The sequence below is a fragment of the Giraffa tippelskirchi genome, chromosome 2, assembly GCF_054371585.1.
Source record: "Giraffa tippelskirchi isolate mGirTip1 chromosome 2, T2T-mGirTip1v1.2.pri, whole genome shotgun sequence".
Classification (NCBI taxonomy): domain Eukaryota; kingdom Metazoa; phylum Chordata; class Mammalia; order Artiodactyla; family Giraffidae; genus Giraffa; species Giraffa tippelskirchi.
This window is the reverse complement of record NC_137276.1, coordinates 39,386,039-39,962,754: the sequence shown is the minus strand read 5'-3', so window position 1 is coordinate 39,962,754 and position 576,716 is coordinate 39,386,039. Positions and strand designations below refer to the sequence as shown.

General features: G+C 38.8%; 4 protein-coding genes and 2 long non-coding RNA genes across 42 annotated transcripts in view; 4 read left to right on the top strand and 2 right to left on the bottom strand.

The window, feature by feature from the left end:
- The first annotated feature begins 43,728 nt into the window (after positions 1 to 43,728).
- Positions 43,729 to 75,419, top strand: LOC145532178 (uncharacterized). The gene is made up of 7 exons (XR_014073054.1): positions 43,729 to 43,816; positions 54,377 to 54,426; positions 54,971 to 55,158; positions 57,396 to 57,524; positions 71,266 to 71,426; positions 73,612 to 73,728; positions 75,320 to 75,419. It is a non-coding gene; the product is annotated as an uncharacterized LOC145532178 (long non-coding RNA).
- LOC145532179 (uncharacterized) lies at positions 45,307 to 51,627 on the bottom strand. The gene is made up of 2 exons (XR_014073055.1): positions 49,825 to 51,627; positions 45,307 to 49,514 (listed from the first exon to the last, which is right to left on the bottom strand). It is a non-coding gene; the product is annotated as an uncharacterized LOC145532179 (long non-coding RNA).
- Positions 75,420 to 168,167: 92,748 nt separating the features above from the next.
- Positions 168,168 to 437,575, bottom strand: RNLS (renalase, FAD dependent amine oxidase). Of its 5 annotated transcripts, none has more exons than XR_014072988.1 (8): positions 437,356 to 437,575; positions 436,348 to 436,453; positions 435,594 to 435,736; positions 425,755 to 425,913; positions 229,841 to 230,014; positions 191,922 to 192,097; positions 177,288 to 177,399; positions 168,168 to 168,716 (listed from the first exon to the last, which is right to left on the bottom strand). XR_014072988.1 is itself a non-coding variant. In XM_081556428.1 (7 exons), the coding sequence occupies exons 2-7, from the start codon at positions 436,443 to 436,445 to the stop codon at positions 168,564 to 168,566; spliced, it is 903 nt and encodes a 300-aa protein (XP_081412554.1). In that variant the 5' UTR covers positions 436,446 to 436,478; positions 437,356 to 437,575; the 3' UTR covers positions 168,168 to 168,563. The 5 variants fall into 5 exon arrangements, 3 of the variants coding, with proteins under 3 accessions (XP_081412554.1, XP_081412542.1, XP_081412563.1); XR_014072984.1 differs by lacking the exon at positions 168,168 to 168,716 and adding an exon at positions 173,898 to 175,175; XM_081556428.1 differs by lacking the exon at positions 177,288 to 177,399 and having other exon boundaries at positions 436,348 to 436,478.
- Positions 437,576 to 442,801: 5,226 nt separating this feature from the next.
- On the top strand, positions 442,802 to 501,492 carry LIPJ (lipase family member J). 30 transcript variants are annotated; one of them, XR_014073013.1, is made up of 13 exons: positions 442,802 to 442,877; positions 443,229 to 443,277; positions 450,057 to 450,142; positions 452,997 to 453,108; positions 453,851 to 453,971; positions 458,160 to 458,358; positions 458,852 to 458,961; positions 460,494 to 460,630; positions 461,011 to 461,157; positions 463,962 to 464,033; positions 474,287 to 474,358; positions 483,233 to 483,366; positions 484,956 to 485,323. XR_014073013.1 is itself a non-coding variant. In XM_081556473.1 (13 exons), the coding sequence occupies exons 4-13, from the start codon at positions 450,138 to 450,140 to the stop codon at positions 475,704 to 475,706; spliced, it is 1,209 nt and encodes a 402-aa protein (XP_081412599.1). In that variant the 5' UTR covers positions 442,802 to 442,869; positions 443,229 to 443,277; positions 444,219 to 444,241; positions 450,036 to 450,137; the 3' UTR covers positions 475,707 to 475,773. The 30 variants fall into 30 exon arrangements, 21 of the variants coding, with proteins under 21 accessions (XP_081412599.1, XP_081412654.1, XP_081412665.1 ...); XR_014073034.1 differs by lacking the exon at positions 443,229 to 443,277 and adding an exon at positions 444,193 to 444,241 and having other exon boundaries at positions 442,802 to 442,882; positions 450,036 to 450,142; XR_014073039.1 differs by lacking the exon at positions 443,229 to 443,277 and adding an exon at positions 444,219 to 444,241 and having other exon boundaries at positions 442,802 to 442,959; positions 450,036 to 450,142.
- A 5,584-nt stretch (positions 501,493 to 507,076) lies between these two features.
- Positions 507,077 to 528,745, top strand: LOC145532161 (gastric triacylglycerol lipase). Of its 2 annotated transcripts, none has more exons than XM_081556676.1 (10): positions 507,077 to 507,198; positions 518,117 to 518,225; positions 518,449 to 518,566; positions 519,326 to 519,524; positions 520,614 to 520,723; positions 522,988 to 523,124; positions 524,949 to 525,095; positions 526,285 to 526,356; positions 526,773 to 526,844; positions 528,413 to 528,745. In XM_081556676.1, the coding sequence occupies exons 1-10, from the start codon at positions 507,191 to 507,193 to the stop codon at positions 528,647 to 528,649; spliced, it is 1,209 nt and encodes a 402-aa protein (XP_081412802.1). In that variant the 5' UTR covers positions 507,077 to 507,190; the 3' UTR covers positions 528,650 to 528,745. The 2 variants fall into 2 exon arrangements, with proteins under 2 accessions (XP_081412802.1, XP_081412797.1); XM_081556671.1 differs by lacking the exon at positions 507,077 to 507,198 and adding an exon at positions 514,408 to 516,735.
- A 47,438-nt stretch (positions 528,746 to 576,183) lies between these two features.
- The window catches only part of LIPK (lipase family member K), a 15,812-nt gene continuing 15,279 nt past the window's right edge, over positions 576,184 to 576,716 (top strand). For 2 of the 3 annotated variants that reach the window (XM_081573611.1, XM_081573610.1), the window contains exon 1: positions 576,184 to 576,288. In XM_081573611.1, coding sequence (XP_081429737.1) covers positions 576,184 to 576,288 — 105 coding nt within the window. The remainder of the gene's footprint in view (positions 576,289 to 576,716) is intronic. The other variant, XM_081573612.1, reaches the window with a different exon arrangement.

Sequence of the window (576,716 nt, the reverse complement as noted above, 5' to 3'; positions counted from 1 at the left end):
ATTAAGGGGACTCTTCTGTGCTACTTAGATTATACTGCGGAAGTATAGTTGGGATAGTATGTGTTATCATATATGGTCAAGTAGAAACAGAGGAAGAAAAAACATTTATATTTCATTCGAGTTTCTGTAAGGTGACAGAGAGGGTCCAATGATTGAAAGACTTGGAGAACTGGGGGCGTTAGGTTGTGGTAGAATACTACTTTTTTTGAAACAAACAAAATGTCAATAGGATATTCAAAGGTTAGGAAGTTGGAAGTAAAGTTGCAGATGGTACAGGTAAAAGACCTGTGTCTCCTACTCTGTTGAAAATAAATTTTGGTTGATTCTTAGCTCAGCAAGAGAAACCTCAATTATCTTGCTGACAGGATTCAGGAGATTTCATGTCATGTCAATGTCTATCATTTTTTAGAGATTGTATTCAGCATTTGACTTTGTCTTGGTATACCTTATAAATATTATTTTCAGGGACAAAGAAGCCCCTCTTAGTATATGAGATGGTTACATAAGTAGACACTTTGTGCTTGCATGATTGAATCAATATTATGAAAACTCTCCTCTAATGTTCTTCATTGCCATTACGATTCTTTTCTTCATACAATTAGATTTTATTCAAGTCTCAGGGCTGTTTTGGAAAGGAAATGCCTGGAGCATTCAACAAGTTTTGTTTTGGGAAGGTGAGGGTGGCAGATTGCAATAGGGAGGTGAGGGGAAGGGGTCACTTTGTCCCAGCTAGAGCCTTCTCTCTAAAGAGGATAATTGGGCCTTTGGAGCAGACCCAGTACATCTTCTTCTGTCCTTGTTTTCTACCTTCTGTTTCCATGAAACCAGCTCACTAGTCCTAACCACAAACTCTGGTGTGTAATTTGTAAGAATCCCATCTTGAAAATGTTCTTCTAGGCTGCAAGGGCTCAGTTCAGTGAAGAGCACAACTTCAAAATAGCTTTCCTGGGTCCTTATGACAGCCCCCAATTGCTTGTACAGTGTGGGAGGAGTGTGTTTGTACACTGAGCCTTCTCAGGCTTGGGTGGCAGGTCACATTCTTCCTTGGCCAAGGTAGTAGTTTCTTCCCATTATTAGTATAGCTAAATCGTAACTCTAAGAGGCTTAGATATTTGTGGTTCGTGTACCTATGGTTTGTCTTTCTGGTGAGCGGTCAGGGAATCCCTGGGATTTATCAAAAATTCTTTCTATGCAGAAATTAGTTGCTGATTTAGGGGAATGAAGATTACATACTGTGATGGTTAATTTTATGTTGAGCTAAGGAATGCTCAGATGGTTGATAAAATACTGAGTGTGTCTCTGAGGATGATTGGGAAGGAGATACATGTTTGAATCAGTAGACTGAGTAAAGAAGATCTCTCCCACCAATGTCAGTGGGCCGCATGCAATTCTTTGAAGGCCTTAATAGAACCAAATGGTGGAGGAAAGAATTTTCTCTCTGAACTAGTATATCTATCTTCTCCTGCCTTCAGATATCAGCACTCTTGGTTCTCAAACCTCCCAACTCAGAGGGGGATTTACGCCTTTGGCTCCTCCTCTGGTTCTCAGGCCTTTGGGTTTGGACTTGAATTACGCCACCAGCTTTTCTGGGTCTCCAGCTTGCAGACGGCAGATGGTGGGACTTCTCAGCCTCTATAATCATGTGAGCCAATCCCTCAGAATAAATCTCTTTCTATACATCTATATATATCCTATTGGTTCTGCTTCTCTGGAGAATCCTGGTTAATTCACATACTAAAGCCTCTTTAGACTATTAATACAGAGAACAATCAAATCCTTTGATTAATGCACACACATTTATTTTCTCAGCACGTGAAATGTATCAGACATTGGGGATACCTCCAAATCCAAGACATGGCCCTTAATTTCAAGGTACTCTCTCTGATGGGTCAGATTAAGAAGCAACCCCTATAGGATAATAGCGTAATGGGAGGAGAGAAGGGCTATCTTTACTCAAAAAGATCAGGGAGACCCTCCTCCTCCCCACCCTGAGGAAGTCAGAGTTGAACAGCCTCAAGAAGAACCTGAAGGTGTCCATAGGGAGAAAAATCCAAAAAAGATCCCCAGTTGAGAGCAGCACAGCTGTAGAAAGAACAAAACCTTCTAGGAGTCACAGATAGTATGGGACACCTAACGAACAGTGCATGTGTGTATTTTGGGGTAAAGTAGAACGCGTAAGTGGTGAGGAGTGAAGTTGGAGAGGGAAGCAGAGACCAAGTCACAAAGGCCCTGCCTTGTGTACCATTTCAAAGAATTTGATCTTTATCTTTTACTGATAACATGGCATCCAAAGATTGTAAGCACGAGAATGATATTCATTCAGTAATTCAGTGGGTATTACTGAGTACCCACCATGTGCCAAGTGGTTTTAGGTCCTGATGTTACAGCAGTAGAGACTGCTGGGCTCATGTCAGACATGAACTGATGTGCATTTTAGAAGAAGCTGTGTGGCAGCATTGTGGCGGGTTGATCGGGCTCAGAGCCAAGTGAGAAGCGACAATCCTAGACTCATTGTTTTACCTGCATTGAGACTGTCTGGGATGTGTTGATCGTTATTTTCAGCAGTCTCCAGAGCAGGACAGTAGCTTATTTGCAGTATTTAAAAAAAATTTTTTTTGAAATACTGTGACCTGAGTAAATACTCATGAGAAGTCTAATGAATTAACAAGGCAGGGCATTTACAGAAATAAAAGTCACAGTGTTTATATATTAATTACTGGAATATAGAAACACACGCAAGATGGGAGAAGTTGTGCAAAGAGTTTGGGAAGTGACCCTAAGAGGTACTGTGGGAGAGCAAGAAAGTGAAGGCAGAGAAGAGGTGTGTTATGTAACCAGCTGCCACTCTGGCCATGGAGGCTGAGCCCACTGGGGAATTTAGAACACACTTCTGTCAGCTAAAGGACTAGGAGGCTAGAGTGTTTATCTCACCAACTCTTTGCCTGTCAGTAGTTAAGGGCTGCCCTGTTTACTGACTACGGGGGAGCCTGGTGGCCTACTGTCTATGGGGTTGCACAGAGTCTGAAGCTACTGAAGCGACTTAGCAGCAGCAGCATACTCCCAAGGCCAGGGAGTCCAGGTGATCATGAGAAGCAGGCATCAGTGTGTGGAGGTGGATGCTAAGGAGATTCAGGAGGGGCAGTGATGGCATCTGTTATGGGAATTAGTAATTCTGGGGTGCTTTTCATTCATTCATTCATTCATAGTTATCATACGCTATGGGCTTCCCTGCGGGCTCAGTGGGGTCAAGAATCCACCTGCCAGTGCAGGAGACTCAGGTTTGATCCCTGGGTCGGGAAGATCCCCTGGAGATGGAAATGGCAACCCACTCCAGTAGTCTTGCCTGGGAAATCTCATGGAGAGAGGAGCCTGGCGGGCTACAGTCCACGGTTTGCAAAAGAGTCAGACACAACTTAGAGACTAAACGACAACAACAGCAATCATACTCTATATTTGCAATAATATGTATAAAACAACAATCGTAAGGATGAGATGAGGTGAGTGATTCTTACCTGGGCAATTTAGCCCTCCAGGGAACATTAGCCAAAGTCTAGAATCGTTTTCTGCTGTCACAGTCAGAAGGGGGAGAGTGACTAGTAACTAATAGGTAGGTCAGGGATGCTGTTAAACATTCTATAATGCACAGGACAGACCCCCATCCCCCATCCCCTGCCCCAACTAACAAAAATGTATCCAGTCTAAAATGTCAAGAGTGCTGAGTTTGAGAAACTCTGGGTTAGATTAATGATATTTCAGAAAAAAGAACTCCAAGATTCAGAGAAATCAAATAATTTTGGGGGCTTGTAAACCTAGTGCATGTCCCAGCCAGCATTTGAATCAAGGTTTATCTGCTTCCAAAGCCTGTGCTTTTTGATTTACATTGGTCTGCCTTCCAGACACAGAGACAGACAAAGAGAGAAAGAGAACTCGAATACCAGAGGCTCGTGGAAAAAAACCTCAGCATCAGTACTGGCCATGTCTTCTGGCCCACGACTTCAAAGGAGCCTGGAGCTGGCTGGAACTGGAGGGAGTTGGGGAGAGAACACCTTTCGCATCATTCCCTGGCCTCTCTCTCTCCTGGGCAAGTTGGGGCAGGCTTGGTGGGCACAGGTCCCAGAACTGCATACCAGGGCTGGCGAGGTGCCCTTAGCTGGAAGCCCTGACTCCTTCCCAATGCACAAGGACGCCTTTCTCTGCCAAAGCTGGCTGGTGGTTCTTTATGGAATGGCAATTCTACCCATCCCCCTAGACTTGGGACGATCTTCTGGCAAGCATATGTAGTGAAGAGTTACAGGTGGTGCAGACATGGTTTGGAAGAAATCCCAGCTGGGCCTCCTCCCAGGAGCCTTCTGATCACTCACCAGATAACTCGAGCTTGCTTGCAGAATCCCAGGAATCTTCGCTGCTCCAGGAAACCAGCTTCAAGGGCAGCAAGAGCTTCTGAGAAGCTAGAAAAATCCTGGAAGCTGAAACCACTTTGTCCTTTTGCTTCCTTAGTTTAGAGCTATTTTTGCAATACTGTTGAATTCTCCATTTTTTCTTGTGGTGGGAATGAATACAAAATTTAAGAGGAAAAATAAATTAAGGAATGGGGAATATCAAGGAAGGAAGGAAGACTCAGAATCTAGTGACTTGATCTAGATACTTCTGTGTCTCTGAACTTGACCTGTTTCTTCTTTGGAAGATGAAGTATACATTGTTTTTCTTTAAGCATAGGACATAGGTTCTTTCAAGAACTTTCAGCTCTGTAGATTCAAGTCTTCTGGTTTCCAGACCTACATCTCACCCTAGAGGGAATTCACATCTATCACACATGTTTTTCCTGATCTGTTTAATCAAACTTTCATTTGATGTTGGTTTGAATATCACATGTGGATCAAGTACAGAAAAATTAAATGATTCCAGCAGCTTAAGTCTAAAGAGGATCATTAACCTTTGGCATCAAATAAAATTTTAAAACCTAGTATATCTCAGTAATATGCTTCAGGAGGCATTGGGTAGTAGCTAGTTTACTTGCTTATTTCATTTCTTTCACTTATTCGACAAGCAGTCATTGGGTACTTAGCATATTGAAGGCTCCTTTGTAGAGGCTTCAGGGATGTTAAAATACTTATGCCCAAGTTCTCTCTTCTCCTTGAGATCTTCAAATCTAATTGAAAAGGAGAGATAAAAAGCTATCTCACATTGCAGGATATAAATAGTATAAGAAAAGTATGAAAAAGCACAGTGATTCCTTTCTGTTCTTTTTTATGAAACAGCTCTGGCCTGGTGATGAGGCAGCAAATATGGGCTACCTTTTTAAGAAAATAGGTCCTGGAAAGTAAGAGAAAAGAATCTTTTGTCTGAGGGGTAAAGTTTGGGGAAAATACACTGAGTGGGTTTGGTTCCCAAGTAATTTAAATTGCCTTAAAAACTCATTTTATTCTTGCATCATTGTCTCCATTAAAGCAACTAACTTACTGTATACATGTTAATGCTACTCAAAATGTGGCCTGTGGACCACTGCTGTGCACAAACTTACATTCCATAAGGAGCTAAGTATAGAAATTGATGGTAATTGTTTAGAAACAGTTACAGCATTTTGCTAGTATCAATACTAAGAGTATTGATTAAGGGTATTGACTCAAATACAAAAAATTGAGGCTTGTATTTTATATATCTTTAAAAAACCTTTTCTAGTAGTTTATTTTTATTGTACTTTTCTAAAGTAGCAACCAATAACACATTCAAAATAAAATAATAAAAAAGCTATTCTTTGCCATCAGTGACTTGAGAAGTGCTGTGTGATCGCTTACATCTCTTTTCCTACTAGACTATAGGCTTTCTTCAGGCAGAAGGTGTGTTTTTCTTCTCTGTCTTATTTTTTCATCTCTGATATTTAGTATATCCTTCCTTCTGCTAACTTTAGGTTTTGATTGTTCTTTTCCTAGTTCTTTAAGGAACTAGGTTAGGTTATTTGAGATGTCCCTCGTTTTTTTTTAGGAAGGCCTGTATCACTATGAACTCCCCTCTAAAAACTGATTTTGCTGCATCCCATAGATTTTGTACAGTTGGGTTCTAGAAGCTGAATTTGTCATGTTTGTCTTTCAGTCTCATGCCTCTGAGTAGGTGCTTCTTAATTATCAGTCAAATGAAATGGAAATATAAAAGGGATTAGAGTCAATCATCAGTGAATTATTTTCAGCCTTTAGAAAACCTATTTGAATTTTCAGCTTGAATTAACTCATGGATTCATACATTCATTCTCTGTGAAAACAATGCTAAATTTTATTGTACTAGTGAGATTTTTAAGTTTGCCTCTGAGTTGTAGTGTTCTGTTACTCTGTGCTTGCTCACCGTATCCTCCATGTCCTCCATGGGTGTAAAGACCAAGTCCTTACCAATCCTAATCTCCCTCCCTCACCCTCCAAACTTAGTATATTGGTTGGACCTTTTCTAGTTTTATATTTTTCTTAAAATGCAGAAACAAGGACCTTATACATATCGCCATTTTTATAATGAGCATTGTTTGACTTTCATTCATTCCATTGATCCATTTCTTTTACCCACTTATCCTCCAAGCATTTATTAAACACCTATTATGTGCTTGACACTGTGCTAAACATTTAGGGTGCAAAGAATAATAAACACTCTTCCCATTCTTATGGATTTATAATCTAGGAAGGGAGAGAGGCATGTAAAGATTAATACAACAGCACACTAGGGAATGACAGATACTAAGATGGACAACTATACAAAACACAGAAGTATCAGGAGTGGTCTGTTCTGAGTTGGAATCCAGGAAAAGGGTCACAGAAGAGGTGTTTCTTGAGTTGAGGTGTGAATGAGAGGTATTAGTCAAGGTGTTAGTCAAATGTTGCTGGTAGAGGGCACTCGAAGAAGATGGATGGTGTGAGACCACAGATTCGTAGCCTGGTTCAGATCTTGACTATGCAACAAGCTGTGTGACCTGACCTAGTCCCCCTGGTTCCTCCCCTTTTTTTTTTTTTTTAAGCTGCACCACACGGCTTGTGAGGATCTTTGTTCCCTGACCAAGGATTGAATCTGGGACCTTGGTAGTGAAAGCAGAGTGCAGAGTCCTGACACTAGATCGCCAGGGAATTCCCAGTTTCTCCTTCTGTTTTGTTTTTTTTTTCTTTTCTTTTGTCCTGGTTCCTTATAAGTAAGAAGGGGCTAGTAAGAGTTTATAAAAATAATAAGCTTCAAAGAGTTCTTATGAGGAAATTCCCTGGTGGTTCAGTGGTTAGGACTCTGTGCTCTCACACTTAATCCCTGGTCTGGGAACTAAGATCCTGCAAGCTGCCTGGCCAAAAAAAAAAAGGAAAAAGGAAAAAAAAAGTTTTTTGAGTTTTAAAGGAAGACTTACATATATGCTTTTTAACAACATGTGTTTAGGGAATTCTATGTATTTGAAAAGAAGGGTTTTGAGGGGAAAACAAACAAACAAATCAGGAGAGTTTCACCAGAGTTTGTATCATATGGAGCTTCCTATACATACTAAAGAGTTTCCACTTTATCCTGCAGATTATATGGGATTACTGAAGACTCTTAGCAGGAAGTAACATGATTTGTGTTTTAGAGGGTTATTCTGGCTCAGAATATGGAATGGACTGTATAATACCAGAGTTAGCAAAATCACTTGGGAGACTACAGCAAACTTCCTGACAAGACATGATAGAGGCATGGCAAGGGAGAGGAGATGGATTTGGTCCATATCACTGAGATCAAACCAAAAGGACTGAGTGGTGAACTGCGTGATGGGAGAGGATAAAGCATAGTCTAAAACATCTCTCCTATCACCTGGCATGGCGGGGAGTTGATAGGTGGTAGGTGATAGCTTTTACAGAGATATGGCTACCAAAATGCCAGCTTAGATGCAAAGGTGGAGAATTATAGTTTGTATCAGTTATGCCTTATTCACAAATTTATATCAAATATTAAAGTTTACTAGTGATAGAAATGAGAATTGTGTCCTTCAGTGCTTCATAATTATCAAGAATTATGCCAAGCATTTACTATGCATTATCTTTTTTAATTTTCTCAACCCATATCCCCATTTTTCAGATGAAATTACTAAGGCTCAGATTGGTAAAGTAACTTTCTATAGGTCCTACAGCTAATGAGTAGAGGACCAGGGATTTGGTCACTCCTCTGAGTGCCTACAGAACCTGCATTTTTATGTCACTACTTAGAAATTGGAGTAAAAAGTAGGAGAGAAGGAATTTAGGAAAAATGTCAGCTTCCCAAATGGCTCTCTCTTCCTGAAGTACTTATTGTATTTGGTCCTAGCTTTCAAACACCTGTAGAGACAAGGCAGAGAAAACACCCAGAAACATTTCCTGTGCCCCAGAGTCTCTGAGCTACTTGGGGTGGTGCTGGCTCTCATCTCTGTGGTTTTATAACGCATTTTCCTCTCCCAGGCCACATTCAGACACTGCCTCAAACAAATGGCAGTTCTGTTATCCTTCTGCTAATGGGTAAAATTGTCGACTTACTCTATCTTGACAGTTGCTGTTTTGCAAGAAACTTCTAAAAATTTAATCATTGGGAATGCTTAGTCACCAAATGGAATTTCAAAGGGAATTTAAAAACAGACAAAAAAAGCCTGCCTTACCTGCTCAGTAAGGTGTAGTGGGGGCCCAAAGAGATCACAAGTTAATTTTTGAAAATAATGTGAGTTTATTCAAATAAAGAGAGGATATGTTCTTAGATCTTGACTCATACCTTAAAAACAAGGGCATCTTGATGCAGTCATTTGGAAGGAAGGTAAAAAAATAAAGCCTGGGCAGAGATGCTGCATAGGAGGGATGTGTAGTGGATGTATTGTTGATCAGACATAGCGGTATTCTAGTTCTGTGACCTTGGTTAATTTTGTAATATCTCGAAGCCTCAGTTTCTTTATTTGAAAGACAGGGATACTCATCGAAGCTCTTTCTAGGGTTACTAGGACTATTAAATTAGCTAATACAGTGCTCAGTAAAGGAACTGCCACTGAGTCACAGTAGCAAAAATAATAGCGATTCTATTATTAATCACCATCTTGATCTACCTGGTGGTCTCACCAGACCAGCTGGGTGAGCCCTTAGTTGCTGACAGCTCTTTGGCACAACTGTTCTGATAGAAGACTAGGAGGAGTCTGATTATTGACCAGGGATTTTATTTTGCCCATTAAAATGCTATCATAGTCTTTATGCAAACCGGCCACACTGGCAGAAAGGAGGCCCTCTCCCATGAGGTTGTCATGAGCCTGTCTTCCTGCAGCAGTGGATCAAGAGATAGAATGGTTTCACCTTAAAATTGTGAAGTGTTAGTCGCTCAGTCATGTCTGACTCTTTGTGACCCTGTGGACTGTAGCCCACCAGGCTCCTCTGTCCATGGAATTCTCCAGGCAAGAATACTGGAGTGGGTTGCCATTCCTTTGTCCCAGGGATCTTCCCAACCCAGGGATCGAACCCAGGTCTCCCGTGTTGTGGGCAGATTTTTACCATCTGAGCCACCAGGGAAGCCTGGTTTCACTTTACTTAGGGAGAAAAGATTCTGCTGATTTTTCTAAGTTGGGAATTCCTCACATTGGTCAGAGTGCTGTCCCTTCCATCACCATGTTCCCAGGTCCTTTTGAGAAAAAAGAAAAATAGGCGCTAAAAAGAAAGAGGGAATTTCTCTCTTGTCCCAGATCACTTCTTTAATTGGTTAATTTGAGTGTGGCTCCAGAGAACCCAGAGACCGTGTTAGGGTTTAATGACTTGATCAGCTGTTTGCACGAGCACTTGTCCTAGTTATTTGATACTTTTTGCTGTAGGTCAAAGTGACTAGACATTCTGGTTTTGCAGGAACTGTCCCTAGTGACGTGATTCCCAGTGTTTTCTTTTAGCCACTGTATGATGTCATGCAGCCCCTTCATATTCCCCAACCCTACACAGACTGAAGATGTGAAGTGATTGCTCTTGCAAAATGTTAATTGGAAGGATTAAATATCATCCTTCTTTTTTTTTCTTCTCTATTTTTCTTTAAACAGAGGCTGGAATTGAAATGGAGAAGGTCCAGGGTAGCTGGTAATTGCAATCTGAAAAAGCTGGAGATTCTGAAAAACTGAACTGCAATGTAATCTCTATAGAAGGAGGAGGCACAGATTTGGTTCAACTAGTTTGGAGAGGCAGGCTCAGAGAAGCTCATTAGAGCAAATTGAAAATTAAGAATCAAACCCCCTCAGGAAAGTGAGTCCAAGTCAGTGTTGGAAGGAAATTAATCAGAGGAAAGCCCTCCAATCAAGGCAAAGTAAGGGGCTCGTGGAATAGAGAGTTCCAGCGTTGACACTCACTATGAAGTTTTTATTTTTTTTAATGTGGACCATTCTTTTTTTTAACGTGGTCCATTTTTAAAGTCTTTATTGAATTTGTTACAATATTGCTTTTGTTTTATGCCTTGGTTTTTTGACTGCAAGGCACATGGGATCTTATCTCCCCAACCAGGGATCGAACCCATATCCGCTGCATTGGATGGTGAAGTCTTTAACTACTGGATTGCTGGGGTAGGCTCTACCAAGTTTTGAGTAAACACTCTAATTGATCTTTGATGATTATTTTCAGTTTCACTTCCTACATTTTAAATGTGTTATTGGCCAATGAAATTCTGACATTCTAGGATTAGAAGGGATGTTGGCGTTCACCTAGTCTGATACCCCAATGAGTATATTTTGAAGGCAGGTGTATAGGCCACTTTGTATCTCCATCCATGGTCATTATAAATGAGACCTCAAGCATTTTTATATTAGAATATGACACACTGTGGTAGGGAAAGGTGCTTGCATCTTTATCCTTGGTTTGCATGTCTGCCTTTGAAATGATGCAGTTCCAATGGTTCCGTCGTGGACAAAGTGAGCACCTGCAATTTTAGAAAATGGATGGTAGGTGTCAGAGGCCTCTGACTTAGCCTGGATATTCACGGTCATCAGAAGCTCACAGAATGTTGAATTAATTGGTAATCACTGTGTAATTTCTGATACACATTTTTTGGGTTGCATTTTTGATTCTGATATCATAGGAGAAAAGAATCCCAGCCTAATAATAACAATAATGCAAATTATTATTAAGACAGCTAATTTTACTGAGTGCTTATGAAGTGCCAAATACTGTTCTAAGCACGTGTGTGTATGTATGTGTAAATATATATATATATATGTATATACACACTTTGTATATATGTATGTAATTATTCATTTAATACTCATGGGTATCGCTTTTCACATATTGTTCAAGAAATCATTCTCTACTCCAAGGTCACAAAGATCTCTTTTATTTTCTTCTGAAAGCTTATAGTTTTGTCTTTCACATTTAGCTCTATAACCCTCTGGGAGTTGATTTTTACATATGGCGTGAGTTAGGGGTCCATTGGCAATTTTCTCCACAAATACTCAATTGTTCCATTACAACTTGTTAAAAGACCATCTTTTTCCCACTAGTCTGCAGTACCACCTTTCATACATCAGATGTATATATGCATATGTCTGTTTCTGAATTCTTCTGTTTTGTAGTTTTATTTATGTATCCTCGGACCAATACTACACTCTCTTAGTTACTACAGTTCTTATAGTTACTACACTGTCTTTAAAATAAGGCTTGGGAACTGGTAGAATTAATTCTCTCTGTTTTTCTTCCCTAAGAGTGTTTTTCCTCTTATTTTTCCTTTGCATTTCCATATAAACTTCAGAACAAGCTAGTCAAAAAGGACAAGAATAGCTTGTTGAACTTTTGATTGGAATCACAATGACTTTCAAAACAATGTGGGAACTGACATTTTTGCAATAAGTTTTCCCGTTTAAGAACATGGACCATATCTCTTTTCTTTAATGACTCTCAGTAAAGATTTCTAGTTTTTCCCATAGTAGTCACACGCTTTTTCTAGATTTATTCTTAGGAAATTGATGCTTAATTGTGCTTAGTTTTTGATGCTGTCATACAGAGTATCTTTAAATAACTTTATTTTCTAGTTTTTATTGGTGGACAATAAACTTCAATTTTTTTGTGTGTTGATTTCATATCCTACTTTTAATTCTTATGATTTAAATGCAGTTTCTTTTAAGTTTTATATGTTTGTAATAATATCATAAATTGTTTCTAAATTGTGGCTATTGAGAATAATGCTGCAGTGAACATGGGATTGCAAGTATCTCATTGAGATAGTGATTTCACTTATTTTGGATGTATGTCTAGAAGAGAAATTACTGGATTAAATGGTAGTTCTATTTTTATTTTTTGCACACCACCCCCCATACTATTTTCCATAATGGCTACATGAATATACATCCCCACGGACTGTACAAGGAAGGCTCTGCACTTTGACTTTTAGCTATCTCACCCACAAATCCACAACTCCATTATGGATTTATAGCTTATACCTTAAATTTGGCAAATGCCCTTAGGATTAAGCAACTTTGAATATTGAGCTTATCTTTTTGGGTTCTGCCTTATCCTAGATGTTGTCCCAAGAATTCTGTACTATTTTTGTTTGTTCTTTAATACTTTTAATGGAATGTTTTATTTTAGTATTCTATCCAGTTTTAAAAATTATTCTCAAGAAGAAGATTGTTCTGTTGTAATGATGTTCATCTAGTATTTTTGAACTTTATTTCTTTTCAGCAGTGGAAACATTTATTCAAATCAAGTCTTCAGTCAGTTCAGTTGCTCAGTCATGTCAACTCTTTGCAAGCCCATGGACTCCAACACGCCAGGTTTCCCCATCCATCACCAACTCCTGGAGCTTACTCAAACTCATGTCCATTAAGTTACTGTTACTCAAACTCATGTCCATCGAGCTGATGATGCCATTCAACCATCTCATCCTCTGTCATCCCCCTTCTCCTGCCTTCAATCTTTCCCCGCATCAGGGTCTTTTCTAATGAGTCAGTTCTTCACATTAGGTAGCCCAAGTATTGGAGTTTCAGCCTCAGCATCAGTCCTTGAAATGAATATTCAGGACTGATTTCCTTTAGGATGGACTGGTTGGATCTCCTTGCTGTTCAAGGGAGTCTCAAGAGTCTTCTCCAACACCACTGTTTAAAAGCATCAATTCTTCGGTGCTCAGCTTTCTTTGTAGTCCAACTCTCACATCCATACATGATTACTGGAAAAACCATAGCTTTGAATAGACAGACTTTTGTTGGCAAAATAAGGTCTCTGCTTTTTAATATGCTTTCTAGACTGGTCATAACTTTTCTTCCAAGGAGCAGCGTCTTTTACTTTCATGGCTGCAGTCACCATCTGCAGTGATTTTGGAGTCCCCAAAATAAAGTCTGTCACTGTTTTCCATTGTTTCCCCATACATTTGCCATGAAGTGATGGGACCAGATGCCATGATCTTAGTTCTCTGAATGTTGAGTTTTAAGCCAACTTTTTCACTCTCCTCTTTCATTTTCATCAAGAGGCTCTTTAGTCCTTCTTCAATTTCTCCCATAAGGGTGGTGTCATCTGCATATCTGAGGTTATTGATATTTCTCCCGGTAATCTTGATTCCAGCTGTGCTTCATCCAGCCTGGCTTTTCGCATGATGTACTCTGCATATAAGTTAAATAAGCAGAGTGACAGTATACAGCCTTGAGGTACTCCTTTCCCAATTTGGAACCAGTCTGTTTTTCCATGTCCAGTTCTAACTGTTGCTTCTTGATTTGCATACAGATTTCTCAGAAGCCAGGTCAGGTGGTCTGGCATTCCCAACTCTTTCAGAATTTTCCATAGTTTGTTGTGATCCACAGTCAAAGGTTTTGGCAGTCAATGAAGCAGAAGTAGATGTTTTTCTGGAACTCTCTAGCTTTTTTGATGATCCAATGGAGGTTAGCAATTTGCTCTCTGGTTCCTCTGCCTTTTCTAAATCCAGGTTGAACATCTGGACGTTCATGGTTCACGTATTGTTGAACCCTGGCTTGGAGAATTTTGAGCATTACTTTGCTAGCGTATGAGATGAGTGCAATTGTGCAGTAGTTTGAGCATTCTTTCACATTGTCTTTCTTTGGGATTGGAATGAAAATTGACCTTTTCCAGTCTTGTGGGCATTGCCCAGTTTTCCAAATTTGCTGACATATTGAGTGCAGCACTGTCACAGCGTTATCTTTTAGGATTTGAAATAACTCAACTGGAATTTCATCACCTCCACTAGTTTGTTCATGGTGATGCTTCCTAAGGCCCACTTGACTTCACATTCAGGATGTCTGGCTCCAGGTGAGCGATCACACTATCTTGATTATCTGGGTCATGAAGATCTTTTTTATATAGTTCTTCTGTGTATTCTTGCCACCTCTTCCTAATATCTTCTGCTTCTGTTAGGTCCATACAATTTCTGTCCTTAATTGTGCCCATCTTTGTATGAAATGTTCCCTTGGTATCTAGTTTTCTTGAAGAGATCTCTAGTCTTTCCCATTCTATTGTTTTCCTCTCTTTCTTTGCATTGATCACTGAGGAAGGCTTTCTTATCTCTACTTGCTATTCTCTGGAATTCTGCATTCAAATGGGTATATCTTTCCTTTTATCTTTTCTTTTCTCCTTTGCCTTTAGCTTCTCTTCTTTTCTCAGCTATTTGTAAGGCCTCCTCAGACAACCATTTTGCCTTTTCGCATTTCTTTTCCTTGGGGATGGTCTTGATCCCTGCCTCCTGTACGATGTCATGAACCTCCATACATAGTTCTTCAGGTACTCTGTCTATCAGATCTAATCCCTTGAATCTATTTGTCATACCCACTGTATAATCGTAAGGGATTTGATTTAGGTCATACCTGAATGGTCTAGTGGTTTTCCCTTTTTTTTTCAATTTAAATCTGATTTCGGCAATAAAGAGTTCATAATCTGAGCCACTGTAGCTTCCAGTCTTGTTTTTCTCAATCTTTGGCTGCAAAGAATGTAATCAATCTGATTTTGGTATTGATCTTCTGGTGATGTCCATGTGTAGAGTCTTCTCTTGCACTGTTGGAAGAGGGTGTTTGCTATGACCAGTGCATTCTCTTGGCAAAACTCTGTTAGCCTTTGACCTGCTTCATCTTGTACTCCAAGGCCAAATTTGCCTGTTACTCCAGGTATCTCTTGGCTTCCTACTTTTGCATTACAGTCCCCTATAGTGAAAAGTATATCTTTTTTTGCGTGTTAGTTCTAGAAGGTCTTGTAGGTCTTCACAGAACCATTCAACTTCAGCTTCTTCAGCATTACTGGTTGGGGCATAGACTTGGATTACTGTGATATTGAATGGTTTGCCTTGAAAATGAACAGAGATCATTCTGTCTTTTTTGAGATTGCATCCAAGTACTGCATTTTGGACTCTTTTGTTGACTGTGAGGGCTACTCCATTTCTTCTAAGGGATTCTTGCCCACAGTAGTAGATATAATGGTCATCTGAGTTAAATTCACCCATTCCATTCCATTTTAGTTCGCTGATTCCTAAAATGTTGATGTTCATTCTTGCCACCTCCTGTTTGACCACTTCCAGTTTGCCTTGATTCAGGGACTTGAGCTTCCAGGTTCCTATACAATATTGTTCTTTATAGTATCGGACTTTACTTCCATCACCAGTCATATCCACAATTGGGTATTGTTTTTGCTTTGGCTCCATCTCTTCATTCTTTCTGGAATTACTTCTCCACTGATCTCCAGTAGCATATTTGGCACCTACTGACCTGGGGAGTTCATCTTTCAGTGTCCCATCTTTTTGCCTTTTCATACCGTTCATGCGGTTCTCAAGGCAAGAGTACTGTAGTGGTTTGCCATTTCCTTCTCCAGTAGACCGTGTTTTGTCAGAACTCTGCACCATGACCTGTTCATCTTGGGTAGAGAGTTAATTTAAGAGAGTTAAATTAAGTCTTCGGTAATCATAAAACACATAAAACAGCCATGGTTGGGACATCCTTGGTGGTTCAGTGGTTGGGAATCCACCTGCCAATTTTGGGGATGTGGGTTTGATCCCTGATCTGGGAGGATCCCGTGTGCTGTGAGGTGGCTGGGACATGCACCACAATTACTGAGCTCAAATTCTAGAGCCCATGCTCTGCAACAAGAGCCTGCAATGAGAAGCCTGCACACCACAACTAGAGAGGAGCCCCCACTTGCTGAGCACAGCAACAAAGACCCAACACAGTCATAAATAAAAATAAGTAAATAAAATTTTAAAAAGTACCATGCTTAAAATTACGTAGGTATCAGTGGGCCATCCATCTCTTCCAACAGTCATTTTCCTTCTGGGATTTGGAATTGCTTCCTGCTTCCTATTTGGATCTCGAGTGGTCTATACCTCCTTGTTACAATTATATCCCTGCCCTTCCCACATTAATGGCCCTAAACATCACCCCTTGTTAATATTAAAATATTAATAAGAAACTGCTAAAGGGAATAAAAAATATTGTGACTTATTGAAATTGCTTATTGAATAAATCAATACTGGTGAAAATGTGAAATGTTTTCTCCTCCTCAATACAAGGCCCGAGTCTAATGCTCTTCAGTTACTTTGCTATATCTTAACTTTTGGTCACTTCATATCTTTTTGCTGCTCTGAATCCGATTCATTACCCTTTGCCATCAGAAAGGTGGATTTACACCCCTTGCCAACATGTGGTCCTTGTTGTTCTCCCTCCCTCTCTTCCTCCCTTTGCCTCTTCCTCTTTTCCTTCTTTCTTTCCCCTCCTTCCTTCCTTTTAGCACAGTATTGATTTTTGCCAGTAGTCTAACAAACTAGTTGTAAACTATGAAAGTATCTTAAGTCCCTTGAGGCTCTACTCTTAACAGAGCTGGTGAATAAGCATCTTTAGAGAACGATGAGTTAGCCAAGTGAAACTCTTCCTAGTGATGGAGGTAGAAAGTGGCAGGGAGACAAACAATGCACACTGACCCAGTGTCATTGGTGGTCAAGACCTATTTTCAATTACATGAAATCAGAAGTCGATTTACCAGATGTTGCTTCTTTATGAAGTGGGTATACCCCATGCTTTTTGCTTTGAAAGTTGGGTGGAATTCAGGTGGATGTGTAGGAATCTTCGATAATCCATTAGAACATAATTTACCCATATTTTCTCCCTCTCAGGCCATTTAGGGAGAAGAGAACTTTGGTTTATTTCTCCTTTAAGTGTGGAAGATAAAATTAAACCAACAAAGCCAAACAAGCATCTACAATTGAGTCACTAAGATGACAACTTAGAGTTTTACAAATGGAACAACTTTTTGCAATGGATTTGAGAATCTGGCTATGGAATTAAGACTGAAGTGTAACTTCACTGTTCACTTGAAACTATCATAACATTGTTAATTGGCTATACTCCAATACAAAATGGTTTTTAGTGTTAAAAAATAAAAGTAAAATTTTAAATATTAAAAAAAATTTTTTTTTTAATTTACACACATTTAAGAAAGAACTAATAAGCATTATGCCTGATATTAATGAGTTCATTTATTTATAGGGCACAAGGCACACATTATGTCGACTGAAAACACAGTAAACAAAAAGCACTCCTTACAAAAAAATATAGACTGAAGGGTAAGCTGAGGAGTTCCTCTATATATATGGAGCAGCATTTCTCAGGCTAACTTTTTCATGCTCATACCCCACTAGCAAAGAAGTTATTGGCAAGCTTTATTTTCAAAGTTTATGAAAGCAATATATTTCATTTTCTAAATAGAACATTGTATTAAATATTGAATGTGCTTTTTCAAAATACTATTCCTTGCCTCCACTCCCATACTGTCCCCTCTACCCCTTGCTCTCTGCCTGAGGGTCACTGAACAGCACAGTTCAACTGCCCTGCCCACAGTGCTGTGAATCTACTGTCAATTCTGGCAAAATGTCTCAGGGTATTCTTCTTAAGAAGTTTAACAGCAAACTTTGCAATTTTAAATAAAGTAGGAGAAGGTTTGGTAATTCTTTAAAAATAATGCAAATCCAGTGGTTTAAGTTTAAGTTTCTGGATGAGATACTTTTTAAAAATTGTTACTTTGACACAAATTATGTTGTTTGAGATCCATGAGATTCAAATGGGCCATTGATACTGTTGTGATTTTTGACTAAACAAAATCTTTCATTTAGCTTTCCCAAGCCATAGAAAGAAGCTTCTAATTTTCTGTATTATGTCTGGTGGCTAGAAAAACAGATCATAGGAAAATAAGGGAACAGGATACAGAGGAAAATTTTTCCTAAGTCAAGAAATATGCCAAAACAGAAATTCTTCTCAATTCCTGACTGCCTTATATAGAGCTGGGTGTGTAGGTGATAATTAGTAAATATGTTTAGACCAGCAATTGACATTTCCTGTATAGCCATACATATTTAAAACTAGGCTTGTTATTTTATGGAGAAGATGTCAGATGAAGTAGTAGAGACACAGAGAAAACTGGGGTAAGCAGATCTTGGCATTAAATGTCATCTTCTGCCTCTTATTATGTGACTTTGAAAAAATTGCCTACCTCTTGAGCCTCAGTTCTAGCATCTGTAAAACAGAAATTATAATACCTTGCAACATTACTATTTATAAGGATTAGAAAGTGTGTATGTATATACAACAAGGATTTGCTCTATGGCACGGGGAACTATGTTCAACATCTTGTAATAACTCATAATGCAAAAGAATATAAAAGGATATCTATATCTATGTAAATCTCTTTGCTGTACACCTGAAACTACCACAATATTATAGATCAGCTATACTTCAACAAAAAATAATAAATAAAATTTAAAAACAAATAGTATATATAAAGTGCTCACACATACTTGTTCCTTACTTAGTGGCAGGCACTATTATTATTGGTAAAAAAAAAAAAAAGAAAAACAATATTAACTTCAAAATTCTTTTATTAGGGAAAATCTTTCCTGAGCTAACTCCCTTCTAAATCCCTGTAGCTGAGCCTGGCTTCACCCCAAGTTTTAGAAACATGTAGCCTTGGTGTGAACTCTGCACCCAGTCCCTTTTCTGTAATCCCCGTAGACCCCAAGTTCATCTGACCCCAAAGTGCCTTAGTCAAAGGGGAATTAATGGGACATTTTGCCAAAAACTCTGAATGGAGATCTTCCAAGGACAGAACATTCTGGAACCCACAGTGCTTTATATCCTCTTCTCACAGTGGCTGGGTTCAAAGCAAAGCTGGAGGGAAAGCTGTCTAAGGAGATCTGGACCCAAAAAATGCCAAGAGTTTTTTTTTGAATCTGTGTGTTGTAAACAGTATGTACCGGCATCATATTTAGATTCCTTTTGGCAAATTAGCTGGTCTCATTAGCAATAAAGTTAAGTTAAAAAAAAAAGAAACAACTGTTAGCAGCTGAAAAGTAATTTGAAAAAAAACTCACTGTAATGATTTTAAGATTACTTTTTAATGTTATTATATTAATTTTATATGCTGTGGCTCAAGTGAGAGCAGTTGTACCATTGAAAATTTGATCATCTTATTCACAAATACAATTTTTAAAAACATTGAGAGTCATATAATTGCTAAAAGTATTTTCTTGTAAATTCCCTGGGTATGTAGGGGGGATGTTTTCTTAAATTGTGTTAGAAGCCAAGTGCTTTCTTTTATTCATCTTTGGATCAGCAGAACTTATTTAGCATAGTGACTGATACATAAAAGGTAATAAATAAAAGCTTGTTGATTAAGTGGAGAAATAGATGAATAAAGTTTGTTTCTAGAATGAAGTGGTGGAAAGAGCACTTCACAGAAACCCAGAAAACCTCCATTTGGTCTTGGCTTTCTCACTGATTCACTGTGTAACTTAGACAAGTGACTTAATTTCTCTGAGGCAGACTCTTCTGATGATGCGGTCAAAGCAGTATAATACTGCTGATCTCATAGGGGTGTTCAGCTGGCCTCATAACACTGGCAAGCCTTATATGCAGATGAAATAATGAATATGCTTTATAAACAGGAATGCGTGATAAAAATGACGATTAAATGTATATATATATATATATATATATATATATCTGCCACTTCTTAAGTTCTTAATCAAGTTACCACTAGTTTCTGAGAAGCCAATCAAGCTGGGAATAGCTGATGTTCTCACTTAGGCTGTGCTGTATAATGACACAAGTAATAGTAATAATAATGACAATGACTGTCATTAATTGAACAGTTATTATAAGCTAGGTCTTGTGCTAGACATGGCACATTATATGTAATCTTCATAACAGCTCTGTAAGACAGAAGTTACTATTACCTTTATCTTACAGACAAGAAAATGGGAACTCAAGTCATCCATTACTCGATCTGTTTGATACCAATGTTCATACCCTTTCCACTAGACCATTATGCCCTTTACAAAAAGTTTTACAAGGTTTTCAGCTCTGCTGTGATAACAGGTTCCTTAACATAGCAGATTTCATTGAATCCTCACCACAACCAACGAGGTGTGGTATTATTATGTTGTACCCATTCTATAGATGACAAAACTGAGTCCTAGAAAGGCTAGGGAATCAGATCTGTCTGATTCCAAATCATGGCTCTAGAATTTGTAATAGTTCATGTGTGTGATTATGTAGAAACAGTGGGATACACCTAATTTTCTATTGTCTGAAAGGCAAGAATGCAGTCATAATGTGTAATAGTCCTTCCGTACCAGGTGACCTTTGCCTTTGTAAAAAAAAGTTGAAGATTGCCTGGATTCAGGGGTAACCTTTCTGTACAAGGCAGAAAAGGACCTGAAAGCAATCTTAGTGGAGTTCGTGGAAATTTTTGCCTGCCAAATTTTGTGCAGTCATTCCGATTGGGGGAAATGCTCCTGCTAGGAGTCTTATTACCCCAGGAGCCTCAGAGTTCACACCCAGACTCCAGTGCTGCTAGGAGGCAGGGTGAGACCCATATCCTGTAGATCCCAAGCTCCCAGTAGAGTTATTCATTCGGAGAACAGGGATCACGGGAACAAATGGGCTTGTGTGAGTGTGGACCTTTCCTTTTGGCTCTGGTGTCTGGCATTCCGTGGATGCAGCAGCAGAAGTGACACCTCCCTAGGGGTCTTCAATTCCCGATGCACGAGAGGCTTTGGTGCTGGTGGAAGGGCCGTGCAATGGGGACTGAGCGGGGACTTCCTGCCTTTGAGAGCTTGGGTTTTCCCATGCTGGTCTTGGGCATTGCTATTGAACTTCTTCTTTTTTTTTTTTTTTTATAAATTTATTTATTTTAGTTGGGGGCTAATTACTTTACAATATTGTAATAGTTTTTGCCATACATTGACATGAATCAGCCATGGGTTTACATGTGTTCCCCTTCCTGGACCCCCCACCCACCTCCCTCCCCATCCCATCCCTCTGGGTCATCCCATTGCCCCGGCCCTGAGCCCTTGTCTCATGCATCGAACAAGGAATGGTGTTCTGTTTCACATATGCTAACATACATGTTTCAATGCTATTCTCCCAGAACGTCCCACCCTCACCTTCTCCCTCAGAGTCCATAAAATTGTTCTATGCATCTGTGTCTCTTATTCTGTCTCGCATATAGGGTTATCGTTACCATCTTTCAAATTCCATATATATGCATTAGTATACTGTATTGTTGTTTTTCTTTCTGGCTTACTTCACTCTGTATAATGGGCTCCAGTTTCATCCATTTCAGTAGAACCGATTCAAATGTATTTTTTTTAATGGCTGAGTAATATTCCATTGTGTATATGTACCACAGCTTCCTTATCCATTCGTCTGCTGATGGACATCTAGGTTGCTTCCATGTCCTGGCTATTGTAAACAGTGCTGCGATGAACATTGGGGTACATGCGTCTCTTTCAATTCTGGTTTCCTCGGTGTGTATGCCCAGCAGTGGGATTGCTGGGTCATATGGTAGTTCTATTCCCAGTTTTTTGAGGAATCTCCACACTGTTCTCCATAGTGGCTGTACTAGTTTGCATTCCCACCAACAGTGTAAGAGGGTTCCCTTTTCTCCACACCCTCTCCAGCATTTATTGCTTGTAGACTTTTGGATAGCAGCCATTCTGACTGGTGTGAAATGATACCTCATTGTGGTTTTGATTTGCATTTCTCTAATAATGAGTGATGTTGAGCATCTTTTCATGTGTTTGTTAGCCATCTGTATTTCTTCTTTGGAGAAATGTCTGTTTAGTTCTTTGGCCCATTTTTTGATCGGGTCGTTTATTTTTCTGGAATTCAGCTGCAGAAGTTGCTTGTATATTTTTGAGATTAATTGTTTGTCTGTTGCTTCGTTTGCTATTATTTTCTCCCATTCTGAAGGCTGTCTTTTCACCTTGCTTATAGTTTCCTTTGTTGTGCAAAAGCTTTTAATTTTAATTAGGTCCCATTTGTTTATTTTTGCTTTTATTTCCAATATTCTGGGAGGTGGGTCATGGAGGATCCTGCTGTGATTTATGTCGGAGAGTGTTTTGCCTATGTTTTCCTCTAGGAGTTTTATAGTTTCTGGTCTTACATTTAAATCTTTAATCCATTTTGAATTTATTTTTGTGTATGGTGTTAGGAAGTGTTCTAGTTTCATTCTTTTACAAGTGGTTGACCAGTTTTCCCAGCACCACTTGTTAAAGAGATTGTCTTTTCTCCATTGTATATTCTTGCCTCCTTTGTCGAAGATAAGGTGTCCATATGTGCGTGGGTTTATCTCTGGGCTTTCTATTTTGTTCCATTGATCTATATTTCTATCTTTGTGCCAGTACCATACTGTCTTGATGACTGTGGCTTTGTAGTAGAGCCTGAAGTCAGGCAGGTTGATTCCTCCAGTTCCATTCTTCTTCCTCAAGATTGCTTTGGCTATTCGAGGTTTCTTATATTTCCATACAAATTGTGAGATGATTTGTTCTAGTTCTGTGAAGAATACCATTGGTAGCTTGATAGGGATTGCATTGAATCAATAGATTGCTTTGGGTAGTATACTCATTTTCACTATATTAATTCTTCCAATCCATGAACACGGTATATTTCTCCATCTGTTTGTGTCCTCTTTGATTTCTTTCATCAGTGTTTTATAGTTTTCTATATGTAAGTCTTTTGTTTCTTTAGGTAGATATATTCCTAAGTATTTTATTCTTTTTGTTGCAATGGTGAATGGTATTGTTTCCTTAATTTCTCTTTCTGTTTTCTCATTATTGGAGTATAGGAATGCAAGGGATTTCTGTGTGTTAATTTTATATCCTGCAACTTTACTATATTCATTGATTAACTCTAGTAATTTTCTAGTAGAGTCTTTAGGGTTTTCTATGTAGAGGATCATGTCATCTGCAAACAGTGAGAGTTTTACTTCTTCTTTTCCTATCTGTATTCCTTTTATTTCTTTTTCAGCTCTGATTGCTGTGGCCAAAACTTCCAAAACTATGTTGAATAGTAGTGGTGAAAGTGGGCATCCTTGCCTTGTTCCTGACTTTAGGGGAAATGCTTTCAATTTTTCACCATTGAGGATAATGTTTGCTGTGGGTTTGTCATATATAGCTTTTATTATGTTGAGGTATGTTCCTTCTATTCCTGCTTTCTGGAGGGTTTTTATCATAAATGGATGCTGAATTTTGTCAAAGGCTTTTTCTGCATCTATTGAGATAACCATATGGTTTTTTTCTTTCAATGTGTTAATGTGGTGTATTACATTGATTGATTTGCGGATGTTAAAAAAACCTTGCATTCCTGGGATAAAGCCCACTTGGTCATGATGTATGATCTTTTTAATATGATGTTGGATTCTGTTTGCTAGAATTTTATTAAGGATTTTTGCATCTATGTTCATCAGTGATATTGGCCTGTAGTTTTCCTTTTTTGTGACATCTTTGTCTGGTTTTGGAATTAGGGTGATGGTGGCCTCATAGAATGAGTTTGGAAGTTTACCATCTTCTGCAATTTTCTGGAAGAGTTTGAGTAGGATAGGTGTTAGCTCTTCTCTAAATTTTTGGTAGAATTCCGCTGTGAAGCCGTCTGGTCCTGGGCTTTTGTTTGCTGGAAGATTTCTGATTACAGTTTTGATTTCTGTGCTTGTGATGGGTCTGTTAAGATCTTCTATTTCTTCCTGGTTCAGTTGTGGAAAGTTATACTTTTCTAAGAATTTGTCCATTTCTTCCAAGTTGTCCATTTTATTGGCATATAGCTGTTGGTAGTAGTCTCTTATGATCCTTTGTATTTCTGTGGAGTCTGTTGTGATCTCTCCATTTTCATTTCTAATTTTGTTGATCTGATTCTTCTCCCTTTGTTTCTTGATGAGTCTGGCTAATGGCTTATCAATTTTGTTTATCTTCTCGAAAAACCAGCTTTTAGTTTTGTTGATTTTTGCTATGGTCTCTTTTGTTTCTTTTGCATTTATTTCTGCCCTAATTTTTAAGATTTCTTTCCTTCTACTGACCCTGGGGTTTTTCATTTCTTCCTTCTCTAGTTGCTTTAGGTGTAGAGTTAGTTGATTTATTTGATTTTTTTCTTGTTTCTTGAGGTACGCCTGTATTGCTATGAACCTTCCCCTTAGTATTGCTTTTACAGTGTCCCATAGGTTTTGGGTTGTTGTGTTTTCATTTTCATTCGTTTCTATGCATAATTTTATTTCTTTTTTGATTTCTTCTGTGATTTGTTGGTTATTCAGAAGCGTATTGTTTAGCCTCCATATGTTGGAATTTTTAATAGTTTTTTTCCTGTAATTGAGGTCTAATCTTACTGCATTGTGGTCAGAGAAGATGGCTGGGATGATTTCAATTTTTTTGAATTTACCAAGGCTAGATTTATGGCCCAGGATGTGATCTATCCTGGAGAAAGTTCCATGTGCACTTGAGAAAAAGGTAAAATTGATTGTTTTGGGGTGGAAAGTCCTGTAAATATCAATTAAATCTAATTTGTCTATTGTATCATTTAAAGTTTGTGTTTCCTTGTTGATTTTCTGTTTAGTTGATCTATCCATATGCGTGAGTGGAGTATTAAAGTCTCCCACTATTATTGTGTTATTGTTAATCTCCCCTTTCATACTTGTTAGTATTTGCCTTATATATTGTGGTGCTCCTATGTTGGGTGCATATATATTTATGATTGTTACGTCTTCTTCTTGGATTGATCCTTTGATCTTTATGTAGTGTCCTTCTTTGTCCCTTTTCACATCCTTTATTTTAAAGTCTATTTTATCTGAAATGAGTATTGCGACTCCTGCTTTCTTTTGGTATCCGTTTGCATGAAATATGTTTTTCCATCCCTTCACTTTCAGCCTGTGTGTGTCCCTAGTTTTGAGGTGGGTCTCTTGTAGACAGCATATATAGGGGTCTTGTTTTTGTATCCTGAACTTCTAAACTTGATCTGCTTTTCATAAAATAAAATTCAAAATATCCTCCTCCTAGTTAAATGAGCCGGGGTGGATTCTGTTTCTGGCAAATAAAACTCGTGCCAGATTCAGTAGTCACGAAGTTTAATGAGTAGGAGGGCTTGGCCATCTCAGAAGACTTTGCTTGCTGCTGTGCTCTGAGTGGGAGGTCAGCTCTGTCCTCTCCAGGGTCCAGTGGCACTGAGTAAGGGGGACTCAAGCCCTATATTTCTCAATGCTTCCAACGCTGTGGTGTGCTGGAGCCTGCTTGTACTGGCTTCTGAAAGTTGAGTGTTACATTTTCAGGAATTTTATGAGTCTGTTGACAACTCTGATAGCTTGAAATCAACTATGTTGGGAGTATTTATATTACAGAAACTTGCAAATGCTACAAATCAGGCCTCCCCCACTTCCCAGTCGGTTAAACATTTGCCAGCCTATCACTGCCCTGATATCGGATAATTCTGTACTCTTTGCTGCAAGATAGTTTATGAAATGTTCTGCTAAGCCTCATTCAATGTTGACAAGTTTCTAAGACTTTTACTGGGAACCCATCTCAAATCAGAATACAAGACTTGTAAGAACTTTGCCAGCGTTGTTTCCTAAACCTAGAGAACTCTTCCATTGCTCTTCTGCCCAGCAAACTTCAAGATCTAGAACCAATTAATCACCTTCCTTAGGTCTTAACTGACTCCCCAGACAGAATCAATTATTCCTTCTTCTGAGTGCCTCTCCCACCTTTAGCATTTGGCTCATGAATGCACTCACATCATTATTGTTCTTCTTAAAACATTACACAGTGCTCACACATGTCACACTCTTTTCTAAGCCATTCTAGTGCCTAAGATATATTTACTTACTATGTTCATATTTACTGCCCAACAAGGGAGGTACAATTATTGCACCTATTTTATAGGTGAAAAAACAGAGGCACAGAGAGTTGAGTAACTTGTCCATGGCCACATGTCTTAGCATTTACATAGCCTGGCCTTGGTTCTGTGTTCTAAACATTCTTGTTTTTATGTAGCTGCCTCCATAGAGATTGTAAAAATTCGTTGTTTGCCTTTTTGTTTTTGTGTGTTTCGAGGGCAAGATCTGGGTCTTACCCATTTGGGGAACCATAGCTCCCAGCATAGCATGTGTTACCACCGTGTAGTGTGTACTAAACCTAAATGCATTAGTAGTTTCTCAGCCCCTTCCTCGTTTTGGCGATTCTTTTTTTCTTTTCACTTTTTAAAACTTAAATTTATTTTTAATTGAAGGATAATTGCCTTACAATATTGTGTTGGTTTCAGCCATACATCAACATGAATCAGCCATAGGTATACATATGTTCCTTCTCTCTTGAACCTCTCTATTGGCGATTCTTACATGGAAGCACAATTCAAAAGAGGGATAGGAATAGAGCTGCTCATGTTAAAGTCCACATGGCCTTTACCGTGCTTCTTGAGGCAACCCCTCTGGCATCACTGTGGACCTTTAGGCTCTGGCCACATCAGTTTGTGTATTGCTGAATTGGACCACTGATCCTAAGTTTCCATTTAGAAAGTAAAATCTCAGTTTCTCTGATGATAGTGCTGAAGTTTTAGTGCTGTTAGTGCTAGTATTAGGGCTGTGATCTAGGGAGGGGTGGGAAGAGCAAAGAACAGAGAGGGAAATCCATTTAATAACAAAGAGATGCTCACTTCAAGGATAACTAGTTACTTTAGATGGTGGAAGATACCTTCAGGAACATTAGGGTGGGAGAAGGGGAGACTGAGCTAAGATTTGGAAGGATGGAGCTCCGCTCACTAGGAATATTGTATTTGCTGGGCTGTAGGAGGAGAAGGGGACGACAGAGGATGAGATGGTTGGATGGCACCACCGACTCGATGGACATGGGTTTGGGTAGACTCCGGGAGTTGGTGATGCACAGAGAGGCCTGGCGTGCTGCAATTCATGGGGTCGCAAAGAGTCGGACACGACTGAGCGACTGAACTGAACTGAACTGAACTGAGGAGGGCACCTCCCTCCCCTGCTACCCCAGCAATGGGCTGTCTCCAGTTAGGCCTTTCCAGTTGCAGTTTCCTCCACCTGAACTACTCCTCTGTCCAGGACACTCTGCTCCTCATTCCTGATCCCATGCAAATGTCATCGCCTCGGGGAAGTCTTCTCTTTCTCCCTAAGCCACATCTACTGTGTAGATTATCGGGAGCTTTGTGGAATTCATCAAAGCATCTGTGACTAAGGCTGATACAGCCAGCATTCAGTAATTTCTTGCTGAATACGAGACTTAAGAATAGCATTGGGGAGGCTCTTCCTGTGATGGCCTCAAAGAAACCATTCCGTTCTTTACTTGAGTAATTGCCTCAGTTCTTCACCTGGTTATGGCCTTCAGTATAAGGCCACATGTGTTGCTTTCAGAACTTGCGTCTGCCTCCCATCACTTTTTTTTTCCCTTCTGGCAGAAGATCATTAGGATTGTAGAAGACGAAGTTCAGCTTGACTCCAGTGGTGGGTGTGTGAAGTGTGGTCCTGTGTTGGGGGGGGGGTGGTATTAACTGTCTTCCCTCTGGTGCCCCACCTTTCCAGGCACAACTCTGTATATGCCATGGTGGTTTCTTTGTTTCTGGTACAGGGTGGTGGTTGTCATCCAGGAAGCTGTGGAGAAGAGCCTATACCCTAGAATGCACTAAACCCAAGTGAAGCATGCCAAGGGACAACCAGTGATAGCCCCAGGAGCTAAGTTCGGGTCAATTTGGTCTGTAATTAGGCCAAGTTATTTCCTAATTCCACCTCTAGGGTGTTTCTAGGGAACAGGATCTGCCTCCCGTGGCTGGGACGGGCAGTCTCTCCTTCCTGGACAGCCCTGGAGTGAAGACTCTGAAGGGGATGAGGATGGACGCAGCCTATACAAGTGCTCGGCTCACTGTTTAGACTCAGTAATAGCAACCACATGGTGCTGCCAAGGCCCTGCCATGCCTGGAGGGCTTGGTTCCTGTTCTTATCCAGCTAGATCTCTGACTGTAGCCAGGCTGAAAGTGACATGGCCTGCTTAGTAACCCTCAATATCCTCTTACGGGATTCTCTGACTCAGAACTCACAGACAGGATGTGAGCTCAGCTTCTTGCATACCTTCAAACACATGGGCATGTTCCTGAGTTTCCTCCAGTGTTAACTGGGGTGGGAAGAAATGCTAAACATGTGTGTGTGGGAGATGGAAAGGAATTTCTTGGGGAGACTCTTTGAAGAGACACTTGGTGAGCTACAGAGGAGGATGGCTTTTCCTTCCTGAATTTTTGCCCTATTGTCCAGCTCTCAGTATTAAACCCAGGAGTAACTACCCAGTAGGCACAAGGCTGATCTCCTTTACTTCACTCTCTCAACTTCTTGTCCGGACAGAGATGCCAGTCACTGTACTTAAGCAACACCCCATCATATCCAGCTGTTTCTATCAAACCAAGTCTTCCCTGTCCATTCTGGTCAACAAAGTGGTCCATCAACTTAACCCAGTATTCCCATCTTCCCTACCTCTTATCATTCTTTCCTTTAGCTTCTACGCTGCCAGCTGGTCAGTTTCCTTCTAGTTTATCCCATATTTCCTGTCAGTTCTTCCAACTTAGTGTTGACGTTTATCTTTAGTAGAAAGGCAAGCTGCTTCAAAACAACCTCAAAATACAACCTTCATCACCATCAACATGACCCTTGTCATCTATTAGCCCATCCTTTACACCGGGCTCTGTGCTAGGGCTTTCCAGGAATTAATCCATTTAATTCTCATGATAATCCTATGAGGTGAGTACTATTATTAGCCGCACTTTACAAAGGAGAAAACTGAGGATCAAAGAGATTGAGTGACTTGTGAAGGGACTCAAGGGTATTAAGCTTATACCATATCAAGGATTTGAACCTAGATCTGTCTGATATCAAAGCCAGAACTTTAAAATTTTTTAAAAATTATTTTATTTGTCTGTGCTGGGTCTTCGTTGCTGTGCTGGCGCTACTCCCTAGTTGTGGCGCATGGGCTTCTCATCGTGATGGTTTCTCTTTGGTGGAGCACAGGCTCTAGGGCATGGGCTCAGTAGCTGTGGCACCTGGGCTTAGCTCCACCAAGGCATATGGAATCTTCCTGGGCCAGGGATCGAACCTGTGTCCCCTGAATTAGCAGGTGGATTCTTAAGCACTGGACCACCAGGGATGTTCAAAGTCAGAGCTCTTAACCATGATAACATATAGCCTCCTGTTGACCCTAGGCTTTCTTACCTTGAATCCAATCAGAGTTCATGTATGCAGTTTAGGGTCCATCCTTGGGCATTTGGGTATTGAATACAAGTAGGAATTCTTATTAGATCAGATGATTCAACACCTTTTTACTAGTTGAGAAAACTGAATACAAGAGGGGCAGAAAAGCTTGCCGAAGACTCTGAAGTAGGTTAATGGAGGAACCAGAACCTGGTCCCAGGTCTCCCGACTGAGGCACACCCAGTGCTTTTTCCAGCACAGCACATAGCATCCATTTGTGTTCTTGAAAATTTGTTCTCCATAAACTTCAAAATTATTAATCTTGCCTACTCAGTTCAAGTACTAACTAATTAAGGATCGAAGTCATATTTCCCACTTTAAAAATATATTCCCAGTCTTACATAAGATGTGAAAGCAAAGTGTTTTACATGGTGGTCACTGAATGGAAAATGCAGATGCTGGCAGTGCCTGGCACGTAGTCCACTCAGTAAGGGCTTTTCAAGTGAATGAGTGGATGAATGAAATGGTGTCAGGAGGACTAGAGTTGAATTTGAGCTGGGGGGTGTTTCCAGGAATATGGATGAAGTTTTGCAACAAAGGAAAAACACCCAGCTTTGAATGCTGCTGACAAGCTGGTCTTTAAAGAAAATTACAACACATATGTATGAAGAGATGAGTCACTGGAAAAGAGTTATTGAACCTGACAGGCATGGTGAAGAGAACAGAAGTGGTCTCTGACTGCTCAAGAAATATGCTGAACATCTGCTTGGCATCAACCAGACCATGTCTGCCTTCTGACTGATGGGATGTGCCCCTGTGTCAAGTGGTGGCCTCTCACGTTTGGCATTGTCATTCAGAGCTCTGAAAAATGTGGTTACTGTAGAGGGTAAAATGTCAGGTGTTTCAGGCATGCTTTGGTACAGTATTTCCTAGCTCAGTGCTCTTCAAACTTTAATGAGCATATGAATCACTTGAGCATCTTTTCAAAGGGCTGATTCTAATTTAATAGGTCTTGGGTGGGGTTTAAGATTCTGCATTTCTTACAAGCTACTAGGTGACACTGATGCTGCTGATCTGAACAATACTTTGAGTAACAGAGTTCTAGGTGCTGCTCCATGGAAAAATACTAGAGAAGGAAACAGTTGAAAGTAGTTCTCCAGACTTGTGAACACAGCTGGGGAAGGAGAGGGTGGGACAAATTGAGAAAGTAGCATGGAAACATATACATTACCGTATGTACACTAGATAGTCAGTGAGAATTTGCTGTATGATGCAGACTCAAACCCAGGGCCCTGTGACTACCTAGAGGGGTGGGATGGGTGGGAGGTGGGAGGGAGGGTCAAGAGGCAGGGGACATATGTATACTTTTGGCTGATTCATGTGGATGTATGGCAGAAATCAACACAATATTCTAAAGCAATTATCCTTCAATTAAAAATAAATACATAAATAATGTAAACTGTAAAGCAAGCAAACAGAAATACTATACTGTATATGTGAAATGTGTTAAGGAAGTGTTAAAAGTTCTCATCTCCAAAAGAAAGAAAGAAATAAAGTAGTTCTTGTTCACTTCCTCAGCATTCTCCTCAGATCTAGGACACCCACTCAGGACCAGCTTTCCAGCAGTGGGCTGGCCTCCCAGGTGGTAGTTATGATGCTTTCCTGGGGCTGAATGGATTTGAGAGTCAAGGAGATGTTATGAGATTGCAAATCAAAAAGATCAAAACTCATACTTCCTACAGATTTACACCTAAAGTCCACACGAAGAAAATCTGAGTCACTTAGAGATTTATCTTCATTTCTAGGGCCTAGCACATAGTAAGCCATTCTATTAATAATGCCAAATGAATGAAGAAGGGAAAAGAGGAGAGACTGTAATAATAAAAAAAAATCTAGAGTCATACTACATGTCTCTAAAATAAACTTTACTTACAGGATTAAGAACTGTGCCCCAAAGTCAAGTAAACAAAAATAGATGTCTGAAGGACCATACCTTAACACTCAGACATATTACTTATGGAAAAATTCTAAGTCCTCACTTGGAGCCTATTTGTACTTTTTTTAACGTTTAAACAAAAGAGTGAAATGGTTTATTATCAATATAAACAGAATGATGTGATATCTAGCCTTTTGTAAGATTTTACAGTCTGCAATTCACTTTAAAAATAGCTTTATTGAGATATAATTCACATATCATAAAATTTACCCTTTAAAGATGTTATTTGTGCTTACTTTACAACCTATTTTATAGAGCTTGGCTGTCTTAGTAGATGAGAAAAGGCAAGTTAAAGCGGTTTGGAGAGGACAAGAGACAGATAAAGGCAGGCAAAGGAAAAGATGGGGCTAAGAGACAAGGCAAAAATAATATTAAAAGAAGCACAGAGAAGTACCAAGAAAGTACAGTAATCTGGAATTATTTAACTTGGTGGAAACCCATTTCTACTACACTTCAAAATATCCCAAGAAGATGACTATATACCACCTAGGATAATAATGGATGTTCAGGTAAAGAGTCTGCCTGCAATGCGGAGGCCCAGGTTTGATCCTAGGGTCAGCAAGAACCCCTGGAGAAGGAAATGGGGACCCACTCCAGTATTCTTGCCTGGAAAATCCCATGGATGGAGGAGCCTGGCAGGCTACAGTCCATGCGGTTGCTAAGAGTTGGACATGACTGAAGAGACTTCATTTTCATGGTGATATCTTTGAGTTATCAAGGAGACGTTGAGTTGTAGTCAATGTACTCTGCTTAGGAAGCCAAGATAACTGTGATCTATTAACACATTTTCTTTACAAAGGTAATAAGAAATATATTTTTAAAGAAGTTTTGGGTGCTTTAAGGAGTACTCAGCTCTCTCCACAATGAGTCAGTCCACAGGGATTCCAGAAAGCCCCAATGTTTTACAGTATGAACTGAGATGGGACCAAACTCAGCCACATGCACTTGGCCCTGCTGGCTCATGGCCAGAAGTCCTCATCACCACGTGTGTGATCAAGGGTGTCCAGGCTGCGATTGTGGCACATCTTCCTCCTGTGGGTACCATCCTCCCCTTTCCTTTTGGCACCTGACTATCTCCTGAGATCCTCCTGATTCTATAACTTAAAATTTCCTCAGTGGGAATCAGAATGGTCCGAATCTGAGAGGCAAAGAAAATACTGGAAGATTTTCTGTCAAATTTTCCATTGGTTTAAAAATCTGAAACTCATTTTCTCCTCTGACCTGTCCCCAGCTGCCTTGGGAAGGAAAACACATGGATACACAATGCCAGCAGCCACTGTCTGAGCACTCTTACTTTTATACAATTTTTTAAAAATTTTATTTTATTTATTTTTGCCTGTGCTGAGTCTTTGTTGCTGTGCGGACTTTTCTCTGGTTGAGGAGTATACGGACTACTCTCTAGTTGGGATGTGTGGGCTTCTCATTGTGGTGGCTTCTCTCATTGTGGTGGCTTCTCTCATTGTGGAGCATGGTCTCTAGGGCATTCAGGCTTCAGTGGTTGTGGCTCCTGGGCTCTAGAGCACGGGGTCAGTAATTGTGGTGCATGGGCTTAGTTGCTGCAAGGCATGTGGAATCTTCCTGGATCAGGGATCGAACCTGTGTCTCCTGCATTGGCAGGCGGATTCTTTACCACTGAGCCACCAGGGAAGCCCTGAGCACTCTTTTTCTTGATTGTGCAACATGTTTCCTAGTCTCTTGCTTTGAGGGACTACATGTTTATAGGGTTCAGTCAGTTCAGTTGCTCAGTTGTGTCCAACTGTTTGCAACCCCATGAATTGCAGCATGCCAGGCCTCTCTGTCCATCACCAACTCCCGGAGTTTACCCAAACCCGTGTCCATCGAGTCAATGATGCCATCCAGCCATCTCATCCTCTGTCGTCCCCTTCTCCTCCTGCCCCCAATCCTACCCAGCATTAGGGTCTTTTCCAATGAATCAACTCTTCGCATGAGGTGGCCAAAGTGTTGGAGTTTCAGCTTCAACATCAGTCCTTCTGATGAACACCCATAGCTGATCTCCTTTAGGATGGACTGGTTGGATCTTCTTGTAGTGCAAGGGACCCTCAAGAGTCTTCTCCAACACCACAGTTCAAAAGCATCAATTCTTCGGCGCTCAGCTTTCTTCACCGTCCAACTCTCACATCCATACATGACCACTGGAAAAACAATAGCCTTGACTAGACGGACCTTTGTTGGCAAAGTAATGTCTCTGTTTTTCAATATGCTATCTAGGTTGGCCATAACCTTCCTTCCAAGGAGTAAGCGTCTTTTAATTTCATGGCTGCAATCACCATCTGCAGTGTTTTGGAGCCCAAAAAAATAAAGTCTGACACTGTTTCCACTGTTTCCCCATCTATTTGCCATGAAGTGATGGGACGAGATGCCATGATCTTAGTTTTTTGAATGTTGAGCTTTAAGCCAACTTTTTCACTCTCCTCTTTCACTTTCATCAAGAGACTCTTTAGTTCTTCTTCACTTTCTGCCATAAGGGTGGTGTCATCTGCATATCTGAGGTTATTGATATTTCTCCCAGCAATCTTGATTCCAGCTTGTGTTTCTTCCAGCCCAGCGTTTCTCATGATGTACTCTGCATATAAGTTAAATAAGCAGGGTGACAATATACAGCCTTGACGTACTCCTTTTCCTATTTGGAGCCAGTCTGTTGTTCCATGTCCAGTTCTAACTGTTGCTTTCTGACCTGCATACAGGTTTCTCAAGAGACAGGTCAGATGGTCTGGTATTCCCATCTCTTTCAGAATTTTCCACAGTTTCTTGTGATCCACACAGTCAAAGGCTTTGGTATAGTCAATAAAGCAGAAATAGATGTTTTTCTGGAACTCTCTTGTTTTTTTGATGATCCAGCGGATGTTGGCAATTTGATCTCTGGTTCCTCTGCCTTTTCTAAAACCAGCTTGAACATCTGGAAGTCCACGGTTCACGTATTGCTGAAGCCTGGCTTGGAGAATTTTGAGCATTACTTTACTAGCGTGTGAGATGAGTGCAACTGTGCGGTAGTTCAAGCAGGTAAGTAATTTTCTGCACCTATGTTTCCTCATCTGTAACATGAGGATGATAATACCTGCCCTGCCACCTCACAGTGTTAGAGTGAGGTTTAATAATAGCTTTAAAAAGTAGGTCAAATATATTGAGTACTTACTATTTTTTTTCAGGTATCATCTGCATATTATCTCATTTAATCCTTATATTAATGTTGGAAGTCAATAGCTTTATTATTCCCCGTTTTGCAGATAAGAACACTAATTAATAGAGGTGACTGGACCAAGATCACCATGGCTAAAGAACTGATGGGGCCTGATCTTGAAGACAGGCCTTCTGAGTTCAGAAATTATATGGGATAATGCCTACAAAAGCATTTTTTTGGAAGCTGAAGAGGTCTCAGAAATACATGAGGTTAATACTCTGTCTAGGATTAATTTGTAGGACCACATTGGAGTCTACCTCTTACCTTTGTCTCCCTAACGTGGCTTTCCTGGCTGGGCCCTTTCCAGGCCCAGTGGACTTAAGAAACTTCACAGCTTTTCCTGTGAAGCTTTTCCAACAAAAGCTTTTTATGTTGTTTTTCCTGATGGTTCTGGATCACTGGCATCTTTGGCTATAGCATCTTGGAGATCATTAATGAAATTTGAGTCTTCGACATCACGATAATTGACACATCTCTTGTAATGGCCTGACTCCTTACTGGGGAGAAATGCTTCCCCTGATCTTTGGAAAGGAAGCAGCCAAACTATTTTCTTCGGTATTATTGGAAAAATCAGCCACTGTACTTCTAGGATCAAAATGACCAGAATGACACCTTGCACAGATCCCCAATGACGGCTATTTTTCTTTTGCCTTCCCTGTGCACCCTCTCAGATGGAAAACTGCTGCCTGGTCTGCTAAGGAAAGAAGTACCATGCTGATAAGGGCTTCTCAGGGTTGTTGGAATAGTTTCAGGATTTGTGAATATTTCATTTCATCTCTGGACTTCCCCTTTATTGCAAAATATCTGTTTCCTTGGGTGTGTTTGCTCTACACAAGGAAAAATTCCTCAGTCTCAGATTTCTTCCAGGCTACTTCCTGTTTCTTTCCTATGGTCAATTCTAGTCATCTTTGTCCTGGTGTGTGACTCAGTCTAGGAGCATCTCAGATTTATCCAACTTTATGCAGTTCATAAACATATATTCCTTTTTTTTTTTCTACAGTATCTTACACCAACTATCCCAAACTCTTGGCATGATTTTGTATTTAGGCTCAGAGCTACAGTCAAGTTCACAGTCAAGGGCTGTTCTTTTGATTACTCTTCTAGCCCTTTTTGACTTCCATGTTTCAAAACCTCTGATGCTATCAATACTTTACCAGCCATCATCCATGGAAGCCCCTGATTCTAGCGGATCTTTCTGACCGACACAGCCAATTCCTCTTATATCACCACCTTGATAGGATGCCATCAGCTCTAAACCTTCACCATTTCCCTTCCAAACCCACCATTCCACACTCTGCTCCCTCCTTCCTTTAACTTAATATGTTTACTTTTCAGAAAAAGGTTAGGAAGAACTGATGGTAAGCACACAACTGGAACCAAGGAAGATAGCCGGGCACCCAGATGATAGCATTCCTTTTTCTCTAATCAATAATTCATTTGGAACTAGGATGTTTGAGGAAAAGGAGACTCAACTTGACATAGCCCTTCACAAACAAAAGAGAATGAGCAGAAGTTGAAAGCAAAATGCAGTTTGGGACATGGACCAAACAAAATGAAAACATCTTGTAGCATGATAAAGACTGTGTAAACTTCTTTATGTTTCAATGGGATTGCTTTTGCAAAATGCAAGGGCATTGCTTATATTTTCTTTTGAAATGTATCTGTGTTGTATAAATACAGCAGTTGTGGCTTTTGACTTGTCCTTCTACCCCAAAGTCTTACATAATTTTAATGCTGCAGTTTGATGGAGGCACAGACTTATATCATATCACATATCATATCATCAGATCACAGCAAATAAAACGCCCAGCAAAGGAGATTATCACCCTTACAGATGAGGACAGGTCCTGTCTTCCTCTGGAGAAGTCCACAGGATGAGAAACTTCAGGAATGATTTGTTGTTGTTTAGTCCCTCAGTTGTGTCCGACTCTTTGTGACCCCATGGACTGCAGCCAGGCTTCGATGTCCTTCACCATCTCCTGGAGCTTGCTCAAACTCACTTTCATTGAGTCGTGGATGCCATCCAACCATCTCGTCCTCTGTCGTCCCCTTCTCTCCTCCTGCCTGCAATCTTTCCCAGCATCAGGGTCTTTTCTAATGAGTCAGAAATGATTAACTGACTTCAAATGTCCAGGATGCCCATACATGAGAACACTTGGGTCCCTTCTCTGTAAATGCTGTTTGTTCCCATCAGGCTTATTCTCTGCTTTTCCTGCTCTCTTTCCCATGCCCTAATTTTAGTCTCATCATGCTTGTGGGGCTTGTGTTTAGTTGCTAAACCTTGGCCCTTTCCACATTCCTCTCAAGACAGGTGAACATATCAAGTGTCTGTATGAATCACTCCCAGGTGAGGCCACCAGTTTCCCCATAGAACAGTCCATGGCTGGGTCCCGTTTCCCCAGCTTTGCTCCTGGACCGTGAGGCATCATGGCCAAAGCCTGGTCTGCTCTCTGCAGTCTCAGAGCCCCAGTTTGACTTGGGGGAAGTTCCTCCTCCTCAACCCATCCAGCTAGATCTCCAACACTCCTCTGCCCATCTTTGCTGTGGAGGTTCATTTCCTTCCTGTACCCCTGATTTTTTTTTTTTTTTTTTAGAGAAAGTAAAACTGCCTTTATTCACAGGGAACATAGTATGTTGCCCTTGAGGAAATTGTTTTTAAAACATTTTACAAAATTTAACTGCAGTTGATTAACACTATTCTGTTAGTTTCTGGTATACAGAAGGGTTCCCTTTTCTCCACACCCTCTCCAGTGTTTATTGTTTGCAGATTTTTTGATAATGGCTATTCTGACTCGTGTGAGAGGGTACCTCATTGTTGTTTTGATTTGCATTTCTGTAATAATTACCCATGTGGAATACAGTCCTCGGGGTTGCAAAGAGTCAAAACTGAGCACTCTCACAATCTTTTTTTCATGTGCCTGTTGGCCATATGCATGTCTTCATTACCCTTGTTTTTTTTTAAATTTAGAAGGTTTTGCCTGTGGGCAGGTTTTCTCACACTGCTTCCTCTCTCTTTGTCCTTCTGTTTTCCTTTGTGTGTCTGACTCTCAGTTCTGCATGTGTATCTTATCTTATATGAAATACCTGCTGTGAAGTAGTATTGTCACTTCCTAGTAAAGTAAAAAAAAAAAATCTTTTTTTTTTTCTGTGAACGCGGGAAAGGACCAGAGCTTGAAATTCAGGAAACACCTAGAACCCAAGAATGTAGCCTGAATGGGGAAACGGATGTAGAAGACTGGGGAAGCTTAGCTGGACTGAGCCCTCCCCCTCCTCCCAGAGACCTGGTCCCACCTTTGCTTTGTTTCCTCTTCCCAGCTCTCCTCCCTTACAGCTCCTTTCGCAGCCTATAATTTCTATAGAGCCACCGCTTCCACTCCTCCATGCAGTGCAGACTCCGCCCCTGCCCCAGGCAAAATCAAAGCTCTCTCTAAAATGCAAATGCAGATTAATTTTCACAGCAGGGGAGACAAAATTAAGAAATTAATTAATTATGTTCTATTGATGTTTCTATTTTCAAGGATAAATATTTCTTTGATGTTGTCTTCTTGGGAAAGCACTTGCTAAGACAGGCTCCGGTTTATGAAACAGAGGGCTTGTAGACCACGAGGACCAGTTTTCTCTTCCTGATGACCATGAGAATGGCACGATGTGTTACTGAAGGAACACAAGACAAAAAATTTTAAAAACAAGTGTGAAGGTAGAAGCATATGTTAAAATGGTTTGCTACTTGTTCTCCCGACTGTGAACAGATGTGCCAGAGTTTAATCTAAATTGTACACAAACAATCAATAGTTACACCTCTTTGTGGCTACTGAAGTCACTGGCCTTGGTTTCTCTCTGTAGCACTACTACTTGACCGTTTAGTCTAGTGGTGGGCATTGTGGTATTTTCTTGCAGGAAGAAAAGGATCTCATATCAAAGGCTGCATGTTCTAAGTTTCCAGCTGCCTTCACTAGAAGTGACACGCATCTGATGGTTTGGAGGGCTTAAGAACTTCAGCAAGACTGCTCTACGTACGTTTTTAGTCACATTCATTGTGAATATTCCCATACCTAGAGGTAGGTTTGAAACAAAGAAAAGTATTTCATCATTCACGGGTTCAGTGACACTCATTCTTTACTCTCTCGACCAAGTTTGTGTATATGTATTATTTCTTTGGCTTCCTCAGTGGTTCAGTGGTAAAGAATCTGCCTGTGATGCAGGAGATGTGGCAGGAGCCTCGGGTTCCATCCCTGGGTAGGGAAGATCCCCTGGAGCAGAAAATGACAACCCACTCCAAGATTCTTACCTAGGAAATCCCATAGACAGAGGAGCCTGGAGGGCTATAGTCCATGGGTCACAAAGAGTTGGACATGACTAAGTGACTAAACAACAGCAACAATTATTTCTTTGGCTTTGACTTTTATTGGCATCTAGATTTAGTTACTGTCTCTGCAGATCCTGATAATAATTTAGATTAAATTTTAGTTTATTTCTTTATTACACATTTGGGAACTACTAAGAAAAGAGCCTATTCATAGCAAGATCCACATACAAGATTGTATATTTATATACAATCTTTAGTTTGCCACCGGAGTGCATGCATGCTAAGTTGCTTTAGTTGTGTTGCACTTTTTGCAAGTCCATGGCCTATAACCTGCCAGGCTCCTCTGTCCATGAAATTCTTCAGGCAAGAATACTGGAGTGGGTTGCCATGCCCTGCTCCATCAGATCTTCCCAACCTAAGGATCAAACCTGTGTTTTCTGAGCCTCCTGCATTGCAGGTGGATTCTTTACCACTGAGCCACTGGGGAAGCCCTGTCACTTACTTCTTTTCCAAGTGATATCTAAAGGCACCTGCTTTATCCCAGTGACATATGCCTTTTGAAACTCCAATTTGACAAAGGAACTTTTTTTTATTTTAATATAAAAGCAGCCCCAAAATCAATAGTTTGTACTTTCTTGCAGTGCTGTCATTTAGAAGTGATTGACCAGATACTGTTCAAATTGAGGTGGTTTGGTTTGTTTCCAGTCTAGGCTCCTCTATCAGGCATTACTGATTTTCTTCCTGGCTTTATTTGGCACCATGCCATAGTCCATCTATGGGGTTGCACAGAGTCGGACACGACTGAAGCCACTTAGCAGCATAGTCCATCAAAAGAGAAGCTTGTGATCAAAATAAGGCTGGAGTTTTAAGGAAGATATTTCATTATATCTTATAGTGCAGAAAAAGAATTTTTGAATCACAGATGATGAAGCAAGAAAATTAGCAACATGAAAATAAACAGACATGTGGTTCTCAAATAGCAGATTGCTGTTCAGGAACATTCCTCAGTAGAATTTCTATCTTAAGGAAGACTCAGGGTACAGGACGGAGGGCAACAGCCATGGACAACTTAGGCTTCACCTCTGCTGCAAATAAATTAAGGGTTTTGCCTAAGGGCATGACCCTCTATCCTAGCATTATCCAAATTATATCTATCCAACATTAGTCCTACAAGGTATGGAAAGTTTCATTGGTTAAAGCTATTTGAGATACAAATTCACAAACATATTAGCAATCAGAAACCATTTAAAATGGTGTTTAACCCCATCTTTCTCAGCTTGTCCTCACTCCCCTTCTCCCACATCAGATTTGTTTCTGTCCCATGGAGGTAGAGCCCGCTGACCACACTTTGGGAACAGGCTATCACTCGTTATTCCTCAGCTCTCTTGTGTGGGTCCTGCAAACTGCACTGACCACCTGGTTGCTTTTATGAAAAGGAGTGTTCTTAAGACCAGACAACTTTCTTACAATTTGATTCTTACCATGCCAATTCTTCTCTTGGCCACCTGACATTTATCATTTCTCACTGAAAAAAGGGGAAAGAAAAGTGGAAGATGCCTTGATGCTACTGAAGAATGGTGGAAGACTCATCAAATCACTTTGCATTCCATTTGCTCTTTCTTCACCAGTGAATTTAGATGGCTGAACACCAGGTTCTCTCCCTTCCCCAAGGATTCTCCCAGCTCGGAGCTTCTGTGATTCCACTGTTTCAGGTTCTGGGGAGGTTCTTCTGCCCCTCCCCACCAAGAACCTCACATCCTCATACCCAAGAAGCATCTCTCTAGGGGTTTACAGTCTTTTTTTTCTTGGAATCTTCAATAACTGGTTAGAGGAGGTCAGTGGGCCCTCTTCATGGCTTTGGAGAGCACCAGTGAACATATGTTTTGCTGGACATCTAGTCTTTAGCCTGCAATTTTCTGAATGATCTTTCTTCCCTGCACCTGAGGCTTAAAGTTCATTTCCATGATATGAGTGGGCCCCAACGCAGATGCAATGTCATCAGTTGTCAAGGTTCATATTTCTTCTAGACAGTAGCTGAGTTAATTATTCAAGGTTATGTTTCAAATAAAATCAAGAAAAGAGAAAGAAAATCTCATGGTTATCTCAGCTACTGTCTGGAAGTGAGATTTTCTTTCCTTTTCTTTCCTTTATTTTATTTGAACTGTAACCTTGAATAATTCCTTTTGTTTTCCAATTTTATTCTATTTTTCTTTTCCATTTTTTCAAACAAGTTGCATATGTATAGAAAATGTATATGCACACACATTTTCATACACACACACACACACACACACACATATATACACAGAATGCATTCACGGAGGAAACTAAAAATCACCCATAATTTCATGACCTGGGAATCAGAACAGTTGACCTAGAATTTTTACATTTCCTATAGCTCTATATTTCTGTTGTCAGGGGGAAATTTATTTCCTATTATCGGCATTGCCCCACCCTGCCCCTACCTCTGGCTATAACACTCCTAGGCTCTCATTCCTGTCCCTGGCTTGACTCCTGGGGAGAGGATATGTCTTTGGACTGGCAAGTTTGGGAGAGGAATTAGGTATGAAGCGCCCAGCTCCTCCTTCTGTTGGAGTGTGCCCCTGCCAGGAATGTGTGGTCCCACTTGCTCTCAGTCATGCTGCAAGCTCAGGGAGCTCCCTGGGGAGGCTGGATGGTTAAATCATGCTGGTTAGGAGTCCAGGATTAGGAAATTTGTTTACCAGAAGATGTAAACCACAATATACGAGAATTAGCTTTTGCTCAGCCTTGCATCAAGAAAAGTGAGAGTCGAGTCTTCACTCACCTTTGTCTTCTAGGTTGAGCAGGAAAAGAGGACTGTTGTTGTTATGAGCCCTTGGAATTCTGCTGTCCCTAACTCTCCATTCCACCTTGAGTTTTGTTGGACTGGCTGAGCTGAGGACCAGATGCAGTAAGTACTAAAAATGTGCCCCCATCTCTCCCTTTCCTTGGAATCTATTTGCACATTATAATGCAAGGGGAGTTTTGTTTTATCATGGTAGAGATGGGAGGAGTTTGGACCAATGAGGAGAGCAGAAAGGCTGGGATGAGCAATATAGTGTTTTATCTCTGCCTAAGTCTTTTACTGGATTTGAACATTTATGGTTAGAAGAATGAGGGCTCCAAATCAGAAAATCATCGAAGTCAAGAGAGACAGTCAATCTCTGGGCCAAACAGAGCTCCTCTGGGCCCTAGCGACAAAGTTAGGTCCAGAATTGGAGAGGAGGACATTTTTTCAACCTCTGACTTAAACCTGGCAGTAGTTTGGCTGTTGGAAGTCAATCCTGGGCATAGGTGATGAGGTTTTGACTGAAAGCAATGGTGACAGCTGATGTTTCATGGTCAGAGGACATTGACAAGGGGACCAGCATGCTGAATGCTGGGAGATGCTGGTGGTGGGATACATAAGACAATCCTTTGGAAACTTTCTAAAATTATGGGGGAATATTTTGAAAGGGCCTAATTTCTAGGAATTATCCTGATAAGAATCTGTGTTGTGACAGCCATCAATTACCTGATAAATATTTACCAAGTGCATACTATAAGCTAGATATTCTTCCAAGTGCTAAGGTATCAAGGTGAACAAGACAGATAAAGATTTCTTTCCCCAAGGAAATTAGACTCTAAAAGGGGAGTTAGAGAGATAAATTTGAAGATGATGACAGTGATGATGATTATTTTATTTGTCTGGTAAGGTCTGAGATATCTGTATGCATTTCTGTGTGTCCTGTATTAATATATGTGTGTGTATGTGTATATACATATAGCGTATACATGTATGCATTAAATGTTTTATAAACATAATATATCAGAATAGTTTTCTGTAATTACATACTGTACTTGAGTACCATTTTTAATGCCTACATAACATTTCCGTAGATAACCATGTTCTCCTTTCTATAACCCACATTTTATGTTGGACATTTGCTATGCTGTATCATGAATGATGATGTTTAATCCCAATTTTGTGATTCCAGCTGCACCCCTCAAATTCTCCAGGATATTCCCTGCATCCCTGGAAGCTGATTGGCTGTGCTCAGTCTCTTCTGTTGTCCAGTTGCCTTGGAACTTAGGGTGGCCCCTCTACATGGCCTGGGCACTACTTCAGCCTCTCCCGCTGCTCCAGGCAGAGTATTTCTTGGCCAGTGACTGCCACGGCCCTTGTGGTGGCAAAGCTGTGCAGGCTCTTGTGATTGAATAGGAAGGACAACTCTTTCATCTGCGTGACTTGTCTTCTTCCCAAAGGTTTCCAAGGTGGTGACCCTGGGCCCCAGAGTATTGCAGAGTTTAGTGAAATTACTCTCTCAGTTTTGCCTTCTAGCCTAGCCTCTTCCTGGGTCTCAAATATGCCTCTATAACTGGGTGGGGGTAGATGAAAGGTAATAATTTTCATTCTGCCTAGCATCTCTATATCCCTTGAAGTTGCAAGCCTTTATTCCTCAGCTAACCTTGACCTGCCTGTTTTCTTCCTTCTGGCTGATCTGCTTCCCAGAATGTTTTTCAGCCTCTCACTCACCTCTCTCACTTCCCTCAATCTGGACTTCTGTACCACTTGACCAGTACCCCAGACAAGCTTCGCTTCCTTTTATTAATTTTTATTGGCATATGGTTGCTTTACAACGTTGTGTTAGTTTCTGCTGTGCAGCAAAGTGAATCAGTTATACATATAGATATACACATATGTATTTGTGCTCAGCTGCTAGGTCGTGTCTGACTCTTTGTGACTTCATGGGCTATAGCCCTCCAGGCTCCTCTGTTTATGGGGTTTTCCAGGCAAGAATACTGGAGTGGGTTGCCATTTTCTCCTCCAGGGGATTTTCCCAACCCAGGGACTGAACCTATATCTCCTGCGTTGGCAGGTGAGTTCTTTGTCACTGAGACACCAGAGAAGCCCACAATACATATCCATATCCATATGCATATACATGTACATAATCTTTGTGTTTTTTAATTTCCTTCCCATTTAGGTCACCACAGAGTGCTGAATAGACTCTCCTTTTCTATAGACTTTCCTTCTCTATACAATATGTTCTCATTAGTTATCTGTTTTGTACATAGTATCAATAGTGTAAATGTGTCAATCCCAATCTCCCAGTTACTGGTTATTTCTGATCCCCAACAGGAAACACAGCTCAGGTTCTCTTGCAGCCAGCCCTATTGGTGCTCCAAACATACTCAGACCTTCCTGAACCCTCAGCAGCAAATGTAGCATGGCAAGAGGATTTTCCTGCTCTGATGTTCTTAATAGTATTCATATTAATTTACGTGTCCCTGATTGTTTTCTTAAGCTAAAATTCTTTGAAGCATTTTTAAGGGATTTTGATATCCGTTGTCACACTTGGCTTGACATCAGGCTAGCTTTAGCATCAAGAGCCTAGAGCATAGAGGGCTTGTTCTATTTTGAGTACAGACATTACACAAAAATGTTAGCATCGGTCCTCTCTTTGGTAGAGTAACTCATTTACCAGATGCTCAGGGTCATTGGGGGGAAAAGTCACAAACATATCTTTTATTATTTTTTATTTTTTCACTTCCTACTCAATCTGCCCAGTGGTCGTACATTGTCCCAGGGCTTTAGTCTAGCCAGGTGGGGGGTGGAAGTTCTCTGACAGCCCAGAAAAAATGGGTTGAGAGTTATTTGTGATGGACACACTCTGAGGAGCCAAGTCACTGCTCTGTGAATAGTCTGGCACTGGTGCTTTCAGAGGACAGGGCTGCTGAAGGATTCCTGAATATCTCATCAAAAGCCCAGGCCCTTTGGATTTCTGCATCCTCTGGAAGCATGTGCTAGAGGTGTCCTTGGGAAGAAGCACGCTTGGTCTGAGAATGGCATCTGCTGACTGGGGTGTGTGTGTGGCTATTGTGAGCCCCACTTGGGCTGGAGGTCCTGCCTGCGGTGACAACCAACTGTCCTGGGTTGTTCAGGACAGTCCTGCTTTTAGCACTGAGAGTCCAGGCAAACTGGGACAGCTGGGTGCCCAGTTCCCAAATAAATGTCCCCCTTTGGGAGACTCCTGAGTTAGACAATTGGAAGGTAGAGATAGTGACTCTGGGAGGGGCGTCTGTTTCAAATGTGGTGAAAATAGTTGGGAGCAGGAAAACAGAAGCCCTGGGCTGAGTTCGTCTCTTTCTCTTGTGAGTTCTGATATCCTGGGGTGTTAACACTCTTCCCTGTGTTTTATGTTTCTCACCTGGAACACCTGAGTAGTAAGTTTGCCCTGCCTGCCTCATAGAATGCCCACGAGGATCAAGCATGAGGTTGCCTAAAAAGCACTCTGTCAACTGTTCAAATTTGGTCAGTAAAATGTGGTTTTATTGTTGTAAGGAATTTATGGTAAATGATAGTCCCAGTAGTGACTGATTCCGTTTATTCTGAATTTCATCTCTCAGCTCACATTTAGTTCAGGGTAAATGAATACACATGTCAAAAGTCATAGACTGACTGGGGTGGCATCTGAGATGGTGGTAAGGGGCTGGTTTTCTAGCAGAGCTGGAGTGAGCCTTGTGGGGCTGCTTCGAGGCCATCTTGAGGAAAGGCAGAGTTGTTACTTCCGGTGCCTCCAGGCACCTCCACCATCTGTGGTTTTCTTCCCCCTGCTGTCTCAAAGCAGGAAGGATGAGATTGGGGTGAAGGTGGATTGAAGATTGATTCAATTCTGTCAGTTATGGAACCAGCTTATCCAAAGATCCATCAGTGAAAGACTCAAGAATGTAAAAAATGAGAACGGATGCCTTTTTCCCTTCTTTATTTTTTCCATTTTGTAAGAGCCCAGTTTTGTGAAATGGGCCTTTAGTGAGTTGTGTTTTAAAGGAGACGCTCTGTGGAACACAAAACACGATGGGCCATGTGAATTGCTTTTTGTGTTCTGGGTTTTGGGTGCCCACAGTTGCCTGACTGCAGCTCACTGCTCAAGAGAGAGAGGCATAGAATGGAAAAATGCTGTAGGCACGACAGAGGACCCATTATCTCAAAATAATTCTTCCCTTTTAGAAAGTCACCGCAGCCAGGCTGGGGGCAGAGAACAGATGTGGCTCCTAGTCAAGAATACTTAGAACCCAAAGGAGAAATACAACCACATAAAAAGCTGACACCCAGGATGAAAGGCCATACGGGGCACGGTCCTTACTGAGCTGTGGTGTCTAGCCCCTCAAAATGCAAATGCTGTTGTCTGCAGCACAAAAGCACTGATTTTCCCTTCAACAGAGCTGGTACTATTAAAATAGCATGTCTTGTGTGTAGTTGCTGCACATTCTTTCCATTTTTTTTTTTCTGTGTGAGTCAGAATGCAGATTCTCGACAAGGCCGAAAAGAAAGCCAGCCATCTCATTTACATGGGCATGGAGTATCCACATCTGGATAGAATTAGAGGGAGCAGGAATTATTTGCAGCATTTAAATATAGGCGTGCAGAACTCTTTCTCTTGACCATATGAGGTATTCACATATAATTCCATGAAAGCAAAATGTGAAAAGTCTACTTCTTATTAAAATAGGATGTTACCAGTGTGATTCAGCCATTACAGGAACTGACCCAAACTTACAGGAACTGACCCAAACCTGGAGGTTGACAATGAGTGGCGTGAGGCCGCCAGATTCTCACCACTTCTCGGATGCCCAGTGTTATACATCACTGTTGGAGGCTGCTGGAACCCACCATGTCTGTGCCCAGAAGCTGGCAGGATCTGAGTTCTGTCCTACTTGGAATTCCCAAGCCTGGTAGTGAGCTACAGATGCTGGGAAAGCTGGATGGAAAGCATTGATGGTATCAGGCCCCACACTGGATGAATCTTGTGCATATTAATGCCAGCACAGACAGACATGTTTTCAGTTCAAATAAAAGGGGGGGAAGAGAATATGAATAACAGATACCCAGGCACCAGGAAAGAGACTATAAATAGCTGGCATGTGTGTAAGTTAGTTGCTCACTTGTGTCTGACTCTTTGCGATCGTATGGACTATAGCCCGCTATGTTCCTTTGGCTATGAAATTCTCCAGGCAAGAATACTGGAGTGGGTTGCCTTTCCTTTCTCCAGGGGAACTTCCCGACCCAGGGATCGAACCCGGATCTCCTGCATCGCAGGCAGATTCTTTACCTTCTGAGCCACCAGGGAAGTCAGGCACTAGAAAGACCAGGGGAAGGATAAATGGCCGTCTTCTGGAGCTGGGGCACATCAATACCTCATTACTGGCCTCTAAGGAAGAACTGTATGGCTTTTAATGCTGAGCAGATACCCTCGTCAATGTGCGGATGGTGGTGATACTGCTAAAAACCTCAGTGAGGAAACTGGCCAACAAATATAGAACATGATATTGTTAGAGGGCTAACAAGGCAGAAAATAAATATCATTTTGTGGACTTGTTCTCAAAACGATGCACAATGTTTTAAGAGAATGCTCTGTTCTATGGATTTGCTGAATCCCACTTTTTCCATGATAGATTTGTGTCAGGTGACATCTGGTAGAATTTTAAGCATCTGGCCTTGACTTTGATATCCCTTCCCTGGGTTTCCAACAGGCTTTTTGAAGCAGTATGGTAGTGTTATTGTCTTTACAGGTGACTCCATCAGAATTCTTTTGGGGAAAGTTGTCTATTTAGGAAAAATCCTTGATGCTGTTAGTGATAAAAGGGAGGCTCGGAGGGCATAGGTTCAAAGGGCTGAAGGGAAGGGAAGGGAGAACAGACTTGCCTTACACTGGACATGGACTGACATATGAGAGAGTGGTGTCAGAAGAGAGAGCACAGAGGGTGAGGAGAGAGAAGATGATCAGATCAGCAAAGGCACCAGCCTACAGTTGTTGGTTGGGTAGCAGGAAGACAAGAAGAGGGATGTCTACTATCTAGCTTGAAGTTTCTGTCATTGTTGTGATGGAAATCTTGCCTCCCCAAAGCCATGGCTTCATAAAGTCAACCTTGCAAATACAAACTGCCTGAGGGAGGGAATTTGGGGGATCAAGGTACTGATTGGGGTTGATTAATAATGAGTTGGGAGGTAAACTGTGGAAACAGGAATTTGGAAGCAGAGGTATGGGAAAGGCAGTTAGTTCATTCCTAATATCCATTCTTTCTCTTTCCTATCATTAAAAAACCTACTGAGTTTTAGCTGGGAGCATTGTTGTCCAGATAGAGACTACTTTCTAAGACTTTTTTTTTTTGAAGTTATGACTGAACATGTGATTAATGGATGGCTAATGGCTGGGGTAGAAATAATATGTAGTATCCTAAGTTGTGTCTTTAAAAGGAATGAACATGTACTTCCCTAAGTCCTTCCTCATTTTTGTTGGCCAGTAAGTGATGGAAGAGTTGGAGCAACCACCTTGAAACTAAATAGGGGAGTCTCACATTAAGGATGATAGAATTTCTCTATTCATCTTGGATTGTCAATGTTTGGATGTTCTGTGAGAGAGAGAGATCCAATCTGAGATGCCATCAGTTGCAAGAACCCTATTATTTCATATAGCCTTAAGAGGAAAAACACACGTAGCCAATCAAGCTATGACACAACGTGAAGATGCAATTAATGATAAGGCACATTCCCATTTCAGAATTGCTTAAAAGTAAAAAAATATTTTAAAATTGTTAAAATATGATAACTGTGTCCTGTTTAATCACTGCACTTTGGGTTTTATTGTGATAGCAGCTTGTGTTATAGCCTACCTGACACAGAATTTGTAATCAGAAGTGGGGTGCTACCATAACAAAGCCAAAAATAAGTGGCTTCGTGATCTGGTAGTGGGAGGCAAGGAAAAACATTGCAAACTAGAAATCTGGGGATTCTGGCTATGCAATGGCAAACAATTCAGGAAAATTGTCTACAGTGAAGTCTTGGGAAGATAAACTGGATGGTACGAAATCCAGAAATTTTAGTGAAACTGTGAAAACTCAGAATGTTGATGTGATCAACAAACATTTTACTACTTCTAGACTGATGACCTCAGGCAAATTACAAAAGGTGACTCATGTTCTAAGGGTCGGCCTTAGCAGGTGATAATATTATAGCCCTCAGACCTCCCAACTGTGTCCCAGTAAGACTTCTTGTCCAGATATGGGAGCTGATTCAGAAGCCAAAATCTGATGAAGGGTTTTGCTATCCCACTGAAACCTATTGTTGCAGATCATTTCAAGGGAGCTAAAATTAGAAAGAGAGAGTGGGGAGGGGATCACAAAGATGAGTAAATATAAGATCAGTTTAAAAAAACACAACTCTGGATGAGCTCTTTGGCCATAGTTACATATACATGGAATGAGCTAGAACCAAGTAGCCAGAAGCCTGTAATTCTTTCCTTCCCCAGAACAACCCTAATCCCCTAGATATGTTCCAAGTAGGAAGTGAGTTACTAAAGCTGTACAGCTCCCTAGGAAGGTCTGCTCTTTGCCACTCATTTCAGTATAACAGAGAAGGAAGAACTTCTCAGTGGGCAGAAGCAGGATCACACCAAGGATATTTATTCAGTCAGGGGAGAGGAACTTGGGTCATTGCTGTGGACAAGTGGCTGTTGTGTTTTCCCAGCTCCCCTTTTCCTCATGGGAGTTTTAAATTGCCATTTGTTAGTTTCTACTCTGCCACTGTACATAGGGTACGTGTGTGTGTGTATGTGTGTGTGTGAACCCTAATCCCCTAGATATGTTCCAAGTAGGAAGTGAGTTACTAAAGCTGTACAGCTCCCTAGGAAGGTCTGCTCTTTGCCACTCATTTCAGTATAACAGAGAAGGAAGAACTTCTCAGTGGGCAGAAGCAGGATCACACCAAGGATATTTATTCAGTCAGGGGAGAGGAACTTGGGTCATTGCTGTGGACAAGTGGCTGTTGTGTTTTCCCAGCTCCCCTTTTCCTCATGGGAGTTTTAAATTGCCATTTGTTAGTTTCTACTCTGCCACTGTACATAGGGTACGTGTGTGTGTGTATGTGTGTGTGTGAAAGAGGCAGACAGGACATTAGTGAGCCCCGAGAAGCTGCATCTAGACCACAGGAAAGATCTCTCCTCATTGCCCAGAGCCCAAACTTGAAGCTAGAAACAGCAACCAGATGGGACATTAGACTGAATCCCTCAGGGGTGGGGCAAGTATGTCCCGCGCTATTTGTGGGATGAGGGGTGTGAGTGAATGTTGGAGTGGTTGGAGATGAGGACCGTGGCAGAGACTACTGGTTGTCTTCCATCACCCATTCTCTCCTCACTTGACTCATAGAATGTCCTTTCTGGGGTGAGACCTATGACAGCCTAGGTAACAAATGCAATTCCAAGCCTCTTTTGCAGCCAGTTGTGCAATGCAGTAAGTTCTACGTAATCAGATATGAAGTGCACCACTTCTGCATCGTGCCTTTGTAGGGCGTGAGTGTGAACTCTGCATGTTGTTTTCCTCTTCCTGCTACCTGGGATGCAGATGTGGTAGCAAGAGCTGGGCCAGTCCCCTTGAGCTCAAGCACATGCATTGAAAATGGCAGAGTGTCTTTACCTTCCTCACCCTGGCAACCCCTGGATCACTGCTTGAGAGAGAATAAACTTCTACTTTGTTTAAGCCACTGCTGTTCTGAATGTTTTTATTATAGCAGCTGAGACTGAACCCTAAGAAATAAAAGTAACCATAGGCATGCCCAACCCAAGAATTCACAGAAATCTTCTGAAGAGCTTCTGCACTAGAGATTCAAGCCAAATCTTATCTCTATCTCAAGGGGCAGATGAGGAGAGAAGATAAACTCTAGATCTCCTGTGGGTCTTCCATTTCCCAGAACAGACCAGAAAACCCAGACGGGAAGTGGAAACGCTAATATTGCCGCAGCAGCTGAAAGCTGGAGGCAACATGACCTTCTCTCTCTGCCCAAAGAATTTTTATGTGCTAAGCATCATTAGGTCCCTTTCTGCCACTATTGCTTATAAACTAATACTTTGCTTCTGTCAGGGAGAGGAAGAGGGGCCAATTTTCTTTCCTCATAGAAAATTTTATCCAATTGTTTTTAAACGAAGAGAAATGCAAAGGATATTTTATTTCTAAATTTGTCAGTCACTGAATCAAACTGAGAAAGTTCTGTTATGGTTTTCCTGAGAGATCTTACACAAAACAGTAATTAACATCTCTGGGGATTCTTGGAGCATTCTCTCTTCATACGTCACCTGGATGCTGTAGCCACGAGTAAAATGGAAAATGTAACTGGCTTTGCTGACTCCAGTCAGGCTTTGATAAGACCGACTGAAGTAGTCTAAGCATATGGCCATTAAATAAATGCTGATTCAATCACCTCTACTCACAGAAACACGGCTGTCTTACATCCAAATGCTGCTGCTGCTGCTAAGTCGCTTCAGTCATGTCCGACTCTGTGCGATCCCATAGACGGCAGCCCACCAGGCTCCCCTGTCACCAGGGTTCTGCAGGCAAGAACACTGGAGTGGGTTGCCATTTCCTTCTCCAGTGCATGAAAGGGAAAAGGGAAAGTGAAGTCGCTCAGTCGTGTCCGACTCTTTGCAACCCTATGGACTGTACCCTACCAGGCTCCTCCGTCCATGAGATTTTCCAGGCAAGAGTACTGGAGTGGGTTGCCATTGCCTTCTCCGCATCCAAATGAGCCTTAACCAATCACCCGGTTCTCGTTTTAGATTCGAGGGAAACTGGAGTGACTTGATGGTGTGGGGCAGCAGCGGGACTGGAGTGTGGTCTCCTGACATCCGCTCATGGTTCTGCTTCACTTGGTCCCTTTAGAACTTCCACCAGGGCCTTTATGACAGGACAGACCCCCGAAGTGTAGGACGCCCCCTGGGATTTTCCATAGATTGCTTGGGAACTCTGAGTTGAAGTTTGCCGTATCCACCCCTCCTTTTTATCTTTTTCTTCTTCTTTTTCAAATTATGAAAGTATGATAACACACTTACAGGAGAATTGGAAAACAGAACAAAGTTACATATAATTACACTGTATATTACAACCACTTTTAAAGTAGATACATTAAGATTTTTAGTGGTAGTTTCAGTATCAAACTCTCAACATTGAATGGAATGAATATACAGAGAAGTGGAAGGATCTAGTAGACCTGAAGAGCACCATGAACCAATTCAACATAATTAAGATTTATACAATTTTCATACAACAGTAGGATTACAAGTTCTATTCAAGTTCCCATAGGCTATAAACTAGGAGACACTGGGACATATCCAAAGATATCAAACAGGGGTGCAAACATTTCATGGTCTAAAGGTTTTGAAATCATACAGAGTCTGTTCTCTTATCACCCTCCTTTTTAGAAGAAGTTTCCTCTCTTTAAGGTAGGTGGTCTTCTAGGCACTAAACAAATATTTATAGAGCATCAACTATGAGTCAGGTACTATGTAGATGCTGAAGACACAGCAGTGAGAAACAGACAGAAATCTCTGCCCTCTTGGAACTTAACAGAAGAGTAAACACAATAAATTATTGATATGCAGAATGTTGACCCTGCAGTAGAAGAAAAGAAAACAGAGGGAGGGAGAGTGCCAGACTCGGGGTGGGGGCCTGATTTTAAATTAGGTGATCAGCGTGGGCTTCGCTGAGAAGTTATTTTTCCCCCCCGCCAAGTCCTGGAGGAAGTAAGAGAATGGACCGTGCAGCTATTTCAAAGAGGAGGCAGCTGGTCAAGGGGAAGAGCCGAGTCAAAGGCCCAGAGGCAGAAGGGTGCTTGGCTCATTAATAGAACTTTAACTTCTTGCACACTTTATAAATGGTCATGAGTCTATTAAGCAAGCTTTCCTTTCCTTTTCTCTCTTTTGTTTCCTTTCCTTTTTTTCTCTTCTCTCCTCTCTTTCTCCTTCCTCCCCTCCTCCCCTCCCTTATTCCCTCTGTCTTCCTTCCTTCCTTTCTTCTTTCCCCTCCCTCCTTCCCTTCCTCCCTCTCTCTTTCTTTCACTGATAATATCCTAAACCCTGCTTAGTAAGGCTGTCTCCTTTACATGGTTCTCTAAGTGCTATTACTAGCACACACCAAATGTATGTGTTCTAAATGCTTTGTATGTTTCATTCTCTGAAACCTCACAACAGTCCTAAGAAGCAGGTAATACTATTATATTCATTTTGCAAATTGGGACACATTGAGGTTAAATATGGCCCATTGTTAAACCTGGCCCATGGTAAAGCAGATGGTAAAGATGAGACAACATTGGAACCCAGGGATTGTGGTACCCTAGATTTCAGTAGGAAAGCACATACTTTTTCACCATGATGTTATAAGACGCCCCACCCGTCTGCTACTGATGGGACATAGTCTGAGTTGGGGTCAAAGGGTTTGCTAGGTCTTCTAAGAATCAAACCTGCATTTGCTGATTGATTCTAAGTATGATCCCCAGGGTGGAAGCGGATCTTCCATAAACAGGAATAGCTGCTGAAGGGAAAGAAACCCTCTGTTTTCTTTAGAACAAAAACATCCAAGTTACATGGGAATGTACCACATGATTTTTGTGAATTGAAGTCAATTTGGCACCAACAGAAATAACCTTAGGAACAAAGTTTGTATACAGTGTGTTCTTACAGAAACCACAGTTAGAACGTAGAGTAAACTGTTAGAGATAGACCCTTCTTTCTGGAGTTGCATTAGCTGTCTTTGGGTGGGGATAGCAAATTGTTTCGTTTATAAGCTTTGTACATCAAAAGCTAGATCTGCTTACACTTTAAAACCAAAAGGAGGAGAAAGACTTATTTTTAGCTATCTGAAATTTAAACCAAACCCAACATTGACATATGGAAGTCTCAGGCTGCACCACGTCAAAAAATTTCTCAGAGAAATTTCTCAGAGAAATGACACTGAGTAACAATTTATTATTGCTTATTGTAGAAACTCCATGAAGTTCCTCTCTTGTCACTTGGTTTAATGGCTACTGGACCTCTGCGCTAAAGCTATTGGATTTCTCAGAATTAGGGCAGGCTGCGTGGGATTGGTGTTGTCATGCAGGAACTGAGTTGAGTCCCAAGAGAATGAGAATATCTTTTGATCTGGAAGAAACAGTTTCTTGTGTTTTGAGTAGGTCAACCAGCTGGCCAAAAAGCTCTCTGATTCAGCTTGTAGGAGAAAGGTTTAATTTTTTTTAGGTTATGTATGTGTGTGGTATAGTATATACTTAGTTATTTCAGGTACATTAAAATCTATGTATTAATCTAAAAAAACTCACCAGTAATCTTCAACCTCAAATAACCACGCAAAATTTTTGGGTGGACTTTTGTGCCTAGGCAATTATATAAATATTGAATAGCTATAGAGATAGGTACAGATGTACAGACATATCAAACTATAGATTAATTGCATTCTATAAAAATGAATGAAACCATCTGTACTATGGGGTAGCCTTTTTTTTTTGCTTAAGTATTTTTATTTCATTTACCATCTTTCCATGACATTAGATATTTTTCAACACCATTGCTTTTATTTATATTCCATTTAAGTTTATGCATGTCCCATGCTTTTCTCAGGGCTTCCCTGGTGGCTCAGCAATAAAGAATCTGACTGCAATGTAAGAGAGGTGAGTTCAGTCCCTGGGTTGGGAAGATCCCCTGCAGGAGGGCATGGCAACCCACTCCAGAATTCTTGCCTGGAGAATTTCATGGACAGAGGAACCTGGTGGGTTACAGTCCATAGGGCTGCAAAGAGTCGGACATGACTGAAGCAACTTAGCATGCATGCATGCATGGAGCAAAGGTGGGCTTCCCTCTTGGCTCAGACAGTAAACAATCTGCCTACCAATACAGAAGACCTGGGTTCGACCCCAGGGTAGGGAAGATCCCCTGGAGAAGGAAATGGTAACCCGCTCCAGTATTCCTACCTGGAGAATCCCATAGACAGAGGAGCCTGGAGGGCTACAGTCTACGGGGTCACAAAGAATCAGACATGACTGAGCAACTAACATGCACATGGGCGTGCACATGCACACACACACACAGAGCAAAGGGCAAAAGGAAGCCACTGCTCTTTTAAGCTGTTGGTTCCAGCTATTGGTTTCCAGCTCATACAGTATAACTCTTTCCTCCTCTTAGCTGACCTCAGCAACCTTTCTGCTTTCTGTGCAGATTGAAATACCTTCTGCCTTAGTGGAATAATGGCCAACTCAAGAGCTTCTGGGGAAGATTTCTATGGTAAAGCTGCTCCCTAAAATTTGGAACATTAGTCAAAAGGCATCAGACCAAACTTTGGAATCAAAATGGAATGTGCTTTGCTCTTCAAATACCACTTATGCTGGCATTAGAGAAAGCTGGGGGTAAGTCAAATATCCATTACTGGGCAAACAGCTTGAAGTATGTTTATTTTCTGGGGTTCTCCCTGTATGTATTAGTCAGAGTTGGTCAGAGGCTAACTGCCTCTTTTATGAGCCTCAAGGGTAGCTGCCCTCAAATACGTTCAACCACATCAGAACTCAGAAATGTCATTTGGGAGGTGGTTCATCTGGATGAAGAATTTAGAAAACAAAAATCCTACCCCCTGCCAGGTCACTGGATGCACCTCAGTCATGGTCCCAGGTCTAAGCCAGTGCTCATCCTTCATGTTTGGATTGGCTTAAAGTTTAAAACAACATTTAGTTTCAGATAACATATTTAAAACTTTGGCTGTGTATTCTTTTCTGGAGCCACAACTGATCACACTTGTTTTTTTGGATACAGAATGCATAGGGATAAAGCTTTAGGACAACTCAGCTATATCCGTATCTGAAATAATGAACAGTAAATAATAAAGTGGCTACATTAAAACTTTTCATTTTATAAAAAGACCCATTTCAGTATTCTTTTAAATAGTACTGAAAGTCTCTGGGGAATCTAACATCACACTTAATTTACAAAACTCAGAACTATAAATAAGCAGTGTATAGCAAAGAGTCAGACACGACTAAGCGACAAATTTTTTTTCACTTTCATAGAGGGGGTACATCTCTCTCTTTTTCTCTCTCTCTCTGTCACTCACTGTCCATTTGTGTGTGTGTGTGTGTGTGTGTGTGTGTGTGTGACTTTAAGTTCTCATGATGTAGAACAGCTATTACTTTTGGCACACCATAAACTCATTTCTGACAAGTGACTTTATCAATAGCCGATCTTTTTTTAAAATTGGAATTCTGGTCAGTGAGTGCCTTTGAAAATGATATCATTAGCAAGTTCAGCTGTGGAAAGGCAGCCCAGTAGAGCGGTCAGAACACAGGCTAGCTTTGAATTTTGCATCCCTGAAGACTTCTCTGATACTAGTTAAGGGTAAATTGTAAAGTTCTTATTATTTATAAATGTCATGTCAAGCTAACCTAGTGATATATGGATTCAAATAGCAATCAATAATGTATCTAAGTTTATCTGTAAAGCTCAGCATTCTGGAAGGCTCTTTTGCAACCACACATCTGCCTGAGAAGTCTCCCTTTATGGTCCTGAGGTTCTGTAGGTCTCCACCAGTCTACCAATGCTCAGAGGCTGTGGAGAAAAGACAGAGTGTTTTCAGTGACTCCATGTTCTTTGTACACTGGTGCCCTGTCTTTGTTCAGCCATGAGGCAATGGAGATAAGGGAAGAACTAGGTTTTTAAAATCTCCTGTGGCTCTGTCTTTCCTTCAGCATCAGCTGATCAGCAGTACAGTCACGGAGGCCAAAGTTATATGATAAATGAAAAAGGCAGAGATTGTCAAAGATCCCATAAATTCAGACTGAATGTGCCATCAAAAAGTATTGGAGAGAGAGGGGACCTCGAAGTACTGGCTTTTCCATTAATACCACTCACATTCATTAATTAATCATTTGTCTCTATCATTTTCACCATTTAAGTCCCTATCATCTCCACTTGGTTGGTCACTAAGATATGATCATTTTACCTTTGAAATATTTTAGTCTATCCCTTTCTCTTCATTCTCAGGGTCACTGGATTAGCTTTGATCTCATTTAAAATATGGCTCCTTAATGGTCTTCTTTCCTCCTTTATATTATTCTTTCAATCCATTCTTAATACTGGCAAAGTTATTTTGCAGATGAGACAATATACTCTGTCTTCCTCAAGGCTTCTAAAGGATCTCCTTCTACATAACACATTCCAAACTCCTCACCCTGGTCCTCAATATTTCCCATGATGTGGTTCCAACTCACTTCTCACATCTTGTTTGCTCAATTTTGTTACATAAGGATGCAGTGTAAATTGAGTGTTGTTTTCTTTACTCATTGGTCACATTCTTTGACTAATCCCTATGACTCAATCAAATATTTTGATGTTAGTGCTAGCCTAGATATTTTGAGACCTGTTATGTGATGGAAATGTCAGGCTTAAGCTAACAAAGAGAGGTCATTTAAAAAATACAGTACTAAATCTGTATCTTTGGGCTACAAAAACCAGTAAAATTTTATCAATATGCTTGGAAATAAAACATTACCCAGTGCATTGAAAAACAGAGCCAAAAATATCTCCTGGTCTTGGTTTTACTAATCAGTTTTAGTGGAAAAGTCTTCCTCTACCAAGGATCTGTTAATATTTCCAGGAAACAAGTCCCGAAGCTCTTCTTTCCTGGGATGTATTGCTCAACTGTGAATTTCTAATGTAATGAGTCCAGAGATTATAAGTGAAGACCAGAGGAGATAAGGAAAATCACAGCTTGAGGAATCCCCAAGTAAGTAAGTAATATTAGATCAGCTGTTAAAATGAAATAGGAGCATTCTGAAGCTTGGTTGGCAAACACAAAGGCAGAAGGTTTAAGCGGACTTGAAAAAAACCCCATTACTTTTTAATAAATGAGCATATGCTAGGAAGTTAAATACAGAGTTCTGGGGGCTGCAGGCAATGGGAGCCATTATGTTAGAAGATCATGTATTTTAGCAAAAGAGTCAGAGTAAAATCTGCTAATCCCATTTTTTAAAACCATCAGGATGGAGTTAACATCTCCCATAAATGATATACAGCATATAAATGCAAAGCCAAGTACTCACGCCTCACTATTAAATTCACGTAACACCCTCCCTTTCCTCAAAGAACATGTATTTTACACATGTCATCTCCGTTCATCTCTCGCCTCATTATGAAAGCCCAGAGGAAAAATGATGAGTGACTCAGTCAAGGTCACAGCGTGATGAAAGTGCTTGAGAGCTGGAAGAGAACCCAAGACACTCCATCCAGTGCCATGCGCATGAATTTACACTGCTGGGTACGGCAATCACATGCGTGTTTAAGTGATATCAGCGCTAAATGGTAACAAATGTAACGCTTCCCACTTAGGATGTGTTCTTGGCTAACTCTGTTGGAAAATATATGGAGATTTTGCCATAGTAAAAAAAAAAATTTTTGAGCGGTTTAAACAAAAATGAACAAGATCCGAAGCCAAGAATATTCCCACGCCCACTTTTTCAAGGGCGGCAGTGGCTCCAGCAACCTTGCTTTATGGTTGCTGTGAAGTGTGAAAGCAGAATGGCACAGCTCAGGTATTCTTTCTAGAGAGAAGCATCAAATTCCTGTAAGCAAAACCGTGTCCTGCAACAGAATGTAATGCCACATCACAAACCATTCGGTAAAGATCAAAACTCGTTTACACCATGGTGCACTCAAATCTCATAGCTGCCTAACCAGGGTGTCCCTGGGGTTGGGAAATGTGTAGGCACCGCCGGAATTGACAGTTGACCAGCACATTGGAGCCTGGTTCCTTTACAGGTGGAGAAACACTGAACTCTGCTAGGAAAGCTCTTCAGAAAGAAAGAAGACATGAGCATTCCGTGAAGTTAGAGACTCCCGAGGAGTCTGTTCTCTATGTCTGTGAGTCTGGTTAAATCACTGAGATTTAGGCAAGTGTTTGTTATCACAGCACGTTCAGTCTAATAGACACAGGCCTGAGATAACTTTCTTGTCATAAGGGAACTTGAATATTTATGACAAATACGTTCACTTTTTTTTTTCTGATCCACTTCTCAACTTCTCACTCTTAGAACACAGGGATAAGATTGTAAAATCTTAGTCAATTCTTTCACATGGACTATAAGACCATATGTTTGGTATTCCAGTTGCGTAAAAATAAACATGCACCTTTTCCATAGAGGCCCTGTAATATTTGTGTGTCTCTATTGGTCATGCGCCTTGTTCTTTACTTGAAAAAAAACCCCAGCTGTTTCTCTACCTTAGAGTCTTTCAAAATGTGCTTTGAGGGCTTCCCTGGTGGCTCAGTGGTAAAGAATTCCCCTGCAAACGCAGGAGACATGGGTTTGATCCCTGGTCCAGATAGATGCCCCCATGCTGAAGAGCAGCTAAGCCTGTGTGCCACAACTCCTGAAGCCCACTTGCCTAGAGCCCATGCTCCACACAAGAGAAGCCCCTGCAATGAGAAGCCCACGCACTATAACAAGGAGTAGCCCCTACTCTCCGCAACTAGAGAAAAGCCTGAACAGCACAGCCAACAAAATAAATACATAGAATTTTAAAAATGCACTGAGATTTATTTGACATCCCATGGATTTCATCCTTCCATTTTGATAAACTAATCATCCACAACATCTGTGAAAACATCCCTTCTCACCATGGCAGCATCAGGGATTTTTTTTTTTAACTGAACTGTTAATATGACATTTCTGATGTCAGATGTGTTCTATTACAATATCTATTGTATTTTAAAATCAGGCTTTCAAGCATAGTACTATACCAAAGGTAACTGTCAGGCAGAGATTGTGGTTACATGACTTTCCCTTCTGAATGAAACCATAAAAGGCAGTAGAGCAACAAGGACACACTGTGTAAAAGGTCCAGACAATACAAGTGGCTGAAGTCTCACATAATTAAAAAGTCCCAACACTAATTTGTATTGCTTTGAGGATTTATTTAAAAATGAATTATTTAGCTTTTTAGAAAGCCAACTTCATTTCTAAGAAATGCACAAAAGAGACAATTATTACTACAGTCGCCAGTGGAACAATATAAGTAAGTATAAGGAATGTAAAAATAGCTTCAAATTCATTGTTCATTTGACCTTTATTTTGCTAGTTAAAATGATCACACTTTGGGATTCTCTTCTTAATTGCTCTGTGAGAGCCAAACTGTGCCTTTTCTATGTGCAGGAGCCTTAATTTTAGATTTGAGTAACCCCCTAAAATGATGTTGATGGAAGCATTTCATTGCTAGTAGCCAAAAGACACAAGTCATAGTTCTCAAACTGAGTGTTTGATGGTAATTGAAATTCACTTTCAGCATCGCCCACATTTTCTTAGTTCTAACATTCTCGGCTTTCATGGTAGTGATGTACATTCCAAGGACACGAAAAGAACCATTTTTATGTATGTTCCTATCTATCTAAATGAATGTGCATGGAGAGACAGAGAGAGAAGAAAGAGTACACATATTTTGAACATTTCGGATATGACTTTAAAAGCTCTTAAGGGAGGTTAACATTTGAATACCATTTCCTTCAGTTTATAATTATTTACATTTTTTTCACTTGTGATTTTTGAAGTGTCGATAACTTATCCTTTCATTCTATGTACTTCAGGTTGAGCACCAAACGAAAGTGACAGTTTGGATCTCTAAGGGGATGTAGTAATAATTTTGCTATAGAGAAAATCTGTGATGAGATTTAACCTATGACTATGAACATTACTCTTCCAAGATAATGAAAATACACAGAAGGAAGGAAGGGAAAAAGGAAAAGTTTCCATTAGGCTGTATGGGAAGCTTCCTAATGCCAGGGATTGATTCCTGGTCTTATTCCCCCACATTCACTTGTGCTGTGCTTGGTGCATTGTGGATGTCAATAAATATTTGTTGACCAAATGACAATTTCTTAGTGACTGACTGGAACAAAAGTTTTGTCATTGAAACAATGACTGATTTTTAAAGAAAGGTTTATTATTATTATTATTATTATTCTGCTTTTGGCCACACCATGTGGCATGTGAGATCTTAGTTCCCAGGCCAGGGAGAAAACCCACACCTTCTGCAGTGGAAGCACCGTGTCTTAACCAATGGAGCACCAAGGATGTCTTGAATGACTGATTGCTCATATCTTTGACCGGGCATACAGTGCAGTGAAGAACTGGGGGATAGAAGTTTATGACATCTTTGTTGTTCTTAGGGTATAAGAAATGTTTTTCTGTGCATTCTTTGCACCTTTACAGGTGTCCCAACTGAGTGTGGTGGGCATATTTAAAATACTGACTGCCTACACTTTTAATACCACACTACTCCCTGCTCACCAACTTTCAAAATACTATAACCATTCCCGTGTCTGTCTCCTTCTGTGGGTCAGGGATGAACAAATGATAGCAGGAAGCATGATCTCACACAAGGACAGAGGGAGAAGGGCCTCCACCCTGGGACAAACCCTAAGTCTAAGGTTCCCATTCTTTGGGACTCTTTCTTCAACTTCTCTGACCTTTTGAGCTCTGGACTTTTCCTGCCTTCGTCTTAGCTACCTAGCTCCCTGAGATGGATTTGTCTTCCTGCATTTTCCACCCATCCTCTGCTCTGACTTAGAGGAAGTGCCTCATTCTCTCTCTCTCTCTCTCGACCTGGGCTTTTCACTCACCATCTGTTCTGATCTTGGCCACCTGACTGAGACTTGAGCCCCATCTCCTGCTGCCTACACCCCAGCTGACCCAAGCCGATAAGACAAACATCAGCAGAGCCAGTAGAGACCCAGGCACAGAAAAGGGAGGTCTGTGTGGATTATAGAGATTAGGGAAGATTTTTCAAGGGAAGTGGAATTTCAAGGGTGGATTAACTCTGCTTTTCCTTTTGCTGTTGGTACAAATGTTGCATGAGCCCACATGTAGTAAAATGGGACTTCTGTAAGCTAAAATATTGAGGCTCTTCATTAATTCACATCAGCCTTTCTAGTTTCCATATATTATAAGGTTTTTTGGTTTCCCTTGTAGACTATAAACATTCTGTGATTTGAATTGGCTGGGCATAGGATTCTAGGTATGCTCCACCTCCCTCCTCCTTCCCTCCTCATGCACGCCTATGCTTACTTATTTTCTACCTTCTCGGATCAGAGTTGGGAAGTTCAGCTCCATGTTGGGGTTCCTCTTGGGGAGCCATTGAATGGGCTGTGTCTGCCATATTGTTTGTGGCCACCCACACTACTTACTGAACCAAACTTTCTGAGCACCTGGGTCAGGGGGAGCCTGGACCAGGGTTGAAAAAAAGTTCCCAGGGCCAAGTGGCAGGCCTGCTTTGGCTCTGCCTGGCCTGATTCATGGCTTGGAAGTGGAGCCACAGAACTGGGCCAGGAACTTTCTCCTGCTCTTAGGCCTGGTAGGCATGGCTTAGTGACAGCGATGTGTGTGGAGGGAGGATGTGTACTCTGTTAGCAGAGACTTTTGGTAGCCCCTGCAGTTGTGGAGTGGCTCCCTAGTCTTCCCATCCATACCGTCCTTCAAAGGGGGCTCATCTCTGACCTCCCATAACCTCTCCACTCCCTTTTCCGGTGCACCTTGTAGAGTTCAGTCTACCTGCCATGGCAAGTAGGAATATCATGAAGTTGCAAAACTGCAGTCTACTGTGGTCTGCGATCTCAATCCTAGGGGATTTTGTAAGGTCAACTGCACTTTGTGTTTAAGAAAAGTATACCAGACCTTTGGACTTTTTGTTTTCTCACTTGGAAACCAAATGCAGAGGTTGGGGGGCAAGGAAATAACTCAGCGGGGCCATGATCTTGGGTGCAGGCATCCCGTGATGACTCCATGTTCACTGATTTTTGGTCACTTCTGCCAGCAGAGTGGCTCAGTCTAAGCTACTCTCCATCGTTAACATTAGCAGTGGTGAAGGTACAGGTAGGAGAAAGTCCTAGAGCAGGAAGCAGGTACCCAGTGGGAACTGTGAGTCCTCGGGCAAGGCACATACTCTGTCAGATCCAGTTTTCTCACTTGTGTGTAACACAAGAGGCATGGCTGATGCTTCTGAAAGTCCCCTCCATAGGACCAGTCCTGGATTTATAATCTTGACTCTGGCTTCAACATTCCTCTGAGTCCATGTTGTCCCTTGATTTTTCCATGCTGCTGGCACTGTCCACTGTGGCACTTTCAGTCTGGGTTGGATAATGTGTCTTCTTCCTTACCTCTGCCTGTGGCTCATTATTTATTTGTTTATTTTTGGCTGCGCTGGGTCTTCCTTGCTTTGTGTGGGCTTTCTCTAGTTGCGGCAAGCGGGGGTTGCTCTTTGTTGTGGTGCACGTGTTTCTCATTATGGTGGCCTCTCTTGTTGCTGAGCACTGGCTCTAGGCATGTGGGCTTCAGTACTTGCAGCTCAAGAGCTCAGTAGCTGTAGCGCACAGGCTCTAGAGCTCAGGCTCAGTAGTTGTGGTACACGGGCTTTGTTGCTCCTTGGCATGTGGGATCTTCCTAGACCAGGGCTGGAACCCGTGCCCCTTGCATTGGCATGTGGATTCTTAACCACTGGGCCACCAGGGAAGTTCCTGCCTATGGCCCATTATGATGGAGAACATTTGTTACACCAGAACATAGATACCAAAGGCATATCAAGAAGTAGTACAAACAGATGAGGGAGCTTCTCAACAATAAACCAAATGCTTCCACGTTCTATCCCAGGACAGCCTCTCTTGGGGCTGAAACACTATGTTCCATGTGCTGGTTGGAAACCTTGCACTGAGGAATCTTGTTGCCTGGATGGCACAGGAAAATTGCCCTCCCTGCTCCCCTGCTGTGCATCTCATTGGGCAAAATAAATCCATCCTATCTTCCTCTTAGGTATGTTTCAACGGTGACATGGACTAATATTTTGTAAAGTGTTTAGAACAGTGCCTGGTACATAGTAAGTGCTTGTTTAATACCTCAATACTTTGAAATGTTAGTAGGTGTCCTATTACAAAAGAAATAAAGAGATCTCCAAGTAAAATAAGTTTGTTTGGAAAATCTGGGTTGATCAAATTAAAACACATTTTTTTTCCCCTTTAGTGTAATACTTAAAACATGTAGTGTGCTACTCTGCAGGAGAATTTTGAAACTTCCTTGGAGATTGTGGAGAGTATAAGGTATTATTTGGAATTTCCCAAGCTCACTTGACTATAGACTTGTTTTCATTAGACACTGTGTTCTCAAGGAACTCAAGTGTGTCTTTTAGTTGTTTTTGTTGTTTAGTTGCTTAGTCGTGTTGGACTCTTTGCGACCCTGTGGGACGTAGCCTGCCAGTCTTCTCTGTCCGTGGGATTTCCCAGGCAAGAGTACTGGAGTGGGTTGCCATTTCCTCCACAAGAGGATCTTCTTCACCCAGGGATTGAACCCTCGTCTCCTGTATTGGCAGGAGGATTCTTTTCCACTGAGCCCAAGTGCACCTCATGGAACACAATTAGAAATGAGGTTTCAGGCACATGGAGGCAGTTCCCCAACTGTTCAAGATTCATCAGAGGTTTTCTTCTACTGATTTGGTCCTCATACTCTCATTCTGCAGGGGGATATCTGCCACTTGCTATGCTGTCCTCTATTTCTTTTCATATTTGTATAAAATCTGCCTTTTGTATTTATTAGAGACCCCTGGTAGCTCAATGGTAAAGAAACTGCCTGCCAATGCAGGAGGCTTTGTATTTATATTTTTGCTTGAGCAATTAGTTGCTAATTTTAAAGATTGAAATAGCTTAGTTGGAGGCACCCTGTTGAAGGAAGCAACCAACCCTCAGTCTCTACTGACTCTGAGTTAGCACAGACTGCCTCAGCCTACTGCAGGGCCCAGCGAACTTATCTCTAACTGTCCCCAACCCAAAAGCAAAACGCTGAATTTATTAAGAAGAAGAGGTGGCCTGTGAGCTCCTGGGATTAATGAGAGCCAGAAATCTGGCTCCATGATGCTTAGGATGGTAGTGTTTTTGTGTAAGTTAGAAATTCTTCTCCCCAAACTCCTGCTAAGACCTTCTAACTACCAAATGTTCTTACCTGTTACCCAGCTCCAATATTCAATAGGGCTTCCAGAAAGCCAAGTCGGCAGCTATAAAACAGATGAAGGTGTAGGGCTAGATCTCGCCAAAGTCACATGCTTATTGACTTTGTGCAAGATCTGTTTAGAGCGAAAAGAATTAGATTAGGGATTAGAACCTCCTAGAACCTAGGATTTGAGTGGCCCCTTATTGCTCTCAGAGAAAAGCCCCATACATTAGCCAAGCAGTCAAAACTTTTCCTTGGGACTTTCCTGGTGGTATAGCGGCTGAGAGTCCATCTACCAGTGCAGGGGACATGGGTTCAATCCCTGGTCGGAGGAGATTCCACATGCCGTGGAACAACTAAGCCTGTGAGCCACAACTACTGAATCTTTGAGCTACAAATACTGAAGCCCAAGCACCTAGAGCCTCTGCAGGCAACAAGAGAAGCCACTGCAATGAGAAGTCTGTGCATCACAACTAGAGAGCAGCCCCCACTCTCTGCAACTAGAAAAGCCCACACGCAGCAAAGAAGACCCACTGCAACCAAAAATAAATAAATATATAGATAAAAACAACCAATATGAAAACATAGAAGAGCTGTAAGCTTTGTTGAAAAAAAAAAGAAAAAAAGCTTTCCCAAAGCGGGCCAACCTCTCTTCTCTCCCTCACATGTCAATATAAACCTTCATCGCCACTCTTCTGGAATCACCATCCTCACCAATGACACCCAGGACTTTGTTGTCTCTAAATCGTTGCTTGAATAACCTTTCCATGTGTTTGGTTAATCTCATACTTATTTTTAAGACCAAACTAAAAATGGTCACACTTGCTTTCCCAACTATGCCCACCTACTCCCTGCCCATAGGAAGATACGGGATTCCCTTTTTCTATTTTATTTCTCTCTGCGTAATAGCTCTTGGTGTAGACGTGATCTCCATCCATAGAAAATAATTTATTTGAGGGCAGGGACTGCATTGTTTTACTCATGTCTCTGGCCACATCTGAACAAGTTTGCACTAAGAAATATCTGCCAAAATCAATCAGTTAGAGTCACTGCTCCTCTATGATGTGGTTTCTTTAGTGTCAAAATTCAACATACGTACATCTGTGGGGAGCTATTTATTTTGCTTTGACTTATCATGACTTAGTCCCCTCTGGGCTAATTGTTCTGCAGACTCAGATGATTTTCTTATTTTTCTAAGCTTGCTGAATATGGAACAGTGTCTATATGCTTAAGAATGGCATTCAGGGCCCTCCACCATCTGGGCTCACCATACCTTTGAGCACATGGAGAAAGGCTGTAATCTCTCCACATTCCCTTTGGTGAACAGCTGGATCTAAAGCAGAATTTCTCCATCTCAGCGTAGTAGTTACTGTTTTGTGCAGAGTCACTTTGTTGTTGATGGCTGTCCTGCGCACTGCAGGGTATTTAGCAGCATCTCTGCTTCTACCCACCAAATGCAGTGGCATCCTCCCTAACTGGCTCTTCCTCCTGAGACTGGGATAAGCAGGAACAGTATATCTCTAGACAGTGCCACTACTATTTAAGGACCGCTGATCTAGAGGTCTCCAATGTTTTGCTCTGAATCTTGGGATAAAATGGCTGATGCCAGTCTCTCTAACGCTCAGGTGATATCTTGCTTGTCTGGAACCAACTGGGAAGGACTGTCACCAGAGTTAGGCAAATGCTCTCTGAAAAGAGGGAATAGGCAATGTACTGTCACTCACTCGTACGGTCAGAAATAGGCCATGATCCAAGTGACATAAACCAAAGAAAAGCAGAGAGGTAGTTAGATCAGTGGTTTTCAGAGTCCTGTTCATCATGAACCATATCTTTTGAAGAAAGGATTAAAATAGAAACTCCTGGGCTATTCACTGGATGTATTTATTGAAATTTGGATGTTTTCACGATGCCCAAGGGGATCATTATGTATCCAACACTGTGTTGGACAACAGTGCTTACTTATTTATTTTAAAAATATTTATTTTTAAATAACTAGGTACAGTTACAGGGCTTCCCTGGTGGCTCAGATGGTAAAGACTCTGCCTGCAATATGGGAGACCTGGGTTCGATCCCTGGGTTGGGAAGATCCCCTGGAGGAGGCATGGCAACCCACTCTAGTATTCTTGCCTGGAGAGTCCCATGGACAGAGGAGCCCGGTGGGCTATAGTCCATGGGGTTGCAAAGAGTCGGACATAACTGAGCGATTAACACATACACACAGGGACAGTGTATTAATGGCGCACACAGAACGTGGCTTCAATATAAGAAAAAGTACTCTACCTTAACTTTGTTTTCTTTTTTGTTTGTTTGCTTTCTCTCTGTATTTTAACTTAACTGCCTCCTAATATAATCCATATGTCCTAGAAAAAAAACAAATCCCCACTAGCATGTGAGGTTCGTTGGGCATACTTGGGTGAGTCTATCCACCCTGGTACCTGGTGGGTGTTGGATCCAAGTTTCTTTCTGCATGATGTGGGCACCCAGTGCTGTTGCCATTCCCTTTGCCAATCTGCATGGTCTGCACTTCTTTTTTCTGACCCAGGAAGAGATATTTTTGAGACTTAGAAGGAAAAGTAAAAAGAAAAGAAAGCTCAGATAAGGTACTCTTTGGCAAAAGAAGAGGATAAAAATGCATTCTAATTGCTTGTTAAATGAGTTATCTTATCGGATTTGGGTCTGTCTTTCTATATGCGAAGCCCCAAATTCTTAACCCCCAGTTCCCCAGAGAGAGTGCAACACAGCAGCTCAGAACTTAATAGATGGACAGATTGTAATTTCCTTCTGTTCTGAGAATATGTATTTCTGCATCATTTGCCATCTTCTCTTGTCTGGCATCACTGCCAGGCCCACTGTTGTTGTTCAGTCGCTAAGTCATGTCCAACTCTTTGAGACCCCATGGACTGTAGCACGCCAGGCTTCACAGTCCTTCACTATCTCCCAGAATTTTCTCAAATCCGTGTCCATTGAGTTGGTGATGCCATCTAACCATCTCATCCTCTGTCCACTGTAGGAAATCTGTAACTCCTTAATGATTGGAATTCAGTACTGTACAACCCATTGGCCCACTAGTTTGGGGCAAAAAGATATCTGGATGTTGACCTGTGCACTAAACTATGTGGAGAATTTTCCTACAGTCCGTAAGAGATGGGGAATGGAGGAGGGGTACCCAGACACTGCATGAACCCCTAGAAAGCATCTCCTAGCACCCCTGCTTCCTGGGAACTGAAATAACTGGCACTGTGGAGCTTGGATGAAAAAGACAGAACACAGAAAATGATGCCAGAGGAGAGCTCTACTGAAAAGATAAGCAATCCAGATTCTGTTGGAACTGTATCTCCCCAGTTTAAAAACAACCCCATCATTAGAACTGCAGAGCCAACACTAGGAAATGTAAATAAAGCTATATCCAGTAATGCGATACCTCCAGAGGCCTATCCTGACCTCTGCAATAAAATCTGGCCCCAGTCCTTTCAGATTTGTGTTTCTAGGGTCTTTTGTTTTTGTTTTATTAGCACGCTTGTTCCTATTTGTCAAGCAGTTAGGCTGGTGTCTGGGTGTTTACAGATTTTAGGGGTGTAGGTAAAACACCAAATGGGGATCTGAGACCCCAGTGCAGGAGAATACATTTTTCACAGCTGTTTGGTTGAAACTTGAGACTGGAGGGAATCTCTCTTTTTAGCCAGCCTTGCCTAATATTCTGGCATCCTACAATTTTGTATACTTTTTAAGGAAAAGGAAAAGGAAAGTGGGAGGGTGGGAGGATTTGTCTTTCATTATCTCTGCTGGAGAAGAGAGGAAATGTGGTGTTTTATTCATAGGCAAATTTTTCTGGCAAATCTTTTGAAAGTTAGTGGGATTTTATAGATCCTCTCTGCCCACACCACCCCCTCTATGTTAGCTGCTCTCCATCAGAAAATCTTTGGTAGATAGAATTATTGGCCTTGATTCTTTGTCCGCACCCTTTATGGCATGTCTTCTGTGGCCCCTCCCATGAAAGGCAGAGTGCATTTTTCTACCACTGGTGACTTGCTTTGGTCAATAGGGTATGGGTGGCAGGGACCGGGTGGCAGGGACCATGTGCCAGCTCTGCAGTTGGGCTTTAAGAGGCATCACTGCTCCCATTTCTATGCAAAAAGCTTTCCCCAGGGAGCTGCCACCCCCTTTCTCAGGCCTGGATAAATGCACTGGGAACCTGCAGCCTGGAGCCAAGTGCAGCTGGATCTAGAGCCACTTAGCTGAGCACAACAAAGATGGGCCAATACCCAGCTGACCTGCAGACCTCTGAGCAACAATAAATGATTATTGCTTTAATCCACTGAATTTCAGAGTGAATTACTTGTTAGGCAATGCTCTTAATCCACTTAATCTCCCCAATTCACATTTTAATTCTCAGCTCAGTATGTTTAAGGATGAATGAATCATTTTTTCTGGACACTTCAAAATGCTACAAGGGCTGGTTCTATACGTTGGCTTCACTGACAACATGTTGTTAGCCACCAGCTTCTGTTTTAATGAAGAATGACTCAGGGGAAAAGTCTACAGCTTCTGATCTCTACATCCATCACACTGAGCTTTTGTATCAGACAGTCCAGTCCTAGAGTGAAGTCAAGCTTCTGCCACTTAATCACTGTGTAACCTCGGGGAGCTCATGAGCCTCTCTGAATCTCCATTTCATCATCTGTTGAGTTTGCTGGGAGAAAGTAGAGATAATGTGCATAAAGTGCTCTGCCCATCATAATTGTTATATAAATGGCAGCTGTTATGTTTGTGAAATAAATCAATGAATGCTAGTTTTTGTCAGTAGCAAACATCTGGTACTTTTTATAAGGTTTTAATACCTACCTCTTTCTTTCTTCAAATATGGCACCTTCCTTGAGCTCCAGCTGGTGCCTGTCTGAGTCTGATATTGCATGTCATCACTATGTCTTCCTTCCCTAGTCCCTATCCAGTAAACTCCTTCACAGTGGTTATCAAGCAGTAGACCTAGCTGTCTTGGTCAGCGGGTGCTGGTCAGCAGCAGTCACAATGATAATAACAGACATTGAGTGCTTACTAGACTTTGCCAGACAAGGCACTCCCCACTGCAGAGACAAGCAGGAACCAAAGCAAGGTCGTGGGTCCCAGACCCTCACATTTCCCTTTAGATTGAATCCATTTTTGCTGAAAAGAAGTGGGAAAGGAAGACATTCTTGAAGACCTAAACAAGATTGTACCATCCAAAAAGAGTTCAAACTGGAAGAGATTGAGACAGCATTCACTGACATGCTTAAAATTTTCTCTTCCCAACTACCCAGTGCAGTGATCAGAGATGAAAAAATTAAGAAACTACATCTCCTTTGCACATCTGAAGAGCAATGTGAGTGTGTGCAAATCTGTGATGTGGTAATAATAACAGTACAAACACATATAAATTACATGCTGAATACTCTGCAGGCATCATCTTATTTAACCCTCAGCAAGCAGCCCAATGAGGTATACCTTTCTACTGTGGTCTTTTCCTTACTTCTGTAGACACCGACTTGCAGCTAAGCTCAATTATTGCTCCAAGGTGTTTTGACTGGGAGGTGATGAGGTTCCCAGACAAGGTGATTCCAGAGCCCAGATGCCCCCAGACTCCAACATACTGCCTTGTTATTGCTCTGACATTTTGTGTCTATGTCCCAAATTCATCCATTCATTCCCTGTACCATATTCATAGGTCAAATGGTGCCATTCCATTTCTTTTCCCTAGCAATGCTTAAAGAGAGCATTTCTAGCATCTAATTCCTATTGAGGGCTGATTTTTTTTCTCTTGGGAGCTCCAATACTCTCAAGACTAAGAAGGGACTAAAGGGAGCATTTGTTATCATAGATTATTCATAGTAAAGAATTTGCTGCACCCAGAACAACAAAGATCTGTTTGTGTGTAGACTGCAAGGGTAGCAATTGTGTCCCACTGAACACCATAAGCAGAACACTGAGAAATGAGCTTCTCCTTGGGCCCCATGGAGTGGTCCTCAGTAACAACGTCTCATAGATAGAGTTTCTGGATCCTTCTTAGCCCTTCCTCTGCTGCTTTTTCTGAACAGCCAAGGACTCAGCATTATCAAAGATAAAAGTCAGTTATGCTAAAAGGAATCCTTAAAACACTTTTTAAAAGACAGATATCAGTATCTATTTTAGTACAACTTTTTGGTCTGGAAACAGTGTCTTCATGAACCTGAACTTCCACACACTTGGCTTCTTGACTGGGTATGAAGAGGCCAAAGAACAATCAATGGATATCCAAAACAGCCCTCTTGTTTTAAGAAACCTGAATCTTAGCAGTTTTGTGAAAGAACAAACTTTTCTTTTTTGGGGGAGTCATTGCCATGGGGTAGATTTAATCATGTTGGGAATCGATTTCTGTTTAATGCTGACTGTGGAAGATTGAAGATAGCTTGGCATTTTCTGATTCTTCTCCCATGGAGCAGAGGGTTCTAGCTCTCCATTTAAATCTGAGTTGGCTTGTGATGTTTTGACCAACAGAGTGTGTGGAGGTGATGCTGGGCTGGCTCTGGGCCTCATGTTTAAGAGGATCAGCAGCTTCTGACTTGGTCTTTTGGAAGATCAAGGCCTCATGTGGGAAGTCGGCCCTTGCTGCGGTTGCCAGGCTGTGGGAAGCAGGAGGCACATGAGGATCCTGGCAGGTGAGTTGCCACAAAAGGAGTGAGAGAGAGATGAGAGAGATGGAGGGAAGGAAGGAAAGAGACAGAAAGAGAGAGTGAGAACATGCACTGTGGCATCTATTAGGTGAGTGAGAAGCAATTCCAGAATCTCAGAAATAGATCCTCCAGCCCCAGCTGGGATCAGAAATAAACCACCAGAGTGAACTCTTCCTAAATTCCCAATGAAACTGGGAACAAAATAAAACAGTTGCTTTAAGCCACAACATTTTGGAGTTGTTTGTGACATGGTAATAGATAACATTTTCAACTCCTAAAGATCATTGTAGCAAATCCTAAGACAGTTCTCTGGCTCTCAACTTGGATAAAGCAATAATTCTTCAGATGTTAGGACTGGAGGGTCAAAGACATCATCAGTTCTGATACGTTTATTTCACAGAAGAAATTGAAATCCATAGATGTGAAAACAGCAGGTAGGGCGAGGGGGTTAACTGCTGTTCTAACAACCTTGGGACAACTTTCCCAGATAAGAGCATTTCTTGGTCTTCAAGTTTCTTGTGAGGATATTTACTGCTGCCACTAAATTCAGAATCTCTCATTTTCCTCACTCTGTTCCACGGCAGACAGGGCTCCCTCCAAGGGACCATGTCTAGTCCAGGTTCTGGGAAACCTTCCTTCCTTCTTCCACCTCATCCAGGAGCAGAGTTCATTCAACTTCAAATGCAGATACAAAGGACATTGTGATTCATGCTATCAAGTTTCCCTCCCTCACAATAGGCGCCTGGGCTGTCCCCGGGAAGCCAAGAAAAGGCGAACCCCAGGACAGGATGGGGTCAGGCTCCCACATTATCTGCCTGGGTCCCGGGTCCCTTGGGTTCATCCCACTGCTGCTCACATGTAGTAAGTCAAAGCTCTGGATTTCGCCTCCACCAGCCCCGCCACTGCCCCCACCTCACGGGCTCACACAGTTGTGTTTCTGTGGCCGTGTGCTCTGAGCATAAGTTAACCACCTCACTTTTAAGTTCACAACGGAGGGGTAGCTTGCAGGAGACCCAGTTTAGCTGACTTCCCTTAGATTAAACCGCTCTTGGTGGAAAAACCTCTGAAGAAATAACCTCTCTGTTATTCTCTGTCTTGGTCTAACTGAGATCCAGAGTAAAGTAGTCTCTATTACACTTGCCCCAGCCTTACTCAACACAAAGGGACTTTAGCTTTTAGAGACTAAATAGTTTTCAAAAATGAGGGGGAAAATCCCCAGTCGTGCCAATGATGGGACTCAGGCTTAGTGGGAAAATTGGGGAAAATATTTAAAAGTTACTCCCCTGTCCATGAATATGATAAAAAAAAATATAAACCTTAGACTAGCATTTTGCAGAGTGGTTCAAGGACCATTTGCACTGGAATGACATGGGACACTTGTTAAAAATAAAGGTTCTAGAGCTCCATTCTGGACCTCCTAAACCAGGTTCTCTGGAGGTGGAAATATAAATTTTCATTGTTTCTCCCAGTGGTTCTTCTGCTCATTGAAGTGTGAATATGGCTGCCTTAGATTTATTTTACACACACACTTCATGAAATATTTTCTGAGAAGTCTGTGCAAATTTCAGTTATGATTTATTGCTCCCTTCCTAATTCTTTCATGTGCACATGTGTATAAACATACCCGCATGCACATGCGCACACTCAAACACACATAGAGACACACACTTGTTTTATAAACCTCTAATGGGAATGGGGAAAGGGGGTGGAGGCAGACTAATTTAAATCTTTCTGTGTGGTTTTTGGACCTCAGCACTCACCCATCCCTCCACTTTGCCTTATCTGCTCCCTTGAACATTTCTTTTTTTGCATGAAACATTCCCCGTTTAGGGTTTCCTGCCACAAGGGAAATTCCCAGGTGCAAGAACTTTCAGTCAGCCTCAGGAAAGACTCTGATGTGGATCTTTGAAGATGGAAGAACTTAAATATTAGAGGATCCACCAGGTGCCAATAGAGTTGAATGGGAATCCCAAAGAGGAATTTGTTTTCAACGTAAATACTAATAATATAGTAATTGTGAAGTGAATATTTATAGTGTGTGGAGTGCTCTGATCAGCGCTGCCCTGGCTGTCTTGTGGGTGGGTGAGGCAAAGTAGGAAAAAATGGGAAAGCAGGGACCTGGGGAATTTGTGTTGAACAGGCATTGCTTTCTGTCCTTCACCCCTGACAGTTCTTGGTTCCAGGCCTCATACTCATTAACCCTTCACTAACGGAAACGTCTGCAAGTGGTCCTTCACATTACAGTAGAGAAAACCTAGAACTGATTAAAAACTTGGAAACGCATCAGGTAAGAACACCTTTCATTCCTTACATGTAATGAAACAGCCAAGTATTGCTTAAATATATCCATTTTTCAAGATTGAGCTGAATGACAGATTCTCCATGAAGCACTTACCACATTACAAATACTATTATTATACTGTGAGTTTTTTTATAGTTTATGTAGTTATACCATTATACATACAGTATGTATGTATATATAGAGAGAGAAAGCTTAGTTGCTCAGTCATGTCCAACTCTGTGATGCTATGAACTGTAGCCCACCAGGCTCCTCTGTTTATGGGGTTTTCCAGGCAAGAATACTGGAGGAATAGCCATTCCTTTCTCCAGGGGATCTTCCTGACCCAAGAATGGAACCCAAGTCTCCTGCACTGGCAGGCAGATTCTTTACCATCTGAGCCCCCATATACAGCTTGAAGTAATATTATGCTGATTAACATTATAATAATATTAGCTACTGTTTTATAGAGATGAGGCTTCCCAGTTGGCACTAGTGGTAAAGAATCTGCCTGCCAATGTAGGTTAGACGTAGGAGACATGAGTTCGATCCCTTGGTTGGGAACATCCCCTGGAGGAGGGCACGACAACCCACTTCAGTATCCTTGCCTGGAGAATCCCTTGGACAGAGGAGCCTGGTGGGCTACAGTCCATGGGGTCACAAACAGTCAGACACTACTGAAGTGATTTAGCACACATGCACTCCTGCTATTTTTAATATGCTAGTAGTGTTATGTGTATTAATACCTATAACAATATTACTACTATCCAATTAAAATAATACTAGCCAGGTAATAAAACCAGCCTCAACAATAATAACGGCTACCGTTTATTGAGCACTGACCAGACGTTATGTCCAGTCGCAAGCATGATCTCATCTAATGTTCCCACTATTCCATAAAGTGGTTGGTTACTCCAAGCGCTCTCACTTTGCATATGAGGAGATAAAGTTTTTCCCAGCCAGAAAACAGTGAGGCAGTGATTTGAACCCAGAACCCATTTTCCCCCAATTAGCAGGTCACCCCTCCTCACCCTTTGGGTCCAGACTGTGGTCTGCACTTTGACCGGAACACTTGATCACCATCTGCCTTTTCTTAGAGTGATTTATGAGTTACCAGCTCCTGAAGGGCAGAGTGCAATTTATATCTGAAAGCTTCAGAACCCTCAGCCCTGTACCTTGAACTTACAGATAAGCGCTGTTCAAATGTTCAGAACACCGCATAAGTGCTGTTCAGATAAGCACTGTATGAATTGGTTAAAATTCCACATTGCCCACAGGGTCAGGCTTGTTGGTAACAGTGGCGGCCCATCTTCTCTGGTGTGCAGTTCCAGGAGAGCATTGATTATTTACAACTTGTTTCTAGTGATCACAGGATTCCCATGCCTGTTTTCAGCAAGGTCCAAGGCAACCGTTATCCCATCATTTGCAAAGCGTCAATCAGATTTAAGATGAGTTCCAGTAAACTATATAATAATAATGAGAACAGCAGTCACTGAGTGCTTCCCACATGTTGAAAACTATGCTAAACTCTCTGCAAAATTAATCTCGTAACCCTTATCACAACTCTTTGAGGTAGATATTGTTATCTTTTTTTCTATAGATGGAAGTTGAATAACCTGCCCCAAAATCAGCCAGCTGGTGAGTTGCAGTGTTTGGATTTGAAATCCAATTTGACTCCAAAGTAAATGCTTTTAATCATTTAATCACTCTTCTAAACAACTCATTCTTCCCTTCCTTCTTTCTTTCCTTCCTTCCAAAAATATTTAATGAATGCTTCTTCTTCACTGGGCCTCTGTAAGATGAATGATGCAAAGATGAGCTGATAAGACACTTTCCTTTCCCTAAAAAGTATTGGGGAAAATCAGAGGTGAAATAAGCAGTTATAAAATATGAGAGTGACAGCTCCGATAGAATAGACAGTGTTTTGAGAGCAGATGCATAACAGCCATGATGCCCGAGTACCTGGCTCTTGAAGATCCCTGAGTCTTCACACCAACCATCTGGGCTGAATGTCAGTAGTCCGCTTTGTATGTGACGATGCTGAGTTTCAGAGAAGTCAGAACAATTGCTCAAGGCCACACAGACATCAAGTGGCAAGCTTGCCATAAATCCCAAAGTTTGTGCTTTCCTTACCAGGCCAAGTTACCCGGGACTAATACAAAGTAAACTAACATAAAACAGCCACCTTTCTCCATAGTGGGCAATATGTTTTCTACTAAATAAAATAGTTAAATTTCCTCCTACCCAAACTATAATTTCTCCACACACTTCAGAAAAACAAAGTCCAAAACTCTTGCTTTTCTACCATCCTTTCTGTAAGGATATGGAGGAAACCCTTAAGATAACAGATCTTATAATTTCTTCAAGTTCTGTTGTAATGGAGTTTGCTAGGAAAGTTGTTCCTCAGTTCATATTTATTTAAACCTTCCATATCTTGGATTAAAACCAAGAATCAGTAGCTTCATTCTGGGCTGTGATGGACTGATTGAGGACAAGTACTAAATGCTGAAAAAAAAAAAATACAAAGAAATATGGAGGTACTTGAAAGACAAGGTACTTGGTGGCTGGGGCAAAATTGAGGATGTGAGGTTCCACAGGGTGTTTGAGTCTGAATTGTTAACACACTGGAAGTTCCAAGACAGTTAACCTCTTGCTGGTCCTCTGAATTTTCTTTCTTTCTTTTTTTAAATAAGCACAGTAGCATGGAATGGCTTCAGAGGGAGCATAAACTGGCCTACCACTCTGAGAATACCGCATATGCCCTGGAAGAGGAGATGAAAAGGGTTCAGAGGCAATATTCTCCTGTAAGGGCAATGGAAAACTTTCACTTCTCTGAAAGTGCTTTTTACAGGAGTTCAGGACTGCTTTTGAACCATTATCGAAATGATCAACAGAGTAGCAGAGTCACCAATGTAAGTTTTGTGAATTTTATGGTCTTTGGTCCAAATCAGCCTCTCAGCTTTACCAGAAGAGAAATTTTGTGCACTTACAGAGCACTGGGGCTCAATACTTGTCTTTGCTCCATTTGATTTCCTGACGTTTAATGTTGTCATGGTTTCAGAGGGTCCAGCAAGGCTTTTTCCTGATAGAAAGCTCTGCTAGCTTCCTGCTCTCCCTCGCCTGTGGTCTGCCCATCCATGCAGTGACATTCTTAAGCTCCAACCTCACAGGACACATCACACATTCTGAACTGCACCCTGCATTTTCGTGGTGTCTGAGCACATTTAAAAAAACTGTCCTCGTGAACAGTATTTGGACATGAGACAACTAATTTCCTGCATCATGTGTGGATCTCAGAACAATGCCAGAGGGGCTAAGAACACACTTTCTCTGTTGACTACACAAAAACGTTTTCAGCATCTGCCCAGGGCCAGAAGTTTATCTTCTCCAGTATATTAAAAACACTAAGCTGGAGAGCCCATGTTAAAGAAAGAACATTTATTTAGCCAAGTGCTTTTGAAATCTTTTCTTGGGGTGGGGGGTGGGGTTCTGAGATAGCACTGAAGAATAAAGTGCCTCAACTAGCGCTGACCCTGATCACCTGAAAGCAAAATTTAAACAGAAAAGTCTGGTTTCCCTCTGCCCCTTCCCTTTTAACCCCTCTCACCAGTTTTCTTATTAGTTAAAGGTCAGTAATAGTTGGCTGATGTGGTAGATTGTTAATACATTGTGTTAGTGAAGGTCATTTTCATCTGACCAGAAGTCGAAGCAAATTTAAATTCAGAAGAAGTAAGTCATCATTTACTCTTTTTCTCATTATTCAATAAAAAAATTCAGACTTCTAACACTTTTTTTTTAAACTTCTCTCCATGCGGTTTTTTATTTATTTATTTTTGACCACACCACAGAGCATGATGTGGGATCTTAGTTTTCCAACCAGGGATGGAACCTGCAACCCCTGCATTGCTAGTGTGGAGTCTTAACCACTGGACTGCCAGGGAAGTCCCACATTCAATACTTTTTAAAAAGAAAGCATTGATCTTCTGTGTAACGAAAAGATGAGCCTGAGTGAGACTTATTACAGTTACTTGTGAGAGATGATGTGTTGTGAAAAATTTCAGCAAGAGACTCATTAGCATCGCATGATATAAAATTTGGGATTTTAGGATTTAAAAATATATTTATATTTAGATAAAAAATTGGGATCTGAGGGATCATGTTATAAATAACAGATTATAAACAGGTGATCCACACATTACATGGAGTCCATAGATGTGTTTGTTTGGCCTAAAGAGAACTTTCATAGAATTTAAAATTATTCCCAGCATTCTAAAATGGGAGAAAGAAAATATAGGAGAACATCTTTATGACCTTGGGTTAGGCAAAAATTTCCTAGCTAAAACACCAAAATCATGATCACATGAAAAAAAAAATAAGTTGGGCTCTAGAAAAATTAAAAACTTGTGTTTTTGGAAGATACTGTTAGGAGAATGAAAGACAAGTCATGGATTGGGAGAAAATAGTTGAAAATCACATATCTGAAAAAGGACATGTATAGAGTTTATAGAAAGAACTCTGGAAACCCAATAATATGAAAATAAATAACCCAATAAAATTGGGCAGAAGATTTAAATGGACACTTAAGCAAATGAGATATATGGACAGCAAACAAACACATAAAAAGATATTCAACCGAAGTAAGGAATATATTTAAGGGAATGTAAATTAGTGCAAATTAAAACCACAATGAGATATCACTAGTGAAGTGATAGTGAAGTCACTCAATCGTGTCCTACTCTTTGCGACCCCATGGACTGTAGCCTACCAGGCTCCTCTGTCTATTGGATTTTCCAGGCAAGAGCACCGGAGTGGGCTGCCATTACCTTCTCCAGGGGATCTTCCCAATCCAAGGATCGAAACTGGGTCTTCTGCATTGCAGACAGATGCCATCTGAGCCACCAGGAAGATATCACTACACAACTATTAAAATGGCTAAAATTAAAAACACTGGCCATATTGAGTGTTAGCAAGCATGCAGAGAAATGGAGCTCTTGTACACTGCTGGTAGGAATGTAAAGTGGTTACTGCTATTCTAGAACCAGTTTGGTAGTTTCCTAAAAAGTTAAATATTTAGCATATATATATATATATATATATGTATATATATATATATATGTGTGTGTGTGTGTGTGTGTGCTTATAAATTGCACATTTTATTTTTATTTAATTTAGGTTTTTAGGAAGTATAGTTGATTTATAATATTATGTCAGGTATTCAACATAGTGATTCAATATTGGGAAAGGAGTATGTTAAAGTTATATATTGTCACCCTGCTTATTTAACTTATATTCAGAGTACATCATGTGAAATGCCAGGCTGGATGAATCACAAGCTGGAATCAAAATTGTTGGGAGAAATATCAACAACCTCAGATATGCAGATGATACCACCCTAATGGTAGAAAGCCTTCCATCCTAATGGTAGGGTGATACCACCATAATGGTAGAGCGCCTCTTGATGAGGATGAAAGAGGAGAGTAAAAAACCTGGCTTAAATCTCAACATTCAAAAAACTAAGATCATGGCATCCGGTCCCATCACTTCATGGCAAATAGATGGGGAAAAATGGAAACAGTGGCAGATTTTATTTTCTTGGGCTCCAAAATCACTGCAGACGGTGATTGCAGCAATGAAATTAAAAGATGCTTATTCTTTGGAAGAAAAGCTATGACAAATCTAGACAGCATATTAAAAAGCAGAGATATCACTTTGCCAACAAAGGTCCATCTGGTTAAAGCTATGGTTTTTCTAGTAATCATGTAAGGATGTGAGAGTTGGACCATAAAGAAGGCTGAGCGCCAAATAATTGATGATTTCAAACTGTGGTGCTGAAGACTCTTGAGAGTCCCTTGGACTGCAAGGAGATCAAAACAGTAAATTCTAAAGGAAATCAACCCTAAATATTCATTGGAAGGACTGATGCTGAAGCTCTAATACTTTGGCCACCTGATGTGAGGAGCCAACTCATTGGAAAAAACCCTGATGCTGGGAGAGACTGAGGGCAGGAAAAGGAGGGGCAACAGAGAATGAGATGGTTGAATGGCATCACCAACTCAATGGACATGAGTCTGAGCGAACTCTGAGAGATGGTAAAGGATAGGGAAACCAGGTGTGCTGCAGTCCACTGAGTTGCAAACAGTCAGACACCACTTAGCGACTTAATAATACTCCATTTAAAGTTGTTACAAAATAATGGCTATATTTCCCTGTGCTGTACAATAATATACCTTGTTGCTAATCTATTTTATACAGAGTATTTTGTATCTCTTAATCTCTAGCTTCTCTCCTCCCCCACCGCCCCACCACCACAACAACTAGTCTGTACTCTATAGTTATGTGAGTCTATTTCTATTTTATTATAGATATTCATTTGTCTTATTTTTTAGATACCACATATAAGAGAAAATCTAGTGTATTTGTCTTTCTCTGTCTGACTTAGTTCATTTAGCATAATACTCCCCAGGTCCATCCACATTGTTGCAAATGGCAGTATTTCATTCTTTTTTTCTATGGCTGGAGTAATGTTCCATTGCATGTACATGCCTCGTTTTCTTTATCCATTCATCTGACATTTCTTGTCAAGTTGTACTTTTTAAATATGTGCAATTTATTATTTGGCAATTATATTGCAATATCCTTGTTAAAAACTGGTGTACTACATCTAAATCTTTTATATGTTGGGTTTCTCTTACAAATGAAGTAAGACACCAACAGGCTGGAGCAGGGAAACCACTGATTACTTTCAACAGGATATCTCCCATGTGTTCATTGTGAACTGAATTAGTTTTGCTTCTGTTTGTGTCAAAGGGTGTATAAAGGCTGCCTCTCTAGAGAAGTATATGATATTTCTACAAATGCAGAGGGTGTAATGCAGAGCTTGGAGGATGGAAGTGGAAAGAGAGTAACTCAGCCTGGATATATTTCTGTCCAGGTCAAATTTAGAAGACTCCTCTTTTATTATTATTTTATTCTTTTTGAGTGAATAGCTCTAGTCCTTTCGAAATGAATGTCAGTTGGTAAGCATAGACAAGCATGAGTACACTCTCCATTCCACATTCAATAAGGGACAAAAGAATGGTCTAACTAAAGTTTATATTGTGAGATGTATACTCAGAGTCAGACATCATGGCCTTAAATTAATCACAATGGTGGCCATGCCGTGTTTTTCAATAAAGTTGCCAGCTTCCACTGTCTGAAACATCTCTGGAACTTTTTCTTTGATAACTTTTGTAAAACCTTGCATTGGATTATTTTGAAAGTCCTCAAGAATGTTAAACTAATTTTTTTTAAGAGTTTGATTCTGACAGAATGTGGTCCACTGGAGAAGGGCATGGCAAACCACTTCTGTATTCTTGCCTTGAGAACCCCATGAACAGTATGAAAAGGCAAAAGATAGGACACTGAAAGAGGAACTCCCCAGGTCGGTAGGTGCCCAATATGCTACTGGAGATCAGTGGAGAAATAACTCCAGAAAGAATGATGGGATGGAGCCAAAGCAAAAACAATATCCAGCTGTGGATGTGACTGGTGACAGAAGCAAAGTCCAATGCTGTAAACAGCAATATTGCATAGGAACCTGGAATGTTAGGTCCATGAATCAAGGCAAATTGGAAGTGGTCAAACAGGAGATGGCAACAGTGAACGTCGACATTCTAGGAATCAGAGAAATAAGATGGACTGGAATGGGTGAATTTAACTCAGATGACCATTATATCTACTACTGTGGGCAGAAATCCCTTAGAAGAAATGGAGTAGCCATCATGGTCAACAAAAGAGTCTGAAATGCAGTACTTGGATGCAATCTCAAAAACTACAGAATGATCTCTGTTTGTTTCCAAGGCAAACCATTCAATATCACGGTAATCCAAGTCTATGCCCCGACCAGTAATGCTGAAGAAGCTGAACTTGAACAGTTCTATAAAGGCCTACAAGACCTTTCAGAACTAACACCCAAAAAAGATGTCCTTTTCATTATAGGGGACTGGAATGCAAAAGTAGGAAGTCAAGAAACATCTGGCATAACAGGCAAATTTGGCCTTGGAGTACAGAATGAAGCAGGGCAAGGGCTAGTAGGGTTTTGCCAAGAGAACGCACTGGTCACAGCAAACACTCTATTGCAACAACACAAGAGAAGACCCTACACATGAACATCACCAGATGGTCAACACCGAAATCAGATGGATTATATTCTTTGCAGCCAAAGATGGAGAAGCTCTATACAGTCAGCAAAAACAAGACCAGGAGCTGACTGTGGCTCAAATAATGAACTCCTTATTGCCAAACTCAGACTGAAATTGAACTAAGTGGGAAAACCACTAGACCATTCACGTATGACCTAAATCAAATCCCTTATGAGTATACAGTGGAAGTGCAAAATAGATTTAAGGAACTGGATCTGATAGACTGAGTGCCTGATGAACTATGGACAGAGGTTCATGACATTGTACAGGAGACAGGGATCAAGACCATCCCCATGGAAAAGAAATGCAAAAAAGCAAAATGGCTGTCTGAGGAGGCCTTACAAATACCTGTGAAAAGAAGAGACACAAAAAGCAAAGGAGAAAAGGAAAAATATTCCCATCTGAATGCAGAGTTCCAAAGAATAGCAAGGAGAGACAAGAAAGCCTTCCTCAGCGATCAAAGCAAAGAAATAGAGGAAAACAACAGAATGGGAAAGACTAGAGATCTCTTCAGGAAAATTAGAGATACCAAGGGAACATTTCATGCAAAGATGGGCTCGATAAAGGACAGAAATGGGATGGGCCTAAAGAAGATATTAAGAAGAGGTGGCAAGAATACACAGAAGAACTGCACAAAAAAGATCTTCATGACCCAGATAATCACGATGGTATGATCACTCACACTCACCTAGAGCCAGACATCCTGGAATTTGAAGTCAAGTAGGCCTTAGCAAGCATCACTACAAACAAAGCTAGTGGAGGTGATGCAATTTCAGTTGAGCTATTTCAAATACTGAAAGATGATGCTGTGAAAGGGCTGCACTCAATATGCCAGCAAATTTGGAAAACTCAGCAGTGGCCACAGGACTGGAAAAGGTCAGTTTTCATTCCAATCCCAAAGAAAGGCAATGCCAAAGAATGCTTGAACTACCGCACAATTACACTCATCTCACACGCTAGTAAAGTAATGTTCAAAATTCTCCAAGCCAGGCTTCAGCAATACATGATCCATGAGCTTCCAGATGTTCAAGCTGAATTTAGAAAAGGCAGAAGAACCAGAGATCAAATTGCCAACGTCTGCTGGACTATCGAAAAAGCAAGAGAGTTCTAGAAAAATATCTATTTCTGCTTTATTGACTATGCCAAAGCCTTTGACTGTGTGGATCACAAGAAACTGTGGAAAATTCTTCAAGAGATGGGAATACCAGACCATCTGACCTGTCTCTTGAGAAACCTGTATGCAGGTCGGGAAGCAACAGTTAGAACTGGACATGGAACAACAGACTGGTTCCAAATAGGAAAAGGAGTACGTCAAGGCTGTATATTGTCACCCTGCTTATTTAACTTATATGCAGAGTACATCATGAGAAACGCTGGGCTGGAAGAAACACAAGCTGGAATCAAGATTGCCGGGAGAAATATCAATAACCTCAGATATGCAGATGACACCACCCTTATGGCAAAAAATGAAGAAGAACTAAAGAGCCTCATGATGAAAGTGAAAGAGGAGAGTGAAAAAGTTGGCTTAAAACTCAATGTTCAGAAAACTAAGATCATGGCATCTGGTCCCATCACTTCATGGGAAATGGATGGGGAAACAGCGGCAACAGTGTCAGACTTTATTTTTTTGGGCTCCAAAATCACTGCTGATGGTGATTGCAGCCATGAAATTAAAAGATGCTTACTCCTTGGAAGGAAGGTTATGACCAACCTAGATAGCATATTAAAAAGCAGAGACATTACTTTGCCAACAAAGGTCCGTCTGGTCAAGGCTATGGTTTTTCCAGTGGTCATGTATGGATGTGAGAGTTGGACGGTGAAGAAAGCTGAGCACCGAAGAATTGATGCTTTTGAACTGTGGTGTTGGAGAAGACTCTTGAGAGTCCCTTGGACTGCAAGGAGATCCAACCAGTCCATCCTAAAGGAGATCAGTCCTGGGTGTTCATTGGAAGGACTGACGTTGAAGCTGAAACTCCAGTACTTTGGCCACCTCATGCCAAGAGTTGACTCATTGGAAAAGACCCTAATGCTGAGAAGGATTGGGGGCAGGAGAAGAAGGGGACGACAGAGGATGAGATGGCTGGATGGCATCACTGACTCAATGGACATGGATTTGGGTAGACTCCGGGAGTTGGTGATGGACAGGCAGGCCTGGCATGCTGCGTTTCATAGGGTCGCAAAGAGTTGGACACGACTGAGTGACTGAACTGAACTTTGGGCACGGAATGTGTTTCCCTGGTGGCTCAGATCGTAAAGAATCTGTCTCAGTGCAGGAGATCTGGGTTTGATCCCTGGGTTGGGAAGATTCCCTGGAGAAGGGAATGGCTACCTACTACAGAATTCTTGCCTGAAGAATTCCATGGATAGAGGAGCCTGGCAGACTACAGTCAATGAGGTTGCCGGCGGGCATGACTGAGTGACTAACACTTTCAGTTTCACTGTGGGTTGAATAGTAAACTCATTAAAATTCACATATACGTGGAATCTCAGAATGTGATCTTTCCTGGAAATAGGGTATTTGCAATTATAATTGAAGAGGTCATAGTGAATTAGGGTGGGCCCTAAGTTCTATCTGTCTGCCCTGGTGGCTCAAAGGGTAAAGAATCTGTCTGGAAATGGCAACCCACTCCAGTACTCTTGCCTGGAGAATTCCATAGACAGAAGAGCCTGGTTGGCTATAGTCCATGGAACTGCGAAGAGTTGGACACAACTGAACGACTAACTTTAGTCCTATCTAACTTAAGTTTGTATAAGGAAAGGAGAAGAGGTACACAGACAAAGATGGGGAAGATGTCAAGTCACGATGAACACAGAGATTGGAGAGCTACACCTACAAGCCAAAGGGCATCAGGATGTAATAGGGACCATCAGAGAGAGGAAGAGGCAAGGAAGGATCCTCTCCAAGAGCCTTTAGAGAGAGAGAGTATAGCCCTGCTTAAACCTTGAGTTTGGACTTAGCCTCCAGAACCGTGAGAGGATTTCTGTTGTTTAAGCCACCCAGTGTATGGTACTTGGTGACATCAGCCCTAGGAAACTAATATGGGAACTAAGTTGGATGTCTGTAAAAGTAATCAAGCTGAGTAATCATGCTGCTAGTCAAAAAATTCCATGATTACCTAACAAGATTGGTTTTATCTCAAACTGAAATTAGATGACATGGGAATGGCTGCCTTTGATGGCCAGCAGGCTAAGACTGGTGCTTTTAGCATCATTTCATTGATCCTCCTAAGACTGTAGTATAGTAGCTCATCTCCATTTCACAGGAGAAAAAAAAAAATCTGAGGAGTTGATAGTTTAGGAAACTTGACTACACTCATGCAGCTGGTAATGGTCAGAATTCAAAATTTACGCTACTTTCATTACACCACACCTAGTTGCAATGTCTGAAGATGCCTTCCAAAAATGTTCAAGCAATAGACATACCTCTGAACTAATTGTACTATATCCCAAAGTGAGGGATTTGCAGAACAGCTCTCTTGAACAGTAAGTTCTGATATTTTTGTTGAAAAGATTCTGTCATTACTTTACAGCCACACCTTATCTATATTATGTTAGATTCTTTGCCTGCTTAACTTATCACTCCTGGAGGAGGCACTGGGACTTCTTTTCCATCTTGTACCTAACTGAAAAAGCTGTCAACGGTTAGTAAATAATCAGTATTTAAGTGATCCCTACAAATTATGACCCTCAGGCTAGAAGACTAAAAAAAATATTGTTATGCAATTTTCCACTCTTTTAGTAATCTTAACAGTGTGGGTCATGTTAGTCCTAGTTTAGTTTTATAATCCAAACAACATTTGACTCTGAACACAGAATGAGGTTCAGGAATCACCCTGGCTGTGTATTCTAAGACCACTCATGAGAGCTGGTCGGGCTGTTTTGACCTTTCCAGTATTTGCAAACTGGCTGGTCTTTTTGTCCCTCCTCTGCCTACATGGCACTTACCACACACAGAATAATAGAACAATGGTAACATTTTAATTTTCTTCTTTTTTTCCTTCTTTTTTAATCTTTGAAGAAAGACCAGCTTGGCCCTACTGGTTGGGTAAGTTGAGGACCAGCTTGCATATTTGCTGGTGCTCCAACCTGAGAGGAGTCAGGCTTGAGTGTGTCTATGTCCTCTGCTCAGCTATGCATCTTTGTCATTCTCTGTCCCCAGTCAGAGAAACTGGCTTACCCCCATGGAAGGGGTTATTTACAAACTGTCTTCAAGACTTCACCTTTCCTTTTTTCTATGTGTGTGCCTGGGTGAGGCATGCACTGGCGTTTATAATATGGCATGGAGGGTGAATGGTCTTTGGTTCTGAGGACCAACTTTGGATTGAGCTCAATCTTAAAAGTCTCCAAATATTAGTTACTCCTCTAAGAAGCATTTCAACTATACACTTGATTTCATGCTGCCTTCTCTTAAACCCTTTCTGTAAAATGAAATCATTGACTTCTTTTCCTTTAGTCTCAAAGCTTCCCTTCCTGTATAATCAATTGTACCTAGATTTTTCTTGTGAATATCAATTTCGTTAGCTTTTGCTTTGTCACACTTTGTACTCAAAATTATTTGATAATGAGTTGCTTTCAAGGTAAAATTCAGAAGCTTACTGTTAAAGGTCCACCACATCCTCAATCCCCTTCTAACTTGCTTGTAAAAGCATTCATTCATCCATCCATCCCTCCGTCTGTTCACTCAGCAAAACTTTATGGAATACCTGCAGTATGTTGTGCTTAGTCGCTCAGTCATGTCTGACTCTTTGCGCCCCCATGGACTGTAGCCTGCTGGGCTCCTCTGTCCATGGGGATTCCCCAGGCCATAGTACTGGAGTGGGTTGCCATGCCTTCCTCCAGGGGATCTTCCCAACCCAGGGATCAAACCCAGGTCTCCCCCAATACAGGCAGATTCTTTACCGTCTGAGCCACCAGGGAAGCCCAAGAATACTGGAGTAGGTAGCCTATCCCTTCTCCAGGGGATCTTCCTGACCCAGGAATAGAACTAGGGTCTCCTACATTGCAGGCAGATTCTTTACCACCTCAGCTACCAGGGAAGCCCATTGAATACCTAACAAGTGTCAAACACTATCATTTGCATTGATAACATTGCAACATGGACAGGCCTTGTCCCTCTTCTCATGGAGCGTATAATTTGGTGGCAAAATGGAACAATAAATGTGATCATGCAGTGTGACAAGCTCTATGAGAGAAAGCTCAGGGGGCTGTTGGAAAAGAGAAGAGACAGTTTGGGGCCAAGGGACTCCTTCCTGAGGAAGTGCTATCTAGGCTGAAATCCTGTGAATAGGAGTCAGCCAGATGAAAGCCAGGGGAAAGGTTTCTTGGTGAGTGAAAGATCCTGCCTAAAGCCCAGAGCTGAGACAACATAGCACACTTGGGAATTGAAAGAGGTTCAGTGTAGCTGGAGGGCAGATTGGGGACTTTGTTTGAAGGTCAGTGAGGAACTACTGTAGGGTTTAAATAGATGAGAAAACAGATAAGATTTATCTTTTTAAAAGGATGATTCTTGCTCTCTGAGGACAGTGGATCAGAAGAGTGCAAAGTAATGAGACTGGAACCAGAACCAGAGGCCAAAATTTAGATAAGAGATAATTGTAGGAACCAGGAGCAGAGAGACCAAGAGATATAGACAGAGATATTTAGATGTCACGCGGGTTCCAAATATGTCACACGATTGTATTCACATTGTACCTTCACTGCCAGGCAAGCCTTGCTCCTTCTCTGCACAGATTCAAGTTCTACCCACACTGATGCTCTATGTGAAGCCTTCTCTGACTTTCAACCCCAGTACCTGTATGAATGTTTGTAAGATATTTTCTCTCTGCACCCCTTATTTCACAAAAAGAATTAATTTGCAATGTCAATTGTTTCCTTAGCATATTTTTTTTCTCAAGTGGATGACAAGCAGTAGGAGCAGAAATCATGTTAATATACCTTTTTATCTCATTCCCCTTCAGTATTTCCCTCTTCATCCTGTGCTAGGTGGATGAGCCATAAATATGTGTCCTATTGACCAGTTGTGATGCTGCTGCACTTCCAAAAATTCTCCAGGTGGTTCTCTTTCACATTTCATTTTAAATGGCACAACCAACCAATCAGTCTAGTAGTTCAGTTATTCATTTATTCATTAGCTTGTGCCTTTATTCATTCACTTAGTCTGTGCTTTATTCATTCACTCATATTTTTTTAAGTCCTTGCTATGTCTTAGACACTATTCTAGAGTTGATTTATTGCCTTTTTCTCAACTATCTGTTTAATTTTGTGTACTGTGCTTTTTATCACAGAGCCAGGTCACTTCTCCTATTTGCCATATAAAACAAGGATTGAATGTACTGAAAATGTTTTTCTGCTATAAGCATAGCTTAGCACATGGTACCCAGATGAGCTGTCTTACAGTATGAGAAGGGGCTAAGGTGTGATTGATTCCTTTGGCTTCTTAGATGGAGGGCTAGATTTCTGTAGTTGGCAAATGTCTTGCCCAAGGGACTTAGACCTTGATATTTGAATGTGTACTGGACTGAGTTAATTCTGTCTTGCTTTTTAAATAGTTTCTAATGTTTACTCAGTAGAAGCAGAGTTAAATGGTCCCAAATATTCCAAAACTCATTAATCAGAAGAATGTTAGAGCCTTAACGTAAAATTCTTAATGTAAAGAAAAATTTGATCTTTTGCCCCTACTGCCTGACCTGCCCTGAGTCGGCCATTCCTGCCAGAAACAGGCACTGGACTAACTGTGGCTTGGGAGGGAAGTTTCTGAGTTCCAAAATTCATCTGAGCTGTACTTGCCATGATTTTTATGATAGCATTGCATCAAAGCTCTTCTTTGGTAAAGAAGTTGCCATATATGATTAAAAATAATTTGGGGGGCAGGATTTCTACCAGGAATTGAACAAACAATGTACTGTCTTATCCTGGTTCTAAATTCCTAATGCATCTGCTTTGTACAGTCCCCATTTCATAAAACTACAATTCCTCATTTGTCTGAGTTCTTTCTGCTTGTGTGCTAGCAGAGTCACACCCCTTTATTTTTGGCCCTCAAGGCACCTTCCCAAGTTTGGGAAGGCCTCTTATTTGAAGTCACAGAAGCCCTAAATAATGCAGTTGTTGCAAGCATCGTTGCTCAACATTTAGCAAGCTACCCCATTGCTTTTCCCCAGCAGAGCAGATATTGTAAAATGGCTGACTCCTCAACTGGTTTCCTGAAGAGAACTCCCAGTCTCTGCTCCACTATCCTGCCAGAGCCACCATCTTAGATTCTGATACTTTTCCAGTTTCTCTCTCTTGAAACTCCCCAGTCAAACATATGTGGCCACACAGAAGAAATCAGATGTTTTATTTGTTTGCTTAATTATTTTTACCTGAAGGTGCACTGTGAGTCTGTGAGTCAACTTGTAGAAATTTCTAGGTTCCACCAGCTTTTGTGCTGGGCCACAGTCTCTCAGCTGTGATCCTAAAACTTTTCCTCATATGCCGGTGCCTCCTTTAGACTTGGATATTTTTTAATTTTGTTTGTTTGTTTTTGATACCAGCTCTCTATATCATTGCGTGTGTGTGCTCCGCTGCTCAGTTGTATCTGACTCTTTGCAACCCTATGGACTCTAGCCCACTAGACTCCTTTGTCCATGGAATTTTCCAGGCAAGAATACTGGAGTGGGTTGCCATTTCCTTCTCCAGGCTCTATATCATTAGGTCACCTTAATTGGCATGTAACAAAATCCTAGCCTAAACTGGTTTAAACAAAAAGGCAATTCATCGGCTTAGCTAACCTTGGAAGTTCAGGGAGCAAGGTAAGGTACAGCTGAATTCAGAGCTCACAGGGGATTCTTAGGACTCAGTTTCTCTCCACTCCTTGGCTCTGCCTTCTGCTGTGGTCGGCTTTTGTCCCATGTTTCATGCACAGGAGCGGTAGCACTTGGCAATAATAGATACATCCTCTAATTTCCAGGTCCTGTGGAAAAAAGTGACCCAAGACGTTCAACAAAATTCTTAACCTATCATTAACCAGGGTTTTTTTCATGTACTCATCCCTGAAGCAGTCACTGTGGCTAGGCTTATATGGAGTAGCAAAGAACATCCCTGATTTGGGAGTCCTGGTAAAGAGCCTGAAACACAACAAATCAGAGGAGCTATCCCCCTCAGCTCCCAACTTGAGTGGGGAATCCCCTTTTCTCTTTCCTTCCCTCACAAAGGATCCAAGTTGCTGTTGTTTCAATAAGGAAAAGTATTTATTTGTACCTTACACAATTTTTGAAAGCTGTTATTGCTATTCAATTTTTGGTATTTACTACGGTGCCGGGAGCAAAGTTAACAAAAGAAAAGCGTATTGAATAAATGAATTACAGGTTAAATGAAGTGATAGTAATTTCTTGACAGCTCCAGTTCCATTACAGTGACCCTTTCAGGCAGCCCCGCAGGGGTTCAGACTACAGAAGAGTTCAATGCCTGCCACAAACATGTTTGATCTGCTGCAAAATACATCCGTTTTCAAGAATGCAAGGCTATGTGCGGTAAAACTTGGAGGTTACCGCCCCCAAATTAGCACTGCCAGCCTGTGCGTGTGTGCTCAGTAGCTCAGTCATGTCTGACTCTTTGTGACCCCATGGACTGTTGGCCACCAGGTTCCTCTGTCCATGGAGTTTTCCAGGCAAAAATACTGGAGTGAGTTGCCATTTCGTACTCCAAGGCCAGGTTGGCTTTAAAGGATACGTGACCCTGTAAAAACCATTTAAAACCCAGTTATCAGGGTCTGAATGAACCATCATTATAAACATGTGTATATTCTTTTTACATTCATTAACATTACTTTTTCTGTTTCATAATTGTGGTTGTATTTGTTTTTGAGTTTTTATTTTCAGTTTTATCTTTTGTTTTATTCCCATTATGTTACATTTTCAAAGTGGAGTAATACAGAAAAATTTTCTTTTTAAAAAGTTCATATATCATTTTAGGAGCTTACCTGGTGGCTCAGCAGTAAAAAAAATCCACCTGCAATGCAGGAGCTTCAGGAAATGCAGTTTCGATCCCTGGGTCGAGAAGATCCCCTGGAGAAGGGAATGGCAGACCACTCTAGTATTCTTGCCTGGAGAATCCCATGGACAGAAGAGCCTGGGGTCTACAGTCCATAGGGTTGCAAAGAGTCAGACACAACTGAGTGACTTAGCACTCACACGTCATTTTAAATGCCATTTGTAGAAGCCCAACAAATGAGTGGAATGTATTAGCTTTTATCTTTTAATAAAAGTTATAAAATTCAACTGTTAAAGATATCTGCTAGCATTATTTTAAATGCGATGTTTTGTCTGAATTGAGAACAGGCAAAGGTTAGCTTGCCAAAATTCCATAAAAGTGTTTGAGAAATTTGGCTTAGTCAAGGTATCTTGAATTGTCCTGTTCCCCTTATCCTTATATGACAGATTAAGAGGACATCAAAACCTATTACTGGTAATTATTCTTAATGTTGTTTTATAGGCCTAAAATCCCAATCATAGCACACACATGAAATTTAAATAGAAATTTAAGAGTGAGAAAACTCCTATCTCCTTTATTATTACTATTACTAATAATTATACTGAGGATGGCTATCAGTTATTGATTGTTGACTATGTTCCAGTGATCAGAGAAGGTTCTTGAATTCACAATTTAATTGAATTTCCTCAACGACTTATGAGATAGGTAGTATTTATTCCCATTTCTGAGTGAGGAAACAAAATTAAGAAACTTCTCTGAGATTTCACACAACCAGTAAATCACAAACCTTGAGAATTAAATACAGGTCTGCCTAATTTCAAAGCTCACAATTTCCATTTAGGTCCTGTTAGCTGAAAGATTTAGTCTTTAGGTCTACAAAACAGAAATAGCATTGCCTCATGAAGTCCTTCTACCTGGCCCTGACTGGCCCATTCTGGAGGCACTTCACTTGGGTGGTAGATAATGTGTCCACAGTCTTTGGGGACTGGGCATCAATTTTGTGTATCAGACAGGTCCCATGTGACTGCTCCTCACATTTGGACCTTTCATTATTAGTCCTCACACTGGTAAATCATCTGTAAAATTTGTTACTTGATCATTAATTTGTCATGTTTGGGAAAGAAGAGATTAAAGATCTTGATTAAGATGAATTGGAAGTGGTTATAGTGTTCATAAAAGCTACATATTTCTATTTTGTGTCTTAATTAGTGGATAAACAAGGATGTATCAATCCATTCCCAGACTTTAGCACATTGTTATGACCAGGAAGCCTTCCATTAACAGTAGGCTCAAAGTACCAAGGCATCAGGTGGGAAAGACTCTTCAAGGAGAGTAGCTTTGCTCAAACTGCTTTAAGCAAGAAAAGGAGATCTTGTGGCTAATGTTGTTGGCAAGTTCAGGCAGCGTCAGCTTCAGGCACAGCTTGGTCTAGGGTCTCAAACAAATGCCATTAGACATCTGTGTCTATGTACCTTTCATCTCTGCTTTCCTCTCTGGATTTAGTACTCCCAGTAACAGGAGGGCCCTCAGAAGCCTCATGCTTACAACCTTTCGGTTTTCACATCCAGAACAAAGGCAGTTATTTCTCTCCTAAGAGTACTAGCCAAAATCCTGAGAATGACACTTTGGCTTAGCTTGGCTTGGCTCACACACCCACTTCTTAAATCAATTACTGAAATGAAGGAAGAGAACTAGCCAGGCCTGGGTTGTATACTGTCTTCTGAAACTTAAAAGTGGGATTAGCCCCTTCAGAACCATAAGTTCTGGAAATGTATAGAAAAATGTTTTTCCAAAAGAAAGTCGGAAAGAAGGAGGATCAAAGGAATCAACCAATTAACCACCATCACCAACAAAAACATAGGTGTCCACCATATTTTTTCTATAACTCAGTTTCTCTATCTGGAATCAAATCTGACTCCAGAACACTGTGCTCCTGTGTACCCACTGGTGTGGGGGAAGCAGGCAGAGAAAGATGTGGTATATAGGCTAGCATTAGGGTAACAAAGATGAGCTCTGGGCATTCTAGTGACCCAGCGAGCCTGCAGGCTACAGTAACTATTGCTAAGATAAGAATGTGTCCCAGCTGGGACTGTTTCCCAGTTGGGGAATGGGTGAAGGAGAGCAAGATCCATCTCGAGGAAAAACAGATTTATTTTGAAACATCCATGTGGGATGATTGTTAAACAAGCCTTTTAGAACACTTCCAAGCCCCTGCTGGGCTGCTCTCTTAAGAAGTGACATTTGGGAGAAAACACCCACTGTTACTAGTGACTAGAAAATAAGGATGAAGTAGGAAACTACGTCAAATGATATAGGACCATCAGGAACAGGAGTGATGTGGGTGGCACTGAGTTAAACAGAGGTCTTTTGGAAGGGTATAGATTCATATAGTTTGTGGAAATCACTTTCTTATCAGTTGGGTAAAAATATTAAAAGGATTTGGGCTTATGTTTCAACATTTTCAGTAAGAAAGAACGATAACAGCCCCCCCACCCCCAAAATCTTGTCTTCTCATTGGTAGAAAGTGATGCTCACTCTGTGAGTCATATTTAATATAGAAAGCCAAGGAACCTTTGATTCAGAGCAGAGGATCCTGGGAACACATTACTAGATAATAGAATAAATTACAGGCCATCCAGCAAAATAAAATCAAGGGCCTCAGCTGTAAACAGAAACCCAAGTTCAGAAGATGCTCTTGGAGTAGAGCACTTATAGCTCAAATAAAAATTCTTATGAATTTTCTAATCTCAGAAGTTTAATTCAGTTGAGAGTTAGAGGAAAATTCTTTATGCTTCCAAATTTTCAAAAGGGGAAGAAAAAAAAGATACCCCCTTTTCTGTTTTCCTGTCCTGTGAAAAGTGCCAGAGAGCTGGGCTCCACGGCTAATGGATGCCACCTGGATGGTGTCCCAGCCAGTTGAGGAACCAAAGTCAGTACCTCCTCCATCCTCAAGTGGATATTGGCTAAAGCAACTCGCCCTGTGCCTGTCAAAATATAAGCTTAGGATGGCATATGGGATTAGAGAGGGAGCATAAGCCCTCAGGAGCTTCCCTAGTAGCTCAGGTGGTAAAGAATCCGCTTGCAAAGTGGGACACCTGGGTTCAATCCCTGGGTTGGGAAGAGTCCCTGGAGAAGGGAACAGCTAATTCCAGTTAAGCTATTTCAAAAGGATGCTGTTAAAGTGCTGCATTAAATATGCCAGCAAATTTGGAAAACTCAGCAGTGGCCACAAGACTGGAAAAAGTCAGTTTTCATTCTAATCCCAAAGAAAGGCAATGCCAAAGAATGTTCAAACTACTGCACAATTGCACTCATTTCACCTGCTAACAAAGTAATGCTCATAATTCTCCAAGTCAGGCTTCAACAGAACATGAACCGTGAACTTTCAGATGTTCAAGCTGGATTTAGAAAAGGCAGAGGAACCAGAGATCAAATTGTTAACATCATTTGGATCATTGAAAAAGCAAGAGAGTTCCAGAAAAACATCTACTTCTGCTTTATTGACTATGCCAAAGCCTTTGACTATGTGAATCACAACAAACTATTCTTTAAGAGAACAGTTCTTCAAGAGATGGGAATACCAGACCACCTGACATGCCTCCTGAGAAATCGGTATGCAGGTCAAGAAGCAACAGTTAGAACTAGACATGTAACAACAGACTGGTTCCAAATAGGAAAAGGAGTATGTCAAGGCTGTATATTGTCACCCTACTTATTTAACTTATATGCAGAGTACATCATGAGAAATGCTGGACTTGATGAAGCACAAGCTGGAATCGAGATTGCTGGGAGAAATATCAATAACCTCAGATATGCAGATGACAGCACCCTTATGGCAAAAAATGAAGAAGAACTAAAGAGCCTCATGATGAAAGTGAAAGAGGAGAGTGAAAAAGTTGGCTTAAAACTCAACGTTCAGAAAACTAAGATCATGGTATCTGGTCCCATCACTTCATGGCAAGTAGATGGGGAAACAGTGGAAACAGTGACATAATTTATTTTGGGGGGCTCCAAACACACTGCAGATGGTGACTATAGCCATGAAATTAAAAGACGCTTGCCTCTTGGAAGAAAAGTTATGACCAGCCTAGACAGCCTATTAAAAAGCAGAGACATTACTTTGCCAACAAACATCCATCTAGTCAAAACTACTGGTTTTTCCAGTAGTCATGTATGGATGTGAGAGTTGGACTATAAAGAAAGCTGAGTGCCGAAGAATTGAGGCTTTTGAACTGTGGTGTTGGAGAAGATCCTTAACAGTCCCTTGGACGTCAAGGAGATCCAACCAGTCCATCCTAAAGGAGATCAGTCCCGGTTGTTCATTGGAAGGACTGATGCTGAAGCTGAAACTCAATACTTTGGCCACCTGATGCGAAGAACTGACTCATTGGAAAAGACCCTGATGCTGGGAAAGATTGAAGGCGGGAAGAGAAGGGGTCAACAGAGGATGAGATGGTTGGATGGCATCACTGACTCGATGGACATGAGTTTGAGTAAACTCTGGAAGTTGGTGATGGACAGGGAGGCCTGGTGTGCTGCAGTCTATGGGGTCGAAAAGAGTCAGACATGACTGAGCGACTGAACTGAATGGAATGCACTCCAGTATTCTTGCCTAGAGAGTCCCCATGGACAGAGGAGACTGGTGGGCTACAGGGCATGGGGTTGCAAAGAGTTGGACATGACTGAACAACTAAGCACAGCACAGCACAGCACATAGGACCTCAGACATTCCCAAGAAAAATGAATTGTATAAGGCCTGGCCTTAGATGGTCTGCAGCTCATTAATCCCCCCTTTCCACAGTGGTGGGCTGGTTGCTGGAGATGTGGGCTGCAGATGGGAAGCACACTTTCCTGGGGTTTTGTTCTACTATCCAGGCCCCTCTTAGGCACCAAAAGTATTCGTTTCCTGGCATGCCTGTGGATTCGGAGCATAGAAGTCCAATTTGCTCTTTGGATAGCTTGGACAGCTGGCTGGGCCCTGGAATATATGAAAGGGCCAGTGGGAACCCACTATTATGCTAGGTCGTGTCTGACCCAGCCATCTCGTCTTTCTGCCTTTGCAACACCAGCATGACCCTCAGTTGACCTCTCTTTCCTCGATTCTCCTACTTCTGACAATTCCAGACATTGCTTCCAGGTAACCCTTCCCAAATCACCATTTAAAGTGGTGAATCCTTGTCTCAAAGGTCAGCAGGGACTCTTCTTTGTTTCCAGAAGGGTTTTGAATACCTCCATCTCAGATAGGCCAGTGTCGCATCCCCATAGGACTGCAAACGCCTGGCCCATGCCTCCCTCCCAATCTTTGCCTATCTCTTCCCTTGGGCTAGAATTTCTCTTGCACCCCTCATCACCCAGCATCTACCTACCCTCTCCAGACCACTCCAGCGCTCAGGGTTTTCTTCAACAGATTGCTTATATTGTACATCATCTAAATTGCTCCTTGGACAATTAATTGTGCCATTTTTTTCTTTAGCACATTTTTATGTACTTATGTTGATGAGGCTATAAATTTCTTCCTCTCTTGTATCTCCCAGAGAGATGATCACATATGAGATATTTAATAATTATTGAGTAGATGAATACATAACTCAGGGGCATCAATAGCACTGAAAGCATTCTTGTGATTCGAGTAAAACAGGTTAGAAAAATGACAACCTACTCCCAACCTTGTGATTTCAAAATATGAATTTGATCTACAGGTAGGTCAGTGTGCCCTTTGCACCACTTGTTTTAATTTTCAGCAAGAAAAGATACTAGAAACATCTTTCATCAGAGGAATATTTCTACTGTCCATCCTCTGCTTAGAAACCTCTAGTGATTTTCTACCGGTACAACATCAACAACAGGCCAGCCCCTGGAATTTTCTCCTTTCCTGCCTCTTTGCTTTGATTGGTTCCCACAGACTCCACTTCCAGGTTCCAACCTCATTTTCAGGGAGCTCGAGCAGCCTGCCTTTGCCCCTTCCCTCTCCCAGTCAGATGGGCTGCTTTCCTTGCCTCCTGGGCAAAAAGCTAGAGCCTTCTGAAGTTTTATCTTTAAAGCTGTGTAAAAGAGCCTCTAAAGCTGGAGGGCCAAAGTGGGGGAGGTGCAGAGATCTGATTTACCATTTAGTGTCTGTGACTTGTTGAGATTAAAAAAATAAACAAAAGCAGGCATATTTGAAACATTAAAGACGCATCAATTACTTCCAGCTTGTGCTGTTTCCTTTTGAACCCCTCATCTTGTGAATGTTATTGTCTCTCTGCTCCTGAGAGTCTTTGTCCCCTTCTGGGGTCTGAGGCCCACCCTTCAAGGGAGTCTCTGCCAGGGAAAAGGAAGCCAAGGGAAGTGCAGTTGTCCCCGAGCTGAGCTGGCGCCCTGATGGCTTAGCAAGTGTTGCCTACCATTCACCTCCTGCTTACCAAGCTGGCTCTCCACTTCAATGTGGGCAATGAGGGACATGGGTGGATGGAGTGTCCTAACTTTTATGGCGGCCGAGCAGCCTAAGCCCTCCACTTACAGGTCCCTGATTCACAGGCAAAGGGACTAAAAGCCCAGAAGGAGAACATATTATTTGCTGGTGACAGCAAATAATATGAACAAACAGAGGCTGGACTACCTCCCCGGGTCTCATTTTCACACTCGGATATCCCTTGTTTGGAAATCTGCTTTCATTTGCTTGGAGTCAACTCCAGGAAGAAGAGGAGCCTTACAGGATCCCTGGGTGGTCAGGGTCAAATCTTCAGGGGTAACTTAGCCCAGGGACTGCTGAGGTCAAGTGGTATTTTGTGATCTTCCCTGGGACTTCCATCTCATGGTCAGGACTGTACACAACTCATAGTGGACTTGAGCATCTGTGAGAAATACAAAAGTTGAAAGAACATTATTGTTAAATGGGATCTGAGCAATCAGTATTCTTTCCATAGATGAGAAAACTGGGGCCCAACAAGTATGTAAAATTCTTCTTGGATTTTTGTCTTCATTCATTTATTTATTCTGCTGATATTTACTTAGTGCTAGGGCTTCCCAGGTGGCTCAGTGCTAAAGCATCCATCTGCCAATGCAGGAGACCCGGGTTCCAACCCTGGGTCAGGAAGATGCTCTAAAAAAGGAAATGGCAACCCATTCTAGTATTCCTGCCAGTGAAATTACAAGTACAGGGGAGCCTGGCAGGCTACAGTCCATGGGGGTCACAAAGAGTTGCACACGATTTAGCAACTAAACAACAACCACAAATGTGCAAGGCAGAGTGTTCAAGGTCCCGGTGCAGGCTTGTAGTAGAACTGGGACCAGATCTCAGGGTAACTCATTCCTGTTCCAGTATTGCCACATGTGTTGTTTTCCCTACAAAATATCATAAGTCAGCATGTTGATTAGTTACTTGACCGTTCGTCAAGCCCCTACTAGATTCCAGGCACTGGTGTGTGACACAATGATTTCAATCAATTTTATATCATCTTGAAAGATGTATGCTGAGGAAATGGAGGCTCTGAGAGGTCGCACACTGTGTTTGCCAGTAAGGAGTAAAATCGGGATTGAGTTGGGGGTCCATCTGACTGGAAAGTCCATGCTCCATTTTCATCATGGTGCATTAGCAGCTCAATTTCTCCCCAAACTTCATGCTCTAATGAGGTTGATCTCATTCCCCACCAAGGGACACCCCTCCTTTTTACCAGAAAACCTTTGGAAATGGAGTTCCCCTGCTTGCCTACCCGTCTTTCCTTCTCTCTGCCTTAGTCCTACATCTCCCTTGGGGTTCACACCTTAATTAGCTCATACTTCAGGAATGTTTAGAAATGATGAAATACAGCCACCAGGTTTTAACTTCACTGAGCTTACTGTTTGGAGAGCCATCATTCCTTCAAATCTGTTTTATTTTGTCAGATTTTACTGACAAGCCTGGGTCAGATGAGCAAACAGTATCGCTACATAAACCTTTGTCACTGGCCCTTTAGAGAACGGAGGAAGACCTTGACCTGACTTTTTTCTTTTTGTCGGGAACAAATTGCTCCTTGCCTGGGGGAGGGTTATTTGCTATTGTTCAGCGGAGTCAGGGAATGCTCTGGATAATCAGATATTCTGATGAACAGAGTTACATTACATGGATCATCAGCTTTTAAGGAATTAGAATGAAATACATTTAACACAAATACTGTACTAAGCACAATGTAATTTGCTTGCTGGGTTCTGGTGCTGATCCTGTGAGCACCAATTGTCACTTGACAAGACATCTTATGAAAAGTGCAAGAAACCAGGTAACTAACCTGCTAAGTGGTTCTGAGTCGTTCCACTTTTCCTTCCTGAGTCCTGTTTCCTCCTCTGTAACACAAACATGTTGGATTCAATTCATTTTGGTATACACATTGCATGCGTGCCTTAATACTCTGCTTCTGGGCCCATATCAGACATCACAAATCAATTGAGGCAGTTTTTCCTTTAATGCCTGACAGCCTCAGTATTTTTTTACATCTGATGTACCAGCACCAACCCTCAGTGGATTGGAGTTGGCACATGAATGAAGTCTTATTTGCTATCGTTGAACTAGATGATCTCTGTCGTCTTGGCTTTTATGAGTTGCCTGGAGTAAGTGCATGTCAGGTGCAAAGCTGGATGGTGGATAGTTGGTGGTATGATCAAGCATTGAGTATGTGACCACTCAACTGTGATTGTTTTTCTCCTTCAATCCACTAAGACCTAGGCTAATGTGCCTACTGAAAACTATGGTGGAATTTCATCTAAAATCCCGAGTGGATGGTGACAAGAGGGATTGATCAGCTGGGCTCAAGACCTAAGGTTCAAGTCCCCCTCATAGAAACAGGCATAAGTCAGTAAGCCCACATCTGAGTTCCCTCTGCCCACAGCACTAGACTGCGATGTGTCATTTATGTTATGGTTAGTGGGATGTGAAATACAAACCTCTTAGTGAATTAGAAGCCCCTTGGAGTCAGGGAGGAGGTTCTAGTTATCTTTTGGATGCACAGCCTGATTTCATAACAGACTGTTTAACCTTTGAAAAATCACTTAACCTCTCTCTGCCTCAGTTCTTAATTTACTAAACAAGGAAGTAATAATAGTATATACTTCTGGGGTCCGTGGTGCCCGTCAGATGAGGTTATTGATGGAAGTGCTTAGAAGACCACCTGGTATATTCTTGCTATTGTTTTATTATAAAATCACAGCCTAGCCCAATGCGCGATGAACACTCGGGCTGATGTGTGTTGACTGACTGAATTTTTAAATGACCATCAGAGGTGAACGTGCGCCTTTGGAGAGACTCATCCAAGAATTAGGAAGCCACATAAGACAGGATGTTGCCACAAGCTAGTGGGGAACTGAACAGGGAGGAGTTAGTACAAAGGGTCTGGAGCCATCTGCTTTTAAGGCCCTGAGAACTGCTGAAGGGAGACACAGGACGAGGGGAAAAGCTCTGCTCAGTTTTGTGGGTTCAGGCAATTTTTATTCTTTAAATTAGAAGCTTCCATTTTTTGAAGCATATTCAAATCATGAAAGTACTTTCATGAGAATATATCATTTTTATCTCATTGTGTCCTCACAAACTTATAAACTCAAGCTCAAGGCAGTATCGCCTCTATATGACTGATGAGGGGAAGCTGAGGCCCAGAAAGGTTAATTTGCCTAAGGACACACGCTTGTGTGGGAGAGGCAGAGCCTGCACTCAGACTCCTGTCACCACAGTCTCCTCTATTCTCTCTACTTCCTGTTCTCCACAAGCATAGTTAAGTTTTAGGTTTCCCAGCAGGTTTTTCCAAATAGCATCAAGAAAAAGCAATTTTATTAATTTATTAATATAAATAATGAGTTGATGAGTGACTTTTATCTTCCTCAAATTCTACAACCAAAATATTCCTACAAAAGGAGTCTGTAAAACATGCTTGGGCATGCCTGGAAAGAGACGACAGGAACAGCCTATAATGCTTAATGAAACGTATAAGGGACAGAACTGGGCTTTTATTCGAAACATGATCTTCATTTTGCTGCCAAATAAAATAAAACAAGTATGAAACAGGAACAAACCACTGTTGGACGTGTTTCCCTAAAGACTTGGACACATTGTGAAACCAGGACTTTATATGTTGCCCTTTAAAAAAAAAAATTAAAGGAACATGTAACTTTTGAGTAGATATGACTTTTAGTTTTCTTTTGCATGGTAGGAATACTTTTGCAAGAGATCAAAATGAATTCATCCCCTCTTCTTCCTTCAGACCAGGACATGCAGTAAATCCATTTTCCAAAATGCTACTCCACCATGACCCGAAATGAGTGGGGCTGGGTCCCTATGTTTGCACACTTGAGAGTCCCCATTCTCAGAGTCCTGTGGCTTCAGCTGATTAAAATAATCTGACCCCAAGGGGAGCCATATTCTGGGTAAGCCAGAGAGATCCTTTTCTTTAGGTGTTTTCAACCACAGAGAGGAGGATTCTAGTTGGTGTAAATACTTGAGTGGGGAGAACATGGAGATCAGGCCTAAGATAGCTACATTGGGCCACGTCCAAAATGAGCACACAGAGAAAAAACACAGGGAGGGAAACAGGGAAAAGTGGAGTAGATACAAAAAAAGAAGTGAGGGCATGAGAAGATATGAGAAAGACTGTGTAGGTCTTGAAAAAATAGAAGGACAAGCCCAGATTCCAACTCAGTCCAGGAGGTCTGGCTGGACTTCTTGACCTAAGATTACATGAAATTCCATAAGATGTCCTCATGACTTGACAGAGTGTGACACTCTATTGTCGAGTAAATTGTTCATTAAATAACCCTCCTTCCTTGTACTACTTTGAGTAGATTTTTATTCCTTGCAACCAAAAAGTCTTTGATTGATATGGTATAGCTTTCTCCAGCTGACATACAAGTTGGTGGGGCTCATTCCAATGATCAGGTGATTTCTTTCTTTCTTTAATGTAATGATTTATTATGCATTTTACACGTTCCAGAATCTGTGTGAAATATTTCACTGCATGATCTCATTTAAGTCACACAACAATTTAGGTTTGTACATATGATTTAGTACACACAATAGTCAGCAATAAATATTACTGTATAGTACTTAAACTAAGTAAAGTCTTACTTGCTTTATTAGTAAAGTGATTGGTATCTTTACTACCAATCTTATAGAGTAGAAGAACAAGGATAAGGAACAACTGATCTGATCTAAGTTCATACAGGCACTACATGGCAGAACTACTATTAAAATCTACAACTGGGCAGGTCATTTAACATTTCTTTGTTTCGGTTTCCTTATTGTAAAATGGACACAATAGTATCTTAAAGGAAGGAATGTTTTGAGATCTAAAGACAAGACATGAAGACATAAAAGTGTCTAGCACGGTGCCTCACAATCAGTTCGATGAATGCTTGTTTGAAATAACAGTAAGTCAAAGATTCTTCACTGAGGCCCATTGATGGGCTTCAGGTCTGTTTACTCCTATAAGTTACATGCAATATTTTATGTTTATGTCAATGTCCACTCTTCTTTTCTTTTTTTTTTGCTGGGGCGAATGTGTACTTTCAACAGTTTTCACCCAAATCTGTGCTCTCCCAACCCTATTTCCAAAATGAAAAATATGTACTTTAAAAGGAAACTTAAGATCCTCTTTGCCTCTACTCATTGCTCACTCAACTCCAAGAAGGAAGAGTTTTGCAGAGTCATGGTGAGCTAGGTGGGGTTCTTGTGTGACAAGGAAAAAAGACAATTGCTTGACCTCCAAGTGGGAGTCCTGGCCCTTTAGTCATATTCTGCATTTCTCTCACTTGTGAAATGTGGCTAAAACTATTAACAGTGGGTTTTCTCTTATTAGGGAGATACTTGAGGAGAGCTGGGCCTATTAGACTTCCCCAACCAGGCAAAATAAATCCTCACAAGTACATAGGTCTGAGCCCATAAGTCATGGGGCTGGGGCTAAAACCTCAGGGGGTAATTAAGTCTTCCTTTGTTAGCTCTCCTTATCATTTGTGGTGGCTTTTCAAAAGGAGAGAATTTGAGCTCAAGATCCCATCTGATATTTCTCTGCCTCTCAATAAGAGTTTGGTGAATTTTTAAAATAATACTTTGTGATTACACACACATACACACACAGTAGCAGGGTCTTAAGAGGATGATTTCCAAACATTTTATTGGCTTTAGTTGATAAAGATTGAGGGAACTTTACTTGTATTTTAGCTTCAAAATTTGTGAAAGTGATTCCATGAATGAAATCAGCCATTTTGTCTCTTTTTAACATATAATCCAAGTAATAGCACACTTATTGAGTACTTATTTTGTGCCAGTAACTAGTGTGTTGGGTGATACTCTGCTGGCTCAGATGGTGATGAATCTGCCTGCAATGCGGGAGACCTGGGTTCTATCCCTAGGTCAGGAAGATCCCTTGGAGAAAGGAATGGTTACCCACTCCAGTATTCTTGTCTGGAGAATTCCATGGACAGAGGAGCCTGGCAGGTTGTAGTCCATGGGGTCACAAAGAGTCGGACACCACTGAGCGACTAACACTTCAAACTAGTGTGTTAGTTGCATTATCTCTAATTTCCAACCACCTTATGAGATTAGATATATCATTGTTTCCACTTGTAGGTTAAGAAGCCAAGCCTTGGCAAAGAAAAAGAACATATCCAAAGTCACCTGGTGCGTATCTGACTGGAAACTTCAGTTACTAAAATATCATTGATTCGCTTCACGGTACAGTAGAAAGTGTGTGGTGTGTGAGTGGAATCCCATCTGTGAGGACATTTGGGTTTAATTTTCATGTCTCTCACAGCTGGAAAAATCAATTCTCAATTTCTTCACCCAACAAATCAGGTACCCTTATTCCTGCCTCCTCTTCCATCAACGAAGAGACTTCTGTCTGAGTGTGCACACATGCTACCCAAAGGCAGAAGGTTATCCGGCTTAGTTTTAACAATCTAGATTCTCAGAGTTCAGCCAACAATGACATATTTGTAGGGAAGAAAATTCGAATTTGTTATTCTTTGTGAAGCCAGCAAGTGTTAGAAATTAAAATTTTACTATCACCCTTCTATCTTCTTAGTTTTCTACTCATTAAATTGTAGAATTGTTATATCCATTGCCATTGACTGGAGCCACCATAACAAAATATTGTAGACTAGGTGGCTTAGACAACAGGCATTTCTCACAATTTCAGAGGCTGGAAAGTTCAAGGTCAAGGTACCAGCCAAATCGGTGCCTGGAGAGGGCCTTCTTTCAGGTTTGTAGATGGCTAGCTTCTTGCTATATCTTCGCATGGCATAAAGAGAGAAATCTCTCTTTCTTCCTCTTTTTCTAAACCCATCATTGATCCCATCATGAATGTCCTACACTCATGACCTCGTTTAACCCTAGGTATCTCCCAAAGAAATCCCAAATAATATCTCAAAATTGGGAGTTAGGCATGAAATTTTTGCACCTGGTTTTATGTCCCTGAATATGCTCCAATGACTTAGTTTATTGTCTATAGGAACTTGAAGAGAATTTGTATCTACTGTTGTGTGAAAATTATATAAATCTCAATTAAGTTGAGTTGGTTCATAGTGCTTTTCAGGACTTCCCTGGTGGCTCAGATGGTAAAGCATCTGGCTACAATGTGGGAGACCTGGGTTTGATCTCTGGGTGGGGAAGATCCTCTGGAGAAGGAAATGGCAACCCACTCCAGTACTCTTGCATGGAAAATCCCATGGATGGAGGAGCCTGGTAGGCTGTAGTCCATGGGGTCACAAAGAGTCTGACTGAGTGACTTCACTTTCACTTTCTATATCCTTCTACTTCTCTGTACATTCATTCTACTAATTTTTGAAAGTTTGATATTGAAACTCCAATGAAAAATCTTAATTTATACTGAAAAAATAATTATAATATAGAGTGGAACTATATGTAACTTTGTTCTGTATTTTCCAAGTTTCCTGTAAATGTATTATCATATTTTCATAATTAAAAAAATTTTTTAAAGTAAGCAAAAATAAAATAAAAAATAAATAAATTAGGTCTCAACATATGAATTTTGGAGGGCCATAACTCTGAACATAGCAACTGTAGCTTAAAACAACTGGGGACCAACAGAGGGTTGATAACACTATTTTGTGAAGTAACTAATTATTTAAAATTAGTTAAATTTTACTATTTAACATATAAATAGACTAAAGGAAGGTCCTTAACATGTACTTAGCTATATAAAATACTTACACCATTGTCCTAAATTTTTCTATGCGCTGACAAAACTTTGTCATAAAATGAATTTTGTAAACTATTTCTATTGAAATGTTTAGTATGAATTTACAGTGGAAGAGATAGAAACTTTGCTTTATTTAAAAAAAAAATGTTTTGAAGCTCAACTAATTTGTGCACAAGGTTTTCCTAATTTTTGAATTTTTGCAATTCTGCTCTGAGACACTGCTTGGAGGCAAAGAAGTTGAGAACACTCAGTCACTGATAGACATTTTAATTTAAGACATGTTTATCCAGCCCTATGTCAAGGACATCAAAGTGGACAATTTTAGCTCTTTATCTATGCATTGTTCATACAACCCTTGGTTATCCAGTGTAAAAATGTTAATTTTAATCTTCAACAAATAATACTAGGTAAGTAAGATATCAATCTTTGATAAGTAAAACTAGACTCAAAGGTATTAACCACTGAAATTAACATGTACTCCAATCATCCGTATGTCTCTGGATGGAGTTGGAGAAGAATTTCAGCTATCTAAGACTCATAAGTTCCCAGCTCTAAGTGGGACTTCAAATCATGTTTCCAGAACACAAAGAACACTTGATAAAGTTAGAGAGAAATATTTTTCAAAAATATGTCACCAGGCAGCTTGGGAGTGATTTAGCAGAACCATCCTACAGGGTATGAATTTAACCTTTGATCCCTACAAAGAAGGTCAGCAAATTTGTTTTTACTCTACATCTCATAATCAACTCAATGTCTGGATAAATCAGTTTCTAAAGAGGAGTCTGTGTTTGCAGATAAGTGATACTTTCACTCTCCAATTTTTAACCACTTAACCCTCTCTTCTCTGAATTAAATTCTACTGCTGTTCACAACTTTTTGGGGGAGGGGAATCTAAAAACTTAAGATGCCATACAGTAATTTTTTGAAGTGAACCAATTTAAAGTATTTATTGAATTTGGTACAATATTGTTTCTGTTTTATGCTTTGGTTTTTTGGCCACAAGGCATGTGGGATCTTAGCTCCCCAACCAGTAACTGAACCCACACTCCCTGCTTTGGAAGATGAAGTCTTAACCACTGGACCACCAGGGAAGTTCCAGGATGCCAAATATTAGAAAGACATGCCACACTGCTGCCTGCAAAAGAAATAAAATGTCCAACAGAATGTTTTGGTGATTTTTTGTTCCTTCTCGGAGACGAACACATGAAAAGATATTGTTTTTTATCTATCAGTTCACCTGAAGTCTTCCTGCTAATCCAGGGTTGGCAAAGTATAGCCCATGGGATAAATCCAACTCACTGCTTGTTTTTGTAAAGTTTTATCGGAACACAAACATGCTCATTCATTTAGGTATTACCTCTGGCTGCTTTTGTGTTACAATGACAGAACTGATTCCTTGCAACAGAGATCATATGTCTCATAAAGCCTAAAATATTTACTCTCTGGGTCTTTACACAACATGTTTGCCAACCACTGCTTTAAACCAAAGAAAGAGGCTTGGGGTGGTGACATCATGAAAATACATCCTTAGCCCAGATACACCAGTGGCTTGAGGGTAACTGAGGATGGACATTGGTTTTCATCCAAACAGTCACTTTGTAGAAACAGAGTCTGAGAATGACATTAAGCTGATGAAAAGAACAATAGTTGAGGATGCATCATAATGAGGTATAGACACAGTAACTAAATTTATTCCTCTGGTTCTCCAGCAGCCTATCTAATAAAAATATGCTACAGTAGAGATGAAACCAGAATCTTCAGCTAATGTCAGCCATTTGGGAATAAGAGTTTCTTCTCTGCAGCAGATGTGTGGCTCAAAGTTCATCTCGAGTGCACTCACAGAGGGAGCACAGCATGTGTTGTTCTGAGAGGGGACCAGCACTGGCCTGTCAATGGAATAAGTAATTTTGTTAAAGGACTTGGGGAAACAGTGGGGGTTGGGAGCTAGGCTAGAACTTGAGAAAAACATTTTTAACCCTTCCCGGGCAGGACTAATTTACTTTTTAAATAATGATGATTCTATCCAAGCAACACCTGTGGCATTTAGACCAAAAGAATGCAATAGGTTCTGCTAGCTGTCCTCGCCAGTCACCCCACGTGGACAGCTGCCAGGAGGCCACTGCCAGGAGGTGATCGTTGCGTGCACAGTTATTTAAGGTGTAGATACTCCTCATCCCTTGAAACTGCTCCACTTTCAAGATTCTAAATTCCAACTTCCTCTTGCCCCCGCTCAAAGGTCAAGTGCATGGGCCAATGAGGATGTACTCCCTCAGTTTTCTTCTCCGGTGCCAACTGCCAGGTAATCTTCCTGAGTCTGGATTTTCATTCCTTTCTTGGAAGAAGAAGAGCAGAGACCCACCTCTGGGCTTGAGCACTGCCATGTTTTCTGCTTTCTTTTGGACACTGTTTCATCATCTGTAGGTTCTTCATTTCTATTGACTCTTTCTGTTTCCCTAACTAATGTGCTTGGGTCTCATTTTCCCCCAAAATATGAAAAATCAAAACCCAAAACATCTTTTCTTGAACTTAGTTGTTCTCTTTTGCTATTTTTCTGGCTTTTTTTAATCCTTTCACTATCTGCAACAAGTATAGGACTAGGTTATGATGTAACAACAGGGTTTCCCAGGTGGCACTAGTGGTAAAGAACCCCCTTGCCAATGCAGGAGATGTAAGAGATGTGGGTTCGATCCCTGGGTTGCGGAAGGAGGGCATGGCAACCCACTCCAATCTTCTTACCTGGAGGATCTTTTGGACAGAAGAGCCTGACAGGCTACAGTCCATGGGGCTGCAAAGAGTTGGACATGACTGAAGTGACTTAGCAGGCACACAAGCTCGTGATGTAATAACGCACAGCCCCTACATTTCAGTGGCTTACCACAATGACTCCACTTCTGTAGGGATGTCCCTACACTGCTGTCACCTACTTCCTCAGTGTTTGCTCACTGTTCCCCTCACCTGTATCTTCTAAAACTTGGCTTCTGTCACCATTATGCCACTAAAATCACATTTTGTTGTTTTGAAATTTTTTTTCTTAAAATAGCTTCATGGTTATATACCTATATTTTCTCTGCTATTTCCTCTTTGTTTTCTTTGTAAAATTTGACCCAAACTTTAATTTCCTTCCTCTTGAATTCTGTTCTTGGTTTGCATGATTAGCATTTGCAGGATTTTCCAGCTTTCTAATTTCCTTTCTACACACTTTTTCTGTCTCCTTCACTAATTTCTCTTGCTCTTCCTCCTGTTCAATGGAGATTGTCCAGGCAGCTCAGACACTTCTAGTACTCTCTCTGTGCTTTCCCTGGACATCAGCCTTCAGCTCCAAACATGGAACTTCCGGCCCATCTATCCATCCATTCATCCATCCATCTGTTTCTCCAGATCTTCAATTACAACTCAAACTTTCACTTGGATTATACTTTCAAATTAATGTAAACTCATAGATTCTCTGAAAAACCAATACTTCTCCTTCTTGTTCATGGAACTGTAGCAGTTAAAATGCTGTGGCTACAAGTGACATGATACCCCAACTCAGGTGGCCTAAAAAATAAGAAAACTTATTATCTTCAGTAATAATAAGCCTAGGTTCTTCTTTTGGCTCTGGCCTCTTCTGTGGGTCAGTTCTGGCTTCCGCTGGTTCCTGTCATGGTAGGTAGACTATTATAACATCCTCAGTGATTATATTCAGATACATCTGTCTCTAGAAAAAGGAGGCTGAGGTTTTTTTTTTTTTTTTTGTGGTATTTTTTTTTTTTTAAGCAATAAAATCTGTTTCAGAAGTCTCCCTAGCAGTCTTTCTTTTGGTTCTTAAAAAAAAAAATTAATAACAGCTTTATTGAGATACACTTTGCATACCACATAATTCACACAATTCAGTTTTTTAATAGATTCACAGGATCCACAGAACTGCACAGCCATCACCCCAATCAATGTTAGAACATTTTCATTGCTCCCAAAGAAAGCCTGCATCCGTTTACAATCATTTTTCTTTTCCCTCTCTCTCAAGCCTCTGACAAGCACTAACCTATTTTCTGCCTTTATGTATTTGTGATTCTAAACATTTTGTTCAAAAGGAATCACACAACACATGGCTTTTTGTGTCTAACTCCTTTCACTTAGCATAATGTTTTGAGGCACATCCATGTTGTACCATGAAGCAGTATCTCATTCTTCTTTATTGTGGAATAGTATTCCACTGCATGGACATACCACATCTATTTATCCATTTCTTAATTGACGAACGTTTGGGCTGTTTCCACTCCTTTGATACTTTTTGCCAAGAATTTTGCCATATGCTTGTGCTGAATCCAATCACTGGGAAGAAAATGGGGCCACCTGGATGTGTTGGACAAGTCAATATCCACCCGCTGGTGCTGAGGACAAGTGCATCTTCTGTTAAGCAGTGGCCATTTAAAGGAGGGTAAATATTTGAACAAAACTGGAGGTGGGGAGGAGAGATGGGGAATGTGGACTGGACAAAAAACAGGATCTGCTAAAGGCAGCAATCAATACTTTTTAAGTCTGAAAACTTTGGTTCTTTCTTCGTGCTGATCAGTGATAGTCAATTGGTAACCAAACTTGTATATTCAATCTCCACAGTTCCCTCTCTTTCTCTCTCTGCTCCTCTTCCCCTCCCTTCCCTTCCCTCCCTCCCCTCCTCTCTCCCTCTACCCTGCTGGGTGCTCCCTTCCCTCCCCCTTCACGCTCATACCACTTCTCAATTGTTTTTTTTCTAACAGCCTCCTGCTTACACCAGTCTTTCTGTTGTATCCTTTTCCCCCTCCAGTCCATCTACATATCTTGGTGAGAGTACATTTTTCTCAGCATCTCTCTACTAGGAATAATGTCTCAGCCCCTGCTCAGAAGTCTTCCCCAGCTCCATTGCCTGTAAAACCAAGTCCAAATTCATCAAGCACACAGTTATTAAGGTCAACTTCTTGATAACTTTAATTGTTTATTCTTCTAAGCTACAAATTGCTCTTTCTATTTATGAAAGCCCTACCCACCCTTTAAGACATCTCAAATGAGAGCTAACATTTGTTAAGCTGTGGTTACAGGTCAGCACCGTTCTAATATGATTCCACTGAGTGCTCATAAGACTGCTCTCTCCCTGCCTTCTTCTTCCTCCCTCTTCTCCTTCCACCTCTCTTCACCTCGCTCTTATGTCCACTGCTTCAAGTAGACATCTGACTCCCAATACATTTTTGTGGTGACCTAACTCACATCCTAATTCCTAATGGTGTGGTCTTTCACCTAGAGCCAGACATCCTGGAGTGTGAAGTCAAGTGGGCCTTATGAAGCATTTCTACAAACAAAGTTAGTGGAGGTGATGTCCTTCCAGCTGAGCTATTTCAAATCCTAAAAGATGATGCTGTTAAAGTGCTGTACTCAATATGCCAGCAAATTTGGAAAATCAGCAGTGGCCACAGGACTGGGAAATGTCAATTTTCACTCCAGTCTCAAAAAGGGCAATGCCAAAGAATGTTCAAATTACTGTACAACTGTGCTCATTTCATATGCTAGCAAGTTAATGCCCAAAGTCCTTCAAGCTAGGCTTTAGCAGTACATGAACTGAGAACTTCCAGATGTAAAAGCTGCGTTTAAAAAAGGGGGAAGAAACAAGGATCAAATTGTCAACATTCACTGGATCATAGAGAAAATAATGGAATTCCAGAAAAACATCTATTTCTACTTCATTGACTACACTAAAGCCTTAGAGTGTGTGGATTACAGCAAACTGTGGAAAATTCCTAAAGAGATGGGAATACCAGACCATCTTACCTATCTCCTGAGAAACATGTATACAGGTCAAGAAGAAACAGTTAGAACTGGACGTGGAACAATTGGGAAAGGAATACATCAAGGCTGTGTATTGTTACCCTGCTTATTTAACTTATATGCAGAGTACATCATGTGAAATGCTGGGCTGGGAAATCAAAAGCTGGAATCAAGATTCTTGGGAGAAATATCAATGACTTCTGATATGGAAATGATACCACTGTAATGTGAGAAGGTGAAAGGAACAAAAGAGCCTCTTGATGAGGGTGAAAGAGGAGAGTGAAAAAGCTGGCTTAAAACTCAACATTCAAAAAACTAAGATCATGGCATCCAGTCCCATTGCTTCATAGCAAATAGAAGGGGAAAAAGTGGAAGCAATGACAGACTTTATTTTTTGGGGCTCCAAAATTACTGCAGATGGTGACTGCAGCCATGAAATTAAAAGATACTTGCTCCTTGGAAGGAAAACTGTGACGAACCTAGACAGCATATTCAAAAGCAAGGACATCACTTTGCCTGTATAGTCAAAGATATGGTTTTTCCAGTAGTCATGTTTGGATGTGAGAGTAGGACCATAAGGAAGGCTGAGTACTGGAGAATTGATGCTTTCAAATTGTGTTGCTGGAGAAGACTTTTGAGAGTCCCTTGGACTGCAAAACGATCCTAACGGAAATCAACTCTGAATATTCATTGGAAGGACTGATGCTGAAGCTGAAGCTCCAATACTTTGGTCACCTGATGCGAAGAGGTGAGTCACTGGAAAAGACCTTGATGCTGGGAAATTTGAGGGCAGGAGGAGGAGGGGACGACAGAGGATGGGATGGGTGAATGGCATCACTGACATAATGGATGTGAGTTTAAGCAAACTCTGGGAGATAGTGAAGAATAGGGAAGCCTGGCATGATGTAGTCCATGGGATCACAAAGAATCTGACACGACTTGGTGACTGAACAACAACAACAACAGTTCATGTCCATTGGTGTTCTAATCATTGACTTCAGAGGGATTCAGTCTACCAGACTGAATGGGGCAGGGACTGGAGAGCAATGGAGCGAGGCTTCAAGTGAGTTACCCTTTCTGTGTGTATAGGGCTTTATGGCCTTCTAGAATCTGCGTTCCGACATTTCCAAATCTCAGGCTTGAGTAGGCTTGATTTCTGTCATGTGTGACATACCAAAGAGATACAATAATAACAACAGCTCCTTAATATTAAAGGAGCACCTACTATGTGTCAGGCACTGTGACAAGCACTGGAGATGCTGCAGTCTCATGTCACCGTCCCCTCAACCTTGTGAATTCCTTCATTTTATGGATGCGGCGACCAGGGCGCAGAGAGGTTAAGCAACTAGCGCCATGTGTCACAGGCAGGAAGTGGCAGAGCCGGAATCCCAAACCCAGTCCTCCTGACGCCAGACTCCTTCCTTGGTACCTCTTAGCCCCTCCATACTGCCTCCACAGTTGGCAAGTCTGGTTGGATTGCAGTCTGCAAGCAATTAGCAAAAGCGGCTCTCCAGCACATCTCAGAAACAATCCAATCTGTAAAAGGGGAGGGGAAAGCCATCTTAAAAGAGAGAGCTTTTTCCTCCCCAGCTGCTTGAGGGGGAGCAGTCTGCCACAGGCTGCTGAGGGCAAGGAAGGGGCGGAATGTTCATTCTCCTAATTGTTTTTCTATGACATGGAGCTCACACTCCAGGGAAAATGCAGGGGCCTGAATTGAAATGTCGTCCAAAGCCATTCAGCCAGGGCTTTAAAAGAAGCTTTTGTTGGGGAAAATCTCTTTATGGTCTTGACTCTCCCTGGGCTTAGGGTTGCGTGATAAAATACTGGATAATCAGTTCAGTTTGAATTACAGATAAACAACAAATATTGTTTTAGTACAAGTATGTCCCATGCAATATTGGGGACATACTTATACTAAAACATTACTCATCATTTATCTGAAATTCAAATTGAACTGGGTATCCTGTATTTATCTTTGCAAATCTGCCAACCTTGCCTGAGCTTCAGGGAGAAGGCTGTTCCCTTCAGCCCTGATGGCCCACCAAAATCTGACAGATTATGTCAGAATCTAAGGATGCATTCTGAGGCTGCATGCTTATTCTATGCTGTTCCTTTAAGGAAACTTCGAAACAATGATGTAGGCCTGTAAATAATAATAATAAATAATCCTTTCAGGATCTGGGAAATGCCTTGAGGGTTTGGGGGGAATCAACTTTCCACTCAAGTTCCTGGAAGCTGCTCAGTGCAATTTGTATTTAATAAAGAGCAGCAGCATCGCTGCCACAGCATCTTGGGAGAGCATCCCAGAGAGGAAGTGGGAGATGGCCCTGACCTCCCTGGAGCGGAGGCTTCTTCCTCATAATTAGGGTTAAACTCTAAGCTCCTCAAGACCAAGTGACAATGGAGGATGGAGTACAGGAGAGGGAAATGGGAAGACGGAGAAAGAAAAGGGGGCAGAAGAGAGAAGAGGCTTCGGTGGAAATTCAACATTGTTTTCTGCATTGCGGTGCTCCCAGCTTCCCTCTTAGTGATCAATCTGAGAGTGCATTCTTGGCACTGAGGCTCTCCTACTTGGATCCTTTTCTTTTCTTATTTTCTGGCACCGTGAATTTGGCCAGTTGCTGCATTGATGGACCATTCCAGGGAGTGCCCCTTCTAACCAGCAGCAGGCCAGCTGTCAGAGCAGCCTCTTCAAAAGGGAAGACACCCTGGGAGGAAGAGTGTTTGCCAAGCAACTAAGTAGCCCCATGTTTCCAGGTGTTTAGTGTATGCTTGTGGGTGTGCACAGTGGCGAATACAAGAAGCCATTGTGTTCTGCACTCTGAAGCTGGCCCAAGGCCTGGTAGCCAGGGTGGGTTGTGATTCACTGCAATTCAACACATTTTTATTGAACTTCTAAGTCCAATGCCCTGTGCTTAGCTTATGTGTGTGCTAAGTTACTTCAGTTTTGTCTGACTCTTTGCGACCCTATGGACCATAGCCCATTAGGCTCCTCTGACCATGGAATGCTCCAGGCAAGAATACTGGAATGGGTTGCATGCCCTTCTCCAGGGGATCTTCCTGACCTAGGGATCAAACCTTGCATCTCTTATGTCTCCTGCATTGGCAGGCAGGTTCTTTACCACTAGTGCCACCTGGGAAGCCCTGCTTAGCCTGTAGGAAATGTAAAGATTAGATGGATCCTGGCTTTCAAGAGACTTGAAATCTAACTGGGGATCAGGCAAAGAGACAGTGACATGATGGGCTGAGCAGGGTAAGTATCCTTGAATGAGTAACAGCCAAAGTTTTTAAGATGTTCAAGAGAGAATGAAAACATTTGGAGAGATCAGGAAAGATGTAATGGAGGAGGTGGCATTCAAAACGAGCTTTGATGGATGGGTGAGATTTAATTAAGTCAGGCATGGAGAAGAAGACATGTTTGGCAACTGGTGTTTTATTGTGTTTCATATAGAACTGAATTCATTCTTAACAGATATAAAATGAATTCCACTAATGGAAAGCATGGTCATAACAGGAGTAGTATTCAAAGCTGACAAGCATGACCAATTTCATTATAATGCTTCCTCCTCTTGGAGTAGCCTTGGTGGTATCAATAAGTGACATGGTTGGCTAGAACAAAACACCAAGCCCACGTACCAGACGTGGTGCTGTGTGGTTTACATACCATATCTCACTCAATACAAATGAATAGCAGCTTCCTGAATAATATTATCATCTCAATTGCAAGACGAAGAACATGGTTGAGATGGGCCTAGGGATTATCATGCTCAGTAAAGTAAAACAGAAAGAAAAAGACAAATATTATATGATATCACTTATACATGGAATCTGAAATAAGATATAAATGAATTTATTTACAAAACAGACTCACAGACTTAGAAAACAAACATGATTTCCAAACAGGAAAGGGGGTGGGGGAGGGATAAATTAGGAGTTTGATATTAGCAGATACACACTACTGTGTATAAAATAGATAAACCCCAAGCGCCTACTGTATAGCACAAGGAACTATGTTCAATATTCTGTAATAAAAATGGAAAAGAATATATATATGAATCACTTTGCTGTACACCAGAAACTAATATGACATTTTAAATCAACTATACATCAATAAAGAAAAAAGAAATATGATTGAGTCAATTTATACAAAATGCCTATCCACCCATCAACTAAGATCCAGGTAGTCTTCCACTGATATTACAATGCAATTTCTCTATTATTTTTTCCTCCAAGTTTTTTCATTGATATACAATCTCTGGCAATGTTTAATTCAGTAAAAATGGCCAATATGAATTATGCGAGTGTTCAGTCATATCGGACTCTGTGACCCCCATGGACTGTAACCTGCCAGGCTCCAGTCCATGGGATTTCCCAGGCAAGAATACTAGAGTGGGTTGCCATTTCCTCCACCAGGGAATCTTCCCTACCCAGGGATTGAACCTGTGTCTCCTGCATTGCAGATGGATTGTTTACCACTGAGCTATCGGGGAAGCAACATGGACTGATAGGTAAACTAATTACTCCTTTTGTTTTCTTTATTTGTGTTGTAAAAGTATAACACAGGTGGAATAGTATTGAAAATTTTTTGCTAAAACACAGGTTTTGGTTTGGGGAGGCATGTGCCATTTTGAGCTCTTGTTATCTCTGTGCAGTGTTGTATGTGCAAATATAACACATGTACTTAATTAAGAAATTATATAGTAAGTTTTTGGTAGTTCCTGATCAATATTCATCCACTTCTTTAGAAATTTTTGTTCTTTCAGTAGTTTTGTTCTTTCAGTTCTTTATGTGAAGATAGCTATTGAAAACTTGTATTATACTTTAATACTTTAATAAGATATGGGGAGTTTTCTAAAATATTTTAAGGAAACTGAGGTATAACAGTGTTTGAAAGTGACTGGGTTTTGCTTGTGTCATAAAGTTCTGAAAAGAAAAGTCCTGGCTCTTTTAAGAAAGAGGCAGAAAACTTTGGCAGCCTGTAAACACTGTTGGCACACTCCTTGGAGTACAAGCCACTTTCCATATGAAGGAAGTCTTGATAAAGGAAGAAGAGGTGAAGCTCTGAGCTGTTTTTATGGGGGCCTAAGTAACCATTTTCTGATTTTGGAAAAAAAAAGTTCACAGGAAAAAGACTATTATATAGCCTTGATGGTTTAGCTTTTTTTTTTTTTAATAGCTAATCATTTTCAAGGGATCAAAAATGTTTGTTGTTTCTTTTTTAACTTATCAGCAAAAGGAAAGAATACCCTAGAAAGCAGCACTTCAGATATAATGATGAGGGCATACCAAGGTAGATGGTTGCCTTCTCACAGGAGGCTCAGCAGAGATGCTACTCAGAGAACCAGCGGAAAAAATCAGGGCTCAGTGGAGATCTCAAGCAAGTGACTTATTCTCTTCACATTTGCATTTCCCCAGCCAGTAAACAAGCCTCCTACTGTTATTTCAGGGGGCTGCTATGAAAATGCACTTTCTCAACAAATAGGTATTGAGCGTGTCTCGTGTATCAGCCCTCCTCAAATAAAAAAGACAGCTTCTACCTCCAGGGAGTGATTAAATGAGAGGATGCGATGCCTACAGAGTCCACTGAAAGGAGTCAACACCTGCTGTGAGGGAGGCTATTGTTGGGATGACAAGAAGCGCAAGTGTCAGTAAAGGCCCATTTTCTGGGCCTTTTTTGGAAGAACACCCCCAGCTGAAGCACTGATACACAGAGTGCTTCTTAGCGGTTCAGTGTTTAGGTAAACTCCCATGATGGGCTTTCCTTAGGCCTGGAAGTAAGATGGCACTGGGCAAAGTGGTCACTGATAACAATGTTTTGTGGGAGAAAGATCCTCAAATTGTATTTCTGGGGTTAGAATTTCTTATTTCACTCAACTTCTTAAATTGACATATTTGTTATGTATGCAAGTCATTAGTTCATAAGTGGTTAGATCATGTATGTGGATATTTTTAACAGTTTCTTTCTCCCTCCCTTCCTTTCTTCCTTTCTTTTTCTTTTTCCTCACTTGCTCTCTCTCTCCCCCTCCTTTTCTTCCTTGCTTCTTTCTTAGTACAAGAAGCATCAAGACTAGGTCTTGTATTCTAAAAGCCGAATTAGTTCATCTACAAAGTATCTCTCATACCAAAGGCTTTTCAGAAATGGCTGTTATGAGCCTATTAGAAATTAATCAACATCTCTGTCAATCAACAAAAATGTCACTGCAGTGTTGCAATATCTGTACACTTGTTATCTTATTTTACTGCATAAAACACATTATTCCCTCTTAAATATTGGTATCTAAACCTAACTTGAGATCACAGAAAAGCTCTTCTAAGATAACATTTCTTCTAAATACAGGCTGTAAAAAAATAGCAGAGAATGACACTTTTTGTGTACCGCAACCTCAGCTGTCACAAGGTACAGACCAGCCTATATTTTTAACACCTATCAAAGAATGAATCGATCTGGCAACAAATAGTTATTGAGTGATTTGTGCAAAAGTTCATGTTGGATCCTGAGGGGGTCACCCCTAAAATTTAAGTAAACAAAAAATAAGACAGAACTTTTCCTTTGCAGGACCATGAAGTTGGGGAGATAACAAAAAGTTAATTAACAACTCAAAGCCAAGTGACAATTGTCCCCCTCCAAAAATGACAAAGCACAGAGTGTCAGGAAAGCTTTGTGAGGAAAGTTGTCCTTCAAACACAGGTAGGGTTTAGGTAATTCATTTTCTAAAACTTGTATAATGACATACTGGGGACAAATGTCTTCCTAGCAACCTCAGCTGCCATGTGGTACACAACAGACTGTATTTCTCATATTTATCAGCTAAGAAATTTATCAGTCAATAAGCACTCCTTGAGTATCTATCTGCTTTGTACAAGAACCAATGCTGGATCTTTTAAATTTGTTTTTTGATTTTGGAACTTAATGAATTTCAGAACATATGTGTTGACTATTTGGAGGACAGATTTTTCAACCTCTGTCATGTTCTGGGAGAAATTGATTTCAGCTTTCAAGAGCCAACCGACTCCCCGGTGCCTCTGAGGCGATGCATTTGGCCCCTCCCAGAGCACAGATCACTTGAAAGCCCAAGTGTAAGAATGATGACATTCTACTGATACCGTCTCCACTCACAGAAACTCTGCATCTGAGTGAAAGGAAAGTTGAGGCTAAGAGACCGAAGAATCTGGAGGGGCCACTTCCTTAAACTTTACAGCAAGCAAAGTTCCCTGCATCAGACAGTGGAATTACTTTAGAAGAAACTCATGCGCAATAACCTGGTAACTCCCAATGTGAAAACACAGACTTGCTGTTTGTTCATTCCCAAGTCCGTGGACCGAAGCCATGAATGAAGAGTTTTGGCTCATTAAGAAGGACAGATTATTGGGTATGCTGTGGAGCCACCCGGGTTTTAGAAGCCTGGGAGTGGGTTACACAAAGCAACACAGGGCGAGAAAGGAAGATGTTTGGAAATATTTTTCTGCTTCAAGTGCTGTGATTGCAAGCATTTTCTTAGCCCTGTGGAATTCCTTTAACAGCCTGGGGATTTCTAGGTTTCTAAGAAGTTTGAGGTGGTTGTTAACCTAATACACAGTCAGAGGGAGCCAAGACGGCCTCCCCATGCCAGCTGTGTGGTAGGATGTCTTCTTAAAAGGCTCTTTAAAATCAAGCGTGTAAGGGAATCCTTCATTCCTGAACTAGGGCCTCTGAAACTGGGTCGATAGTTCTTATCCTCATCTTCCTGCTTGCTTTGCTGAAGCACAGTGTAAGCAAATAAATATCAACGAATTGCTTAATGATTTTCATAAGGCTCCATCTTTTCAAGGCAAGGGGCTCTCCTGAAATGTTTGATCTACTCCATATGAATCTGTTTTCCAAATGGCCAGCACATGTCGAGGCCTGCTGTCCTCTGGGTTACAGGAAGACGTCTTTGATGGGTTAACCGCAGAGTAACTGAACTCTTTTTTCAAGTCCCTTTCAAAAGTTCCTTTGTCCTGCGGTGGATCCTGCCACTTGGATGATTATGGCAGGAGATTGCTCCTGGCAAAGGGTTCTAGTATATTCTCTCTGATCTGGGTTTTGTCCCTGGGTAATGCCATCTGTAATCTGGTGTCCCAAAGGTTTAAGCACCAGGCAGTTGTGAAATAATTACCAAACTCTAGACGGGCCACTTATACTTTTCCAGCACTCTCCACCCAATTCATGCCTGAATGAATTTCCTTAAAGCCCAGTGAAGTCATCATCTTTCTCAACTGTCTTAGGGAAGACTGGTCTTCCTTTTAACGAAACTTGTTGGCAGCTGCCCGATGCTGCCTTCTCTAGGATGACTGCTTCCAAGTGGCCTTCCATGCTCTATAGTCTTGTCCACTGGGAAAAGAATGGGTGGTGGGATGTTTAGCCAGCCAATGACTTTCTGGACACTTTCCACATACATAGGAAAGTGGTGATTTCATTCGGTTTATTTCTACAGATTTTGATATGTATTCAAGTCACAACATAATAAGTGGGATATATGTTGATATTACCAAGTTGGGAGAGCAGATTAAAGAAATGAAGGGGGAAGAAAAAGGCAATTCTGGTAGCTGCCAGCCTATGGACACAGTGCCTTGGGCACATGGGAATCACTGAGGACCAAAGTATTACATTTTGTGATTTCCTATACAGATTAAATCCGTTGTGAACAAAGCTTAATTTTTAATGCAAAGATGTAATAACTATTTAGAAAAACAACAAAATATGTGATAGAGCAAGATTTAAGAAAATAGAAATATCTTTCCCTCTTTGCTCTGTTTTCAATGTTAAAAATATTTGTATCAGCAATATTACCATTATTAAGTACTTCTTAAACCTAGATTAACTATATACTTCCAAGGTAGACTTTATTTTTTTCTTGCTTACTGTGATGCTGGGTACACAAAAGCCTCAGCTCCTTACTCATTCATGCACTCTGTACACTGCTGATATCTTTGGCCTAGTTCAGTAAACATTTATTAAGTGGCAACTTTGTCAGGCCCAGCTCTACTGGGGGCTTCAAAATCTGGTAATTCTCTCTCTGTCTATCCTGTTATTGATTGAAATCCAGTGATGGCAAAAGCTCTTTTTCAGGCTGATGACACTCATTTCTCATAGTGATTTCCCCCTCATGCAAGACTTCCCCTTTGCTAATATCAGAAAAACCTTCAAATCACATGAGAAGGTCGCGCACAGCAACGAAGAGTAGCCCCCGCTCATCACAACTAGAGAAAGCCCATGCGCAGCAACAAAGACCCAGCACAGCCAAAAATTGAAAATAAATAAATATATATACCATTAAAAAATATATATATATACCATTAAAAAAACCATTCAATGTCACGGTAATTCAAGTCTATGCCTCGACCAGCAATGCCGAAGAAGCTGAAGTTGAACGATTCTATGAAGACCTACAAGACCTTCTAGAACTAACAGCCAAAAAAGATGTCCTTTTCATTATAGGGGACTGGAATGCAAAAGTAGGAAGTCAAGAAACACCTGGCGTAACAGGCAGGTTTGGCCTTGGAGTACAGAATGAAGCAGGGCAAAGGCTAATAGAGTTTTGCCACGAGAACGCACTGGTAATAGCAAACACCCTCTTCCAACAACACAAGAGAAGACTCTACACGTGGACATCACCAGATGGTCAACACTGAAATCAGATTGATTATATTCTTTGCAGCCAAAGATGGAGAAGCTCTATACAGTCAGCAAAAACAAGACCGGGAGCAGACTGTGGCTCAGATCATGAACTGCTTATTGCCAAATTCACACTTAAATTGAAGAAAGTAGGGAAAACCACTAGACCATTCAGGTATGACCTAGATCAAATCCCTTATGAGTAGACAGTGGAAGTGACAAATAGATTTAAGGGACTAGACCTGATAGACAGAATGCCTGATGAACTATGGACAGAGGTTCGTGACATTGTACAGGAGACAGGGATCAAGAAAATCCCCATGGAAAAGAAATGCAAAAAAAGCAAAATGGCTGCCTGAGGAGGCCTTACAGATAGCTGGGAAGAGAAGAGAAGCGAAAAGCAAAGGAGAAAAGGAAAGATATTCTCATCTGAATGCAGAGTTCCAAAGAATAGCAAGGAGAGATAAGAAAGCCTTCCTCAGCGATCAGTGCAAAGAAATAGAGGAAAACAACAGATTGGGAAAGACTAGAGATCTCTTCAAGAAAATTAGAGATACCAAAGGAACATTTCATGCAAAGATAGGCTCGATAAAGGACAGAAATGGTATGGACCTAACAGAAGCAGAAGATATTAAGAAGAGGTGGCAAGAATACACAGAAGAACTGTACAAAAAAGATCTTCACGACACAGATAATCATGATGGTGTGATCACTCACCTAGAGCCAGACATCCTGGAATGTGAAGTTAAGTGGGCCTAAGGAAGCATCACTACGAACAAAGCTAGTGGAGGTGATGGAATTCCAGTTGAGCTATTTCAAATCCTCAAAGGTGATGCTGTGAAAGTGCTGCACTCGACATGCCAGCAAATTTGGAAAACTCAGCAGTGGCCACAGGACTGGAAGAGGTCAGTCTTCGTTTCAATCCCAAAGAAAGGCAATGCCAAAGAATGCTCAAACTACCGCACAATTGCACTCATCTCACATGCTAGTAAAGTAATGCTCAAAATTCTCCAAGCCAGGCTTCAGCAATACGTGAACCGTGAACTTTCAGATGTTCAAGCTGGTTTTAGAAAAGGCAGAGGAACCAGAGATCAAATTGGCAATATCCGCTGGATCATCGAAAAAGCAAGAGAGTTCCAGAAAAACATCTATTTCTGCTTTATTGACTATGCCAAAGCCTTTGACTGTGTGGATCACAAGAAACTGTGGAAAATTCTTCAAGAGATGGGAATACCAGACCATCTGACCTGTCTCTTGAGAAACCTGTATGTAGGTCAGGAAGCAACAGTTAGAACTGGACATGGAACAACAGACTGGTTCCAAATAGGAAAAGGAGTACGTCAAGGCTGTATATTGTCACCCTGCTTATTTAACTTATATGCAGAGTACATCATGAGAAACGCTGGGCTGGAAGAAACACAAGCTGGAATCAAGATTGCCGGGAGAAATACCATTAACCTCAGATATGCAGATGACACCACCCTTATGGCAGAATGTGAAGAAGAACTAAAGAGCCTCTTGATGAAGGTGAAAGAGGAGAGTGAAAAAGTTGGCTTAAAGCTCAACGTTCAGAAAACTAAGATCATGGCATCTGGTCCCATCACTCCATGGGAAATAGATGGGGAAACAGTGGAAACAGTGTCAGACTTTACTTTTTTGGGCTCCAGAATCACTGCTGATGGTGACTGCAGCCATGAAATTAAAAGACGCTTACTCCTTGGAAGGAAGGTTATGGCCAACCTAGATAGCATGTTTAAAAGCAGAGACATTACTTTGCCAACAAAAGTCCATCTAGTCGAGACTATGGTTTTTCCAGTGGTCATGTATGGATGTGAGAGTTGGACGGTGAAGAAAGCTGAGCGCCGCAGAATTGATGCTTTTGAACTGTGGTGTTGGAGAAGACTCTTGAGAGTTTCTTGGACTGCAAGGAGATCCAATCAATCCATCCTAAAAGAGATCAATCCTGGGTGTTCATTGGAAGGTCTGATGTTGAAGCTGAAGCTCCAGTACTTTGGCCACCTCATGCGAAGGGTTGACTCATTGGAAAAGACCCTAATGCTGGGTAGGATTGGGGGCGGGAGGAGAAGGGGACGACAGAGGATGAGATGGTTGGATGGCATCACCGACTCGATGAACATGGATTTGGGTAGACTCCGGGAGTTGGTGATGGACAGAGAGGCCTGGCGTGCTGCAATTCATGGGGTCGCAGAGAGTCGGACACGACTGAGCGACTGAACTGAACTGAACTGAATAAAAAAAGAAAACCTTCAAACTGCATTTTCAATTTTGAGTAATTGAATTATCATCAACAGAGCCACTTAATTCAGAAAGCTGGGAGTCATAAGGGACTCCTGTTTCCTCATTATGATCCTTCTCCCATATCTAGTCAATTAACAGCTTCTATCAGTCTTTCTCTTAACTGAAATTTGCCCTCCCTCTGTCTCTACCAGTAGTCATATGTGGATGTGCGAGTTGGATCATAAAGAAGGCTGAGCACCAAAGAATTGATGCTTTTGAACTGTCATGTTGGAGAAGACTCTTGAGAGTCCCTTGGACAGCAAGGAGATCCAACCAGTCCATCCTAAAGGAAATCAGTCCTGAATATTCACTGGAAGGCCTGATGCTGAAGCTGAAGCTCCAATACTTTGGCCACCTGATGCCATCAGCTAATTCATTTGAAAAGACCCTGATGCTGGGAAAGATTGAAGGCAGGAGGAGAAGGGGACGACAGAGGATGAGATGGTTGGATGGTATCACTGACTTGATGGGCATGAGATTGAGTAGGCTTCGGGAGAAGAGGACGGGGAGACCTGGTGCGCTGTGGTCCATGAGGTTGCAAAAAGTCAGACATGACTGAGACACTGAGCAACAACTGTCTCTACCATCAAGACTTTCCTCCAGCCTCCAAAGGGTGTGTCTCACGCCTGGATTTGCCATGATGACCTCCTAATCATTCTATCTGCCTCCATCCTCTTTCTTCTTCTCATCTACTAGCTTCCTTTTTTGCACAAATCTTAGAATGTCTTTACTTGTGCTAAAATATAATAACTGATAAGCCATGGAGCTGGGATTCAAATCAGTTGGCAAAGTTTTTTTTTTAAAAAATATGAATAGGAACAGAATTTTCCTGAATGTTTCCCATTATCAATTGTAATATGTCAATGTGATAAATTATATGATTGATTTTCTTATGTTAATTCTTGCATGCCACATGAAACATATTTTATATGATATTTATAGAATATATACCAACTTATTTTGGATTTCTTGCTAATATTTATTTAATATTTTTGCATCTTTGTCCATATGTGAGATTGAGTCTTATTTTGTCCTTGTCTGGCTTTGACATCAGGATTGTAATGACGTTATAAAGCACATTGGCAAATTTTCTCTCATTTTCTATTTCCTAGAATGGCTATTTGTTGGAGGTTATTATTTCTTCCTTGAAATTTTGGGGAAAAAAATGTCCACAAAATCTTTTGGAGCTAGTAGTCTTTGTGGTATATTTTTGATTGTGGAGTTAATTTTTTCCCCTTACTGGTCATAGGTTTATTCAGTGTCAGTTTCTTCTCAAGTTTATTTCCATAATTTATGCTTTCTAAAAATTGTATGGTGTACCAAGATTTCAAATAGATTGGTCGGCAATTGTTCATGTCATTCCCTTATGATTTTTAAATATTTACTTTTTCTGCTTCAATGTCCCTTTTCATATCTAGCACTGTTTATTTCTGCCTCTTAAAAAAAAAAAAATCAATCATGCAGGAGTTTGTCTATTTAATTACTTTTTTGGAACAACCGGCTTTTCATTTTGTTGATCAGATGACCAACCATTCATTCTTGACAGCACCACAAGAGTAATTTTTTGGAAACTCAAATCCACTTTCGAAAACCCATCAGTGGCTCACCACACCACATCCAAGGCCTGGCCTCCCAGCTACTTCGCCAGTTCATCTCTCTACACTTAGCCCGTCTGCTCTCCCCTCCAGCAATATCAGATTCCTTCTGGGCCCCAAAATGTCAGCTCATTTCATGCTCTGTGCCTTTGTACAGACTTTGCTTTTTTCTTCCATTATCCACTTAGTCAAAATCTTTCAATTCCAGCTCAAGGTTTCCTCCTTTGTGAAGCTTTTCCTGACCCCTTCATCCTCTCTTTAGGTAATTACGTACCTCTCATTTTTGTGCCTGGTACATGTTCATATTTTTCATCCACCATACTGTTTTGTTTATGTGTCTGCCTCTACTTCTGGACCACAAGATACCCTGCAGGCAGATGCAGTCCATTTTTCATCTTTATTAGTACTAGCACTGCTATTTTAATACCCCCATGTCTTTTCCTTCATCAAAATAAAAGATAAAAAAATTGAGAAAATAGGATACTATGTCTTTTCCCTCTATTTTAAGAAAGGTCAGCAGCCACACCCTTCAAACAAGAAGCTAACTGAATTATCTTCACTCTTCCTGCTTTGTCAACATGCACTCAGCACTAACACCCTGTGTGCTAATATCTTTAACTTTCCAACTTTTCAAACCACTATTTTCCTCTTAGAAGCGCCAAACTATTTTATGTCTGGCCATCTCCATGCACGTCAAATATCAAGGGTACATATTGTCTTCCTCACAGAGTTTATTTATAAACCTGCGCACTATTAATTAAAAAGAATGCTAGCATTTCATGACCAACCCTACCACCTTCACATTTAGGCAAACTTTTGCAAGTAGGTAATTCAAAGAAACCTCTGTGTTATCTCCCCTGGTAGCTCAGATGGTAAAGAATCTGCCTGCAATGCAGGGAACCCGGGTTTGATCCCTGGGTCAGGAAGATTCTCTGGAGAAGAGCATGGCAACCCACTCCAGTATTCTTGCCTGAAGAATCTCATGGGCAGAGAAGCCTGGCGGGATACAGTCCATGGGGGTCACATAGAGTCGGACACGACTGAGCAACAACGCTTAACTCTGTTTTAGTGCATTGTTTTTCTCATCTGGAAATTTACACTTTACAACAATCAACCCAGATATGAGTACACAAAATAAGACACGTGGTTGTGAAACATGGAAGTCAGAAACCTAAAATTGAATCCTAGTTCACCACTTACACATCAAGCCAAAAACTTTAATCAGCGTTAGCCCCATCAGCAATATAGTGGCCATCATACTTACCAGGTACTTGTGAGGGTTAAGTCACACAGCATAGGGAAAATGCCTTGCTCAGTGCCAGCACCACAGCACATCAACACTCACCATTTTTTAACTGGCATGATAAAACAGAATCACCAGTATACCTACTGTTCACATGACAATTCATATCTACAGCATTATTACCAAGGCATTCAACCTAATTAAAGAAAATCCTACTTTGCTTGAGGCTCTGTTTGCTTTCTGAACTTTTTGGTCTGGAGCAATCGTTTTTGCTAATCCATTTTACTTTCATTGTTTTAGTCAAAGGACAATTAATCAGACACTGGGATTTGGGAGTCTTGAGTCCCGTTTTGAGCATGCACAGTCTGGTGACCTTGAACAATCAGTGGAATGATGCTCTTCTGTGAACATTTTTTCTGCCTTGCCCCGAAGGCAAAACATTCGTCCTATCCCTCCTTTCTGCCTGCTCAGCACTAGCTTGGCAATGCTCGTTACCGCAAATCAGGACATTGATGTTTTAATTCACAAGAAAAATTCAATTCATGGAATATCTCTATCCCTCTATGAACTGTGGGGGAAAGGCAAGTGACCAAGCCTGAACATTCAGCGGAAAGCCTTGGCCAGTATCCCTTTAAAGTAACAGCCTTTCCGCAAGGCCAGCCGCCCTTTCACTGACACTTTATTTTACTGCTGGAAAGAAAACCTTTTCTGCACTCTATACCTCCACCTGAACTGCTCGGTAATTGCCAGTCATTTTGTTTCTCCAATCACCCTCGATGGCTACATGCACATCACCCGTCCCGTTCGCTGTTTAAATCAGAGGGCCCAGGAAAAGTCCCTGTGGGAAGCATGCAGAACCAGCAGCTGTGTTGGGCCTGGCCAGCTGAACTTCAGCCTGCTCCTTGGCTCAGCCCCAGGACTGATAAAGCCTTTGCTAAGCTTTAGATTTCCCAGGCTTTTGCGAGCTAAAGGAACGACCGCTTTCGCTGTCTTGATGGCCTCTCTGCGTTCTTTGGGCCTCTTAACTCCCTTCTTGGGCAGGAAGAGAGTGAGGGGGACCCCGTACAGGGTCCACATGCTTCCAGCCTCCTCCAAGTTGTCCAGCGAAGGCCGACCTACATTCCAGCGACACATGGCAGATCAGAGTAGGACAGAACTGCCCGGGGAGCCGCCCACCCCTCCTCCTCCTCCTTTCTCAGCCCTGAGGGCGGCCAGATCTGCACACGAAGTCCTCTCTTGTCAATCTGATGGCATGGCAGGGCTCCGGGGTTGGGGGGTGGGGTTTATTTAGGAGGAGAGCCCCCCAAAGCCTGAGCCTCAGGGTCATCCCACACTGTCTCTTCTCCGGGGAGCGTAGCAGTAACCAGGAGGGTGCAGAAAAGTCCACCTCTTGAGTTTGTTCAAAATGACTGCCTTCCAGCCATTGTTTTTGGACTGAACTGCTACGTTTCTTTAGAGTGGGCAGATGGCAGGATCCTGGAGGTGTAAAACAGCTACAAAAAACAAGATGATTCAAACAGAAGGAATATGTATAAACCCTGCTGGATCATCCTGATATTAATCAGAGGAATTGGCTTTTTTTCTTTTCTTTCTTTTGGTCTTCTTTCCAGGATGTTTAAAGTTTTTAGGCTTTCCACGCTGCACCCCCGCCCTTTTTAAAAAAGAACACTATGTATAAATCGGCCACTTTTAGGGCTCTGGCTGGGAACGCTGGTGTCGTTTTTTGTCTTCAGCTTATTTTGAGGACGAGCCCAGTTGAAAGATCTTAGAATAAGACCACTCGCTTTGAGTGGACGGAGGAAAGTGAAAATGGAACCCCTAGAGAGGCAAGCTGAGCAAAGCTGGGCAGCCAGGGCTGATGCCATCCAAAATACAGGAACCGTGCCTGAAAGAGATAATTTCAAGTTGAGCTGTGGTTTACCACAGTGTCCTCGTGATCAGTCGAGTGGTCAGATGTCAGGGGTGACTGAAAATAAGTTCATTTTCCCACAGTGAAAGAAAAAAAAAGAACAGCTTTGCGCCAATGAAACCCACACACGCACATTTCAGAGTTTGGTTGGAGCAGAAAATGTACCATCATCCTTGTGACTTTTGCGAGGAAAGCTGAAGAAGAAACAACAGCTATTTGCTTTTGATTAGCCTAAGAGTTTATCCACCCTACTCCCCCTTTATTTTCCCCTAATGATCACAAGTCACCTTTCATGGTGTAATTGCTTGGCTTCAACGTTGGTTTGATTCAAAAGATCTTCTGGGAGCAAGGGTTATGTGTTTATGTCATGACATTGCTGGAGGGGAGAAGAGGAGTCACAGACTGATCTCAGGTTGAAGGGTTTGAGATTCATGGGTGGCCAGAACTTCCTCCTTCTACCTCTGGTGCAGTCTGGTTTTAGGGTGGCAGCTGCATGCCTAAAAGGCATCTTTTCCTACTGGGTGTGAGCAGGAGGACTCTGGGAATCAAAGCGTTAAAGTGTCATCTGCAATGGGAAAATGGCTTAACCGCAAATGCATCCTGTACTGGCCTGGTTATGTATTACTGTGTGTGTGTACTTTTTTTTTTTCCATTTCAAAACTCTTGTCTTTCATGAACTCATATCCTAAAATGTCTCCTTTCTAATTTAGTGCAAGGGATTCCATCCACGACTCATCACTCAGAACAGGGTGCTTTGTCTCATCACGTCTGCCAGAGAAGCACTGAATATCTCAAAGGTGAAAACCCAGAGCATCAAATCACTGATTGGAAGACCAAAGGCTTGATTTGGAAATCACAGACCAGACAACCGGAAATCCCACTGTCCCGGTGCCTTTTCTTTCTTTTTGTCTTTTTGTTCCTAATGTCTCATGACCTGATCTCCCCAATCTCATTGAACCCTGCAGCACCTTGAGCAATTCAGTGACTGTAAAATCCCCTGCCGACTTTGTTTTGGCTGCAATTGCAACCCACATAGGGGAGAATTAAGCTAAGACATCACAGGGCTAATAGTGCGCCTCTGTGCAGTGGTAGCAGATCAGTAGAAAAAGGTGACATCATGGTTATTCCAGAACTTCAGGTCTGCAGTGCAAAGCGGCTTCCCCGCTGTACATCAGAGTCAGAACCTGGATTGGAGACAAAAACAACTCTCTCTTTTCATAAATATCTGCTCTGGAGCTCAAAAAATATTCTGAGTGCAATGGCTCAGAAATGGTCTCTTTCCTTGGAGACCCATCTGATTTTCCAAATCCAATCACAAACTTTTTAATAGCATGTCATGAACCTCTCAGCTCATTATTTCTCTTCAAAGCCCTCTGGTTTGCCAGCTTAGAGGCTGTGAAGTGTTGTTTGATGATGTGCTGTACCATAAATAAACGCATAGTACATGCTAAAATCCATCCTTCACTACTTTGGCTTTCCCACCAGGAATACTGCCATATAATCAAGGATGTGTGATTTGTAGCAATTGCTCTAGATTGAGGTTTCTTTTTTTTTTTTTAAACACATTCAGTCTGTAATGTAAGTAATAGAACAGATTTATCACATTTATCTAAATCCCATTTTTTTCTCTTCCTGTTCCTGCCCCTCTCCTCCTCTTACGTTTAGGACATTGGAAGAGGGAGGAATATAAACAGCCCCCTTCCCCTCGAACTAGCAATCATAGTTTTAACCATTCCCTTATTGCAGGAAATCATCACATTGGATAATTCACCATGTCTCTAATGCCCAGTGTTCCCTCTGATGTTTTGAAGTTGTGAGCAGACAACCATTTTACATGTGTAACCAGCCATGAAGGTTGCAGCATACAGAGTGGAGGTTACTCTTATAATCAAATAAAGCTCACACAAGCTAGTCTGACATGTGTTTTGACTAATTTTTTTTATTGTATGTTAATTAAGCAAAAATGGTAAGCAGTTGACCCAAATAACTGTCTGTTGTATTGTTTTGTTGCAAATAATGGTGAGATTAAGATGGTTTGAGGTAGGGCAGGGGCAGGGACATAGAAACACATGAATCCTATTCTTAATCAGACTCCTTTCCCTGCAGTCACGGAGGGCAATATACAAGGAGAGAACAAGGATGTACAAAAGATCTTTTTATTCATACCCAGGGCTTGGACCCAAACTGATTGCATGACCCAATGAAGCATCACTAGAAAAAATGCCTTGGCTTGGGCTCCATGCTGTCCCAGGACTAGGACCCAAACAGTCCAGGTCTTGCTACCAAATTTAGGCCTGTTGACTGGCAGCAATGGCATCATCTGGGATCTTGTTAGAAATGTAGACTCGTGTAACTATCCCTCCACAGCCAGAACATGGATTATAATCAGATCTTCACTGATTTTTACGCAAATTCAAGTTGAAGAAGCACAGGCCCAGTCAATTTATTCTGTCCTCTAGATCAGTAGTTCTCAAAGTGTGGTCCCTGGGTCAGCAACACCATTGGCACCTGGAAGCTTGTTAGGCATACACATTTCCTAGGCCCTAACACAGACCTACTGAACCAGAAACAGAGGGCCCTGCCTAGCATTCCATAGTTTAAAAGGCCCTTTGGGTAACTCTGAGGTCACTGAAACTTGAGAACCGCTACTCTAGGTCAAGAGTTCTCAAGCTTTCACATGCACTCAATCATTTAGGGACTTTGAAACCTCCTGATGCTCAGGCTGAATCAGAATTCAGAATCTCCAGCACTGAGTGCCTGGCATTAGCAGTTTTAAAAACTCCTCCAGTCATTCTAAGGGGCTTCCCAGGTGGCTCAGTGGGGAAAGAATCCATCTGCAATGCAAGAGACACAGGACATGCAGGTTCGATCTCTGGGTCAGGAAGATCTCTTGGAAGAGGGCATGGCAACCAACTCCAGTATTCTTGCCTGGAGAATCCCATGGACAGAGGACCCTGGAGGACTACAGTCCATAGGGTCGTAAAGAGTCAGACATGACTGAAGCGACTGAGCACTCACGCGTCATTCCAAAGTACAGCCAAGTTTGAGTGCCAGTGCTTCTGAAACTTCGGTGACGTGGTAAAAATACAGAGCTCCAGGCTCTCTCCTATTTCAGTGGCCCAGGGCTTCAGGTGATGATGTATACAACCCAAGTTTGAGAACCCTTCACCACTGCCTCTCAAAATGTGGTCCAGAGGACTTGTCTAGTGGTCCAGTGTTTAATACTTCACCTTCCAGTGCAGAGGTTGTGGGTTTGATCCCTGGTCTGGGAGGTAAGATCCCACATGCCTCACAGCCAAAAAACCAAAACATAAAATAGAAGCAATATTGTCACAATTTCAATAAAAACTTAAAAAAAATGATTCACTTTAAAAAAAAATTATTCATGTTGAGGTTTGACAGAAAACAACAAAATTCTGTAAAGCAATTATCCTTCAATAAAAAATAAATTAATTAAAAAAAAATTTAAAAATGTATTCCCCAAACTAGCCAAGTCAACACCCACCCTCCTGGTGGGAAATGCAATTTTCCAGACACCACTCCAAAGTACTGATTGGGAATCTCCTGGATGATACCCAGTTGAAGCCTGAGTGATTCTGATGCACTCCAAGATTCAAAGTCACCAGGCTAGAGGACCCTCCCTAATGTATTCGTTTGTTTTTCAGGCTGAGCTTCTCAGTGCTGGCCTTGTGGAAGAAAGACTTGAGAAACAAGAGGAGCTACCCAAGTACAGGTATGTTTATCCTCTTCCTATATGGCTCTTTCTTTAAGAAATGTGGTTCATCCAGAGCCTTTGATTTTCACCAATGGTGCTCATAAAGAGTGGGGTGAGTGAGAGGAATTGTGAACTTCTGACCATTAGAGGCAAAACCACTTTCCAGTTTTCCAGGATCTCTAAATGGAAGCCATTTGAGTGTTTTCCATGTCCTCACATACACACCCAGGACAGGCTCACACACTTGCTTGACTAATGCTACTAAACATGCTCTGAAGCAGTGGAATTTGGTATCATGGCGGAGGTGGTAATAAGCACATGTGTGCATGCTAAGTCCAACTCTGTGACCCTATGGACCATAGCCCACCAGGCTCCTCTGTCCAAGGATTTCTCCAGGCAAGAACACTGGTGTGGGTTGCCTTGTCCTCCTCCAGGGGATCTTCCTGATCCAGGGATTGAACCCATGTCTCTTTATGTTTCCTGCATTGGAAGCTAGGTACAGAAGCAGCCAAATAATCGTGTAATTGCAACCATGATGAGCACCACAGAGGAGAAATACAGGAGACCATTAGAGGATATAATATGGGCTGGGGCCTAACTTACTTTTGAGTGACCTGTGTAAGCTGGGGCCTGAAGGGTGAGGAATTACCCAAGCCAAGAAGTGGGAAAGTCATGCTAGAGGAAAGATGTGTGCAAAGGCCCTGAAGTTAGGAAGAACTTGAGGAGTTAAGGAGTTGAAAGAAGGTGAATAAGGCCAGACTGAGGAGAGCAAGAGAGATGATGGAAGGAGAGATAAGGCTGGAGACATACTGGTTGATTCAGGGCCCTGAGAAAGACAAGGGACTTTATTCTAAGAAAAGACTGAAGTGCACACAACTGATCAAGCATAAATATGGTACACCCGATAAAACTATTAATACTTGGCCTCATCTGTGGTAATAGAAAAGGCTTCCCTGAGCAACATATGAGTTGAATTTGATGAATGAGTAGAAGGTAGCCTGGTGAAGAGGGGAAAGGTGAGTGCCAAGCATAGGGAACACTATGGATGAACACCTTAAGTTAGGAAGAACACAGTGAGTTTGTAGAACTAAGTAGCAGAGCTGGACAGGCCTGGCATAGAGTCTCTAGCCTGCCATTTACTGTGTGACGCTGGGCTAACTATCCTTGCTGAGTCTTAATTTTCTCATCTGTAAAATGGGGCAATAAGAGCACTAACATCATCGAGATGTAGTGAGGATTAAGTGAAGTATATTAAAACATGGTACTTGATATTAATCCCCACTCCAGTACTCTTGCCTGGAAAATCCCATGGACGGAGGAGCCTGGTAGGCTATAGTCCATGGGGCCGCTAAGAGTTGGACAAGACTGAGCAACTTCACTTTAACTTTTCCCTTTCATGCACTGGAGAAGGAAATGGCAACCCACTCCAGTATTCTTGCCTGAAGAATCCTAGGGACGGCGGAGCCTGGTGGGCTGCCGCCTATAGGGTCGCACAGAGTCGGACACGACGGAAGCGACTTAGCAGCAGCAGCGGTAGTCAGGGTTCTCCAGAGAAATGGAATTAATAAGACAGATAGCTGAAAGATAATAAATAGATAATAGGTAGATTGATAGATCGGTAGATTTATTATAGGAATTGGCTCAGGTGGTTATGGTGGCCAAGAAGTGTCATGATCTGCCATCTGCAAGCTGGAGAAGCAGGAATGCTGGTGGAATAATTCAGTCCTAGCTTCTAAAGTTACATATCATCACTCTCCTCCTACTCTGTTCATTGAAACAGTCACAAGTTCACCAGATTCAGATGGGATTGGAGGGCAGGGGCAAGGACACAGCCTTCAATGGGAGAAACATCAAAGACTTTGGGGGTCATATTTTAAGACCATCATTCTTGAATTAGCAATTTACAATAGGAAACTGCTCCATTTACCTTATTTAGAATGTTTTCTGTTTTCCTAGTTGGACCCTGAACATTTAGTTCAGTTATTTCCTCTATTACTATTTCTTAAATTCTTCCGATTAGAATCGGTCGCTTCCACCTTTGTACTACCGTGTCTCACCATAATATTTGGATAAACTGTTCTAATCACTTGCATGTTTCTCTCCCTCACTAGACCATGGGTTCCTGGAGGGACTGAGTCTTACATATCTCTGAATCCTTCACTCCTAGCACGTGCCTGGAACATAGTAGACAATAATATATGTTGAGTGAATTAAAGCATATTTTACTCTAACCCCACTGATCACCAAAATCATTTTACACTCAGTGCCTGGGGAAACTTGGTTGGAGGCCTCCACCGAGCTTCTTAAAGATTTTGACCCCTGATATTGAGCAGAGGTCATGAACTCAAGGGCTGGAAGGGCCTGGCATGTGTATGAAAATCAGGCAGTTATAGGGGAGAGGAGGGGTGAGGGGGGCTTTGGACAGCATTTTTCTGTCTAAAAAGGCTATCCTGTAGACTAGTCAATTCTTGCTGGCAGCGAGTGAGACTGTGACTTGGTGTTTCAAGAACTTCTGATTTAGCAGAAGTTAGAATCTTCACTTGTATATAATAATCTCCTGATTTTTAAATGTTGTGAAGTAATTCAAAAATTTAAAAACTGCTGTGTGGGCCAACACTCTGCCAGCCAAACCAAATATAACCTTTGGCTGGGACCACTCAACTATGTCCTCTGATTTAGAGTTCTCTGGGAATGATCCATAGATAACTTTATTAACCCAGACTTTAATGGCTTGAGATCATCATCCTAAAAATACAATCTGTGAAAGAGGCGTATAAGTTTGTTAACTAGTTAGACTCTGTAACATAAAAAAGCAGACAATAATCTAACAGAGGATAAAAGAGCAAACTGCACATCAATTTGCTCCATTCTGCCAACCTTGCTGGTTTTAAAAGCTGTAAACCTAAAATTCACAGTAGTTTTGTCTTTTGAGGTTGAAATATTTCCTCCACATTTTGTCTTTCATCCAAACACTTGCATAGTCAGAAAGAAGGTACAGATTGCTATCTAGCGATGAGATCACTCTTCCACGATTACCCATCAAAAAGATTGTGGGCTGATGTCTTTAACTTTTATAGAGTACCAAAAATGTAGATTGCAGGATATAAAGGGAGAGCACTGGACTGGAAGTCCAGATGACTGCCTTCTAGTACTTGGACTGGCCGGAGCCTCATGGACAACAGCTAGCATGAAGTAGACAGTAATATTTTCATGAATTTATACATGAAAGAATGAACAGCTGTGGAACTTTGAACAATTCCTCTCCACTGCTTGTGTCCATTAGTTTTTATATATGTAAATGAGAAATGTGAAAGTTATTTTATTCATCATTGATAAGCATACTAAGCACATACTAAACCTCCTAATAAATAGGTTCTCATTTCTATTAACATAAGCTCTAAAAATCTATAAACAAGGGTTTTCCAAGGAGTCCCAAAGAATGGATTGGGAAGTTCTGTAACTACCTAATAGACAGCTCTCCCTTTTACTCTTTTTTACAAGTTTTTTCTTTTTTTGACCACACTGTGTGGCATGCAGGATCTTAGTTCCCTGACCAGGGATCAAACTTGTGGCTTCTGCAGTGGAAGTGCGTAAACTTAACCACTGGGCACCAGGGAAGTTTTTACTCTTGAATCAGGTGAGAGTGAACAGAGATCTTAAGTTCACCGAAAGTCAGACTTCAAACAACCCCTAGCACATGCTCACACAAACACACATGCAAACATTTGCACAAGCACACATACAAACATACACATGAGCATGCACGTGCAAAAACACACTTAAGGCTGAAATGACACCTTTTGGTGTTTGGTATCTTCTTGTGACTCAATTCTGTGTTAGTGCAGATACTCATGCAACGTAAATCTCTGAACCCCCTTTGAAGTTTCTTTCCCTCCATATTTCAGGCAGGCTTTGTCAAATGTTAAGCACAGGCGAGGGAGAAATCTAAGTGGGTCTTCGAAGATTTTTTCTCACTTATAAAGCAAAGGTCTGTCTAGTCGAAGCTATGGTTCTTCCAGTAGTCATGTATGGATGTGAGAGTTGGACTATAAAGAAAGCTGAGCGCCGAAGAATTGATGCTTTTGAACTGTGGTGTTGGAGAAGACTCCTGAGAGTCCCTTGTACAGCAAAGAGATCCAACCTGTCCATCCTAAAGGAAATCAATCCTGAATATTCATTGGAAGGACTGATGCTGAAGCTGAAACGCCAATACTTTGGCCACCTGATGCAAAGAACTGACTCATTTGAAAAGACCCTGATGCTGGGAAAGATTGAGGGTGGGAGAAGAAGGGGATGACAGAGGATGAGATGGTTGGATAGCATCACCAACTCAATGGACCTGAGTTTGAGTAAACTCTGGGAGTTGGTGATGGACAGGGAGTCCTGACGTACTGCAGTCCATGGGGTCACAAAGAGTCAGACACAACTGAGTGACTGAACTGAACTGAATTGATAAAGCCTCTTCCAATGGTGTGCCATCACAGAACATTTATCCCCCTTTCAAAGCATATCCGAGACAATTGGCAAGAAGAGCTTTATTATGTGGAGTTGAATCCCTCCTTCCAAGTGCATCCCTCCCTGATCATCTGGGGAGAGATGGCCTTGCTAGTCACCAGTCATCAGATAAAAATCAGCCCGTGAGCTTCTACTCGTAAGCAGCTTCTGGGTGACCTAGTCTGCCCAGTATTTTTCCCCTTCCTTCTCTCCTCACCCCTCACACTTTCCTATCTCCCTTCTCTTCTCTCTGGTCTTGCAGGAGTTATTTATCCCACACCCCCTCTTCCCTGGCTCAGAGTAGGTACTCTACATATTCGATGTAGATTCAGATTGTCCTGACCAATTTGTGATGGCAGAAAGTTCAGACAGTTCTCTAAGCTGCCAATCAGAAAGTTTGATTTTGTAATAATTCCTGGAAGAAGGAAAACCTTTGTTTTCCTTTCTGAGTGCCCAGCTCCTCACAACATCTAGCTCTCTTTACAGACATAGAGACTTTTCCTACTGACAAGCTTGGCTCACCACCAGGCTTCATGACATGTGATGGATCAGAGGACTTGGCTGGAGGGTTTAGGGCTGCCTTTTTGTTTCTCATCTTCCTTTGCCCACATCCTTAATTTCCTTTAGGACTCCTCAGATCCAGTCTTTGCTCTTGGGACCCTTCTTTGACCCTCCAAGATCCTGTGAAGTTTCTGTCAATGCACTAAGTCCTCTGTCCTTAATTCCATGAGCATTTATCATCCTGTACTGTCATTGCTTATGTAGGTATCTTTTTCCGCTACTGGACCTTGGGGCAGGGCTGAGGCTTATTCATCATTTTATATTCCTAGTTCACTCCTGGGCACAGAATAGGTGCTTAATTAATTGAATACCTTACTGAATGAATGACTATTTTACAAATACGTTACACAGATAACTTCGTAGGCCTATATTCCATAGGACACAGAGGTCTTCAGCTACAGAGTAACACTGCTGATATTGCACAAGCTGGTGATACTAAGCCTTTCAGTTAAGACTATAGTTGTGGACTTATGGTTACCAGGGGATAAGAGGGGAAGGGATAAATTAAGAGATTGGAATTGACATATATACACTACTATATATAGAATGGGCTTCCCAGGTGGTGCTAGTGGTAAAGAACCCACCTGTCAATGCAGGAGACATAAGAGACACAGGTTTGATCCCTGGGTCAGGAAGACCCTGGAAGAGGGCATGGCAACCCGCTCCAGCATTCTTGCCTAGAGAATCCCATGGACACAGGCGACTGCTGGGCTTCAGTCCATAGGGTCATAAAGACTGAATTGACTTAGCACTCATGCACGCATACATAGAATAGATAACTAGTAAAGACCGACTGTGAACTGGTAGCTCTACTCAATACTCTGTAATGGCCTATATGGGAAAGGCACCTTTTGCACCTAAAAAAAGAGTGGGTATATGTATAACTGTTTCACTTTGCTGTACACTTGAAACTAACACACTGTAAATCAACTATGAACATGAAAGTCACTCAGTTGTGTCTGACTCTGCAATCTCATGGACTATACAGTCCATGGAATTCTCCAGGCCAGAATACTGGAGTGGGTAGTCTTTCCCTTCTCCAGGGGATCTTCCCAACCCTGGGATCAAGCCCAGCTCTTCTGCATTGCAGGCGGATTCTATACTCCAAAAAAAAAAAAAGACAGTAGTTGTGGAGATGGAAAGGAAGCATCTTTGCTGGAGCATTGTATGCTTGGGCCTTGATCACTTACTCCTTAGGGGGAAGTGAATTTTTCTGGAGCTTTGGCCTTATATAATTTTGCTGAAAATAAAAGCAGAGTTTAAGAAAACATTTGGGCAATGTCGCAGGGCAGCCAACTTGAGCAATTTCAAAAACAATGTTTCTCCTCTGCATCTTAGGCTATGGATGTGACTTGCCTCCTGCATTTTGGAGCCTGGGTCACTGTCCAGGCTGGAGTCTCAGGGGTCTGTCTCTGGGGTAGGAGTGAAGTTCTCATAATGCTCTCAGAGATGCTTCAAAAGTCTTTGGCTTTAACATGACAGTGACCATCTGTCCTGCCCAATCCCTAAGTAGACCCTAGGGGCAGAAACACACAGACATTCGGGCTCAGGAAGCCAGGTGCCTGTGCCAACACGGAGAGACTTCTTCTGGGTTATCTTCACTGGGTCCAGGGGTGGGACCCAGGGACGGAATGCTGGATGGACTGGGACACTGCTGGGGTGAGTTGAGTGTGGGAGTACTTGCTTCCATAGACATGTTTCTATGGGACGTCTGTAGGGTCTTTAGAAGTCAGCACCAGCCTTGCCCTGAAAACCAGGTGGTGCCTTTAACAATGTTTCCAATGCCTTTTTATTTACCAGAGGGGTTTTATGGTAGCTGCCCTGTCTTTGGCCTGAAATTCATTGACGTTCTGTGAAAATATGATGGTGGACTTCAGAATTCTTAAACCAGGCATCTGCCTTTTCAGGCAGAGGTTCTCAGTGTCTATACGTGATGAGGAACAAGAAGCTAGGCTCCAGTGCCCTTGGTGTGTCCCCACTCCCTCCTGCCTCCTCCCCAGGCCTGGATCTGTCCCCTGGGGCCTGGCTCTCAGCCAGTTGTCAACTAATCCTCGCTAAGGTGTTAGGTGGCAAAGGCTCAAGGGTTATTAATCCTTGTAGGAGCTTTCCACATTAAAAAAATTTTGTTATTAAATCAAGGGGCATTAAAATTTCATCACCATAACAGAAAAACAATTTCTTTGTGTTCCCTATAAATCTTTACATTTATAAGTGAATATAGTTATGATTACAACTTATATGCAATATTTGTTTTTTTTTCACACAGAAGGATATTTCCTACATTTCTTCACATTTCTAAAAAAGCTCTGTTTTCATCATCATAGTAATTTGAAGGTGCCTTTTGCAGCATCTGTACATTTCATGATAATTACCGCCCCCCCCACCCCCCACATACAACCAACTGCCCTCCCATTCTGCCAGCCTCCCCACCAGTAAAGTGGGCCCCAGGTGGAGGGAAGACCCCCTGGAAGAGGAAATGGCAACCCACTCCAGTATTCTTGCCTGGGAAATTCCATGGACAGAGGAGCCTGGTGGGCTACAGTCCACGGGGTCGCAAAGAGTTGGACATGACTTAGCACACATGCAAGAGGAAGGGGCCATTGTGTAGCTGTGACCTATCCCTGACCTATGCCTGACCTCGGCCGCAACTGAGTGAGCAGGATTAGCACCAGATTCAAGGTGACTCCTTCAGAGTCTTTCCCCCAAAAATGTGAAATGAAGGCCAGGAAAAAGACTGGTGTTGGTCTCTTTTGGGAGATCTGAATCTGTAATATGTCAGTTTAGGAGCTGAGGGGTGAGTTTTCTCCACCAACGACCTGGACCTGAGAAGAGAAGAAGCCAAGAGATGAGAACGGAACAAATGAGCCAACCAGGACAGAGGTATCCTAAGGTCCAGGTACATTCCTGTCCTTGGTTTCTGTGAGGCACATCTGTATTTTTTTATTTTTTTCTATTAAGTCAGCTTCATTCTTAATCATTTGCAAAGGGGAGTCCAAACTACCTATTATAATACTGCTGCTGCTGCTAAGTCACTTCAGTCGTGTCTGACTCTGTGCAGTCCCATAGATGGCAGCCCACCAGGCTCTGCCGTCCCTGGGATTCTCCAGGCAAGAACACTGGAGTGGGTTACCATTTCCTTCTCCAATGCATGAAAGTGAAAAGTCAAAGTGAAGTTGCTCAGTCATGTCTGACTCCTAGCAACCCCATGGACTGCAGCCCACCAGCCTCCTCTGTCCATGGGATTTTCCAGGCAAGAGTACTGGAGTGAGTTGCCATTGCCTTCTCTGTTTAATGATGATATTACTGACTAAATCAAACAACTGCTATGTGGCAGCTACTTTGCTCACACTGGCTCATTTAATCCCTTCAATTACTTAATGAGTTAGTTCAGAGATGTTTAGACATTTTCCCGGGATAATACACCTTGGTGAATTATGGACCAGGATTTGAACCCTGATCTGTCTGGTGCTATAGTCTTTGGTCTTAACTACTATTTTATGTGACCGCCCAAAGTACGTGGGTCATCTCAGAGGTAGGATGAATAGAAGAAAGAACCAACATGCCTTTCAGGAATACATGTCGAATGCTCTAATTAGAGAAGAAGACATATTGAGGCAGAAGCCCCTCCCTGCTCATCCCCTTGAACAACTCCATTCAGATGACACTGCTCCTCCTATGTACTAGCTCCTGGCTGTCCTCTCCTGGACTTTGGTACCTCTAAGGGGACGACCCTCTCTCCCACAGCAAGGGAACCTGTGTTGAGTCAGTACCCTTCACACAAGGCACTATCCATGTGTGGATTATCCAGGGGACCTTTGCAAATGTTCTCCTCTTGCCATCAACCTCGCACCTTGACCACCTTTCCTTGCCTCTAGCTGGCATATTTTTAGGCTGTTCAAACTAGTTGTTGTTCAGTCTCAGTCATGTCCAACTCTCTGTGACCCCATGGGCTACAAACACACCAGGCTTCCCTGTCCTCCACTATCTCCCAGAGTTTGCTCAAACTCATGTCCATTGAGTCGGTGATGCCATCCAACCATCTCATCCTCTGTCGCCCCATTCTCCTCCCACTCTCAATCTTTCCCAGCATCGGGGTCTTTTCTAATGAATCATCTCTTCGCATCAGGTGGCCAAAGTATTGGAGCTTCAGTTTCAGCATCAGTCCCTCCAGTGAATATTCAGGGTTGATTTCCTTTAGGATGGACCGGTTTGATCTCCTTGCTGTCCAAGGGACTCCCAAGAGTCTTCTCCAACACCACAATTTGAAAGCACCAAACTAGTGCCAGTCTGTTATGCATTTATTCACTGTCTACAAAATGTTAGTTGGCCAGGGTCTATGGGCCTGTCCTAATCTTAGAAATACAGACAGGACAAATTGAACACTATCTCTGCCTCCTTAGAGATCACAGTGGCATCTGAAGACACTCCCTAACAACATCACACATTAATACCAGATGAACGGCACCCACAGGCTATCTTGGGAACTCAGTGAAGGGGGAACTAACTGCATCTGAGGAACTAGGGAAGGCTTAATGGAGAAATGGGCTTTGGAGGCTGAGGTTTTGCCCTAACCTAAGCAAAGCAAATTCACAAGTTCTAGTCTACTATGATCAATCGTCTGTTGGGAACCCATACTGAGTTGCAAGGCTATGTCTCCTCTTGCCTCCCTCCAAGGACATCATGATCTCAGGAACTGACATTGTTTTTAGCCAATCATCCAGGAGTATTGCCTCAGCAAAGAGACAGTCTTTAAGTGAAGTCCTGGCTTCACAGTTCTCATGAACAGTATAGGGAGGACAGTTTTCCCATGCTTGACTTCTTCAAACACGGCAACGAGGGATCATTACTACATGCAGAACTTTTCTTTCTCCAGGATGGGTACCATGGAGCAAATTATAGCCGCACCAGAAAGGGCAGAAAATAGAGTGTCAGGAAATCCAGGCAAAACGGGCCTGTTAAGACCTTTTTTTTATTTAATTTTTTTAATTCAAGGCGAATGATTGGATTGGAATACAGTCAGTGTTCCAGTGTAAAGACACTCCCCTCTGGCTATTGATCTTGCAGCATTTCTGAAAGCTGTGTGCAGGGAAATGGTCACTCTTTCCCTTTACATAATGTTCATAGATGTGCAGGCAAATTAAATGTGTCATAGATGAAATGACCAACCAGAAGTACCACCCGGCTGTCTCATGCGAGCTTGGTTTATGGATCCAGCCTTCTCCAGCGAGCATCACAAATCCACATAATGTTCCTGAGTGCTAAATCTGGAGCTCTGATTTAGCTGACAGATGTTTAAAATCACATTTAGTTGGACAACTCCCCGAGGAGGACACAGCTGCAGATGTGAAAGAGCGCGAGCTCTTCCAGTTAAGGTCGGCGGGAACTCAGCCTGAAAGCCTTCCGTGTCCATCCGCCTTTTTTCAGACAGGATGGGACGGGTGAAGGAACGTTTTCAGCCCGATTCCACCCACTTTTAGCGAAACCTCGTCCCCTTGTTGAACTGTTGCCAAGAGAGACAGTGGAAGTTGCATTCGGGCCATGTCTGGGTGCTCCAGGCAGCCTTAACTGAGTACGTGGGGGGCTACCAGCTCTTTAAAAACAGCCACAACGCCACGCCTTGGAGGCTGCTTTGCCCCTCTGGTGGCATATTAGGGCCGCAAATAAGTATGATTTGGGGATTTCGTGCTTCAGGATCAGTTATTCTGATGTCGACCTCTCTAGATGAGTTGAAGTCCATGTGCTAGAGGAGGGTGGAGAGGAAGAGGGTGCCATTCTTTTCTGCTCCGTCCCCCCCGACCCCCGCCTGCCCCACCACCCCAAACAGTTCCTCCTTCATTTTTTAAAAAACAGCAAATTTAAAATTATCCTCCACTCTTCTTTGCAAAATCACATATTTTAGACTTGTCTCAAGACTCAGACTGAAATGGATTTGTTTAAAAAAATTGTCTGTGTATTTGATGTGGGAGACTAGTGACCTTTGGTATTTAGTGTTAAAAAAAAAAAATGTTTGATGTCTAAAATTTCCCTACTGAGCTTGTATTGTTTCTGGTCTCCTTCCGTGATTTTTCCATCCTCCATCATTCCCCACGTTCAGAATCAGTTCTTTATTTACTCAGCAGAGGTTTTGACATAGTTATGAGCTCATCCTGATGGCAGCCTCAAATCAATATAAATCACATTATGATGTCAAAATTGATGTGATGTGAGTGTAAGTTAAACGACTGCAAAACAATTTTAGGACAGAGCCCAAGAGACACCCTTATGCTGTCAGGAGAGTGGCAGGAAGGAATTAGTGGAAGATCTGCTGCATTTAGATCAGGGAGCTCTGTACGTACCAAGACTTCACTCCCAGTTTAAAGTTCTTATAAAGTCATACTTGGGGTTTCCCAGGTGGCACTAGTGGTAAAGAATCCACCTGCCAATGCAAAAGACATGGGCTCGATCCCTGGAGAAGATTCCCCTGGAGTAGGAAATGGGCACCCCACTCCAGTACTCTTGCCTGGAAAATCCCATGGACAGAGGAGCCTTACTTGGTACAGTTGATAGGGCTGCAAAGAGTTGGATGCAACTGAGCAACTGAGCACACACACACACAAAGTCATCCTTAGACACCACAAAATACCCTCAGCAGAAACTGAGGGGCAGCTGGCTAGGGAAACAGAGTGGGTTTAGTTCCTAATTTTTATGCACAAGGATGAACACATATTATGTCAAGTGGGTGAGAAACTGGAACATGCTAAACTCAACCAGTGCCAATCAATTCTGGGAGCCTGGTTTGTAACTGGTCAGGCTGGGAGGCCCAGAGTTTCAGGAGAAGGGATGCAGGCATGAGTAGGGGAGCCAGCAGTTGACTCTAGGGTCAGTGAGAGAGGATTCTTGTGCTAAAACTTATCAGAATTATACTTTCTGACTTCCTGGAGGAAGTGCATTTTACCACATGACCCAGGCTATGATATTATCTTAGAAGCCATAGATTTTCATCATCCAGAGTGAAAGTGAAAGCTTATACACCAATCCATTGCCATGGATACCTTTGGCGGGGGTGGGGGTGGGGCGTGGGATTGGAAGAAGAAGGAGAAAGGTGATTTATCTGAAAACCATATCTGTACTGTTTGGTTTGTTACAACAAACATTGATTCTACCTTAAAAAAAAATCCAATAAAATAATTAAATCATATAGGCATGAACAGACATTTCTCCTCCTGAAAGAAATTTCACTGGAAGAAGAGTGAGGAGACTTAATAACTCCCTAGGCAAATTCTTCAACCTTATGTCTTAGGAACCATAGTATTTCTGGGAGAATAAAATGCATCAATAGATAGGGAGAGTTCTTTGAGAAGTTGAAAGGCAGTCTTGTATGTAAAATGTTATTGTCATTATTCTTGGCAGGACATAAAGGGTAGTTTATGAATATCATTGACTGACTGTGACATTAATGGTAATTCCTGTAAGAGAGTCTTTTAGGCATACATTTTCAAAGGACTTTGGACACCAAATATAAATGTTTAAAACTATGCATTCTGGATCCTATTAAATAAAACCTAATTTGACTTGTGGAAAGAACCATCTTTAAAGTCAGGTCTGCACCCTGACTTCATAACTCATTTATTTTGATACCTTTGGGCAAGTTAGTTAATTTCTCTGAGCCTCAGTTTCCATGGCTGTAAACAGAGGAGATAATAACGCCTTTCTCCTAGGGATGTTGTGAGAAATACATGAGATAATTAATAGTAACTGTGTAACCCTGATATGTATGCTAATCATGACTGCTCATTTCCATGCGAAGCACAATTATTATTTGATGATGGCAAATATTCATTCTTTTCTTTTACAAGTGAACAAACTGAAATAATGGGAAAAGTGATAAATTCAAAGCTACAAGGTGAATTAAGGTGATGATGGTTAGCAATAAATCTCTGGCCTAAGATTTGGCCTTTAGGTCACAATAAAAACCATTTGATCAGATTCTATAGAGGCGCTCTTACTTTGGAGTGTTAGGAACCTGTGATGTCTGGATATTGGAAAAGATAGGCTCATGCCTTTGCCAGAGACCTGGGGATCTTTGGCACAAGGATCATGAGAAAGTGGGGGAAATAAAGTGCAGTCTCTGATGCTCTGTTACTGATAAGCTCAAATCTCTCAAGCTAAAGCACGTTGTGGATGTCCCCAGTTTCCCACACATGGGAAGGCGGTACAGCAGAACTTGCTTAGATATTTTCTGAAGGAATAGCTGCTCTACCAATTCCTGACAATGACTGGCAGCTGAAAAGGAAGCAGCAGTTGGGATGCTCAAGCATGGAAAAAGACTGATTTCTTTCCTCCTTCTCTATTCCACAGTGGTCTGGAAGACAAGGTCTAACATGACATCTTAACAGAGTTTGAATCCTCACTCTAATACTTACCACCTGGGTGACCTTAACTCTTTTATAAAAAGGGGATAACATGAGACCCTCTTGGTATTAGTTAGGAAAGGCTAAGTCATGCTGCAGTAACAAATACATTTAAAACCACAGAGATATATTTCTCACCCATACTATTTGTCCAATGACTGAGGCTTTCCCACCTTATGATGTTGCCTAACGAACACGAGAATTTAGGGTCCACCATTTCAGGAGAAGAGTGTGCCTGCTCTTAGATAATTATATATCTTAGATAATTAGATAATTATATGTGGAGGTGACATATATCATTTCTACTTAAATTTCATCAGCCAAAGCAGGTCACATGTCCATGCTTAACTTCAAGAAGGGAACTAGAAGCCTTGGTGAGCCCTGGTAATATCTACCCCTACCTGACCTTCCCTTTAGGATTATTATGGGCATTGAAGGTCACTGATTATTGTTATAATTTTTCAGTACCCACTAGAGCCTAGGCATTAAGTGACTAAAAGGATGACCAACATTGACTCTCTCACTTTAAGCCGTTCAGAGTTTAATGGAGGGAATAAAATTAAACCAAGAGCCAAAAACAGTGTGGCAAGTGCTAAAAGCCCTGAGAACTGTGCACTGAGAGAACAGAAGAAGGAGCAAACCAATCCTTTCTGGATGGATGGGTGGAGTATGGGCCGTCTTCATGGGAAGTTTCACGGCGAAGTCACACTTGTGAGTTCTAAAAAATGAAGGAGTTCATTTGGTGGAGAATCGTGAGAAAGGCAGCCCAGATGGAGAAAGCAGTCTACACAAGGCTCAGAGCAGTGAGAGTTGTTATGAATCAAATGTTTGTGTCCCCCTCCAAAAATTCATATGTTGAAATCTAGTTCCCAAGGGGAGGATATTTGAATGGAGGGCTGTTGACCACCCATGGTCATGAAGGTGGAGCCCTCATGAATGGAATTAGTGCCCCCACTTCCCACCCTCTGAAGATATAGCAAGAAGTTGGCTCTCTGCAGCCTGGAAGAGGGGTCTCATCAGAACCCAACTGTGGTGACCCCTTGATCTCAGACTTTCAGCCTCTGGAAATGTGAAAAATACATTTCCTTTATTTATAAGCCACCAATTTACGGTATTTTGTTACAGCAGCCAGAGCTAAGACAAGAGTGCATAGTGAGTACTTTCTGGAAAATATAGAGTGAGAGGACTTGCTCTGGCGGTCCAGTGGTTGAGACTTTGTGCTTCTAATGCAGGGGGTGTGGGTTTGATATCTGGTTGGGGAACTAAGATCCCACGTGCCACACAGCCACAAAAACAAAACAAACAAGTGTTCATACTGAGGGATTTTAGGAGATGATGGTGATAGCTAGGCAGAGCTCAGATCAATGAAAACCTTGTACATGTATGTCAAAGATAGAATTATTTTTTTAACTGAAGTATTATAGATCTAGTGCCCAATGGCATGTCTTAACCATGGGGAAATATGGGGCAGTGGGAAGTCCTCTGTCCTAGCTCCATAATCAATTCAACTAGTTTTTTGAATGAACTATGCTCATGATCTCAGTGACCTCTGGCATCTAGAGTCTCATTGCCTTTATCTGTAAATGAAAGGGGGTTGAGCTAGATAAATTTTGAGTTTTCTTCAAACACTGAGGTTCATGGAACATGACTCAGATATGCACTCTTCTTGGCACTTCCATCTCAGGAAGTTGGCCAAGCCAGTTTGACCAGGTAATCTGACACAACCCTCCTAGTTTCCTCTGGCACCATTCCTGGTTGGCAACCAGTTTTCTTGGGAAGCACAACTTTCTGGTATGAGTAATTCGATAATAACTACAAAGTATAAAACTTATGATAAATATATAAATTCAGGCACTGCCAAGCTTATTCTTCAAGAGTTGCAACCCAGGAAAAAAAATGTATTTCTTATCAATAAATCACATATTTCAAGGTCTTGTATGTCTCATGGAAGAAGAGTTTGAAAAGGCAAAAAGATAGGACACTGAAAGATGAACTCCCCAGGTCAGTAAGTGCCCAATATGCTACTGGAGATCAGTGGAGAAATAACTCCAGAAAGAATGATGGGATGGAGCCAAAGCAAAAATGATACCCAGCTGTGGATGTGACTGGTGATAGAAGCAAAATCTGATGCTGTAAAGAGCAATATTACATAGGAACCTGAAATGTTAGGTCCATGAATCAAGGCAAATTGGAAGCAGTCAAACAAGAGATGGCAAGAGTGAACGTTGACATTGTAGGAATCAGCGAACTAAGATGGACTGGAATGGGTGAATTTAACTCAAATGACCATTATATCTACTACTGTGGGCAAGAATCCCTTAGAAGAAATGGAGTAGCCATCATGGTCAACAAAAGAGTCCGAAAGGCAGTGCTTGGATGCACTCTCAAAAACGATAGAATGATCTCTCTTCATTTGCAAGGCAAACCATTCAATATCACAGTAATCCAAGTCTATGCCCCGACCAGTAACGTTGAATAAGCTGAAGTTGAACGGTTCTATGAAGTCCTACAAGACCTTCTAGAACTAACACCCAAAAAAGATGTCCTTTTCATTATAGGGGACTGGAATGCAAAAGTAGGAAGTCAAGAAACACCTGGCGTAACAGGCAGGTTTGGCCTTGGAGTACAGAATGAAGCAGAGCAAAGGCTAATAGAGTTTTGCCACGAGAACGCACTGGTCATAGCAAACACCCTCTTCCAACAACACAAGAGAAGACTCTACACGTGGACATCACCAGATGGTTGACACTGAAATCAGATGGATTATATTCTTTGCAGCCAAAGATGGAGAAGCTCTATACAGTCAGCAAAAACAAGACCAGGAGCAGACAGTGGCTCAGATCATGAACTGCTTATTGCCAAATTCAGATTTAAATTGAAGACAGCAGGGAAAACCAGTCCATTCAGGTATGACCTAGATCAAATCCCTTATGAGTATACAGTAGAAGTGACAAATAGATTTAAGGGACTAGATCTGATAGACAGAGTGCCTGAAGAACTATGGACAGAGGTTCGTGACATTGTACAGGAGACAGGGATCAAGACAAACCCCATGGAAAAGAAATGCAAAAAAGCAAAACGGCTGTCTGAGGAGGCATTACAGATAGCTGGAAGAGAAGAGAAGCAAAAAGCAAAGGAGAAAAGGAAAGATATTCCCATCTGAATGCAGAGTTCCAAAGAATAGCAAGGAGAGATAAGAAAGCCTTCCTCAGTGATCAGTGCAAAGAAATAGAGGAAAACAACAGATTGGGAAAGACTAGAGATCTCTTCAAGAAAATTAGAGATACCAGAGGAACATTTCATGCAAAGATCGGCTCAATAAAGGACAGAAATTGTATGGACCTAACAGAAGCAGAAGATATTAAGAAGAGGTGGCAAGAATACACAGAAGAGCTCTACAGAAAGATCTTCACGACCCAGATAATCACGATGGTGTGATCACTCACCTAGAGCCAGACATCCTGGAATGTGAAGTCAAGTGGGCCTTAGAAAGCATCACTATGAACAAAGCTAGTGGAGGTGATGGAATTCCAGTTGAGCTATTTCAAATCCTGAAAGATGACGCTGTGAAAGTGCTGCACTCAATATGCCAGCAAATTTGGAAAACTCAGCAGTGTTTGCAGGACTGGAAAAGGTCAGTTTTCATGCCAATCCCAAAGAAAGGCAATGCCAAAGAATGCTCAAACTACTGCACAATTGCACACATCTCACATGCTGGTAAAGTAATGCTCAAAATTCTCCAAGCCAGGCTTCAGCAATACGTGAACCGTGAACTTCCAGATGTTCAAGCTGGTTTTAGAAAAGGCAGAGGAACCAGAGATCAAATTGCCAATATCCGCTGGATCATCAAAAAAGCAAAAGAGTTCCAGAAAAACATCTATTTCTGCTTTATTGACTATGCCAAAGCCTTTGACTGTGTGGATCACAAGAAACTGTGGAAAATTCTGAAAGAGATGGGAATACCAGACCATCTGACCTGTCTTTTGAGAAACCTGTATGCAGGTCAGGAAGCAACAGTTAGAACTGAACATGGAACAACAGACTGGCTCCAAATAGGAAAAGGAGTACGTCAAGGCTGTATATTGTCACCCTGCTTATTTAACTTATATGCAGAGTACATCATGAGAAACGCTGGGCTGGAAGAAACACAAGCTGGAATCAAGATTGCTGGGAGAAATATCAATAACCTTAGATACGCAGATGACACCACCCTTATGGCAGAAAGTGAAGAAGAACTAAACAGCCTCTTGATGAAAGTGAAAGAGGAGAGTGAAAAAGTTGGCTTAAAGCTCAATGTTCAGAAAACTAAGATCATGGCATCTGGTCCCATCACTTCATGGGAACTATATGGGGAAACAGTGGAAACAGTGTCAGACTTAATTTTTTGGGCTCCAAAATCACTGCTGACGGTGATTGCAGCCATGAGATTAAAAGACGCTTACTCCTTGGAAGGAGGGTTATGGCCAACCTAGATAGCATATTTAAAAGCAGAGACATTACTTTGCCAACAAAGCCCGTCTAGTCAAGGCTATGGTTTTTCCAGTGGTCATGTATGGATGTGAGAGTTGGACAGTGAAGAAAGCTGAACGCCGCAGAATTGATGCTTTTGAACTGTAGTGTTGGAGAAGACTCTTGAGAGTCCCTTGGACAGCAAGGAGTTCCCATCAATCCATCCTAAAAGAGATCAATCCTGGGTGTTCATTGGAAGGACTGATGTTGAAGCTGAAACTCCAATATTTTGGCCACCTCATGCGAAGCGTTGACTCGTTGGAAAAGACCCTAATTCTGGGTAGGATTGGGGGCAAGAGGAGAAGGGGACGACAGAGGATGAGATGGTTGGATGGCATCACTGACTCGATGGACATGGGTTTGGATAGACTCCGGGAGTTGGTGATGGACACGGAGGCCTGGTGTGCTGCAATTCACGGGGTCACAAAGAGTCAGACACGACTGAGCGACTGAACTGAACTGAACTGTATGTCTCAGAATACTTGACTTGAAATATATTTTTCTTGCACTATTTACAGGTGCCTAAAGAGACTTCAGATCAGGGCATTACGTCTGTGATTTACAGAACATCTAGCCTTATGTCTGTTACTTTATCAAGACACTGTGATTACTGTACTTTATTCTGGCCTCTGTGGAGTTCTTGTGTTGATGTTTGATTGACCTGGGGTACTTGAAGCATTCTGGTGTAGTAGATTTCTCTCAGCACTTCAGTTTCCTCATCTGAAAAGTTTCTAACAAGCATTGCTTAAAGCAGTGCCTTGCACCTCTAGTAATATTAATCATAATTATAATTATTATTAAGAAGTTGAAAGTGAGGCAGATCAATAGAGGTACAAGGATAATATGGAGAAACTTTGAGCAGGTGGGGTGTAACTCAGATGCAGAGAAATTATACAGTGGTTGGGAAGGGAGCAGGCAGGATCTCTGAGCACCCAGAACAACTTTGTTTTCCAAAGTAAATCCTAAAATCCTAAGCCAACCAGATTTTCATATATTTGCATTTGAAGAATAATTATCACTCTTCATATTAACACTGTTGCCAATAATGGCATCATTACAGTCAAAGCAGACTTACTGGGAAGTTAATAGAGCTTAAGCTTCAGCCTCTCTCACTTGCATGAACCCCTTTTAAGGCCCTGTATTGAATTTTGTTTTCGTATATTTTTTCCTCTTGCTTAAAAAGAGCTGCCTCCCACCAAATGTGCTTTGTCAGTGGTGGTAAAGAGTCGATCTGCCAATGAAGGAGATGTGGGTTCGATCCGATCCCTGGGTTGGAAAGTTTCCTTGGAGGAGGAAATGGCAACCCACTCCAATATTCTTGCCTGGAAAATTCCATGAACAAAGGAGCCTGGTGGGCTACAGTCCATGGGGTCACAAAAAGTTGGACATGACTTAGTGACTAAATAACAACAATAACCTATCAAATGTATAAGCTCAGGCTCTCCCAAAGTTGCAGTGATTTGGGAAATAGGGAAGTGTAGTTAAGGGTCCAGGTTCTGGATTCAGGATGGCCTGGGTTCAAGTCTCAGCTCAGCCATTTGCTCCCTGGGTTAGTTTAGGCAAAGTATTTATGCACACTGAGACTAGGTATCCTCATTTCTTCAAAGAGGATTATACAAATACTTCCTTCTTGATAGGGTCTGTCTAAATATAAAATGAGATCATGCAGAAGTACATAATTGATATTGGTTACTATAATGATTTATCATTCTCTTTTGAATAAGAGGAAGGTCTGAGCTTAACTGAGTAGAGTACTGGTCCGTCATCCCTTTAGGGCTTGTATCATGCAGTACTTTTCTCTGAATCCCTCTTCCATCATCTCTCAGGCATTTAGTGGTCAGGTTAGAGAAATTCACATAGAAAACATTATAAAAATTGTAGATATGATTGTCATTTGTTGGGCTTTTTGATATGGGGCATTTTACTGACAGAAGGTAGGCTGGTAAAATTTGGTGTGTATAGCATTCTGAAGGCTTTCCTGGTGGCTCAGCAGTGAAAGAATCTGCCTGCAATGTAGGAGATGTGGGTTCGATCCCTGGGTTGGGAAGCTCCCCTGGAGAAGGAAATGTCAGCCCACTCCAGTATTCTTGCTGGGAAACTCCCATGGACAGAGGAGCCTGGTGGGCTATGGTCCATGGGGTCTCAAGGAATTGGACATGACTGAAGCAACTGAGCACAGCATGTAGCATTCCAAATACTTTTTTTTTTTTATGAAGCTATTTAAGACACAGGTGACTACGAGCCATGAGGTCTTTTGAATGGGCAGACAAGTCACTTCCCAGGAAAGCTCACCCTCCCTAATGACAATGATCTGCTTCTCTGCAGGCTCTCTTGAGATGGTGCATGCTGGATTTGTGCAGAAAGCCCTGTGGAGAAAGAAACATGGGCCAATGGAAAAGATTCTCAAGGCTTATGTTCTTTGGAACTTTGGAACTCAAATGGAAACGTCTGGGTCACTGATGAGGCTGCTCCCAAAATAACTCCCCTGATTCCTGGCCAAAAGAGAGGGCTTTTCCCCTTTGTGATTAACACAGCGTGTTGGATGCCCAGTAGTCCCAGAATACTTCACACTCTTGGCATTTCTATTTCTGTTCCTTTTTAAAGTGGTGAAATTATCCTCTTTCAACCAGGCCAACAACCTAGAGTTTGGGGGTGAGATATGGCCCTCCAGACAGAAGGATTCTATTCTGGTTTTCACGGTTTTATCATATCACATTTTGGACCCCTACTCTTAAGGCAATCCTTCTATAGTGGCGTGGCTACAGGAGCTCTGGTGACAGATCTTCACAAATCCAAGTCCACTGGGAAACTCTTGCAAGGTTCTGAGCCTCAACCTGATAGAATGAGTTTATTTCATGTTTATTTTGACCCAGAACCAGTTGCTGTGGCCAACATGGTGAGGTGCTGATTAACATAGACATAGGAGGGATGCTCCATCCCAGATCACATGGACTGAGGATGGGAAAAGGGAAGGTATCCAAAAGAAGTCTTTGGAAAGAAAGGCAGTAGATATTAGGGAGACAATTGACATATGTTCCCTGAAGTCAGCAAATTGTTGGAGTCTATAATAAAAGATCAGTGAAATGTTGGGAGGGGCATCTTCTTTGGGGGAAGAAGCAAGATCATGCAAAATCCAGGGGAATCACATCTATCAGACTTCTTTGGCAACTTTAAAAAGTATTTTATCACCATGAGATTGAATAAAATGTTTTTGTGAACAAGACTCTGGTTTAGCATTCACAAGGAGTGGGTGTGAATTGGCAGTTCTCTGAACAAAAGAGTATTGACAACAAGATCCCTGAGAGCTGGTTCTTTATGTGTGGATAGGATTAGTATACTAAACTAAGGTCCCAAGCACAAGAGAAGTTTATTGGTTGTCTTTTTTTTCTCCCTTATCTTCCTATTTTTTCATCGCTTATTTGATGCAGTGGCAGAAAACCAAAGTGACAGTGACATTAACTAGCTCTGAGTGGTTATTCTCACTCATCATCAAACCAAAGCCTGGGCTAGCTCACTCCTAGAGAGTAGACATGGTGAAATAGGACACTTGGGTTTCACAAGGTTTAGACAAGCCATTTGGATGACTGCCGCATGATAAGTCAAGGACAGAAGTCATGAATTCTGAGGGGACACAGGCTCATGAAGTTCCAGAATCAGGCAGCAAGTATCTGAGAAGTTCTTCTTATTCTTGGTTTAAACTGTACTTTGAGGACCCCTCTGAGGAACTCAGGGGCTTCTCAGTGTGGCACTAGTGGTAAAGAACCCACCTGCCAATGCAGGAGACTCAAGAGAATGTGGGCTTGATCCCTGGTCGGGAAGACTCCCTGGAGGAGGAAATGGCAACCCACACCAGTATTCTTGCCTGGAGAATTCCACAGACAGAGGAGCCTGGAGGGCTACAGTCCACGGGGTCACAAAGAGTCAGACATGACTGAGGGATGGAGCCCACAGAGGAACCCAGTGGGAGTCCTTCTTCCACCTGAAGGGCTGCTTTCCTTGTATGTGATTCATTGATTTACAAGACAACAGGCGATTTGGTCTGAATAAAAACTTCCATGACTGAAGCATACTTGGAAATCCACTTATCTCACCCAAATCCTTTATATTCTGAGAAGAGGACCCATAAGCCTTCTAAACTTTGGGGCTATTTTAGGTTTGGGGGGAGAGATGACCTCTTTGACAAGAAGAGAAAGGGGTAAAAAAACAAAAAACCCAATGACATCCATGTCTACAGATATAATCTCTATCAATTGACCTCTGTGCTGCTTGGTGATTCTTAGAGCCAACAGATGCCAATTTGTTTGATCATTTGAATCCCTCCTCCCATCAAGGTTGCCTTCCTACCAGACTGAGGGTCAGGTTTATCTTCCAGCTTCTCTCCATACTTTTTATTCTGAAGATTTAGCTGGCTTTGCCTCAGTCATCAAGCCAGACAGTCCAAGAGCAGTTCGGGGCCACACCCTGACTGTTAAATACTGGCTTCCTTCAGTCTCAGTTGCTATCTTGTGCCTCTGGGGTTTCTAAACCGGAAGTGGTAGCCAGGAGTTTCTTTCCTGTGCTGTGACACTGTCTCAAGAGGGGTCACCATAGTGCTTCCTCACAGGAGCAACTTGAGTCTGGTTCTGCTCAGGATCTCTGGAGAACTTTGCACAATCCTTGTCAGCTAGCAAACACTCCATAATGTTTGATGATCTGCATCCGTCACTGAAAATCAGCAGAGGGAAGAAGGCCCTTGTGAGATCCCGAGGTTCACTTTATTTGCTAGTTAGTGAGAGAATACATTTTTCGAATACTAATATCTCACACTGGACAGGAGCTAGACACCAACCCAACTCCCAGGCAAATACCTTTCCAGGGCAACCCTGGCAGAGGCCCAGGAATGAGCTCATTTCTCAGAAGAGGGTTCTTCACCTAAACAACAAACCCTTGCTTCAGGGAATAGAACAAGAAATTCCTTTGAGATTTCTCTTCTCAAACTTCTAGAGAGCCCGTCTTCTGCAGGCAGAGATGGCTTCCAGGCTGTTCATACACAAACTGCTGTTGACGGGCTTGGTGGCCTGTTTCATATTCTGAGGTCTAGCAAAGATTTAGCTCCAGGGGGTCATCAAGAGGTCATGGCCTCAATGATTTCCTCTCTTATTTATCTTTGGCTTGCGGTACTAGAGTCTGCCTTTGATAGAGGACATTTCTACCACAACTGCACAGAATCAAGCATTTCAGTGCTTTGGTTTGAGGTGGGGAAGGGTTGGCTTCTAATGCTGTGAATATGTCACTAAATACATCTGAAAGTATCTCACTTTGCCCTTTTCTGATGAGCCACATTCATTTTGGGGGGGGTTACCAATGGCAATTCCCATACTCGGGTCAGGAAAGGAATAGTCCTGGTGAAGTTAGCAGTTTTTAGTTTGAGTAATTCCATTTTCAGTTCCTTAAGAGAGACTTCTCTTGCCATGAGATGGAGATGAAAGTGGCCTTTCTCAGGCCTCTGAACTGCTGATGACTCACCTATGGCTGCCCTCCCTGGAGCCAGGGGACTATTTCTGCTGAACTGGCCTGTGGATTTCTCTTCCTAGTGACAACAAAACTTGCGTGGCCAGCTCACAAGTCAACCACAGGAACGTCCCTGGTCTGGTCAGCTCAGCAGGCTCTTGGGCTCCCCGAGAGGAGTCCTCAGCGCATTTCATGTGGGTTTGTTAACCCCATCCTGTTTCATTTTGATTTAAGACAACGGTTCTGTCTCATCTGGGCCAGAAAGTATGGGCTACATAGGATTTCAACCAGACATGATGAGCCTGAATGAAACACCCAGCACTGTGGCCTGGAAAAGGGGCTGTGCTGTGTCCTATGTTCTTGTTTTCTCAAAAAAGCATCCAGGGAGGTGGAAGTATTCAGTCTCAGAAATTCCTTTCTTGTAGTGGCTCTATCTCTGCCAACAAGTGCCAGGATAGACAGCGTGCCGTGCTCTGTTGGGTCCTTCAAAAGAGGTGAGGTGGCATGTTGGAGACATTGCCATCTGTGGGACAGTGCGGCTCTGGGCCCTATGCGGAAGGAAAAGGAAGTGCCATCACACCAGGGATATGGCCAGTGAGTCAAATTCCCAGAACGGCCGGTTGCTTCTCAAGGCTGTGAATGTGCCCCAGGCTCTCAATAGCCCTCGATCTGGACTAAAGGAGAACTGTTGGGTACAGGGGCTAGAGAGGAAAAAAGAAGTGATATATTTTACATATCATATTTTCTAGCAGTGGTTTTCTACATGAAACCCAGTTTACTTAGTGATTCAAGGGCATGGAAGCCAAAGTTTTATAAAATAATAGTGACTCTTACCATGTGTCAGCATTCTTATTTTCTTTTTATGGTTTCTCTTTTTCTGTTATTTTAATGTAAAAAAATTCTTTGCTCACTAAATTGCTATTAGAAACCACTATGGGTCAAAGTTTATATTTTGAAAAACAGCTCTGCATTAATTCATATAAGCAACATTGCAGGAAATTTTATACATTATGGATCCCTGGTCCCTGCTTCAGAGATTCTAATGCACTCAGTCTTGAGTCCCCCGAATTTGCATTTTATGTTAACCAAACTCTACTGTGACCAGTGTGCAGGCAGGAAAGTGCTGGATCTCTGATACATCCCAAGTGTTTTGAATGGAGAGCCTGGTACAGAATAAGCCTTTGATCCATGTCGGTTGAATAAATGAATGAATGCAAAAGCCTGCTTGGTGATTTAGATTCAAGTGGACTAGGGATTACCATTATGTTTGTTTTGTCTTTAAATTGTCTTTTTTGATGGGGTAGCATTTTATTTTAATAAAATTTCAAGCTTACAGAAAAGATTAAAAAATAGGACAAAGATGTCCATTTATCTTTTACTTAAATTTCTAGTTTAGCTACATTAGCATTTTCTCATCTCCTTACCTAATTTTTTTTTCTTCTGAACTATTTGAGAGTTAGTTGTAGACAAAAAAATGCCCCTTTACTACTAAATTACTACTGAACTTCCCTTGTGGCTCAGCTGGGAAAGAATCTGCCTGCAATGTGGGAGACCTTGGTTCGATCCCCGGGTTGGGAATATTCCCTGGACAAGGGAACGGCTACCCACTGCAGTATTCTGGCCTGGAGAATTCCATGAACTGTATAGTTCATGGGGTCGCAAAGAGTTGGACTCAACTGAGCGATTTTCACACTACCAAATACTTTAGCATGCATTTTTCTAAGAACAAGAAAATTCTCTCACTCGGGTTACAATGTGAGGGGCCCGTAGACCAGAGGTTAAATGCCTAAATTATTAAACATTGGGCAGTGCTGAACATCAGGTGACTCCATTCTCCCTTCCAGCCCCATCTAGCATATTTCACTTTTTATCTACACTACTCTCCTTGGTTTTATTTTATTTTTATTTGGGGGATAATTCCTTTACAATGTTGTGTTGGTTTCTGCTGTACAACAATGTGAATCACCTGTAAATATAAATATCTTCTTCCTCTTGAGCCTCCCTCCATCCCCCTCCCCCTCCCCTTTAAGTCATCACAGAACACTGAGCTCCCTGTGCTATACAGCAACTTCCCACTAGTTATCTATTTTACACATGGTAGTGTATATATGTCAATGCTACTCTTTCAGTTTGTCCCTCTTTCTTCTCCCACTGTGTCCACAAGTCCATTCTCTACATCTGCATTTCCTTGGTTTTATACAGTAAATAGTCAGACAATCTCCAGACTTTTGAGTCTCAGGCTTGCTTTGAGTCTCCACATGGGAAGCAACCTTAAATCTTCTAATCTGTGGCTTCTCCAATGCATAAATTATCTGACTGCCTCTGAATCCTCTGGAGAAATTGAAAGAAAATGCAAATTTCCAGACCTCAATCCTGGATGTTCAGCTCAGACAGATGAGTATGCATGACCCCAGGAATCTGCATTCTATCACCTCAATCACCACCTCCCTTGCCTTCACCCAGGTGCTATGGCTCAGCCGAGGTTGGGCAGCATGGTTCCTGTGATCTCTCTAGTTGGTGACCACATGTCCCAGGAAAGCAGAGAGAAGCCCCCAGAGTTCTGCTGCACATTGGAAAGTTCTGCTTCTTAGAAATTTCTTTCTCATATTAGTTCCAGTTCTGCCCTCTGGAGCACCTTAAAACAAGGTCAATTGGCAGCCTGTCTGTTCCTTGTAAAATACTGAAAAAGTATGAAAATCACTCAAAATCCCACTACCTCGAGAACTTTAAGATTTTAGTATATTTTTCTTTATACACACACACAAATGCATATGCACCTTTTATTTTAATAGAAAGAAGACCATAATACATTCTGAATTTATTGTTACACATTTGGGGTGATCTCTCTTAATGCTGTATCATAGAACAAATCTAGATGGGCAAGCATGCTTGAAGAGCACATTTTCAAATGGCTGCATTAAATTCCACTGTTTTGATCTATTGGAATTTATTCAGGCATTTCCTATTAGTGTTTATTTAGGTTGTTTCCAGTTTTTCACTATCATAATAACTAATACTTAAATAAACATACAATATAAATTATTATCTGAATCCTGGATTGTTTCTTTAAGATAGATTCCTAGAAGTGTAATTATCAAATCAAAAAAACATGTTTTAAAATGTGATACATATTGCAAAAATTTTTAACTTCTAACAGTTTTGATCTCTTTTAGAAGTTGTGCTAAGTTGCTTCAGTCATGTCCGAGTCTCTGCGACCCTATGGGCGGTAGCCTGCCAGGCTCCTCTGTTCATGGGATTCTCCAGGCAAGAATACTGGAGTGGGTTGCCATTTCCTTCTCCTTTTAGAAGTTAGTAATTTTTAAATCATCAATTTGATAGATGAAAAATTGCATTTTGTTATGGTTTCTAACCTATATTCCTTCGTTTATTCATAAGGCAAACGTGAACAGACACATATACATGCATGCGTGTGTGCGTGTGTGGTCAGTCGCCTCAGTCGTGTCCAACTCTCTGCGACTCTATGGACTACAGCCCTCCAGGCTTCTTCATCCATGGGATTCTCCCAGCAAGAATACTGGAATGGGTTGCCACTTCCTCCTCCAGGGGATCTTCCTGACCTAGGGATAGAATATGTGTCTCTTATGTCTCCTGCATTGGCTGGCAGTTTTTTTTATCATTAACGCTACCTGGGAAACCCTACACACATACCTATATGTGTATACATATATACATGTATGTGCATGCTAAGTTGCTTCAGTCATGTCTGACTCTTTGTGACCCTGTGGATTGTAGCCCACCAGGCTCCTCTGTCCATGGGATTCTCCAGGCAAGAATACTGGAGCGGGTTGCCATGTCCTTCTCCAGGGGATCTTCCTGACCCAGAGATCAAACCCAGGTCTCCTGCATTGCAGGCAGTCTCTTTATCATCTGAACCACCAGAGAAGCCCATATATATGTATATACATATACATAGGTTTGTATTTTGATTACTTACCAGGTGAAAAATGTTCATATGTGTGTGTATTTTCTCCCATTTTTGGCCTTTTCTGTTAAATAGGATGTTAAGGGGGAAAAACTGACTTGATCTATTTTTCTGCCGGAGAGAAGGGGCCTCATGTTTCTCTTATAGTTTTGTAAATGCTCTTCTACTTCTTTTTTTAAATGTAAGAAATATCAACTTCTTCTTTAAAAATTGTGGTAAAACATACACAACATAAAATTTACCATTTTCAAGTGTACAGATCTGTGGCATTAAGCGTGTTCACATTATCCTGCAACCATCGTCACCATCCATCTTCAGAAGTTCTCCAGCTGTACCATTAAACACTAGCTCTCCATTCCCCACTTTCTCTACCCTCTGGTAACTGCTATACTACTTTCTGTCTCTGTGGATCTGACTTCTCTAGGAACCATACATAAGTGGAGTCATACAATGCTTGTCCTTTTGTGACTGGCTGATTTCAGTTAGCGTGACATCCTCAAGGTTCATCCACGCTGTAGTATGTGTCTTCCTTTCTCAGTAGCTTTGTAACGTTTCCTTTACTACGTCAGGTGCATTTATAGCCATTATTTCCATTTATTTACGTCAATCCTAGGATCATTAGTGAATTGCTTTATTTACCTAATTTTATAATATATCTCAATAGCTGATAAGTTCAATACTTATGGCCTGCTTGCTCATAAACTTATTAGTTACTTTCACCTATTAACTTTCTCGAGATGAACTTTAGAATTATTGTTTCATATTAACAAAATCCCATTGTGATTATGTTTAATCTATAGAATAATTAGAGGAAAATGGAAAAATTCATTATATTCAGTGTTCTCCTACAGGGACATGGTGTATATATTTCCACTTATTCAATTTTTAAAAAATATATGAAGATTTAAAAAATATTTCCTTATATAAATTCTAGATATATTTTCCTGGAGATATGTTTTTGTATTCTATGTTGTTTGTTAATAAAAATATATACAATATATTTGCATTAATTATTAACGTATAGAAAAATTATTGGTCTTTGAGTATTTATAACAATCAAAGTAGTGACTAGTAGTAGTCTCTAGCAGTGACTAGAAGTGTCTTACTAATTCAAAAAGTTAGTTCACCTGAATTTTCTAAGAAGTATAATCATATTGACAGAAATTAGTAATCATTTCATCTTTCTTTTCTAGTGTTCACATCTCTTAAATATGTTCCATGCCTTAACGCATTCCCTAGAAATTTCAAAACACTGATGCAAGGATCTTTGATGTCTTCCCAATTTAATGTAGATAATTTTAGCAATTGGTTCGTAATGTGACATCTGTTATAGTTTTAAAATAGTCTTTATCCTTCCAACATAACTTCCCCCTCTTATGAGTTTACCATTGGTTTTATCAGTTATATATGTTAATTTTATGACAATATTTAGCATTTATTGAAATTATAAGGTTTTTATTATTGCTATCATTAATATGGTTTATTAAATGAACAGATTTCCTGATTATAGACACACTTTCAGCTCTTTCCTCTAATACAGAGCTTATTTGTCACAGTACTGTTCACCTTGCATAATACACTTCTCTCAATGAAGTGACACTTGCCAGTTTTTGTTTTCTCCACAATGACCTCTGTATTAACACTTTTTTTTGACAATCTTTTGGTTTGCAGCAAATAGTTTGTTTTCCAAAAAGTAAATAAACATGGTTTATTTTAATGGCTAAAACATACTATGTGAGTTTGAGGTTGGTGACTTGTAGAAGTGGATCCTACACTAGATCTAAAGCTTGTCATCTTTAAATCAATTCTAATAAAGAGAATACTGATAAAATATAAATGTGATCCAATAAACCCTGATTACATATTGTTGGTAGATGATAAACCACAATACAGAACACACTGCCACAGAAGCTACGCTGATCGTTTGCACAGGAAAAGCATCCTTGCCCTCCCTTCCCCACTCTAGCACATGTGTGTATACACAGACACACCAGCTACACAGAGATGGCTCATTTTAAATAATATATTTCTATGATTTTTTTCTCTTGGGTTTTTTAGAATCTAACACTCATTTTCACATATGCTTTCCTTTTTTCAATCAATAAAAAATTATTCAGGGTCTACTATGTGACCTACTCTGTGCTAGGTTTGGGGGATATATTTTAGATAAGGCAGACATGATTCTTGTCTTTGGAACTTACATAAGTAAGACTCGAAAGCTTTTTCATTTTCATTTTTGGTATCTTTTTGGACTTGAAAGACTTGTAGTTTTTCATTTCTTTTGCTACATCTTCTAATTATATAACGTAGCTTCCTAAAATCTGATGGTCTAAATTTCTTGAATTAGTCACTCAATCTGTGACAAGCACTGTTCTGGGTACTGGGGAATTCCAAAGTGAAGAAAAAAAAGACACATACACACAAAAAAATCTTCTCCCAATAGAGTTTACTACATTCTAAAGAAATCTTGATTCCAAGGCTTTGCAAGGTTCATCCAACTTTAATATGCCATGTGCACCAAGGCACTGAAAAGAAAAAAGAAGTGAACCAAGTATTCTGGAAAGTTAAAAATGCAGAAATTGATGTAAAAACGAATTTCTAGTTAATAATTATCTAAATTGAAATTCCGTTAACTCCCCTCTTCAGATAATTCAATTGTCTAATTTTAATAATTTTCAATATATATGACTTCAGTTTCTCACTAGAAATGTAAAACAGACTCATCAGGCTTCTTTAGTCTGGTGCGTTTCTTTGCTCAAATGTTTGGCTTCATAGGCAGAAACCTTTATATATTAGGCAAAATGAAAAGTGAAATACAAGTGTTTATTAGGCAGTTTCAAACGTAGAGCAGCTCTCCTATATTCCCCTACCTCCAAATAAGCACTTCCCAAAGTGAGAGGGAGCATAAAGCAGGGACTTTCTAAACTCACCTATTGATGGATAGAGACCAAATAGGGAGAATGTAGGTACTTTTGTAATTATCTCCGCTAATGAAGATAAGGCTTCCCAGGTGATACTAGTGGTAAAGAATCTGCCTGCCAATACAGGAGATGTTAGAGACGTGAGTTTGATCGGGAAGATCCCGAGGAGGAAATGGCACCCCACTCCAGTATTCTTGCTGGGGGAATCCCGTGGCCAGAGGAGCCGGGTGGGCTACAGTGCATGGGATCGCAAAGAATCAGACACGACTGAGCGTCTGAGAACCAGCACGCTGAACATAAGGTTGGTACATTTTTCTTCTATGGGATGATTCTGTATCAGCAATGTTTTTCTTTAGTACTTGTTGAAATCAGACTAAGAAATGTTCATCAGCTGAATGTATTTATTCACTGCATCAACATTTGTTTACTGAGTACATCCTATGTGCCAGGCCCTGATGGTGTTGATCTTGCCAGTTTTGGTGGCAAGTAGATACTGAACCAGTTAGTACACATGTCATTGGTATCACAAGAGTGGGGAGACTAGACTGGCTGGGGAAAAACAGTGTGCTGTGCAAGGTATATTAAGGAGCACAGCAATAAACCATAAAGTATTTATTCACACATTCACTCAAGAGTCAATAAGAATTTCTGACAAAAATTTAGTTTAAATGAGGCCAAACTTATGGTGGCATTTGAATACAGTCCCCAGTGAGTTTTACAGGTTAATAAAGTGGCTTCCTAGCTAGGTTTAAAGCTACCTATAGATGGTATGATGGTTATGAGACAGAATTATTTTCCTAAATCACATTTCACTAATAGTAAGATTCACAGTAACAGCTAACATTTATTATTTTCTATGTGCAGAGCACAATGCTAAACACTTTACATACATTCTAAAACACTCAAATAACCCCTAACCTTAAGGCAGGAAAAATTAGTGTCCCCATTTTATAGATGAAGCTCCTGAGGCTCAAAGATATAAGAAACTTGTCCAAGATTACACATCTAGAAACTGGTAAGTTTAGGATGTCACAGAATTTACCAGGAGTTGAGCTTTTTAAAATGAAGGCCAGGGACAGGAAATGAATCTGCATACTTAGCCAAACATGTCAAGAATGTGAAATAACTCACTCCCAGTTTTCACAGCATTTCAGAGATTAAGTAAATAATCTTCAGCAGAATCCAGTCCAAGCGTGCAATTCTTTGCATTCAGCACACATACTTGCTAAGAGAAGACACCATTCACTGCAGAGAACACTTCTATTTTACATTATCCCTACTTCTGGTCATGACCTATTCTGGTTTTTTTCCAAGGACCACGTTAGAGCAAACCCTTTTCCCCAAGCATATACTTATTAGCTATGACAGGAAAGGAGAAAGTGGCCCACACCTGGTCTCAGATAGACCCTACTGCTTTGTTTCATGAAGATTTTGAGATTCTAGAGCTGTTAACCTTCCGAATTTTATCAGAATTTAGTCAATGAACAAACTCTTACCATCAACTCTCCCAAGTGTCCTACATAAATGCAGAGGAAACTGCCCTTTGCAGGGGTCTCTGAGGCACAGGAGGATCTGCTTACATTTTCTTCCTTACTCTTACTCCCTTCATCATCATCATCACCATCATTGCTATTATTTATTGAGCGCTTACTATGTGTCCAGCACTTTGTTAAGGTTTTATGTATATTTAAGCCTTGTAACAATCTTACGAGGCAGCTACCATTAACTCAGTTTTCAGCGATGAAGGGGGCTGTGTAGCTGTTTAACTTCAAGGTCACAGAATGAGGAGCAAAAGTCTGCATTAAAACAGATCTATTTAACTCCAGGGGATATGTGCAAAACATACTGCTTGCTTTAAAGGATTTACGATGGGGCATGGGATCAAGGAGGAGAGGACCAAATGTGTACATCTAAGATAAGCCTACATTTACATAAATTGATAGGATGGAGATTTAGAGGTTATTAATCTGAGGTCCATAAGCTCCCCCTTCAGTGTTTAAAAATAGATTTTGGAGGGTTTGTAACCTCCTAAAACAGGAGTCAGCACATTTTTTTCTTAAAAGACCAGATAGTAACGATTTTAGGCTTTGTAGGCTATACGGTCTCTATGGCAAATATCCCTCTCTACTGTTGTAACGCAAAAACAGCCACAGATTATACACAAACAAGTGGGCAAGGCTGTATTCCAATAAAACTTTATTTACAAAAACAGGCAGCTAGCCGGTAGGCTCTAAAATGGTATGCAAATTCTATTTACACATGTGGATCTTTATTTTTGTTGTTATTGGGAGAAAATCTCATAGCTTTCCCAAGCTTCTTGAGTAGGTTCAAAATCCAAGATGGCTAAGAACTGGTCTAAACAGTCTCCAAGGCCCTCTAAACTTATACATTCCAGGATGATTCTATGTGCCTTTCAGTTACACTCTCTTTGGAAATTCTTTCTCCTTAGCAGGCACATTTGATAGATTCTGCTGTGAGCTCTTAAGTAGACTATAATTTCTGTCTGTTGAGAAGAAAACAAAGGACATAGTACCATTTCAATCATTCCTGGCTTACCTGGCCAGATGATATTGGCTGAAACACAAGGACATTCGCGAGTGGATACAGCAACTAAGTCCTGCACCAGCTAGTCTGAGATTGGCTGAGGCTCCTTCCTTTTCCCAGAGACCACGTTCTGTGTTTTACTGAGCCTTCTCCACAGAAAGCACTCACTTTTCCAACCACTCTGATACAGAGTTTGGATTCCTAAAGGCAGCCAGGGCTGCCCAGTTATGGTGTGGAGTGGAGGGATTTTGCCAGAATTGTTTTCCTGATGGATCCTTGCTTCTGTTTGGAGACCCTCTCTCTCTCTCTCTCTCTCTCTCTCGGAAACATGGTTCTTCCTCTTAGGATTCCCAGTATCTTATCTACTGTCTGCAATTACTGCCTCCCACTCTATGGGACTTGTCTTCCCCTAACTAGCATCTTAGGTGGAGATGGCTAATTATATTCCATTATGTCCACCACAGAGCCTGGTACCATATTTTAGGTTATTAGCACTGAGATCCTTGAAAGCTACAGATAATTTTAACTTCTGGCATTACTTTGGAAAAATCAAGATAATGACTATCCCGTCAACTTGAATAAAAAGCATGATTGACTGCTTGGAATTGTAGAAAAAAGAGATTATATTAAAGCAAAAAATAACAAATGCTATGAATCATAATGTGGTTGTATTTATAGTCCAGATTTCTGAGAATGGAGAATTGGACACAGGGTAAGAAGTGAGAGGGAAAAAAAATAGGAGGGGAGAAAGTGATGGTAGAAACTGATAGAGGACAGAATGAAACAAAGGGAATGGAGAGACAAAGAGGAGTACAGAAGGAAAGGCTGAATGCAGAGGGAGCCTGTTTGCTAACCAGCTACTGCTGGGTTGAAATTCAGTGTCATTAGGATGCGACCGTTTCTCACAGCAAGTGCCCCCCAAAGAAGGAAATAAACCAGCAAATGAAAATAACAGAATATAAATCATTTAGTCAGTACCTACAGAGACTATATTCCATATTAGACTCCTATACACGTCACATCAGGATTAGTGTTAGCTCTCTGAAATGAAACATCAATAAGAGGACCACATGGTGCTGACTGCACCTCCAACCAATATTTCAGTTCAGCTTTAATTACCATGTTCATCTGGCAGCAGCATGGTGCCACGTAAACAGAAATGGGTCACGGGAGGCCTGGGTTCTTGTCCTGCATTTTATGATGTGACCTTGTTTGGCCAAGCTCTGTGCCTCAGTTTCCTCATTTGTCAAATGTGAATAATAATTCCCTGCTCTGTTTATTTTGCAAGATATTAGGAGGATGGAAAAAATTATATATATATATACAGATATACTTGAAATGTACATATATATGTTATATATATATATACATATATAATCTTTTTTCTAAAATATAAAGCAGTCAATGCTGCTTTTTATTCAAGTTGATGGGAGAATCAATATCTGAGTTTTCAAAAGTAATGCCAGAATTTATATATATTGTGCGTCCCAGGTGGTACACTGGTAAAGAATCCATCTGCCAATGCAGGAGATGCAAAAAGATGCAGGCTCTATCCCTGGGTCGGGAAGATTCCCTTAGAGTAGGAAATGGCAACCCACTCCAGTATTCTTTTTTTTTTTTTTTTCAGTATTCTTGCTTGGGAAATCCCATGGACCGAGAAGCCTGGTGGGCTACAGTCCATGAGGTCACAAAAGAGTTGGACACAACTGAGCGACTGAGCATAGCACAAAGCATATATATATATACACACATATGCATATATACTTGGATGAGAATAAAATACCAGATAAATGTAAAATTGACCTTGTTCTTTTTACTTAACAAGGTACCAAGTAGGCGGAGGGGTGGGGCTGATGGCATTTTGCACAGAAGACTTGGTGACTCAATAATATGTCTTTTTTTCTCCTCAGTAATGTCTGGTCTGGGATTATTACTGCTTTCTCGATGTTTTTAGACATACTTCTCTCCTTCAGAAATGCCAAAGGTGAAAAATACTACTCGACTGCTGTAATTTGTCACCCTTGCTGCCTGAGCAAGATGTGCATAGACAGTTTAGTAATTAAGCTTTTCAACCCTGCATCGTATAGTTTTATTCCAGCAAAGGCTATATTTATCAGCTAACAAGTATTAAATCACCCCACTGCTCAAGCCGTTTCTCACTTGAATATGCTCCTTTCAAAACAGAGCACATTTCCTTGATTGTGTTTGATTAATAAAAGTTCTCGTTTGGAAGTACTGTGGTGCTGTGTGGTCCTGTGGGAGCCGACATACATACACCCTGTTCCAAAAGGTACTGACCCGTATTTCTCAGGGGACTCGGCTACCTTTGCCCTGGGTCTTTTAGGGCATCCTGGCCATCTGAATCTCATGGCCTCTGGAATGGCTTCTAGCACAAGACAGTCCCATATCTATTTCAATTTCTAAAGAGGAAGAGGTAAATGAAGACAGAGAACACAAGCTTTTGATACATTTTCTTTCCTTATTTGAGCATCAGGGAATTGGTCTGTTTCTATCAGAGATGGATCAAAATGTAAAATGAGTTTTCAAATGATTAAATCAGCAAAGTAACAATGACCTACATACTAAGCAGGGTTGAGTCTTTTCTCATATTGCTACAGTCTTTTCTAAGCAGATGCACAATTATTAGGGAAACACACTTCGAATGAACAGATATTAAAACTCATCAGTGGGATTCTCTGGTGGTCCAGTGGTTAAGACTTTGCCTTCCAATGCAAGGGGTGCGGGTTCGATCCCTGATCAGGGAGCTAAGATCCCACATGCCTCACGGTCAGAACACCAAAACATAAAGCAGAAAGAATATCGTGACAAATTCAATACGGAGTTTCAAAAATGGTTCACGTTAAAAAATATTCTAAATAAAAAATAACTCATTCATAATAGCTTAGCATACTTTCTCTAAGCAACACATCCCACCTTTATAAATAATTTTTTCTTCTTTGGAATATATACACTCATGAAACAAATATAACATTGCTTTAAAGCTTCAGGATGCTTTCAGTCAGATGGCTCCAGAATTATATTAGTTAAAAACAAAATAATTAATATTTTGAATATATTTGCTACCATCTTTTAAGGGTATAACCAAAATAAAGACAAATGTTCACCAAATATAGGCCAAAATGATGAAAGAAATCTCAATATTTTTCCTTGTATCATAAAAGAGATCACATTAATTTCCCTTTTCCTTTGTATATTTTCAAAAATAAGTGACATTAACCACATGTAGGCATTTCAGTTTTCCATCAGTTGATTGCAAGTAGGAGATGTGTAAGAATATTTCATAGAAAAAACCCACTTTGTAGTTATATAAACAAGTTCTGCCCATGCCTGTGTATGTGTATGCCTGATAGTGGGCATGTCAGTGTGAGATTTTAAATACTACCAAGCTAACGGGTCTTTTGTGGAACTTTGCTTAGTTTGAGAGGCTGCAATGATCTGAGAGGCTGTGACGATTTCTTTCCTTTCAAAATGACAAAATGGAACTCACCAATTTGCTTTCCAAATTAGCAACAAGTAGCTTGCTCAGAAGGCTGGGGATCAATTTCTCTCGAGCCAGCAAGTCATGGGTTGTCACTGATGCATGTGGGTGATATGCTGAACCGCTAAGTTGGCAAATATTGAACTATTTTAAGTGCATCTATTTTCTGGTTCAGTAAATTTTTTTTGTATTAAATTCATTAAACTTGAAACAGTCTAAATGCCACAGCACACACTGGAGAGGGCATAAAAGTAACAGCACTAGCCACAGGAGATAGCACAAGGTAAAGATCAATATAATTTCTCTCAGCTTCTATTTAATTTTTATCTTTCCCATTAAGGCTGGATTTTTTTAAGGTTAAAAAGTACTGTGTGACTTGGAAAGTCAAGTTGAATCTGGTTATTTTCTGAAACTTTGAAGAGACATTTCTTTGTCAGTCAAGTTGCCCTCCAAACTGCGTTCTTAGAGATGATGACATATGTGACCTACAATTCAGGAGCATTTAATAACTTGGAAGAGAAATGAGAAACAAAAATTACACTTTGTTTCCACAGTTTGGAGAAAGCTTGTAGTTAAGCAATTTGCAAAAATATCAAATCAAGGATATACTTGAAGATTTATCGCGATGTCTTGATAATGATTATTCTTTATTTGGGACTGAAATTTTCAAAAGGACAACAAAGGTCTGTGAACATGAACAGTTACTTGGATTTGACATAATCTGGGGGGAGAGCTATTTGTATTTTCTTAAGCACTACTTTGCCTCCAACAAGGAGTGGGTAGACATGGCAATTCAGAAAAGTGGAGAAAAGCATACAGTACAAGGAATTTTCATTCTTGTAGGAGTTGTAACTACTGAAATTATAAAATTGACTTTATACTCCACGTGAAAAATAACAATCAGTAAAGAACAATTTTCCCAGTAATTTCTCTCAACAAAATAGAAAACAAAATAATCAATGACAGAACATTGTGAAAACAAAAAACCCCAAAGTACATGTGAAAAATAAGAATACAGGCAGTACTAAATATGATTCTTTAGAGCTTCCAGAACACATAAAGCAGAAGTGACGCAGCCATCAAAGTTGGACTGAGTAAATCCATCCCCTCCACACACAAGAAAAGGCTGGAGATGAAGAGTCATTTGACCAAGAGAGTTGGCAGCAGCATTTGTAACCTGAAAATATTAAAAAAGAAAAAAAAAAGAATTGCAATTGACATTCAGTGCTCTGTTGGGCTATCATGTCAATGCCCACCTGGGGAAGCTTCTCTACTTGAAGAAATCAACATGTTTTATAATGAGCAAGGAAAACTAGGTTAAGACCCCTAAACTTTTCCTCTTGCCCAAGTGTTTACACTGAAATTCTTAAATGTTTACATTTTCAGTCATTTGATAAGATAATCAGAAGTGTATTGAACTTCAAACTTAACAGGTCAGTTCAGTTCAGTTCAGTTCAGTCGCTCAGTCGTGTCCGACTCTTTGCGACCCCATGAATCGCAGCACACCAGGCTTCTCTGTCCATCACCAACTCCCGGAGTCTACCCAAACCCATGTCCATCGAGTCAGTGATGCCATCCAACCATCTCATCCTCTGTCGTCCCCTTCTCCTCCTGCCCCCAATCCCATCCAGCATTAGGGTCTTTTCCAATGAGTCACGATCTGCTAAATGTTGGAAGTACAGTGAAGCTTTTCATTAGGGGGAAATGAAATTCATGAAATCATTCACCACGTATTGAGAACCTGCTATATGCCAGACAAGGTGAATACAAAAGAGATTTAAAGGGTCATGTCCTTAAGGAGTTTCCAGTTCAGCACAACTGCTGGCATGCAAGTGTCTAAGGACTAAGACAGAAGGGCAAGGTGCTATAAAAACGCATGGGAGGAGATCAGCATACTGGACAGAAAGCGTCAAAGGGGTGTGACTGGTCATTTCACTTGAGTTTTAATGGAAACATCAAAATGTGCCAGGGAAGGAAGCAGGTATAAGGCTTTCCAAAGAGAAGGAGTAAGATGTGTAAATGCCCACAGCCAATGTGCACTATTTGGGAATCTGTGGTGCAGGTCACAGTGTGTGTGTGTGTGTGTGTGTGTGTGTTGGGGGAGGAGATTGACTAGAAGAAGGAACATAACTGAGAGGTAAGATAAGAGAAATACTTTGTTTCAAATAAAGTCTACTTGGGCTTCTCAGGTGGCTCAGTGGTAAAGAATCTGCTTGTAACACAGGACACCCAGGTTCAATGTTTGGGTCAGGAATATCTCCTCAAGAAGGAAACAGCAGCCCACTTCAGTGTTTTTTCTTGGGAAATCCCATGGACAGAGTAACCTGGTGGGCTATAGTCCTTGGGGTCACAAAAAATCTACTCCATGGGGTTGCAAAGAAGAGAACACAATTTAGCAACTAAACAATAACAACAAAGAATGTAGTACTGTTTATGCGCCAAAAGGGAGAATCAGTTGAGGTCTAGGATTTATTTTGTAGAACCAAGTTTATAATATTTGAAATGATGAAAAAGGCATATAATTATTGGAAAAATTATTCTCTAAATTAGAATGTATGTTGCTAACAAACATTCACAGTGAGGGGGACGAGAGGGCGATTAATGTATTTATCTTGGATACTGATGGTTTGGCTACTGAAGCACCAAAAACTCCCTAAAAACCCAAATTACTCAAAGTTATTATAAAGACAGTCTCATTTGGGACCACTTTCCTGCACAACTTCAGGGGGTGCATTTCACATAAACTACAACATGGCAGTTCTGGTCTCTCTCATAGTGTTTTCATCAAGAGAAGCAGAATAAGACTCATGAGAATTTACTTGTTTAAAAATCACACCAAAAATTCAAGCAATGTAATAAATGCTATTTGGATTCTGGAGCTGATTTTGCTTCTTGATAGGTTGAGTTAGCATAATGCTTTTATAGTTTTTTAAAACCATAAAAACTTTACATAGATATTTTTATTTATATGCCATATTTTGTCTTTAAAAGGAGGTGGTACAATTATTTCCTTCTTGAATCACTAAGGATATGGACCTTTAAAGACCAGTATCACTCAGATACAAATGTAAAATGATATAAGTATCCTCTCACACTTTTCTTGAGGTCACTTGATAGCAATATCATCTATCATAGACATAGCAGATAATCTTTTAAAAATTAAGTCACAGTTTTAATTTATTATATTAAATTATAGTTTCTTTCATGCCCTCTCAGGTTTTATTAAAGTATAATTGGTAAATAAAGATTATATATATTTAAGATGTACAACTTGAGGTTATGACATATGTATACATTGCAAAATAATCACCATAATCAAGCTAATTAATAAGATCTGCTCTCCCAGCAAATTTCAAGGATACAATAGAGTATCGAAATGGTAACCCACTCCAGTATTCTTGCCTGAAGAATTACATAGACAGAGGAGTCTGACAGGCTACAGTCCATGGGTCACAAGAGTCAGACAGGACTGAGTGACTAAACAACAAATCATTAACGACAGTCATGCAGCTGCATGTTAGATCCCTAGAACTGATCCATCATATATAACTGAAACTTTGTACCCTTCAACCAACATCTCCTTATTTCCCCCTCCCACCAGCCTCTGGCAATCACCATTCTACTCTCTGCTTCTATGCATTTGATTATTTTAGATTCCACACATGAGATCATGCATTATTTGTCTTCCATAGCTGATAAATCTCGAAATGGGCAGAAAAGGTCTTTGAGTGGCTAAAATAGTATATAGTGCAGACACTGAAGCACAGACTTGGGTGTTCCATCAGAGCTTTTAATATCCTGCTTTAGATGGAATTTTAGCAAGTTGGATGATTTGATTTGTCAGTGAATCACGAAGGGAGGAAGAAAGCTGCTGGGCTCCTATACATACTACTGATTTTAGAATGTGAAAATCCACAGTCTGAAAACAAGGGATGCTATAGAAACACTAAAAAACCAGACAGGGCTGCTCAAACAGAGCAGAATTTCCCCTCCAACCCCCTCAGAAACATTTCCATAAAGACTTAAGTAAAACAAAACAAAAATGCATGATCGTTACGTGGAAAACTCACATAAATGGGATAATTCATTCACACATATTCACATATATATTAATACATAAACAAGTGTCTATGTATAATTTATATGCACACACAGACACACACACACACACACACATATATGTATAAAATTCTCCATTCTTAGTAAAGTTTCCATACATTCCAGCCGGCATCCTGGTATAGATAAACTATGGTACTATTAAACATTACACAAGTGTTAAGCAGGAGGTAGCTTAAGGGAACAAGTTATGCCCAAGAGAGAGTGGGTAATTTATCTGTGCTGTGTAATTTCATTTGATGAGTGGTGAGTGCCACATGCCAGATCACATGGCTGGAAAACTAGGCCACTGATTAGCCAGTCTGCAGTTGGGATGAAATCAATCTTGCTGCATTTAGGTGGATTTGCCCATTTTGCAATTACCCAATGAGGAAAATATGAAAACACGAAGGGTGTGCTTGCAAGCTCCTTCACCCAAGTGAAGCGGAGAGCCCTGCAGTAGAGGAACACGTAACTGTCAAAGCCACAATCTCTCACAATAATGCAGTATTTGGGTATGCTTCCAGCCACAGTGAGGAACCACAGCTCAATGACTATGTTTAAGAGAGATGTCAGGGCTGAAACAACCCCTTGGAAATCCAGGATGCTTGGGCTCACATGTGTGCCGGGGGGGTCAGAAAGAACTCACACTGCAGAAGCTGGTGCTCTGGGGTCGCTAATGTAAGGTTTCTTTACAATTAGGTGATGACTGGACTGGACATATGAATTTGAAGCAGAAAAAGCAGTTTTACATCCAAGTGATTTAAACCCATATGTGTTTTGTGATTCCTCTCTACCTGCCGAATAGAATGCAAACTTCTCAGCCCCCATCCCCCATGAAAGGCCCTTCATAACCTAATCTTCCCTCCATCCAAGCCTCCCCTCTTGTTGCTTCTCTCACTTTTGTCTTGCGTCCCATCTATATTCAGACGAAGGTTCTTCAAGCACATCCTTCTTTGTTGTGCTTCTGTGACTTTGAACAAGTCATTCTGCTTGGTGATGTTGTATTGTTCCCTCTCTTTTCTGCCAAGTAAATTGCTCATCCTTCAAGAACTAGCACAAATGTCACCTGCTCAGAGGTCTTCTTGCTCTGCCAGGCACGGTAAGTGCCTTTTCAGCATATTATTTGTATCTATTATTTTACTTGCTATTTTGCACTATAATTATGTCCATGCCTGTCTCCCTTCTTAGATTGCATGCTCTGCAAAGTGGGGACTGTGATGCACTCATCTTTGTATCCAAGGCTGAAAATGGTGCCTAGCCCATAATAAGTGTGCAATAAATGTTCATTGAGTTTTTAAAAAAAGACAGAATATTGTACACATAGTTGATCAAATGAAGGTCTTCATATGGAACTGGCTACATAAAACCCCACAGAGCTGGCAGAAGCTCAAATGGAAGAGCTATTGTACTTAGAAGGCTCTCAGTAATGATAAACATCTCTGAACTGCTGTCCATGAATGTCTCCTATGTCATATGTTAAACTACATAAACTTGCTGATTCTGTAGGTCAGAAATGGTAGAATACTGTCAATTTTTTATATGATTTAACATAATAGTTTTTTTTCATATTGATTGTTAATTGTGAACAGTCACACAAAAAAAGTCCCTTGGGTATGAGAATGAAATTCAAGATGACAAGAAAGAGGGAGGCAGACAAGTAGGCTTATGGGTATTTCCACAAAATTATAGTTGACAAATAGCAAAAAAATTCAGTGACACATGTGATAATGTACCTTCTCTCTTCCAAACCTATCTTCTTCTTTGATCCTCAGTCGTGTCTTACTCTGTGCGACCCCATAGATGGCAGCCCAGCAGGCTCCGCTGTCCCTGGGATTCTCCAGGCAAGAATACTGGAGTGGGTTGCCATTTCCTTCTCCAAACCTATGCTGACTGCTAAAGCTTGTCCTTGAACTGTCAGACATCTACCAATAAAATGATCTCATTGGTCTGGGCTACAGAAAGGCTGTATTTTAGGGTGACCTGTTTCAGTTGGCAGTTCAGTTCATTTGGTAACTTAAAACCAATCTTCATGAGATACTACAATAGGTGATGTTCAAGTGAACAAGACAAGAATTAAGATCTCAGAAACTCTAATCCTAGATGTGCAACTAACTTGAGAGAACTTAGACAACCTATGAACAATCAAGTTCTCTGCTGGGGCTTATTATGGATGTAAATATACTGCTTTTCATTGAATCTCAGGTACCATCAATTGGAAGAGGCACCAATATTTTAGGTATATGAATGAGAAATCAAAAAATGGTGTTAGCATGACATAAAATTTTATTTTATACTTACTATAGAAGTTCTTTTAGAATTATCTACATGTAGATCTTTTGCAAACATAAAAAGAGAATAAGAGAGGAATAGATTGGTTAGCTTTTCCAAAAACTTCTTCATATTCAGAGTTGACTTTTGCGAAAAAACTCTTTCACTCAGGGTGTCAATGTCCATGCTCTTCCCCCCACAATCTGTCCCCTGTGCTGTCTTGAGTGCTGGTCATGCAGCATTTCTCACAAGAGTAAATAGTCCACTAAATTGTCCTTGCTGGGGTTTTCCTCCAAGATTCTGACACCTGTTCTTCAAGTTCTGACTGTGTACTTTCTCAGTGGGAAAGAAAAGTTTTTAAGTAATCAGCAAGACTCATATTCTTTTCTCAAATGGTGCTTCCCTAGTGGTTCAGACGGTGAAGAATCTGCCTGTAATGCGGGCAGACCAGGGTTCAATCCCTGGGTCCGGAAGATCCCCTGGAGGAGGAAATGGCAACATGCTCCAGTATCCTTACCTGGAGAATCTCCATGGATAGTGGAGCCTGTCGGGTCATAGTCCGTGGGGTCACAAAGAATTGGGTAAGATTGAGCAATTAACACATTTTATGCTGATGTCAATGGAAATGTTTGTTTACATGTTTATAGTGGTGGTCCCCCTGCTGGACCACTAAAAATAACTAAGTTCACATGTGTGAAAACTTCATCCTACCTGTCCCCTTGATGGCATCTTACAACTGAGGAAATACAGCAAATAGTAAATAGGGTAAGGGGAGCAGTATGGTGAAAACCTACTAGTTAGTAAAAGCACAACAAGTACAAAGATATTGAGTAGCAGGATCCTTTAAGTAGAGCCTTTTTAGGTAAGCAGCATCTCAGTGTCAGAGCATCCAAGGTCTTCAGCATTGGTAGTTTAAACTCTCCAATTTCCCAATTCACCCAAATGAGCAGCCTCAGGTGAAACTGACAGAAACAGACTGGTTATCACAGAATCGATTTGTTCATTTACAAAGGTAAATGTACCGATTCCAAGACTGAATCTGGTTGTCTTCCCAGACCATTGATCTTAGTAGGCAAATTTCCTCAACTGTATCATAGATTATGGGGGTGACACATGTGCAGCACCGCCTGACAGACATCACTAATCAACTGTGGCATTTCTTCTCCACTGAACCCAAAAGTGGCTTCAGCATCCTTCTCACTTCATTGCTTCAGGCAGCCACTACCAGTCAATTGAAGTTGGCACTCGAGAGGAATCCTATATATCAATCCTGGATTAGAAGATTACAGAGGAAACATGTAATTAGAAATAAGAGAATTAAATATTCTTTACTGTTTTTTTCTCCCTCTTTTCCCATTAAGCCAGGAGAGTCTGATGCACTGTCTTTGTCCAAAGCAGAGATACTTCAATGCCAAGAATGAGAGTCACATCAGGAGCCACTTCCTCTAATGATGCTGGAAGTTCAATTCCAATTCCTTCTAATAACCTTCCAGTAACCTCCTAGACCACTGCCCTTTCGTGGGTCACATCAGGGCTTTGACTGCCATGTGAAAATAAAATACAGATATTTTGACTACAAGAGAGTTGTAGAAAACTAAACAACCATACTTCTATAAAACTGTGCATTACCAGTATCAGGGCTTGTAGGAAAATAGGTTGGCGTAGCCAGCTCAGAACCTAACTACTGAAAGCACTAACAAAAACAATAAAGTGAAGTGGCTAGCAATATTAACATTCTCCCAGACTCTGAATCTTGGAACATTTATGCATCCTAAACTCTGGGGCTTATGTTTTCTCCTTTGAGATGTAGGTCCTGAAGGGAAGTTGCTTCTAAAAGAGACCAGTTTGACCAAATTAAAAATCTCCAGGATATAGCCTTCTTCATTAGTCCATCATTTTAGCAAAGGGGAAATGTCTTTGTGATTTTTCCATCGGTACTCTCATTTTTGCTGAAAAGTATAACATAGTGCAAAATCCAGTGGTTCTTATGGTCACTGTAGCTCCCACTATGGAACTAAAGGAAGATACTTCTGGAGATTTTCAGTTTTTTTCTTAAGGTTTTCCATATTTTCTGAGACTTTCTGTTTGCTTGTGAGAAAACGTACCCCAATCACTTGAAAACATCAACATGTGTGAAACTAATATGATTTCCCTGTGATGCTACTGATCTCCTATTTCTCAATTGCATTTGAAAGATTAAAAAACCCTCTGGAGTTATAAAGGACTGTAGGTAATTTTATTGCTTTCTTACGTTACTCTACATTCCTAAGGGCCGCTTTATTTAATTTGGGTATGCCTGAATTTTGACAGCAGATGGAGACTAAACCATCACCTGTGTTTTTCATACACACACTGTATCTTTTAATGGATTTTTAATCAATTTCGATGTGTGAGGGTGATTCCTTAAACTGTCCCTGGATTTCAAGAAAATCTTACTGTGTTCTAGTTGTATGCTAACTTGATTGGGGCAGACTCCGAGTAATGATATCCTTGTGTTGGCATTTCCCCTGCCCATTGTGTGTGTGAGGTACTGACCACACTGGTAACAGGAATAGCTAGGAGGCCTGAGATGGTATGGAGTTGATTCATACATTTCCTCACTTCCTCTACTCTGCTGCCAGTGTCAACCTGAACCCCTGCCATGGTACATAAACAGCAGAAATTGAATATTTGGTTAACTTATTCTTTTATGGCCCCTATGCAGTGCTCAAAGGTAGTGGTTCCCAAAAGTCAATCTATGGCAATAAGAGAAAAATAAGGAGAATTATGAACTTTTTCATAGAGCAAAATGTATTCTATTTATAAATTGTTATGAGGTTCTATCTTTACTACATATTTTGGGGGGAGGGTTATTATTTTCATTAATTCTTATAGCTATGTTTTGCTTTTTAAATTCTTAACCGCAGAATAAAAAGATAGCTATATTATACTGGTTCCCAAAATATTCAGAAGAATTTTACTGGTCCATGAAATAAACACACTTGGAGCCAATACTCTGGGGCGGGGTGCTTGATGTGGCTCGGAGCAGAGTCTCTGTCAGCCTGAGGAATGTTTCCCATAAAAGGGGTGTTGGGGGGCAGCAAAGGTCAGCTTCAAAAAACCATCAATAATCTCAAGTAACACTGGACAACCTTAGTTTGGACTTGGTGCGTGGATGAGTAATTTTAACAGATGGACTAAAACCTTGTGTAAAACTTATTTCCTAGAAACTTGCCCAACCTCCCTATGATACAAATATTAATCGGGACAGACCTAGAATCTGGGTAAAACATGGTTGGTTTGTTTATCTGAAGTGAAGTATTCAGGGAGTAACCATAAAAGGTGTGGAGCAAAGTAGGAACTGGGGGAGGAAGATTTAAACAAATGTGGAATAAATACCTACCTTCAAATTGCAAGCACCTAGAAGGTAAATGTGGTTTGTATTGATTCTCTGTTTACATCTCTCCATTCTTACCATATTCCCAAGGCATTGATTATAAGGATTTATCATATGCCTGTTTACAAAAACAGAGAGAAGTGTAAATAAATGAAGGTGAGACCATAACTTACACTGATGTCAGTGGAAATGCTTGTTTACATATTTATAGATGGGAGCTAGTCCAGGTACTCTGAAAAAGATGAGACTTCAGTGTTATGTCAATAGTGAAAAATACTATTGACCCCTAAGTAAATTTCTGTGATACAGGAAAGGGACATCTGAGAAATGAAAATAGAATACAGACTTCATTTTAACAGTACAGAATGTTTTCTATTGGCCAAATTAAAAATGTAATATGTTTATCCTTTTCTCTCTCTTTTTCAAAGTTCCTCTGGGGTTTGATATAAAGGCAGTAAAATGTTGATTCCTCTTGATTCCTCTACACTTAACTCACCAAATTACAATTTGGTAAGAGATATTTGATGTTTAAAAAGTCTTCTGAGTCCTCAGAAATAGAAAGCTATGGGGACTGTGTTTTATTTATTTTTGTATTTCCAGTATCTCCATTTACATCTTCTTTGTACATGGTTGGTGTTGAATTCATAATTGCTCAAAGGCTGTATGCACACGGACCAACAAAACACTAATTCAAAATTTGAAAGATTTAAATCCTCAGTGTTCAGGTGGTCTTTTAAATATGGTGGAGATTTTTCCTTTATGAAAATAATTTCCCTTGGTTTCTCAGTCTCTGAGTTTTTCTTTTACATTCTGTGTCATCGCACCTCCCCATTCTAACTCTGTCCTTGAGCAACTTCATTGTCCAGGAAACAAGTATTCTGATGTCTGTAATCCTTGTGCTAACACTTACGTTGAAACTCCCAGAAAGCTGAATTCTCTACCACTAGGTCACTTTTTGCAGAGTCCAGGCAAAGGCACTAGGAACACGTGAATCAGTCTGAATTTCAAATAGGTAGCAAAGGTGGTTTCCTACCCAGATAATTCACCCTCATCTCATAAAATGCCATTGCATAAAGAATACTTTGAAAGGGATGTAAAATGAAACTAGCTGAGTGTGTATGTGTGAATGTCTATGTGTGTGTATAGTGGAATATACAGATGTTTGCCTTTATTTCAAAAGATGGAGACCACAGTGACCAATCCACGCTATTATCATAGTTTATAGCTAAACTGCAGTGAGCCTGCACAGACATAAAGTCTAAATAACCCTTTAAATAATTTTTTCCCTCATGAGATAGTAAATACATTCTTAAAAGCTATAGATGTCACAGAGGAAAAAAAAAGCTACGTTTTTTTCTGGATGACCTAGCCAATTTACATCTAAATTTTTTTTTTTTAATCTTTTAAAAATTCTTTCTTAGGAGAATCAGCTCTCCATGTGAAGATTTTTTGTGGCGCAGCCAGATATCACAGACATATGGGATATATCTGTTATATTCTTAAGAAAAGTGTTGATAAGAATTATTTCTAACCATATACTGCATAGTATGGCAGATAAGTGATACTCAGAACTAGGAAAATGATGATAAATTCAGGGTGCTAACATACCATTTAATCTATTTTTATATGCATTTCCTTAAAAAATATTGCACCTCTTTTGGCCACTGGTGTTTGAGGCTCTCAGATCTATATTATATTATGCTATAGTACTTAATATTCATAAAGAGCTTTATCAACACAGTGATTTCCTGCAGAGATGGTACATTTTTAATTGGTTCTTATGTGTTACGTGCATCATTTCATCTTGCCTGTGTTCTACTCATCTCTCCAGTGTTCTATTATATTTAATGGTGATTTCATAAACCTGTCTCTTTGTTGTGGTTTAGGGAAAGTCTTGCTTGTATTTTGGGATTCTAGCTACAGAGCTCTGTATCGGGTATCCAGAGAGCTGCTATAAAATTACTATTGGTCGGAATACTCTAGGTGTGAAGAAAGTGATGTGGTTTGGTCAATTCTCAGTGGAGCTTTTCTCTTTATTGGTATTTGTCTCTTCTATTTTAATAAACCATTGGGTAGATGCAGGCAGAATGTGCCACAAATCAATTATATGATCCATGCAGCAGCTTTAGTACACTCAAACTGCAAAGGACATACTTTGCTGAAATTGTATATTCAATTGCTGAAGTCTACATTGAATCCTTTTAGATCTATTCTGACTTTTAAAGTCAGACTGGAGCAGTCTATTTTGATGAGGATTTGTTCAGAACAAGCACACAATAAAGAATGAGATACTGTTTTCTCTAGTACTGTGGCAGTAATAATAGACAAAACAACAGTTGTGGTACATTTCCCTTTGGAGTTTTTAATTTAATAGAAAATTATTCTGTCCTTCAGCAAGTTTTAGTACATTCATTCATTAGCTCTTCAAATATCTGCTGTGTCCTAGTAGTTGCTGAGCACTGTGTAAGGTGTGAGGATAGACAAACCAGTTCCTATGTTACAAGGTGATTTAATGGACTTGAATCCTTTTGTTTTCATCTAAATATAAATGCTGCATCACTCTTTCTCAAATGATCCCATTGCTTGGGTTCCTAGGATGCAGAGGGCCCAGAATGCTTTTGATTTTGAGTTGAGAAATTTAAAATCATCTTTCCTACTCAACTGAACCTAATCACCACTTCTCCTCCATTTAAATTAAAACTGCTTAATTTCCAACTAATTCAATCCTCCATCTCTTCTCCCATCCTCTTCTCCTTCTTCTTTTTCTTGACACCCAGAAGTATGACCATTATTTCTCTCTGGTTCTCATTCATGCTGAATAAATCCAATAGCCTTTTGTTTGGGTTGAGCAATTATGGGGAAAAGACTGCAGCCATTTTGACTTTTGCATCTAGAAAACAACCTTCTTTCTCACTTTTAATACGGTGAAAATAAAAGGTTAGACGCTTGTGCTCCTAAGATAAAGAAACAAGTGGATTTTAAAGTCAACTGAATTGAGGTATAATCTACAATATAGTAAAATTCACCCTTTTTATGTGTACTGTTTTATAAGTTGTGACAATATACCGAGTTGTGTAACTACTTCTATAAAACACTACAGAGAATGTTCTCATCAGTCTCCATATAATTCCCCTGTGCCTCTTTGTAGTTAACACCATTCAGCCAATCACAGCCGCTGGCAACAGGGTTCGGTTCCTATAGCTTTGTCTATTCCAGAAAGTCATACAAATATTTAGAATGATACAGTATGTGGCCTTTGATTCTGACTTTTTTCACTTAGATAATACTTCTGAGACTCACTCATGCTGTTGCAGTTATTAGTAGTTTGTTGCATGTTATTACAGAGTAGTTTTGCATTTATGGATGTGCAACAGTTTGCCCATTAACCAGGTGATGGATATTTGGGGTGTTTCCAGTTTGGGACTATTATTAATCAAGTTGCTATAAATATTTGTCTATATATGTTTTGATGTAGATTTATGACTTCATTTCTCTTGGGTAAATTCCTAAAAGTGGAGTTTCTGGGTCATATGGTAAGTGTATATTTTTTGTGAGGGACGGTAAAACTGTTTTCCTAAGGGGCTACGCCATGCTGCACTCCCATGGTGATATGTGAGAATCACCACATCTGTGCCAGTGCTTGGTATCTTCAGAGTGTTTGATATGAGGCATTCTAGCAGGTGTGTCAGGGTATCTCACTGTCATTTTAATTTGCATATCCCCAAGGACCAGTGATGTTCAGCATATTTTTGTGTGCTCGCTTGTCATCCATATCTCTTCCTTGTTTTGTGGGTTTAAAATATATAACAAGAAATTTAGCATTAGTAATAGCCACTGGTAAACGTTAACCTCTTTTCTGTCTCTATGAATTTGCCTCTTCTGGATATTTCACATATATGGAATCATTCAAGATGAGACATTCACGTCTGGTTTCTATCCCTCAGTCTAATATTTTCACAGTTCATCCATGCTGAAGCACGTACCAACTTCACTGCTCTTCACAGCTGAATGATATTCCATCTTATGGGTATACCACACTTTGTTTTTTCATTCATCAGTTGATGGACATTTGGGTTATTTCTACCTTTGGCTATTCTGAATAATGCTGCTGTGAACATTGTGTACATGGTTTTATTTGAACACATGTACTCAGTTCTTTGGGGTATATATCTGGGATTGGAATAGCTTGATCAAATTATAATTTTACATTTATTTTATTGAGGAACTGCTAAACTGTTTTACACAGTGGCTAAACCATTTTATATTCCCATCAGCAGGGTACAAGTACTCCACTTTCTCTACATCTTCACCAAAACTTAGTTTTCTTTCTTTTTTAAAAAAATATAGCAATCATAGTGGTTGTGAAATGGTATCTCACTTGGTTTTAATTTGCATTTCCGTAGCTCAGCAGTAAAGAATATGACTGCCAATGCAGGACACGCAGGTTTGATCCCTGGGTCAGGAAGATCCCCTGGAGAAGGAAATGGCAACCCACTTCAGTACTCTTGCCTGGAAAATCCCATGGATAGAGAAGCCTGGTAGATTCCAGTCCATGGGGTTGCAAGAGTCGAACATGATTTAGTGACTAAACAACAAGAAAAACAACAATTACTAAGGATATGGGATGTCTTTTGACGTGCTCACTGGCCATTTATATTTTTGGGGGGGAGAAATGTCTATTCAAGTCCTTTGCCCATTTTCAATTGGACTGTTTGACTTTTTGTTGTTAAGTTTTTGAGTTCTTTATATATTCCGGATAGTAGATACTTCTCTGATAAGTGATTCACAAATATTTTCTCCTATTCTACAGATTGTCTTTTCACTTCCTTGCTAATCCTTCTATGCACACACAGTTTGAATTTTGATGAAGTCCAAATTTTATACTTGTTTTTCTTATTACTTATTATTTTGGTGTTATATCTAAGAAATCACTGCCAAATACAAAGTCATAAAGGTTTACCCCTATGTTTTCTTCTAAGACTTTTTATGATTTTAGCTTGTATAATTATGTTTTCAATCCATATGAGGTGGATTTTGCATGTGGTGTGAGGTAAGGATCTAACTTCATCCTTTCATATATGGATATCCTGTTGTTCCAGCACAATATGTTGAAGAGACTATTCGTTTCCCATCAAATGTTTTTGGGAACATTGTCAGAAATCAGCTCATCACAGGTATAGCATTTTTGGGCTCTCAATTCTATTCCATTGATTTATATGTCTATTCTTATATCATTACAATACTTTAATTATGGTAGCTTTGTATAATAGCAAGTTTGGAAATCAGAAAGTGTGAGTCTTCCAACTTTATTCTTTTTCAAGACTGTCTTGGCTATTTGGGATCCCTTGCAACTCTGTATGAATTTTTGGATTAGCTTTTCCATTTCTGCAAAGGCCATTGGGATTTTGACAGTGGCTTAGTCTCTAAGTTGTATCCAACTCTTACAACCCCATGGGCTGTAGCCTGTTAGGCTCCTCTGTCCATGGGATTTTCCAGGCAAGAATACTGGGGTGGGTTGTCATTTACTTCTCCAGGGATTTTGATAGAGACTGTAATAAATTTGTAGATCACTTTGGGTAATATTGCCATTTAAAAATACTGAGTTTTATGATATATGAACTTGGGATGGTTTTTATTTACTTAAGTCTTCTTTAATTTCTTTCAACAATGCTTTGTAGTTTTCACTGCAGAACTGTTATGCCTCCATGGTTAAATTCACACCTCTTCTTCAATGAAGTATCCTTTCAAATATTTTGCCCAGCTTTAAATAACAGAGCCATTTGTTTTCTTATTTCTGACTTGTGAGAATTCTTTATATATTCTGGATACCAATCTCTTATCAGATATATGTTTTTGCAAACATTTTCTCCAAGTCTGTAGCTTGTTTTGTCATTTCCTTAACAGTATATTTCAAAGCATTTTAAATTTTGATCAAGCATAATTTATCAATTTATTCTTTATGGTTTGTGCTTTGTGTATCCTAAGAAATGTTTGCCAAACCAAAGATCATAAAGATTTTCTGCTATGTTTTTATCTAGAAGTTTCATAGTTTGATGTTTTATATAGGTCTATGATCTATTTTTAGTTATTTTTTTGTGTGAACCTTGAACTTTTTTACCTAAAGTGACATGTTCAATTTATATTTTTCTGTTCACTCATTGCATTATGTAAGGCAAAATTATCAATTTGAACTTCAGTTTCCTCATTTAAACAAAGATAGACATATTTATTTCCTGATCTGTCAGAATTGTTGTGAGGATCAAATGAAAACAAGCATAAAATTACTTTCTAAACTCAGAGTATAAATGTTAACTATTATTATTTCTAACATCAGCCAATAGAATGACGGCATAAGAATGTGTCATATTTGGAAAAGCCAGATCTAAATTACCAGTAGTAGAGTGAGTGTTTAAAAACACTAACTTTTAGGCTATCTTCAGTTTTTTTCATTCTCTTTCTATATTCTGTTCTGCAGTAGTGATTTCCACCATTCTGTCTTCCAGGTCATTTATCCATTCTTCTGCCTCAGTTATCCTGCTATTGATTCCTTCTAGTGCACTACTCATCTCTGTTTGTTTGTTCTTTAGTTTTTCTAGGTCTTTGGTTTCTTGCATCTTTTCCATTCTTCTTCCAAGATCCTGAATCATCTTCACTATAATTATTCTGAATTCTTTTTCGGGAAGATTGCCTATCTTCACTCCACTTAGTTGTTTTTCTGGGGTTTTATCTTGTCCCTTCATCTGGGACATGACTCTCTGCTTTTTCATTCTGATTAACATTCCATGATGTGGTTTTCATTCTAGCTGCTGTGAGACTGTGGTTCTTCTTGCTTCTTCTGGGTGCCCTAACTTTTAAATAGACCTGTGTTTGAATTTCATTTTTGCCACTTACTAGTGGAAGAGCCTCACAAAGGGCTCTGCGCTCTCAACTTCTTAACTTTCTGACCTTTGCAACTGGGAAGGAGTAAAAACCTCCATGGGGTGGAGATGAAGTGAGTTACACACAGAGTAGGGGATTGATAAATGGCATTTGAGAAAGAGAGGAAGAGAATGATTATGCATATACACTAATAAAATGATGATGCAGACTGTCATAGTTTATATGAATGCTGTAACAGTTGATGGCAGATCAGTTCAGTTCAGTTCAGTCACTGAGTCATGTACAGTTCTTTGTGACGCCATGGACTGCAGCACGCCAGGCCTCTCTGTCCATCACCAACTTCTGCAGTTTACTCAAAATCATGTCCATTGAGTCGGTGATGCCATCCAACCATCTCATCCTCTGTCACCCCCTTCTCCTCCTGCCTTCAATCTTTCCCAGGATCAGGGTCTTTTCAAATGAGTCAGTTCTTCACATCAGGCAGCCAAAGTATTGGAGTTTCAGTTTCAGCATCAGTCCTTCCAATAAATATTCAAGACTGATTTCCTTTAGGATGGACTGGTTGGATCTCCTTGCTGTCCAAGGGACTCTCAAGAGTCTTCTCCAACACCACAGTTCAAAAGTATCAATTCTTTGGTGCTCAGCTTTCTTTATAGTCCAGCTCTCACATCCATACATGACTACTGGAAAAACCATAGCTTTGATTAGATGGACCTTTGTTGGCAAAGTAATGTCTCTGATTTTTAATATGTTGCCTGGGTTGGTCATAACTTTTCTTCCAAGGAGCAAGCGTCTTTTAATTTCATGCCTGCAGTCACCATCTGCAGTGATTTTGGAGCCCCCAAAAATAAAGTTTGTCACTGTTTCCCCATCTATTTTCCATAAATTGATGGGACCAGATGCCATGATCTTAGTTTTCTGAATGTTGAGTTTTAAGACAACTTTTCACTCTCCTCTTTCACTTTCATCAAGAGGCTCTTTAGTTCTTCTTCACTTTCTGCCATAAGGGTGGTGTCATCTGCATATCTGAAGTTATTGATATTTCTCCCGGCAATCTTGATTCCAGCTTGTGCTTCATCCTGCCCAGCATTGCTCATGATGTACTCTACATATAAGTTAAATAAGCAGGGTGACAATACACAGCCTTAACGTACTTCTTTCCCTATTTGGAACCAGTCTGTTGTTCCGTGTCCAGTTCTAACTATTGCTTCCTGACCCGCATACAGATTTCTCAAGAGGCATGTCCGGTGGTCTGGTATTCCTATCTCTTTAAGGCAAGATCAAGGTTAAAAGCAAGAATGTATCCTGTACTCTCTTGGAACTGGGAAAGTGTACACATTGTTAGAACATCATTCCAACATCATTTCCTTTGCCTCTCTGGCTTCATCTTGTAGGATTTAGCGCAGGTGACATTTTCTTCTAAGAAGGTATTTATTACCATTTTCTCCTCAAATCTGCTCTGTGTTCACACAATACATTGTTTATCCTTTTCTTAAAAGAAAATGCACCATATAATGATTATCTGCTTATTGGTCAGCCTTGCTGATTATACGGGAAAGTCCTTGAATGAATGGAGCTGTCTTTGAGTCTATAGAATCCAGTATAATGTCTGGCATACAGTAGAAACCAATTGCTGACCTTGCTGAAAGTCACTCAATCATGTCCGACTCTTTGTGACCCCAGGAACTATATAGTCCATGGAATTCTCCAGGTCAGAATACTGGAGTGGGTAGCCTTTCCCTTCTCCAGGGGATCTTCCCAACCCAGGGATCGAACCTAGGTTTCCTGCATTGCAGGCAGATTCTTTACCAGCTGAGCCACAAGGGAAGCCCAAGAAACTCAACAAATGTCAGCTAAATGAAAAGCTGAATGCTGCTGCTGCTGCTAAGTCGCTTCAGTTGCGTCCGACTCTGTGCGACCCCATAGACGGCAGCCCACCAGGCTCCGCCGTCCCTGGGATTCTCCAGGCAAGAGTACTGGAGTGGGGTGCCATTGCCTTCTCCAAAAAGCTGAATATATATTACTAATTTCTAATGTGGGTATAAATAGCTTTCATCAACTGAACTTTTTAGTTCAGCTTGTTAGTTCAGAGCATAATACTGAGGTCTACTATACACAGACCAAGTGGACTTACCTTTATGGAACAGCTGCTGCTGCTGCTAAGTTGCTTCAGTCGTGTCTGACTGTGTGACCCCATAGATGGCACCCCACCAGGCTCCCCCGTCCCTGGGATTCTCCAGGCAAGAACACTGGAGTGGATTGCCATTTCCTTCTCCAACGCATGAAAGTCAAAAGTGAAAGTGAAGTTGCTCAGTCATGACTGACTTTCAGAGACCCCATGGACTGCAGCCCACCAGGCTCCTCCGTCGATGGGATTTTCCAGGCAAGAGTACCGGAGTGGGTTGCCATTGCCTTCTCTATTATGGAACAGAGCCATATATAATAACATCCATCACTCAGTTTTCAGTAGTAATACTGGGTGCAGATGAATATATATTGCATTTGTCCAAAAAAAATGATACAGATTCATTTTTAAAGTTTCCTATAAAGTAATGCTCTTCAAAATTAATAGTTTTTCTGAAAAAGCGTGATGGTGACTACATAGCAGGGTAAGTTCCTGCCATGAGTATTTGAAAAAAGTGATTTAATTAAACTTACATGTGTTAAAACATTTAATAGCTCATATAATGTGAAAGTTTATGAAAAGGGGAAATATCTGCCCATATAAACGTCAATTAAACTGTGACTGAACATCCCTAATTCAATGATCAGAATTTCTCAGCTGATGATCTCATATATACGTAGCTACCTCATAATGAAGTGAAGCATCGGGTTAGTTCTGTACCAGTGAAAAAGAAGTGAGAGATTACTCAGTGGAATACTTAGGACTGAGACCTGTTAGATTTCCTGCTCTTGGCAGATTGGGTCATGCCATAGCCTACCAATCCCAAGGGCCTGTTTTAGCTCTCCATGGCTTACCATAAATTTATGGCACAGAAGCAAGAGTACTCTTGAGGCCATAATTTCATGCCAGGAAATTTTAACTCATGGTGTAAATTATGTTAAATTACCAGACACTGGACAATGTGTAAGTTAGTTTAGGAATGAATGGCACAAAACTGAAAAACTTATAAGCTGAAAAAAACTGACAAGAGTTCCTTGTGTCCACAGGGATCCATCACTTTTATATCACCTTGTTCTGATGGTAATAGTCCCTATGGTATGACTTAGCATCATAGCCCCTGGAGTTGAGTCAGTCCTGAAATATGTGTGTGTGTAAAAAGAGAGAAGAGAAAAGACAGAGACTCTGAAAAGACAAGAGAGTGAGTAAGAAAAAACAAGAAGTGCGGCAGTATGCATGAAGAAAGGTGCCGGAAAAGAGCAAGGGGCGCACAGAGCTCATCTGCTAAGAAAACCATAGAATCACCCTCACCCACCTCCTCTCTTCCTCTTCCTTTTGCTATTCTTATTTAGCAATAATGGAGAACTCGCCTTGTGCTAGTGTTACAGTAAATGTTGTCTACTGTGTTCTCTCCTTTCATTCTGACCACTATGAGGGGTCATTCTCTTCCTATGAGGGAGGTTCAGTTGTACCATTTACAGATGGGCTTAGAGTTATAGTCTAGCTTAGTCAAAGGCACAGGGAGAGCTGAGGTTTGAACTGAAGTCTATCTGACTCCAAGGCCCAAAGTCATAATCACCCCACATTAAATAAATTATCCAACAACACACCTAATGTACTTTAACTGATAAACACAATTGACTTTTGTCTTTCAAAGCACTTATCCTAGAAGGCCATATGATTAAATCTTTAGTGATGCACTGGCCAACATCTTTTAGGGTAGGAGCTTTTAGAATCAGCTTACTGGACACATTAACACAGATAAACACAAGCAGTTATATCTCTTTGGTTACATAAAAACATTTAAGATAATTGTCAAGATTGTCCATCTACTTTACTAAAAAGATATATGTCCAAATGACTTGAGTTGTTTCTAAAACATTAAATTCAAGCTCATCTTTCAAAGACCTGATTGAACTGAGTACATGCTGAAGAATAAGTGTTAGGATTTTAAGGAGATGCCCAATCTGGCTGCAATAAGGGTGTGGCTTATTAGGGTGACTGAATATGTTGAAAGGGACACCCGTTTGAATTTGTAGTCTTGGTATATTCATACAACCAATCAGTCACTGTTTTCAGTTTCACCCTACCAAAGAGAAGACAGTGAGGGGGATATGACAGAAAATGTGTAAGAAAGAAAAAAAAAAATGGAACTATCAATTACTACCTTACCTTCCAACACTGAAGTAAGACACAGCTACTGGTCAGAAATTAATCTCATAAGGGAATAATGTAAATATGTGGGTGATTTCAGGCTCTGCTGTGTATACACACACCGCCACCCTGTCCCACCAAACACAAACCTCTAAGAAAAATTCTGGCCTTAAGTTTTCCTATTCCTATTTCCTACTCCTATTTCACCTATTTCCTCTTTTATTCCTTCCAACTCCTGGGCAGTAGTACTATGCCAACCAAGGTAATCAACTAGGGAAGACCTGAGGAAGCCAAAATGGGGAATTTGCATTGAAAAGTTCTTAGATTTTCCTGTCTAGGAGGGGAGAAAACATCGAATCAAAAATGAGGAATGTGAATGGAAGGCTGAAGAAAGGAAAGAAAAAAGAAAAGCCCACATGGCTGACAACTGGAAAACTCTGTGGAAAACTAGAGCTAAGGTGCAAAAAGTTTTGAGGGAGCTTGTAGAAGTGGGATATATAAGGAACGAGAAGAGAAACTTCAAAAAGTACTGCTAAGGATAATAAATTTTGGATATCTTTAAAGATCTATACTTCACATTTCTTTAGGTTGCTGAATTTTGTTTCTTTGACTACAACACAAGACTGGGCTATGAGGGATTCTTGATTTATTTGGGTTATAGGAGAATAACACAGCAGGTGTTCTTAATACTGGATTCATGGGAGGCATTTTAGGTTGCTTGTAAATCTTCATAATTAGATGCAATTTTGTGTTTATGTGTACATGTATATTTTGAAAGGCTGTGCATCTTCGTATTCATGGCTTTGATGAGGTTCTTAAAGAGTTCATGATCCTTCTTAAAGAATATAAAAGGGCTCACATTGAGCAGAGAAAGTACAGCCTCAGGGCAAAAGACCAAGTGAAGACATGGAACTACAGAGGGAACAATTCTAATTTTACAGCAAGAGTTTAATAGGCTAGTCCAAATCCATCTATTTTGCCAAAGATACCAAAGCATTCATTTACAACCAGACTCTCCTTTTTCCCTACCCCTAAATTCCTCTCCTGATGTCCGTGGTGTCTGAAATGCATTCAGTGATTATTTTATTTTTTTTACAAAAGAGTAATCCATGAATGTGCTACGTGACAAAAAAGGCACCGAAATATTCAGAAACTACAGAAATATGGGGGAAAGTTAGAGTTAAACTCACAAGCAAATCATACTTTTATAGTAAGTGTGTAAAACTATAGTAGTTTGGGAAAGACATCATGATAGACTCTGAAACAAAGGGAAGCACAGCGAATAATAGGGGTGAGAGGATTAGGGTTATCAAACTGATTAAGTGTCCCTTGTCAATGTACATGGAAGCTGTTTTCAGTTATTACTCTTCTGCTGAGAGGATTAATATATCATACTTGTTACAGAAATCTTAATTCAATGTATCACAGCTTAGGCATCAAGGTATACTAACTGGATAAACATTTAAATGATGGAAGGCAAATAGCTGCAAAGGGGAGGAACTGAGAATCATGAAAAATCTGCCGTTGCTTTGCTGTGTTTGTCTGAGCCACCACTCATGTGTTTTATTCAAACCCCAAATGAGAGGCACAGAGCAGCCCCGCAAGTTTTTCAAACACAGCTTCTTTCTTCATCTGCCTCCTTCTTTAATAGCAGCACCTGCCAGAAAGCAGTGCTATCCTACTCAAGGCAAAAAATTTGATTTAGTGTCTTAGGAGAAGGCTTTCAGCAAAGATTAGGATCCCATGGACAGAGTATTAAATGTGACCTAGGCATTTGTTATATGCTCATGGAATAAATGAGTAAACAAATGAATAAATGAACAACCATCTTTCACTGCCCCGCACCCTCCCCCCGCAAACCGGCACCTGCCACTGTGGATATAGACATTAGAGGCAGCAGAAGGCTTGGAGAGCCACATCAAGGAAACATAAAATGGACTCGACACAAAATACTCCCTTACCTCTATCAGAAAGCAGTCACTTCCAGAAAGTGGCTTGGCCTTAAAGGGCTGGTGCTCTCCTCAGAGGTTTTATTAGAGGGGCGGGCAATACTGCCTCATAAAGGAATCTACCGAAGAATTCTGGGGGAAGGAAGGGTATGACAGGCAGAAGTAAGGCTCCCTTCTTGTGGCTCAGCTGGTAAAGAATCCACCTGCAATGCAGGAGACCTGGGTTTGATTCCTCGGTTGGGAAGATCCCCTGGAGAAGGGAAAGGCTACCCACTCCAGTGTTCTGATCTGGAGAATTCCATGGACTGTATAGTCCATGGTGTTGCAAAGAGTCAGACAGGACTGAGCAACTTTCACTTCACTTGACTTGCTATGTAAAATATCTAGCTTCAAATTATATCAACGAGGTTATTTCCATGTTTTCTTTTTCAGACAAACCTAAGATTAAGTTACATATCATTTAAAGACATTGGCTATTGAGATTTGAAAAAGTTGTTTTAAAAGGAAGAAGTCTTCTAAAGTGACCATGATGTGTTTAAATAAATATTTTCCTGAAAGGTTCACTGTATAATTTAACTTGAGAAGATACCGGTAAACACATAGAACTGCTGCAATATTTTAGGAAGTAATTTACCATTTCCTCTGATTTTGGAAAGTCCTTTGAAATATACAAAATCTGTTGTGATTTCTCCCAACCGCTTTTTCTAAAGGGTTCACAGCTCTAGTAACGAATACTGCTGATAAATCAGGTAATCAATGTGCTAGGAAATCTTAGGAAAAAATAGACAAGTCACTGCTTCCTTTTCCCTCTGCTCCACTGTCCCCAAACGACTTCACAACTGAGTTTACAGATTAATACTTTTTCTATGAATACTCAGAAACTTCTGTTGGAATATACAGAGGATTTTCAGAAAAGTCAGCATTTACTTAGTGTAAAGAGTTTTTTAAGTTTGAACTAGTAGACCGATCGGCAGGTTTATCTAATCCTGAAAAAACAGCTCAACTAGCTGATCTATTCATTTTTCATTCATCATTCATACCTGATCTATTCAGGCATTCATTTTTCTCTCCCAAACAGCTCTACTGGCAGTAGTCAAAACCAAAGTGGGAACTTAATAAAAATGAAAATTGTGGTAGCAAAATATACTTACAAGGTTAATTTGACATATTGCAAAAAATTTGGGAGGTTATAGTGGTTTCTATATAACCACAGTACTGATTTAGAAAAACCTCAGAGAAACAGCTGCATTTTGATATATAACCTGCCTTGCCTGCATAAGAAACCCCAGATTTTCAGGTTATATAAGTCTAGATGCTAGAATTTGAACATAACATTGGGGAAAATTATATGTGTCTCTTACTGAGAAATAACAGGATAATAAAAACTTGCATGTAAACTTCTCTATTAGGCAAATACATATTTGCTCCCAAGATCACATGTTAATTTCTTTTACTAGAGAGTGGCAAAAGATGAGAAAAAGTAAAATCAGATCTGATTAAGAAAACTGTGCTCATACCACTGGGTTCTCTGATTACCTGTGAATGTCTCCATTTCTGGCATTTGGTAGCAACTGGCTGAGGCAAACCAGGCAAAATGTTTTCCAGCTGCTGGAAGATTAACTCCTGCACATCCTCAATGCTGTGTTCCAAGTGTGTAACTCCAAATGGGACAGTGGTGTGAATCACAAGGGAAGGTCCGATTTCTGATGACTCTAGTAGAAGAGGAACATAAAGATGTATCTTGAAGTGAGTAACATGGAAGTGTCTCTCAGCCTTTCAATCCAGATTTAAGAATTGATCACAATAATCAGACAATAAATGCAGGGAAAACAGATTCTAAACTTTGAAGCATAAAATTAGGCTAGTTCTGAAACTCAAAATCAGGTTTCACTGAAGAGGACAGATTCAAGACGTATTTTATTTTTTTTAATTGGAGGATAATTGTTTCACAATGTGTTGATTTCAAGATGTATTTTAGAGAATAAATTTTCAGGTCTTGTTAAAGAACCTGAGGGAAAGCAAAAGGACATAACATATACTTCCTTGGGTATAATTAAATTTATTTGTATCTTTCTTATCCACTAAAACATAAGCTCATCAGGGCAAGAATCATTTCTTTTTTTCTTTTTAAATTTTACTTATTTATTTATTGGCTGTGCTGGGTCTTTGCTGCTGCACAGGCTTTCCTCTAGTGCTGAGTTGGGACTTCCCTCTAGTTGTGGTGTGCGGGCTTCTCATTGCGGTAGCTTCTCTTGTTGCAGAGCACTGACTGAGCTCTAGGGTACATGGGCTCCAGTAGCTGCAGCTCCTCTGCTTTAGAGCACAGGCAAGGATTTAGTTGCTCTGCTGCATGTGGGATCGACCTAGATCAGGAATGGAATCTGTGTTTTCTGCATTGGCAGGTGGATTATTTACCACTGAGCCACCAGGGAAGCCCAGAACCATTTCTTATATATAGTCTGAAAAAGTGTTAGTTGCTCAGTTGTGTCTGACTCTTTGCAATCCCATGGACAGTAGCCTACCAGGCTCCTCTGTCCTTGGGATTTCCCAGGCAAGAATACTGGAGTGGGTTGCCATTCCCTTCTCCAGGGGATATTCCTGACCTGAGCCACCAGGGAAGCCCATACATAACCTTTACTCACTTTAAATTCTGAGAACAAAGTAGATGTTCATCTTCTTAATTTTATGTTAAATGGATTGCAAAATGCCTTGTTGAAATTATATAAATATCAGAGTAAAATGTCTTTAAAAAACCCAAGCTTCTTTCTAAAAACAAGGTTGACTTTATAATGTCCTTCATCTTTTAGGCAGCATTAAAAATAATGTGTGCTTTATTCATAACATGGAGCTACTTCTCGTTTTTGTCTACCATTGAATTTTTTTTGCTATATTTTCACAATGACAATAAGTGCTTCATATCTTTCACTCTTTAGTAGAATACAGGAAATCGAATAGTTTGACACTGAAAACAAAGTGACTGAGGCATCAGAGAATACAACCTTGGAAGGAATGTTAACCAGGATTTCCTGCTATTATTAGTTGTTTAAATCATGCAGAAGAGAAAAGCTGAGAGAAAACAAAATAGATAAGAAACACATGAAATAACAATATGAAAGTTGGTGCTCTCTCCTGATGAAAGAAGAACATACTAAAATGTATAAATTATTGATGGGGATTGGGAAGACTGATTCTGAAAATTCTTTCAATTGGGAGTATAAAGCTCTTTTTAGAGTTGTTATAAAAGATAACAATATCTTTGAGATAGGTTTGTAAAATACTTCACAGAAAAAGTAATTTTACACAGAGCAAGACAATTTCTTGCTTTGTATGCACTCAACCTCTTTACTTTGTGTGTTTCTATGTAGAATGAGAATAAGTTAGTATCTACTATGTTGTTCTGTGGTCTGGATTAAATGACATAATGTGTGTGAAGTGTTTAGCACTGTTTCTTTTTTTTTTTTTTTTTTTATAAATTTATTTATTTTAGTTGGGGGCTAATTACTTTACAATATTGTAATAGTTTTTGCCATACATTGACAAGAATCAGCCATGGGTTTACATGTGTTCCCCTTCCCGAACCCCCCACCCACCTCCCTCCCCCTCTCATCCTTCTGGATCATCCCATTGCCCCGGCCCTGAGCCCTTGTCACATGCATCGAACATGGAATGGTGCTCTGTTTCACATATGACAATACACATGTCTCAATGCCATTCTCCCAGAACGTCCCACCCTCACCTTCTCCCTCAGAGTCCATAAAATTGTTCCATGCATCTGTGTCTCTTATTCTGTCTCGCATATAGGGTTATCATTACCATCTTTCAGATTCCATATATATGCATTAGTATACTGTATTGTTGTTTTTCTTTCTGGCTTACTTCACTCTGTATAATGGGCTCCAGTTTCATCCATCTCAGTAGAACCGGTTCAAATGTATTTTTTTTAATGGCTGAGTAATATTCCATTGTGTATATGTACCACAGCTTCCTTATCCATTCATCTGCTGATGGACATCTAGGTTGCTTCCATGTCCTGGCTATTGTAAACAGTGCTGCGGTGAACATTGGGGTACACGCGTCTCTTTCAATTCTGGTTTCCTCGGTGTATATGCCCAGCAGTGGGATTGCTGGGTCATATGGCAGTTCTATTCCCAGTTTTTTAAGGAATCTCCACACTCTTCTCCATAGTGGCTGTACTAGTTTGCATTCCCACCAACAGTGTAAGAGGGTTCCCTTTTCTCCACACCCTCTCCAGCATTTATTGCTTGTAGACTTTTGGATAGCAGCCATTCTGACTGGTGTGAAATGATACCTCATTGTGGTTTTGATTTGCATTTCTCTAATAATGAGTGATGTTGAGCATCTTTTCATGTGTTTGTTAGCCATCTGTATGTCTTCTTTGGAGAAATGTCTGTTTAGTTCTTTGGCCCATTTTTTCATTGGGTCGTTTATTTTTCGGGAATTCAGCTGCAGAAGTTGCTTGTATATTTTTGAGATTAATTGTTTGTCTGTTGCTTCATTTGCTATTATTTTCTCCCATTCTGAAGGCTGTCTTTTCACCTTGTTTATAGTTTCCTTTGTTGTAGCACTGTTTCTTAATGTAAGTCATGGGAGGTGCTTAATAAATGTAAGTTATGGGAATAAAAGCAATTAGTTAGATATATCCAAGGGGAAAGTTTGCCTGATGTTGCTCAAATGAAGATGTGAGCTATTATTTTGTTGTTGTTGTTAAAGTACTTCATTTTCCCATTACACCCTGGCTTATGAATTTTACAGCAAAACGGAAGAGAAGAGAGGCCCAAAATGCTGTGAGCGCTATAAAGTTGTATGCTTCCAAACATTTCAAGATATATGAGACTGGGAGAGCTGACTTCAGAATCTGTGCTGTAAATGCAATGGTAAGAAGATTGTCCAGTTTCACTTCACAGCGGCTGGAACAACTTGAAAGAGGATAGAGGGGGACCCTCTCTTTGAACATGCAATGCTTAACCTATTGGGGTCAACTTTACTCATACCACACAGGAGTGCAAAATCTCAAAATTATTTCACTGGATACAACCAACAGTGAGAAACCTATTGCATGTTGTCTCAGGGAGTGTTACCTGTGTTTCAGTTTAATATATTCAGGAAGGCTTATACACAGAAAGGGGTTGGCAATGACACCCGTCTTTCATGAAGTACCAAATATTCTTAAAGACAGAGAAAGCTACTGGGTCAGCATTTGGAAGCAAGAGAGTTGAGGTTCTCAGTTGAGTTATCTATAGCAGGCTTCAAAGGGTGAGGAACTTGAGCTGTGCGCATGAGGTTGCACTGACCCAGACATTTGTTCTAGCGGGGAGCTCATAAAATTGTTAAGGGTAGTGATGGTGCATTGCCAGGTTTCTCCCATTTACATTAGCCATCCACTCCAATGAGAGCAATAAAAAAGGAAATTTAAGACTAAAAATGAAACAGTTCTTGCATAACAATGAGAGAACAACCTGACTACTTGTTTTTATTGGACTTAGACAAAAATTTTTGAGAATTTCAATTAAAATTTGAATACCTGCAACCTCAGACAATGACTTTTAAGGAAGAGGCCCTCGTTCCCTAAATTCAAGGGTATTTTCAGAAGCTAACGTGCAAAAATACAAACAGCCAATCAGAGTTTAAACGTGACCAAGGCCTGGAACTTGAGTATCATAAAAAACCACAAATATGTTAATAGGATTCAGAGCGTAAATTCAGTGTAATCATTATTCCTTGGTCACTGAGAAGGTAATGATGTTATCTTTCTTTTTCTTTTCTTTATTCAGTTTAACAAGCATGCCACTTTGCTTTTGGCATTTTAAATGTAAAGTTCATAGTAAGTTGACAACTACTTCTGTATGCTGGGAGATCACTGACTTCAGTCAGAAGATAACTATTTGAACCTTTGCATCCTTAATAGCCTGGTGGTCTTGGACAACTTAATCTCTTAGGCTCCACTTTCTTCCATCAATTAGAAGGGAGTAATACTACTTACCTTATAAGGCTGTCATGAGGATTAAATGGGTTTGGATACATAAAAGTCTTCTTCAAACACAAAGTGCTATACAAACATAAGTCACTCCTAGAAAATATTTTTGTTTTGACCTCTGAGCTGTGGTAAGAATAGCTTTAGAAAGGATAACAGAGTTGACTTCTCTCAAAGTATTGACTAATTCTTATATTAAAACCCCAGGAACAGTGGCGGACTATTCCTGGGTATAGGCACAGCAGTTTTTTAGCTTTGTTTTATTGTGGTAAAATGTATATAATAAAAAAATTTACCTTTTAAGCCTATCTTAAGTGTATAGTTCTCTGGCATTAAGTACATTTACATTGTTCTGTAAACATCACTACCACTGATCACTGGAACTTTTTTATCTTCCCAAAATGAAACTCCATAGGCATTAAACACTAATTCCTGACTCCCCACTCCCCACTTGCCCCAGCCCCTGCCAAGTGAAAGTCGCTTAGTCGTGTCCGACTCTTTGCGACCCCATGGACTACACAGTTATGGAATTCTCCAAGTCTGAATACAGGAGTGGGTAGCCTTTTCCTTCTCAGGGGATCTTCCCAACCCAGGGATTGAACCCAGGTCTCCCACACTTCAGGTGGATTCTTTACCAGCTGAGCCACAAGGGAAGCCCAAGAATACTGGAGTGGGTAGCCTATCCCTTCTCCAGCGGATCTTCCCGACCCAGAAATCAAACCAGGGTCTCCTGCATTGCAGGCAGATTCTTTGCCAACTGAGCTACCAGGGAAGCCCAACCACCGTTCTATTTCTCTTCCTATGAATCTGACCACGCTAGGTACTTCACATAAGTGGGAATATACAATATGTGTCCTTTAGTAAAAGGCTTATTTCACTTAACATGATGTCTTCAAGCTTCATCCATGTTGCAACAGGTGTCAGAATTTCCTTCTTTTTTAAACCCACATAATATTCCATTGTGTGTACATACCATATTTGTTGATTCCTTCACCTTTTGGATATTGAAGTGCTGCTAGGAACGTGGGTGTACAATTTACCTGTTTAAGTCTCTGCTCTCACTTCTTCTTGGGGATACACCCAGAAGTGAAACTGCTGATTCATATGATAATTGTATGTTTAAATTATTGCTCAATCACCATATCATTTTCCATGGCGGCTGCACCATTTTTTCATTCCTACCAGCAATGCACAAAGGTTCTAATTTCTCCACATCCGTGCCAAACACTTGGTATTTTTTTTTTTTTTAAATAGTTATCCTAATGAGTGTGAAGTGGACACTACATTTCTTTTAGTCTACATTTTTGGGTGGGGAGTCAAGACACTGAAACCTGATAATAGTAAAAACAGCAGCATTATCACATACTATTAATGTAGCACTTAGATTGACAAGCCTCTCAGATGGTATAGATTCCGCCTGCAATGTGGATTCAATTCCTGGGTAGGGGAGATCCCCTGGAGAAAGGATAGGCTACCCACTCCAGTATTCTTGGGCTTCCCTGGTAGCTTAGATGGTAAAGAATCCACATGCAATGTTGAAGACCTGGGTTCAATCCCTGGATTAGAAAGAACCCCTGGAGGAGGACATAGTAACCCACTCCAGTATTCTTGCCCGGAGAATCCCCATGGAGAGAGGAGCCTGGCAGTCTACAGTCCATGGAGTTGCAAAGAGTCAGACAAGACTGAGCAACTAAGCACAGCACATGAAATACCTGCAATTAAAAGCTACAGAAGTCCCCTATTCCCCAAACAGACACTGAAATTTGTTCTGAAATAAGTATTTTTGCCACCTCAGATCCATGGTCATATCAGTCATAATAACAGATAATAGCAGGCTAAATACTGTTTAGTTAAAGACAAAGGTTGTCATATAGCATCCAGAAAATAACATCTAACTATATGTAGCTTAGGGCTTCCCAGGTGGCACTAGTGGTAAAGAACCTGCCTGCCAATGCAAGAGACATAAGAGATGTGGGTTCAGTCTCTGGGTTGGGAAGATCCCCTGGAGGAGGGCACAGCAGCTCACTCCAGTATTCTTGCCTAGAGAATCCCATGGACAGAGGAGCCTGGCAGGCTTCCACAGGGTTGCAAAGAGTTGGACACAACTGAAGCGACTCAGCAGCAGCATATGTAGATTAAAATCAAATGCATTAGGGTTGGGGTTAGAAATTCTTTAAGGCCCAAGTTTAAAGATTATTCCTTTAGAGATTTACTTTCATTTCTGCCAGGTACCTTGGAGGCAGTACTGCATATGGCTACTTTAACTGGGTTTTTAGAACATACTAGCAGAATGAATTCTGGCACCAAATCTGCCTGAGGGTGGATATGTGGCTTGGCATTTCAGAGGAGACATTTTATTTCTTTTTTTGTTTTTTCCACTCCACTCAAAAATAGGCAAGCATCCCCAATGTCTTCCTCTACCAGATAGGAAACAGCAAATAAATTCTTTGAAGCCATAAAAGTATACCCATCCATTTGAAAAAACTTTCAAATCTAAAAGAAACAGGATAATTTTTCCTGGAAAAAAGTTACTGAAATTAACTTGTTATAAAATAAATCAGTATAAACTAAAATATATAAAAGAAATTGAAAATACTATCAGTAAATATTCAAAACAAACAAAAAAAAACTTCAGGACCTAATTGTTTTACTTGTAAGTAGTTTAAAATTGTCAAGCTAGTATAATGTTGATTACAGATACATACATCACATCGACACGTATAAACACACACCAAACTACAGATCATTCTTCTATGAGTGTTAACAGGCATGTTCTTTCATATAAACAGGGACAATGAAAAGAAACATGATAATCTTAATATGTATTTAAAAGGCATCCAGTAACATTTTAATATCAAACCATGGAAAAGATATACAACATGAAACTGACTTTTTCAAAATGAGATATAATAGCTTTCTTAAGCTGTTGGTCTCTATCATACTTTACTATGAAATAATACAGACTTTCATGGTAAAATTAGCATAAATCAAGGATGCTTAGTAATACCAATGCTATTTAACATTGCTAGTGTAATGCACTAAGATAAAAAATAAAAATAAGATTTATAAATATTAGTGAAGAAGGAAAATCAAGTTTTAAAATAGTAAGTCAACATAAAATTCATCAATTAAAAAATTTTTGATATTAAATTGAGTTCCCTATATACCAACAGTAATTAGTAAAGAAACAAAATTGTAAATTAATTTTACATGTTTTTTTGAATTTGAAATAATACTAAAGAAAAAATAAGGGAATGAGAATATTAAAACATGTTTTTGGAAAAAAAATCATTGAATGGAGACTTACTTTACCATATATTTAAATGTATTATAAAGACACAGCAATCAAATCAGCCTGGTACTGGTTGACTATAATAGCCAGTGAATCAGAACAGATCTCTCTGGAAAAAAAATCCTAAAATATAGTAAATATTTAGTATAGGACAAATTTAACAGAGCAATGGAGGAAGAATGCATTTTTATATTGTCCTAGAAAATTGGATGTATAGATAGTTTTAACTTAGAATATTCCCCTCCCAATTCTGACCCAAATTTGTCACCATTTCTGACTACTTTCTTCCAAAATTACATGAGTATACTACACTCTTCACTCATACAGCAAGCTTAGACTTACTGAGACATCCTTATTTACAGGCAAATATTTCAGAGACCTTTTTCATCTGGTAAACTTTGCTGTTAGCCATATCTATCAAGCAAGGGGCAGGAGTTGGGTTCCCCTAAGGCCAGTTGCAGATTATGTCTCTGACAGGGAAGTCCAGACTAAAGAAACTTAAGGAGTAGCAGACACTATAGCTGCAGACCAAGAGGATAAAAAAAAAAAAAATCAATGAATATGTTTCTTTAATTACTGATTCAATCAAATGAGCATGTGGGTGCTTAGCGCAGTTTAGTACCGCCGTGGCCTCTCAGAAGCTTACATCTTAGTGGGGAGATGGCACCTAGGCAAAACAATTAGAGAGCCATTATCTCTAACTGGTATGGTCTTGACTGTGTGAAATTTAACTTTAGGAAACAGATTCCTTGGAAGAGAGAAAAGGGAACCTAGGTGTTGAGAGCCACACGGTTTGAGGGGTGGATGGTCAGTTCTACTTCTTTCTTCCACCTGGCAGTGGCATTGGTGGTTAATTTCCCTCTCCCTTCCAAAGTGGAATTGGCTTAACTATCCTTGCCCTCTAGCCATGAGAGCTCTTATTACAATTTAGCTCTTTCATATGGCTCTGGAGCCCAGCAGCAAATGTAACAGGGAGTAAGCCAATCACATTAATAAGTCCAACAGCAAAAAAGTAACTCACTCTTGATGATGAAAGCATAGGGGAAAAGGAAGGAAGAAGAGTGCGGAGAGGAAAGGGAGACAGAGAGGGAGATACAGATGCGCCTGCTGTCTCTCTCTCCTTCCTCATCTTCCTAGCAAAGCCAACACAAACTGCATCTAACCCTCTGGCACTTGGCATTCCACTTCCTCAGCAGTGTGTCTGTTGTTATGTGTATTTGCTGCTGGCTCAGAATCAGGAACTAGACCTCACTATTCAGAGGGACCACCTGCAGGCTTTATTTGCTTTTTAATAAGCATCTCAAACAATTCTTACATATAAGTTGTGCTGTGTTCAGTCACTCAGTCGTGTCCAACTCTTTGCGACCCCATGGACTGTAGTTTGCCACGCTCCTCTGTCCATGGGGATTCTCCAGACAGGAATACTGGAGTCGGTTGCCATTTCCTCCTCCAGGGGATCTTCCTGACCTAGGGATAGAACTTGTGTCTCTTGAGTCTCCTGCATTGGCAGGCGGGTTCTTTACCACCAGTATCTATATGGGCTTCCCAGGTGCTCCAGTGGTAAAGAACCTGCCTGCCAGTGCAGGAGACGCAAGAGATGCAGGTTTGATCCCTGGGTTGGGAAGATCCCCTGCAGGAGAAAATGGCAACCCGCTCCAGTATTCTTGCCTGGAGAATCCCCATGGACAGAGGAACCTGGCAGACTTCAGACATGACTGAAGCGACTTAGCATGCATACATACAAACAGTTACAGTTGTGTCTGACTCTTTGCAACCCCATGGACTGCAGCATACCAGGTTTCCCTGCCCTTCACCACCTCCTGGAGCTTGCTCAAACTCAGGTCCATTGAGTCAGCGATGCCATCCAACCACCTCATTCTCTGTCAACCTCTTCTCCTGCTGTCAATCTTTCCCAACATCAGGGTCTTTTCCAATGACTCGGTTCTTCTCATCAGGTAGCCAAAGTATTGGAGCTTCAACTTCAGCATCAGTCCTTTCAGTGAATATTCAGGGTTGATTTCCTTTAGGATTGACTGGTTTGATCTCCTGGCTATCCAAGGGACTCCCAAGAGCCTTCTCGAACAACACAGTTCAAAAGCATCAATTCTGCGCAGCTTAGCCTTCTTTATGGTCTCTCACATCCACATGACTACTGGAAAAACCATAGCATGACTATACGGACCTCTGTCGGCAAAGTAATATCTCTGCTTCTTAATACGCTGTCTAGGTTTGTCATAGCTTTCCTTCCAAGGAGCAAGCACATTTTAATTTCATGGCTGCAGTCCCTGTCTGCAGTGATTTTGGAGCGCAAGAAAATAAAGTCTGTCACTGTTTTCCGTTGTTTCCCCATCTATTTGCCATGAAGTGATGGGACTGGATGTATATGTATATGTATATGTATATATATATGTATATGTGTGTGTTTGTGTGTGTGTATGTTACAGAAGCCAAAATTCACTTACAAGAGCCCTACTCATGTCCTGGGCAATTTCATTGCCTCCAGCTATATCTGTAGGAGGGACTTCTCCATTATTGAATTGGAAGTACTAGCTTAAAAGAAAAACAAAAAGACTTATTAGTTTCTTCTCTTTTTTTGGTCCTTGACTTGCCTTTTATAAGGCCTGTGACTACTAATATATCTAGAAATGTATGCATTTGCCACTTTAAATAGAAACTAGGAAGGAAAGTTTTAAAATGAATACACATGTATGTTTGCAATCCTTGTTATCCCAGGCTACATATGTTTGGATTTCTTATGTTTAAAAATACACAGGGACATCCTCTAAACAATTTTGTATAAGATACCATTCTGATAGGCATTTAGTTAAATATAAGCAAGTGTGTAAAGTCCCACACGATGAATTGAAAATAACATGAGCATTCCCCAAAAGTTCATACTTCCAATTTCAGAAGATTCTTCCCCATAGCTCCAGTATAAATAAATGTATACAAATTCAGGAAATAATCTACCAGTAAACAATGGAAAATTGTTCACAGAAAGTGTGTTTGCCATCTGCAGCCAGTTGAGCAGTAAATGATAACATTCACCAGTAATCCAAACTACTTGAATAATAAACATGTTGCCTATTTCCTCAATACCTATGAGGACTGAATGCCAGAGGCTTTGGGATGGGGTCAGGAGGGTGGGAACAGGGACAGGGTTGAACTACTGGGGATAATTTTCTGCTGATTAGAGGCACATCCTCGAGTCCTGAGAACAGAGTAGTATAAGCATTAAGGTGTTGCACCAAATCCTCAAAGTGGATAAGGTTTCAGAATAAACAAGGTGAGAGGTGGAAAGGATGAGGGATGACAGGCTGGGCTGAGCCTGGGGGATGGACAGGGAGTACTCCTAGTTATAGGAAGAAAAAAAATACATTGCCTATAGATATTCATTTTAATATTTCTTTTCCTACTGAATTGGCTTTGAGTTTCATGAAGGGGCTCAAACCAATTCACAAGTGGTGAAGATCTTCTGCCTAGTGATCTACTTAATAGATTCAAACAACCCAGTACCCCTCAGAGAAAAGGCATACTATAGTATATTGACCTCCAAGCTAGTTATAAAGGTCATATGAGTGAATATCTGTGTAGCAGACATTACCTGTTCAGTGTCCACTGGCAACAGTAGCTAAATTTTGTTTTAGAGGATCAACCCTCCCCACTACTTTCATCCCTGATAAAGGTAACCCGAGTAACTGATCAATTAATCCTTTCCTAACTAAGTGATTTGTTTAGCAATGCATTAATTCAAGGCAGGCCAATCAGGTCAATGAGATTCAATTCCTAGACTAGTGTTGAGCTTATGGGCAAATAGGTTCTTTCTTCGTAAAACCTGGCACTGAAATGATTGGTACTATGAATGAATCCAATCCAGCAAAAGGCAGAGTCAAGAAATGGACAGACACTAAGTCTTCATGATGTTCATGGATCAATCTGGACACACCTGAAGTTTTATTCCTGGAATTTTCAGGAACGATACCAATAAATTCTTCCCCCTCTTTTTTCTAGAGGGGAGGGGTGTTGAGACATCCAAATCAGATTTTATGTTATTTGTAACCTGTTGCTGTTTAGTCACTAAGTTGTGTCCAACTCTTTTGCAACCCCATGGACTGCAGCCCGCCAGGCTCCTCTGTCCATGGGATTATCCCGGCAAGAGTACTGGAGTGGGTTGCCATTTCCTTCTCCAGGGGATCTTTCTGACCCAGGGATCAAACCGTGTCTCCTGCTTGGCAGGCAGATTCTTTACCAGTGAGCCACCTGGGAAGCCCTATTTGTAACCAAAACTAACCTAAACATATGAAGTATCTAGTATGAAGCCTGGCATAGGTATGCTTGTTCTGACAAATGCATTTCATTTCTTTCTTCTCTTCTCCTCTTGTCTGCCCTTAATCTTACTTGATATCTCCAATATATTAAAAAAGGTTAGATCTTACCAGTTTCTTTAGAAAACTTAATAATTATGAAAAACAAAAATAAAATCTTCCTTCTGTGCCTCAGTTTCTTTATATGTGAAGTAAAGGGGTTAGAAAAGTTTAGTATCTTCAGATTCCTTTCAACTTTAATTTTCCATGACTATAAAATGGAGGCCCAGGTATTGGTGACAATTTGAAAAGTAAAGTTCATTCTTTCCCTAATCACTCCATGCTGTCACTAAGGCAAAAATCCCCGGCCCCAAAAAGGAGACTAAAACTAAGAATGCATAGGACCAATGTGATGAAAATACTTTCCTTTATCTGAGCTTTGAGTTTGCCCTAGATTTTAGGGTTTTAATTTCCACTCCACTTTTGATTTTAAATGCAGCGAACTATATTATAGTATAGTAAGAAAACATACTATGTTGTTTAAGAATTCCTTGGTCTGGATTCAGCTCTGCTACCAACTAGAACAGTTCTTGACATACCACAGATACTCAATTCACACACGGAAACAGATAAATAATTCACAAATGTCACAGCTCTGTGGAAAATCATGTGCAACTAACAAGAGTTAAATTGTTACCTCTAACCAGGATTGAGAATACTTTGCTTTCTAAAGATATATTAAGTTGGATTCAAGTTCATTCTGAAAATAACATTACTGTTGAGTATGTGTATTTCGATATATATGATCTGAGTGTGAGAATGCTAAGTCTCTTGAGATTCACAATAACTTGAGCTATCTTCATGATGTATGTTGTGAGTATGAATATCATTTGTCATGTGAGTGATGGTAAGAGAACTAGATTTCCAAGGTTCTTTCACCCCCAGGGTTCTCAGTGATGGGCTGGTGGTGGCAGTGGTGGAAACGTGAGATAGATCTCACTAGAGAAGTACCATCGGAGAAGGCAATGGCACCCCACTCCAGTACTCTTGCCTGGAAAATCCCATGGACGGAGGAGCCTGGTAGGCTGCAGTCTATGGGGTCACTAAGAGTCGGACACGACTGAGCGACTTCACTTTCCCTTTTGCCTTTCATGCACTGGAGAAAGAAATGGCAACCCACTCCAGTATTCTAGCCTGGAGAATCCCAGGGACGGCAGAGCCTGGTGGGCTGCCATCTATGGGGTCGCACAGAGTCGGACATGACTGAAGCGACTTAACAAGCAAGCAAGCAAGCAAGAGAAGTATCATTAGGCAAACCATACAGACTCAGATCAGCGTTATTGTGGGTTTGGTTACAGGCTACCACAATAAAGCAAATATCAAAATAAAGCAAGTCACATGAATTTTTCGTTCTCCCAGTGCATATAAAAATTATATTTATCATACTGTGGTCTATTAAGTATGCAATAGCATTATGTCTAAAAAAATGTACATATCTTAATTTAAAAAAAATACCACATTACTAAAAATTGCTAACCATCATCTAAGTCTTCAGCCAGTGTAAACTTTTTGCTGGTGGAGGGTCTTGCCTTGATGTTGATGTTGATCAGGGTGGTGGTTATTGAAGGTTGAGGTGGCTGTGGCAATTTCTTAAAATGAGACAACAATAAAGTTTGCCACATCAATTGACTCTTCCTTTTATGAATAATTTCTCTGTAGCATGCAAGGCTGTTTGATAGCATTTTACCTACAGTAGGACTTTCAGAATTAGAGTCATTCCTCCCAAACCTTGCTGCTGCTTTATCAACTAAGCTTATACCACTACATACTAAGTCACTTTAGTTATGTCCGACTCTTTGCAACCCCATGGACTATGGACTGCCTGGCTCCTCTGCCCATAGGATTCTCCAGGCAAGAATACTGTTTGCCAGGCCCTTCTCCAGGGATCTTCCCGACCCAGGGATCGAACTTGTGTCTCCTGTGGATCTTGCATCACAAGAAGATTCTTTACCGCTGAGCCACCGGGGAAGCCCCATGTAATATTCTAAATCCTTTGTTGTAATTTCAACAATCTTCACAGCACCGTCACCAAGAGTAGATTCTGTCTCAGGGAACTACTTTCTTTGCTCATCGCTAAGAAGCGACTCCTCATCTTTTAAAGTTTTATCGTGAGATTGCAGCAATTCAGTTTTAATTCTACCACCTCCACTTTTAATTCTAGTTCTTTTGCTATTTCTACCACATCTGCAGTTATTTCCTCCACTGAAATATTGAAACCCACAAAATCATCCACTAAATTTGGAATCAACTTCTTTCAAATTCCTATTGATGTTTATATTTTGACCTCTTTCCATGAATTATGTTCTTAATGGCATCTGGAATCACAGATCCTTTCCAGAAGGTTTTCAACTTACTTTGTATGGATCCATTGGAGGAATACTATCTATGGCAGCTGTAGCCTTACAAAATTATTTCTTTAATAATAAAACTTGAAAGTCAAAATTACTTCTTGATCTATGGGCTGCAGAATGAATGTTGTGTTAGCAGGCATGAAAACAACATTGATCTCATTGTACATCTCCATTAGCACTCTTGGGTGACTAGATACAATGTCAATGAGCAAAGGAATCTTTTTTTCTGAGCATTAGGTATCAGTGTGAAAGAAAGTGAAAGTTGCTCAGTCGTGTCTGACTCTTTGCAACTCCATGGACTATACAGTCCATGGAATTCTTCAGGCCAGAATACTGGAGTGGGTAGCCTTTCGCTTCTCCAGGGGATCTTCCCAACCCAGGGATCAAACCCAGGTCTCCTGCATTGCAGGTGGATTCTTTACCAGATGAGCCATAAAGGTGCATTTAAAATATTCAGTAAACCATATTGCCAACAGATGTGCTGTCATCCAACCTTTGTTGTTCCATTTATAGAGCACAGGCAGAATAGATTTAGCATAATTCCTAAAGACCCTAGGATTTTCAGAATGGTAAATGAGCACTGGCTTCATCTTCAGGTCACCAGCTGGATTAGCCCCTAACAAGAAAGTCAGACTATCCTTTGAAGCTTTAAAGTCAGGCATTGACTTCTCTATAGTTATTAAAGTCCTAGATGGCATCTTCCTCCAAAAGAAGGCTGTTTCATCTACACTGAAGATCTGTTGTTTAGTGTAGACACTTTCATTCATTATCACAGCTAGATCTTCTGGATGACTTGCTGTAGCTTCTGTATCAGCACTTGCTGCTTTACCTTGTGCGTCTGGCTTATGGAGATGGCTTCTTTCCTTAAACCTCATGAATCACCAACCTCTGCTAGCTTCAACCTTTTCTTCAGAAGCTTCCTCACCACTCAACCTCCACAAAACTGAAGAGTAAGGGCCATGATCTGAGTTACACTTTGGCCTATGGGAACATTGTGGCTGGCTTGTACTTCTATCCAGACCACTAAAACTTTCTCCATTATCAGTAGCAAAGTTGTTTCATTTTCTTATCATTTTTATTTGCTGAGGTAGCCCTTTAAATCTCCTTCAAGAACTTTTCCTTTGCATTCACAACTTGGCTGACTTTGGCACAAGAGGCCTAGGCGTTGGCTTCTCCTGGCTTTTGGCATTCCTTCCTCCTTAAGCTTAATCAGTTCTAGCTTTTGATTTAAAGTGACAGATATGTGACTCTTCTTTCACTTATACACTTAGAGGCCACTGTAGGGTTATTAACTGGCCTGATTTCAATATTGTTGTGTCTCAGAGAATAGGGAGGCCTGGAGAGAGGGAGAGACACGGAGGAATGGCTGTTGGGTGGAGCAATCAGAACACAGAGAACATTTACGGATTAAGTTTGCTGTCATATGGGCACCGTTTATGATGCCCCTAAACAATTTCAGTAGTAACATCAGAGTCACTGATCATAGATCATCATAACAAATATAATAATAATTTAAAAGTTTGAAATGTTATGAGAGTTACCAAAATGGGACACAGAGAAACAAAGTGAACAAATGATATTGAAAAACAGCACCGAGAGACTGGCTTGACATGAGGTTGTCACAAACCTTCATTTTGTAAAGAATAAAATATCTGCTAAGCACAGTAAAGTGAAATGCAGTAAGCAAAGTATGCCTGTATAAATAAGGAGGAGAGATCCCAGGAGACTGATTTCAAAATAGAGAACCGCTTCTATCTTCTTTGGTGGAGCAGATATGGCTTCAGAGCTTATTACTGTACCTTTAAAACAAGGTACATTTTTATATTCCTATAAGTGTAACTCAAGAATTACTAAAGACCTGACTAGGAATACTGACTAGATGAAAAGACAGTGTCCTACAGATATATTGATACTTCATTTTCACAAATATTTGCAGAAATAAAATAACAAGGACACAAGAGAGTATCAGATTAAATACTGAAATTTTGCTGGTAAGGAATTCTTTTTATCATTATGCTGTAATGTGTTTAAATATTCTCTGTCAAATATAAGCAGTAGAAGAGCTGTCTTATTCACCTGAACACTTAGAACGATGTCTGGCCCATCACTGAAATGCAATAAATATTCATTGAATGCATGACTGATGAATAACTTATGGAGACTCATAATTTGGAAAGCAAAGAACATAAGATATTTCTTTTCTTATGAAGTTCATTTCCTTACAGTCAACTTTTATTATAATATTTCACTTTTAAGAAGAAATGAATATAGAATTCTTTTAAAATAAATTCTGCACAAATTTATAGTTTATATAGAAAAATCATGGTCATAAGATGAAATTATTACAAAATGAGGATTTTTCTCTCCTAAACATTAAAAAGTCTTTGTAGAAAAGTGTCTGAAGAAGACATCCAAGTAAGATCCTAATGGTTATTACCAAGTGAGATATTAACATAAAAGAGATTAATTCTAATTTAATAAAAGCTTTTTCAAATTGATAAAATATATCATCTATGATATACCAATATGTGTGGTTTATAGTACCTTTGTATAGCCAATTTTGTTTAATATTAGGAAATACATTTGCACTATTTTTTTTATACTGTCTGGCAGAGATAGTTAATATTCACCAAATGATTCATGTGTTACCTGATAATTACCAGTCCTCATGGCAGTTAAGCTGGACCATGTAACTAGCTTTGATCAGAGGACATGATGGGAAGTGAAGTGCATCCCAACTAGTCCAAGGCTATTAAAAGCTATGGCATGTCTTCCATTTCTTTCTCACTTCTATGTTGACCTTAGGGGCTCATGCTTGAGATAGTACATCTACATGATGGAGTAGAGAAGCCCAACCTGCATGCAGCTTTGTGTAAAAGTCACAATGTGTCAACAACAAATGCCTTTGTAGCACTGACATTCTGAGGTATACCTATGAATTACATACCCCTCATTTCAAGTGTAGAACTTTTAAAGTGACATACCTTGGAAACCAATGGACTTAAAGCATCTCTTATTTCAGTTCTGAGCCCAAACTGGTATCTTCTGTTTTCCCCTCTCAGGTTTTGATTAGATTTCATTAATTCATTATTCATTTAACACGTATTTGAGAAATTATGTTAAGCACTGTGCCACATGCGGGAGATACAGAGGAGCAAAATAAATTCAGCCTCATCATTCATAGACCTTACAATGTGAAGGTGAGAGAGACACCAAACAAATGATTACAGAAATCAATGTTTAGTTACTGCAAAATAAAATATAAAGTGTTACACTACCACATATAAAATAGATAATCAACAAGGACCTACTGTATAGCACAGGGAACTCTACTCAATATTTTGTAATAACCTATATGAGAAAAGAATCTGAAAAAGAATGGAAATATGTATATGTATAACTGAATCACTTTGCTGTACACCGAAACTAACATAACATTGTAAATCAACTATTCTCCAATATAAAATAAAAATCAAATGAAAAAAATATAAAGTGTTATGTGTGTGTGCTCAGTTGCTAAGTTGTGACCGACTCTTTGGGACCCCATGGATTGTAGCCCACCAACCCAGGGATCAAACCTTCATCTCCTTCACTGGCAGGCACAATCTTTACCACTGAGATACCTGGGAAGCCCCATAAAGTGTTACAAAAAGAGTATAATACGAGTTCCATGATTTTGATTGATAGACCTTTTTCAAATATATTTTATCTTCTGATTCTCCTAATATTCTTATGAGGAAGGAATTCATAACTCTATTTTACAGATGAGGAAGCTGTTTTGAGAATAAATGAACTGACTGGGGAAAAGCCAGTGGTAGAGCACTGATTCTAGATTGAATACTTCTTGGTGACAACTACTCTGTTTTTTGTATGTCATTCTACGTGAACTGTGAACTTCCAGATGTTCAAGCTGGTTTTAGAAAAGGCAGAGGAACCAGAGATCAAATTGCCAATATCTGCTGGATCACTGAAAAAGCAAGAGAGTTCCAGAAAAACATCTATTTCTGCTTTATTGAATATGCCAAAGCCTTTGACTGTGTGGATCACAATAAACTGTGGAAAATTCTGAAAGAGGTGGGAATACCAGACCATCTGACCTGTCTGTTGAGAAATCTGTATGCAGGTCAGGAAGCAACAGTTAGAACTGGACATGGAACAACAGACTGGTTCCAAATAGGAAAAGGAGTACGTCAAGGCTGTATATTGTCACCCTGCTTATTTAACTTATATGCAGAGTACATCATGAGAAATGCTGGGCTGGAAGAAACACAAGCTGGAATCAAGATTGCCGGGAGAAATATCAATAACCTCAGATATGCAGATGATACCACCCTTATGGCAGAAAGTGAAGAAGAACTAAAGAGCCTCTTGATGAAGGTGAAAGAGGAGAGTGAAAAAGTTGGCTTAAAGCTCAATGTTCAGAAAACTAAGATCATGGCATCTGGTGCCATCCCTCCATGGGAAATAGATGGGGAAACAGTGGAAACAGTGTCAGACTTTATTTTTTTTGGGCTCCAAAATCACTGCTGATGGTGATTGCAGCCATGAAATTAAAAGACGCTTACTCCTTGGAAGGAAGGTTATGGCCAACCTAGATAGCATATTTAAAAGCAGAGACATTACTTTGCCCATAAAAGTACGTCTAGTCAAGGCTATGGTTTTTCCAGTGGTCATGTATGGATGTGAGAGTTGGACGGTGAAGAAAGCTGAGTGCCGAAGAATTGATGCTTTTGAACTGTGGTGTTGGAGAAGACTCTTTAGAGTCCCTTGGACTGCAAGGAGATCCAGTCAATCCATCCTAAAAGAGATCAATCCTGGGTGTTCATTGGAAGGTCTGATGTTGAAGCTGAAACTCCAATACTTTGGCCACCTCATGCGAAGGGTTGACTCACTGGAAAAGACTCTAATGCTGGGTAGGATTGGGGGCGGAAGGAGAAGGGGATGACAGAGGATGAGATGGTTGGATGGCATCACCGACTCGATGGACATGGGTTTGGGTGGACTCCGGGAGTTGGTGATGAACAGAGAGGCCTGGCGTGCTGCGATTCATGGGGTCACAAAGAGTCGGACACGACTGAGCGACTGAACTACAAATATTTAAAGATCCAGGAAGTTATAGAAGACTTAAATACACTCTCCTATAAAATTATGAGGCTTCCCAGGTGGATCCGTGGTAAAAAAAAAAAAAAAAAAAAATCCCCCTGCCAAGCAGGAGATGCAGGTTTGAACCCTGGGTTGGGAAGATCCCCTGGGGAAGGAAATGGCAACCCACTCCAGCGAGGTCACAAAGAGTCGGACATGAGTGAGCAACTAAGCACAGCACAGCACATAATCAGAAAAACCTAATCAAATTAGGAATTCAGGAATGACCTTTGTGGAAGTGATATTTAAACTAAGACATTCTAGGCAGAGAGAACGAAATGGACTGTGGTTTTCAGTGGGAAAAACCATGGCAGGAACAAACAAAATGTGTGACCGGAGAGCTAAGTAAGGTACGGAGGGAGGAGCCAGTGAAATCAGCATGTGCTAGATCAGGGGTTGGCAAACTAATCTGGCTTCCACGTGTGTTAGTAAATAAAGTTTTACTGGAACATAGTCATCTTCATTTCTTCATATAATGTCTATGTCTTGTGTGAATGTTAGTCGATCAGTCACGTCCAACTCTTTGTGACCCCATGGACTATACCCTGCCAGGCTTCTCTGTCCATGGGATTTCCCAGGCAAGAATACTGGAGTGGGTTGCTATTTCCTTCTCCAGGGGATTTTTCCGACCCAGGGATTGAATCTGGGTCTCCTGCACTGCAGGCAAATTCTTTACCATCTGAGCTATCATGGAAACCTGTGTGACACAGTAGAGCTAGGTAGCTGCAACAAGAGACCGTATGGCTCAGAGAGTCTAGAGTATGCACTATCTGCCCTTTATAGAAGGTTTGTGACCCCTGAACGAGATCATTCAGGACCTTGGAGGTCATGTTAAGGATCTGAGGTTTAATCCTATGTGCAGAGGGAAAGCAGTAAAGCATTCTGCATAGGAAAGTGAAGGGCAAAATCAGATGTGTCTGAAGAAAGATCATTCTGGCTATGTGACGAATGAACGGGAAAGGAGCACTATGGAGAGACCAGTTAAAACAAGATGGAAGAAAAACAACACAACAAAACAAGATGGTGCGTGATTTGTGACTGCAGTGGTGAACAGAAGTGACTTCAATGAAAGAGAATTAAAAAGCAAGGGTAATTCCTGATTTGAGGCTAAAGGGGCTAAGACATTGATTGGTGGCTCCATTTGCGGAAACAGAGAAGATTAAAGGATGAACAAGTTCTGAATTTCGAAGGTAGGCAATCAAGAGCCAGTGCTTCACATGCTAAGTTTGATTATAACATACATAGATTTTTTTTAAAAAAGGAGTAAGTAACTCTTGTCAATAATATTCTGAATTCTACTTGCTTTCTAGGGCTAGAATAATCTTTCCTCTGTGATCCTTGCATCAGTTCCTTTAAAAATTCCATAGATTCTGCCCATTTAGCAAATGGGGCCACATTGAGTGGACTGCATACATTTCAGAATCTGTTTGGGAGAAGTTTTTTTTTTTTGGTTAAGACCTCCCAAGTTTTATGAAAACATCTATTTATCCTTAGTCACAAGGAGATTTTCAGCCTGTTGGAACTTTTATTGGCACTGCCAAAAGGAAAAAAAATGGAAGTGTTTCAATAGTCCTTTAATTGGACCTACCGAGGTCCCTAGAGCAGGCGATTTGTCCTGGAACACTTGGTGTTCCAGACCTTGCTGGAGTTCTTCTGCATCATGTAAGAAAGCCCTGATTTTCTATGATGACAGTCAATGAAAATGTCCCACTTTCCCAATACTCCCCAGCAATAAGCAGTCATCCCTTATTATACAGTGTTATTCTGGCCTACTCAGCATCATGCCCTATATGAAATTTTGTGTGTTAAGTGGTATTATGATTAGACTCTTTTCCTGGAGTTGGGCAAGGTTTTTCCTTTGCGCCAGCATGCTGGTTTGCTCTAAGGATACCACTTTATCACCATAGTTAGCTGCATAATTCAGTTCAGCTTTAGATTTGTAACTGTTCAAAAGGATATCATGAACGGATGAAATAAGTATCTGGGCTGGAGGGTTTGACCTAATATTTGCTCTAGTTCATTTGGCACATTAAAGAGAAGGTTTTGCCTTGACATTATAAAATGTCGAATTTGAACAACTGAGACTAATCAGATGAAGTTTTTATTTGTGATTATGTCAAAATATTTCTGGTCCTTTCCATAGAAGAAATTTACTGGTTTTCTGTGGACATTCTTATCTCCTTTACTAATAAGACCAGCGAAATTATTCTTCTTGTTATATCTTGACAAAAAAAATATTGAATCTGAATATTTTACCCAAAATTCTTAAATCAAATAGACTATAGTCTTTATGATATTGTTAGCTACTCCTGAGAAACCAATATTAGGAATATAGATAGTGGAAAAGGGAAAAAACAGGCATGCTATTTGTAATAAAAAAGAGTGGATTAGGTTCATTTGAGCTCAAGGTTCTAAAATGCCTTTCCTGAATCTATTAAATAATGTAAGAATATAGAATATCAACAAGAAGAATTCACTAGGTATGTATATAATAGAAATCTATTTCAGTGAGGAAAACTCTATTTTTAAATTCAAGGATGCTTCATTCTTACAAACATGAATTTGTAATATTTTATACTGAAGAATTCCCTTAGTCCCACAGATCAGTTATAAATATTAATGGAATTTCAATAGATTCTTTTCAGATTCTGATGTTTAATATTCATTCATATTATGCAGGGAATTCAAAGTCCTGTACAGTACATGTAGATTCTTCTCATTATCTAAATGAGCACATATATGAAGTCTGTAGGGGTGATGATTATTAAAAATAGCAGGGCCCACATATGATCTTAAAGGGCATATCAAAGCCTTCTCGGCTCACTTAATAACAGGAAAGTCACTGTTAATAAACTAAAGGATTCTTTAGGCTAAATCAACTCAGTAATGTCACATCTGGGCAAAATGATGGATTGGTGATTCTGGACAGAGTTGAAAATGCTAACTGTTTTAAAGTATTTATGAAACACAATGAAGCGATATCCTGTGGTGAGATTCTGCAGTCAGACTTGGAAAACTGCTCTTGAATTAGTCTTAGGCCTTTGATTTGCTGACGATTTACTTTACAGTATCTAACTCTTCTCTGATATGCTGGAGTATAAATTTGGGGGGAATTATTCAAAAAGTGATTGGAGATTCCATAAAAAGAAAGAATCATATTTAACTTAATGTTCTCTGAGTTTAACACCTTATTTGAGAAATGAGATATTGTTTAACTACCCTAATGTGTAACTATTATGATTTTTAACAGAAGATAAAATAACTAAACTTGCACTATTGGCATTTTTCTTCCCTTTTTTCTTTCTTAAAAAAAAAAAAGAAGTTTGTATAGCCGATAGACTGAAATCATAAAATAATTATGTGAGAACAACTATAAAAACAGCATTTACTGTGTGTCTCCAGTAAGCAAGGCCTGGGACTAGGAGTTTTGGATATACTTGTTGCTGTTCAGCTGCTAAGTCATGTCTCACTCTTTGTGACCCCATGGACTGCAGCAGGCCAGGCTTTCCTGTTCTTCACTTTCTCCAAGACATTGCCCAAATTCAGGTCCATTGAATCAGCAATGTTATCTAACCATCTCATCCTCTGCCGCCCACTTCTCCTGCCCTCAATCTTTCCCAGCATCAGGGTCTTTTCCAGTGAGTCGGCTCTTTGCATCAGATGGCCTAGATATTGGAGCTTCAGCTTCAGCATCAGTCCTTCCAATGAACATTCAGGGTTTATTTCCTTTAGGATTCACTGGTTTCAACCCTTATTACATTACTAGGAGACACTATTAATTTTATAATACAAATAAGTGAAGCTCAGAGAGACTGAGAAACTTACTCATGGTCACAGAGCGGTTAGGCTGAATCACATGAAAATGCTTGCTGTTATTTGACCATTTTAAATTACAAAGGCAGTAATATAATGTAGTTCTAATCCTAAGTATAGAGTTATAATTTGAAACTAGGTCTGTGTGATTGCAAAGTCCATGTAACCATGTAACCAAACCATGCTGGATAATAATATTGGCTATTTTTGACCATCCATGATAATAAAAACCAAATCATGAATTATACAACAAGGAATTCACCACTTACCAAGTTCAGGTTAATATAAACTTATTTGTGGCAAAATTCCTATGAGTGATATCATTTTAATGCCATTGTGATATAAAAAAGAGATAATTGCTAAACCATGGATGAAAAATGGCACATTTGCAGATCTTATCACATATTTTCTGAGTTAAATATCTCAGCTGGAGCACAGTTGTTCTTTAACCACTTTTTTTTTTTTTAAATCTTTCACAAAAAGAAAAGTGGATCCTTTGAAGTGTAATCTTGGAAATCAAGGTCTGTGTTACAGGGCATCACTCAAAGGAGATGCATATTCCCCAGAGACCATGGTAAAACTGTTACCAAGAATACTTGAACCTCTTTGGGAAGAGAACTTGACAAAATTTCCATGTCTTACTGGCAATATCTCTGATACTATGTAGTCAAATATTCCCGAGGTTATAGGCATGGACAGAGTCTCCATAAGAGGTTTCTGATCATTCTAATTACCAAGAGTTCACATAGGTTTTTCTAAGGCTTCCAGATTCGGCAACTAGAGAGCTCATTCATTTTATATGAATTAAAGGGCAGTGGTCACAGACACCTAGATTGTCTTAGGGATGAACAATTTGCTGACTAGTCACTGCTTTGCCTTGCCTGCTAAGTGGGTGACCAGTGCTGAAGCATTCATTCTCAGTGTTTGTTTTGGGACAAGGGAAGGGCATCTTGGAGCTTCATTAAGGACGACTGGCTCAGCAAATATTTCCTGAGCACCAAATACACACTCCTGCTGGGCTGCGATGTTAGCGTCTATCTCTTATTTTCAATCTTGATGAAGATAAGAGGGATCAGTTGATGGATACTGTGTGGGATAGACAGTGGTATGTATTCCCACTAAAGGATAGAGCTTCTAATCTAGAGAAAGCAGCAGGCTCTGCAAACAGGGCATATCAACTCTTTAGCCCATGAGACATTTAGATTGATCTGAGAAAGAATTCTTGACAGTGAGAAAAATGGTGAAATCTTTTCTGAGAGAGCTCTAGGCAAAGGAAAGTTTCCATCTCTTTGGGACACTGCTGCAGTCCCAGCTAAAAATGGACCAGAAGGAAGACTTGTCAAGCTCTCAACAAGTCTTTATTGTCTCCCAGGACCTGAGGCTCACAAGCTGTCTGAGAGTTACACAGTTTTACAAGACTGTTCTCAACTCGCAAAGGTTTTGAGATGCCTCCAGAATGATGAAAACCAGGCTCTTGTCTGGGAAGCAAAGCAGAGCACATCATTTTGAGCTCTGGCTTACAACCCAGGGTGTTGACAGGCTTCACTTCAGGCTGCAGTCAAGACTTAACTTCAAGAGACTTCGAAACTGTTCAGTCCCACAGAGAAAGCCTTTTCCCAATTTTCAGCTCTCTCAACAGACTGACTTGGTTGCAGGTATCATGGAAACAGTAAGCTGATCTTGCTTTATTTGAGGTCCAGGGGATGAGGAATTCTGTCTGGATTCAAAATAAGGTTCTCAAATAGATGTGAGGTTTTCCATACATACAGCAGACTCCAATTTTCTGCACAGGAACTAACCTGAAGAAATCATCAAGTTCCTAACTCTTTTCATGCTAAATCTTCCAAAAAGTGCCTGGACTATGTTGATTTATAAAACAACTCTCCGGTAAAAAGCAGACATCAATTAAAAGAACTGTTCAATCCAGAACTATGTTGGGGTGGTAGAAACTCATGGAGGGGTCCACAAAATAAGTTAGATAGCAAATGAGTTACAGACATACATTGCAACCCCTCAGGTTAAACCAGAGCCTCATACTGTCTAGTTTTCTCTTCCTTTTTTCTCTTCTTTGCTCTTTGCCCTTCTTCTAGTCAAAGAATATCAGAAAATTTCCTCTCAATTAGGCAAAACAATTTAGCTCTCCTTGTTTTCACTCCCAAACTGGAATTTAATCTCTCCCTAGGTAGTTGGCAGACAGAAGAGCCATCACTTAAAAAGATCATAACTACAGATAGCAAAAATTAGATGGCATTGCATTGAATGTAGCAGGGCCTTCCTTAGATGATAGCTACCTACCAAGTCACCTGACCATAGTGAAGGGGTCAGGTGGACTGTGGTGATTCCCACCTGTGCACCTCCGCTGATTTTTTCCCTCATTGATGTACACTGGCCTTCCTCACCTTCTTACAAAGCCAAAAGAGGGTTTTCCTTTGCTGTTTCTTCTCTTAATTGGCCACAGTGATAGCAGCCTCTCAGTTTTTCTGTTGCTCTCATCTGTAACGTGTAAATTTCAGATCCATACATTTATTCATCATATACAGTCATCTGATTCTCATTCCCGTCTTCTCTCCCTAATAGCAGATCCAAACTACACTCAGTCACCAAAACACCTGAGTCTTGTGTTCTGGACCAACTGTTGGCCAACCTGAAGGTCTTTGGTCGATCTCAGCCTGAGAGTCACAAGTTTAGGCCAATACCACAAGTGAAAACACCACTCTCAGAGAGCAGGCAGAACACAAAGTTGGAATGCTGCCACAGAAAGGGACCTACACATATAAAGTTGAAGGTTCTCTTCTTAGTGTGGATGCTATATACATCTGCAATTTGTTCACAGAAGTGCCAGGCAACTGTAGACTCCAGATTTTCTTTACACTTTTGTTCACTGCTTCTTGGACATTTCATGACTTACTATTTGCATTAATTGAATTTTTTAGCAGCTCCAGGAGAAGTTAAATAATAGGCCATGCTAAAGCTTCTAATTTTTTCATGAATTGAAATGTTCCACAGTCTCCATCTTTCATTTCCTCATCTAAAGATAGAAGATTGTTAGGCTTGTGTTGACAAAAGATCCTAGGTCTTAAGCATCCTTAAAAATGATCATAATATTGTCATGAGGCAACATGACTCTCCAGTTTTGATCATACACGTGAGTTGATGCTCTCTATACCATATACATCAGTGCATCCGTTTATATTTATGAGGACTCTTAGTTGACTTCCTAGCAAGATCTGGCAAAGAATGACAAGAAAATTGTCAAATTAATATATCAGTGCATCTGTTTATATTTATGAGGACTCTTAGTTGACTACCTAGCAAGATCTGGCAAAGAATGACAAGAAAATTGTCAAATTAATCAGTCCCCTGGTATAGTGTGGTCTTATAAACGTGGACAGGCTTTAGAGTTAAGTGAATCTGAGTTCAGTGTTGAGATTCATTAGCTCTAAATGTTGAACAAATTATTTAAACTCTCTAATTCTGTTTCTCCATCTGTATGATGAGAATAATAGTATCTACCTCATGGGATCATTGTGAGAATTACATTAACTTATATAAAGATTGTAGTTGAGCTTAATAAATGTCAACTCCCTTCTTCTCTACTTCACCTCTCGCTAAAGACTCACACAAATGAGTATATCAGATGTGCAGATCATTCTTTATTCCAGTTTTAAGAGCAAGCCTTATCTCACAGGTTCTCAAACTTTAAGTTGCAGTGGAATTACCTGGAGCACTTTAGAATGTAGACTCCCAGGTCTGAAACTCCAACCTGCTGAAGTGCTGGGAATCTCCATTTTAATATGTGCTCCAGATAATTCTGATGAAGATAATTAGCCAGTCACACTTTGAGAACCACTGCCTTATCTATCGGAGAAGGCAATGGCACCCCACTCCAGTACTCTTGCCTGGGAAACCCCATGGACGGAGGAGCCTGGTAGGCTGCAGCCCATGGGGTCGCTAAGAGTCAGACATGACTGAACGACTTCACTTTCACTTTTCACTTTCATGCACTGGAGAAGGAAATGGCAACCCACTCCAATATTCTTGCCTGGAGAATCCCAGAGATGAAGGAGCCTGGTGGGCTGCCGTCTATGGGGTCGCACAGAGTCGGACACGACTGAAGTGACTTAGCAGCAGCAGCAGTTGACTTCAAGTCACTAGTCCAACAGAGCCTTATGTATCGATTTCCTTCAAAATTTCTCATTTGAGTAAACTTCGTAAAATGTTCTGTTTCATGAGGGCAGAGTCTATAGCATCCTCATTTCCTAGCACAGTGCCCAGCAAATAGAGGCATCCAATACACATTTGTAAATCCTTCTTCGACTGAATAGACTGAGAATGGAGAACATATAAATAAAATATTTGTGAATTCAATTTTTCTGAAAGAAATGCCCATAAATTTTTTTTCCCCAGTAATATACTCCTTAGGATATTTTTAAGGTTTAATTTTGTTGTTATATATTTATATATAACATTTTCCACTTTCACTTTCACACACAAAAATTTTTTTTCCCAGTAATATACTCTTAGGATATTTTTAGGGTTTAATTATGTTGTTATATATTTATATATAACGTTTTCCACTTTCTGTCTCTGGCACTGATTTTCATACTGAGTTCACTTGCTTGGCAAGTGGGACGACAAGTGTTATCATGAATGTAAATCTTTCCCATCGAGGATAGCCTGATAGGGAAATCAGAGGTTGAAAGGGATCTTTTTGTTTTTACTTTGTGTGCAAATGTTCTCCTTACAAAATGAACTGAGTTATTTCATTTTCTAAAGAAAACCCATTTTTGATTTTCACAGTGGCAAATGTTATATGAAATAAGATTCATCTATTTTATAATTTGTACCAGTTACCTTAAATGACAGCATAGGAGTACTCATTTTTATGTGTATATATATATATATATATATATATATATATATGTACATTACTTTAAATAAGTACAGTCATACATTATACACATTCACACACATATATGTATACATACATATATATGTATACACATACATATGTATTTTTTTCTTCCTGAGAGAATATCTCAAGATTTGATATTACAATCATGTGATACTCTGTGGCACTGTAATAGTGAGATGGATATTTGTAATTAGTATTTGACTGCTGTTTACTAAACTGCCTTAACAGATTTATATGGACAGCGTCAGTTACACAATTGAATTACAAATGACTGTGTCTATGATACAAAAGACACAATATTATGAATTTTGTAACTGGTTACTGCTTGCTATTTTAAGAGGATTATTACTATTTCATCTGCAAGCTCAGTTTCTGGAATTGATATTTTAAAACAAAAGTCTGAACTGGAAACCTGATAGTTTTCCATCATCACAGTCCTTTTCTTTTCCTCCTCGCCATGTTTCTTTCCCTTTTCCTTTTCTGTTCTACTTATAAAGTGTTACCTATCTGGACTGCATTTTCTGCAAGTTTAAGGACAAATAACTCCACAGTGTTTCAAATGCAAAAGCAGACATTTCACGTTGTCAACTGCATGGCTATTGCTTAGTTAGAATAATCATGACCTCTCCTCTTCAGTGAACACAGTAAAGTAGCGAAAGTGTTAGTCACTCAGTTGTGTTCGACTTTTTGCGACCCTATGGACTACAGCCTTCCAGGTTCCTCTGTCAGGAATTCTTCAGGCAAGAATGCTGGAGTGGGTAGCCATTCTCTTCTCCAGGGGAACTTCCTGACCCAGGGATCAAACCCAGGTCTCCTGAATTACAGGCAGACTCTTTACTGTCTGAGCCACCAGGGAAGCCCAGGTGAACATAAGGTGACTGGATTTATGACCCCAAGCCCACCTCAATTATTTACAGAACATTATATTATGTTCTTATCTTTTATAGAGTTGATATAACAAACAGCTATATGGAATAACCTTTCTGTATCTTTTGTAAAAGAGCCTTTAAATGCATTATATTACTGTTTGCTACTCAAGGATCCTAACAATACAACCCTTGCATGTACAAATTCCATGCGATGAAAAAGTTTGTTCACTTGTTTTCTTTTTGGATGAGTTGGATTGTTTCCTTTAATGGGATACTGAATGCCATGTAACTATGGTCATTGGACATCACATTTCTAGAGTTGCAAACTATTAATTTCTTCTCGGTCATAAACATTCTTCTAGATAGTGAACAGGGAAGGATGCTAAAATTCTGACCAATTATTTGAGAGTGAGTCATATATTTTATTTATTTAACCCACCGCAACTCCTATCTGTCCTAGTAACAAAGGGTTGCATTCACTTAAGTTAGGCTTTTATATTTATGCCCTTTGCTTTGGAGAATATAATATCTAAATTAAAGACTGGAATTATTAATTATAATATTAGGTACATAGGAATGGACATTATTTGCTAAATGCTATATGAAGCTCTTCATATGTTTCAGCCGTCTTCAACCTTTTAGAGTTGGTATTATTTTCCTCATTCGATTGATAAGTGAGCAGACAGTTTAAGTAATTTACCCAAGGTCATACAGCTAGTAAGTGGTAGAACTGAGTTCAATATACGAAGTTTGACTCCTGGCCAATTTGACTCCAAATATAAGATGCTGGGAAGGACTCGGAGATCTTCTTAGGGATATAAAACTATATATATAGTTTCGAGTTATATATAGCTTAGGAGCTCTGCTCCAAAGCTCCTAAATCCCTTGGAATTTCCTGGCTGACAGAAGTGTCTTTGTTCTAATGAAGCAACTCTTGGTGGGCTCCTGGTTGGCTTCAGGATGGGGGCTGGTCACCAGAAAGACCAAGCCATGATTACAAGCCTAGAACTTTCAGCCCCACTCCTTATCCTCCAGGAAGGGAGAGGGGCTATATTTGAGTCATGATCAATCATGCCTACATGTTGAAACCTTCATAAAACTCTCAACAGTATGTGGTTCAGAGGGCTTCTGGTGAACACATCCTTCCTGGAGGTGTACATCCCAACTCCTCAGGGAGAGACGGTCCTGTACCTAGGACCCTTCTGGACCTCCCTTGTGTACCTCTTTATCTGATGTGTGCTATATTATATCCTTTGTGTTTGTGTGTATGTGTGTGTATGTGCTCAGTCACTTCAGTCATGTCCAAATCTTCGTGGTTGTATGGACTGTAGCCTGCCAGGCTCATCTGTTCATGGGATTCTCCAGGAAAGAATATTGGAGTAGGTTGCCATACCCTCCTCTAGGGGAATCTTCCTGATCCAGGGATTGAACCCATGTCTCTTATGTCTCCTGCATTGGCAGTTGGATTCTTTACCACTAGCACCACCTGGGAAGCCCATCGTATCCTTTATTATACCATAAACTGGTCAGTATAAGTAAGTATTTCCCCAAGGTCTGTGACCCATATTAGCAACTTATCAAATGCAAGGAGGGGTCATGGGAACACTGGTCTACAACTTGAAATGTGTGATCTGAAGTGGTATCTGAAGTGGAGGCAGCCTTGTGGGATTGAACCCTTTGCCTGTGGGCTCTGCTGCTAACTCCTTAAAGACAGTGTCAGAACTGAATTGACTTCTAGGGCACCAAGCAGGTGTCACGGAATTGCTTGAGGTGTGGAAAACCCACACATCTGGTGTCAGAAGTATTGTGAGTGTGATAGCAGAGTGAGAGTAAAGGAGAAACACACAGGAGTGTGTTTTCTATACAGGACGTAAATGTATGTCACTTATCCCACTGCTCCCTATACCCTCTGCATGACACACCTGGCCAGTTGTTGGTAAAGTCATTTTCTACTTTGTCCAGAGCCAACCTTGGAATTGCTCTTAGTTTCTGCCCCAGGTAATGACTGTCTGTTGAATGACTGGCACTTGTGTTGAAATCTATTTATCATCTATGTAGGTCTAATGAACCTCTTTCACAGAAGGATTTATGTTAAGTGCTGTAGCAGAAACTTGCTAGATGTTCATCAACCTGCTTTTTTACTCTTCCTACATACATGGGTAGACTACAATTCCAGCTTCCCTTTCAAACAGGTGTATCCGTGTAACTGTTCTAACCAATAGAATGTAAGCCCTCCTGATATGCGCTGAAAGCATCCTTTGTGCTCTCCTCTGTTTTTCTTAAAAACTGATTTGATTTCTATGAGCACAGTGACTCTGTAAGCCAACCGATGAAGTTGGCAGAGTCAAAACATGGAAGGAGTCTGGGTCTCTGAATAACCTCTCTGATGAAAGCTACCCATTAATCATAAACATCTGTTTGGGTCTTACAGGAATAAGCATCAAACTTCTGTTATGTTCAGACCACTCAATTTTTTTGTGTGTTTGTTACAAAAATTAATGCTACAAAACAAAGGTCCTACAAGATAACATCATTATCATGTTTCAGAGCCAGAATTTGAATCTGAGTCTTTCAAATTCTTCCCACAATGATAATCTTATTGATAATTTAAAAAATTATCCATGTTAATGATAATTGTTTGTTGTTAAGTCATGTCCAACTCTTTTGTGACCTCATGGACTGTAGCCTGCCAGGCTCCTCTGACCATGGGATTCTTCAGGAAAGAATACTGCAGTGGGTTGCCATTTCTGTCTGCAGAGAATCTTCCCAACTGATTGAACCTGAGTTGCCTGCATTGGTAGGCAGGTTTTTTACCACTGGGCCACCAGGGAAGCCACTAATGATAATTAATATTACCTTATTTCAGACTGTATTTCAACCTAAATTGTCTCCAGTTACAACCCCACCAAGTTTTGAGTTTACCTGCAACAAGTCTTCTTGCACCTCCTAAAAGACTCAGTATCTTCCCACTGATGACTTTAGGACTAGACTTACACATCCTCTCATCTGGCCTACAATTCCTGCCCAGGTATGAAGTAAAAATGGTGACATCAAGTCAGATGACTTCAAGATACCTGACCATGGAATATTTTATTTAGGCACCAAACCTGCTAACATCCCACAGAAATTGTTCCCCAGCACACACTTGGTGAAGTCTGACTTGATGTCACCATTTGTGCTTTGTAAGGTGAGAAGGTATCTTTTCTATAGGAATGCTTTTTAATAGGATAATAGGTACTGACATTCTCTAAAATAGGGGTAAAGTCAGTAGCATTTTGCACACTTGATGACAGGGACCCTTCCTAAGGAGCATATCAAGGAACTGATGTTCCATTGAACATATTTTGGAAAGTACAATCCTAAGTATATTGAGTCATACTCATAATCAATGGTATGGGTCTAATACTTGGAATTTAGCTCCTCTTTTCCCAAGGAGACTTTCGTTTCTGGCTCATGTACTGTCTATTCCTGACACTTGACAAATGATTATTCTTTGACCTTTGTATGGTTTGGGCTACTAACCGTTTGGGCTACTAACCCTTTACCCTCTGGTTCTCTTCAAAACTTGACAGCAGGCTTTATTTTGTGAACTCATCTCTGCCACCCTTTGCCTATTTTGTTGTTTCCCTACCTGACAGAATACAAATGTTCCCCTTCTTTTGTTAAGTATGTGTATTTATAGTATGAATTTTTGGTTTAATCAAACACCCCCAAATAAAGGCTGGAGTTGGGTAGTGACAGTAACATAAAAAGACAATTCTTACTGGTCTATTTAAATACCAACATAAACAAAACTTAGGGGAGTTACATTATATGGACATTTATATTATGTGAATTCAAATAGATATACTTAGCACCCTGGCCCCAGAGAGTGAGAAAAAACTGTTTAAATTTATTTATTTATTTTTGGCTATGCTGGGTCTTCACTGCTACAGGGGCATTTCTCTAGCTGCGATGAGCGGGGCTTGCTCTCTAGCTGTAGTGCATGGGCTTCTCATTTTGGTGGCCTCTCTTGTTGCAAAGCACAGGCTCTAGGCATGTGAGCTTCAGGACTTGCAGCTTGCAGGCTCTAAAGCACAGGCTCAGTAGTTGTGGCCATGGACTTAGTTGCATGTGGGATCCACCTGGACCAAGGATCAAACCCTTGTCTCCTGCTAACAGGGGGCCTCCTATAATTTAAAATTTGCATAATCCAAAATTAATTTTTCATAAAACTGACAAAGGAAGGAAGGTATTTTTTTGCTTTCTGAAGTGACATCACCATGGTGCACCATGTAGCAAAAACATGGTTCCCAAATACCTGACCCTCAAGCTTTAAAACTGTGTGATTGCTTATATATTAAAAAAAGTGTTTTTTTTTCTTTTTGGTATTTCTATGGTTTCAAAGGGCTTCCCAGATAGCACTAGTGGTAAAGAATCCACCTCCCAATGCAGGAGATGCCAGAAACTTGGGTTTGATTCCTGGGTCAGGAAGATCCCCTGGAGGAGGAAATGGCAACCCTCTCCAGTATTCTTGCCTGGAAAATTCCATGGACAGAGAAGCCTGGAGGTCTACAGTCCATGGCATCGCAAAGAGTTGAATATGACTGAGAATGCATGTGTGTACACATACATAATTTCAAAAGCTGCCCATCTTGTGAGAATTTATTAATATTCTTATGTTGTACTCTTTCAAGTTTGAACAACTGATTTTATAAACTGGCTACTCTATTGTAGTGGTGGGTACTTTCACTTACCATCCAACTCCATTTGCACAGCGATTTACTCTGTTAGGCGGTATGACTGCTATTTCTTTCTTTCCTGTGCACCTTTCATAGTAGAAAATATCACTCTGGCCTACAAATGCAAACTCACAATTTCATCTGGCCTCACCCAAATAAACTGAAATCTATTGAATGTTAGTAAAATGGCTATATTGAATTTACTGAACATTAAGTCACTCTTCAAAATCTCAAATAGTTTTGAGGTATTGTCAAAGATAATTTTGAATATACATGATTCTTATCTTTATGTGTCAACTTTACAACCTTATCTCCCACATGTGACATTAATCTACTCGAAGAGAATGGAAATTATTTGTTGCCAACCCAGCATCACTATTCTCTTCTTTCTTCCCCACAAACTCATATTTTATGCAGGTATCTACTCTTACGTGGGGGGTTTCCCAGGTGGCTCAACAGTAAAGAATCTGCCTGTCAATTCAGGAGACTCAGGAGACGTGGGTTCAATCCCTGGGTGGAGAAGATCCCCTGGAGGATGAAAAGTAAAGGGCAACCCACTACCGTGTTCTTGCCTGGAAAATCCATGGACAGAGGAGCCTGGTGGGCTAGAGTCCATGGGGTTGCAAAGAGTTGGACATGACTGAGCAACTAAGCACACGTGCATGCACTCGTATGACTAAAGGGAAGATGATCCTAATACCAGTTCCAGGAGTAGATCTTGATTTGTCTGCAGGATTGTAATGGTAGTCTCACCCCTGCTTGGCAGTGATTGGTTTCAGACTTGTGAGTAACCCACGATGGCCTATAACACAGTTATGACCTACAATACAAGATAGTCAGTTGAGGGGTTTCTGGAAAGATTTCCTTGATCTCAGAAAAGGACAGAGACAGTAACAGTCCTTATTCCTCCTAAGCATGTTGCTGGGTCTGGATGTGACTCCAGCAATTATTGCCATCTTGCTATTACTCGTCTGAGGATGTCAACATTAAGAATGGAAGAGAGCATTTCTCTGATAATGAGTGATATTGAGCAACTTTTCATGTGTTTGTTAGCCATCTGTATGTCTTCTTTGGAGAAGTGTCTGTTTAGTTCTTTGGCCCATTTTTTTGATTGGGTCATTTATTTTTCTGGAATTGAGCTGCAGGAGTTGCTTGTATATTTTTGAGATTAATTCTTTGTCAGTTGCTTTGTTTGCTATTATTTTCTCTCATTCTGAAGGCTGTCTTTTCACTTTGCTTATAGTTTCCTTCGTTGTGAAAAAGCTTTTAAGTTTAATTAGGTCCCATTTGTTTATTTTTGCTTTTATTTCTATTACTCTGGGAGGTGGGTCATAGAGGATCCTGCTGTGACTTATGTTGGACAGTGTTTTGCCTATGTTTTCCTCTAGGAGTTTTATAGTTTCTGGTCTTACGTTTAGATCTTTAATCCATTTTGAGTTTATTCTTGTGTATGGTGTTAGAAAGTGTTCTAGTTTCATTCTTTTACAAGTGGTTGACCAGTTTTCACAGCACCACTTGTTAAAGAGATTGTCTTTTCTCCATTGTGTATTCTTGCCTCCTTTGTCAAAGATAAGGTGTCCATAAGTGCATGGATTTATCTCTGGGCTTTCTATTTTGTTCCATTGATCTATATTTCAGTCTTTGTGCCAGTACCATACTGTCTTGATGACTGTAGCATTGTAGTATAGCCTGAAATCAGGCAGGTTGATTCCTCCAGTTCCATTCTTCTTTCTCAATATAGGTTTGGCTATTTGAGGTTTGAGGTTCCATCTCATGCCAATCAGAATGGCTGCTATCCAAAAATCTACAAACAATAAATGCTGGAGAGGATGTAGAGAAAAGGGAACCCTCTTACACTGTTGGTGGGAATGCAAACTAGTACAGCCACTATGCAGAACAATGTGGAGATACCTTAAAAAACTGGAAATAGAACTGCCATATGACCCAGCAATCCCACTGCTGGGCATACACACCGAGGAAACCAGAATTGGAAGAGACACGTGTACCCCAATGTTCACTGCAGCACTATTTATAATAGCCAGGACATGGAAGCAACCTAGATGTCCATCAGCAGACAAATGGATAAGGAAGCTGTGGTACCTATACACAATGGAATATTACTCAGCCATTAAAAAGAATACATTTGAATCAGTTCTAATGAGGTGGGTGAAACTGGAGCCTATTATACAGAGTGAAGTAAGCCAGAAAGAAAAACACCAATACAGTATACTAACGTATACATATGGAATTTAGAAAGATGGTAACGATAACTCTATATGCGAGATAGCAAAAGAGACACAGATATATAGAACAGTCTTTTGGACTCGGTGGGAGAAGGAGAGGGTGGGATGATCTGAGAGAATAGCATTGAAACATGTATATTATCATATGTGAAACAGATTGCCAGCCCAGGTTCAATGCACGAGACAGGGTGCTCAGGGCTGATGCACTGGGATGACCCAGAGGGATGGGATGAGGAGGGAGGTGGGAGGGGGGTTCAGGATGGGGAACACATGCAAACCCATGGCTGATTCATGTCAATGTATGGCAAAAACCACTACAATACTGTGTAGTAATTCGACTCCAATTAAAATAAATAAATAATAAAAAAAAGACTCTTAAAAAAAATGAATGGAAGAGAGCAGAGATGGATAAATCCTAGGTCCTTGAAGATACTGCTCTTTTATTGAATCAATCAGTCGTGAAGTCTCCCTAGCTTCTTCCTTCTAATGTATCAGTTGGATTGGGCTGCCATAGACTGGATAGCTTAAACAACAGACATTCACTTCTTTCAGTTCCGGCAAAGGGAAGTCCAAGCTCAAAGTGCTGGTTGATTTGGTTTCTGGTGAGGACTCTCTTTCCAGCTCATAGACAGAAGGTTTGACATATAACATGAGAAGATCAAGGGCTATTTTTCTTTTCTCAGAACAAAGCAGCTGTCGAGTTAAAAACGGTTAGTCCATTGCTATTACAGGGCATTTCATGAACTGCTGATTGTACATATATGTGATATCATGTTAACATAAACAGGCCAGCACTTAGGGAGCTTTAAGTTATAAAAGAAACATTTTTCTAAGATCATGTGCTCTGATATAAAAACCATACTCCAGCCCAGTTCTGTCATTATAAAGTTCTGGCAAGCCAAGAGACGTTAGTTAGTGATTTTATCAGACAAAACTTTTAACTAATGCTTGATGAAACCATCACTGCACCATAAAACACCGTAACAAATTGCAGTGACGATTCTTTTTAAGAATTTCGTCATTTTAGATCATTACGGTTTCTTCCACAAAAAGTAGTATCTTAGTGATCACTACAATCCTACAAATAAGAACATGCTTTCACCTTTATGACCAAAAGGAATCAGTTATGTTTATTCTTGCAATTCAAATCTAATTTTACTATCTTCAACAAAAAGGGGGGAGTGTAGATTTTATCTTATCCTAGTAAAGCTCATATGAAACATTTTACCTATTATTTTAGTTACATTGTATAGAAAGCAATTTTATGTAGCCTTCTAGATGAACATTAAATAAATAAAATTATATCGAAGTGAAGGATTTTCATACAGTGCAATTCACTTTTTGTATCTAGCCTGGGAAGTGGAAAGAGCAGCACTCATCAAATTTTAAAAACAAAACCAAATAAACCAAAAACAAACTCCATCAAGAAACAAATGATGAGAGATCCATTTGCATATAGATGGATCCATATTAAAGCAATAGAAACTTGGGCCATTTTGAAATCTTAAACCTTCTGACACTATTTTCATAAACTCAACTAATACAAACCATGTGGTGAATGATTTTCTGAAAAACTTTGCTGGTTTCACTGTGTATTTTATTATTGGCCAAATGTGACATTAAATTTTATCCCCTGTGGCTTGGAGTTAAATGCTTGCTCTGTTCAGAATGGCACCACTCAATTAAACAGCATTTTTCATGATCTACACCCACCATTGTTACTGTATTTAAGGGAAATAATGGGGGTACTGACCTATATTGCGTTTCTTATTATCAATGGAGATGAAGCGAATGCAGGGATTACTGGTGATGTACCGCCCAGCCCAAGGGACATCAATCTTCGTGCCAGCTTCATAAAAGAGGCCCAGAGCGTAGCGAGAGGAGTAGCTCACAGACTCCAGTTGCTGCCTTTGGCATTCACTAATTACTGTGGAAGAAAAAGTACAGGGCATCAAACTTGAAAATATCATCTTTCCTTTCAGTACATCAAATACCACACTCCTTTAAACCAGTTCCAACTGTTTTTACTGACTCCATCTCACTTACGATGAATTTTGAAAGGTAATGTAAAATAACATCAGCTCTAATTTCTTTGCAAGATGATTACTGTCCTTGGCACACTCGTTTTCATCACACTGAAGGTCCAAACTCTTTCGACTGGCATTTAAAATGTCTCTGAGTCTGACACTAAGTTGTTTTTCTAGCTTTGTATCCTAGTAATTATCCTGGGACTGGCTGGCAACATTGCAACATGATAGATCCCATACACTGAGCACTTACTGTGGGTCAGGGTCTTTGCCAAACATGTAACACGAGCATTTCACTCTATCCAGAAACCACCATACAAGGTAGGTATTATTCCCATGTTATAGGAGGAGACTAATGATTTATCTCATGGACCTCTTAAGTTCTTCCATGTCATACAGTCATTGTTTGCTTGTCATCTTTCTGCCAGTCGATCAGCATAGTTTCTGGAGCACAGGGACTATACCTTAGTCTTTTTTGTTACAGTCCTCTACCCTACTCATTACAAAAATACAAAGGATGAACATATAGAGGGACAGAAAGGCAAACAAGACATGCAAAATTAGTTAAAATGTAGGAGGTAAATAATCAAAAAATGGAAAAATACTGGGAAATGAATTAGGCAGGTTTGGGTTCAAAACCCAACTCTACCACTTAGTAGGTAGGTGACCCTGGTCAAGCTATTAATACTTATTCTAACTATAGTTCTCATCTATAAGTGGCAAAAATAGGGTGCATTAGTCTGTTGTGAGGATTACATGAATAATGCATATCACAATGCAAGGCATATGATAAGTGTTCATTATTTTTTTCTATTATAGATAGAAAAATATTTAGGAAAATGGGACAATGTTCCATCCTGGGATGAAAAAGGAAAGACCCCCACCCCCCCTTACGTTTTAATCTCCATCTCCAACCTTCCTATCTTTAAGGGTCTCAGGGAACTTCTTGTTCATGTACTTGCATTAATAATTTGGGTTTCAGAGAAGGCTATAGTTCTATTCTGAAGGCATAAGGCAAGCCAGTTCAGAAATGGAACATATGAAAAATTCTCATTTAATTGGTGAAAAATATCCTAATCTAGTAGGCAAACCTCAAGGATGGTGATGCTCTTGCTGCTAAGTCACTTCAGTCATGTCTGACTCTTTGTGACCATATGGAGAGTAGCCCGCCAGGCTTCTCTGTCCATGGGATTCTCCAGGCAAAAATACTGGAGTGGATTGCCATACCCTCCTCCAAGGAATCTTCCCCCAGGGATCGAACCTGTGTCTCTGATGTTCTCCTGCACTCACAGGCAGGTTCTTTACCACTAGAGCTACCTGGGAAGCCACCTGGGAAGGATAGGGATAACTTTTGCTAAACCTTAGAGAAGTGGCTTTTGGAGGAAGACAGAAGGTAAGAAGGGTACTCAAATTATTTAAGCACAGTAATAATCCTAAACATTATCACAGCATATTCTTGGCTACAAAACACTCTTAGAACCAAGACTTCATTTAATCTTCACAAAATCCCTGCAAGATAGATGACTTTGCCACCCTAATTTTATAACTCTATGAAGCTGAGATTCAGAGAGGTTAAGTAACTTGCCCTAGGTTACACAGCTTCCAAGTTTGTGTGGCCAAGATGAAGCAAGAATTCCCGCACTGGAGTCATGCACATCTTCATCACTTCCACACTTCCCTTCCAGATCTGTAAGTCTGAGCCTCAAGATGAACTTTAGCATTGCTTTCTCCTCTGACATTAATGGTTATTTTGCACTCAGAAGTAAAAGCCATCATTCCCTTTAACCATCATTTTCTGTCTTATTAAAAGATTTAATTACTTGATAAATGAATGATCTTCTGACACTGGCCTTCTTACACTCGTATCCTGGGCTTCATTTTATTATTTAACCTACTTTTGGAGCTATGGGCCTGGTAGTATGCTTACTGCTTTTCTTTATGAAAATCATAAAGATTTTCAGATCTTCAGAAATCATAACATATTCTCACTAGGAAAAGAGAGGAGGAGATGAAGGAGACTCATATTAGCAGGTGAGCACAAATTATGCACTTGAGGGCTTATCATGGTTTCCCATTTTTTTCAATTAAAATAATAAACCAACAAAACTGTGAAATCAGCTATTTAGCAACTGAAAGGACTTAAAACTCTTTTTAAAAAAAAAATTTTTTTTTTCTTTGTACAAAAACTGAAGGGTCAACTAGGTTGACAACCAAACTGGACCTTTTCCTCCCCTGCCACACACATTAGTACATTTAGCTAGTTTTTAGACAAGCTGCCAAGTGCCAAATCCCACTGGGTAGCCTTTTGAAAAGGTAATTGATATCTATATAGAAACAGAGATTAACCTTAGACACCCTTGTCTGCTCCAGGGGCTCTACAATTCATTCTGAGAACAGGGAGGCGAGACTTTTGACTGAAACAATCTCAATTTCTGTACAGATTCACTTACAAAAAATTTTATCTTCTGGGCCTGGAAAGTTTTTGATTGTTGCAGGACCTAACAGAATGGTTTTATTTTGTTTGAAAATTTTTGTAATGCAAAATGCTGGAGGGAGCTGCCCTACATCCTAAATATATACATTTTGGCAAGGAAAATAAATGAATTATTTACTATCATGTATTTAAAAGGGCCACAACATAAGGCTCATGTAAAAATGCTTGATTCCAATATAATAAAACTTTACCTGCTTGTCACTCTCAATTAATTCTGAACCACTAGAATTATATAATCTTTGTAATTATACACACACAAACACACATGCATATATAGTATATACATATATAAAATTATTATAATTTATGGCTATCTGATGTAAATAAAGTGACTATAAGTTGTATTGAAGGGGGTAGTTTATAGTTTACATTCATACTCCTGTCAATTAGGAGAACTGTCCTTATTCCATTCTCCTTGCGCCAATGCCAGTGTGTACATGAGTACATGGGGGCGTGGGGGAGGGGAAGAATGGAAGAAGAGGGAAGGAGAGAGCAACAGAAGACCTGAAAGGTACATCTGAATAAATTAAGTACGTATTTAATTTCTTTTTTTTTGTTGTTTCCTAAAGTAATTTAATTCTTTTAGTTGTCTAACATATAGAAGAGGGTTGGACATACATATTTTGCCTTAATTCCTGTGTGGTTTGGTGATGATCTCATTCATTCATTCATTCATTGCCTACCATATGATGGCAGGCATTGTTCTTGATGTTAAGGATATAATAAAGTCCCTGGTTTCAAGTAGCTTACATACTAGCGGTGGAGAGACCAGTTATCAATAAATAACCAAGTCAACGGTACGTCAGTTGGTGATAGGAATTATAAAGAAAAATAAAGCAGGGTAAAGGGATAAAAGTAACAGGTCTGGGCAGTAAGGCTATTTTAAATAGGCTTTCAGGGATGTGTCTCCTTTGAGGATTTTATTCTGATTGATATGGGAACCATTGCTACTGGTTATGAGCCAAGGACAGATGTAACCTGGCTTCTGTTTTAAAAATTATCCTGGCTACAAGTGAGGACTCCAGGGATGCATGAGAAGAACTGGGGAAAACAGGTATTGAAGTAGTCTCAGGTTGGCGGTAACAGCAGAGAAGATCAGAAGTAGTTACGTTTTGGATGTAATACATGTCTATGTGTATACATGCATGTATAAATACATACATTTGCATTATATATTTTTTATAAATAAGTATGCGCATGTATATATATATCTCACATATATATATATAATTTTAATTGAGGCTTAACTATACCTACAGAAAAGAATGCCTTGAATTTTCATCAAGTGAATGTACCACAATAATCATTTTGCCAACAAAGGTCTGTATAAGTCAAAGGTATGCTTTTTCCAGTAGTTACGTACGGATGCCAGAGTTGGACCACAGGGAAGACTGAGCGCTGAAGAACTGATGCTGTCAAACTGTGGGGTTGGAGAAGACTTTTGAGAGTCCCTTGGACAGCAAGGAGATCAAACCAGTCAGTCCTAAAGGAACTCAACCCTGAATATACACTGGAAGGATTGATACTGAGGTTAAAGCTCCAATATTTTGGCCACTTGATGTGAAGAACTGACTCACTGGAAAAGATCCCGATGCAGGGCAAGACTGAGGCAAAAGGAGAAGGGGGTGGCACGGGATGAGATCGTTAGATAGCATTACCAACTCAATGGACATGAACTTGAGCAAACTCTGGGAGATAGTGGAGGACAGAGGAGTCCATGGGGTCGCAAACAGTCAGACACAATTTAGCGACTGAGCAACAACACACTTTATCTATTCTACTATTGATGGACATTTGGATTGTTTGCCGTTTTGAAAATTATAAATATAACATAAAGAACATATGTATGTGCTTCTCTTGTATATCTACTAGGGATTCCTGGATCAAGGAACAAAGTGTGATATATTCTACTCTTTTGGAATGATAGAGATCATCTCTTCAAAACAAATCCTTGGGCCCAGGAGTCTTCCTAATGAAAGTATTTTATGATTTCTGAAGGCGTGTTTTTTTTTTTTTCATAAAAAAACAAAGTAATGTGTTCACCTGAATCTCTCCTTACTGAAGGCTGATGTTTTTTGTCACAACAATGAATATTTCAATAGTAATAGTAAAACAAATGGCTTTAAGCATTAGTTTGATATTCATTATTAATACTATAGTTAATGGTAAATGTTATATTGATGGGCAATCTGTGCTCACAGCAGTAACCTCCTTCTAGAAGTTAGAAGTTTTTTTGTTTATAGCCAATTATAGAGGAGGGCTAATTTCCCTGTTTGTTACCATATATGAAGAATTTCAGCTCAGGGACAGTTGAAGTTAGGAAGTCAGTTTGTAGTATAATTATTTAAGCTCTCCATCAGTGGATATTGGCTGCTCTTGATTTACTTATTATTGTTTTATCTTTTATATTGAATTCCAAGAATGTCAAGAAGTTTTATGCACAAATTCATTCTCAATCTTAGACCATCTAGTTCTGTGGGTACATGAAACCAATAGTATTTTAGCCAGAATAGCTGGTTGTTCTTTACTCAAAGTGGTTGCAGAAATAGCGTTGAAAGATCCATTTTCCATATATAGTTCTCCTAGCAGGACAGTAGAGTCTAAACTTCTACCAATTATGAGTCATTCCTTTCGTGTAAAAGCATCACAGAATCAGTCTCATTTCATTTCACCTGGAATAAATTGGACGGTCACGTGGACTCTATAGGTATTGAAGTCATCACGCCTGGAAGCACATTTTCAAAAATAGTTTTGGCAAGCAATAAATCTAAAGTTTACTGGGGACAGACTTTAGCAGTTGTAGCTATGTGAGATTTCCCCAGGGAAATATTTCTTCCATCCTGAGAGGTATCTCCGGAGTTAGAAAAATTTGGGTTTGAATTCTGGCTCTGACCCAGAATCTGTGTGACCTTGGTCAAATTGCTCAATCCCCCTAAGCATCTGTTTTCCTATAAAATGTGAATGAGAACAGTGCTACCCTTAAAGGATTTTTAAGAAAATCAAATGAGATAATACCAAGTGCTTAGCATAATGCCTAACCTATAAGTGTACTGCAAAAACCCAGCCCTGCAGTTCTTGAATTTAAATACCTTTCGAGGTGTCTATATATAAAGTATAACATACTTTAGAAAAAGTTTTTTGAAGACTTTAGAGGCAATATCTTAAGTTTCAAGCACATCAAGGTAATACTAAATCAAAAATATCTCTTTGGTAGGTAAAGTATACATACTGGGTACACTTCACTTTTCAGAGCAGAGGTTAAAAAAAACCATTTCTTTGAAAAGTAAGACATATTAAAGATTCTAAATCCATTTCAGATAATAGTTTTTGAAAAATTAAAATAAACCATGGACTTCTTTAGCTATCTAATCTAGAATGCCAAGTGTTTGAAGGTTTATCTTTTAAAAGTAATGAAAACCCATATTTTGTATCATCATTATCCTAGTACAGTGGCATTACATTTTCTTAATCCTAATCCTAGCCCAGGATTATATAAAAATGAAAGGTGCCGAACAAACAGGCTTCTCTGTATTATCAAAAACAAAAATATCTTTATTAAAAATTTAAGTGGTTTCATACTCGTGTTTAGGGAGAATGATAATCATTATCTGAATACAGACTTTAACAGGTACATTCCACCTAGTTGCTACACATAGCTGTTTTTTTTGGCAGGGGGTGGAGTCATTCAGTTCAGTTCAGTTGCTCAGTCATGTCCGACTCTTTGCAACCCCAATGACTGTAGCATGCTAGGCCTCCCTGCCCATCACCAACTCCTGGAGTTTACTCAAATTCATGTCCATTGAGTCAGTGGTGCCATCCAACCATCTTATCCTCTGTCATCTCCTTCTCCTCCCACCTTCAATCATTTCCAGCATCAGGGTCTTTTCAAATGAATCAGCTCTTCACATCAGGTGGCCAAAGTATTGGAGTTTCAGCTTCAGCATCAGTCCTTCCAAAGAATATTCAGGACTGATTTCCTTTAGGATGGACTGGTTGGATCTCCTTGCAGTCCAAGGGACTGTTAAGGGTCTTCTCCAACATCACAGTTCAAAAGCATCAATTCTTCTGCACTCAGCTTTCTTTATAGTTCAACTCTCACATCCATACATGACTACTGGAAAAACTATAGCTTTGACTAGATGGAGCTTTGTTTGCAAAATATGTCTCTGCTTTTTAACATACTGTCTAGGTTGGTCATAACTTTTCTTCCAAGGAGCAAGCATCTTTTAATTTCATGGCTGCAGTCATCATCTGCAGTGATTTTGGAGCCCCCCCAAATAAAGCCTGTCACTGTTTCCAATGTTTCCTCATCTATTTGCCATGAAGTGATGGGAATAGATGCCATGATCTTAGTTTCATGAATGTTGAGTTTTAAGCCAACTTTTTCACTCTCCTCTTTCACTTTCATCAAGAGGCTCCTTAGTTCTTTGCTTTAGAACACATTAAAAATCAGAGGCATCTTAGGATAATTAAGTTCATATCTAGTAAGGGAAGTTTACCATGTTTCTCAAATTTTGTGGGACCCAAATATCAATGCATTCAGTTCAGTCACTCAGTCGCGTCTCACTCTTTGTAACCCCACGGACTGCAGCACGCCAGGCTTCCCTGATCATCACCAACTCCAGAAGCCTGCTCAAACTCATGTCCATATAGTCGGTGATGCCATCCAACCATCTCATCCTCTGTCGTCCCCTTCTCCTGCCTTCAATCTTTCCCAGCATCAAGGTCTTTTCTAAGGAGTCAGTTCTTCGCATCAGGTGGCCAAAGTATTGATGCTTCAATTTCAGCATCAATCCTTCCAATGAATATTCAGGATTGATTTCCTTTAGGATTGACTGGTTTGATCTCCTTGCTGTCCAAGGGGCTCCCAAGAGTCTTCTCCAACACCACAGTTCAAAAGCATCAATTCTTCGGTGCTCAACTTTCTTCATGGTTCAACTCTCACATCCATAGATGACTACTGGAAAAACCACAGCTTTGACTAGACGGACCTTTGCCGGCAAAGTGATGTCTCTGCTTTTTAATACGCTGTCTAGGTTGGTCATAGCTTTTCTTCCAAGGAGCAAGCATTTTTTAATTTCAAAATCAACGCATTAAGTGGCATTAAAAAGGGAAGAAAAAATACTTCTGACTCCCAGCTCACCAGATAAATGAGAAAGTGAAGGAAGTGTAGGAATTTAGGTGCTGACATTTGTTTGTCACAACGGGCATTCCAGAGTTGTGAGGTATTTGAGGGGATAGATACTCAATGACCCTCTGGGTCAATATTGTCTTAATGAAAACATTGGCACTTCTCACAGTTGTAAAGTTTCCTTCTCCTCATTTTGGTGGCCATTTATACCACTGTAAATGTATTAACTTTTTTTAAAGCTCATAGAGTATTAACATGTTAGAATATTATGCAAATTTAAAGAAGTCATAAACAACATTTATTGCTTTGGTTAAAAAGATTCCATAGGACCCTGAGACATAAAGACACTGCAGTTTCTAAGCTATAATAATACTTACTTGATCATGACTTAATCTTATTTTGTTCGTGGTAAAAATAATAAACAGGGAATTATTTTAGGAGGAAGTTCTTAGGCTTCCTGGCACTCCAGCTATACTGGGGTCAGAATTCATGCTGAAATGTCTTTGCAGTACTGTGAAGGCCCAAACTGTTAGTACTGTTTCTAGCCCTGGTGATGAATCAGGTTTCCTCCCCTGCCCTCAGTGATTCAAGAGGGATTTCTAATCCCTGCTGTCCCTCCATTTCTCTAACCATAAGGAACAATCTGTCAAGGACAAAAAACAATGTTTCCTCTCTGGTTTTCTCTCTCTCTGTTTCTGCTTTCTTGCCACTGTAACCCAGTGCCCCGTGAAAAGGAGTATTCAGCTATACAGCTGTGGCTGTAGCTGGCTCTTCATAAAGTCTTGGACCTTCTCCCAATCACATACAGTCTCTGCTGTTTTATATATTCACTATGCACTCTTCTCTTTATCTGGATGGAAGTTCTGCGAAACTAAAATGATAGTTGCTTATTTCTATGGCGATTCGTTCTATCCACGGGATTAGAAAAATAAGTTTTTTTAAATATAGATGCTTTTTCTGAAAGAATGTGGGATGATTTAACTCAAGCATTGTTTGCGGCAAGTCCACTATGTGTCCAGCACTATGCCAGTCACCATAAAACACCTCTAAACAAAACACTGAACAGACTCTAGGATAGATTTTGGACTGAGACATTAATTTGACCCTGGGTATTATCAATATTATCCTTAGGAAACTTCTTTTTGGATATCAGAATAGCAAACATATACAATAAGTCTGGAAACCACAATAATGAGGTTGGGAAATTCTTGCCTCATTTCCATGCATTCTAAATTTTTAGACTATTATGCCATCATTCTTACTGTAGGAAAAGTGCTGAGCTTCAAATGAGAAAGAATATAATAATAAAGCATTGTGTGTACTCATATAAAATGTCACAGAATATCATACATATTTTACAGCCACTCTTCCCAGCCTATCCATTTAATTACTTTATGGCTATGCCATTCGTGAGCAATATAGTCATTCTAAAATTCATAATAGTAAAAACTTTATTACATGTCACCTCATATTTTTATACAGGTACATATTTTTATATTTAGAACTAGAGTTAATTTAGACTGAGGCAATGACTCAAAGAATTAATATTCTAATTCAAAACTTCCATAGTTTTAGAAATCAGAAAGCAATGTTTACGAGGACCTGGAATCTGCAGTATTAAGGCAAAATGTCAGAGTCTGGTGGTGTAAGCTTTAGGACACTCAGAAATATGTTCATCTTGTACTTTGCAAACCCGCTAGCTTCTTTTCTGTTTACATAATAACAGCTCCCCACAATGCTTAGCTGAAGCCAAAGCAAATAAACTGGACTTGGGGAAAAAACTGTAAGTGGCACCAGACTTAATTTAATGGAAGCCTGTAGCATTTTACTTATTTTAAGTCACCATATTCCCACAACTAACAAAAACTTAATTTGATGAAAAGCACAATTATTTAAAAGTTTGTTGTTTTTTTTAAGTTTTTTTAAAGTTAATTTACTGGTAAAACATTGTTCCTTTTTCTTTGTTATCTTTGGTTTGTTCCCATTTTAAATTCAAGTTTTGGCTGCCAAGTTTCAATCATTTCCCCCTATTTCTCATCTGACTTTTACATCACTGAATGTTTGACCTGAAACATCTGACAAAGGTTATCCTTAACTGAACACCTGCATTTCTGAGCCTCACAAAGAACTTTCTGTGTATAAATAAGTGCATATCAATATAATGTGATGCACATATTTCTCCTTACTGAGCATCAGTTTCCTCATCTGTTAAGTAGTGGGATAACCTTAGCTTTAAAGGGGTGATATGAAGATTAGAAATTTTATGTTCTAAATATAAACAAAGTTTTGGAAGTTTTACATTCTGAATATTATAAAATTATACATATATATATATAAATGAGCTTCCTTAGTGACTCAATGGTAAAGAATCTGCCTATAGTGTAGGAGATGTGCAGGAGATGTGGGTTCTATCCCTGGGTTGGGAAGATTCCTTGGAGAAGGAAACCCACCCCAGTATTCTTGCCTGGAAAAATCTCATGAACAGAGGAGTCTGGCAGGCTACAGTCCATGGGGTCGCAAAAGTGCCAGACACAACTTAGTGTCTGAACTATAACTATATATCTATTATAGTTATATATATACACACACACACCAGGCACAAAATAGAGGCAAATCAAAAGTAATAATAAGTATTGCTCTTGTTCTTGTCGCAGGGAAAGGAATTAATAAGATAGCCTTAACTGGTATAGGAAGGTACAATTATTAAAAGGAGATTTAGAAGAGGGAGCAAGGAAGGAAACAAAGAATTTTTCCTAGCTCATCTTTGGAAAGATAACTTTTATAGCCAATTTTATAGCTTCAAGGTGTTCACTTCTGACCTATAACTTAACTTCATTTAAATACTATTTTCTCAACAAGTTTATTCCATTACATTGTTTTTTAACCAGGTATGGGTTTTTATCAGGCATCTGTTATTAATCAGAGTTAGTATATAATTTAAATCTAATATAGTCAACCAAAGCACTTCTTTAGCCTGGAACATAATAGGGAGTTTTCTTTCTTCTTATAACATATTCCAGATCCATTGTTCTACCATCTGTAGTCAGAAACATAAATTCCTCCTTTGCTTTCCTGTCCTAAACACTTACCTCACAAGCCTGTTTACTCTTTGGGTGTGTGTGTTAGTCGCTCAGTTGTGCCTGACTCTTTGAGGCCCTGTGGACTGTAGCCCGCCAGGCTCCTCTGTCCATGAGATTTTACAGCAAATATACTGGACTGGGTAGCCATTCCCTTCTCCAGAGGATCTTCCCAACCAAGGGATCAAACCTGGGTCTCCTGCATTGAAGGCAGATTCTTTACTGTCTGAGCCACCAGGGAAGCCTCTTTGCTTGCAGATAAATGTATACAACTGCTAGAGCATCATCTCCATGATGGGATGACAAATAGGATCTTATCATTGTATTATTTAAAGAGAAAATTCCAAAGATCAAATCTTTCTCCACACCTGTGTCTGCTTGGGGACATTAAAATGGAGCTAGTCTCATTGATTACAAGGAAATTTAGAGTAAAAATATGGGATTACGTGATGAAGTCATTTCATAGACATATCTGGTCTCACCCTTCGTTATGGTTATCTCATGTATGTGAGAATTCAGTTGCAGATGCTTTTCCCAAGCTTCCACCCTACCACCGCACCCTCACCTCCAGCTTAGGTAGCAAACAGTCTGTCCTGGTTAGATGGACACCTGATGGCTGACTTTAGCCACCTCCTTTCCTCTACTACAAACCCAAGTCGCCTCCTCCCCTATCCCCCTCCCCCTCATCCAACTTGTCCTGCTGTCACAGGAAGATCTCTTCTTAGTCACCAACTGCCTTCTCTTCTCTTTCTCTTATTCTGTTTACAAACAAAACAAGGGCCACTACCACAGTAACAGGACAGAATAATTCCTTGACCCCCAAATAAATTGAAAATGGCTTTAATAGTTGGCAATGCAAGGATAAGGAAAACCACATATTTTGTAGTGAAATAAGAAGTAATAAAGTACCTAACTTGTAAGGGTTCCCTGGAGATCCCTTCAGAATCTCCCAAATGGACTCCATCAACCTCCTCATCTGGCTTTCCCTCAATAACTAGTGTTCATTATAAATAGAACACTCGTATTGTTCTCTATTTTATTTGAGCAAATGAATAGTATTTCTCTTTTATTAAGGCTAAATAAGTTTTTGTGGGCAAAATGGAGATAAGCAGATTAGAACATTGTTTCTATAAGAATGTGCTGTGCTCAGTCACTCAGTTGTGTTCAAGTCTTTGTGACCCCATGGACTATAGCCCATCAGGCTCCTCTGTCTATGGAATTCTCCAGGCAGGACTACTGGAGTGGACTACCATTTCCTTATCCAGGGCATCTTCCCGACCTAGGGATCGAACCAGAGTCTCTGGTGTCTCGTGCATTGGCAGGCAGATTCTTTACCACTAGGGCCACTCTCTACCACTGAGAAGCCCCTTCTATAAGAATACACATTCCTAATTCAAAACAACCAGATTCCAGACAGAGAATTTATAGACTGAGAACTGCTTGGAGTGGGAAATCATTTATGCTCTGGTCTCTCGCTCAGTACCAATTTCACTGATGCTAGCTGGTCTTCTTGCATAAAGATGCAGTGACATGGTGCAAAAAGAGAAAATCAGAACAGGCGGCCCACAAAAAAAGTTAATTCACTTCTGTTTTGAGTAATGCATATTGAGAAATTGAATTGAATGATGCAGTGAATAAAATATTTATTTCATACATGCAATATAGATGAATCAATGTCACTCTGAGAAATTTAACTTTTTAATTTGCTAACTTGGTGTTTGTATTTTAACAGCAATTGCAAAATAATAATCTATTATTCTCTTGCAAGTGTCAAAAAAGATGATATTGTGGGGAAAGCAGCTCCAACTATTACCTCAGGATGGCTAGAACAAGCACGCACTCTTCATTTTTCTTTGCTAGTCCCTGACTCCCCTGCCTTTATTTCTATGAAGGCAAGAAACAAAATCAGGGTGGGGTTATGACTTTGTGTAACAGTATATACAGCAATCTAGCTGCATGAAATTTATGCAAATCCTCTGCTAAGTACCCTATAGTTAACAATCAAGTAACATTACGTAAATATCACAGGTATAGTAAATAAACAAAATCAGACATTCACATTAATAATATTAAAAGAACACAGATAGCTTTAATAAAGAATATAAACTATTTTCTTTTTGGAAAAAAATCTTTGTTCTAAGAGTTTTGGTAAAAATACTACTCTATGTACTAATGCACTTAAATAAAAAAACAACATAATACTTTAAATTTCACCAGAAATAGTAACCCATTAGTTACAAATCATTTCTTAAACTTAAGAAACTCTTTTATATAGGAAAGTTCTCTTGAAGCAAAGTATTTGTGTAGCTTATTAAAATCACTCGAGCTTCTTGCTCTCTTGAATATGATTCAAAAAATTCTTTAAAAAGTTCAAATACAAAGTAAGGTGTATTCTTCATGTTTCTTTCTCTCCCTCCCTCCCTCTCTCCTCCCACAACTCTCTTCTCTTTCTCTCTCTCACACACACAGAAAGCATTTTTGCTATTCACTTGTAAACTCAAATTACTTAACTCTTGGTAGAAAACAACTACAAAATACATCAAGAAAAAGCAATTTTATGTTCAGCAGTGGGTATGCTCTAATGTTGAAGAGTGAGTCAAATTAAGGACAGAGAATTTCCTTGCTTTTGTTCATGTAAATGTGAAAATGTATAGCTATTGAGTGGAGTGTGCAAAATTAATAATTTTTCATATTCTAATAAAACGACCAGTCTTTTAAAAATTTTATTTTTAATTGGGGGATAATTGCTTTACAATATTGTGTTGGTTTCTGCCATACAACAACATGAATCAGTCATTAGTATACATATGTCCTCTCCCTCTTGAACCACCCCACCAATCCTCACCCCAACCCACCTCTCTAGGCTGTCACAATTCCGCATGTCGAGCTCCCTGTGTTATACAGCAATTTCCCATAGCTATCTATTTTACGTACAGCAATGTATATGTTTCAATGCTATTATCTCAATTTGTCTCACCCTCTCCTTCCCCCAAGCTACCCTTGTGGCTCAGCTGGTAAAGAATCCGCCTGCAGTGAAGGAGACCTGGGTTTGATCCCTGGGTTGGGAAGATCCTCTGGAGAAGGAAAAGGCTACCTACTCCAGTATTCTGGCCTGGAGAATTCCACTGACTGTATAGTCCATGGGGTCACAAAGAGTCAGACATGACTAAGCGCCTTTCACTTTCACTTTCTCCTTCACCCCACTGTGCACAAAATCTGTTCTCTGTGTCTGAGTCTGTAGTCAGGCCCTGCAAATAGGTTCATCAGTGCCTTCTTTCTAGATTCCATATATACACATTAATATGCAGTATTTGTTTTTCTCTTTCTGATCTACTTCACTCTGTATAACAGGCTCTAGGTTCATCCACCTCACTAGAACTGACTCAAAACTGTCATTTTTTAATAACATTTTGAGTAAAGAAGAAATTTGTCCAAGACCGAGTTGTTTTTTGTTTTTTTTTTAATCAGCCCAAAACACAATGGCAAAATTTAGCTTAATGTTTTTTTCTTACTTCCCTTTTTATCCCCCCTCCCATTCTTTCTCCCAAAGAATGAATGAAACTGGGAAGAATTATCAGTCTGATGTGTGGTAAATGGTCTCCAGTTATCTGATTTGCATTTTCCTGATAACCAGTGTGGCAGATAGATTTGCCCCAAATTGTGCAATGATATCCCTCATCATACATTCTTTTGTTACATCCTTTCTATAAAGAGGTAGGGTCTATGTGCCCTGTCTTTGAATTTGAGACAGCTTATGACTAATGCAGAACTGACACTATAAAATACAATTTATGCCTGGTTCTCTTGGGATGCTCTATCTTGGAACCCAGTCTCCATGTTATGCAGAATTCACTTCAGAGGTGCACAGGTGTCTGGCGGACAGCTCCAGCCTACACCAGTGTCAACTCAGACACTGGAATAAAGGTGCCTCCAGGAGGTATCATTCCCCAGCTGTGGAGTCACCCACCAGCTTCTGAGTCCTTCTAGAAGAGATCTCAGACACTATAGAGCTAAGGCAAGCTGTTCCCGTTGTAATCAGTCCAGATTTCTTCTGCAGAGTTGCTGAGGTAGTACAATGGTTGTTTTATAACTAAACTTTGGTGTGATCTGTCACACTGCAATAAACAACCAGGGAGGTACATCATCTTTTCATATGTTTATTGACAATTTGCATTACTTCTGTGAACTTTGCCCTTTGACTATTGTGTTGTTTTTGTCTTGTTCATATATTCCACATGTAATCCTACAGTTGTTATAGATATTGTAAATGTATTCAATCAGTTGTTTCTAGGTGACAGAAAACTTTGTGTTTTATGTAGTCAAATTTTCCAACTTTTTTTAGTCTTTTTCTTTCTTTTTTCTTTTGTATCTTCAAGGAAAGGCTTTTCCAAATGAAGATTATAAAAATAATCCTATAGTCTCTTCCAGTAATTTTATACCTTTATGTATGATTAACTCTTTTTTAAAACTGAAGTACAGTTGATTCACAATATTGTATTAGTTTCAGGTATACAGCAAAATGATTCAGTTATGTATGCTGCTGCTGCTGCTAAGTCGCTTCAGTCGTGTCCGACTCTGCGACCCCATAGATGGCAGCCCACCAGGCTCTGCCGTCACTGGGCTTCTCCAGGCAAGAACACTGGAGTGGGTTGCCATTTCCTTCTCCAGAGCATGAAAGGGAAAAGTGAAAGTGAAGTCACTCAGTCATGTCCGACTCTCAGCGACCCCATGGACTGTAGCCTACCAGGCTCCTCCGTCCATGGGATTTTCCAGGCAAGAGTACTGGAGTGGGGTGCCATTATGTATGGATATATATATATTATTTTCCATTATAGGTCATTACAGGATATTGAATTATGACCAACTCTTTAATCCATCTTTAAATTATTATTTTATATGGTATAAAGTAGGGGAAACTGAATTCCTTTGAAGTGGATAGTCAGTTGTCTTTATATTACTTATTTAAATAATCTTTCTCCACTGATATAATATGCCTCTTTTATCATCTAAATTCTTAAATATATGTCAATTTCTGGACTCCATTCTGACCCACTGATCAATTTTACCATTTCTATAAAAATGTCATTTTATTTTAATTTCTATAGCTTTCTGATATGTTTTAATATCTGACAGAGCAAGTAACCTGGCCTCATTTATTCCCTACACTCCAAATTTCTTAGTTAACTTTAAACATTTCATCTTTCAGATGAATTTCAGAAACAACTTGTCAATTGTTTTATTAAGAAAACTGTTCTGATTAATGTGGGGCTAAGTGACATATTTATTGTTTTGAGTCCTCTTGAACATAAGTATATTTCCTTATTCATCCAGGTCATCTTTTTAGGACCTTCAGTAAATTTTAGTGTTTTAGTGTTTTCTTCATCCACTTATATACAATTCTTATTTGATTTATTTCTAGTTAGTTTACTGTTTTTGTTATTCTTGAAGATAGAGGTTTTTTTAAAATAGTGTATTTTCTAATCAGTCATTTCTATAATAAAAATACTAAATTGTGTATGTGTGTATTTATACCTATATATATATCAAAATATATTTTATATTTCTTACATTTAGCTTTCTTTTCTGTTATTTACTACTTTATTAGTTGTAACAGATTTTCAGTTGATTCTCCTTGGATTATAAATGACCATCATGTCATCTACAAACAATGACAGGATTACCTCTTCCTTTCCAAAATGTATATCTTTAATTACTTTCTTTCCATGATTGCATTGGCTAGTGTCTCCATTACTAGTGCTTCTTAAACTTTTATGTGCATGCAAATCACTCAAGGATCCTGTTAAAGTGCTGATTCTGATTTTAATAAGCTGCCAAGTGATGTAGAACACATTTTGAGTGATCAAGTTTTCCTCTACTCTGTTAAGCAGTAGTGATGATACCGGTCTCTGTGTCTTATTTATGACCTCACTAAGAATTCTAATTATCAGCCCCATTTATGTAGATAAACAGATTTAAATATATTAAGGACCTTGCCCATGTGGCAAATGTCAAAGCAAGGGTCAGTCCAATATGAGCAAGTTCAAAGCCTTTGTTCTTAATATTTATTCTACACTCAGTTCAGTTCAGTTGCTCACTCGTGTCTGACTCTTTGCAACCCCATGAACCGCAGCACGCCAGGCCTCCCTGTCCATCTCCCTGAGTCCACCCAAACCCATGTCCATCAAGTCGGTGATGCCATCCAGCCATCTCATCCTCTGTTGTCCCCTTCTCCTCCTGCCCTCAATCTTTCCCAGCATCAGGGTCTTTTCCAATGAGTCAGCTCTTCGCATCAGGTGGCCAAAGTATTGGAGTTTAGCTTCAACATCAGTCCTTCCAATGAACACTCAGGACTGATCTCCTTTAGGATGGACTGGCTGGCTCTCCTTGCAGTCCAAGGGACTCTCAAGCGTCTTCTCCAACACCACAGTTCAAAAGCATCAATTCTTCGGTGCTCAGCTTTCTTTATAGTCCAACTATCACATCCATCGGAGAAGGCAGTGGCACCCCACTCCAGTACTCTTGCCTGGAAAATCCAATGGACGGAGGAGCCTGGTAGGCTGTAGTCCATCGTCACCAAGAGTTGGATATGACCGAGCGACTTCACTTTCACTTTTCCCTTTCATGAACTGGAGAAGGAAATGGCAACCGACCCCAGTATTCTTGCCTGGAGAATCCCAGGGACGGCGGAGCCTGGTGGTGCTCTGTTGCACAGAGTCGGACACGACTGAAGCGACTTAGCAGCAGCATCACATCCATACATGACCACTGGAAAAACCATAGCCTTGACTATATGGACCTTTGTTGGCAAAGCAATGTCTCTGCTTTTTAATATGCTGTCTAGGTTGGCCATAACCTTCCTTCCAAGGAGTAAGCGTCTTTTAATTTCATTGCTGCAATCACCATCTGCAGTGATCTTGGAGCCCAGAAAAATAGTCAGCCACTGTTTCCACATCTATCTGCCATGAAGTGATGGGACTGGATGCCATGATCTTAGTTTTCTGAATGTTGAGCTTTAAGCCAACTTTTTCATTCTCCTCTTTCACTTTCATCAAGAGGCTCTTTAGTTCTTCTTCACTTTCTGCCATAAGTGTGGTGTCATCTGCATATCTGAGGTTATTGATATTTCTCCTGGCAATCTTGATTCCAGCTTGTGCTTCTTCCAGCCCAGCATTCCTCATGATGTACTCTGCATATAAGTTAAATAAGCAGGGTGACAATATACAGCCTTGGTGTACTCCTTTTCCTATTTGGAACCAGTCTGTTGTTCCATGTCCAGTTCTAACTGTTGCTTCCTGACCTGCATACAGATTTCTCAAGAGGAAGGTCGGGTGGTCTGGTATTCCCATCTCTTTCAGAATTTTCCACAGGTTATTGTGATCCACACGGTCAAAGGCTTTGGGATAGTCAATAAAGCAGAAATAGATGTTTTGCTGGTACTCTCTTGCTTTTTTGATGATCCATTGGATGTTGGCAACCTTATCTCTGGTTCCTCTGCCTTTTCTAAATCCAGCTTGAACACCTGGAAGTTCAGAGTTCACGTATTGCTGAAGCCTGGCTTGGAAAATTTTAAGCATTACTTTACTAGCGTGTGAGATGAGTGCAATTGAGCGCTAGTTTGAGCATTCTTTGGCATTGCCTTTCTCTGGGATTGGAATGAAACTGACCTTTTCCAGTCCTGTGGCCACTGCTGAATTTTCCAAATTTGCTGGCATATTGAGTGCAGCACTTTCACAGCGTCATCTTTCAGGATTTGAAATAGTTCAACTGGAATTCCATCACCTCCACTAGCTTTGTTCGTAGTGATGCTTTCTAAGGCCCACTTGACTTCACAGTCCAGGATGTCTGGCTTTAGGTGAGGGATCACACCATCATGATTATCTGGGTCATGAAGATCTTTTTTGTACAATTCTTCTGTGTATTCTTGCCACCTCTTCTTAATATCTTCCGCTTCTGTTAGGTCCCCACCATTTCTGTCCTTTATCGAGCCCATCTTTGCATGAAATGTTCCCTTGGTATCTCTAATTTTCTTGAAGAGATCTCTAGTCTTTCCCATTCTGTTGTTTTCCTGTATTTCTTTGCATTGATCGCTGAGGAAGGCTTTCTTATCTCTCCTTGCTATTCTTTGGAACTCTGCATTCAAATGGCTATATCTTTCCTTTTCTCCTTTGATTTTTGCTTCCCGTCTTTTCACAGCTATTTGTAAGGTCTCCTCAGACAGCCATTTCGCTTGTTTGCATTTCTTTTTCTTGGGGATGGTCTTGATTCCTGTCTCTTGTACAATGTCACGAACCTCTGTCCATAGTTCATCAGGCACTCTGTCTATCAGATCTAGTCCTTTAAATCTATTTCTCACTTCTACTGTGTAGTCATAAGGGATTTGATTTAGGTCATACCTGAATGGTCTAGTGGTTTTCTCCACTTTCTTCAATTTCAGTCTGAATTTGGCAATAAGGAGTTCATGATCTGAGCCACTGTCAGCTCCTGGTCTTGTTTTTGCTGACTGTATAGAGCTTCTCCATCTTTGGCTGCAAAGAATATAATCAATCTGATTTCAGTGTCAACCATCTGGTGATGTCCATGTGTAGAGTCTTCTCTTGTGTTGTTGGAAGAGGGTGTTTGCTATACTAACTTTCTTTAATAAAAATTAGTATATGTCTAACAGAGCCTGTTTTAAAATGCAGATCATGTATCATCTACTGTTGAACATTTTGCATCAGATTTTTTAACCTCCTTTAACATTTAGTTACTTAGAACAGGGGCTGGTAAAAGATATCCCATGGCCCATATCTGACCCCTACCTGTTTTTGTATGGCCCTCCGTCTGAGAATGGTTTTTAGATTTTTAAATGATTGAAAAAATCAAAAGAAAAATAATGGTTTGTGACACATGAAAATATATGTATTAAATGTCAGTATCCATAAATAAAGGTTTACTGGAACAAGGCATGCTTGTTTGTTTACATGTTGCTCATTGCTGCTTTCCTGCTAAAGCAGCAGAGTTAAGTGGAGTGGCTGTGACAGCTCATATAGGTTGCTCTCATCACTGTGGTGCTACTTAAGGTGCACTATAAACCACAGTGATGCAGTTATGATGTGATTGTATTTCAAGTACCATGCTGTACTGTGACATCGTTTGTTATTATTTTTAAATTACCACTGTATACTTGTCGTGTCCAAACAAGAAGAGAAAAGTAGACTTCAAATGGCAAGTACAGTAGCGTGTGGATGATTTTGTTATCAAATTAACGGCAAATCATTGTGCTTATTGTGGAATGATACTACAGCTAAAAAAAAAAAAGAAATATAATACACTTGGCCAATACTAAACTTAAATACTTATCACAAGTCATGGGAAAGCAATAGTCATAAATCATAAAAATTTAAATGGAATATCTCATCATAGCAGAATTTTTACAAAAATAAAAAGTGAAAATGAGGCTTCAACCAAAGCAAGTTTCTGAGTGTCTCCTTTGTTTCCCAAGCAAGGAAAGCTTTTTTGCTGATGGTGAGTAAATTAAACTATGTTGGACTGCAGCAGTTGAAGAAATTGTCTTAACAAAATAAACTTAAGACTATTGGCTTTTGGGGAGAACAGTTGCTTGAAGAGTTCAGAATATTGGGAGCGACATCAATAGTCAATTAAAAAACAAGGCAAATGATTTTGGGTGGTTTTCTCTGGCTCTTGATGAATTGACAGATGTTACTGATACTGCTCACTTGTTATTTATTTAAGGAGTGAATCCTGCCTTTAAAGAGACTGAAGGATTATCTTCTACAAACAGTCTGTATTGTAAAAACTACAGGCAAGTATATTTTTGAAGAAATTGAGAGAACACTAACTCAGTACAACCTGAAGGAGAATCTTCTAAGATGCGTTCCAAATGATGATGGTAAAATTAAGCAGAAAAAAGGCTTAGTTACACAAATTTACAAAGCTTATGAACTTGTAAGGCATTTTAAGCCTATATTCACAAGCAGGTGGTCTGCGGAAAATACTTAAACAAATCATGTATAATTGAAACAGTGTTAATGTGGAGCTTCATTTATTTTTGTAGACTTAACCATTATAAGTTCTCTAAGTAATTGTCAGAATATTATATACAAAATAATTACTAAGTAATAATAATAATTTTTGTGATTTTTTTTTCTTGAGGGTAAAGGTTGAAATTTTTATAAACAGTATGTGCTACCATCAACTACTATCATTGGATATTGAATGGATTTGGAAAAAAGCTTTTGTTGCAGATTTGATAATGCTTCTTAACAAATACAACCTAAAATTATAAAGCAAAACAATACTTAAAAGTAAAACTCATACTGTAGTCATTTCAATGACAATTAATGCTGCTTGAATCACATGCAATGTCAAGCTGTTTTATACATTTCTTGTGCTGTAAAAAGTTAAAAGAAGCAAGGCCTCCATTTCCACACAATTATGCACCAGATACATTTTCTGAGTTCAAACTACAGTTCCAGCAGCATTTTTTTTGGACCTTGATGCCAAGTGCAAATGAAATTTCCATATTTCAAAATCTATTTAACTGTGCAATTGAGGAGCTCCCACCTACCCTTCAATTGGAAGTAATTAATTTAATGACATGCTAAAAGACAAATATCAGGAGATGAATTGGGCAGAATTCTTTAAATGCCTTCCAAGCAATGAACGTGCTCAATTAAAATCATATGCTCATGGACAGATATTAGTATTTGGCAGTACCTATCTGTATGAAAGGACATTTTTCAAAAATGAAATATGTAAAATCTCATTATGAATCAGCATTAACAGATGGACATGTGCAACTGATTTTGATGACAGGAAACACTAACTTTGAACTCCAATTAAGAGAAATGTTATCCTTCCTCCACAATAAAAGAATTCCCTTCTTCTCATTAGGAGACCTATATTATGGAAAATTGTACTCAATTATTATTATTATTATTATTAAATTTGTAGTTCTTTCCAAAAAGATTTGTGGAACTTTGTTCTCTCTCCTGTTATGTAACTGCCTAAATAATATCCTTGATTCTGCCTCTTGGCCTACAAAGACCAATATATTTACTCTCTAGCCCTTACAGAAAAATGTTGCCAATCCCTGACCTAGAATATTCTCTCATGTCTCTTGTCACAGGTGCCAAGTAAAGATAATTCTCAGAATCATTTTATAAGCGCATGTGTGTTGAGTGCTTACTATGTACATAGCTTTTTCCTTGTGAGAGAGGCATTAACATTTCCAATTTATGCAATGGAGCCTTTCCTAAGGTTGTACACTAATAAATAAATTAGCCATGATTTAAATTTTGTGTTTCTGGCTACAAAGCCTAGCCTGTGTGACCTTGGGGGAAATTACCTAATGTATCCAAACCTCAGTTCCTAAATCTGTAAAATGAAGATTATACTATAGTATCACCTATATCATAGGGCTTCCCCAGTGGCTCAGCAGTAAAGAATCTGCCTGCAGTACAGGAGACGTGGGAGACTCGAGTTTGATCCCTGGGTCAGGAAGACCCCCTGGAGGAGAAAATGGCAACCTACTCCAGTATTCTTGCCTGGAAAATCCCATGGACAGAGGAGCCCGGTAGGTTACAGTCCAGGGTGTCACAAGAGCTGGACAGGACTTAGCAACTAAATAATAGAAACAATGCAGACATACTAAAGTAGTTGAGAAAGTCAGCTGGGGTCATACTCAACTGGCTTATTATAAGCTTTGCTACTTGTTAGCTGTGTGACCTTGGTCAAGTCTCTCAACCTCTTTGATCATCAGTATCCTCTTTTATAAAATGTTAATTATAAGTAGTTTATTATTCAGGAATGATATGAGGATTAAAAAACCAACCAAAGTGAACAACTCCAAACAAACAAATCCCATCTTATTGATTGGGTATTAGAGGTTAGGGAGACTATTAGGAAGGAAAAAAATTAAGGACCTTATTAGAGCTGCCAGATAAAATACAGGACAATCAGATAAATGTGAATTTCAGCTAAACACTATTTTTTTTTAAGCATAGGTATATCCCAAGTATTGCATGAATCATACTTATGCTAAATAAATTATTCATCGTTTCTCTAAAATTCAAATGTAACTAGGTGCCAGGTATTATTTACTAAATCTGGCAGGCTGGACATGACTGAATTAGGTAAGAAACCTCTTAACCTGCACAGCCAACCACCTTCAGAATTTAAAAGAGCCTACTGTGTTTCCTGAATATTCATTGGAAGCACTAAAGCTGAAGCTGCAACTCTAATACTTCGGTCATCTGATGTGAGGAGCTGATTTCAGAGGAAAAGACCCTGATGCTGAGAAAGACTGAAGGCAAAAGAAGAGGGCGGCAGAGGACAAGATGGTTACATGGAATCATCAACTCAACGGATATGAATCTGAGCAAACTCCAGGAGATAGTGAAAGACAGGGAAGCCTGGTGTGCTGCAGTCCATGGGGTCACAAAGAGTTGGACATGACTGAGCAACTGAACAACAATTGTACTTCCAACTCTAACTGCAAAAGTTTCAAGGAAAAGGTTGATCCCACCCTCTCTGTCTTTGCCAAGCAAAGGGCCCAGATGGGAACCCCCCATGTGAGCGACTCTACCTCCTGTGTACCCTCTGTGGGAGCCTGGTGCAGAGGCTGCTGGGAAAACCAGGGCAGCCAGCCCCTTGTCCCCTTGGGTCCCTCTGCCCCAGGCTTCCCTCTGGGTGGGGCCCTGTGGTTACAGTGTGGTGACTCTTTGTCTCTGCACCCCTGCCACACCCTGCTTAGTCCACCTGGAGGTGGGGGTGGGGTGTCGGAGAGAGAAAACAGGTTGGAGGAGGAAAAGAAAAGGCTTATCAGTTTAACATTTTTTTCTGAACTGGGTTGTGCTTGGCTGTCCTGGTCTGCAAAACTGTAATTATTACTTTGATGCAGGGTGGCTGCAGATTGTCATTGCCAGGCCTGATTTAATAGCCTGCTTGCACAAAGTCCGACAGAGATTGCTTTTGTTGCACTTTCGAACAGCTCGTGACGGTGGCTCTTTTACGTTGAGGAGGAAACTCTGTGGTTAAACTGTAGCCTAGGTATTTTTAGAGCCGTTACCATGTTAACCGAATTTCGTACATTTCACCTGCAGGATATGTGGTAGCGCTTAGGGCCTTCCCTAAACTCTAACCAAAAATACGTTTTACCAGTTGTTAATACTGTGCTCAGGACCAACTACTTGCTATCAGAAGAGCTACTCACCAAATATGTGGGCTGCCTAAGAATTCCTTTTTGGATGGGTGGTTCTATGCATTAGGGAATGTTTTTGCCTTGATACGGAATGATTTGAAGAAACCTAACCAAAAGGCTAAAACTGGTTAGTTCTAAAGGTCAGAGCTTGAAGGCAGTGACCCATTTGTTAATCATTAAGCTTTTCTAAGCTGTCTCTGACAGAATTCTGGCTTTCTGCCACTTCTCTGGTCATTTTAAGCTGCAAATTCTTGTACTGTTTCAGTTTTTAAGTAGGTAGCAAAGGTTATGAGAAAGACATCACTTGTTAGTTATTTTTCCTTATCAAACGTCTTTATGGTTTTAGAAAGCAGAGCTGTTCTGTGTTAAAGGAATTTTCTTAACATCCCAGCTATATGGCATTTAAAGATGGACCAGCGGGTCCTCTAAAATGGCAGGGTTTCTAGCTATTATTCCCATGTTAATTAGCTTCCACAGATAAACAGGAAGTGAGTGAGAGAACACCCACTTAGCCATTAGGTATTAGTTCCCAAATTACTGCTGTCCACAGTGGTTTTCTTCAGCAACCCCAGCACTGACAGTTGAAGAAACAGGAGCATGATAAGCACAATGTGTTCATCATCTTCTGTCATCAGTTAAAAACTGGAAGAGCTTTAAAATATTCTGAATGCATTTTGTGAAGCCCAACGGGGTTCAAGAGGTATGATGTTTCATTCCCAAATTTAATGCCAGTTTATGCTCTAATCTATCTGAATTAAAATTGATTTGTGTACCCAAAACCCCATAAACAAAACTAAATTGTATGCAGCCAAGGGACATTAAGATGCTAAAATACTTGCTATAATATTGAACATGGAATGGTTGTTCTCTATTTCTCAAGGGAAAAAATACAGTCAAATCTTGCTTATCCATAACCCAAACTTCCGGGAGGCTAAAGTATTTGGAATTGCTCCAAACCCTGAATAGGGAGTGGGGAGAGGGATGCAGAGGAAGGACAGGAGCGGGGAGGGGGAGGAAGGGTGAAGGAGAGGGAGAGGAAGAAAGAGAGAGAGAGAGAGAGAATGAGAATCAGTAGAAAGCAAGCAAGTCAGCTTTTAGAAGTAGACCTGAAGCCTTAGCAACACTGAAAAGAGACCTAGAGGTTACATCTGATTGGCTTACCAGCTAGAAGGAATGGTGAGCTATGATTGGCTGGTGATGATGTCTCCAAATAACCAGCCTTTTTCAGGAAAGCAAATTTATGTGGCAGAAGGGACAAGAGACAGAAGAAGCAAGCAAGGAGAAAGGGAAGAGAACAGGGCAAAATGAACGGCAGATTATTTGTAGCAGAGGTGATGACTAAGACCAAAATGAGAAAAAGAATAACAACACTTATTTATGATAGTGCTTACAAATTTACAAAGTACTTTTACATGTAATCATTGATATTGTCTTTTCAAAGACCTGCAGGGCTCCCAGAAGTTAAATAGCATCCCCCAGGTCATTCAGCTACTCAGAAAAATAGTGAAGGTTTTCTGGTCACAAATCCAACACTTTTGATGCCACACAGGTATTGTGGAGATGATTCGAAGTTGTCTTGCATGGTAGAGTGTAGTAAATGCTCTAAATGTAAAAAGGAATCAGAAGCCACATCAGCATGCATATTAGTAGAAAGGTGAAAGGGAGTAGGGGGAGTCGCTGCCCTTCATGACCTTAGACCTTGAAAACACAGACATAGGGATCATCTTTTGGGTATTTGGAAGAGAAGATCATAGTGGTACAAGTGAGAGTTGTGTCTTGAGAGCTGAGGGCAGCTCTGAATCTATTTCAGTGGGGTGTATCATTGCCTTCTTGCACTTATCATGTAGAAGTTGGGTACCTAACTATTACCTCCCACCTCTTGCTTTAAAGGGCTTCCCACATGGCACAGTGGTAAAGAATCTGTCTACCAATCTAGGAGATATAAGAGATGCAGGTTCGATCCCTGGGTTGGGAAGATTCCCCTGGAGTAGAAAATGGCAACCCACTCCAATATTCTTGCCTGGAAAATTCCACGGACAGAATGCAGAGTTGGATGTGACTGAGCAACTGAGCACACACACACCCTTGCTTTGAAAGCTATTCCTTCAAGCCTAGTAAATATTAATAGCATTCACATTCACCAGTTGCTCAAGCTAAAAACCTGAAAGTCATCTTTGTCTTTGCTTTCTCCCTATGCTTAATTTATCTGCAATATAGATTCAATTTCCAAAGTGTATCTTGAATCAGGTTACTTCTGTCCATCTCTACAGTCACCACCATTTTCTCCTCCTGGACCACTGCAATAGCTTCTTACTGGATTTCTCTAATTTCTTATATCTCCTCTTCTCCAATTTGTGTCCCCTTCCCTTTAAATCCATTCTCTAGGTCATGCCTGCTTCTCGCTTACAATTTGCCCTGAGAATATAACTCAAAATCCTTAGTGTGATTTGGCCCCAGTTTACTTCGGAACACTCTGCAAACTCACCCCTCAAGCTACTAGGCTCTAGCTATTGAAGAGCCTTCAATATTGCCTCTCCCTATCGCAGTATCAGCAACGGCTGGTTCTTTCTCTGATTTCATGTAACCTACACAGATAGAGCTTCTCTCACAAGCCTGTCTAAGTAAGAGTTTTCTTTCATTCTCAGTCATAGTACCAAAAGGTATTAACTTCTGGTCATTTTTAATCTGAAATTATGTATGTTTTTATTTGATTCCTTGCTTATCATCTTCTTTTCATATGTTTTCCCCCTACTAGTCACCAAGCTCCATTAGGGCAAAGATCAAGTTGATTTTCCTCACCACTGTATTCCTAGAGCCCACAACAGTGATATATGGGAGGTAGTGTTTGCTGAATGAATGAATGAATGAATGAATATTAGGGCATTAACATACCTGTGTGCCATATCACTTATGTACTCTGGAAGCCATGGGCACAGTACACATGTTTCCTGTTTGTACCCTGTTGTTTGTTAACTCCCATTGGAGGTATGAACACTAATATAGATGCCATCTTTCGGGAAGTTTTGTGGAATCTCAACACTGTGATCTTTGAAAAAGTGAGTTGAATCCCATTTGGTTTGGGACTTGAAGGATATTATAAATTTACTCTAGTAGTAAACAATTGAAATCCATCCTGAAATTGAAGCTTTACCAGACAGCTATTTTGTAGCATGTAGGAAAATGTGAAATTGCTCTAAGATGCATGTGCTGAAAGGCATTCATTCTTTTTTAGAGCTAGAAAAGTAGAGGTTCCCACTCCTCAACAGTTAAGAAAACTGCCATTTTCTCAACAATTTGTGGAGCTCATACATTGGTCATGATAAAGCCTGTGTCTATTTTTGATTTTCCAAAGTGGTGCCTATGAAAAATGAACACAATCTTAGCAAAATGAATCATTCTATAGAGGGTTTAAAATCACAGTGGAATCAATGTTTTGGTGAAGGTACTGCTGCTTTAATTACATTTGTTTCAACATTTTGGTTTTGGAGATTTTCTTATCTGACCTATTATGGGTCCCTGTGAAAATGAAGTTTACCATGGTGCCCTCTGGTGGAATCCCATCTGTACATTTTTAAAACTACAGGCTTATCTAGTGAGAATGCATCCCTCTGCATTAAAGAAAAGGAGTAACTCTAAATAATACTGTCCACATACTGTAAGAAGGGTTCTGTTGCCATTGAGGGACTGTAAGAAATACATGCCTCAGAATATTTGCCTGCAAATTCAGGGATACAGCCTGAAGGAGCTGCAAAGGAAAGGCCATGATATAAATGTATGTAATTTCAATCCTGTTAGAATGAAGGCTAGGAGCCACAGCATTTCACATCACGTGGCAACGTGGAAGTTAACTAATTAGGTATTATATTCAGAAGGGCAAAAGAAGGTTATAGATGTTTCAGCACTTGCAACAATATTTATAAATAGTCATGAACACAAAAGGAAAGTAGAACTTGGTTGTGGTTTATTAAGAACCAGTGCAGATTCATTTCCTCATCAGAGTTGATAAAACCATCATGTGTCCATCAAAATGGCAAGCGTCACAGCACTGGTTCCTTGAAACTGTTGTGACTGTGAAATTTAGTGACTCTTCAAAAAGTATCTCTCACTTATCTCTATAAGGGGATAAAGTGATGATCTCTAGGAGATATTCTGGGTTACATATCACAGGGATGCTACTCAAAGAATTTGAGTACCAGACAATCATAAAAAGACATCAATGGAATTACAAAGTACTTAGCTGAGGACTTAGGGTCTTCAGATGGAGGAAAACAGTGTTATTCCATATAAATCAGTTGTATGTTTGTTCATGTACTAAATGTTTGAATGTACTAAATAAAACAGTTATTTAAAATAAAAGCTAAAAAGGAAAAAGAAAACAAAATGAGCATCTAATCCATCAGAGTGTCTGCAAACGATTTAGTGTTTATTTCAGTATTCAGCATTCCTGAAAGGTAGAATGTAGGGCAGAGTAAACAGTGAGTTGTGAATACAACACACTTGCGTTTGATCAGCTTGATGCTTTTCTTACTGGGGACCTTTCTTTGAAACTTGATGTATATTAGATTAAAACAAAAGCAAAAATAACTACTAAATCCTCTAAAGCACTGGTTTTCAAAGTAGTGGTACTGCCCCCTAGGGGGTGTTTGGGGACAATCTTGTCAGGAAGGTGTCTCAAAGTATCTCAGTGATTATGTGGCTGTTACTGACATTCAGTTGGTAGTGGCAGGGACCAAAGATGGGGGGAGCAGTTCCGCATCATGCTAGATGTTCCCACCAACCATTTATGTAGACTTAAAAAAAAACCCCAAAACTTGTATGTAATTATCTAAGCCTAGAACCAAATTCAGTTTTACATAAAAACACTGATATGCACGGTTTTAATATACACTGAATTTTTCAGAATGTTAGTCCAATGTAAACTGAGGAGAGACTGTGTTTTTTTTTTTAATTTTACAAAGAACTATTCAGCGTTTTTGAAAATTATCATATCAGTGGTTACACATGGTATCCAAGCACTCCTAGAGCACTACCATAATCATTTCTGTTTCAGTACAGTTCAGTTCAGTCGCTCAGTCGTGTCCGACTCTTTGCGACCCCATGGACTGCAGCACACCAGGCCTCCCCGTTCATCATCAACTCTTGGAGTTTACTCAAACTCATGCCCATTGAGTCAGTGATGCCATCCAACCTCCCAATGTTTCTATTACAAAGAGGTGTATTCGATTCTTTCACTGTATTTCCTAGTGCAGTTGTAGCCAAGCATTTTCAATTGTTATTAATATGTTCTAACTAGGTTGTTATTAATAAATTAAAATGTTAACTGTAAGCCCAGAGAAACTGCTAAGAAAATAACTTAAAAAATAGTAAATGAAACAACAAGGGAATTAAAAAGCTAGAGTAGAAAATATCTACTTAATACAAAAGAAGATAGTAATGGAGGAATCAAGAATCAAAAGTGACAATTAGAAAACAAGTAGCAAAATGGCAGATGTGATTCCTACCACCTCAGTAATACAGAACATTCCACCTAAGAAAAGTAGAATAACACATGCTTCCCAAGTACACATGGGACATTCTCCAGGACAGACATATGTTAGGCCACAAAACAAATTTCAGTAAATTTGAAAGGAGGAAATCATAGACAGTATACTCTCTGATTACAGTGGAGTGAAATTAGAATTCAGTAACAGGCAGACATTCAGAAATATGTGGAAATTAAACAACACACACCTGAATAACCAAAGACTCAAAGAAGAGGAAGGGGAAGCTAGAGAATACTTTTGCAATTTATAGGATGTAGATAAGCAATGCTCAGGGGTAAATCTGTGACTGTAAAAGACCCTTGCTCCTTGGAAGAAAAGCTATGACAAACCCAGACAGTGTACTAAAAAGCAGAGACATCACTTTACCAACAAAGGTCCATATAGTCAAAGTTGTGGTTTTTCCAGTAGTCATGCATGGATGTGAGAGCTGGACCATAAAGAAGGCTGAACACCAAAGAATTGATGCTTTTGAACTGTGGTGTTGGAGAAGACTCTTGAGAGTCCCTTGGACAGCAAGGAGATCAAACCAGTCAATCCTAAAGGAAATCAGTCCTGAATATTCATTGGAAGGACTGATGCTGAAGCTGAAGCTCCAATATTTTGGCTACTTGATGCCAAGAGCTGACTCACTGGAAAAGATCTTGATGCTGGAAGAGATTGAGAGCAGGGGGAGAAGGGGGCAATAGAGGACGAGATGGTTGGATAGCATCACTGATTCAGTGGACATGAGTTTGAGCAAGTTCTGAGATATGGTGAAGGACAGGGAAGCCTGGAGAGCTGCAGTCCAAGAGGTCACAAACAGTTGGACACATCTAACTGACTGAACAACAAGAGGTGCGAACAACCAGTGACTATTAATGGGCATAGAGTTTCTTTTCAGAGTGATAAAAATGTTCTAGAATTAGATAGAGGTGATGGCTGCAAATCAAAACACAACCTTATAAATACACTAAAACCAGTGAATTGTAAACTTTAAAAGGTGAGTTTTATGATAATGTGAATTATATCTCAATTAAAAAAAGACAATGGATTAGTATTAGTTTCCTGTAGCTGCTATAACCAATTACCCCAAGCTTGGTGGCTTAAAATAAGAGAACTTTATTTTCTTACAGTTCTGGAGGCTGAGTTTGAAATCAGTTTTACTGGGCCAAAATCAGGTTGTTGGTAAGGCTGTGCTCTCTTCAGAGCACAGAAGAGAAGCTGCCCCTTGTCTCTTTCAGCTTCTGCCAACATAAGGTTCCTTGACTCATAGTTGCATCACTATAATTTCTGCCTCTGTGGTCACAGTGCCTCCTCTTCTCTGTTTTGTGTCAAATCTCCCCCACTGCCTCTCTCTTACAAAGGCACTTGTGATTTGATTTAGGGTCTATCAGATAATCCAGGCTTCCCAGGAGGTACTGAAAATGAAAGTGTTAGTTGCTCAGTTGTGTCTGACTCTTTGTGACCCCATGGACTGCAGCCTGCCAGGCATCTCTGTTCATGGGATTTCCCAAGCAAAAATACTGAGGTGGGTTTCTATTCCCTTCTCCATGGGATCTTCCTGACCCAGGGATTGAACCCAGGTTTTCTGTATAGCCGGCAGATTCTTTACTGCCTGATTCGCCAGGAAAGAAAAATCTGCCTTGTATGCCATGTATGGATGTGAGAGTTGGATTATAAAGAAAGCTCAGCACTGAAGAATTGATGCTTTTGAACTGCGGTGTTGGAGAAGACTCTTGAGAGTCCCTTGGACTGCAAGGAGATCCAACCAGTCCATCCTAAAGGAAATCAGTCCTGAATATTCATTGGAAGGACTGATGCTGAAGCTGAAGCTCCAATACTTTGGCCACCTGATGTGAAGAACTTACTCATTGGAAAAGACCCTGATGCTGGGAAAGATAGAGGGCAGGAGGAGAAGGGGACAACAGAGGACGAGATGGTTGGATGGTATCATTGACTCAATGAACATGACTTTAAGCAAGCTCTGGGAGATAGTGAAGGACAGGAAAGCCTGGGGTGCTGCAGTCCATGGGGTCACAAAGACTTGGATATGACTGAGCGACTGAACAACAATAATGCTGATATGTAGGTGTTCATTATTCAGTATATTAAAGGGTTTGATTGAATTGGGAACCACCAATCTATAAGATCAGAGTTCCTTAGTATGATATCCCAGTTTTCCTCCAACTTCCCTTTACAGCTTCATCTTCTGTGACTTTCTGTTCTAGCCATTTTTATGCCATGCTTCATGCCATGCTGTGCCATACTTTCATGCTCTGTGTCTGTTGCTCCCCTATGAACATACTCTCCTCTCTTTGTCACACATCCAATCTTTCAGGTCTTTATTAACCACCTCTCTGTGAATCCTTTCACAGTTTCTCTAAGAAAAAGTGACATCTCTAGTCTCTTTACTGCCACATCGTTTTGACACATCAGTTCAGTCGCTCAGTCACGTCTGACCCCATGGACTGCAGCACACCAGGCTTCTCTCTCCATCACCAAACTCATGTCCGTTGAGTTGGTGATGCCATCCAACCATCTCATCTTTTGTCATACCCTTCTCCTCCTGCCTTCAATCTTTGCCAGCATCAGGGTCTTTTCCAATGAGTCAGTTCTTTGCATCAGGTGGCCAAAGTACTGGAGCTTCAGCTTCAGCATCAGTCCTTCCAATGAATATTCAGCACTGATTTCCTTTTGGATTGACTGGTTTTATCTCCTTGCAGTCCAAGGGACTCTCAAGAGTCTTCTCCAACACCACAGTTCAAAAGCATCAATTCTTCAGTGCTGAGCTTTTTTATAATCCAACTCTCACATCCATCCATACATGACTACTGGAAAAACCATAGCTTTGACTATACGGACCTTTGTTGGTAAAGTGATATCTCTGCTTTTTAATATGCTGTCTAGGTTGGTCATAGCTTTTCTTCCAAGGAGCAAGCATCTTTTAATTTGCACTTGGTATTTTATTAATTTGTTTACATATCTGGTTATCCTACTAGATCATATTTCTTAAAGTAGGGACAATATGATGTTAATCTACATATGTGTTAAGCACGATTGACATATAAAAGGCATAAAAGTACATGTATTTTGAGTGAACGAAGTAACAGTTGATTATCAGTGATCACTGTAAGTACCCAAGCAATCATTGCTCATTAAGAGCAAGCTTGAATTAAATTTTACTCACTCAGGACTTATGCTGCTTGTGGAAAGATCCTGCTTTCTGAGTTTTTGAGAGTTCTCCCAATAGTTCCATGTGACCTAGATTTGTTTGGAAGGACATCTTAATTTTTTTTTTTTTTTTTTACAAATATGAATATATAGCTCAAATTTCTCAGTGTGCTATTTAACATATTAATAATTTCTTGAATTTTACTTCTTGAATATTATCATGTTTAAAATAACATTCAGTTCTGTGTTTTAATAAAACATTTTAATTTTCTTTCAGGAAACAAGAATTCACATTATTCTACATGCTAAATTCCAGGACTTCCTCCAACTTTTTGTCCTTTCCCTATCTCCCAATGACTACCACTGATTTATAAGGTAAATTTTATCTATAGGAGAGACATCAATTAGCAGAAGTGCACTTCTGATTACTCTGAGAAAATAAACTGAAAAGTCAATGTGATAAAAAAAAAATCAACATGCTTTCCATAAACCGGAAGGATATAAATTCCTCCTAAATATAGTAATACCAAATAATGTATGCATTATCAGTAAATAAACCATAATAAATATTGAGAAAGGTTTTATAATCATATATTTGAAATTTGGCCCATAAAATATTGGAATAGATGGACAAAATTCAAATACCCTTAGCATTCACAGCCTCACAGCTTCAGACAAATTGTGTTTACAATTTTAAGGAAATTCACACTGAAATATGGATAAAACAAGATGCCTGAGATTTCCATAAAATAATTGGGGGGGACATGGGGACTTAGATGAAACAAGTCTGGCCATGGAATGATAATTGCTGAATCTGGATTCACTATTCTATGTTCTCTACATTTATATACATTTGCATATTTATATCATAAAAATTTAAAAGTAAAAGTTCAGTGGGGAGAACGTATTTTGATTAATTGAAGAGTGCTTATAGATTTTTTTGGTCTGTTTTATGGTTAACTGAAATACATCAAGTCTTCCAGTATAACATAGGATGGAAATCTAGTTTATAATGTCTATATTATTCATTGGTATCATTGTGTAATTTACAATAAAAGCAATTTTCTGTTAAATTCTTTCAAATTTACAATTTCCATACCTTTCTCATTTGGCAATCTTACTTGGCAACTTTGTTAGTGTAACATAAGGCATGGTTTACAGGCTTCAGTGAGCCGTAGAAAGGGCATGCAACTGAGAACCATGTGACCTTGGTTTCTATCCTGCCTTTGCTGTTGGGAATCTCTGTGACCTGGGACAAATTGTTTAATCATTCTGTGTCTTGGTTTCATCATTTGTATAATGAAGGAGTTATAATTAATCTTTTCTACAATTCAGACCTCTACCATTTTTTTTTTTTTGGACATTTTATTCTGAAAAAGTAGAATAGGATTTTCCTAAAAACAGACAGGAAGGAGCTTAAAACGATTTTCTAAACCCTTAAGTCATGGGCCAAATAATATTCAAAATGGAAGAGCAGTTTACCCAGAGAAAGGACCTTAATTTTGAATTAGAGAAAGGGGAAAATACAACTCAAGTTTAAAGAGAAATATCTGATGATTTTATCAGGAAGAAGCAAAATGGTGCTAAAATGGAAAACTCAAGCTTGATAACACAAGTTGTCTAAGTAACTGTAGCCAAAAGAAACCGTGAGGTAACCTGGGTATTTAACTTGGCATTGCCCAAATTCCATCTAGTTTATTGTTGGGTAATTTTAGTAAAATACAGTATACTTGGGAATATCCAAATGGTAAACATACAAGTGTTGAAAGGGTTACAAAATAGGCAAAGCTGAGGGAACTAGGACCAGCTGATCAGGGAAAAGAATGCTGGACCAAGGGGAGCTGTAATAACAACCTTCAAATAGGCAAAGAAATATTATCCAGATGAAGATAAGGAGCTGTTTTAGTCAGCTGGGTAGAGTCGGAGTTTATATTACAGAAGAAAGAATTATAGTTAGGCTTAGGAAAAACTTCCTGGCACCTGGGAAATTGGAAATGCTTCTTCTCTGGAGATCTTTAAGCAAAGGGAAGACATCTACCTTGAGATGATTTTAGTGTAGCCTTCTTGCAGTTGTGAGGATGACTAAATGATGTGTATCTAGTGATTTATGTCCAAATCTTATAGATGTGGGTGAAAATAATTGCTTTGGTGTGGACTGCAGATACAAATCTGGCAGACACAGATCAGGCCTCATTTCCTTCTCTGATTCTTTCAATTTCCTGCTCCCTTGAACTATCATAATCATCAACATCAAAAAAGTTCTTATTAAGCTTTAGGTGCAGGTGGCATATGCCAGCTCACTGCCAATAGAACATCATCTCCATCGTCTGGAGTGTCTAGTCCCTTCCCCCCAAGAAAAAATGCACCAGAGTCACAGGGATGTAACTTACAGCACAGGGCATATAGACACTAATATTATAAATAACTTTGTATGGTGTATAATACATGAAAAGATCGAATCATTATGTTGTACCTGTGGGGGGAAGAAAGCTATTGTGATAAAAGTGCAACATGGAAAGGCTGGCTTATGGTTTTCATTGCTGGTTTAGTTTGGTTTGTGACTCCTTTTCTATAGGAACCTTCTTAGGTTCCTTTATGGCTGAGAGGGTTAAAAAAAAGAGAGAGATGATTGTGCTACATTATGACTGATGTGTTAGCAGAGAATTAATGCTGCTAGAACAGAGAACAGGGGCATGAGAATTAAGGTAATAGGTGACATCATCATAAGATGAAAATGGAAGGAAAATAGCAGGAGTTAGTGTAAACAAATGAAGAAAAGCCAACTTTTAACTTCTTTAGTAGGTCAGCAAATATTTATTAAGTGTTAAGAGCAAAATGCAAATGCATAGTTTTTGTCTTCATGGTGCCTACCACTGCTCTGCTATGGCTGCAGGCCTAAACAAGGGTATCATAATTATTGGGGTTAAAGAGGAAAGCCATACCTATGTATACATATGGCTGATTTATGCTATTGTACAGCAGAAACTAATATAATATTGTAAAGCAATTATACTCAAATTAAAAATAAAATACAGGAAAAAAAAAAAGACAGCCATGTCCCTTCTTTGAAAGTCATTATTAGAGCACTCTGATTTCAGTTTTAGTACTGACTCTGTAATACAGGGAAATCTGTTTTTTTGTGGGCAAAACATAAATGACATTGGTGACCTGACTTGCAGACTTGGTTAACATACAATATGAAACGCTTCCATCTAAGGAAATCACTATTAGTATGAACTTTGACTCTTCTGTTCTCTCTACTGTTTTGCTGAATTTTTTATGTACTTGCCTTTACCTCCAACCCCCACTTCCAGTGCTAGCAGTGTACTGATAAAAGATGAAAGAAAAAGCAAGCTGTTAAAGAGATAGTACACATATCACATAAATGCAATTGTTAAATGTGTTTAAACTATACCTTCAACACCTCATTTAAGGATGTCTGGAAAGTGGCCAAAATACATCTTAAAAAGGTAACCGTGGTGACTCTATAGGGAAAAGAATTGTTCAATTAGATGTAAAAGTTTTTCTTTTCCATTTCTTTCTCTTTAATCTGTAAGCATTATGCAGTGAGATGAAACTTCTCCCTTTAATAATACTGAATTTTCAATTTGGTGTTTTAAATAATGTAAATTTTTTATTTAGAAAATTATTTTTAGCTTATTGTTCAATAATTATTTTTATAACTTTCTTTGTTCCAAAAAGGATATGAGTTGGCTCATTAGTCAATTACATTTCTTTATGAGAGGTGAGATTTGTTTTAATTGTGTGTGTGAGTGTGTATGTGTGCACATGTATATATGTGTGTTTTAATAATGTGTTGAGGAGAAAAAAACTTCAGTGGAGACCCATTCTGAATATACAATTTAAATAAGTAAAATATAATTCAATTTACAAAAATACAAAAACGTTACTTTATACTAAATTGTTCAACTGTTCAAGAAACTGTCTACAAGTAAAATATTTACACATATGATATGGATAAGAACAAACAAGAGTCTATACACAATGTCATTTAGTTATTTGTTGAATGTACACTGAGGTCACCCTTTCCAATCAGTGGGATCAGGAATGACTTCCAAGTTTCAGGTGTTGTTTGTGAACATTTTCACAGTAATGCGATTAAGGAAGTAACTTAATGAGCCTTATTTTCCATTTGGGATCCAAAATCAGGAAAAAGATGTGCTCGAATACACATCTCAAAGCATTAGAAATGCATTTTTCCACCCTGTGCCATAGGAACAAAGTTCATGTACTAGTATTAGATGAATCACAATTCTGTTCTTACTTCTGTAAGCCCCATCACATATATGAATCATTAATTTCAGTTTCAAATGATTTAAATAGAGCCCAGAAAGATTCTATGAGTCATTAGGGCCTCTGACTTAGATAGTGATTTTGTATCTCATTCTCCTCTTTCTTATAAGAAATCAGATCTAGATTGCAAGCCATCTCCCCTACACCTGAACATGAATGTCACTTATGATTTTCAAAGGACTAGTTAAAGCAACAGAGACAAATAAAGCACTGACTATGCATATAAAATAAAGGCTTCCCAAGTGGCGCTACTGGTAAAGAACCCACCTGCCAATGCAGGTAGACAGAAGAGACCCAGGTTTGACCTCTGGGTTGGGAAGATCCCCTGGAGAAAAAAATGGCAACCCACTCCAGTATTCTTGCCTGGAGAATCACACGGACAGAGGAGTCTGGCAGGCTGCAGTCCATAGGGTCCTAAAGAGCCAGAGACGACTGAAGCAACTTAGCATGCATGCATATGAAATGCCCTTTCACATTAAGCTTCCAAACTAACGGAACTCTGTCAGTTAGTTGTTCGAAAAATCACCAGTGGAGCTGAAATTCATTTTAGATAACTGACAGCTTTTTGTTTTAAAAAATTTTCTGTATTTCATTTTTTTTTAAGAGAAATTACCCTTAAGTCTGTCAGCTCAGCAGCTCTGGGTTCTACACTCTATAGAGCAGACTTCACTTATTTGTCTTAATATCTACTGCCATATCAAAGATCTGCAAGCTTTTTCTGTAAAGGGACAGATAGTAAATATTTTAGGCCTCGTGTGACATACAAACTCTGTTGCAAGGACTCAACTTTGACATTATACCAGGAAGGCAGTTGCTGACACTACATAAATGAATGAGTGTGCCAGTGTTCCAATATGACTTTATTTATAAAAGAAGAATGAGCCTGGATGTGGACCATGGGCTGTAGTTTGCCAAATTTTGGTCTATAAAACGGCTATATTCATAAAACAGTGGATACAGGAAAGGTTCTATGCCAAATTTAAGGGCATAGGAGTAAAAATTCAAAGACCTTTGTCTTTTAAAATTTATTTTCCCAGTTTTATTGAGAAACAATTGGTATAAAACATTCTATTAGTTTTAGGTGTATCATATAGTGATTTGGTATCTGTGAAAATTATGAGATGATAACCACAATAAATTTAGTTAACATTGATTACCTCACATAGTTATGGAGTTTTTCTTATGATGAGAACTTCTAAAATCTACTCTTTTACCTTCTTGCAAACATATAATTCAGTATTGTTAACTACAGTTGCCATGCTGTACATTCTATCCCCAGGACTTATTTATAACTAGAAATCTGTACCTTTTGATCACCTTCACCCATTTCACCCAGCACCCACTTCCCACCCTGGCAACCACCAATCTGTTCTCTGTATCTGTGAGTTCAGGTTTTTTTAGATTTTACATATGAACATTTAATCATTGCTCCATGTTCTAGAACTTACGTATACTGCTATACATTCCTTTGCTTTTGAAAAAGTGGAATTTGTTTCCTCACTGGACCATGGGGAAAATGCATGTTGTATACATGTTTGTTGTTAGATGAACTCTAATTTTGTTTCACACCACGTTTATCACCGATTTTGCAAATCTGCCCACTTATTCCTGGTTGATTCATGTTTACATACATACTCCATACTGGCTCAAAGTCCATGTTCTGTTTTCTTTCTTTTTTTTTTTTTTACCACTTCTGTCCCTGACAAAACAGTAAATGTCAGTGTTTATATACTTAGGTCAATAAACACATATTGATTACACTAGGTACCACACCTTATGAAAAGAATGGGACTCAGATACAGCCCCTCATGGAGTGCATGTGCTGTGCTGTGCTTAGTCGCTCAGTCATGCAGTCGTGACCGACTCTTTACAACCCTTTGGACTGTAGCCCGCCAGGCTCCTTTGTCCATGGGGTTCTCCAGGCAAGAATACTGGAATTGGGTAACCACACTCTCCTCCAGGGTATCTTCCCAACCCAGGGACTGAACCCGAGTCTCCCAGGTCTCTTGCATTACAGGCATTACAGATTCTTTACATGCTGAGCCATCGGGGAAGCCCCATGGAGTATATACCCAGTTAGGAAAACAAATAAGCAAAATTAATAGATAAAACACAATGTATGCATTAGATAGTACTGAAGCATGTCAGAGGGAGATCTATCTGCTTTGGGAAATTTTTTAAAAGATGTAATGATGAGCTGAATTTGAAGAATACACAAAAGTTATTCAGGCAGAAAAGGGGGGAAAACTCTTTCCAAGTAGAGCAAAAGTCACGTGCAAAGGCCTAGAGGTGTGTGAGCCCACGAGTGCTCTGGGAACTGTAGGCAGCACAAGTGAAGCCTGTTATGGTTAATGATGCTGGAGAGATGAGCTTGGTTACATCATGCTGAGGAGTTTGGACTTGGTTCCACTGACGAATTTGAAGAAGGAATGTGGTATGATCAGATTTACCCTTCAAAGTCTGCAAGTGAGAAATAGAATGGAGTCAATGAAAGGTGTAAGATGCAGGACTGGTGAGAAGGCCTTTGAAATAATTTAGGGAAGAGATGAAGAGGCTCTGAAGTAAGATAGTAGTAGTATTTATTAGGGCTTTCCCGGTGGCTCAGAGGGTAAAGAATCTGCCTACAATGCAGGAGACCTGGGTTCAATCCCTGGGTTGGGAAGATTCCCTGGAGAAGGGAATGGCTACCCACTCCAGTAGTTCTGCCTGGAGAATTTCATGGATAGAGAAGCCTTGTGGGCTGCAGTCCATAGGGCTGCAAGGAGTCGGACATGACTGAGTGACTCATACACAGCGCAGATGGAGGCAGGGAAACCTAAATAGAACTCTTGTGTTGATCTGAGCATTCTAGTATGTACCAGGTATGATGCTTTACCTTGACGAAATCCTTACAACAGCAACATAGGAGAGGGTTGAATGAAACGGCAAGCACCTCATTTTACACATGAAGAAACTAATTTGGTTTAAATAATTTGCTCAGGTTTGCAAGATGACAAAGATGAGATCTGCACTCATATCTCTGTGACTCCAAGCTTACTTTGTAAATTTTTAGGACATATTCCTCACTGATAAGAGGACCAGGGAAGGTGGGAATTTTATCAAGAAGAATGATCAATAATATCAAATGCCTCAACAGAAATTAAAAGATGAAAGAGCCAAACTACATTGAAAGGATTGGACAGTCATGGATGACCTTTAGAGGAAGGTAGTTTCCTTGGAGCATGGAGGCCTGAGATCAGGTGGCTCAGGGAAGAGAGATGAATGAGGGGTACGGCGATATGGGAACCATCCTCTCAAGATATTTCACACTAATTAAAACAATTTTAAATATTCTGTAGCTTTCCCACTGCTCTCTGTGGATTATTCCTCAAACAACTGAACTACCTGACATAAAAATAGCTTTACTCATGCTTAGAATGGTATCTGCTAAACAGTGGGTGCTCTATAAATCTGTCGACTGAATAAACTTTCTTCTTTAGCACTGATTCTCAAGAAAAACTTAATGTCTATGTTTTGGACACAGATCTGTTGATAATGTCCAGTCCCAAAGGAGAAGTATTCATTCTCTATGGTGTTTGAGGAATCTTTTGGTCCCTTTCAAGGGGGGAGAAAATGTCAACTCCAGTTAATAAGAAGAAAGTATAAAGCCGGGTCCTCTGCCTGAGGTCACATAATGTACCATGGTGGAGGTTGCAGACAAGATCGCCTGTGGTTCCCACTGAAATGCTTCCAGACACTGTGCCCTCAAATCCTTCTGCTCTGGCAGTAAATGTCTTTTTCTTTCCTTGATTTTCTTCTGCTCCACTCCCCTTCATTAATCTAGATCTTATGTTACAGTTCTGGTAATAGTGCTTGCTGACCTATTTACTTCTGTTTTTCTCACATATAAACTAGGTCTCTATTTCCAACATTGCCTGATAGTCATTCATTAATTCTACAAATATTAAGCATCTGTGCACCAACATCACTTTTTGGCACTGTGAAAACAGCAGTGAATGGCAGTGTGTTCCCTTCCCTTGCTTAAAAGTCAGTTCACTTTGAAGGGTTTCCACCTGCTTGGTGTTACACTGACTTGAATTTACATCGACTTGATCTTACACCATCTCTGCTTTGTATTTATGGTCTTCTTCCAAAGTAGCTGACCAAATGTTCACTGCTCTATTTGTAGCACGGCCCAAACTCCTAAGCCTCACTGAGGTGAAACCGTGGGGACCATATTTTCCATTTAACATTAAGGGCCTCTTCCTTCCTCTTTCAGATAGCTCCTTTTGGTGCTTCAGTGGTTTTCTTTTTTTTTTTTTTTGGTTGGCAAATCAGACTCAACTCTTTTGCTTTGTCTCCAGTTCTCATGTACTGATATATTTCAGACAATTTATCTGAGCAGATCTGACCCACTGTATTTTCTATTCCTTTTGCAGACAGTGATAAGGTTTTCCCATGTCAATATCTTTTACTCATAATTTGAGTTTACTAGGTAAGCCACTGAGAATCCTGACCTTATTTTGATCCTCTCATTTTATATCTCATACCAAAGGAAAACTAGCTTCACAGTCACATCTACACCAAAATTAAAGATATAGAAAATACTTTCTATCTGCAGAAATTAATACAAATAATGTCATTTTCTTATTCAGGCTGATTCTATTATTCATGCCTTCCACTTTAAAGAAATTGTAAGGAATCTATTTGTTCTGTTTATTTTTTGATATCTGGTTACCATGAAGCAAATATTCTGAATCCATTTGGAGAAATATACAGAAGGCTTACAGGTGGGTCTTTTGTTAAGTTTGTCTTGGGAGACTGTATCATTACTGCTGTAGGAGTGTAATAACAAGTGTTTCCGGAGCATAAGTAAAAAAGGTGGTCAAAAACTCTTAGAGCTGAAGGGACATCAGAGATAAGGAAATTCAATTGCATACTTTTTAGAGATGAGGAAACCAAAGCTGGAAAAGATGATGATGTTACTTAAAGGGTAGTTCAGGGCATAGTTTCCACTTGTTTTCTTTGCTCTACAACTGCTTACATCATAGGATCTTAATGCTATATCCACGTATGTGAGTGTGTACATACTGCTAATCAGATTCTTGGAGAAGATTAAAGTTACTGTTTGAGATGATTTTAGAGGTTCAACTCTGAATATGATGTCTTCTTATGTGAAATCCTAAAATATATATGTGCATTTTGCTTACTGTATGAACAGGAAAATCACAAAAGCATAGGGCTCTCTTGAAATTTACAGTCAAATGCAGTCACTAGCAACATTTTGGACCTTGTTAACTCTTATTTTAATGACTGATAGGGTAGGGGTTAGAAGTTGTGTATTGAAAAGACTCCCTTGCTCAGAAATGACCCCTCCAATCAACCTGCCCATTAGAGATTCATTTAGTTAACCAAACTCATCTATTAAATGGATTGTAATTAGCTTACCAGATTGCTTCTGTACCTCTTAGATCTGCTGCAATGAATAAACTGAAGTTTGATTTTGGGCAGGGAGGAATGCTTTTGAGAAGGGCAGGCAGAAAATCAGGTTGTGGGTAGCTAGAACTTTGGGAGAGGTGGATAGAAAGAAGACTGCAAAGGTACCAAAAATCTCTAATTTTCAATGCTGCCTTTAGCCAAAGTCCTCAGATGGAAAGCACACACATATTATAAAGTACGTGTGAGCAATTAGGCAGATTATGCTCTGGACATGGTAAAAAGCTCCAACTTTGAACAAAACTATTCCATGGTATTGGAAAGGCAACTGAAGATCAGGGAAAGTTTAAGAGCATATGGGCAAGTGAATCCATATGAGATGGTAAAATACTTATTTCTCTTTGCCTGTTAATGATATCAGTTATTACCTATCTCCAAATAAACCATCCCTGCTGGAAATAACTAGAGCTCATTATGAAGCTTAAAAAGGGTATATGGTGTTTGCAAGCACTGGAATTCAAGAGTGCAAAAGGTTATACATACATTCAAAGGATAGATTTTGGCTGGATTGGCTGGACTGATGATTTCATACCCAAAATACCTGCCATGCCATTTATTAGACTGAATTGATCTGTACTTTTCTGAATGGTCTTTTCCCCCACCTCCATCAGTGAGGTGAATACAATGATACTGGTTTCTGTGCCTATAGACATACTCAAAGAATAAAAGTTGACTTCATACATATTTATTAGTTATATGATTGACTAGTTATTTGATCTTTCTAAGCCTCAGTTTAACGATCTGTAAAATGGGGATAATGGTAGTCTTTGTCTCATTGAGTTGCTGTAATTTCATTAGGGTTAAATGAGACGTACTCATACAAAACCTTAGAAGAGAATCTGGCACATAGTAAGCACTCAATTAGTGTTAGCCCAGTGTTCTCCATAAAGGGCATCAGTTCTAGCTCTCAGACAAGAATGCACATGAATTGGTTAGTCTGAATGTCAAGAAGAGGTGGAAGAAGAAGATATATTAATGAGGTTGCAATGGCAGCAGTTCTGGCCCTCCAAGCTTTACCCTCCTCTCTCTGACCTGATTTCTGTACTCTTCTGTAAACCTAACCAGTGGGGTTCCTCCTGCCTCCTCTCCTTAGACCTTCAGTGTTCTGACCATGGTTAGCATGGCAAAGCCTATTTCTGACCATCCATAACCCTGATCTTGCATTTTGTTTCTGTGTTTGCATCACAACAGCTCTATCTCATGAACTGAGGCACATTAAAAACTCCCACTCTCTTTCTCTTAGAGAAAACATGAATTCTAAGTAGGTGAAGGTTTCAAAATTATTCAGTCGCCACCTGATAACCTGACCTCATTTTCTCTCTTTGCTCCTAGAAGAGAAACATGAAAATTATTTTAAATTGGTAAGGTCTATTAAAATTTTTTGAGAACTTCATTTTTTTACTTTATATCTATCTGTATGTTCAAATGTTTAACAAGTCTACACCATTTTTGTAATGTAAAGAAACCTACATATGCAAAATATAATAATATTCCTCTTCTGCCTAAATTGTGATCTGTCCTATGTGTCCTAGCTTCCACCTTATTGAAAACTGTATTAAAAAATACAATGGGCTCATTTTACAAATATCCTTATGTCTCCATTTGGCAATATAGTTGCTGAATGACCGACTGAATACTTAGGAACCCAGGAAACAGTGTATTGGAGCCCCAAGATTATTTTATCCCAGTTAACATCTGGGGCTTAATTGAGGGCAAAGATCACAACTTAAAGAATTTTGTGTTTATTGTTTATAAACCGTATTCTCACCCTATATAGCTCTATGAGAATTTCCGCAAGGGAGGTTTCTGAATTCTTTCACGATTTCCCTATGGGAATTCTCAGAGAATTATATAGGATGAGAATCTGGCATTCCTAGGCTTTATGATATGTTTAGAGAGGGGAGTAGGAGCTCAGCTAGGTTATTTTTATTTTCTGCTGAATTCTTCTGGGGGAAGTTGTACTTTTTGAATAAAGATTGTATGTGTTTTAAAATTTCCAAAGACTTTAACACAGCAGGGTCTAAAGAATGCAGTAATATTTAATAGTCTAAAACTTGGATTTGAACATGTGATTTGAGAAGATATTTCTCAAACCTTTTAAATAAGTGTTTCTTCTTCTATGGTTTCTATAAGCATAAAATCTTGGTATAAAATACCATATTTAAGTTGGAATTTAGATTTAAAAGCCTTTAATTAATGAGGTAATAAGCAGTTCATGATCCGAGCCACAGTCTGCTCCCGGTCTTGTTTTTGCTGACTGTATAGAGCTTCTCCATCTTTGGCTGCAAAGAATATAATCAATCTGATTTCGGTGTTGACCATCTGGTGATGTCCACGTGTAGAGTCTTCTCTTGTGTTGTTGGAATAGGGTGTTTGCTATTACCAGTGCGTTCTTGTGGCAAAACTCTATTAGCCTTTGCCCTGCTTCATTCTGTACTCCAAGGCCAAACTTGCCTGTTACGCCAGGTGTTTCTTGACTTCCTACTTTTGCATTCCAGTCCCCTATAATGAAAAGGACATCTTTTTTGGCTGTTAGTTCTAGAAGGTCTTGTAGGACTTCATAGAGTCGTTCAACTTCAGCTTCTTCGGCGTTACTGGTTGGGGCATAGACTTGGATTACCGTGATATTGAATGGTTTGCCTTGGAAACGAACAGAGATCATTCTATCGTTTTTGAGATTGCATCCAAGTACTGCATTTTGGACTCTTTTGTGGACCATGATGGCTACTACATTACTTCTAAGGGATTCTTGCCCACAGTAGTAGATATAATGGTCATCTGAGTTAAATTCACCCATTCTAGTCCATCTTAGTTCGCTGATGGAAAAGAAATGCAAAAAAGCAAAATGGCTGTCTGAGGAGGCCTTACAGATAGCTGGGAAGAGAAGAGAAGCAAAAACCAAAGGAGAAAAGGAAAGATATTCCCATCTGAAAGCAGAGTTCCAAAGAATAGCAAGGAGAGATAAGAAAGCCTTCCTCAGCGATCAGTGCAAAGAAATAGAGGAAAACAACAAATTGGGAAAGACGAGAGATCTCTTCAAGAAAATTAGAGATACCAAAGGAACATTTCATGCAAAGATAGGCTCGATAAAGGACAGAAATGGTATGGACCTAACAGAAGCAGAAGATATTAAGAAGAGGTGAAAAGAATACACAGAAGAACTGTACAAAAAAGATCTTCACGACCCAGATAATCACGATGGTGTGATCACTCACCTAGAGCCAGACATCCTGGAATATGAAGTCAAGTGGGCCTTAGAAAGCATCACTACGAACAAAGCTAGTGGAGGTGATGGAATTCCAGTTGAGCTATTTCAAATCCTCAAAGGTGATGCTGTGAAAGTGCTGCACTCGATATGCCAGAAAATTTGGAAAACTCAGCAGTGGCCACAGGACTGGAAAAGGTCAGTCTTCGTTCCAATCCCAAAGAAAGGCAATGCCAAAGAATGCTCAAACTACCGCACAATTGCACTCATCTCACATGCTAGTAAAGTAATGCTCAAAATTCTCCAAGCCAGGCTTCAGCAATACGTGAACCGTGAACTTCCAGATGTTCCAGCTGGTTTTAGAAAAGGCAGAGGAACCAGAGATCAAATTGCCAATATCCGCTGGATCATCGAAAAAGCAAGAGAGTTCCAGAAAAACATCTATTTCTGCTTTATTGACTATGCCAAAGCCTTTGACTGTGTGGATCACAATAAACTGTGGAAAATTCTGAAAGAGATGGGAATACCAGACCACCTGACCTGCCTCTTGAGAAACCTGTATGCAGGTCAGGAAGTAACAGTTAGAACTGGACATGGAACAACAGACTGGTTCCAAATAGGAAAAGGAGTACGTCAAGGCTGTATATTGTCACCCTGCTTATTTAACTTATATGCAGAGTACATCATGAGAAACGCTGGGCTGGAAGAAACACAAGCTGGAATCAAGATTGCTGGGAGAAATATCAATAACTTCAGATATGCGGATGACACCACCCTTATGGCAGAAAGTGAAGAAGAACTAAAGAGCCTCTTGATGAAGGTGAAGGAGGAGCGTGAAAAAGTTGGCTTAAAGTTCAACATTTAGAAAACTAAGATCATGGCATCTGGTCCCATCACTTCATGGGAAATAGATGGGGAAACAGTGGAAACAGTGTCAGACTTTATTTTTTTGGGCTCCAAAATCACTGCTGATGGTGATTGCAGCCATGAAATTAAAAGACGCTTACTCCCTGGAAGGAAGGTTATGGCCAACCTAGACAGCATATTTAAAAGCAGAGACACTACTTTGCCAACAAAAGTCCATCTAGTCAAGGCTATGGTTTTTCCAGTGGTCATGTATGGATGTGAGAGTTGGACGGTGAAGAAAGCTGAGCGCCGCAGAATTGATGCTTTTGAACTGTGGTGTTGGAGAAGACTCTTGAGAGTCCCTTGGACTGCAAGGAGATCCAATCAATCCATCCTAAAAGAGATCAATCCTGGGTGTTCATTGGAAGGTCTGATGTTGAAGCTGAAACTCCAATACTTTGGCCACCTCATGCGAAGGGTTGACTCATTGGAAAAGACCCTAATGCTGGGTAGGATTGGGGGCGGAAGGAGAAGGGGACAACAGAGGATGAGATGGTTGGATGGCATAAGCGACTCGATGGACATGGGTTTGGGTAGACTCCGGGAGTTGGTGATGGACAGAGAGGCCTGGCGTGCTGCAATTCATGGGGTCACAAAGAGTCGGACACGACTGAGCAACTGAACTGAACTGAAATTGATGAGGTAGTTCTTTTTGAAATGACTAGAGTCCACATTTATGGTGAATTATTATTAGTAAAACTTTACATTAGAACAGCTGTAAATAGTCTATTATGTTAATATGACAGGCAAATTAACAAATAGTGTAACAGTGTGAAACATAATACAGCATGTTTCCCCAAAAGGTCAAAGTGCCAACAGTACTGAATAAAATGATTCTCTTGTTTCTTGAGGTGACTTAAAGGGCAGCTCCTAAAATATGAGTTGTAGTCCTTTAAATGTCTACATTATTATGACAATGCTGAGGACTTCAGCCATAACTTCAATATCTACCCTGGAGAACAGGAAAAAAGAAGGTGCATTAGAAATGTTCTTCATTTTCACTTCATGAAATTTCAAGCTTAGGACCTCAGTAGGTTATTTTCTCTGGAATCTCTCTGATTTTGTTTTTTCTGTTACCCACATAATTATATGTATTGTAAATGAATTCTTTTTAAGATGAAGATAAGGAATACAGTTCTATATGACAGTATTGACATCTCTGACTCACTTTATACGCACGTGTTGTATAATTACTCACACTTTCCTCTTTGGAGTTAGTGATCTGACGTGGACATCCATGGATTTTAAAAATACACAAAAATATCCATATAAAATGAAGCCAAGGGTCAGCAATCAACCAGTAAATTCAGAACGGAAACAATGAATTTGAAAAAAATTCCTTGCTAGAGATGCAGAGGTAGGTAGCCATCTTTTTGTCTTCATGAAGCTAATGATTCATCAGAATTTCTTTTATTCATCAGAATTTCTCCTACATGATAGATGCTTTCACAAGTTACCCCATTTTCTTCTGGCAGCAACCCTGGTAGGTATGCATAATTAATCCTGTTTTACAGTTGAGGAAATAAAGATTCAGAGGTAAAATGACTTTTGCCTGGTCACTCAGTTGGTGTGTGGCACGTTTGAGAACTGAATCCAACTCTAACACTGATCTCTGCTCACTATAATACGAAGCTATTGGCAGGGCAGGGATAGTGACTGACATAGAGGACGGACATGTGGACACAGGGGTCGAAGATGAGGGTGGAACGAATTGGGAGAGTAGCACTGACGTTTATACATGACCATGTGTGAAAGAGACAGCTAGTGGGAAGCTGCTGTATAGCACAGGGGGCTCAGCCTGGTGCTCTGTAATGACCTAGAGGGGTAGGATGGGGTGGTAGGAGGGAGGCTGAAGAAGAGGAGATATGTGTATACATATAGCTGACATAAGAGATGCATGTTTGATCCCTGGGTTGGGAAGATCCTCTGGGGGAGAGCAAGGCAACCCACTCCAGTATTCTTGCCTGGAGCATCCCATGGACAGAGGAGCCTGGTGGGCTACAGTTCACAGTATTGCAAAGAGTCCAACACGACTGAAGTGACTTAGCATGCACATACATATTCCCTGATATCTAATCTTGCTTCCTGCTAACACTGCCTTATTCAATGCACTCAAGATTTTAAAACTGTCTTATGTTGAAGGGTGGGCCATATGAATTAGAAGCCTAGAAGAAAAAGTAGTTTCCAAGAGGTTCATAATTTTACTTCAGACAGTTACCATTTCAAAACCAATCTATGGCACATAGCAAATCACTAAAAATATATACGGCCTTTTCCGTATTTCTTTCAAGGATTTGGAAATGCAGTTTTCTGATGGCCTGGATTTCCTTTAATGGAACATCTGCTGTGGAAGTGTGCTGTTTCCCTATACTTTCTTCCAGATATCCGGAAATTCTGAGGATTAACTAATTTAAGCTTCATCAGGGTGTTCTGTTTACTAATTGTGACTAAATGTCAGGACATATAGCTGATGTTTGATTTGAAAGTGTTCCTATTTCATAATTTAGCTTTCCTTAAGTGAAACACTTGATAGAAATCCAACAAAAAATAAGATAAAAAAGGCAAAGAAAGGAATCAGTTCTGTTTTCTTCTATCATGGCTGGTTTCCCAATTGGATAGATTTTTATAAAGGGAATACTTTTCAAAATGCCAAGAACCTTGGTGATAAATCCAGGATGACTGAATATCAATTCTAAGGTAAGACATTTTACTCTTTTCATACTTCTAGACCATTTTATGTAAATCTAATTTCTTTTTTTCCTGATGATCCTGAGTTATAGGAAGGTGGCATGATTAGACGTGCCTTGAGCTCACATTAACACTACACATAAGCTGACATGCAACCTGTCAGCGTTTTCCAGATCTCTTATGTCATGAGGACATGCTCTAATTATTTGGACCCAGAAGTATTATTAATAGACATGTGGTGCAAGCAATGCTCTTAACACTTCTTTAGAAACTAATTTCTTGGAAATGGACAAAGACTGACTTTGTTAAGGTTAATTACTTGTATTTACCACATCTGAAGGAACATTGATTGAGAGAGTTGCTTTATTGAACAAGGCGTGTGATGCTGAGACTATGGATTTAAGAGTCTCCTGAAATTAGCATGGCTTTTAATTATAATAGATTTAAATCAGATATAACAATTTCAAACTGAGACTTCTATGTAAATGGTGACAAAGCCTACTGATTGAGTGAAAGGAATGAACTGACGGTACTGGCAATCTTGGTATTTATCTGTTAAACCTTATTTGTTGCTTAGTCTGTTTTCAGTCAATTGGGCAGTGCCTTGGTATTGCACATTCTCCTCAAGTCCTTAGGTTCCTGTATTATGAACTCCTGCTGGGATTACAGTGCTGCACACAGCAGGTATGGAGCCTTCGCCTGGAAATACTCTCAGTTATCCATTACAGGACAATGCAGGATCAAGAGCACGGCTTGGCACCATGGCAAAGAGCACGGGCTCTTGAGTCAGATGGCCTGGTTTTGAATCTGGCTTGACCATTCACTAAATGTGTGACCTCAGGCCAATTACCTGTCCCACCTGTGTCTGTTTCCTTATCTGTTATGCAAAGTCTTGCCTTAACACCCCACCTTCTGCTTTGCCCACCCATCTTCTCCTTTACCCTCTTTTATTTCATGCCATAACTTTTATTGCCACCTGGCACATATGTGTTTGTCTATTTGTTCATTCACTTTCTGACCCCCTCCACTGGAACTGAAGGTCTGTGAGTGCAAGAACCTAGTCTCATTCACCCAGTACATGTATTCGTGCTTGGCACACAACAAAGCAATCTATAGTAAGTTGATGGAGAGCTGAATGAATGGATGAATGGATGGACAATGGAGACAGAAGTCTCCAAATTGGGCAAAATGTCAATTTTCTCTGATGCTCCTGGAAGACTGACAATAGTGAGAGGGGGAAGAAAAAAACAACAAACTGGAAGTTTATCACAGGAATAAAGGAAATAATCCAGGAATGGGAAGAAAGAGAGCTTGATACTAGTGGAAAGAAGAAAGGTCTAGGTAGTGTTAAATTAGTTTCATGGAAACGCATGAGCAGTAAGTCTATCAGATGCAGGCCATAAGAAAGGCAGTGTGCCAAATTGAACTGAGGTAGAGACTCATTGGAGGAGATGGCTCTATGCCTAGCTGATGACTTGGGGCAGCCCACACCAGTCATAAAGTGTTCTGTCAGATCCTAAAACAAACGGGACATTATTCTTTCCTCGGAGGATATATAATCAAAGGCAAATGTTAATAAGGTGATGAATGAAGGAAGCTGCTGATCTAGTTCCATACAATGCTGACACATTACCCAGGTGGTAACATTCAGACAATGAATAGATACAAAAAAATTTAATGCATAAATGCAGAGTAAGGAAAATGCATGGCACCAGATGCTCTTGGCCACTGGGGCAGAAGAAGTGCTTGGTGTCAAAGACAACCTTGGTCCTTTTCACGGGATCAGCTGTCATCGTGGCTGCTCTGAGATTTGGAGCAATGGTTGGTAATGCTTTTCCCTTCATCTTCATTTGAGACTTACTTTTCAGGATTTAAAAAATAAACAATGGGACTTCCCTGGTGGTCCAGAGGTTAAGACTCTGCACTTCCAATGCAGGGGACCCGGGTTTGATCCCTCATCAAGGAACTAGATCCCACATGCTGCAATGAAAACCCAGCACAGCCAAATAAATAAATACTTATAAATAATAAAATAAAATATGAACAAGAACTTATACAACCGTCCAGAATCCTGCTCATTACAATACTTTACACTGCGTTGGATTTGGTAGCTCCATATATTGTGATAATCAGGATGCTCAAATACATTGCTACACACTGTAAATCTGGGTAATATCCGTGCCACAGTCATTAGCACCATGTTCCTGAAAGGTATGAAGAGGAGGCGGGAACTGTGCACATAACACTTCACCCCCGTCTACGCCTTCCCTACACTTCTTCAGAACAGATGGCAGAGAGGCATTAGTTGTCTCATGTTTTGTTTTGAAATGTTTCATTGTAAAATAAACAATTCTGCAGTAGAGTTTTTATCTGTTAGCACATGCAACTAGACTTAAAATTAAATGCTGTTATCCCACTACCCTTGCCCCAAAGCATGAATCGAACAAAAATAAAAATAAAGCATAGAATCAAAAGGAATAAATGAAGCTGAAACCCTACCTGCAACTTAGATCTTTGTCCTGATGTGTTTCAGCACATAGAATCTCCCTATTCACCCATAAACTATGTTTTCATTGTGTTGTGTTTAGTTTTATTTTTCATTGCTATTTGTTTAAAATGGTATAGACCAAGTCACCCTGGTAACCATTATTGATTTATTATTGCACCATGTGGGAGGTGCAATGCTAGGCATAAAAATGTAAGGTCACTGCTTTCAAGGGATTTAAAATCTGGTTAAGTATTTTTCTTGAAAAATTATAACTAAAAATACTCAACAGTACATACTAAGTGACAGCTATTGGTTTAGACAACAGCTGCAACTGTAGGTCAGGAGAAGGTGAAATGACACACATAGAATAGAGAAGTAAATATTTACATGAGATGTGAGTTGAGATTCAGATAAGAAGACAAGGAGACAAAGGCATTTCAAAAAGAAAGGGCAGTGAGAGTAAAGGCACTGAGACAGGAAAAGATGAATTATTTGGGGGTGCATAGACAATGAACTATGGCAGGAATGGTGATGCTAGAGAGGTAGAAAGTACCCAAATAGAATGCACGAGAGTTTCCCCCCAAATTTAAAAGTTTCAGGATTATCTCAAAACTTACTTGGAAGTTTACTCTGTTTACTCTGAACAGAGGGCTAGCGTACTACACTTCAAATGTGACTCCATTCACTCATTCAGTTATGCAGCAGTTTACTGAGCATTCCTGTGTATGCATTAGGTGCTATAGATGCAATAAAGTTATGATATGGTCCTTTGACCTTAAGAAGATGACAGTTTAATGTGGTATACAGAGAAATACTTGTGAATTACAATCCAGGTTGAAAGTCATAGCCTTGTCAAAATTGGAGTACCTTTGGTCTTTTACAAAAGCCCTGCTTTAATGAACCCTCATGAGAATAATGAAGAAGTCCAGGGAGGGACTCATGTATAATGATGAGTCCCTTCAATACTGCAACACAGGACAACTGTATTGACAATACATGGGACTGGTATGCTGTAAATAGATGATACTTTGCCCTTCTTCTTTTAGTATTGGGAAAAAAAAAAGGAGATTGGGGGAAAAATCATCACAATAGAAGGTCAGGACCCCAAAATAAACAGGTGCTTTCAGAAGGGAAAAAAATGAATACATTCTGTTATTTCTAATCATAGTTACAGCTTATAGAATACACATTACAGTACTTTTCTGGCACTCTTCTAGGTGTTTCACATATATTAACTCAATCATCACAATATCTCAGACAGGTATTTGTGCCCCAAGCACAAAGTCAGTAAGAGAAGGAGCTAGGGTTCAAATTCATCTGTGTTCTTAAGCAGTAGCCATACAACTTTCTCACATGTGGGAGGATCCTTCTGGGTAACGGTGGTGCAGGGGAAGGGGGGTCTTCAGAAAGATATCAAATAAAGACCATTTAAATTTAAGGAAACTTAGAATGGGTGGAACGAACTGATATGAGAATCCACATTTTTGTTTTGTTTTTTTCCATTTTATAAGACTGCGAAAGTATTAGTTGCTCAGCTGTGTCCAACTCTTTGAGACCCCATGGACTATAGCCCCCCCAGGCTTCTCCATCCCTGGGACTTCCCAGGCAAGAATACTGGAGTGGGTTGCTATTTCCTTTCCCAGGGGATCTTCCCGACTCAGGGATCGAACCCAGGTCTCCTGCATTACAGGCAGAATCTTTACCTTCTGAGCCACCAGGGAAGCTGGCATAAGACTGTAGTAGAATTAAATGTAAAGAGGGAATGGTCTCTTTTAGATAAATAATAATGGTATTGAATACTGACTGAACATCTATCTGTATGTACCTGGTACTCCACACAGGTACCGTTATTATTCCCATTTTACACTACCAACAACAAAAATTGAAGAGACTCCTATTACAAAGAAAGAAATTTGTTTGGTCTGTATCACAACCTACACAGTTAGCAAGGGCTGGAATTTAGATGTGTCTGACAAATCTTTACCATCACATTACACATTAATTAAATGCCCAAGTTATCACCCTTGTTGATTTGCTGGGTTTGCCTTTCTTCCATTAATCTGTTAGGATCCAAAAGTTCTGCTAGGCTGGAATGGAGTTAAGGGATGGCACTGTGGGGATAAGGCTGTATTCCTTTGACAAGGTAGCTGGCTCTTCATGGCATTTTGGAACCAGAAAAACTATCTGGGAACCATTAGGGACAATCCATACTTGTCTCTACCGAAAGTGTGGAAAATTGTGGATCTCTTTCCATAACCAATATTTAAATATTTATCTATGAACTATTCTTTCTCTTAAAATAAGAAATTTTATCTATATGACACATCTTAAGTTAAAAGGTACAGAAACTGAACTGAGAATCACATCTTACTTCAAGTTCCAAAGTAGAGAACCATAATCATCAGAAGTATAGGATTTGGAGGTCACACTATTTCTGTTAAATTTCTGATGGCCAATTAAGAATTTATTTACTGTTTGATCCAAATAAAGATATGTACACCAAAAAAGGTATAAAACAGAGAGAAATTAGTCATATTCTTAAATTTATTAAGGGGAAAGTTAAAAATGATGCTTATTGGATGTCTTCTATATGTCTGTCATTTTACATATTTTACAGTAACTCATTTGGTTCTAACAATGACCTGTGTATTGTGATCTCATTTTATATATGAAACACTTGAACTTCAGTGTGGTTAAGTGAATCAAACAATTAACAAGTGGCAGAGGCAAGGTAGACACACCTAGCTCTCTCTCTCTTTCTCTCTTTAACTATGTTGACCTGTAATAGAAGAGAAAAGAAACCAACTCTTTGCTTCTGCAAGAATTGTTATAAACATTAAAAACATCCTCAACAATAGGAAAAGAAAGGTTTATAGGCAGAAATAATGCAAATGATAGAGAACAAAAACCATTGCTTGAGCTGGACAAAACATGTATATGGGACACTTGAAGTCAAGTATTTTACTTCCAACCATAATTTTCCAACCTCTTGCTCACTTCTGTTTCTCCAGATGCCATACAAGTATGATACTAAATTTGTTTTTCAAGGGAAAGGACTAGGACTGTTAATAATAAGAAAACACAGTTTTGGATTTCCTTGGATAGCTTTATAAAATGTGTTCCCACTTCCAAAAGGTTGCAAAGAGTCAGACATGACTGGGTGTGTGCACGTGTGCACGCATGCACACACAAACACACATGTAATATGAAAGGCTCACTTCCTATTTATGTACTTTTCTCAAATACTGTCTTTTGAAATAAGTATACTGATCTAAATTTGACTCTGTTAATAACACCCTACTTCGGCTTTCAAATGGCTTAACCATGTCTAGAAGCACAGTTGAAGAATAATCTGACTGAGACTGATAAGGCTGCTCATGTGGTTTTGACCCTTAAGAGAGGATAGTGGGTGGATATTATCCTTTATATTTTGCACCATTCTCAGAGGACAGTCACAGATGTGTAAACAAATGTGAAAGAGAAATAAAGGGGACAGCCAGATTGCCAGAGATCCATTACTTTACCCCTGGGGTATGTGGCTATTACAGAACTGGGGCAAATGCCAAGAGCACTGAATTCAAAGGGAGGCTCCCTGAAGTGAGTCATCTATTTAGACAACATCAGAGGAATATTGGGTCGGATCCTACTGGGTGAAGAGGTTACACCATGGGCATTTGGTAGTCACTTTGGGAATTACATTAATTTATGGCAACATGAATACAGAGTGGCAAAGTGTCATTAAAGGCTAAGGTAAATTTATTTCTATACAAGATAGAAAGGGCAGTTGGTCATGCATCTTTTCGCATTAGCCACACTTACAAACATGGATGGCAGCCATGATAGGCTTGAAAGAAAAATAAAGGATAGATATCTAGTTCACTAAGTAATATCCTGGTGACTTGAGAGAGCTGATGTTGTCATTAATCTTCTCTTTTAGCAAGAACTGGCTGTTTTTTAAAAATCATAGACAAACTTCCCATTCTGTATAGAGAGGCGAAATGAGACAGTTTTGGAAAAATAACCAGATTCCAAGATCAAGGAACTTGTTAGAGTTTGGCCCTGCCACTTTCTAGCAATGGAAACTTGGGTAAGTAATTGAATCTTTGAGTCTCAGTTTAGTCATGTGTAAGAGGTGCATAATAAGAGTATCCTTTTTATAAAAGTTGCTATATAATTAGATGATATATAGAAAATCCATTTGTAACTTTAACAATGCTATACAAAAGTTAGGCATGCCTGCTATATTTCAAAGAAAAAGGATTCAGGCAATATAAGTCAAATTTCAGTTTCCTAAACAAGAATGTTGAATGAATCTTGACTTCAAGTTGATCTGTCTTATAAGGACTAGGAAGGACAAGGATGGTTAGGGTCATTTGCTGAGCTCAAGTCCCATTCACTAATTCGTTATTTTATGGATTATGCTTATATTTAAGTAAGTGCGTTAGTCGCTCAGTCACGTCTGACTGTGAACCCATGGACTGTAGTCTGCCAAAATTCTCTGTCCATGGGATTCTCCAGGCAAGAATAATGTAGTGATTATTCCCTTCTTCAGGGATCTTTCCTACTCAAGGACTGATCCTGGGTCTCCTATGTTGCAGGCAGATTCTTTACTGTCTGAGCCACCAGGGAAGCCCATACCTAAGAAATCTTGGCCAAATTTCAGGCAAAGAATATTTCATGCAAAGATGGGCACAATACAGGACAGAAATGGTATAAACCTAACAGAAGCAGAAGATATTAAGAAGAGGTGGAAAGAATACACAGAAGTACTATACAAAAAATATCTTAATGACCCAGATAACCATGATGGTGTGATCACTCGCCTAGAGCCAGACATCTTGGAATGCGAAGTCAAGTGAGCCTTAGGAAGCATCACTACGAACAAAGCTAGTGGAGGTGATGGAATTCCGACTGAGCTATTTCAAATCCTAAAAGATGATGCTGTGAAAGTGCTGTACTCAATATGCCAGCAAATTTGGAAAACTCAGTAGTGGCCACAGGACAGGAACAGGTCAGTTTTCATTCCAATCTCAAAGAAGGGCAATGACAAAGAATATTCAAACTACCACATAATTGCACTCATTTCACATGCTAGCAAAGTAATGCTCAAAATTCTCCAAGCCAGGCTTCAACAGTATGTGAATCAAGAACTTCCAGATGTTCAAGCTGGATTTAGAAAGGCAGAGGAACCAGAAATCAAATGGCCAACATCCGCTGGATCACAGAAAAAGCAAGAGAATTCCAGAAAAACATCTACTTCTGCTTCAGTGACTATGCTAAAGCCTTTGACTGTGTGGATCACAACAAACTGGAAAATTCTTATACCAGACCACCTTACCTGCCTCCTGATAAACCTATAGGCAGGTCAAGAAGCAACAGTTAGAACTGGACATGAGACAATGGACTGGTTCCAAACTGGGAAAGGAGTACATCAAGGCTGTATATTGTTACCCTGCTTATTTAACTTATATGCAGAGTACATCATGTGAAATGGTGGGCAGGATGAAGCACAAGCTGGAATCAAGATTGCTGGGAGAAATATCAGTAACCTCAGATATGCAGATGACACCATCCTTATGGCAGAAAGTGAAGAGGAACTAAAGAGCCTCTTGATGAAAGTAAAAGAGGAGAGTAAAAAAGCTGGCTTAAAACTCAACATTTCAAATAACGAAGATCATAGTATCCAGTCCCATAAATTCATGGCAAATAGATAGGGAAACAATAGAAACAGTGACAGACTTTATTTTCTTGGGCTCCAAAATCACAGCAGATGGTGACTGCAGCCATGAAATTAAAAGATGCTTGCTCCTAGGAAGAAAAGCTATGACAAACCTAGACAGTGTATTAAAAAGCAGAGACATTACTTTGCCAACAAACGTCCATCTTATCAAAGCTATGGTTTTTCCAGTTGTCACGTACAGATGTGAGAGTTGGACCATAAAGAAGGCTGAATGCTAAAGAATTGATGCTTTTGAACTGTGGTGTTGGAGAAGACTCTTGAGAGTCCCATGGACAGTAAGGAGATCAAACCAGTCCATCCTAAAGGAAATCAGTCCTGAATATTCTTTGGAAGGACTGATGCTAAAGCTGAAGCTCCAATACTTCGGCCACCTGATGCAAAGAGCTGACTCATTACAAAAGACCCTGATATTTGGAAAGACTGAAGGGAGGAGGAGAAGGGGATGACAGAGGATGAGATGGTTGGATGGCATCACTGACTCAATGGACATGAGTTTGAGCAAGCTCTGGGAGATGATGAAGGACAGGGAAGCCTGGAGTGCTGCAGTCCATGGGGTCTCAAAGAGTTAGGCACAACTGAGCAACTGCAACAATTTCAGGCCACAAATATTTTCTTAAAATTTTTTTTTAAAATAATTTTAGGTTTTATATGTAGTTCTATTATCCTCTTTGAGTTATTCTTTTTTACATGTTTTGAGATATAGATCAGAGTTTTTTTTTTCTTAGTGTATAGACATCCAACAGATTCAGCACAACTTGTTGAAAAGATGATCTTTTCTCCACTCAGAGTGCTTTTGAATCCTTGTCAAAAATCAGTTGTCTATATATATGTGTGGACCTTTTTCAATTTAGTTTTGTTGACAAGCTTTCTGTTTTCATGCCTATGTCACACTGTTTTGGTTACTGTGGTTTTATGATAGTCTTCAAATCATGTAATATTAGCTCTTCAACTTCATTCTTTTTCCAAGTTGTTTTCATTATTCTAGGTCCTTTGCATTTACACATGAATTTCAGAATCAGTTTGTCAATTTCCACCACAAATCCTAGGAAATTTGATTTGGACATTAGATCTATAAATCAATATGGGAAAAGCATCAAGTTTTCCAATCAATGAAAAAGATACCTCTTTGTTTACTTCAATCTTTATGTCTGTCAGAAATGACTTATTGTTTTCAGTTTTATGGGTCTTGCATATCATTTGTCAGATATATCTCAAAGTATTTTCTTTTTTAAAATGCTATTGTACATGTATTATTTATTTTTTTAAAAAAACTGGATTGCTTGCTGCTAGCATAAATACAATTAATTTTTGCACATGGATCTTTACTCTGCAGTCTTGCTAATAAACTCTCTTACTCGCTCTCTGTTTTTGTAAATTTTATATTTTCTATCTAGATGTTTATGTTATCTGTGAATAAAGGCAGTTTTTACCTTCCTTTTCAATCTTTATATTTCATATTTCTTTTTCTTGCCTAATTGCACTGGCTAAACCCTGGATATAATGCTGAATAAAAGTGATGACAACAGTCATTTGGTCTTTTATTATAAAGTATAAAATTGGCTGTAGGTTTTTCGTAGACACCATTATCAGATTGAGGAAGTTCTCTTCCTATTGCTGACAAGCTAAGAGTTTCCATCAAGAATGAATATTGAATTTTCCAAGCAAAGTGTCAAAGAAAATTTTTTTTGCACCTATTTAACTGATCATAGATTTTTTAGAAGTTTATTAACATGGTGAATTGCATTGATTTTTTTGCAAGTTAAACCAACCCTGTATTCATGAGATAATGCCCATTTGTTCATGATCCATTTCTTAGAGTTGATTCCCTTTGCTATCATTTTGTTCAGAATTTTTATTTCTTTGTTCATAGTAATAATGGTCTGTAGTTTTCTTGTAATGTCTTTGTGTGGTTTTGGCACTGGGGTAATAATGCTGGTCTCAGAAAGAGTTAGAAACTCTTTCCTCTACTTCAATTTCCTGGAAGAACTACATTGGATTTCTACTTATTTCTTATTGTTTAGTAGAATTTCTTCAGTGAAACTGTATGGGCCTGGAATTTTCTTTGTGAGAAGGTTTTCAACTATTAATTCAACATTTTTTAGTAGATCTAGGTTTATACAGGTTTTCTATTTCTTTTTGAGTGAGCTTTGGTAGTTTGTTTCTTTCAAGAAATTTGTCCATTTCATCTAAGTTGTCGTATTTATAGGTATAAACTGTTCATAATATCTCTTTATTATCCTTTTAATATCTGTAGAATCTGTACTGATGTTATCACTCTAATCACTGATATTGGTAATTTGTGTCTTTCCTGTTTTCATGATCAATCTGGCTAAAGATTTACTAACTTTTCTTCATCTTTGCAATGAACCAACTTTGGTTTAATTGATTTCTCATTGTTTTTGTTTCCCATTTCATCAATTTCTACTTTGATCTTTATTATTTCCTTTCTTCTGCTTCTTCAATCACTAAGTTGTTTCAGACTCTCTTCTGCTAGCATTGGCTTTATTTGCTGTTTGTTTTCTAGCTTCTTAAAGTAGAAGCTGAGGTCACTAACTTTAGATCTCTAAAAGATCTTTATTCTTTACCAACTTACTGCTATAAATTTCCTCCTAAACACTGTTTTGGTAGTACTTCACACATTCTGACATATTATATTTTCACACTCATTCAGTTGTGTATTGTATTTTCATATTCATACTTTATTTCCCTTTCGATTTTTCCCTTGATCCATGAACTATTCAGATTTGTGTTATGTAGTTTTCCAAATATTTGGAGATTTTTCAAAAATATTTCTGTTATTGATTTCTAATTTAATTCCACCATAGTAGTCAGAGAACATACTTTGAATTACTTGAACACTTTTAAATTTACTAAAAATATTTTAATGGCTCAGGATGGGGTCTATTTCAATAAATTTTCCATGTGCTTGTGAAAAGAATGCATTTTGCTGCTGTTCAGTGGAGTGTTCTGTAAGTTAAGCAGATAAAGTCGATTAATAAGCATTATTCAAGGGTACTATATCACTGATTTTTTAATTTTTTTCCATAAATTATTGACAAAGGGGCATTGATATCTCTAACAATTACTGTGGATATCACCATTTCTCCTTGCAGCTCTATCAAGTTTGTTTTCCCCCTATATATTTAGAAACTCATTAGATACATGTGCATTTAGGACTCTTTTGTCTTCAAGAACTGACTCCTTCATTGTTATGAAATGACTTTCTTTTTCCTGTTAATATTTTTTGCTCTGAAATCTAATGTTAATATAGCCATTCAGCTTGTTTTTTTGAATTAATGTTAGCATAGTATTTATTTTTGATCCTTTTTACTTTATATATATATATATATATATAATTTAAAGTGTGTTACTTTTTGGCAGCATATAGTTGTGCCTTGATTTTTTTAATTCAATATAACAATCTCTGCTTTTAATTAAGGCATTTAAACTATTTACATTTAATGTCATAATTGATATGGTTTGATTTAGGTCTATCACTTGCTATTTGTTTTTTGTTTTTCCCATTTGTTCTTTGTTCTATTTTCTCTCTTTTGTATCTTTTCTTTTGGATTAAATGAACTTTTTTTTTATGATTCCTGTTTCGTTTCTATTGTTGGATTATGGGCTATAACTCTTGGTTTGGTTATTTTAGGGGCTGTAATGCACTTTTTAAAGTCAAAAGTTTTCCACTCAAATACCAAGGAGTATATAGATCTGAACCCCTTTAAAAAGTCTGTGGTTATGTGTTTTGTCTTTTTTTTTTTTAAGAGGTACTGAAATGAATGGGCTGAAAAGATCAAGCTAAAATGAATGCTTGCAATTCATAATCTTTAAAATGGAGTCAAAATGCCAGAATAACATTACTGCTTTTAAACTGAATTCACCATAGCCAGTACAGAGCTGAAGTGAGATTTTGGAACAAGCTGAAAATTCTTCTTTCTGAATAATATGTTTCTCTTAGTGATGCCATGCTGAATTTCTTGATAAGTTCTGAATATAGGAAATTGTGTTTACCCAGACAAAATATTAATACCTGACATTGAAAAGGAACTAAAAAGTCATGTTAATATAGTGGTCACAGAAATGAAATTGTTATTTCAGTAATATAGGAGATTAGATTCAATTTTATATACCTTTGTAATTTTCTGTTGAACATAGTTGGGGGCAGAACTGAGAAATTCCAGGAGCCCTATGCTGGTCAGTGAATCCTAAGACCCATGTATTTACAAGGTGAATGTCTCCATCTTAGGGATGGAAACTAGTATAGAGAACCCCCATGGTCTAGACTTGTTCTTCTAAGTATTGCTAAAGAAGCAACTGGTGTGGCATAAACATGGACATTCAGAGATAGACAACTGCAGTATGAGTTTTCCTTTCATCACCACTTAATCTCTGCTTGTGCTACACAGGATAGATTACTTAATTTCTCAGAATATTTTCTTATTTTAATATCTACATATCATATTTTAGCTATAATCTAAATAATTATTTTACAATGTTTTGGTGAGAATTGAAAGAGGAAACTTTATAACAACTATGATTAATTAAACAATAGCAAATGTAAAGTTTCCACTTTGGCCCTGCCATGTCATTCTTTCTGGAGTTATTAGTAGTTGTCCTCCACTCTTCCCCTGATTCTGGGAAAGACTGAAGGCAGGAGAAGAGGGTGACAGAGGATGAGATGGTTGAATGGCATCACCGATTCAATGGACATGAACTTGTGCAAACTCTGGGAGACAGTGAGGGACAGGGAAGCCTGGAGTGCTGCAGTCTATGGGGTCGTGAAGAGTTGGACATGACTTGGCGACTAAACAACAACAACAACAAATGCAAAGCATTGTTTCTATTATTTACTTCCTTCTTTTGTATTAGAGAAAAAACAGAAGTATAGCAGTAGGGATGTAATGAAGAAGATAAAATTCCCTTCTTAGAGTCTAGATATTCATATGGTGTTGCTATTATTAGTATCACTAAGAACAATAATTAATGAAGGGGTAAGTGAGGACTTCGATCAAACCTCTTTATTCAGCAGGGCAATGGAATTTCTCCTGAGCAATGCTACTCATTGTTGATACTTAACGCTTTCCACTTTCTTACTCTCCCATCCTGAGGACAATGATCTAGGTGATAGTACTCAAATCAAAGCAATGTAATGCAGTGTTTTGCGATGGGGTCATGAAGAGTTGGACATGACTGAGCGACTGAACTGACTGACTGACTGAATGCAGTGTTTATAACTGTTTCATTACGGGCTCACCATTTTCGCTCCAGTTGACAATGATGGTCTCTTAGAAGTCTCCAGAGCAGTGTGGCTGCTGAAGAGAAGCTTGTGTTATTTGAAGTGTCTACTAGCACTAATCAGCATGGTCTGCTAGACTCCCCAGTTGATTAGATTCTTCAGTCAACTTCTGATTTGTCAATGTTTTCTCTTTGACACAGCTAGCTTTCTCTCTTTCATTTCTAAGCACATTGCAGAACTGCCTTAAAACAAAGATGCAAAACTTTTGGAGCATTGAGATCATATTGGAAATCTTTTGCAAACCTTAAGGGCTAATTCTTTGATGTATACTTGCATAAAATATCAATGCATTATTGAATGTAGTCATATAAAAAAAAGTCAGTTATTGCCATTTGCCATTTGTAATCTCCAATAAAGTAAGGGTGTGTGTATGGCTGTGTATGTGTGTTAACAAGATGACTTTGAAAAGGACCAAGGAAATGGGAGGTAGTAAGGCTTAGTATAAAAGTGCCTAAAAGGTTGAGAATTATGAAAGTTGGGTTTTGCGACAGGTTCTATTCTGTGAGGTCGTGGAGTGCAGGGGCATAAAGTTTTTCTTTGCATCCTGCGCTCCTATTATGTACCAAGTACTATCTGCTGCACATGTAGAAATATTTGCTATATGCCACTATTAGCTGTGAGTTCCTGAACTAGTCAACATTTCTGAATCTGACTACTCATTAGTCAACTGGAGACAATAGTCATCAAATCTTATAGGCTATACTGTGTGGGCAAAACCATTGAATGCAATCACATATAAACTGAAAAGACTCTAATGAAAATCAGAGTTCATATTGATTGAGAACACAGGCTCTGGATCAGAGGACTTGATCAGAATAGACAGGATCTCGGATTTTGTGCACATTCTTTAAGCTAATTATAGGTTATCTGCATGGAAACTCCCATGGATGGAGGAGCCTGGTAGGCTGTGGTCCATGGGGTCGTGAAGAGTCGGACAGGACTGAGCAACTTCACTTTCACTTTTCACTTTCATGCATTGGAGAAGGAAATGGCAACCCACTCCAGTGTTCTTGCCTGGAGAATCCCAGGGACAGCGGAGCCTGGTGGGCTGCCGTCTATGGGGTTGCACAGAGTTGGACACGACTGAAGCGACTTAGCAGCAGCAGCAGCAGCAAAATGGAAGTAAATATTGGTTTGAGATGGTAGATAGAATCCAGATTGAAAAAAAGAAAAAGAATCCAGGAATTCCACTGTCTTCTATAAAAAAAATCCTATGAAATGACAGGAAAGGTATTTTTAAAAAGAATGATAAAACCATGTAGCATTGGGAAATAAGGACTTGTGCTATCAAAAAGCTAGAGATTTTGAAGCATTCCTGAAAGTTAGAAATAGGACATTAAGATAGGAGGAAACTATGCCCCAAGATAGGAGCAGGAAAGCATGCTCTGAAGATGAGAACAGTTAAAAACATGTACTCTGTGCCTAGAGACATAAAAGTAGCAAAGGCATGTCTGTGTGAGTAATTGGGAAACTAAATTCTCATCAGCCATCTTGTTACTCCCCTACTTCAATTCCTCCATTTGCTGAAACGGTGAGAAAGGGCCCTGGTACTTGGAAGACAGCCATGACCAAGAAAAACCAGAGACCTCTAGGAGGGGCAAGCCACCTCCAAGCCCAGGAAGAAAGATCCCAGCACACTACAATGAACTTATATTTCTCCTTTTCCCTTCTTTAAGAGTACCTGTAATGAGAACCTGTATCTTCTTCCCTCAACACTCTCACCCAAAGATTTTCAAACACAACGTGAAAATACAAATAAGAATCAAATTAGGAAATATTTGGGCTGAAGCAAAAACAACATGAAAAATATGAACAAATGTCAACAAATAATACCTCTCAAAAGTAAATAAGGAAACAATCAATAAAGCTAGTAGAATATTTTAATATTTAAATAAAAAAATAACATTCCAAAAGAGAAACTAGAGGATAATAGCACCATAAAAATAAGAAGACAGCCATAAAAAATGAAATAGTTAAAGAATGTGGGATTAAAAACTTCCAGAAAACACAAAAAGTATCTCCATAGGCAGATGGAAAGCAGAAAGGACACAGCTTCAGTGCAAAAGGAGATGAATAAAAAGGTACAGAGTGGGGACAGTAAGAGTGACTGCTCTTAGAAGATTAAACAAAAGAAACCATGTAAGATTGCCTAGTTCAGTGGCTACCACATAGGAAGGCTACACTCTACAGGAACTTTATTACTATTATTACAGTTGTTATAACCAAACTACCCAATTCTTAGTTACTAATTTTATCATTGTTATTCTATTATCACTAAAATACAGTCTCTGCAAGGTCCTATGTCTAATATTCTAAGAGCTGATGACAATAAGAGGAAGTAGATGTGGAAAGGAGCCAGGAAATAGGACTCTAGGATCTAGGGGCAGGGTGATGACACTCAGTAGCTAGTTTAGGTGACGGAAAGTAGGAAGCTAGATGTGAGGACAAGAAGGAAAGGGGAATGGGAACATAAAGAGAAATTCCTTCCTGATGTTTAGGGAGAAGCAACTATGGGGCTGATGTTGTAGATTCATTCTGGGTTCAAAAGTGTGATGGTACCAGGGGCCCATCATGGTACTGGAGTGGGTTGCCATGCCCTCCTCCAGACGGAGGCCCCACATTGGTCAGAGGCCACATAGAAGGCCAGCATTAGGCTCATCTCATGGCGCCCTATGCCCTGCCCACCAAAACATCCTATGGATCCTTTGGATCAGAGATAACCTTAGACCAGATGGGTCTCCCAGGATGGTTCTGAATTAGAACAAATATTTTGGGACTATGTACTACAGCAACTCCACAGATTAAGAAGGTTTTATATTTTATTTCCATCAAGATTGACAAAGCTACTCACAATTTCTTAATCAATTAAAACTTCTATCACCTAATAAGAGGCTCCCCAAGTGGCTCTAGTGCTAAAGACTCCACCTGCCAATGCAGGAGATGGAAGAGACTTGGGTTCAATCCCTGGGTTGAGAAGATTTCCTGGAGGAAGTCATGGCAACCCACTCAAGTATTCTTGCCTGAAGAGTCCCAAGGATAGAGGAGCCTGGCAGGCTACAGTCCATGGGGTCACAAAGAGTTGGACAAGATCACCCAATATGAATACTGGCGTCAAAGTGATTTTCAGTTTTCTCGTGAGACATGTTGCCAGGCTACAGACTAATATATGCATTTACGAATCCCCTGAGTGCCTTTTGAGAGTTACTTCTTTAAAACTTTCCTTTGGGCTTCAAGTTGGTCTTTGTACCTCAGAATTCTATCATTTACCCCGATACCTAAATAAATATCTTCATTTTCAAGAGAGATACGCAGGACACCCATTTCTAGACGTTTTAGAAAGAACTCGTTTAACTAAATATTATATCTCATTACCATTAAATATCTAATAATAAAATCAGTTTGCAGATACCATCTCCATTTCCATATATTATTTATACAAGCTTGAGGTTTGTAATTTCAAGACCAAAAATCTTGATAGAAATTTACATATTATTGAAATGGCATAATTTATTGATAAAGCACACAAATAATAGAGGTGACGCTTACAGCAGTTTGGAGGCTAATGTATAATTTACAAAACTAAACAACTTCAAGAACAAGAGTGAAAATTGCATGATAGGCCCTGCCTGAGAAAATACTAACTATAAAACTAATGTATTTGAATTTTATGTTTTTGTAACAAGGAAAACTTCTTTGTGGGAAACTGATAAGACTATTGGCTTTCAATCTGTGAGCACATAAAAAAGCATAGATTTGCCTGAAGAGAAGAGACAGGCACAGTCATCTTCTTACCTACCTGCCTCTCAGTTCTCCAGCAATACCAACCATTCATTAACATTGGCATGCAAAAGGGAAATCCATAAAAGATCGTGTTTAAAGCCTCATAAATGATTGGACTAATTTTTGTATCAGCAATATTTCTTAAAACCAGAAAAATTTATGATTTAAAATAATTTATTTTAGAATCAAGATACTATATTATAATAAGAACTGTTGCAATTATTTCATCCAAGGTTTATGTCTTAGGGGGAGATCCCATTCAAAGTTTACTCAACATACCAGCTTTCAGATCCCAGGATAACAGACTGTGCTGGACACTGTTGGAAGTCTTCTCAGTTCTCACTCCCACACCCTACTTTCTAATAAAACTTTGATTCCATTTGACCATCCAGTTTAAGATGTCAGTCCTGTTGGCATCCTAACCAACACCTCCATGGATACACAGTGCTTTAGCCTAAAGCCGTCATTAAAGGCCAAGATTGCAGGTCTGGTGTTAGATTGTGAGAAGAGACAATCTGTGGTTGGTCCTCCTCCAATTAAAGCACCCAGACAGACTTGGATTTCATTTATTTGCAAGGTCTGCCCAGACATGAATATAAAATGTTAATCATAAGTTATTGTTTAAGATGCAAAGAAAGAAAAGCCTCATTCACTTAAATAATAAGGAAATTAATTATCTCATATAATAGGAAGCCCACAAGGAGAAAAGATTTCATGTTTGGCTAATTCAAAAGCCATACCATGTCCCCCTGGGCTAAATTCCTCTTATCCCTCTCCCCTATAATCTTTGGTGTTGTCTTGTTCCTAAGGCTGGTTTCTCTCCTCTTCATTGGATATCTGCTGCTAGCAATGAGAACTGCGTACTTCCTTATTCATGTCCAGCATGAGAAAGAAAACCCCTGCCCCAATTATGCAATGAAAATCCTTCTCTGTGTTCTGAATCTAGATCACATGACCAACTAACGAGATTTACTATAGTCATTATAATAGAGTCTGATCCTGCCTAGCTTAGAAATTTAAGACTGTCTCTGGACCCTGGAAAGTATTTAGCTTCCCTTCAGTCTCCTGGGCTGTTTGGGGGAGGGGTGGATACCTGAATAGATTCAGATTCTGTTTGGAAGAAGGAAGGAGGTATGGATGCTTGGGAGGGAATCATCAGCATACACCATCCAAGAAAGACAATTCTTCAAATTGTAAATTGGCAGAAATAACCTCTTTTATGGGATTTTGAGTTAAGAGAAAGAAAATCACTATATCCTTTTGTAAATAATGATGTGATATAGATAAAATAAATATAAATATTTCAGTATTATCTTCTCACTGGATCAAATGAGTTATATCATGATGATTTCTGAGTTGACAAAGCAAGGAAAAAATTCTTCTTTTTCATGTTTCAGTTCAGTTCAGTCGCTCAGTCATGTCCGACTCTTTGCGACCCCATGAATCGCAGCACGCCAGGCCTCCCTATCCATCACCAACTCCCGGAGTTTACCCAAACCCATGTCCATTGAGTCGGTGGTGCCATCCAACCATCTCATCCTCTGTCGTCCCCTTATCCTCCTGCCCCGAATCCTTTCCAGCATTAGGGTCTTTTCCAATAAGTCAACTCTCTGCATGAGGTGGCCAAAGTACTGGAGTTTCAGCTTCAACATCAGTCCTTCCAATGAACACCCAGGACTGATCTCCTTTAGGATGGACTGGTTGGATCTCCTTGCAGTCCAAGGGACTCTCAAGAGTCTTCTCCAACACCACAGTTCAAAAGCATCAATTCTTCGGCGCTCAGCTTTCTTCACTGTCCAACTCTCACATCCATACGTGACCACTGGAAAAACCATAGCCTTGACTAGATGGAACTTTGCTGGCAAAGTAATGTCTCTGCTTTTAAATATGCTATCTAGGTTGGTCAGAACCTTCCTTCCAAGGAGCAAGTGTCTTTTAATTTCATGGCTGTAATCACCATCAGCAGTGATTTTGGAGGCCAAAAAAATAAAGTCTGACACTGTTTCCACTGTTTCCCCATCTATTTCCCATGAAGTGATGGCACCAGATGCCATGATCTTAGTTTTCTGAATGTTGAACTTTAAGCCAACTTTTTCACTCTCCTCTTTCACCTTCATCAAGAGGCTCTTTAGTTCTTCTTCGCTTTCTGCCATAAGGGTGGTGTCATCTGCATATCTGAGGTTACTGATATTTCTCCCAGCAATCTTGATTCCAGCCTGTGTTTCTTCCAGCCCAGCGTTTCTCATGATGTACTCTGCATACAAGTTAAATAAGCAGGGTGACAATATACAGCCTTGATGTACTCCTTTTCCTATTTGGAACCAGTCTGTTGTTCCATGTCCAGCTCTAACTGTTGCTTCCTGACCTGCAAACAGGTTTCTCAAGAGACAGGTCAGATGGTCTGGTATCCCCATCTCTTTCAGAATTTTCCACAGTTTATTGTGATCCACACAGTCAAAGGCTTTGGCATAGTCAATAAAGCAGAAATAGATGTTTTTCTGGAACTCTCTTGCTTTTTCAATGATCCAGCGGATATTGGCAATTTGATCTCTGGTTCCTCTGCCTTTTCTAAAACCAGCTTGAACATCTGGAAGTTCACGGTGCACGTATTGCTGAAGCCTGGCTTGGAGAATTTTGAGCATTACTTTACTTGCGTGTGAGATGAGTGCAATTGTGCGGTAGTTTGAGCATTCTTTGGCATTGCCTTTCTTTGGGATTGGGATGAAAACTGACCTTTTCCAGTCCTGTAGCCACTGCTGAGTTTTCTAGATTTGCTGGCATATTGAGTCCAGCACTTTCACAGCATCACCTTTGAGGATTTGAAATAGCTCAACTGGAATTCCATCACATCCACTAGCTTTGTTCGTAGTGATGCTTTCTAAGGCCCACTTGACTTCACATTCCAGGATGTCTGGCTCCAGGTGAGTGATCACACCATCGTGATTATCTGGGTCATGAAGATCTTTTTTGTAGTTCTTCTGTGTATTCTTGCCACCTCTTCTTAATATCTTCTGCTTCTGTTAGGTCCATACCATTTCTGTCCTTTATCGAGCCCATTTTTGCATGAAAAGTTCCCTTGGTATCCCTAATTTTCTTGAAGAGATTCTCTTTTCATATTTAGTAATGTACTTTTGGAAAGCTATGGCAATTTATAAATCTTCAGATTGAACGATTTCTTTCTCAGAAAATTCATTGGAATTTTCCCTTTCAAGTCTTCCAAATTCCTATCTATGAAGCACTTATTTAGCACAAGCTCTTCCTTCCCACCTACTTATATAAAAGTTGATGGTGATTCACTGAAATGCTGCTATGCTGATCATGGTGATTAAGGAAGGAGTGGAGTGCTGGGAAGTGGGCATTTTTTCAAGATTTAAAAAAAAAAATTGATACAGAAAGGCAAATTGCTTACGGGTCTCAAAAATCTCCCAGCCTAACTGCAGAATTCAGTGCCATGCTCTCTGTACAGAGAACGTAAAGAAATGCTAACTCTGGGATGCCTGGCACTCCATGATTTGGGATATTTGAAATTAATTCTATTCGCACTGGCAAGCATAGGTGTGCTCTGTCCAGTCACAGTCTGCTTGGTGAGGGCTGTATTTCCTCACTATATGTGAAGTAGTTGGGGGCAGGGGCGTATATGTTTCATGAAGAAATCATTTTCTAAGTATCATAAATATAATCAAACAACATCTAAAATGGGCTAGGGATACAACAGCTGTAGTCAAATGTTACTGTGTTTCAGTTCAGTTCAGTTCAGTTCAGTTGCTCAGCCGTGTCTGAGTCTTTGTGACCCCATGGACTGCAGCTCGCCAGGCCTCCCTGTCCATCACCAACTCCCGAAGTTTACTCAAACTCATGTCCATTAGGTCGGTGATGCCATCCAACCATCTCATCCTCTGTCATCCCCTTATCCTCCTGCCCCCAATCTTTCCCAGCATCAGGGTGTTTTCCAATGAGTCAGCTCTTTGCATCAGGTGGCCAAAGTATTGGAGTTTCAGCTTCAACATCAGTCCTTCCAATGAACACCCAGGACTGATCTCCTTTAGGATGGACTGGTTGGATCTCTTTGCAGTCCTAGGGACTCTTAAGAGTCTTCTCCAGCACCACAGTTCAAAAGCATCAATTCTTCACCGCTCAGCGTTTTTTACAGTTCAACTCTCACATCCATACATGACCACTGGTAAAACCATAGCCTCAACTAGGCAGACCTTTGTTGGCAAAGTAATGTCTCTGCTTTTTAATATGCTGTCTAGGTTGGTCATAACTTTCCTTCCAAGGAGCAAGCGTCTTTTAATTTCATGGCTGCAGTCACCATTTGCAGTGATTTTGGAGGCCAAAAAAATAAAGTCTGACACTGTTCCTACCGTTTCCCCATCTATTTGCCATGAAGTGATGGGACCGGATGCCATGATCTTAGTTTTCTGAATGTTGAGCTTTAAGCCAACTTTTTCACTCTCCTCTTTCACTTTCATCAACAGGCTCTTTAGTTCTTCTTCACTTTCTGCCATAAGGGTGGCGTTATCTGTATATCTGAGGTTATTGACATTTTTCCCGGCAATCTTGATTCCAGCTTGTGCTTCCTCCAGCCCAGCGTTTCTCATTATGTACTCTGCATATAAGTTAAATAAGCAGAGTGAAAATATACACTCTTGACGTACTCCTTTTCCTATTTGGAACCAGTCTGTTGTTCCATGTCCAGTTCTAAGTGTTGCTTCCTAACCTGCATACAGGTTTCTCAAGAGGCATGTCAGGTGGTCTGGTATTCCCATCTCTTTGAGAATTTTCCACAGTTTATTGTGATCCACACAGTCAAAGGCTTTGGCATAGTCAATAAAGCAGAAATAGATGTTTTTCTGGAACTCTCTTGCTTTTTCGATGATCCAGTGGATGTTGGCAATTTGATCTCTGGTTCCTCTGTCTTTTCTAAATCTAGCTTGAACATCTGGAAGTTCACGGTTCACGTATGGCTGAAGCCTGGCTTGTAGAATTTTAAGCATTACTTTATTAGCATGTGAGATGAGTGCAATTGTGTGGTAGTTTGAACATTCGTTGGCATTGCCTTTCTTTGGGATTGGAATGAAAACTGACCTTTTCCAGTCTTGTGGCCACTGCTGTGTTTTCCAAATTTGCTGGCATACTGAGTGCAGCACTTTCCTGTTACTGTGTTTACTCCATGACTAATAAACAGCGAAGGAAAATGGAAAACCTTGACAGGTCTTACTGGGGCTCCTAAGGAGGACAGCTCCGGGCTATGATGCTCTCACTATGCAGCCAGCTTGAGCTTCTTGTGTTCAGGGAGGAAAACAGCTCCTTTGAGGCAGAGGTGGCAGGGTTACTGTCTCCTACGGTGACACCCTCACAAAAGCTTCTCTGCCACAGGAACGAAAAGCTCGCACAATATGATGAGAGGCTGGAAACATTTCTTTAGAATTTGGAAACTGTTCAGAAGCCCTTCTGCAGAGATGGGGATCCTCCTGGGTCCTCAGTTGTATGGTTTATGAAACTGAGGAGGGAATATCATTCTTTTAACATGGAGCTTAATACAGTTTTATGTGGGATTTTGTTATTTAGTTCCTTTTTCAAAGGACATTCAGAGAAAACAAACAGTAAAATGCTTCAGGACATTTCTCTCTTAAGTACTTTTACATATATTATATAAAAACACTATTCATTTAGGAAGGGGGGCTATATATATGCCTTACTAAAATGAGCTTCTCTGATAACTCATAGTTGGATATTTACCTGGTGAAAACTTGGCTTTAATGCCTCAAAATCTGGTTTTAAATGAAAAAAAGTCCCCCCCCCCGATATATCACCCTGACTTCTCTTTCTTGTTAATCTTCTAGAAAAATCAGAACTCACTACCTGTTCTTTCCTAAGCCACAGAATTCTGTGTTCATATTTTCCACTCGCTTCTTCATTACTTTTCTATTCTTAATTTACAGGAGCTACATCCTAAGCAGCTGCTGACTAAGCCCTCCTTCTTATCTGTTTCATCTCCTAGATTCTGAGCCTGTCTCCCCTGGCTCTCCTCTCCTCCTCTAGTTCCTTCTTACTGGCCTCTGAGGGTTCCTTTTCTTTGGCCTACATCATGTTCCACAGGATGTCTTCTTCGCTTTCACATTCCTCCTGATATGTTGTCTTTGCCCACATTTATGCCTTTAACAATCATATCAACACCTCCAGTTCCAGCACTTGTTTGAATCACAGATCCTAATGCGAAGCTCACTACCAGATACCTTTACTTCATATCCCTTGGGCATGTCAAATTTAAGACAGCCAAATCTGAGCTTGGTATTCCCCCTCAAATTCGTTTTTCCCTGCTTCGGAGATTAAAATGACTGTTTTCATAATCACTCAATGACTAGAAACTTCAGCGTCACCTTCCCTTTCCTCAATTCCCACATCCACAGACTAAAGATTAGATCTGCCATATATCTTCCTTATATCCCCCTCTGTATTTTGTTGCCTGTACTCAGTTCTTATCACTCATCTAAATTTTGCAGTAATCTTATAACTTTTATCTTTTCTAATTTGAGATCCACCTAAAAATGTAATTCATTCTCTACTTTTTTGACATGGTGGCCAGCGAACTTTCTAAAATCCTTTTAAAAGATTTCCTTAAAAGTCCTTAAATCCTTTTATTTCTTTATAGAAATAATTTTTTTCATAGTTTTCAAAGTTAAGTTCTTTATAATTCTTCACAGTTTTCAAAGTTAAGTTCAAATTCCTATTAAACATGAAAAGATCTTTCTTGAACTATTTATTGAATACTAATCTCTTCTTTCCATAGCCTTCTCTGATCACCAAAGACTCTTCACTTTTTCTGGGCACAATTAAATAGTTATAATTCCCAACTATGCTCTCATTTATTCATATATGCAGATCTCTATGGATGGAATAAAACTCTCCTTGACATGTTGAACTCATCAAACCTTCAAAACTCAGCTCCAGTGTCACCTTCCCTAGGAAAGTGTTTTGGACTCCTCATTCTGATTTATATTCTTCTCCTCTGAGTTATCTTGGTTTAATTTCCATTTCCTTTTAATTACCTAACAGTGATTTTTACTAACTCATGAACTCATGAAGGCTAAGGACTGCCATTCACTTTTTTTGTCAATAGCTCTTGGTATTCGATATATGTTTGCTTAGAGAATGAATGAATGAATGAATAAACAATCCCAGGTGCATGGAGGAATACAAAAGACTTATCTGACTTATTCTCTGCTCCAAATAATTAAAATACTTAATACCAGAGTCAAGAAATTAGAAGACAACTTAAAAATGGAAGGGCATATAATTAAATACAGGAAGTTGGTACGGGCTACTTATGTAGCAAAATAATATTATGAAATCCAGAATATTTTTCCTTTTCTTACTTAATTAAAAAAAACAAACTTTTGGTTTTTCTAACATTAAACTAAAGAAAGCTGAAGCTTTTTGCTTTAGGGAAGGGAGGACACAAAAGCAACATCAAGAACAAAAAGTCCAATTCTTGGCCTTGAGTTCCAAAATAGGTCCTTGAAATTCATGGCAGAGTCAACAGTTGTGAAAGCCAAAGAGTGTTGATTCACAAGAGCTATTCCTTTTGAAAGGAAAAAACATATTTGTAAGTTGTAGTAGAGTCTGGACAACTTGAAATGTATACGCTATATGAAGAATATTAGAATAAGGGAAAGCTACAGACTTGATGCAAAGGACAGAGAGAAGAAATCAACACCTTTCTTGGGATAAAGGGTAGAGCTCAGAAAAAGAAAAGCAGAAGAGAGAAGAGAAGCCAGACAAGAGCATGGAATGCCTGTTCTCTGTCTCCCATCTAAGGTGAACTCTTTCAAAATTAAATGACAGAAAATAAGTTGGTTAGCCTGGGAAGACTGTGCATATCAGAATACTCCCACCCCATCATGCCATCTGAGAGTAAGTGTCCATGAAGATGGATCTGGGGGCAGGCTTAAGGATACCCCAGAAAGAGGTAGGAGTGCAGCTGAAAGATTACAGAGCCCTTTGTGGAAGGTCCACAAGTACTGACAGGGCTATCAGACTAGCAGTCATACAAAGACCATGAATATCAGAGGAGGTCAACATACAGTAGTACAGACCAAATGAAACTGCCTGAGTTCAGCGAGGAAAGAGGAGGCCTGCAGGCCAATACTCTCCTTGGAATTCAGATCATCCATCACCCAAGAGAAAGAGAAGAAATGAACAGAAGAAATGATTCAGAAATGAATCTTGAACTAGTAACAGAATTCACTCTTAATCAGCATTTAAGAGTCATTAAAGCAAATATTCTTTCCTAGTTCTTTCTCTAAATCTCCTTGTTTAACTTAGTTTCCTTGTTCAGTGTTTCCCATATAGTCTCTTGAATATCACCACTCTGTTTACATGGCTGTCTCTGCTACCAGTTTGTTTCTTAAAGGCAGAGACTCTTATCTTTGTATCCCCACTACTTATTATCACACAACGATTTGTCAATAAATATTTGTGAAATTAAAAAAAAAGAATATATTGATCTGGCATATGGATAGTGGTCTGAATTAGTGATACAGATTTCATGGTGACATATAGACGGAAGTAAAAACTATGAGAATGAAAATTCTGATGGATTAGTCATAGAGTAAGAAGAGAAGATGGTTTATTTCAGAACCACAAGGAAACACCAACTCTTAAGGGATAATGGTTGGTAGAGAAAAGGATATCAAGGAAGGGTATTATCCTGGAAGCCCAAGTAGAGAAAAACGCAAGAAGGGAGTATTCAACAGAGCAAAATAACAATTGGAAATCAATTAAAATAAAGGCAAAGAAATAGCTATTGGATTTGATAATTAGGAGGCCATCAGTGACTTTGTCCAGTGATATTTTTGTGGCATCATGAGAGGAAATATATTCAGAGTCAATTTTGTGCATTCATGCTAAGTTGCTTTAGTCGTGTCCAACTCTTTGTGACTCTATTGACTGCAGCCCGTCTGGCTTGTCTGTCCATAGGATTCTCCAGGCAAAAATACTGGAGTGGGTTGCTGTGCCCTTCTCCAGGAGACTTTCCTGACCCAGGGATCGAATCCGCGTCTCTTATGTCTCTTGAACTGGCATGTGGGTTCTTTACTACTAGTGCCATCTTTTCCTGTAAGTGGTTGCTTCACTTACATCTGGGAAATATGCAGCATCAACTTCAGCTTCCTGTTTAAGACATTCTCTAATCCCCTCTTCAGCAGGGGACTTTGTTCTTTAGGAGTCTATTGAGGTTTCATTAATAATGCTTTTATATGCACATGGCTCTTTGAATCTGTTTTCAATGGTTAGAATTTAGAGAGGTCAGATATATGATTATAACCTTCAAACCTCCTACAAGGTCAGCTCCTTACTGAAAGTTATAAAGCCAAACCCAGAACTACTCAGAGCTCAAATAAACAGAGGTGGTTAAGTCACTCAAGGGAAACATAATAAAGTCAATTACAACTCAATATGAGTAGGTTTATCAGATTTCTTTCCCCTGTGACCAAATAAGCAAGAAGTAGAACTTGTTCCAAAGTGTGGGGATAAAGGTGGGGGTGTACCTGGAGATTGATGGAGAGCATGGAAACCAGAAAGTGGATAACCTGTGCCTGTTCCCCTGAGAGTTAACTAGTCAAGTCTGGACATAGTTCTTGCATTTGAACTATTTTATCTATACAAATACAATTCAACAAATATTTATTTAGTACTGTTATCTATCAGGCACTATTTTAGGAACTGAGGAAAAAATATTGAGAAAATTAAAAAAAAAATCATACGAGTAAAAGCATGGCTTCTGTTCTCAAGGAGTTCACAGACTAGTAGGTAGGAACACATACAAAACTACCACATGATTTCAAAGGATAAGAGTGGTGTGTGCAAAGTGAGATAGAGACACAGAGAGAGCATTTCCCTTAGCCTGGGCAAGTACCACTGGAAAAGTACCACCAGGAATGCAGCAGGTTGATTAGAACAGAGTGCAAGCAAAGCAGAGGGAGAGAATATCTTTTATTTTCTAGAAAAATCTTAGAATTAAAAGTTCTAAATTTTGTAGGGCAATAAGATCAGGGTTGTTAAAACTTATGCAGAGAGGGAATTATTGCTGTAATTACTTCTAACATCATAGCCTTATAATTCATTTTAAGCTCTCTCCCTTCTTTTTCTCCACAGAGGAAAAAAACTGAAACAGAGTTAACAAGGTGTTTACATTTCTGATAGAAGTATCTCTCAACAGCTCTGTTATTTTCCAGAAAACAAAACAACCCCCCTCCCATCACTTTATCCCAATGCACATCCATTCATCATTTAGTCTTTTTGTTTTAAAGTGAATTCTAATCTACCTCCAGTGAAAGGCTCCCAGGTGGCCTTAGCTCCAGTGAACATGAAACAACTTTAACTGATTGGCTTAAGGGATGGAAGAAGATATACAAGGAGTCAGCAAGAACATTCTTTGATAAAACTAGTCCTAATCAGAATTCTGAAGATTTGGAAAGGGGATCATGTTGTCTTACTGACAGGGACTCTCTCATTTCCTGTTTCAACTAAGTGAATTATGAATGGTTATTTTCATGGTTATTTCTCCCCATTCTAGGCATTAAATCTCAACTTATTCCAAACTATGTTTCCAAGAGGGTTGAATAAGCACTTCAAGCTTTAGAAGAATTAAAATTCTTATGGCTTTCCTGAAGTTCATTTTCCAGCTTGCTTTTGTTTCTATGACATCTTCCCTTGATGAGATATAATTATATACCTATATGGTGGTGGTGGTGGTTTAGTCGCTAATTGTGTCCGACTCTTGTGACCCCATGAACTATAGCCTGCCAGGTTCCTCTGTCCATGGGATTCTCCAGGCAAGAATACTGGAGTGGGTTGCCATTTCCTTCTTCAGAGATACCCAGACATATATTATATATTTCTTATACTATATTGGTAATTACTATGAAATCTGTATTCAAAAATTCTCAAGTAATATGGAGAGGGAATAAAAAGTGAGTACGAGATCATTTTAGAAATAGAAATGACTATGAGGAATATTTATAACTATGGCAAAAACAATGAGGTTCTATGGCTTTCCCAAGGTCAGGTAGCTATTTAACAGCAGAGCTGAGAATTGAGTTCAGGTGAAGGAACCAGGTCCTCTGCTGCTGTTACCACAGGCAGGACTGCACACTACACAATGCAAGGGCAGCATTCACACAGAATGATAACAACACACCCTGAATGTCCAGCAGGGACCAGGCCTGGAACCAGCCCCAGGGGGAGGCTGTTGGTGGTTTAGTCGCTCAGTCAAGTCCGACTCTCTGCGACCCCGTGGACTGAAGGCTGCCAGGCTCCTCTGTCCGTGGGACTCTCCAGGCAAGAATCCCAGAGTGGGTCACCATTTTCTTCTCCAGGGGATCTTCTCCACCCAGGGACTGAACCTGGGTCCCCTGCATTGCAGTCGGATTCTTTACCAACTGAGCCACCAGTGGGGGCCTGGATGACTCCAATAACACAGCAGCCTCAGAAACACCAGACACCCATCCATTATTTCATTATGAAGTTTATGATGCCTTGCTCAATAAAAAAAATTCTGCCAGTTCTGGTTCCTCAAGAGAACCAGGGTAGGTTTTATCAAGAGAAGTGGAAAGTATCGAGGTTCACCAGTGCACCTCACCATCACAACACGTACGATCTAAAAGCACTTTTTCTCACTGCTGCTCTGCACAGTATTGGTGGTTTTTGGAAAGATCCTACTGAGTCATACTTGCGGGATTTATATAGCACAAGCTGCTAAATGGTTTGATAAAGCAGAATAGGAGAACAAAGGCAGCTTCTCTCCTCTACTCACATTAAAAAAAAAAAAAAAAAAAACCACACAAGTTTTAGGAAAAATCCCAGCTTTAGCCAAAATCCTTGAAGCCCTTCTGAAATCTCAGAGTTTTATTCCTCTACCATTAACCAAGAGTTTATGCAGCCATGGCTTGAAGAACTGAAATTTGAGGCAGTCATCCTCATTTATGCTGTTGTTTTTAGTGACATAGTTGATACTACACACCCCAGTGGCTGCCCCCACTAAACATAATACATAGTGGTTGTTTTTATAAAGAGGCAGGAGATTTCTGTGGCTATCGGAGGCAATAAAGTGTAACAAAATCATAATACTAAATGTTAGCTCATTATCTGAAGCCTTGGTCCACCTCAAGGAGGAAAACATCAGCAGGGGAGCAGGAACAAGGAAGATGAAGATGATGCAATCATTAAAGAAAACCATTTGCCGCCTCAACTGCCTAATAAAGCTGATCCAGCCTGCTGTAGCCCCACATTCACAATAAACCTAATAAATTTTCTGCTGAATGAATGCAACGGGCATTCAAACCGAATTGCCTTTGGTGTGAGGTCCATTAACAGCAAAAGGATGTGGGATCTATGGGGCTTCTGCTGCTGATATTTTGTGATTTTGAGCATAGAGTTTATGTTTTAACTCAGACCCAGCAGGTGCCGTTTTCTGGGGTGAATTCCTCCACGTCCTGTCATTCCTCAATATCTAAATGTCTTTGTGAACACAGCATCCTGAACTCTCCAGCGGCTATGGAAATCTTGAAGCTAGATTTGACCTCAGAGGCAGCAGGCAGCGGGGAGGAGGCGTGCCATCTGCTGGTTCTGAGTGCCCTGCCACAGACACGCAGGCAGTCTGTGGGCTCATATTCCCTCCTGGAGACTCTGGGGCCAGCCAGACTATTTGAAAGTAATATACCCTCTTATCTGCACCGTTCAGCCTGAATGGTAGCCTTCTGGGTATCAGTCCTGATTCCCTACCCAAATCCCTTTCTTCTTTTAGGAACCTTGTCCTTGCAGGCCATTCATTTCGGGGTAAGCATGAGAGGTACCCCATGCCCCTCTGGACTAGCTCCACTTTTCAGCATGGCATATTAGCCAAATGGATTCCAAATTGTTTTCACTGGTTTTGCCCCACAATTCTCCATCTAGGTGCTCGGCTATACCCATTCTGCAGATACTGGGCACATAGGCAACAGAGGCCTAGCAAAATCTACCCATGCCATATGAAACCGCTGACTCTTCTTGTCCATTCTGTTAGGCAAATACCAAATGGAGCACTGAGGTTTTTGTGTGTGTTTTTTTTTTTATAAAGCAAAGGCCCTTGTGCACAGTCCCCTCCTCCTCTGGGAAGACCTTCCTCCTCTCTGTTCCTCTCCATTCTTGCATCTCCAAACACTTCTTATATCCATGCTTACCTCACCCCTCAGCAATTCTTCCAGTCTTACTCAGCAGGAAGAACCACTGGGAATATTTCTCAGTTCTCTGCTGAATTTCCGTTATGCAGTTAGGACATACTGGTTGATTAATTTTCTTTTTGTATATAGATGTCTTGAGTTCAGTGTGCTATAAACTCTCTGAGAAATGGCACCTTGTCTAATTTGTCATTCTCTCTCCCTCTAGACTACTGAACACCAACCTTCAAAGAGAGAACAGAACAGTGTTTGTCTATTGATTAAGATGGCTTCCCATCTAAGATAGAGGAAAAAAAACCCAACAGTCCCCAAACTAACTTTGGGAAGAGCAGATGTGATCCTCAATTCTAGTTTTGCCCGGGTTTATATTTTACAGATGAGTTTCTGGCTGGAAGCCAAAGGGCACATTTCTCCAGGGAACACTAGAAGATGGCTTATAAAAATGAGCAGCAGAAGGCTTTTTGAATGAGGAAGAAAAAAAACAAAGGAAGGAAGGAAAGAAGGAAGGGTGGGCTGTATCATAGTATGTGGACCCTCAGAGCTAGAACTTTAACTTAATGCTTCCAATATTTTTTCATAAACCAGAAATTCACTGTTCAATAGAAACATATGGTGTGAATTGTTCTTTCCATTTTTATTTTTTTGTTGTTTGCATGGTGAGGGTGGAGAAGAGGGAGGATCTTGTGGTGGGGGTGGTGGGGGTGGAGAGGTGGGAGAAGAAAGGGAATGACTGTTCCCCAAAAGATTTGCGGTGGGTAAGGGCTCTTCCCCTCCCTTTTCCTTCCTTTTTTATTTTGCTACTAAGAGATGCATTTTATAGCATCCCTACTTTCTAGCAGTTATGTCCTTTGATGGAAACATGTTCTGATGTTTATAGGGATTAAGTCTGTCAGGGGTAAATTCAGTGTTCAATTTAGAGACAAAGCCATAAGACCAAACCCACCACTTTTTTATTGAAAATGTCAGGACTAAGGAAGAGAGGCAATTCATTCATTTTAAGCCTATATAGAGCAGTGTGCTCTGTTTGTCTGTTCGGTACTGTGCCAGGGTAGAAGTGCTGTGTGTACCTCTGCTACTAGAAGAGCCCCGGGAGCTTGCTAATCAATTTTAGTTAGAGTCAACAGAGCCCCAAGACATAGTTAAGAAACTCAAGGTTTTCAATGATCATAGCTGAAAAGGAAAACAAATGCCTGCTCTTCTCTGTGTTTCTACTCTGCGGGGCAGAAGAAAAATGATGTTTCCTGGTGATGGCATGCAATGCACCTGTGACTTCTCTCCAGTCTGACTGCAGCTCTCAGGTGAGCCCTCTGTTCACTGAAAGGAACCTGTGTTCCTCCACAACAGTGCTCACAATGAAAGGGCACTGGATCACTCCAGATCATTCATGGTATAAATACACTGTTAGGCAGAACTGAGATAGAGGTGACCTCTATAATTCTCAGCTTGGAAATATATTGGCTTCCGAATCATTACCTCACATCGCAGACACATGATGGTACCTTTTAGCCTGGCACTGGACAGAAGGCAGAAAGTTCAGTTCAGTTCAGTTCAGTCGCTCAGTCGTGTCCGACTCTTTGCAACCCCATGAATTGGAGCACGCCAGGCCTCTCTGTCCATCACCAACTCCCGGAGTCTACCCAAACCCATGTCCATCGAGTCGGTGATGCCATACAACCATCTCATCCTCTCTCGTCCCCTTCTCCTCCCGCCCCCAATCCTACCCAGCATTAGGGTCTTTTCCAATGAGTCAGCTCTTCGCATGAGGTGGCCAAAGTTTGGAGTTTCAGCTTCAACATCAGTCCTTCCAATGAACACCCAGGATTGATCTCTTTTAGGATGGATTGACTGGATCTCCTTGCAGTCCAAGGGACTCTCAAGAGTCTTCTCCAACACCACAGTTCAAAAGCATCAATTCTGCGGCACTCGGCTTTCTTCACCGTCCAACTCTCACATCCATACATGACCACTGGAAAAACCATAGCCTTGACTAGACGGACTTTTGTTGGCAAAGTAATGTCTCTGCTTTTAAATATTCTATCTAGGTTGGCCATAACCTTCCTTCCAAGGAGTAAGCGTCTTTTAATTTCATGGCTGCAGTCACCATCAGCAGTGATTCTGGAGGCCAAAAAAATAAAGTCTGACACTGTTTCCACTGTTTCCCCATCTATTTCCCATGAAGTGATGGGACCAGATGCCAAGATCTTAGTTTTCTGAACATTGAGCTTTAAGCCAACTTTTTCACTCTCCTCTTTCACCTTCATCAAGAGGCTCTTTAGTTCTTCTTCACTTTCTGCCATAAGGGTGGTGCCATCCGCATATCTGAGGTTATTGATATTTCTCCCGGCAATCTTGATTCCAGCTTGTGTTTCTTCCAGCCCAGCATTTCTCATGATGTACTCTGCATATAAGTTAAATAAGCAGGGTGACAATATACAGCCTTGACGTACTCCTTTTCCTATTTGGAACCAGTCTGTTGTTCCATGTCCAGTTCTAACTGTTGCTTCCTGACCTGCATACAGGTTTCTGAAGAGACAGGTCAGAAAGAGAAGGCAGAAAGGGAACAAGCAAATACAGAGGGAGCATCTGTTGAGTTCAGCATGGTGCCACATCATTTACCAGTTTATTTAATCCTCAACAGATCCCTCTGAAAGGTGGGTTTTGAGGCTTCTTTTACAGAAGTGGAAACTGAGAATCAGAGGGGTAAAAGAACTTTGTAACTCTGCAAGAAAGTGGTGTGGCCAGGAAAGATGCCAGAAAAGCTTATCTCAAGGGAAATCGGTTAATTAATAGACAAGAGAGAAATCTGATCAGTATATTTTTCTTCTTTTCTTACTTCTGTTTTCTTTCTGGCTGTATGAAGAACAAGGACTTCAAGCACTTGCTATGAGGAATAAATGAAACTGCTCACGCCATCTTTGTATTTGTAGTTTCCTCTTCATGACGTTTTTGCCTTAGCGAACTCCTCTTCTTTCTGGCCTCAGCTTAAATGTCATTGTCTCCATGAAGCCTGCCCAGGTTACTCACCTAAAGTATCTTCAACCTCCTGACTTGCTATCACATTTCCCTGATCATCTTCATAGCTCCTATCACAATTTGTAACTATCTTATTATTATCCATCTTCCCACAGAAAGAAGCCTCTATGATAAAAGAGGCTGTTTCTTTGTTGCTTATGTTCTATGCTTAGTGCTTAGCACAGCGCCTGGCATATAGCTGCTGCTCAAAAATACTGGTTGAGTGACAGCGTGAATGAATAAAAAATCACTCAAAAATTTAGAGCTACTGCATCCACATACCTGTAAGTTCCCTTCTAGTTCCCTCTTTTCCTCTGACCATTTTTGGGTTCACTTCCTTTTGACCTCATTTTTCATTATGGTGATCAGTGATGCTGAATTATGTAACCCTGAGATGCATTTGAAGCAGAAGAGGAAACCTAGCTTACCTCCTGCTCTGTGGCAAAAGGATTTAGGCTGTTTTCCTCCTTTTTAATTTGAGCCTGAATGGAGAAAATGTAAGGAGGTAGAAATTGAAGATCTGGTGACTCCTGTGTCTATACAGGGATTGAGAGACTTAATAATGAGACGGAAGAAATGGCTCCTATTGTGTACAGAAACTTGCCCTGACCATGCCCCATCTTCCTCAGAAAGCTTCTGAAGTGCTTCTTCATGGCACCAACCTGCCCTTAGCCTGCAGGTCACAGCAAGTCCAAAGCCCTCCTTGGCTCCTGCACTTCTAAACGTAGGTTCTTCCCTCAAGACTTGGGATCTCTTCAGAGCTCAGTTGGTGAAAGAAGGGTCACCTGTTCTTAGGAGGCCACCCGGGTGTTTTTAGCTGGGCTCTGCAACCTTTGAAATTGCTGACCTTTCAGCTGTCAATACAAAGTCAAGTGGGGGTGAAAATGGATCTGATCACATTGTTAAAGCGGCTGCCAAATTTTAAGCAAGGCTTTCTCCATAAAAGTCATCTTTTCTTTTATGTGGGTAATTTTTCAATAATTACGGCACAAAACATTATTCAATGTTCCTGGCCCCTGTGAAGCTTTCCCTGGCTTCTCCCAGGCACAGAGAACAGCTCTCTGATTTCCCAATCCAACACCTCTGTGCCTCTTACAGAAGTGACTTACCCCGTGTAACAGTCACATTCTCAAGTGTCTTGAATTGGTTTACGGTTTCTTGGAGGTAATGTGTTTCACATATTTTTGCATTCTTCAATCAAGATCCTAGCAGGTTGTCAGATACTAGGACTATAGCAAGTGTGCAATATATAACTGCAGGATATATATCTGAATAATAGAATTTTTGAGCTAAAAGGGATGCCAACTAGTGGTTTGTTATATTACAAAGCCCAAAGAAAGATAAAGTTATTGCCCCAGGTAGCTACAAAGTAGCAGATACGATATACACAAATAAATATTATTTATTACTTGGAATTAAATCAGCATGATAAAGACTTCCCAAAAGTTTTAAAATCTAAAGCAATTTGAAATACTTTCTTTATAATTTTAATGTTTAGACATTAAAAAAAATTTTAATAGGTTTCAAAAGATCATATGTTTTATACTTCTGAGAAACTGTCTAATGATGATTATCCTAAAAGTAAGTGTTAGTTTTTCTATTATCTTTGAAAATACCTGCTTGATAAATGTTCATTTGGGTTAATTATTTAATACTTTATATTTATGTAAGGTTGACAAACTGTTGACCAGCTACTAGATGCACAGACTATATTAGATAAAATTTGATGTGGGATCTTTTCTAGTTATAAAATGATATGCATATATGAAGTTTTCTAGGTTGATTCCATTTTTTTTTGTTACTTATTTTCAGTTGGAAGATAATCACTTTATAATTTGTGTTGGCTTCTTTTTCATACATCAACATGAATCAGCCATAGGTATACATATGTGATTCCATCTTTAATGAGCTTTTATTGGCTGCTTAAAGCATCCCAAGCATTATGTGCTGGACACTGTACCAGGGAGAAATAAATAATACACCCTTACAAATAATATAGATAATCCCAGTCCTCAAATTACTCAGCCAAACAGATGAGTCAGGCATAAAAACAAACAAACAAAATTTAATAAATGCAATTGTACAATGAAGGCAGGTACCTAATACTGTGAGAACACAGAGAAGGGAATAATAACCTGCCTGGGAAGAGTTAGAGAATGTTGTCTTCTAAATAACCTTTTAAATAAATTGGAGTTGGAAGCTGAGGATCAAGAACTTATCAAAAATTCACTCAGAGTAAATGAAAATATTTGTCCTGCTGAGAAAAAAAAATGGATGAGAGGAAAGCCTGCAAAAATCAAGGTAGTATCTCAAGGTGATGAGGCAATTCATTATATACTTAATCTCCAGGTAGTATGTGATCTTGAATTACAGAGACTTATTTAAAAGTACATGATGTATTTAATAGTATTAAATGATTAACTCAAGTAAATACTTGCCACTGCATTTTCTTTTCTTGATAGATAGGCAACCATATTGCTTATATTTAGGCTTTTCCTGTTTAATTTAACTAATTAAAGAATTAGCCTTTTCTTAAACAGACAGTGTTATGAGTTGAATTCATATGTTGAAATTCTAAGCATCAGCTCCTCACAGTTCAGTTCAGTTCAGTTTAGTCGCTCAGTCGTGTCCAACTCTTTGCAACCCCATGAACCGCAGCACGCCAGGCCTCCCTGTCCATCACCAACTCCCGGAGTTTACCCAAACTCATGTCCATTGAGTCAGTGATGCCATCTAACCATTTCATCCTCTGTCGTCCCCTTCTCCTCCTGCCTTCAGTCTTTCCCTACATCAGGATCTTTTCAACATCATCTCCTCACAATGTAACCTTATTTGAAAATAGGGTTGTTGCAGATGTAATTTGTTGAGGTCATACTGGAAGGGGGTGGACTCTGAGTCCAATATGACTGGGGTCCTTCGATAAAAGGGGAGGAATTTGGACATGGACAGGCATACAGGGAGAATGTCATATGAAGATGAAGGAAGAGATTGGGGTGATACTTCTATAAGCAAAGGAATGCCAGAGATTGTCAGCAAACCACCATACACTAGTTGCCATGGACTGAATGTTTTTTTCTCTCTTCCCACTTCCAAAATTCATTTGTTGAAATCCTAACACCCAAGGTATCAGGAGGTGAGGCTCTGGGATCTCAAAGAGATCCCTTGACCTTTTTACTATGAAAGAAGACAGTCATCATCTATGAGTCAGTAAGTTGACTCTCACCAGACGCTGAATTTTCCAGTGTTTTGATCTTGGACTTTCCAACCTCCAGAAGTACATGAAACAAATTTCTGTTGTTCTTAAGCTACCCAGTCTATGGCATTTCATTTAGCAGTCCAAAGAACTAAGACACTAAGGAAGAGACATGGAACAGACTCTTCCTCACAACCCTCAGAAGGAACCAATGTTGCTGACACCTTGATCTTGGACTTCTAGTCTCCAGAACTGTGAGCCACAAATTTCTCTTGTTTAAGCCACTCAGTTTGTGGTAATTTGTTATGGTAGCAGTAACAAACTAATACAGTCTATAAATTCTTTTTAGGGACTTGATGAAGGGCCATAGAAATTTAAAACTGAATTCTTTACTATATTGGAATATTAACTCAATTGGGAAAAAAAAATTAAAGGAGTTGAGAAAATACTATTCTTTTCCAGTTTTTCTATTTAATAACTCCCTAAGAGCATTCAAATATATAACATACACTTTTTAAAAAATTTTAATTTTAGGTCAGTCTAGCATTTGGCTAGAAAATTAAATACAGTTTTTCTATCTCTTCCTGCTAGGTTCTTGGAAAGCTACATTTGTGACTGTGCATTATTTTTTGGAAACTTAAGTCTGTGAGAGCTTTGAGCTCTCAACATAATCAGCTTTTACGAAGCAAATCTTCCTTTAACTTTTCTCCTCAATGTGCAATATTGACCTTTATTTCAAACAAACCCTGAGGATTTGGAACAATAGAAAGAGCACTGAACTGTCTGGAAACCAAGAATCTAGCCTTAGTTTTGACCCTAACAAACTGTGTGGCCTTGGACTGGTGCTTAATTTTCAAATAGCGATCAGATAAAAAAAAAAAAAACAACTTGGATCAGAGCAGTTCTTGATACTGGTCATGATCCACAGTTTTCAAAAATTTCTATTGGAAATGGATATGCTTCAAAATGAGAAAAAACTAACAGAAAGCTCGTAAGAAAATCACTGCCAACTGATATCATCAGCAAGGAAAAGAAATGAGAGAGAGGAAAAAATATCCCTCTATTTTCTCCATTTACAAAAAGAATCCCTGCTTATCATGCCTCTCTCCTCAGTTACAAAGGTAACCTTAAAATAGGAGTTAACAAGAGCAAATGATTCAAAGCTAGCATTTTGTTTTGCTAGCGTCTTTGAAGTTATAGCAGCATCAAACGACTGTAGAGCCCACGGGGGCTAGAAAAGCCACTGGGAAGCAGAGTGCACCTGTGTGAGCAAGCTGTGCCCCATAAAGTGGCGGATGGTCTTAGACAACTACAGAAACCTTTCTGTCTCAATCAGTGCCCTGGAGACAGTCGGTAATGTGGGCATATACTGCTAAAACTGTCAGCGATAAGACGTGAGGAAAACCCAAACCAGAACTTTTAACAAATTATGAGGTTCTGAAAAAGAGCAGAAACCTCTGTGGTAATGGCTTACATTAATAATACGGCTGCCTCTTCATGATCCCCGAGTCATAAAACACTAACCATGAGGAAATGAAAGAAAAACATGTGCACATGACAAGGAAACCAAGATCAGGAGAAAAGGCCTTCACATGGGAGTATGGGGGCTGCCAAACTAAACGTTCGAGACTGGAAACCTGATGTGAAGACAGACTTAACCATAACACACTCACAGGTAAGGGCTACAAGTGGGCCTCATCATCTCATCCACATAGCATGGTACCTAAAGTGGTTCAAACTGGAATGACTGGGTTTGAACCACTAGCTGTGGCGACATGAGCAAGTAGCTCAGTTTCTTTATACGTCAAATACAGAAAATAATAGCAGTGTCCATCATATAGGCTGTTGAGAAGCTTAGATGTGTTGTTAATAAGGTCCTCAGATAGTGTCTGTAATTGAATATATTACCAATAGGTGTAATCTATTACTACTTCTGCTTCTATTGCGATGAGTACTTGTCAAATAAAACAAGACCATTTTTCCAAGTATTTACATAAAATCAGAAAATATTATAGAATAATGGCAAATAAATTCATGAGTTGTTATTTAGGCTCAAATCCCTATGCTTCCACTTTGCTTATTTATTAATTTTGATTTATACAACAAATATTTATTGAGCATGGTGCTAGGGCAGTGAGTTACATACTTGAGTTCCAACAATGAATAAGATACATAGTCTCTGAATCCAAAGGGCTCACAGCTTAGGTGGAAAGTAGACAGAATTCTGAGGAGTTAGTTTGAGCCAAATGGAGGATACAGTACGAATACAAAGAGTGAGGAGGGAAGAATTCTTGTTCCAAATTGGGTGGGTGGGGTGATGGTCAGGCGTCATTCCCTAGAAGTGACATCAGAACTAAAATGTGAGAGAATGCTGTTTTAGTTAGAATAAAGATGGCTAGTCAAATCAGGTAATACCCAGAACACCTCGGTGTCCCTACTGTCACTGACAAAGAGCCTAATGTGTGTTTTTAAAGTTAATGCCTACTTTTGCTTTTTTTTGGTTGGTAGTTGCTTATGGAATCGTTATGTGTCATGATTTTATATTTGCTCTTTCAAAGGAAATATTACTTTTAATGATTACATCATGTGTTTATAAATAGTAAACATCAATCATAGTTATATAAGGTCTGTTTGGATGCATGAAGTCCTATAGGGCCTTGAGTTGACTCAACTGACCACTAAAGAGAAAAATTTTCTAGACTTGGGACTCCAGAAAAACACCTACTGCTTCATTGACTACGCCAAAGTCTTTGACGGTATGGATCACAACAAACTGTGGAAAATTCTTAAAGAGATGGGAATACCAGACCACCTTACCTGCCTCCTGTGAAACCTGTACGCAGGTCAAGAAAGCAACAGTTAGAACCAGACATGGAAAAACGAACTGGTTCCAAATTGGAAAAGGAGTGTGTCAAGGTTGTTACCCTGCTTATTTAACTTATATGCAGAGTGCACCATGCAAAATGCCAGGCTGGATGAAGCACAAGGTAGAATCAAGATTGTTGGGAAAAATATCAATAACCTCAGATATGCAGATGACACCACCCTCATGGAAGAAAGCAAAGAGGAGCTGAAGAGCCTCTTGATGAAGGTGAAAGACGAGAGTGAAAAAGCTGGCTTAAAACTCAACATTCAGAAAACTAAGATCATGGTAGCCGGTCCTATCACTTCATGTCAGATAGATGGGGAAACAATGGAAACAGTGACAGACTTTATTTTCTTGGGCTCTAAAGTCAATAAAGATGGTGACTGCAGCCATGAAATTAAAAGATTCCTGCTCCTTAGAAGAAAAGCTATGACAAACCTAGAGAGCGTATTAAAAAGCAGAGACGTTACTTTGCCAACAAAGGTCCATCTTGTCAAAGCTATGGTTTTTCCAGTAGTCATGTATGGATGTGAGAGTTGGACCATAAAGAAGGGGTGAGTGCCAAAGAATTGATGCTGTTGAATTGTGGTGTTGGAGAAGACTCTTTAGAGTCCCTTGGACTGCAAGGAGATCAAACCAGTCCATCGTAAAGAAAATCAATCCTGAATATTCATTGGAAGAACTGATGCTGAAGCTAATGCTTCAATACTTTGGCCACCTAATGCGAAGAACTGACTCATTAGAAAAGACCCTTATGGTGGGAAATATTGAAGGCAAGAGAAGAAGGGGATGACAGAGGATGAGATGGTTGGATGGGATCACTGACTCAATGGACATGAATTTGAGCAAGCTCTGGGAGATAGTGAAGGACAGGGATGCCTGGCGTGCTGCAGTCCATGGGGTAGCAAAGAGTTGGATATGACTAAGTGACTGAACAACAAACAGTCCTTGGGCAGAGCTACTCTGGGCACCAGTGTGTAGCTGGGTTTTTATTATGCCACAGTCAGAAAGGAGATAAATGTGATGACTCTTGCATCCACTGTGAAAGGGAGAGAAAAAAGAGGAGGAAAAGGAAACAATAGGTGATGTATTGTAGGAAGTCTAAGATTGTCCTGCTCAATTTGCCACTGGAGGAACAATCTAAACCAGAGAGAAGCAACAGTTCCCTTCTGAATATGAGGAGAGGGTTATCTCAGAAAAAGTCTTCGACATCAACTAGCAGAAATCAAAATTTTGTTATGAAATTGACCAAAGTTTATTTTTAACATGTATGTAGAATAGATATTTTAGAAACTCCTTAAGAAATTTTCAGTGAAAGCATACAAATCATGAACAGGTTTCCTATTGTTCAATTCAGCTTTCCTGTTTTGCAACCCACTTTTAAAAAATGTACAACACTGGTGGTCCAGTGGTTAAGATGCAGTGCTTCCACTGCAGGGGGGACGGGTTCCATCCCTGGTTGGGGGAACTGAGATCCTTCATGCCTGTACAGTTCGGCAAAAAAAAAAAAAAAAAAAAAAAAGTGCAACAGATTGAAGATCTTCAAAGAACAGAATTCTGCCCCAAACTAATTCTAATGAAAAATAGCAAAAGAACATTTTGCTTCCTTCTTATTGAGTTGTGACCCTCAAAACACATTTCCTTAATTCAAAGAGTCCCCCAAACGTTTGATAATTTAAACACTTGGTTTAAAAATATGCAAACAAACTAGGTTTCATTTCTTAGAAATCAAGACCACTTGGGAAAAAATAGAGAGAGATGCAAAGAATGTCTGAGCATAGTAGATATTTCATCCCCCTTAAAGCCACACTTCACTTGCTCAATGAAAAAAAAAAAAAATGTCCTTTTATTTTTAAAACCTCTTTCAAGCTGAAATTGGCTATGTCCAAGCCATAGCCTAGAGCAAAACTTTACAGCTGAGTAACAAACCTCTTAAAACTTGGGTTTATGATGGAAGTGCTGTCCGAAGGTTAGTTATAATGGGTTCCGGTAGGGTATAATTTTTTTCATCAGTTTAGAGTTTGGAGAGAACACCATCTTGATGTGACCATATTTATCCTGAACCTCAGGCTCCATTATTTCATTTTGTTGGGTTGCACGTTCAAGGCCAGTGAGCAGGGGACGTCCCTCCTTTCTTTACTTTATAGCATCAGTTTGCCCAAAAGTTTCAGAAAAAGAAACGTTCCTTCAAGAGCAGTTGGCATCAAATAACAGGTTTAAATTAGGACAGCCTTAGGGCAAGAAAGAAGCCCTGCTTGCTCTTAAGGAAGAATCACTCATATACTCTAACGAAAAATTTTTTAAAAGGTTAAATCTTAACTGTCTTTAGATTTCTTTTAGGACTTTGACAGAGTAGAGTCTACTCTTCCTAGGAGGTCTGTTTTCTGAAACAACTCCCCGCACTTCATCAATGACTGCAGAATTTAGCCCAAGACCTAAGAGACTGGGTGGGGTATTTACCAACCTTTTGTCCCCACCCAGTGCTCCTCAAATACCAGAATCACCTGGGGGAATTAAAAAAAAAAAACTTCTGCCTGAGTCCCAACATTGGAGTTTTAGATTCAGTAAGCATAGGGCGCAGCCTAAGAGTCAGGAGACGTAAAAGTTCCTTAGTAGATTTCGATGAGCAGCCAAGACTGCTCTGTGTCGTTCTCCTAAAAGGAGAGACCATGGACCAGCTGTGTCAGCATCATATGGAAGTGTACTACAAAGTCAGAATCTCAAACTCCACCCAGACCTGCTGATTCAGCATCAATTTTAACAAGATCTTCAGGGGTTCGCTTGCACATTAAAGTTTAGGAAACACTGCCCTATACTACTGCCACTCCATGTAACCTCCTGACGGCCTGAGAGTCAGTCTCACAAGAATTCCAAAGTACTCACTGAAAGCATGACCTGCTTTACCTTCTATGAAATGAAAATAAATAAGGGGTTTTCTTCCATCTGATTAGGAGCTGGAGGAGAATGACAGGATGGGACTGAGGCAGGAGTCTCGAAAGATTTCTGAGCTCTGGGTACAGTGCAGACCCAGAGTCGGAAAGTGGGGTGGTTGGAGGGAGGGGAGAAGGTGGAGGGGAGCCAGTGGCTGAAATGAGTTATGACTCATCAACGTTTACATTGTACTGGTCGTTTCATATTTCGACAGCCATCTCTGTTTTTCTCTTTTGGCCCGCCTCCAGAGCATTTCTTGTCATTACCTGAAATATGCTAGGCTCTTTTCATCACAGGGTCTTTGCAGTAGGTTTTAACTGTGCCTGGCATGGCCAACTACTCTTTAGCATATAGATCTGTTTGTCACTTCCATAGCAAAACCTTCCTTGACTACCTAAGTGCCCACCCAACATTTTATAACTTCATCCTCATCTTGATTCTCTTCTTTGCACTTCTCATATCTAATGACTTTCTTATTTGTTTCTCTCTCTCTCTCTTTAAATTTTATACTTTGTGTGAACAGGGACCTTGTCTTATCCAGTGCTGTATCTGTGTTCACTCACTCATTCGGCCAGTATTTACGGTTTATTAGCCATCTCTAATGTGCAGGTACAGCTCTAGATGCTGGGGATGAAGTGCTTTTAACAGTGTCTGTCCTACAGTAACTGTTCAATAAATGTTTATTGTCAAATTAACTGATACCCTTCTATTAATACATTTTTAAAAGGCCATTTTGGACTATTCAAAGTGCTCTGAGTTGGAGAATTGCAAATGCAATATCTAGCTACAGAGAGTTCATATTCTACTGATAGTATAAAAGACAGACACACATATACCACACAATAATACAACCCCAAAGCACCAATGTAACCTTCAGAAAGAAAACCACAGGCATGAGGGGGTGGGTCAAGAATTCAACTTAGGAAAGTGTTGAGAGGAAGCAGTCTTTGAGGACAATTTAAAGAGGAAGGGACATTTCTAGTGTCCCTTTTCATTTTGAAAGGTAAACCAGGTGGCACCCCGTAGAGAAATAACAGAACAATCCAGTCAGAGGACCAGGCTATGCAAGAAATGCTAAAGAAAATAAAATGGGTAAAGAGGCTAATGGGACTGCAGAAAAAGTTACATTCAGTTAGAAAGTGCCAGAAATAATCTTGGTAAGTCATAGGAAGCCCAACAAGTATATCATCAAAGGTATTTTGATTCGGTGTACATTTCTGAAAAATAATTTATCGGCATGCATCTGACATTTTTACATTATTTACTTTGCATGACTCATTAGTCCTACTTTATAGGATTTATTTAAGGAAACAATCACATTATCTGGACAATAATTTATGCCTAAGAATGTGGGTAAATGGTTAAAAGCTTCCCTCATTTGTGCATGAGAATTTGATCTTTAGTTACTTGGGTAAAAAATTAAAAAGCAGAGATCTAAATTAAATACAGTTGGGAGACCAAAGAGTGGAGGGACTCCATGCCCTGCAATGATAGTAGAGCTCAACAGGAAGAAAGATTCCTTTTCCTGGCTGGCAAGGACTCAGTCAAGGAAAGCCAAGAACTCTTTGTTTACTTTAGCCCCCTCCCACTCCCAGCCACCTTCCTTTTTCTCTTATAAAAAAGTTCTTCCCTGCTATGCATGTGGTTCACCATGGTTGCAGACCCTGAATCGCAGTTCTCTGTACGGGGTTGCAAGGAGTCAGACAGGACTGAGCAACTCAGCACAGCACAGCTTATTCCAAATAGACTCATTTTTTCTTGGAGAAATTACTGGCAGTCTATTTAAGGTCAACACCTGGTAACCTGATGAGGGGGCATGGCAAGTGTATTGAAAACTAGTCAACAAAAATTATAGTAAAACTGACCCTGGATTGGTAAGTGGCATCTGTACTTGGAGTGAGGGAGTGAGTGTTAGTCTCTCAGTCATGTCCGACCCTTTGCAACCCCATGGACTATAGCCCACCAGGCTCCTCTGTCCATGGAATTCTCCAGGCAAGGATACTGGAGTGAGTTGCCATTCCCTTCTCCAGGGGATCTTCCTGATCCTGGGATTGAGCCCCAGTCCCTGCATTGCAGACATATTCTTTACCGTCCGAACCACGGGGGAAGCCCTATACTTGGAGAACTATAATAATTGATGCTACCCATAGCTTGAACTTCCCTGAGTGTGCACTCTTATAACTGAGCATATTCTTCACAAGGACCCTGAAGGCTATCCCTATGGATTTGCTTCTTTGTGGGGAATAAGGCTTTTAAACCAGGACGCAAGTCCCACACTTACCTAATGTGCATCTCATCTTTTTGCACATGAGCTGCTATGAACCACTGCAGGGACTTCTATAGTAAAGGTATGAACATCACTGCCCTTATAGCAAGCCCTGTTCTTATCCTATACCCTTTGGAATAGAATGATGTCAAATGTGGCCTTGTGAGTCTGAAGATTAAGATGAACCAAGAAGAAATCCTGATGCTGAATGTGCAACCTAGAACTTTGTATAAACCAAAACTGGGGACACAGTGAATGCCTAACTCTAGAAGAATACAGTGCCTTCATAACATGGACTATATGCAGCTCTAAAATCTCATGTTTCTGAAGAATAATGTCAATGGAAAATAAATTTTCAGGGTATATTAGCTAAAAAAGTATAATGTGAGAATAAATATATGGTATGCATATATAATAAGGCTTCCCTGATAGCTCAGTTGGTAAAGAGTCCGCCTGCAATGCAGGAGACCACAGTTTGATTACTGGGTCGGGAAGATCTGCTGGAGAAGGGATAGGCTACCCACTCCAGTATGGACTATATAGTCCATGTGGTTGCAAAGAGTCAGACACAACTGAGCGGCTTTCACTTTCACTTTTCTTTTTTTTTCACGCATATATAAATTTGTTGTTATAAAACCCACAAGGAGGTTCAACAGAAAAGCACAGAAAAAGAGAGTAAGGCAGCATATTAGATATCCTTTTCCCTTCTCTCTTGGGAAGGGAACTAATTTAGGGGGCAACTAATTTTCCCCACTCTCATATTTGTAATTTTTGCCATTTTGGCCATCATAGAGCTCAGTATCCTGCTACAGAACTCAGCCTATGTCCCAGGTTGATCAATGGAGGTATCTTATGTCTTTCTCCACAATGACTGTTTGGGGCATGTTGTTCAGGTAGAGTCAATCAGAATCATTGTTGGGCATCTTGAATGTACAAATGTTGAGACAACTAAATTGAGACTCCTGATTCCTCTTTGGACAAAGATGAGAACATCGTTGCTGCCAGTGACCAGGTTCCTAAGGTAGGGGAGGAAGCCACAGTTACTCTTCATTCTGTGGGCTTCCCAGGTACAGATATTCATAGAGCAGAAGGGTTATATGGTCACATAATCTGAAAAATACTGATTAAGGAAGGGTTGTTTTTTTTTCAAAGTCTCCTTTAATAAACATATTTGCACTAGACCAGGGAGAGGATGCAACATGTAGTGTTTATCAAATTTATTTAAAACAATAAAACTATATTTTCCCTTTTTCTTTTTTTGAGAAAACCTGCTAGCATGTCTGCTGATAAGATTTGTTTTCAGAATACAGAAAAAAAAATGCTACTCTAAGAAAATAATGGATCAGTCCATTACTTTCTTCTTTGCGCTTTGCCTCGTTTTCTAAATTTTCTACCACTAAAAATTATGTTTAGCATACATAGTAAACAAAATATATATTTATATATATAAATATAATGATATTTAATATAGTGCCTGCTTATATCTGTGAAAGGATGCAAGCATGTTTTCCTTTCATAAATATTTATATTAGTAGTCTTACTTTTACCAGTGGAGGCACACAATTTTTATTTTTAATTTCAGATCTCTGTCTTCTCTGTTTCATATCTTTGGATGAGGGTAGTCAAGTTTATCATATAATCATCACTCTAGTGTATTAGGAGAAAAGAAGTTACTTTGTTACCTGTTCAGTAAATTAATGAATCCTACTACATTTTATGGATCCTATGCAAGTGTGTGTGTATAGATACAGCTTATAAAAATGGCAACATATTATACAAATTTTCATAATTTAATTTTAAACCTAATAATATGTGATAGCATCCTTCCATGACAGCATACGGAGCTCATTAACCAACCTTGATTATCCTCGTTTGAATTGTAAGGATGGAGTCATACAGACCTTTGCCATGTGTCCTCATTTAACCTCTAGGTGCATCAGTGTTTTTCTCAGTGGGGATAATCTACCTATGTGGAAGGTTTGCTATGAATTTAAGTGAAATACTATAAGTAAAGCACTTAGCACAGAATGTGTTCAATAAATGGGAGCTTTATCATTATTACTATTAAGGGATTAAATTATTCTATTAACATTGTCGTCAATGGATGATTGGGTTATTTTCAATTTTTGCTTCTGTAAATAAGACAACAATACACTCAGTACACGCTTGAATAAAGATTTCTATAGAATAAACTCCAAAGAGTGAAACTGCTGAGTCAATGGCATGCTCATTTTAAGTTTTTCTAGTATCACCACATTTCTTTTCAGATGAGTGTTTTCAGTGGGCACTATCACCAGAAGAGGGTGCTACTTGCTGCCTGCCTTTCTGGAAAGGCAATGTGGAAGGGAAGGCTTTTACCAAATATAGAGGGCATCTGGTCACATCACTTCATGGCAAATAGATGGGGAAAAAGTGGACGCAGTGACAGATTCTGTTTTCTTGGACTTCAAAATTACAGTGGACAGTGATTGTAGCCATGAAATTAAAAGATGTTTACTCCTTGGAAGGAAAGCTGTGATAAACCTAGAGAGGGTATTCAAAAGTAGAGACATCATTTTGCCAACAAAGCTCCATATAGTCAAAACTATGGCTTTTCCAGTAGTAATGTATGGAAGTGAGAGTTGGACCATAAAGAAGGCTGAGTGCTGAAAAACTGATGCTTTCAAACTGTGGCAACGGTGAAGATTCTTGAGAGTCCTTTGGACAGCAAGGAGATCAAACCAGTTGATCCTAAGGGAAGTCAACCCTGAACATTCATTGGAAGGACTGATGCTGAAGCTGAAGCTCCAATACCTGATGCAATGAGCCAACTCATTGGAAAAGACTCAAATGCTGGAAAAGACTGTGGGCAAAAGAAGGGGGCCAGTGGAGGAAGAGATGGTAAGATAGCATCACTGACTCAATGGACATGAATTTGAGCAAACTCTAGGAGATAGTGGAGGATAGAGGAGCCTGGCATGCTACAGTCCACGGGATCACAAAGAGTCAGACATGACTTAGTGACTGAACAACAACAATACAGTACGGTCCAAGGCATTAGGCATACAAAAACACTTCCAAGGAAGAAAATTTCAGCAGCTCAGAGGTTATCTCACAGGAGCTGGCCATGGACTAGATGAAGGCAAGTCATTTCTTTGGAAGGTGTAGGGTTTGAACAAGCCATGCCTGCTAGGTTAACCTTTTTCTGCCCATGAAGGGGATGTCATGAACAAAGATAGGGAGATGGGAATGCATAAACAACAATTAAGGATAAGAATGAAACCAGTATGATTAAAGAGAAGGCGAGCAGAGGGAGATTAAGTGGAAATGTAGCTTGAATCAAGAGTCTTCAATGCAGACAAGCATTGATAGTGGTTTAAAAGCTGAGTTGGAGTAAAAAGAATCTGGATTCCAGGGTATCTGTTCATAAGCCACCAGATAGGAGATCCTGAAGCAGAGTGATAGCCAAGGAGATGTAAAGGACCTATGCAAGAAAACAGTGAGAAGCAACCACAGTAAGACTTCATGAGGCATTGACAACAGGAGGACAAAGGTAAAGGGGAAGAAGGGTTAATGAATCTTCTAGGACTGTAAGTTCCCGTGGTTACAGGTAAAAGCCTCTGTTGGCAGAAATAAAGACGTCAGGACAACTTTCACATGCATTCATATGTATATATGAATTCATATATTCATATACCTGACCGCAGTTTATCAAGGGCCCACTAAGTGCTAAAATAATAGCCATCAAAATACAGCCCATGAACCACCTACACTCCATCAAAGCATATTATGCCCTTCAAGAGCTACTAAATTCAGGTCTCTAGGACAAGGTTGGAAATCTGCATTTTCAACAAGCTCTCCAGATATTCTTATCAAAACTAAAGTTTGAGATCCTCCATTTTCAATGGTGCCCAGAAAATCATCTGTGTATCTGAATTTAAATATATCTCAAGTTGTGAAAACAGGAAGGAGAAAAATACTATATAAAGAAACCGACACTTTTTTCTTTCAGGCAATTCAGGATAGGAGTTTCAAAGGCAGGTATAAGAATGAGGCTGGAACTACTACTGCATTTTTGGGGGGTGGCAAAAAATGGTGGTGGGCCTTGATGGTAGGAAAGAATGGCTGAAATTTGCAGACTTGGGCATATTTAAATGTATGTTCAGGCATGCAATCTATGATTATGAAAAGCACAACTTTCCTTTACCAGGAGTAACAGGGTCTTCTACCTAGCACAGCCTAAAACTGCTACAAAAAATATATGACATATATTTTGGAAATAAGCACATTTAAGAGATGCCTTTATATGTGAATCTTATTTAAATGTGAGCAGCCCTTTAGACCTGAGGATATTTATGCAAAAGATTTTTTAAAAAGAAACAGTAAAGATTCCAAGTGACAGCTCAGACTTCTGTATACAACTAATTAAATAAAAAAAAATCCCAGTATATATGTTTTCTTCTCTTCTAACCTCTTTAGCTATCTTTCCCCATCCTTTCCCTTTTTCCTTTCCTAAATGAGTCCTTTCCACTTCTGGCTGACATTAAAGAAGATAGCATGCTCCAAATTATGCAGCTTTCTTCATTTAATATAATGTTGATGGTTTCTTTCATTAAGTTTTAGCATCCTTCTGAAAATCTGGCAAACACTATGATACACGCTATCTCCATTAAATGTATTAAAAGAACATTCAATCAGGAAATTAGTTAACTATTCTCTAAATAAATTATATTTGAGCTGTTACATATAAAATATGATAATTCTGAGAGGAAATCAAATTATGCATAATATTTTAATGTTCTGTTGAATAGAGTGAAAAAGGCATAAGCTTTAGAGCCAGACAAATATCAGTTTGATTTATGGCTCCAGATTCAGGGAAGTTATTTAGGCTTTCTGAATCCATTATTAGATTCTCATCCATTATCATTTCTAAGTGGGGCATCACTGGCATTTGAGGCAGGATAACTCTGTTGCATGAGGTGGTTCTCAGCATTATAGGACGGTTCTCACCACTACATCCCTTTTCTTTATCTATTAAATACTAGTAGCCTTCCCAACTCCAATTTCAGGACAACCAAACGTCACTACAAATTTGCAAATGCCCCCAAGGAGGATGCAGATGCTCCTTGCTAACAGCAAGTGCATTAAATGGATTATAATAATACCTCTTCAGTTGGGAGCATTTTCCTGGCACTTCTGAGAAAACAAAGAGGTAGTTAAGAGAACGCATTGAGGTCAGTCAGACCTGGGCTAAATCTCAGCCCTGTCAATAGTGGCTGGGTTGCTTCATCTAAGCCTGAGCATCTCATCTGTACAATTAAAATAGGAGTAATACTTGCTCAGAGGACTATTGTGAGAATTCACTGAAATAACATGTGCTAAGCAGTAAGCACTGAGCCTGGTGCAGAGTAAGCACTCAGTCAAGCCAGCCATAGTTCCTGCAGTCATTACTGTTATTAAAGCCAGATGCTTGAGTCTAAGGAGACAGGGGGTGGCAAGGAAATAAGACACCTTGCTTAAGAAGTTCTGCAAAAACGGAAAAGTGGGAAATCAAAAGTACCTAGAGAGTGTAGAGTTGCCAGCTTCTCTCTCGCCCCTCCCCCACCATCTAAGATATGGAAACTTGTATATTTGAAGACAGAGGGAAGGTAGAAAATGAGGTGACAATGAGGTTGAGATTCAAGAGAATAGCGAAAGGGCAGCTATGTGAGGCAATGTGATGAGGAAGCCAGCAGGCTTGGGCACACAGAAAGAAAAGAGATCACTGGCGTTCCACTGGAGCTTTTCCAAACATGAAGCTGTGTGTTTACGTGGTCACAGTCTGCCACTTTCATGGGGATTTTCACCTACTCCATACTTGATTAGCACCTCACTCTCAAGCGATGGCCAGCAATCAACAGAGCTGCTTTAATGTTATTGAACCAGGGGGAAAAAAAGAGCTGGACTTAAGAGTGTGCTGGTTTAATACGAGAGACCAATTCACTAGGAAGTGAAGCAATCTCTTTCCTGTAACTTGTTCCTGGCACTAGATCTTGACCTCAGAGCTCTGATACCTGATAGCCTTTCAAAGACCACTTGGACATTTTCTTTAAGTACTTTTTCAATGACTTTTTTTAACCCTCAGTTGCCCTTTCTTTTTTCCTTTACCTTCATGAGTAACACTAAAAAACCTTTTCATATCTGGTTTATTCCAATGTCCTTTCAGATCCTAATCTTAGTTCCCTATGCCAAGGGGGATTCTCCAATACAATTATTTTCAAGTCATCCCTCACATCTACTGCAGAGATTCATTCTAGATTTTTTGTGATGATCCAGAAATCAAAAGCAAAAAGGAGTCTCTGACTTCTAGGAGGTAGGGTTTGTCTTGACCAACTGGTCATATATTTTTTTTAACTAAATGAAAACAAATCTGTAAAATTAGAAAAAAATAAAAAACATTGACTATAGTGGTAACAGTATAGACTATGTTTCAAAAATTAAAAAAAAATAAGGAAAATATCAAGTTTGGAGACTCATAATGCTATATTAAAGCTGTGTAAGTAATAGTCAAGAAGTTAAAAATAGCTATGGAATATTTTTTTTTTCATAAAGTCTCCTCTGTAGGACACTGCAGATACTGTACAAATCTAGGGTTTTATGAGATCAGAGACTGTGCTTACCCTTCTCCTCCCCTGGTGGTTCACAGTGCAGTTCCTGAGGAGTCCTGAAGAACTCCAACTTATTTTATAAATTCTTCCCAAACTTATTTAAGGCTGTGTGTATGTGTGTGTCTGTGTGTGTTAGTTGCTTAATCATGTGCAACTCTGTGTGACCCCATGGACTGTAGCCTACCAGGCTCCTCTGTGAGTGGAATTCTACAGGCAAGAATACTGGAGTGGGTTGCCATTCCCTTCTCTGGGGGATCTTCCCAACCCAGGGCTCAAACCCAGGTCTCCTGCACTGCAGGCAGATTCTTTACCATCTGAGCCATCAGGGAGGCCCTTTAGTGTGCACTTTTTATGGAATACCTATAAATATCCCACAAAACTGGTGCTCTGTTGACCAATGTGGTAAAGGATCAGAATTTAGATTTTGCCTTTGTTCTGGTTGTTGTTACAGTTTTTCATTTTTTAAAGCTTCCAATCAATTTTTTGACTAATATAAGAGGCATATATTTGGATGTCATGGCAATGTCAAATTACCATAGAAGTTTCTAAGCACTTACTCTCAATCTCTGATGTATCCTAGACTTCTAGCAAAATGTGTGCAGGTAGGCACCAGTCCATGGACACCACAGAGAAGCAATTTTTTAACTATTTCTCACACAGCACTAATATAGCATTATGAGTCTCCAAACTTGATTTTTTCCTTATTTTTTAATTTTTGAAACATGGCCTACACTGTTACCACTGTTATGTTATCAATTTTCTAATATCATTCATTGTGTACTACCCTTAAGCTTGGAGGAATGCATGTCGCTAGGAAGAGAACAAGAAAGTACATACAATAAGCTCCTTCTACTCCAAAATGAGTAGATTGAAAAGCAATATGCTTTTATCTTAAGGAATGTTCATCAAAGCCACTTTCTACATCAACAATCTTGTAATATTTCAAAGCCAAAGTCTGAACACAATATAAACCAGCTCCTTCAATTATTGTTTAAGAAAACTGTATCTTAAGTGTGAATCACTTCCCCATACATGTAGGCATCAGCAATAAAGAAAAAGTAGTCAACTTCTTTCCAAAATCTATTTTTTAAAAAACCTGCATGTATGGTTTGGGAGGTGGGTAAGAGGAGCCAGTTCTCCATTTTTTGTTTGCCAGGGTACTGAGGTTCATAAAAAACGCAAAACCGAAGCATGGTTTAACAGCAAATGTAATATCATTCCTTAACTAGTAAGGTTTGCTAGAATTCACATCTAATTAAATCATTTTTGAACCGGGGCTATGTCTCTGTAAGTGCTTTATGCTGTGTTCCTTTTACACAAAAGGTAAGAATGCAATAATAGTATGAATTTTTGGCAGCAGTTAACTTGCTATAATATAAATGAAAGTCTAATTTTTGGATTAACCCAAATAAGAATAACATAAGCAAATTTTAATTTTGTATAAATAGCATTAAATGATGGATAACTATCTATTATTAGAAAAAGAACAAGAGTATGGTACAGTGCGACCTAAACTGACAACAACAATTTAGAGATATTCTATGTCTAGATTTGCCTCTTAAAAAGTAATATTCAGTATTTTTCATAGAAAAACTAATAGAGCAACAAAGCAGGTGCCTATCACCTTGAAGAATTTCTACCATGGAGACTAAAAATGAGTCTTGATGGTGACCACAACGAAATAGTGATAGAAAGGAAATTGGTGAACAGAGATACTGATGATGATAGAGATGACAGTGATGATGGGGATAAAGGGGATTCGGAGATGATGACAGACAATAATAGTAGCATCTCGCCCTCACTGATCATCTGTGCACCTGGCACTGGACTAACGGTTTTATATGCATCACCTCACTTAATCTGCACAACTTTCCCATAAGGTGGGCACTGCCACTGTCTCCATTTCACAGATAAGGAATTTCAAGTTGAAGAGGGTCACTATTTTGCTGCCTTCACACAGCTCTCCAGTACAGGAGCTGGGATACGACCCAAATTCTGTCTGACCCTACGATATACACTGTTGCTTTCTAATCTATGTCACCATTCACTAGGTAATACTCTCTAAGAGTTCATAATGCATGTTGAATGCATGCATGAAATTTTATGAGGCCGTGTGGTCCCATTAGATTAATGTTCATCTTGGTTAGATTTTATCTTTTTTTTTTAAACCTGAAAACATTAAAACTTGAGAATCAATTGCCTCAGGTTTTTTGTGGACTAAGGATCACTATCAATAAAGACTTTAAAAGCTATTCCAAAAGGCTCTCATATTATCTTTCAAAGACTTAAAAAAAAAAGTTTCCTTTCTCCCTGCTAAACACATTCCTTATGCCAGTTTCTGAATGTCTGCTTCCGTTGCCACAGTCCTCCTGATCTCCAAGTTTCCTGGGCTTGAAAACGTGAGGTCATCTGACTTTCCCCTCTCTCTTATTCCTTATATCCAATCAGTCTTCTGTTGATTCCCTGTGGTATATTTTTTCACTTCACTTAGTGTATTTTTCAGTCTGATTGGCTCTTTAAAAAATTTTCCATCTCTTTGTTGAAGTTTTCACTGAGTTAATGCATTCTTCTCTTTAGCTCAGTTAGCTTCTTTAGGACTATTATTTTGAACTCTTTATCTGGTGAATTTCTTATCTCTTCATTTAGTTCTTTTAGGTATTGTCTTATTCTTTTGTTTGAAAGGTACTCCTTTCTCTCTTCATTTTGCCTCTCTGCTTCTACATATTAGGTAGATCAGCTACATCACGTAGTTCTGAAAGAGTGGCTTTATGTAGAGGGTAACCTGAGGGACTCCATGGCACAACCCCCTGTGATCACCAAAGCCAGGTACTCCGGGAGTGCCCTACATGGGCTCCATGTGTCCTTGTGTTGTGTTTGGGCTGTGACTGCTGTAGGTTCAGTGTTGGGTAGGGCTGGCCCCTAGCCCAGCTGGCTGAGAGGTCCAGTCATGACTGCTACTGGTGCGTAAGACTTGTGGGACTGGCCCCAGAGCAATAGGCTACAAGGCCTTTTGAGACTGTTGTAGGCACACTGGTATACAGGACTGGCCCCCTGAAGTGACAGCTGCTTTAGAAGGGCACTGGTGCCAGCTGAGGCAGCCTGTCAGATAGGTTGGGTTGAGCCCTCAAAGTGGGAGCTGCTTTGGAGGGCCACCAGCACTGGTTGGGACTACTTTGGAGGGGTGCCAGCTGGGGAGCTACTTTGAAGGGGCCAGCCAGGGTAGGCAGGTTGAGTCCTCTGGGAATGCCTGGGCAGGGCAAGTGGTGCTTGGTAGGTTGATTGGGAGTGACAGAAATGGTGCCTGCCAATGACAGGTCAGTTAGGTGGAAGTGAAGTGAAGTGAAAGTCGCTCAGTCTTGTCTGACTCTTTGTGACCCCATGGACTATACAGTCCATGGAATTCTCCAGGCCAGAATACTGGAGTGGGTAGCTGTTCCCTTCTCCAGGGGATCTTCTGACCCAGGGATTGAACCCAGGTCTCCTGCCTTGCAGTCAGATGCTTTACCAGCTGAGCCACCAGGGAGACAACAAAAAACACATCCACCAGAGTTTGTCTCCAGAGAAAGTTCCACCAGATCCCTGCCCCTTGGGCACCCACTCTAATATTAGTCAAGGAATCTCCTTCTTGTATGACCCATGTGTTTTTTAAGCTGTTGCTTCTGTGCTGGAACTTAAGAGAAATGAGCCTGTACGTGAGAGTCTTGGTTCCCCACAACTCCCTGGCTCTCCTAGATGTAAGCCTGCTGGTTTTCACAGCCAGACATTGTAGGGGAGGCAGGGGGTCATCTTCCTAGTGGGCTTCCCAGGTGGCACTAGTGGTAAAGAATCCACCTGCCAATGCAGGAGACACAAGGGACGTGGGTTTAATCTCTGATTTGGGAAGAACCCCTGGAGGAGGGCATGGCAAGCCACTTCAGTATTCTTGCCTGGATAATCCATGGACAGAGAGGAGCCTGGTGGGCTACAGTCCACAGGGTTGCAAAGAGTCAGACATGACTGAAGTGACTTAGCACACATGCGTGCATCTTCCTGGTACAAGTCCGGCAGGCTGGGGAGCACCATATGGCACTCGAACCCCTCACTCTTCAGGGAGGGCCTCTGTGGTTGTGATATCCCTCTCACTTGTAGGTTGCCACGTTGGAGAGGTGGATTCTGAATAGACTGCTCCTCCTAACTGCCTCCAGTGGCCTTTCATTTATATTCTTTGTTGTAGAAAGTCTGTTCTGTTGGCCTTCAGGGAGAACTGTTCTAGATGGAGCTGTACTTTTGGTGTGTCTGTTGGAGGAGGGGAGCTCAGGATCTTCCTACTCTGCCATCTTGACCCGGAACTCTCTGTTTTTCTTCAGTTCTTTTTCTCTGTGTTCTTCATATTGGATAATTGCTATTGATCACTCTCAAGTCCACAGACTCTTTCTCCTGATATCTCAAACCTGCTCGAGTCAGAATTTTTCATTGAATCTTTGTCTTTTTATAATTTCTATCTACTTATTGAGATTTATTACTTGATTCATATTGTCATAATTTCCTTTAATCCTTTAAAAATGATTTCATTTAGCTGCTCTGAAGTCTTTGTCTACAGAATCCAACCTCTGGGGAAACTCAGAGACACTTGCTACTGACTGCTTCTTTCCTTAGTCACACTTTCTAGTCTTAACTTTTTGCTGTAAGCTGTACATTTTAGATAATATATTCCAGCAACTTTGGATTCTGAATTCTCTACTTCATGGCACTGGTTGTTGCAGTTGTTGTTGTTCTGTTGTCGTTTTTTGTTTAAGCTACTTGCCTGGGCGAAATCTGTCTCCTAAAGGAGCACAGTCACTAGTATTCTCACTGCTCTCTTTTATTATTCTTGCTTTTTTTTTTTTTAATTGGAGTATAATTTCTTTACAATGTTGTGTTAGTTTCTGCTACACAATGAAGTAAATCAGCTATATTCATACATATATCCCCTTCCTATTGCACCTCCATCTCACTCCTCCAGGTTATTACAGAGCACTGAGCTGAGCTCCCTGTACTATACAGCAGGTTCCCACTAGCTATCTATTTTACACATGGTAGTGTATATATGTCAATGCACCCTCCCCTCCTCAACTGTGTATGTAGAATCTAGAAAAATGGTACAGGTGAACTTATTTGCAGGGCAGGAATAGAGATGCAGATGTAGAGAATGGACTTATTTGAGTTTTTAAACTTAGATTCCTAGGAGTCACCCTTGTGACGGCAAAATTTGAAGGTCAGCCAATGACTGGGCTGAGGTTATGCTCAAACACCTTGAGTTAGTAAAGCTGCTATCTTCTGATGAATAGATCTAACATTCAATAGCTTTTCAAGCAAAAAACTTCTCAGATTATTATGATTTTGGTTGTTCTACAGGACTTCAGTGGTTTCCTGTTAGTTTTTTCCTAGTAAGTTTTGTCCAGTTTCACGATTGCTTTTTTTGGAAGAGGGTTTGCCAAACTCTTCCCTTGGCCACAGCTGGGAGTCCTGAAATCAGGACTTTTACTTCATTCCTGAATTCCAGTGCTTAAAACAGTAGGTTTTCAGTAAATGTTGGCAGAATTTCACTTTTAAATTTCCTTTATTTTAAGATGGATAAGTTTCCTAAAGGCTATAGAAAAATGTCCTGTTAATCATGATTTTTCAGAATGATAGCTACCGAGTCCCAGTTCAGATCAGTTCAGTTTAGTCACTCAGTTGTGGTCCGACTCTTTGCAATCCCATGGACTGCCACATACCAGGCTTCCCTGTCCATCACCAACTCCCAGAGCTTGCTCAAACTCATGTCCATTGAGTCGGTGACGCTATCCAACCATCTCATCCTCTGTCGTCCCCTTCTCCACCTGCCTTCAATCTTTCCCAGCATCAGGGTCTTTTCCAATGAGTCAGTTCTTCGCATCAGGTGGCCAAAGTATTGGAGCTTCAGCTTCAGCATCAGTCCTTCCAATGAATATTCAGGACTGATTTCCTTTAGGATTGACTGGTTGGATCTCCTTGCAGCTCAAGGGACTCTCAAGGGAGAGTACCAAGATGACCTATAATGTAAAATGTCACATGATACACATCACAGTAGCTGCTTATTTGAATAAACTTAGTCTTTCTTGGTGGGCTTCCCAGGTGGTGCTAGTGGTAAACAACCCGTTTGCCAATGCAGGGTCTCCTGGAGGAGGGAATGGCTATGCACTCCAGTATTCTTGCCTGGAGAATCCCATGGACAGAGGAGCCTAGTGGGCTACAGTCCATACGGTCGCAAAGCGTCAGATACGACAGAAGAGACTTAGCCCACATGCACGCAGTCTTTCTCGGGACTCTCTTTCCCCCCTATTTATTGATACATACCACTGTATAAGCTTTAGCTGTATAACATGATAGTGTGATACATGTACATAATCCAAAATGATTATCTTGATATTCTTTAACTATTTCTTCTTTTATTCCAGGTGTTTTTTTTTCACATTTGTTTCTCAAAGTCCAAATACAATTTTTCCTGACAAGTTCTAGGTTCTATTCTTTGCTTACTTTGCTCACAATTCTTCCTCTCAGACAATCAATAACCTCATACTACATAATAAGAAAAAACAAACTCTCATATTTTATACTATGCCATCAATTTTACTCTAAATTATGCTACGCAAGAACCTTACAAACTGGTAGTAATGATGGAGAATCTCTGCAGATTAACTAATTTTGCAAATTAACAACTAAGTGACTATAATAAAGATAATTAGGATACTGTTATCACAACATGTCTTCTTTATTTTATCAAGAGTAACATAGTTTTGTTTACATGTGCTAACCCCAAACTCTCAGTCCATCCCTCTTCTTCCTCCCCATCCCTCTTGGCAACCATATGTCTGTTCTCTATGTCTGTGGGTCTGTTTCTGTTTTGCAGATATGTTCATTTGCGCCATATTTTAGATTCCACATATAACTATAATGGAAAAGAATATTAAAAAAGAATGGATGTATGTGTAAAACTGAGTCACTTTGCTATATATCAGAAATTAGCACAACATTGTAAATCAACTATACTTCATTTTAAAAAACAAAAGTAAAAAAAGAGGAACATAGCTTTAAGTATATCTTACTGAAGATTCTCTTATGAATAATATTCAATTTATTATACCACACAATTCTGAAAAGTACATCTTGGTAAAATACCCATCAACTCTCTTATACAATGTGAACTAAAAGCAAATTTTCATAAGAATTATTAATCCTAAGTATGAATAACATAAAAGTTTATGAGAGTTCTCAGTAATAGCTTGTTTTAATCTCAATAGTTATCAAGTGAAGTCTATTAGATCATTTAACAAATTTCAAAATTCTAAATCTTTATTACAATGAAAAATCTTTTTCAAAAAGATAGGCTTCCCTCTTGAGAAATGCATTTCACATATGTTGTGAGTATTCACTGATAAAACACATTAACAAATTTAGAAGGCAGCATTTGATATTTAAATGTGCATACTTGTACTTTCCCATTATTGCCAATCATCACTCATCTGTGGAAATGCAGGGCACAGGACAGGGACAGAAAAGATAGTGAAATCCCTAAACATAGCATTTAATCCCCTTTTCCAAAAAGGCTTTTAATAACAGGAAAAAAAGAATTTATCAGTTTAGTCTCATTTCTTCTTTCTATCCCATCTACCCCAGAAGACACTAATGAGAAGTGAAAGTCCCAGAAGTAGACAAAAAAATTGAAGAAGAGAAAGAACAAAATGCCTAGACAATACACAGAACAGCTAATGATTACATGAATAATTTATTTATAAACACTCCTTTTCTAAACTTTCCATCAATCATTTTTTCATTAGTAACTGAAGGTAGAGACAAACAGCATAGCACACCTTTAAATTATATCTAATTTCTTTGAAGCTGGACTACAAGCAGAGAGGAAGAAAAAAAAAATCACAGGGTAAATAAAGCATGATGAATTTTTTAAATGACCAGCTGAAATATATGTATTCAGGTCTTTAATTTCTCTCAGCAATATTTTGTGGTTTCAGTATACGTAACTCACACAGTTTTTTTTTTAATAAATTGAAAAGCTGATTCAAAATGTATATGGAAATGCAAAAAACACAGAATTGAAAAACAACTTCTAAAAGGAAGAACAAATCTAGACACAGAACATTACCTGGTTTCAAGATTTATTATAAGGCTGTAGAAATGAAGACAGTGTGACACTGGTGTAGAGACAGACAGTTAGGTTAATGGAATAGACAGAGGGTCCAGAAATTGACCCCCACACACACAGACAATTGATTTTTGACAAAGGTGCAAAGGCAAGTCAGTGCAGAAAAAACAGTGTTTTTAATAAGCTCTTCTGGAACAATTAGATATCTGTACGTAAAATATGAACATCATTCCATACCTTATACTAGATATAAGAATTAACTCAGTGCACCATAGGCCTAAAAATCTATAACAATTCTTGAAGTTTGAGAAAAATCTTTGTGACATCAAAGATATCATTACAAAATAATAAAATCACAAGTTCCCCTCCTTCAAAATTAAAAATCTTCTACTCTTCAAAAGATACTGTTAAGGAAAGGAAAAAGCCAGAGGTTGACAGAAAATACTGCCAAAGTACATATTTAATGAAAGACTTGAATCTAAAATATATATAGAGTTTCCAAGACTCAAAAATAAGAGAAGCAGCAATCAAATAAAAAAATGCACAAAAGATTTGAGTAGACATTTTGTCAAAGAAGATACACAGATGGCAAAAAAGCACATGTAAATATGCCTTACATTATTAGTCATTAGGCAAATGTAAATTAAAATCACAACGAGATACATAGCTATTAGAATGGCTAAAATGAAAAAAGACTATACTATGAGTTGGCAAGAAGGTAGAGGGAAGGTGGAAGAACTGAAAACTCTCAGACATTGCTGGTGGAAATGTAAAATGATATAATAATTTAGAAAATGATTAGACAGTTTCTTAAAAAATTAAGCATGTACCTCATATATTATTGACTCATTTAACTCTCAGGCATTTATCCAAGAGAAAGGGAAACTCATATTCATACAAAGACTCACACACACAGCTTGGAAACAACCAAACTGGAAACAACCCAAACATCTATCAACAGATGAATGAACAAGCACACTGTTATATAACCATACCTAGAATTCTAATCATCATTAAAGAGGTATTGATAACTGCAATAAACAGGATGACTTTCAAAATAATTATTCTGAGTGAAAAAGTAAGACAAAAAGAGTACAGACTGTGTGATTCTATTCATATAAAGTTCTGGAAAAGGCAAATGTATCTACAGAGACAAAAAGCTGATCAGCAGTTGCCTAGGAAAGTAAGGGCTGAACAATGAGTGGAGGTATACCGAATCATGTGGAAATTTGGGGGAATTACAGATATATTCACTATGGTAAGTGGTTTTGTATAAAAAACTTGTACATATAAAAGTTATCAGACTGCCCACTTTAAATATGTACAGCTTACTGTATTTCAAATACACCTCATAAATTTAAAGAAAAAATGACCATGTGTTACTTGTTACAAACTTCAGAGATAGCTGTAAAGAAAGACCAATGAACAAATTAGAGAAAATACAATTTCAAAATATGAGAAAGTGGAATGAAAAATGAAATAAATGTGAAGAAAGAGAGGTTGATGCCTGAGAGAACAAAAGTACCAAAAGCCAAATTTTCTGTGATTATAGTCACAGCCATGAGTGTGCTAAGCAGAAAGTGAAGTAGTTTGGTTTCAATTTAAACACTTAAGGGAGGAATTCGGGTCATAGTTGTGCATGGTAGGGTTGCCAACATTTAAAATAAAGTGTATGCATCTGAATATTTACAAGACTTTTCAAAAAAAATTCTTTGTAGTCAGTTCAGACATGGACTCTTCTAAAATGTGATGTGCTCTTCAGGATAGACAGATGGTTAAAGTGAGGATTATTATCCACAATAAGACATAATGTATACAGAAGTCTTGCCTTGAAATCCAAGAGTTCCAAGTCCTGGTCACAATTTCAACATGGACTAGAAGTCATCTTGAGAGCAAATGATTTGCTCTTTCAATATCTTCCAATTTAAAAACGGGAAAACACAGGCCTATGTTCTTTATGGAGAGGTCAATTAGGGTTTCAAATACTTTCAGTTCCCTGGAGCTAGTCACTGCCCAGGTGAAGTTATTAATTAAATTGCATCTTTGCTTTTATCATTGCTATTCTCATAACTTAAATGGTAAGTGTTCTCTTACTCCCATTGCCGCTAAGAAGACTGCTTTTGTCTGTTCAGAAAAAGCAAGAAAGAAATCAATCCTCTAGTACACTGACTGATTACCTATGTATCTCAATGGTACTTTATCACCATGGTACCCAGGTTCTTGGATCCTGCAATAAATTGGGAACAAGAACATCAAAACCATAGCTCTGTGTGATGCGGCCAGTATAATTCTAGGACACAAGTCCTTTGAATCCGTTCCCTTTGTGTAAACAAGTAGAAGGCCAAAATGGATGTGGAGCTTATAGTTCCCAAAGTGATTTAAATTGGAACTTAATAGCAAGGACCTCATCAATTTGAGTTCCCCATTTTCTCACAAGAATAGATACCTCTTGCAGAGAGGACCACATCAGTGCATCCAAACAGTCATGTCTGTTAGACCTGTAAGACTCAGTTCATCATCTGAGATTTTAAGACCACCAATTTGTATTTTAGTTTCTTTTGCATTAAAGTACTCAGGCTGTAATTTCTTGTGAGACAAGAAAGGAAATTCAAAAATCTGGCCTTGATTGAACTATAAACTCTTATGAATTACTGATTTTCTATACTGAGCAACTAGAGGTGAGATATTGCCAGCAGGCTGTCCATTGTATGGGTTACAGGGACCAGTTGTATTGGAATATTTACTAGAATAGCATGAAAAGTTTCTTAAAACTTAAAAAACTAAACTTTCTGTATGGATGTTTGGCTAGATTTTATAGGGAAAAATTATGTCGTAAAATGGTGATTTCAATTTGGGCTCTTAATAGTCAACCAAAAGACTCAGTTGAAGCTGATTTTGGAGCGTGCCGAAGCTAAATGTTTACCTTTAGAAACTGAACTAGTGAAATTATTTCAGTGCCTCAAGATAATTCTCTAAAATGTGATCTTTAAGATTATTAAATATCAAAGAGTCCAAGGTTATTTTTAAAAAGTGCATGTAATATGGAGTTACTTTAATTGTAGCTAATTCTCTATTGCACAATTTTCAACCAAAATATTTTCTCATCTATAAACTTCTTAAGCATATGAGTGGGAGCTTTGATAACCTTTACATAAAAGAATTGTGTGCACACAAAGTAAACATTAGCCACAACTATGACAATAAATTACTAAGCAAGATCAGATAATACAGAAAGCTATTTTTTTTGAAAAATCAAGAATCCTGTTTATTGTTAACAAATGTAAAAGTGCATTTTCCAGGGATACGTGTTCTGGCTCTCCTAAAGTAACTTTATGTAGTGCAAGTTATAGTAACAATCTACTTAAAAATATGATAAACATTATTTTTTAAACTTTGTTTATTTTGATACACAGCCTTTTCAGATTCTCAGTATTCTAAGGTTGTACAACTGAGCATCAAAACAACAATCTCTTCTTACCTAAAACTGAGATTTGTTTCCCTTCAGGGAGTTAATGTATTTTACTTAAACCAATAATATATTTTTGCAATCATGTGATTATCCTGGATTCCTTTTGCCTAATTTCAGATTGTTAAGGGTTGGTTTTCTATTCTTTGGGTGTTCCTAGTGTTTCAGATGGTAAAGAATCCGCCTGCAAGGAAGGAAACCTGGGTTCGATTCCTGGATTGGGACGATCCCCTGCAGAAGGGAAGAGCTACCCACTCCAGTATTCTGGCCTGGAGAGTCGGACACAACTGAATGACTTTCACATTCTTTGGGCACTGAGAATCAGAACCATCGATTATTGCCTTAAAGGGAAGACTAATCCAGTTTTAATACATTCCCAGTTTGGAGAATATCAAAAGCAAACATTTCCAAGGGAATATTCAAAGATGGAGACAAAAAGTATTCAGGGCATTGCCATTGTGTTAGGTGACCACGGAACTAAATGATGACACTTTTAGGTTAACAACTAGAAATGGTGTCAAGAAGCCCAGAACTAGACCCAGCTGCAATAAGCCAGAGAATGTTTGGGTCAATGCCTTTATTGCCTCCGTTTTTCAGCTAAGTGGAAGAGTTTGGTGAACCCATGCCTATGGTCCATTAAATTGAAAAAACTGGGATTTTCAAAATTTAAATTTTTGTTTTTTGTATAAAATTTCATGAAGTGACTAAGGTTACATGATTAGGTCACAGCATACAAGCCACCTAAGATTTGTAACAGAGTAAAACCTAAAATATGAAGGGAAAAACCAACCAAAACCCAGAGGCACTTCAAAACCTTTTTAGAAATATTTGTCTTTATTGTGAACCTCAAAAATGGACTGAAATGGATTCTGTTAGTTTCCATTGAATACACATGAGTTAACTATTCCCAGAAAGCCTATTTAATACTCCAGCCTATATTTCAAAACTGTATTAAAGATATCCAAGCAATTTTTTATTACCCAACTATTCATTTATTAACGTTTCCTCATCACAATCAAACAGTGCTCAGAGTACTGTACTGACAGCCCTGTGTATCTGTGGAATATGTGGTAGGAAAAGGAACATTAATTACTCATTGACGGTTATCACTGACAGCACTGCAGATCTTGAAGACGTAGTGATGATGTGACAAGAAAGTAATGAAGGACTATGACGATGAAGGCTAATCTAGTGTTTCCTAAAGTGAGGATGCTAGTTCTTAGAGATGTCAAAGCATATTAGAGTAAATGAAACTTTTCAAAGTAAGGTAAAATAAAATAAAAAGTAAAAATGGTAAAAAAAAAAAATAAGTAGGTTTGAGAGGAGTTGGGATAAATAATGTTAAATAATTTGCCATACAGCAGAATTTTTCATATATAAACATGCATCATGTATGTCCAGAGAAAAAGAGACTATGTGAGAACCTCCCAATCTTATTTTATCAGGAACCTGACTCCTAGTTCATCATCCTCCAGCTTGCAGACCATTTCCTAAGATACACTCTGGGAAAAGAAGCTCCACTTCATTTTAGAAAGTAATGTTTGAGGTAGCATCTACTCCTTTTAAGAAATATAAAAAAAAAACAGTCCAGAATGTGGCTGTTAGGGGTAGTGCTGGGAAATGGCATGAGAGCTGCTAATGTATTTATAGGAGTAAAATGTAAACTACTAATTTGCTTTTTTTTTTCCACGTGATTTTTCTCCCAAGTTTTGTGTGTGTGCAGTTACCTAATCTTTTTGAATCTCATCATCCCCAAATGTTTACTAAAAGACTATTTGAAGATGGTTCCTGAAAGGAGAACGACCAAACTTAAAAGCAAATCTTTCCTGATGTTTATAGCAGTCCCCTTTTCTCCCTGGATAAAGTTCTGAGTTTAAAATTTTTAAATTTTGAAAGTGAATAAAACTATGAAACTAAATATATTTCATAACTCAAAATGTTTGTGGACAAGTGTTACTTACAACTGATTTACATTAGTCAACTTTTTCTGCTATATAAGAAATTAAATCACTGTAATGGACCCTTTTTTTCACTATCTCACCAATACATGTCATCTCTGGTCTTGACATGTGGTTTATTTGCAAGCCAGCTTTAAATTGACCACTACAATAATTTGATGTATAGTTAGGAGAGATAATAAATGGATATTTAATGGGAAGTACATTTATTATAATTTTTCACACATGATATATATTATGATATTCTGGCAAATTAGATAAGAAATGTAGTAAATGGATATTTAATAGAGGCTTAAGTGGATTATGATCTTGTTTTTCCCCATATTATGCAGAATATCTTTTGATGTTAACAGAAACTATATATAGGAACAGAGGGAAGCATGTAAGTTGAGCATCAGTTATTAGTCAATGAATAGCTACAACATGGTATCAGTTATTCTGTGTTTTTTTTTAATACTCAGCAAATTATTTTCCCCTAGATATCTTTCTAATTTGTAAGTTTTTAAGTGTCTTTTCCCCATGAATATTTCTTTAGTTTCTAAACAATATGTTCTATCCATTCTCATCACTTACAAACCAGCTCAAGACCACCATCTTACATTATTGCAGGGTTATCACTATGAATTGAGGTCTTTTAAAAAAAATTATAGGATAATGATTTCCCTCATTTCTTTCTCTCTTTTCCCTGTCCTGTTTTCTGCTCTCTCTTTTTGTTATAACTGGGACAACTTGAAAGGCACAAATTTCAACTATCCTGATTGCCTCCTTAGGTGTAATGGAGGAGGTGAAGTCATTCAAAACTGTATTTGTTCATGTTGCTTTTTACCACTGTTGGCAACTGGCTTATAAAAATATTACCAAATAATTCTTAACACTAACAGAGCACAAGCAAGATGGAAAATTTTAAAAGACATTCAGATGACAATGTCTTGACCTCTGATTCTGAAATTAAACTAAAATAACACTGAATATACTTTGTCATTATAGTATAAAATGAATGTCAAGAGCCACCCCTGATATGCATGGTAGACACACACACAAAAGTCAGGTGGAAGAAAAAAGGAACATATGGATTCTGTTAAAATACATGCATTGACAGTAACAGCTTTTTGAAAGGAACAAGGAAAGCAGGAGTTGGGGATGTTCAGATTTTGAACAGCAATCAGCGTCAGTGTGGAGAAATTTCCATAAGAAGAAGTTATAAGGCAAATGTTAAAAGACTGTTTAATTAAAAAAAGTAAAAATATGAAAAAAAGCTTAGTAGCTTTTACTTTCTTAATAATCAGCATACAAATGGAATATTTGTTCATTTATCCATCCAACAGTCTTCCCAGGTGGCTCAGTGGTAAAGTCTGCCTGCCAATGCAGGAGATGCAGGAGAAACAGGTTCGATCCTTGGATCAGGAAAATCCCCTGGAGGAGGAAATGGACATCCACTCCAGTATTCTTGCCTCGATAATCCCATGGACAGAGGAGCCTGGTGGACTACAGTCCATGGGGTTGCAAACAGTTGGACATGACTGAGCTACTGAGCACGCATACATGCATCCATCCAACAAAACATTTTCCTCAGTCGTGTGGTACACAGTCTCTGTTTTGGGCCAGACAAGGATGCAAGGATAAGTAAAGAATTTAAATAGGAGTGACTAAAATTAAATAAGACTCTATAAGTTAATGGAATCTCATTTATTATTTCCTTTGCATTTCATTAAAATATTTATTTGAAGTTCTACTTAACTTTTCAAAAATATTCACTGCATTGTTTTTAAGATGACCCAAGATCATTCAGAAATTTTATGTATGAAGTATTTCTGAATATGAGTGGTGCCACATTCAAAAGCTAGCCTGATAGAGGGACTGCTTTCAAAGGCTAATGTTACCAATAATGATGGAGAACAATCAGAAGAGCACTAGATCTGGGACTGGAGAAATTGGCCCACGTCCTTGTACCGTTGTTTTACTAGTTGTGTACTTTAGGACAACTCTGATAGGTCCCTATCAAAATCAGTGAAGAACTTTTTTCTAGGACAGATATAATTTTTGATTCTTTTAAATTAAACCATAAAGCAGAAGTTCAAGACACTAGCTAAACAGTTACTGTACTGTCCTTATCTTCTATACTCAAGGGAAAAATAAACAACATTCAGATGTTACTAGTTTCTTTCTATGTCTGAACAAATTTGGACACTTTGTTGTTCAGTCCCTAAGTTGTGTCTGACTTTTTGCAACCCCACAGACTGCAGCATGCCAGGCCTCCCTGCCCCTCACTATCTCCTGGAGTTTGCCCAAGTTCATGTCCACTGAGTCAGTGAGCCTATCCAATCATCTCATCCTCTGCTTCCCTCTTCTCTTTTTGCCTTCAATCTTTCCCAGCATTAGGGTCTTTTCCAAATTTAGACACATTTCCCCCTTAATATTTGCAGGTTAGACATTGAGTTCAGTTCAATTCAGTTGCTCAGTCGTGTCCGACTCTTTACGACCCCATGAATCATAGCACGCCAGGCCTCCCTGTCCATCACCAACTCCCGGAGTCCACCCAAACCCATGTCCATCGAGTCGGTGATGCCATCCAACCATCTCATCCTCTGTCATCCCCTTCTCCTCCTGCCCCCAATCCTTCCCAGCATTAGGGTCTTTTCCAATGAGTCAACTCTTCCCATGAAGTGGCCAAAGTACTGGAGTTTCAGCTTCATCAGTCCTTCCAATGAACACCCAGGACTGAACTCACATTGAGATTTACCTCCAATTCAGCATCTGCTTTGATTAAGGAAGGTGTTCTATACTTTTTGAAATAACCTATTCTACAATAGATATTAATACAATCCTATTTCTACTACCTAATTTTAGATATGCTAAAACATCCTGCTCTGTTTTTAAGAAGCAGTATTAGACAATAATCTGGTACAAATTCCAGACAAAGATTTTGTAGAGATTTTTCAGTCATTGCATGTTTTACTTAACGCGAAAATATAAAATTTATCGTTCTGAGAAAGATGCACACACAGGTTGGTATAACTTGAGAAAATAGTTAATAGCTTCAAGTTGTTATCTTCATCTTTAGTTCCAAGAAGGAGGGGAGATCATTAGATAAACTAAGTGTGACAAGGGAGCTTTGGGTCTATAAATCTTATGACAATTGGTTATGTTAGACATGAAAGTTAAACTTTCCAAATTTCAGTTATTATGTAAGATGTAGCACATAATACATTTGCTCTTACCACCTCACAGAGATTGTGTCAAAATACATAGTCTTCATTTAAGTGAGTGGAGCATACAAAAAGAAAAGGAATCAAAGGGGCTATCAATGGGATGAGAAAGGAGCAAAATTTGGGGAGGAAGCAGAGAATGTAGAAATGGAAATGAGACAGGGTGGTGTGTGGGTAGAAGGGAGTATGTAGGGAGGAGTAGAGAAGAGAAAAGGGGAGACATGAGAGGAAAAAGGGAGGCAATATGAAAACTTGGCTTGGATTTAGTTAGGGTAAAGCCGAACTAAGAAAAGAATTTAAGATCAAGGGCAATAGGAGTGGAATTGAGAGGGTGTGCCTTGGCATTTTTTCTTTTGGTTCAGGATTTTGATGACTGTCTTCTTCAAGTGGGAATTTTGAAAGGAGGGAAGGCAGAGTATTTTTGAAAAATTGGGGCAGGACAGAGGATAGCAGTTTTAAAAAGTTGTGATGGGGGATGCAGAAGACAAAAAGGGAAAGAAGGCAACCATTTTTAACTTGTCTATTTTTCCTTCCATATGGGGTGCAGAAGGCAAAGGGGACAGAAGAAGAGGGGAGTGAACATTTATGCAGCTTCTGGAATGGGAGAGGTGCCCTGGAAGTACACTTTTTAAGGGAAAACTATTTGAAATTATCTATGAAAGAACAGAAGAGCAATTGCCCAATGGACAGAGTGACTATGGACTATATTGTATGGATTAAGTGCCATAATTAAAACCGCTGGAATTAAGGAATTCATGGGATTTTCAAATTATAAAGCTGGACTCCCTTGGAGGGATTACATTATGAGAAAAAGATCTAAAACTTCCAAGAAAACTATTTAGAATTTCATTAACTTGGCAAAGGCTAAACCCAGTGCACACTTCGAGAATGGCACAGGAGAAGGAAGGCTCTATGGCTTGATGATTTACTTCTTTAGACACTGAAATGAAGAAACATAGCCTGTTTGGCTTTTTGACTAGAAAATATGAACTTGAACCAGAACCTGAGAAAGGGAGATAGAAGCTTTTAAGAATTTGATGAAACCAAAAACTCTCTTCCAAGAAAAGTACACTAAAATCTGCCACAATTTCAAACATTTCAGAGGCTATCTATGAGCAAATGCCACATTCTTTTGCCACATACTGCACAAACAAACTGGATTCCTTTTAAAGAACACTTGATTTCATGGAAGAGAAAAGTTAAAGCTGGGATAGGCAAATACATGCTAAACAGATCAAGAAGTGGATCTTAAAAAACTAATTCAAAAGAGCATTTCCTGGACTTCCTTCTGGTTCAGGGGTTAAGACTCTGCACATCCACTGCAGAGGGTATGTGTTCAATCCCTGGTCCGGGAAGTTTTGCATGCCATGCAGTGTGGGGGAAAAAAAACAAAACACTTCCTTGTGGCACATAGTTAGGGAAGTTTTCAAGTTTAAGAACTACAACTTACCTGGCATTTTTTAAAGAGGGCAATTATATAGAACTTTCATGGGAATACAGACATAGCTATGGAGATGGCCAAAGTGTGGAGTATTCTAAAAGAGAGCAAAGAATAGGTACACTAAACATCAAGAAACTAAAATTGAATGCATTGCTTCCCTGGGGAAACATATAAAAATGAAAATGAAAGGAAAGAGGAAAATGTAAAGGCTATCTAATGAGCCCAAGTGAGAATGAACTGGATTGCTAGCAGCTACCCAAGCTGGAGGAGCATACAGAATATGAGGTAAATTGGAAATAAGTAAATTAATTTTAAAAAGTGATATCAAAGTTGTTTTGAAAGACAAACTGAAATTGTTGAAAATATTGGAGAAACAAGCTGAAGGAAACAAACAAACAATAATACAGATAAAGGACACAAATCAGTTTCCTGGAAGCAGACAAGAAGAGTACAGAATTTGCTTATTTTCATGTTTTAGTGTTTCAAGACAAAAGAAGATACAACCATAGAGAAGCAGGCTTCAAATTCCAGTAGCCCACACTGAAAGAGACTTTAAATGGCCTGATGAAGATTATTTTCAAAAGTTAAATGGGAGAGACGCAAAAAAGACATAATAAATAAAATGGCAGATGTGGAGAATAAAAGCCATGGATTTAAAACAACAATTAATAATGGGAAAGTCTTTTACAAAGAAAGATGTCAAAGGCCTAAACTTGAGAAGAGGAAGTAGACAGATTTGAGGATGTGGACATTTAAAAAAAGTTTTTTATCCAAATCCAGGAACAGGCAGGAGAAAAACTAGGACGAAGCAGAAATGCCATGTGAAATATCTTATATAACAAACTGATGGCTTATGCCAGTAAAGGCTCTGGGAGAGAAGCAGCACCTGTCCAAAGGGAAGGTGTGAGGAGGAGGAAACACAACAACACCTGGTCCCTTAATATACCATGGGAAGATTTTTGGAGCCAACTAACTAGGATTTGGGAAGAAACTTTGAGTAAAGTTATAAAATAGTGTTCGTGAGGTTTCTCAGGAGAGAAAAAAATAAAGTCTTGGTCGAGGGAATAAACTTATTTGGATATGATTCAAGCAAGAATTATCGATGGATGCTAAAACTAATGGGTGGAAAGCTGGATAAGAAACAGGATATTTACATGGTCTCAAAGTATCTCCCTACAAATTGCTCATTCATTACAGAAAGTAAAATAGTAACTTAACAGTAGAGATATCTAACAAACATTACATGAACCAAGTGATCACCACCAGTTCACATTATAGGTAGCATCATCATCACCAGATAGCATCATCAGTGACAGGATAAATCAATATCATGTGTTATCTAAACATAATGTTCTGAGAAGTACACAACATCACATCCAACCCCGAAATGTAAAACCTGAATCTAATCATGAGAAAACATCAGACAAATCAAAATCAAGATGCACTTTGTATTACAATTGTTCAGAACTCTTCCGCTTTTCAAGACTATCAAGGTCATGAAAGACAAAAACTGAAAAACCATTCCAGATTAAAGAAAACTAAAGAGACACAACAACAAAATGTAACATGTGATCCAGGATTCAGTATCCTGAATCCCAGAGCAGAAAAAAATAATGATTTTTTTTTTCTTGTTATAAAGGTCATTACTAAGACTATTGGCAAAATATGAATAAAGTCTGTGGCTTAGATAATCATGTTAATCTCCTGATTTTGACGGTTGTATTACTGTGATGTAAGAAAATGTCTTATTTTAGGGAAGTACACACTCAAGTATTCATGGGTATGAGACACCAGCCTGCAACCTACTCTAACAGTTCTTAGATTTGATAAAACAAATGTGCTAAAGTGTTAACATTTGGAAAGTCCAGGTGAAAGATATATAGTAATTTTTTGCATTATATTTGCATCTCTTTTTCTCCATTTGAAATTATTTCAAGATGAACAATTAAAACTTTTCCTGAAAGGACACACTAACATAATTCACGAATTTTGATTGGATCCTGGTTGAGGGAAAAAAATAGCCATGAAAGACAATGTGAGAGAATTGGGGAAATCAAAAACACTAGATGAAATTACGGAATGATTACAATTATCCCCAGATTTGACAATGGTAGTGTGCTTATGTCGGAGAAGGCAATGGCAACCCATTCCAGTACTCTTGCCTGGAAAATCCCAGGGATGGCAGAGCCTGGTGGGCTGCCATCTATGGGGTCGCACAGTCAGAGACGACTGACGCGACTTAGCAGCAGCAGCAGCAGTGTGCTTATGTAGAAGGATGTCCTTAGTTTTAGGAGACGAGTGTCAAAGTAATTAAAGGTAAAAGTGTCATGCATGTGGAAGATTCCATTATTGTTCACTAGATCTGACAGCAGCAGCTAGGCACTCACCTACTGCTCTGCTCCGGGCACAGTACTTCTTTTGTTCCTTAGCCAGATGCAGCATTTCTCTGTTAGTGACTGTCTTGATCCCTGGGGTGCAAAGGCTCCCATTTGATTAACACTGTTAGATGGCTTTTAAAGCAGGATTTCTGGGTTCCAAATGAGTTCCAAAATTTAGTGAAAATGCCCATTCCACATTTCCTTTGGTTCTCCATCCCCTCAACCATGCTTCCCCAGGACTCAAGTCTGGGTTTGTAACAGCTAATGTGTTACAAGCTCTTACAAAAATATTTGTTATTGTGACTGCTTTGTCACGACTGGGCATTGGATGTATTCTCCTCCTTTCCTGCCCCCTCATAGGAAGTTTCTCAGCTGCTCTGCAAATAGATTTATTCAGACTACTCCCAAAATAACCAGATAGACATGACTTCCAGAGGTGGACACAGCATGAGTTATTTCTCAAGAAGCTTTAGGCTCCTCCCATCCCCCCCACCACCACCTTAGCAGTCAATTTCTGTCAACTCTGACCTAGCATATATGTCCTCATATGCCCAAAGCCCTCAGGGAGCCCCTTTCCAGCTGAGATCTTGAGAAGTACATATAAGAAATAGACAAGAAAGAAGGATGTACTGCAGTCTAAAGACAAGTGTCAAACAGAAGAAGGGAGTATTAACTTTCTACGTATATTTATAAGATATGCAAGTTTACAGAAATTCTCCTATTGGCAGGAAGAAGCATGGGAAAAGAATTATGAATATGTATAATCATAAATATGCTTTACAATGAACTTGTAAAGGTTTGATGAGAGAAAAGCTCTGCTTATGGTTATAAATTTAATAGTGTTTTTCTGAGAAGCCATTTCTGTTGATGCACCAAATGGAACTTTTGACCAACGGGACATGAAATTTGAGGGCTCATTCTCAGGTATATATAAGTTAGCTCTTGTTGTAGTCTGAACAGGAGGCCATTGATTCATTATTTCACCAGAGGAATCATCTCCTACACTAACTCCACTGGAGACAGTAAGTGGGGCCATATGCCTCACTTGCAACACTGTGATTAAGGAAATTATACAACTTATTCCAGCAGTTATGTCACACAATGTTCCAGAGCTGAATGAACTCATTTGCTCTTGGGAGGTCTGTATTTTCTTTGAAATAACTTTGGGAATAACAGGCATTAGTTTTGGACTATTGTTTAGGAATTCACTAGTAGGTTAATATTACTGCAATCACCCAGATTTTTTGGAGTTTTACTTCAACTTTCATATCATTATTTAATTTCATTCAGGATAAAAGTAGTTCTTCAAAACTTCAGATAAAAACTAAGGCAAGCAAATTATTCTACTTAGTGTTGGCATTTCTCTGCAATTGAAAGAAACATACAATCAACCATTAGTGCTTAATGCAAAGACACATTTTAAATTAGCCCCCTCTTCAAAAAGTTTAGCTTGACTGTTAATATTATTCCTATGAATTTATTCATCCCTGAAGAGATTACTCACAAGCAGCGTAGTGGTAGGAGATAGATAATAAAAGTATAACCATGTCCATGAATTAGATTTGCTTTCCCTTACCCTAAATAAACAGCTAGCTATATAATGATATTATTGCCTAAACTCAGGAGTATATGTAAATCCATCTTATATCGTCTCCTCAGGTGGTTCAGTGGTAAAGAATCTGCCTGTCAAGCAGAAGACCTAGGTTTGATCCCTGGGTCAGGAAGATCCTGAAGAAGGAAATGGCAACCCACTCCAGTATTCTTGCCTTGGAAATCCCATGGACAGAGGAGCCTGGCTGTCTACAGTCCATAGAGTATCAAAGAGCCGGACATGATTTAGTGACTAAACAGCAAACAAAACATACATACTAAACACTATACCTAATTTATAAGTATTCAAACAAGTTAGCTATTATTATCTTGGTGTTACTGAACTAGGAGTATCTTTCTTCTACTTGGCTATTATTAGAAAAACTTTATATCAACAATATTAATTAAATTTCATACTAAAGAGCAAATCATTTGATCATTTAGGAATATACTTTACCTGACTGAAGGCTATAAATTAACTGTAAAAGTCATTACCTTTAAATTGTGTCCTTACTAAAATGGGGAAAATACCTATTTCATAATATGAAAAGAAGGCAAGATTCACAGCAGACACTCAATGAAATGCGAGTTCTCTCTCTTGCCCTCCACTGCTATGCCTAGTAGTGTACAATCCTATTCACAAAATGTATTTTAACTGATGAATGAGGCGGTCCAGGGGTAATATCTGGGTTCTCAACAGTGTAGGCTCTTAACAGTCTATCAGTGTTCCTGAGCAGATCTGAAGAATAAAACAATGACTTTGGCCATCACACTACTGAGCTCCTCTAAGGTATACCACGACATTTCAGTGAGCTGATCTTGTGAGATACAAGGTGTTAGTAGCTTTGTCATTTTCACATTTTATAGTCAAAGCATGTGGGTTTCTCTTTAATCAATAACCTAAAAGCCCTGGCCATTATCAGAGCAGTTATCTAAAAATGAACACTTTTCAGCCCTTGACAAGACTGGCTTAAAACATCTGATCTCTAGAAAAGCAAACAATGATATATTCCTCTATATTTTCAAAGCTGTTATCATATTCTGCTCATCCAGACAAGAAACTTGCTCCCATATGATCTTCATTCCTTGCTGAGAGCTGGTAGCATAACATAGAATCAACCCAATTATGGATACTCCTATGTCTTTCTTTCTGTGCATGTCTTTCTTCTCTACTAGTTTGTCAGTTCCTTTAGGAAATACAGCACAGTATGAGAATATTACATTCATCTTTGTATCTAGCATATTGCTTTACTCATAAGAGTGCCCTCACTATAAATCCATAGAACAGTGTATATCAAATTAGAGTCCATTTATCACTGGGATCAGAAATACCAGAGATATCTGCTTAAAATGCAGACTATTTTATTCTACTGATTTATTTTAAATTATAATTGCTGGTCTGGGGACCTGGGGAAATTTTAACAAGCTCTGTAGATGTTTCTTACATACAGTAAAGTTTGGGAACTCTCTCACAGAGGAAGGGCTACATGATACTAATTTTCTTAGTAGTTTTATTATTACTGGTTGAAGTTTTGTTACTGTAATTCTGAATCTATTTTGTATGGACTGGAGCAAATGAGCAAATATTTATGTATGTGAAGGTGAAAGTCGCTCAGTCATGTCCAACTCTTTGCGACCTCATGGACTATACAGTCCATGAAATTCTCCAGGCCAGAATACTGGAGTGGGTAGCCTTTCCCTTCTCCAGGGGATCTTCCCAACCCAGGGATTAAACCCAGGTCTCCCGCATTGCAGGCGGACTCTTTACCAGCTGAGCCACAAGAGAAGTCCATTTATGGATGTACTTAAATTTTAAAAAATGTTTTGAAAGTTTTTTTGAGAATCAGAGTTGTCATTGTGCATGACTATGGATACCAGTGGGGACTGGAGGAAAATGAGGAAGAACTCCAGTGTTGCATTTGAACTCAACACTTCTTTAAAAATGAAATCTTAAGTCCGTCCTCTGAAAGGTTGTAGGAGCAATGACATCCCAGGAGTAATTAAATACCCCCAGGACTGAGACATTGGCTTGTAAACAATATTCCCAATCAAAAGAAACCAACTGTCCTTAGAGACATGGCTGATTCCAGGTCTAGAGAAGAAAAAGTACAATGTGAGGTTTGAAAATCTTTTGCCAGACAAGGAAGTGTTCCTTAAAGAATAATAGAATAATGATAACCGATTCAGACAAGGATTATCACCTGATGCTAAAACCACGCTATTAAGGAACAGAAATTCACATTTTCTTCCTACAGATTACTTACTGTTTTGTTGTTTTAGTCTCTCAGTCATGTCCGACGCTTTGAGACCCCACGGACTGTAGCCCGCCAGGCTCTTCTGTCCATGGGATTCTCCAGGCAAGAATATCGAAGTGGGTTGCTATTTCATCTCCAGGGGATCTTCCCGACTCAGGGATCAAACCCAAGTCTCCTGCTTGGCAGGCTGATTCTTTACCACTGATCCAACAGAGAAGCCCTACTTATTATTTACAGTGTATCATTCCATAAATAATTCACTAAGTACAATGGAGAAAAATGATCATTTATAACGGAGAGATCTAACAGTCACCACCTTCACCAACCAAATGATCAGATTATGATCATCAGAGGAATAAGCTGCCTTCTTGTCCTTTTGATGTGATACAGTAAGAAGTACACATGTCATCTATGTCAAAAATGTTTAACCTGGTGGTTCTCAAAGTGTGGTCCCCAGACCAGCAGCATCAGCATTAGCATCAGCATTAGACATGCAAATAGGTCCTACTGAATCAGGAACTTTGGAAGTAGGCCAAACAATCTATGTTTAATAAGCCCTCCAAATGATTCTGAAACATGTTAAAATTGTAGAACCAGTGGTTTAGCCTGAATCTAATGGAAAAACAGTGAGATAAATTCAGATAATCAAATTTTCTACTGGCCTGAAATCTTCAAAAAAGTCAAGGTCACAAATAACAAAAAAGTAAAGTCTAGGAGGAATTGTGGGAGGAAATTTTTATATTAAAGCTAAGGAGATGTCACAATCTAATACAGTGAATTTTAACTGGGTCCTAAATTTAAAATAATAAAAAACATCCAGTTATGATGTCTGCAACTTGTCAACTTAATTTCAAATGATCCAGGAAAAATAAAAACAACAGGCAAAAATAAACAAATACAAAATAAACAGGTATTATCTATATAGAAAGGAAAATAAATCTGAAGCAATGCTAACAGTTGATGTATATAGATGTCATTGAGCTATTTTTCAGCGTTTTTGCAATTTTGAACATTTTCACAATAAGATGGACAAAAATTAATGCAAAAATACATCTAGAAACGATAAGAAAAATGAGTATTCTAAAAACCAGAAACAGAAGTCGACCCACAATCAAACAAATTCATTTCTGCAAAGTAAAATAAATTATTCTGAAGCAACTAAATGCTTGGCAATTGAAGTGGCAGAGTTGAGATAACAGGGTTAGTCACTTACTGAGCTCTGACATAGGTTTCACCCCCATATTTTATAGCCGCCCACACGTGGACTATATTAAAAAGTGCTGCACTTCCAATTTTTCCCTTTACTACAGAGGAAATGCAGAGAGTTAATAACATCATCAACTATAAGCTTTTAAGGTTCAGCATCCTAATAAAACTGATGAATCTTGACTTGCAGCCTCAGCAGTTAAATTACTGCTATGAAAATCACTACCAATGGCCAAGTTGCATGAAAGAATAATTATACATGTTTACTGTTAACCATCAGTCAAATCCAAGAGCTATGAGATGAAATATGAAATGCAATTAAATGTGAATGTTAGTCTGAGGGCCTACCTGCCCCAGTCTCTCTCTCCTCCCTACCTCCACACTGCCTCTCTCTCTCACACATGCGCACACACACATGCACAAGAAATGAGTATAATATTTTCTTTAAATATTTTCCTGGAACTTTAAAAAAGCTACTGAAAAATAAAAAACAGTAAGTCCTAAATGACATCCCTGAAACAAGGGGTCCAATCAACTGCAAACAAATCAATAATGTGGGCGCTATGTTAATAGAAGTATTAAACCTTTCATTTTGCAATCTGTTCTTGAGAAACTGTACTATCCATAACAAGATGCTATCTCCATATTTAAAGTATATGATTTATGGCTAACTTTCTTCTATAGCTTTTAGAGAAAGCATTTTTTAGTTGTCCCATGTGAGCTGTTAACATCTGCACTGATGAAAGAATTGAAAAGAGCAAAATTCACAAAGGATTACCACTATCAGATTTTTAAAAAGAGAAGCAATACATTATAATTTGATGTACTGATAGTTTTTGAAGTACTTTCCAATGTAAACTTTAAAAGATCATAATGAATATTTAATTTCAATGCAGCACACATTGTGAGTTCAAAATTATTGGCCACTAAGAAACTAAATCCACCAATAAAAGAATGTAACCACTTATTACATCCACAGGCATGATTTTGAGCTGTGATTATATGTAAATCTAATGTCTCTACAATTGATAACTGTAGGATTACTAGATATTTCTGCAACCTTAAAATTGAGTAAATAGTCAATAGTGAGAGGAGTTACTTAATGGATAGCAGTTGCAGGTGCAAAGTGAATTACCATTCTTTGAAAATCTGAATTTTAATCTTGAATGGTCTCTATACTATAAGGAAGAACTATTTTGAAGCCTTTTGTTATTAAGTCTCTTATCTTGTCTTCACTTGCCAGCTGCATATCCATCAGACTTAGAGAAAACAGCAAATTCCAATCAGTGAATAGCTTGAAATTGAGGGTTCTTGAGGGAAGTTTGTCAAGTGAAACAGGGCTCCAGAGAGAAGTTTTAGCCTTGTGGCTATGACTGTGTCCTATGCAGACAGACAGATGTGTTTGAATAACTCTACCACCTACAAACTGTGCAACCTAATGAAAACCACATCAGTTTTTCATGTCTTTAGTTTCCCATCTGTAAATGAGGATATTTATCTCATGATTGGGCTTCCCCAGTGGCTCGTGGTAAAGAATATGCCTGCAATGCAGGAGGCGCGGTTGTGACCCCTGAGTCAGGACGATCCTCTAGAGAAGGAAATGGCAACCCACTCCAGTATTTTGTCTGGAGAATTCCATGGACACAGGAGCCTGGCAGGCTGCAGTCCATGGGGTTGCAAAGAGTTGGACACAACTTAGCGACTAAGCAACTTATACATTAATTCATTCCTTGTTTCTCATTTTATTTCATTTTTTTATCCCTTGATTGTAACAGACTCCTTGTACATTCTACCTGCTGTGACAGGTTGTCTTTTGTATTTATTGTCATAAGATTATACATAATATTTTCTTATGTGTGTGCTTAGTCGCTCAGTTGTATCTGACTCTTTACGACCCCAAAGCCATAGCCCGCCAGGCTCCTCTGTCCATGGGACATTGCAGACAAAAGAGTCAGACATGACTGAACAACTAAACAACAACCAACCAACGACAACTGACATATATTAAGTATTTGGTAGATTGCTGTTCTTGATACTTATTATTTGATACAATCCTAATGTTATCTACTGGAAACAACACCCAGTTGTGGATGTGTCTCGTAGTGAAAGTAAAATCTGATGCTGTAAAGAATAATATTGCACAGGAACCTGGAATGTTAGGTCCATGAATCAAGGTAAATTGGAAATGGTTAAACAGGAGATGGAAAGAGTGAACACTCACATTTTAGGAATCAGTGAACTAAAATGGATTGGAATGGGTGAATTTAATTCAGATGATCATTACATCTACTACTGTGGGCAAGAATCCCTTAGAAAAAATGGAGTAGCCATCAGAGTCAACAAAAGAGTCTGAAATGCAGTACTTGGGTGAAGTCTAAAAATGACAGAAGGATCTCTGTTTCTTTCCAAGGCAAATCATTCAATATCACAGTAGTCCAAGTCTATGCCCCAACAATTAACGCCAAAGATGCTGAAGTTGAACAGTTCTATGAAGATCTGTAAGACCTTCTAGAACTAACACTCCAAAAAGATGTCCTTTTCATTATAGGGGACTGGAATGCAAAAGTAGGAAGTCAAGAGATACCTCTAATAACAGGCAAGTTTGGCCTTGGAGTATGAAATGAAGCAGGGCATAGGCTAACAGTTCTATCTCTGCTAAGGGAATGCACTGGGCATAGCAAACACCCTCTTCCAACAACACAAGAGACGACTCTGCACTTCAACATCACCAGATGGTCAATACCGAAATCATACTGATTATGTTCTTTGCAGCCAAAGATGGAGAAGCACTATACAGTCAGCCAAAAAAAAAAAAAAAAAAGAGTAGGAGCTGATGGTGGCTCAGATCATGAATTCCTTATTGCAATATTCAGACTTATATTGAAGAAAGTAGAGAAAACCACTAGGCCATTCAGGTATGACCTAAATCAAATCCCTTACCATTATATAGTGGAAGTGACAAATAGATTCAAGGGATTTAGATACGACAGACAGAGTGCCTGAAGATCTATGAACGGAGGTTCATAACATTGTACAGGAGGCAGTGATCAAAACCATCACCAAGAAAAAAAAATGCAAAAAGGCAAAATGGTTGTCTAAGGAGCCCTTGCAAATAGCTGAGAAAAGAAGAGAAGCTAAAGGCAAAGGAGAAAAGGAAAGATATACCCATTTGAATGCAGAGTTCCAAAGAAAAGCAAGGAGAGATAAGAAAGCCTTCTCAAATGAATAATGCAAAGAAATAGAGGAAATCAACAGAATGGGAAAGACCAGGGATCTCTTCAAGAAAATTAGAGATACTAAGGGAATATTTCATGCAAAGATGGGTATAATAAAGGACAGAAACTGTATGAACCTAACAGAAGCAGAAGATGTTAAGAAGAGGTGGCAAGAATACACAGAAGAACTATACAAAAAAGATCTTAATGACCCAGATAACCACAATGTTGTGATCACTCACCTAGAGCCAGACATCTTGGGGTGTGAAGTCAAATGGGCCTTAGGAAGAATCACTACGAACAAAGCTAGTGGAGGCGATGGAATTCCAGTTGAGCTATTTCAAATCCTGAAAGATGATGCTGTGAAAATGCTGCACTCAACACGCCAGCAAATTTGGAAAACTCAGCAGTGGCCACAGGACTGAAAAAGGTCAGTTTTCATTCCAATCTCAAAGAAGGGCAATGCCAAAGAACGTTCAAACTACCACACAATTGCACTCATTCCACATGCTAGCAAAGTAATCCTCACAATTCTCCAAGCCAGACTTCAACAGTATGTGAACCAAGAATTTCCAGATGTTCAAGCTGGATTTAGAAAAGGCAGAGGAACCAGAGATCAAATTGCCAACATCCGCAGGATCATAGAAAAAGCAAGAGAATTCCAGAAAAATATCTATTTCTGCTTCATTGACTATGCCAAAGCCTTTGACTGTGTGGATCACAACAAAATGGTGGAAAATTCTTAGAGAGATGGGAATACCAGACCACCTTACATGCCTCCTGTGAAACCTGTATGCAGGTCAAGAAAGTAACAGTTAGAACCAGACATGGAACAGGGGACTGGTTCTAAATAGGGAAAGGAAAGTACGTCAAGGTTGCATTTTCTTACCCTGTTTATTTAACTTATATGCAGAGTACATCATGTGAAATGGTGGGCTGGATGAAGCACAAGCTGGAATCAAGATTGCCAGGAGAATATCAATAACCTCAGATATGCAGATGACACACGCAGACGGCAGAAAGTGAAGAACTAAAGAGCCTCTTGATGAAAGTGAAAGAGGAGAGTGGAAAAGCTAGCTTAAAACTCAACATTCAAAAAACTAAGATCATGGTAGCTGGTCCCATCACTTCATGGCGTAGAGATGCGGAAACAATGGAAACAGTGACAGACTTTATTTTCTTGGGCTCCAAAATCACTGCAGATGGTGACTGCAGCCATGAAATTAAAAGATGCCTGCTCCTTAGAAGAAAAGCTATGACAAACCTAGAGAGCATATTAAAAAGCAGAGACATTACTTTGTCAACAAAGGTCCATCTTGTCAAAGCTATGGTTTTTCCAGTAGTCATGTATGGATGTGACATTTGGACCATAAAGAAGGCTGAATGCCAAATAATTGATGCTTTTGAATTGTGGTGTTGGAGAAGACTCTTGAGAGTCCCTTGGACTGCAAGGAGATCAAACCAGTCAATCCTAAGGGAAATCAATCCTGAATGTTCATTGGAAGGACTGATGCTGAAGCTGAAGCTCCAATACTTGGGCCACCTGATGTGTAGAGCCGACTCATTAGAAAAGACCCTTATGGTGGGAACGACTGAAGGCAGGAGAAGGGGACGACAGAGGATGAAATGACTGGATGGCATCACCAACTCAATGGACATGAATTTGAGCAAGTTCTGGGAGATGGTGAAGGACAGGCATCCCTTGCTGCAGTCCATAGGGTTGCAAAGATTAGAATATGACCAAGCAACAGAATAACAACAAAAACAGTGTTCTCTACTAGTGTTTCCCCATCAGTAGCTTGTGAATCATGAATGATAGTAGTGGTTGTGATGATAGTGCCTGTAGCAACTGTAGTGGTGGGAAGTTAAAAGACCACAGCTTGGAACTCTGTGTCTGTTGGTCAAAGCCTGTTTCCTATAATTCCCTTCTACTGCTTTCCCAGTATTCTACCCCATCTAGGAATGTCTCTTTGAGACAATGTTTATATAGAAGAAAACTATGCAGAAATTTAAAGAAACATTGGCATGGATAATGTCAAATATTTCCACTCTCAGCTTAATCCCTAAATATAACTGTTAATTTACTGATTTACTATCACCCTCCTCCATCCTTTCTCAAAAGCACTGAACATTTCCCTCTGGGTTTCAGAAAGCAATAGTTTTAGAATGACTGTTTTTCCTTTGGCAAGACACTTTTTTGTGTCTGCAGGGGAGGGGGTTGGCTCTTAAACCCCTTATAAGACTGCCCCAGTGGTGTTCTCCTCCTGTATGTCTGAACTAAATTCCTCTCTGGTTCTTTTTTGGCCTCCAGAAGAACAACTCCAGTACCTCAAAGTTCAATGTCACAACACTAATGAGTGACCAGGTGGGACTCACCACTTTCTCCTCTATTTATATGGTCATTATTTTTATGACCAGCTAGTCTTTGAAAAACAAACACAGGCAATTTTTGCCCATTGTCTTAAATAAGCGACAGAACTGCTTTATCTGTGAGCTCTATGAGAAAATAGACCACATATGCTTTGATCCTCACTCCATTCTCAACACCTGGAATAATGGCTGGTGTGGTAGACACTGGGAAAGTATTTGCTGAATGACAGAATGAATGGCAGAAAGAAAATAAGAAGCAAAATAAGAGAAAAAGGAAGCAGAAAAAAGAAAAATAGCAGTTCTAATCTCAGTTCTGAACTCAGAATGAAATACATAAAAGACTGATTGCCTTTTTCAAAAATGCCATAAAATGGTTAAGTTGAATGTTTAAAAAATATTTTAGGTTGAAAAAAATGAAAAATTAGGGAAAAACTCAAAAGACAGTGCAAAAATGTTAATACATAGGTGAGCTGTTCTCTACCAAGAACACAACTATAAAAAAGTAAGGAGGCTTAAATATTAATAGTAACAGCTATAAGGAAGGATATCCTTATAGCTATTATTATGAAATGCCAGAACAGATGACAATTGATCATCCAATCTCTCTTTCTCAAATATTTTTGAAAACACAAGAGTGATACTCATCTGCCTGGAACAATCTAGGAATGTTTCTGCCAAGATGACTTATCAAGCCCCATTCCCATGCTGATAAGTTTTTCATAGACTCCTTTCTAGCTATGTCCAAATGGCCAATGTAAGTAATCCCCTAGGATATTAGCATTTGGAGTACATGTGCCTACTGAGGCTTTTAATATAAATGAATATTTAGAGAATAATTTAGGATTAGAAGTCTCAATCATTTTATATTTCATGAAAGTATATCAAATTTACCTCAGACTTTTAGATGAAGAACTGTATTTTCCCCAGTAGAATACCATGGTATGTATATAAATTGAATGCACATTTGGGATAATAAGCGACTGCATGGTGTAATAGAAAAATCCACATTTAAAAATTATAACAAAAACATTTGGGCAGATAATTCTAACCATCCTGATATTAACAGGCAAGAAAATAGCACAGAAAAAAGAAAACCTTTAAAATTTTTCAGCTATTCAAGCTAGCAAGAAAGTACTTAACAGTGTCAGTTAAAATTTCCACTGACTTACATTACAAGCAGCTTTAGAATAAAGCTTTTGCCAAACTTCTCCGATCTCTAAAATGCGTCAGTCCATAGTGATCAAATTGTAGCAATATCTCTGTCAACAAATAGGATATATCGTGTCATCAGAGAAGAAAATAAATAAAAGGTAAGCAAGTTAGTAGCTATAAAGAGCTTACTATGTGCCAAGTACTATACACATTAGTACCTTGCACACACTTAAAACTTTAATCTACATAAAAAGACTATGAGGCATATACAATTATTATGTCCATTTTACAGATGAAAAACTGAGGTTTTGAATGGAAACAATAGGAAACATAAGAATACAGATAGATTAGGGTGAGGGAGAAATTTATCCATTCTAAAAATGTGGATTCTGTAGGGCATCATCACCCTCCCTATCAGGCCAGTCAGTGCTGGATTCCTAGCCTTGAGCTGTATCGAGACCCTCAGGCCCTCACTTCTCAGGAGAATCATTTCTTAGTGATACACAGGCCAGGAGTGATTGTGGCAGGTCCCTCACTTCCCGAGTGACCAAGATGTGGGGTGTGAAAGAAAAGACTCAAGAATAACACCATAGTTTTTGGCTTTAGCAACTGGAGTTAGATGGCAGTATTATTTTCTGAAATGTGGGAAACCATGGGAGAAATCAGAAGTTTACTTGGATGAGTTAAGTTTGAGGTGCTTATCACACAAGCAGGTAGAATTCTCAGGTAGGCTGGAGTCTGGGGGAGAGACCCACACTGAAGATGTACATTTGGGACTTAAAGTCATGAAACTGCACAAGGAGGATGGATGTAGAGGAGAAGGGACAGACATTAAGTTGAATCCTGGATGCTCCAACATTTAGAGTTTGAGAGATCAGAGAAAATGAGCAGAGGGCATGAAGAGAAGTAAGAAAGACACAAGGAGTGTTGTCTAGAAAGCCAAGTGAAGACAGTATTTCAAGAAGGAGGGAGTGACAGTAATCAACACTCAAGTACCCCAGGTAGGTCAAGTATGATGAAGGCCAAGGACTGATATTAATAGCTGGATTTTGCAACCTGGAGATCACGGACGTCCTTGACAAACTGATAGTCATGCTGTAGAAAAAATTTTGCTTCCTATGTTTTCATTTGCCAGTAAACACTCTTTGAAATCATATATTTAATGCCTGCATAATATCTCATAATATAAACATACAATGACTTATTTAATCAAATTGTCATAGTGGATACTTAGATGATTTTCAATTTTTTACTTTTATAAATAACAAGGCAAAGTCATTCTTGAATATAAATAAGTCATACCATTTAAGTGAATTCAAGTGAGTACTATAGCATGCACTAAAATAGTACAAAATACAAGGGAAATTTTGCCTCTAAACAGCATTTACAATAATTATTATTCACAACATTTATATTATTTAATTATATAATAATTAATATTAAGTAGCATGTTTATAATATTTATTCTTACATTTCTGATATAATATTATAACAAAGAAACTGGGAAAATCCTGTACATAGTAATCCCTCAATAGCTCTGATGATTTTTATTAGCTCTTATTATTTTCTTTTTAAAGGAGGGTGATATTTAGATAAAAAAATGTTTGCATACTTTTATGTCAGCAACAAGTCCCCTTCTGCTATAATTCGAGCTGCAGTAAACTGTCAGTGAAAATTCTATTTGGGAGGTTTTTATTACACATAAGCAGAGTTTTCTTTATATGTGCATATAAAATGTAAACATGACAATTTATAATGAAAGTGCTCCACAGTTCACAAAACATTTCCCATTCCATTTGTTGACCAATGCTCGGAAAGCAATGTGGGTAACTAAAGCTCCCCACTTAGCCAGTTGTCTGAAATTCTCATTTTTTTCTCTTCTTTATCCTTCCCCATACATGGTCAAAAAGAAACTCATCTCCAACATCATCCATGGCTCCCAAATGTCTGTTAGATAGAGTTCACACTTCTGCCTGTCATTTTCATTCTCTCCCACTACTCTGCATAATGCATTCTGCACTCCCCCTACTCTGGACTGCTCACAGTTCTCCAGTGAGCACTTCGCTTCCCACTTTCATGCCCCTTGTTCAGGCAGTCTCCTCTGCTTGGAATGCAGTTCTTCCCTGTGCTACTTGGCCGTGCAAAAGGCAAAGGCTTTGGCATTCGACAGACCCAGGTCCCAGCTGTGCCTTTTTCATTTACTAGTTGTGTGGCCTTGACAGATTATTAACCTTCTGAGAAATGAATTTTCTCACTTGCAAACAGTAATAATAATACCTACCTTGCTGGATGACAGGGAGAATTAAATAAAGTAAGATATCAAAAGTATCTATTATGTTTTTAAACTCTACTTTTGAGTAGAGAGTAAATGCACATGACTCAAAATTCAAAATACATAAAAGAATAGATCTCCCTTTATTCCACCCACCAGATGAAGTTCCCCTGACAGAGGTTATATTTTTTTTTCCATTTTTTTCAATCCTTTTAGATATTATACACAAGTGGCGGTATATACATGCAGTCTTTGACATCTTTCTTATTTCACTTCATAATTATATCTTGGAGAGTCTTTCCTGCCTGTACATAAACATTTGTCTTTTTCTTTTTTTAAACAGCTATAGTGTTCCAAGTTATGGATGCACTATCATTAGATAAGCCATTCCCCTATGGATAGACTTTAAGATTACTAGCAATCATTTTTTCCCAAGTATTTTACTGAAAAGGGTTTCAACCATGAACACAAGTTTAATTTTATAGTAAAACATTCACACGCCCACCAGCTAGATTCTATAAATAATATTTTATTATACACTTGCTTTATCACATATCCATCCATCCCTCCTATGAAGTGAAAAAGAAAGTATTAGTCGCTCAGTCGTGTCCAACTCTTTGCGACCCCATGTACTGTAGCCTGTCAGGCTCCTCTCCCCATGGGATTCTCCAGGCAAGACTACTAGAGTAGGCTGCCCATTCCCTTCTCCAGGGCATCTTCCCAATTTAGGGATCATTGCAGGCTGATTCTTACAATCTGAGACACCAGGGAAACCTGATCCCTCCTATATTTCTATTAATTTCAGAATATGTTACAGACATTATCACTGAGATTTCTCAGTTTCAACTCTCACAACCGCTTCACTCAAATTCTACTGAATTATTTGCAGCATCTAGGTGTCTGTGTCTTTCTCACCTATGGGCTCCTATATATATATATATTGCTTCTTTGTGGAGCATTCTTTGAATTTTTTTTCTGACAGATTGCTACTAGTCATTCAAAACTCACCTAAAGACTGCTTCTGCAGTAAAGGTTTTCCTAAATTCCCCAAGACAGGTTTGAATGGTCTTGCCCTATCCTTTCAGTGTCTTGTGTGCTCCCTGATCAGAACACTATCCTTCTGTAATGTAATTAAATATTTTCTTACTTTCCCCTCCAGATCTCTGGGGGAAAAGACTGTTATTTATTCATTCATCATTGTATCTTCACCCTTTAGCCAAGTACCTGGCATACAAGTAGATGCTCATAAATGTTTAAGGGAAAAGGTAAGAAAATACAAAGGGGAAGGAGCGGGGAGAATGACAGCAACACATACATAGTAATATGGGCAGAACTGTGCCCCTTCAAATTCATATAATGGAGCCCTAACTCCCAGGACCTCAGAAAGTGACTTTATATGGAGAAAAAGCCTTTAAAGTGGTGATTAAGGTAAAATGAGGTCATTAGGTTGGGGCCCTAACCCCATGTGCCTGGTGCCCTTATAAAAGGAGGAAATTTGGAAACACAAAGAGATTCCAGAGATGCATGCAGACAGATGAAAGACCATGTGAGGACACAGGAAAAAGGTGACTGCCTACAAGTCAAGGAGAAAGGTTTCAGGAGAACCTGATGCCTTGATCTTGGACCTGTAGTCTTCAGAACTAGGAGAAAGTAAATTTCCATTGTTTAAGTCACCCAGTTTCTGGCATTTTGCTATAGCAGCCCTCAGTAATACACAGCCCTCAAGCTAATACACAGTTCTAGAAAAAATAATACAGAGGGTTAGAGCATATAGGAGGGAAGATGGCTGGGTTAGAGCCTAAGTGTAGTGCATTAGAGGCATGTGGAAGATCCAGATGTCCTGGCAAGTATGTCACAACTGAGGAAAAAAACTGATTCTTTATTTTTCATTCAGAACAAAGAGAAGAGGGAATTTTAAATTAAAACCTCTGTTCTCTAGATTATAATGTGAACATATAATTCAATTTGATTTTGATTGGGTAAGGCTACCAGTTATAATTCTCATGGATTTAAGTCATAAACTATAATGGATTTACATGGTGTGAGAATTTAGTCTGATTATAATAAGCCACTCAAGCTTAAGCAGACACATGCATTCACAGCCATATTGCATTGTTGGGACTGCTGAGAAATCTCTATAATTTTTAGTCTGCTTATAAAGTTGGATGGAATTCTATGATTTATTGTTTCCTTCTTCATTACTGGGTTAGTTTGTTTCAAAGAGATGTTCTCCTTAGTAAATGAAATTTGACACACTGACATACTCAAGAGCATTATGGAAAAGGAAAAATTGATCACAGGACATGAAGCCCTTGAGAGCGCTTTGGTGGTTCTACGTTTCATCTCATGTTGTGGCCATATTTTTGTGTTAAAAACTATATGCCAGCTTTGACAAACTGTTCATTTCCTTCATATTTTGGGTAAGTCAATATATCTATGACAGTACATAAATCATAAAGTGAAATCAAATAATGTCTGGTTTTCATCTCAAAATCTGATTAAAATGTGTGAAATTATATTCTGTCTATATCATGATAGCTATGATCAGGAGACTACATGGTTAATTTCCCTGACAGACTATAAAATCACCCAGCCAGGAATAGTGAAAGCTGTTAATCAGGAAGATAACCTTTGAAAGCCTTGCTCCTTTCATAATGGTTGCTAGTTAAATATGAACATCTGGGAAATCATTATGAATTCATGGCACATAAATCTATTGCCCTATGTACAGTACCCCCCTTTTTTTTAATCACAACAGACTTTCCATAATAAGAAAAGAATTCATGTATCAAAAATTTTTTTAACCACACACATATTTGATATACCATTTATCAACAAAATTGACACTGCTCTTGGATGTCCATAATGCTGGCTCTAAAATGGGGACAATAATATTTAGCTGAGAAATATCTAAAAGGCTTAATGTTGTAGCAATGCTTTGAATTTGCTACTTTTTATGATGTTGTCTCAGAGGTTCACTTTGATATTTATCTCATGACATATGAAGTAAGTGGAGAAGGTAATGGCAACCCAGTCCAGTATTCTTGCCTGGAGAATCCCCTGGACAGAGGAGCCTGATGGGCTACAGTTCATGGGTCACAAAGACTCAGACACAACTGAACCGACTGAGCACACATATGAAGAACAAGTGGAAAAAGTGGAAGCAGTAACAGATTTTATTTTCTTGGGCTCCAAAATCACTGAGGATGGTGACTGCAGCCATGAAATGAAAAGTTGCTTGCTCCTTGGAAGAAAAGCTATGACAAACCCAGATAGCATATTAAAAAGCAAAGAAATCACTTTGCCAACAAAGTTCCACATAGTCAAAGCTATGTTTTTTCCAGCAGTCATGTATAGATGTGAGAGTTGGACCATAAGGAAGGTGGAGCACCGAAGAACTGATGCCTTTGAATTATGGTGCTGGAGGAGACTCTTGAGAGTCCCTTGGACAGCAAGGAGACCAAACCAGTCAATCCGAAAGGAAATCAACCCTGAATATTCACTGGAAGGACTGATGCTGAAGCTGAAACTACAATACTTTGGCTACCTGATGAGAAGAGCTGACTCACTGGAAAATGCTGGGAAAGGCTGAAGGCAAAGGAGAAGAGGGAGGCAGAGGATGAGATGATTAGATAGCATCACTGACTCAAGGGACATGAATCTGAGCAAACTCTGGGAGATATGAAAGACAGGGAAGCCCGACATGCTGCAGTCCATGGGGTGACAGAGTTGAACAGAGCTTAGCGACTGAACAACAACATAATGAAGTAAATTCGGTGAAATGGTCTTTTGTTTTACACATACATAACATAGGTTTGATAAATGTATGTGGTTTCCTCAAGCCGGTCTTTATTCTTCTGTTTTTTCCTTTCAATATCTACACCAACGGGCATATACACTATTCAGTGAAGAGATTTTTCTTAGACTTATAGACACAAATGCCGAAGGCCTATGTTACTTACGAAAAGTGAAAAGCCAAAGAGGGTCATATAATTTTAAACTGAATAAAGATTCTCCCACCTAACAAAACTTGATTATCGATGCCAGAAGATTTTGAGAGACAATTCTCATGCCATTTGAAAAGGAACACTGAATTTTACACAATGGGAAACAATGAACAGATTACAGCTCTGCCTAATGGTGTTAAGACACTAAAATTCTGTTATAAATCTTAATTTGCTGAAGTATATAACTAGGACAGACCCTAATTCCAAATTAAACTTAATTGAAAGTTGTTTTTAAAAACATGGTAGGAGAGATTTCTCTTTTTAGTGTTGCCAAACAGAACTGGCTCTGGACATTTCTTCATTGTCCTTTCAGTCAAGTTAGACCATAATGAGAACCAGTCCTGTTGTTTTCTAACGCAACAGCTTAAAAAAAATTTAAAATCTGGATTCTTTATTAAAATACATGAGAAAGGGCTTTTTAAAAGCTTGGCATTAAGGTATACATATTTATCCACAATAGTAGGTAACATACATATGTATAATATAACCCACGGACAAAATAATAGTGTGCATCTGTCATTTACACTTGCGGATAAGGCAATTTTATTCCTTACAATAAGCTTTCCTGTATTAAAAAAACTTTTTTTGTTCATTTGCTCAGTCATGTCTGACTCCCTGCAACCCCATGGACTGCAGCACGGCAGGCTTCCCTGGCCTTCACTAACTCCTGGAGTTTGCTCAAATTCATGTCCATTGAGTCAGTGATGCGATCCAACCATCTCATCCTCTGTTGCCCGCCCCACCCCCCACCCCCCACCCCTCCGCCCCACACCGGCCCATCCTCCTGATAAAAACTTATTTCAATACATCAATATGAAAAAAGTCATAGTTAAAACATAAGGCTAAAATACTATGTAAATTAGGTCAGAGAATTTTACTAGAGACCTTTGTAACATGTCATTTAAAACTGTAACTGAATAAATATTTGTGTATTGGTTTGTTACTCATCTCCCTCATTAGATTATAAACAAGGGTGCTGAAGTACTTGTTTTGAGGAATCACTGTCTACCTAGGGAGAGGGAAGAAAGGAAAGTAAGAACTAATATTTATTGTCTACCTACTACAGGTCAGCACCTGTGGTATAGAAGCTTTATTTCTTTTAATACTCACAACAGCTCTGGACAGAAAGTATCAGAGTCTCCATTAAACAGCTGAGAAACTGAGATAAAATAGATTAAGAGACCTTCTTCACAAGCAGAGCTAGGTCTAGGACTAGATCCCAACCCCGTACTTTTTCCATTTGGCCACAGTGTAACCTTAAGGAAAGCAAAGATAAGCCTTTTATAAAGGACTGGCTTTTGTTTTTATAAAACAGAAAACCAGTACTCTCCAGCCACCAATCGGTGGTTCATAAGCTTGACTGCTCATCTGAATTATCTGAGGAGTATTTAAAATATATCTGGGCCTCACAGCCAGAGACCCTGATTCAGAAGGTCTAGGGCAGGCATTTCTATTTTTAAAAATCTCTATAGGTGAATTTGATGCTTTTTCAGGCTTGAAGTTCTGTTCTTTTCCAAGCCTACCAAAAGTCCTATCCCTATCCTTTCCTAAATTATAAACATCTTTCTGGTTGAAAGGGGAACATTAGGAGTATATCTAACATCTACTGTTCTCAAGTTCTAGGCATTGTGTAAAAGGGTTTCATATCTATTGCTTGCCGTTGTTAAGTTGCTAAGTTTGCAACCCCATGGACTGTAGCACACCAGGCTTCTCTGTCCGTGTGATTTTCCAGGCAAGAATATTGGAGTGGGTTGCCATTTCCTTCTCCAGGGGATCTTCGTGAGCGAGGGACAGAACCAGTCTCCTGCTTTGCAGGCAGATTCTTTACCGCTGAGCCCCCAGGGAAGCCCTCTCCTAACAATTACTAAAGCTTTATTACTAGGTTAATTTTATCTAACTTCATCTTCCCTGCAAAGGAGTTCACTCTCCAGAAGTTCTTCCTGTAAATTGTCTTCTGGCTGATCAGTTGCACCAGTCCAATAGGCATACCAGACTGTTGGCTATGGGCCTGGCTTAGGCCCAGACTAGGGACCACCATGATACCCAAGTCAACATGAAACTGGTTCGAAAAGTATAAGTAAGAAAAGAAGATGATTGACGTGGTAAAGGAGCACAATACCTCTGCTCTGCCTTCTTCTATATCTCATACCCAGAACATGAACTAGTCACATCCCTGAATAAACATCTTAGTGAACACACACACAGAAAATCTTTCATCTGGAGGAAAAGTTCTAAATCCACAACAGAACTATGTCCCCAGAACTCTGGTCTATTGAAAACAAACCTGGGAGAGTTGTAGGAAGGGGCAGGATATCAGAAACTAAGAATCTATGTAAATACCAGTTTTTACTAACTTATCAGACAGTCCTGGAGTTTTGGCTTTTTTTCTGGCCTTGTTAGGAAATGTACTTAAATTTTTTTCTGGCCAAGTCATCCTATTCCTGAGGCAGCCTTTTCTAGTTCAGATCCTAACCCTGGTCACTCTATTTCCTTGTCCCAACTTTCAGTGATACTGGCTTTTAGGGAATAGAGTGGATGGAATTGAAGATTAGGAGCAGCGAAAGAGGAAGGATTATAAAGTAATTGTGTTTACTACTGTGACCTTGCCTTGTTTGCCGGTTTGTGTGTCTTAAAATCCGTGGACTTGCCCTTTTAGATGATGTAGAACCACTGGTGGTTTTTGAGAAGTATGATAAGATGAAATTGTCTGCCCATAGTGGGTAATCTAGATTAATGAAGGGAGATGTGGAAACAGGTTATAGTCAGGATACAATGGAAGAAAAAGGTGACAGAATTTTTTAAGTGATGTTTTAAATGGAGGATGTATATACGTCAGCAATAGAAATGCAGCTATCAGAACTGGCGAATAATTTTGGAGAGAATAAAATGGACTAGATTTGGGATAAAACCCATTTCAGATAATGGTGTTTGAGATCGTTACTGATACAGAACTGGAGCTTAATAGAGATGATATAAACATAAATACAGAGAAAAAGAGTTAAAATTGTTGCTCGGGGTCACATTACCAAAGAAAAGAACACAGAGAACTGAACACCAAGAACCAAATAAACCCTGGGAACACCCACAGTTACCAGAATGGAAAGTCAAAAAAGGAGATTCAGATTTTAGTCAAAATGTGGACATTAAAGAGTGACTCCTATTAAACCAAACAAGAAGCAGTAACTGTTGCTTTGTTTTTACCCTAGAGTAAAGGCTCAAACAAGCTCTGGCATGCTCTGTTCACTGGCTGGTACTATACCAGAACATCACCCTAATGTTGTCTTTGAAAATTCATCTTCAAATGGGGATTTTTATACTTCATTAGCTACATTTCCCCAAAAGGAGTCCTACGCACTCTCACCTTGGGCTGAAACAAAATTGTATTTATCAATATGTTAAAAACGTGCATGGTAGGACAGGCAGTGCCTGAAATATAAGGGCTTAATAAACATATGTTAAAGGAATAATTGAGAGACTGAATGTGAAAAACTACAATGCAGCACAAACTAGGTATAGAAACTAGAACACTGAACAAAATTCTACATGGCCATAATATTGTAGAAGTTGGCAAATAGATGAAACGATAAAGACTGAATCGATTTTCTAAGTAAAAGCACTTTGATCTAATAAAGATGTAGCAGTGGTGTTGAATATCCATGACACAAAAAACTGTGCCCTGTGGAAAATGCAGGTTAAATCTGGGCCAATGTTGCTATGCATGCGTGCTTAATCGCTTAGTCGTGTCAGACTCTTTGCAACCCCCCTTGTTCTCTGTCCATGGAAATTTCCAAACAAGAATACTGGAGTGGGTAGCCATTTCCTTCTCCAAGGGATCTTCCCGACGTAGGGATCAAACCTGCATCTCCTGCATTAGCAGGCAGATTCTTTACCACTGAGCGACCTGGGAAGTCCATAATGTTGCTATGCTATAATTTAAAACCCAAGTTTTGCATGAATATTTTCAGCATGTTACTGCTAGGAAACACAGGATACTCACCCTTTTAGGCTCAGTACTGGGCAAGCCTTTTTAACGGTACTGATTGGGCCCTGAATACATCTAGAGAGGATTTGGAAGGGATCCTGAGGACACTGATCAGAGATTAAAGGAATAAAAAATAAGAAAATTGGCCCCAAACAGAAAGACAAAGAAACGTGGTTAATTTAACCTAAGAAAGAAAAGGCTGATAAGCAAGTAACAGTCTTCAAGTATTTTGCCAATGTGGCGAGCAGCTGTTCCATTTCCCTGTAGGCAGGACAGGAGAGAATGAACTTCCACAGTGGAGGAAAGCAGGTTGCACCCCTGGTTTTCCCCTAAGAGCTTCCTTCCTGCAGGAACTGCAGTGTACTGTTTGAGAGGACCCTAACAGGCAGTGGCATTTCTCTTTCTCTGGTCCTTCTTTAGCATGAATGTGCAGTTATATATCTGAACAACTGTCCAGAGGAAGGGGAGAAAAATCTATAAACAGACAAATCTTTTTCTAGCTTTATAGTTCTCAAAATCATCTCATACACAAAGCCATCAAGAGATGCAAGAAGAGATCTTCTTGAGATTCTCATGAGGGTGAATTCTGAACCTTAAACCATAAAAATATTTTTTAAAGAAATTTTCCTGCTGTTTAGCTACACATTTGCTCGGCGTATGTCCCATTGTGCCACTCAGAAAATAACTTCATCCAGTTATCTATATTCCTAGCCAAGGGTAACAGGACACTCCACTTGACATTAGTCCACAAAACTGGAAGTTTGCAGACTTTTTGAAAATAAGTTACAACTCTTCTGAAAAGAATTATTCAAATGCCAGTGTAAGCCTATAAAGCAAAGTGACTATATGGTGGCCTTTTTATTACTGTCTTGTTCCAATTCTTTACTCTTTTAAAAGTAAAGGATCACTTTACATCAGGTTCCAAGCTCAGGAACATTCGGCTTCAGTCCATCCTTCCCTTTGAGTTTAGAAAATTACAAGGCACAAAATGAAAGAAGACTCCCATCTCTTTCTTGGATTCCAGAATTTCAGATTCATGAGTCATTAGACTTTTTGGATCACAGACTTAGTTTAAAAAGAAGTCAAGGAAAGTCCTTTGTAGTTGTTGTGTGATTCTGAAGGCAAGCGTGGTTTCAGAATTACCTGCAGAATAGAAGAATTACTGTTCAAATTATAAATTCACCATTTCCTCCCTCACTATTGAGCCAGGACAATACATAAGGGGAATGGGTGAGTGGCAGGCTCATATCTCATTCAACCTGCATTTGCTTGCTAAATGGATGTCACTTGGGGGCTATGGTCACTCAGCTGTACTCTGGAACAATGCTCTATCCTGGTTGAGTAGCAGCTTCCTGAGATGTGCTAATCTTGCAATAATTTCTACTTGGCTTTGGCCCTGGTTTCTGTTCCAGCTTTTAAAATTCTATCTTCTGGTAATTTTTGACCATATATTATTTCTTCAAACTGATTAATTATAACATTAACAAGGTTTCTTGGCTTCTGTCCTCTTTCCTTGGTTTCAGGAAGTGTCTCTGAGGGTTTTCTGGGCCCTGTTCTTTCTATCTGTCCTGTAACAGGAATAGAACACTCTGCCCATCCAACCTCAACTGATCCGTTTCATGTATATGTTGTAATCTTTAAAAAGTTTTATGTATTTGGGGCCCAATTTAGCAACAGAAAAACTTGTTTACTTTAATACCTAGATCATATAGTTTCAGTATTGTACAGTACATAGTACAACACACAAGTATCAAAGAATTGATGCCTTCAAGCTGTGGTGCTAGAGAAGACTCCTGAGAGTCCCTTGGACAGGAAGAAGATCAAACCAGTCAGTCTTCAGGGAAATTTAACCCTGAATACTCGTTGGAAGGACTGATGCTGAAGCTGAAACTCCAGTATTTTAGTCATCTGATGTGCACAGCTGATTCACTGAAATGGCCCCTGATGCTGGAAAACATTGAGGACAGAAGGAGAAGAGGGCGTCAGAGGATGAGATGGCTGGATGGCATCACCAATGAATGCACATGAACTTGGGCAAACTTTGGGAGATGGTGAGACAGAGAGGCCTGGCGTGCTGCAGTCCATGGGGTCACAAGGAGTCGGACACGACTGGGCAACAGAACAACAGTATAGAGTAAGTATTTAACATTTGTGGAATAGATGTATGAATGAACGACCTATGTCCTAGTCAAGCTGCTGGCAATTTTCTGTTTTACAGAGTAGACCTGCTGGGCAAAATAATTTTACTCTGATACCTATATTCTTGGGCAATTGTTAAGGAACACCCTATTATCTATTAGCTATTGAAATTAATTGAAATTAAACAAAATTTAAAATTCAGTTCCTCATTTGCACTATGTCAAGTGCTCAAGAGCCAAACATGGCTGGTTTCAACTACATTAGACAGTGGAGATATAAAACATTTCCATCACCACAGAAAGTACTGTTGAACAGTACCGGATTAGACCACTTTCACATTTATTAGTACAATATTGGCTGTCCATATAATCTTGTGTCAAACACTGGGTGTATCTAACTTTGCAGTCCACTTCAAGTACTAAAATTCCTTGCTCTAGTCCAAAGCAGATCATACCACATTTTATTTTCCCAATCTGACAACACAATAACAAGGAACATCTAAATGCCACATAAAAATTGCAGCAAGGAGAAACTTCACTTGTCTAAGTTATTTCAGGAGTGAAAGATGTTGCTCTGTGTGTGCATGTATGTGTGTATGTGTTTATATGTGTATGTATGTATGTAACAGATACTAGAACCAAAGATTTAATTAATAATTAAATAGTTAATCTTTTCATTCTACATCCCAACCCAAATTCTCTCCTGATCATCGCTGATATGAAATATATTATACAGAACAGAAGTAAACCTGTGAACCTTCTCTTCTCACAACACAAAACTTTCTTCACATTTATAAAGAACATAAGACAGCCCTAAATAACTACACGGAGAACACCTAAATAATAAAACAGTTCAGATGGCTGAATCCATGGCAAGGCAGAAGGGCATTCAAAGCTAAGGGGAGAGTATTTTCCCTCAACAGGTTTTTAGCAGGCCTCATTTTTAATTTTTTTTATTTATTTTAATACAGAACTATGTTCACAAATAATGCGCCACGAATTTGCAATATCTATCTATATCTATATACACACATCCACTTAATAGTATTCAAATTGATCTTGTGGTGAAGAAAATGATCCTCAGGTTTTGAGGTCACTAAATCTTATTAAATTAGATATTCAGGTTTGCTGTTAAGATTTTACAAATAAATATTCAGCAACAAAGAAGAATAAATCAGGTCAAGTTGGTGGTAAAGAACATTACTAGAGTTCTGCTGTGGGGTACAACTAGCCTAGTAAAAACATTATATGGCCTGGTATATTTCGTGGCAAATAGAAGGGGAAAAAGTGGAAGCAGCGGCAGATTTTATTTTCTTGGGCTCTAAAATCACTGTGGACGGTGACTGCAGCCATGATATTAAAAGATATTTGCTCCTTGGAAGGAAAGCTATAACAAACCTATTAAAAAGCATATTAAAAAGCAGAGACATCACTTTGCCGACAAAGATCTGTATAGTCAAAGCTATGATTTTTCCAGTCATAATATACAGACATAAGAGTTGGACCATAAAAAAGGCTGATCCCTGAAGAACTGATAACTTTGAATTGCAGTGCTGGAGAAGACTCTTGAGAGTCCTTTGGACTGCAAGGAGATCAAACCACTCAATCCTAAAGGAAATCAACTCTGAATATTCATTGGAAGGACTAGTGCTGAAGCTGAAGCTCAAATACTCCAATGCATATATCTTCTCTCAGTAAGTACGTTGCTTTTCCATTTTGTTGGTGGTTTCCTTCACTGTGGAGAATTTATGTAGCTTGATAGAATCCCATTTGTTTATTCTTGCTTCTGTTTCCCTTGTATTTGGAATCAGATCCACAAAAACATAGCTAAGACTGATGTCTGTAAGGTTACTGCTTATTTTCTTTTCTAGAAATTTTATGGCTTCAGGCCTTACATCCAAATATTGAAGGTATTTTGAGTTAATTTTTGTGTATGGTTAAAGACAGTGGTTCTGTTTAATTCTTTTGCATGTGGCTGTCTAGTTTTTCCAATGAAATTTATTGAAGAGACTATTCTTTCTCCATTGTATGTTCAGTGCTCTTTTGATATAAATTAATCATCCATGTATGTGTGGGTTTATTTTTGGGCTGTCAATTCTGTTCCATTGATGGGTGTGTCTTTTTTAGGGCCAGTACCATATTGTTTTGACTACTATAGCTTTACAGTATGGCTTGAAATTAAGGAGCATGATACCTCCAGCTTTGTTTTTCTTTCTCAAGATTGTTTTGGCTATTTGAGATCTTTTGATATTCCATACACATTTTAGAATTATTTGTTCTAGTTCTGTGAAATACATCATTAGAATTTTGAAGAGATGCATTGAATCTGTAGATTTGGGTAGTAGAAATATTTTAACAACATTGACTTTTCCAATACAGGAACATGAAATATCTTTCCATTTGAATGTGTTTTCAATTCATTTCATCAGTGTCTTTATAATTTTCAGGGTACAAGTCTTTTACCTCCTTGGTTAAATTTATTCCTAGGTATTTTATTCTTGTGAGGCAATTTTAAATGGCTTGATTTCTGTTTCTAATAATAATTTATTAGTGTCTAGAAATGCCATGGATTTCAGTATATTGATTTGGTATCCTGCAGCATTACTGAGCTCATTTATTAGTTATAGTAATGGAGTCTGTAGGATTTCTTTAGGGTTTCAGTGGCGTCTTTCAGGTTTCTGTACACCATATCATGTCATCAGCAAATAGTTAGCTTTACTTCTTCCTTTCCAATTTGGATGACTTTTATTTCTTTTTCTTGCCTAAATGCTATGGCTAGGATATCCAAAACTATGTTGAAAGAAAGTGGTGAAAGTGGGCATTCTTGTCTTGTTCCTGACATTAGAAGAAAAGCTTTCAGCTTTTCACTGTTGAGTATGATGTTAGCTATGGGTTTGTCATATATGGGCTTTATTATGTTGAAGTACAATCCATCTGTTCCCACTTTGTTAAGAGTCTTTATCATAAGTGGATGTAAGACCTTATAAGTAATTGGTCTATTCTGACTTTCTAGTTCCTCAATATTCAGTCTTGGAAGATTGTATATTACTAGGAATTTGTCCATTTCTTCTAGGTTGTTCAACGTGTTGATGTATAGTTAACCTCAGTAGTTTCTTAAGATCCTTTGTATTACTGTGGTATCAGTTTTAATTTGTAATTCATTTCTGATTTCATTTGAGTCCCCTCTCTTTTTCTTCTGGGTTAATCTAGTAACAGATTTGTTGATTAATTCTTTTTTAATCTTTTCAAAGAAACAGTTATTAATTTTATTGATCTTTTCTTGTTTTAGTCTCTATTTCATTTATTGTCTCTTGATCTTTATTTCCTTCCTTCTACTAATTTTTGGTTTTGTTTGCTCTACATTTTCAAGTTTTTTCAATGTAAGCTTAGATGATTTATTTGGGATTTTTCTTATTTCTTGAGATAGGCCTTATTGCTACTGACTTCCCTCCTGGAATCATTTTTACTGCATCTTATGGCTTTTTGTATGTCACATTTCTATTTTCATTTGTTTCTAGGTGTTTTTGCTTTCTTCAATGACTGATTGGTTTTTTAGTGGCCTGTTGTTTAATCTCCACATTTTGGTGGGTTTTTTCCCCTTCATTTTCTTGTGATTGATTTCTAGTTTCATATCATCATGGTTGATAGGATTTCACTCTTCTTAAAAAATACTGATCACAGCAATCAGAGCTGAAAAAGAAATAAAAGGAATACAGATAGGAAAAGAAGAAGTAAAACTCTCACTGTTTGCAGATGACATGATCCTCTACATGGAAAACCCTAAAGACTCTACTAGAAAATTACTAGAGTTAATCAATGAATATAGTAAAGTTGCAGGATATAAAATTAACACACAGAAATCCCTTGCATTCCTATACTCCAATAATGAGAAAACAGAAAGAGAAATTAAGGAAACAATACCATTCACCATTGCAACAAAAAGAAAATACTTAGGAATATATCTACCTAAAGAAACAAAAGACTTATATATAGAAAACTATAAAACACTGATGAAAGAAATCAAAGAGGACACAAACAGATGGAGAAATATACCGTGTTCATGGATTGGAAGAATTAATATAGTGAAAATGAGTATACTACCCAAAGCTATCTATAGATTCAATGCAATCCCTATCAAGCTACCAATGGTATTCTTCACAGAACTAGAACAAATCATCTCACAATTTGTATGGAAATATAAGAAACCTCGAATAGCCAAAGCAATCTTGAGGAAGAAGAATGGAACTGGAGGAATCAACCTGCTTGACTTCAGGCTCTACTACAAAGCCACAGTCATCAAGACAGTATGGTACTGGCACAAAGATAGAAATATAGATCAATGGAACAAAATAGAAAGCCCAGAGATAAACCCACGCACATGTGGACACCTTATCTTCGACAAAGGAGGCAAGAATATACAATGGAGAAAAGACAATCTCTTTAACAAGAGGTGCTGGGAAAACTGGTCAACCACTTGTAAAAGAATGAAACTAGAACACTTCCTAACACCATACACAAAAATAAACTCAAAATGGATTAAAGATCTAAACCTAAGACCAGAAACTATAAAACTCCTAGAGGAAAACATAGGCAAAACACTCTCCGACATAAATCACAGCAGGATCCTCCATGACCCACCTCCCAGAATATTGGAAATAAAAGCAAAAATAAACAAATGGGACCTAATTAAAATTAAAAGCTTTTGCACAACAAAGGAAACTATAAGCAAGGTGAAAAGACAGCCTTCAGAATGGGAGAAAATAATAGCAAACGAAGCAACAGACAAACAATTAATCTCAAAAATATACAAGCAACTTCTGCAGCTGAATTCCAGAAAAATAAACGACCCAATCAAAAAATGGGCCAAAGAACTAAACAGACATTTCTCCAAAGAAGAAATACAGATGGCTAACAAATACATGAAAAGATGCTCAACATCACTCATTATTAGAGAAATGCAAATCAAAACCACAATGAGGTATCATTTCACACCAGTCAGAATGGCTGCTATCCAAAAGTCTACAAGCAATAAATGCTGGAGAGGGTGTGGAGAAAAGGGAACCCTCTTACACTGTTGGTGGGAATGCAAACTAGTACAGCCACTATGGAGAACAATGTGGAGATTCCTTAAAAAACTGGGAATAGAACTGCCATATGACCCAGCAATCCCACTGCTGGGCATATACACCGAGGAAACCAGAATTGAAAGAGACGCATGTACCCCAATGTTCATCGCAGCACTGTTTACAATAGCCAGGACATGGAAGCAACCTAGATGTCCATCAGCAGACGAATGGATAAGGAAGCTGTGGTACATATACACAATGGAATATTACTCAGCCATTAAAAAAATACATTTGAATCGGTTCTACTGAGATGGATGAAACTGGAGCCCATTATACAGAGTGAAGTAAGCCAGAAAGAAAAACAACAATACAGTATACTAATGCATATATATGGAATTTGAAAGATGGTAATGATAACCCTATATGCGAGACAGAATAAGAGACACAGATGCATAGAACAATTTTATGGACTCTGAGGGAGAAGGTGAGGGTGGGACGTTCTGGGAGAATAGCATTGAAACATGTATATTATCATATGTGAAACAGAACACCATTCCATGTTTGATGCATGAGACAAGGGCTCAGGGCCAGGGCAATGGGATGACCCAGAGGGATGGGATGGGGAGGGAAGTGGGTGGGGGGTCCAGGAAGGGGAACACATGTAAACCCATGGCTGATTCATGTCAATGTATGGCAAAAACTATTACAATATTGTAAAGTAATTAGCCCCCAACTAAAATAAATAAATTTATAAAAAAAAATACTGATCAATTGCAGGAATAATATCCATGTAAATATTATGTGAGGGTAAAATAATATAAAAATATCATAATAGTGTTTTCCTAAAGTTACTGCTCAATAAACAGCTGCTGCCATTATTTATTACTGTAAGTATTATCATATTACTATATCATTCTAGGAGATAGAGGTGAAGAGAGAGGAGTAAGCATAATTTATAAAGTGTATTAGTTGGTGTTCAAGGTGAGAGAAGAGAAGTGAAAAGGACAGAAATGAAGCTAGCTTGATTGAAACCAACAAAATGTTAAGTTTCTATGATTTAGAAAAAAAATCTACCAACTCAGCATAGTACCTTTGGTTGATTCACACTGATCAGAAATTTTCAGTTACATAAATTTTTCATCAATAAAATTGAGAAATTAAAATATGTTGATGATCTTCTATGTATTTCTTACCAAGTAAATCTACAATACTCTTCATAGGAACACTATGTGTAATAGCACCAACTGGAAAACTACTTCAATGTTCATCAACAGTGAAATAGATAAAAGTATCTACACAATGTAATGCTACACATTAGTAGGAAAAACATGATTTTAACAACATGTATCAGTAACTCTCACAGATAATGGTAAGTGAATGAAGCTAAATACATTGAAGAGCACATGCTTTTTCATTTTATTGAAAAGAAGCACATAACAGGCAAAAAAAAAAAATCTAGAATTCAGGATAACAGCTACTGGGAAGATGGAAGAGTTAGTGACTGTAAGGGAATGCAAGTGAGGATTCTCAGAGCACTAATGGGCTCTATTTCTTAAAGGAGTGCTGTGTTCCTTCAAGGAAGGGTGTATGTTCCCTTTATAAATTCCTCAAGATTTATACTTAGCACATGTGTATTTTTATAGATGTATATCTCAATAAACGTTTTTTTTTTCCCTAAGGCAAGAAAAAAGATGGTGTTGATAATGACAATCTTATACCTGAACTCTTTCCAAATTTAGGCGTCCCAGGAAACTTTGGAGGAGAAAGGAAGAATGCTGTACTAGTTGAATCACTTGAGAGTTTCAGCAGTAGAAAAATGTAACTGATATTCAAGAAATGGTTAATGAAGCAGAACTGTATGAAAATAAAGAATTTATATATTAAATGAATTCAAAACAAGCCTCAGATGCCTTTACTTACTCTTATGTGACTCTAACTGAAAAAAAATTTATCACTGGAGATTAACCTGTGACTCTCACAATTAATGGAAGTGTCTAGCATCCACATAGGGCAAGACTGCCTCTGAGCCTAGAAGTTTGCTGATTTTGAAATAGATTTGAAGAAAGAACTTTATTTTAAAAAGTTGACTAGAAACAGCTGCACTTTGTTGTCAGAATAAAAATCCACAAGTATTCTAAGACTTCAAAAAATACAACAAACAATGTGACATCATTAACCCTTAGAAAAGACATTTTTGCCATGGCTATATTTGATCACCATTTCTCTCTCCTCAAAACCTCTTGTAATACCTGTCTTTAAAGATGCTTCCAGAAAAGTCTAAGGAAGCAGAACCTGAAAGAAAGAATAAAATACTCTTTCAGTCTTAGTGAAAATCATGGCTAGTAAAAATCTGATTTTTTTTCTCTTTTTTAAAATAAGTTTTTAGCATGTTCAGTTGCAGTTTTATCCTTAATAGGGCTTAAATATGGGTTGAGGCATTAAAAAAAAAAAAACCCAAAATAGAAAAATTGAGAGATTTAGGAGATAGTTTTAGACATTATCCTGTCATTTCCTTTGTTTTTGACATGAAGGAATCTACTTAATATATGTGGCTGTTGACTTAGGTTATAGGGAAATTATAACATTGTCTTATCAAAAAATGTTTAAGAAAAAAAGGTAACTGGCCCTTTTTAATTATTTGGAATTACTTCTCCCCAAAAGGCAGTGGTCAAATAGGGTATCTTCCAGATTTATAACTTCATTTTGTTCTCTACTTCCATAAACAATATTGAGAGTCTCTCTTTAATGGGGTGACACATTCTGTGCCCGCCAGAAAATGTAAGCTCTAAACCATAGTGAACCTAAATATAGTTTCAAGGGATTTAGAAATTGTTTCTACAAAGACTAAGTGAGGTAGACAGTTGATAAATTAAAAATCAAAGGCAGGCAAAAAATACCTCTAATTTTTAAGAGGGAGAAAAAGAAGACCTTCAGATCAGCTGTTTTATTATTATCTGCAAAACTGTGTGACTGTGTGAGTCTTGACTATACTTTGTGTAGGTAGAAGTTCAAATGCCTTCTTGTTGAATAACAACACTATCTTACAGCTAAAAATTTTTACAAAAATCTCTCACATACAGCACTCACATTTTATACTACATATTAAAAATACTAGGAATTGGGAGGATAGGACAATATCAATTAAGGTGACCAAGGAGAATTCAGAAAACCACAGCATTAACTCTAGTCTGAAAACTCTTTAGAGACCATGAGTCCAAATTCATCACATTTCAAAATAAAGTACAGAACCCAGAGGTTTGGAATAAGAGCTTTTCCATGTGATAGAGTGGCCACAAAAACTTCTCTTCTCTCCAGAGAGAAATTTGGTCTCTTTTCTCCAGAGCCCTCCAGTCACTAGAGTATAAAGCTCATACAGCAGGGGTGCTATCTGCTTTTCCATTACATTATCCCCAGCATCTAGGGCAACATCTAGAACTATAACGGTTACTCAAGTAAAATGTGTTGAATGAATTAATCTCTATAAATAACTTTCTTTTTAACATGAACACATCTAACACTTTTTTGAATCTAATTTCATATTCGTAACTTTGATGCTAATGTAACATACTCAAAAATTGAAGTTATTCAAAATTAAGATTTTGAAGTAAATTTGTATTTACCTTTAAATGCCCATCAAACTATTATAATGTATCAAATGTTCATAATCTAATTTTTCAATATTCACATTCATTTATTCCATCCATAGATTTTTTTAAAACACAATTTATGGACAAAATAATGTTATTATTTTAACAATATAAGCCACAAACTAACAAAGATGAGTTAAATTAGATACTTTCTACCAGAATAAAGTCAATATAATTTTAAATATAAAGTTTATGGTTGTGCAAAAAGCATTCCAAGTAATTATCTGGTTTACAAAATATAATTTTTTCCCTAATTTGTGAAGTCTTTGTTAACAACATATTTTTACTAATAAAAGATGTAATTTTTTTTAAAAAATGCTTATGGAACTACTATGCTTGGCTCTGCTATCATGACTACTGAAAAACTACAAGATCACATATTCCTCCAAAAGTCAACAACAAGCATTTCATAAGCTATTATGGAGGCTATTTGGAATAGCAATTGTCTTCAGGTTCAAGTGAAAATTTTCTGAAACAAGGCATCCACTATCTCACTACTGGATGTGCTGACAATGAAGTATTACATTTTGTCAACAAACATGTTAAGAACTAGCACATGCAGAAAATTATGTTGTTTCAAAAGTGATGTTGCTATATCAAGGTTATTACTATTACTGTAAATATTTTGAAAAGTACCCTTCCAGAATTGCTTTTAGAGAACACAGCTCATTCTTTTGAATATCTGCAAGGATAGCAAATCTTTTCCCTTTGAAAGTGGAAAAAATAATTTTAAAGGAGTCAAAAAGTATTCAAGCCATGGCTAGAGAATAGGTGTGTGTCTAGAAGAACATGTGGCTGCTGCAACAGCAATTTGAAGAATTTTTCCAGGGTGGCTCCAAATTCTCAAATCTATTCTTATGCAGTTTCAAAAAATACTCTGTTCTAGCATTATTTGAAAGAATTGACTAGAACTTTATTTAAAAGAATTTTCCAAAAGTTTCAAAGATTTGGAGAGTTGTGGAATAAATACAAATTCCCAGAGGAACTCTCTCAAGGAAAACATACAATTTTTAAATAAGTTATATATAAATAACTTAAAAACCAAGTCTTACTACTTTATAAGCATGCCATATAGAGTTTCTTCACATGTCAAATCTAGATTAAGCAATGTGCATGGTAATTTGCTGGAAAGCAGGATCATTTCCTACTTTCAGTCTGAAACCAAGTTTTAGAAACTACAGATTGCTCTCAGATGATCAGGAATCACATTCTCATATATTGTGGTCACTATAGGTTTCTTCTTACTGCATTTCTTAACAAGTTTGAAATCAAAATTCTAGAATATGGTTTCAATTAAAAAAATGCCAACTTCTACCAGTTGTCAGCTTTGCCAGGTGATAAAACTGCTGACTGTGAAAACTATAGTCCGAATATTTCCATTACACAGAGAGGGAATGTCGACACTTTGTGAGCAGTTTCAGAATGCACTAAAGATCATTACACAAACTGAACTCGTTAACTGAAAGTTTTCTAAATTGCAATGAAAAATATAATACTTAAAAAAAACCCCACAAAGCTACTTTGATAACAATTGAAAGGAACAACAAGTCTATGTACATGTCTTAACATTCATTTGCTTCATGTTGATTTTGGCGAATTACAGCTTTTCTCAATGAAAACAGATACTTGGCCATGTTCTGAAATTAAATGCTGAAACAGGATGAAATGTATCCTTGAATTCTCACATATCCTTTTTTATTAATACGTAGCATGTCATACAAATGACCCACTGTTCGTGTCTGACACATTCAACCCCTTTGGACTTCGACAAGTAGCCACAGAATAAGAAGCATGTGAAACTTTCTAGACTGTTCCAAGAACTAGTGTTGAGAACACACTGTACTATAATGCAACAGAAATCAGGAAATCAGGTTGGGAAGATTATGTTTGCAAAAAAGAAAATAATCATAACCTTTCTTCAGCTTCAGAAGACAACTGACCGTAACAGTGGCTCCTTCTTTGTCCTTACAATTTGCATATCTATATTCTGATCAAATCCGGGTGTGGGTCAAGCTGACCCCTGAGAAAAGAGGAAATATCCTTGTTGATCAAACCAGTCAATCCTAAAGGAAATCAGCCCTAAATATTCATTGGAAGGACTGATGCTGAAGCTGAAACTCTAATACTTTGGCCACTTGATGCAAAGAAATGACTCATTGGAAAAGACCCTGATGCTGGGAAAGATTAAAGGCAGGAGGAGAAGGGGATGACAGAGGATGAGATGGTTGGATGGCATCACCAACTCAATGGACATGAGTTTGAGCAAGCTCTGGAAGTTGGTGATGGACAGAGAGGCCTGGCATGCTGCAGTCCATGGGGTCGCAAAGAGTCATACACAACCGAGCGACTGAACTGAACTGATCCTTGTTGTGCCACTCTAGTCAACATATGGTACTAAGAACTTCCTGCCTTTGATGTTTACTTGAGGATACCTTATGGAGAAAGCAGCCTCAGTGGCGGAAGTGTCTATTTGGTGAGAGTGGAGGTTTGAGGGACAGAGGTGTAAGAGGGATAGGATAATTAAATGGAACACTCCATGGCTCACTCCAAGGACATAATGAGACATTTCTGAGGGTGGTGGTAGGGGGGCTCACCTGGGGAGAGACACTTTTGCATTTTGCTTGGGGAACAAATTATGTGACTATCAAAGCCGTTTTCCACTGTGTTTCTGCTTAATTACAGTGCAAGTTGCTCAGTTGAGTCCAACTCTTTGCAAGACCCCAGACTATACACTCCATGGAATTCTCCAGACCAGAATACTGGAGTGGGTAGCCTTTCCCTTCTTCATGGGATCTTCCCAATCCAGGAGTAGAACCCAGGTCTCCTGCAATGCAGGTGGATTCTTTATAAGTTGAGCCACAAGGAAAGCCCAAGAATACTAGAGTGCATAGCCTATCCCTTTTCCAGTGGATCTTCTCAACCCTGGAATTGATCAGGAGTCTCCTGCATTGCAGGTGGATTCTTTGCCAACTGAGCTATCAGGGAAGACCTGTTACAAGCTTTCGTTAAAGATGGATTCCTGTGACATAAAAATTCAAAGTTACAATGAATGGAGAGCCAGCACATCAGATTAATACAGGTTCCTTTTATAGATCCCCCCCTCTAAGTCTTTAAACATAGCATCTTGGAATCGGCTCTGTAACTTAAGCCTAAAGCTATGTTTGAGCATGATTATTCTATGTAGCAGGGACTGGAATTCTGGTGAGAATAGAAAGAAGTCCAAGGAGCCAGGCACGTGACTGGGAGTGAGAAGCGAGGATCTCCCTGTTCTATTGTGCACTCATTAGGTGCACTTGAAAAAGATACACCCCTGTTTGCTTTCGTTTCTTCACCTGCAAAAACAACATGCACATCTTCTGGAGAGGGTGACATTCACAAATTCAGCACAAACTTTCTTCTGTGCCTGTGCAATCTTACTTTGTGTGACACCAATGACCTCACGGTGAGGCCGGGTACGGGGCAGAAAAGGTTAAATGATTAATTTGCCAAATTCGATTGCTAGGAAGAGATGGGACAATTCCAGGCAGTATAAATCAGCTATGCATTTAGAAACTATTATCAGGAGCACTAGACAGCACTGCATGATGGTCTGCAAACCACAAGTGATGTCAAGCTGTGAGGCTGCCGGGCTGCCAAAGGCTCAAGCACGATAATAGATGCTAAAATTACTGCTGAAAAAGCATATTTGATTACAGAGGGACCCAAGAGCAGTAAAGCCCTTGGAAGGCTTCCCTCTGAGTTTTACAAGAAATAAGATAAGCAGTATCTCCAACTGTAATCGCAAAATATAATAAAAATGCTCTGAGCTCTCATAGGACTTGGAAGGACATCTCCCTTGAGTGATATAAAACCATTCCCTTCCTAATACACAATGATGAAGACAAAGTTACCCCCACATTGAGGCAAAATCTAGTTCATGATACAGGCAACTCCATGATCAGGCTTTTAAAACTGTAATTTTAAAAGAGATGGACTTATTCAAACTGACCCCAATCTGTGTGTTCCCATCTCTCTGCTCTTTCTCTTTATCCTTAAGTCTCACTTATATAATCCTTTTGCTCAATATTTCCAGCCTAATTCCTCAAAATATTTGATGAACGAATGTGACTGCCAGCTTTCCTCCAAAATTCATCATCCCTACACCTTCTACCCTGTCCCCCATTCTCATTCCCAGCTTCCAGTATTCCCACCCTAGGTCTTGCCCAAGGTCTCTCTCTTATCACTTGTGAAGTGGAAAATTCAGACATTAATAACTGTCAGAAAGAAAGAAAAACCGTACAAGAAATGCATTACAGTAATTAAAAAAAAAAACTTTTAAAAGTGGTTTTTAACCAGTTCCCATCTTCTTCTGAAACATCTTAAAGGTCACTTCATATTTTCTCTTTATGTATTTTAAAATTCAGATGGTCCAGTAGGTCATCTAGTGGCTGCCTAGTACAATCCAAATTATATTTTTAAGAAATTGTATCTCATTTAAAAAAACACATAGGAGATGAAGAAATTTAAATGTCTCTGGAAAAGCAAATCTAAAATTCTCAAAGACATCTATATAACAGAAATAATCAGTTAAAAAGTACTAATTATACACAAAAATGCTTTGTACATCTTATAAACTATTTGTAAATTAACCATAATAAAGTGCAAGGCATGTAGACTGCAAAGATTGTGAATGGATTAAAATGACAACAGAAGGCATCTTAATCACTACAAGCTAGTTTACGTAAGAACCAGGTTCTAATACAGGTCTTGGTGGCCAATTGATTATATGAAATCTGAATGACCAAAAAGGATTTAAAACCCCTCAAATAAAATATATATTATTGAATATTTTCTTTGAGACACCATAAGAGTTTTGATTTTAATTAAAGTTATGGGATACTTATAGTGTGATTACGGCAATAACATTTTACTCAAAATATCTACTTTCTGTTATGTCTGAAAAATTTCAGGCAAAACAGTCAGGGAAAAATCTGACAAGATTTGCCTAGTTATTTTGCTATCAAACAAAAAGTTTCCACTTACAAGAATCTTTTCAGGGTTCTTCTATATTCTGACAATCCAGAAATAAGTTCAACTGAAAATGTCAAGTGTGGCATATAAATAAACAACTCTGAGAAGAATGGATGTTCTGCCTTGCTTAATTTTGAAATAACAAACAGCCATGGGTGCCTAAATGACATATACCACTCCATCAGACAGGGCTTCAATTCCTTAAGTGTACTTACATGAATGGTGACTTTTCAGTCTTCTTTCATGATTTAAGTGGGAAATATACCATGGAAAGGATACTCATACAGAAGGCAGAATTTTGTTTTGAGTTTAATTTTTTAAAATAAAAATTTGAACAAGTAAAGTGCAGAATGCAGAAATAACATTCCAGTCTTAGATCCTACACAATTCTGGAATAATCCCCACTTGGCAGGAACACTCCAGGGTGTGCTATCCTGTACACTTCTGCTTTTGGGGGTCTCTAGCATCAGCATTTCATCTGATAAGGTCCTTTAAACATCACCATCTAACTGTAGAAGCTCCCTTCTTAGCTAGGGCTATCCTTCCCAATTCACTGCTTCTCAGGCATTTCACAACATAATCTCTATTTTCAATGTATTAAACCACTAAGAAATAGAGGAAAACAATAGAATGGGAAAGACTAGAGATCTCTTCAAGAAAATTAGAGATAACAAGGGAACATTTCATGTAAAGATGGGCACAATAAAGGACAGAAATGGTACGGACCTAACAGAAGCAGAAGATATTAAGAAGAGGTGGCAAGAATACACAGAACTATACGAAACAGTCTTAATGACCCAGATAACCATGATGGTGTGATTACTCACCTAGAGCCAGATATCCTTGAATGTGAAGTCAAGTGGGCCTTAGGAAGCATCACTACGAACAAAGCTAGTGGAGGTGCTGCAAGGAGGTCAAACCAGTCACTCCTAAAGGAAGTCAGTCCTGAATATTCATTGGAAGGACTGATGCTAAAGCTGAAGCTCCAAAGAGCCTCTTGATAAAAGTGAAAGAGGAGAGTGAAAAAGTTGGCTTATGGAGAACAGTGTGGAGATTCCTTAAAAAACTGGCAATAGAACTGCCATATGACCCAGCAATCCCACTGCTGGGCATATACACCGAGGAAACCAGAATTGAAAGAGACGCGTGTACCCCAATGTTCATCGCAGCACTGTTTACAATAGCCAGGACATGGAAGCAACCTAGATGTCCATCAGCAGAAGAATGGATAAGGAAGCTGTGGTACATATACACAATGGAATATTACTCAGCCATTAAAAAAAATACATTTGAATCGGTTCTACTGAGATGGATGAAACTGGAGCCCATTATACAGAGTGAAGTAAGCCAGAAAGAAAAACAACAATACAGTATACTAATGCATATATATGGAATTTGAAAGATGGTAACGATAACCCTATATGCGACACAGAATAAGAGACACAGATGCATGGAACAATTTTATGGACTCTGAGGGAGAAGGTGAGGGTGGGACGTTCTGGGAGAATAGCATTGAAACATGTATATTATCATATGTGAAACAGAACACCATTCCATGTTCGATGCATGAGACAAGGGCTCAGGGCCGGGGCAATGGGATGACCCAGAGGGATGGGATGGGGAGGGAGGTGGGTGGGGGGTCCAGGAAGGGGAACACATGTAAACCCATGGCTGATTCATGTCAATGTATGGCAAAAACTATTACAATATTGTAAAGTAATTAGCCCCCAACTAAAATAATTAAATTTATAAAATTAAAAAAAAAAAAAAAGACTCTAAGAAACAACAACAACAAAAAAAAGTTGGCTTAAAACTCAACATTCAGAAAATTAAGATCGTGGCATCTGGTCCCATCACTTCATGGCAAATAGATGGGGAAACAGTGGAAACAGTGACAGACTTTATTTCCTTGGGCTCCAAAATTACTGCAGATGGTGACTGTAGCCATGAAATTAAAAGATGCTTGTTCCTTGGAAGAAACATTATGACCAACCTAGACAGCATATTAAAAAGCAGAGACATTTTAGCAAAGGTCTACCTAGTCAAAGCTATGGTTTTTCCAGTAGTTATGTATGGATGGAAGGAAATGGCAACCTATTCCAGTATTCTTGCCTAGAGAATCCCATGGATAGAGGAGCCTGGTGGGCTGCTGTCCATGGGGTCGCACAGAATTGGACACGACTGAAGCGACTTAGCATACATGCATGCATTGGAGAAAGAAATGGCAATCCACTCCAGTATTCTTGCCTGGAGAATCCCAGGGACAGAGGAGCCTGGTTGGCTGCCGTCAATGGGGTCGCACAGAGTCGGACACGACTGAAGCGACTTAGCAGCAGCAGCAGCATGTATGGATTCACATCCAAAGCTGAGCACCGAAGACTTGATGCTTTTGAACTGTGGCGTTGGAGAAGACTTTTGAGAATCCCTTGGACTGCAAGGAGATTCAACCAGTCCATCCTAAAGGAGATGAGTCCTGAATATTCATTGGAAGGACTGATGCTGAAACTCCAACACTTTGGCCACCTCATGCGAAGAACTGACTCATTTGAAAAGCCTCTGATGCTGGGAAAGATTGAAGGTGGGAGCAGAAGGGGACAACAGAGGATGAGATGGTTGGATGGCATCACTGTCTCAATGGACATGAGTTTGAGTAAACTCCTGGAGTTGGTGATGGACAGGGAGGCCTGGCGTGCTGCAGTCCATGGGGTCACAAAGAGTCGGACACAACTGAGCGACTGAACTGAACTGAACTGATGCAAAGAACTGACTCATTGGAAAAGACCCTGCCAGGCTCCTCTGTCCATGGGGATTCTCTAGGCAAGAATACTGGAGTGAGTTGCCATTTCCTTCTCCAGGGTATCTTCCCGACCCAGGAATCAAACCCTGGTGATTTGATATGTTGCAGGCAGATTCTTTACCAACTGAGCTATGAAGGAAGCCCATTTTAGTTCCTGGGAACTTCACTTTGTCAAAAACATCAGTTTTTGTCAGTTTCTCCCATAGTGTATCTATCTAAACCTATAGCTAATTAAAGGCAATATGAGATTTGCTGTTTCAGGTGGAAAACTATCCAAAAGGATACACTTTGATTAATTATTATTATTTTTATATAAAAAATTTCTTTATCGGTAGCATTAATGAATGATAACAGTTAGCTAAGATGATCATTCTGGGATATTTCAAAAATCAGAATTACTTATTCACTCATTTAATAAATAATTATTAAATAAAAATTTATGTGTATGGTCATGTGAAATGAAACACTATAAATTTGGGAGTTATATTAAGAAAAAATCTATATGATAGTAAAATGCCATTGAATAATAATTATAAAGAATGGATAATCTATTTAATATTTATATATTTTAATGGTAGCAAAGTTCTGCAATTACTTCCACATAAAGAATGAAAATAAGTATATGTCTGTAGCATAAAGGTGGAGAAGCTCTATACAGGCAGCAAAAATAAGACCAGGAGCAGACTGTGGCTCAGATCATGAACTCCTTATTGCCAAATTCAGACTTAAATTGAAGAAAGTAGGGAAAACCACTAGTCCATTCAGATATGACCTATATCAAATCCCTTATGAGTATACAGTAGAAGTGACAAATAAATTTAAGGGACTAGATCTGATAGACAGAGTGCCTGATGAACTAAGGACAGAGGTTCATGACACTGTACAGGAGACAGGGATTAAGACCATCCCCATGGAAAAGAAATGCAAAAAATGCAAAAAAACAAAACGGCTGTCTGAGGAGGCCTTACAGATAGCTGGGAAGAGAAGAGAAGCAATAAGCAAAGGAGAAAGGGAAAGATATTCCCATCTGAATGCAGAGTTCCAAAGAATAGCAAGGAGAGATAAGAAAGCCTTCCTCAGTGATCAATGCAAAGAAATAGAGGAAAACAACAGATTGGGAAAGATTAGAGATCTCTTCAAGAAAATTAGAGATACCAAGGGAACATTTCATGCAAAGATGGGCTCGATAAAGGACAGAAATGGTATGGACCTAACAGAAGCAGAAGATATTAAGAAGAGGTGGCAAGAATACACAGAAGAACTGGACAAAAAATAGCTTCACAACCCAGATAATCACGATGGTGTGATCACTCACCTAGAGCCAGACATCCTGGAATGTGAAGTCAAGTGGGCCTTAGAAAGCATCACTACGAACAAAGCTAGTGGAGGTGATGGAATTCCAGTTGAGCTATTTCAAATCCTCAAAGGTGATGCTGTGAAAGTGCTGCACTCGATATGCCAGCAAAGTTGGAAAACTCAGCAGTGGCCATAGGACTGGAAAAGGTCAGTTTTCATCCCAATCCCAAAGAAAGGCAATGCCAAAGAATGCCCAAACTACCGCACAATTGCACTCATCTCACAGGCAAGTAAAGTAATGCTCAAAATTCTCCAAGCCAGGCTTCAGCAATACGTGAACCGTGAACTTCCAGATGTTCAAGCTGGTTTTAGAAAAGGCAGAGGAACCAGAGATCAAATTGCCAATATCCGCTGGATCATCGAAAAAGCAAGAGAGTTCCAGAAAAACATCTATTTCTGTTTTATTGACTATGCCAAAGCCTTTGACTGTGTGGATCACAATAAACTGTGGAAAATTCTGAAAGAGGTGGGAATACCAGACCATCTGACCTGTCTCTTGAGAAACCTGTATGCAGGTCAGGAAGCAACAGTTAGAACTGGACATGGAACAACAGACTGGTTCCAAATAGGAAAAGAAGTACATCAAGGCTGTATATTGTCACCCTGCTTATTTAACTTATATGCAGAGTACATCATGAGTAACACTGGGCTGGAAGAAACACAAGCTGGAATCAAGACTGCCAGGAGAAATATCAATAACCTCAGATATGCAGATGACACCACCCTTATGGCAGAAAGTGAAGAGGAACTAAAGAGCCTCTTGATGAAGGTGAAAGAGGAGAGTGAAAAAGTTGGCTTAAGGCTCAACATTCAGAATACTAAGATCATGGCATCTGGTCCCATCACTTCATGGGAAATAGATGGAGAAACAGTGGAAACAGTGTCAGACTTTATTTTTTAGGTCTCCAAAATCACTGCTGATGGTGATTGTAGCCATGAAATAAAAAGAAGCTTACTCCTTCGAAGGAGGGTTATGGCCAATCTAGATAGCATACTTAAAAGCAGACATTACTTTGCCAAAAAAGTCCGCCTAGTCAAGGCCATGGTTTTTCCAGTGGTTATGTATGGATGTGAGAGTTGGACGGTGAAGAAAGCTGAGCGCTGAAGAATTGATGTTTTTGAACTGTGGTGTTGGAGAAGACTCTTGAGAGTCCCTTGGACTGCAAGGAGATCCAGTCAATCCATCCTAAAAGAGATCAGTCCTGGGTGTTCAATGGAAGGACTGATGTTAAAGCTGAAACGCCAATACTTTGGCCACCTCATGCGAAGAGTTGACTCATTGGAAAAAACCCTAATGCTGGGAAGGATTAGGGGCAGGAGGAGAAGGGGATGACAGAGGATGAGATGGTTGTATGGCATCACTGACTCGATGGACATGGGTTTGTGTAAACTCCGGGAGTTGGTGATGGACAGGGAGGCCTGGCATGCTGCGATTCATGGGGTCGCAAAGAGTCGGACATGACTGAGTGACTGAACTGAACTGAACTGTAGCATATTCATATTAACAGATGAATTTTCATATTCACGTTTTATATACCTCTTGTGAAGTCATTTGTAAACACAAAGACTGTTTTGACAATGTTGTCTGGTCAGAACATTTTAAATTATTATAAAAGGAAAAAACATGCTTTGCTGATCTTTTCACCTACTTGAAGCAGATATGAACAGAATAAAATTCTAAGATAAAGAGTGGTGAATTTTAAAAACTCACAGCTGTTAAAGATGGAGTTCACTGATTTCTGTTGAGAACAATTAAGCAAAATAATTAATCATTGCCTTTGTTTTCATTGCAAATAGACAGTTTTTCTTACTTTTATGTAAGAAAGAGTAAGTCAATGAACACCACCACTAAAGAAACTTCTGATAATTATAGTGGTTAAAAATAGTTGATTATTGGCTTCATGTTAGGGATAAATAGAAATTTTGTAATCTGATCCATGATTCAGAAAATTTATGCCATATGTCAATGATTAAACAAGAAACTATCCAGGCAAAGAATGTTAAAATCTTTCTTAACTAGTCATAAACTTACTAGTGAACAGGCTAAATAAAATTTCAGGATAGTAAGTATCAGAAAATCCAACAATATTACTTCAAAGGCAACAAGAATTTTCAAACCATAAACTGATTTCTTACCAAGAACCAACACAATGGTTAGACAACAGATGTACCATGTAAATGACAAGAAAAGAATTATGGACGGATTATGGTGGACCAACAACAGATGTCTAATAAATACTTATTGAACTAAATTTTTTGTATGTGTCTATGTACATTAGTGTGTTGAGAATGAAAGTTTGAAGAGAAGTGAGTGTGAGCTTTTTCATTTTATCATTCTAAAGCAATGGTCCTGCAGGGGATTTAAACACCTTGAGATAATCAAGATATCAAGTCCTCAGTTTAAAACTTCCTTTTCCTATTTACTTTTAAATTGTTTCCCTCTTTTTTACATTGGTTTATGAGAACACTAACGACTCAAGTACATGATCACAGAACTCAAAGAGGAAGCAGACCATGAAAGGGCTTCCATCTGCATGTCCTGGCATGTGCATACTGGTATGCTACCTTGAACTTGATGAATTTAAAATTCCTAGCCATTTCCAAGTGAATTGCTCAAAAGTTCATTTTAACAAGTTAGGCTATCAGTACTTGACCTAGCAAAACTGGAAGGATGTTAGGATTATTTATTCCAAACTTTCAGAGAAAGCAGTCAACTGGAATTATTTATGAGAGAGAAGAGGCAAATTCCTTAAATTCCTACATTGAAATGAATATAATGCTCAATATATCATTCTCAAATGAGAATGAGCTAATTTCATTAAAAACATTATTATTAATGAAAATAATTACTGAGTATTTCTCTTGCTGCTGTAACCGATTACCACAAATGTCTCTAAAAGCCAAAGTACATTTATCAATACACTCCCTAATCCCAGCATCCGCACAACATGTCTGGAATTTCTTGGCATAATCTCCATTTCAGATTTTGTGACATTGAAGAAAATTTTTATGACTTTCCAACCATATTTTATTTATGACCCAAAACTAGCTGCCCCTGGCATGGAAAACTCCAATTTACATAGTCAGCAGTCAAGACTGAGTGCTTATCTTGCAGTATCAAAGAGTGATGACCTACTACCTCATAAGGTAACATGCATGTGTGCACGCATGCTAAGTTGCTTCAGTCATGTCAGACTCTTTGCAACCCAGTGGACTATAGCCCACCAGGCTCCTCTGTCCATGGGATTCTCCATGCAAGAATACTAGAGTGGGTTGCCATGCCCTCCTCCAAGGGATCTTCCCAACCCAGGAATCAAAACTCTGCATCTCTTACATCTCCTGTATTGGCAGGTGGGCTCTTTACCACTAGCGCCAGCTTGGAAGACCCATAAGGTAACATAAGAGTAGGCAAAACTGCAATTGTGAAAGAAGAATTCCTGATGAAAATGTTTGAGGAGGTAGCATCACTACAAGTCCTCCATTAACTAATTTAAAAGATAAGCTAAGTAAATTTTAAAAAATTATGTAGGTACACATCATAACTAGTTGGATTACATTTTTACATCATTATAAATATATCCCTACACATTTATGAGAACCTTATGTATTTTTAAAAGTCTACACATACAAAGATCAATAGATAATAGAAGCATTCATTTAACACACATGCAGTATCTAGCATTCTGCTAGACTTCAGAATGCAAGAATGAAGGCACACTCCATGGCTATCAAAAAGTGCCATATTAATAGCATCAATCATGCATTAAGATGTGCTTATTCAGAATCATTAATAAGGAGGGTGAACTGATACACCTGATATGCCATACATATGGCATAAGATAATGGCAGCACTGGATGATTAGATTCAGTGTATTCAATAAATAGCTTGTATTCAGTGTGAAAAATCCCGTAGCATGCTCCCATGCATACTGAATCACAAGAACAAGTTAGAGCTTTTGTCATATAGTTGACGCTTGATACTATTTCATCTCCTAAAACTTGGTCCCATGGGTATCAAAATAAAAAAATATTGCCCATCATATAAAGATATATTTGAAAAGTAACTAAGGTACCTATTTAGTTTTTTTCATAATACAAATAGGAGAACTAAAAAAAAAATCTTGTTTAGAGGTGAAAAATGGAAGGGAGTGAAAAAGCAGTGTAGGAGAGATGAATTTAAAGAGGTAGAGAAACGTCACTCTAGAGTAAGTGTTACAGTCAACTGAACAACTGATTTACAAAATCAGTGAATGTTTGGTCCTCAAAGAACCTTCATTGTTGTTCAGTCGCTAACTAGTATCTGACTCTTTGTGACCCCATGGATTGTAGCACATCACAATTCCCTGTTCTTCACTATCTCCCAGAGTTTGCTCAAACACATGTCCATTGAGTCAGTGATGCTGTCTGATCATCTCATCCTCTGTTCCCTCCTTCTCCTTTTGCCTTCAATCTTTCCCAGCATTAGGGTCTTTCCAATGAGGCAGCTCTTTGCATCAGGTGGCCAAAGCACTGAAGATTCGGCTTCACATCAGTCCTTCCAATGAATATCAGGGTTGATTTCCTCTAGGATTGATTGGTTTGCTCTTCTTGCAGTCCAAGGGACTCTCAATAGTCTTCTCCAGCACCACAGTTTGAAAGCATCAATTCTTTGGCACTCAACCTAATTTATGTTCCAACTCTCACATCCGTACATGATTACTGGAAAAACCACAGCTTTGATTATATGGACCTTTGTCAGCAAAGTGGTGTTTCTGCTTCTTAATATGCTGTCTAGGTTTGTCATAGCTTTCCTGCAAGGAGAAAGCATCTTTTATTTTCATGGTTACAGTCACCTTCTGCAGTGGTTTTGGAGCCCAAGAAAATAAAATCTGTCAGTGCTTCCCCCTTCCCCCTATTTGCCATGAAATGATGGGACTGGATTCCATAATCTTAGTTTTTTTAATGCTGAGTTACAAGCCAGCTTTTTCACATTCATCAAGAGGCTCTTCAGGTCCTTTTCACTTTTTGCCATTCGAGTGGTGTCATCTGCATATCTGAGATAAGATATGCAGGTATGAGGTGAGAACATTAAACATCATTTATCCCAATCCTATCATATCATGCTTAAGGAGACTGAGGCTCAGAAAAAGAAGTGGTAGTTTGTTTTGTTTGTATAATCACAAATCGAAATCCAGTTTTTAAACTTCTTCATGGATTAAAACATTATCAGATTTAAAAACAACTGATATTGAAGCTCTTGATAAAAGTAAAAGAAGAGAGAGAAAAAAGTTGCCTTAAAACTCAACATTCAGAAAACTAAGATCAGGGCATCCGGTCCCATTACTTCATGGCAAATAGATGGGAACAATGGAAACAGTGACAGACTTTATTTTCTTGGGCTCCAAAATCACTGCAGATGGTGACTGCAGCCATGAAATTAAAAGACACTTGCTCCTTGGAAGAAAAGCTATGACAAACCTAGACAGCATATTAAAAAGCAGAAACATTTTACCGACAAAGGTCCATATAGTCAAAGTTGTGATTTTTCTAGTAGTCATGTATGGATGTGAGAGTTGGACCATAAAGAAAGTTGAACTTTGAAGAATTGATTCATTTGAACTGTGGTGTTGGAGAAGACTCTTCAGAGTCCCTTGGACAGCAAGGAGATCAAATCAGTCAATCCTAAAGGAAATCAACCCTGAATATTCATTGGAAGGACTGATGCTGAAGCTGAAGCTCCAATACTTTGGCCACTTGATGAGAAGAACTGACTCATTGGAAAAGATGCTGATGCTGGGAAAGATTGAAGGCAGGAGGAGAAGGGGACGACAGAGGTTGAGATGGTTGGATGGCATCACTAACTTGATGGACATGAGTTTGAACAGGCTCCAGGAGTTGGTGATGGACAAGGAGGCCTGGCGTGCTGCAGTCCATGGGGTCGTAAAGAGTCAGACACGACTGAGTGCTGAATTGAACTAAATACTGAAACTTAATATTGCTAGAGTTGGTACTAAACTCATGAGCTGCTTCAGAATATTAATGTATCCAAATAACAATGTCTTTAAATTCCATTCCTCTCTCATTATAATATCTACAGTCACACCCAAACCTACCCATCTAACCTCATGTCCACTCACACAATTCCCAAACCTTCTTTTTTTGGTTTTTGCTATTTTGCTATTGGTTGTTGCTTTAGATACACCTTTTTGAAAATGGAAGAAAAGCCCTACCTACGTTTCTGCTATATTTCATTTAGTGATTGTATTGTATAAGTAGAATTGCTTATAGAAATAAAAATTATTTGTTTGTAAAAGTTCAAAGAATCATTCAGCTAGCCATCAAAAATGCAGCAGTGTGCTTTTCTTTAATAACAGTGAAGTGAAGGAAGAGGATAAGCAGAGAATTCTTTTTTCCTTTGGTACCTGATTTTTTCCCTTCAACATAATGTAGGTACATCATAGGTGATGAGACAGTAGAAGCCAAAGAGAGTGCTAAATTGAAGAAGTCTTACTTTCTCATAGTTGTCCACAGTGTGTGATCAGACACACTGGAGATTTTATCATTCAATGAATTCTTTCATTCAAGAAACATTACTTGGGACAATGTAAGGTTGTAGAGATAGTGTAAGACTCAAGAAACTCAAGTCTAATGGATAAAAAAGACAAACTAAACATAATCTTAAAAAAATTGAATCCTGGTTTAAATACAAGCCTTTTTCTTTCCTCCCCCTGAAAGGTGCAAGCTTGTTAACTAAGGTGTTTGTAAACAACAAGATATTTCTCTCTCACTCACCCACATTAACATTTTCTAAAAACGATTCTGATATCTGTACTCTATGAACTCATGTTCAAATAATTCACATTTTAAACAGTGATCACCGCCCCCCCTCCCCCCCACCCCCCAACACACACACTTGTTCTCTTACAGAATCATTTTGGATTAGATTTTAGACTGAGAAGCGATCTTGGAGTTCTAGAGTTCAATGGTCTCATTTTACAGAGGGGAAAAATGAAGCCCAAATAGATGGGCATTTGCCCAAAGTAACCATTTAGAAGCTAATATTCAGAGTTGTACATAGAATTCTCATTATTCTAATTAAATTTAAGAGTTTGTTCAGTTTCTCCATGGAAAATACACACCCATAAGTTCCTCTTTCTCAAATCAGGAACTCTTGCTACATTGAACCTAAAAGGCAATGGCTCAACAACTGAGCCCCAGGGGTCAGCTGTACCTCTCCCTAATTGCATCATCTCTTCATGCCTGATGTCCTCAGGTTACAAGGGACCACAAAGTACTAAATAAAGATAGAGAACTACTCTACCTAAGTAAGCACAGACTGTTGGTCCATGTTTACCACTTATGATTAAAGAAAAGTCAAAATATCAAAACAAATCTTTTAGTAAAAATCAAAGTGATAAATTTTTATCAAATTTTTAAAAATCTTTCTGAAAGCCTAAAGAAGGAAAGTATTCCTCCCATTATATTCCCCCCACTCCTCCCTTATAAAGAAATCTTCTTTCAGAAAAATCAACTGATGCAGATGGTAGGATCTGAGAACTACCTGGGGAACTCTGGTCTGCTCACAGACTATCAGTCATACTTACCTATAAAAATTCAGATTTTATATCTTATTTTGTTAATGACAGAATTGGGCATCCAGATTTTGAGACTTTGAGATTGGGTTCAAATGAAAACTTCTACTGCTTATGATCATAAGGCACATCCATTTTTTAAAAATAAAAGTATTTAGAATTAGAAGGGATCTTGGGGAAAAAATGTGTGGTAGTAAGATAATGATATGTTTTGGAGTCAGTATTTCGTCCTTCTAGGTAGCTAATTTCATAGTTTTAGAAAGTAATTTTTAGGAGATGGTGGTACAAAAAGAATAGGATTGAAACATATACATTACCATAGGTAAAACAGATAGCCAGTGGGAACTTGCTGTATTGTATTGTATGTAGGGAGCTCAAATCCTGTGCTCTGTGACAACCTAGAGAGGCGGGATGGGGTAGGAGGTGGGAGGGAGGTTCAAGAAGGAGGGGACATATGCATGCCTATGGTTTATTCATGTTGATATATGGCAGAAACCAACACAATATTGTAAAGCAATTATCCTCCAATTAAAAATAAATACATTAAAAAAAATAAAGACATATTCAGTTTGCAAAAAAAGAAACTTTGTTTTTTAAATGTCCCTGGTCTTCTCCTATATAGTAGGGATAATAATACTATGTTGTTTTAAGGATTATTAGCTAGACATGTAAAATATCTAGCACATAAAAAATTATAACAAATTGGAGCTATTTCTATTTACTTTAGTTTTAAATTCCCAGCTGGCCATGTGCTTGAAGAATGGATAAAAGCAAGGGAATGAAAGGGAAATAAACCTTAGCAATAAGTGCCAGACATGTGACAAATGCAAGTTAAGCAACAGCAGTAGCTGTTTCCTTTCACTAACTACTGATCATATGCCAGCAATTTACTAGGAGCTTTAATACATTATTTTATTTAATCTCCCCAAATGCCCTGATGAGATAGGAATTATCACCTCCATGGTATAGAAAAGGAATCAGGGAGTCCGAGAAGTTAAGTAATGTGCCCAAGGCACATAGATAATAAGCAACAGAGCCAAAGTAGGAAGAAGGGCAGAAGAAATGGCCTGAAGTCGCTCTTAAGCTTAATTATACATTTTAAAAAAAAGGCATTTCAGAAGAAAATAGAAGATAAATGCAACAGACACATACACATATTCCCACTATGAGCTCCTTAAGAACTGGGGCCAGGGTTCATTAACCTAGGTGAACTCAGAATCTAGGGCAATTCCTCAAATACAGTGAGTGCTCATTAGATATATGTGTATGATAATTAATTGGAAAGCAATTGGCAATGCGGGCAATAAGGTATCACATTCTGTCAAAGCAAAGTCTTTGTGATGACAGTAAATATAATAGGTTGTGCAGTGAGAACATTCATGCAGAAAGACAATAATCACAAACTAAAAATATCTTTACATATCTACTGTCTGATAATGACTACTGTCTGTTCATAGAGCTTTCACTTCATTATGTTATTATATAGAGTTCAATCACTATGAGTTGTATTATTTTAAAATGTGAAGGACAATGAGGAAGATACACACATTCACAGATATACACATCTGTATTTTGGGGATGATCTAAAATTTACTCCATTGTATATGAGGGAAAAATATAAATGAAAGAAAACTCTCTTTGAAAGCTTAAAAAAATGAAACAAAAGCTTAATTCTTTCATTCAAATAATATCTATAATTTAAAGTCATGACAAGATAAATTCACAGTTATGTTAGATTCATGCAACTGCATGTACACAAGTGAAACCTCAGTAATGGAATAGCTTGCTCTTTGGGAGGGAAGGGGTAGAATGGGAGTATTATGAAAACAAAGAGAACCTTGGTCCATCAGAACTTTCAAAGAAAATAACCCTCTGGCCAGACCAAAATTCCCCAAAGCAACAATCTACATATAGTCACATACAGTGACTAAATTATGTTTACGCTTTTCTTAAGCAACAGAGCTCATTCTGACAATTTATGTACTAAGATTCATGCCAGAAAACTGCCTATTCATTTTCTATATTCTGTTTGGCAAACAAAACATGGCACATAACAATATAAAAGAAAAATATAATCCTGAGATGCATTTGCAGTCACTGTAGAAAAGTGTTCTAAATTGTCTTAGGCCTATGGCATCAGCTTTCCGAACAGCATTTAAACACTGCCACATGCTGTTCATCTGTGTGTCTTGCAGCCTGTGGCACTGGCCTAACCCCAACAGAAATGAATCGTGCACCAAATTAATGAAGCTGTTAACTCTTCAAAGGAAACTTCCCTGGTGGCTCAGATGGTAAAGAATCTGCCTGCAATGCAGGTAACCCAGGTTCGATCCCTGGTTGGGAAGATCCCCTGTAGAAGGAAATGGCTACCCACTCCAGTACTCTTGCCTGAATAATCCCATGGACAGAGGAGCCAGGTGGGCTACAGTCCATGGGGTCACAAACTGTCGGACACAAGTGAGCAACTTAACACTTTCACTTAACTCTTAAAAAGCACCAACCGGTCTTGAAAAAGGGAAGTATAAAAATCTTGAGAATTAAATAATTCTTTAAGAATTAGTAATTTCTAATAATGCCATTTTCAGCAACATGGATGGACCTAGAGAGTGTCATACTGAGTGAAGTCAAGTCAGACAGAGAAGGAGAAAAATTGTATGACATCCTATATATGTGGAATTGAAAAGGAAATGATGCAAATAAACTTACTTACAAAACAGAAAGGGGCTCACAGACTTAGAAAATGAACTTATGGTTGCCAGAATGAAGGGACAGTTATGGGGTTGGGATGGTCATGTACACAGTGCTATATTTAAAATGGATAAGAAACAAGGATCTACTGTATAGCACATGGAACTCTGCTCAATGTTATGTGGCAGCTTGGGTGGGAGAGGCTTTGGGGGAGAATGGATACACATATATGTATGGCTGAGTGCCTTTGCTGTTCACCTGAAACTATCATAATATACAAAATAAAAAGTCTTTAAAAAAGGAATTAATAATTTCTAATTAAGATGAAGCACACAATTATAGTCATGACACAGCAGTCTCTGTGAGCACACTCTTTTCAGTTAAACATATTTTATATATAATGTACTGAATTTACTAATGTGCTTGAATTTTTTATTTTACAAATTTTATCACATTCTGTCTTTATCAGTGTTGTATGTGGTACTACATAGGAACCACGTTCCCTAAAAATATTAGTTTGAGTATATCTTTTGTAGTCTACAGCAAATTACATACACTTGTTCTAAAAGTAGTATAACATCCAGATGCTTGTAATGTACCTCAAGGCAGGAATCATGCTATATCCAGTTTTGTTCTTTCCATGGCTGATGTAGGAGGAGATACTGAGAAAATACTTATTAAATTAATAAATAGATGAATGAATAAGCATAGTTTAAAAGTTTAGGAATTTATAGAGAATGACTACCACATCCTCAAAGAAACTACCATTGACTTCTTGTTTCCTTTTTATGAAAATAATATATTTAGAAAGAGATTCAAACTAGTTGTCATTTTTACATCTTCTTCCCATATTCAGCAACAGTATCAACTAAAACAAAGGCACTAAAGATCTTCATTGATTTTTGTTACTTTGATCAGAAAAAGTGAACCAAGTTGTGCCATTCTTAAATGCTTATGTAAAGGCCTTAATTTTTTTTTAACTTAATTTTGTATTGGGGTATAGCTGATTAATAAACAATGTGACAGTTTCAGGTGAACAGCAAAGGGACTCAGCCATATATAAACATGTATCCATTCTCCCTCAAACTCTCTGCCATCCAGGCTGCCTCATAACATTGAGCAGGGTTCCCTGTGCTACACTGCAGGTCCTTGTTGGTTATCCATTTTAAATACAGTGGTGTGTACATGTCCATTCCAATCTATCCCTTCCCCTCATCCTTACACCTGGTAAAGGCCTTAATTTTAAGAAAAATCAAGTACAAAACATTCCAATTAAAAACATGTCAGTAGTAAAATGAAAAAATCTTAAGTAGCATGCAGCATAAACTCAGTATTCACTCACTTCAGTCATTTGTTCAGTGATTCAAATACTTAAAATATCTCATGTGCTTAGAGGAGATAAAGTGCTAAAGGGAAAAAGTACTGGCTGGTCTCATTTCTAAACTCATAATCATTGGGTCCGAGTGGATCTTAGTGCTGCCCAACAACCCTACTTCACTCTGCTCAATCCATTTCCCTAGGTGACTATGTCACACCTCTCTTCTCCCTTTAAACCTTCAAAACCTCCTGCCTCTCCTCAATATCAGCTGATGGTCCTGCTTCCCATTTCATTGAGAAACAAATCAATAAGAAAATGACTTCCACAGGCTCTCATTTCCAAAGACATCTTCCCGTCCCCACATATGCTTGTATGCTCTGCTTCCCTCCTGTTATGCTGGGAGAACTGTGGCTCCCATCTAAGGCCCCATCCTCTATCTCCTACTCAAGACCATGACTCCTGTCACTGTCCAGTCTGGGTCTACAACATCAATTTTCCCCTTTCTATTATATTTTTCCATCAGTAACAAACATGTCATAATACATCCCATCTTAAAACATACAAAACAATGAAAACATGATACAACTTCCTCCTCCAGCTACCAGTCCAATTCTTTGCCCCCTTTCACAGAAAAAAACTCCTCTATAGGACTGTATAAACTATGACATTCTTGGTAAAAATAGTATAATCTTCAAGAGCAAAAATTGGCTCTTGCACAGCAAACAATTCTTATTCTTTTTATATATAAGGTGTGTGTGTGTGTGTACACACACACACACACAATGTGCAGCAAATATAAAGTATATCCGTGATATTATAATTCCATTGGGGTAGGTGGGGTAGGTGGAGGACAACTAGGAAAGTTGTCCTAAAAAAGCTCCTTAGGGAGGTGGTAATGAAAACAAGATTGAGAAATACTCTACACCACTATCTCTATGTCCTCTCTCTTCCTGTTTCTTCTAGAGCATTCTCCAATCTGCTTTTCATTCCCAATGACCTATGGAAGCTACTACTGTCAATGTTACCTATGTCCTCCACATTGCTAAATCCAAAGGCCGACTCTTATATGAAACTATAGGTAGCATTTGGTATAGCTTATCACTTCTTCTTTCTATGGGCTTCCCTGATAGATCAGTTGGTAAAGAATCTGTCTGCAATACAGGAGATCCCAGTTCAATTCCTGGGTTGGGAAGATCTGCTGCAGAAGGGATAGTCTACCCACTCCAGTGTTCTTGGGCTTCCCTTGTGGCTCAGCTGGTAAAGGTTCTGCCTGCAATGCGGGAGACCTGGGTTCGATACCTGGGTTGGGAAGATCCCCTGGAGAAGGGAAGGGCTACCCATTCCAGTATTCTGGCCTGGAGAATTCCATGGACTGTATGGTCCATGGGGTCGCAAAGAGTCAGAGACGACTGAGCAACTTTCACTCTTCTTTCTACAAACATTTTCTTGGCACCACTAATGCTTGGTTTGCTTCTTATATGAGATCCTATATGAGGAACAGAATTGATATAAGAATGATTGATTATTGAACATCTGGATTGCAACCAGTCTTCAACACACCACCTGCTATAATGCAAATTACCCTCATTTCCTCCCTGTATTGTTATAGCATCAGTCCATCTGGTCAACCCAGCTCTCTTATAGTCTAAATTCCACACAACAGCAGGAAAATACTTCTTCAAATCTAAGTTAGATTATGTTATTCCTTCAATGGCTTTCTATCTCATGTGGAGTAAAATCCAATGTCTTTATCACAACTTCCAAAGCCCTACATAATTGGGCCTCCCACTTTCTGTCTCCTTTCACCTCCTCTAACTGCCCCTCCTTATACACTGTATGGCAGCCACAACAACCCCTCATTCTTTGGGGCTTTTCTACTTGCAGCTACTTCTGCTAGACTATCCCTCCAGATAATCTCATGGCTCATACTTTCAGCTCCTATCTTAAGGTCTCTGCCGCTCAAAAATCACTTTGTCACAGATCTGCACATAAGTACTTCTTGTCACTTTTTATTTCCATATTGCTTCATTTTCTTTCCCAGCACTTACTATCATCTCACATAGATATTTTATTTTTCCTCCTCCTACTGGAATAGAATATTATGTCTCCTCTCACTGGAAGAGAAATTTCTTGGAGCTTTACTTGTTGGTTCACTGCTGTATTCAGGGTGTCTAGAGCAAAGTCTAGCATATAGCAGATGTTCAATAAATATTTATATAATAAAAATTCAATATCTGAATAAAAGAGATTACAATTTCTACTTAAAAAAAAATAAGGCTGGATTTTAAGTCCTCTTCTTGGAATTTAATTTTATAATCTCATATGCCTGTGGCAAATAAAATCGTTAAGATATGAAAAATATTTAACAGCCCACAGAAACGGAAAGCAAACTCTACTTTGGATATGCTGATATTCTTTGTCTATTTCATGGAAGAAATTTTGGGAGAGACCAATATTTAAACAGTTCCTTCAAACCAACAGAGAATGCTACACTGGTAAACATAAAATGCTCTGTGCTAGCTACACAAGTACTTTTATAGATTCTGACTCTTTTCTGGAAGCACACATTCAAGTGAGAATGAGAAAAAGTCAGACTCTGGAAACAGGGTTCAGAAGAATGATAGATAAGAATGTCTGGTCTTCATACAGCCATGTCTCATAGATCTGATACAACAGAATAAGAAACTTCTTAAGTGAGATACATTGGTGGAAAAGAAAAACAAATTTGAGCAAAAGCTTATCCAATGCGGAATGCTGGGGTTTTTTTTATCCCTCTCTTGCTCTTTTTTAATCTTAATGTTTTATTCCCTGCTTTAAAATTAGTAGTTGATTGTGGTGATACGTTCTTATTTGTGTTTAGCATATTTTATTTGAATCTTCAGATTTTTTCTATCAGAAAGCTAAGAATTCTAGTTCTCAAATTTCTTCTGTCTTTAAAATGTCTTTGCCAGCTCAGATGGGGAAAAGTTTAATTCTACTCAGTTGGTGACTCAGTTGGTGATAATGACGCAATTCAATAAAATATAGCTCTCCGCTCTTTCATCTCACCCCATCTCTAGTTTTGACATTCCTTTTTAAAGCATTTCTGTTATTGAAGAAACCTGATTGAAAAATAGAGTTCTAAGTTTAGAAGGAAGTACAGAGTAAGACAGCATTAAGAAGGGATCTTTTCTTCCTTTAGAGTAGCAAACTTATGGTCTAGATTCATACCCCATACATTTATTCATACCCCATACATTTATTGACAGCATATGTACAAGAAAAAGAGTCCAAATATTTACATTATAGGTGCATTTACATCAAGCATGGGGAGATCACATATATAAGTGCAGGGTAAAGTGGTCAAAGGGTATACTGTCCCAGTTATTATTAGAACCTAGAGAAAATCTGGATTTCAGATCTGCTACCCAGTATCTATGTGACCTTAGACAAATTAATTTAATTTCTCTGAGTCTCACTTTTCCCTTCTATAAAATGGGAATAAAATACTTCTCATAGGTAATTATAAAGAGTAAAACATATAATATAGCCAAAAATTCTTAATAATAAATAAAATTACAAAATGCTGTTTGATGTTGTTTCTCATCATCATCTAGATAATCCTCTGACCCTTTTTTTATCACAGACAATTTGTTCCCTAGAGGGATATTTATTTGAATCTAAAGATTCAAATAAAATGTGCTAAACACAAATAAGAACATATCACCATAAGCAACACCTAATTTTAAAGCAGGGAATCTAAACCATTAAGATTAAAAAAGAGCAAGAGAGGGATAAAAGAATACCAACATTCTACATTGGATATTAACTTCCTCTGTCCTGCCAGGACATGGAGTGGTAATAAGCACAAGTAATATCAGAGTCTGGAGAAGGAAATGGCAATCCACTCCAGTATTCTTGCCTGGAAAATCCATGGACAGAGGAGCCTGGGAGACTACAGTCCATGGGGTCGCAAGAGTCAGACACAACTTAGTGACTGAACAGCAACAACAATTAGAGTCAGATCACTTGAAACTCCAAGATGGATAAAAGTCTCTGCCACTTCCACTGACTCCTGAGCTTTGGAAGGGTGACAAAGAAGGAGAAATTAACTTGGGTTGCCCATCAGGCACATAGAGAGAGAATGGAAGATTAAGTGAAACCAATTCTCATTATTTACTATTTTGTAAATAATAATAAAGACAACTAAATGAGACACATATAAAAGGTGAAGATCAAGATATAATAAATAAAAGGAATTTAATAGTAATAAGTGTTTTTTCCCCCTAAAGCTGAGATATCAGTTCATAAGCTTGCAGGAAATGCCTAATAGAACAGCTAATATCTAAAGAACTTCAGAAACTGAATTATTTCCCCTCCTATGGAGATGATCTGCTGGAGAAAGCAATGAAGCATATTATTTGATGAATAAAGGACTTTTGTTTCCTCTGCTTCTAATCAAAATCTTTTCAGCAAAATGTCAAGGAAAAATGAAGAATTTAAACTTCTTTGAGTAAAAAGAATTGGTTCTCATTTTTTCCAACAAGAATGATGGGAAATTCTAGAAGTTCCAGGAAGAAGACTGAAGGTTTTCATTATGAGTTGTATTTTATCATTACATTTCATGATACATAATAAGTTCTGAGATTATGCATTTTTGTAGTTCTAAGCATCTATTTAAGAACTATTACCAAAGTTCTAAGCATCTATTTAAGGAGAGAGTGCATATGTTAAGATTAGAAGCCTTTTGAACAACATTCCCAAGTCTTCAAGTGTTTTCTTCCTCTTAATCCAATTAGATAAAGCTGTTTCCCATCTCGATGTATCTAGGCAGGTTTTAAAAGGTGTGTGTGTGCTGTGTGCTCAGTCATGCCCAACTCTTTGCCACCCCATGGGCTGTAGTCCACCAGGCTTCTCTGCCCATGGAATTTTCCAGGCAAGAAGGCTGGAGTGGGTTGCCATTTCCTACTCCATGGAATCATCCTGACCCAGGGATCAAACACGCATCTCTTGCATCTCCTGCATTGGTAGGCAGATTCTTTACCACTAGCGCCACCTGGGAAGCCTCTTTAAAAGGTAGATTCTATATTTTTTGATGAACTAGGACCTCTGTTGTTTGTTCAACAGATGTTCATATCTAAGGCTCAGTGCATTCTACCCCAAATCCACATTTCCAGCTTTTTCTCCCCAAAATTCCCCACTGCAAAGCCTTTGCTCACACTAAGCCAATCTATTTTTCAGGTTCTAACATATAAAACAAGTGCTTATACTTTCAACTTTTTGCTAAGACCAGTTTTCTCTTCAAAGCATGTTCCTCTTGTCCTTCTGCCTGTCCTTTGCGATATACTTCAGACTGTGTCATTCGCCTGCTCAGTAAATAGAGACTGAGGGCCTACATGCATGAGGCACTCACAGGGAGCAGGTGAGTCAGAGTCAGTTCCCAGCTTTATGACTTTATATTCCCACAATCTACCAGGAAAGACACACATTGCACAATGGATCAAGCCATTAATTAACTACAATTGTGATAGTGTTCAAATATGAGGCACATGAGGATAACATGTAATGGGAGAAATAGCCTGGTCTTCGGGGTTGCTGCTGCTGCTGCTAAGTCGCTTCAGTCGTGTCCGACTCTGTGCAACCCCACAGACGGCAGCCCACCAGGCTCCACCGTCCCTGGGATTCTCCAGGCAAGAACACTGGAGTGGGTTGCCATTTCCTTCTCCAATGCATGAAAATGAAAAGTGAAAGTGAAGTCGCTCAGTCGTGTCCGACTCTTCACCACCCCATGGACTGCAGCCTACCAAGCTCCTCCGTCCATGGGGTTTTCCAGGCAAGAGTACGGGAGTGGGTTGCCATTGCCTTCTCCGGGTCTTCAGGGTTAGGAAGACATTATTGTAGAAGCAGTTTTGAACTGTATTTGAAGGATGAGGAGGGGGTTAAAGTGGGCCAGGAGGAGGTCAATAAGTAAGCTTTTTTGATGGGTTCATGGTTATTACTGGGGCTTCCCAGGTGGTGCTATGTTAAAGAACCCACCTGCCAAATGCAGGAGACATAAGAGATGCAGATTTGATCCCTAGGGTGGGAAGATCTCCTGCAGGAGGACACAGCAACCCACTCCAGTATTCTTGCCTGGAGAATCTCATGGACAGAGGAGCCTGGTGGGCTCCTCATAGGATCACAGAGTCAGACACGACTAAGGTGACTTAGCATGCACATACACGTGAAAGTGAAAGTGTTAGTCACTCAGTTGTGTCCGACTCTTTGTGATCCTACAGACAGTAGCCTACCAGGCTCCTCTGTCCATGGAATTCTCTAGTCAGAAATACTGGAGTGGGTTGCCATTCCCTTCTACAGGGGATCTTCCTGACCCAGGGATCAAACCCAGGTCTCCCACATAGCAGGTAGATTCTTTACCATCTAAGCCATTGGGGAAGCCCATATGCATAGTTATCATTAAATTGAGGTGTATTAAAAAAAACATAAGGGCTTCCCAGGTGGCTCAGTGGTAAAGAATCCACCTGCCAATGCAGGAGACATGGGTTCGATCCCTGGGTCGAGAACATCCCCTGGAGAAGGAAATGGCTACCCACTCTAGTATTCTTGCCTGAAAAATCCCATGGACAGAAGAGCCTAGCAGACTATAGCCCACGGGGTCACAAAGAGTTGTACACAACTTAGTGACTAAACAACAACAATAAAAACACAGTAAGGAATTTCTTGCCTTTCAGACATTAAAACTGCAATAGTATTTTTGCCCCTTTACCCTGGCTCTCTATAAAATTGGGGATAAAAGCAATTAAAAAGCCACTGGAGAAGGACCTGGCCAACTGCTCTCAGAGGGTTCTGAGAAATTATCAGTAAGGACAGGCCTGACTGCTCTGAGCTCCACTGCCCAGTCAGTACAGGAAGAAGACTCAAGGGGATATGTATGCTCAGCTTTATGAAGAATGTCATATTCCTAGAGAGAAGCTTTTTCCCCAGATCCTGCAGGGAGTGGGTAATTCCCTTCCCAAGAGGCCCCAAGAGAATAATTCAGAAACAAACTCTGGGGAGGGAACTCCCCAGAGGAGTAGCCAGGACCTTGTTTTCTAACTAAGTACTTCTTGACCTGAAGAACTTGCAGGGACTAGGACAAAACTTTGCTGATGCGACTGCCTGGGAGAGACATTGCTGCTCTGGGTTAGAGAAGGGGGCTGTTAACAGACCCAGAAAGGTTCAGCGTGAAGTTGAAATCTGCCCACTGGACCAAGAAAACACATCACACACTGTCTATATGGACCCATCACCAACCATCAGACAACAGGAATGAAGTGCAGGGAAATCTAGACCACCTTCTTACCACCACCAAACTGCCAGTCAGTCATAGGAGCGATCAACGTCTCCTGGGGAATACAGAACCTGAAGGGAGGAAGGCATAGATATTCAAAGGGAAACTGAGAGAATATGTGTATTGATATAAAACAGACCCCACAGTTCACCCTGCCACAAGCCCCTGGTACCACAGACAGCCCTACTTGGCAGTAGGGATGGAGAGAATGATTCTGAATCGAGACTGAAGTTCAAAAATAAACACAGCTGAGTCTTGAAAACCAAATATTTAACAGACAAAAGTGACTAGAAAGTCGGAGCACATGACCAAGATGTCATTAAGGCACTCAACCTCTAGAAAGACATGGAGTTCAAGTAGGAAAATGTGAGGGCAGTTCCAGAAAAAAATAAAACTTCCCCATTTTTGCACCCATATAGTTCAGACTCCTTAAAAATGAGTTACAACCACAAAGTGACCATAAAGAAAATAGTGATGGTATTGGCAAAGAAATTAATAAATGGAACAGAATAGGTATCCAGAAGCAGATGCAAGCATGTATGGAACTGAACATGTGATAAATATGGAATTTTGATTTAGTGAGAGTAAAAATCCCATACTAAATAAATGGTGCTGATAAAATTGGTACCACCAGGGTGGGGGGAAATGCTCACAAAGCTAGATTTGTTTCTCATACCTTATAAAACACATGTTTCAGATAAAGATTAAAATGTAAAGCATAAGAATCAAAATTATTAAAATATAATTTATAAAATTTTTATGACTTTAGAGTGAGAAAAATAGTCCTTAGTAAGTCAGAAAATGGAACATCTATGAAAGAAAAGACAGACATACTTAACTAAATAAAAATCTTAACAAATCATTAAGAAAAATGACAAACAAAAGCAAAATGTAAATAAATAATAATCTAGAAAATATTTGCAATATCTCTTACCTATGAAATACTTTAATGTCCCTTATATATGAAATGCTTCTAAAAGACAAATAGCCCACTAGAAAAGAAAGCATAATAGATGACCAGGACATTTACAAAAGAGGAAATCTAAGTGACCAATAAACTTATGATGTGAGGCTCAATCTTACTTTAAGTCAAGGGAAATACAAATTAAGGCAAGAATAAAGTTCCTGTTTTCATTTATCACTCTGGCAGAAATCTTAAAAGATTAATAAAAAATTTAAAATATTCAGTGCTAATGAGTGTATAGGCATTCTCAAACACTGAGAATGAGAACCATTACAAAATTTGGGGAACGTAATACAGCAATAGGTAGTAAACAGACAGATGTCAAAATTCCAAGGTTGATACTTTGTCACTCGGTTTAGTAATAAACAGGAATAAAAAGGAAAAAAACTGGAAACCAGGTGAATGCTACCAGTAAACAATAAGAGGCGACAATCAAAATTCTAGTACTCCCAAACTACAGAAAATCATGCAACTGTTAAATAGAAATAAATTAGATGTATTTATCTAAAAGGAATGTTAACTTAAAATGCAAATTTCAAGACAATACATTTAGAAGGTGCCCATATGCCTGGAGCAAGGTGTAGAAGGGCACTCACTAAACTGTTAACGATACTTATTATACCTCCAGGGAGTAGAAAAGGAAGACAGCAGAGGAAATGAATTATTAGTTCAACTTTGGATTGTTTCATTTTTATAAGATTACTAATCAGCTTTGTCATTTAAAGTAATGAAAAATTATTTGGGGGAGAGGAGAAGCAGGACTACTTAATTTTTTTAACTTACCCAACAAAATGTAATATAGTAAACATTCAAAAAATATTTGTGGAATGAAGTAGAGGGGAACAGGAGGGAGATGAAATATGTTTAAATTTAAGTGTGTTTGGAAGAAATAAGAAGATAACCAATAATGGAATGACCAAGCTGCTGCTGCTGCTAAGTCGCTTCAGTCGTGTCCGACTCTGTGCGACCCCATGGACTGTAGCCTACCAGGCTCCTCCGTCCATGGGATTTTCCAGGCAGGAGTACTGGAGTGGGATGCCATTGCCTTCTCCGGGAATGACCAAGCACTGTAGATCATATAAATGAACAAGGTAAGGAAAGGAATAAGAATACTTGATAGAGTTGGCCAATAAGAAAATGGGAAAAAGTGAGAAAAAAAGTAAAATAAAAAACAGATATCAATATTAAGGATAAATACAATATAATTGTTATTTCATTAAATGTAAAAGGGTTGAATTCTCTTATCAAAAGAAATAGACTTTTCATGTTAGATTTAGAAACTCTCAGCTAGATGGGGTTAATATCTATATGGCTGGAATTATGACTGGTTTTATTTTCTTTTTACTTTCAAAACTTTCATCAATAAAGTATGTCAATTATAAAATAACATTCAAATTTAAAAAGTACATAATATTAAAAAAAAAGAAAGATTCTGAGCAATTTTATGTACCTTAAATATAAGCACTAACGTGCAAATTGGTGGTAGAATATCTGAAATCTGAGGTTGGAAAGGAAAACAGAGTGAGGGGACAGTCTGAGGAGCTCTGTTTTGCTTCCTGGAGCACCAGTGTGAGGAAAGAGGAGGGACGGTAGGTAGGTAACCACTGAGAAGGTGGTTATCTACTAGTACATCTTTAGAAAGCAAAAAATGTAACCCCAGGATTTTTAATAGTTCATTAAAAACCTACCATCTGTGAATTTACTGAAACTTTTAAATGATTACACTTCAGATGAGCAAGTGTTTTGACTTTTAAAATGTAAGCCAAGTAAGCGTTTTTTGTGCCGTATGGCACATGCACGTGTGCTAAGTCACTTCAGTCCTGTCTCTTTGCGACCCCATGGACTGTAGCCTTCCAGGCTCCTCCATCCATGGGATTCTCCAAGCAGGAATACTGGAGTGGGTTGCCATTTCCTTCTCCAGGGGACCTTCCCAACCCAGGGATCAAACCCTAGTCTCTTACATCTGCGTTGGCAGGTGGGCTCTTTACCACGAGCGCCACCTGGGAAGCATTTTTTAGATGCAGTCAAATAAATAATATTCTATTGGATTGAAAACTTCTGTACATTGAAGTAGAGTGGCATCTCCTTAGTGTAAAACTATGTACCTTAAGGCTTAAAGGTTTCTGCTCCTCCTTCAGTGGCTATATTCTAGAATTTTAATAACAGTTTCAGGTTCTCCTAATTTATAATTGAATATATATGTACATATATATATATATCTCCATCACTATTGTAAATCTCCATTGTACAAGTGTGGAGTCTTCTATTTCTAGATAAAGAATTTTTCATTTCTTGTGGGTTATATTCATATATGCATGTGATCCTTTGGTTATTATAGTTTGCCTTCTTGAGACCTGTAGCTTTACCACATTTTTGCTAGAATACAGCAACTAGAAATTAAAGAACTCACCAAAATATGTTATTTAGGAAAAATAAACTCCCTTTTCTCCACCTTCCATTCTAGGAAAGAGACGCTCAGTGTGGTTTCTAAGGTTGGGATGGCCACACACACAGCCGAGAGCAAAGTGTCTTTCTTTTGCAGAGTCTTAAATTGGATTAAGTTGGCAGATTCCTGAAAATGCGAGGGGGAGGGGGTGGAGATGAAATGCTTAAGGCACAGGGGTTTGGGGGGATTCCTGTCCAGGAGGAGACCTAGCTCTCACTTGAGTGCCCGGCCCAGCTGGGATGGGGCACAATGCCTATGAAGTACGTCTCTCAGCACGTAGAAAAATGGAAAGCTCTCAGTGTCAGTGCAGTGCTACCCCTTGAAAGGCATCCTTGAGTTCACACAAGGCATCACATCCAACCCATGTCAGAGGACCAGGGCTGGCCCAGTCCCACACAGCAGAGATGATGGGGCAGTAACAATGACAACCTTATGGACTTAGGTCCCACGCCTCCTCTGTTTTCTGGCATTATACAAGCCTGGGATTCCTGTGGGATCCCAAAGGGAAAGCAGCTCTAATGATGACTGAGGTTGGGTTTGCTATCAGGTGGATAGAAAGATGATCTTAGCAGATAATTTAGGGAAATAAAGGAAGGAATGATCCTTTGCTCCCTAGTGTTGCAAATTCTAACTCAAGATGACCACAGGATATTCTGGATACAAATACATCATTGTTTTGCAGAAGGGCAAATTAATGTTTCTCATTGTGTTTCCAATATGCTTTTTATTGATACCCAAAATCCTTATTAGGAGATTTCTGGCTGCCTTTTTGTAGGCACACATTTGAGTGATAATAATGAATCTGACTTGTCTACAGAGATGATTTGTACCACCATCATTTGCTTATTCATAACCAAGAGCTCAGACCACACCACCTTATAAAAATGCTTTCCTGTTGGTTTCCCTTAAAACAGAACTTGACACTTGTCAGATGTAAAGCTCATCTGTTACTTTTGTGCTCACACACAGCTTAATGAGAACACCTGGCCAGTGGGCTTTGCATCTTCTAAATTTATATGAGTTAGCATTTAGAAAAAATGTCAGGAACACGCGGACACTTAAGAAATGTTCCCATCATGGTGCTTCCTCAGAGGTAGGGGTGATCCTATGAACAGTGTACATGGAGGTCACGTGGGTGTGTGCAGATGTTATGACAAGGTGTTTATTCATTGACTCTGGTACAGGTATGGGGTGTGGGGTGAAGAGATGTAGCAGAGGAGTGAGATTTTACCGCCCTCTGAAAGAGGTGGCTTTCATAAAAATGTTGCTGCTGACTTGTGAAAAAGCTCTGATAATGACTTATTCCTCTTACAAAAGTGAGCAACTCATTAATCACAAGTTAATTAATGTAGAGTTTTCAAGGCAATTGTCATGTTCTTTCACAACAGTGAATATGTCTGTGATGTGTTCTATTTGTAAAACCCTGAAAGTAAAATAGTCACCATTGTTTAATCCCCAACACTAAGCTTACAACCCTTTAAACAGACATCTCAGAACTTTTCATTAAGAGTAAAGAAGTCATAAACACTAAAAAGTTACTGGCAGTATTAATATCAATACTAACAAGTTCTTAGTGTGTGCTCAGCATACTTCTAAGTCCTCTACTCAGGCTATCTCACGTAATCTTCACTAAATCCTAGGTGGTTAGATAATGTTACTTATCCTCATTTTATAAAGATGTAAACCAAAGCTCAGAGAAGTTAAGCAACTTGCCCCAGATCACCCAGACATTACAAGGCAGTGCTGGTTTACAAATTCTGGCTCTGTCTCTTAACTCCCTCCACAGAGTAGCCAGTGCTAAATAAGTAGTATAAAACCAAGTGATGGGAACAGTTTCTGTGAAACGGATTTCATTTCATTTCAGCTTCCCCCTGGAAGCGCTGAAGGACAGAGGCTGAGCTGGATCTTGAAGGAGAAAGAACACAGAGGATGTGTCGAATTGTGCTGGGCAACAGGAGCTCTGTGAACAAAGCACAGGCGAAGAATGTGTGGTTCATTCCAAGACCCCAGAGGAGACCAGGATCCCCGCAGGAGGCTAGCTCGATGACTCCTCTTGCCTCTCTCCTCTCTCCTCCTGACGACTCTTCTGATCTGTGGCCACGCACTCAACTCAACACAGACCCTCACTTCTGCTCTCACCCAGTCCGTCTCCTCTCTCTCTGGGTCTCTCTCTCTCTCTTCCTTTTTTTCCATCTTTCCATTCTCTTTTCCTTCCTTCCTTCTTTCCTTTCTTTTCATAAGAAAAATTTATCACTGTTTTAAAGACCAAACTATAAAGGGTGCATATTCATTGAGACTCTTAAAAATACTCATTCCTCTCATCTAAGCATGTGGGAGAAAACCTAAGGAGCCCCATAGAGGGGGAGGTTTGGTGCAGAGAAAAGAAACTTTTCATGTTCCTCATTCTTCAAAATCACTTAGCACATCCCATCTGTTTTATTTTTACAAGGTTTATCCCACTCTTTTCCACTGCCTCTGCCACTTTTCTAGCAAGAGAATGAAACAACTATGGCAGGAAAGTCAGGATGTGCATTTCAGATGTTCCATAACAACTGATGAAGAGCTCTATTGAAATGTGTGTGCTCAGTCGCTTCAGTCATGTCTGACTCTTTGCAAGCCCATGGACTGTAGCCCTCCAGGTTTCTCTGTCCATGAGATTCTCTAGGTAAGAATATTGGAGTGGGTTACTGTACCTTCCTCTAGGGGATCTTCCTAATCCAGGGATTGAACCTGCATCTCCTGCATTGCAGGCAGATTCTTTACGGCTGAGCCACTAGGGAAGCCTCCTTTAAACGTGTAGGAAACATGAAATCAAGACAATGATATTTGAAAGGTGTCTCCTTTTTTCTTGACTGTACTTTCTCCTGTCTAGCCCTTAATAAATTATATGAACTTATATAGGGCTGATGATGTCTTAAATTGCTCATAAGGGTGAAAGAAGCAATTAACCTCAAAGTTCCTCCTAATCCTAAAATTCCATGATCTATCGCCATTCACGCTTTTATCCTAGTATCATTTGCCAGGGCCCAAGCCAGGACTGGTAGACTCTAAGATTCACTGACTTCTAGGAGCTTATAATCAAGTTCAGAAATAAAAGAGACATTCATTTGGCAGGTACTGACTGAACAATAACTATGATGTGTGGGTCTACATGGAGACGCAGGAGACCAGGAGACACGGGTTTGATCCCTGGGTCAGGAAGATCCCCTGGAGGAGAACAAGGCAATCCACTCCAGTATTCTTACCTGGAAAATCCCATGGACAGAGGAGCCTGGCAGGCGAAAGTCCGTGGGATCTCAAAGAATCAAACATGACTGAGCACAGCACATGGTGGGTCTCTATGCAAAGTGGTATTTGATGCTGGGTGGGGAGGGAGTGGCCTATAGGAGCCATTTCCTCCTGAATTTTATGGCTTAGTGGGGAAGGCACTTACTGAAAAAATAAGGATCACAATAAAATCTGATGAGTACTATAAGGCAGACTGTGCCAAACAGGCCTAACTGGGAGGAAAAAACTCCCATAAGGGTACCTGTTAAAGATACAGATTCCTGGGCTCGATTCAAAAAGTAAGAATCAAAATCTTCTCAAAGGTGCCCCTTGTTGTTGTTGTTCAGTCGCTAAGTCATGTCCAGCTCTATGAGACCCCGTGGACTGCAGCACGCCAGGCTCCTCTGTCCTTCACTAGCTCCTGGAATTTGCTCAAACTCATGTCCATTGAGTCAATGATGCTATCTAACCATCTCATATTCTGCCACCCCATTCTCTTTTGGCCTTCAATCTCTCCCAGCATCAGGATCGTTTTTCAGTGAGTTGGCTCTTTGCATTAGGTGACCAAAGTATTGGGCCTCTGGCTTCGGCATCATTCTTTCTAATGAATATTCAGGGTTGATTTCATTTAGGATCAACTGCTTTGATCTCCTTGCTGTCTAAGGGACTCTCAAGAGTTTGCTCCAGCACCACAATTCAAAAGCATCAATTCTTTAGCACTCAGCCTTCTTTATGGTCCAACTCTCATGGCCATAAACAACTACTGGAAAAACCATACTTTGACTATACAGACCTTTGTCAGCCCCTTAAGTTTTTTTTAACTCACAGTGTTCATTAAGGAAAGTGTGGAAAACATGGTGAACAAGAATGAGCAGGACATTGTGGTAATTCACAAGTACAGGAAACAATCAGTAATGAGAAGGTCTAAGACACCGTGTCTAACAGTGGCTATGTGTATGGGCCCTGAAATCACCCTACTAAGGCTCACATCTCACCATCACCACCAGAAATGGAAATAATAGTCATTAGAATCGTTGTGAGGATCAAGTGAGTTAATCTCTATAATATTAATATATAGAGAGTAGCACAGTTATAAAGTGAAAAGTGAAAGTGTTAGTCGCTCAGTTGTGTCCGACTCTATGGGACTCCATGGACTGTAGCCCACCAGGCCCCTCTGTCCATGGAATTCTCCAGGCAAGAATACTGGAGTGGGTTCCATTCCAAAACCAGATGGCAAATCATGAATCACAAGACGTTCACTATATCGTGCATAAAGCTTCTTGTCCTCCCAACTAGGAGAATGTAATAATTAACTGCGAAAAACACTAGCTCTGTTTTTCCTGTAAAAAGGAAAATAGGGAAAGAGAGAAATAGATAAGGGAAAATCCAGACCATGCTGTAATCCAAAGGGAAGTCTTTCAGGTTAGAGATGGTTCTATACTGATTCTACGAGGAGACATGATTGAGAAAGAGGGACAGAGAGAATGAGAAGACAAGAACAAAGGAATCCAGAGACACAGCGCTGCTGGTAGTCTGCATGAATGTGAGACCCGTAGCACAGCCCTAGTTCTGTCACTAATTGCTATAAACTTTTGGGTAAGTTAGTTAATTATCATGGGCCTAAATTTATGTCCTTGTGTGAATGGATTTTGTGAATTATATTACATATAATTTTATATATAGCTTATATTTCAGTCTTATTCATAGTTCTTAACCCAGGGATGGAACCTGTGTCTCCTGTACTGCTGGCGGATTCTTTACCTTCTGAGCCATCAGTTCAGTTCAGGTCAGTCAGTCGCTCAGTCGTGTCTGACTCTTTGCGACCCCATGAACCACAGCACACCAGGCCTCCCTGTCCATCATCAACTCCCGGAGTCCACCCAAACCCATGTCCATTGAGTCGGTGATGCCATCCAACCATCTCATCCTCTGTCGTCCCCTTCTCCTCCTGCCTTCAATCTTTCCCAGCATCTATTTCTGCTTTATTGACTATGCCAAAGCCTTTGACTGTGTGGATCACAATAAATTGTGGAAAACTCTGAAAGAGATGGGAATACCAGACCACTAGACCTGCCTCTTGAGAAATCTGTATGCAGGTCAGGAAGCAATAGTTAGAAGTGGACATGGAACAACAGACTGGTTCCAAATAGGAAAAGGAGTACGTCAAAGCTATATATTGTCACTCTGCTTATTTAACTTATATGCAGAGTACATCATGAGAAACGCTGGGCTGGAGGAAGCACAAGCTGGAATCAAGACTGCTGAGAGAAATATCAATAACCTCAGATATGCAGATGATATCACCCTTATGGCAGAAAGTGAAGAAGAACTAAAGAGCCTCTTGATGAAAGTGAAAGAAGAGAGTGAAAAAGTTGGCTTAAAGCTCAGCATTCAGAAAACTAAGATCATGGCATCCGGTCCCATCACTTCATGGGAAATAGATGGGGAAACAGTGGAAACAGTGGCTGACTTTATTTTTGGGGGCTCCAAAATCACTGCTGATGGTGATTGCAGCCATGAAATTAAAAGATGCTTACTCCTTGGAAGGAAACTTATAACCAACCTAGATAGCATATTAAAAAGCAGAGACACTACTTTGCCAACAAAGGTCCGTCTAGTCAAGGTTATGGCTTTTCCAGTAGTCATGTATGGATGTGAGAGTTGGACTATAAAGAAAGCTGAGCACAGAAGAATTGATGCTTTTGAACTGTGGTGTTGGAGAAGACTCTTGAGTCCCTTGGACTGCAAAGAGATCCAACCAGTCCATTCTAAAGGAGCTCAGTCCTAGGTGTTCGCTGGAAGAACTGATGCTGAAGCTGAAACTCCAATGCTTTGGCCACCTGATGCAAAGAGCTGACTCATTTGAAAAGACCCTGATGCTGTCAGGGAAGCCCCCAGTTCTCCGGAGCTAAAAAGTTAGGAGGGAAACTGCAATGTATACTGTGTCCACTAGATGGCAATAGATAGCTTTGTAAATGGAGGTCTTTCATAGAAATTGAAGATGACTAATCATTGAAAAAGATCCTGATACTCGGAAAGATTGAAGGCGGGAGGAGAAGGGGATGACAGAGGATGAGATGGTTGGCTAGCATCACCGACTCAATGGACCTGAGCTTGAGTAAATTCCAGGAGTTGGTGATGGACAGGGAGGCCTGCAGTGCTGCAGTCCATGGAGTCACAAAGAGTCAGACACGACTGAGAGACTGAACTGAACTGACTGAACAAGCAAGCAAAACTGTTTAAGGTTCTCCAAAAACAGAGAGATGACACTAATTTCTCATACTGAGGTCCTTATTGAGATTTATAACATAAAGAGAAATCATATATTTTTAATCCCTTTGTTTTAGACCCACAGGTATTCAAGGGTCATGTTAGGACATTCTGTTTTTAACCTTTACTGCTAGGGTGGGTTATTTCATAACAATAAAATAAACACAGAATTATTTGCATGAAGGCCAATTCTGAACTAAGCTGGAACAACACCCCAAAGATCCTTGCCCTCAGTCAAAAGTACTAAGTCAATCATTTCTTAAACTTTTTCATCACAAAGAGCCTATATATTCACTCATCACATTTGAATCTTTGGGGCCCCAGAGATTGTAGGACCCCATAGACTGTAGCCCACCAGGTTCCTCTGTCCATGGGATTTTTAAGGCAAGAATACTGGAGTCAGTGGCCATTTTCTTCTCCAGGGGTTCTTGGCAACCCAGGGACTGAACTCAATTCTCTGGCGTCTCCTACATTGGCAGACAGATCTTTACCACTGAGCCACCTGGGAAACCCCTAAAGAGCCTATATATTCTACCACTAAAAAAGAAAAGGAAAAAAAGATCTATTTCCTTTTCAGCATGATACACTTTTAAAATGGTGTCAACACTACATTTTGTATAGTAAAAGTACACTACCTTTATTTTCAAAGTTATGACTGTTCAAAAAATAAAGAAAATGAAAATCATCTTGAAGCAGTAACAATGCTATTAAACTATTTTCGGTAGACACAGAAGAAAAAGCGATGCATCTTTTTATCCTTTTTAACTTATAAATATTTCAAAATCTTTCCATGTTAGTAAATAAAATGATCACTAGCATTTAATAGTTCACAGATAGATATTTACAAAATTTATGGAACATACATTAACCGAAATGTCTGGTCTTCTGTGACAACACTTTGTTTCACAAATTGACAGAAATGGCCTCATTTAAAGATAAATAATGATTAGGCAGGAACCTATGCAGAGGAAAGGAAGACAATAGAACATAACAGACCCTAACGAATAAGCTGAGGAAAAGACATATTAGAAAATATTTTTCTAGGAAGTAGATTAGTTCAACAAATACTCAGGCAATGAATGACATAAAAACAGTGAAGAAATCTATGACCTCTTTGAAACAATAACTCAAGGAAGGGAGCAAAAGGAATACATTTGGAAACAACATGGATGACATAGAGGAAGGCTAGAAATAGAAAGCAAAAAATAACAGAAAGACCAAAATTGAAACTGAGTTGAAACAAATGGCAGATATTCGTGTACTGAATTTTTTAAGATACTCTGGGATTGTAATAAATGGAACAAAGATAAATCGTCATTTAAGTATTAAAAGGAAACTGAGCTGAAAATAAGGGAAACTTTGAATCTTCAAATAAAAAATGAATAACACAATCTGTGAAAAACTGACACAAAGCTATTAACAATAAGATATATCTTTATGAAACTACTGGACTCAAAAACAAACAAATAAAAAAGTACTTTTAAAATAAATATCTCCAAAAGGCTAAAAGTAAAAAGGATGTACCAGAAAAATGAAAATAAAAGAACGAACATCTTACTTATGAGTCAAGGTTGATGTGAAAGCAAAATAAAATAAAAATGACACTAAAGAAAGAATTTAACTTAAAGGGAATAATTTTAATCAAGACATATTACGAATCAAATAAAAGTGAAAGAAAGAAAGTGAAGTTGCTCATTCCTGTCCGACTCTTTGCGACCCCGTGGACTGTAGCCTACCAGGCGCCTCTGTCCATGGGATTCTCTAGGCAAGAATACTAAAGTGGGTTGCCATTTCCTTCTCGAGGGGATCTTCCCAACCCAGGGATCGAACCTGGGTCTCCCGCATTGCAGGCAGACACTTTACCCCCTGAGCTACCAGGGAAGCCCGAATCAAAAAATACAGTATCAAAAATTCATAAAGCAAAATTCACCTCCCGAAACCCCAGGAAAGCCAGCAATACAGTAATAGTAGAATTAAGTTATCTCTCTCAGCCCAACACAGTTCAGCTACTCAAAAAATAAGGCTATAGCTGATCTAAATAAAATTATTGATTAGCAGGCCCTTGAACATCTTAGGACTCAGTCTATGTCATGGTGTGATATTTTGTATGTCATTTAATAAAAATATTGAGAAATATTTTTAAAATGCAATACTGAAGGGTTTCTCATCACTACAAAGCTATGTAGCTTTAAAAACTGGAATATTCAATTTACAATTCAACTGAATACACTGACCAATAACTGTGTTTTAGTTAAAAGTTACAGTATGTTATTTAACACTGTCTCAAAATCAATTCAATTTTTACAGAATCCATGACAATAAATTATCCTACTTTAAAGTGACTTTGGCAGCATACTAGACATAGACGCATGAAAGAGATCTTTGATGTTAGTCTTCTAGCTTGCCTATAGCCATCTAATAAATACTCCAATCCTTTTTATATCCCTATCTCACACTGTACTAGAAAAGAAGTTATATATTGTTACTGCATGGTAGAACTGATACTCAAACTGCTTTCAAGATGAAATATCAAGCTCCATTCTTCCTCAGAGAACAAGCTCTATTACAGTTCTAAATCTAAGATCTATAAACCATACTTATTGCGTTTTCTTTCTAATGGTGCCAAAAGGCGTTTCTCAATCAAATCCAATGTCACCTTCAGTCACGCAACAAAGTCAAGAGCTCCTGGCATGTCACATCCTTGAAGTCTTGCCACCATCACAAGACTGTTTTGTTCCAACTCATGGAATTCAAGGCAATATGAAGTATCATCCAGAAATCAATGACTTTAATGTGTCAGGTTCACTCAAAACACGATGAAGGTCAGGGGAATAATCAGTTAAACCTGGCACAGGTAGATGCAAAGCAGAGCTTTAGAAAAGCTTTTCTTGAGAATCCAGATAACAGGGAACTGGACAGAGACAGAAACTAGCTTACTGGCTGCTTAGAGCTGGGGGCAGGGATGGAAGATGGAGGGATGGAAGTGAGAGCTATTGACTATGGGAATGGCTTCATGTCACTGGATATCTGAAATAAATACCATTGAAATACACACTTCAGGTGGATGGGTTGTATAGTATGTGAATTAGTCTCAAAGCTGTTTTTTATGAAAAGAGGTGGGAGAAGTCAGGTAAAGGGTGAGTCCAACAAATTTCAGTCAGGGAAGAACCTGAGACTCCGACTCAGGAACAATTCTAGATAAAGTTTACCATGTTTGTCATATAATCAATGTTTACATCATAAAAATCTTTTTTTCCAGAATGGCCACAAAGAGACTGTTCTTGTGGGTCAAACTACTATATCTCCCTCAAAAATACTTACTTCTTAAAGGCAAGAACAAAAGGAGAAATACTCAATTTTTATTTTATTTTTTTAAATCTGGATTGCAGTTTGACCTAGACTAGTATCACGAACCAAGCCATAGTATCTGTTTTTAGAACATGCAAATCAGTAGAACCTGTCTCTCCCCTTTGCTAAGACAGTTAAGCTGAATTCACTCAGATCAGAGAAAGCCCAGTCCCTGAGGTAAACAGCGCGGGCTGAGACTCACAGTTGGCGATGTCACCTCGAAGCTGCAGAATCTGAGGAGCGGGCATCGTGAGGATAACGATATCAAACTGCTCAGAGGAGCCTGTTTCCCTGGAGACTTCCCATTTGTCGTTTCTCAAATTGATCTGGGTCACACGTTGTCTGAAGCAGATCTCAGCACCTGTTCCAAACACAAAATCATGCTCACATAATCAGGATTTTCCACACAAATGAGGGGGAAGAGAAGTCACAAACTGGATGCATTCAGATGAGCAGAATGTGAAGTTCATCTTCTACAGCTTCCTGGGCTTCACTTTCTATCTCGTGTAATGGGACCCCCTCCCTTCTGGTACTGTTAGACTTCCCTATCAATGCCTGCTGGGGGAAAAAAATACTACTACAATGAATAACAAGAGTAACCATGGCTATCTTTCGTTAATCATCTACTGTATGCCAAGGCTATGCCAAACACTAGATATACATTACACCAATTCATTTCACAGAAAAGGAAACAGATTTAGAAATGTCATGCCATGATTTAAATCCCCATCCTTCTGACTATAAAGATCACTATCTTGGTAGAGCAAGTATACATCTTAGTAAAGGTGTTAAGGATTCTTCTCTCTGGTAATATTCCTCATTAAAAATATCAATATTCCCTATTAAACCAGAAAAAATAACTCTGTAAGCAAAATCCAAGTCTCATCAGTAGATCAATTATCTTAATTAAGAAGAATAAAAATTAAGAAAAATACAATCTGGAATATCCTCTCATCTTTTTTCCCTTCTTTGCACTTATCACAAATATATTTTAATAATTATTTGAGTACTTATATGATTGATATTTTATTCCCTTTTAATCTGTAAGCTCCATGAGTTTACACCTATTTTTTCTATGTATAGCATATAGTATACAAAGTATTATACTGGGAACAGAGGTATTTAATCAATATTTGTTTAAGAGAATGAATTATGAACTGAAAGCTAGGAAAATATAATTGGATCATTAAGTTCCCTTGGTATACTAGTTCTTACCTCACATTCTAGTTTTCAGAAAACTTTCATTTTAAAACAAATCTACTTTTATTTGGCCTCATGAATAGAAAGGAAATAAATGAAAATGGAATAAAGGAAAAAAAAGTACACAAAAAGATCCTGTCCATCATTGCATGTGACATCTCATATTCCTAGCTACTAAGAATCTAGCTTAAGTCCAACCTTGGCATGAAGGCCCCTTTCCATAGCTACCCTAGCTCAGTCTGATCCTTCTCATCTCCATAATCACTGCTTTTACCACTCATTTGGACACTGATTCAAAGTATCTCTATGTTTTAGATATGTCTTGCTAAGTCGCTTCAGTCGTGTTTGATTCTTAGCAACGCTATGGACTGTAGCCCACCAGGCTCCTCTGCCCACGGGATTCTCCAGGCAAGAATTCTGGAGTGGACTGCCATGCTCTCCTGCAGGGGATCTTCCCATCCCAGGGATGGAACCCGCATCTCTTACATTTCTTGCGTTGGCAGACAGGCTTTTTAGCACTAGTGCCACCTGGGAAGCCCTAGATATGTCTTATCAATCCCCAAATACTCTTGGGCTCCTCCATGTAAGGTCTTCTCTAGATCTCATACACCTTTATATCTTTCATATTCCCTTGAATAATTCTACAATATAGTAATTACAAATTTTAAAAATAAAATGCAAATATGTTAGAAGGACCGATGCCCTCAATCTCTTTGAGGCAATTAGAGTCATTCTGTTCAAAGAATTATAATAAGGGTTTGTAAATAGCGTTCCAACTTGCCTGAGGGTTTCTCTAAGTCCCCTCTTCAGGGAAGGTGCAAATAATTGGCGCTTTGAACTCACACCCACCATTCCCTATACTCCAAGCAGAGAGGCTCCACTTTCCTCTTTTCAGTTTCTTTAGGATGTCTTTCCCTTAACTTAGTTGCCTCAAGTGCCTCTCTCTAAGTCCTGGCCCTGATCGAAACTTCAAGTAAGTCAACTGACTTTATAAACTTTATTCAGTTGTGTTTTACATAATACTCCCTTTGAAAACAGAATTACATTGGTTTTGCTTTTGGTGGTCACTAGGAGGGTGTGGTTAAGAGAACTGAACTGTACCAACTATTAACAGAAATTCTTCATATCCAATCAAACACCTTAGACACATATCCCAGTGGTCCTGAAGTGTTCTGCAAGATGAATATCAGTGGTTCTCTAGATGTGGACCTCAGACCAGAAGCACCTTGGAACTTGCTAGAAGCACAAATTCTCAGGTCACAACTCAGACCTGAATCAGAATTTGGGGATCAGGCCTAGTAGTCTGCATTTAAGAAGCCTCCAGGTTTATTACCATGCACATTAAAGTGTGAGAACCACTGGGGTGGATAAATAGACGCAAATCTAACACTGCAACTGGCAAAGCCACTCAAAAACAGCATTTTCCAAGAGTTAGGGGCAGTGGTATACCTGCTCTAACCAGGAAGTTTTTCTTTCCAATTGTGATGATTCAAGTTTCTGGGAAAGTGGCATTTCCTTGTGAAAGTAACTAATAACTTTTGAAAGGATCACATAACCAAATGTAAGGCTCTGGAAGATAATTTTTAAACAGCCAGAAAACTACATAAAAATTTTCAGTCTGAGCTTAGTAAATATCACCATGTCCCTGTGTTGCATATAATTTTTCAGAGGTTTCTCATTGTATTTAGGATTAATCATAAAGTCTTAATAGTGCTTACAAAGCCCCTTATGATCTGGCCCCTGCCTTACTCTTGAACTTCACCTACTGTTTCTCCCTCATTTACTACCCTCCAGTCACAATGACCTTTTCATTCCATAAATGCACCATCTTCCTCCTACTTGAGAATAGTTTCAACTTGATATGTCCATCGCATGCAGTTCTTACCTCTCAGCTCTTGGCCTAGTTCACTCTTGCTCACCTTTCAAGTATCCATGAAAACATTGGTTCTTCAGAGATGCTTTTGCTGACACATCTCCCCGTTCTCACTCTTCTCAGACTCATGTTAGTTTAGGTCCTATTACTATAGCTCACTCATAACGCTCACAGTTTTTCTTCTTAGCATTTATTATGTACATTTTTCTGTGCATGAAATTAGTTTTTGTCTTTCCCTCCAACTACGCTCTACAGTAACAAAGGTGAGGTTCAATGTGTTTTACTTACCACTGTTTCCCCAGCACATATTTCATAAAATTTTCTTTAAAAATCTGCAGATAGCTACAAAGATATCAAACTACAAAGAAATTTTAACCATTTTACAAAGACAAATATGCTTCTGTTATGTATTTATCCAATGCCTATCCCCTGCCTTCCTCCATGTTAGAAAATCTTAGTCACAAGTGTTAGTCATGTTCGACCCTTTGTGACTTCAGGGACTGCAGCCTGCCAGGCTCCTCTGTCCATGTAATTCTCTAAGCAACAATGAAGTGGGTTGCCATTTCCTTCTCCAGGGGATCTTCCTGACTGAGGGATAGAACTGGCCTCCTGCACTGCAGGCAGATTCTTTACCGTCTTGAGCCACCAGGGAAGCCCTTCTATGTTAAAGAATCTAAATTTATCTTTCTCCAATAATTTCCTACAAACAGGTTTCAGTTTAGAACTACTGAAATGGACCAGTAAGCAGTATCTAACTACAAGCACTGCTTAAAGTTCACTGTGGAGTGCTTAACCAAGACTCCCAGGTTACCCACTACTTTCTCTCTGAAAGACACTGTTATGGATGAGTGCCACGATCACCTACCTAGGAGCCATTTTGAGACAGAACTGCCCATTACCTTACATTAATATTATGGCATCTGGTCCCATCACTTCATGGGAAATAGATGGGGAAACAGTGCAAACAGTGGATGACTTTATTTTTCTAGGCTCCAAAATCACTGCTGATGGTGATTGCAGCCATGAAATTAAAAGACGCTTACTTACTCCTTGGAAGGAAAGTTATGACCAACCTAGATAGCATATTAAAAAGCAGAGACATTACTTTGCCAACAAAGGTCCGTCTAGTCAAGGCTATGGTTTTTCCAGTGGTCATGTATGGATGTGAGAGTTGGGTTGTAAAGAAAGCTGAGTGCTGAAGAATTGATGCTTTTGAACTGTGGTGTTGGAGAAGACTCTTGAGAGTCCCCTTGGACAGCAAGAAGATCCAACCAGTCCATCCTAAAGGAGATCAGTCCTGGGTGTTTATTGGAAGGATTGATGTTGAAGCTGAAACTCCAATACTTTGGCCACCTCATGCAAAGAGTTGACTCACTGGAAAAGACCCTAATGCTGGGAAGGATTGGGGGCAGGAGGAGAAGGGGACGACAGAGGAGGAGATGGCTGGATGGCATCACCAACTCGATGGACATGGGTTTGGGTAGACTCTGGGAATTGGTGATGGATAGGGAGGCCTGGCGTGCTGCAACTCATGGGGTGGCAAAGAGTCAGACATGACTGAGCGACTGAACTGAACTGAATTTTAGAAAGAAAATAAACACAAAAGTAAAAAGGGAGAATATGATAAAATTAAATATTGCCAGAAAGAAGTCACACTAGCTGATAGCATCTGCAAATTAAACTATCTTTTCTAATAAACCATTTTGGTTGGCCAAAAAGTTTGTTTAGACTTTTCCATGGCATCTTATGGAAAATCCCAATGAACTTTTTGGCCAAACCAATATGTTGTCCATGTTGACTTTCAATTGTTAGTCCTGTCCCTTTTTGAAGTAGATGGTAAAATAAAAACAAATAAATACAGCAATAATTCTTCCTACGGTGAAACGAAAGTGAAAGTCACTCAGTCGTGTCTGACTCTTTGCGACCCATGGACCATACGGTCCACAGAATTCTCCAGGCCAGAATGCTGGAGTGGGTAGCCGTTCCCTTCTCCAGGGGATCTTCCCAACCCAGGGATAGAACCCAGGTTTCCCACATTGCAGGCAGATTCTTTACCAGCTGAGTCATAAGGCCAAACCAAATAAAAGCTGCTCACCCTGTCCTGGAAACTAAATTCATCCTCTTATGAATGATTTAATAACATGGGCCTTATTCAAAAGCAAAAGGACTTGGTTCATCACTGTCCAAATGTCACAGAAGGAACCATCATCATGTGACTGATCTTCCCGGGTGCATATAAAGAAATAAAATGGCATGACTCCTCGGTAGCCCCTTCCTTCCCCCTGAGGCAGAGACTAATCAGTGAAAGAGGGGGCCCAGGAGAAGGGCTCTATGAGTCTGTTCTCTTGAACCAGAGTGGGATGGGGGCATCCTCTCAAACTGTAGGGGAAAAACCAGGAAGGAAAATATGTTAAATCAGAGGTTTGAGGCATTCTCATTGTCCTCCATGGGATCCTCTAAAGGAAATGACAACAGGGTCAGCTTAAAGAGAGTGCTGGCATCTTACTTACTAGTTAAGCCATTATAAGCAATGTACTTAACTTGTCTGAGTCTCATTTTTCTCATTAGTAAATGAGAATAATGATAACAACTACTATGAATGGCTATATAATAATTAGAAATGATGTATGCTAAATGCCTAACAGCATCAGATAAATAGCTTTTAACAAATGATAGAGTAGTTTTTGTTCTTTCAAATTTCTCCTACTCCTACAACAGTGACAACAAATATATAAATAAATAAATAAAACAGAAAAATAGACAAATCACATTTTATTTACTCAGAAGACAGCATTAATTGGAAAAACCGGAAGTAGGTAAAATTAATGCCAATAAACACTTTTCTCTGTAATAAGCTTAATGTGAACACATGGAACAATAAATGAGAACAGAACACAAGTGACATGTGCCTATTTCCTCTTACCCTTTACCACTCATTCTGGAAAACCAGTCTATTTAAATATTGGCTTTAGAGATTTGAACCTATTCTAGAGCGTACCTGACTGGATATACCTTTTACAGATAATTTCCTTGGAAGTCTGGTCACAAACTAAATAAAACTGGTTGTATCATAAGATTGTAGGGGTGTGAACTCAACTGATTCCAAAATGTAAAGTATTAGGTTGTTATACACTGAGCACATGCAAAGATCAGCTTCATTTAAGAAGATTATTTTTTAAGCTAACATTTATCAAGAGATTTCTAAGTATATGGCCTATTATTTGCTTGAATTGGCAATGGGTGGATTATATCCTTTATTCTTCACAAAACTTTGCAGTAGGTATTTTTACTGTTCTCATTTTTCCAATGAAAGAACTAAAGTACAGATTTTAACACTTTCCTAATATTACACAGCTAAGAAAGTGTGGTAGAACGTGAATTTGAATCCAGGTCATTCCGATTCCAGGGACTCTCAAATTTCATTGTGGAAATACTAAAATAGGATAGGAGCCATTTATAGGCAGAAAGATTTAAAGAAGTTTAAAGAATGTTTAAAGGGATATAGGGGCTTCCCTGGTGGCTCAGACAGAAAGAATCCGTGTGCAATGCAGGAGACCCAGGTTCGATTCCTAGGTTGGGAAGATCCCCTGGAGAAGGGAATGGCTACCCATTTAAGTATTCTTGCCTGGAGAATTCCATAGACAACGGAGCCTGTCAGGCTATAGTCCATGGGGACCCAACTGAGTGACTAACACTTTTTTGAAGGGATATAATTATAAAATTTTAAATCGTATAGATGGTTTATAAAACCTCTAATAATAGATCTGGGTAGAGGGTGGAAAGACCTCTTGAAACATTACAAAGATATTATTAAAATAAACTGAGAAAAAGTTTATATACACTCAAATTACGTAGGCCTTGAACTCAATTATGTAAAAATTATTTTTTTATAAAAGCAGAAAATATGTCACAGAATGAACTTATGGCTGACTTACATATTATTGCAACACTTTTCCCTGCTACTTTTCTCTATTTTCCAAATTTTCAACTATTAGTATGTAATTATTTTTTAAAAGTTACTTAAATATTTCACATAGTGATAAGAAAATCTAAAGTACTCATGCTCTCAAGAGACAGTACAAATTCAAAGTATAAAGAGGTTTTGAGGAAGAATTGGCTAAACTACAATGAATAAATATATGTATCTTTATATATAGGGTTTCCCAGGTGGCATTATTGGGAAAGAACTCACATGCCAATGCAAGAGACGTAAAACACGTGGGGTTTAATACCTGGGTCGAGAAGATCCCCTGGAGAAGGGCATGGCAATCTGCCCCAATATTCTTGCCATGGACAGGAACCTGGTGGGCTACAGTCCATAGGGTTGCAAACAGTCAGACATGATTGAAGTGACTAAGCACACACATATATTTTTATATATATATATATATATATATATATATATATAAGAAATCTAAATCTATATCACTTATACCTACCTACTATATACCAGGTACCATTAGATTCTATGTGAGCTACAAATAATTAAATATGACCTCTTCTCCCAAGAGTTTCCAAAGCAAAATTGGAAAAAGAAAACCCAAAACCATATATTACCCCAAACACCTAACACAAAAAGGATGTAGGTGTGGTGTATTCAAGGACTGTCCCTTAGCTATATGATGGCAGGAACTTTGGTTCTTGTATACACTAGTGTCTAAAACAGTGTATAGTAAGCACTCAGCAAATGTTTATTGAATGAATAGGTGTATGCATATATGGATGGCTAGATATATAATACAATTAGTAAGTACTTAGAGATTCTAATAAGTATGTGCATCTAATTTGGGTTAAGTAAAAGTCATGACGCAAATGAGATTTTTTTAAAAAGTTATATGGTGGCAATATATGAAGCTGATGACATTCTACAAAATATACAAATAGTGTCACCATCTGTGATGGTTAATTTTACATGTCAACTTGACTGAGTCATGAGGTTCTCATATATTTGGCAAACACTATTCTGAGTATGTCTGTGAGGGTGTTTTGGAAGAAAGTAATATTTAAATTGGTAGACTGAATAAAGCAGGTTGCCCTCCGTAATGTAGGTGGGTATCATCCAATCAGTCACAGGCCTGAATAAAACAGAAAGGCTGACCCTCCCACCAGTAAATAAGTCTTCCTGTCTGATAGCCTTTGAACTGGGACACTGTTTCATTCTCCTACCTTCAGACTTGAACTGAAACATCTGCTCTTCTCGGGGTCTGAGCTCGCCAGCCACCGAAACTGGAACCGTACCTTCACCTCTCCAGGGTCTCAGGCTTTTGGACTGAAACTAAACCATCAGCTCTCCTGGATCTCTAGCTTGTCAATTCACCCGGCAGATCTTCAGACTTGCCAGCCTCCAAAATCACATAAGCTAATTCTTTACAATAAATTTACCTATCTATATAAATATAGTCTTTCGGTTCTGTTTTTTTCTGGAAAATCCTGATGACTACACCATAATATTCTAAATCCTAGATGAAGAAATGGCCTTGCCTGGAATGGTATTTACTGTGTCTCATGTTGTATATTCAATCTCACTGCCTTCTCTCGTGTCCAGTGTCGGGATTCTCAGGCTTCACAGTAAGTAACATTTGTGCTGTGCTGTGCTTAGTCGCTCAGTCATGTTCGACTCTTTAAGACCCAATGGACTGTAGCCTGTCAGGCTCCTCTGCCCTTGGAATTCTCCAGGCAAGAATACTGGAGTGGGGAGCCATTCCCTTCTCCATTTTCCCAACCCAGGGATCGAACCCAGGTCTCCTGCATTGCAGGCAGATTCTTTATCATCTGAGCCACCAGAGAAGCCCAAGTACTATTTGATGTAGTCCAAAACAGTAATTATTCTAGAAATAGCTTATGAAATAAAACAAAGTCTCAACCTATACTTTTCCTCAATGATCTTCAATTGAGCATTTAATTATGATTTATCAATAAGTCTATTTCTGTTTTAAAGGATAAATCATTAATCATCCAGGATTATTTGTCATCCTTTTCAAAAAAAGTCCATTTTAAAGCACTCATAATATACATAAAAACAAATGAAAATCCTCATAGAAACTGGGCAAAGGTTATAAGACATTCACAGAAAAAAATGGTTAGCAAAACAAAGGTGCATAAATTCACTCATAACTAAATAAACGCAAATCAGAACACAAGGAAATATCATTTCAACCCATAATATGGGCAAAGAATTTTATTTTCCATAATATCAAGATGTACAGAAAGACACGTTCTCATTTACTATTGATGATATATTCCTTAATAGGAATAGATGGCACAACTTAGTTAAATAAAAAACGCACAAACCATTGACACACCTCCTATACTGTTAGGAACTGATCCTACAGATACACGTTCAAAAGTGTGTCAGAGCTAGAAATTGCAGCAATATTGGTACTAGCATAAAGCAAAGCAATCCCTAACCCCCCAAACAATCTACATACTTAACAGAAAGTTAACAGTTAAATAAATAATGATATACATATACCATGTAATACTGAACAAGCATTGAAAAGAATGAAGAACACTGAGTTTGCTGATATGAAAATAGACCAAAGATATGATTCAGTCAATGACTATGTATTAGTCAGGGTTCTCCGGAGAGATAGTATCAATAGGACAGACACAGACATAGGTAGAGAGACAGAGATAGAGATAGGTTTATTATAAACATAGATGAAATAAAGCATAGAATGGCTTATATAAAATAATCTCATCTATGTTTTAAAAAAGAATATATACAAATGTCTATGAATAGGGAAATAGAGACAGTCACATAGAGCAAGAGATAGATGCATAAACATTTTCCTGGAAGCATATATAGGAAACAGTGATTACTTTAGGGGAAGAAAACTAGCTATTGAGTGGTGCATAGGAGAACATCTATTTTATAACTTTCCTTACAGTATTAATATTTAATTATGTGTATAACTTTTAGTTTAAATGCTTACTTTAAAAGAAGGCAGAGAAAATTTTATTCTCACCTGATTGTTTCAAGTAATGGTTAATAATTGAAGAAACTCCATGAGGTGCTACAAAGTTACATTCTCCTTCTTTTATCACCATTCCTTCAATAGGAGAGGTCAGAGGCTTCAAAATGCCACCAGCTAACAATTCATCATAAAAACTGAAACAAATCAAAATGTATAACATAACTATATGCTATACTTAGCTCTAAACACTATATTCCCTTCAAAGAATTCTTCGAGATTATAATCCTAAATAAAAACTAGAAATCTTCCTATAAACAACTCAACATATGTTTTGTGTTAATAAGACATAATTTTGGTGAAGAACGGAAATATTTTGAGAATCCATAGTCTTTTGCTGATCGTAGTCAGAGGTCTACTTTCTCATATATTTCAAAATTAAAGTCAGTGAAAATAAACAAAAAGGTATTCATTACACCAATTTTAAATCTGGTTAAGATTTGACTTCCATCACAGTTATCTGTCCTCTTTCTCAACACCAACATAGTTACTTCCTATTTATTCAGCCTTTACCATGTTCCATATAACATCTCACCTGATCTTCACAACAACTGGAGAGGCATGTATTACAGTTTTCCCACTTTACTCATGTAAATCTTTCATTGCTATTAATACTATGATCAATGATGATGATATAATTTCACTATATTACAAGAGTCAAAGTTTTAACTCTGTTAAAAATGGATGATTTGTATCTTTTTACATCCTCAACCAGGAAGACTGATTTCACTCCTTTCAACTAACTCACCTTTGGTGTATTTCGGCATAATGAGGAGTGCAGGTGATATACTGGGCACCCAAGTCCACTGTGCTCTGTGGATTATGAGGACTGCTGGCTGTAGTCATTCTTCCTCCTTGAATTAGTCCCCAGGAAAATATCTTAATATATTAGAATGAATATTTCACAATTAACACTGATCACCCCAGGTTACACCAATGGATAACTTAGAACTGTTTCAGAAAACATATTTTTAATTTTTTTTACTTTTAGATTTCATAATAATACATTTTTAAATTTGTTTTCTCCAGATTCCAGAGATCTAAAAAAAACTGTTTGTTTTTTAAATTGAAGGTTTTGTCATCTAACACTGTTAGGAAGTAATTAACAGAGACAATTCAGTGTGGGGATGTGAGATATTTTTTAAAAAGAACACATGAATAATACAGCAGCCTTCAGCACTGTGCCTGCTGCATCTACGGACTGATCTGAATAAAGCGAATGAATGAACAGACCAAAGAAAACAAAATAATGAATGAAATGTCAGAATCAACGAATGCTTTCCCTCTTGCTGTCAGGTTTCAGGAGAGGGACAGGATTCTCTCAAGTAGATAGATCTTCGGAAAGTCGTGGTCAATGGGCACTGAAGGATTCTCATGATCTAAAGAAAGCTGCCAGGGTACTGAGCAGCCAAGAAAAAAAAATCACTTCTTGGCGACAGCGGTAGGCCCAAGCTTTGCAAACTCCAGTCAGGATGCCTCCCAGGCCGCTCAGGCCTCCAAGTGAAGTGCTCGGGTATCCTGCCCTTCCCCCCGACCCCGCCCCGCCTCAGCCAGACCTCCCGGCCCGGGTCGCCGCCCCAACTCGCGCCCACTCCTCGGGCCTTCCCGGGCGCCGGAAGTCTCCGATCACGTGATCAGGCGCCCGCCGACCGGCTGGGTGTTCCCCGCGGCCTTACTCAGAGAAGGCCCAGGCCACCTTAGAAGCCAGCGTGCCCGCCGGCTTCCTTTCCGTGGCTTCCGTCCGGAAACGACCCACCTGAGTCCCCGGCCTTGTCCCACACAGCGAGGCGCAGAGGACTGGACGCCTCCCTCCTCAGCAGCGCCGCGCACAAGCTTCCCGTCAGTCCGGCGCCCACGATCAGCACCCGTGCCATGGCCCGCTGTCTCCGCGCCCGGGTGGCCGGCCTGCAGTCGGTGGAACCGCCGCCACAGCCCCGCCGGCCAGAGCTGTCGGCTTCGTGCTCCCGGCCCAACTCGGCCCCTGAGCAGTTCCCTGGTCGGCCTGCAGGGGGCGGAGAGGAGGCGACTCGGGCTAAGAGAATGATGAGCACTGAAGACCAGCAAATCTTGGCCTTCCTCTTGGTTTGAGAGCCAGGAGCTGGCTTCAAGGATCCTCTGGCGCCATCCGATAAGCTGTGATTTCCAACCTGCCTCTCGCCCCCAAACATGTAAATCATATTGGTTAGAGCGTGAGACCCCGCCTCGCCACAGTGCTGGTGTTGACTATTGCGGAGACCCAACCCAAAGTTAACTACTGGGGTAACTGTGCCTTGTTGGAACCTTGGCTTCTTAATAGTCTTAAGTCTGAAAGGAACACAGCAGTGATGCTAGAGCCAGCTTTCTTCAAGTACCTTAGTAGTTACTATTCACATAACAGAAAAAGAATTTGGGAGAGATTTTGCTCAAACTAACCCTCGGGCTTTGTGTAAATGATAAACTTTTTGAACCTCAATTTCTCCACCTGTAAAAGGGGGTCAGAAAATTCTGTATTCCAGATTATTGACAGTTAAAGATATTTGGTTCACCAGAGAATTTTAGGTCAATCTTCTCGTAAGTAAATATTAAATTTTATGACAAAACACATTCCAATTACTGTAAAAGATGTGCGGATGAGCAAGACAAGGATTCACGCCCTTACCACTAGTTTTTTGTTTGTTTGCTTTCTAACGTTGTCCTGGAAATTCTCAAGGAAACAGTAATAAGCAAGGATAAGACTGAACCATTTCAGTTACCCTGAATTGCAGATAAATTATTACCTGGACACTAGAGAAACTTGTTATAAGAAAATTGATAGTGATAGTCTGTTGTGGTCCTTTAATGGACCGGAACTTGGGGGTACAGAGTCGACCGATAAGAAAAGAAGGAAGAAAAGAGGCTGATATTCCCTGGTTTACACAGTATGCCAATATAACTCTAGGACAAAGAGCTAGCACCGTCTACGTAGGCTCAGGGCGCCCTCACGAAGAGGTCTTGAAAGCCTGGGCAAATAAGTAGACACGGTGGACACCTGTGCTCCGTGGAAGCAGCCTGAAACGGAGAGAGGGAGAGAGCAAGAGAGCGAGAGAAAATGAGGAAAGACACAGTGACCAGTGCTCTGGTGGAACAAAGGCATATATTCAACATATTGTGGGCATATATATACTCTCCTACCAGATAGCCCTTTTTAGCAAAGATAGGGATCAAAAATCTAACAAGTCATCTAGAAAGCCAGAGGCTAGAATTATTCTCTAGAGAGGGGGTTGTAAAAGTAACTTTACATATTAGAAAGGAGGAGACTTGTAAATGGCTGTTGTTCACCTGTATGGAATTTCCATACGAATGAGATACATGAATTTCTATTATCCCCGAGAGGGGGCTTGCCAGCTCTCTGGCACCTGTATTCAGGTGCTGTTAAGGAACATAGAATTCATGCAAGACTGAAAACAGCACACAGGAAGCCTCCTGTTAAATGTATCCTGACAATAGTCAATTATAATGAAAACATTAAAAATTAGAAGTTTTACTGTATGTACACATGAGGGAGAAATTACCAGGCTTCAAGTTGGTGATAGATCAATATTACATATATCTAATAAAAGATAAAGATAAAATATCTAATAAAAGATAATCGAACTATACTTTAGATAGTAACCCCTAACTGGTCCTATCATTTGCAAATATTTTGTCCCACTCAATACACTGTCTTTTAATTTTAATAATCATTTCATTTGCTGTGCAAATCTTATAAGTTCAGTTTAGTTTCATGGTTTATTTTTGCATGTGTTTCATTTGCCTTAGGAGACAAGTCCAAAAAAAAATATTGCTTACATTTATATCAAAGAATGGTCTGCCTGTATTCTCTTCTATGAGTTTTATGGTTTCAGATCTTACATTTAGATCTTTAAATAATTTTGAGTTTATTCTTGTATAAAGTGTGAGGAAATGTTCTAATCTCATTCCTTTACATGTAGCTGTCCAGTTTCCCAGCACTGAGACTCTTTTTTTTCCCACTGTATAGTCTTACATCTTTGTTATAGATTTATCGACCTTAAGTGTGTGGATTTAGTTCCTGGCTCTCTATTCTGTTCCATTGATCTATGTGTCTGTTTTTGTGACAATACCAGTATTTTGATTTCAAGACTTTTTCATATAGTCTGAAGTCTGAGAAGGTGATACCTCTAGCTTTTTTCTTTTTTCTCAAGATTGCTTTGGAAATTCGGGGTCTTTTGCAGTTCTGTACAAATTTTCCGATTATTCTAGTTAGTGAACAACGTCCTGGTTATTATGATAGATATTTCATTAAATCTATAGATTGCTTTGGATAGTATGGTTATTTTAACAATATTAATTTGTCCAATTTATGAACACAGAATATCTTTCCATTTTTTTGTATCATCTACAAATTTCCTTTATCCATGTTTTATAGTTTTCAAAGTATAGGTCTTTAACCTCCTTGATTAAGTTTATTCCGAAGTATTTTATTAACACAGTTTTAAACGAGCTTGTTTGCTTGCTTTCTCTTTCTGGTAGTTCATTATTAGTGTACAGCAAACTAACAGATTTCTGTATATTAATCTTGTATCCTGCAACCTTACTGAATTCATTTTTTAGTTCTAATAGCTTTTGGGTGGAGACTTCAGAGTTCTCTATTTAGAGTATCATGTCATCTGCAAGTAGTGTCATTTTTGCCCTTGTTGTTTTTGTTGTTTAGTCACTAAGTTGTGTCTCTTTGTGACCCCACAGACTGTAGCCTGCCAGGATCCTCTGTCCATGGAATTTTCCAGGCAAGAATACTGGGTTGCCATTTCCTACTCCAGGGGAACTTCCTCCCCTAGGGATCGAACCTGCATCTTCTGAATTTCCTGCATTGCAGGCAGATTCTTTACTGCTGAGCCACTGAGGAAGCCCCATTTTTGCCCTGCCCTTCCTTTAATTTGAATAGCTTTAATTTCTGTTTGTTATCTGATTGCCATGGCTAGAACTTCTAGTACCTTTTATTTATAAGTGGTACAAGTGGGCATCCTTGTCTTGTTCCCAGTTTTAAAGGAAACGATTCCTGCTTTTCAGCATTGAGGTGATATTAGCTGTGATTGTATCATACATGGCCTTAACTATGCTGAGATATGTTCCCTCTGTACAATTTGATGAGAGTTTTTTTTTTTTTAATCATGAATGGATGTTGAATTTTGTCAAATGCTTTTCCTGATCGTGTGATTTTTATCCTTTTTATTATTGTGGTGTATCACATTGATTGATTTGCAGATATTGAACCATCCTTGCATCATTTTACATATGTAAATATAGACACTAAATTCGAGTGAATTTTTCCTAGGTTAAGCAGTATCTTGAGGAATCAATGCAGGTCCTCATGATCTGTTGAATACGTTCTTCTCTTTCCTGTTATCTCCTCCTGTTACCTCATTTCTGTTAATAGTCTAGTCACCTTGCAAAATCAGACTTGAAACCTCATAGTCTTCTTCAATATATCTATTCTCTTTTGTCATCCTTGATATCTATTAGTCTTCTGGTCTTTTTTACCTCTTCTCCTCTGTCTCTTAAATCCAATCCCACTTCATTGTACCTCAGAAAAGTACAAATTCCATTTCTACCAGCAATATTCTACAGTGCCTATTTTACTGCATTCTTGTCAAGTGTGGACATTGAGCATTTTGGAAGGTGATCATTGCCAGATTAATCCATTACTTAAGTTCAAATAGTCATTAGTTCTAAATTTAATTATTATAGTAGCTTTCTAACTGACCTCTCTGCTCCTAATCTCTGTTCTGCACCAAGTTTCTAGATTGGTCACTGCCATTCTCAAATAACTTTTAGTAATTCTCAGTCTCATACAGACTAAAGTTCAACTACTTGGTATAAAAATATTCAGTCACTACTATATATAAAATAGATAACTAAGAAAAACCTGCTTGTATAACTCAGGGACCTCTACTCAATACTGTGAAATGCCCTATATGGGAAAAGAATCTTAAAAAAAAAAGAGCAGATATAGGTATATACATAACTTATTCACTTTGCTGTACACCTAAAACTAATACAACATTGTAAATCAACTATGCGCCAATAATTGTTTTTTAACAAGTATTCAGTGATATTTCTCAAGTCTATGTTTATATCTTATCTTGATAGTCTTTATATGTCTTGTACTACTAAGTTGGGGCTACCCTGATGGCTCAGACAGTAAAGAATCTGAGTGCAATGTGGAAGACCCAGGTTTGATCCCTGGGTCGGGGAGACCCCCTGGATAAGGGAATGGCTACCCACTCCAGTATTCTTGCCTGGAGTATTCCATGGACAGAGGAACCTGGCAAGCTGCAGTTCATATCACAAAGAGCTGGATACTGAGCTATTAACACTTTCACTTTCACAACCAAGTTGTGTTATTTTAGTTCCCGTGAACATATCCTCAGATTTTCCACTTACCTGTGGAAGTGGGAAACATTTGCTTATGTTTTTCTTGAGTATAAGGTATACTTTTTGACCTGTGTTGCCAGTAGTTGCGAATTTGTATTAATTCTTCACTCTCTTTTTCTTTTCTCCTATGATCAACAATATCCTTTTTAAAAAGTTATCCAAAATTTGGGAATGCTATGACCATTCAGTAGAAGTAGCCATGGTGGCTTGTGATTTCTTATCACTTTTAGTCTTCAGGGAGTGATAGAGCAACCCTCCCCACCTACACTCCTAACCTCCAAAATGGATTATATTAATTCAGAGCTATAACTATAAGGATGTGTGGGTGCCTGGTTGGGTACTAGCACTGGTGTATCTCTCTGAGAGAGGTGTGAATGACTCAGTGACCTAGAGAAGGTAGTATTGTAAAACAGCTGGGACAGATGTGCTTACATTTACTCTTCCTATTCACCTTGGCATTTTGCCTTCACTTCTTCCCAATTTTCTGCAAGGCTGGCTCCTCTTAATCATTCAAGTCCAGCTTAAAAGTTATGTAAAAGAGGTCTTCCCCAACTACTTGACCTAAAATAGCCACCCAGTGACCCTCTTTGCCATTAACCTATTTTCTTAATATCACTTGATTACCTTTAGAAGTGAACTTGCTTTTTACTTGTTTAACTATTTATTGTTTATTTAGTTTAGTTTTTCTCTCACTAGAATTTAAGCACTAAGAGGACAGAAACATCGTCATGTTCAATACAGTATCTTTGGCAACTGAAATCCAAATTAGAATTCTCAGAGACTGAGAGTTCACTAACTCTTTGCCTAGACGATATCCAAGACTTTTGAGGATAATACTTAAAAGAAGATAAGCTGAACAGTAATTCAGTGGGGTGATATCAATATTGAACATATTTTCTCAGAGTTCTTTTCTATGATATAATATTACTATAATGATATAAAATACAATGTCAGTGAACAAAGAATATCTGATAATGTGATTCACAGCACCTTCTGTCCTTATTTATTTCATTGATAATTTACATAATCATTAATGGCATATCTAACAGTATTTAGATGGCGTAAAATCAAGATGAATAGCCCCATGGAGCTATTTTATCTTGTTCTTAATTTAATTTTTTATTGAAGTATGGCTAATGCACAACACTGTGTTAGTTTCAAGTGTGTAGTAAAGTATGTGTATATATGTGAACTTCACTCTTATACCTGCTTTTGCAGCATCCTATAGATTTTGGAAAATTTTGTTTCCATTTTGATGTGTCTTGAGGTATTTTCTTATTTCCTCTTTGAATTCATTTTTTAAATAGCTTGCTGTTTAGTCTCCATGTGTTTGTTCTTTTCCTGGTTTTCTTTCTGTAGTTGATTTCTAATTTCATACAATTGTGGTAAAAAAAAATACAGTTTCTACAAATGTTATTATTTTATTGTTATTTGTATTGTTTTCATTGACTTTATTTGGCATGATTATTTTGAAATTTATGTTGTCAAATGTGTCAGTTCATTTCTTTTTATGGATAAATAGTATTTCTTTATATGACTATATCACAGTATGTTTATCTGTTCACCTGATGAACATTTGGGTTGTTTCTAGTTTTTTACTATGAAAAATAAAGCTGCTATGAACATTTTACAGGTCTTTATATGAATACTGGCTTTCATTTATCTTGGGTAAATATCTTGGAGTGGAATAATCTGATTATATGGTAGATGTGTGTTCAACTTTGAAAGGAACTATCAAGTAAAACTGTTTCCCAAAATGGCTTTACCATTTTACATTCTAACAGAACTATTTGAAGATTCCAGTTATTCCCCATCCTTAGTATCATTCAATATGATCAATCCTTTCAACTTTAGCCATTCTAATAAGTGTGTGATGGCATTTCAGTAAGGTTTTAATTTTAATTTCTCCAGTGATGTTTGATGTTGACCATCTTTTCATGTGATCATTTGCCATTCACATATCTACTTTTGTGAAGTCTCTGTTCAAAGTTTCTACCTATTAAATAAATTGGGTAGTTTATTTTCTTATCACTGAATTTACAGAGTTTATTATATATTTTGGATACAAATAAAATGTGTGACAGGCAAATGCTTTCTTCCTGTCTATGACTTATATTCATTATATTATCAGCATCTTTCCAAGTGCAGATGTCCTTAATTTATCCATTTTTAACTTATACAGTTTCTACTTTTTGTCTTCTATCAAAGAAATACTGGATTTATACCTTAAGGTAATGAAGACTTTTCTCTTACATTTTCTTCCAGAAGTTTTATAGTGTTATTCAGTTCAGTTCAGTCCCTCAATCGTGTCCAGCTCTGCGACCCCATGGACTACAGCATGCCAGATTCCCTGTCCATCACCAACTCCCAGAGCCTACTCAAACTCATGTCCATTGCATTGGTGATGCCATCCAACCATCTCATCCTCTGTCGTCCCCTTTTTCCTCCCACCTTCAATCCTTCCCAGCATCAGGGTCTTTTCCAAAGAGTCGGTTCTTCACACCAGGTGGCCAAAGTACAGCTTCAGCATCAGTCCTTCCAATGAATATTCACGACTGATTTCCTTTAAGATGGACTGGTTGGATCTCCTTGCAGTCCAAGGGACTCTCAAGAGTCTTCTCCAACACCACAGTTCAAAAGCATCAAGTCTTCGATGCTCAGCATTCTTTATAGTCCAACTCTCATCCATACATGACCACTGGAAAAACCATAGCTTTGACTAGACGGACTTTTGTTAGTAAAGTAATGTCTCTGCTTTTTAATATGCTGTCTAGGTTTGTCATAGCTTTTCTTCCAAGGAGCAAGTGTCTTTTAATTTCATGGCTGTAGTCACCATCTGTAGTGATTTTGGAGCCCCCCAAAATAAAGTGTCTCACTGTTTCCACTGTTTCCCCATCTATTTCCCATGAAGTGATGGGACCAGATGCCATGATCTTAGTTTTCTGAATGTTGAGCTTTAAGCCAACTTTTTCAGTCTCCTCTTTTGGCTTCATCAAGAGGCTCTTTAGTTCTTCTCTCTCTGCCATAAGGGTGGTGTCATCGGCACACCTGAGGTTACTGATATTTCTCTCGGCAATCTTGATTCCAGTTTGTGCTTCATCCAGTCTGGCATTTCTCCTGATGTACTCTGCATGTAAGTTAAATAAGCAGGGTGACAATATACAGCCTTGACATACTCCTTTCTCTATTTGGATCCAGTCTGTTGTTCCATGTCCAGTTCTAACTGTTGCTTCCATACCTGCATACAGATTTCTCAGGAGGCAGGTCAGGTGGTCTGGTATTCCCATCTCTTGAAGAATATTCCACAGTTTGCTGTGGTCCACATGATCAAAGGCTTTGGCATAGTCAATAAAGCAAAAGTAGATGTTTTCTGGAACTCTCTTGCTTTTTTGATGATCCAGCAGATGTTGACAGTTTGATCTCTGGTTGCTCTGCCTTTTCTAAATCCAGCTTGAACATCTGGAAGTACATGGTTCATGTACTGTTGAAGCCTGGCTTGAAGAATTTTGAGCATTACTTTACTAGCATGTTAGATGAGTGCAATTGTGCTGTAGTTTGAACATTCTTTGGCATTGCCTTTCTTTGGGATTGGAATGAAAACTGACCATTTCCAGTCCTGTGGCCACTGCTGAGTTTTCCAGATTTGTAGGTCTATGGTCATTTTTAAGTTAATTTTTGTATTTGATGTTAGATATTGGTCAAAGTTCATACCTTTGCATATGAATATTTGTTTCAGCACTGTGTGTTTTAGACTGAATTGCCTTTGCTTCTTTCTTGAGAATTAATCGACCATGTAAATATAGATCCATCCTAAACTCTGTTCTCATCCAGTTATCTATCTTGTTCTGCCAGTGCCACACTCTCTTGATACCTTTAGCCTTACAATAAATAAGTCTTGAATTTGGTTATGGTGAATATTCCTATTGTGTTCTTTTTCAAAATTATTTTGACTCTTTGAGGTTCTCACCATTTCCATATACTGTCTAAAAAGAGCTTAATTTCTGTGAAAATGCCTGAGATTTTAATAAGAATTGTGTTGTTCAGCCCTTCTAAATCCTTATTGATTTTCTATATATGTGCCCTATCAGTTATAAATTAACATCTCTAACTGTAAATGAGGATATAAATACATAAGTCTTTCTCCTTACAGCTTTATCAGGTCTGGCTTTTTGACTCCTGACTCTCTTTTTAGAGAGAGATGGATATAAATATGTAGATTGATAAACTGTTGCTGAATTGATCTGTTTATCATTTTGAAATTGTACCATTTATCACTGGTTATATTTTCCTTTAAAATCTATACTGTCTGATATTAATATAGCTTTCTTTTGATTAGTATTAGTTTGTTATGTTATTTTCCCTCTTTTCAGTTTTACTATAGTTATACTTCTATCTTTAAAGCAAATTTCTTGAGGGTAGCCTTCCTTTTGATCCAATCTGACAATATCTTTTAATTGGGCTTTTAGATTTATACCTAAGTAGCCATTTATGAAGGAGAGGAAAATGCTATTATAATTGGGATTTTTAAAATTTCAAATTCCAAGTGTTTATTGCTGACTCTTCTATATTATCTTTTATCTTTAATCCTTTAAAAATCACTTATTTTTTTAGGAAATTTTTAAAGTATACATAGATTCTTTGGGATTTTCTACATAGATAATCAGGTATGCCTTTAATTTTTTTTTTCTTGCTTAATTGCACTGGCTAGGATTTTAAGTACAATGTTGAATAGAAGTGGAGAGAAAGGACCTCTTTTCTTGCTCCTAATTCTTATCAAGAAAGCATTCAATCTTTCACCAAGTACGATCGGAACTGTAGACTTTTCATAAATGGGCTTTATTAGTTTAAGGAAGTTTCTTTCTATATATAATTCATTGAGAAGTTTTATGACTAAATGATTAACTTAGTCAAACACTTTTTTGCATCTTCTGAGGTTTTTGTTTTTTTTTTCAGTTTAGCCTGTTAATATGGTAAATGACACTAATTGATGTTTGAATGTAGAATCAGTCTTTTGTTTGTGAGATGAACCCCACTAGACTGAGATGTATTTTTTCAGTATATTTCTGGATTTATTTTGATAATATTTTGATGAGAGTCTTGGAATCTGTATTTATGAGGGAAATTGGTCTATAGTTTTCTTCTTTCATAATGTGACCTTATACAATTAATTGGGAAGGAAATCAACTATACACCAATAAAATGTTTTTTAAATTAATTGGAAAGGATACCCTTCTCTTCTATTTTCTGGAAGAGATTGTAAAGATTTTTTTTTTTAATATTTGGTGAAATTTGGCAGTGAAACTATCTGACCTGGATTTTTCTTTTTCAGAAAGTTTTTATGCTATACATTTAACTTAAAAAACAGATACCAGAATATTCAGGTTATCACTTTTTTTGTGGGGGTGAGTTTTGACATTAATAGTTTCTCTTTTTAAAGAATTATTGTATTTCATTTACGTTTTCAAGTTTATGGGCATAGAGTTAAGTAGTCCCTTATTATAATTAATTTTAATATCTGTGGGATCAGTAGCACAGTTTTTTTTTCTTCATTCCTGATATGGGTATTTTACATTTTTTTTTTTTTTCTTGGTCATCCTGACTAAAAGTTTTTTTTGACCATTTCAAAGAATCAGGTTTTGGTTCATTGATTTCCTCTATTTGTCTTTCATTTCTTTTCTTTGATTTCTTGCCAATCTTTATTATTCCTTTCCTTCTATTTATTTCAATTTTAGTTTGCTTTTTTTCCCTCTAGCTTTTTAAGGTAAAAACTTCAATTACTTGTTTTTCTTACCTTTCTTATTTTCTCACATAAGTAGTTATTGCTATAAATTTCCTTCTAAGTATTGCTTAGCTGCACCACACAAATTTTGATATTGTTGTATTTTCATTTTCAGTTAGTTAAAGTATTTTTATAGTTTTATTTATTTCTTTTTGGCTATACTGTGTCTTTGTTGCTGTGCAGGCTTTTCTCTAGTTGTGGCGAGTGTGTGTGGAGGGGTACTCTGAGTTGCAGTGCATAAGCTTCTCATTGCAGTGATTTCTCTTGTTGTAGACAGAGTGGGCTTCAGTAGTTGCAGCACATGGGTTCAGTAGTTGCAATTCCTGGGCTCTAGAGCACAGGCTCAATAATTGTGGTACAAGGCCACAAGGTTGCTATATGGCATGTGGGATCTTCCCAGACCAGGGATCAAACCTGTGTCTCCTGCATTGGCAAGCGGATTCTTTATCATTGAGCCACCAGGGAAGCCTCTTAAATATTTTTAAAAGTCCCTTTTCTTTAACCTATGGGTTACTTAGAAATGTATTGTTTAATTGCCAAGTATTTGGGTACTTTCTGGATAACTTTTATTATTGACTGCTATTTTAATTTTGTTATGGCCCAAGAAGTTTGTATGAATTGTATTCCTTTAAATTTAAATCTTTCCTACTGGCCACAATCTCTATGAATGTGTTTTTGTATGTTTGAGAAAAATGTGTATTATGTTATGGTTGTATAGAATGTTTTATAAATGTCAATTAAATCAAGTGGTTGCTAGGTATTGTCCAGGTCATCTATATTTTTACTGATTTTCTGTCTACTCATTCTATCAAATACTGAAAAGTAAGGGTTGAATTTTCCAAATATAGTGGTAAATTTGTCTATTTCTCCTTTTAGTCTATTAATGCTTGCTTACATCTATTTAAGAGTCTGTTTTTTGGTGCAGAGGCTGCCCACATGGCTAAGTGGTAAAGAATCTGCCTGCAATGCAGGAGGCATGAAAGACACAGGTTTGATCCCTGGGTCAGAAAGATCCCCTGGAGTAGGAAATGGCAACTCGCTCCAGTATTCTTGCCTGGAAAATCCCATGGACAGAGGAGCCTGGTGGGCTACAGTCCACAGGACCACAAAGAGTCAGAGGGGACTAAGTGGACACTGAGCTGTTTGGTGCATACACATTTCGGATTGTTATGTCTTCTTGGAGAACTGATTCCATATTGTTATATAATCTTGCTTTTTATCTATATTTCTTATTCTGAGTCTACTGTAATTGAAATCAACATAGTTAGTCCAGCTTTCTTTTGGTATATCTTGCTTTACTCTTCAACCTGTCTATTGAAAATAATAATCTGTATTTAATGCAGATTTCTTATAGGCCTCCCTTGTGGTTCAGCTAGTAAAGAATCCACCTGCAATGCGGGAGACCTGGGTTTGATCCCTGGGTTGGGAAGATCCCCTGGAGAAGGGAAAAGCTATCCACTCCAGTATTCTGGCCTGGAGAATTCCATGGACGAGTCCATGGGGTCGCAAAGAGTCAGACACGACTGAGTGGCTGTCACTTTCACTTTCACAAATGGTTATTATATTGTTGATTAAAATCTACCATGTTACTACTGTGTTTATTTGTTCTTCATTTATTTTTTAGAAAATCTTTTACTTCTTAAGGTCTAACTGAGCATTTATCATTAACCCGTTTTACCTTCTTTATTGACTTACTGTTTGTACTTCTTAAAAGTTTTTTGATTTTCTTGAGTTTACAACATATATTTTTAAATAATCTAAGCCAAACTTCAATGTTATTCTTCCTATCATATATTTCAGGGAAAGAAATGAGCACTTGCTTATGTTTTCCATAGGGAAAAATCTTCAAAACCCAACAATAATGATATGACAGTCGCTTCTATATTTGAACTGTTTTACACCATTCATAGACTGCATGTTGACTACTCATTACTGTTATTACAGTGACTGCCAGTTAGAAGAACAGAAATCTATTTTAACACTTTAAGGGAGTTAGAATTATGTCTTAATAATTCTGACTAAAAAAAAAAAACTGCACTAGTGGGAAACTACCACTAACAACCTCTGTGGATATTTTTGTGAATGTATTTAGAGTAGCATATGGGAAAGTGACTTGAAAAGCTACTTAGCATTTATTAGTATCAACAGTGTTCTTTAAAAATTTTTTGTAGTTTCTGTTGCCAATTTATATAATGCCAGGTTTGATTTTGCACTGAAATTAAGTGTTCTCATTTTTTTTTTTTCAGTTTATCTATGATTATATTTAGCAACCTTTGCCAAAAGGAGCACAATATGTGACTGACTACTTTCAAGACACATATATTAGGCACCTAAAATCAAGAAGAGCAATGAGGTATGGCATAATGTTTTTTATTGTTGTGGGTTGTATCTAAAGTCAAACTAATGATTTTAATAGCAGAAACTGAAGAAAATTGATCCTCAAATCAACTTTTAGAAAATTATATTTAGTTACAGATGGGTGCTATTAATAATGCAGCTTTTTGGTTTAATTTTGTTTAAGTGCTTTTGCTAACTGTGTTATAATCTTTAAAAATCATTATGTAAGATACTGGCTACCTTGAATTTTATTACTCTTGCACAAAGCTCAATTTTCTGTCACGCTTCCATCTTTAAAATCATCTTTTAAAAGTTTGCTTCTACTCTAAGCAAAGCACCAGTTCATGACATAGTATTTCACCAACCAGCCAACACAGATGAAAAATTATGGTTAATGACTAAAGTTGAGGTGATAGTAATTACTAGATTAGATACTAGGTGTTACAGGTAAAGTGATATTTTAGTAACAACATCTAACTCTATGGTATCTGTATAAATTTAATAAATAGTGGTCCACTGTATTCAAATGATCATTTTAAAACATAAGCATTTAAAAAATCATTGATATCTTTAAAAACTCCTTCATACTAAGCCTTTAAAAATTGGTGTGCCTTTTACAACTAAAAAATTTCTATTTGAGAGCTAAATTTTTTATCAGACATTTAATGTGTTTAGATTCCATAAAATTTATACTTAAAAGAGTAGTTTCAAGTACCCAAATTGTTCTGAATATATTTTAAAGTCTCAGTAACTGAATTGACTATCAATAAGTAATTTTTCTTATATATTTTCACCTACTTTGACAAAATTATTTCCAATATTTTTAGATGGATTGATTTAACTTTCAAACAGAATACCAGTATAAAAATTGCATAGGTCCAAAGTATATTTGAAAACTCATGTTAACTTAGTAACATCAATATCAAATCCAATTTGAGATGAAAAGCAACTCAGAATTTATCAGTATCAACAAAGTAGTCTTTGAATTTTTTGTTGTTGCCTTATATAACACTGTTTACATAACACTTTGTATAACACTGTTGTGACTGCAAATGTTATAACTTTTTTTCTAATGCACTTAAATTAGCAGGTTTCTCTCTCTTTGGTAAAAAGTTTGGTAATAATGTTTTAAAATTTGCTTTTTGCCTTCAGTGAAAAGCACAGATATTATACCAAATATAATGCAAACCTCTGGACCAAAGGTGAGATGTTCAGTCTCCATAAATCAAAGCTTTAAATTAAAAGAAACTTTAAGTAATAAATACAGTTTCAATTTCATATCCACCTAATTTGTACCAAGTTATTAAATATTGCCTGGAGACTAGCTTAACAAATATATAATATATAGCAATTATTTGCATGCAAATTATTTTCCTGAATTTCTAGTGTTTTGTTTGTTCTCTTAAGGTGGTCTAATATGTATTAAATGTTAGTTATATGATTAGTATTATATTACAGTTCAGTTGCTCAGTCTTGTCAAACTCTTTGTGGCTCCATGGACTGGAGCACGCCAGGCTTCCCTGTCCATCACCAACCCTTGGAGCTTGCTCAAACTCATGTCCATCCCGTCAGTGATGCCATCCAACCATCTCATCCACTGTCTTCCCCTTCTCCTCCTGCCTTCAATCTTTCCCAGCATCAGGGTCTTTTCCAGTGAATCAGTTCTTCGCATCAGGTGGCCAAAGTACTGGAGTTTCAGCTTTAGCATCAGTCCTTCCAATAAATAATTAGGACTGATTTTCTTTAGGATTGACTGGTTTGATCTCCTTGCAATCCAAGGGAGTTTCAAGAGTCTTCTCCAACACTACAGTTCAAAAGCTTTCTTTGTGGTCCAACTCTCACATCCATACTTGACTACTGGAAAAACCATAGCTTTGACTAAATGAACCTTTGTCGACAAAGTAATGTCTCTGCTTTTTAATATGCTGTCTAGGTTGGTCATAGCTTTTCTTCCAAGGAGAAACCATCTTTTAATTTCATGGCTGCGGTCACCCTCTGCAATAATTTTGGAGCCCAAGAAAATAAAGTATTATATTAAAAAAGCATCATGTCACATTTATCAAATTTAAGTTTTATAACAAACCTGAGAAGTAGGCATTATTTACACTTTTTAAGTAGGAAAACATGGTCAGAGAGGGTAAGTAACTTGCTTTCAGTCACACAGTTTACAAGTTGTGAAGTTGGGAGTTTTACAAATGCCTCATAATATCCTTTCAGGTACAGTGTCTGGCTCATTTTACAAGGCTCATGAAATTGGTAAATCAAGGTCTGGGCAGAAAATCTGGATGGTGAGCTCTGCGATTCTCTGGTTTCTCAGTTTTCTAGAAATGATTTACGTATCCTGGCTTTCCAGAATTTGGTTACTCAAACTCAAAGTCATGTTTCTGTAAACAAAATAAAATCCAAATCCTGAGAGGCTGAATGTAAGCTATGCAGGCTTCCTAATCTTCACATTAGTCCCCTTTCCCTCTCCCAAACCCAAAAACCTTTAAACATATTTTAAATAAATAATAGTCTGCTAAGAGTATTATTATATCAGTTATATCAATTATATTAGTTAACCTGCAGTATATAGTAAAACTCTTAAAACTGAGCTAAGCAATACTATTAAGAAGACTTTAATGAGGGAATTTGTGCTGCAGAATGGAGTAGTTGGAAAAGCATGGATTTTGGAGTTAAGCAGGCCTGAATCTGAACCGTGATTGCCAGTTATACATTGTATATCCTTAGACAGGTTTATTTAATTTTTCAGAGCCTCTGTTTTGTCATCTGGAAATGGTAATATTCCCTACCTCACAGAATTATTTAAGCAGTCAAATGGTATTAATTGCTGCAATTTTAATATTATTAAAATATCTTTTTATGTGTAGATTCCAAATGTGGTACCTTTTCAAGGTGGTGTCTTTCATCCTAATTCTTGGAACTACTCACGGTGCCTTTAGAAAACAAAGATCTGTGAACCCTGAAGCAAGTATGAATATTGTAAGTTGCTAGGACATAAATGCTAAGCTGATAGAGTAACAGGGAATGCTACTCTTCATTGAGGGGTTTTATTTGAATAGATCTACAGTCAGTTTATATCTCTGCATTCATGTATTTTGGAATATGGGTCAACTAATATTCCTCATCTGCTATCCTATAGCTTACAGTTTCCCTTTCTACTTTATTCTGTGTCTGAAATTAAAATATGCATAAGCATATCATTTCTCTATTCTATATTTGCATTTACATAACAAATTCCATATATGTGTATATTGTTAGCTATATTTATAGACAAACAAACACTTGTGGGTAAACATATTTTAAAATCGTGTATTGGTATGTAGGTAAAACTATGATTAGTAGTCAGAAAAAAAAATAATGGGTTAGTTCTTGAGATATCTCCTTGAATGCAAGGGTTTTAATTTTTTGTTGTTGTTTTATTTATCTATGAATCCCTGGTATGTAAGCCTGATGCTTAGTAGATGTTCTATAAATATTTATTACTGAATTAATCAGTGAATTAGTGAAAATAAAAAATACATAGGCTTAAGATTGAGAATACAAAGATTCATTATTACATTAATGTGTGTTTGTGTGTGTGTGTTAGTCATGTCCTACTCTTTGTGACCCCATGGATTATAGCCCGTCAGGCTCCTCTGTCCATGGGATTAGGTTAGATTAATTAGGTTACATTAATTCACTAACAGTCTTATTCTAAAAGGTTTGATTTTTCCTTATCTAGAGTCAAATTATTTCCTACTGGGGCTACCCAGATGAAGAGTATGATATTACAACTGAAGATGGTTATATCCTTGGCCTTTATAGAATTCCCTATGGGAAGACAAACAGTGAAAACAATTCAGGTAACGCTCAGTTCAAGATAAACTGGTGATTATCTGAAGCTCTTAACTTCTCTATTTCTTCTCAGTGGAGTTTAGGACAAGAAAAGGGTTTAAAGATAAAGTGAACGGTTAAATTCTCATGCATATCTCTATATGCCCCAGAAAGAGAATCTGACTCTCCTTTAGCTTCCTGTTCAGAATGGTTTTAAAGTACGGTGGAACACACGTTGCTCCTCCCAAGTTTTCTTTGTGGATCACCATACTCATATATGTTGATTACCTAGAATTTTCTTTGTTTAATGAGGAGTTAGAAATGCTCTGAAACACAGTAGCTTTATTCTGTAGGTTTGAAGTATTGCTGGTAAAAATTTCTTTCTTTGTGCCTATGAATCTCTCCTCTAGCAATAGCAAAGAGAGAAGTTTGGTAGCAGCCTCATGACTTTACTCCAGTACTACAAACACTACTGTCAGCCGAAAAATGCACCAGAATTTGTCACTAGGGTCATATTAATAATTCTAGATGTACCACTTACTAGCACAATATGTAGCCAACTACTTTTCTTATTTGTCTAACTGTTGCAAAAAACACAGAGAATTTTCCTTTTCTCCTTAGATTTTGTCCTTGAAAAAATTGTTTCTCATATTTTAGGACACTCTGTCAAGTTCTCATTTTGAACATAATTGTACATTTCAGAGAAAATTCATTAATTTTGGACAGCCTCTACCAATATAATTTTTGATCCTTATAGAGGTCACATCTACTAGGCAGAAAATTTTGACATAATTATTGTAATCATTCCTCAGGGTTTGATTCAATTTTTCAAATACTGTGATAAAAGACTTAAAGATAATTTTAAAATATAGTAAGTTCCTTAGAGTTCTCTAGAAGCAGCCCTGAGACAAGGATATAGGTACATGTAATTTATTGATTGGAATACTTTCATGAGAAGATAATGTGGACAAGAGGGTAAGGCAGGGGAGGGAGCTAAGGAAGGATGAGACTCAGCTAATACAATGTTGTCTCAGAGGAGTTTATGAATCCCTGAATTGCACTGCAGACACGGTCCCACCTTGAAGTTAGGAAGCTAGCTTTTTTGCATTCTTGTATCAGTTAGTCACTGCCAGAAGGGCATCCATAGAAAGAAATAAAGTCTGGTTGAGGAAATTCCCCTTAGCCTGGGGGCAGTTCTACAGAGAAAGGGGCAATAGTTAACCCTTCAAAAGCACCAGTCGCAATAGCTGGAAGAATGATTCAGCTGCTTAGCAAAGGAAATCCAGGTGTGACACTAAAATAATCTATTAAAGGGTACCTCTTGCACTGCTCAGATCCACTTGTTTTTCACATTAAGTCTATTTCATCTGCTATTACATTTGATCCTAATGCCATATCTGGTATTCATACATTCCTGCCTCCACTACCCACTGTAAATTCCTCTTCCTCTAGGCTGTCTTTCTTTATTTGACAAACCAGGCCTTTATCCCTAAGGGCTACTATGTCCCTAATATGTCATAGTTGCCATACTTGCACATTTACAGTTAAAACAAGGCATAGGAGTAACAAAAGACGCCTAGGTATATCATCTCAATACCAAATATATTTTTCCCAATAAAGATCTATATATCAGCAGCCCTACCTCTCTATATTGATCAAGGTCAGTTATTCCGGATCTAGGGTTGGTCTGCACTGTCAGAGAATCTGTACAAACCATTCATCACTTTCCTGTATCATCACAGGAAACATAATATTTTAGCCTTTGAAGTGCTAGAATATGCAAGCTTCTTTCAGTACTCCAGCTAAAATGCCTGGCAATCAGTAATGATGATAATGATGTGGATTATGTTTGAAGGGCAATTTGGGGCTTAAAACAAAGTTACCAGTGAGCACACATTATGTTATTCAAAGGTGCTGCTTCTCAAAAACCTTGGAAGTATAAATTAGAGCTCTGGGACACTGTGATTAAAGCAATGGCTCTAGTGATAAAATCTATGTTAAATATACTGTGAAAATGTGAGTATAAAATTATTTTAATGAAGTGAGAAAGGTGGGGTAATCATATAAAATATATCTTATGTAACATGCTATTTAAAGAAGAGGTGGCAAGAATATACAGAAGAACTGTACAAAAAAGATCTTTACGACCCAGATAATCATGATGGGTGATCACTCACCTAGAGCCAGACATCCTGGCATGCAAAGTCAAGTAGTCCTTAGTAAGCATCTCTATGAACAAAGCTAGTGGAGGTGATGGAATTCTAGTTGAGCTATTTCAAATCCTGAAAGATGATGCTGTGAAATTGCTGCACTCAATATGCCAGCAAATTTGGAAAACTCAGCAGTGGCCACAGGACTGGAAAAGGTCAGTTTTCACTCCAATCCCAAAGAAAGGCAATGCCAAAGAATGTTCAAACTACTGCACAATTGCACTCTTCTCACATGCTAGCAAAGTAATGCTCAAAATTCTCCAAGCCAGGCTTCAGCAATACGTGAACCGTGAACTTCCAGATGTTCAAGATGGTCTTAGAAAAGGCAGAGGAACCAGAGATCAAATTGCCAACATCTGCTGGATCACTGAAAAAGCAAGAGAGTTCCAGAAAAGCATCTATTTCTGCTTTATTGACTATGCCAAAGCCTTTGTCTGTGTGGATCACAATAAACTGTGGAAAATTCTGAAAGAGATGGGAATACCAGACCACCTGACCTGCCTCCTGAGAAATCTGTATGCAGGTCAGGAAGCAATAGTTAGAACTGGACATGGAACAACAGACTGGTTCCAAATAGGAAAAGAAGTACATCAAGGCTGTATATTGTCACCCTGCTTATTTAACTTACATACAGAGTACATCATGAGAAACACTGGGCTGGGTGAAGCATAAGCTGGAATCAAGATTGCTGGGAGAAATATAAATAACCTCAGATATGTAGATGACACTACCGTTATGGCAGAAAGTGAAGAAGAACTAAAGAGCCTCTTGATGAAAGTGAAAGAAGAGAGTGAAAAAGTTGGCCTAAAACTCAACATTCAGAAAACTAAGATCATGGCATCTGGGCCCATCACCTCATGGCAAATAGATGGGGAAACAGTGGAAACAGTGGCTGACTTTATTTTTTGGGGCTCCAAAATCATTGCAGATGGTGACTGCAGCTGTAAAATTAAAAGATGCTTACTCCTTGGAAGGAAAGTTATGACCAACCTAGACAGCATATTAAAAAGCAAAGACATTATTTTGCCAACAAAGGTCCGTCTAGTCAAAGCTATGGTTTTTCCAGTGGTCATGTATGGATGTGAGAGTTGGACTGTAAAGAAAGCTAAGTGCCAAAGAATTGATGCTTTTGAACTGTGGTGTTGGAGAAGACTCTTGAGAGTCCCTTGGACTGCAAGGAGATGCAACCAGCCCTTCCTAAAGGAGATCAGTCCTGGGTGTTCATTGGAAAGACTGATGCTGAAGCTGAAACTCCAATACTTTGGCCACCTGATGCGAAGAACTGACTCATTGGAAAAGACTCTGATGCTGAGAAAGATTGAGGGCAAGAGGAGAAGGGGACGACAGAGGATGAGATGATTGGATGGCATCGCTGTCTCAGTGGATATGAGTTTGAGCGGGCTCCAGGAATTGGTGATGGACAGGGAGGCCCGGCGTGCTGCAGTCCATGGGGTCACAAAGAGTCAGACACGACTCTGCGACTGAACTGAACTGAGCTGAACATGCTCTTTATATGAGTCCTCAAGTTACTAAGAGGTATTTGGATATTCTATATCCTTAAAAATTTGTATCTTTAAGTATGTGTGGGCTAAGTAGCTTCAATCGTGTCTGACTCTGCATCCCTATGGACTGTAGCCCTGCTCTTCTGTTCTTGAGGATTCTCCAGGCAAGAATACTGGAGCGGGTTGCCATGCCCTCCTCCAGGAGACCTCCTGGACCCAGGGATCAAACCCACATCTCTTATTTTTCCTGCATTCTCAGGCCTGTTCTTTACCACTAGTGGCACCTGGGAAGCCCATGTTTATATATGTTATATGACCTAATTGCCCACTTGGTTATACGAAAGAAATTCATTAGTGAACAACTCTGATATAAAATGGGATTAACACATGTAAAACTTCTATTTATACAATTAAAAAAATCTTTATCCTATAAGATTAAATTTGAGGTGAGATACTCATGTAGGCACTACAATATTTTAAAAGAAATTTTCTACATTTTTTCCAGTTCAAAGACTTGTTGTATACTTGCAACATGGTTTGCTCACATCTGCCAGCAGCTGGATTTCCAATCTTCCTAATAACAGTCTAGGCTTCCTTCTGGCAGATGCTGGTTATGATGTGTGGATGGGGAACAGCAGAGGGACTACCTGGTCCAGAAAACACTTGTACCTAAAAACAAATTCCAAAGAATTCTGGGCTTTCAGGTACAGAAAAAACCGAGTAATATTTTGTTGTATAAGTGTATTGGACTGTTTTCTTCTTTTGAATGAAATGAAATAAAACATAAGTCTTTTTTTCTCAACTCAGGGCTCTCAATAGACTATTAAAATTTATATAAATTTTACCTGGAAAGTTCAAGAGTATTTGTTTTATTTTGAGGTTATTTCTCATTTTTAAGCAGTAAGCTTTACTGACTACCCTACTCTATTTTTTCACTCTGTAACCTATATATTTAGTCTACTTCACTGTACTTAGAATATACAATCACCTTCATTATAAAACTGTCTTGTGGCTATTTTATTTCCTTAACTTTGTGTTCTCACAGAAGTCTCTAGTCAATAGACAAATTATATTATCTAACTTATTGATAGTACCCAAGGAGAGTTGAAAAATGCTTTAAATATGTTTACCTAATCATTATCTTCAAATGTTGACATTAGTAGAATATACATTTTTCTTTTATTTTTTCTTTTGTAGCTTTGATGAGATGGCTAAATATGACCTTCCAGCCTCCATTGATTTCATTGTGAAGCAAACCCAACAAGAGCAAATATTTTATATAGGCCATTCACAAGGCACTACCATTGGTATGGCACCAAAGATCATTGCTGCTATTACTTGATTACACTTTTAAAGTTTGTAAATATATTCTTAAGGATATAGGTGAGCTTCTAGACCTGTAAGTGAACCAAAGTAGGACTGTGAGACATATATCACAGAGCAGTGCCTTAGAAGATTATATCCTGTTTTAATTCTATATTGTATTCTCTAGTCACAGAGAAATGACTATAAAAACAAGATTTTGTTTGTTGACAATGTATAAAAGCTGGATATCCATCTAAATATCACAATGAAGTCATAGCTGTCATTTATTCCACAAATAGAAATTGTATAATTATTTTTCTTTTAAAAGTCAAGCATAGGGATTTATGAGTAAGAAGTTTTAAAAGGGTGCTTGGATTTTTACATTTAGGACACATTAAACTTAAGAAATGAACAAAGATGAAGAAATCCTTCCTATATTTAAAGATGACTGGGAAAGAACTTTCATCCCTTTACAATACTTAACACTTCTACCTAATGTGTATCAATTTTGCTTTCAGAAAAATATTCCCTAAGACTTAATGTAATTCTCTTCCATGGTACCATAAAACTTAATCTTTCTACTTTGGAAACAGAAAAGTCTACTTTATAATAGAACCTGGTATTAAATGAGTTTTTTGTAGACTGTAGAGTATATCTAGACTGTATTAGTCATCATCATTATCATCTAGACTATAATACTATTATCTAGACTGAAGAGTATAAGTATTTCTTATAGGAATCATCCACTTTCTACCAGAAAAATTATGTCGAATAACAATCTCATTCCATTTCTCATAGACCTTTTCTTTGATATTTATTAACCATGTGTGAATTTTAGTCCAAATTTTCATCAGCTGTTCAGTTGTATGGAACCAAGAATCCTAGGAAATAATCAAATAAGAAAAAAATGAGTGATATGCCAGAGCTTATCAACTCGCAGCTTGATATAATATATAATTCTTTGCTTCTTTGACTTCTCAGAACCCAGGGTAAAAAGAACCAATAAAAATAAAGGGGATGTGCAGTCACATAGCTTGATAAGTTATCAAAAAAGTAAAAACTTCTATTTGTCATATTAATTACTCTGAATTATCAATAAAATATAGTGTTTAGTAGCCTCTGTTCAAGAAGGCAAGGAAATTTTTAAATTAAAAGTAAATATTAAAACAATTTGATATTTATTGAATTTCTCACTTAAAGTAGATTCATCTATCTGAAAAATTCACATACATCATTTTTGCCATTGCCAGTTATACTAATGTATAATAACAAATATTTCTGATTTTAAACTATGGTGTTATAAAACTGATTTATTGCTGAATTATCCTCATTTACTATCTACACATTTGTTTTACATCCTAATAATCAGCATTATGTTGAGATCAATATTCATGTCTCATTATGGGTAGTCAATAAATGTTTGATAGATAAATTAAGAAATGAATTAGTAAATTAATTATTGAACTTACCATTGTCATTTCTTACATGATAGTAATTGATTAAGAATAGTTCATTTATATCTTATTTTTTTCAGCTTTCATAACATTTTCCACAATACCAAAGATAGCTGAAAGAATCAAAGTATTTTTTGCCTTAGCCCCAGTTTTTTCCATTAAATATGCAAAAAGCCCTTTAATTAAAATGGCATACAACTGGAAGTCACTGATCAAGGTATGTTATTTCTTCCCTGTTTGTAGTTGACAACCCAAAATGATAATGATTCTCTGCTTTCAAAATAAAAGGTCTTGGCTATGTTTGCACAGCCACAAGTATGATTTGAAGTTTTTGGCTTCATTTACACTGGATTCTTGCCTTTTTTTCTACACAGGAATAGGATTTTACTTATGATACTTTTGGATGACTCTTTGTGTAAGAAATTCATTAATCAAATCATCTCTACATATTGTTCTCAAATTTCATCCCTTAATTTAAATGTTTTAAACTGTAAGATGATGTATTTGGTTGTAAATGTAGTGAACTCACCACATCAATTTTTGATTAAATTGTTTTAGTCTTCCAAACATGAATAGAGTAAATTTATTTTTTTACAGCTTTTTTCTGGAAGCAAAGAATTCTTACCTAATACCTCATTTAAAAGATTTGTTGGTTCAAAGCTGTGTCCACTGAAGATTTTTCGTAAGATTTGCCATGATGTCTTGTTTATGATAACTGGATATGACCTAAAGAACTTAAATATGGTGAGAACAAGTTGTATGTAAAATATATTTTGCCAGTTTTTAGAAAGCAGCTTTTAATAGTGCTTATTCAATGCTTTGTGTATCATTTTATGTTTTATCCATGTATCATTTTATGTTTTATCCATTTATATAGTTAGATTCTTAGCCTTTCTAATTTTGTGACTGTATCAACATTAAGAAACTAATTTGTATTAGCATGCTGGGATATTTTTACTTCCATATTTGTCTTGATCTCTGTAGAGAACAGAGACTAGCTACAGCTATAGTTATCTTTATTAGTCTTTGCAATTAGACGTTAGTTGTCTGAGGTATCATGTATTTAGGTTGTCTTGCATTCACTGTCTTACATAACTCCTCCTCTTATATCCTGATTCCTAACACTTTTCCACTTCCTTGTTGATTTTTCCATAATTATGGTGCCTGGCAATTAACTTACATGCTTTTAGTATTCATCAAAATTCCTGGAGTGGGAAACTCTTTTGGTACTCAAGCTACTATTAGGCCATTTGTATTGACTGTATATAAATTCTCTTAAAGATGCAAGGTTTTATCAGTACATTAAATTAAAAAACCCAGATTTGGAAAAAGCAGTTTTTTGTGGCATTTGGACTAGTTTATTGGTTCTTGCACCTGGGCCTTTTAAGAAAGTTCTTAATGAGAACCAATGTATCTGTTCATAGGAAAATAGGTGTTCTCTTAATTCCCAAACACATTTTCATACCACAAGGATATATTTTGATTTTTTTTTAACCTCAAGAAGGTCTTATTGCAAGTCTCAGACAATTAGATATTTGAAAGAAACACTAATAATTTTCTGTCATAGAAGATTACATTTTAAAAAGGCCTCTCATATTCTTCTATCTAGTGTTATCTAACTACCATAGAATGTCTAGAAGCATCGTAAATGTAATCTTTATTTCTGCTTACCTTTTTTAGTTATTCTATGTCTTGGGTAGTGTATTTGCCTATTGATGTCTTTATTGTAATTATAGCGTCTCTGAGAACTCTTTTGTAGGTAGACTATTAGGAAAGCTTATATTTTAACTTCTTAGCCTTTAAATTTGTGAGTCTCCTTTCTAGGGCAAAAGTTGACAGTGTCATCAATCGCAGTGAATTGTGTAACTGAGTTATCTAGGAATGGGAAAGTTTGAAGTGAAAAAATTCACACACAGGGTATATGGGAACAGTAAGAGTGATAGTTCAGTTTGATTCAGTCCTTTTTTTTTTTTAATTCAGTCCTCTTGATCCTATCAAGATCGATGGGGAAGTTAGGATATGACTTGAAATTTCTTTCCTATAGGCAGTATGAAAAACCAGAAGAGAATCTTGCAGTTTGCAGATCGGCAGTGTCTAGAATCAGGCCAATATCACTCAGCGAACTGAAAGGAAATTATCATGCAAGGAAGATCAAGTAGCAAAAACTCTCATCAATGTAATTTGGAAAATATGTCATCAAACAACCCAGAATTTTGACTTTGTCCAGTTCTTGTAATTCAGCTTATTGATTGTATCTTTCATGGATTGTGCCTTTGGTACTGTATCTGAAAAGTCACTGCCACACTCAAGGTTGTCTAGGTTTTTTCCTGTGTTATCTTTTAGAAGTTTTATAGTTTAACATTTCCCATTTAGACCTATTGGTCTGTTTTGAGTCAGTTTTTGTGAAGGTCTATGTCTAGACTCTCTTTTTTTTCCCATGTGATATCCAGTTGTTCCAACATCATTTATTGAAAAGATTATCATTTTCCTATTACATTGCCTTTGTTTTTTTGTCAGAGATCAGTTAACTGTGTTTCTAAGGGTCTATTTATGGGCTCTGTATTCTGCTCTATTTATCTATCTGTCCACTCTTTCACCAATACTACACTGTCTTGATTACTGTAGCTTTATATTAATAATGTCTTGAGGTTATGTCTTGTCAGTCCTCCCTTTAATAATTGTGTTGGCTATTTGGGATCTTTTGTCTCTCTATATAAACTTTGGAAGCGGTTTGTCAGTATCGTAAAAATAATTTATTGAGATTTTAGTAGGGATTACAATGACCTTATATATCTTATTCACTGATTGAGGTTCCCAGGGAGTATGTAGGCAATGCAAACCTAGGTTACAGATTGGCATGAGCACAGCCGAATTTCTGATTAAGCTTTACTTTGAGTTGTGTAGAACTTTGGGACCCCAGTTTATTATGGAAAGAATTTCTTTTTAAACCTTCCCACTGTCCTCAAAAAGTCCTGGGCTGATTTTTGCTCTCCTGAACGAGTTATCTTTTTGCCTTTTCATACTGTTCATGGGGTTTTCATGGCAAGAATACCGAAGTGGTTTGCAATTCCCTTCTCTAGGACAGGGAAGCCTGGCGTGCTGCAGTCCAGGGGGACATGACTGAGCGACTAAACTGAACTGATTTCTTAAAATGAAACTTTAAATTTTCTAGGATTGGCAGATAAACTTAAGTGACTTTAGTACATTGCTTTTCTTTTGAAATTCTCTGTCTTTTCTCTTCCATTTGTCCTGGTAATTTCTTTCTATTTTTTCAGTTCTTTAGTGCTTTCAAAAGGTGTATGTTACATTACTTTTGATTGTTTTCAGTATGGGTGATGGACCTCAGAACTTATAAATCCAATAATATCTTCTACATTAATGAAAAATTTACATTTAATAAGTACATTTATGTATTTAATTTAAATATAATTTTGTTTTATTAACACTATTTATTATAAATTAAATTTCCTTGAAATATTTTAGTTTAATAAATATCGAAGATTGTTTTCTCTGGTTGGAAGAATAAAAATAATGTTTTAAACCCTCAGAGTCGTGTGGATGTGTACATGTCACAAAACCCAGCAGGAACATCTGTTCAAAATATGCTCCACTGGAGTCAGGTACACTAAAATACATTTTTAAGTGCATTTTGGTAAAATTTTATTTAAACACTTGCAATTTATCCCACCATTCTAGGGATCTGGCCATTGCCATAGAATGATAAATTTAGAAGGATACATTGAAATTATTAAAAATATGTATGATTCTTAAAAGTTTATAATATATGTTAATAATAGAATATATTAGATCCTCTGTTTAGGCAATAAGAGCAGTACAGTTATTTTCTATTTTACAAATGAGAAAATGTTCATTCAGAACAGTAGGCAAGGGATCAACTAGGCTATGCTCATGATTTAATTTGCCCATATATTTAAAACTTTTTCTTAAAAAACAAAAAAAAACCAACCAACAAACAAAAAAACTAACACAAGAACACAGGTCTCTCAATAGCTACTCTATCACTAAATTATACTTTCTCCTCTGTTAAATTGTGAACTCCATGAAGACCATGACCAAGTTTTGTTCAGTTATCTATTGTAAAACTAAGTTTGTGGCATGTAGTAGATACTCAAGAATATTTGTTGAGTGAATATTGATAAAGAAAAATTCTATATGAATGCCATCTTAATGTTGAGAGCTAAGATAAAATAGGAATATATATGCTTGAGATCAAAATACAAGATATTGAATTCTTTCTCTAAATCTTACTGGCAGTAGGACATTAAATAAGATCATTAAATCTTTGTGAATTCAGTTTCTTTAATTTAAAAAATAAAATTAATAATCATGCTCTGACCTAACAAAAATAACCATGAGAATTAAATAGGATAATGATTATGAGAGTGTCTTTAAATTTAATGAACACTAGATACATTTAAAGTGTTACTAGTATTGATAAGACACTAATGAAAGAAATCAAAGATGACATAAACAGATGAAGAGATATTCCATGTTCCTGGGTAGGAAGAATCAATATGTACTACCAAATGCAATTTACAGATTCAATATGTGATCCCTATCAAATTACCAATGGCATTTTTCACAGAGCTAGAACAAAAAATTTCACAATTCATATGGAAACACAAAAGGCCCATGAATAACAAAGCAGTCTTGAGAAAGAGAATGAAGCTGGAGGAATCAACCTTCCTGATTTCAGATTATACTACAAAGCTATACTCATCAAGACAGTATGGTACTGGCACAAAAGCAGAAATATAGACCAATGGAACAAGATAGAAAGCCCAGAAATAAACCCATGCACCTATGGGCTCCCTATTTTTGACAAAGGAAGCAAGAATATACAATGGGGCAAAGACAGTCTCTTCAATAAATGGTGCTAGGAAAACTGGACAGCTACAAGTAAAAGAATGAAATTAGAACACTTCCTAACACCACACACAAAGATAAACTTAAAATGGATTAAAGACCTAAATGTAAGACCAGAAACTATAAAACCCTTAGAGGAAAACATAGGCAGAACACTCAATGACATAAATCAAAGCAAGATCCTCTATGACCACCTCCTAGAGTAATGGAAATAAAAACAAAGTAAACAAGTGGGACCTGATTAAACCTGAAAGCTTTTGCACAGCAAAGGAAACTATAAGCAAGGTGAAAAGACAGCCCTCAGAATGGGAGAAAATAATAGCAAATGAAACAACTGACAAATGATTAATTTCCAAAGTAAACAAGTAGCTTATACAACTCAATACCAGAAAGACAAACAACCCAATCAAAAAGTGGGGAAAATACCTAAACAGACATTTCTCCAAAGAAGATATACAGATGGCTAGCAAACGCATGAAAAGATGCTCAACATCGCTCATTATTAGAGAAATGCAAATCAAAACTTCAATGAGCTATCACCTCACAGCAGTCAGAATGTCATCAAAAAGTCTACAAATAATAAATGCTGTAGAGGGTGTGGAGAAAAGGGAAAGCTCTTGCACTGTTAGTGGGAATGTAAACTGATACAGCCACTATGGAAGATGGTATGGAGATTCCTTAAAAAACTGGGAAGAAGACCACCATATGACCCATGAATCCCACTCCTAAGCATACACCCTGAGGAAACCAAAATTGAAAAAGACACAGGTATTCCATTGTTCACTGCAGCACTATTTACAGTAGGTAGAACATGGAAGCAACGTAGATGTCCATGGACAGATGAATGGATAAAGAAGTTGTGGTATATATGCACAATGGAATATTACTCAGCATAAAAAGAAATGCATTTGAGACAGTTCTAATGAAGTGGATGAACCTAGAACCTATTATACAGAGTGAAGTGAGTCAGAAAGAGAAAGATAAATACTGTATTCTAATGCATATACACAGAATCTAAAACAAGATTACTGAAGAATTTATTTACAGGCAGCGATGGGGAAACAGACATAGAAAATAGACTTATGGACACGTGGAGAGGGGAGGAGAGGGTGAGATGTATGAAAAGAGTAACATGGAAACTTACATTACCATATGTAAAATAGATAGCCAATGGGAATTTGCTATATGGCTCAGGGAACTCAGGGCTCTGTATCAACCTAGAGGGATGGGATGGGGAGGGAATTGGGATGCAGGTTCAAATGGGAGGGGATAAATGTATACCTATGGCTGATTCATGTTGAGGTTTGACAGAAAACAACAAAATTCTGTAAAGCAATTATCCTTCAGTTAAAAAATTAATAAATTAAAAAAAGTGTTACTAGATTAGTTAAGGGCTTACTCATTTAAAAAGTGTTTGAATTTTCTAAAGTAATTATTTTGATGTAAATTATTTTTTAAAATTGATTGAAATTTGTCTTTAGTTTAGTTTATTTTTGGTATAGCTAGACAAGGGAAATCTGAGCAACTTTTGTATTTATTGACACATTGAAACAATATTTATTGAGCACCTACTATGTGCCCTCTACTGTTTATGCTTATGGTATGCATCAGTGAACAAAATAAATATCTTCCTATGTCTACATTCTAATATGAGATATACAGACAGTAAAAAAACAAGCATAATAAATAAGTAAATTATTAAAATAGTAGATGGTGGTAAAGCTATGAAAAATAGGAGGAGAAGACCAGAGAGAAAAGATTAGGTATGCCAGGTAGCCAGTTGTCTACCTGAATATGGAGGTTAGACTGGGCCTCAGTGAGATGGTAACATTTGAGAAGATTTAAAGGAAATGAGAAGATTAGCAGTGTGAACATGTGGAGAAAGAATATCCAGATGGAGGGACTAGCAGGTGGAAAAGCCCTTAGTCAGGAGCATTTCTGATAGGCACAGCTAAAAGGCTAGTGTAGCTAACCTGAGTGATTCCAGAGAGAACAGTAGTAAAGGGGGGCAAAAAAGTAAGAAAGAGTTAGAAAAGAACCTTTGTGACATGGTAAAGACTTTGACATTCTGTATCAAGTGGGTTAGCCACTGCAGGTTTTTGAGTAGGGCAGTGACTTACTATGATTTACACTGAAATGCAAAAAGACAAAATGGTTGTCTAAGGAGGCCTTACGAATAGCTGAGAAAAAAAGCTAAAGGCAAAGGAGAAAAGGAAAGATATACCCATCTGAATGCATAGTTCAAAAGAAGAGCAAGGAAAGCTTTCCTAAGTGATCAGTGCAAAGAAATAGAAGAAACAATTGAATGGAAAAGACTAGAGATCTCTTCAAGAAAATTAGAGATACCAAGGGAATATTTCATGAAAAGATGGGCACAATAAAGGACAGAAATGGTATGGACCTAACAGAAGCAGAAGATATTAAGAAGAGGTGGCACGAATACACAGAATAACTATACAGAGATCTTAATAACCCAGATAACGACGAAGATGTGATCACTCAGCTAGAGCCAGACATCCTGGAATGTGAAGTCAAGTGGGCCTAAGGAAGCATCACTACAAACAAAGCTAGTGGAGGTGATGGAATTCCAGTTGAGCTATTTCAAATCCTAAAAGATGATGCTGTGAAAGTGTTGCACTCAATGTGCCAGCAAACTTGGAAAACTCAGCGGTGGCCACAGGACTGGAAAAGGTCAGTTTTCGTTCCAATCCCAAAGAAACGCAATGCCAAAGAACGTTCAAACTACCGCACAATTGCACTCATATCAGTTCAGTTCAGTTCAGTCACTCAGTCATCTCCAACTCTGCGACCCCATGCACTGAAGCAAGTCTGGCCTCCCTGTCAATCACCAACTCCCAGAATTTACTCAAACTCATGTCCATTGAGTCGTTGATGTAACCCAACCATCTCATCCTCTGTCGTCCCCTTCTCCTCCCACCTTCAATCCTTCCAGCATCAGGGTCTCTTCAAATGAGTCAGTTCTTCGCATGAGGTGGCCAAAGCACTGGAGTTTCAGCTTCAGCATCAGTCATTCCAATGAACTGCCAGGACTGATTTCCTTTAGGATGGACTGGTTGGATCTTCTTGCAGTCTAATGAACTCTGAAGAGTGTTCTCCAACACCACAGTTCAAAAGCATCAATTCTTCGGCGCTCAGCTTTCTTTATAGTCCAACTCTCACATCCATACATGACTACTGGAAAAACCGTAGCTTTGACTAGATGAAACTTTGTTGGCAAAGTAATGTCTCTGCTTTTTAATATGCTGTCTAGGTTGGTCATGACTTTTCTCCCAAGGAGCAATCGTCTTTTAATTTCATGGCTGCAGTCACCATCTGCAGTGATTTTGGAGCCTCCCCCCGGCCAAAATAAAATCTTTCATTGTTTCCATTGCTTCCCCACCTATTTGCCATTAAGTGATGGGACCAGATGCCGTGATCTTAGTTATCTGAATGTTGAGCTTTAAGCCAACTTTTTCACTCTCCTCTTTCACTTTCATCAAGAGGCTCTTTAGTTCTTCTGTGTATTCGTGCCACCTCTTCTTAATATCTTCTGCTTCTGTTAGGTCCATACAATTTCTGTTCTTTAGTGTGACCATCTTTTCATGAAATCTTCCCTTGGTACATCTAATTTTCTTGAAGATATCTCTAGTCTTTCCCATTCTATTGTTTTCCTCTATTTCTTTGCATTGATCACTGAAGAAGACTTTTTTAGAACTGCACATTCAAATGTGTATATCTTCCCTTTTCTCCTTTAACTTTCACTTTTCTTCTTTTCAGAGCTATTTGTAAGGCCTTCGCAGACAATAATTTTTACTTTTTGCATTTCTTTTTCTTGGAGATGGTCTTGATCCCTGCCTGTACAATGTCATGAACCTCTGTCCATAGTTCTTCAGGCACTCTATCAGATCTAATCCCTTGAATCTATTTTTCACTTCCACTGTATAATCGTAAGGGATTTGATTTAGGTCATATCTAAATGGTCTAGTGGTTTTCTCTACTTTCTTCAACTTAAGTCTGAATTTGGCAATAAAGAGTTCATGATCTGAGCCTCAGTCAGCTCTCAGTCTTGTTTTTGCTGACTGTATAGAGCTTCTCCATCTTTGGCTGCAAGGAATATAATCAATCTGATTTTGTATTGACCGTCTGGTGACGTCGATGTGTAGAGTCTTCTCTTATGTTTTTGGGAGAGGGTGTTTGCTATGACTAGTGCATTTTCTTGGCACAACTCTATTAGTCTTTGCCCTACATCATTCTGTACTCCAAGGCCAAATTTCCCTGTTATTCCAGGTATTTCTTGACTTCCTTCTTTTGCGTTCCAGTCCCCTATAATGAAAAAGACACCTTTTTTGGATGTTAATTCTAGAAACTAGTTCTAGTTCTACTTGTAGGTCTTCATAGAACTGTTCAACTTCAGCTTTTTCAGCATTACTGGTCAGGGCATAGACTTGGATAACTGTGATATTGAAGGGTTTGCCTTGAAAATGAACAGAGATCATTCTGTCATTTTTGAGATTGCATCCAAGTACTGCATTTCAGACTCTTTTGTTGACTATGATGGCTACTCCATTTCTTCTAAGGGTTTCTTGCCCACAGTAGTAGATATAATGGTCATCTGAGTTAAATTCACCCATTTCAATCCATTTTAGTTTGCTGATTCCTAAAATGTCAATGTTCACTCTTTCCATCTGTTTGACCACTTCCAGTTTGCCTCGATTCATGGATCTAACATCCCAGGTTCCTATGCTGTATTGCTTTTTACAGCATTGGACTTTACTTCTATCACCAGACACATCCACAGCTGGGTGGTGGTGTTGCTTTGGCTCCATCTCTTTATTTTTTCTGGAGTTATTTCTCCACTGATCTCCAGTAGCATATTGGGCACCTACTAACCTGGGGAGTTTATCTTTCAGTGTCCTATCTTTTTGCCTTTTCATACTGTTCATGGGGTTGTCAAGGCAAGAATGCTGAAGTGGTTTGCCGTTCCCTTCTCCAGTGGACCACGTTTTCTCAGAACTCTCCACCATGACCCGTCCGTCTTGGGTGGACCTATATGGCATGGCTCATAGTTTCATTGAGTTAGACAAGGCTGTGGTCCATGTGATCAGATTGTTTAGTTTTCTGTGATGTGGTTTTCGGTCTCTGCCCTCTGATGGAGAAGGATAAGAGGCTTATGGAAGCTTCCTGATGGGAGAGACTGATTGAGGGGGAAACTGGGTCTTGTTCTGATGGGCAGGGCCATGCTCATTAAATCACTAATCCAATTTTCTTTTGAAGGGTGGGGCTGTGTTCCCTTCCTCTTATTTACCTGGGGCAAAACTATGGTGGAAGTAATGAAGATAGTGGCAACCTCCTTCAAAGGTTGCCAAAAGTCCCTACTGGACTCAGTGCCCCCAATCCTGCAGCAGGCCACCACCGACCCACACCTCCACCAGAGACTTCTGGACACTCAAGGACAAGTCTGGGTCAGTCTCCTGTGGGGTCACTGCTCCTTTCTCCTGGGTCCTGGTGCATACAAGGTTGTTTGTACCCTCCAAGAGTCTGTTTCCCCAGTACTGTGTAAGTTCTTGTGGCTCTATGGTGGGGTTAATGGCGACCTCCTCCAAGAGGGCTTATGCCATACCCAGGTCTGCTGCACCCAGAGCCCCTGCCCCTGCAGCAGTCCACTGCTGACATGTACCTCTGCAGGTGATACTCAAACACAGTTCTGGCTCAGTCTCTGTGGTGTCTCTGGGTCCTGGTGCTTACAAGGTATGTTTGAGCTCTGATTGTCTCTGGCAGGTATGGGCTTTGATTCTAAATGCAATTTTGCCTCTCCTACCATTTTGCTGGGGCTTCTCCTTTGTCCTTGGAAGTGGGGCATCTTCTCAAAGTTGCTCCAGCACTGCACAGCCACTGCTCCAGTGCCTACTGTCTTTCTGTGGCTTCTCTGTCCTTGGACTGCACTCTGCCCTTCTCTACACTTATCTCACACATTAGCAAAGTAATGCTCAAAATTCTTCATGCCAGGCTTCAAAAGTACATGAACTGAAAACTTCAGATGTTCAAGCTGGATTTAGAAAAGGCAGAGAAACCAGAGATCAAATTGCCAACATCCATTGCATCATAGAAAAAGCTGAAGAGTTCCAGAAAAACATCTACATCTGCTTTATTGATTATGCCAAAGCTTTTGATGTGTGGATCACAACAAACTGGACAATTCTTCAAGAGATGAGAATACCACACCACCTTACCTGCCTCCTGAGAAACCTGTATGCAGGTCAAGAAGCAACAGTTAGAGCCAGACATAGAACAATGGACTAGTTCAAAATTGGGAAAGGAGTATGTCAAGGTTGCATATTGTCACCCTGTTTATTTAACTTATATGCAGAGTACATCAGTTGAAAAGCCACGCTGGATGAAGGACAGGCTGAAATCAAGATTGCCAGGAGAAATATGAATAACCTCAGATATGCAGATGACACCACCCTTATGGCAGAAACTGAGGAGGAACTAATGAACCTCTCAATGAAAGTGAAAGAGGAGAGTGAAAATGCTGGCTTAAAACTCAACATTCAAAAAACGAAGATCATGGCATCTAGTCCCATCACTTCATGACAAATAGATGGGGAAACAACGACAGACCTTATTTTCTTGGGCTCCAAATTCACTGCAGATGTTAACTGAAGCCATGAGATTAAAAGACGCTTGCTCCTTGAAAGAAAAGCTATGACCAACCTAGACAGCATATTAAAAAGCAGAGATATCAGTTTGCCGACAAAGGTCAATATAGTGAAAACTATGGGTTTTCCTGTAGTTATGTATGGATGTGAGAGTTTGACCATAAAGAAAGCTGAGCTCAAAAGAGTTGATGCTTTTGAATTGTGGTGTTGGTGAAGCCTTGAGGGTCCCTTGTACCGGAAGAGTAACAAACTAGTCAATCCTAAAGGAAATCGGTCCTAAATATTCATTGGAGGGACTGATTCTGATGCTGAAGCTCCAGTACTTTGGCCTCCTTATGCAACAAACTGATTCATTTGTAAAGACCCTGACGCTGGGAAAGATTGAAGGCTGAAGGAGAAGGGGACGACAGAGGATGAGACGGTTCTTTGGTATCACTGATTTGATGGATGAGTTTGAACAAGGTCTAAGAGATCGTGATGGACAGGGAAATCTGGCGTGTTGCAGTCCATGGGGTCGCAAAGAGTTGGACACAACTAAACTACTGAACTGAACACTTTTAAAGGAATGCTTTTAGCTTCTATGTTGAATAGATTATAGTGAAGCAAGAGTATAAGCAATGAGAAAGTTAGGAGATTATTGCAGCAATGCAAAAAGAATTGATGATAGCTTGCTCTGGTATGTTCCCAGTAGAGGTGGTAAAAATTGTTAGATTCTGAATATGCATGTGTATATCATGAAAATGGAGCCTACAAAATTTAATCACGGATTCTATGAGAAGTAAAAGAAATGAACCTTGGATGATCCAAAGTTTTTGGACTAAGTAATTAAAAGATGAAATTAATTTTGAAGGAGAGGGAGAAAGTTTGATGATGGAACTGGTTTAAAGGAAAGATAGGATGTTCTGTTTTGGAGATGTTGTTTTAGACATTTAAGTCTTGATTTTGAATAAGTTGTGTATAGAAGTCTAGAGGGCTTTCTGGTGGTTCAGTGGTAAAGAATTCACCTGCATTGCAGGAGCCACAGGAGATACCACAGGCGTTTGATCCCTGTGTTGGGAAGATGCCCTGGAGGAGAGCAGGGCTACCTGCTCCAGCATTCTTACCTGGAGAATCCCATTGACAGAAAAGCTTGGCGGGCTACAGCCCTTAGGGTCACAAAAAGTCAGACGTGACTGAAGCGACTGAGCAGGAGCCTGATAGGAGTCTAGAATTTAGAAAAGACTTACAAAAGAAGAGAAACACTTTGAATATGCGTAACATTTAAATCCAAGAGACTGGATGAGAAAACAAATAGGCTGAGTATAAATAGAGAAGAAAAGAGGAGTAAAGATTAAGTGATAAGACATGAAGAGATTAAGAGGTCAGCAGGAGAGGCTAAATTTGCCAAGGAATCTTGAAAGAAGCACTGAGTGCAACAACAACAACAAAAAATGAAGATCAAGATATCATGTTATTCTAGAAGTTAAATGAAGAAAAGACCTCAAGGATAAGGGAATAAATAGCTAATCAAGTGCTGCTCATAGATAAGATGAAAAAATGTTTCAGAATTGACCAAAATTTTACAAATGTTAATGTCATAAATAAACTTGGCCAATTTTGGAAGTGCAAGGAAAGAAGTATTCTCAGGGAAAATCAGATTAGCAATCAGAGAAGAGTTTTAATATATAGGTTGATGATGGTATAACAGATGATAGAGTTTTAAGAGTTGGGGAGTGTTGGGAGGAGATAAAATACGGGATATATAGAGACATAGACATTTTATCATTCTGGAGAAGATGAGTAACATGAGAAACTTAACCTTCTTGAAATGAAAACATAATCAGGGGGAAAACGGTAGAAATCATATTAGACCTAATAGGTTCAAAGCTGGTGGTAAAGCTGCAAGTGTTAAGGGGTGAAGAAAAGGGTGGCTTCTGGGACATGCTCTTGATCTTTGTTATTTGAAGCAATAATTTTTAGGGCAGTGTTATCTTAGTCCTAGCATGCTTAGTCCTAGACCTCTATAGACACAGCTGAGAATTTCTTGGGAGGCCTAATGTTACCCCAAATACACACGCTCCCTTTAATAAGGTAAAAAGCCTTCAGAAGATGTGCATTTATATGAAGATGGTAGAATTATTGTCTGCAGATTTCCCTGTCCCCCACCTCCTAGCTCTTCCATTTCTTACCCTGTGTATAGGAAGAGAGGAACAAAGAAGCCCACCTACACATATACTAACAGACTTAGTAGTACAACGGGGCTTTCTGTGTAGTGCATACCTAGCTTGTATCAGCTGCCACTGTAATGGAAAAATGAGTATAGTCTTACTTTAAAATTTTTCTTTCAGCTTTTTAATTCTAGTCACTTGAAAGCTTTTGACTGGGGCAGTCCTGATCTGAACTTGGTTCATTTTAATCAGGTACATAATTATGTATAAATTAAAAATTATTTCCCTGATCAATTGAAATGATTTTTGCTATTAAAGATTAATCTGTGAAACCCAACAGTACGGTAGTACAGTGAGAAGGACCAGTAAACGAAGATCATTTTGATTTGGATCCATATGTTCATTTCCAACCAAAGTGGCTTTTCCATATTCTCTACGTATTTTAACAACAAATATCTTAGATAAGTCTAGAGAAGTTGACAAGCAGTAGAATAATTCATCATCCCTCAAGAGGAAAAATACTGTATTTATAATGTGCATAGCTCTGAGCTTGGTTAAATAAGAAATAAAAAGCAAGCAAACCATTGTTCTTGACCCTAAGACTGTTGTGTTTGGGAAGATAAGACAAACACATATACTAATTAGAAATAGTAGAAGTTACTGAGAAGCTGATAAAAACTGTCTGAGTATGATGACAAATGTCTTGAAATACTAGAACCCAAAGTCTATCTACTTCAAAATTTATGCTTCTCCACCATACTTTTCTGCCTTTGCTAAGCTTCAATGCCTAATGTAGTTTGCTTGTGTAAACATTTGAAGTAAAATATGAAGATCTAATTCATTAAAATCGTATTGAACTTGACTGCCAATGTTAATCATTTACTAATAAACATACTGACTCATCTGAAAAGACCCTGATGCTGGGAAAGATTGAAGGAGGGGGGAGAAGGGGACGACAGAGGATGAGATGTTTGGATGGCACCACCGACTCAAGGACATAAGTTTGAGTAAACTCTGGGAGTTGGTGATGGACAGGGAGGCCTGGAGTGCTGCAGTCCATGGGGTTGTAAAGAGTTGGATACGACTGAGCAACTGAACTGAACTGAATTGATATTGACAGTTATATAAGCCAAAGAAAATTTTGATACTCTGAATCAGAACAAACTCTAGTTTTAATGTGTATCCGATTTATTTCTAAGTAAAAATTACAATACTCTTTCATACTCATTGCCTCCTTAATAACAATTATTTTAGATTAAGTTTATTTTTAAATTGTAGTTTAAATTATAATTTAAAGAATTAGTAAATAACACTTTATATGTATTATTCTCTGTGTAAACTCTTACTTTTACTTATTTGCATTTAGACAACTTCTCCTTTGTACAATATGACAAACATGAATGTGCCAACTGCAACTTGGAGTGGTGAAAATGACTTGTTGGCTGATCCTGAAGATGTTAAAATTTTACTTTCTGAAATCACAAATCATATTTACCATAAAACTATTTCTTACTATAATCATGTAGACTTTTTGTTTGGATTAGATGTATATCATCAAGTTTACAGTGAAATCATTGATATTATCCAAGGCAACCCATAAAGAACCATGGTATTCTGTGTTGAAGGATCTATATAATTTCTATTAAAATCCAATTATTTTGTTCTTACTATGTATACTTTTCCAGTTATTTATATAAAGTCTGGAATTTTTTCCTCTTTTTTTGCATTGCCCCTTGGCTCTCCATTCATAAAGTCAGTGGCATCTATTACACTAGGGGTAATGGCAGATTATAACTCAGCCCAAAGCAGTCTGTTGAGTTTCTAAGTAGAATGTAAATAACTAAAAACAGAAACAATAATCTTAAATATTTTCAACTATAGGAGAAGGCTTTTTGAGAAAGGTGGAGTTTTTTTCTTCAAGAAATATGAGAATACATGAATTTTTAGAAATATAGAGTTTGGAAGAATATTTGCTGATATGAAAGCTAATTTTTCTGTGACAAAGTAGGACCTTTTGGGGCCTTCCCAGGATAGACCCTGCCCACTACCTCCCTGTCTTCTGGCTGCCTCATGTTTATAGAAAAGCTTTAGTGATCCAGGCCTGTCCTGAGTCACAAAAGGATGGCTCAAGAATTAATGTTTAAAATAATGTGAATATGTAGCAACAACAACAACAACAAAAATAGCAGTTGGGCCAGGAGAACTCATAACAACTTAAACAATAAATCAACCATATAGTAGATTCTTTAGTTACTTCCTGAAGAATGCAGTGTCTGATACACACAACCTCTGATATGCAGATAACACCACCCTAATGCAGAAAGTGAAGAGGAGCTAAAGAAACTTGATGAAGGTGAAAGAGGAAAGTGGAAAAGCTGGCTTAAAATTCAACTTTCAAAAAACTAAGATCATGGTATCTGGTCCCATCACTTCATGGCAAATAGATGAGGAAAAAATGGAAACAGTGACAGTCTATTTTCTTGGGCTCCCAAATCACTATGGACAGTGTCTGCAGCCATGAAATTAAAAGATGCTTGCTCCTTAAGAGAAAAACTATGACAAACCTAGACAGCATATTGAAAAGTAGAGATCACTTTGCTGACAAATATCCATAGAGTCAAAGCTATGGTTTTTTCAGTAGTCATGTACAAGTGTGAGAGTTGGTCTATAAAGAAGACTGAGTACCAAAGAAATGACATTTTCAAACTGTGGTGCTGGAGAAGACTTTTGAGAGTCTCTTGTACAACAAGGATATCAAAGCAGTCAATCTTAACAGAAATCAACCCTGAATATTCATTGAAAGGACTGATGTTGAAGCTGAAGCTCCAATACGTTGGCCAACTCCAACGGGAAGAGCCAATTCTTTGGAAAAGACCCTGATGCTGGGAAAGACTGAGGGCAGGAGGAAAAGGGCGGGGACAGAGGATGAGATGGTTGGATGGCATCACCGACCCAATGGACATGAGTTTGCGTAAACTCCAGGAGTTGGTGACGGACAGGGAAGCCTGGCGTGCTGCAGTCCATCGGGTTGCAAAGAGTCGGACACTGAACTGAACTGAACTGAATACGAATGAATCTTTTACATGATCTGATGCTATGTAGTATATTATCACCTTGTTACCACTCTTACCACTTTGTTTTCAGAAATTGGTATGTCTGAAGTGTCTTTTTATCACTTCTAGATTTGTTAACATCTGCAAATTCAGAGATCCCAGTTGGCTTTTTCTTATATCTTCTTTTTTGTGTGGCACAGACAGACACATAGGAGCTCTTGTTTAATTATTAAGTCTTACTATGTACTTCTGTAATAAATGCCTTTACTAATTTTATAAAAATAAATACAATTATTTTTCTCCATGTGACCTGTGTATTCATTTTTTTAACATACCAGATTCTCTTAAAATCACACTTAGATAGCAAACACACTGGGAATTGGTTTAATCTTTGTAAAAGGTATTCCTAAACTTAATATAAGGCATATAATTTCCTGAGTTTGAACTACTTCATCTTATTAACTAACTTTTAAAACTTTTATATTTGAAGTTTTCAAACACAAAATTTGAGAAAAAAGTATAGGCCCCCAAATATCTGTCTTCCAGCCTAAATAATTATTAACATATGGCCAATTTTTTCACCTATACTGAAGGGAAGCAGAATCTTTCACTCCAAAATATGCCTCTTTATTATTTTAAGTTAATTGTTATCTTTTCCTCTCTATCCTTTTATTATCAAATTAGTGACAATTCACAGAAAAACAAGCCAAACACGCTGCAAAATGAGGACTACATAAACATGAAGTCTACGTGAAATGTTCGTTTCCAAATTTTGTTTGTTAGTGTTTGCCTGATGATAAAACATTCCAATTCAGATCAGTAGTGGATGGGTAAACAGATAAATCTATTTGACCCTGGACTCAGGATGTTCCCTAACCTTTTTTAAAACTATTATAATTTTTTGCATTGAAGAATAATTGACCCATAACACTACGTCAGTTTTAGGTGTATGAACATAATTATTCAATATTTTCTTTCCTTACCAAAGGATCACCACAATAATTATTGCCACTACTTGTCACCATACAAAGTTATTACAATATTATTGAATGCATTTCTTGTGCTATATATTTCATCACTATGACATTTATTTTTTAAGTGTGTACTTCTTAGGGGTCCCAGGTGGTGCTAGTCGTAAAGAACCCACCCACCAATGCAGGAGACGTAAGAGACACGGGTTCGATCCTTGGTTTGAGAAAATCCCCTGGAGAAGGAAGTGCAACCCACTCCAGTATTCTTGCCTAGAGAATCCCATGGACAGAGGAGCCTGGTGACTACAGTCCATGGGGTCTCAAAGAGTTGGACACAGTTGAAGCAACTTAGCACACATGCATGCACATGTACCACTCAGTCTCCCTTCCCTTAATCTCCCTCACTTATTTCTTTCATCTCCTTACTCTCTGGCAACCACCTGTTTATACTCTATTAGTCATTTCTGTTTTGCACTCATCTAAAGCCAGGCTTCAGCAATATGTGAACCGTGAACTTCCAGATGTTCAAGCTGGTCTTAGAAAAGGCAGAGGAACCAGAGATCAAATTGCCAACATCCGATGGATCATCGAAAAAGCAAGAGAGTTCCAGAAAAACATCTATTTCTGCTTTATTGACTATGCCAAAGCCTTTGACTGTGTGGATCACAATAAACTGTGGAAAATTCTGAAAGAGATGGGAATACCAGACCACCTGACCTGCCTCTTGAGAAACCTGTATGCAGGTCAGGAAGCAATAGTTAGAACTGGACATGGAACAACAGACTGGTTCCAAATAGGAAAAGGAGTACGTCAAGGCTGTATATTGTCACCCTGACTATTTAACTTATATGCAGAGTGCATCATGAGAAACGCTGGGCTGGAGGAAGCACAAGCTGGAATCAAGATTGCTGGGAGAAATATCAATAACCTCAGATATGCAGATGACACCACCCTTATGGCAGAAAGTGAAGAAGAACTAAAGAGCCTCTTGATGAAAGTGAAAGAGGAGAGTGCAAAAGTTGGCTTAAAGCTCAACATTCAGAAAACTAAGATCATGGCATCCGGTCCCATCACTTCATGGGAGATAGATGGGAGAACAGTGGAAACAATGGCTGACTTTATTTTTCTGGGCTCCAAAATCACTGCAGATGGTGGTTGCAGCCATGAAATTAAAAGATGCTTACTTCTTGGAAGGAAAGTTGTGACCACCTAGACAGCATATTAAAAAGCAGAGACATTACTTTGCCAACAAAGGTCCATCTAGCCAAGGCTATGGTTTTTCCAGTAGTCATGTATGAATGTGAGTTGGACTATAAAGAAAGCTGAGCGCTGAAGAATTGATGCTTTTGAACTGAACTGTGGTGTTGGAAAAGACTCTTGAGAGTCCCTTGGACTGCAAGGAGATCCAACCAGTCCATCCTAAAGGAGATCAGTCCTGGGTGTTCATTGGAAGGACTGATGTTGAAGCTGAAACTCCAATACTTTGGCCACCTGATGCAAAGAGCTATTTCATTGGAAAAGACTCTGATGCTGGGAAAGATTGAGGGCAGGAGGAGAAAGGGATGACAGAGGATGAGATGGCTGGATGGCATCACCGACTTGATGGACATGAGTTTGGGTAGACTCTGGGAGTTGGTGATAGACAGGGAGGCCTGGTGTGCTGCGGTTCATGGGGTCTCAAAGAGTCGGACACAACTGAGCGACTGAACTGAACTAAACTGAATGTTTATTCCTTTGTTTTGTTTTTTAGATTCCATATAGAAATGGAATCATACAATATTTGTCTTTGAAATATTTCACTTAGCACAACACCTCTAATTTCATGCATGTTGTTGTAAATGACAAATTTTCATTCTTTGTTGTGAAAGCTGACTGATATTGCTCCCTATATATACATACACATTTTTATCTGTTCATTTATTGATGGGCACTTAGGTTGCTTTCCATACCTTGGCTATTATAAACAATGCTGCAATGAACATAGTGGTGTGTATATCTCTTCAAATTAGTGACTTCGTTTTCTTTGGAAAAATGCCCAAAGTGGACATGCTGGATCATGTGGTAATTCTGGTTTTAATTTTTTGAGGAACCTTACTACTTTTTTCCACAGTTATTACAAATTTAAATTCTCAATTCCCTTTACTCCACATCCTTGCCAACATTTCATATTTATTCTCTTTTATAAAAACCATTCTGACAAGTATGAGGTGTTATCTCTTTGCGGTTTTGATTTGCATTTCCCTGATGATTAGAAAAGTTGAGTACTTTTTACTATACCTGTTAGCCATCTGTATGTCTTCTTAAGAAAAGGATGATTCAGGTCCTACGCCAATTTTTAAATTGAAGTGTGTGTTTCTTGATGTGCTACTTGTATATTTGATACTATTTTAATGCCTTACAAATACTTATAAATCGTTTGCAAATATCTTCTCCTATTCAATAGGCTGCCTTTTCATTTTGTTGATAGTTATTTCACTATACAAAAGTTCTTTAGTCTGAAGTAGTCCCATTAGGTTATTTTTGCTTTTGCTGCCGTAGCCTGAGGAGAGACATAGTAAAAAAAATATTGCTAACACTATGTCCGAGAGGGTACTAAATATTCTTCTGGAAGTATTATGGTTTTAAATCTTACATTTGAGTCTTTAATCTCTTTTGAGTTTATTTTTGTACATGTTGTGAGGAAGTAGTCCAGCTTGGTTCTTTTTCATGGAGTTGTCTAGTTTCCCAGCTCTATTTATTAAAGAGGCTATTCCCCCCCCCCCCCCATTGCATATTCTTGTCTCCTTTGTCATAGACTAATTGACTATACACATGTGGGTTCATATCTAGGCTCTCTGCTATGTTCTATTGATTTATGTGTCTGTTTTTTCCCAGTACCATATTGTTTTAATTACAGCTTGAGATCAGGGCATGTGACACATCCACCTTTGTTCTTCAAGATTGCTTGCACCATTGGGGTCGTCTATGTTTCCATACAAATTTTAGAAATATTTGTTCTAATTCTGGTGGCTCAGACAGTAAAGAATCCGCCTGCAATGTGGGAGACCTGGGTTCGATCTCTGGGTTAGGAAGATCCCCTGGAGAAGTGCATGGCAACCCACACCAGTATTCTTGCCTGGGGAATCCCCATGAACAGAGGAGCCTGGCAAGCTATAGTCCATGGGAACCCAAAGAGTCGGACATGACTGAACGACTAAACACAGAATGGTCATTTTGACAATATCAACTTTTCCTATCCTTAAGCACAGTATATCATTCCATTTATTTGTTCATCTTTAACTTATTTTGACAACGTCTTATAGTTTTCCAAGTACCGATCTTTTACCATTTTCGTTAGATTTAGTCCTAAATATTTTATTCTTATTGATGTGATCATAAATGGAATTGCTTTCTTAATTTCTTAACCTGACAATATGTTGTTAGTGTGTAGAAATACAAGAGGTTTCTCTATATTAATTTTGTATCCTGTGGTTTTACTGAATTCATTGAGGAGTTCCAGCAGTTTTTTTTATTTTCTATTTTAAGAATTTTCTATATATGGTAAGATGTGATTTAAAAAGGATGACAGTTTTACTTCTTTCTTTTCTCTTTGGATTATTTTTATTGCTTTTCCTCATCTGATTGTTGTGGCTAGGACTTCCAAAAATATGTTAAATAGAAGTGGCGAGAGTGGGGATGTTCCTCTTGTTCTTAACCTTAAAGGAAATGCTTCCTGAGATATTTGCTGCCTTTTCACTCTACCCTCCACTACCTAGCATCTCAATGGAAGATGAAAAATTAACCACCTTCTTTTGACAATGGACGAGTCATATTCCTCCAAATTTTGTATTTAGAAATTGCCTTGTGCACGATATGTTGCATTTTACGTTGTCTCACAATAAAGCAAATTTTTAAAGTAAATTTTGGCCTAATATTTATTTTAACACCTTCCCATGTAAAGCAGCTTTAAAATAAATATTCACAATATCCTAATTTATTACTTACTGTTACTAGTAAACATTATTCAGTAACTCATATGGATGGGCAACAAATGTTAGGTCTTGTCTAGCTTGTAAGTGTGTAAAAATGGAATGTAAATGCTCAATTTGGATATATATTATAACTTTATTGTTACATTCAGTTAAGCATCTTTTCCCCCAACAAGATTGTGTAATTCACCTCCCCCAATGATGATTTCATGGGAATATATATCCTACATGCCAAATGTTATGCAACCTATCAACTACAAATTGGCACTTGCCATGGGTACTTGCCATCTAACTCTATAAAGATTAAATGATGTGCTGCTGCAGCTACTGACCTTCAATATGCTCTGAAAGGAGTTCAGAGTGGAGAGCAGAAATGAGGCACTCCATGTTAGAGGTAAAACTGGTAGGACATGTCTTCAGATAGATATATTCAACCCGATTTTATGAAGTTCCATTCTTGCTTCTCCTCATAACTAGAAAAGCACTAAAATCCGTTATGGTGGTGACTATTCCATGTGACTAGCAAAGTTTCATGAGACTAGTAGAAATCTTTTGGGAAAATATGTGCTTAATTGTATGTACTTCCCCTTCACCAAAATTACATATATACTGATCTTTCCCCCCTGCCACTTTGGAGCAGTTTCTCAGAGCTAACTGTCTCACTGGGGCTTCCCAGGTAGCCGCTAAAGGTGAAGAACCCGCTTGCCAATGTAGGAGACATAAGAGACGCGGGTTCTATCCATGGAACGGGAAGATACCCTGGAGGAGGGTATGGCAACCCACTCCAGTATTCTTGCCTGGAGAATCCCATGGAGAGAAGAGACTTGTGGGCTACAGTCCATGGGGGTCACAAAGAGTTGAACACGACTGAAGTGACTTAGCATGCATTCATGCACTCCCAGGCTGCAGTCCTCATTTTGCCCCAAGTAAAACTTAACTTGCAACTCTCACGTGGTGTATTTTTTAAGTCGGCACACATGACGTTATCCTCGACCACACTGTCTTTAGCTACTTTTATTTTAACTAAAGCAGTTGAGAACATTGCATTTTACTTTCCTAGACCCTGCCCTACAGGTGCCTTGAAAATTTTCTTTCAGTTCTCTGTATTTCCTATGTCACCTATTTTTTCTCTAGTTCTATCAGCAGCTCCGGAATTCACTTCACGCCTTGTGCATCTCCATAGATGACAGCACCGGCAGTAACTCTCATTAGCTGTTCAGTAGTTGTTTGAATAATTGTAAAAGCCTTCCAGATATTTCCATGCATTCGTGAGTATCCTAACCTTTAGTTCCCAAGGACACTGTTGTCCAAACTACACAGTACAAAGACTCTTCATATTACTGGTAATCCATTTGTTTATTTTTATGGTGCTAGCTTCTTTAGAAATGTAGTGTGATCTCATTGATTATGCAATATGTTCCCATATATTCCCAATCTTGTTTCCTAGTTGGCATTGACAGGAAATCTAAAAACTGTAAATTTATTGAACCATTGAAGTGAAATGTTCAGTGTATTTGTTTTCTGATTAGATACTCATTTGAAGTTTCCTGATAGCTTTTAATATCTTAATTTGTTTCTTTTGTCTTGCAAGTAAACATAAAGTTTCCTCACCAGCAAGACTATAATTGCAATAACCACACCAGTTTCTCATGCCTGAATTGGTTCCCTTGTGAAGCTTTAAGATGATTAGTCCCATGACAAAAGGACTTCTGTCATACTTATGAATCTTTTCATTTAAATAAGAATAGGACAGTTGTTTACCTGCCACCTCACATCCTGGGAGAGAGAAAGAAAACATTACTCCTTAGAATGTAAATAACTGGCTTCATCTCTGGAAGAGAAAGGGGACAGTCCCTATCACAGAATGAAAGCAATTGATCCCAAGGAAATAAGATTATTATTCATTGAATGGGAATCAAGCTAGGTCTACACCCTTAACTTCCAAGGCTTATCCTTTAATTCAGGTTGAAGTTTTATTTGCTCAGAAAGTGCTGACTAAGAAGAAACATAAAAATGTTCACTTCTGCACAGTACTTTGGGTGCACTGAGTAAACGAGTATAGAATCAGACAGCCATAGATATATTAGGTTAGAGATAAGTTAACGACCATCTCCAGATACAACTTTTAAATATGATAAGTGGGTTAATCTTCATCTGCTGAGCGCTATCAGTCCAAATGTTGTTCAGTCGCTAAGTCATGTCCGACTCTTTGTGACCCTATGGACTGCAGAATGCCAGGCTCCTTGTCCTCCACTATCTCCCAGTTTACTCAAATTCATATCCATTGAGTCAGTGATGGTATCTAACAATCTCATCTCCTGTGCCATCCCCTTCTCCTTTTGCCTTCAGTGCAGATTGCATAAGACTGTATTATTTTGTAAGGACACACTTGTCATGCCTCAACTTTCTGCTAAGAATCTCTTCTATAAATCAGAATATCAGTAAATGAAAAAAAGATATTAACCTCTTGATATGTTAACTTTTCCCCAAATATAAAGTTCACATTTTTTATTCTTTCACTATAGTTACTAATACTGTACTGTACATTTGAAACTTGCCAAGACAGTAAATCTTAAAAGTTCTCTCTCTATCTGTCTCTCTCTGTCTCTCTTTCTCTCTATATATATATATACGTAAAACTACACATGGTGGTAGATGTTATCTAGTTTTTTTGTTGTCATCATTTCACAATGTATACATGTGTGGAATCACTGCTGTGCACCTGCAAGAAATACAATGTTATATATAAATTATATCTCAATTTTTTAAGTAGTGTCTGATTTACTCACTGAATAAATATTGAGTTTAAAGTGCATTTACTTATGAAAATTCTGATTCTTTTCCTCTTGTGTTTTAGCCCACACCTCCCATCTACGATTTAACAGCCATGAATATCCCAATTGCAATATGAAATGGTGGCAAAGATCTTTTGGCTGACCCTCAGGATGTAGACCTTTTGCTTTCAAAACTCTCTAATCTCGTTTATCACAAGGAAATTCCAACTTACCATCACTTGGACTTAAGCTGGGCAATGAATGCACCTAAGAAGTTTACAATGAAACTGTTTCTTTGATGGAAGAAGACAAAAAGTAGTTTTGGGTTTAGAGAATTATCCATTTACTTTTTCCAAAATAGTTTCTTCTGTCCCACATGATTTCTGTACTGTTTTAAATGCAATGCTTCTTTCTGTAATGTTGACTTTCAAAGTATATTAGCATCAACAAACTTTTCATTGGTCATTTTTAATTGAAAAAAATTGCTTAAAATTATTTTTTCACTTGGAAATGTATCTAGAAACGCTTGAGCGACTGTGATCTCAGGGAGGTGAAACTTCTCTTCCAATCCTCACATTCAGGTTTCTTCTAAACTCCAGGCAGACAATGAGCCTTGAATCATGAGTGTTGCCAAGAGACAGTCCTGGAATTGACTATTGATGCCTCTTCGGCACACTTGGAGATTGAGTAGATTGTTTCCTATCATCTACTGTTGCTAAAGTTTAGTCTCTTCATTTGTGCAGTGAGGCTATCACTTGCTCTTTTGACTGTTACACTCCATGAAACGGCAAAGTAGACTGTAAGTTGAATTGAGGTCAGCTCACTTTCCCTTTCTAGGGAGAAAAGAGCACAGGCAGGTTAGGAAGCAACTGGCAACCCCAGTTCAGGAAGTTGGGAGGTAAAGGATTTCTCAACCTCAATATTGTTGACATTTGGGGACAGATTTCTTTTTATTGTGCTGGGCATTCTAGGATATTTAGCACCATCCCTAGGTTCTACTCACCAGATGCCTTGAGTACACACCCTCCCTGAGTTGTGCCTCATATATACCTCTTACTTTGCGCTATCAGATTGTTGCTCACATTCCCCTCCAAAATTTGGTCTAATTTATTTTGGGATTACAAGTATGTATTCGTGTTCTGTGTATAACCCACAGGAAGGCCAATATATCTGAACTGTGTTGTGATCTGAAACTTATTAGATATGATGCAATTCATACTTTTAAAAATCAAGATAATCTAAAATTAAAAGATGTTAAGTATTACCTAGTTTAATCCCCATCATTTTCCAAGTGAGGGTATTACAGTTCATAAAGGTTGGGCACTTTAGTAAAGGATATATGATTGTATTGTCAGAGCTGAAATCCACATATTCTAGTTCAAATACTCTCCTGCACAAAGTTCATTACACAGCTCTGTCACATTTTCAAATTAAATATTCCTTGAGTTATCTAAGAGGGGAAATGGGACAAGGTGATGCTTAGGATTTTATAAAGTATTCCTCAGAGTAATACTGGATATCTGAGTTACTAGGCTCTACACAGACATCTAGTAAGGGAAAAATGCCAATTGAATGGGAATTTTCTCTGCTAGTGTGAAAGAAGGTAGAACTAGCTAAATAGATGTTAGAAGGAGATATCTGAGTTACTAGGCTCTACACAGACATCTAGTAAGGGAAAAATGCCAATTGAATGGGAATTTTCTCTGCTAGTGTGAAAGAAGGTAGAACTAGCTAAATAGATGTTAGAAGGAGGGAGAAGGAACAGAGGTGAGAAAAAAGTGAAGAATGGAAAATATTAGAAGACACAGGAAAGGATTTGTGCTTTCAGATGCAAAACTCCTCTGCTTTGCTATGTCTCAGCTGGTCATTTTTGCAGCCCCACTCAAAGAAATCAGATCACAAAAGCCATGTATAATCTAAACCAAACAGGAAAGAGTATTTGAGGCATACAAGGAGGATGCCACTCTAGAATTTCCTTTAGAAAATAGCACTTAGGGAAACAAATTAAAATATAGATGAGAACTGTCTTCTTAGGTAATACAACCTAAATAGTTTTCAGATGGGTTGCTCATAATGACAGTAAATCCAAAAACTCATCAAAGATATTACATTATAGCTGAAATAAGCTATAAATAAGTCAACTATATATAATGGGTTGATAACATAGCAAGGTCAACAGTAAATATGGATCTATATTTCAACCTCAAAGCACTGTGAGGATTTCTGTATTCATTTTGAACAACTATCTATTGAATGTCTTCTCTGTGCCAGAGAGTTTAATATAATTAATGCATGATCCATGATAGCACTCAACTAATATGACCCATTATAGCTTTTATAACTCCAAGGTACTATGTATTAAGATCATTTTGTTGTTGTTCTTAAGCACCAAGCTTAATAAATCTTAGCTTTAAGCTGGACTAACCTACTTAGTGAGAAGTTCATAGAACAGTCAACATTAATCATACTGTCTACTGAACAGCAGACCTCATGACCTTCACACTTCTCTTGATCCTCAAGACCCATAGGGATAATGTGAAGGCAGACCTAAAGATGAACATTAGACATACAGTGTATCTGTGTCACAGTGAGGATTCCTATGCTAAGGAAACTCCCAAACTTATGGGGAGAGGCAGCGAGCAAACCTATCTCCCTGTGCCCAAGAGAGATATTTTCTTTATCATACTGGTCAAGAACCAACCTGCCTTCTACCTTGGAGAGAGCTATTACGGCTGTCTTTCAGAGCTCTTGGCTATACAAATATCCTTGAAAAAAAATCTAGGAAAAAACTTATCTGAGAAGTGCAGAAATATCCTGGAAAATATTCTTTCAGTGTCAACCTTTAGTGTACATCAGAATCAATAGAAAGGCTTTACAAACACAAATTGCCAGGAGTAACCCCCAGTGTTTCTGACTCAGTAGGTCTGGGATGAGTCTGAAAATTTCTTTTTCTAGCAATTTCCCAGGTGACACTGATGCTGCTAGTCAGAAGTACTTGAGAATCTCTGTTCTATATCTATTGAAAAGATGACATTTTGTCGTGTTGCTTGTTGTTGTTGATTTGCTTTCCTTTGGCTATGCTTTAAAATCGGAACTCACATTTCTAAACTACCTACATCTATTGTAATCTATTCATTGAATCTGATAAGAATGTATCTCTCAGTTCAGTTCAGTTGCTCAATCTTTGTGACCCCATGGACTGCAGCATGCCAGGCCTCCCTGTCCATTACCAACACCCACAGTTTACTCAAACTCAATCCATTGAGTTGGTGAATGCATCCAACGATCTCATCCTCTGTTGTCCCCTTCTCCTCCTGCCTTCAATCTTTCTCAGCATCAGGGTCTTTTCAAATGAGTCAATTCTTCAAATCAAGTAGCTAAAGGATTAGAGTTTCAGATTTAACATTAGACTGGAGTTTCAGCTTCAACATCAGTCCTTCCAATGAGTATTCAGGACTGATTTCCTTTAGGATGGACTGGTTGGATCTCCTTGCAGTCCAAGGGACTCCAAAGAGTCTTTTCCAAAACCAACAGTTCAAAAGCATCAAGTCTTTGGCACTCAGCTTTCTCTATAGTCCCTCTCTCACACCTGTACGTGACTACTGGAAAAACCACAGCTTTGACTACACGGACCTTTGTTGGCAAAGTAATGCCTCTGCTTTTTAATATGCTGTCTAGTTTGGTCATAACTTTTCTTCTACGGAGCAAGCGTCTTTTAATTTCATGGCTTCAGTCACGATCTACAGTGATTTTAGACCCCCAAAATAAAGTCTGTAACTGTTTCCACAGTCCACTCCTGGTCTCGTTTTTGCTGACTGAATAGAGCTTCTCCATCTTTGGCTGCAAAGAATATAATCAATCTGATTTCGGTGTTGACCATCTGGTGATGTCCATGTGTAGAGTCTTCTCTTGTGTTGTTGGAAGAAGGTGTTTGCTATGACCAGTGCATTCTCTTGGCAAAGCTCTATTAGCCTTGCCCTGTTTCATTCTGTACTCCAAGGCCAAATTTGCCTGTTACGCCAGGTGTTTCCTGACTTCCTACTTTTGCATTCCAGTCCCCCATAATGAAAAGGACATCTTTTTTGGGTGTTAGTTCTAGAAGGTCTTGTAGGTCTTCACAGAACCGTTCAAGTTCAGCTTCTTCAGCATTACTGGTCGGGGCATAGACTTGGATTACCGTGATATTGCATGGTTTGCCTTGGGAACAAACAGAGATCATTCTGTTGTTTTTGAGATTGCATCCAAGTACTGCATTTGGACTCTTTTGCTGACCATGATGGCTATTCCATTTCTTCTAAGGAATTCCTGTCCACAGTAGTAGATTTAATGGTCATCTGAGTTAAATTCACCCATTCCAGCCCATCTTAGTTTGCTGATTCCTAGAATGTCAATGTTCACTCTTGCCAGCTCCTATTTGACCACTTCCAATTTGCCTTGATTCATAGACCTAACATTCCAGGTTCCTATGCAATATTGCTCTTTACAGCATCGGACCTTGCTTCTATCACCAGTCACATCCACAGCTGGGTATTGTTTTTGCTTTGGCTCCATCCTATCATTCTTTCTGGAGTTATTTCTCCACTGATCTCCAGTAGCATATTGGGCACCTACCAACCTGGGGAGTTCATCTTTCAGTGTCCTATCTTTTTGCCTTTTCATACTGTTCATGGAGTTCTCAAGGCAAGAATACTGAAGTGGTTTGCCATGCCCTTCTCCAGTGGACCACATTCTGTCAGACCTCTCCACCATGACCCATCCGTCTTGGGTGGCCCCACACGACATGGCTTAGTTTCATTGAGATAGACAAGGCTGTGGTCCGTGTGATCAGATTGGCTAGTTTTCTGTGATTATAGTTTCAGTGTGTCTGCCTTCTGATGCCCTCTCGCAGCACCTACCGTCTTACTTCTGTTTCTCTTACTTTGGACGTGGTGTATCTCTTCACGGCTGCTCCAGCGAAGTGCAGCTGCTGCTCCTTACCTTGGACAAGGGGTATCTATTCAAGATGGCCCCTCCTGACCTCGGGCTCAGGCTAGCTCCTCTCGGCTGCCGCCCCTGACCTCCTCCCCGGGGTAGCTCCTCTTGGCTGCTGCCCCCGGCCTCGGCCATGGGGTAGCTCCTCTCGACCACTAGCATAAAATAAATGCAATGAATTGTTTGCACATTTCTTCGAGATATAAGCCAATCAGTCCTGACTAAATTAAAGTGATTTGAAGACCTATGTCATACTTTCCAATAGATTTTTCAGTTATAAACTATTTTCAGTGCTTTCTTTTCAGCCCAAAAGCCAGTTGCGTACTTACGCTATGGTCTGTTTGTAACTGCCAGTATCTGGATTTTCAACCTTCCCAACAGTAGCCTGGGATTTCTTCTGGCAGATACTGGGTATGATGTGTGGATGGGAAACAGCAAGCAGAGGGAATCTCTGATCCGGGAAACACTCATACTTGGAAACAGATTCCATAGTATTCTAGACTTTCAAGTTAGGAAAAAAAAAATCTGTACTGTTGTATTTTAATTTAAAAATGTATTAAATGTGTTTATTGAATTATTAATGTTGAAATAAACTTTGTAGAACTAGAATGAAGATATTTTATTAAAATATGTAACTCTTGAGAAATATCCCTAAATCTTTAAAAGATTTAAATATTTAAAAGAATATAAAAATTATTCTATATTTTTATTTTATGGTTATTAATGTGCCTAAGAATTAAAATAAAAATATGTCAAAAGACATGATTTCTTGTTCTTGCTTCAATTTCCTAAATAGTCATGTTTCCAACCCATCCACTACTTTTTGTGGCTTTTTTTTGGGAAAATTGTGGAGGGCGGAGGAGAAGAAAAGGGTAAATTTGTACCTGGTTACTTTTTGCCACAGAAAAAGAGAATAATAACATCTACCTTCATCAATTGCCAAAAAAATTGATTTTCTACTGGCCCTTCTGTACCCCTAGCAATGGTTTTTGTCTGATATCCATTTTTAAATAGTATATTGTTCATAATTCTCTTATGGGAAAGCCATAAATACAATATCTTAGAACATTGGCCCCAGAACATGAGCATTGTAAAATTTAGTCTATCACTTATTGGCTATGCTCAAAGGCACATTTCCTGTTTCCTCAGCTCTATAATATGCATAGTTATATACTTATCTCAAAGGTATATTGAGGGCTTGGAATGAAGTGGTGCTTGGAAACAGGTAGCATGTTAGCAGCTAACAAATAAGAAGTTTGGAATCAATGTTAGCACTTATGACCCAAGTATCCCATCAGAAGACTTCTTAAATCCATAATTTAAAACATGAAAATAACTTTCTTATTAATAATAAAGAATTAAAACAAATTTTATTCATTTTTTATGCAGTTTTGATGAAATGATAAAATATGATCTTCCAGCCACCATTGACTACATTGTGGAAAAACAGGACAAAAACAAATTTATTATGAGGGCCATTCCCTGGGAACAGCTATCAGACTGCTAAGAAATACTTAAATCTGATAGTGCTTTAATTTTTATTTTAAATATAACAAAACCACATTTTTACATGAGAGAGTCTCAATTTTAGAAATCATGTATATTCACTATATTTAAAACACACAGGCAAACTTAAAAGGAGCAACTTTAAAAGCCACTGACAATTCTTTTATTATGGTATATTCTTGCATAGTCCTTGTAAAATGAACAAAATGGATATCATCATCTAATAACATGAGTACCTCATGTACTAAACCAGATATATGTATTAGAGTTACCTGAAAATCTCTGCAGCTAGAATTTCCAAGACAAGGACTTGACATGTGTGTTTTCTAAAAGAATTTTCCTCATTGTGCTTTCTTTCTTTTTTTTTAATTTATTTATTTTTCAGTTCAGTCAGTTCAGTCGCTCAGTCATGTCTGACTCTTTGTGACCCCATGAATCGCACCATGCCAGGCCTCCCTGTCCATCACCAGCTCCCTGAGTCCACCCAAACCCATGTCCATCGAGTCAGTGATGCCATCCAGCCATCTCATCCTCTGTCGGCCCCTTCTCCTCCTGCCCCCTAATCCTTCCCAGCATCAGGGTCTTTTCCAGTGAGTCAACTCTTCGCATGAGGTGGCCAAAGTATTGGAGTTTCAGCTTCAACATCAGTCCTTCAATGAACACCCAGGACTGATCTCCTTTAGGATGGACTGGTTGCATCTTCTTGCAGTCCAAGGGACTCTCAAGAGTCTTCCCCAACACCACAGTTCAAAAGCATCAATTCTTCAGCGCTCAGCTTTCTTCACCGTCCAACTCTCACATTCATACATGACCACTGGAAAAACCATAGCCTTGACTAGACGGATCTTTGTTGGCAAAGTAATGTCTCTGCTTTTAAATATGCTATCTAGGTTGGTCATAAATTTCCTTCCAAGGAGTAAGTGTCTTTTAGTTTCATGGCTGCAATCACCATCAGCATTGATTTTGGAGCCCCAAAAAATAAAGTCTGACACTGTTTGCACTGTTTCCCCATCTATTTCCCATGAAGTGGTGGGACCAGATGCCATGATCTTAGTTTTCTGAATGTTGAGCATTAAGCCAACTTTTTCACTCTCCTCTTTCACTTTCATCAAGAGGCTCTTTAGTTCTTCTTCACTTTCTGCCATAAGGGTAGTGTCATCCACATTATCTGAGGTTATTGATATTTCTCCCGGAAATCTTGATTCCAGCTTGTGTTTCTTCCAGCCCAGCTTTTCTCATGATGTACTCTGCATATAAATTAAATAACCAAGGTGACAATATACAGCCTTGACATACTCCTTTTGCTATTTGGAACCAGTCTGTTGTTCTATGTCCAGTTCTAACTTTCGCTTCCTGACCTGCATACAGGTTTCTCAAGAGACAGGTCAGATGGTCTGGTATTCCCATCTCTTTCAGAATTTTCCACAGTTTATTGTGATCCACACAGTCAAAGGCTTTGGCGTAGTCAGTAAAGCAGAAATAGATGTTTTTCTGCAACTCTTTTTAGTTGGAGGCTAATTACTTTACAGTATTGTAGTGGTTTTTGCCATTCATTGATATGAATTAGCCATGGATTTACATGTGTTTCCCATCATTGTGCTTTCATGACAGAAATCTGTGTGTTGATACTCTTTAGAAGAAGTCTGAACTTTGGTTGGTATGGCTTCTTTAAACAGTGAAATTCTGCTGCCCAATCAGCTTTCTTTGTGTGTTGCCTGGGACACTTCTAAGGTAGTGTGAGTGATATTAATTTTCATACTGAAACCCCTATAAAGACTAGATTCTTCTAAACTTTTCAGTTGGACAGGAAAACATTTCTAATTACTTCAGGTATTCGTTGTTTCAATGTATAGTATATCTACTATTTGGGCTTCCCTGGTGGTGCTAGTGGTAGAAACACCTGCCTGCCATTGCAGGAGGTATAAGAGAGAGAGGTTTGATCCCTAGGTTGGGAATATCCCCTGGAGGAGGGCATGCCAGCCACTCCAGTATTCTTGTCTGGAGAATTCCCCTGTTCAGAGGAGCCTGGTGGGTTATGGTCCATAGGTCTCACAGAGTCGGACACGACTGAAGTGACTTAGCATCCACACACACACACACCTACTATTTGAAATGTACTTTGTTGGCTGGTATTTGCAGTGTATATTATACACTAAAGAAATCTCATTTCCTCAAAGTTATACAACTTCCAAATATATGGACATTTTCCAGGTAGATTTCTGTTATTGATTTATAATCTAATTCTATTTGTCCGGAGAACATAGCTTGCATGATCTGAATATTTTTAAATTCATTGACTTGTTTTACAGTGCTAAGTATGATCCATCTTGATAAATGTTTCATACGCATTGAGAAGAACGTGCATTGAATGTTCTTCTACTGCCTTTAAGCAGAGTGTCCTTTAAATGTCAGTTAGGTCATGTTAGTCAAGTGTTTTTTTCTGTAAATTATTGAAAGAAGAGTACTGAAGTCTCCTACTATAATTATAGATCTGCCTGCTTCTCCTATCAGTTTTTGCTTCATGCATTTTGAAGCTTTCTTAATTACATAAATATATAGGATTTTTATGTTCTTTCGATGAAGGGATCTTGTCATTAAATAATTCATTTTATCTTTCTTGACATTCTTTGCTCTAAAATTGACTTTGTCTAACATTAATAAAGCCATTCTAAGTTCCTATTGGATTAATATTATTATGGTTACTTGATTATTAATCTATTTGATTAATATGAATATTATTCATAATATAGTAATATTGTTATATTTTTCCATCCTTTTTCTCAACCTATTTGTCTTTACGTGTAAAGTGGATTTCTATTAGGAAGCATAGAGTTGGACCTTGCATTTTAATCCTAAAGAACAATTCCTGTCTTTTAATCATGGTGTCTAGACCACTTACATTTAATATGATAATTGGTATAGTTAGGTTTAAATCTTGATATTTGTGTTTCTTCAGTCTTTTTTTGTTCCCTTTCTTTAGCCTTATTTTGGATTAACTTTGTATATTTTATGGATTCATTTTGTCTCCATCATTGGCTTTTTAAATTTATCCTTTTATTTTGTTTTGTTCTCTCATGGTTTTTTCAGGGTTTATAGTATATTTCTTTAAGTTAGCACAGTCTATGCTAATAAAGTAATATTTATTACTTAGCACATAGTATAATAACTTTAAACATTCAGCTTTCATTTGCCCCTCTCCCAGCATTTCTGCTATTTTTGTCACACTTTTTATGTTGGTGTATACTACCTAAACAAAAGTACATTGTTATTATTCTTTGAATAGTAACTTATACTTAAATTATCTTTTCATTAAAAATACAAGCCATGTTTTATATTTTCCTGTATATGTACTATATCTTGTACTCTTCATGTCACTGTGCAGATCCAGATTTTTATCTAACATCATTTTTTCTTTGGATTATTGGACATTTTTTTACATTTCTTATATTGTTGATGATCAATTACATCAGCTACTTTGCTTATGAATATCTTTATTTTGCCTGTGTTTCCAAAATACATTTTCACTGGGGATAGAATTTTAGGTTTATAGTATTTTATTTTTCATTAGTACTTTAAAAATATTGTTCCATGTTTTGGTTTTCATTGTTTCCAGCAAGAAGTCCTTTATTTTTACAATTTTTGCTTTATATGTAATGTCTGTTTTTCTGCCCACTTTAGATTTTTTTTCTTTCCAATATTTAAGCAGTTTTTAAAATTATGTGCTTTGGTGTATTTTTTATGATTCTTATGTTTGGAATTAATTATGCTTTTTGGATTTGTTGGTATATAGTTTGAAAACTGAAATTTAAAATTATATTTCTACTTAACATGCTAATTTTTTCCTCCATTGTCTTAGACATATGGAATATAGTTAAAATAACTTAATATTTTTGTTTCCTAATTATATCATCTGCATTCTTTATGTTGACTCATTCTTCTCCTTATATGGACCTATTCCTTCTTCTTTGTGTTATTGATAGTTTTTAATTAATTCTCAGTCTTTGTGACATTTTTCTTGTTGGATGATCCTGCATGCCTGGAAATAGTATGAACTATTCTTTTAGAATGAAGTTAATTTAACCTGGTTACAAATTGATCATTTTGAGTCTTATTCTTTGCTTTATTAGTAGAAGCCAGAAAAGCTTTTAGTTGAGGTCCAATTTTTCCTCCCTCTGAGTCAGTTACCTTCAGATTACTCTAATAACGGTTATTATTAGATTTCCAAGTCTGATTGGTGGGTACAGGCACAATTTCAGACCTTCTAACGCCATGGATTGTAATTGCTAACTCCTGTAAGTGGCTCATTCCCTGGCCTTGAGTAAGTTTACTCAAATACAGGTAGTTTCATTCTAAATGATGAATCCATATGAAACTTTTCTAGGCCTCTCTGATCATTATTTTTCTCTCTTTCTCCCCCATTTTTGACATGAGTTCTTTAGATACATTGACCTTCTCCAAAATTTCAACGTTATCCCATAATTTGGGTAGTTTATGCAGGTTTGCCTGGGTTTTTATACTGCAGCCTGAGAACTCTCTTCAGGCAGCAGATGAGCAACTGTGGGGCTCAATTTGATTAACCTCTTACTCTTTTCAGGGATCACTGTACTGCCTGATATTCAGTGTCTTAAATCTCTTGTTTAATAGATTTTTGTTTCCACTGTGACTATTATCTGGTTCAGGACATAATCATAGTCTCAAAAATGAACACCCTATTGCCTCCCTGCTCTGGCACCTGGTGACAAATAATTTACATTCTATCTCCATGGATTTGTCTTTGCTAGATAGATATTTCATATAAAGAGAATCATACAATACCTGGTCTTTTGTATCTGGCTTCTTTTACTTGGCATAAATTCCTCATGTTCACTCAAAGTTGATCTTTGTTGTAGAATGATTCAGTACTTTGCTCCTTTATATGGCAGAATAATATTCCGTTGTATGGATATACCACACTTTGTATATTCATTTATCCATCCATTAGTACACATTGGTCGTGTTTCTAGTTTATATATATATGTATTATGTGTAATGTTGATATGCACATTTGTTTACAAGTTTTAATGTGGACATAATGTTTTCATTTCTGATAAGTATATACTTGAGAATAGAATGTGGGTCATATGAGAACTATATTTAATATTTTTAAGACATTTCTAAGTTTTTTCCAAAGTAGCTACACCATTTTTTCCCACTAACAGAGTGTTTGGAAAAGACTCTGATGCTGGGAAAGATTGAGGGCAGGAGGAGAAGGTGGTGACAGAGGATGAGATGGTTGGATGACAACATTGATTCAACGAGCATGAGTTTAAGTAAACTCCAGGAGATAGTGAAGGTCAGGGAAGCTTGGTGTGCTGCAGTTCATCACAAAGAGTCAGACCCGACTTAGAACAACAACAAGCAGAGTATGAGAATTGTACCTCCTGGTCAGCATTTGTTATTGTTTGTCTTTTACTCTTAGCCATCCAAGTATCATTGCATTTTTGTTTTGCATTTCCTTAGTGAATAATGGGAGCAGGCAATGGCACCCCACTCCAGTACTCTTGCCTGGAAAATTCCATGGATGGAGGAGCCTGGTAGGCTATAGTCCATGGGGTCACTAAGAGTCGGACACGACTGAGCGACTTCACTTTCACTTTTCCCTTTCATGCACTGGAGAAGGAAATGGCAACCCACTCCAGTGTTCTTTCCTGGAGAATCCCAGGGACGGTGGAGCTTGGTGGGCTGCCGTCTATGGGGTCGCACAGAGTTGGACACAACTGAAGCGACTTAGCAGCAGCAGCAGCAGTGAATAATGTTATTAAGCATTCTCTCAGGTGCCTATTGGCCATCTGTTTTTCTTTGTTGAAGTAATATCTATTCAGTTCTTTGCCTATTTGTTTACTGGGTTCTTTATTTTTGGTTGAGTTATAAATTCTTTACACATTCTGAATACAAATCTCTAATTAGATATATAGCTTGCCAATATTTTCTCTTATTCTCTGCATTGTGTTTGCACTATCTTAATGATGTCCTTGGAAGTATGAAAGTTTCAATTTTGGTGAAGTCCATTTTATCTTTTCCTGTACCTTGTGACCTTGGTGTTATAACTAATAAATCACTGCCTAAACCAAGATAAGATATCCTCCAGCTCTTTCTTTTAAAAGTTTTAAAGTTTACTTCTTATATTAGTCCTATGATACATTTCTGTTTTATTGATTATGCCAAAGTCTTTGACTGTATGGATCACAACAAACTGTGGAAAATTCTGAAACAGATGAGAATACCAAACCACCTGACCTGACTCTTGAGAAATCTGTATGCCGGTCAGGAAGCAACAGTTAGAACTGGACACAGAGGCGGGCAGTTCTCAGATGGAGGAGGAATAGGACAGGGAGACAACTCTCCCCTACAAATTCATCAAAAGAACATTTGATCACTGAGCAAACCAGCTCTCCAACAAATTCAACAAAATTCAACATCCATTGATGATAAAAACCCTTCAAAAATCAGGAATAGAAGGAACATACCTCAACATAATAAAAGCTATATATATGACAAACCCACAGCAAGCAATCTCCAAAATGGTGAAAAACTGAAAGCATTTCCCCTAAAGTCAGGAACAAGACAAGCGTGCCCACTCTTACCACTTCTATTCAACATAGTTTTGGAAGTTTTGCCCACAGCAATCAGAGCAGAAAAAGAAATAAAAGGAGTCTAGATTGGAAAAGAAGAAGTAAAATTCTCACTGTTTGCAGACGACATGATCCTCTACATAGAAAACCCTAAAGACTCCATCAGAAAATTACTAGAGCTAATCAATCAATATAGTAAAGTTGCAGGATATAAAATTAACACACAGAAATCCCTTGCATTCCTATCACTAACAATGAAAAAACAGAAAGAGAAATTAAGGAAACAATTTCATTCACCATTGCAACGAAAAGAATAAAATACTTAGGAAGAAATAGAGGAAAACAACAGATTGGGAAAGACTAGAGATCTCTTCAAGAAAATTATAGATACCAAAGGAACATTTCATGCAAAGATGGAATCGACAAAGGACAGAAATGGTATGGACCTAACAGAAGCAGAAGATATTAGGAAGAGGTGGCATGAATACACAGAAGAACTGGACAAAAAAGATCTTCACGACCCAGATAATCACAATGGTGTGATCACTCACCTAGAGCCAGACATCCTGGAATGTGAAGTCAAGTGGGCCTTAGAAAGCATAACTACGAACAAAGCTAGTGGAGGTGATGGAATTCCAGTTGAGCTATTTCAAATCCTGAAAGATGATGCTATGAAAGTGCTGCACTCGATATGCCAGCAAATTTGGAAAACTCAGCAGTGGCCATAGGACTGGAAAAGGTCAGTTTTCATCCCAATCCCAAAGAAAGGCAATGTCAAAGAATGCTCAAACTACCGCACAATTGCACTCATCTCACACACTAGTAATGTAATGCTCAAGATTCTCCAAGCCAGTCTTCAGCAATACGTGAACCATGAACTTTAATATCAGTTTTTGCAATCACTAGAGTTTGATGATAGATTGAAATTTTAGGAAGCTTTGAGATATGAGTGTAAATTCTAACTTTTCTTTCTTAGCCCTCTAGAAGCCTATCAAGTGACAGCTGAAATATTGGAGACAAGTAATCTCACATTGTTAACACCATTTGCTAATGTGTAAGCTGTTGCCTTCACACAAGGTACAAGAGCATCTTATTCGAAGGCACATACCCTTGAAATCCATAGATGAATGGTACTATTGGTTTCCATGTACCTTCATTGCCATGAAAGTTTTCACTCCATTGACTCATAATGAACAAAGCAACATTTATCATGTCCCAAGAAGAGATGCCTCATCTCATTATTTTGTTTGCACACATCTATTTAGCATATTTCCACTGTCTAGTCACTCCTTTTTTCAGAAGAGATAATCTTTGAACTACTTAGGCTTGAAAATTAGAGTTCCACAAAAGCCCCATTTCTTAGTCCTTACAATTATGAGTACAGCAGAATCTTTTGCAACAGAAATCTTTCTATTTTGCAAAAATTCTTTGTCTTGGAGTATCATGGAGGTATTTTCATAAAAAGAAAACTCCACATAAAGGTAAAATTGTTTTCTGCATACCAATTATGAATGAAAATATAAACTAAATTAATCTGTTTGAAAATAAATTTTGAGTCAGTTGAATTGTAAAGCAACAAAGCAATGTTTATAACTGATAATAAATTGACATTGCACATTGTGTGTATGTGCTGTTGCTTCAGTCTTGTCCAACTCTTTGTGATCCTATGGACTGTAGCCTGCCAGGCTCCTCCGTCCATAGGATTTTCCAGGCAAGAATATTGGAGTGGGTTGCCATGCCTTCTTTCAGGGAATCTCCCAACCCAGAGACTGAACCAGCATCTCTTAGTCTCCTGCATTGGCTAGGAGTTTTTTATGACTAGTGCCACCTGGGAAGCCTATTGTAAATTATATTTGTACTATAAGACTTTGATAATCTGGATCTTAATAATCTGCAATATTTCCTTCTTTTTTTATAATTATGCTTTTTTTTTTTTTTTTTTGACTGGGCCATGCACATGAGGGATCTTCCCCTTGTACCGGGAGCCTGTATTCTTAACAACTGGACTGCCAGGGAATTCCTTGAAATATTTGCTTCTTAAGAAATATTTACAGACAGAAATTTATTTTGTACCACCAAATTAAATATAATACAAACTTGTTGACATAAAAAACTTGTGTTTTTTAATAGCTTGACAAAAATCCATTTATTTCTATAAAATTGTAATGCATTTTTTTCCTGTTTACTAGGTTCTTTTTAAATAGACAGTTTAAGTTACTAGAGTTCAAACTTTATTAAAATGTGTGCAAAATATACTTAATTTTTAACATACTTTTTAAAAAAGTATGTTATTTGTGCCAATCTTTCTGTCTTCTAGTTATCTGGGAATGTTTTAACCATTATTAACCCAGAACCACATAGTATTGTGGCAGAAAGAGGACTGGACTTTTGCATGAGGGATGTTGAATCTGACTCAATGAGTCATATTATAAAATGAGGCAATAAGACTCAGTAGTCTCTAGTGCTATTAACTTTGTAAGATCTTGTAAGTAAGAAAAAATTACTTATAAAATGAAGCTTATTTTATCATTATTTAAATGTATTCATAAAGGTACATTTCAAGCTTATGACTAGGGAAATCCATTTATAGATTATCTGCATTATAATCAGATAAGCTCACTTTTTCAAAATTTACCAATTGGCCCCATTGACAAAACAAAAATGAAAATCGAATTAAAGATCTAACAAAACATTTATTTTTAAAGATTATGCAACATTTTACATTTCCCAGGAAAATGATACAAATAGACAAAATGATAGGTTCAAAACAATAAGAGATCAATTTTTATGACAATGCTATACAGAGCATATTTGTATGTATCATGTTATTTGAACCTCCAAACAACCTTATGAAATTTCCCATATATTTATTAATATCACCATTTCATATATAAAGAACCTATGGTGCACAGAGTTTCTAGTTTGTGAAAATCATTTGGTTACTATAATTTAAAGACTTGGACAGTAGTCAATTTCTGTCTGAAAATAGTTGAGATTCCATGGATAATTACCATTTTGGTTTCTTGGGAGAAGAAGATAATCAAGTTACTATTCTTAGTTTGATATGCTACTAACATAAATCTTACAATTTCTCATTTTCCTTTAGCCCACTCCTCCATTTTATGATGTGAAGAACGTGAAGGTTCCAACTACAATGTGGAGTGGTGGACGGGACAATTTGGCCAATCCAATAGATATTTAGAATTCGGAACTACAAATCTCCAAATTCATTTACCATAAGAAGATTCTCTACTATAATCATTTTGATTTAGTAGCCAGATTAGATGCTTATTATCAAGTTTATGCTGAAGTCCTTATGACGATGAATGAAATTTAGTGACATTGAAATTTTCTTTGCTTTTCCACATATTTTCCATCTATCCTAAAGCTTCCTTGCTTTTTCATATGCAAAGGATTTTTTGCTAGTCTCTTTTGTTTGCTCTTTAAAATGATCTTTATAATTTTTAAGTCAGAATCAGTTTGCTAAACCTTTTGTAGCACTATTAAAATATTTTATTCATCTGTGAATGCATTCCATGCCATGGTGATTTTGATATTTTAGACAAGAAGAGAGCTCTTTGAAGCACAAATATGCATCTTATTAGCAATAAAAAAAAAGTCTTGAAATACTCATGCAGGAAGAAACTAAGCTGTATGATACATTTTTTGGTTGGGGGTGAGAAAGAGAACATGGGCCTGGAAAAGGGATACTAAAGATGCCTGTCATATGTTTTGGCCAAGAAGCCAAATGGGAACTTTTTCAGTTAGTTCTCTTGGCTGTAATTCCATGAAACCAAGTCTTATCCCGTCGCACCAGCTATATGAACCAGGAACTATTTCAAAGAAACTGAATATATTAGTATTCTCTAGTCTGGAAAAGAGGAAATTTTTTAAGCATCATTTTTTTATTATGGATAATGCTTGCCCTAGGACAGTAGTTCCAGAGAAAAGTTTGCTAATTGGTAATTAATATAAAGTGTCAAAAGCCCAAAAGATGTTTTATTTACTCCTCTTTCCATACTTTTTCAGTCATAAATTGATGTAAAAGAATCTAAGACATTAACATATGATGCAGTAGGATTTAGTCATTCCAGATGTATTGATAATCCAAGATTAACGTGACTTACCAAAGTATTTTGGCCTCTTTCATGTATTTGTCAGAGAGCTGTCCAGTAAATTAGATGTTTAACAGCCTCATGTAGTTATTTAAATTCAAATCAAATTTTATTAAATTATATTAACCTTTCAGTTTCTCAGTCTCGCTAGCTGCATTTCAAGTGCTCAATCGTGTATGTGGCTACTGGGTACCATATTGGAAAGCATGGATAGACAACAATTCCTTATTGCATAAAGTTTTGTTGAAAAGTCCTAGAAAAGGAAGAGAGCAAAACATGGGGATTGCAAACAGTAGAGTTATCAAGGTTTAGAACATTCCACAAAATATCCCACAAAAGAAGCAGAAAAAAAAAATAGATGGCTTATACTATCAGTTACAAAGGGCTGGAAAACACTGCCACAAAAATTCAAGTTGTTGGTCATTGCCACTGACTCAGGTATCAAAAGCCTTTCCAAAATAATAGAATCTTAATTTTTATTGATCCTCGCAGGAAATATGCAGATAACTTCAAAGGACCACATTATGTGATGCAACTCAATACTGATTGTGAAAGTATCTATCCTACATTATATACTCAATACATAGTGATTGGTAGAATTGTGAACATATCCTGAAGGCACTACCATAATTTAGGGTTTCTTCTCAACAGATATACTCAGGTCTTCACAGGACTGGTGACATAATTCAAGGAGACCAGGAATTTTGAGCCCAAGGAGCAAAATGATAATGCAAGGACACTTTTTCTAAAATTACTAGGTATTTTGATATGATAATAGTAAAGTATTAGATCAAGGATGGGCTTTTTCAACATGGAGCCCTGTGTCATTGTACAGGTCACATCTCCCTGATGTCAACAGTGGGTCTTAAATTACTTAAATGAAAGACTACTCCATTTTGTTACCTTCTGTAACTCCTCTTCTGCTTTAGTTTTTGTCGTTTCCTTTAATGCTGAATTTAACTCAATAGTCTATGCTCAATTTCTATATTTATCAACCACCTACATTTTTCAAAAAAACTTTTTTTTTTAATGTGGACCATCTTTAATGCTTCATTAAATTTGTTACAATATTGCTTCTGGGTTTCTTTTTTTTTATGTTTTGGTTTCTTGACTGCAAGTCGTGTGGGATCTTGGCTACCCCACCAAGGATTAAACTTGCACCCCCTGAATTGGAAGGTGAAGTCTTAAGCAGCTAACTAGGGAAGTCCTCAACCAACTGTCTTTTAATTGAAGTAGTTCCTGTATCATATTCCTAAACCTGCTCGGCAAATTCATCAACGGACTTTCAGTTCTCATCTCTTACATGTATGGCTATGTGTTATCATTTCCCTTCTACCCCTACTGCCCTATAACCCAGGTTACACTCTCCTAAGTCTGGTTCTTTTGTCCTCTATCTACTCTCATGTATTCTAATTGCTCATCTCTCTATACTGAGTCTTTGACCCTTTCTCACTGTGCTTTGTGCCTAGGTGAGTTCATCCTTTGTTCTGATCTTGATGAATTTCTCTATAGATAATTTTTAATCTCTTGCAGTTCTGAATCCTGAGGCTGTCATACTGTGTAATCTGGTCAACTGACATCTACTCAATAAATATTTGCATATTATTTATCCTTCACTGAACCCATACCTGAAGTATCCACAATATTTTGTAGATTAAATATGGGTTTGCACTCAGTAAATGGCCACAGAAGTATTCTGGAATTGACATTTATTCACGAAAAATCCATTTAGGAATTATATTCTACACCATAAATTGGCCTTTCACACATTCTTCAAACACTACTGAGGTCCCAGATCTGAAAGAAATGTAAGATGAGAAAGCTCTTTCAAATTTTAAAACTTTTAGAAGCCAAGAGGTTTCAATTAAATGTCACAATCATTCCTCTTTAGAAACACTGCTCTAAAAAGTTTCTTCAAACATACTTTGTGATACATTTAAGAACTGAATAAGTAGAGGAGTATTCTAATAGTTCAGATAATTTTCTCTGATCTATTAAGCATAATATGCCATCCTAAAGATCTATCACTATCTTTAATTTGTTTACATATAATCAGTCCATGTAAGTAATTTTTTAAAATATCCCTACTGACATTTTCCTGATTTAAATCATGAAATTTCTTAATTTAAATCTTAAATCCTGATTTAAATCTTATGTTTAAGATTTACATATGTAAATTTCACATGCAATTATTTTACTTATTTTAAATATACATATTTCATGTGTAATTACATATGTAATTATGTGATATACATATGTAATTTTTAGTGTTTACTTATTAAATCATAATTATATAAATTAAATACAATATAAATTAGAGGTTTATATTTAAATCTTAAATAAAGCCATCAGTCATAGCTAAAAGGTTGTTACAAGTCTCAGTCATGTTGGTGATTATGATCTGAACAATGATTACAATGGTAACTGTTGTTGTTCAGTCACCAAGTCATGTCTGATTTTTGTGACCCTCATGGACTGTAGCACGCCAGGCTCCTCTGTCCTCCACTATCTCCCAGAATTTGCTCAAATTCATGCCCATTGAGTGAATGATGATATCTAATTATCTCGTCCTCTGCCGCCCCCTTCACCTTTTGCCTTCAGTTTTTGCCAGCATCAGGGTCTTTTCCAGTGAATCGTCTCTTCAGATCAGGTGGCCGAAGTATTGGAGCTTCAGCTTTAGCATCAGCCCTTCCAATGAATATTCAGGGCTGATTTCCTTTAGGATTGACTTGTCTGATCTCCTTACAGTCCAAGAGACCCTCAAGAGTTTTCTTCAGCATCACAATTTGAAAGCATCAATTCTTCAGAATTCTGTCTTATTTATGGACCAACTCTCACATCTGTACATGGCTACTGGAAAAAACATAGCTTTGACCTTTATTGGCAAAGTGATGTCTCTGCTTTTGAATAAGCTGTCTAGAATTGTCACAGTTTTTCTTCCAAGGAGCAGTCACTGTCCACAGTGATTTTGGAAACCAAGAAAATAAAATCTGTCACTCCTTTCACTTTTCCCTGTTCTATTTGCCATGAAGTGATGGGAAAAGATGGCTTGACCTTAGTTTTTCTCGTGTTGAGTTCAAGTCAGCTTTTTCACTCTCCCCTTTTACCCTCATCAAGAGAATCTTTAGTTACTCTTACCTTTCTGCCCTTAGAGTGGTATCATCTGCATATCTGAGGTTGTTGATATTTTTCCTGGCAACCTTGATTCCAGTTTGTGATTCATCCAGCTCAGCTGGATGATGTACTCTGCATATAAGTTAAATAAACAGGGTGACAACTGCTAGATTTAAAGTGGATAACCAACAAGGACCTGCTACATAGCACATGGAACTCTGTTCAATGTTATGTGGCAACCTGGATGAGAGGGGTGTTTGGGAGAATAGATACATGTATATGTATATGTATGGCTGAGCCCCTTTGATATTCACCTGAAACTATCACAACATTAATTGGCTATATCCCAATACAAAATAAAAATTTCAAAAAATAAATAAACAGTATGACAATATACAGCCTTGTCATACTTCTTTTCCAATTTTGACCAGTTGGTTGTTCCATATCCAGTCCTAACTGTTGTTTCTTGGCCCACATGCAGGTTTCTCAGGGGACAGGTAAGGTGGTCTGGCATTCCCATCTCTTTAAGAATTTTCCACAGTTTGTTGTGATTTACACAGTCAAAGGCTTTAATGTAGTCAATGGAGAAGAAGTTTTTTCTAGAACTCCCATGTTTTCTCCATGATCCAACAAATGCTGGCAATTTGATCTCTGGTTCCTCTGCCTGTCATTCCAAAGATGAAACTGAAGCTCCTATCACTAATGCATGACTTCTGATGCTGTATTTGGGCTCTTTCCCTGCAGCCCACCATACTCCCTTGACAGTGTGCCCTTTACTATAGCATACTGCTATAATTTCAGGGCTGCATTTAACTTTTCTCTTAGATTTTATAGATATTTTAGGTTTTCTTGAAACTGTTACTATACAAAGAAAACATAGTTTGAGGTACTATAACTAATAGGAAGTTCTCCTTATGAACCTCGTGAGTCTCAACCTGCTAGACAGAAGTACACTTTAAAACAATCCTGAGCTCTTGATCTCATAATCAGTACAGTATTTTAGGTAACTTAGTCTATGGGACAAAAATGTGTCCTTTCAGATATCCTCCCATTTCTAGGTTCTCTAAAGCTGGCCTTTGACTGAAGTAGGGGCATTTGATATTTTCTTGTGGGAACTAAGTGGGTCATGACTTTCATTCATTGACCTTCATCTGTACTCTGAATTGAAGATCTCTGAAATGCAATTTGTCCCATCCCATTGCATTCAGTTGTTCCATGTGGAGAAGGCAAAAAGTAAACGAAGTCATGTGTTTATTCATTGTAATTTCCATATTGTAGGATTTCTGTAAGACTATATCAATAGAATGTAGTTAGCGCTACCATAATTAGAGATCAAGGTTGATTTTCCATTATCAAATATAACAGGAGTCCATATTCTTCTACAAGCATAGTATCAATTTATATCCAGATAAAACATGAGATGCCATATGAATTTATGTGTTCTTTTTTCTTTTTTTCTTAGAACCATGAGATTCCATTAAACCTTATGTTAAGAACTGAAAAAATCTTTGGAGAATTCTCTAGCAGTACAGTGGTTAGGATTCCGTGCTTCCACTCCCAGGGGCACAGGTTCAGTCTCTAGTCAGGAAATGCACATGTCCTCTGGTACAGTTAAAAATAAAATCCCAATGGGATTGTGTAGTTTCACCCCTGCCAACAAAGAATTTATGTCAAAACATATCAGATATGCCAAAATGTTACATAAACTGACATTATCCTCTATTGTATTGTCATCAACTACTTTTAGCTAAAGCTGTTGAAAATATTTCATTTTACTTTTCTAGACCCTGCCCCACAGGTGCTTGGAAAATTTTCTTTCAACCTTTTGTATCTTCTGTATCACCTTCTATTTTACTTTTCCCTACCTCTTGTTCCCTCTTTCAACAGCTCCGGAATTCACTTCATGCATTATGCATCTCCAAGAATGGCAGCACTGGCAGGAACTCTCATTAGCTATTTACTAGTTGTTTGAACAGTTGTAAAAGCCTTCCAGACATTTCCATGCATTCGTGAGTATCCTAACCTTTAGCTCTTAAAGACACTGTTGTCCAAACTACACAGTACAAAGACTCTTCATATTACTGGTAATCCATTTGTTTATTTTGTATGGTAATAGCTTCTTTAGAAAAATTGCATGTGATCCCATTGAGATACAGTGAGGTTTTTCCCACATATTACAGTTCTTTTTTTCCTAGTTAGCATTTTCAGGTAATCCGAAAATCCTGTCTATTGAACTGAACTATTGAGGTGATTTTTAGTGTACTCGTTTTCTGATATTAATCAGACTAGATATTAATTGAAACTATGCTCATAGTTTTTAATATCTTTATTCATTTATTTCATCCTACAAGTAAAGAAGAAGTTTCTGTATCAGCAAGACTATTGTAGTGATAAACACATCAGTTCCTCATGCCTTAATCTGTTCCCCTTCTGAAACTGCGGGATGACTAAGCGTGAGGCACGAAGGACTTTTCTTGTGCCATAGAAGAAGAATCCTAGACTTGTGAATCCTGCAGTTTAAATAGGAATAGGAGAGCTGTTTGGTTGTCACCTCACTTTCTGGGAGAGAAAAAGAAAACTGCTCCACTAGAATGTAAGTGGCTAGCTCCATGACTCAGTTTCATCCCTCTTTGAATGTGAACAACCTCTCTGGAAGAGAAGGGGGGCAGTCTCTATCACAGAATGAAAGAAATAGATTCCAGGGAAATAAGATTTATTACTCTTTGAATGGGAGAAAATCACTCTAGGTCTAAAACTTTTTAACTTCCAAGGATTGTCCTTTAATTCAGGTTGAACTATTATTTGCTCAGAAAGCCCTAAGTAGAAACATGAAAATATTCACTTCTGCACAGAACCTTGGGTACGCTGAGTACACCTGAGTACAGGATCAGACAGCTATAGATATATTAGGTCAGAGGTGAGTTAATGATAATCTTCAGATGCTACTTTTAAACCTGACAAGCAGCTTAATCTTCATCTACTGAGCACTATCAAGCCATAAAACTGGTAGTGCAAATTGCCCAAGTCCAGCATTTTGTAGAAACACACATGTCATGCCTCACCTTTCTGCTAAGTATCCTTTCTATAAACCAGAATATGGATAAATGAAAGAATGATATGTTAACCTCTCTCCCAAAATAACAGTTTTCTTCCATTGTTTAGTCCTTGACAAGATCTTAAATTATTAATCACCGTTATAATATGTTTGTAAATCATACAATTCAAATTATGTCTTTAGAGTTCATAGATATATTGCTATCCATAGCCCAGTAAGATATTTTCTCTGTAGGATTATCCTTTTAAAAATGAATGAATAAGTTCAATGAACTTCATGGTCATGAAGAATGTAGTCTCTTTATGCCAAAGAGTGCTCAAACTACCGCACAATTGCACTCATCTCACATGCTAGTAAAGTAATGCTCAAAATTCTCCAAGCCAGGCTTCAGCAATACGTGAACCGTGAACTTTCAGATGTTCAAGCTGGTTTTAGAAAAGGCAGAGGAACCAGAGATCAAATTGCCAATATCCGCTGGATCATCAAAAAAGCAAGAGAGTTCCAGAAAAACATCTATTTCTGCTTTATTGACTATGCCAAAGCCTTTGACTGTGTGGATCACAATAAACTGTGGAAAATTCTGAAAGAGATGGGAATACCATACCATCTGACCTGTCTCTTGAGAAACCTGTATGCAGGTCAGGAAGCAACAGTTAGAACTGGACATGGAACAACACACTGGTTCCAAATAGGAAAAGGAGTACGTCAAGGCTATATATTGTCACCCTGCTTATTTAACTTATATGCGGAGTACATCATGAGAAACGCTGGGCTGGAAGAAACACAAGCTGGAATCAAGATTGCTGGGAGAAATATCAATAACCTCAGATATGCGGATGACACCACCCTTATGGCAGAAAGTGAAGAAGAACTAAAGAGTCTCTTGATGAAGGTGAAAGAGGAGAGTGAAAAAGTTGGCTTAAAGCCATTCAGAAAACTAAGATCATGGCACCTGGTCCCATCACTTCATGGGAAATGGATGGGGAAACAGTGGAAACAGTGTCAGACTTTACTTTTTTGGGCTCCAGAATCACTGCTGATGGTGACTGCAGCCATGAAATTAAAATACACTTACTCCTTGGAAGGAAGGTTATGGCCAACCTAGATAGCATATTTAAAAGCAGAGACATTACTTTGCCAACAAAAGTCCGTCTAGTCAAGGCTATGGTTTTTCCAGTGGTCATGTATGGATGTGAGAGTTGGACGGTGAAGAAAGCTGAGCGCCGAAGAATTGATGCTTTTGAACTGTGGTGTTGGAGAAGACTCTTGAGAGTCCCTTGGACTGCAAGGAGATCCAATCAATCCATCCTAAAAGAGATCAATCCTGGGTGTTCATTGGAAGGTCTGATGTTGAAGCTGAAACTCCAATACTTTGGGCACCTCATGCGAAGGGTTGACTCATTGGAAAAGACCCTGATGCTGGGTAGGAATGGGGGCGGGAGGAGAAGGGGCCGACAGAGGATGAGATGGTTGGATGGCATCACCGACTCGATGGACATGGGTTTGGGTAGACTCCGGGAGTTGGTGATGAACAGAGAGGCCTGGCGTGCTGCAATTCATGGGGTCGCAAAGAGTCGGACACGACTGAGCGACTGAACTGAACTGATATGAAAATATGGCATATGTAAATTAGGTCTAGAAAGATCACCATAATAGATGTTTGGGAGTTGTGCTAAGAGAAACTTCAGAGGGTAGTTTAAACCATAATCTTCAAAACCAAGTAAGTGATGCCTCTGTCAGGGCCAATTAAGTCAGATGGTATGAGTAGGTGTTAATTTAGGAAAAACAAGATCAAGACCATGAATTCCAAAGAAAGGTAAAAGTAAGGTTCAGGTTTCATAACACCCACCCTATCTGCTTGAATTACACCTTTGGAATGAGTGTGAAGATTATTCTGTAAGAAAGCCTTCTCTCTTATTCTGTGTACCTTGAAATATAATCAACATACATTAATTTATACATATTTGAAAGATACAACTTTATGAGTTTTACTACACATGTACATGCAGAAAACTAACATCCTAATCAAGATACCAAACACTGTCATCACCCCAAATAGTTCCCTCATGTTTCTTGTTAATTTATCCCTTCATAGTTTTCCATAGCCAAACACTGATCTAATTTTAGTCATCATAAATCAGTTTTCACTTTCTATAATTTTATATGTTAAATAACACAGTAGATATTCTTTTTGGTCTTTTTAAAAATAATGTCTTTCATTTACTCAGATTATATTCAGAAGAACAAAGAACACATAATTTTTTATTTTCCATTAAAAAATGCAGTTTTCTTCTAACCCCCCTACCCCAGGTGTCTGGGCAAAGGAAGATGGTGGAGGCCAGTACAGAATAATAAATTTATTCCAATATGGTAACATTTCTCCATTATAGTATGTTGTATGATTTTAAATTTCCATATTTTCTGTTAGAATGTTCAGTTCTCTCAGTTGTACCTTTTCCCCTGCACTTCAGCAAATTTAAGTGCTTCTATCCAAGCCAACCTGGAGTGACAGTGGAAAGTCATGAAGCTTAAGCTTCAAGACCCTCATTTGCATAAGTCCGTTCCAGGGCTCTCTAATTTACTCACAAGGTGATATATTTTTATGAAATTTGCAGAATCCATGTGTATTAACCACAACTGATGAAGACAATTGGATGTGTCCACTTTTATTTCCTCTCTGTCATTGCTCTCCTTCTGTTAGCGAATGTTGGCATGGCCGTGGGAAGTTTTGGAATTTGACTATGGATACTCAACTGAGAATTTACATAGTCTTAATATACAATAATGTATTTTTGTAGTTTGCAGCAATTTCTGTGTAAGTAAACTATTTATAATAGTCTTAAAAATCTTCTAGGAATAATGTAGTCAATGTAGAGAGGACTTTAGTATTTAGGGATACTTGAAATGTCCTGAAATTTTAAAGCACACGTATGACAAAACCTTGACAGAGGGCTTTCCAGATTTGACAGCAATGGTAAAATCTTATGGCATTGCTAATTATAAAGTTGTGAAGTCAAAAGGAACTTTCCTTAAGCTGATGCTACTCTTTAAGAAATTAATTTTAAATAGATAATTTTTGAGGTATAATTGACATATAACATTATAGTATCCTCAGATGTACAACATAATGATTTGATTTTTGTATATACTGCAAAATGATTACCACAATAAATCTAGTTAGTATCTATCACCACACATAGTTACATATTTCTTTTCTTTTGATGAGAACATTTTAGATCTACTCTCTTAGCAACTTTCAAATACATAATATATTAACCAGTGGTCTTTTTAAAATACAGTTCATGAGGTTCTCAAGGCAAGTATACTGGAGTGTTTTGCCATTCCCTCCTGCAGTGGATTGGTTTAGGATTGAGAAAGCAGTATGACAGAGCTGTCTGTTCACTTGTTTATTTAACTTATACACTGAGCACATCATGAGAAATACAGGGCTGGATGAATTACAAGCTGGAATCAAGATAGGTGGGAGAAACATCAACAACCTCGATATGTGGGTGATACTACCCTATTGGCAGAAAGCTAAGAGGAACTAAGAACCTCTTGATGAGAGTGAAGGAGGAGAGTGAAAAAGCAGACTTAAAACTAAATATTAAAAAACTAAGATCATGGCATCCGATCCCATCTCTTCATGACAAATAGAAGGGGAAAAGATGGAAGTAATGACAGATTTCCTCTTCTTGGGCTCTAAAATCACTGTGGATGGTGACTGCAACCATGAAATCAGAAGACAATTGTTTCTTGGCAGGAAAGCTATGACAAACCTAGACAGTGTATTGAAAAACAGAGACATCACACTGCTGACAAAGGTCCGTATAGTCTAGGCTATGGTCTTCCCAGTGGTTGTGAATGGTTGTGAAAGCTGGACCATAAAGAAGGTAGAGCACCAAAGAATTTATGCCTTCAAACTGTAGTGCTGGAGAAGACTCCTGAGAGTCCCTTGGACAGCAAAGAGATCAAACCAGTCAATCTTAAAGGAAATCAACCCTGAATACTCATTAGAAGGACTGATGCTGGACCTGAAACTCCAGTATTTGGTCACCTGATGCCAACACCTGACTCATTGGAAAATTCCCTGATGCGGGGAAAGATCGAGGGTAGAAGGAAAAGAGGGCATCAGAGGATGAGATGGCTGGATGACATCACCAATGCAATGGACATAAACTTGGGCAAACTTTGGGAGATGGTGAGAAACAGGGAGGCCTGGGGTGCTGCAGCCTATGGGGTCACAAAGAGTCAGGCATGACTGAGTGACTGAACAACAACAACTAGTGGCTATGGTGGTCCAGTCTCACTCTTTTGCATGTGACTGTCCAGTTTTTCCAGCACCATTTATTGAACAGAGTCTCTTTTTTCCCACTTATATTCTTGGCTCTCTTGTGATGAATTAGCTGACCATACATGTGCACGTTTGTTTCTGGGTTCTCATTCTCTTCCATTGATCTATGTGTTTGTTCTTATGTAAATATCAAACTGTTTTGTCTACCATAGCTTTGAAATATAGTTTGAAATCAGAAACTGAGATGCTTTGTTCTTCTTTCTCAAGATTGCTTTGGCTCTTTGTGGTCTTTTATGTTTTCATGCAAATTTTAGGATTGTGTGCTCTATTTCTGTAAAAAAAAAAAAGATAGCTACTGAAATTTTGATAGGACTTGCATTGGACCTATGTATTACTTTAGGTAAGATGAAAAGTTTATATTAATTCTTTCTATCATGAGTGCAGAATATCTGTACATTTATTTGTGTCTTCTTCAATATCTTTCATTAATGTCTTACAGTTTTCAGTGTACAAGTATTTCACCTCATTATTGTTGTTCAGTTCCTAAGTTGTGTCCAACTCTTTGTGACCCCATGAACTATTGCTCCGGAGAAGGCAATGGCACCCCACTCCGGTACTCTTGCCTGGAAAATCCCATGGATGGAGGAACCTGGTAGGCTGCAGTCCTTGGGGTCGCTAAGAGTCGGACACGACTGAGTGCCTTCACTTTCACTTTTCACTTTCATGCCTTGGAGAAGGAAATGGCAACCCACTCCAGTATTCTTTCCTGGAGAATCCCAGGGATGGTGGAGCCTGGTGGGCTGTCGTCTATGGGGTCACACAGAGTCTGACACGACTGAAGCGACTTAGCAGCGGGGGCAGAGGAACTATTGCTCAACAAGCTCCTCTGTCCATGTGGTTCTCCAGGCAAGAATACAGGAGTGGGTTTCCATTTACTTCTCCTTGTCTACATTTATTATAGGTATTTTCTCCTTTTTGATGCAATTGTAAGAGGGATTGGTTTTTTTCATCTATATTTCTCATAGTTCATTTTTAGTGAATAGAAATGCAATAGACTTCTGTATATTGATTTTGTATCCTGAAACTCTACAGAATTTATTTTAATTTTCCTTGATGGAGTTCTTAGGATTTTCTATATTTATATGTCATCTGCAAATAGTGAAAATTTTACTTTTTCCTTATTATTTGGATGTCTTTTTCTTATTTTCATTCCACAGAAGGACTTGAGACTCATCCATGTTTGCTCACTTTTATTACTGAGTAGAATTCCATTGAATGGATATAGAAATAGTTTGTTTACCACACTGTCTTGGTGAGAGTACCTTTATGATAACTTATGTCAAATCAGGAAGAAATGTTCCAACTTTGGGGTTTTTTTCTTCTATTTTCTTTGAATATTCCAGATTCTTTGCTTTTTATATTAATTTTAGTGTCAGCTTGTCAAATTTTGCCAAAAAGATTGATAAATTTTTTTACTGGAATCTATTGAATATAAAGAAAAATTTGAGATTGTTGACAACTTAATAATACTAAGATAATATCAGCATCAAGGAAATATAAAATGTTCCTCTTTTTGGTTCCCCTGTTTAACAACTAAAAATCAGTACCAATCATAAACAAGAAAATCTCTTTGGGAGTTGTAGAATCCAGCACCTCATTACAAGAGACCCAAGAAAAGTCTAACCCACCTCTATATGGGCTGTGGAAACAGCAGAAGCCAGCAGAAACTGTTGCTGTTGTTCAGCCACTAACACAAATATTCACAGCTGCAATTGTGATAACCTGCAGGATGCTGATGTGGATTGGCACCTATCGATGAGAAAAACTTGATAGAAGTCCAGACATCTGGAAGGGAGATTCTAGCACATCACTGGAGACAAAAATTACAAGTTTTAAAGCACTGGGGAAGATCCTGGTGTACCAGTGCTGTGCTGGTATTGTACTGTTCACATACAATTTTCTTAAGATGATAGTGAAGTGAAAGTCACTCAGTGTTGTCCAACTCTTTGCCACTCCATGGACTATAATGTCAATGGAATTCTCCAGGCCAAGATCTTGGAGTGGGTAGCCTTTCCCTTCTCCAGGGGATCTTCCAAACCCAGGGATTGAACCCAGGTATCCTGCATTGCAGGTGGATTCTTTACCAACTGAGCACAAGGGAAGCCCTTAAGATGGTAGAACTCATATTAAATGTTCAAAACACAATAAAATAACATCTCAATACATAAATAAATAAAATTTCATTCTGTTTACATGTGCAATATTTGATAGTTATTTCTTAGTTTAGGCAAAAACAACCATGAAAAGCTTGAGATAAAAATTATTTTGCTCTCAACTTTTGAAAATTATTCCAGTGGGACATACTGACTTGTTTTAATATATATGTGATTCTTTATGAGTTAAAGTGTTCCTACACAAGTGTGGGAGAAGACTTGATAATTGCTAGGATTAAGAAAACCCAAAGAACAAGGAAGCAGGAGGCAGAATTTCAGCAGGTGATAAATCAAAAAGAATGAATCTCTAAGGATGTTTTGGAACTAGATCCTTTTGCGGGTTTACCGCTTATGTAATATTTGACTTGCTGTTTGGCAAATATTGGAGTTCACTAGAAATGCAGTGACTGTACATTTTTGGGAAAGGTCACCCAAAACATACACATGTACACCCATCTATAACTATATCTATATATAGAGAGACATATAGTGAGAGAGAGAAGGACAAAGAGAGTTAGGTTTTTCATTTACCTTCAAGAAACTAGACGGCATTCCGTTTGGTGACAGTGAGTATGACTCTCTGGGGTTATAAAGTTTATCTGATATACTTCAAAAGTAATCTATCTATATGTGAAACTTATTTCTACCTTAAGTAAAATATAATTTTCCATTGAACTTTTAAACCTTGATTATATGTATATAATTTTTTTCCTAGAAGATTTCTTCTTTTTCTCCTTCTTTGGGGCTTGATTTCATGATTTGAGAGAAAGAAAGAACAAGCAATGCTCTGAATGTGTAACAGGAACAGGCCATGTGTCTACTGGGCTCTATCTCCTCACTATGCAGTTTCTAACTTGAAATAAAACCTGACTGATTTTCAAATCAACACAGATAGAATGGTACTCTGCTCACAGTCTCTATGAGAAGTAGTAGGAGTTTGGAAAATATTCAGTTTTTATTGACAATGTTTGTGGGGTCTTCTGGAAAAATTTACTTATTTTAGCATTTCAAACGATATTCAAGGAATGTCTATAGTGTTTATAGCTATCAAACAAGACCAGCTTAGGTTCCTCATGGTCACCAGTTTTGGTATCCTCTGGACGTCTTTCTCTTTGGTTCTCTCCCTCTCATCTCTAATTGTTTCCTTCCCTCTGCCTTCTCTCCTAGGCTCCCTTTACCATTAAAACCTGAAAGCTTTGAATTGAGCTCTATACAGCCTTGGTCAAAAGAACATACACAAATTCATTTCTTTAGGAAAAAATAACCCAATAAACCTTGAAGAGATTCATGTAGTGAATGAGACAGAATATTTATTTTAATTTTTGATGAAACATAAAGGGACATAGGTAGCTCTTAAGCATAGTAGGGTCAGTCATTTTTAATTTTATTTTAGCTGGTAGTACATAAATGATTTCTAATAAGCGAAATTCACTCAGTTGTGTCTGATTTTTTGTGACCCATGGACTATACAGTCCATGGAATTCTTCAGGCCAAAATACTGGAATGGGTAGCCTTTCCCTTCTCCAGGGGACCTTCCCAACCCAGAGATTGAACCCAGGTCTCCCCCATTGCAGGCGGATTCTATACCAGCAGAGAGCCACAAGGGAAGCCCATTTATTAGAAATCACTTATGGAGCTAACAAAAACTTGGGTTTGAAAAGTACTACTAATAATATGATTACTTTTCATTTATTGAGCAGCAAATGCTTATGGAGCAAGGTCTGAGCAGGGTGCTCTATAGCTACCTTGTTACCCAGCCATCCTTTTGTTTGACTAATTCTAAAGCCTTAGTTTACCTATGGGATTTTAAGAGCAAGCAAGTGTTCTTGCCTGGAGAATCCCAGGGACGGGGGAGCCTGATGGGCTGCCGCCTATGGGGTCGCACAGAGTCTGACACGACTGAAATGACTTAGCAGCAGCAACAGCAAGCAAGCCCTGAGTTGACCTGAAGTGAAAGGGACTGAGAAATGCATGGACGGTACAGGTAAGAGAGCAAGTAGATAGAGTTGGTACTCCTGAACTATCACTAGGTTGTAAGTTCCTTGAAGGCACAGAACACGCCATTCCTTCATGTATTCCTTGAGCTACTATTTTTTGTTTTTTTGTCTAATGATCATGTCAAGTTTAGAGCAGAAGACTGCAGCTGTGGAAACTACAGCCATATTTGGATATGATGTATTTGAACAGAGCATAGGGGAAAATATTAAGTCTGAAACTGAAAAAATTACATGGTTGCAAACGGAACAAAATGGAGCATTTCATTTGCAAGGTAGGGGTGGGAGCAGGGTTAAGTTAATGCAGGTGTCCCTTGGGAAAAGTATTCCTTAGGAAAGGGGAAGGGTTGATGGAGACCTTTGCAATAGGAATGGAGAGGAATCAGGACCCCTGAAGTTAAAAATAGAGCAGTGGTTATTGACTGTCATATTTATCATGTGAGGTATAGCAGGTGAACAAAAGAGTTATTAAGTGGGTCATCTTTGAATCCAGATATTTTAAAACAATAATATAAAACTTTCTCTGTATTGTCAATGTTTTAGTAACATTTGGTCTGCCATTTTGAGGGGATTAAAGCAAGTTTTCACATACAAAACAGACAGACTTCCTTGTTTTATTCACAGTTTCAAGAAAGACAACCATTCTGAGTATTAACTTTCTCTCTCTTTTCTGACAGATGGTGTATCATTTTCCTAGGGCTGCTGGAGCAAAGTACCTCAAGCGGGTTGCTTAAAATAACAGAAAATTATTATCTTACATTTGTGGAATCTGTAAATCTAAAATCAAGGTGTTTGAAGGGCTATGCTCCTTCCGGAACATATGAAGAAATCTTTCAATGTCTCTTCCTAGGTTTTGGTAGTTTGCCAGTAATCTCTTTTACCCCTTGGCTTCTATTCTGTCTGCCTTCACATGGCCATCTTCTTAGAAGAAGACCATTCATACGGGATTAAGTGTTCACCCTACTCCTGGATGGCCTCATCTTAACTAAAATTTCATCTGTAATAACTCTACTTTCAAATGCAGTGACATTCAGAGGTGTTGAGGACTTCAATATATCTATTTTTGGGGTGTCAGTGGGAGACCAACTCAAACCATAACAGATGGTAAATAGTAAATACCTACAAGGGTAGGTTGACTAAAGGTCCTTTGGAAAACTAGAATCATGCACAAAACTGAATAAGTTACCAGAAAAGCATAAGTATTGTAAAAAGCTTCTAACTGACAAAGTGATGAGAAACAGGAGAATGATACGACAGATAAGGTAATAAGTGAAAAATATGTGAAGAAAAGAACAAGGCAGCTCAATATCATGACTTCATGTTATATTGTAATATTTACCACATAATGTAAAAACTTTTTTCCTCTCATAGGTTGAAAATGTGGTGGATACTTGTAACAATGTGTTTCATCCACATGTCTGGAAATGCATTTTGTTTCCTTGGAAAAATTGCTGAGAACCCTGAAGCCAGTATGAATGTTGTAAGTTATTCATATCACTAATATTTTAAAAACAACACTTCCAAAGATATTGATGTTATTTGCCATTTGCTATTTTTAATTCTTTTAAAATATCTTTTATTATAAAGCTTGAAAGATTTCTTTACATAATATATGTTAAGAATCAATGAGAAGTTTTAAGATAGGAATCATAAAAATGGTCCAGAAAACTCATGAAGGTAATTTTTTCTTTTCCTCCATTCAGAGTCAGATGATTTCCTACTGGGGCTACCCAAGTGAGATGCATAAAGTTATAACTGCGGATGGTTATATCCTTCAGGTCTATCGGATTCCTCACGGAAAGAATGATGCTAATCATTTAGGTAGGACTGGTTGTTGTTCAGTCACTAAGTTGTGCTCCTCTCTTCTGCATCCCCATGGACTGTAGCCTGCCCAGGTCCTCTGTCCATGGAGTATCCTGGCAAGAATACTGAAGTGGGTTGCCACTTCCTTCTCCAGGGGATCTTCCCAACCCAGGAACTGAACCCACACCTCCTGTGTTGGCAGGCAGATTCTTTACCACTGAGTCACCAGGGAAGCTTGGGGGGGCTGGAATGAGGGGAAAAGATGAGGGTCTCGAATCTTGAATCAAATATGCTCCAGTCAAATGTATACTAATTATAGAACATGAGATCAAGTTACTCACGGGAAGAAAAATTTGAACCACCTTGGACTTCTGAGATTAAGCTGAGGGTCTGAGTGACACCAGATTTACATTGGCTTCTGTGATGTGAAGCACACTGGCCCACGATTTTAGTTTTTTGTGCCGGGTGGGAACTCAGAGTGGGAACTCAGAGTCCCCAAATAGCAGACCCACTTAATTGACATTATGCTGAATTTCCTTATAATATAATTTTTCACTAGATTTTTGAGTTTAATTGGCATACAACCAACTGCACACAATATAAAGTATACAGGTGCACATATTTTGTCATCTGAGGAACTATCACGGCAATTAAAATAACAATTTCAAAAATATTCACCTCACCATGCAAACTTATTTAATTCTTATCTTCCTATATTCATGTTTATCTGAGAATAAGTAGTGAGTTTTTAAAGGTTTAAATGATTTTCTTCTTTAGGTCAGAGACCTGTTGTGCTTCTGCAGCATGGTCTTCTTGCATCAGCCACAAACTGGATTTCCAACATGCCCAACAACAGCCTGGGCTTCCTCCTGGCAGATGCTGGTTATGACGTGTGGCTGGGAAACAGCAGAGGAAACACCTGGGCCCAGGAACATTTATACTATTCACCAGACTCCCCTGAATTCTGGGCTTTCAGGTAAAGAAAGGGAGAATTAAAAATGAATATTGAGTTAAAAATCATCAGTATTCACTGCTTCCAATCCAGTCATGTCTTAACAAGTCACACTTCAAGTAGGAGGAGAAGGAAGTCCTTTGATTCTAATCTATCTTTAGATTTTTCATACACCTCATTCCAAGGGTAGTTTTCTTCCTAACTATGACCCCAGTGCCCACTATTATGAGATTCCCTGAATCTGCTTTTCCACAAAGATTGAGTAAAATGAGTAAGCAAGGAAATTTGTCGCCCTCAGCAAATTCTAAAGGAAGATCCACATGGATTTGAACCCAGCTGGGGTTCATGGACAACATCTCTCATCAACAATAATGAAGTGGAGGGGGAGACAATGAAATTCAGACACCGTGGAGAGATTATCAAAGATTTTTCTCTTACTGGCCTTCTTGTGCCTTATTTCTGGGAATTAGTAGTGGAAGTGGAGAACAGAAGAGAAGTTGGATGATGGAGCTGAGGCACAAAAGTGCTCTAAAAATTCGAGGAACCGAAAGGAAGCTCATTTGTCCCAAGTGTAGAGAGGAAGAGGAAGACTGAGAGGAGAGGAGACTAGAGATGCTGACAAGCCCGGATCAGGGTGGGCTGTGCAGGTCACGGTGAGGGCCCTGGAGCTCATTCTGAGTGTAATGAGAAGCCTCCAGAAGGTTTTAACAGGGGAGGGGCATAGCCTGTTCTCATTTTCAAAAAATTATTCAGGATAACTTGTAAAGAATAAAATAGAGAAACTATTCATATTACATGGTAGTAGAACACTAAATACAAGTCATTATTAAATCTGACAGTTGGGTTCAGGGATGGAAGTAGTCCCCAACTACAAATACTATAGTGCTTCAAATTGGATCAAATTGCAGCTATCATGCTGTGCTTTAGGAATAATGGCAGCTCTTTAAAGGAAGTCATCGCCAAACAGCCCCTGACACTCAAATAGTCTGTAAGCAGCAATATTTAGAGCATCCTGTTTTCTATTTTTCAAAGGAAGCTTTAGCTTAAATAGGTTTGACTTACAGAAATTATAACAAAGATGTGTATTTAGTTTATTTTGTCTTTTTCTTACAGCTTTGATGAAATGGCTGAATATGACCTTCCATCCACAATTGATTTCATCTTAAGGAGAACAAGGCAGGAGAAGCTACACTATGTTGGCCATTCCCAAGGCACCACCATTGGTAGGTAAAAGCAATCAGCAAGTAGTGTAGTTCATATAGTTCCTTTTCCAGTGGTCGTGCAGGCATGTTGGTCATCATGCTTGCTAATTGCTTTCCATTCGTTATATAACGCAATGTCTACAACAGCCCACTGATATAATGCCATTATTATTCCTATTGCATGTATAGGCAAGCTAAATAGTGGTGAAGAAATAGTTTGTGTAAGATAGCATAGTTATTATAGATAGGGTAGCGTAGATGTCAGCTCAAGGAATCTGACATCCAAACCAATGCTCTGAAACTTTGTACCACATGGTCTCTGGTCTCAGTTTATTTCATTCAGTCAACCCTATTTATAGGTCTCATATAACATATCCTAAGGATACAGCTAAAAAGTAAATAGTTTAAAATCTCTGTCTTTCTACTACAAATACTCTAGCAGGTGGAAGCGGAGAAAATGATAAGTAAAATACATGCGATGCTAGATAATGGTAGCATTTTTCTATGAAGAGAAAAATAAATCAGGGAGTCAGATTGGGGAGCATCAAAAGGGTGCTTATGACTGACTCCTATGCTTTTATACAGAACATGTTGAACATAGCTTAACCTTTTCTCAGTGATACAGAGTTATAAAATTATTGCATTTAGCTGAAATGCAGAAATTTCCTTAAGATTTATTGAGGTAAATAGAACTGCTTGTCCTGACAGAAAATAACTCCAAGCTACTGCTCTTTTGAGCATTTAAATTTTGAACATTTCCATTCTTCTCACTCACCAGTGGACAGTGTGTCATTGTGTCACCATACTCATAAATTTCAGGAAGTTATTTCTGCCTTTAATTTATATCTACCAGTCAATCTGCTGTGTACATGAAGTTTAGTTAAGTATCCCTGACAGAATTGCATCTAAAATGGGATTGCACTTGTTTTGAGAAGTTACCTGTCCTGACCCTATATGGACCTACTGACATCCACTCAGCGTCAGTAGTGCTACTACTAATACTCTAGCATAGCAGGAAGAGACTGACTCTCCTTGCGAATGATTCCTGCTTACTCTGGGCGACCTGCTGGTCCTTATCTTCAGAGTTAGGAAGCCAGATAAAGAAATCCTTAATAAACACAGGGCTGTTGGAAAGAATGTTCTTCTTCCAGTGGGATCAGGCTGGATATTACTGAGTTGCATAAACCTGAAAAGTTGGGTTTTTTTGTTTGTTTTATTTAAGTTTGCACAAATCTGCAAAGTTTTGTTTCAACCTATTCTTAAGTCTAGTCAACCTGTCATTGTTAACAGTAAAGAGAGATTGTCCTACGAAATTCAACTGTAAACAATTTAAGTTAATAATTCTTTGATTAGAACCCAGTCTATTTATATGCTACTGTTCATGAAAACAATTAAAAGCAGATAGGGGCTGAGAATATTGTATACAAATATTGGAATTATCTCAGCTACTCATTTGTTAAGCATTACTATGTGACTAGTTCCTGGTAAATATTTTACATGATTCAACTTAATTATTTCCTAAACAACTGAAGGAAGTATTCATTATTATACCTATTTTTAGATGAGGAAACTAAAACTTTTAGAGTTTAGGACTCTTTTCCAAGATCACAAAGCTAATAAACCACAGAACTAAGTTTCAAACTCTGTTTCGACACATTTCAAATTTGTGCTTTAACCTTTCCACTTATATACCTTATTCATGTTAAATGTTAATTATCTCATTGTTATAAGATGAGATAATTTTAAGCTGAACCAAACCTGCTATAATATAAATTATAACACTTTTATTACCATGTAATTATTCTAAAGTTGGCCTGTTTTCAAAAGTCAGATAAAAGAGTTAAATGTAACTTTTGAAAAGTTCTAACCTCATGTCCAGGGCTTCCCAGGTGGCTCAGTGGTAGAAAATCTGCCTGCCAAATGGAAGATGTGAGTTAGATCCCTGAGTTGGGAAAATCCCACGGAGAAAGAAATGGTAGTCCATTCCAATATTCTTGCTAGGGAAATCCCATGGACAGAGGAGCCTGGCGGGCCCCAGTACATGGGGTCGCAAGAGTCAGACACGACTTAGCAGTTAAAGAACAACAGCAAACCTCATGTTCCCAGCAAGAATATATGAAAATAAAATATCCTAAAATCTGACCATTTTGTTGATTTCAGGTTGTCCCAGATGGCACCCTTAGTAAGTCCAAAGTAATGATGTCATACTTGTAAAACACACACACACACACACACACACACACACACACATCCCTACCTTACACATATTCCTTGTTCTGTTTCAGGTTTCACCGCCTTTTCTACCAATCCCACACTGGCTGAAAAAATCAAAGTCTTCTATGCATTAGCCCCAGTTGCCACAGTGAAGCACACCCAAAGCCTGTTTGACAAACTTGCGCTTATTCCTCACTTCCTCTTCAAGGTATGTGATTCCCTTTAACTGGATCTAAATGGTGAATTGTTTGTGGATTTCAAAGTGATAGAGAACAAACATCTGGTGGACAATCATGTTTATAACCAAGAATGGAAATGAATGTGTTTACATTATATCTTGAATAGCACTGACCATGTTCGAATCCCCATTATAGTTTAAGAGAGCCCCACTTTTTAAAAATTCTCCATTTCTTTGCGTGTTAGCAACACCTGGGAGTGTTTTTCTCCTTCGTGGATGTTTCTTTACCAAGAATCCACACAAGTCTTCAAGGCTGTGTTTCCACCCTCAGCCTGGGGAAGAGGAGCTAAAAGCAACACAAAAGAATCAAATAAGATACTTAAACTACCTGGTCCATGAAAAGTGGGAAGAGGAAGAACAGGAAAGAAAGGGAAGGGAAAGGAAGAGGAGAGAAAAGGGTAAGATAGCACTGGTGAAGTAAAGCAAGAACGTGGAGACCCCTCATCAAATACCCTTGGTTTTCCAGGCCTTACTCCTAAGAAGTCTTTTCTTTTTAAATGGGGATTTTGTAGGGAAGTAGAATAGATTTCAGTAAACCGTAGATATTACGTAGGCATATATGTTACGAAATTAATAATCTTTCCTTTATCCAAAGTGTAACCACCAACTTCTCCCACCCACTGAAACCAACACACACACACACACACACACACACACACACACACACACACTCCTTTAGGAGAACAGTTTGCCTCAGGCTACAAAATGTAACGATGTCATTCTCCCCTATGGTTGTGGCTATTCATTTTTTTTTCACTCAGGTGTGTGCTGTTCATTTTTTTGTCACTAAACTAACACAGGTGTCTAAAACCTAAAAGATTTCTGCCTGCAACTATATTTGTAAAACTTTTACTCAAAATGTAAAATTGTGTGATGGCCCTGAATATATTTACTGGCTGCACTGATTCAGAACCTGTTTACTTTTAACTTGTACTCAGAATTTCTGACAGTCAGTGTAGACAGTGGTTTTAAAAAAAAAGCATTAGACCATAAGTCAAAATCAGGATTCTAGCTGCAATCCAGTTCTCACTAGACCAAGACCTTGACTATTTATAGCCTTGTGTTCTCCTGTATAAAATGGGGATGGCAGAGTACAAACTACCAGTAATAAATAAATAAGTCACATGGATATAATGTCCAGCAGAGAGGAAATGGTAATACTTTATAGCAGCTTTGTATGTGTATAATTTTGAAACTTTGTGTTTAATTTTGAAAATATGGGGTCACTAAGTCATATAACAAACTAATATAGCATTATAAGTCAACTATACTACAATAAAAAATAAATAAAATGGGGGTAACAATTTGTCAACCTTCCTCAAGAGCAATGAGGGTGAGTCCTTTCAATTATTAAGTTACCAAACCCTTTGTCTTTTTAAAGGTTTTCATGAAGATGTGACTTGAAGTCATCCTTTCCTCTGCTGATTTTTGTCATTTATTGCTGAAACCACACATCTTAGAACTTAGTTTTGATATTCTACAATGTTGTTTTATGGTTTAATCCCATAGCTCCTATTACCCCAACTAGACTGTACCTCTTTACACATTACACTTTTCATCAGCCAGTACAGTTCTCAATGCAACAATAAATACCCAGTATTCATATCTTCCCCATCCATTCCACATCTTTATCATGAGGATTCAATGAAAGAAAGTATTTAAACTTCCTAGGACAACATATAGAAATTTTGAAATAGACATTATAATGTCTATTTCTACAGTAAACTAAACAAATTAAAAGTCTTTTCTACAGCTTGTTATTTGCCAATCTGTAATGATGCTTTTATTTTTCAGGTTATATTTGGTAACAAAATGTTCTACCCACACAATTTTTTTGATCAATTTCTTGGTGTTGAAGTGTGCTCCCGTGAGACACTGGATGTCCTTTGTAAGAACGCCTTGTTTGCCATTACTGGAGTTGACAATAAAAACCTTAACATGGTTTGTATGCCCTGAAATTTCTATTCTGATTATTTTGAGCAACACTCTTGATTCTTTGTCTTATCATCACTTAGGAATGGTACTTTCTTAGAACCAGGAGTCACTTCAAAATTCTGTCCATGATATGCAGATAAGCCCAAGAGAAATCTCAAGTCATGGCTCCTAGTTTTGTTGCCTCCAGGTCCTTTCCATCATCTCACTGAGCCCTGAAGTAAACAGCTTGTAGAAAAAACAAAAACAGAAAACTCGCTACTCACTTCTGATCACCTGAAAATCGGTGTGACATTTAAGTTCTGTGAGGTGAGGTATTGAACCATGTTTTCAGGTTCCTCTGTAGGAAAAATATGTCTAGACATTGGATAAATATTATTTAAAATATTTTAATGCTGACAGTCAACCCTATAAACTTTCCCAAACTTCTTTCAGAGCAACTCTTTATGTAAGATCTTGTCCATACTCTTTACCTTCTATTTCATTTCCTTTGCACCAAGTGAATGTTTAAAAACACATATAACATAAGGCAGTATTGAAAAGAAGTTAAAAATATGGATTCAGGTTAAAAGCATAATTCAGATCCTACCTTTGCAACACACTTGAATTTCTTCATTTTGATTCCTTATCCGTGAAATGAGTCGTTGTGAAGATTAAATGAGCTAACATGTGTAAAGTATGTACTGTGCTTAGTCATGTCCGATTCTTTGCAGTCCCATGGACTGTAGCCCACCAGGTTCCTCTGTCCGTAGAATCTCCCAGGCAAGAACACTGGAGTGGGTTGCCACTTTGTACCCCAGGGGATCTTCCTGACCCGGGGATTGAACCTGTGTCTTGTGTCTCCTGCACTGACAGGCAGATTCTTTACCATTAGTGCCACCTGGAAAGCCCCAACATATGTAGATCATAGAACAAAACAATCTAGCTCATAGTATATCACATTTTTCATGTTTTGTATTATACATTGACAACTATTCTCACTCAAAATTGTTTAGTTTAGTTATACATCCTTGAAATTAGCCCATATAATCAGAGTTTGCAAGCCATAAAGTGATGTGCAACTCTTTTGGTCATATCCTGCCAGTAATGCTGCTGGTAAAACTCGATATGGATCAGAAAAATTTAAGTCTTAGGTGTTTTCAAGAAACTGAACGTATATCTAAGTGTGTGTATGTGTGCTTATGTGGTTGCTTTCCAGAGTCGCTTAGACGTGTATATAGCACATAATCCAGCAGGAACTTCTGTTCAAAACGCCCTCCACTGGATACAGGTATCATTTCAAGCTGTTAAAACTTTCTTGCGGACCTAAACGATCACCAATTTCCCTAAAGCGAAGTCTTAAAATATTCTGTCAAAGATTTCTAGCAGGGAATTTTTCTGGCATGGGACTACCAGGTGAAATTATCAATCCATGTGAATGAAAATCCTATAAAAATATGTGCTGTGGGTAGCAAGAAATAAATGATTTTCATGACTTGAGTGGCAAGAAAAATTATTTCAAGCAGAGCTGCGTTTAAACTTGAATAAATTGTTCCGGAGGATTAATAGTCTTTATTCTTGGAATGAGAAAAAAAATAAATAATATTTAAATTAAAAGTAAACTACTTGGAAATGTTGATATGTTATTATTCACATAGCCAAGCAATTTTTCAAAATTTCCTTGTGTTTTTAACTTCTCTCTGTTAGGCTGTTAAGTCCGGGAAATTCCAAGCTTTTGACTGGGGAGCCTCATATCAGAACCTAATGCATTATCACCAGGTAAGCATCTTAAGTATCAGTTATTCACATTTTGAAAGACAAAGATATAAAATGTTAAAGATGAAATTGCGATAACTTTACATGTATTTTCCAAAGTCAAGTTGTTGTCCAGACCTCACAAGTCTGTCTAATGCCAGCAGTGGTGATAAGTTGCGGAAGTTTCTTATTGCAGTCGTGTGGTACTTTGAGGGCAGCTTGAATGAGCACAGACACTGGAGCATGAAGGCTCAGGGAAAGAATCAGAAACCAGCAGCACCTCAGATGCTGCCTTTGTCCTGGGCTCTTAACACTGGTAACCAGAGACTGCATCCTGGGCAGAGAAGTGGGTGAAACACACACTCCCAGCTCCATGCTCCCTGCAACCAAGCCAAACGCAACTCAGGATAGTTTCAGCTAACTGGGGAAGTGATGATAATCTAAGATCCAGAAGCTGGCTCTGGAAAACACTTCCTACAGTGGCATATGAGTGAAGAAAAGCGGGTTTATTCTCATGGATATTCTCCACACTTTTCCCTTCTATCCAACATATAAAGGAGTATAATAAAGTATTAAAATACTACAAAACAAATTACATATAATAAAACATTTCTTTGTGAATTGTCTATTACATAAGGGTAAAGAAATTTTAATGTATTGAATCAGAATTCTTGAGAATATCATCTTTAAAAACTAACAAAATTCTCTGTGAACAGTGGGAAAATTAGTAGTGATTTTTTTGTCCCATTGATATGCTTTATGAATCTCTTTAAAATCTGTGTGAATAGTGATTTTGTCAAAATAGGAAATGGGGCTACTTTAGATTTTCTAAGAATTTGAACCTATATTTAGTAAAAATCAGGCAAGTATTTAAAATACAACTCATTTAACCAACTGACTACCTTTCCAATGACTATACTGGGAAGTTAGACAAAGTAAAAATAAATGACTCAGGCCATTTTGAGAAGCTTAAACTTTAGAGTCTTTAAATTGTTAAGATTTAATTATGAAACTGGATCATGCCACTTGTAACAACAAGGATGGACCTTGACAATATTATGCTAAATAAAATAAGTTATTCATACACAGATAAATATTATATGATCTCACTTAAATGTGGAATCTAAAACATAAAAAAACTGGAATTAATAGATATAGAAAACAGATTGGTGGTTGCTAGAGGCATGGGAAAAATGGATTAAGGTGGTCAAATGGTATTAACTTCCAGTTAAAAAATAGGTAAGACCTGGAGATGCAATTACACTGTGGAGACTATAGTTACTAATACTGTACTGTACAGTTGAAATTTGCCAAGACAGTAAATCTTAAAAGTTCTCTCTGTCTCTCTCTCTCTCTATATATGTATATGTAAAACTACACATGGTGGTAGATGTTAATTAGATTCTTTATTGTCATTATTTCACAACGTATACATGTGTGGAATCATTATTGTACACCTGCAACAAGTATAACGTTATATATAAACTATATCTCAATTTTTTAAGTGGTATCTGATTTACCCACTGAATAAGTATTGAGTTTAAAGTGCATTTACTTATGAAAATTCTGATTCTTTTCCTCTTGTGTTTTAGCCCACACCTCCCATCTACAATTTAACAGCCATGAAAGTCCCAGTTGCAGTATGGAGTGGTGGCAATGACGTGTTGGCTGACCCTCAGGATGTTGAACTTTTGCTTTCACAACTCTCTAATCTCATTTACCACAAGGAAATTCCAACTTACAATCACTTGGACTTTATCTGGGCAATGGATGCACCTCAAGAAGTTTACAGTGAAATTGTTTCTTTGATGGAAGAAGACAAAAAGTAGTTCTGGATTTAGAGAATTATTCATTTACTTTTTCCAAAATACTTTCTTCTGTCCCACATGATTTCTGTTCTGTTTTAAATGAAATGCTTCTTTCTGTAATGTTGACTTTCAAAATATATTAGCATCAAAAAACTTTTCATTGGTCATTTTTAATTGAAAAAAATTGCTTAAAATTATTTTTTCACTTGGAAATGTATCTAGAAACGCTTGAGAGACTGTGATCTCAGGGAGGTGAAACTTCTCTTCCAATCCTCCCATTCAGGTTTCTTCTAAATTGCAGGTAGAAAATGAGCCTTGAATCACGAGTGTTGCCAAGAGACAGTCCTGGGGTTGACTATTGACGCCTCTTCGGCACACTTGGAGATTGAGTAGGTTGTTTTCTATCATCTACTGTTGCTAAAGTTTAGTCTCTTCATTTGTGCAGTGGGGCTATCACTTGCTCTTTTGACTGTTACACTCCATGAAAAGGCAAAGTGGACTGTGTTGAGGTCCTTTAATGGACCGGAACCTAATGGTCCGGAGTCGAAGATGAGAAAGGGAAAGAAACTAATATTCCCTGGGTTACGCGGAGAACCAATAAAGCCCTAGAACAGGGCTTCTACCGCTCACGAAGGCACAGGGCGTCCTCTCGAGGAGGTCTTGAAAGCCCGGGCAGGAAAGTGAGCTCGGCAGGTTTTCACGCTCCAAAGAACTTAGTCAGAGGGAGAGAGGGAGAGAGAAAGAGAGAGAAAGAGAAGGACACGGAGACCCAAGTCTCTAGTGGAACAAGGGGCTTTTATTAGCAGAAATGCAGGCTTATATATCTTGAGTAAAATTACTCAGCTATTACACAGGATGAAATTCCATCAACAGCAACAAAATGGATAGTCAAATACATACAAGGTCGCTGACGATGAAAAGAGTCACTGAAGGGAGTTATTGAAAGGAATCCAAGCAGGTACCCTTTCCCATGATCTCAGTCTTGAGAACTGCGTGCAGCTCTACTTGTTCCTGGAACAGGAACAGATAAGGAACAGAGAATCCCTGAGAAATGGCACAGGAAGGAAGAAAAGTGCAACATATCGGATTCCTTAAAGTTAAACGTCCCCTGAGAAGACTGTAAGATGAATTGAGATCAGCTCACTTTCCCTTTCTAGGGAGAAAAGAATGAAGGCAGGTTAGGAAGCAACTGGCAACCCCAATTCAGGAAGTTGGGAGGTAAAGGATTTCTTAACCTCAATATTGTTGACATTTGGGGACAGATTTCTTTTTATTGTGCTGGGCATTCTAGGATATTTAGCACCACCCCTAGGTTCTACTCACCAGATGCCTTGAGTACACACCCTCCCTGAGTTGTGCCTCATATATACCGCTTACTTTGCACCATCATATTGTTGCTCACATTCTCCTCCAAAATTTGGTCTAATTTATTTGGGGGTTACAAGTATATATTCATGTTCTGTGTATAACTCACAGGAAGACCAATATATCTGAACTGTGTTGTGATCTAAAACTTATTAAATATGATGCAATTCATATTTTTAAAAATCAAGATAATCTAAAATTAAAAAATTCTAAGCATTACCTAGTTTAATCCCCATCATTTTCCAAGTGAAGGTATTAAAGTTCATAAAGGTTGAGCACTTTAATAAAGGATATGTGATTGGCATTGTCAGAGCTGAAATCCACATATTCTAGTTCAAATAACTCTTCTGCACAAATTTGATTACACAGCTCTGTTGCATTTTCAAATTAAATATTTCTAGAGTTATCTAAGAGGGGAGATGGGACAAGGTGATGCTTAGGATTTTATAAAGTGTTACTCAGAGTAATAGTGGATATCTGAGTTACTAGGCTCTACATAGACATCTAGTAAGGGAAAAATGCCAGTTGAATGGGAGTTTTCTCTGCTAGTGTGAAAGAAGGTAGAAGTAGCTAAGTAGATGTTAGAGGGAGGGAGAAGGAACAGAGGTGAGAAAAAAGTGAAGAATGGAAAATATTAGAAGACACAGGAAACGATTTGTGCTTTCAGATGCAAAACTCTTCTGCTTTGCTATGTCTCAGCTGGTCATTTTTGCAGCCCCACTCAAAGAAATCAGATCACAAAAGCCATGTATAATCTAAACCAAACAGGAAAGAGTATTTAAGGCATACAAGGAGGATACCACTCTAGAATTTCCTTTAGAAAATAGCACTTAGGGAAACAAATTAAAATATAGATGAGAACTGTCTGCTTAGGTAATCCACTCTAAGTAGTTTTCAGATGGGTTGCTCATAATAACAGTGAATCCAAAACCTCATCAAAGATATTAAATTATAGCTGAAATAAACTATAAACAAGTCAACTATATATAACGGGTTGATAACATAGCAAGGTCAACAGTAAATATGGATCTATATTTCAACCTCAAAGCACTATGAGGATTTCTGTATTCATTTTGAACAACTATTGAATGTCGTCTCTGTGCCAGAGAGTTTAATATAATTAATGCATGATCCATGATAGCACTCAACTAATATGACCCATTATAGCTTTTATAACTCCAAGGCACTATGTATTAAGATCATTTCATTGTTGTTCTTAAATACCAGCTTTAATAAATCTTTGCTTTAAGCTGGACTAACCTACTTCGTGAGAAGTTCATAGAACAGTCAACATTAAGCGTACTGTCTACTGAACAGCAGACCTCATGACCTTCACACTTCTCTTGATCCTCAAGACCCATAGTGATAATGTGAAGGCAGACCTAAAGACGAACATTGGACATACAGTGAGGATTCCTATTCTTAGGAAACCCCCAAACTTATGGGGAGAAGCAGCGAGCAAACCTATCTCCCTGCGCCCAAGAGAGATATTTTCTTTATCATACTGGTCAAGAACCAACCTGCCTTCTACCTTGGAAAGAGCGATTACAGCTGTCTTTCAGAGCTCTTGGCTATACAAATATCCTTGAAAAAATCTAGGAAAAAACTTATCTGAGAAGTGCAGAAATATCCTGGAAAATATTCTTTCAGTGTCAACCTTTAGTGTACATCAGAATCAATAGAAAGGCTTTACAAACACAAATTGCTAGGACTAATCCCTAGTGTTTCTGACTCAGTAGGTCTGGGATGAGTCTGAAAATTTCTTTTTCTACCAATTACCCAGATAACACTGATGCTGCTAGTCAGAAATACTTGAGAATCTCTGTTCTATGTCTATTAAAAAGATGACATTTTGTTGTGTTGCTTGTTGTTGTTGATTTGCTTTCCTTTGGCTATGCTTTAAAATCGGAAACTCATATTTCTAAACTACCTACATCTATTGTAATCTATTCATTAAATCTGATAAGTAATGTATCTCTCAGTTCAGTTCAGTTGCTCAATCTTTGTGACCCCATGGACTGCAGCATGCCAGGCCTCCCTGTCTGAAAGCAACTCTGGGAGTTTACTCACACTCAATCCATTGAATTGGTGATGCCATCCAACCATCTCATCCTATGTGGTCCCCTTCTCCTCCTGCCTTCAATCTTTCCCAGCATCACGGTCTTTTCCAATGAGTCAGCTCTTCACATCAGGTAGCCAAAGGATTGGAGTTTCAGCCTCAGCATTAGTCCTTCCAATGTATATTCAGGACTGATTTCCTTTAGGGTGGACTAGTTGGCTCTCCTTGCAGTCCAAGGGTCTCTCAAGAGTCTTCTCCAACACCACAGCTCAAAAGCATCAATTCTTCAGTGCTCAGCTTTCTTTATAATCCAACTCTCACATCCATACATGACGACTGGAAAAACCATAGCCTTGACTAGATGGACCTTTGTTAGCAAAGTAATGTCTCTGCTTTTTAATATGCTGTATTAGATTGGTCATAACTTTTCTTCCAAGGAGTAAGCATCTTCTAATTTCATGGCTGCAGTCACCATTTACAGTGATTTTGGAGTCCCCCCAAATAAGGTCTGTCCCTGTTTCCACTCTTTCCCCATCTATTTCCATGAAGTGATGGGACCAGATGCCATGATCTTAGTTTTCTGAATGTTGAGTTTTATGCCAAATTTTCCACTCTCCTCTTTCACGTTCATCAAGAGGCTTTTGTTTTTTTTTCACTTTCTGCCATAAGGGTGGTGTCATCTGCATATCTGAGGTAATTGATATTTCTCCCGGCAATCTTGATTCCAGCTTGTGCTTCATGCAGCCCAGCATTTTGGATGATGTACTCTGCATATAAGTTAAATAAGCAGGGTGACAATATACAGCCTTGATGTATTCCTTTTCCTATTTGGAACCACTCTATTGTTCCATGTCCAGTTCTAACTGTTGCTTCTTGATTTGCATACAGGTGTCTCAAGAGGCAGGTCAGGTGGTCTTGTATTCCCATCTCTTTCAGAATTTTCCACAGTTTATTGTGATCCACACAGTAAAATGCTTTGGCATAGTCAATAAAACAGAAGTAATGTTTTTCTGGTACTCTCTTGCCTTTCCCATAATCCAACAGATGTTGGCAATTTGATCTCTGGTTCCTCTGCCTTTTCTAAATCCAGCTTGATCACCTGGAATTTCACAGTTCACGTACTATTGAAGCCTGGCTTGGAGAATTTTGAGCACTACTTTGCTAGCATGTGAGATGAGTGCAATTGTGTTGTAGTTTGGGCATTCTTTGGCATTGCCTCTCTTTGGGATTGGAGTGAAAACTGAACTTTTCCAGTCCTGTGGCAGCTGCTGAGTTCTCCTAATTTGCTGGCATATTGAATGCAGCACTTTCACAACATCATCTTTTAGGATTTGAAATAGCTCAAGTGGAATTCCATCACCTCCACTAGCTTTGTTCGTAGAGATGCTTGCTAAGGCCACTTGATTTCGAATTCCAGGATGTCTGGCTCTAGGTGAGTGATCACACCATCGTGATTATCTGGGTCATGAAGATCTTTTTTGTATAGTTCTTCTGTATATTCTTGTCACCTCTTCTTAATATCTTCTGCTTCTGTTAGGTCCATACCAATTTCTCTCCTTTATTGTGCCCATCTTTGCATGAAATGTTCCCTTGGTAGCTCTACTTTTCTTGAAGAGATCTATAGTCTTTCCCATTCTATTGTTCTCCTCTGTTTCTTTGCATTGATCATTGAGGAAGGCTTTTTTATCTCTCCTTGCTATTCTTTGGAACTCTGCATTCACATGGGTATATCTTTCCTTTTCTCCTTTGCGTTTTGTTTCTCTTCTTTTTACAGCTATTGTAAGGCCTCCTCAGACAACCATTTTGTTTTTTGCATCTCTTTTTCTTGGAGATGGTCTTGATCCCTGCCTCCTGTACGATGTCATGAACCTCCGTCCATAGTTCTTCAGGCACTCTGTCTATCAGATCTAATCCCCTGAGTCTATTTCTCACTTCCACTGTATAATAATAAGGGATTTGATTTAGGTCATACCTTAATGGTCTAATGATTTTCCTTACTTTCTTCAATTTAAGTTTGAATTTGGCAGTAAGGAGTTCATGATCTGATCCACCATCAGCTGTGTCTTTTTTTTTTTTTTTTTGCTGACTGTATTGAGCTTCTCCATCTTTGACTGCAAAGAATATAATCTATCTTTTTTTGGTATTGATCATCTGCTGAGTTCCATGTGTAGAGTCTTCTCTTGTGTTGTTGGAACAGGGTGTTTGAATGACTAGTGCATTCTCTTGGCAAAACTCTATTAGTCTTTTCCCTGCTTCATTCTGTACTCCAAGGCCAAATTTGCCTGTTACTCCAGGTGTTTCTTGTCTTCCTACTTTTGCATTCCAGCCCCCTATAATGAAAGGACACCTTTTTGGCATGTTGGTTCTAGAAGGTCTTGTAGGTCTTCATAGAACCGCTCAACTTCAGCTTCTTCAGCATTACTGGTGGTAGAATAGACTTGCATTACTGTGATATTGAATGGTTTGCCTTGGAAACGAACAGAAATCATACTGTCATTTTTGAAACTGCATCCAAGTACTGCATTTTGGACTCGTTTGTTGACTATAATGGATACTCCATTTCTTCTAAGGGATTCTTGCCTACAGTAGTAGAGATAATGGTCATCTGAGTTAAATTCACCCATTTCGGTCCATTTGAGTTCGCTGATTCCTAAAACATCGATGTTCACTCTTCCAATCTCCTGTTTGACCACTTCCAATTTGCCCTGATTCATGGACCTAACATTCCATGTTCCTATACAATTTTGCCTTTTTTCAGCATCGGACTTTACTCCCATCAACAGTCACTTCCATAACTCAGTGTTGTTTTGGCATTGGCTCTGTCTCTTCAATCTTTCTGGGGTTATTTCTCCACTGATCTCCAGTAGCATATGGGGCACCTACTGACCTGGGGAGTTCATCTTTCAGTGTCCTATCTTTTTGCCTTTTCATACTGTTCATGGGATTCTCAAGGCAAGAATACTGAAGTGGTTTGTCATTTCCATCTCCAATGGACCATGTTTTGTCAGAACTCTCCACCATGACCTGTCCGTCTTGGGTGGCCCTACACTGCATGGCTCATAGTTTCATTGAATTAGACAAGGCTTTGGTCCATGTGATCAGATTGGTTAGCTTTTCCTCTTAAATCAGATCATACACATTTTATCAATTGATACTGCTTATTCTCATTGCGGCTTCCCAGGAGGCACTAGTGGTAAAGCGCCTGTACCTGCTAGTACAGGAAATGTAAGAGACGCAAGTTTGATCCCTGAGTCAGTAAGATCCACTGGAAGAGAGCAAGGCGATCCATTCCAGTGTTCCTGCCTAGAGAATCTCACAGACAGATGAGCCTGGTGGCCTACAGTCCATAAAGTCTCAAAAGACTCAGACATGACTGAAACAACTTAACATATACACACACATGCACATTCTCATTTTATGTAGTATATTTGAAGTATATTTGTAGTATATTTGAAAAGTTAAATTGCTCATAACCTCCTGCTCATTCTGCCTCTGTAACTCAGCTTGCTCCTTGCAAAGTCTGGATCATGTAGGTCACGTGGTCTCAGAAAGTGGGGACTTACGATACTAGGAATTGGAACCTATCTTACTCACCCTTGTCCTACCCTTTGCAATTGCCCAGCCCCTGCAAACCTGGTTAATCATGCCTGTCCGTGTAAGGTCAGGCATGCCCCTCTCCATCTTGACTGCTGTTCCCACACACTTGAAACCCCTTAGTTTAAACCAGCCTATTAACAGCTAGTGTTGCCCACTATAATTTGTCTGTAAAAACTCTCTAACCCCTTTGTTCAGGGCTCAAAGCTTGGAGTGTTAACTACTCTGGGCCTGCCAGCGTAATAAACCTGAGTTCTCCAATTCTCCAAGTGTGGTGCTTGGTTTCTCGATTACTGGTTTCTGCAACATATTAAGAACCTGTGTAAAAATTGTGGAACATTTATCTCAAAAAATAGGAACTGAGTCCTAGAGAAGTTCACAAAACATAAGATAGGGAAAACACTGTCTGACTTGAAAACCCAAGTTTGTTTAATATTCCACAGCACCAATTCCACGCCTCAGATCAAGTCCTAATACAAAAAATCTTTCATATGATCGCATGCTAAACTACATTTTTACCTCTATTATGGCTCTTACCACTTTGCTTTGTGCAGGGTGTATGTTTGAAGTATTTTAATCATGTTTGTGTTTATAAAGTCTGTAAATTCAGGGAACCCAGTTTGCTTCATTTTATATCTTCTTTTACGTTTGGTACAGGCAGACACATAGGAGCTTTTGTTTAATAATTGAAGCTTATTACTATGTATGTCTGTAACTAATGCCTTTACTAATTTTGTATAACAAAAAATTGAATAAGATTTTATCCGTGTGCCTAAACCGTCCATTTCTTTAATGTGCCAGATTCTCTTAAAATCACATGTAAATAGCAAACACTTGGAATTGGGTTAATCATTACAACACTGTTTCCAAAAGATAATGCAAAACTTACAATTCTCTAAATTTGATCCACTTCATTTCTTATTAGTTATTTTTTAAAAGCTTTTATTTTTGAAGTTTTCACATGCTAAAATTGAGAATCTAATATGGTCCCCAAATATCTATCATCCAGCATAAATAATTATTATCCATAGCCAATTTTGCTGTATTTATAACCCACCACACCAGCAATAGATTGTTTTAAAGCAAACTTCTAGACATCATATCATTTCATCTGGAAATAAAGACAATTTAAAAATACAACCACAATATAAACATCACACCTAGACACCAAGCAGATCAAAAAGTCCTCAATACTATCAAATATTCAGGCAATGTTCACAACTCCATGATTATCTCATAAATGTGTTTTTTACAATTGGTTTGTTCTAATCAGGACATAAACACTTCCATATGTTGTATTTGGTTTATAGATTATCTCAAGACTCTATTTATTCCAGTTCTTCCTCCCTGTTTTCTCATTTATTTCTTGTCACATATTTATTTTTCAGTCTCATATATTATACCATATAGTTTTCAACTCCAGTAATCCAATCTATCCTTGAGAACAATTTATATTAATTCTTTTTTTTTTTAACCAAGTGCAATTCTTTTCCTCTAAAACAATAAAGGTATAACCAATTTATAATCCTGTTTTGCTTATTAATGGTTCTCTTTTTCCCCCTAAATGGCCACATAAGCTCAATCCAGGAAAGGAAAGAAAGGAAAAGTTGTGTCCTCATGGACTGTAACCTGCCAGGCTCCTCCATTCATGAGATTTTCCAGGCAAGAATACTGGAGTGGGCTGCCATTTCCTTCTCCAAAGCTCAGTCTAAAGAAGAGATATATTCCTATTAGAATTACACTCCGTAATCCATTTTAATCATATTTTCCTACCATATAACTACAGTATCAAGATCCTATCTTAACCTCACACTATTTAACACTTAGTTTTTTTTTTTATTTCATCTCACATAATGAGGCTTTCACAATTTCTACCTCTGGATTTAACCAACAGAAGCTTAATATCTCAATCAAAATTAAGTTTATTTCTGAATTTATTTTTAAAAAATGTTTATCATGTCACAACAGACCTGTGATATTAGTAATATTCTTATACAATCATACCTCCGAGATACTGTGGTTTGGTTCCAGACCACTGCAATGAAGCACTGTTGTTGTGATTCAGTCACTAAGTTGTGTCCAAATCTTTGTGACCCCATGAACTGCAGCATGCCATCACTGTCTCCCAGAGTTTGCTCAAATCCATCAAGTCAGTGTTATCTAACCATCTTATCCTTTGCCACCCCCTTCTCCTTCTGCTCTCAATCTTCCCCAGCATCAGGGTCTTTTCCAGTGAGTCTGTTCTTCACATCAGGTGTTCAAAGTATTGGAGCTTCACCTTCAACATCAGTCCTTCCAATGAATATTCAGGGTTGCTTTCCTTTAGATTGACTAGTTTGATCTCCTTGTTGTCCAAGGGACTCTCAAGAGTCTTCTCCAACACCACAATTCAACAGCGTCAGTGCTTCAGAACCCAGACTTCTTTATGGCCCAACTCTCACATACATACAGGACTACTGGAAAAAAGCATAGCTTTGACTAGAGGGACCTTTGTTGGCAAAGTGATGTCTCTGCTTTTTAATATGCTGTCTAGGTTTGTTATCGCTTTTCTTCCAAAGAGCAAGCATCTTTTCATTTCATGGCTACAATCACTGTCCACAGTGATTTTGAGACCCAAGAAAATAAAATCTGTCATTGTTTCCATTTTTTTCCCCTTCTATTTGCCCATGAAATGATGGGACCAAATGCCATGATCTTGGATTTTTGAATGTTGAGCTTCAAGCCAGTTTTTTCACTCTCTTCTTTCATGAACCTCATCAAGAGGCTGTTTAGTTCCTCTTCACTTTCTGCAATAAAATGAATATCACAATAAAGTGAATCAGGTATCTTTTTGTTTACCGCAGCATATAAAAGTTACGTTTATACTATACTGTAATATACTACATTGCAATAAAATAATATCTAAAAATAAAATAATAAAATAATATCTAAAAAATACTAAAATAAAATAATATCTAAAAAAAGTCATGCCTTAATTTTAAAAATACATTATTGCTTAAAAAAATGCCAACCATCATCTGACAATTCAAAATTGCCACAAACCTTCAATTTGTAAAACAAAACAAACAACAACAAAAAACTCCACCATATCTGAAAAGTCAAGCCAAGTATAGTAAAACAAGATATGTCTGCATATGGTTTAAAAAGAAACAATGGACTCAAAATGGAATTAACTGTGCTAAGCCCCTTGTCTGCAAGGACAATTTAATTGCAATTTATAGCCTCACGAAGGAATGAGACCTTAACCAGTCAGTCTGGAATTTCCTGGCCAACATTAATGAAGTAATCCACCTGATAGATCCCTGCCTTTACCCAAAGGAAGTGATCTTGCCTGAAATAATCCTTTCTTCTGTTTATGACTTTCTTATCTCAATCTCTTTCTGCCTTTAAAAACCTTTCCTTTTTTGCTACTCTTCGGAACTTCTGTTTCCTAGATAAGATGCTGCTCAATTCATGAATTGTTGAATAAAGCCAATTAAATCTTCAAATTTACTTAGTTGAATTTGTTGTTGTTGTTGTTTTTTAACAGATTTGGTTAAACATAGATATGACACCTACACACCCTTTTGAGCTCTTTGTCTTTCTCACCACTTCTAAGGGCCCTAGGTAAGTTCCTCTCATTTCTGAGGTCCAGGCTCTTTGTATGGAGTTTCTGATACAATCTACTTTTCAATACAGGGCAGGTCAGCTTGAGCTGGTAAATAGTTCTGATTGGAGCCAAGCTCCTAACTTTTATTTCAGATCAGAATTGTCATTAATCAATGAAAACTTTTAACCTTTGATTTTGTCTCAAGATCCACTTGGGAACTGTTAGTGGCATTTCCCAGTTCCCCTTTAATGTAGAGCCACCAGTTCTCAGTCCCCAGTCCGTCTTCTCTGCAGTTCAAGGTTCCACGATAGGAGGTGTTCGTGTTGCACCCAGGGCCTTCTCTTGGCCAGGATGCAGTAGCATCTCTTGTTAACTGCCTGGATATATTAAAATGCACATGTTTGCTTTCTTTTGTATATATAATGGCTACTACCAATGGGAATCTTAAAAGTCAAACAGTGGTGGGCATGGATTGAGTGTTGTACTTACCACCTAATCTAAAGACTCCCATGTTAGGATATATTGGCCATAGATTGGGTTTGATTGACACTAGGTAGCTCACCAACCTCAAGAAAAGTTTTGTGCAACGGGGTACACTGTAAAACACAACACAATTCTCAATCCAGTAGCACATACCTTTTAAGTTTAGTTTGGCTCCAACAGCCCCCAAAACTTTGCCAAAATAGGTAAATAAATAGGTTTCAATTCAGTTCAGTCACTCAGTTGTGTCTGACTCTTCGTGACCCCATGTACTGCAGCACTCCAGGCCTCCTTGTCCATCACCAACTCCCACACTTTACTCAAACTCAGGTCCATTGAGTCAGTGATGCCATCCAATCATCTCATCCTCTGTTGTCCCCTTCTCCTCCTGCCCTCAATCTTTCCCAGCATCAGGGTCTTTTCAAATGAGTCAGTTCTTCGCATCAGGTGGCCAAAGGATTGGAGTTTCAGCTTCAGCATCAGTCCTTCCAATGAATATTCAGGACTGATTTCCTTTAGAATGGACTGCTTGGATCTCCTTGCAGTCTAAGGGACTCTCAAGAGTTTTCTCCAACACCACAGTTCAAAAGCATCAATTCTTCAGTGCTCAGCTTTCTTTATAGTCCAACTCTCACATGCATACACGACTACTGGAAAAACCATAGCCTTGACTAGACAGATCTTTGTTGTCAAAGTAATGTCTCTGCTTTTAATGTGCTGTCTAGGTTGGTCATAACTTTCCTTCCAAGGAGAAAGAGTCTTTTAATTTCATGGCTGCAGTCACCATCTGCAGTGATTTTGGAGCCCCCCAAAATAAAGTCTACCACTGTTTCCACTATTTCCCCATCTATTTGCCATAAAGTGATGGGACCATATGCTATGATCTTAGTTTAAATAAATATGAAGGCTTTGAATTCTAAATAGTTAAGCAAGCCACCTTCCAGGACACCTGCCTTCTGCATTTTTAGCTATTTGTGTACACTTCAAACTTCTACCACTAAACTATAAGTTTCCAAGTGAGTAAATCATTTCTAAAAACATTGTTGTCACATAATAGTTGATATATTACAGAGAATACATGCAGCCTATGTGTATTGATGAAGCATAACAAATCTAACACTCTAAATTCAGATGAAGCATAAGAAGAAAAGATTACCAATTCTGTTTTGTCCACCTGTGTGCTTGTGATTGACAAGGGGAAAAAATGGTCCCTCAGAGATATATTTGCCTCATAATTTCTGGAATCTGTGAACATTCTGCAAATAATTTGTGTGTACATAATTATATGTACATGTACATATATACATTAAAGTTCCTTGTGACTTTCAGTAAATGAAAACAGTAATTTAGTAAAATTAACACTGTACACAAAATCAGTTCTAACCTTAGTTATATCACAACCTTTAGTTAATTCTAACTTTTTAAAACGAAATTTTTCTTTAAATGAAAAAGTATGAGTACATAATCTCTGAGAATCCCATGAGCCCTAAAATTTCATGATTTTATGAAGACATTTAATGAAGTACCTGAAGATAGAGAATAAGTGAAAGTTTAATATAACTATCAACTGAATTTGTAAACAATTCTCTTTTATTTTTGAAGTAGAATCCACATGCCAACAGAAATAAACACAGTTTTATTACTGGTACTTCAAAAAATTGAAATGAGTGCTAATTCGTCAGAACTATATTTAACCTCTTTCTTTAATAAACTTAAACTGGTCCAACTTTAACGTTTTATATATTCTTGCTTGCACTTTATTGTTGCTGCTGGTGTTGTTTAGTCACTAAGCTGTGTCTGTTTTGTGATCCCATGGATTATAGTTCTCCAGTCTCTTCTGTCCGTAGGATTTCCCAGGCAAGAATACTGGAGTAGGTTGTCATTTCCTTCTCCAGGAGATCTTTCTGACCCAGGGAGTGAACTCACATCTCCTGCATTGTCAGGCAGATTCTTTATCACTGAGCCACCAAAGTCAAAGCCGCTCAGTCATGTCTGACCCTTTGTGACCCCATGGACTATACAGTCCATGGAATTCTCCAGGCCAGAATACTGGAGCGGGCAGCTGTTGGCTTGTCCAGGGGATCTTCCCAATCCAGGGATCAAACCCAGGTCTCCAATGTTACAGGCAGATTCTTTTTTGTTTTTTAATTTATTTATTTTAGTTGGGGGCTAATTACTTTACAATATTGTAGTGGTTTTTGCCATACATTGACATGAATCAGCCATGGGTACATGTGTTCCCCATCCTGAATCCCCCTCCCACCTCCCTCCCCATCGCATCCCTCTGGGTCATCCCATTGCCCCAGACCTGAGCATTTGTTTCATGCATCGAACCTGGAATGGCGTTCTGTTTCACATATGATAATATACATGTTTCAGTGCTATTCTCTCAGAACGTCCCACCCTCACCTTCTCTCTCAGAGTCCATAAGACTGTTCTATGCATCTGTGTCTCTTATTTTGTCTTGCATATAGGGTTATCATTACCATCTTTCAAATTCCATATATATGCATTAGTATACTGTATATACTAATATACTATATATACTATATACTGTATATACTCTTTCTGGCTTACCTCACTCTGTATAATGGGCTTCAGTTTCATCCATCTCAATAGAACTGATTCAAATGTATTCTTTTTAATGGTGGAGTAATATTCCATTGTGTATATGTACCACAGCTTCCTTATCCATTCATCTGCTGATGGCATCTAGGTTGCTTTCATGTCCTGGCTATTATAAACAGTGCTGCGATGAACATTGGGGTACACGTGTCTCTTTCAATTCTGGTCTCCTTGGTGTGCATGCCCAGCTGTGGGATTGCTGTGTCATACAGCAGTTCTATTCCCAGTTTTTTAAGGAATCTCCACACTATTCTCCACTAGTTTGCATTCCCACCAACAGGGTAAGAGGGTTCCCTTTTCTCCACACCCTCTCCAGCATTTATTGCTTGTAGACTTTTGGATAGCAGCCGTTCTGACTGGCATGAAATGGTACCTCATTGTGGTTTTGATTTGCATTTCTCTAATAATGAGTGATGTTGAGCATCTTTTCATGTGTTTGTTAGCCATCTGTATGTCTTCCTTGGAGAAATATCTGTTTAGTTCTTTGGCCCATTTTTTGATTGGGTCGTTTATTTTTCTGGAATTCAGCTGCAGGTGTTGCTTGTATATTTTTGAGATTAATTGTCCGTTGCTTCGTTTGCTATTATTTTCTCCCGTTCTGAAGGCTGTCTTTTCACCTTACTTATAGTTTCTTTTGTTGTGCAAAAGCTTTTAATTTTACTTAGGTCCCATTTGTTTATTTTTGCTTTTATTTCCAATATTCTGGGAGGTGGGTCATGGAGGATCCTGCTGTGATTTATGTCAGAGAGTGTTTTGTCTAAGTTTTCCTCTAGGAGTTTTATAGTTTCTGCTCGTACATTTAGATCTTTAATCCATTTTGAGTTTATTTTTGTGTATGGCTTGAAAAAAAAGTGTTCTAGTTTCATTCTTTTACAAGTGGTTAACCAGTTTTCCCAGCACCACTTGTTAAAGAGATTGTCTTTTCTCCATTGTATATTCTTGCCTCCTTTGTCGAAGATAAGGTCTCCATAGGTGTGTGGCTTTATCTCTGGGCTTTCTATTTTGTTCCACTGATTCATATTTCTGTCCTTGTGCCAGTACCATACTGTCTTGATGACTGTGGCTTTGTAATAGAGCCTGAAGTCAGGCAGGTTGATTCCTCCCGTTCTATTCTTCTTTCTCAAGATTGCTTTGGCTATTCGAGGTTTTTTATATTTCCATACAAATCATTAAATTATTTGTCCTAGTACTGTGAAAAATACCATTGGTAGCTTGATAGGGATTGCATCGAATCTATAGATTGCTTTGGGTAGTATACTCATTATCACTATATTAATTCTTCCAATCCATGAACACAGTATATTTCTCCATCTGTTTGTGTCCTCTTTGATTTCTTTCATCAGTGTTTTATAGTTTTCTATATATAAATCTTTTGTTTCTTTACGTAGATATATTCCTAAGTATTTTATTCTTTTCGTTGCAATGGTGAATGGTATTGTTTCCTTAATTTCTCTTTCTGTTTTCTCATTGTTAGTGTATAGGAATGCAAGGGATTTCTGTGTGTTAATTTTATATCCTGCAACTTTACTATATTCATTGATTAGCTCTATTAATTTTCTGGTGGAATCTTTAGGGTTTTCTATGTAGAGGATCATGTCATCTTCAAACAGTGAGAGTTTTACTTCTTCTTTTCCTATCTGGATTCCTTTTATATCTTTTTCTGCTCTGATTGCTGTGGCCAAAACTTCCAAAACTATGTTGAATAGTAGTGGTGAGAGTGGGCACCCTTGCCTTGTTCCTGACTTTAGGGGAAATGCTTCCAATTTTTCACCATTGATGATAATGTTTGCTGTGGGTTTGTTATATATAGCTTTTATTATGTTGAGGTATGTTCCTTCTATTCCTGCTTTCTGGAGGGTTTTTATCATAGATGGATGTTGAATTTTGTCAAAGGCTTTTTCTGCATCTATTGAGATAATCATATGGTTTTTATCTTTCAATTTGTTAATGTGGTGCATTACATTGATTGATTTGCAGATATTAAAGAAACCTTGCATTCCTGGGTTAAAGCCCACTTGATCATGATGTATGATCTTTTTAATATGTTGTTGGATTCTGTTTGCTAGAATTTTATTAAGGACTTTTGCATCTATGTTCATCAGTGATATTGGCCTGTAGTTTTCTTTTTTTGTGACATCTTTATCTGGTTTTGGTATTAGAGTGATGGTGGCCTCATAGAATGAGTTTGGAAGTTTACTTTCTTCTGCAATTTTCTGGAAGAGTTTGAGTAAATAGGTGTTAGCTCTTCTCTAAATTTTTGGTAGAATTCAGCTGTGAAGCCATCTGGTCCTGGGCTTTTGTTTGCTGGAAGATTTCTGATTACAGTTTCGATTTCCGTGCTTGTGATGGGTCTGTTAAGATCTTCTATTTCTTCCTGGCTCAGTTTTGGAAAGTTATACTTTTCTAAGAATTTGTCCATTTCTTCCAAGTTGTCCATTTTATTGGCATAGAGCTGTTGGTAGTAGTCTCTTATGATCCATTGTATTTCTGTGTAGTCTGTTGTGATCTCTCCATTTTCATTTCTAATTTTGTTGATTTGATTCTTCTCCTTTTGTTTCTTGATGAGTCTGGCTAACGGTTTGTCAATTTTGTTTATCTTCTCGAAAAACCAGCTTTTAGTTTTGTGGATTTTTGCTATGGTCTCTCTTGTTTCTTTTGCATTTATTTCTGCCCTAATTTTTAAGATTTCTTTCCTTCTACTAACCCTGAAGTTCTTCATTTCTTCCTTCCCTAGTTGCTTTAGGTGTAGAATTAGGTTATTTGATTTTTTTTCTTGTTTCTTGAGGTACACCTGTATTGCTATGAACCTTCCCCTTAGCACTGCTTTTACAGTGTCCCATAGGTTTTGGGTTGTTGTGTTGTCATTTTCATTCATTTCTATGCATATTTTGATTTCTTTTTGATTTCTTCTGTGATTTGTTGCTTATTCAGAAGTATGTTGTTTAGCCTCCATATGTTGGAATTTTTGATAGTTTTTCTCCTGTGATTGAGGTCTAATCTTACTGCATTGTGGTCAGAGAAGATGATTGGGATGATTTCAATTTTTTTGAATTTACCAAAGCTAGATTTATGGCCCAGAATGTGATCTATCCTGGAGAAGGTTCCGTGTGCACTTGAGAGAAAGGTGAAATTGATTGTTTTGGGGTGAAATATTCTGTAAATATCAATTAAATCAAGCTGGTCTATTGCATCATTTAAAGTTTGTGTTTCCTTGTTAATTTTCTGTTTAGTTGATCTATCCATAGGTGTGAGTGGGGTATAAAAGTCTCCCACTATTATTGTGTTATTGTTAATTTCCCCTTTCATACTTGTTAGCATTTGCCTTACATATTGTGGTGCTCCTATGTCGGGTGCATATATATTTATAATTGTTACATCTTCTTCTTGGATTGATTCTTTGATCATTATGTAGTGTCCTTCTTTGTCTCTTTTCACAGCCTTTACTTTAAAGTCTATTTTTTCCGAAATGAGTATTGTGACTCCCACTTTCTTTTGGTCTCCATTTGTGTGAAATATCTTTTTCCAGCCCTTCACTTTCAGTCTGAATGTGTCCCTTGTTTTGAGGTAGGTCTCTTGTAGACAGCATATATAGGGGTCTTGTTTTTGTATCCATTCAGCCAGTCTTTGTCTTTTGGTTGGGGCATTCAATGCATTTACAGTTAAGGTAATTATTGATAAGTATGGTCCTGTTGCCATTTACTTTGTTGTTTTGAGTTCGTGTTTATACACCCTTTCTGTGTTTCCTGTTTAGAGAAGATCCTTTAGCATTTGTTGGAGAGCTGGTTTGGTGGTGCTGAATTGTCTCAGCTTTTGCTTGTCTGTAAAGCTTTTGAATTCTCCTTCATATCTGAATGAGATCCTTGCTGGGTACAGTAATCTGGGTTGTAGGTTATTCTCTTTCATCACTTTAAGTGTGTCCTGCCATTCTCTTCTAGCCTGAAGAGTTTCTATTGAAAGATCAGCTGTTATCCTTATGGGAATCCCCTTGTGTGTTATTTGTTGTTTTTCCCTTGCTGCTTTTAATATTTGTTCTTTGTGTTTGATCTTTGTTAATTTGATTAATATGTGTCTTGGGGTGTTTCGCCTTGGGTTTATCCTGTTTGGGACTCTCTGGGTTTCTTGGACTTGTGTGACTATTTCCTTCCCCATTTTAGGGAAATTTTTCTGCTATTATCTCCTCGAGCATTTTTTCATGGCCTTTCCTTTTGTCTTCTTCTTCTGGGACTCCTATGATTCGAATGTTGGGGCATTTCATATTGTCCCAGAGGTCCCTGAGGTTTTCCTCATTTCTTTTGATTCTTTTTCCCTCTCTGCCTCATTTATTTCCACCATTCTATCTTCTATCTCACTTATCCTATCTTCTGCCTCCGTTATTCTACTGTTGGTTCCCTCCAGAGTGTTTTTTGTCTCCTTTATTTCATTATTCATTCTGTATTGACTCTTTTTTATTTCTTCTAGGTCCTTGTTAAACATTTCTTGCATCTTCTCAATCCTTGTCTCCAGGCTATTTATCTGTAACTCCATTTTGTTTTCAAGATTTTGGATCATTTTTATTATCATTATTCTAAATTCTTTTTCAGGTAGATTCCCTATCTCCTCCTCTTTTGTTTGGTTTGGTGGGCATTTATCATTTTCCTTTACTTGCTGAGTATTTCTCTTGCCTTTTCATCTTGTTTAGATTGCTGTGTTTGGGGTGGCCTTTCTGTGTTCTGGTAGTTTGAAGTTCCTCTTTATTGTGGAGGTTCCTCCCTGTGGGTGGGGTTGGATGATTGGTTTGTCAAGGTTTCCTGGTTGGGGAAGCCTGCGTTGGTGTTCTGCTGGGTGGAGCTTGATTTCTTCTCTCTGGAATGCAATGGAGTGTCCAGTAGTGAGTTTTGAGATGTCTGTGGGTTTGGTGTGACTTTGGGCAGCCTGTATATTGATGCTCAAGGCTATGTTCCTGCGTTGCTGGAGAATTTGCATGGTATGTCTTGCTCTGGAACTTATTGGCTCTTGGGTAGAGCTTGGTTTCAGTGTATGTATGGAGGCTTTTGGATGATGTCTTATTAATTAATGTTTCCTGGAGTCAGGAGTTCTCTGGTGTTCTTAGGTTTTGAGCTTAAGCCTCTTGCCTCTGGTTTTCAGTCTTATTCTTGCAGTAGCCTCAAGACTTCTCCATCCACACAGCACTGATAATAAAACTTCTAGGTTTATGGTGAAAAGATTCTCCACAGTGAGGCATACCTAGAGAGGTTCACCGAGTTACATGGACAGGTGAAGAGGAAGGAGGGAGATTGAGGTGACCAGGAGAAGAGGGGAACTCAAATGTGGAGAGAGCAATCTAGCCAGTAAGTACTTCCCTATGTGCTCTCCACAGTCTGGAACCCTCAGAGAGGTTCATGGAGTTACATAGAGAGGAAGAAGGAAGGTGATAGAGATGAACATGAGGAGAAAGGGGGGAATCAAGAGGAGAGAGAGAGATCTGGGCAGTACTCTGTTCCCTAAGTGTTCTCCGGTGCCCGGAACACCTACAGAGATTCACAGAATTGGGTTGAGAAGAGAAGGGGGGGGAGATAGAGGTGCCCTGGGGTAGAAGAAAGAGAGTCAGTAGGGGGAGAGAGTAATCAAGCCAGTACTCACACTCCTGAGTAAAAATGAGTACTAAAGATTGGGTTCTTAAATGTACAAAATTGATTTCAAATACTATAAACAAAGATTAAAAATCTAGAGTAGAGGTTAGACTCTTAAAAAAAATACAATATTAAAAAAACCCAAAATCACAAAAAGTATAAGATACATGTATGCAGTTTGCTTTAAAAATAGGGTCTTTTTTTTTTTTTGCAAAGTAATAGTGGGTTATAAACATGAAAATTAAAGGTGTAATAGAGGACTTAAAGAAAAAAGAAAAAAAATTTAAAAATTAAAAAAAAAATGATTATAGTAAAAATATATCCAGGACTTTCTCTGGAGCTGTTGCGAGCAGTGTGGGGCCAGTTCAGTTTCAGATAGTTCCTTGTTCCTGCTTATATTTTTCAAAATGTATAGGCCCCTTTCAATGTAGTTGGTGTTAACTACAGGGATTTTAATCTGTTGACCTGTCACTTTCAAAGCGGTTCCCTCTCTTTATTTGGCTTCTGTTTGCAGGTCTCTTCAGTGTCTAATTTCCGCCCTGACACAAGGGGGTGGAGGTGGTTTCTTTAGGTTCCCTTGTTCAGTCGTGCTGTGGGGAGGGAGGAACAATGCAAACCAATATCACTGGCGTGTGTGTGGAGAACTCGCAGTGTCTCGGCCACACTGGGTGTGCACCCACTCACGGCGTGTGTGCTTTCCCAGTCTACCCTGCTCAGGCTTCAGGTTACTCTGCCGGGGAGCGGGCCCTGAGTTGCATGCACTTCCCAGGTCTAAGCTGCTCAGGTTCAGGTTCTCGGATACTCCACAAAGGCGCAGACTCTCGGTTGGGCCCGTGGTTTGTGCTGATCCCTGGTCGGAGCAGCTCAGGCAGCCAGGTATTTGGCGAGCGCACTCTCCCCTGTTGGGGCGGTGCAGCTTATCACCTCCCTGGTCCCAGCCTCGGTTTCTGGGCGCGCCTGGCTCCAGTGTGCCTTGTGTCAGTTCTGGGTAGCTGGCCTCTGTCTGCGACCCTCCCGGCAGATGTCAACCCTCTGGAATCTCAAGAAGTCTTTGCTCTCTGGGGCTGAGTTTGCCCCTTTCTGGCTCTGGCTGGCCCCGCCTGCCCACTGCCTCCGGCGTGGGAATGGAGCAGTTCACAGCCGGCTAGCTCTTTTCTGGTATTGCTCAGCCCTTTGTTCTGTGAGCGGGCCGGCATTGCCTTAGATTTGGGCTTTTCGCGGGATAGTTCTCTCTCTCTCTGGCTATCCCACAGTTTAGATTGCTATCTCACGTTAGCTCCCTCAGATTGCCCTTGGGGCATTCAGGCCTGGTCCTTACCCTAAGCAGTGCCGCCCGCTCCTCTCCATTCAGTCCCCACTTGCTGGTGGCGGATGCAAGCATCTAGGGTACTTCTCTGCTGGGAGTTGCCTTTAGGCATGTAATCTGTGGGTTTTATTTATTTATTTTTCCTCCCAGTTATGTTGCCCTCTGGTGAGAAGGTATCCTGGTGTTTGGAAACTTCTCCTCTTTTACAACTCCCTCCCCGGGACGGGTCTCCATCCCTAACTCTTTTGTCTCTCTTTTTATCTTTTATATTTTGTCCTACCTCCTTTTGAAGACAATGGGCTGTTTTTCTGGATGCCTGATGTCCTCTGCCAGCGTTCAGAAGTTGTTTTGTGAAGTTTGCTTAGCGTTCAGATGTTCTTTTGATGAATTTGTGGAGGAGAGAGTGGTCTCCCCGTCCTATTCCTCTGTCATCTTAGCCCCCTCCCTCCTACAGGCAGATTCTTTACCAGCTGGGCCACCAGGGAAGCCCTCTGAGCCACCAGGGAAGCCCTTATATACTTTATTGCACTAAATTAAAAAATACCCCTCCTCTTAAAGTGAAAGTGTTAATCATTCAGTCATGTCCAACTCTTTGCAGCCTCATGGACTGTAGCCCACCAGGTTCCTCTGTCCATGGAATTCTCCAGGCAAGAACTCTAGAATGGGTAGCCATTCCCTTCTCCAGGGGATCTTTCCATTCCAGGGATTGAATCTGGGTCTCCTGGCATTGTGGGCAGATTCTTTACCATCTGAGCCACCAGGGAAGCCCAACCTTAGAGAATTCAGAATCTAATGGGAAGAACATACTACAAATAGATAGATAATGAGTTAATTTTCTATTGCTGGACACCACGAACAACACAGCACAAAATTATTATCTTATAGTTCTGAAGGTCAAAAGTTCAAGGTGGGTTTCACTGGGCTAAAATTAACTAATCAATTTTTAGATTTGTAATAGCTCTTGAGGGAGATAACATGGAAAGTTCTATTGAGACTCAGTGCAATAAAAACAGTATGCCAAAGTGAAGGGCTATACTCCTATGCAAGATTAACAACAAAGGTAAGAGAAAATATTTCTTTGATTCTCATACACTGTTGGTTCATAAACTGGGCCCATACATTAAAAGTAAGGAGAGACCGAAGAAAGAGGCAGGTCTCTTCAGATTGGCAGATGACAGAATTTGATAAGCAAAGGAACTTATTTAGGAGGCTTGTCTTGGGCAGCCACAAGGCAGGTCATCTCTGCACTAGTCCACTAGAATCTTAAAAGTTTATATAGCAATTTTAACTGGGTTCAGTCACATACATAGTCCAAATGGTCTCACCAGCAGCTTTCTATATATATATGTGACTGAATCACGTTGTGGCACACCTGAAACTAACACTACATTGTTAATCAACTATACTCCAATACAAATGAAAAGTGAAAAAAACAAACAAACAAACTTACTATCTCAAAGCTGTGTCTTTGGGGCAGCTTCTAATGCAGAAAGAGCAAGCAGAAGGCACGTTCCAAGGACAGGGGAGAAGGTGAGGAGCCTCTGGTTACCCAGATTCAGCTCATGGGTCAACCAACAGTCACTTCCTCTCAATGACTTCCTCCAAAAAGATATTAAGGATCTGAAAAGGTCAGGAACTGTGGGTTCAAGAGAGGGTATTTGGAGAAACCTATTACTGTGCTGTGAATTCTACCTCTTCTTTTCCCTACACATTCTCCCTCCTCCAAGGAGAAGAGATGTGAGTGCCTGCCTCTCAATTCAAGACCAAGGAAGGGAATTGAACAGAGCAACTTGGAGAGGGTAAGGTATTCTCTGGTAACTCAGACAGTATAGAATCTGCCTGCAGTGCAGGAGACCCGGGTTTGATCCCTGGGTCGGGAAGATCCCCTGGAGAAGGAAATGGCAACCCACTCCAGTATTCTTGCCTGGAGAAGCCCATGGACAGAGGAGCCTGGCTGGCTACAGTCCATGGGGTCACAAAGAGTCAGACATGACTGAGTGACTAACACTTTCTTCCACTTTCAAGGTATGTACCCTACCCTTTGGGAAATAACAATCTGGTGTCCAACTTCACCTGGAAAGCTAAAGATCTAGAGATTCCCTGACTGGCTGCACTTTAAGCTAGGAAAGAAGTGGGATAGAAGTGGGCAAAGAAGAGACAGTTACCATAGGTTCGAATAGGAGAAAATATTTGCAAATGATATACCAGTAACACATTAATATCCAAAATACATGAACAGCTTATACAACTCAACATCAGAAAAAATAATTGTAATAGATGAATTATCCAGCAGTCTAGTGATTAGGACGCTATGCTTCCACTGCAGGTAGCACATGTTCAATCCCTGGTCAGGGAACTAAGATCCTGTATGCTGTGTGGTGAAGAAAAAAAAAGGCAAAAGACCTAAATAGACATTTTTTTCAAAGAAGACATTGATGGCCAACAGGAACATGAAAAGATGCTCAACCTAGCTAACCATCAGAGAAAAGGTAATCAAAACTATTATCCAATGAACTATCACCTCATACCTGCCAGAATGGCTATCATCAAAACAAAAGTTGTTCATAAAAAATCCTCTATAAAATTTAACTGGAGAAGGGCATAGCAGTCCACTCCAGTATTCTTGCCTGGAGAATCCCCATGGAGAGAGGAGCCTGGCAGGCTATAGTCCATGAGGTCACAAAGAGTTTGACACAACTAAGTGACTAAACACACAGCACATAAAATTTAAAGAAGAGATATTTGGGGTTTGCAAAATCCTAGGTGGTTTCACTTCATGGTACAAAGCAAGCAAGTGTTTTAACTCACATAATAGCCAGTCCCCTTCACCAAACATAATGTAGAGTAAGAAAAGTAGGAAACAGATGAGATTTATTATAAAATACCATGTGAAAACCTTATATACAATGTTATGTTGCAATGACATTTTTGGATATAATGGAGGGTGAATATGTGGGAGTGAATATCAGAGACAGAGATTACAGCCAAATTATATGAGAAAATAGCAAAACAGTAGAGGCCCCCTTATATGGATGAATAAGTCACTCACTCTAAAAATTTTCCAACCAGAATGATATGGATTTCCTTTGATGAGGGATGCACTGCAGAAAATTTTTGATTCCAACATCAACTATGCTATACTTGAAAACTTCACCTTCTCATTTCTTTTGCTCAAGAATAATCTGATTTTCTAGCATAGACTGGATTCCAGTTATTTATGTATTTCCAACATGTATACTATCATTCCAGTTGGTTTTGTTTTTCATTCTGAGACTCAAAATGGCAGGTTAGTAGAATGCATTGCTTGAAAGTATAATTGCCTGTTAAAAACATAGGGATACAAAAGTCTTTCTAATAAATCAAATGAATCTCTAAACAATTTTAATTAAACTGCTGAAACAGTCACAGAAGCAAAGCCAATTCCAACTGCAATTTTGAATCAAATCGCCTCTAATCCAATTACAAATTGACTAAATCCTAAGAAATCTGAAGATATTTAAATTAGTTTCATGCCACTAAGTTCTGACTGCTTGACCAAAATTCTGAGACAGAGTGTTGACAGCATCTCCTATGTGCTGAGTGGACACAGATATTCCTGAATCAGTGATGAAAAGTCATTAACTAACAAGAATACTCTTTCTCCTCTTCAGATAACTCTCAATGCTTGTAAAATGTTAATTTTGGATCATTTCAGAAGTTTGGTTCATTTTTTTAGACAAATTAGAACTGTATTCCTGCAAGTATGAAAGTGGAAAATAGAAACGTGCAATTCTAAAATTTTTATTTTTATAACACCAAGTCACTATAAAACTTAAAAAGTCCTTATAAAGTCCCTATCTAAGCCCCCATCTAACACATCGTAAAGGAAATCAGTCCTGAATATTCATTGGAAGGACTGATGTTGAAACTGAAGCTCCAATACTTGGACCACCTGATGCAAAGAATTGACTCACTGGAGAAGACCCTGATGCTGGGAAAGATTGAAGGCAGGAGAAGAAGGGCACAACAGAAGATGAGATGGTTGGATGGCATCACTGACTGGATGGACATGAGTTTGAGCAAGCTCCGGGAGTTGGTGATGGACAGGGAAGCGTGGCATGCTATAGTCCATGGGGTCTCAAAGAATTGGACATAACTGAGAGACGGAACTGAACTGAATACCAAGCCTCCCCTGCCCAGTGTAGACACAGGAGCTTCTTACTTAGTGGGAGTGACTGGTTAGAGAGTAGGAGAAAAAGCTGGTTTTTTGGCTTTTTTTTTTTCTGTATTTTGTTTTGTTTTTGTTTATTTGTTGCCTTTAGCCAGCTGGAAATCTTGAATCAGATACTGTTTTCTAGGTTTCAATTGAAAGGATTGGAAATAACATTTTCTGTGTTACCTGCCAATTCTAATATGCAATTTATAGAACAAGGTAGAGAAAACTGGGGGGCAGTGGTATAAAATCCACATGCCAATGTAGGAGATGCATGTTTGATCCCTGGTCTGGGAAGATCCCCTGGAGAAGGGAATGGCAATCCACTTCAGTATCCTTGTTTAGAAAACCCCATGGACAGATGAGCCTGGTGGGCTACAGTCCATGGAGTTGCAAAGAGTCAGACACAATTTAGTGACTGAACAAGAAGAGAAAATCTAGGAAAGCTAAAGTAATAATTGGGAATAAATAGAATTACAGGTATTGTAGTTGGATGATACAGGAGATTAGGTAGTTTACAGAGATGCTTATATGACAGGGACATTGCAACCATCCTTGGGTGAAAATTATTTTCTGAATGGACAGTCTACATTCTGCTGAGAAGCTTTCAATCCATTTATCCCTGGAAGTACACAACTCAGGCACTACTTGGCAGAAGCAGGGATTTTGGTCCATTACAACTGTTTTTTTCATCACTGGCTAAGAACTCACCTAACAAGGTTGTCTGGGTAGCATGTGTTGTGTTTCAAGACATGATTAATCTGCCTCCAGTTGAGAAATATCTAATTACAACATCTTCTGAGCTGTTTCAAACAAATCATGCTCCATTGACAGCTGCCTCTGAAAGAAGCTGAAATCTGTCTGAAGCTCCCAGGATTTGAAGACAGATCCCCAGAGACTTCAGAGATTGGGTAATGACTATTTATTTATTTGCAGAGCCTGGATCATGGTATTTCAGTGAGACATGGGAAATATTTGGAGGTACAAAACTTTAATTATTGGTAAGGAATATCGTATATTGTTAGCAAAAGACAGCAAGAATAAAACATGACCACTCCAAATGGAGAAGATAGACTGCAGTTTTCTAGACACTTTAGGGTGAGTTTTTGCTTTCAGAAAGCTGTAGCGTTTACAAAGCAGACATTGTTATTTTTGAAACTCAAAGAGAGGTAATGTCACAAGTCTGTACCTGGACACGCTAGTGACTGATACTTCTAAGAATTTAGGAGACCTTCCTTGGGGGTGTGCATCTAGAAGTTTGGGAAGCAATATTTAAATAACATTTTAAAAACTGTTAAGCATTTTCAAAAAGCCCTTTATTGTCTCCTTCCGAAGGCCTTGAGCCTGAATACTCTTTCTTATGAGTAGGGTCATCTGCAGGGAAATGTGGGACCAAGTGATTGACAGAAGTCACTGTACTAAATCATATGCCTGCTTATGGACATTATGAACACCCTTCTAAGAGTTTGTGAAGGTCCTGCCACTTTTTTTTTTTTACTGCTGCTTCATAATGAATATCCTTGTTGAATGAGTGAAAAAGTGGTTTATATTAATGTTGATGTTAAGAGTATAACATCCTTCAGTCCTCATGATTACAGACCTGCATTCAAAGCTAGGGAGATGGTGTTCTGTTTCACATATGATAATATACATGTTTCAATGCTATTCTCCCAGAACGTCCCACCCTCACCTTCTCCCTCAGAGTCCATAATACTGTTCTATGCATCTGTGTCTCTTATTCTGTCTCGCATATAGGGTTATCGTTACCATCTTTCAAATTCCATATATATGCATTAGTATACTGTATTGGTGTTTTTCTTTCTGGCTTACTTCCATGTTCGATGCATGAGACAAGGGCTCAGGGCCGGGGCAATGGGATGACCCGGAGGGATGGGATGGGGAGGGAGGTGGGTGGGGGGTCCAGGAAGGGGAACACATGTAAACCCATGGCTGATTCATGTCAATGTATGGCAAAAACTATTACAATATTGTAAAGTAATTAGCCCCCAACTAAAATAAATAAATTTATAAAAAAAAAATAAAGCGAATCATAAATTTTTATATAGGCATGTGAATATTTAAGATCTTTCCCAAAAATCTTCCCTAAAAAGTGACACTGGAATACTAATAAACCCATTAGAAGGACCTACTGTATAGCACAAGGAACTATATGCAATATCTTATAATTTATAGTGGAAAAGAATATGAAAAAGAATATGTATACTTTTTCAGATTCTTTATATATATATATAACTGAATCACTCTGCTGTACACCTGAAACTAAACACTGTAAAACAACTATACTTCAATAAAGGAAAAAAAGGGACACTGGAAAAAAAAAAAAAAAAGCTAGGGAGATGAAGATGAGCCAATCTGATGGACTAATATCCCCCGCCCCTTAGACACTGAGAGATCAAATGGTTGTCCTTTAATTCTATATATCAAAGTCAAAAGGTTGTTCTGTTTGCTTGCTTTATTTTCTGTCTCTAGAATTAAGAAAGAAGTTCTTACAGGTTTTCCTCTTGTTTGAAAAATATATATAATCACTTATCTATCAAATAAATAATCACACTTCAAGCAGGAAATATGACAATATAGAAAGAGTCATTTTACTCTAATGCAGTTTGCTTTAATAGTTATTCAAAAAAAAAATTTGAGGGAAAAAATATTTCCTCCACAGCTCCTCCTTGCTTGATAGCTCAGCTGGTAAAGAACCCACCTGCAATGCAGGAGACCCAAGTTCGATTCCTGGGTGGGGAAGATCACTGGAGAAGGGATAGGCTACCCACTCCAGTATTCTTGGGCTTCCCTGGTGGCTCAGCTGGTAAAGAATCTGCCTGAAATGTGGGAGACCTGGGTTCGATCCCTGGGTTAGGAAGATCCCCTGGAGAAGGGAACAGCTACCCACTTCAGTATTCTGGCCTGGAGAATTCCATGGACTTTTCATGGAATTTCATGGACATGGGGTCGCAAAGAGTTAGACATGACTGAGCAACTTTCACATTTCACTTAACAGCTCCTCCTTGCTTAGTTATTTCATTATTTTAGATTTTGAGGAATCAACCTTTCAGAGGCTACTTTGGCAAGTAGAACAAGTGCTTCATTCTTAACATTGTAGAAGAGCCATGAAAATATATGCTATTTATTTTTCTTTTCTCTTTTGTATTTGCTCTTCCCATCCCTTTCTCTAAAACTCCTTTCTCTTCTGTTGCATTTGGTGTTGGAGCACAGAGCTATTAGCATCTCCACCCTATTTAAAGATCTTATCACAGTTGCCTAGTCCTTCTTTCTTTGACAGAAAGGTTCTTAATCCTCAAATCTGAAATTCGAAGGCCTGGACATCTGATCGTGCAATGATTTCTTTTCTTTCACTTGTTAATAACCTCATTAATCTCCCTGATTCATTAAGTCTTTCACTCTATGGGAGGGGGAATTCAAAAATAGAGAACAAATTTAGATCTAGATTCTGTTTAACTTTGCTCCCAATAGTTGTGTAACCTTATGAGTCATGATACTTTGGTAAGATATGAGAATATCAGACTTTTGTGAAGGTTGTTGAGATAAGGGCAAAACAGAATCTAACTTTTTGTAAACACGATGATACCAAATCCACCTACAATGCAGGAGACCCAGGTTTTATCCCTGGGTGGGGAAAATCCCCTGGAGAAGGGAATGGCTACCCACTCCAGTATTCTTGCCTGAAGAAGTCCATGGACAGAGGAGCCTGGTGGCCTACAGTCCACCGGGTCACAAAGAGTTGAACACGACTGAGTGACTAACACTTTAATCAGTATCAGATTGAAAATGTCAAATAAAAAGGGAAATTGTGTCAGAGGCCAAAATATTTTAATTCACAGACAATGGGCTTCTGGTAAACCCAGTTGTTTGTGTCATTGACAAAAATCTCATAATAAAGAAAAACTGGGGAACTGTAAAACGGTTATTACAAGGTGGAAATACTAAAACTTGTGGACTTTGCCCCATAAGAAGACTTCTAGAGCCTTTATTCAGAGCTCATTGCACTTAAATTTATAGCTAATTATTTCTAAGTATCTTTATTTAGTATAAGTACATTATTATTATATTTTATACCATAAATATTCATTATAATAAACATTTTAGTACATTTTAATTGCAAGAATAACTCAAACTAATAAAGTCATTGAGGAAAATACATTACCAAGAAGCAAATTAGTAGAAGAGGGAATACTTTTAATCCTAGTACTTGAACATAATCATAACCATTTTGCAGTAATCCTTTCAGAATTTCCAAATATCATACTTTTTTTGGCTTATTTGCTTGAGATATTAAAGAAATAAGATTGTAGTTGCTTAAAATTTGGTATTGTTTCTATAGACCCAAACAAATTTTGCAAAACTATAAATGTTAACATATTTTCAGGCTTATGTATGAAAAATATTTATCATAATTTTAAATAGTTAAAAATAATGTATTTAAAGGTATCTCATAAATATTGCCAGTTTAAATTGAAATTATTATAAAATTATTAAAATATATTCAGTAGAATATATTTTTGATATCTAAAATCATCCATTAAAAATATTTTATTTAATGGATTAAATTTTATCTGTCTTTTGATATCTAAAATATCTAAAATCATCCATTAAAAATATTTTATTTAATGGGTTAAATTTTATCTGTCTTTCTTATGACTTCCCTGGTGACTCAGAGGTTAAAAGCGTCTGCCTCCAATGCGGGAGACCTGGGTTCGATCCCTGGGTCGGGAAGATCCCCTGGAGAAGGAAATGGCAAACCACTCCAGTATTCTTGCCTGGAGAATCCCATGGACGGAGGAGCCTGGTAGGCTACAGTCCACGGGGTCGCAAAGAGTCGGACACGACTGAGCGACTTCCCTTCCCTATTTTCTTATTGAATTCATATTTACATCCTAGTTTTTTTAACAGATGTTTTACATATTTCCATAAATATATATCCTAGTAGCATTTATTTATATGCTTAAAAATTATTCTATTGATCAATGATCCTTCCTCTCTGGGACTAAAAAGTGGATACACATTAAAATTTAAGTTGTTTTCACTTCTTTTGAGTATAAGGTTGCATTTTCATTTTAATTTTAAAATGACTTATCATTGTAATTTTTAGTAGAATTCATTTGGTCAAAGGATCATAAATATATTAAAAGTTCAATGAATAATTATTAAGTCTTAAAATCAAATTTTAATAGCAATGACTCTCTTACTGATATGAATGTAACTTTTCCATTTAATTCATACACCCAATGAGAATTATTATCTATTCACAGGTGACAAAAATTTAAAATCAATTCTTTTCCATTTATTTGATAAATGTAAGTACTGAAAAACCATGTTTACCCAATACCATTCAACTCTTTTAACTTTTTGAAGCTCTGTGTCACAAATCATACTGATGCATCTACAAAAAAATGATTTTTAATGATTTACCTCCTAACAACTCAAGTAGATCCTTTTTCAATTTTTTGAAAGCAAAGAACTTGAAACTACATGATTTGTGGAGGTTAATTGCTTTGAAAAGGATTGATACTTTATTAAACTCTCCCTTTCCCTATACCAATGTCAAAATCGTGAAGTTAGGGGTCCCAATATTCTTTCTTAGGGACCCCAGTTTTTTTTTACAATCTCAGATAATTCCTCATAGTTAAGAATTCAAGAGAGGAGAAAGTTATGTATTTCCTTTGTAGCATTAGAAAATGAGAATCTCATTGAAGTTAGAAATCTCAGGCCATATCAATTTTAGGAGAGAATATATATGAAAGTGAAAGATCTAGAATTTGATTTTTTAAAAACTATTGAATTGTCCGTGGATCTCTTGGAAAGCCCTTGCATACTCTAGCATGAAAACTATAATCTTTCCTCCCAACAGTAATTTTTCCCCATTTAACCTAATACTCCATGTGTGTTTTCTCATTATTATGTAGTCCTTATACACATTTTATAGCAGCTTCCCTGGGGGCTCAGACAGTAAAGAATCCATCTGCAATGGGGGAGTTCAGTTCAGTTCAGTTCAGTCGCTCAGTCGTGTCCAACTCTTTGCGACCCCATGAATTGCAGCACGCCAGGCCTCTCTGTCCATCACCAACTCCTGGAGTCTACCCAAACCCATGTCCATCGAGTCGGTGATGCCATCCAGCAATGGGGGAGATCCAGTGTCAATCCCGGGGTGGAGAAGATGCCCTGGAGAAGGAAATGGCTCCCCACCCCAGTATTCTTGCCTGGAGAATTCCATGGACAGAGGAGCGAGGTGGCCTACAGTCCATGGGATCACAAAGAGTCAGACTCTGAGCAACTAATGCTTTCACTTTCATATACATTTTAATGGCTAGATCTATAAAATTTCACTGATATTATAGTTTAAGCATCCTTTTATAATTTAAATGTTTTTCATTTTTTAGGATAAATAACAAGCATAAAAGCAATTTTGTAAAAAGAAATCTCCCCTGTATTCAAATTTGAGAATCGTCCTCTAGTATAAATTTATAGAGCAGAAGCTCTGGATATAAGATAAGAATTTTCTTTAAAATTCCATAAATAAAACAATACAGATTTTGATTTTTTCTCTGAATTTTAATAATTTATTTCTCAAATATTAAATAGAATATTTACCAATGTAACCATTGGGTCTGAAATTTGGTTTTTGAAAACAAATTTAATTTCTTTAATAGATATAGGGCTAGTCAAATGTTCTATTTCTACCTGAAACAGCTTTCCTTTGATTAGTCTTGCTGTTGCTTATCAATTTTATTCATCTTTCTAATTTATTGATCCATCTCTTGTGGCCTAGGCCTGCAGCCACTTGAAGTAGGATTTCAGTTCCTGGCCAGAGATTGAAAGTCAGGTGGCAGCAGTGAGAGACCTGAATAATAACCACTAGACCATCAGGGACCAGTGACCAGTGATAAGGCCTTGGCCCATATGGCTTTGCAGAAATGAATTCCCACAAAGATAAAAAGTAGTGAAACAAGTAGAGTGTTTACTAGGGGAAAAAAGATTTCGTGTGGATAGGCACGGAGGCAGGCTCAGAGAGAGAATCACATCCTCATGGCGGTTATAGCACTTATACAGGCATTTCTTCCCAATTTCCTTTGGTCAATCATTTCGCTTTGCCTGGTTCTGAGTCCGTATTTGGTATCTCAGGATCCTCGTGTGTGCTCGTGCATCTTTCAGCCAAGATGGATCTAGCAAAGAGGCTTATGAGTAGCTTGGCATCACTCCCCTTCTGATTTCCAAGGAGCAGACAGGTCGGGAAGGTATCCTTGGCTTTGAGAATGACAAATATGTGGTCTCTTATCTTTTATCTGGGCAGGGCTTAGCCTCCTCTCTCTCTTCTGCTATCTTCATTTTGGAGTATCGATCCACAGGGAAGGAACTCCAGCTGCCCACCCTGGGAGGACTGTCTGTCTCATGCTTCATGACCAACTCTGACTTTGTTAATTTTCTCTAATACTCTCTTCTTTATTTTATTGATAATTGCTTTTTCCCTGTCTACTCACTTTTTGTGTGTCTGTGTGTTCCTGTGTGTTCAGTTGTGTTAGACTCCTTGCAACTCTCACCAACCAGCCTTCTCTGTAGATGGAATTTTTCAGGCAAGAATATTTGAGTAGGTTGCTATTTCCTACTCCAAGAGGTTTTCCTGACTCAGAGATGGAAACTGCACCTCCTAAGTCTACTGTATTGGCAGGCAGATTCTTTACCACTGCGTCACTTTGCGCTTAATATAATTTTCGTTTTCTACTTAATAAAGTAAAAGTTTGGATTACTGATTATAAACCTTTCTCTTTCCTAATAAAGTTAAATATCTACAAATAACTTTCTAAGTATGACTTTGGCAGCATCCCTGGTTTTGATTAGTAGTGTTTTACTTACCCATCAATTATACATTTTTTTCTAATTTTCCTTTTTAATTTTTCAGCTGTGTGGTCTTTAGACCTGCTTTGCAAATGTCAATTAGATCAATTTAGCTATAGTATCATTCAGATTTTCTGTATCATTACTGATGTTCTGTCTACTTTTTCTATCAAATACTGAAAGACAAATGCTTCATGACCAACTCTGACTTTGTTAATTTTCTCTAATACTCTCTTCTTTATTTGTAGCTGAAATCTACAGCTACAAAACTGAATTCCCTTTGGTTCCATCAGGTTTTTTTCTTTTGCATTTCTAAGTTCTGTTATTAGGTTGTTGTTGTTTGGTCACACGGTTGTATCCAACTCTTTTGCAACCCTGTGAACTGTATGTAGTCCATCAGACTCCTCTGTCCGTGGAATTTCCCAGGCAAGAATATTGCAGTGGGTTGCCATTTCCTTCTCCAGGTGATCTTCCGGACCCAGGGACTGAAACCACCTCTCCTGCCCATGCAAGTCTTCTGCATTGCAGGCAGATTCTTTACTGCTGAGTCATCGAGGAAGATCTCTATTATTAGGTACATCCACATCTAGGGTTGTTTTGTTGTTCTGATGAACTGACTTTTGTCTTCCAGGTGAATAAACACTATGAGCATTCTTCTTTATCTCACATAATATTCTTTGCCCTGAAAGTCTGCTTTGTCTGATACTATTATACCCATGTACCCATGCCAGCTTTCATATGCTTACTCCTACATGGCATACTTGTTTATTTATTTTAATTTCAACCTATTTTTCTGTATATTTAAAGTATGTCTCCTGTGCAAAGCTTGTAGTTGGGCTTTGCTTTTCTATCCAACCTGACAAGTTCTGTCTTTTAATTAGAATATTCCATTCATTAACATTTAATATAATTTTTGGCACATTTGGGTTTGTCTGCCATCTTTTCCATTTGTTTTCCATTGTCATTTCTTTTTCTCTCTCTCTGTCTCTGTGTGTGTGTCTCTCTCTTTCTTTCCTTCCTTCTTTCTTTCAGTTCCTGTTGATCTATTTATCCCTTTGCCTTCTTCGAAGATGATTGAAGATTTTTTAGCATTCTGTTTTGAATCTTCTATTGGCTTTGTAGGATATACCTGCTTCTGAGTAGTAGTAATAATACTGTACCCTGTTGCCTGATATCTGAAAATAATTGACTTCTATCTATCTATGAGACAACTAGTCTTGTATGGGTTACTGCAGCATGATTGGAAAATTTCAAGTCTTTCATTATGATTTCTTGAATGGAAATTTGACTTGAGAAAAAGAATTTTATACAAATCAATCTGTCAGCAACATACATAATGATTTGAGTCATAAAGACTAAATGAAAGCCCAACCAGGATCCCAGTCAAATGATACAGGCATTTGAAATGAAGTTGTGGGCTAGAGAGGTAGCAGAAGTAAGTGAAAATAGTTTTGAAAGAATAATAGCAAAAATGAAAATCTGAGCAAAGTTTTGAAGAAGAGTTTTAAAAATTTTGAATGAAGAACATTATTACTTCGTTAAAGATTGGAGATAGGGTTTGAAGAAGCCATAGAATATAAGAAAATGTCTCAGATTCCAGCTTTCAGGATGAAGGGGGGAAAGAGTCTAAAATTGAGGGGACAAAAGAGGAATTGAGAAAGAAAAAAAAGAGGGTGATTTTATTTGGAAACATGCTGGATTAAAGGTTTAAAAAAGAAAAACTGGATACATCCTGAACACTCAAGGAAATATGGAATTAGAGCTCAGATGAGTGGTCACGGTAGGTTGTATGGATTTGGATTTCTTTCTCACCTAGAATATATGAAAGCACATGGTTAGGGAGAGAATGGGTATGGGACAAGGAAGAGTGAGCAGTGGACAGAATACATGATGCCATTGAATCAGGGGGAATTGGGACAACCAGTGGTTGTGGCTAGAGAATGATGGAGCTGTAAATTAGGACACCAGTAGTGAAGAAAAGGATGGATTATGAGGAAGACAGCAGGAGAAATTTCACAGGTGGTTTTTGATCAGGAGATTTGTCAGTTCATTTTAATAGTAAACACAGGGGAAAGTTCTCAAAGCTTCTGCTAAGTATATGGTTATCGACACTGGATTTCTTGGAAAGTCTCTCTACCACCTTCCAGAAAAAGGCATTCACGTTCTGCCCTTGGATCTTTCTAAAGAGAAGGTTTGCGCTGCCTTATATTCTTGCATTTTATAATTCGTCATAATTTAAACATGATGTATTTAACATTAGCACCTTGGATCCTCACAACAGCCTAAAGAGACAGGCTGCACAGAGCATATATTTTCAGCCTTGAGTGTTGTCCCAGATAGGAAAAGAAAAGCCCAAGAGCTTTTTTGTCTTCCCACTCTTCCAAAGTTCTTTCACTAACCCCAAGTACATCTCATAATTCTACATTATGATAGAGAAAAGTATAATAAACTTTCCCCACACTGTGCATAGCTGGTGAAATAAGGATGTATTATCTGATGACAGAATAAATATAAACAAATGCTTCATTGCCATATACTAATATTTCACTGGAACATATACAGAGATACATAGATCAAGGGTCATTTGAATTTACTGGTAGTTTTGTATACTAACCACTAAACATTGGAAAATTGCTTAAAAATAGACAATTTTAAGATAGGAAGTTAAAAAACAAAACAAAACCAGCACCCAGATTGCCTAGAAGTGTTAATATATAATTCTTTCTTTCTCAAACTTTTCTCCTATTGTCTCACTTTTGGGGCAGGAAGAATCCTCTTTCTGTGTATTGTTTGTCTGGGTTACAATTATAAGTAACATCAAATCATTATAAATTTGCATCTTTTACCACTTAGTCCAAATAATTATCCATGATATGATTACTTTCTTTCTCCCACTCTCTCTTCCTACATCTCTTTTCTCATCTTTCTCAGTTCATTAATTAATAAAAGATGAAAGAGAAAAGTATGCTATCATTGACAACAGGAATGATATGCCATCACTTGTGACAGAAGTTTCTTACTAATATTATACTTGGTATGTATATACATGCATGCTAAGTTGCTTCAATCGTCTCTGACCCTTCGTGACTGTATGGACTCTAGACTGCCAGGCTCCTCCATCCATGGGATTCTCCAGGCAACAATACTGGAGTGGGTTGCCATGCCCTCCTCCAGGGGATTTTTCAAACCCAGGGATCGAGCCTGCATCTCTTACATCTCCTGCATTGGCAGGTGGGTCCTTTACCACTAGTGCCATCTGGTATGTACATATAAACATATATATATATATATATGTATATATACACACATAATTTTCATCACAATTGTCACCTCTCCCTTGGGCTGTGAGCATACCACACATTCAAGTTACATTTTATTGTGCTTGTGAACACAGGCTTTCTCTTGTTATTTTTTATTTGGTTGCCAAGCAACATGCATACACAGAGTTTCCTATTTCTTGTCCCTATCTCATTTTCAATTCTGTTGATGATAAGAATTTTACACTCAAATCTGTTATCAGAATTAATCCTCTCTTCAGATCTTCTACTAAGTCATACTGTGCCCAGATTTTCTGTTGTTATTCAGTCGCTAAGTCATGTCTGACTCCTTGAGACCCCATGGAGTGCAACATGCCAGGCTTCCCTGTCCTTCACTGTCTCCTGGATTTTGCTCAAACGCATGTCCATTGAGTCAGTGATCCCAACCAATTATCTCATCCTCTGCTGCCCCCTTCTCCTCCTGCCCTCAATCTTTCCCAACATCACAGTCTTGTCCAATGAGTCGGCTCTTTGCATCAGGTAGCCAAAGGATTGGAGCTTCAATATCAGCATCAGTCCTTCCAATGAATATACAGAGTTGATTTCCTTTAGAATTGACTGATTTGATCTCTTTGTTGTCCAAAAGACTCTTGAGAGTCTTCTCCAGCACCACAATTCAAAATCACCGATTCTTTAGCGCTCAGCCTTCTTTGGTAGCTCAGATAGTAAAGAATCTGCCTGCAATGTGGGAGACCCGGATTTGATCCCTGGGTCAAGAATATCCCCTGGAGAAGAGAGTGGCAACCCACTCCAGTATTCTTGCCTGGAGAATTCCATGGACAGAGGAGCCTGGGTGAGATACACTCCATGGGATTGCAAAGAGTTGGACACGACTGAGCTACTAACACTTTCACTTTCAGCCTTCTTTATTGTCCAACTCTCACATCCATACATGGCTACTGGAAAAACTATGGTTTTGACATACAGATCTTTGTTGGCAAAGTGATGTCTCCACTTTTTGCTTCATTGTCTACATTTGCCATAGCCTTTCTTCCAAGGAGCAAGCATCTTTTAATTTCGTGGCTGAAGCCACCATCTACAGTGATTTAGGAGCCCAAGAAAATAAAGTCTGTCACTGTTGCCATTGTTTCCCCATCTATTATTGATGAGACTTTGGCCACATCATGCAAAGAGTTGACTCATTGGAAAAGACCCTAATGCTGGGAAGGATTGAGGGAAGGAGGAGAAGGGGACGACAGAGAATGAGATGGCTGGATGGTATCACCGACTTGATGGACATGGGTTTGGATAAACTCCAGGAGTCGGTGATGGACAGGGAGGCCAAGCGTGCTGCGATTCATGGGGTCGCAAAGAGTCGGACACGACTGAGCGGCTGAACTGAACTGAACTGAACTGATGGGACTGGATGCCATGATCTTCATTTTGGGAATGTTGAGTTTTAAGCCAGCTTTTTCCACTCTCCTTTTTCACTCTCATCAAGAGGTTCTATAGTTCCTCTTTATTTTCTGCCATTAAAGTGGTATCATCTGCATATATGAGGTTGTTGATATTTCTCCCAGTGATCTTGACTCCAGCTTGTGCTTCATCCAGCCCAGCATTTCACATGATACACTCCGCATATGTTAAGTGAAGTGAAGTCGCTCAGTCGTGTCCGACTCTTTGCGACCCCATGGACTGTAGCCTACCAGGCTCCTCCATCCATGGGATTCTCCAGGCGAGAATACTGGAATGGGTTGCCATTTCCTTCTCCAGGGGATCTTCCTGACCCAGGGATCGAACCCGGGTCTCCCTCATTGGAGGCAGACGCTTTAACCTCTGAGCCACCAGGGAAGTTCTGCATATGTTAAGATACCTGTTAATCCTTTGAGAGATTTTCACTATAGAATAATTTTATAAGAGAAGGCTAAATTCAGTGAAAAGAACATGGAGTAAATAGACCTTGTTCAAATCCTAAATTGACATTTTCTACTTGTGGAAAAATAATAATTTATGATAATTAAGCATATACATGCTCAATCAATGGCTTAAGAATTATATATTAAATATTTAATAACTAAGGTATTTTATATAGTAAAAAATAAGAATTCTTGGTGAAAGTTATAAACAAACATAAATTTTTTAAATTAATTAATTTATTTTAATTGGAGGCTAATTGCTTTACAATATTGTAGTGGTTTCTACCATACATTGACATGAATCAGCCATGGGTGTACATGTGTCCCCCATCCTCAAACCCCTCCCACCTCCCTCCCTATCCCATCCCTCAGGGTTATCCAAGTGCACCAGCTTTGAGTGCCCAGTGTATGCAGTCGAACTTGGACTGGTGATCTATTTCACATATGGTAATATACACATTTCAATACTATTCTCCCAAATCATCCCACCCTTGTCTTCTCTCACAGAGTCCAAAAGTCTGTAATTTATATCTGCATCTCTTTTGCTGTCTTGCATATAGGATCATCGTTACCATCTTTCTAAATTCCATATACATGCATTAATATACTGTATTGGTGTTCTTCTTTCTGACTTACTTCACTCTGTATAATAGGCTCCAGTTTCATCCACCTCATTAAAATTGATTCAAATGCATTCTTTTCTAATAGCTAAGTAATATTCCATCATGTGTATGTACCACAGCTTTCTTATCCATTCAATGGACATCTAGGCTGCTTCCATGTCCTAGCTATTGTAAACAGTGCTGTGATGAACATTGGGGTACACATGTCTCTTTCAATCCTGGTTTCCTTGGTGTGGATGCCCAGCAGTGGGATTGCTGGGTCGTATGGCAGTTCTCTTTTCAGCTTTTTAAGGAATCTCCACATGGTTCTCCATACTGGCTGTACTACTTTTCATTCCCACCAACAGTGTAAGAGGGTTCCCTTTTCTCCACACACTCTCCAGCATTTATTGTTTGTAGACTTTTTGATAGCAGTTGTTCTGACCACCATGAGATGGTACTTCACTGTGGTTTTGATTTGCATTTCTCTGATAATGAGTGATGTTGAGCATTGTTTCATGTGTTTGTTAGCCATCTGTATGTCTTCTTTGGAGAAATGTCTGTTTAGTTCTTTGGCCCATTTTTTGATTGGGTCATTTATTTTTCTGGTATTGAGCTGGCAGCTGCTTGTATATTTTTGAGATCATATCAGTGGCTTCATTTGCTATTATTTTCTCCCATTCTGAAGGCTGTCTTTTCACCTTGTTTAGAGTTTCCTTCATTGTGCAAAAGCTTCTAATTTTAATTAGGTCCCATTTGTTTATTTTTGATTTTATTTCCGTTACTCTGGGAGGTGGGTCATAGAGAATCCTGCTGTGATTTATGTCAGAGGTTGATGTTTTCCTATGTTTTCTTCTAGGAGTTTTATAGTTTCTGGTCTTACATCTAGATCTTTAATCCATTTTGAGTTTATTTTTGTGTATTGTGTTAGAAAGTGTTCTAGTTTCATTCTTTTACCAGTGGTTGACCAGTTTTCCCAGCACCAATTGTTAAAAAGATTGTCTTTTCTCCATTGTATATTCTTGCCTTGTTTGTCGAAGATAAGGTGTCCATAGGTGCATGGATTTATCTCTGGGCTTTCTATTTTGTTCCATTGATCTATATTTCTGTCTTTTTGCCAATACCATACTTTCTTGATGACTGTAGCTTTGCAGTATAGTCTGAAGTCAGGCAGGTTGATCCCTCCACTTCCATTCTTCCTTCTCAAGATTGCTTTGTCTATTCGAGGTTCTTTGTATTTCATACCAATTGTGAAATTATTTGTTCTAGTTCTCTGAAAAATACCATTGGTAGCTTGATAGGGATTGCATTGAATTTATAGATCGCTTTGGGTATTATACTCATTTTCACCATATTGATTCTTCTGATCCACGAACACGGTATATTTCTCCATCTATTTGTGTCATCTTTGATTTCTTTCATCAGTGTTTTATAGTTTTCTGTATATAGGTTTTTCTTTCTTTAGGTAGATTTATTCCTAAATATTTCATTCTTTTCATCACAATGGTGAATGGAATTATTTCCTTAATTTCTCTTTCTGTTTTTTCATTGTTAGTGTATAGGAATACAAGGGATTTCTGTGTATTAATTTTATCCTGCAACTTTGCTATATTTACTGATTAGCTCTAGTAATTTTCTGGTGGTGTCTTTAGGGTTTTCTGTGTAAAGGATCATGTCATCTGCTAACAGCAAGAGTTTTACGTCTTTTTTTCCAGTCTGGATTTCTTTTCTTTTTTTTCTCTGATTGCTGTGGCTAAAACTTCCAAAACTATGTTGAATAGTAGTGGTGAGAGTGGGCACCCTTGTCTTGCTCCTGACTTTAGAGGAAATGCTTTCAATTTTTCACCATTGAGAATAATATTTGCTGGTGGTTTATTATATGTGGCTTTTATTATGTTGAGGTATGTTCCATCTATGCCTCCTTTCTGGAGGGTTTTTATCATAAATGGATGTTGAATTTTGTCAAAGGCTTTCTCTGCATCTATTGAGATAATCATATGGTTTTTATCTTTCAGTTTTTTAATGTGGTATATCACATTGATTGATTTGCAAATATTGAAGAATCCTTGCATCCCTGGGTTAAAGCCCACTTGGTCATGATGTATGATCTTTTTAATATGTTGTTGGATTCTCTTTGCTAGAATTTTGTTGAGGATTTTTGCATCTATGTTCATCAGTGATATTGGCCTGTAGTTTTCTTTTTTTGTGGCATCTTTGTCTGGTTTTGGTATTAGGGTGATGGTGGCCTCATAGAATGAGTTTAGCAGTTTATCTTCCTCTGCAATTTTCTGGAAGAGTTTGAGTAGGATGGGTGTTAGCTCTTCTCTAAATTTTTGGTAGAATTCACCTGTGAAGCTGTCTGGTCCTGGGATTTTGTTGGAGGATTTTTTATTACAGTTTTGATTTCCATGCTTGTGATGTGTCTGCAAACAGAAATTTTTAACAGCTTTGACATGTTCTTATTTGAAAAGAGATGTTAGTACACTATAACCTGTTATTTACTCACAACTCAATTCAAAGAGTTATATCATATGTGGCATGAGCAAGCGTAGAGAAATGAAAAATATAAAAGCTTAAATACAGGCACAGTATAAAATGTGCCTTAAAGAAGTTATGGACTAGTTTCACAGCCAAGACTTACACATCTGAAGCAATCACTGAATAGTAGAAGACATGTTGTAATAATAGCTACTGTTTATTAAGTCCCAAACTGTTAGATATTTTATAGACATGATTTATCATCTTAGTTATCATTTATCCCATATATCATCTTAAACTAATCTTCCCAGGAAACTAAGTTTCAGGGAGGTTATATTGACTAGCACAGCTAATAGTGATAGCCAGTACTTAGGGAGTGCCTAAAATGTGTGGCTTCAGTGGGGGCACAGTGATGGATGTTAGAGCACAGGAGCCGTGGCTGACGACTAGTTCTACTCCCTGTAGTCACAGATCTGAGATCAAGTTCTTATGGCCTCCACACCCTCTAAAGCACAGATCTAGAATTTTAACTTAAAAATTTTCACAAAGCACACAGGACTCATCATTGGCTTTATTTTACCATTGAGCTGACTGAGATGCATCAAAGAACCATACAGAGAAACTGGCCTTTGTGTGCTTTCAGAACCAAAGCTTGCTTAGAGCTAGCTGTGGAGTCTTTATACCTGTATAATCTGGCTAACTTTCACCTCCATTTCTGCAACATCATTAAGGGTTGGAATGGGGATTCATTGAAAATGCTGTCCAAGCATCAGCATAATCCCTGGTTACTTGTTTGTTTGATAAGCTGACAGTGACTATAACTGAACAATGAGAAAAGTAGAATAAAAGTCTTCATTATTTCCTTTGTTGAGTAACTGCTATCCTTGGTTTCATCATCAGTGTATCTGTCAGTGAAAAATGCATGGCTTATGAGAGCTACCTATATAACCCACATGCATTTGACATAAAATAGTTAAGCGCAACATGAAGCAGAAAATACACCAACAATTTTTTGGAAGTCTCGTAGTTCTCCCTGGCTCTGTAACGAGAAAGAGAGAAAGAAAGTAATCATTAGAGAAAGGAGATTTTGAACATTGGAGGAGAGTCTTACCATTCTCGGTGTTACCATTTTTAAAACCACTTTCATTCAGTCTCTCACCGCAGTCATGGGGGGCATCTGCCCACAGGAAAGTTTTCAAAGGTGAGGTTCCAGTTTTTGGTTACTTGAATCATTTTAGCCTCCCCTTCATCACAGTGTATGTGTTAGTGCTAATTGCTCAGTCGTGTCCAACTCTTTGTGACCCCATGGACCCTGCCAGGCTCCTCTGTCCATGGAATTCTCCAGGCAAGAATACTGGAGAGGGTAGCCATTCCCTTGTCATCAGAGTGTACAATGAAGAGAAAAAGAAAAAATATCAAACAAGCATTTCCTAAGGTTTTCCCTGGAAAATTTGGGTCAAGTTATATTTAATTGATGTCATTCAAATGATAAAATTCTAAGAGCAAATAAGACTATGGAAAAATAAAAAGTCAAATGGAATCTTGATTGTAGAACCATACTGAGTCTTAATTGTGATATTTTAAGTTAAGACTCTCCAACAGTCATGTATATAGCTTATATATATGTACACATATATATATAGAGTCTAAAAACATACATTTATATCTATATATTATAACATTTTCCATGAGTTGATTTTAAAAATAGCATTTTGCTATTAAAATGGAAGTCACTTTTGCAGCAAAGCAACATGAATGCTTTAGAGTAATAAATCAATATAATCTGTGCAGATTATATTACCTACATATAAAATAAAATATAAATTTTATTCATAAAATAAAATATGAAAATAATAAATATTATCTATATTGATTTAGTCTGGGTTCTTGAGGCTAAAGGTTTTATGTTTAAGGATTAAAAGTTCCCTGGAGTTTACAATGTATTCTCTCTTCTTAGTCAAACATTATAACGTCTTCTCTCTTCTTAGTCCTACATGGAATCAGGAGGAGGTCAGTGTAGGACACATTCATCAGGAAGCTATCCTAGAAACAGGTCAAAGAAATCAGGATTGTTGCAGTATCATTAAGGAGAAGTAAATAAGGTGGATTTACCCAACAATTACACTAAATATTGTGAGACTCAGATTACACAGAGCTGGTAAACACATGCCCGCAAAGCACATGTAAGCACAGCCCTGGTGAGAAGTACCTTCAGAAACCTTGTTTGGTTAGGACCTGCTACTTCTTACAAAAATATAGCACAAAGACACCTGTTGCCTGGGTGTATTACCCTCCCACGCCCAGATCCAACACACAGAAGAACAAAACAAAGGCAGCTGAATGGGCCTTCCTTAGGTCATGGCTGCAAAATACAGTTTGCCATGACTAGTTCATTCTTGTGCACAGCTAGGGCTCTTCCCCTAAGCAGCACACAGCCCTCCTTCTGCATCACTAAAAGCTCCACAAGCTCTCCAGTCTGCCCATTTCAGAAGAGTGTCCAATCTCCTCTAATTGAGGAACCCCAGTCACTTGCCAGTGATTGTGACTCAAAGGCCTCAAATATCAATCATTCAGCAGAGATTGGAGCATCTAAACTGTCAATGTCTTGAGAGAAAAGACTAATTTTTTAAATTGCCCTACTACCTTCCTGCAGGGGCTTCATTGATCACTTGGTGGTAAAGAATCAACCTGCAAGGCAGGAGACACAAGAGACAGGAGTTTGACTCCTGGGTCTGGAAGATACCTTGCAGGAGCAAATGCAAACCCATTCTAGTATTTTTGTCTGAAAAAATTCCTGTCGACAACGGAGCGTGGCAGGCTACAATCCATGGGGTCACAAAGAGTCAGACACAACTGAGTGACTAAGAACGCAAATTCCCATAAGATACAGTCATGAATTAAGGACACAATGAATTCTCAAAACTTACTGTCAGAAAGAGAGGACCAATTCAGTGGGGTAAGATGAAAGCAGACAAAAAAAAATGTGATACAAACTAGTGAGTCAATTTGGGATAGTCTTTAAGATTAAATGATATGTACTCATTCTTTCTTTCATCCATCTATATATGTTTGGCAAACATTTATAGGGACTGTTGACTAAAAGATACACACACAAACTAAAAGTTGAGAGTTATTGTATGCTTTATTCAGTGGACATACTGAAGACTTCAAGCCCTGGAGGCAGCATCTCAAGTAATCCTGAGAAAACTTCTCCGAGTAGGCAAGGGGGCAGCTGGAACACACAGGAGTTTCTCAACAAAGGGTAGGTGGGAGGAACACAAGATTATTGTTAATAAACGAAAACTAGATATCTCAGGTTAAGGAATGTAGTGCTTTTCTGTGTATGGAAAAATGTCAGAATATGGGCTTACTGAAATCATTCCTTGGATGTATACCTCAGCTGTCTGGGACCAGTATCCTGGGTTTTCACAACCTGAGTTTCCTCAGGGCTCACTGTAGGGAGTGGCTGCAGTCTGATGACTGCTAGGTGGCAGGTGTTCTTAATTTCCTTCTTTAATTCCCTCAGGGCTCACTGTTGAAGGGCTACAATCACTGATGACGGTGACATCTTTTGTTTACTAATATGGCAGGCAATATTTTACTTCTCAGAAACTTCATGCTAGGTCTCAAAGAGACAGATGTGAGAACGAAACTTTTTCTTTTCTCAAGGAATCCAGTCTGTTTTTCACATGTGGAAATACACATGAATCACTTGAAATGAGGGTTTTAAATGCCGGTGCCTAGCTATATACCCATAGATTCTCATCTGGTTTGGCTGGGGTGGGTTCTAAAAGTCTTCATTGTTTTAACGGTAATTATGATGCCTGTGGTCCATGTAATACTAAGCAAGCACATAGCAGAGGGTCCTAGTAAGTCTATTCTGAATGGACTTGATCTCGGAAGGCCTCAGCCTGCAGCTGCTTGAAGCAGGATTTTGGTTTCCAACCAGAGATTGAAGTCAGGCCACAGCAGTGAGAGTGTTAAATCCTAGTCACTAGACCAGAATCAGCAACAAGGCCTGGTCCTTCTCTTTGCAGAAATGAATTCCCATGAAGACATGGAAAGTAGTGAAACATGTTAAGTGCTTATTAGAAGGAAAAGGGTACATGTGGATAGACAAACACATGGGCTCAGAGAGAGCCGTGCCCTCGTGGTAGTTTGAATCACTTACATGGGGCATTTTTTTCTGGGTTTTCTTTAGCCAATTATCTTTCTTTGCCTGGTTCTGAGTCCATATTTATATATCTCAGGCTCTTTCCATGTGTGCACACCCCTCGCTTAGTCAAAGTAGTTTCTAGTGAAGAGGCCTATGGGTAGGTTGACATCACTCCCTGTTTGATCTCCAGGGGGACTTTCTGTACATGCATAGTCAGGAACGACTTCTTGATCTTGAGAATGAGAAATATGTGGTGTCTTATCTGGACAGGGCTCAATTCCTCCTCCTCTTCATCTTGGAGCATCTGTCCACAGGGGACAAACACCATCTGCTCTGTCTGGGGCCCATATATCTCCTGACTCAGACTGAAAGGTTAAGAGCCTAATGATTCATATTTCCTCTAGAATCAAGCCGCCTGAGTTCACACTTTGGCTCCATCCCTATATGTTTGACCTCAGGCGAACAGCTTGACCTCAACACCAGGTTTCATTTGAAATACAGTTGTAATAACATTTCTTATCCTTTGGGATTATTTTAAGAATAAAATGAGATAATCACAATCATGTCTGACACGTTACTTGGCACATAATAGGTGTTCAAAACAAGTTGTATTAGCTACAATAATTATCACTGTTGGTGGTGGCATTATTATTTCTACCATATTATAGTGTTTCACCAGAATTTGGCTATATTAATCAATATTCATTATATATAAACATATCAACATAAACTTACATATTTATTATATGGGCTTCCCAGGTGACACTAGTGGTAAAGATCTGTCTGCCAATGCAGGAGATGCAGTAGACTTTGCTTGGATCCCTGGGTCAGGAAGATCCCCTGGAGGGAAAGTGGCCTGATACCCTGGAGGAGAAAGTGGCAACCCACTCCAGTATTTTTGCCTGGAGAATTTCATGGACAGAAGAGACTGGTGGGCTACAGTCCCTGGGGTTGCAAAGAGTCAGACACGACTGAGCGAATAAGCACACATGTACTACATACATAATCCATATATTATTAATCATATTAATTATAGTATAAATTAAAAACTCCAATACTTTGGCCACCTGATGCGAAGAACTGATCATTTGAAAAAACCCTGATGCTGGGAAAGATGGAAGACTGGAGGAGAAGGGGATGAAAGAGTATGAGATGGTTGGATGGCATCACTGACTCAATGGACATGAGTTTGAGTAGCCTCCGGGAGTTGGTGATGGACAGGGAGGCCTGGCGTGCTGCAGTCCATGGGGTCGCAAAGAGTTGGACATGACTGAGTGACTGAACTGAACTGAACTGATATAGTCAACAGAGGTTATGACTTTGACAAATCCAAGAGAGGAGTTCATGGAATTTTCTGTAACAGAATAGTGAAGGCATAGTCTGAAAAATCCTTCCATTTCTTACAGAGTGAGACTTGTCATCATCATTGAGATTTTCATTTTATATAGTAGTTAATGGGAGATAGTCTGCCAAATGTCCCCCTCTGTTACTTTTGCAGTCATTATTTGTTTTTTCAACTTAAGTAGTTTAAACGCCAAATGAGGAATATATATCATCTTTTTATCTCATAATTTTCACAATTTTCTATTTGAAAAATAGCTGCTTTCTTATGATAAAGTAATACTGGACATAGAAAATTTAGAAAAGGAGAGTCCTTTAAAAATGAGAAAAAATTTACCGTCTAGGTATAACCATAATTAAAATTTGATGCTTAGTCCTTTCTCTCTCTTTATAGTTTGCTATATCACTGAGATCAAAATGTATGCACAAATTGCATTATTTTATCCTTAATATTATATAATAGGAATTCACATATCATGCAAAAAGATAATATTTGGCTGCTGAATAATTCCATTCTTCCTCCCCCATAATTTATTTTATCACTCTCTTATTTTAGCAAATTGAGATAAACAATAAAGTGAATTTTACAGATGATGCTTTCATATATTTTTTTTCTTTTGGATAGACTCTTGGAATTAGAATTATAGAGTAAGGTGTATAAATATTTTTAAATTCGCAATATGTGCTAATACATCTCTTTCCATTAAGGTTGTGCCAATGCTCACTTCCACCATCAGAAGAAGAGTACTAATTTATCTAATAACTAGAGATATTAAATGTGCTTTGATTCATATATTTGTCCTTAGATTTTTCTGTGAATTATATATACATTTCCTTCTTTTGCTCAATTATCTATTGTAGATTTAATTGATATTGGTTTTATTTTTTTCTTCTTTCCTTCCTTTCTTCTTTCTTTCTTTTCTTACTAAAAAGTCACTAGTTCAGATTTTTCATGGGATGAATCTTGAATAATTAAGCATATTATTTGTTAAGACACCATCTAGAAGGATCTTTCCACTCCCCCCAACAGTAGTCCTATAGAAAGATTACATGAAGTTTCACTTTTAGAATTCTCTTTGATGACAAATATATTAATATTTCCTTTTACAGGTAGATCCAAATGTGGCAGCTTTTAGCAGCAACATGCTGGATGCTTCTTCTTGGACCTGTATATGGTTATCACAAGAAAGGAAGCATCACAAATCCTGAAGCTAACATGAATATTGTAAGTCGTTCATTAAGGGAAAATATTTAAGATAAGGAAGTATTAAACTATTGTCATTTTAGGGGCTTTCCTGGTGTCATTTTAGATATAACTAGTATGCTTGTCCAGTTTTTAAAAATTCTAAATTGACTAAATCTGTGTTTCCAACCTTTGTTCCTTGGCATAATTGACTAACTAAAGAACTGAAAGACCCGACCCAGTTTGGGGAAGTAAGGCTCGCTCTGCTGGTGGTTTGAGCTACCATCTCATGGTGGTTTCCTGAAGAGAAAGTTCACGAATTCCTATTGATTTTTTAGAGAATCCTTGGGCTCTTCCTGAGGTTTCTCCTAGAGCATTTTCTCTGATTTATGAACTACATTCATGTACATTTTAAGTTTAGTAAGCCAGATTTGGTTTGGGCTGCTTATAAACAAAATATCTTAACACGC

Excerpts from the sequence above, each read along its gene's own strand:
- RNLS (XM_081556416.1), bottom strand. The coding sequence starts at position 437,473 with ATGGCACGGGTGCTGATCGTGGGCGCCGGACTGACGGGAAGCTTGTGC. Across the intron at positions 436,454-437,355 it reads GGACAAGGCCGGGGACTCAG|GAGGAAGAATGACTACAGCC; the intron begins GTGGGTCGTTTC and ends GACTAATTCAAG. Across the intron at positions 435,737-436,347 it reads TATGCCGAAATACACCAAAG|TTTTTATGATGAATTGTTAG; the intron begins GTGAGTTAGTTG and ends GATTTGTTTCAG.
- LIPJ (XM_081556446.1), top strand. Across the intron at positions 453,972-458,159 it reads AAACAGTGAAAACAATTCAG|TTCAAAGACTTGTTGTATAC; the intron begins GTAACGCTCAGT and ends CATTTTTTCCAG. Across the intron at positions 460,631-461,010 it reads ACTGGAAGTCACTGATCAAG|CTTTTTTCTGGAAGCAAAGA; the intron begins GTATGTTATTTC and ends ATTTTTTTACAG.
- LOC145532161 (XM_081556671.1), top strand. Across the intron at positions 519,525-520,613 it reads CCTGAATTCTGGGCTTTCAG|CTTTGATGAAATGGCTGAAT; the intron begins GTAAAGAAAGGG and ends TTTTTCTTACAG. Across the intron at positions 525,096-526,284 it reads ACAATAAAAACCTTAACATG|AGTCGCTTAGACGTGTATAT; the intron begins GTTTGTATGCCC and ends GTTGCTTTCCAG.